The sequence below is a fragment of the Canis aureus genome, chromosome 15, assembly GCF_053574225.1.
Source record: "Canis aureus isolate CA01 chromosome 15, VMU_Caureus_v.1.0, whole genome shotgun sequence".
Classification (NCBI taxonomy): Eukaryota; Metazoa; Chordata; class Mammalia; order Carnivora; family Canidae; genus Canis; species Canis aureus.
The window spans coordinates 44,132,737-44,560,970 of NC_135625.1; the positions used below are offsets into that span (position 1 = coordinate 44,132,737).

The 428,234-nt window shown below is 41.9% G+C and overlaps 2 protein-coding genes, 1 long non-coding RNA gene and 1 pseudogene across 37 annotated transcripts; 2 read left to right on the forward strand and 2 right to left on the reverse strand.

Annotated features, from left to right (window-relative positions):
- Window positions 1-2,361: 2,361 nt before the first annotated feature.
- INTS10 (integrator complex subunit 10) lies at window positions 2,362-32,187 on the reverse strand. Of its 10 annotated transcripts, none has more exons than XM_077849399.1 (18): window positions 31,962-32,187; window positions 31,350-31,417; window positions 30,043-30,146; window positions 29,232-29,371; window positions 26,977-27,058; window positions 26,339-26,479; window positions 25,754-25,925; window positions 25,171-25,340; window positions 24,112-24,245; window positions 19,560-19,716; window positions 18,474-18,556; window positions 17,091-17,243; window positions 14,127-14,235; window positions 10,038-10,117; window positions 8,800-8,962; window positions 7,854-7,947; window positions 4,845-4,922; window positions 2,362-2,767 (listed from the first exon to the last, which is right to left on the reverse strand). In XM_077849399.1, the coding sequence occupies exons 1-18, from the start codon at window positions 32,088-32,090 to the stop codon at window positions 2,611-2,613; spliced, it is 2,214 nt and encodes a 737-aa protein (XP_077705525.1). In that variant the 5' UTR covers window positions 32,091-32,187; the 3' UTR covers window positions 2,362-2,610. The 10 variants fall into 10 exon arrangements, with proteins under 10 accessions (XP_077705525.1, XP_077705526.1, XP_077705523.1 ...); XM_077849400.1 differs by having other exon boundaries at window positions 19,560-19,713; window positions 31,962-32,185; XM_077849397.1 differs by lacking the exon at window positions 31,962-32,187 and adding an exon at window positions 31,585-31,648.
- Window positions 32,188-91,935: 59,748 nt separating this feature from the next.
- Window positions 91,936-419,478, forward strand: CSGALNACT1 (chondroitin sulfate N-acetylgalactosaminyltransferase 1). Of its 26 annotated transcripts, XM_077849414.1 has the most exons (14): window positions 97,164-98,082; window positions 98,679-98,821; window positions 112,530-112,639; window positions 136,631-136,690; window positions 203,539-203,634; window positions 245,246-245,339; window positions 329,271-329,404; window positions 331,263-332,188; window positions 374,888-375,104; window positions 391,419-391,520; window positions 405,714-405,892; window positions 406,694-406,788; window positions 415,672-415,753; window positions 417,559-419,478. In XM_077849414.1, exons 8-14 carry the CDS (start codon window positions 331,561-331,563, stop codon window positions 417,840-417,842), a joined length of 1,587 nt encoding a protein of 528 aa, XP_077705540.1. In that variant the 5' UTR covers window positions 97,164-98,082; window positions 98,679-98,821; window positions 112,530-112,639; window positions 136,631-136,690; window positions 203,539-203,634; window positions 245,246-245,339; window positions 329,271-329,404; window positions 331,263-331,560; the 3' UTR covers window positions 417,843-419,478. The 26 variants fall into 26 exon arrangements, with proteins under 26 accessions (XP_077705537.1, XP_077705541.1, XP_077705539.1 ...); XM_077849411.1 differs by lacking the exons at window positions 97,164-98,082; window positions 136,631-136,690 and adding an exon at window positions 91,936-92,007; XM_077849415.1 differs by lacking the exons at window positions 97,164-98,082; window positions 98,679-98,821 and adding an exon at window positions 92,417-92,519.
- Window positions 148,196-202,412, reverse strand: LOC144284162 (keratin, type I cytoskeletal 18 pseudogene; annotated as a pseudogene).
- Window positions 226,576-232,428, forward strand: LOC144284634 (uncharacterized). Its single transcript, XR_013353085.1, has 2 exons — window positions 226,576-230,106; window positions 232,058-232,428. It is a non-coding gene; the product is annotated as an uncharacterized LOC144284634 (long non-coding RNA).
- Window positions 419,479-428,234: the final 8,756 nt, after the last annotated feature.

A 428,234-nucleotide genomic window follows, 5' to 3' on the forward strand; every position in this document is an offset into this window, starting at 1 on the left:
GACCTGAGCCGAAGGCAGACACTTAACCGACTGAGCCACCCAGGTGCCCCAGCTGGAGACTTTATTTAAAGGCTGGGTGTGATGGGATTGGTCTGTGTGACAGGCCCTGGATTTGAGTTGGCGCTTCTCCTATCTTTATGTCGGGAGGTCGTGGGGCAGGTTGAAGCAACCTAAATTAGGCCCTTACCCTCCTGGATATTTACATTTCAGAGGCAGCTCTGGTTCTTAGGTTCTGGTGGTAGTGTTACATCTCAAAGGGCAGTGGGAGGACTTGTAATTGCCAGCTTTCTAAAAATAACTGCTCTAAGGGGGTTCAGTGACCTACCTACTCATGCCCATGTTCTTGTTGGATTGAATAAATTTGTGATCATGTAGCTTTCTCTGATGGGTATTTTAAAGGGGTCCAGGGTCATCCTGGGTACACGGCCTTAAGCTGCTGGAAGCGGTGCTGGAGTTTGGTCACATCGCTGCAAGAGGTGAGGAGGGGGCCCTCCTGTGCCAGTCTGCAGGCCCTGCCCTGCCTCACCCTGTCCATGGACTTGGTTTGATTTCCCACTTTATTCTATGGCCTTTCCCCTGCAATTCTGCACACACAAGTGACACCACTCAGCTACAAAAAAATTAAAAAGAGGGACACCTGGGTGGCTTAGCCGTTGGGCATCTGTCTTCAGCTCAGGGCGATTCTGGAGGGATCGAGTCCCGTGTCAGGCTCCCTGCATGGAGCCTGCTTCTCCCTCTGCCTGTGTCTCTGCCTCTGTCTCTCATGAGTAAATAAATAAATAACATCTTTAAGAAAAAAATTAAAACAATGATTGGTTCTTTTTCATCTGGTGCCTACACATTTGGGTATCCAAATGTCTTGTTTTGAGGTATGCTGCCCCCACACACTGATCTGAAGAAGGTATAAAACCAAAAGGTGTTTAATTTGAAAGCGGTAAGGGACTAGCATGCTCCTCAGTCAAAACAATAGGATGGTTTATTTGGAATCAACTCATACTAAACATAGAAAATTGATAAAACACTAAAATGAACTAAGGTGGAATATTTTCTGACATGTCTATTACTTAAAGCACTTTATTGATTTTAATACCCTTGAACACCCTTGAACAGATTTGAAAGGAACGGGTCCATTTATACAGATTTTTCACAGTATGGTACTATATATGCATTTTTCTTAAGATTTTAACATTTTCTTTTCTCTAGCTTACTTTATATAGGGGCACCTGGGTGACTCAGTGGTTGAGTGTCTGCCTTCAGCTCAGGTCGTGATCCTGGAGCCCTGGGATCGAGTTCCACATTGGGCTCCCTGCGTGGAGCTGCTTCTCCCTCTGCCTGTGTCTCTGCCTGTGTGTCTCTCATGGATAAACAAATCTTTAAAAAAAAAAAAATTGTATATAAATCCTATAATATACAAAATACATGTTAAGGCTTCCATTTAACAGTAGGCTGTATTAGGTAAGATTTTGGGGAATCAAGTTATGTGGATTTTCAACTGTGCATTTGGTAGACTGGTGGGGGGCATGCTGGTGCCCCCCCAGGAACCCCCACATTCAAGGGTTGACTAGATCTGAAACTTTTCATGCAAAATGACTAACTTCTTAGCCTCATTTAATTTTTTTTTTTTTAATTTGAGAGGGAGAAAATGAGAGAGAAAGAGCACAAGCCGGGGGAGGAGGAGGCAGAGGGAGAAGCAAGCCCTCCGATGAGCAAGGAGTCCATGGAGTTCAATCCCAGGACCCTTGGGTCAGGATCTGAGCTGAAGGCAGACGACTTCACCCACTGAGCCACCCAGGCGCCCCAGCCGTCTTATTCTTAAGTAGCCCCTAGAAACAAATATTTGATGTTTACCTGATGTATTTCGGGACAAGAAAAGAAGAAAATAAACCTGAGAAAACAAACCAGCTAACACTGACCCAGCTGGACCCGCGAGGCATTTTTCCACAGACCTCAGGTGAGGGAACACTTAAGTCTTCACAGCCTGCAAGGGGAGTGCTGACGTCTCTGTGTTTCAAGGCCAAACCTGAGGCACTGGGAGCTAACCTGTCCCAGTCCAAGGCACTGAGGGGCCAGGGAGGCTGCGGCTGGAGCCAGGCCACAGGGCTGGGCAGGAGGGAGCGGGTGCCGGCTTCCCGCCCCTTCTACAGCCTCCCACCCACAGCTCCTTCCCTGCAGGTTCACGTCAGTTCATTTGCGTAAAGGTCTGTGCTATTAAAATTTCCTGAATGAAAAGGTCTGTAAGTATGTTGATATGTGATACCTAGCAAAGCCTAAGTATGGAAAATAACACCTTGAAATCATGAATAAGACTCCTGTTAAGTGAAAGCACACTCTTGTTCAGAAACTCACAAGAACTGAAATACATTTTAAAAGACCCAAACTTAGGATGATTTTTATTTACAAAAGAGATTGTTTTGTTTTACAAAAATTACAAAAAACAACTCTTAAAAATAGAAATAGCTTCTCAGACTCTTGGGAACTACTCTGAAGCCACTAAGGAATTAGAACTCAGAGGTTTTCTTCTAAGCATCATAAGGGCATCTATGGATGCTGTATGTCTTCATAAAGAGGTGCCAGGGCCCTGGGCCTTTCCTCTGGTGGCAAGGGCTCCGGTCAGGCCAGCGTCTGCAGGAGCAGGATCTTCTCGTTGATGCAGAACCTGTGCAGGACCACCATCAAGTTCTCACCACAGCGGGACACCTGGCGCTCCATGGCCAGGCGGAAGTCCTCCTTCACACCTTTGGTGATGCCCCGAGTGACTGTGTGGTGCCTGAGGGCAGCGACAGGGAAAGAGACGCATACCACACTGAGTGCCAGCATCACCGTTCGGTGTTTCTGGGGCAGAAGTAGTAACATGTGTCTGAGCATTAAGCACAAGTAAAAAAATTCAAAAAGGAAGAAAAGCCCTAGCCAAACAATCCCCCTGCTCATTCCTTCTCAGAGAGACATAGAACTAGAGCGACATTTCCCCTACTCAATAAAAGGCCAAACATCTAAACATCCGGTAAATGCCAGCCGCTCTGCTTCTGAACTCCTGCAGCCCTGACACCAGGCAGCCCTGTGCTGACCTGTGCACAGCTCTGTTCACTGTGGGCCAGCGGGGTCCAGGCCACAGGGCCACACAGGTCATGTCCAGACAGGCCAGCCGAGTGCAGAGGTGGGAGCAGGGAGGGGAACCAGGAGCCACCACACTGAGCTGGGGCCTGGGGCCTATGTGCAGCCTCTGGGGTTGCAAGTGCATCTGTCTCCTGGCAATACCAAGAACAGGACAGCTCTGCCAAGTGCTGAGCCCATCCAGACTCACGTCTGTTGGGGAAGCAGCAGGAGGAGTTGGCCGTCCCAAGACAAGAGCCTGGCAGGGGTGGGGGGAGAGAAGCAGACTCGCTGAAAAGCAGCCAGTGCCCTGCAAGAGCCTGCTAGAGACCAGATCTGGTTCACGTGATCAGGAGACGTGCACGTCTGTGGGAGGGTCAATGGGAGCCCAAGAAGAGGCTCTAGCTACACCTGAAAGCTGTGAAGAGGAGACCACAAAAGAAATCCCAGAAAACCAAAGACATCAAAATGAAGAAAAGAAAAATATAGCGAAACTCAGTGGGTCGTTAAAAGGAAAGGAGCTCTAACTACCAGGTCAGTACTTTAGATCAGTAGTAGACACCTCCATTCCCCATTTTGATTGCCTAACTTCCCTCAGACGCGGTAACAGAGATTTAAAATTAGATATTTACATGTTAGCCAAAACAAAACTGTTGAAACCACTCTAAAACGTTCCTGGTGTTGTTGTTTTAAACTTGTGTATCATCATATAAAACAAATACAACAGAAGTAAAAAAGTTGCAATGCAACAGAAGGAAAAACAAAAGGCTGTGTGAGGGTAGTAGAGATTACGGGACAGCCTAATGATGCCAACGGGCATTTGAAAGAACTGCGCGACCAAACAGCAGCAGACCTGCGCAGAAACACAGTTCCTTGTCAACATTCCGGTGTCAGTGAGGCTGAGGCCATGACTGGCAATAGGCACAGACCTATTTAAGCTGTCCTGAGACTCTGTTCTTCTGGGTCCTGGACGGCAACCCCATGGGAGCCAACCCTCAAGCACCCGAAAGTTACTGCTATTTGCAGGCAGCGAGCTAACAGGCTTTGAAAAGTCAAAGCAAACTCTCCCCTTCGTGCTAGTAAACCTAGAATACAATGTCTGTCCTATTGATCATGGTTCAATGGTACTGCTTCTATACATTAAGGCAGTACAATTCCACTGTACTTGTCTCATTCCTATCCAGTCTCTATGCCTCTGGGGAGTCTGGATGAAGAAGACTATGAATTATTCTGTCGTTCACAGGCAGGAGACATTGGCTGGCACATGCAAGATACCAAATATTTTCAGTTTCAGAAAACTCAGTGTCAGTGGTAGGAAAATGCTGTGCTAAGGCCTGGTTAGACCACAACATCAACACTGGTCCCTAATTAAAAAATCCATGATGAAAATTTACTTCAGATGGGCTTCGGCATTCTTCAGTCTGTAAGACTGAATGCCTTGTGTTTTACCAAATAAATCGAAGTCTAGGGGCCTGACCCTAATGGGCACTTCACCTAGCACAGTTTTAGATCTTTGTTTTCCAGATCCATAATGATTTTTAAATCGAACACAAAAAACACTGGCAACTTATGGAAAAAAAATAAGAAATGTGACAATATTACAACCAGATGGTTTTGCCAAGGAATGCAGAACAAATTAAAGAAATAAAAAAAGCATGAAAAAGAGCGCTGAGGAACGAAGAGCTGAAGACCATGGGCGGCACAACATGTTGACAAAACGGCACACTATGAGCAGGTGTGTTTCCACTTGGTACCTGTCAGCAGTCTGTATGCTGGGCTGAAGCACAGGTAAGAATTCCTGCTGCAGTAACCCCATGGGAGGGCTAGAAGGCCTTTAAAAAACAGCAAACAGCAGCATTCAAACACCCACACCGACTCACCCTGCACTGCAAAAACAACACGCCAGAGAAAATGCACAAGACCAAACAGACTATACAGAGTCCCTCGAACCTCCACGCCCCCGCCCCCCTGCCTCCCAGGCTACGGCAGAGTCTTTGCGGGGGGGGGGGGGGGGGGTTGAGGGTGGGTGGCTGAGGGAGAAGCCAGCGGCCCTCTCCCTGCACCTGCCACTGGGGAACATCCAGAGCATCTTGATCCTGGGCCCTGAGCTCAGCCCACTTGAGATCTGGTGTGAAAACAATCAGCTGTGCCCCTGCCAGTCCCAGAGATAAACCTGGGGACTTCTGGCATCCATCTCTGCCATGATGGAAGCCCCAAATTGAAGAGGCCCTTCTGAGAGGACTCAGAGGGGCTTGGCAATATTTTTGATAAAGAATGGTTGAGTTGGAAGTTCAAAAAGTATTGAGAAAAGGAGCAGATGGGGAAAAAAAGAGTCTGGGGCCCACAGCTTTGCAGAATTTGTAACAAAGATTTAGTGCACAGGACACGGTTTTTCCATTTTCATCCAGCCTAATGCAACTCAGGTACCGCAAATACCAGCAGAGAAATAGTTCTCTATTTTAAAACGTATGAGAAAACATCTCTGTTTCAGGGTCAGTCGGCGGGTGCGCTAGTAGTTGGTACTGACCCGCCAGCATCCGAACAGACCAGGACGCACTCACAAGCTGACCCAAGAGGAGGGCTGTACACTGCTCACAACACCCTGGCCTCTCAGCTGGAGGCACCACCCACAAGGGCTTCGATGGCTTCAAAGAATTTGTTTCGAGCCCAAAGGGAAAAGGAATATAGTTTTACTCAAGATTTGGATCCTAGTCCCCTCAGGAAAAGCTCTGTGGCTTATGCAGCTTGCTTCTCCTGCTGGTTTAGGCCTAAGTAATTTGAAATGCAGGTGTCAAAGGAACTTTGAGACTCGCATAGGGAAGAATGGGCAAATGTCTACAAGGCTAGCTCACTCACTAACTATCCCTATTATTGCTTCCAAATGGATGGGTTAGCAGGTTTCCCAAGGTGCCTACTGGTCTTCTACAGGCAGTCAGAAGCAATTAAAGTTTATATTGCCCAGGGTGGGAGAGCATGGAATTCTCCTTCGAAGCCCAGAAATGCATGCTACACATCCTCACCTCGCCCTAAACAACCCTTCAGAGTGACACTATCTGCGTGTCCAGGACAGTGCCTGCTTTCATTCCTTATCCTTGGGGTTGTCTGCATGTAACCAGGTCGTTGTTCAGCCCAGTACAAACTGGCTACACCTCTAGAGGAAAGGTTCCATATGATGAAGCCTGAGATGCAACTGTTGATTTTCTAACAGTCCACTCACTCACATTTTCACAGTTAAGCACTATCTGAAGTGAAGTATCATCTATAAGTTTAAAATGTGGTTGATTTTAAGGCTGTTCCTATGTTATGATAATTTGTAAAGTGAGTGTTAATGTGAATTAACTGAAAAGCTATTAATATTAGGTGTGTTTTATATATCCAGCCTCAAAACCTAGAAATCTTATTTTTAAGCCCACAAAAGGGGATACCTAAGCTCCCATATCAACAAGTCATCATTGTTCTCGAACACTGTCAGGAATATTTTAACCATGCAATTCTTCTCCCCAGAGTTCACTTGCAGTCTTAGGGAAGGGAATGGAGATGGGAGGATGAGCATGGCCACCCCATCTTGCCTAAGCAGCCTAATGCATAAGTCTCTCATGTTTCCAAAAAAGAGCATTTGCTCTTTTATTTTAGATGTTTAGAATATTTATAATATTTACAAGATGAAGAACTAAAAGCCCACTTAATCTCCCCATTCCTTAGAATAGATTCCATAAGACCCTCTTCTCAATAGCAGTAATGTTCACTTTGCCCCAAATTACTATGATTATAAATATCGAGAACGCACATCTCATACTTCCTTCTCAACATTTCTAAGGCTCTACAAAGACAGAAAAAGATGTGGATTTTTGCTCTCCACAATTGAAAACTCGTTCATTTCACAATTGAGAGAAAAAGGACAAGGTTTTCAGCTTTCACAACACTCCCTTCTCACTTGGGGCTCAGTCTCTTGCAGTGACTAACACTGACTCATAGCCATGCTGAGTCTGCAGGACGCAAAGGAGAAAGTATGAAAATAAAGCTACACGTGGCATTTACAGCACAGAGGATCTATTGCCCAAACTACAATGAGTATTGAAGGATAGAAGCAAGATTTATGAGCTATTTAAAAATCATAAATGGTCACTAACTTTGTCTAGGGTGTGGGAGGGCCTGCCTGAGACCAGGCACCCCACCACTATTTCTTGGGGCAGGCGTGTTTTTCTCAAGAGGCACCAGACCCTGCCAGTTTCCCGGGCGCTATGCAAGCAGTGACGACTGCTTGGGAAGGCTTCATATAAATACTGAAATCCAAGTACAGTTTATAAATAAATAAAGTCTGCAGTTTTTCCTAATCTACTACAACTCTAAGCATGGCTCTTCTTAATTAAAAACATTCTGTCTAACCGGAAATGTATAGGATTAATTTTGTAAATTTTGTAATTAATTACAAAATTAATTTAATTTAATTTAATTTAATTTAATAAAATTTAATTACAAAATTAATTTTGTAAATTTTGGAAAGGAAAAGATACTCTGAATGAGACTTCTGTTTAGTGAAAGGGTTTTAAAAGTGACAGAAGTACCCCAATTTAAAAAATGTTTTATCAGAAATGTAGTTAAGGAACCATCAGGTTTCAGAAGGACCTAGACTCCAATCTACTCAAAAACAGAGACCAGGTTTGGATTCCTTTCTAGGAAACTTCTCAAAGCTACAAAACTTACAGATATTTCTGACAAGCACATGAAAGGTGAGCACTGGAAGAGCAAGACAACATGCTTACTTGATCAGCATTCCTTGATTGGGTAGCAATTCCAGATGAATTTTCCCACCTTCCTGAGTTCTTAAGTAGGCGAATTCCTCCAGCATATCGATATCTGCAGGTCAGATTCAGGTTAACCACGTGCAGAGACAAGGTGCCCCCTCTCTTGGAGGGCCAGGCTGGCAGTGACTGACTTGCCCATGGCCACCCCACCAACTGGGTCCGTACCAGAACCCAGGTCGGTCTAAGCCCCAAACTAAAGATTCTTATACCAACTATAACACCTCATAAAGAAAAATAGGTTTCCATACAGATTCTAAATAAACAGATTCTATATGGTCCTAACAGCAAAATCTTTTGATTTCTGAATGCAAAATGAAAAAGGAAGTGGGGGTGCTGTATCCCCAGAAACCGTTTAAGAACTACCGCCCTAAAGCACATGGAAAGGATAGCATGCTCCTCACTGTTCAAATGTGGTCTTTCCCTACAAGGGTATGAAACACAATGCTCCCAGTTGTCCAAAGCAATGGCTGGGCTGGGCAGCATGCGTGGTGGGTTCTCAGTGGCAGCTGTTAACAGCTGGACATGGTGCTCTACCAGCTGACCCCAGGGGACAGTCAGTTCCCCCCGGGGAGGCCACTCTGGGCCTCTTAGGAACCGGAAGCCTTTAATGTAGGCATCTCAGTATCTTCCTAGAAGTTGCTAGAGGTGGAAAGTGGAACTGAGTTACCGGCTTTTCTGATTGCTTTTGTCACCGCTATGAGGCCTTTTACAACTCTCATAGACCAACTGCCACAGGCCCATTTTTAATGGTCATTCTTTCTCTCTTCCCCCCAAATAGTGAAAACCATTATTTCTACCTGGAATGATTGTTTCACTTTTGTACCATGCATTTATTCTAAAAAAAGAAAAAGAAAAGAAAAGAAAAAAGTCAGGATTTCTTATGCTTAAACAGGAAAAAGGATACTTGTAACATAATTGAAAAAATTCTCATATTGAAAATTTCCTTGTTGGCAAATCTTATTGACGGCTTTCAAGAAAAGATTCTCTCCCCGCGGCCACTCTTGCTGAAGCAAGACAATCACATGCCCCAGGGCCATGTCGTCCCTGCTGTCTGTGAAAGCTCGGAGCTGCAAGATAAGGATTGGCACAGACAAGAAAAGGAAGAGGAAATACAGGTTGCTCTTAAACATACCAAATGTTATTTCCTAAAACAAATGCTGCTCTAAGAAACTGTGAGACACGGAACAAAGTAGAACATATACCTGCTAGGCAAATATCACACTGCCTTCTGAAGGGTGGGTCCTATCCAAAGAGGCTGGAGTTCCCTCTGTGCTACAGACACGGGCCCTGGCAGCGGGTTCAGTGAGTGCCCTGACGGGAGTGGGGCGTGCACCCTGTGCCTGAAGCTCTGCCTTTGGGGCAAGGGCGAGAGAAGCTGAGGGGCTCTTCATGCCAGAGAGAGGAAGTCGGGGATTTCTGTGAAGGGGGCAGTTGTGGGGAGAGGGTGGGCAAGAAGGCTGGGAAGGGAGAGAACATGGCCTGGGGAGAAGGCAGCAAGCCACAAGGAAGGAAGCAAGCGGCCCACGGAGTACAGAGGTGGCCCAAGTCCCTCAAGCTCTACATGAGCTGCTAGGTCTCAAACCACACTTTGAATTGTTTGTTGCCTCCAGGGATTCTGAGGATGCATAAAGGCTGGGAGTTCTGGCCCTAAAGCAGAAACCCAATACTGCTGTTCTCTGGCTCACAAACCCGGTGCTCAGGTCCGCTGGCAGCCAGGGGCCTGGTATTCTTCCAACAGCCTGGAAACCTTCCCAGCAATGCTGCGCCTTTGCTGGTGTTTGTCCAAAGGCCTGGAACCTTTCACCTAACCCCATCTTTATGATCATAAACTCATCATCCTTCTAGGAACCCAATAGCAGGTGTATTCTCTTCTCCTAGCTAATAGATCCCAACATACATTAATTCATAAAATATTTACTGACCATCACGATGGGCCAGGTCATTTGCATAACTGTCCCACAACTACCTGTAAACTGCTCGAGAATGGGGATCATTTCCTACTCATTTGTGCCCAGTGCCATCCACAGTTAGTATTTGTTCACTCCTAGCCCATGTGCTCTCCCCACAACACCAAGACACTCCAATTCGTCAGAAGAGGGTTTCAGATGGCATTTTGTGCATGTCAATCAACTTTCAGCTTACCTTAAAACAAGCCAGCATTAAGTGCAGGCAGTACGGCATGATAGCCTTGCTGGTACAAGGCAGCAGCTTCAGATCTGAACCTGGGGACAAAAGTCCACAATACATCTGTTATCAAAGAAAACAGCTTTGTGAAGCGTATGTTTAAGAGGCTTTCCAGAAAAAAAGGTAAGCGACAGTCACCTGATTGCAAATACAGTTAAACCACAGTTATATTTAGTGATGGCGAAACTGGTTTTTGAGTGATCTCTGGATTTCATTTATCAATCCTCTTTTCTAACCTTTCTTAAATACTTTTTATGAAAAGACATTTCAAATGTAGAGAAAATTATATAGAGTGTTAGAAACACCACTGTGCTCCACACTTAGTGGTCTAAAATGTTAATGTTTTGATTTCAAGATTTTAACCTAAGGTCTCACAAATTTAGTGGAAACCTCTTGAGCCCCTTTTCAGATCACAGAAGCTTCCCTTCTCCCTAGAGTACCTATTTTTCTGAATGCTTCATATTCCTTTGCAACACCACTGAGGGAAGTTTTGCACGTTTTCAGTCTACTACATACCTGGTGTCATATTGTACACATCCTCCTGCAAACTGTTTTCCATACTAATACCTATAGATACCTATTTGATTTAGTTCATTGGCTTTCAATGTTTATTCAGTATTCTGCTATTTACATGTGGTGCAATTCATTCAGTCATTCTTTTACGGTGGACAGTGGATTTTCCAACTTTTCACTATTACGTACAGTGCTGAAATAAACATTCTCACGTATATTTTCTTGTGCACTTACAGGGAAAAAAACTTTAGGCAATAGTTTTCAAACCAAAACCTTAATCCTTTCATTTATGGCATGTGCTCTTTATATCCTAAATCCTTTGCTACCCTGAGCACAAAAGTAGCAAGAAGTAATGGAGATCCTGTATATATATATTTACAAATGTTTATGTACCTAAAACAAAAGGTTCATGAAATACAATTTAAATTTGCCCTTTTTACAGGAGATCCATTTTGATCACAGTAACTTATGTTGGTATTTTAACTTTAATGTGACTTAAATTTATTCACCTTTTCCTTTCTGCTATGTGCTTTTTGTGGCCTAAATCCTTTTCTACCTAAAGGCACAAATAATTTTTTCTGTATTTTCCTCAGAAAGCTTGGAAGTTTTACTTTTCGTTTTTATTTAAGATTTTTATTTTATTTTATTTTATTAGAGACAGAGAGAGAGGCAGAAACACAGGCAGAGGGAGAAGCAGGCTCCATGCACGGAGCCTGACGCAGGACTCGATCCTGGGACTCCAGGATCATGGCACGGGCTGAAGGTGGCTCTAAACTGCTAAGCCACCGGGGCTGCCCTACTTTTCATTTTTAAATCTTGAAATTTAAATAATTTTTGTGTAGTGTGAAGGAGGGACCACATTTTTGTTGTTTTTACATTTGGATCAATTGTCCTAGCACCACTTATTGGATAAAATCATTCTTCACCCACTGAACTGAACTATCACCTGTTTCTTGGTTCTCTGTTGTCTCATCTGCCAGTCTCTATGCCAACACTATACTATCTTTATTACTATAGCTTTAAAATCAGCTTTGAAGTCAGCTAGGCCCAGTCTTAACCCAGCTGATCTGTTTCTGTTTCACAGAGACACATACTTTTTGAAGGGGTCAGGGCTATCCTTTTTTTTTTTTTTTTTAACCTTCCATATAACCTTAAAGAACGTCAATAGTGATCAAGACTCATGCTTTTGGGCACCTGAGTGGCTCAGCGGTTGAGCATCTGTCTTCGGCCCAGGGTGTGATCCTGGGGTCTTGGGATCGAGTCCCACATCAGGCTCCCCACAGGGAGCTTGCTTCTCCCTCTACCTTCGTCTCTGCTTCTATCTCTCTGTCTCTCATGAATAAATAAATAAATCTTAAAATAAAATAACAAAATCTTAAAAAAAAAGAAAAAAGACTGTCATGTTTTCATCTTCTAGGAAATTTTATGTCCTTATGAATCTACCTACTAGTCACAAGACCTTTTCTTCTAAAATATGTTATCACTTTAGCTTTTCCATTTAGTCTTGGCTCCATTTCAAATTAGTTTTTGTGAATAATATGACATGCAGCTTCTTTTTATTTCTACACCTTAGGCCCTTTGTTCCAGTACCACCTGGTCGAGGATGCCTTCCTTTTTCCAAAGAATTACTCTGGTGCCTTCCCTGAAAACATCTGACCTTATTTGCGTGGGTCCTGGATTTTCCACTCTTATGCCAATATTGTCTGGATAACCGTAGCTTTATATTTAAACTCTTGTCATTAAGTAAGGTAAGTTGCCCAGTTTTTGTTATCTTTTTCAAAACTGTTTCAGCTAGTCTGGATTGCACTTCCCTATAGATTTTAGAATCAAATCTGTCAATTTCTACCAAAGTCTGCTAGGATTTTCACTGGAGCTACAGATATATTTGGGGAGAGAAGTAGAACCCTAACAAACATGATCTATGAAAATGATTTTGCACTTTTCAATAAATTTATCCTGAAGTATTTTATGTTTATGTTATCCTATTTGGAGATTCCTAAGGCTTTTCTAATGTAGCCACACACGTAGCTGCAAACAAAGGCAGTCATATCTGTGAATGAAGACAACTGTTTTCAACCTTCATGCCTTCCTTTTTCTTGCCTATTGTGTTTGCTACAGTTTCCAGAATGCTAAATTGAAGTGGTAAGAACAGACACTCTTGTACTGTGGCTGATCTTGGGGAAAGCTTTTGCTATTTCATAGTTAAGGATGATGCTGAGGAACAACTATGTCTAGTTTGCTAAGTTTTTTTTTTTTTAAATCATGAATGATAAATGCAAACATAATGGAATCTTATCTGCATTAAAAGATTCATATGAATTTTCTCCTTTACTGTGTTAAAGTGGTGATATTACAGTGATTGATTTTCCTATGTTAAACCACCTTTGCATTCCCAGTATATTTGGTCATATGTGTTATCCTTATTCAGTTTGCTTTAAGATTTTTTGAGGATTTTGGAATCTATGTTTATGATGGATATTGGCCTTTTACCGTTCTTTTCTGGTAATGCTCTTATTTCATTTTGCTATTAGGGTGACGCGGGCCTTAAAAACTGAATTCGGAAGTGTTCCCTCTTTCTCTCTTTTCTCAAAGACCATGTGTAGGATTGGTGTTATTTCTTCCTAAGTGCTTGACAGAATTCACCAGTGAAGCCATTTAGATCTGGAGTTTTGTGGGAAAATTTTTAAAAACAAATTTAGTATCTTTGAGAGATCTGTATCTATATGAAACATTCATATTTTCTATTGCATTTTGTGTCAATTTGCACAAGTTGTGTTTCTCAAGGAATTTTTTCCATTTCATCTAAATTGTGAATTTACTGGCATAAAGTTATTAATAATTTATTCTCTTAATGGCCTTTTGGTTTCAGTAGGATCTGTTGTGACATTCACCCTTTCATTTCTGCTCTCAGTAACTCATGTTCACTTGCTTCCTGGGTAATCCTGTTAAGAGCTTATCAATTTATTTTTTCAAAAAAGCAACTTTTAGCTTTGTTAATTTCCTCTATTTCATTTTCTATTGCACAGATTTCTGCTCTTATTATTTCTTGTCTTCTACTTTTCTTGGGTTTCACTTGCTTATCTTTTTCTAACTTCTAATGTGGAAACTTAGAACTCTGATAGTGAATCTCTCTTCCTTTCTTATATAAGCATTACAACTTACTGTATATAGTTTATTAAGCAATGTGCTACTTGAGGTGAAGCTCAAAATAGTCTGAGAGAGAAATGTCAGGAGACACTTCTTAACTAACCGTCTGCAAGTCTTCCGAAAATTGGTAAAGATAGGATAAGTAATTCACGGATATTATTCAGAGATAACAAACTTGAGAAGTGAAGAGAATCTTGGAAGAAAGACAAATTTACAGCTGCTTATGAAATCAATGCCAAGGACAAGCTTGGCAGGGATTAACTTTTTATATAATTTGTCAAACCCTGCAGATCATATAGTATTATTTCATCAGGAATCATAAAAAATTTCCCAGTCTTGGGTCCTAAAGCCGTATTTACAAAGTAAGAATAAAACTTGTCATGGTACCTTTTCTAAATTTGGGCTTTATTTTTGAGGGTTCTTCTTGTGATTTGCTTCCATCTTGAATGGGGAGTACCATGTAGCACATCAAATCAAGGACTTTTTCACATGTCATCTAAAGAAGATCAGGTGAGAAGGTACCAATTTGAAATTTTCTGATTGAAAGCAAATCAACATAACACTAACATACATGTAGCATACAACTGGGCAACCTGTGCACATGGAGGTTCGTAGCACTGCCTCAAGACTCTTTGTAAGATCATTACTGTTTGCTCAACAGCAAACAGAAAAAGTAACTGAGATCGAATTTAGGCACTAGACCTTTGAGGTAATAACAACTCATTCTTTCCTGTTAAAACAAAAGAACAGAAATTAAAAATTAATGAAATATTAACTAAACTACCAACATGTTTAACAATAGAGTGGCATCCAAAGGAAGTATATCCATCTTAAAGACATTTACTAACTCTCTGAAAAGAAAAATCAACAAAATGGGACATAAAGTAGAACTAAATGGAATGATATAGAATGTAATTTAAAATGAAGGAGAAATATACGCAGGCTAAACTAGCTGGAAACAGTTCAGGTCGGAAGGTTACCCTTATCTAAGCCTTAAGGGAAAAGATTTGGAATGTAGAAAAGAGAAAAAAGGGTTTTCAGAAGAAAGGACGATGTGAAAAAGGGCTGGGTATTTGTTAGGTGATTACGTGAGGGGAAGGAATGCATGGTTTAGGAAATAAACAGATAAAGTGGTCCACAGCAGTGGTGGAGGCTGAGGAAGGCCTCAAGTGCCACACAACACAAAGGTTGCTTTCGATCCACAGAGTGGATCACCTACGAGTCCACCTGTTCATATTCTAGTGAGAGCTAGATTTCATTTGGGAAGCATGTTCTATGGGTCACACAACCTTCTTATTATCCTCATTTTACAGATAAGAAAGTGCAGTCTTAAACTCATGCTTCCCAGTCTTAGCACACCCAGAAAATGTTTGTAAGGCTGCTCAGAGCCAGTAGCACTGACCTGGGGGCTCCAGCTGCCCCAAGCCACAGCCAGCTGAGAGCATCGGTATCTTGGTACATCTAGAACCCAGCTAAGGCCACAGGGTGGTGAGGCTCTAGCTTTAAAAGCCTGAAGGTTTGGTAGTTCAGGACTTGAACACTGGAGTTTGACAGCTCGCTGTGATAACTTGCCCCAGGTCACAGAGCTAGGAAGTGGTAGGGACACAATGTGTCCCCCAGAGTCACACACCACCATCCTTCAATGTACACCTCCAGCCAATCCTTTCCTTAGATCCTTCCTTGACTACCCGGACTCTGGTGAAAATGCTCTTCCCTGAATGCCTACTATGCCTATATCACGGACATACTGCTTAAGTATGTCATTTTTAACGTTCTCCTATAAATACTTGTACTTTTCTCTGTAACTCACATTATATGTTCTGATGCAGGGATCCCACATGCCCCAAACCCTGCTTATACCTCCACCCCCAGCACACAGTTCAACTCTAGGCACCTAGGTAGTCAGTATTTCGATTAAGTGGAAATAATGATAGCAATCTCATAGAAAGCAATGACTGTAACTTAAGAGATGGAAAAAGATTATACACAGAGCAACTCCATTTAGAGCCAGGGATTAGGGTCCTGGCAGAGGAAATAAAAGGCACTACACCAAAGATACTAAGCTTCATGCTGGAAGACTCAAAAATATTAGCCAGAGTAAGAGTTAAGAGTCAACCCACGACTCTACAGTTTTACATCCAAGGGCCAGAGAATGAAGGAAATTCTCATCTGGACATGCTGGGTCGGAGCTGGAGACAGCTGCAGAAGCTGAGAGTCAGGAAGCAGGTTAAGGTAGACACTAAGGATGCAGGCCTAACACCGATCAGCTTTAACACTAAGGATGCAGGCCTAACACCGATCAGCTTTAACCCCAAAGAGAATAAGTTCATCCAGCTTATTTAAATCTATTTATTTTATATTCCCCAATATGATGCTGAACAGCAGTGCCTTGTGTAGTCTTTAATTCTACGTGATATATGGGTATCTGGGTAGGTAATTATGTGTTCTCCTTCAAGTTCTCAGGAGGAATTCACTGGAATGAAGATTTAGGTACCTGATAATTACATAAAGAATGGCAGAAAAGTATTTTCAATGCCATACTTTATATACTGTTTCCTCCTAAATATCATCATGGCAAATTATAAAACGTATTTCAAAATTTAAGTTTAAAAACTTAATTCAGGGTGACTAATCACAAAATAATCAACTTATCATATAGAAAGATGAAGAAATCAGAGTTTGAGTGTTAAGTTGTGGTCCTGAATTTATGCTGTATAAAGAATACAGAATGTGCTTTTTAATTAATTTAATGTACATTTTAATTGAATTCAAACCTTAATATTAAGTATCAAAGCTGTGCAAACTTTGTGGTTTGTGGTAGGTGCTAAGAGAGATTCAAAGGTAGAGACATGGTCCCCACCCTGTGGTAGGAGGGGCTCATGACTGCCGGAAATAGACTTGTTTACATGTCTGCTCTAGCAACACCCAGTAGCAGGTGTCCTCATCATGTAAAAAGAGAATCTGAGGCTCAGATAAACTAATGGAAATCCTCCATTCCCACCTAGTAAATGTCTTTTCTGTCCAAGTACAATAGGATTGATTTCTCTCTAAATGGTTCCAGATAAGAAAGTAAAGAAAAAAGAAACCCTCCTCCAACAAAATGGAATGAGGACAGAAAATCTGAAAAGTACTGAAGCCTAATTTCAGGGAAGACATAAGTAAAGAGAAAACAAAGTAAAACAAAATCATCAACATTTTTACCAACAGATTAAGTGATAAAATCCAGGCAGCAAAATCCTCTTTCAAATAAACATGCAGAATTAAAAAGGCCCTTCCAGGGTAAAGAGGAGGCCCCAAGGTAGCTGAGCACATCTGAGGGCCCTCCCCACTTGCAAGGCACACATTACTCACTCTGTACTCCCCTAGAGCAAAGTGGCAAGTTGCTAGCTGGATGAGTGCCCTCTGATGCTCCAGTGTTCCCTGTCCTGTGATCTGTGGCTGAGGAAGTGATCCCTGGAGAGCTGCTAAATGATGCAGGCTGGCTATTGCTTTTTTATATTGACCCTAAGAAAGACATACCAGCAAAGAGGTGAAAACCACCACCATCTAAAAAAATCTCCAGAGTTGGGGTCCCTGGGTGGCTCCGTAATAAGTTAAGTGTCTGACTCTTGGTTTCGACTCAGGTTGTGATCTCAGGGTTGTGAGATCAAGCCGAGTAGGGCTCTGCACTCAGCATAGAGTCTATTTAAGACTCTCTCTCTTTCCCTCTGCCTCCTCTCTGGGCTTATTCTCTCCCAAATATATTTTTAAAAATCTCCAGTTAATTATGCAACTAGCAAGCAACTACAAATAAGGTAGCTCTGTTTGATCATCTGAGGAGGAAAAAGGAGATTTAGCAATAATTAAACCAACTTACTTCAAGCTAGATGAAGGGTTCTCTATGGAGGTACTTGATATGGACAAAGATTTTTTTCTCTCTGGTCTTAATTTTTTTTTTAAGTTTGTTTGTTTACTTATTTATTTATTATTTATTTATTCATGAGAGACACACACAGAGAGAGGCAGAGACACAGCCAGAGAGAGAAGCAGGCTCCATGCTGGGAGCCTGACGTGGGACTCAATCCCGGGACTCCAGGATCACGCCCTAGGCCGAAGGCAGGCACTAAACCACTGAGCCACCCAGGGATCCCTATTTATTTATTTTTTAATAATCTCTATTTCCAACATGGGGCTTGAACTCACGACCCCAAGATGAAGAGTCACATGCTCTACCGACTGAGCCAGCCAGGCTCCCTTGGTCTTAATCCTTAAGACTAAATAAAAATCACACAAACTTTTAGGTAAAATATGTCTTGGATATGCCATTTCTTAGAAATATTTTACTACTAATGCCATTTCTCTTTATGTAGAATGAAGACAATTTCAACAACACAGGTTGGAAGCTCTGCATTTTCTTGGGGAATTATTAGCTCTCTCCATTCCAGGCATATGTAGCCCACAGGAGAGCAAGGCAGAAGGACTCCATCAGAGTAGAGAGGAGGAGGCGTGAGAAGTATTCATCTTTTATTGAAAAGTAAAAACCTTACTTTTACAGAGAGGTGTAGCTGGACATAGCAAAAATAACACAGAAGATATGGGCTTGTCATTTTGGAGTTATTTTGAGATGAAAGTGGACCATAATCGCTCAGAGCATGACTAGTCTACAGAAGGAACATTCGCACCTTACATGTTACAGTTGCGTCCCAATAATAATCATCCTGTACAGACACAGGAACTTAAAATACATGACTCTACCTGATAGATGATCATATCGGTGAGGAAGATTCTTAACCAAAGCCAAGTATCTGTCTTCCATGCCAAACAAATTCTTGTAAATTCTGAGAATTCAAAAGCAAATTTACCAAAAGCATGTTAACACAGAAGCCGAAAACAAAACAAATGCACCACAACCACAAAATTCCAAAACATGGATTGTAACTATCAACTCTGATTTCTAAAACAATGGTCTAGAATCTCAATTAGTAAAGTTAGAATGTAATACCTACCAGTAATGCGCAGGCACTATTGTTATCAGGCCTCAATATTTACTAAGCACACACCATGGTCCCAAGGGCTGTTCAAAATGTTTTTCACATATTACCTCATTTATCTTGTAAATTACTTTGTTTTCCTTAGAACAAAAGTATCATTTTCCTTTCACCCAGCTTAGATAATAAAGATATAACGCTAAGAGTTTTACTCATTTTTTAAAAAGTCAAGTTATAAGTAAAGGAAAAATCCCCCAAAGGTCACATACATGTTTGCAATTCTAGATGTGACTGGGAGAGATGGAGGGGTGCTGTATTTACCTAGAAAAAATGACACAACACATCTGACCAAGGGTTCTGTAGAGGTATGTGACAGCAGGCCAAGGGATGAAGGGCCACTGGCCAGAAGGAAAGGAAAAATACACTGCTGAATTCCAAAGTATGGCAAAAATCCACTACTTTCCTTAGTCAGTTGAAATAGTCAATAGTTATAAAACTCCCCATAGTTTTAAGTCTATTCTCAAAGGAAAGTGGGCTTTCTGTAGGGTGAGTTTTTCAGGCAGATTAAAACAGCATTACCTTTTGTATGCTTAGCTACATGTGACTAAGGAAGATACTAAGTCGAACAACTAAAAACACAGAATAAACCCAGCAAGAAAAAGAAGAGGCCAGCAATACAAATGTTAAAAGACCAAAATCTCTCCCTCAAACTCCACCCTAATCCTAATTATAATAAACGTTCAGAATAGAAGCTAAGATGTAAATGGTTATTTGAATATTAATAATTATATAATACACACTGGTAACACTGATAACAAATTAAACAGCACCAATATGACAGGCATGTTCTTACCCTTGTCAAGGAATTCCAGAGAGTAGAGCAACTCCCAGCTCTCCCTGGCTAGCTTAAAGCTATCCAGCACTTCGATGGAGTTAGCAAGCTCAGCTTTATTGACTATGATGTGACGATTCCTGCCTTTTGCCGAACAGTCTTCGTCGTCTGAACTCTGCTTAGAGAGGGTGAAAGAAGCGGAATTACAGTCATACATGGATGACCCTTCAACAACACAGGTTTGAACTACACAGATCTGTTTGCACATGGATTTTTTACAGTCCAGCACTGTAAATGTATTTTCTCTTCTTTATAATTTTCTTAATAACATTTTCTTTTTCCAGCTTTATTATAAGAATATAGTATATAATACATAGAACATACAAAATATATGATGATCAACTATTAATGTTATAGATAAGGCTTCTGGTCAGCTATAGGCTACTAGTAGTTAAGTTCTGGGGGAGTCAGAAGTTATACAGATACATGACTGTGCAGGGCAGGGGCCGGTTGGCACCCCTCACCCCCATGTTATTTAAGGGTCAACCATCCTCAGACACTGTTATGTTTATTACCTCCAATTCTGATTACTATATGGATTTTATATCAAAGGATACTATAATGAGTATCATTTTTTGAACTTAACAATTTGGCTTTAAAATTAATATAAATTTTTCATCTTTTCACTCTCACACATTTAATTTTTTACCTTAAAAACTAAGCTTATATTTTTCTGATAAATTCTAAGCTGATGTTGACTTCTAAGTAAACCTATGGGGTTAAAACTTGCAATAGTTTAAGAACATATCGATGTTATTAAAGCCCCAAATAAGAGTTTTACATTCAGAGATACAGGTAAAGTAGCATATGTTTTATAGTTTATTTTTCCATGTGTGAAATCATTTAATTTGCTTCGAAAGAAGTTTATCACGTAGAGGAATAAAATTAATGCCCAAATGCCCTAAGAATCAGAGAAATGACTTTTACTTGTCTTTTGTTCCCTATACATAGCTTCTCTCACGGCCAGTCCTCTCTAGCTCTGCTCTCCCAATGCAAAGTGTCGGCCGGGAAGTAGGTTTGCCAGTACTCATCTATTAATGCTTTCTGTATTTTACAATAAAGAGTCCTACTTTCCTTGCTCTTCATCTCAAGAAATATAAAATCAAAGAAAAGAGAGCTCTCAGAGAATTACACCTATTATAAGCACCAGTAAGCATGGTCAGACAGCTTGCCAAAAAATAGTAAAGGTAAAACAGCTCCACTTAATTTTATTTTGCTGAGAAATTCTTGACTCTTATTCCATCTAGATTATTTTACTAACTTAATGACCCAAATTAAATTCTCCATCATATTTTTACACCACTATGCTCATTTAAATCTATGTACAAACATTTCAGCTGAAAGCTCCATTCCTCAAGCTAATCTCAGAAAAAATAAGCACCTCCCTCCCACTACCCACCTTTCTCCCCCACTTTCAGAGCCTAGTATTATCCTGCTTATCCTTGATGCTTGGGGACCCTCCCTACCCACTCTATTTAGCTGCCATATTCTTATCCTCCCTCAGTAATGACACATACTCAAAACCTGTTAGGTATCCTGCTTCATCAGGGTCCAGTTCCTTGCCACATGTTGCCAAACTGAGAGAATATACTAATATGGATGTGCAATTCATTGTTCCAACATACAGAAAATATTCCTGCCTCAAAACAAGATTGGAAGTTTATGGAAGGGACCTCAGATATGGTGGGAATTGTTTCCAAACAGTTTCTGAAATGGATTCTAAAGTGCAAACATACACTCTGAAGTTTTGGCCAGATGCTGTAAGCAAGAACCCTGACTACAGGGAACATACATAAGTATGTATGGGTAGAGAACACACAGTCCACAGGAGAGGCCAGCGCCCCCACCCTCCCAGCCACCTGACATGTCACACAAGCCAGGGACTTAGGCTGGGCGGAGAGTGTACGCCTGTCTGAAGAGGGCAGCCTCCATCTGGCCCAGTGTATCAGACATTCCAATTACTAAGGAGAAGTCAGACGTCTCAACTATTGTGAGAAATCTCCCAATTTTTACATGCTACATAATGGAAAGAAACAAAACACTATGTGTAAGACAAGACAAGTCTATAGGCTGAGCTTTATGTCCTCTGCTGTGATGGCACACATAGACATGACTGGACTTGGGGCAGGTCAGGGGCAGACTGTAGGATAGAGTGAAAACCAGGAAAGATCAGTTAAAAGAGTAAAAACAAAAACAGATGGAAACCCAAGTTGGTTGGAGGAGTAGAGTATGAGAGCAGGGCCTCCTAGATGACCCAGGAGAGGTAAAAACAGAAGGAACCAGAGGGCCAGAGGGTTTAAACAGCTATTCCATGGCTGGACGCTGAGTCAGAGAAGAAAGACTGGGAATCTCTCATTCACTAGCTGCAGCTCAAGCACTATCCTGATGTCCAGAATAGAAGATGGACAACGTCCTTGGCCCCACAGAACTTGTACAGAGCTTATGAGGAGACACAGACAGTAAACCAGCAAATGACTAAACCAGAAAGTAGGCAGCAATAGGGGGTATGCAGAATTGAAATAAGAGTAATAGAGAAAACTGGTTGGGCATCTCTAGGCCTCAGAGGGAGAAATGCCTGGGCTGACAACTCAGTGACAAGGACACAGGCTGGTAGAGAGCACAGCTCGGAGGCAGACATCCAGGGGCAGGAAGGGGCTCAGAGCACTACAGCTGCTCAGAGAGGCCAGTGTGTCTGCAGCATGCAAAGGCCTGCTCAATAACTGCTCTGGAGCCAAAGTGGAGAGTTTGAGTTTATTCTGAGCATGATGGGAAGCCACTAGAGGTGGTAAAGCAGGGGAATGATGTCTGACTTGTCTTTAAAAAAACATCACTAGAGCTGTTGGGACAAGAAGAGACTGTAAGGAGCTAGAGTGCAAGCAGGGAGACAAGATGACAGCTCTTGTGACATATGGATGGCTTGGACAGGGAGCAAGAGGTGGTGATGGAGAGAACAAACTGATGGAGTTGTGTTACTTATACTGATTTGTATAGGGCATGTCATTGCTTTCAGACAAAACTAGTACTAGACAACCTATCATCCACATGGCAGGAAGGGTGTCTATGGTCTTAACATGAGGTGCCTGGACAGACTACACATTCACGGAAACCAGAGGGAGAGCTGACGGCATCTGGAAAAGCCTAGTTAAGCAGAGTTCTCAACCTGGGGCTCGTGGCTGGAATTCAAAGCATCTCTGAACTTCTGAAATTACTGGTGAAATTGTGCATGTGTGCATTTTCTGTGGGAGGAAACAAATGAGTTTATCAGGTTTAATAACCTCACAAGCCTTCAGAAAGGCTTCACCTTCTCTGCTCCATTCTGTACTACACAGCCAACTAGGACCTACAGGCCAGATGGTGTTTTTAGCAATAAAGTTTTCCTAGAACATAGCCACCTCATCTGTTTCCTATTGTCTATGGCTATTTTTCGTACTGTCACAGCAGAGCTGAGCAGCTGCAACAGAGACAGTGGGGCCTGTAAACCCTAAACTGTTTGTTACCTGGCCCTTCGCAGAAGTTGTCTGCGGACTCCTGACCTCCACTATCCTCTTACACACTGCACCTCCACTAAGCTTTCATTGAAAGCATCACTCTGCTGTAAAATAAGCTGAAAGATCACTGTTCTGCCCAGCCTGCTGCCTGGCCCCATGATAAGATCAATGGCTCCTCACATTCTCTGGCGTCCCACATGTCTGTGCAAACTGTCTTATCTTCACAAAACCCACCTCCCCAATTCCAAATGACAAAACCCTCTATATCCTTCAAGGCTGATTTCAAATGCTGACCTCCTTCATGAAACCTTTCCAACACATCTCCTTAGGTTGTAATGACTTTCTAGCCAGAACACCTCGGCCCTTTCCATTCTGAGACCAGGACTCAGCACAGCACCCTGTCTACGTGTTCAAAGCAGCTCATTTGGCTTTGCTTTTTTTTTTTTTTTTTTTTTTTTTTTAATTTTTATTTATTTATGATAGTCACACAGAGAGAGAGAGAGAGAGGCAGAGACACAGGCAGAGGGAGAAGCAGGCTCTATGCACCGAGAGCCCGACGTGGGATTCGATCCCGGGTCTCCAGGATCGCGCCCTGGGCCAAAGGCAGGCGCCAAACCGCTGCGCCACCCAGGGATCCCTGGCTTTGCTTTTTACCTTTAATTGATGCCATACAGTCATGACAGGTAGAACTAACTTATACCAGGGTTTCTTTACATCGGCCTTTTGGGCTGGACAAATTTTTGCTGTGGGGCTGTCCTGTGCACTGTGGCACAGTTAGCAGCAAGGGATGCCAGGGAGGCCTCTACAAAGTAGATACTAATAGCAATTCCGTCCCACCAAGCCATGGAAATCAAATGTCCTCAGATACTGCCAAATGTCTCACCTCCAGTTAAGAACCACTGATTTACATAGTAATTATAATTAAAAGACCCAAGCTTTATCAATTTAGCTCCAAAGCTGTATTTTACATTCATTTTCAACAAACCATAAACATATAATCTGTTAATCATATCTGAAAGGATTACCATGGTTTTCTCTCTTCCCTCAGCTAGTTTCCTCTTTTTATGTATATGTTTGTTACGATCAATTTCTACATCACCATACACATTTGACACATCCTCAAGAAGAACCAGTGGCACTTGGCTTGGGGCATTAGGACCTACGGATAGGGGGAAAACACCAATACTTAAAAATGCAGCGAAGAAAAGAAAACTTAGTATTAAGTGGAAGTTTACTCAGCAGTCATTTAAAATAAAGGTCATGAAAAAGTATGTTCAGTTTGATCTCAGGTAGACAAACATGAATACGAAAAAAGACTGTACAGATATACACCAAATTATTAATAAAGGTTCTCTCTCAATGACAGACTACAGGTCAAAGTTCCCTCTCTGTATTTGTTCTTATGTATATACAAATTTTTTAGAGTGATCACGAATCAGAAAATTAGTGAGACACTTAAGACTGTGAAGTTATATGTTAATACCTTATAGCTACAAACTCCAAACAAAACCTAAATATGTGAAAGACTAAGGTCATACACAAAAATGAGAGCTGTGTTATAGTGGATGGGTAGGTGATTTCACTCTTACCTTTCTATTTTCACATTTTTAAGAATTTATATGCAAAAATATTATTTAAAAAAATCTTCGTCTATTGCAAAATCTTTGTAAAATCTACTTCAGTACTCTGCTACATCTGTTGCTTTTTCAAAATAGAGGCACTAAATATCTGTATATTTATTCATAGTACCACTACATCCTCTGATATAGAAATTTTATTACTTAATTAGTTACTTAATCAAGTGGGCTCCATGCCTGGCATTGAGCATGTGAGGCTCGAACTCACAAACCATGAAATCAAGACCTGAGCCGAGATCAAGACTTAGACACTTAACCGAGTCACCCAAATACTCCAATACAGAAATTTTAAATGAAAATACATAGAAACTACCAACAACTTAAAAAAAGCACTAGTGTCGCCCCACAATTATTTGGATTCAAGAACAATGTTAAGGTAAACATTTTTATCTTCATCATTCCAGCTGAAGCCAGTATTTTGGGAGACTCTAAAGTTCTTCGACCAACCTTGGAATAGAGATGGTTGTATGCTGTTGACATACTGGAATGCATTCTTAAAGAAGACCAACATAGTGGAATAAACCACTTGGTTTTTATACTTTGCATGAGCTTCGTTATCAAAATTGTTCATGTATCTGCAGAGATCCTTCATTCTGTGTAAAATATCACCATAGCTTCTGAAAGATGAAGGATGAGAAAGATTATTTAATTACCCTGGGCTTTTTGGCAAAAGGTCTAGAGAAAAGCCCCAATAGAAGCATGACATTTAGCAAATGTAGCTGGAGGTATGTGTAATTCCCCTTCCAAATTAGAGCAGTGATCAGACCACGATAAAGTAGCTACTCTTTGCTCTGAATGCCAAGGAGTGCTTCCAGCTCTTGAGAGTTCATATTTCCGTTGGGAAATATTTTAATAAAGTGCACCCTCTTTGCATAAATACCAAGGTTACAGAAGTAACCTTGACAATAACCAAGAAAAGCGTATCTACTTATTATATGCTTTTTAAGAGAGCGTTTTTGCCTTTAAAGATCCTGGGACTACGATATCAGAAGGCTAGCTAAGCAATTCTGGAAATGAACAATTTTCTTACCGTCTTCCTTTGTCCATCTGCCATTCACATCGCATTCCAACAACATTTAAAATCTTAAACAACCTCTCCCAAGGGTCCACAATCTGGGACGATTTTTCAGTCAGCCCTTCTATTATATACTTCTGAGAGCTCCGTTTGCTAGGTGACATTAAATCAGATGCTTCCTGGGTACCTGGGAAATGAGAACAAAGTAGCCTACAATTATTCTTACCACTTACTATGTATGTGGTACTTGACAGAAAATGACAAAGTCTGAATCCCTATTCCAAAGGCAAGAGCACAGAATCACAACACATTATGTGTTTTAAAGACCCACAATTGGCCATGAGTATAGCAAGAAATGCATTTTGAGCTGTGGTATGTGGAGGAAGCTCAGTACACTAACATTATGGTTCAGCAAGTTGACTGTTCCAAAGGGTAAAACTGGCTCCAAAAGTCTCATTTCTTACTTGTAGTATTTTTTCTAGGAAATCACCTTTAGAACACTATCAAACTAGTATGAGAAAAACCAGAACGATGAGGGATTTCTGAGTTTGTAATTTACTAGAGTCTGTAAAAATAAAATCACAGGATATTCTCACTTACCTTGATGCTGACTCTCTATTTGAGTAGACCTAGTGACATAATTGATATAAAATTCAGCTGCTTTGTTTAAGTACTTATATAATAAATTGGCAGGCAATCGAACATCATGGTTGTTAATTATTAGAGGAAGGACATCACAAACTGTTGAAGAGGAAAGATAAGGAAAAAAAATTTAAGTTGTCTGTCTGCCCTACAATTCTGATAGAAACAAAATTTATTTTAGAGTTCATTTACTGTGGTATCTAAAATATATAGAAAAAAAAACCCTTTATGGCATATTTATTTAAAAACTGCAGTGCACAGGGATACCAGTGGATGGAGTTAGCATGGAAATCCATAGGCAGATTTTACATTATGGAAAAGGGCCTAGTTCTTACACTGGGCGACAATTCAGATGTTTATTATTATTTTTCATACTTACATCTATGACTATACATATTCTTTCGGATACCAAATATTACATAATAAAAATCCAGAAGTTGTTTAAATGTTTTTCGGACTAAAATAAACAAGGACTTAAATTTCCTAATATGAAAAGTTCCTTTCCTTTCCACAAATGACCTCATCCCTTAAATGATATTTATTCCAGCATATTCTACTCACCACAAGGAACTAAAACAAAATAAAAATTTTCTTACCAAATAATTTTCTAAAGCAGTTAACAGGAGATTCTTGTTCTTCAATAGTTTCAGCCTCTAATAATGCTTCCCCAAGGCCCACCTGTTTCAAAATATAATCACTTAAATGTGTTACAGTTTAAGATGTCGGAATTACATACAGAAATGGCTTTTTAAATTTACCAGTTTGTGTATGCCAACTTCCCCAAGAAACAAATACTCTCATTTTAAAGATTAGGAAACAAAGAAATACATCAGCCACAAGGCCCAGAAGGAAACCCCAAATTCATCTGACCACTGACTGCTTTGTCTTGCTTATTATCTTCTGAACTAGCAATATTAAAATGCTAACAAAATGTTTACAGAAACTAAGAGGAAGCACTAGAACTAGTTAGAATGATAAAAGAGATATAGAGATTTTCTACAGAATGTAGAAACTGTGCTCTCTAGATCAAGATGTATTATGTCAACAAACCTTATCACTTTCAAGAGTTGTCAGGAGTAGCCAGTCATTCAGCCTGGGTTAGGCTGGACATACTTTTTGACTTTTAAGGCCACCTTTCCATTACTTTCTGCTATGCATTCCCTAGCAGAGTAGATAGGCTTATCAAAATCCACCCAGACATCTGCACTATCTTCCTTGGGATCACTTGGCAATACACGGGTAGGGGTAAAACAATGGAAAAGATAATATAACACAAAAAGCTAAAGGTTGAGTAATGATCAAGGAACATATTGGGTTGAATAGCATCCTCTCAAAATTCACGTCCACTCAAAGTCTCAGAATGTAACCTTACATATATTTTATCTTATAAAAAAAGGAAGGTCTTTGTAGATGCAATTACTTAAGATGAGGGCATACTGGGTTGGGGCAGGCCCTAAATCCAATGATTACAATCCTTACAGTCATGTAAAGACACAGGAACACAGACTCACAGGGAAGAAAGCCATATGATAACAGAGGCAGAAATCAGAATGATATAGGTGCAAAACAAAAAATGATAAAGATTGCTGGTGACCACCAGAAGCTAGGGAGAGGCAGGAAGGATTTCTCCCTAGAGCCTTTAGAGGGAGCATGGCTCTGCCCACACCTTGCTTTTGGACTTTTAACTTCCAGAATGGAGGGAGAATAAATTTCAGTTGTTTTAAGCCACTCGTTTTTCTGGGACTTTGTTATAGCAGCCCTAGAAGCTAATATAGGGAGGTATAGAAAAGGTTAACTAGGGCCAGAAACTTGAAAGATAGTGTGGGAAAGAATAAACAATAGAGTATGAATTTATAGAGTTCATTACTTGAACCCTGAATCTTCCACCAACTAGCTATGGGAACTAACATATTTAAGATTTAGTTTCCTCATCAGTAAAGTGGGATACTGCCTACCTCAAGGGGTTCAGAGAGTATGGAAGGAGATACTGAACACCAATGCCTGCCACTAGCACTCAATTATTATTACTTATACAAGGAACAGAGGGAAAAGCACATGAAAAACATGCCTATGAAGACAACAGACTACGGCTCTCAGTTAAATTCAAACACACTGTTGACTACAATGGAAGAGGATTTTTTAAAAAATATTTTATTTATTTATTCATGAGAGACACAGAGAGAGAGGCAGACGGAGAAGCAGGCTCCATGTAGGGAACCCGATATGGGACTTGATCCTGGGACTCCAGGATCACACCCTGAGCTGAAGGCAGACGCTTAACCGCTGAGCCACCCAAGCACCGTGGAATAGGATTTTTTAAAAAAGACTTATTTTAGAGAGAGAGAACATGCAACAGCAAGTGTACACGGGGTGGGGGTGGGCAGAGGGAGGGAGAGAGACTCTTAAGCAGACTCCATGCTGAGCTGGAGCTGACTTAGGGCTCAACCTCACAACCCTAAGATCAGGACCTGAGCTGAAACCAAGAGCTGTATGCTCAACTGACTATGCCACCAGGCATCCCTGGAATAGGATTTTTAAAAAAACTTTACTACACAGATTGCAAATAAACAGCAGTGTCAAAGCTTGGTGACTTTTTCCTTACACTGATTGCAATAAGGCAAATCAATCAGTGTAAGTGTTCCTTACACTTCTACTGGAAATTTATAAAGTTTGAAAACAGTGAAATCCCTTTAGCTTTACTGACAGATTCCTTGATTTAAGTTCAATCTTGCTTAGTGCTCTTTAGAATCTCTGCTTTAGAAGAATATACACTATAGCTTTTGACCCAACTAATGAATGTATTGATCGATTTCATTTTCTCTTAAGAAAGAGGAAAGGATCAAAATCATACCCCATGCTGCACCACTGTTTCAGGGAAGCGTCTCAAAAGTAGAAGCAACATTTCTGATCGTTCCAATGTGTTGAAGCATTGTTCCGTAACCTTTAGTAACATTTCGCACTGTACTCGACCAGGGAGAGTTTCAAATAAACCTGTACATAACACATTTAACTTTAAAAAATTTCTTTAAGAAAGAAGATCCTGAAGCTAAAGAGGAAATAAGGTATTTTCATGTACAAAACAGTAAATACTACATTTAGGATCATTGTTTGGTTTTATCTACAACCTAGAAGGCTTTTGGGTCAGATGGTATTGGACACAGGTTTGCTGCAAGACCCTAAAACATCTGGAAGCCTTATTGGATCCAGAAGACAAGAATGGTGCTTGTGAAGGGTCACAACAGTGCTTGCTGTTGGCTGAGACAAAGAGGATGTGCTTTGATTCCTCAAAGAGGAAATCTTTGATTGGCTAAAGCAACCAACACAGAGTGAAGGTTAACAAGAAAGGTCATAAATCACTAAAAGTCTCCTCCTGTTTTGTGGACATCTGCCTCATCTACAGATGCTTTCTGATCATTGCAAAACCTGTTAAAAACATCTTTAATTCCCTGGGCTGATACAACCACACACTTTAAGGAAGGTTAGAGGTTTCGAAGCAAATGCTCAAGGGACTAAATGACACCATTTGTAGACCTGAGTTGTCAAGAACAAAACACACATTTGTGTACCAATACCACAGATGTGAGTTTTTTTGCAATTATGGTATATAACTTAGTATTCTAGAAACAGAAATTTTACATCATTAAGTGTCACTCTGCTCTTACTTCTTAAAAATTGGGTTTGTTTATCCTGTGAATCGTTCCTCAGTGCTGATGTAATAATGCTGATTTCTCTCCATACCACTGGCTGGTCAGGGAAATTCACAAACCTATTTTAAAATGAATGTGTTAAATTAAAACGTCAGAATCTACATAGTATTAGAAGAAGAAAAGAACATTGGCACTAGAAGAGATAAACATTTTTCTTTATTCCAAGTAAATATGTGGATATACCAAATCAAATCAAAAAGCATATAAAAATAGAAACTAATTAAGGAAAATGAAGTTAATCCAAAAGTCTTTGGAGGTTCTTAGAAGTGAAAAAAGACAAATGTCCATAATACATAAAGCACTTCTCAATATCAACAAGAGAAAAGAACCCAAAGAAAAAAAACCAAAAAGTGGGCAAAGACAAATCACAGAAAGAATACAGACAGCAAAGAGAGAACACTTGAGAAGATACTCAGTCTTATTAGTAATACAATGAGCAGAAATTTTTAAAAATAACAAGATATAAAAATAAATAAATAAATAAATAAATAAATAAATAAATAAATAAATAAAAAGATATCACTTTCTATCACATTGGCAAAAAATAAAATCTGATAAGACTGATAATATCCATGTTTGCAAATGTGTGGGAAAATGGGCACTCTTATACATTGTTAGTAGAAAGGTAAACTGGAATAGCGTTTTTTTGGAGAGTAATTCGATAGTGTGTCAACATATAAAACGTGTACATACTTGACTGTGAAAATCAATGTTTAAGAATGGACTCTATAGAAAAACACCAAAATATGCATACAAAATTGCTTATTGACATGCAAATATGAAAAAGATATAATCCATATATCAAATACAGTATGCATACTGAAAAATAAAGGCGTCCCTCCATTCCACTGGGTGAAGAGAGTACGCTGCAGCAGATGATGAGTAGTTTTGTTGTGACCCTTCCCCACAAAACCCCACCTGTCTGTATGGTCCTGTGTCTACACGTGTATACAGACACACAGAACTTTGGTTGAGTCAGAGGGACCTTCATGTGTCACTCTCTATCCTTCAGTAGTGTTTGAACTGCAAAGAGCTTGTATTATTTCCAAAATAAAACGGATTATTGGAAAGAAAAATTTTGACAAGAATAAAACAGAGGAAGACTTCTTGCAGAGTAGGAATGCCGGCAGTTAACTGAAGGCCTGGCCTCAAGACCAGGGTTCAGAGCAGGGAGGTGATCTTAAAAGATCTCCTCTCCCTCACACACACAGCCTCCTGAGAGGTTCAGGGCAGGGCCGGCTGAGGTCACCACATACACTCACATGTCGTAGAGCAATCTCCCGGCGGTGGCAGTCCTCTCGGCGTTCCGCTCGATGGTGTACATCTCGTACTGCAATAGACAGACATCAGACCCACGGGTCACAGAGAGAACGGCCGACACGGGGGGGGGAGGGGGGCGGGTCACGACTCCGCCCGGGGCTGGTCCTGGCTCCGCGGTCCCAACCTGCACCCAGCACCCCGCACCCCCAGCCCGGGGGCCTGACCCCTGAGCATCACCTGGTTACGCAGGGCCCCGGGGCCTAGCATGCGACCCTCGGGCTCCCTCTCCACCCTTGGGGAAATCGGTCCCCAAGGCCGGCGGGATGACGTGCCCAAAGCAGCAAGCGCTGCACAAATGGCCGCCGCGCTGACAAACGAGGAGCGAGCGCCGTTCCCGGGGCGCCGCGGTGCCATCCGGCCACCGAGCCGGCAGCAGGGCACCCCTGCCTGCAGTCCCCCGCCCGGCCGGCCTCCAGCGGGGTCACGGTGCGGGTCTCGCGGGGGGAGGGCGGGCGCGGGGGGTCGGGGAGCGGGCAGGGGTGAGAGGAGAGGGACCCGAGGCTGGGGGCCTGCGAAGCGCCCGCCCCTCCACCGCGCGGCCGCCCGGACCTCACCTGGATGTTGAAGTCGGCGGGGTAGAGGCTGCGGGCCGTGATGAGCCACGCTTTGGCTGCCCACAGGTCCTGCTGCACCAGCTCCCGGGCTCGCTGCACCAGGAACTCGCAGTCACCCTGGGCCGACATGACCCCGGAGGCGCCCGGCCGCCGGCAGCACAGGCCGTTTACCTTCCGGCTCTAGAGACGCCGCCGCCGCCGCCGCCGCGGCCGCCGCGGGGGTACCTTCTGCGCATGTCGGGCTGGCCGATCCGGAACAGCTCTCCGGGTTTTGCGAGGAACCGCCCAGCCCCCGCCGCCTCCGGGGACCAGGATTTCTGTGCGGTCTTTTCCCGGTCACCTCCAAAATGTGGAGAAGGGAATCGCACTCTCGCGGGCTCCAGCGTGACTGTTCCAGCCAGGGAGCCTGCGCGCGAGCCTGTAGTCGCCGAGCTCCCTCCGCAGGCTCTCGTAGCCTAGGGGCGGTCCCGGGGGTCCCCGAGGGTCCCGGGCGGCCTAGGGAGCGGCGGGGGCGGGGCGCGGAGCTCCCTCGGCCCGGGAGGAGTGGAGGAACCTAACCTGGCCCGGGTCCTTGCCCGGGATTAGGTTTACGAGCCAACAGTCTGGGGCCGGCTGAGGGTGCAAGGCACAGAGGGCAGGGTCGTTCTTAGCGCTTGTTCTGGCACATTTTGTCTTTCCTGAATGTGTCCACAATCTGTTCTCGCGTCTTTATTCGCTGACTTTTGCCACAGGCACTGAGCTGTTGCAGTACCGAGCACTTGGGAAGTGCTCTGCTGCATGCAGTGGGAGCTGCAAAGATGATTCCTGTCCCAGCAGAGGGTTGACGATGAGGTGGCCTAAGGAAAAACAGGCCATTTTAATGATCTCTTTCCCATCAGATCAGTGTCATTTTCACCCAAACGCCAGATTTGTTTTCCATCTCAGAGGAGGAAAACAAAATCGTCTCCCTGCTCTGGTGAAGGAGAGGCCGCATTTAAGAGCTAGAGAAGCAATACTTACCTGTCTACTAGGAAAAATGTACCAAGATGCGGATTCATTTGTTTTCAATCCAAGTTCTATATGCAAAAAGTTTTAGCAAGTTCTATTTACGACTGATATCTTTGATTTATTTGATTTAAAGCCAAGAGATTAAGGATTCAAAGCTGGTATGTTTTAAAGATAGAAATTACTGGGTATTTATATACATGACAAATTATATTTTAAATAAATTATGAATATATACATTACTATTCATGGGTATATATAAGGTCTAATACATTCTTATAAATTGTGATAATTTATAAATAAATGATCTTAGGGACGCCTGGGTGGCTCAGTGGTTGAGTGTCTGCCTTCTGCTCAGGTTGTGATCTGGAAAACTAGGGATGGAATCCTTCATCTGGCTCCTCTCAAGGACCCTGCTTCTCCCTCTGTCTGTGTCTCTGCCTCTCTCTCTCTCTCTCTCTCTCTCTCTCTCTCTCTCTCTCTCTCTCGTGTCTCTCATGAATAAGTAAATAAAATCTTAAAAATAAATAAATAAACAATCTTAAAGTGAGTGGTGAGTTAGTATGCTAATATTAGAGAGAAGTACCAGAAAGGGCAGGCACAAAGCAGCAGTATTAAAAAAAAAAAAGTGCTATCAAATTTATTAAAGTCACAGCTCTTTTATTTTGCTATTTTGCTTATGATACCATTGTAAAAACAGCACTTTTAAATATCTTCTCCTTTACTCAAAATGGTCAGGTGACAATCTTGCTTCCAATTCAGTGGAATCCTGAACACATTCCCTGGTGGTTACCCTCTTCTCTTCAGAATTAGGACTTCCAAATTTGCAGGGCACAAGATTTAATAGAGACAGAAAAAATTCCATTAGTGGGTTATTGGGCATATTTTGAGGAGCCACTGTCTCCTCCCACCCCTGCTTGGTTTAAAGCATATCCTGTGTCGGAGAGAACAGTTCCCCGACCTCATGGGATGTGATTTAGTTGACACCTTTATTAAGCTTCTAGTAGACCATACTCTACCATTTTATCAGGCCACCTGCTTCTGGGTGTTGAGAACAGAGTAAGACCAGTGAATGTGTTGTGCCTGTTCCCTCTGCCACATTTCTTTTGCCATAAAAATGAGTTCTTGGGCCTTGAAGTGATATTGTATGGGATACGATGGTGATGAATAAGGTGTCTGTAAGTGCATGAATGGTGGAACACGCAGAATGTTATGGGGGCAAATCTGAGTAGTATGAATTCCCGTAAAGACAAATCACTCCCTTCTCCCTGAAGAACAGGTCCAGTGTAAAGTAATCAGCTTTTCACTACCTAGCTGACTGCTCCCTACTGAGGAAATGGTGCCATTTTGGGGGTCTGGTTTTGGCTCCTGCCATTGGCCTTTTGGACACTCAGTGGTAGCTCCAGTCATACCATCCTTGGTGAGGGGAAGTTCATGTTGAGCTCACACATAGCATCCCTGCTGTACACATAGCATTTCTGCTGTCATGCCACTTTTTCCATGGATCCACTGAGCAAACACTGAATGGCTGAGGAAAGAGATAGACTGACATCCACGGGATGAGTCATCTTATTACCACCTGATTAGTGAGCATCTTCTTTGCTGTGGATGTCCTCTGGGAAGCAATTATGTAAAATACAACTGCCTTTTACATTTTGTACCCATTCTGAGAGTCCATATTAGTCCCAAGTCTCTTTTTCACCAATCTTCCAATTTTGCTCTAAGTCCTTGATCTGTCAGACAATCTGCCAGTGACTTCTCATGTCAGTAGAGATTAATACCTCAGACTGTCTTTCCAGAGTGGATCATTGGATGAGCTACCCAAAGTTCTACCTGCTGGAGATATTTCCTTTTTTAAAAAAAATTTTACTTATTCATGAGAGACACAGAGAGAGGCAGAGACATAGGCAGAGGGAGAAACAGGCTCCATGCAGGGAGCCCGACATGGGACTCGATCCCGGGTCTCCAGGATCATGCCCTGGGCTGAAGGTGCGCTAAACTGCTGAGCCACCTGGGTTGCCCGAGATATTTTCTTTTATTGTGTTTTTAGGGCTAACTCTGAGTGTGGCTGCCATTTGGTGGTCACCCACTTCCAGATGCAAGCACACTGTACACACCCTTGTGTATACCAGGTACTCTCATGAGGCCACAATGTGAGCTCATGGAGAGGTGGTAAAGCAATAGACGTATCTACATGGGACTCTGAGCCATGCTTATGAACATTTCTTGTGATTTTCAGACCTGCTCAGGCTCTCTCTTATTTACTGTATTTCCACTAAATAGTAGAATGATAGTATACACTCCCATCTTTATTATGGGACTATAAATAATATTTTAGATAATAGCAAGTTCATGATGGGCACCTCAGATCACAGGTCAGTTGATATCCCTTAGGTCAGGGGTCAATGTTGACCAGGATCCAGTAGCAATCTAGGAGCTGCTTTTCTTTTCTTTTCTTTTTTCTTTTCTTTTATTTTTTTAAGATTTTATTTATTTATTCATGAGAGAGAGACAGAGAGAGAGAGAGAGGCAGAGACATAGGCAGAGGGAGAAGCAGGCTCCATGCAGGGAGCCCAACGTGAGACTTGATCCCGGGTCTCCAGGATCACACCCTGGGCTGAAGGCAGCGCTAAACCACCCGGGCTGCCTAAGGAGCCGCTTCTCAAATGGGCTTCCTTTGGGCTTGCACTGTAGTTCTCCTTTTGGCCCCTGTCAGAAGCTCCACACAATATACCTATGTCACAGGCATAGGATTCTATGGACCCCATACAACTTATCATTTGCTTACCACATATCGGGAGTGTGCTAATTTGCTTTACTACAAAGTAAAGATATACATCTGGAACAGTACCTGCAGTTAACACGAATACCTCGTTAAGTTCATGATAACTCATAGTCATTCTCCAAGATCCATCTGCTTTTTCAAGGAAGAACCAGCAGTTGAATTAAGTGGGATGTAATGGGAATCACCTACCATGCATCTTTCAATAACAGAGACTTTTTTTTTAAAGACTTTATTTATTTATTTATTAATGAGAGACATACACAGAGAGAGAGATGCACAGACACAGGCAGAGGGAGAAGCAGGCCCCATGCAGGGAGCCCGATATGGGACTTGATCCCAGGTCTCCAGGATCATACCCCCAGCCAAAGGCGGCGCTAAACCTCTGAGCCACCCAGGCTGCCCAATAACAGAGACTTTCTTATTCTACCCTCCCTACACAATGGGTCTTACTTTGTTAGGAAAAGAATCAGAGGATTCTTTCTTTAGTTGCTAAGTATGTTTGTGGAGAAATAATTATAGGATCATTTTCTGTGAGATTTGTTGGACATACTGTGAGATAGCCATGGACCAAGACACCACTTATGACCTGACTGGTAGGCCAAGATAGTGCTGTGGGCCCTTGGCAGCCTCTGAATGATATTCAGACTTAATTAACTAACTCAGAATTAATTAATCCACATTAATTCATTATCTAATTACCTTGAGGAACCCAGGTTTTCTCTTCCTCAGTGCCTATCACCCCAATTAATGGTTGCACATCCTCTGTGGAAGGCTTTAAGGAAGATTCATGATATGAAATTCTGGCAAAGTTGCAAAGTCTTTTTCTTTCTCTTTGTTTTTAAAGATTTATTTATTTATTTGAGAGAGAGAGAGAGAGAGAGAGTGTGTGTGTATGCATTCGTGTGCATGCACATGTGGCAGGGGAGGAGCACAGGGAGAGTCCTAAGCAGATTCCATGCTGGGCGTGGAGCCTGACTCACGGTTAAATCCCATGACCCTGAGCCAAAATCCAAGAATTGGATGCTTAATTGACTGTACCATCCAGATGTCTTTTGCAAAGTGCTTGCCCTTCCTTCGTTCTTTCCTTCGTTCCTTCCTTTGTTCCTTCCTTCGTTCCTTCTTTTTTTTTTTTTTTAAGATTTTATTTATTTATTCATGAGAGACACACAGGGAGAGGCAGGGACACAGGAAGAGGGAGAGGCAGGCTCCCTGTGGGGAGCCTGGCGTGAGACTCAATCCCAGGACTCTGGGATCATGACCTGAGCCAAAAGCAGACGCTCAACCAACTGAGCCACTCAGGTGTCCACAAAGTGCTTTTTCAAAGGGATGTAGCCTCTACCTTGGGTACAGAACCCTGAATCTGAACTGACTTGAGTCTAGGAATTGGGTACTTTACATAAACAGTCACTAAAGTCAAATTGCTGCTCACTTGGTTTAGAGTTTCTCTGATTTTATGAATCAGTAGGCTGCCCATCTATCTTATTCTGAGGAACTTCATGATCAATTAACCACTGCCACACACCTCTGAGGGCCATAATGCTCTGATTGCCACTGTGTCCCTGAAGCTTATTATGGTCATTGTCTCCACTTTCTCTCTAATGGTCAAGTGTTGCCACCTGATCCCTACTACACAGGGATCCCATTATTCCTATTGGAATCAGGAAACCCAATTCTTGCATTATTTTTTTTCCCTGAGGTATAATTGACATATAACATTATGTTAGTTTTAGGTATACAACATAGTGTTTGAACATTTGTATGTATTGTGAAATGATCACCACAATAAGTCTAGTTAACATCCATCCATATAGTTACCATTCACTGTTAACAAAAAACATTTTTTCTTGTGGTAAAGCCTTTTAAAATTACTGTCTTGGCAACTTTCAGATATTCAAAACAGTATTATTAACTATGGTCAACACGCTGTATATTATATCCCCATGGTTTACTTATTCAGTAACTAAAATTTTGTACCTTTTGACCCTCTCCCCCATTTTGCATCCCCCTCACCATCCTCCCCTCTGGCAACCACCAGTCTGTTCTCTGTATCTACAAGCTTGACTTTTTTGGTTTTAGGTTTTTGTTTGTTTTGGTTTTTAGATTCCACATATAAGTAAGATCATATGGTATTTGTCTTTTTCTGACATATTTCACTTAGCATAATGCTCTCAAGGTCAATCCATGTTGTCACAAATGTCAAAATTCCATTCTTTTTTATGGCTGAGTAGTATTCCATTGTATATTCATACTACATCTTTTTTATCCATTCATCTATCAATGATTAGGTGGTTTCCACATCTTTGCTATTGTAAATAATGCCTCTGTGAATAATGTTCGCTGTGAACATGGGGGTGCATATATATTTTTAGAAATAGTGCTTTCATTTTCTTTAGATAAATACCTAGAAGTGAAATTGCTGGATCATATGGTAGTCCTACAAATGATTTTTTGAGGAATCTCCATACTGTTTCCTATAGTGGCTGCACCAATTTGCATTCCCACTGACAGTGCACAAGGGTCCCCTTTTTTCCACATATTCACCAACACATGTTATTTCTTACCTTTTTGGTGTTAACCATTTTAAACAGGGATAAGGTGGTATCTCATTGTGGTTTTGATTTGCATTTCTCTGATGATTAATGATGTTAAGTATCTTTTTATGTGCCTGTTGGTCATCTGTATGTTTTCTTTGGAAAAATTCTATTCAGATCATCTGCCCCTTTTTAAATAAAATTGTTTGTTTGCTAATAAGATATGTGTTCTTTGTATATTTTGGATATTAGCCCTTGTCAGATATATGATTGCAAATATTTTCTTCCATTCAGTAAGGTGCCCTTTCATTTTGTTGATAATTTCCTTTGCTGTGCAGGAAACACAATTCTATGACAACATCTCCCACCAGCATCTCTGGCCTACAGAGAACAGTTAACATAAAGATTTTTATGGCTGAGGGTACTCTCTTCATTAATGCATTTCTGGACCATCCTGGGTTGTATGGTAGGGGTTGGCTAAGCAGGCTGCACATTATGAATTAACTCTAATATTCCCATTTCATTAAATCATCAGACTCCTTTCTCTAAAGTATGCTAGGAAAATTGCAGCATCTCAATCTAGGCTGCCTCTGAACCAGACTGAACAAGCAAACTCTTAGAACCATTGGTACTCTCACAGCCACTTCAGGACCAAGGTGGAAGACAGATCTGAAACTACTGGAACAAATCCAATAGGATTAAAAATGTGATAGATAGCGATGCTGTATGGATCCTCTGGCAAGGCCCTATTGGGGCAAAAACATGCACATTTGAGTAGCAGCTCCTAGATTTTTGTTGCTGGTCATATGGAATCTAGAGTTCTTGGCGCGCACACGCATATGGATACATTTGGCCCTACCTAATTTTACAACTTGTCCTTTCTGGACAATGCCCTTATTACCCATTCCAAAGGTCTTACGAATGCACACTGGTTGAATCTAATGATTCCTTTGGGACATATTCCTTTATTTATTCCTGGAATAGGTTTTGTAATTCACTCTCTGGGTCAAACAGAAATATCTCTTCCTTTTTTCTTCTTTCTTTAAGATTTTATTTATTTATTTGAGAGAGTGAGCATGAGTGGGGGAGAGGCAGAGGAAGAGGGAGAAGCAGACTCCCTGAGCAGCAGGGAGCCTGACGTGGGGCTTGGTCCCAGGACTTCAACATCATCACTTGAGTTGAAAGCTGCTGCTTAACTGCCTGAGCCACTCAGGCACCCCAGGAATTTCTTTTTTTTTTTTTTTTTTTTTTTTAAAGATTTTATTTATTTATTCATGATAGTCACAGAGAGAGAGAGAGAGAGAGAGAGACACAGGTAGAGGGAGAAGCAGGCTCCATGCACCGGGAGCCCGATGTGGGATTCGATCCCGGGTCTCCAGGATCGCGCCCTGGGCCAAAGTCAGGCGCCAAACCGCTGCGCCACCCAGGGATCCCACCCCAGGAATTTCTTTTCCTTAAAAAAAAATTTTTTTTTTTACTTGGGAATAATTTCAAACCTACAGAAAAGTTACAAAATAAAAATACTATAAAAATTATTTGTATATCTGTAACAGGTTGAATTATGTCCCCCCAAAATGGATATGTGGAAGTCCAAGACCCTAGTACTGTAGAAGGTAATCTTACTTAGAAACAAGGTCTTGGGTCGCCCCAGTGGCTCAGCGGTTTAGCTCCGCCTTCAGCCCAGGGTGTGATCCTGGAGACCCGGAATCCAGTCCCGCGTCAGGCTCCTTGCATGGAGTCTGCTTCTCCCTTTGCCTGTGTCTCTGCCTCTCTCTCTCTGTGTCTCTCACGAATAAATGGATAAAATCTTTAAATAGAATGAGTAAAGCAGAGTTAAGAAAAGAAAAGAAACAAGGTTTTTACAGAAGTCATCGAGCTTTAAACTTGAGGTCATTGCATTGGTGTAGGCCCTAATCCAGTAAGACTGGTGTCCTTATACAAAAAGGGGAAATATAGACATAGAGACATATGTGCATACAGGGAGAATGCCACGTGAACATGAAGCCAGAGATCAAAGTGTTGTAAGTATAAGCCAGGGAATGCCAAAGATTGTGAGCAAACCTCCAGAAGTCAGGAGACAGGCCTGAAGCAATTTATCACTCTTAGCCCTTAGAAGGAACCAACACCAGCTGACACGTTGTTCTTGGACTGCTAGCCTCCAGAACTGTAAGACAATATATTCTGTCATTTAAGCCAATGGTAATACTACTAGTGTGTAGTGTTTTTTTTTTTTTTTTTTTTTTAAGATTTTATTTGTTTCTTTGAGAGAGAACACAAGCAGGAAGAGGGGCAAAGGGAGAAGCAGACCCCCTGCTTAGGAAACTCAACACGGGGCTCGATCCCAGGATCCTGAGATCATGACCTGTGCTGAAGGCAGACTCTTAACCAACTGAGCCACCCAGGCGCCCCTGTATGGCAGCTCTAGCAAACTAATATGTACCCTTCATCCAGTTTCACTTACTGTTCATATTTTACTTCATTTGCTGTGTCATATGCATGATATTCTCTTTCTTTGCTCACTCTCTGCATATATATGTATGTATACATAATATATATTTTTACCAAACAATTTGAAACTAGATTGCATTGTCATGGTCCTTTATTCCTAAATATTTCAGTATGTGTTTTCTAAGAATATGGATATTCTCTTACATTAGCCACAGTAAATTTGTTTTATCCAAACTACCATCTCTATGCCAATTTTCATAGCATTTCCCCCCTTGAGTGAAGAATCCAGTCATGGCTCAGATATCGCATTTACTTTTCACTTAGTGTTCTTCAGTCTAAAATATTTCCACAGTCTGTCTTTGTTTTTTATGGCTTTGATATTTTTGAAGAATATATCTCCCCTCTATTTTCTTTTAAATGGAAAGTTCCTCATTCTGTGCTCATCTGATCCTTCTTTAGATTCAGGTATGCATTCCCAGGTTAATGAATACTACATACGTGGTTTTTATCCTTCTCAAGGATCACATCTGGAAGCATACGATGCAGGTCTGCCCCTCACTGGTGATGACACATTCAAGGTGTTGTCTGATTTCTTCATTGTTATTGTTTTTCCCCCTGGCAGCAATGAGTAAACTATAGAGAGACACTTCAAGGCCATGCAAATACTCTGTCATTTTGAAATTTAACTCTTTCTGTCCCTGGAGACAATGAGAGATAATGGGGCGACTCTTGCAGAATAGGCACCCCATACCCAGTCATTGCAGCCCAGCAGGAAAGAGATAACAAACTCCTTGGAGGTCATTACAAGCCATCTCATTTCAACCCATGCCTTGAATTGAAAGTTCAAGATACCAAGCTTCCCTTTTTCAAAGCTGCCAACCTGCTTATCATCACCACAGCAATCCAGCGATGTTCCAAGTCTTTTCTCCTCCCTGCATGCCATCCCGTGCCCACAGCACCATAATTTAAGTGTAATGCCACAACGTGCCATTGTTTTTCCAGTATTCCATATCCCTGTGTGCACTTAATGAAGGAGTCATTTACGGCAGCGTGCATGGAGTTAAGAGAAACAACGGGGGATGTTGTGTGACCAGGAACTAGTGGTAACAAGATTGCAAACTTTCTATCTGAAGGATGAATGCTGAGGTCATGGAGGAGGGGCACCCTAGCAGAAGCTGCTATTATAGAGGGATATAGCCACTGCCAAACTCCTTGTGCTCATACAGGAAGAGAGAGTGGACAAGCAATACTCTACTTCTCTTTCTTTCTGCCCTCCAAGATCCCATGCTACTCTAGTGGATGAACCTAACAAGAAGATAGAGGGAACTCAGCTAACAGTTTCTAGGTTTCCGCCATTTGGAGACTAGAGGGCAGAAGAGAGTATAGAATAGGAAAAAAGCAGCCCTCAGCCCTTCACTATATGCTGTGCAGAACTGACAATCCTTTGTTTTGCTCCTGCTTCATGCAAATCCATTCTCATAATGCTTCTCTTGTCACTGCATTTTCTTCTTTGTTTTACCAGTTCTTGAAGAAGAACAAAACAGCAAGATCCATTTACCCCTCTCCTACCCTTTGTGCTGTTATTGTCACATATATTATACTTCTGTGCATATTATAAATGGTAAAATGTAAACAATTGTTAATTAATTGTAGACTATATGATACTCTCCCACAGGTCATTCTGTTTAAATGATTTTTCTATAACTGTTTGACCTTTAAAAAATTTAAGGAACTAAGAAACTGCTTTTGTCTTTACCAATATCTTTAATATTTCCAGTGCTCCTTTTTCCTTCATATAAATCGAATTTCTATCATATTCCTGCAGCCTAAAGAAGTTTCCTTCATATTTCTTGCAGTATAGATTTGTAGGCAACAAATTATTTAAATGTTCATTTACATGAATATGTCTCTATTTTGCATTTATTTTTGCAGGATATTTTCATTCAATGTAGAATTTTAGATTGACAGTGGACAGTTTTGATTCTGTTTGACACTTGAAGATGCTCTTTCTTTGTCTTCTGCCCTTTGCTTGTTCTAATGAGAAGTTAGCTTCATTTTTTAATCACTTTTCCTTTGTATTTAATATCACATTTTTGTTCTCTTTTCTGAATTTTTCAAAAAATTTTGCTGTAAAATATCCATAACATAGCATTTACCATTTTAACAACTTTTAAGTGGACAGTTCATTAGTGTTAAGTATATTCACATTGTGTATAAATAGACTCCAAAACTTTAATCTTGCAAAATTACGCCATTAAACAATTCCCCATCTCTCATCCCCCAGCCTTTGACAACCAGCATGCTACTTTTTGTTGTTATGAATTTGACTACTCTAGATAACTTTTATAAGTGGAATCATATAGTATTTATTTTTTCATGACTGGATTATTTCACTTAGTGTAATGTCCTCAAGGTTCATCCATGTTGTAGCATATGTCATAATGTTCTTCCTGAATAGTACATTCCATTGTGTAAATATACATATTTACAAATGATGGACACTTGTGTTGTTTCCACCTTTTGGTTATTATAAATAATGCTGCTATGAACATGGGTGTGCAAATACCTCCTCAAGATTCTGTATCTACTTGCTTTTAAGATTTTATCTTTATCTTTGGTTTCCAGCAATTTGACTATGATGGGCTTAGATGTAATTTTTCTTTCTAGGTGGATTTCTTTCTAGTGTAATTTCTTTTCTGGCTGGGGTTCAATGCTTTTTCCTGTCTGTGGGTTTCTTTTTTGATCAAATTTGGAATTTTGACAAAAATTCCTTTGAATATTATTCTTGCTTTATTTCTGTCTCATTTACACTTATGTTAGATCATACGATATTTTCCACAGGTTATTGAGGCTTCATTCTTTTTTCTGATCTAATATTGTACTCTTTGTGTTTCAGTTTAAATGATTTGAGCTATCTTCAAATTCACTAATCCTTTCTTTTCTGTGTCTAATTTTTAGTTAATCCCATCCAATGAATTTGATTCCAAATATTGTTTTTTCTTTTTCAGTTTTGGTGTTTCCATTTAGTTCTTTTTCCAGATATCCAGATTTTTTAGACTGATCCTAAAATTCCTTATCTCTTTACCCATTATATTTAACTTTGCCTCTGGATTCTTTTACATATTTTTATAGTTTTTTTTTTCAAAAGATTTATTTATTTATTTATTTATTTTGTAGAGAGGAAAGGGCAGACAGAGTGGGGAGAGAGAATCTCAAGCAAACTTCTTGCTGAATGTGGGGCCCAATGCGGGCTCAATCTCACAACCCCAAGATCGTGAACTGAGCTGAAATTGAGAGTTGGAGGCTTAAATGATTGAGCCACCCAGGCATCCCTATAGTTCTTTTGATGTCTTCATTCCTGCAATTTTCAACATCTGAGGTTATCTGTATGTCTATTTCTTTTTTCTTTTAAGATTTAATTTATTTATTCATGACAGACACAGGGAGAGAGAGGCAGAGACACAGGCAGAGAGAAGCAAGCTCCATGCAGGGAGTCTGACATGGGACTTGATCCCGGATCTCCAGGATCACACCCTAGGCTGAAGGCAGCACTAAACCGCTGGGCTACTGGGGCTGCCCTGTATGTCTATTTCTGTGACTGATTTTCCTTTTACTCTTGATCACACTTTCTTTCTTTGACTTTCTAGTAATTTCTGACTATACTAGACAGTTGATGACTTATTTTAGAGGCTCTGGACTATTTTGTTTTCTATAAAAGAGTGTTGAACTTTATTTTTATAGGTAGCTAACCTAATGTGGACCACCTTGATCTTATTAAGGCTTAGTTTTAGGCTTTTAAATGTTGGTTATTTGAATTTTGCCCTCAAGTCTAGGGCATGATCTTTTCTTCTAAGAAATGAGCATTCTGATGTCAAAACTGAATTGCAAAGATATTGACCAATGCATCTCCTTTCTTTCTGGGTCAGTGTCTCCCTGACACTGTGAAATTCCTGATATTTCTCTGCAGTTTTCAATCCCTTAACAGCTTTTCTCTGGTAGGCTTTTCAGAACCTCATCCTTCACATACATATCTTAGGATCTGTAAAAACAAAACAAAACAAAAACTTCCAGGGGAAATCCTAGGCAGATTTTGGAGATTCTTTCTCTGCAGCTCCTTCCTTTCTGATAACCTGGCCCTCAAATTTCACGTGCCTTAGCAACTCTGAATTCCAACTTCTGTTTCTTTGCTCAGTGATGGTTCTGTGCTTGGATTCCATTTTCCTATACTGTTTTTGGAAAATGCCTTCACTAAGTCCAGGTGGATTTGAAGCTCACCCACTGTGCCTCCTTTCTTGCAGGATTGTAGCCCTATGCTGAATATTGCCCCATGGTTGAACACAGTTGTTATACGTTTTCTAGTTTTTTTAGTTGTTTATAGAAGGAATATAAGTGCGCTTTAAACTAATCCTTCAAGGCCAGAACCAGAACTTACTCTAGAAAATTGCTATGACTCTTTTGTCATTATAACTTTTTTTTCGGTTAGAAATAAATCCCACCTCTTATATCAGGTTTTCTTCAGGGATAGTTTCTGTTTATTTTTATTATTTTTTAATGTGCCACACTTTCCTGTTTCTTTGTATTCCTTGTGATCTTTTTTTAAGATTTTTTATTTATTTATTCATGAGAGACACACAGAGAGAGGCAGAGATATAGGCAGAGGGAGACGTAGGCTCCCCTCAGGGAGCTTGATGTGCGACTGAATCCGTGAACCCCAGGATCACGCCCTGAGACAAAAGCAGAGCTTAACTGCTGAGCTACCCTGGCTGCCCTCCTTGTGATTTTTAATTGAAAATGGACATTTAAATCTTATCATATGGTACTTCTGGAAGTCAGATTTTCCTCTTTCCCCAGGGTTTGCTGTTTTGTTTTCTTTCTTTCTTTCTTTCTTTCTTTCTTTCTTTCTTTCTTTCTTTCTTTCTTTCTTTCTTTCTTCCTTCCTTCCTTCCTTCCTTCCTTCCTTCCTTCCTTCCTTCCTTCCTTCCTTTTTTTCTTTCTTTCTTTCTTTTTTTTTTGTGTGTGTGTGTGTGTGTGTCTATGTCAGGATCTGCCTGAGGTGTAACTTAAGGTCTTACCAGATCTCTTCTGAGCCTGCTTCTTGGTCTTTTATGGTGACTTTCTACCTTTTCCTGTGTATGTAACTAATCTTTAAATGTCTGGCTTCCAAAAGGGGCAAAAGAGAAAAAGGAAGAAAATAAGATAACCATTGTCCCTTTAAATTTCCTGGAAGCTGCTTCAGTTGGAGGAACATGAAATGATGGTGGGGGGAGTTGCCAACAGTGGCTGCATACCTCTGTGTCTATGTTTTCATGATCAGGTGCAGCAACTGCTGATCAGAACATAGATCTCTGTTTTTTTGGTGGACAATGTCTTTTTGCTCACTGTGGCTCCTGCAAGCTACTCCCGAATGGATGGAAGTGGGAGGATGTGCAGCTATTGCTGTATTGGGTGAAATTGATCAGAACTAACCACAATTTACCCTGCCTGTTGTCCCCTAGAAGCTGCAAGTCTTTAAATAGACTATAGAATTCTTTTTTTTTCAAGACTTTATTTATTTATTTATGAGAGAGAGAGAGAGAGAGAGGCAGAGACACAGGCAGAGAGAGACGGCAGGCTCCCCACAGGGAGCTGGATGTGGAATTCGATCCTGGCACTCCAGGATCACGTCCTGAGCCAAACCGCTGAGTCACTCAGGCATCCCATAGACTATAGAATTCTAAAATGATTACACAAGACAGATTTTGTCAAAACAATGTTGTCCAGCTCAAGAGACAAATTTCTGGAACTTCTTCCATTACCATCTTCCTTGCCAGCCCAGGCTTATTTAGTCTTACATTCTGGAACAGTTCATTTTAAATTCTCAGTGTCAAAATTCCACTTTAACAGTTATGAAAACTGAAAATTTCTGTGTGGAATTTAGAATTATTGAAAATAATAGCTGGAAATTAATTTTTAAAACAATTTTATTTCCTTTTAGAGAGAGAGTGAGCATGTGCAAGTGGGAGGGAAGAGGGAGAAGGAGAAGCAGACTCCCCTCTGAGCAAGGAGCCCGACATGGAGCTCAATCTCTGGAACCCGAGATCATAATCTGAGCCAAAGTTATATGCTAAACCAACTGAGCCACCCAGTGCCCCTGGAAACTAATTTTTAATAACATTTTAAGGATTGTATCAAATTATATTCCAGGTTATGCAAGGGCACACTTGATACCTTGGCTAAAAGAAAGCACATTTGCTTATATAAATAAGATGTAGACCATAACGAATCAACAGAGATAGGCTTGGGATCCTGGGGAGTTGTAGCTTAGAGACCATCATAAAACCATGGATTTGCCACAATAATAACAGTAAGAAGGTAGCATAAATTTAAATAAAAATTCTTATGTTGTTACGTGGTAGTATCTATTGTGAGACAAAGTGCTCAGATAGAGTCCTAATAATAAGGAAAGAATACTTACTCAAAGCTGATATTCTTCTTGTATTAGGCATTCTCTTAAGACTTTGTCCTACCTTTAAATCTGTTTTCCTTGACTCCCTATATCATTCATATATTATCATGCATTTTGTTACTTTCATAAGGGCTTGATTTATTTCTCCAATGAAATGGCAAGCTTTTTGAGGTTATGCATCATGTTTTAATTCTTTTTTTATATTTCACACTATTGGGAACAGTATTCTTTTAAAGATTTTATTTTTAAGTGCTCTCTATACCCAATGCGGGGCTTGAACTCACAACCCCGAGACTAAGAGTCTCCACCAAATTAGCGAGCCAGTTGCTCGGGAAATAGTTTTATTCAATCAATATTTGCTACTTAATTTTACAAAGTATGAGAAACCTAAAACCTTTTAATTTGTGATTTGTCAGGATGAAAATATTTTTATTTTATTTTATTTTTTAAATTTTATTATTTTTTATTTATTCATGATAGACATAGAGAGAGAGAGAGAGGCAGAGACACAGGCAGAAAGAGAAGCAGGCTCCATGCCGGGAGCCCGACGCAGGACTCGATCCAGGGACTCCAGGATCGCGCCCTGGGCCAAAGGCAGACTCCAAACCACTGAGCCACCCAGGGATCCCCGAAAATATTTTTATTTTAGAAGCTGCTGCATTAATAGAGTTTTGATGGGAGTGAAAGCAGAAATTCTTCTTGATATAGGAATATGATTGTCCTAACTATGGTTCATACTCCCATAATTTTTTGTCTCTGCTGAATCCTATTTGACATTTTAATAACTCACTGATGTATGTATAGTTTGGAAACTTAATGTATTAAATTTGGTTCTAAGGCATTAAACAACATAAAAGAAACCACTGAAAACTGGAAAAGGGCACTATTATTCAATTTTAGCTATAGAACATTTTGGAATCATTTGAAAATCACTACCATAAATCATCCAAATATCTCATAAATTTACCAGTTCAGCATTCAATCTTTATTCCCTAGATGGTAACTTTTGCAAAATCCCATTGTTTTTATTCATTAAAATGGTACAACACTTAATGTTCTGAAAATAATACATAATCAGTATAGGAAATTAGAAAAGTGCAGAAAAGCACAAGGAAGAAAATATAAATCACTCAAAATGCCATCACTCAGAAATAACTATTATTACCATGATTGAATACCTATGCAGTTGTTTTTTTAAAAAATATTTTACCCTCTTGTATTCTATACTTTTAAAGAAAAAGAGAAGCAATCCAACAGAAAAAAAGTAGGCAAGAGATTAGAATAGGCTTATGTCTAAATGACCAATAAAAGATTATGTCTAGGGATCCCTGGGTGGCGCAGCGGTTTGGCACCTGCCTTTGGCCCAGGGCGTGATCCTGGAGACCTGGGATCCAATCCCACATCGGGCTCCCGGTGCATGGAGCCTGCTTCTCCCTCTGCCTGTGTCTCTGCCTCTCTCTCTCTCTCTCTCTGTGACTATCATAAATAAATAAAAATTTTAAAAAAAGATTATGTCTAAATGACCAATAAATCCATCAGAAATAAGGAAGATACAAATTATAATTTTAAGATACTGCTACATAACCACATGACTATTAAAATTATGAAAGACTGACAATAACCAGCATTATGAAGGATGTGGGTACTCTGCTCATGAGAGTATCATTTGGTTATAGGCAATTTGGAAAACTGACATATCTACTAAAACTGAAGATCCATGTATCATTTTATCTAGCAATTCCACTCCTAAATATTTACTCAACACAATATGTTCTTCTATGCAATAAAGACATATAGAAGAATGTTCATAGTAGCATTATCCATAATAGCTCCAAGTGTCCTTCAAGAGCAGAATAAATAAATAAGTCACGGTATATACATGCAACCATTTAGAAAGGCTTTCCCCACTTTGATATTTAACAAGGAAGAATGACTGCTATGTGCAACAAGAAGGAGTGGAAGAGGCCAAGTATAACAAAACCAGACATATAGATCAAGGGAACAGAATAGAAAATCTGTAAATACACCCACAAGTATATGGGCAAAGTATCTTTGAAAAAGCAGGAAAGAATATCCAATGGAAAAAAGTCTCTTAAACAAATGGTGTTGGGAAAACTGGACAGTAGCATGCAGAAGAATGGAACTCCACCATTTTCTTATGCCATACATTTAAAAAAATTCAAAATGAATGAAAGACCTAAATGTGAGACAGGAATCCATCAAAATCCTAGAGAAGAACACAGATAGCAACCTCTGTAACCTTGGCACAGCAGCTTCTTGCTGGACACATCTCCAAAGGCAAGGGAAACAAAAGCAAATATGAACTATTGGGACTTTATCAGGATAAAAATCTTCTGCACAGCAGAGGAAACAGTCAACAAAATTAAAAGGTACCCTACAGAATGGGAGAAGATATTTGCCAATGTCTCATCAGGTAAAGGGCTAGTATCCAAAATCTATAAAGAACTCATCAAACTTCACACCTGTAAAACAAAACAAAACAAAAGTCAAGAAATGGGCAGATGTGAACAGACATTGCTCCAAAGAAGACCTACACATGGCCAACAGACACATGAAAAAATGCTCCACATCACTCAGCATCAGGGAAATACAAATCAAAACCACAATGAGGTATTACCTCACACCTGTCAGAATGGCTAAAATTAATGAGTCAGGAAACAATAGATGTTGGCAAAGATGTGGAGAAAGGGGAACCCTCTTATACTGTGGGTGGGAATGCAAAGTGGTGCAGCCACTCTGGAAAATAATATAGAGGTTCCTCAAAAAATGTAAAAATAGAGCTACCTTATGGCCCAGCAATTGCACTACTAGATATTTATCCAAAGGATACAAACACAGTGATTTGAAGGGACACCTGCACCCAATGTTTATAGCAGCAATGTCCACAATATTTCCAAACTATAGAAAGAGCCCAGATGTCTATCAATAGATGAATGGATAAAGAAGTGGTATATATATATATATATCACTCAGCCTTCAAAAAGAATGAAATCTTGCCATTTGCAATGACATGGATGGAACTAGTGGGTATTATGCTAAGTGAAATAAGTCAGAGAAAGACAAGTACCATAGGATTTCACTTATGTGGAATTTAAGAAACAAAACAGATGAACATAGAGGAAAGGAAGGAAACAGAAGATGAAAATAGGGAAGAAGGCAAACCACAAGAGACAGTGAACTCTAGAAAATGAACTGAAGGTTGCTGGAGGGGAGGTAAGTGGAGGGGGGTGGGGTAATTGGGTGATGGGCATTAATGAAGACACTTCATATAATGAGTACTGAGAGCTATGCTACTAAATTCTACCTCTGAAACTAATAAAAAAAGTGTACATATGCAGTTGACTCTTGAACAATATGGAAGTTAGGGTGCTAACATCCTTCACAGTTGAAAAGCCAACATAACTTTTGGCTCTCTCTGAACTTTACTACTAGCCTACTGTTGAATGGAAGCCTTACTAATAACATAAATAGTTGATTAACACCTATTTTGTATATATTATATACTGTGTTATCATAATAAAATAAGCTAAAAATATTAAGAAATCATAAGGAAGAGAAAATATATATACAGTACTGTACAGTATTTATCAAAAAAATTTGCATGTAAGCAGACCTTCACAGTTCAAACCTATGTTGTTCAAGGGTCAACTGTACATTGTAAAAGGAATCCTCATAACTAGTTAATACATCCATCACTCTTCTCTCATCTTAATTGGAATTCTCTGTGCTTCTTGGATCTGGGTGTCTGTTTTTCCTCTGAGGTCAGAGAAGTTTTAGCCATTATTTCTTTCAATGAATATTTCTTCCGCTGCCCTTCTCTTTCTCCTCTTTTTCTGGGGCCCCTATAGTACAAAGTTGGTCTACTTGATGGTGTCCTATGAGTCCCTTAAGCTATTTTTTTCATTCTTTTTTTAACTTTTTAAAAAATTGGGGTATAGTTGACACACATTACGCTAATTTCAGGTGAACATCCTAGTGATCCAACATCTCTATATGTTCTGCTATGCTTACTACAAATGTAGCTACCATTTGTCACCATACAATGCTATTATAATACCATTGATTATATTCCTTATGTTGTGCCTTTTATTCCCATTACTTATTCATTCCATTTTGTCAGCCTGTATCTCCCATTCCCCCTCATCTATTTTGCCCTGTCTTTTTCATTCTTCTTTTCTTTTTGTTCTTCTGATTGGATGAGTTCTCCTACTGTTTTCCAGGTTGCTGATCCTTTCTTTCACTTCATCTAATCTGCAGTTGAACCCCACTGTGGAATCTGTCAGTTCAGTTATGGTATTCTTCAGCCCAGTGACTTCTATTTGATACTTTCTTATATTTTCTCTTTGTTGAACTTCTTTTTGTTCATGCATTGTTCTCCTGACTTTGATGAGCATCTTTATGACCATTATTTTGAACTCTTCATTAGGTGAGTCACTTATTTCCATTTCATTAAGTTTTATTTCCCTGAGGTTTATCCTGTTCTTTCCTTTGGAACATATTCCTCTGTTTCTTCATTTTCCTTGATTCTGTGTATTGGTTTCTATGCATTAGATAGGCAGCCCCAACAGTCTTGAATGAGTTGTCTTGTGTAGGAGATGAACCTTATCATTCAGCTTGGCCCTACCTTTTGGTCATCTCTTAAACTTTTGTAATTGTCTAAACCACTTTCTTTGTTTTAGGGCTCCCAGTAGTTGAGGGTGAGCCTAGAACTGTCAGTGTCTCATGGGGAGGATCCTGGTCAATCCCTAAAAGCCGGCTAAATGGAAGCCCTCAGGTGGCAGCTCTTGAAGAATGCAAATAGATCTCTTTCAGGGAAAGATTGGGAGATGAACATTTCTCTCTGCTCCTTTTGCTCTAACTCTGCAGGCATAGCCAGTTAAGAACTGTTTCTTTGTTGGCTACAGCCCCATTGAGCCACTGGACACAAGTCCTCCTGGTCACCAAAGCCAGGTTATCAAGGCATGTGTCCTCTGGAGCCACAAAAACAGCCACAAAAGCTGGAGTATCAGATGTATGCCTAAGCTTCTTTCACAGAGACACTGGTGACTTGAAAGGGGCAGAGGAAGAATATGAATACTGCTCCTGCTGGCCTCCTTGGTCCATGGAGAGCAATAAAGTCATCCCCTAGATATGTATTAAATTAGAAGCCTGACTCCCAGGTTGCTGCTTTTAAGATGAGCAAGTAAACGTCTTTCAGGGAAAGACTGGGAGTTGGGTATTTTTGACTGCTGTCTTTGCACTCAGCCTTGGGGTGATAGCTGGTTAAGAATATTTTCTCTGTTACAGTCCTATGGGACCTAGGACCATAAGCCCTGCTGGCTATCAGGGCCAAGCTATCAAGATGTAGGTCCTCTGGGCAACAGCCACAAAGCCAGGTCACCAGATATGTGCACAAGCTCCTTTCAAGGAGGTACCTACAAAAAAAAAAAAAAAAAAAAAAAAAAAAAAAGGAGGTACCTACCTGTAACCTGGAGTAACAACCTACCTATGACAAAGATGGCATTCACCAGCCTCTGTGGTCTCTGGGGACAACTCCACTCAGTTGCTACTTTTGTGTTAAATTAGATGCCTGACTCTCAGGCTGCAAAGAGGCCTCTTTCAGGGAAAGGCTAGGTGTTTCAGCATGCTGACTCCGTTCTCAAGCCAGGGAGGATAACCACTGTGAATCCTCACAAGCCCTCTAAGAACTGTGTCTTTATTATAATCTTCTGCACCCCATTGGCTTTCAGAGCTAGATGTTTTGGGAGCCCATCTTCTAGCGGAAGTCTTAAAAGTAAGGGCATTAGGTGTTGGGTCCAAACCCTTCACTTTTCAGGGAGTAGCTGGGATTTGTGATTTTCCTCCTGACTTTATATCATTGTGCAGGGGATGGGGTTTATCATTTCCCAGTCAAGATCATTTTTCAGTCTCTCCTACCTGTTTTGATGTGGGTATTTTCTCATTCACCCAATAAGTAAGAGTCAGTTAGCTTCTGGTCAGAAGGGAATTCTTCCATATGTAGCCTAACTTAATGTGTCTGTGGGAAGACACAGTTGAGTTGTGTTTAGGAACTTGCTATGGTGCCATCTTGTGAGGCGGACGTGATAACCACTACACTATGGAAATGCTATGTTGTCATCTTGAACTAGTATCTCATGAAAAATATCTTGTGTTAACAGATTCCCTTTTACTTGGCGTGACAAGATATTCCAGGTTTATCTTCTACATCTTCTATTTAGACCTGTTATCAGTCATCACTTCAAGAACCCTTGTTTTTTATTAATTTGTTTTATTTTATTTCATGACTTAGTGAGAAATGGTATTTTAAGATCACTGTTTGGGTTTGTTGAATGCCCATTGATACTTGGATGGTTATTATTTATAAGCCTTCTCAGTGGACGTATCTAGTAATGACATCTATCTGTCTATTCGGCTATCTATCTACATTATATATTCCACTTGAAATTTAGTATTTACAAAATTAGAATTTTAAGTCTCTTCTATGTTACTGTATTTTTTTTCCTTCCACACTGACTATTCTGATTCTCAAGGACACAGAGAATGATAGAATTAGAATATCTGATATTGCACATTTGCTTTATACACAACTATCTGAGAATAACAATACTAATACTTTTATCACTAAAATGGCTACTGAAAATATATTTAAAATTTTTTGCTTGTGCTCTCCCCAGTCTTCCTCCCATTTTTTAATGGTTAATGTTAGTGTTATACAGTGTATATAGACATTAAACCCTGTAACCTTTGTCTTTATCCTCATTTAGATTTAGTTTTAAGTAACATATATTTAATGCTCATGACTAATATTTACATCAATGTCTTTCTAGTAATTTTGGTTGTCTGAAGCTTCTAGAAGATATTTTTGGGAGGGTTCATGGGGGAATTATTTCCTGAGTACTGTTTTGATAATACTACTCTTTTTAGCTCTTTGTACTTAAAAATTAGTTTTCTAGGTATAAAGTCTGACTAACATTTTCTTTCTTTCTGTATCCTAAATTTACTTCTAGTATATAGCATTGCTTTCAAAAAGCTTGATGATAATCTAACTTTCTTACTGTCATAAGTCAGATGCTCAATTGGCTATATTTCTAAAGAGTCTAAAAAAATTGGGGGTTATGAAATAATAAGTAAAAGTATGTTTTGTGGGCATATCTTTCTAGAGTGCTTTCATTGATCACAGGGATCTTTTTCTGCTCCTTATTTTCATTTGGGATTTTTCACGGGCTTTAACTCAGATCATTGTCAGCTGCTCATATTTGTATGAAATTAGTTTTCCTGGATTTTTTTGAAGGAAGAGTGGTTCAGTCATGCTTTTCTAACTTCACAGATCTTCCTCTTCTGTTATTTTTTGTGTAGGCTGAAAAATATGGCAGCATGTCTTCTGGAATGTCCTGGCTCTCAGTTCTCCCTCCCATTTTATGTTTTTTCCTTTGCCTCTATGGTCTCCATCCTGCTCAGTTCTGACTTCATTTTCAATAATTTCTCATTAGTGTAAAGTCTAGTCCTGGAAGGCAATGCTAGCTGGTCAGTTTTGAGAGGGTCTGGATGGTTCAATCCCTATCAGGTATAAGCATGGGTTCTTGCTCTCACTTGCTACAGGATTACAGTTTCAGTTTTTGCTCTCAACATGATCTACTGTGCTTAACAGGGAACATTTATTTGCTATTTCACGATGTTACTATTCTCAGGTCCGCTAAATGCCTTGTTCTTACTTCTTACTTCTTTCTGCTCCCTTCTGCAAAGATGTTAATACACTGTAGAAACCGTGGCTTGCCCCATCTGTTTATATTTGGGATTTTGGGATAGGATAGGATAGGATAGGATAGGATAGGATAGGATTTGTTATCCTCTCACTCTGATTTATTGTTGACATTGGCTATATCATCTAGTTTATTACTATATTATTAGTTTATTACTATATGGGGATTCAGGAAGTCCCCAAAAGTACTTCATCTCTCCCACTACAATCTTCCCACAACCTTTTCTAGAGTTTTTTGACTTGCAGAAGTTTTGAATTTTGGCATAGTCAAATTTGTCAATCTTTAATGTTATGGTTTTTGACTCTTCTTGTATGCTTAATGAGCTTTCTTCATTCTAAACTCAGATAAGTAACTTCTCATATATATTTTAATGTTTTATTATTCTTTTTTGGGTACATTAAAAAACATAAACAATCTATAATTTATTTTGGGGTTTGGTGACATTTAGAGACCTGCTTTTATTTCTTCGAATAGCCATCTTCAAAACCATCTAAGTCATTTATATCAGCGCTGATTTAAAAGGCCCCATTCATCACAGACTAAATACTCTTTGCATTTAGATCTGTTGCTAAGCACCCTAATAATTTCCACATGTTTGTCTATTTCCATGACCACCATCACATTATTTTAATGACTAAATTTTATAATTTTCCCTATCTGGTAAGTGTAAAACCTTTCTTTACTATCCATTTTTCTTCAACATTTTCTTAACTATTCCTTCCTCTTTATGCATTAAGAGAAATATTAGAACAGGTTCATCAATTTTATGAGTATTTTGATTGGAATGGCAAATTATTTGGAAGAAATGATATTTTCATAACATAAAAACTTTTCCATTTGGAAAAAAAGTATATTTCTTCATTTTTTCTAGTCTTCTTCCATGGTCCTCCACAAAGTTCTGTCAATTTCTTCCTGTAAGTCCTCTAAATATTTTCCTGATTAGAAAAATAGAATTCCTTATCTCCTTCTCCCAAGAGATAGAATTAGTTCTGGAGTATGAGCTGCTGACTCCCATCCCCAATTGGGGTTAAATGTTGTCCTTCTCCCAGCTGGAAACATCCAGGCACAGGATAAGAGAGGTGTGGTGGCTACTGGCATGTGCCTTGTCACCCTCTAGCTTTAGGGAACATAAATACACTAGGGCCAGAGCTGTGCTCTGACATCCATTGCTGCTCCAGGCCAATGACTCAGTGTGGCTGGGTGAAGTGTTTTGCACCTAATTCCAACATAGGTGTGGGGTGGGGTGGGATTCCTCACACCAACCAGCAAGTCTCCAACACCAGCTGGGTCTCCTATAATTAATCAATTCTGACACTATTTAGCCAGGATAACATCGTATTCTATAGGTTAAGCACCCAGTCCCACAAGACTACCTTTCACTTCAGATGCTGATTGCAAGCCCAGGTTGTTACTTGTGCTTCTGACTAACTGGCTATAAATCAGAGGTTTCTAGAACCCTCTAATTGGGCACAGTTAATTTTCTAGGGCAGCTGACAGAACTCAGGAAACTCATTTACTGACTAGATTACCAGTTTGTGACAAAGGGTATTAAAGGATGTGAATCAACAGTCAGATGAAGAGATACATAGGGTGAGGTCCTGAACAAAGAGCTGCTATCTTTCTGGACATTGGGTCCCAGTATGGTGGTGTGTGGAAGCCTTCTGGCTCACCAACCTGGAAGCTCTCCAAACCCTCTCCTTTTGGGTTTTTACGGAGTCTTCATTACAAAGGCATATTTGATTAAATCATTGGCTATTGGTGATTGACTCAACCTGCAGCCTGCAGCCTCTCTCCTCTCCCCAAAAATCAGAAGATGGGATGAAAAGTTCCAACCCCCTCTTTGTAGTTGGATCCCCTGGCAAACAGCCCCCAGCTTTTGGGGATGTCCAAAAGAAAGTCACTTCTTTAACATAAACATGGTAGTGTTGGAAAGGGCCTTGTTTTGAATAACAAGACACCCATCTTACTTTTATGATTCTGAAGCATTTTTCAGGAATTAAGGACAAGAGACCAAATACTATTACACAAAACGCTTCCATTGCTAGTATCATTCAGGAAAGATCCAAGGGTTTTGGGAGCTGTGAGCCAGCATCCATGGATGAAGACCAAATATACGTTTCCTAGAAATCACAATATTTCATTGGGACACTGAGATATCCTATTCTGAGGAAACAGTGGCGCCCCTGCCAACTGACTTTGGACTGGAGATCCCTCAAAGACCTTGCTGCACAGCCACCGACAATGCTCTAAGATATTTGCATACCACTCTCCTTCCTTTTTCCTTCTCTTGTGTTCTCCTCCTTGCATCCCAGTCTGATGGATCTTTCAGCCTTTCTGGCTCCCTCCCCATCTTCCCCACAGGTGCTTTCTTCACATATTAATATTTTGGTATTTACTTCTCAGAAGACCTGGACTAACACATAGGGCTTTGCAATCTCATATTTTAAAATTATTTTGATATTAGACTTTTTAAAAAAAGATTTTATTTATTTATTCATGAGAGACGCAGAGAGAGGCATAGGCAGAGGGAGAAGCAGGTGCCCTGCGGGGAGCCCGATGTGGGACTCCATCCCAGAACCCCAGGATCACACCCTGAACGGAAGGCAGCTGCTCAACCACTGAGACCCCAATCAGGTTTTTAAGATTATCCTAGTAATGGTCCTTTTCTGGCAAAAGGATCCAATTCAGAACAATGTGTTGCATGTAGTTGTCATGTCTTTTGAGCCTCCTTCAATAAAGAATAGTCCCTCAGGAAAAAAAAAAAAAAGTCCCTCAATCTTTCTTTGACCTCGTGACGCCTTTGCTGATGTTTTATAGAATCTTCCTTATTTGGGATTTGTTTGATTAAAGTAATATGTCTTTGTCACGAAGATCTCAGAAAGTGATGCTTCTCATTGTATTGTGTATCAAGTGGTATGACATACAGCTTCAATTTGCCTCATTACTGGGATGTTTCCTTATGGTAGAGTCTGGCAGCTTTCTTCACTGTAAGGCTTTTTTTTTTTTCACCTTGTAATTAGTAAATATTTTCTGGGAAGATACATTGACACTATGTAAATTTTCATTCTTTTTTTTAATAAATTTATTTTTTATTGGTGTTCAATTTGCCAACATACAGAATAACACCCAGTGCTCATCCCGTCAAGTGCCCCCCTCAGTGTCGGTCACCCATTCACCCCCACCTTTCGCCCTCCTCCCCTTCCACCACCCCTAGTTCGTTTCCCAGAGTTAGGAGTCTTTATGTTCTGTCTCCCTTTCTGATATTTCCCACACATTTCTTCTCCCTTCCCTTATATTCCCTTTCACTATTATTTATATTCCCCAAATGAATGAGAACATATAATGTTTGTCCTTCTCCGACTGACTTACTTCACTCAGCATAATACCCTCCAGTTCCATCCACGTTGAAGCAAATGGTGGGTATTTGTCATTTCTAATAGCTGAGGAATATTCCATTGTATACATAGACCACATCTTCTTTATCCATTCATCCTTTGATGGACACCGAGGCTCCTTCCACAGTTTGGCTATTGTGGACATTGCTGCTATAAACATCGGGGTGCAGGTGTCCCGGCGTTTCATTGCATCTGAATCTTTGGGGTAAATCCCCAACAGTGCAATTGCTGGGTCGTAGGGCAGGTCTATTTTTAACTCTTTGAGGAACCTCCACACAGTTTTCCAGAGTGGCTGCACCAGTTCACATTCCCACCAACAGTGCAAGAGGGTTCCCTTTTCTCCGCATCCTCTCCAACATTTGTGGTTTCCTGCCTTGTTAATGTTCCCCATTCTCACTGGTGTGAGGTGGTATCTCATTGTGGTTTTGATTTGTATTTCCCTGATGGCAAATGATGTACAGCATTTTCTCATGTGCATGTTGGCCATGTCTATGTCTTCCTCTGTGAGATTTCTGTTCATGTCTTTTGCCCATTTCATGATTGGATTGTTTGTTTCTTTGCTGTTGAGTTTAATAAGTTCTTTATAGATCTTGGATACTAGCCCTTTATCTGATACGTCATTTGCAAATATCTTCTCCCATTCTGTAGGTTGTCTTTTAGTTTTGTTGAATGTATCCTTAGCTGTGCAAAAGCTTCTTATCTTGATGAAGTCCCAATAGTCATTTTTGCTTTTCTTTTGCCTTTGTGGATGTATCTTGCAAGAAGTTACTGTGGCTGAGTTCAAAAAGGGTGTTGCCTGTGTTCTCCTCTAGGATTTTGATGGACTCTTGTCTCACATTTAGATCTTTCATCCATTTTGAGTTTATCTTTGTGTATGGTGAAAGAGAGTGGTCTAGTTTCATTCTTCTGCATGTGGATGTCCAATTTTCCCAGCACCATCTATTGAAGAGACTGTCTTTCTTCCAGTGGATAGTCTTTCCTCCTTTATCGAATATTAGTTGAACATAAAGTTCAGGGTCCACTTCTGGGTTCTCTATTCTGTTCCATTGATCTATGTGTCTGTTTTTGTGCCAGTACCACACTGTCTTGATGACCACAGCTTTGAAGTACAACCTGAAATCTGGCATTGTGATGCCCCCAGCTATGGTTTTCTTTTGTAAAATTCCCCTGGCTATTCGGGGTCTTTTCTGATTCCACAAAAATCTTAAAATAATTTGTTCTAACTCTCTGAAGAAAGTCCATGGTATTTTGATAGGGATTGCATTAAACGTGTAAATTGCCCTGGGTAACATTGACATATTCACAATATTAATTCTTTTTTTTTTTAATTTTTATTTATTTATGATAGTCACAGAGAGAGAAAGAGAGAGAGGCAGAGACATAGGCAGAGGGAGAAGCAGGCTCCATGCACCGGGAGCCTGATGTGGGATTCGATCCCGGGTCTCCAGGATCGCGCCCTGGGCCAAAGGCAGGCGCCAAACCGCTGCGCCACCCAGGGATCCCCACAATATTAATTCTGCCAATCCATGAGCATGGGATATTTTTCCATCTCTTTGTGTCTTCCTCAATTTCTTTCAGAAGTGTTCTATAGTTTTTAGGGTATAGATCCTTTACCTCTTTGGTTAGGTTTATTCCTAGGTATCTTATGCTTTTGGGTGCAATTGTAAATGGGATTGACTCCTTAATTTCTCTTTCTTCAGTCTCATTATTAGTGTATAGAAATGCCACTGATTTCTGGGCATTGACTTTGTATCATGCCACGCTACCAAATTGCTGTATGAGTTCTAGCAATCTTGGGGTGGAGGCTTTTGGGTTTTCTATGTAGAGTATCACGTCTACAGTATCCGCGAAGAGGGAGAGTTTGACTTCTTCTTTGCCAATTTGAATGCCTTTAATGTCTTTTTGTTGTCTGATTGCTGAGGCTAGGACTTCCAGTACTATGTTGAATAGCAGTGGTGAGAGTGGACATCCCTGTCTTGTTCCTGATCTTAGGGGAAAGGCTCCCAGTGTTTCCCCATTGAGAATGATATTTGCTGTGGGCTTTTCGTAGATGGCTTATAAGATGTCGAGGAATGTTCCCTCCATCCCTACACTCTGAAGAGTTTTGATGAGGAATGGATGCTGTATTTTGTCAAATGCTTTCTCTGCATCTAATGAGAGGATCATATGGTTCTTGGTTTTTCTCTTGCTGATATGATGAATCACATTGATTGTTTTATGAGTGTTGAACCAGCCTTGTGTCCCAGGGATAAATCCTACGTGGTCATGGTGAATAATTTTCTTAATGTATTGTTGGATCCTATTGGCTAGTATCTTGTTGGGAATTTTTGCATCCATGTTCATCAGGGAAATTGGTCTGTAATTCTCCTTTTTGGTGGGGTCTTTGTCTGGTTTTGGAATTAAGGTGATGCTGGCCTCATAGAACGAATTTGGAAGTACTCCATCTCTTTCTATCTTTCCAAACAGCTTTAGTAGAATAGGTATGGTTTCTTCTTTAAACGTTTGATAGAATTCCCCTGGGAAGCCATCTGGCCCTGGACTTTTGTGTCTTGGGAGGTTTTTGATGACTGCTTCAATTTCCTCCCTGGTTATTGGCCTGTTCAGGTTTTCTATTTCTTCCTGTTCCAGTTTTGGTAGTTTGTGGTTTTCCCAGTATGCGTCCATTTCTTCTAGATTGCCTAATCTATTGGCGTATAGCTGTTCATAATATATTTTTAAAATCGTTTGTATTTCCTGGGTGTTGGTAGTGATCTCTCCTTTCTCATTCATGATTTTATTAATTTGAGTCTTCTCTCTCTTCTTTTTAATAAGGCTGGCTAATGGTTTATCTATCTTCTTAATTCTTTCAAAGAACCAACTCCTGGTTTTGTTGATCTGTTCCACAGTTCTTCTGGTCTCGATTTCGTTGAGTTCTGCTCGAATCTTTATTAACTCTCTTCTTCTGCTGGGTGTAGGTTCTATTTGCTGTTTTTCCTCTAGCTCCTTTATGTGTAAGGTTAGCTTTTGTATTTGAGTTCTTTCCAGTTTTTGAATGGATGCTTGTATTGTGATGTATTTCCCCCTTAGGACTGTTTTTGCTGCATCCCAAAGATTTTGAACGGTTGTATCTTCATTCTCATTAGTTTCCGTGAATCTTTTTAATTCTTCCTTAATTTCCTGGTTGACCCTTTCATCTGTTAGCAGGATGGTCCTTAACCTCCACGTGTTTGAGGTCCCTCCAAACTTCTTGTTGTGATTTAGTTCTAATTTCAAGGCATTATGGTCTGAGAATATGCAGGGGACGATCCCAATCTTTTGGTATCGGTTCAGACCCGATTTGTGACCCAGTATGTGGTCTATTCTGGAGAAGGTTCCATGTGCATTTGAGAAGAATGTGTATTCAGTTGAGTTTGGATGTAAAGTTCTGTAGATATCTGTGAAATCCATCTGGCCCAGTGTATCATTTAAAGCTCTAGTTTCTTTGGAGATGTTGTGCTTAGAAGACCTATCTAGTATAGAAAGAGCTAGATTGAAGTCACCAAGTATAAGTGTATTATTATCTAAGTATTTCTTCACTTTGGTTATTAATTGATTTAAATATTTGGTAGTTCCCACATTCGGGGCATATATATTGAGGATTGTTAAGTCCTCTTGTTGGATAGATCCTTTAAGTATGAGATAGTGTCCCTCTTCATCTCTCACTACAGTCTTCGGGGTAAATTTTAGTTTATCTGGTATAAGGATGGCTACCTCTGCTTTCTTTTGAGGACCATTTGAATGGTAAATGGTTCTCCAACCTTTTATTTTCAGGCTGTAGGTGTCCTTCTGTCTAAAATGAGTCTCTTGTAGACAGCAAATAGATGGGTCCTGCTTTTTTATCCAGTCTGAAACCCTGCGCCTTTTGATGGGGTCATTAAGCCCATTCACGTTCAGAGTTACTATTGAAAGATATGAGTTTAGTGTCATCATGATATCTATTCAGTCCTTGTTTTTGTGGATTGTTCCACTGAACTTCTTCTTAAAGGGGAATTTTAAGAATCCCCCTTAAAATCTCTTGCAGAGCTGGTTTGGAGGTCACATATTCTTTCAGTTCCTGCCTGTCTTGGAAGCTCTTTATCTCTCCTTCCATTTTGAATGAGAGCCTTGCTGGATAAAGTATTCTTGGTTGCATGTTCTTCTCATTTGGGACCCTGAATATATCCTGCCAGCCCTTTCTGGCCTGCCAGGTCTCTGTGGAGAGGTCTGCTGTTACCCTAATACTCCTCCCCATAAAGGTCAGGGATTTCTTGTCTCTTGCTGCTTTAAGGATCTTCTCTTTATCTTTGGAATTTGCAAGCTTCACTATTAGATGTCGAGGTGTTGAACGTTTTTTATTGATTTTAGGGGGGGATCTCTCTATTTCCTGGATCTGAATGCCTGTTTCCCTTCCCAGATTAGGAAAGCTTTCAGCTATGATTTGTTCAAATACATATTCTGGCCCTCTGTCCCTTTCGGCGCCCTGGGGAACTCCAATTAAACGTAGGCTTTTCTTCCTCAGGCTGTCGTTTATTTCTCTTAATCTATCTTCATGGTCTTTTAACTGTTTGTCTCTTTTTTCCTCAGTTTCCCTCTTTGCTATCAACTTGTCTTCTGTGTCACTCACTCGTTCTTCCACCTTGTTAACCCTCATCGCTAGGACTTCTAGTTTGGATTGCATCTCATTCAATTGATTTTTAATTTCTGCCTCATTGGATCTAAATTCTGCAGTCATGAAGTCTCTCGAGTCCTTTATGCTTTTTTCTAGAGCCACCAGTAGCTGTATAATAGTGCTTCTGAATTGGCTTTCAGACATTGAATTGTAATCCAGATTTTGTAACTCTGTGGGAGAGAGGACTGTTTCTGATTCTTTCTTTTGAGGTGAGGTTTTCCTTCTAGTCATTTTGTTCAGTGCAGAGTGGACAAAAACAAGTTGTATTGGGAAAAGGAGAAAAAGAGAGGAGAGCAAGAAGGAAAGAAAAGAGAAAAAGAAAAAAGAAAAAAGGAAGAAAAAAAGAAAAAAGAGAAGAAAAAGAGAAAGAAAAAGAAAGAAAGGAAAAAAGGGTGGGGGAAGCAAACAGAAATCAAAAATCAAAAAACAAAACGAAACAAAACCAAACAAAAAAACAAAAACAAACAAAAAAAACCACGGGGATGTATCTTCTGATTCTGTGTACTTTAAGTCCCTTGACTTCCCATGGAACTTGTCCTTCTAGCTGGTCGTCTGGGGGAGGGGCCTGTTGTGCTGATTTTCAGGTGTTAGCACTTGGGGAGCTGCTCTGCCCCCTGCCTGGTGCAGGGCTCAGTGGGGGTTGTTTACCTCGTGAGGCCCCAGGAGGAACAACCGCAGTGGCGGGGCCAGCTCTGGAGCCCTGGATTCAGCCCCCGCAGGAACTACAGAGCTCTCTGTCTGCAGGGCCTGGAGGCTCCGGGGCGGGGCCGCTGATCTGCTCAGCTGGGGCAGGAGCGTCCTTGCTGTCCTGGGCCCTCCCGGCCTCTGCCTGTCCCCGGGGGAGGCCGGATCCTGAGCTGTGTCCCGGCGCCCTGTGCTCTGGGACCTGCGCTGTTGGATTCGCGCTCCCGCCCGGCAGCCCCCTCCGCGGAGCCGCCCCCGAGCCCCTCCGAGCTGCTCCGGGTCCCGCCGGGTCCCGCCGTGCACGCTGCAGCCCTTAGGGAGCTCGGCGCACTCTCCTGGGCGCGCAGGTGTCTGTTAGTGTCCCAGGGAGCCCGAGGGCATCCTCGCCCTCCTGGGGTCCTGCCCAAGCTCCCTGCGAGCGCCTTTCCGCCGGGAAGGTTGGTGCAGCTCCTGCTTCTCCGGGACGGGGCTCTCCTGTCGTGGGGACACCCGCCCCAGCCTTAGCCTGGCTCCTCATGGGCCTTTTGTTTCTTTATTTCTTTTTCCCCGTGTTCCTACCTTGATAGAAGCGTGAACTCTTCTCACTGTAGCAGTCCAGCTGTTCTCTCTTTAAATCTCAGGCCGAATTCGTAGATTTTCAGGATGATTTGAAGGTTATCTAGGTAATTTGGTGGAGACAGGTGACTCGGGGACCCTACTCTTCTGCCGTCTTGCCCCTCCCTCTCTCTAAATTTTCATTCTTCATCAAACTCTCCATTTGCTTATTTGTTTATTTGTTTATTTGTTTACATGGACACATTTTATTCTTTGGGTTTTAATTTGCCACTGTTATCATTTGTGTCCGGTTTAATCCAATTGGTAGTGAAATGAAATAGAGAGGCCAGACAAAAGTTGGTCGAGGCAAGCTTTTAATGGGACGGGTTCTCAAGTGAGAGGTTCCACGTCCTGCAGGGGAGGGAGAGAGCGGGAAGTCACAGACAGGGAAGTTGTGCCCAAAGGGAGTATATGTAAGCTTTCTAAGGGAGGAGGGGTAAGGGGTTGTGTCTGTGTGGGGTGATAACTGCTTATGCCCTTATATGGGGTTTGGGTAAGGTGCGGTTCAGGTTTCCTGCATGCTTCCTTTCTCCCCCTGGTGATGTGTCCTTGGGCAGTCTGCTAGTGATAGGAAAGGTCTCAGGCGAGTATAGCAAGATGGAGGGTCCATGGCCATTTTATTGGTGCCTCCTGATCCCCCTTGATCCCACTGGCCCAACAATTTTATGCTCAAATTGTTCTATATTTGGCCAGTAGGAACCCTTTCAAGATGTCTTCTATGTTCTTTTGACACGTCCCCATCATTTTTTGAGCTCTTCCTTACTTCTGGCCCAACAAAGTATTTTAGAATCATTGTGCCTAGAGCAAGTCGAGTGGTAACCCCCTGAAAAATATGCCTGTGTCCAAATCCCCAGAACTGGTGAATGTTAACTTATTTGGAAAAAGAGTCTTTGCGGATGAAATCAAGTTAAAGATCTTGAGATAAGGAGACTATCCTGGGCCCTCAATCTAATGACAGGTATCCTTGTATGAGACAGAAGGGGAGAAAACAGAGACACAGGAGGCTATGTGAAGACGGAGGCAGAGACTGGAGGGATGTGTCACAAGGAATACTGAAGTCACCAGAGTTGGAAGAGGCAAGGAAGGATTCTTTCCTTAAGCCTCTAGGGGGAGAACAGCCCTACCAACACTCTGATTTTGGGCTTCTGAACACCAGAACTATGAGAGGATAGATTTCTGCTTCAAACCACAAAGGGCATGGTCATATGTCACAGCGGTCTCAGACATGAACAGAGCACTTTTCCCTTGCTCTAGTCCCGGAATGAACCATTTCTCAAGGAGCCCTGGTTCTTTTAGCATATAGAATGGTTTTTGGAAATCAAGATCCAAGTGGTAGGAATGCTCATTATTTTTGGGAACCCCTGTTCCCAGAGCGAGGGAGTATACATGGATCAATTCACACACACACACACACACACACACACACACACACTCATAAAGAAGCATATATATTAAAAACCTTGAATTCACGCTGATATCTCCAATTTCAATTTACAACTGCAAGCTTCATCCTACTCTTCTTGCTGGCTGGATTAGTACCTGTCTTCTCTAACTGTGAGAAAACTGGTTTCCATCATCCTCAGTCTAATCCCCTGTATGTATGTGGGCAACCTCCCACCACTGCTTCACACAGTGGTCACAGACGCTGTCCTCACCGTGAGTCAGGCTGTCCCTCATGCCAATGTCCTGTTCACCTGCTTGGCTGCTGACACTTCCCACCGGACTGTAGTCACCTCCTATGTCCCTATGGTCTGGCTGCTCCCCCAGGATTCTCACATCCTGCCATCTGGGTGGTCCTCGCCTGCCACACCCCTCACATTCCACCACACCCATACCCATGCCTGTCGGCTGGGCCTCACATAATGATCTCATGACTCATGGACCAAACTGCTTGACAAGAGAATGAAGAGGAAAATACGATATTCATTTTTAAGTTAAAAAAAATCATAAAATAATATATTTGGGGGGGTGGACATTTGTATAGGCAAGGAAGAGGATCTGGAAATGCATATGTCAGGATGGTCCACAGTAGCTGTCTCTGGGAGACCAGCTTTCACTATGTTCATTTTCTTTTCTCCTTTTACTTATCCCTATTTTTTCCCCTCCTCCTCTTCCTCCAAGTCTTCCTCCTCCCTCTTTATGGGGGAAGACCAATGAGCATGATTTATTTTTGTAATAAGAAAAATAACGAGAAACGTTATTTTTAAATATTAAAAAAAGGTCTATAATTCAACTCATTCAAAGGTGTTTCTTCCCTGGTAAAGGGTAACTCAACATGTAGGGTTCTTGGGATGCCCCGATGTTTTTTTTTTTTTAACTTAAAAAATTATTTTGAAGCTAGCCTATCCAGATAATAATGCTGCTTATTTTATGTATCAATTGCTTGAATCTGAAGATATCTCTTTTTGAATTGCTAACCAATATCTTTGACATTTTTTCAGCTGCTTTATCCTTGCTAGGCAATGCACAGAGGGGAAAAAAAGAAGGTAGAAAACAAGATCCCTGATCTATCCTACTCTTTCAAAGCCTAGTAAAGTTAACATTTCCAATTGCATCAAGTTTGGCTGACTTGAAACTAACCAAGGAGCAATCTAAGAGCAATCTGTCTCTGTCTATGGTTCTCCCTCACAGACCCTGCTGCTTGACCTGCTGGAGAGAAATGTGTATGGAAATGCAGATGACACATCCTCACACTAACACAACCCTGTATGGCCGTTGCATACAACAGTTTGTTTTCTTGATGGAGTAACTTCTGGTAGAATTATTTTCTCCTTTTACACACAGCTGTTGAAAACAGGCTCCGTTTAGAAGGACTTATCCCATGAAGTCATACTTTTTCCTCTCTGGAGCTTTTCACCAGTGGGAGTTTTATTTCTTTGTATTACTGATTTTGGCCCCAGGAAGCTTTTTCCCACTCTGTTTTCTGGGTAAGCTTGCCTGGGCCTTCCTAGATTCCAGCCTTAGAGATTTGGGGGCTGTTGCAAAATCTTCCTTATTACTGTATAAAGGGAACCGAATGTGTAACACTCAATGGCTTCGGCCTTGTATTTTTCCAGTTCCTTAGTTTGGATTCATTTTCATACTATGTCCACTGACATTATTTTAATGGGCCATTTGCAGGGAGATTAATTATACCCTTGGCACATCTGCTTTCCCATTTGAAGATTTTCTTTCTGTGACAGAATTGGAAAATAATAGAAAACAGTTCATACAGCTGCCTCAGTTACCAAGACAACAAAATGAAGAAATAGCTGGCTACTTGGCTTTTTTCTTTTTCTGAGCTACCTTCCAAACACAGTAATCTCTATCCTAAAGCTATGTTATCTGTTTGAGACTACTAGTTTGAGTTGACTAGTTTAGTTACTGAATTACTTTTTTAGCAAGAATATTGTGTACCCCGATTATAGTCTGAGAAAAAAGCAGGTTTTTTTTTTCTTCAGGTTTTCTTTTAAATTATTTAAAAAATTACACAGGTAATATATTTACACACATTCCGTGTACAAATGTAAAACTTGACAGGGTGTGTAGGATAAAAAGTGTATGTCTTGATTTCCAGGACACTTACCTTGAGCAATATCAACCTACTGTAGTGAATATAGTTTAGTAAATTGGTTCAGGGTGATTTTAAGAACAGCAATGTTTTCAGATCAGTAAAAACCACATGTTAAATATATGTGTTAAAAATTTTAAAACTTTAAAATCCTTTAAAGCTTATAGGAGCAATACAAGTTTCTTGTATGAAATTCAGAAAAAACAGATAAGCAAAAAAGAAAAAAAAGTGTATGAATTACCCACAATTCTACTACCCAGAAGTCACCACCATTAATATTTAGTTGTGTTTCTTTAAAAATATTTTATTAACTTATCTGAGATAGAGAAAGAAAACGAGCATTGGGGAGGGACAGAGGGAGAGAGAAGCAGACTACCCACTGAGCAGGGAGCCCAAGTGGGGATCGATCCCAAGACCCTGAGATCATGATCTGAGCCAAAGGCAGATGCTTAACTGACTGAGCCACCCAGGTACCCCCCTCCCCAGTATCTAGTTTTTGATGCTTTTTGAAATGATTAGTTTTTATTTTAAAGTAATAAAAATAAAAACAAACAGTAGTCCCATCAACAATGATAATCAGAACAGTACTAATGGCTATTCTATTGAATACTGCCTACATGCTTGCCCTGTGGTTAAGAGCTTACTTACATGAAGACACAATCTTCTTTGGGTAACATTCATATTTATTTCTGTTCCTTTCCTTCTATGTATAAGTATTTAAATATATATAATTATATATATATATTTATTTATGTATTGTATATATTGTATTGAAGTTTGATTTGCCAATATATAACACCCAGTGCTCATCCCATCAAGTGTATGAAGCCCCCTTCATGCTCGTCACCCAACCACCCTATCCCCCTGCCCACCTCTCCTTCCACTACCCTTTGTTCACTTGCCAGAGTTAGGAGTCTCTCATTTTTGATTCCCTCTCTAATTTATCCCACTCATTTTCTCTCCTTTCCCCTATAATCCTTTTCACTATTTTTTATATTCCCCATATGAGTGAAACCATATAATGATTGTCCTTCTCCGATTGACTTACTTCACTCTCCATAATACCCTCCAGTTCCATCCACGTTGAAGCAAATGGTGGATATTCGGTGTTTTTGATGGCTGAGTAATATTCCATTGTATATATATACCACATCTTCTTTATCCATTCATCTGTCGAAGGACATCGAGGCTCCTTCCACAGTTTGGCTATTGTGGACATTACTACTCATAAACATTGGGGTGCAGGTGTCTCAGCTTTTCCTGCATCTCTATCTTTCGGGTAAATCCCCAGTAGTGCAATTGCTGGGTTGGAGGGTAACTATTTTTAACTCTTTGAGAAACCTCCACACAGTATTCCGGAGTTGCTGCACCAATTCACATTCCCACCAACAGTGCAAGAGTGTTCCCCCTTCTCCACATCCTCTCCAACATTTGTTGTTTCCTGTCTTGTTAATTTTCACCATTCTCACTGGTGTGAGGTGGTATGTCATTGGGGTTTTGATTTGTATTTCCCTGATGGCAAGTGATGAAGAGCATTTTCTCATGTGCTTGTTGGCCATGTGTAGGTCTTCTTTGGTGAAATGTCTGTTCATGTCTTTTGCCCATTTCATGATTGGGTTTTTTGTTTTTTGAGTGTTGAGTTTAATAAGTTCTTTATAGATCTTGGATACTAGCCCTTTATCTGATAGGTCATTTGTAAATATCTTCTCCCATTCTGTAGGTTGTCTTTTAGTTTGTTGACTGTTTCCTTTGCTGTGCAGAAGCTTTTTATCTTGCTTAAGTCCTAATAGTTCATTTTTGCTTTTGTTTCCTTTGCCTTCATAGATGTGTCTTGCAAGAAGTTGCTGTGGCCAAGTTCAAAAAGGGTGTTGCCTGTGTTCTTCTCTAGGATTTTGAAGGATTCTTGTTTCACATTTAGATCTTTCATCCATTTTGGATTTATCTTTATGTCTGGTGTAAGAGAATGGTCCAGTTTCATTCTGCACGTGGCTGTCCAATTTTCCCAGCACCATTTATTGAAGAGACTGTCCTTTTTCCAGTGGATAGTCATTCCTCCTTTGTCGAATATGAGTTGACCATAGAGTTGAGGGTCCATTTCTGGGTTCTCTATTCTCTTCCATTGATCTATGTGTCTGTTTTTGTGCCAATACCACACTATCTTGATCACAGCTTTGTAGTACAGCTTGAAATCGGCAGTAATTTTTAAAAGCATGTAACTATAATTATAGTGTATAAACAGTTTTGAATTCTGATTTTTCATAAAAAATTTTTCTGTGATGCTACATATTTTTGGGTGTATTTTTATAGTCCACTAGACATCTTTTTGAAGTCTTTGTCCTTTTACTGATTGTTTAATATTATACTGCATTCAATTTTACTGATTGTTTACTATTTCATTGCATGTATACAGAATCCATTTAATTATTTCCATATTGTTGGATATTTTTTATTTCTAGTTTTTAATATAAAGCTCTTAATATATTATTTCTTAGAGTGGATTTATTCTGAATGGATTATTTCTTAGACTAGATTTGTCAGAAAGGAAATTATTTGCTCAAGGTAATGAATAGTTTTAGAGCACTTGAATGTATTTTCAAATTGCCTTACCAAAGGGTTGTGGCAAATCATACTGCTGACATAGGTGCATGACAGCACTGGAAATTATGTTTCATACTCTTTCCTAATTTGTTTGTTTGTTTATTTATTTATTTATTTATTTATTTATTTATTTATTATTGGAGTTCAGTTTGCCAACATATAGCATAACACCCAGTGCTCATCCCATCAAGTGCTCCCCTCAGTGCCCAGTCACCCCCACCCCCCCGCCCATTTTCCCTAATTTGATAGAAGCAAAATCACTGTGTGTGTATTTCATTGGTTTCTTTTTGATTATGACTCAGTTTAATCATTTACCAATGTTTACTACTATTATTTCCTTTTATAATGAATTTTTTATCTGTTGTGATGTTGCATTTTTTCCTCAAAAATGTATGTCTTTTTAAATTACAAGAGGAATGCATACTTATCGTGAAATTACAACAATATAAAGCATCTCCTTAATCTCACTCCCCAGAGCTTGTTTGATATGTACATCTCCAGACTATTCTCTAAGATTTAGGAGTTAGGCTTTTTACATTTTTTTGTTTTTTATTTTTTTGGTGGTGGTAGTAGTGGTAGTGAGGGAGGAATGAGTTTGTTATTAGTCCTTTATGAAGAAAAGGTATTTACCTCTGTCTTTTATGCTTGCTAGAAATGTATATATATTTTTTTCTGCTTGTTGTAAGGCTTTAATTTTGCCTTTGTTGTGTTTGCAGTCAAATTTGCTGATATTTTCCTTTGTGATTTAAAAAAAAGTTCTTTTCAGTTTAAAAAGGCCTTTTCATTTAAAGGCAATAAATACTAAGTTCTTTATCTTGCTGGTTTTTACTATAGTTTTTATTCTGGCATATATTATAAGGTGATGATCTAAATGTAATTTAATTTTTCAAGAAATTAATTTTGGTTTGTATATTGTGAGATGATGATCTAAATGCAATTTTTTTCCCCACATGGTGAGCCCAGTGCCCCTCAAACCACAGGCTGCATCATCCCAGTCTTCCCCCAATGATTTACAGTGCCTCTGTTATCATGTCTTAAATCCTGAAGTATAAGAGGACCTCCTTTTGGTGTTCTTGGTTTATTGATTTATGTGTAATTTAATGCCATTTTAAAAGAGTGTTACATAAAAATAGGTTTTAAACTTTGGTAAGACTAGATTTCTCTTCATACAAAACACAAAAAGGTTTATGTGTGCATCCCTGTGAAAAGATTCCCCCCCGGAATTTGCTTAATGAAAACAAAAAAGTACTATATACCTTTTTGTTGTTTGTTTTTTAAACAGATTATTTATTTATTCATTTATTTATTTGAGAGGGAGAGAGAGAACGCGAGCAGGGGAAGGGGTAGAGGGAGAAAATCTCAAGCATTGACTCCCTGCTGAGCACAGAGCCCCAGTGGGACTCAATACCAAGACCCCCAAGACCATGACCTGAGTCAGAAGCCTAACCAAATGGGGCACTCAGGTGCCGTTGTTTGTTTTTTCTTTCTTTCTTTCTTTTTTTTTTTTTTTTTGAGTAGACTCCATGCCCAGCATGGAGCCCAATGGGAGACTTGAACTCATGACCCTGAGATCAATGCCTGAGGTGAAATCAAGAGTCTGATGTTTTGGTGCCTGGATGGCTCAGTTGGTTAAGAATCCAACTCTTGATCCCGGCTGAGGACATGATCTCAGGATTGTGGGATAGTGTGCTTGAGTCAGGTTCTGCTCTGAGTGCGGAACCTGCTTAAGATTCTCCCGCTACCCCTCCCCCCACTTGTGCACTTGCACTCTCACTCTTTCTCCCTTAGATAGGTAGATAAATAAATAAATAAATAAATAAATCTTTTTTTTTTTTTTTTTTTAAAGAAAGGGCCAGATGGTCCTGACTGAGACACCTGGGTGTCCTGAAAGTACTTTATATATTTTAAGATGTATTTTAAACATGAAGTAAAATAAAAAAAAATAAGATTACCCATTTTCTTGCATTCCATTTAGAGCCTAAATTTTGCTCAGATGTTTACCTTTCGGTGTTGGTTGAAGGGAAGAGCAGGGCAGATAAAGTGGTGCATAACAAGTAATGCTAACCCCATTTTATAGATGAACAAAGTAAGGACTTGCCTGCTGTTTCCTATACATGGCTGAATACTACTATGAAAAAAGTTGTATCTTGTTTTGTTTTTTTTTACCCGATTTTTGTAAATGCCTCTTTTTAAGTATCAGAATTAGGTCCTCTTATTTTCTAATTTAAGAACCACATTTTTTGTTTCAAAAATTGGTAAGTGCCTAAATTTTGCCACGTAAAGATATTAAAAGAATATAGGATGATGATGGGACACCTGGGTGGCTCAGTGGTTGGGCAGCTGCCTTCAGCAGATCCTGGGATCCAGGATTGAGTCCCACATCGGGCTCCTGTGAAGAGCCTGCTTCTCCCTCTGCCTGTGTCTCTGCCTCTCTCTCTCTGTGTCTCTCATGAGTAAATAAATAAATCTCAAAAAAAAAAAAAAAGAATGTAGCATGATGGAGTATCTAGCTAAAGCATGTATGACTAGGGTTTAACTATAGTCAACTGAACTATGGGTGAGTAGATTGTCAAATCATGGTTTATCAATTAAAAATTTGATTTCACCTTGATTCCAATTTTACCTACTTGTGCAATTGATATCTCAAAATATCTATTTTTGTGTATGTGTAAATATACATAAAATTTATAATTTTAACCATTTTAAGTGTGTAATTCAGTGGCATTAAGTACATTTACAATGCTGTACAACCATTGCTACAGCCAGTTCCAGAATATCATTCCAAACAGATGCTCTGGACCCATTAAACAGTAGCTCCTCTCCCCCTTAACCCTAGCCCCTATTACTTCTGTTCTACTCTATGTCTCTGTGAATCCCTCTATTCTACAAATTTCATATAAGTAGAATCATAATATTTGCTCTGTAGTGTCTGGCATAGCATTATTTTCAAGGTTCATCCATGTATTCACATGCATCACAATTTCATTATTTTTATAGCTGAATAATATACCATCGTATGTATAGAATACATTTCATTTACCTTTCAATTGACAGACAAAAGGTGTTTCTACCTTTTGGCTGTTGTGAGGAGTGCTGCAATGAGCATTGATGTACAGGTGTCTGTATCTGTTTGAATCTTTGGCTTCAATTCTTTGGGGTATATATCTGAGAGTGGGATTCCTAAATCATATGATTATTTTGTTTCAATTTTTGAGAAACTGCTAAAATGTTTTCCATAGCAACTGCACCATTTAAAATTCCCACCAGCAATGCACAAAGGTTCCAGTCTCTTCATATTCTGGCAGATATGTGTTCTTTTCTTTTCTTTTTTATAATAGCCACTGTAATGGGTATGAAGTGGTAATCTCATTGATTACAGATTTTGATCTGTGTTTCCCTAATGACTAATGATGTTGAGCATCCTTTCATGTGTTTATTGGCCATTGTATATCTTCCTTAGTGAAGTATCTATTCAAGTCATTGCCCATTTGTGAATCAAATTGTTTGTGTTTTTTGTTGTTGTTGAGTTGTAGGAGTTCTTTACATAATCTGGATATTAATATCAGATATATGATTTGCAAATATACTGTCTTTGTCTTTTTACCTTTCCAAGTGTCCTTTTATGGACAAAAGTTTTACATATTGATGATGTCTAATTTATTTTTTCTTTTGGTGCCTGTGCTTTTGGTGTCATATCCAAGAAATTATCCCTAGACCCAAAGTCATAAAGATTTATCTTCTATGTTTTCTTCTTTTTTTCCCCTATGTTTTCTTCTAACAGTTTTATAGTTTTTGCCTTTAAGTTTAGGTCTTTGATTAAATTTTTGTTAATTTTTGAGTTACTTTTTGTATATAGTATGAGGATATCCAGTTTTTCCAGCATGATTTGTTGAAGATTCCTCAACAAATTTGTTGAGTAGTCTTTGACCATCCTTGTCAAAAATCATTTGATCAGGGGTGTCTGGCTGGCTCAGTTGGTTAAGCAGTCAACTCTTGATTGGCTCAGGTCATGATCTCAGGGTTGTGAGATTGAGCTCTGTGTTGGGCTCCATGCTCAGCATGGAATCTGCTGGAGATTCTCTCTCTCTCTCCCTTCCCCCACACATGCATGCACAGCCTCCCTCTAAATTTTTTTTTTTTTAAAAATCAATTGACCATATATATGAAGATTTATTTTGGGGCTCTATGTCATATTCCACTGGTTTACGTCTGTCCTTATGTCAGAATCACATTGTTTTGATTGCTGAAGCTTTATAGTAAGTTTTGACATTAGGAAATGTCAGAACTTCCAACTTTGTTCTTATCTTACAGATTGTTTTGGCTATTTGAGGTCCCTTAAAATGTCATTTGAATTTTAAATTGGATTTTTCTATTTTTGCAAAAAAAAAAAATCATTGGGATTTTGATAGAGATTACACCGAATCTGTAGACCACTTTGGATGGTATTGCCATCTTATCAATATTAAATTTTCCATGCCATGACCACAGGATCTCTTTTGCCTCCTTAGTTAAATTTATTCATAAATGTTTATTCTTTGGGTGCTATTGTAAATGGAATTGTTTTCTTTTATTTTTTAAAGATTTTATTTATTTCAAAGAAGAGAGAGAGACAGAGACAGAGAGAGTACAAGCTTGAGCAGGAGGAGTGCCAGAGGGAGAAACAGACTCCCTACTGAGTAGGGAGACCAATGCAAGATTCAATCCCAGGACGCTGGGATCATGACCTGAGATGAAGGCAGATGCTTAACCAATTGAGCCACCCAGGTGCCTGTGGAATTGTTTTCTTAATTTTGTTTTTGGAATGTTCATTGTTTGTATACAGAAATTGAACTGACTTTTGTATATCTATTTTGTATCCTGTAACTTCATTGAATTCATTTATAAGTTCTTTTTTTTTAAGATTTTATGTATTTATTCATGAGAGATACAGAGAGAGAGAGAGGCAGAGACATAGGCAGAAGAAGAAGCAGCCTCCATGCAGGGAGCCTGATGTGGGACTGGATCCCAGGATCCTGGGATCATGCCCTGAGCCAAAGGCAGACAGATGCTCAACTACTGAGCCACCCAGGCATCCCTCATTTATTAGAACTAACAGGTTTTTTTTGTGTTGAAACTTTAGAGTTTTTTTAACATATAAAAACCATGTCATCTGAAAACAGATGATTTCTTCCTTTCCAATTTAGATGCCTTTATTTCTTTTTCTTGCCTAATTGCTTTGGTGAGAACTGCTAGTACTATGTGGAGTAGAAATGGCAAAAGTGGATATGTCTTGTTCCTGAATGGGAGAAGAGCTTTCACTATTGAGTGCAATGTTAGCCCTAGGTTGTTTGTTTTGTTTTGTTTTTGTATATTGCCTTTATCATGTTGAAGAAATTTCCTTTTAAAAATTGGATTTCTAGAATTGAGTTTTTAGAAACTGGAAAGCATTTCAAAGAACTGAGAAAGCCAGTATCTTCAAGGTGAGTAGAAAAAGTCTTATTGTTTTAGTTGTGTTCTCTAATAAGCAGTATTATTTCAAATCAGAGACGGTAGATGGTGCAACTCTTTGGTATAGCAGTTTGGCAACACACTTAAGAGCTCCAAAACTGTTCATAACTTTGAAGCAATAATTTTGTTTCTGATAAATTCACTCTATTAAATATTCTTAAATACATAAGGAGGCTTATATGAAAAAGTAGAAAGAAAAATTTCTGTCTGGTATTTTATAGTTCCATGACATAATTGGGAAAGTTTAAGTAAAAGCATGGATTTATTCACAGCTGTCAAAGATTGAAATTTAAGGTTTTTTGGCCAGGACAACACAGTTGTTCAGGTGCCTTCACTCTACATGCACTATTTTGTGAAATGAAATATTTTTTAAAAATCGCGTTATTTATCATTAGTGTTTTGATGTCACAATGTGGTCAACACTGTTTTGGTGGCTAAGATCTTACATTAAGAAACAAAATAGGGATTTACTTAGCAAGATAGGAAAGTAGAGTAAGATGGGGAAAAATGTAATTCCAGCATGTGGTATTCTAGTTTCATTTGTATCAGGAATGGTCTAGAACATTGGTTTTGAAACTGGTAATTTTATTCCAAGGGACATTTGGCAACTGCGGGACACATTTTTTGATTGTCATGACTGGGGGTTAGGGGCAGGGATGTGCTACTGACATCTAGTGGTAAAGGCCAGGGATGCTGCTGAACATTTACACCGGAGGATGATTTTCCACAATACAAAATTATTTAGTCCAAATTGTCAATAGTGCTGAGGTTGAAAAACAGCTCTAAAGAAAGTTGTCAGTATGATTATATTATTACAATAATTAATTTTCAAGGACAAGAGATGAAAAGAAATAGGTAGATTTTGACTGCGCTATTGCTGTGATTACCACTGTGCTGTATTTGAACCACAGAAGGGAAGAGAGTGTAATATATGGACAATCATGCTAGAGTCATGTTCTATTCTCTACAAAGACATTATAATTTTACACCCTCTGCTAAGTTATTCTAAGTATATAAGAAATTAAGGCAGGCATCCATTCCCAAATAGGTCTATGTGAAAATATGTTATCATAAGAGGAATTTTTAATATCTAACGTTATTGAGCAATAGTTGATGCATACAAAACAATGTGTATTAGTAACTATATACATGTATATATTTTATGCCTGTATACATGTATATAAAATGTATTAAATAAATATTCCTAAGCCTACCATTCAGCTTGTGAGTTAGAACATTATTAATACTGTGAGCTCCTCCAGAGTTCCATCCTCCTCCTTCTCCCCAAGACATTAACCCCTGTACTGGCTTTTATCTTTATCATTCCTTGGCTTTTTCAAATAGTGAATCATATATATAAATCCTTAAATTATACGCCTTTTAGTTTTGCTTTTCTTTTTTATACAAAAAGGTATCATAATGGAGGTAGTCTTTTGTGACTTTCTTCTCCATTCAACATTATCCATCTTCTCCCATACAATTGTTACTTGTTACGTTACTGTAGTATGATACTACTTTGAGTAATTATTATAGAATATATCTATCCTCCTGTTGATATACATTTTGGTATGTTATGGGTTGAACTGTGTTCTCCCAAACTCATATTTTGAAGCTCTAACCCCCAGTGCCTCAGAATGTGACTGTATTTGGAGATGGGATATTTGAAGAGATGATTAAGTTAAAATGAGACTGTAGGATGGGCTCTGGTCCAATCTGACTGGTGTCCTAATAAGAGGATTTCAGGAAGGTACACGTACAGAGGAAGGACCATTTGAGGACACAGCAAGAGGCAGCTATCTGCAAATCAAGAAGAGAGGCCTCAATAGAAACCTAACCCACTGACACCTTGATTTCTGATGTCTAGACTCTAAAACTGTGAAAAAATAAATTTCTGATGTTTAAGGTTTCCGTTAGTATTTTGTTATGACAGCCCTAGCCCTCTTTTCTAGTTTTTAATATTATAAATGTATCTCTAAAAATATTGTCATTTCTATACACATGTATGTGAGTTTTTCTACTGTACACATTGGAGTGGAACTGCTGGGTTGTGCCATACACATATCTCATGTGGGTTAAAATGATGTCAAATTATTAGACTTCTTAATTGTTGCTATTGTTTTTTTAATTGAATTTTTTCATTTTTTTCACTCCATGTTACCTCTTACACTAGTTTGGAAATTATATACTTTGTTTCTTTTATTTTAGTGGTAATCCTTAGAATTTTACCATACAAATTTATCTTTGTTGTTTGTTTGTTTTTTCATACAATTTATCTAAAGTCAATCAGCATCTTTCTCTCCTAGGGTCATATAAGAGCTTTAGGACAATTTGCTTGTGATGACTTTCCCAATTTAATTAATTTATTTTTCCTTTTTAAGATTTTATTTATTTACTCATGAGAGACACACAGGAGAGGCAGAGACATAGGCAGAGGGAGAAGCAGGCTTCATGCAGGGAGTCCGATGTGGGGCTTGATCCCAGGACTCCAGGATCACAACCTAAGCCGAAGGCAGACACTCAACCGCTGAGCCGCCCAGGGGTCCCTATTTTATTTTATTTAAAGATTTTATTTATTTACTTGAGAAAGAGTGAGAGTGAGAGAGGGAAAGGGAGAAGCAGACTCACTGCTGAGCAGGGAGCCCAATGCTGGGCTTCATCCCAGGGCCCTGAGATTGTGACCCGAGCTGCAGGTGGATCTTCACAGACTGAGTCACTCAGTCACCCCAGATTCTTTCCCAATTTGTGTGCTACTGCTGTCCAGCATTTCATTCTCTTTTTTTTTTAACCCATCAAATTAGACATTTTTATTTTATACGATAATACCTGCTTTAGGTACATACATACCTTCACACTTCATCATTTCTTTATTTCTTCCTGCATCTCATACTTTGCCTCCTGCAGTAGATTTTCATTTTTGTTTTTCTTTCCCCCCTAAAGTTCTTGTAGAAGTTCCTTCAGTGAAGACGAACTGGAAATAAACTTGCAATTTTTGTTTATCTAAAAAAGGTCTTTATTTCAGCTTTATTCCAGAAACCTAGTTGTTCTGAGTTCATATGTCGAGGTCCCGACTTTGTTCTCGGTAATTCTCAGACAGTGTTTGGCAGTCCTCTGGCTCTGTTGTGGAGGGTGAGCAGTGTGTGGTCTCATCACTGTGCTGCGGAGATGATCTTGTTTCACCAGCTGCTCTAACGTGGTGACCTTGCGTCCAGTTTGTCCAGTAAGGCCCTGCTTACGTCTGTTGTTTGAAGATAATGACGAAGAATGCCCTTTTCGACTCTAAATGTATGTCCCAGTTTAGACAATAACTAATAGGGTTATCATTTTCATTCATGCCACTTGGTACATGACACCTTCTTTACTTGCTTATCTCTTTCTGCCTTATCTCTTACCTCCTAATCTATCCTCAAATTCACTTCCACCTACTTCTAATCTGCCGTTTTATTCACCCACCAAGCCTTTAGCATCAACGATTACATTTAAAAAATCTATTTGGTTCTTTTAAAAAAAAATTCTTGGCTCCTTATTGGCTCTATGTTTTGTTGGTTTCTCCTTGCTCATTTTGGTCCCTCTTCTATTTTTATTTTTAAAAAGATTTTATTTATTTATTCATGAGAGATGCACAGGGAGAGGCAGACACACAGGCAGAGGGAGAAGCAGGTTCCCTGCGGGGAGCCTGTGTGGGACTCCATCCTAGGACCCCAGGATCATGTCCTAAGCAAAAGGCTCAACCTCTGAGCCACCCAGGCGTCCCCAGCAGGGTGTATTTTGAATACCAGATTGAAGCCTAACCTGGAAGGTCTGAGTCAGCTTACCCATCTCAGCCTCCTTCTCATCTCCATGTTCCCATTTGATGCTGTGGAGCCACAGCCACAAACCCTTAGGTGTTTGTTCTAACTGAATTAGGCACGTGAGCTTTGGAGCCCAGATGGCTGGAGTTAGAGTCCTGACTCAGCCATTGATCTGCTCTGAGACTCCTGACTAGATTCGAATTCCTAAGCATCAAATATGTAATAGATGCTAGTCTGTGACCCTTGTCATATTAAATAATTTAGAATACCTAGGATGATGTGAAACATTTTTAAAGACAAAAATGATCTTGGGAAGTTACTAGTGACTTTCCAAGAAATTTTTATTGCGGAAAATTTCAAACAGATTCAAAAGCAGAACTGTATAATAAATCCTCATGTTCTCTCCACCCAGTTTACCAGTCTTATTTTACCTACCTCCCAGCTCAACCTTTTTTCTTTGTTTCCAGAAGCATTTCAAAACAAATCATAGATATCAGATTATATAGCCCATAAATACTACAGTATGCAAGTAAACCTTTTTTTCTTAAAGACTTTATTTACTTGTCCATTTTGACACAGAGAGAGAGGGGCAGAGACACAGGCAGAGGGAGAAGCAGACTCCACGCAGGGAGCGGGAGGTGGGACTCGACCCCAGATCTCCAGGATCACACCCTGGGCTGCAGGCGGCGCCAAACCGCTGTGCCACCAGGGCTGCCCGCAAGTAAACCTTTTTAAAATTACATCTACCAATCCTTTTTTTTGTCCCACTCCCTCCTTATTAGATTAGGAAACTTTACAGGGTTAGTGATTTGCCCAAGGCCATATCATTGGTGATAGAACTAGAGCTAGAACTTCAGTTCTCCCAGTACTAAATCCTGTGTTCTTTCCCCATAACATATTGATTGCCTCTGAAAATTATCTACTTACTAGTTAAAAAGAAAAAAAAATGCAATTAGATTATCTATCCACCTCGTATCAGAATCACTTGGGACATATTAAAAATGCAAATTCCTGACCCCCCAGTCCCAGAAGATATAGTTCCTTAGGACTGAAATGCAGCTCAGTGGTTTGCTGGAGCCAATTTATACTGGATCTTTAGAACCAACTATTACATTTTAAGGGGTTTTATAAACCAGTTACTAAAGATCATTAAAAATTAAATTATATAAGCTTGCAATCAAGTGAATTATATTAAAAACACAGGTAATAAATACTCAAAACTCATTGTTTTCTATAGACTTTGCTACACGTTCCCATTATCTATGCTTTTGAGGTTATGTCCATTGTGTATCTGTCTGGTGCAAATACTGTGTAATGGTGTGCCACAGACATCTCTCCTCAACTGCACATTCAGCAGTAGCTTGAAATTAGCCATGTAGGACATTTCTACCAAGGAAATTGGCAAATTTCATTCAGCAACCAGAATGTCTTTTTATTTAGTGTTTTATTTAGTGTCTAGACTTTAGAAAGTACTGGAGTGGGGTCCCTGGGTGGCTCAGTGGTTGAGCATCTGCTTTTGGTTCAGGTCGTGATCCTGGGGTCTTGGGACTGAGTCTTGAGTCAGGCTCCTCGTAGGGAGCCTGCTTCTCCCTCTGCCTGTGTCTCCCTCTCTCTCTGTGTCTCTCATGAATAAATAAATAAAATCTTTAAAAAAAAAATAGAAAGTGCTGGAGAAAATGTTAATGCAGATTAAATTTAAGTGTGTCATGTCTATAGCCATTGATGGTACAAAATATGAGGAAATATTTAAAAACTGTTATAAAATTCAGCAAAGACATCTTTCACATTATTAATAAATGATATTTCACTTCTGTTTTATTCATTCACATAAATGGAAATATTAACATTCATGTCACTTGTTCATCAACTGCAATCATGGGCAGGCCATAGATAGAGTTTGGCAAAAATCAAAGCACTCTTGAAGAATGAATTAGATTATGAAATTAGCAAAAACAACATTTAAATACATTGAATGTATTATTATCTGTAAATTATGTACTACGCATCTACTTTATCGGCAAAATATATCATGATGTATGCATAAAATGACTACACTGTTTTGTTTTTTGGTGTTTTGGAGAGCTGGTTGTTAAACACGTTTAGCACACCTCTGAAACATAAGAATCTGCATTTAAAGGAATAGCTCATGTATTCTATGTCTACTAAACTTGGAGAACCAACATTTTAGCCATTGAACATAAAAGGTCAGGATCATTTAATTCATTTCCAAAAGTTCTTCCTGATTCTTAACTGAATGCAAGATACAAAATGTGTTCTTTCAAATACAAAGGCCTATTTAAACTTTTTAAAAATTAATTAAAAATCGTTTTATAGAAGTATAATTAACATCCAATGAACAACACATATGGAATGTGCAATTTGCTAAGTTTTGACATTACTAAGTTTTGACAAAACTATTACTATAATCAAAATTGTGAAAATATCACCCCCATTTTCTCATGTCCTTATAATTCTCCTCTCTATACCTTTCTGCCCTCCCCATACTCAAGCAACCACCAGTCTTCTTCCTGGCACTGCAGATTAGTTTGCATTTTCTAGAATTATAAATTAAATTGTACAATATGTACTTTTCTTTGTTCTGGCTTTTTTCACTTGGCATAACTGTTTTGAGATTTATCTGTGTTGTTGAGTGAATCGTTCATTCATCTTTATTCTGAGTAGTATTCTGTTGTATGGATATACCACATCTTTTTCTTTCTTTCCTTTTTTTTTAAGAAATAGGAATGAATTTTTTTTATAAACTGAGAGTAGGGAAAAATCATAATTTTTATTCATTCAACTCTTGGTAGACATTTGGGTCGTTTCTGGCTTTTGCCCATTACAAATAATGCTGCTATGAATATTTGTGTATTAATCTTTGTTTGGGCAGGCACTTCCTTTTCTTTTTTTTTCTTTTTCCTTTTCTAATACACAAGTGGATTTGACATTTTATTTATTTTTATTTTTTAAGAGAGGAAGAGAGCATGCACGAGTGGGGAGAGGGGTAGAAAAGCTCAAGCAGACTCTCCACTGACTGCAGAGCCAACTTTGGGGCTCAGTCTCACAACCCTGAGATCATGACCTGAGCTGAAATCAAAAGTCAGATGTTTAACTGACTGAGCCATCCAGGTGCCCCACACTTCCCTTTCTTCTGGGTAAGTACCTAAGAATGCAATGGTTGTATTGTGTGGGTATTACGTGTGTAACTTTTAAAGAAATTGCCTATTTTCTTTGTTTTCTGTTTTCTGAAGTGTCAGAGGCCATTTTTTTTTTCCTTGTTTGATGGTGAAAAAATATGAGTGGTTCTGACATTGGGTCAAGATTTTTATGTGAGCACTCCAAGTGAGCCAGTAATGCAACACAGCTCAGATTACATTCTTTAAATAATTACTTAGCCTTTAGTAAGTGGGAATGGGAAGAAACTAGCGTATAGTAATGAACTTTGTATTGTGTTAGAGTTATTTGATTTATGTCATTGGTTGTTGATAAATTTTTTTAAATTTATTTTCCATTTTTGTATAGTTCTTGTTTGCACTTCTGTTTCCTTTTGTGATTTTTCTGAGCCAGAGAATATCTTAGGAGGTGTATTAAAAGGTTTAACATTTTAGATAAAGAACTTATTCACTTCATTATACGTTATGCCATATATTATTTGATTTCAGGAAATCAGCTGAAGGCAAGTAGTTACTATTTAACATGTATACATTAATAAAATATTCAACAGAGATAAATGCATGTGTGTCTGTGTGTGCACAGGTGTGCATGGTGTTCATTTTCCCATTCCAGAATGTTGTCTATTTCAAAACTAGTGAGAACAATTACATTTTACTCAGGCTAACTAGGCTATGGTTCTGATTTATTCTGGTGATAAGTTTGTCTCCTCTTATGGATTGTTACTGCCTGGCTGGCTCCTTGATTTATCTGTCTCTGAGTGGTCCCTTTGGAGAAAGACAATCTAAAAACTAAGACTAGGTACGTTATTATTATACCAGTAGACTTTACAAACCCCCACATCTAAAATGGCAGGGTCATAGTTGACGTTCAGTGCAGCATAACTAGAAATTCAGAACTGCATCAGGCTTCTGCGAGGCAGTGACCACAGAGAGCCCTGACTAGGAAGCACTTGCCTGTGTAAGTGTGGCAGCTTCTTAATCACCTCAAAATGAGGTGTTATTTCCCATTTTTTCCCAGAGTGGGTTGGTTGGTGGTAGGCTTGGAAGAGGATGAGCCTTGCCTGTGATGATGCTAGCTCCAGCCGTAGAGAGACTCAGGAAATTGGCTCTAGCAGCCTCTTCCTTCCCCAGAGAAAGAGGAGACATGTACAAATCATCCAAGAGTTAATGGACAAATGTCCACTGCTCTTTTGATGAAATTCAACTCCAATGTGCTATTGTCAAATTACTTGTTTTCTTAATTTACCTGGGATCACTGTATGACTTAAAAAAAAAAAAAAAGAATAGAACTGCACATACAACAATAAGCAATATTCCCCCTCATTCCTGGGCATTGTTCTCCAGCACATAGCAGAATTTATATACAGTAAATGTCTTCAAAAAGCTCTTTATCAGCGAGGGAGTGGTTTATCTCTCTCTGCCCAATCAAGATAAAAGCTCTATCTGGAGGGAAGCACTGTTTATAAATCCTGGGACTGGTAGTCTTCTAAGATGCTAGTAAAAAAATTAGGAACAAGAAGTATCTGTTCTGTGACAAGGAGAAGGAACAAAAAGGCTCCTTATTTTGTTAGGTAAACATTTTCAGGCTGACTCCATTTGTTGGCTCAATGAGGTGTGAATACGTCAATGATGTTGATTATTACCTCCGAATACAAAACGTGGTATCATGTGACTAAAGAATAAAGCAAATGATTGAAGAAGCAGGTCCATGAGTTCAAATCTTGTTTAACTTTCCACTGCAGCACTTTCTCACACTTGCTGATAACTCTAATCAGTTATTATTTAGGACATTAGGAGAACACATGGAGCATAGCAGAGGAGCACTGGACTCAGAGTCAGGTGGGCTAGATCCCAATTCTGGACTTGCCATGTTCTCAGAGGGGAGTACTGAGGAGAGACGTGGTTCCCTACTTTTCCACCACATAGAATCTATTTTATTATTTTTGCCCTGTTTATGACATTTTGAGAGATTCTGTTAGTTTCCTAGACATGAGCCAGGGGTGTGTCATGGGGAAAAGAAGATGGTCTGGGTGTGAATCCTGGACCCTGGCTTAGGAGCGATATGACCTTGGGAAAACCATATAACCTTTGTAAGTTTCAGGTTCTTCATAGGGTGTGGCCAGCATATATTTATAGCTCAGAGCAGTGCCTGGAGATTGATAAAAAACAATATCTTAATAGTAGTAACGTTGTTGTTACTGTTGTCATTACTTGAACTAACCAGACAGAAGAGCTGGTCCTCCTGAATTGACTAACGATCCTGCATGCAGTATCCAAAGGCATCCAGCAGACGTTGGTCTGAGTGATGTTGCTGCACCTTCAAGAGGGTGTGAGAGTGGACAACAGAAATTTGGGCTCAGAGATGGTACAATTTTTCAGGGGTAGATATCTAAGCTAAATTTTGCTGGAATTGTTGTCAAGGTGGGAATAGGATTCAGTTAGGGAATGGTATTGCAAATGGAGTAAGTGAAACCGAGAAAAGAAACCCACATATAACCAAAGCAAGAAGAGATCAGCTTGGATAGACAGGCTTCAGAGCAGAGGTTGTTCACAGAAAAGGACTTCAGTCTCCAGAAAACCAAGACCAACCCTTAATACTGCCTGTAAGAGGGAAGTGCTAAGGGGACAGGGTGCAGCTGATGGTAGGCAGATGCCTGCAGCAGACACAGGCTGAGGGCAGCAAGACCAATGGTACCCCCTGCTGCACACTGGGACTGCGGACCCTAAATATGATGAGGCCGTGTTTACTGGGGACAGACTCGGTATTAAACAGGGCTGGCTCTGCGGACCAAAGGTTTTGAGATCCTATAACAAAAATGATTTTTCTATTTTAGTCACATCATTTTTTAAAATTTCATCTCTGATCCATCCCTGTTTGAACCAAACATTCACCATTATTGAACGAATATAATAAATTTGCCTTATTGCTTGAATTACTGATATGGTTGTAATGCTAAAACCAATCAGGACAAGTGAACATGTAGGCATTTATGCACTGCTCATAGTTTCTGGCTATTGTTTTCTAGGGCAAGATTGACAATATGCTGGATACTCTGTGCACAGTGACAGGGTCACCATTCACATCCCAGAAAGTTCTAGAAGGTCATCGACTGCAAAATGACTTGGGTCCATTGTAAAATGTTGGTGCAACTGCACAGAGTTTATATGATTCTAGCAGAAAACAGATTTAGTTAGTTGATGCCATCCCATTATGAGTAAATAGGTCTTTTCTGTTCGGTTTTTGAAATCATTACCATGGCTTATATACAGCTATAGTGACTTCTTAACAAACCTAGTAGTGCTATAGGACTTATGCTCGTGACCGTCAGCGGCCTCTTGAAGCTCTTTGGCTCCTAAGACACCTGCTGGTTCTCCTGTCCTTGTCACCCTTCCTTCCCAGTTTTCTTTATAGAACATCCTGTCTTGGCACATTAATTCTAATGTTTCCCTAAATTGTGCTCTGGACATCTTCCTTCATTTTATGTACTTTCACTAGTTGTTCTTTTCATTTTCATGTAGATGATTATATTTTGTGTGTGGAAGATTCCCTATTCTATTATCTCTGGTCTTAGCCTCTCCTGAATTCTAGATCGCTGTTACTGATTGATAGCCAGACCTCTCTTCTGGGATATCCCACAGATGCCATAAGCTTGGCCGTTTTTCACACTGATTTTCCCGTTGGCTTAAACCAACCATAATTCATCCTCACATCCCAGAGCAGCGGGTATATTGACCTCCCTTTAGGGCCTCACTCAGGACTTCTCAGACGTGGGCTTTGAATAATTAGAGTTCTTCCAGTAGGCAGGAGAGCCTGTTGATTAGGTAACTAACAGTATCTGCTCACATATACACATTCCCATCTCACTAAAATTTATATGATAAATGTCTTATCTGGCATTGAAAGTCCCCCATAATCTAGACTCAGGCCACTTTTAGACTTTTACGTTTCTCCCTAAATGTCCCTTATGCTCTGACCATTGTGGGCCACCAATTTCAGGACACGTGCAGTGCTTTCCCATCTCTGCTTCACTGGTCAGGCATTACTTCTTGGGTAGTCTCTTATTTTCTCTGCCCATCAAAATCCCACTTATCTTTAAAGATCTATTTGAAAAGCTACTTCTAACATAAAGCCATCTGTGGGTACCTCAGGGGTCTCTCTCGTTTTCCCTCCTTCAAATTCCTATAATATTGTGTTTGGTCTTTCCTACTAGATATTGGGTTCTTTGAGGTTAAGGACTATGCTTAATCACTTTTGTAGTTTCCATGGTTCCTGGCACACACTAACTGCCTAACTTACTGTTATTGGAGGAGTAATGACTTGATAAAACCATTTTCTGGCTGTGTTTACAATAAAGCCACACATGTCTCATATAGCAAGGGAAGTGACAGTGGTATCATCTGGTTTGAAGACAAAGTGTGCCCTTAGATGCACATGTATGTGGTCATAGAAAATGAGTCCCATGTGCCCAGGTTTTAGATACATATGAGAAAAAAAAGAAAAGGAAATACTCTTGTTTTTGAGGTTGGTACAGCTTGTCTTCCACATCATCATTGCCACTTTTCTATGTCTTTTTCACTTTTGATGGGTATTCTACTTGTTGATTCTCCTTTAGGCATTTCTTATGTCTGGACCTATTGATTTAACTCTACTTTGCCCTTCCTGTGGCCAGGCCATATTCCTGTTCAGAATTAATATTTCACACAGTAACTCTGCTGCGCTAATATCCTTGAGTACATCTTTATACACCCTATTTCTACTGTCTGCAATAGAGATTCTTACAACAGTGTGTATTGTTGAAACATGTGCTCTTATTAATGGGATGTATTGTCCCCATGTGTGTTTGAAGCAGTGAAAGGGCACATAGTGAGGCCTGGAAGTAGGACAGGACTGTGCAGATTCTGACTTAAATGATAAATGGTCTATTTTTAAAAAAGATTTTATTTTTTTTAAGTAATATGTACACCCAAGTGTGAGGCTCGAACTTACTACCCTGACCTGAGGTCAAGAGTTGCATATTCCACTGAATGAGCCAGCCGGGTGCCCCATAAATAATCTTTTTTTTTTTTTTAATTTAAAGGTGCTAATAATGCTTGGAAAGAAACACAATAATAATTGAAAGTAATCTATCCATCAGGGTTGAAAAAAGAAGCTGTAGTGAAAGCCACAGAAATCTGAGTCGTCCAAGGGACATGTTGGGGGTATTCCTGGTTTTCAAAAAGAAGGGCCTGCATGAGCTTGATCTGCACATGGGTGATAGTGCAACTACTGTAGGAATAAAGGACTTGGTTTTGAGCTGCTCCATATTTAGATATCTGGATTTTGTCAGGTGGATGTAGACCAGATATGGCTGACTTTCTGGTGCTTCCCTGTTTGTGTTTCTCTGCAGTTCCCCTTGTAACTCTTTGGTTTTCTTCTAGAGATAGGGGAGTGGCAATGCTGGGTGCACAGAAGGAGCATGGAAAAGCCAACCTGGGAAGCACCTGGTGCATTAGCCAGCTTTCCTGGGAGATCTGTTACACTGTGGACAGCATCACCCCGAGAACTGCCCTGCTTGTCTGCCATTTGGAGGAGGCAGCTTGGTAGGGGTGCCTTGAGGAGAGCTGGTCTTTTTCCAGCTCTGCTCCTGCATAGACCCTGAGGATAATGGAGCATGTGAGATTGAAAATATTATCAACCAACTCATTGATTTTGATGTGTATCTAAGATGTGAGTGTTAAACATGCAAAAGAAATGAAAATCATCTCTTATTCAGTCAACAGATTTTAATTGAACTCTACTGTTTGAGTAACTGGGTTTCTGGAATGAGGTCTTCAACACGTATGTTATGTTTGTTTTTCCTAGAAAAACCAAATTTGCCTTTTTGGGTCACACATTATTTATTTTACTCATTTTAAATGAAAATGTATTTGGAAATATATTGCATATTTTCAAGGTTTCTGAAGTAGACTCTAGAATATAATTAGATCCTGTCTCAATGACTCACCACTCACAGTAGTGCCATCTGGCCAGTCTTTAGGCTTTGAGTACAACACACCTTTCCCATCTAATGAGCTACCTCTGACTACAGCACATTTGCTGTGATCTAAGAAATCAGATAACCCTGACTATTAGAGCTATTTAAAATAAGAGTCAACATGGCTTCAGGGACGACCTGAGAGCTTCTCTTAGAAAGCAAAGTAGTTGAGTTTTATTTTTTTTTAATTTTTATTTATTTAAAATATTTTATTTATTTATTCATGAGAGACACAGGCAGAGGGAGAAGCAGGCTCCATGCAGGGAGCCCAGTGTGGGACTCGATCCCAGGTCTCCAGGATCAGGCCCTAGGCTGAAGGCAGCACTAAACTGCTGAGCCACCCACGCTGCCCCTAGTAGTTGAGTTTTAATGAATAAGCTTTACAACTGCTCTTTCAGCTGCTGGTTGGCTCTGGGTCAAGATTCTCAAGGATCCTGGTGAGGTTAAGTCTGACTTTGAACTGTGAAATATTTTTGTACTTAAAATTTAGTATTTATGCAGCATATATTTTAAACAGAGGACATATTATTATGTATATATTTTGCATTTTATAAATGTAAAAGTTTGACATCTTATATATTATTTTAGAATATATTTTTATATGGACTAGTTTTTCCCTCAAGGGGATAAATCAGCCTAGCATCACAATCTTACTTATTTACAGAACTTTCTACACATTTCTGTATTGCTACCACATTACTGGCATGATATGAAGGTGGAAGTGCCTTTGTATGCTTGGAAATTCCAATAATATATTCTGAGTCCTAAATCGTTATGCTATGAATATGTGTACATAAGAACACAGCAACTAAAAGTTAAAATCCATATAGAAAACTTTTTAAAAAAAGATTTTATTTATCGATTTTACAGAGAGAGAGAGCGAATGAGCGAGAGAAAGCACAAGCAGGGAGAGAGGCAGGCAGAAGGAGAGGGAGAGGCAGGTTCCCCACTGAGCAGGGAGCCTGATGCAGGGCTCAATCTCAGGACCCTGGGATCATGACCCGAACCAAAGACAGATGCTTAACTCACTGAGCCACCCAGGCATCCCTAGGAAACTTCTTTTAATTTAGTCTTAAAAATTGTTTTTTAATATCTAGGTTTGTCATCCAACCTATTTATTCTGGTCTTTCATTCTTTGAAGTCTACAAGAACCCATCTTTCTACTAGTAACACTGTAGGTTCTGCAAGGTGTCATTTCAGAACGGAAGCTGCGGAGGCAAGTTGGTAGGCCCAAAGTTCGGCCTTTCCCTCATTCATCACTGTTTCTGCTAATGATGAAGACTAAGGATGACTGACCCTGCTTCATAGCAGTGGTCTCCAAAAGGATAATACAAATCGTATCTACTACATAATAATTAAAATAATGCTTATTTTTCTAGTACCTCCAGAAAAAATGTATTCTTTTATTTTTTAAAGATTTATATATTTATTTGACAGAGAGAGAGCATGCAAGGGGGGAGGGGCAGATGGAGAAGGAGAATCCCAAGCAGACTCCCCTCTGAGTACAGACCCTGATTCAGGGCTCCACCCCATGATCCTGAGACCACCACCTTGTCCAAAGTCAAGAGCTGGACACCCAACTGACTGAGCCACCCAGGTGCCCCCAAAGAAATGTATCTTTCTCATATTTTATTGCTTTTTCAACTACTTTATTTTTTTATGTACTAATTATTGTCAAAATGTACCTATAAGCACCAAAACTTAGCTAGCCTTGGCTTTATGACTTTTGATATATAGACATATACTGATACATATTAATATGTACACTGTTGTGCTGATATATTTGGGAAACCTAAAGGAGATGTAATTAATCCTGAAGTGATTTCTTTTTTTCTAGATGACAAGAATAGAGATGGTTGCAGCCATGGGGTTGCCTCTTCCACCCTCCCCAAGCCAGTCCATGCGAACTTAGAATCTGAATCCATGAGCGTCCAGCATAGCAGCCCTTACTCAAGTCCTTGGTCCATTTTCCAAACCAGATTCCCCCCTTAAGCCCGATTACATAGAAATTCTGGGGACGTCACTGAGCAGAGATATGGAAGAAAAGGAGGAAAGAAAATCGATGCTTTAATAATCCACCTATCAATCCGTGAAGGTGTGGGAATGTTTTCATAACATCTGGAAAAGCTCTAAAGGGGTTACTTGATTACCTAGAGTGCTTGATTCAGCAGGGTCTGATCTTTACACAACTCACCACTAACTGAAACCTCCATGTGGCAACTCCATCTACACAATGGGGATTGGCTTATGATTTGCCTCACTCAGTCGCTGTGAGATAATGTATGGAGGAGGCTTGGTCAGTGACTTGTACCTATGTATAGATGCTAAGTTCACTATTTATTTATGAATTCCATAACCTTGCAGCATTTTGGGGGCAGTAACAGAACAGGCACTGTCTTTTTCACTTATTTGATAAACACCTGCTTCTTCCCTCTTTCTGAAATCCCAGTTGAATTACTGTGGGGGCCTTATGTCCTAAGGTGGATGAATTCAATCACAGGGATGGGGTGGGTACAGAGCCACCTGAGTCCCAGGGCAGCATGGGATGAAAGAAGGTTGAACCCAGTGTGTCAGGGAGTCCTGGTAGGAAGCAAGGCTTGCTTCACGGATGCTTCCTGCAGGTCAGTAAGTGCTCGCTGGTTGCATGAGGACCGCCTATTGCCTCCAGGACTACTACCCTGTGCCCACACAGAGTCTGGTGCCTGGAAACCTCCACATGGGGGCTGTGAGCATTCTGCTGGTCAGGTAGTAGTAGAAGGAGCACTGCACCAGGAATCCCGCCACTGGTTTCCGGCTCTGTTTCTTCTATGGCTCAGCCATGGGGACTCTGCACGGTGTACCCGTACCCGTAAGGGGAGAGACGACCTCTTCCAACTGATTCCTCCTGAGCCTCCTTCATCGTCCTGATAACTGGGGAAAGCAATGCCCCCCAACTCTCTCCCCTCAGAGCAGAGGGTGCGCCGTGCGTGAGGGGCTTTTATTACTCAACAGCCCGCCTGCCGACTTCCACCCTCGTCCCCCGCCCCCGCCCGCCCCCAGGCCACTCAGTGGCCACAGGGGGTCCCTACAGACGTCACTTCTCCACGCGGTGGGGTCGCAGAGCCACAGTTTCTGGCCTTCGCTGTGAGTAAAGGTTCTCCAGGGGAGACGTCATAACTGACCCGGGCCGCAGACACAGGCCAACTACAGGATTCCTTCCCCGAAGTCCCGTCTACAGAGTTTTGTGCCTCAGCTGGCCCGAGGCGGGGAGGGCCAGGCGGGGGGGGCGAGGGAATCCGAGGGGCCGTGTGGGGGTGCCGTCCGGGGAACGCGTCCGGAAGGAGGGAGCCCCCCCCGCGTGTCCAGGACGGCGGCCCGGCCCCTCCCCCGGCCTCTCGCGACCTCGGTGTCGGTCACCTGTCGGGGGACGCCTGGGCTCGGGACGGCCCCCCTGGGCGGGCCGGCGGGGCGGCGGGGCGGCGGGGCGGCGGCGGGGCGCGGGGGCCGGGCGGAGGCTCAGCCCGCCCCCCGGGTCCCTGGAGGCTCCGCGGCTGCCGAGCGGGAGGTGGAGCCGGGGCCGCGGCGGCCGCGCAGGAGGGAAAGTTCGGCGGCGGCGGCGGCGGCGGGCGCGGCGGGCGGCCCCTGGGCGCCTCGGGGTGAGTCGGGGCGCCGCGCGGAGGCGTCGGTGGGCTCCCGGGTGCGCGCAGCCCCGCGCCGCCGCCTGGCGCTGCCCCGGGGTGGCGGGTGCGGCGGGGAGACCGTGCGGCGCGGGCCTGCGGCCGAGCTGACGGCGGGGGCTGCTGGGGCGCCGCGGGGGGCGGCGGGGCCGGGCGAGGGGGCGGGAGGCGCCTTCGCGTGGACGTGCGGGGCGCGGGCGCGCGGGCGGGCGCGGGGGGGGTCACCGCGGCGGGGCCGGCGCCCCGGGGGCCTTCGGCTGTTGCCCCGCTCCCCGGCACCCGCTGAACAAGTGTCCTCCCACGTGCGCGCGCGACCGCTCTGCCGGCCCCGGGGCAGGATTTCCGCGGCCACGGAGAGAACCCGGAGGCCGGAGGGGGCGTGCCGGGGGCGGGGGCAGGTGCCCGCCGTGGAGCCCGGCCGCGGGCGTGAGTGCGAGGGTCACTGCGACCCGCACGGAGCCTCGAGCGTGTGCCCTGCGCGGTCCGCGGGGGGAAGCCTTCGGAGGGCAAGGTCTGGCGCCGAGGGTGTGAAGGGCGGCAGCAGGGGCACGGCGGTGCGAGCCAAGGCCAAGTGGTTTCCGGGGCACTTCCTGCACCTGCGCTGCCGTCAGGGATGCTGAAGTTACCTTCCTACCGATGTGCAGAGAGCGGAGGCAGAGGAAGAGACTCGCACAGCCTTGTGCCTGCTGCCACAGTGAGGCTGGGGGACACCCATGAAGACGAGAGAGCTTATTCGCAAACGCCCCTGTTAGTCTGATTTCCAAGCCTTGGAGTAGTTTTTACCCAGATGTCGTTAGAGAGATCCAGCTGCTAAAGACAGCTCTCTCACATCTTTTTTTTACTACAAATTTAAATTTAATTCTACTGGATTTCTTGGGGTTTGTTAACATTGTTTATACAGGAAAGTCATAACTATTGCAGTATCATTTAGCGCTATGAGCTTTAATAAGCCGTGTGCAATGCTGTCAAGTTGCTAATGGGAAGGAGAAAAGTCTTTCAAACTTGGAAATAGAAGCATAAAGGAAAGGAAAAAGCCTTAGTCATAAACAGTGACTCCGACACGTGCAGTTGTGCATAATGGGATATGGGATCCTGTGTAGCCTTCCCAGAGGATGTCAGTTCCTGCAAAGTAAGAGATGGGCCATAAATATTTGAAAATTCCTCTGCATTGAATGACCATACTAAACGTTCTGTAAATTATACAGCATTGAAATGCTTTAACTTTGTTCATCTTTGTGTTCCAAATCTCATATGTCTGTGAGCTGTATTAATGCAAAGGAAAATCTCAAACTTTGGGATTCACCAGTTTTCAATGAAGTGAACTTTTGCTTTGCCATCCCAGGGACCTGGGTTCCAAGCAGCCTTTCTTGTTCACTAAATGTATAACCTTGGGCAAGTCCCTTACCCTTTCCCAGCTACGGTTTCCTATTTCAATTTTCAATATCATTTCTTCAATGATATTCCTCACCTTATGGAAGTGTTAGGCAGAATGAACTTATACCAGTGCTTGGAGCACAGTAAGGACTTTGCAAACGTTGTCTCTTGTCTTTGTCTTCCTTTACTTTCAGTAATCCTCAACTCTGGTATATCTCAACATTTTTTTTTTCAATTTAAAATTCCTTCTGTGCCATTTTATTTTCCATTCATTCATTTATCCAAACTCATTTTTTTGAAGAACCTCAGATGCTGCCCTATATATACTGAAAGTGAGGAGCTGACACTTTGAGGGTAGGGGTGGGCAATACTTTAGATTTTCAGGTTTTTCCTGTTGGCAAGAACCCATCACAAGGTCATATGATGGTGAATTGTACTTCCCAGTCGTCATATCATTCTAGCTCTGTCCTTAACGTAACGTGATTACATTGGAAAGAAATAACAGGAAGCTCTGTGAGGGTGCTTATCTCCCCTGTTTTCCCTGTGTCCTTGGCCAGCTAGTGCCTAACAGGGTGTAAGGGCTTAATAGATATTTGTTGATTTAAATATAGAATGTAATGAAGTTATTCTTCAGGTCACATCCTTTATATATATTCCTGATGAAAGAACCTTGAGATTCTAAATGATGGCCCTACTACATATTAGGACTAATAGAGGTTATTAAAAAAGCAAAGCTCAGGTACACTTTATTACCTATTGATTTTGCCCTCATGATAAAGCAGTCTTAGAAAATGTATAAAGCCAAGTCCAAGCAGCAGCTTCACCACTAGGGGCCTCCTCTGCATAGTGTATCATTCTGGGCTGGCAGTTATTGCCATTATTCTATCCTTTAAGGTAGCAAAGGAATTAAACTTCTTCGGTTCTTGACATGGAATACTTTATTACAGGGCAACCCTGTGTGAAAGCATTACCAAAGGCCTAAAAATAAATGAAAGCCATCTTAAATGGTGGATTCGGTACCATTTTAGAATAGCTAAAGATTTAAAAGAGATTTAAGTATGTGCTTTTTACTCTGCATATCCTCATATTCAAATATATGATTTTTTGTGTGTGTTTTTTTTAGATTTTATTTATTTATTCATGAGACACACACACAGAGGCAGAGACGTAGGCAGAGGGAGAAGCAGGCTCCATGCAGGGAGCCCGATGTGGGACTTGATCCCCGGACCGCAGGATCACGCCCTGAGCTGAAGGCGGTACTAAACCGCTGAGCCACCTGGGCTGCCCTCAAATATATGATTTTTAAAAAACTTTCTCAATAAAGCAAATATATGACTTGGTTATAGTATTTTTAAGTTTTTTTTAGGTATGTCTTTTGTGAAACTTTTTATCTTTTAATGTGTTTAGAATTGCTTTATTTCCTAAATAGGTACTCGTAACACTAACTATAATACAAGTTGTTTCTCAAGGAATGTTATCATGTTAGTAGGAGCTTCTGGTGTCTATTTTTCTGTCTTTCTTTCAAAGAGGGCCACGTTAAATTCCAGCTTTAAGAAATATGTTTCATTACATTCCAAGATGCATCATTGAAAGGCATTTTTCTTCTGTGAGTTTTTGAAAGGGCCTCTTATTTCAGAATTCTAATTTGAATGAAGTTAGTCATTGAGACTATTGAACAACCCAAAGGTGTGTTGGTGTTTTTGTCAAATGTAATTTGCTATTTGGTAGGAAAAATACTGACAGTTCTGTAAGTACACATTATAATGAAAATATTGCCATATTGTTTGCAAATGAATAAGGGAATATTATATTCCAGGTTTTCTGTGGAATTTAATCATGGTGGCAAACTAAGTACCATCAGTCTTTAAAGTAAAATTAACAACAGTAAGAGAAGAGTTCAAAGCATTGCATTGTAGGTCCGAACTCTTATCAAGGGGTGTCTTCTCTCAGCAGAACACTTCTGAGTTCAAAAAATGATCAGACATCCAATTCTGATTTTCACATAGTCAGATTTTAAAACAAGGCAATTTAGTTTTCACTGTTTTTCTTCTAAGGTCTAGATTTGGACTCTTTAGGGAACCATGTGAGAGGAATAAGTTTTGTGTAAAGGTCATAGATAATTTTTATTATCATTTTTCTTTGATTACGTGAAAGATGTTTAGAGTATTCTTAGGATTCTGAGCATATCAAAAAGTTACACAGATCTGTCTACATAAATTGATGCTTCTCAGAACTGGAAGAGTATTGTTTTCATCCTCACACATCTACCCTGTGAAGGTGTGGCATCCCCCTGTCTGTCCTTCCCAGGCAGATGCTGAGTCTAAGCCACAATGATAGGTATAGAGCTATATCCAGGACGAGGGGTTTTAGTTTGGGCAAGACTTCTGAATTGACCAAAATTATAGATGCTTGAGGAGGCAGGAAATGAATGTCTTTATACCTGGGAGTTATTTTTAGGAGCCTACACTGGGGTGGTGCCTCCTGGAGAGACAGAAATGATAATTGTGTTCTAGAGTGCGCAGTGGAGTGTTTGGAACCTATCACTTAGTGGAATATTACCTTGCCACGCGGATAATTTTTGTTGTTGTTTTTAGACAATGCAAAACATAGCATTTGGTTTTCTGGTGGTCGAATATGATACTTTGTTTCATTATCACACTCAGGGACATCTGAGTTGATGGAAGAAGAAGGAAGCAAGAAGCAGGGAGGGGGTAGATGGGAACTGTCTAGTTATACCCAACAGGAGGGCTTGCCTTATTTTCATGTTCCCACGAGGTACTCGGCTGTGCAGCTTAATAGTAAGTGTTGTTCACTGGTGACTTTGGGGTTTACTTATCTACTCTGTTGATGCAATTATTGAAATGATGGTCTTTGACTTACGTTCTGGGTACCCTCCAAACTGACTTTCTACTTCTGTCTCCCATTTGTGAGAGACTTGTTAAAGTTAATGCATCAGTTAATAGATGTAAACAGAGCTGCTGCCGGCCCACAAGGTGCCCCTTTGTGGTGGACCATCCCTGCCAGGGCACATGCCCTGGTAAACAGAGAGGATTGGACTTCTGCCCCACTCACCTCCTGCTGGGCACTCTTGTGTGGCACAATCTATGCAACTGTGTGTGATGCTCTTTTCTGGAGAAGTGGTTAGAACAGTCCCTGGCACATGGTAAATATCACTGTTGGGGGTTATTGTTATTATTTTGGTATGATTGATGGTATTGCTTTCAGGGCAGATCATTTTAGTACCACAATAATCTGGAAATGATGATCCAGTGAATTTAGTGCTTGTAGTAACATTTGCAAAGGTAAGTGATTCATTTCAGGTTTCTTGTCGCACTTCCATTGTAGTTCTCAGGTGATAAAAATGGCCAACACTTAGGGGCACTTACCCACATAGCAGCTGCTCTGCTAAGTGTGGGCCATGAGTCATTCATTTAATCAGCGCAACCTAGGAAGGTTGGAAGGAAGCACACACTATTAGTATCTGCAGTTTACAGAAGAGAAAACTCAGGTTTAGAAGGGTGTTATTTGCCCCAGGTCGGTTTGTAAGTTCTGTGCCTCGGCCTTGAGTTCACATTGGCCATGTCTGGCTCTAGGACTTCAGCTCTTAACCTCTGTGCCATCTTCAAGGATGCGGAGAAAGGGGAGCCCTCTTGCACTATTGGTGGGAATGCGAACTGGTGCAGCCACTCTGGAAAACAGTGTAGAAGTTTCTCAAACAGTTAAAAATAGAGCTACCCTTTGACCCGGCAATCATGCTATAGGTATTTATCCAAAGGTTACAAAAATACAAATTCAAAGGGATACAGGCAACCCAATGTTTATAGCAGCATTATTCACAACAGCCAAATTATGGAAACAGCCCAAGTGTCCCATTGATTGATGAACGGATAAAGAAGATTGTGTGTGTGTGTGTGTGTGTGTGTATATAAAAATGGAATATCACTCAACCAAAAAAAGAATGAAATCTTACCATTTGCATTTGCTACGACATGGAATGGATGGATCTAAAGGGTATTATGCTAAGTGAAATAAGTCAGAGAGACAAATGTTATATGATTTCACTCATGTGGAATTTAAGAAACAAAAGAAATGAGCAAAGGAAACAAAAGAGGCAAACCAAGAACTGGACTCTGAACTCTAGAGAACACACTGATGGTCACCAGAGGAGGTGAGTGGAGGGATGGGGAAAATAGGTGATGGGGATTAAGGAGGGCACTTGTTATGATGAGCACTGAGTGTTGTATCAAAGTGTTGAGTCACTATGTTGTACACCTGAAAGTAATATTATTCTGTATGTTATCTGGAATTTAAAGAAAAACTAAAAAAAAAAAAAAAAAAACAAACCCTCTGTGCTGTCTTTTCTGGCATGAGTACTCACTGCCTTGGCAGTCTGGAAAAATCTTAAGTGTTCCAAGGGTTAACAAAATATGAAAACTTTGATTTTCCTTAGATTGTTGTATTTATATCCATTTCTGGACACGATGGAGCAAGATGACAAATGAATTTTTATCAGGAAGTCTGCTTCAGCATTTTTTATTTATAGATTTTTATGTGTAGCTTTTTCTAGTAGCTCAAAATACAATACAGCATAGTACAACTTATTTCTGTACAACATTTGACTTCTTATCAAGGCACTTTGCAGGCATGTTATAAGCAGAATATATGAATAAAATCAAGTGTTTGGGTTGCAGAATACTTAGGTGTGAAGGCTGAAATCAACCATTCATGCATTCATTCAACACATATTTATTATTCACCCCTTAGATAAAGGCACTCTGCTGGACACTACAAGAATGGCAAGTTGTGGAAGACAACTTCAAAGTGGAGAGGAAAGCATTGGAGCTGGGCAGTCCTGGGGCTTGAATCCCAGCTCCACCACTGGCTCCTGGTCCCATCATTGAACATCTGTAAGGGCTTAGTTTCTTTGTGTGCATAGTGGGGGTAGTAATACCTTATAGACCGTAGCAAGAATTAAAGGAGCCGTAAAGGGAAAGAACCAAGCTACCAGAGGTAGTAGGTGCTATGGATAGCGGTGCTTTTCTCCTTTTTCCTTCTTTAAAGATTATTTATTTGAAGGGGGTCGGGGGAGAGAGAGAAAAAGAGAGAGAGAGAGGAAGGATAACTCTGAGTCCATGAGCAGGAGGACAGGCAGAGAGAGAGGAAGAGATTCTTCAAGCCTACTCCCCCGCTGAGTGTGGAGCCCGATGTAGAGCTCATCTCATAACCCTGAGATCATGACCTGAAATCAAGAGTCAGACACTTAACTGACTGAGCCACCCAGGCACCCCATTCTCCTCTTTCCTTCTTATCTGTGTCTTCTCATTCTTTTCCTTTCCTCTCCTCTTGTCCATCCCACCCCCACCCTTAGAGGGGGCCATGGTAGACATAAAAATATCTAAAAAGAAAAAAATATCTAAATTTAAGGCAGACTGTGCTGAACTCATTTAAAATGTTACTTTCTGGTTTTCCCTCTTGGGGCCTGGAACAGACCTGGGGTTGGGTGATATGTGAGCTGGTGCCAGTGTAGGGTTCCTATCACATTGGGTTGCTACCCGGGCTGGCCAGAAGAGAATGGATTCCAGGAGACAAAGGTGGCTTGGTGCCCAGGATTGGTGCCTGTACTGTAGAGGTCCAAGGGATGAGCGTGAGGCTCTGTTGGGGAGTAGCTGAGAACTCAGGTCTCCCGAAAATTGGAACAAGCCAGAAATGAAATTGGAGGTGGGCTGAGTAGAAAGGGTTTGGGATCTAGATTGAGAGCAAGGCAAGAACGTGAACAACTTGTTCCTGAGGGGCACAAGTTTGAGTCACGTGGCCCAGGTGTGCTGCTCTAGGCTGGGGTGGTGGGTGGGCTCTGCTGAAGAGCTAGGAGGAGGTCTACAGCCCTGCTGCATCCCCAGGTCGGCACATTCCCTGTTATGTGCTTGTAGTATTTTGGTCTCCTACTGCAGGGTTTTTCCAAAAGCAGTGTATCGTCCTTTAGCAAGGAGCTAAGTCAAAATTAGTAGTTGTTGCCAGTTCCCTGTAGGTCTTCAAAAGGTAGCTGGAATCACAGGATAATAAACCCCCCCCCCCTTTTTTTTTTTTTGGTTTCAGTTGGAGGTATGGTTCTACACACCCAGATCTGTTTTCCAGGGAGGCGGGGAGCCAGGTCGTCAGGGCCCAGTATGAAGTCCTGCTGGCATTTTTGTCAGGGGGCTGTGTTGTCAGATCAAGGAATGGTTTTGGAGAGCGTTCCTAGTTTTTATGATAATGAGCCACCTTGTTTGGTGTCCAGGGTAGGTGCTGTGTGCGGTAGGGAGGGAATGCGGATTTTACAAAATCATTACAGTTTGGGATGGTCTACTTCAGCCAGGGAGCAGGAGGCCTGGACTCATTATTTATTATGCATTGGCACACAGGCATAAGCCAGCCCTTCTGTGAATAAGCAAACAGAACCTGACCAGGTGCAAGAGAAGCTTGATTCAGGGTTTTTAAAAAATGCAAAGCATTTAAAAACAGTATCGAATTGGGGAACAGTTTGCTCAAAGCAAGTTACTGCAATTTTCAAAAGCCCATTTTATAGAATTAGCAGAGTGTATTGAAACGAACAAGCCGACTAGAAAAACAAGAGCTTAGTGGGAAGAAGAGGAGTCCTTGAAATGAAGTCCAAGTTAGTTCAAATGGTTCTTGGGAAGATTAGGGGAATGAAGGTGTGCACTGAGCACTGTAAATGAGAAAGTACAGGGAACAGTGAACTGAATGAAGAAGCAGCACCTGGGTGAATGGGGTTGGCAGTTGGAGTCCTTTACCCAGATTCACAGCCCCACTCTTTCTTCACTGCGTGATCTTGGGCAAGTTCCTTAATTCCTTAGATGCCTATCTTCTCATTTATAAAATGAGGGTAATAGTTCTTGTAGTATCGGACATCTGGTGATTGATTCAGATAACCTATGTACACTGCTTAGTGCATGGTAAATAATGTGTATCAGCTGTTATTACTACAAAGGCACACAGGAAGGAAGCATGGAAGAGAAAACAAGGACCAATGGGCATTTGAAAGACTAGGAGGAGCATTCAGTATTCACCCTGGACCTTGAATTTTCTAATTCTATTCTTGGATAGTTTTAATGTCTTAAGTTCTAGATGATTATAACCATATAGGTCTTGAATACCCACTGTGTATATGTCACTATGATACGAATCTTGGGTATGGACACTAATCCCAGAAAACCTCCTTTGGTATGCTCATGTAACTCACAGTTGTTTTTTTTTTTTTTTTAAGATTCTATTTATTTATTCATAAGAGACACACAGAGAGAGGCAGAGACACAGGCAGAGAGAGGAGCAGGTTCCCTGCGGGGAGTCTGATGTGGGACTCGATCCCAGGACCCTGGGATCATGCCCTGAGCTGAAGGCAGAGGCTCAACCACTGAGCCCCCAGGTGTCCCATAACTAAAAGTTTTAGACCAACAGGAGCAAGGTGGTGATTGAGACTTTCTATTAAATAATGAATTCCTACTATCCCTTGGCTACTTTGATTAGCTGTCCAAAGGAGAGTAGCTATCCTTTTCTTATTTTCCATCTATTCTATATACACATGGATAGGAAATGAGTACTACTTCTTGAGCCACCAAAGATGAAAGTAACACAAAATACCCAGGGTATTGTGGATATCTTATTTGCATAGAAGTAAGACTTATTTAAATACACTTGTGGCTACATAATAAAGAACCTAGGGAGGAGACTTGTGGTTTTTTTTTTTTTTGGGTGGGGGAAATTTCTTTTTTTTGGGGGGGGGCGATTTCTTTGGATATACCTATGACCTGCAAGCTGTGGCTTCCATATAAAGCATGTTCTTTGGTGGGGGTTCCTTTGTTTTTTCACTAAACTCATGGCATAGATTACTGGGCCTGAATAACAGGAGTGAGGTCAGTTTGAAGAGTGTGTGTGCATGTTTATGTATCTGTCCTCCAAATGGAGGTGTTGACAAGTTGCTACAGAAGGAGACTAGATTGGTGGAGAAAGGATTCCAGAGCTGACTCGTCTTGGCTATGAACACATCTTAATCCTTAAAGTAAGAATTTAATCATTGAATCTCAGGGGCCATTTGAATGCAAGGCAATGAAATTTATGGACTGTAAATGGATTCATCAATCCAAATGGTGGTCGAAGTGAGAATCTGAGCATAAAACCAGTAACTCTGTTGGATCAAGTAAGCTGATTCAATATCTTGGGTCTTGAGTTGTCTCAAAAGTGGTTTTTCTTTGTAGAGTATATTGTTCACTTAAGTAATTAAAAATCTTGAGGACGTTTTCCGTGAGTATCCTTGGGAATACAGGAAAATTTATTCAGCTTCACTGGAATTATCTTTTTGTCTTCCTCTGAGAATGAGTCTGGGCTAATACCTGAGTCATTATTAGTGTGGATAACAGGCCCTGAGAATACTTCTTTTGACCCTTTATGCAAGGCAGGTGTCTTCAGGTTCATGTTCTGGGGGAAATAAAGTAGGAGTAGTTGTAGGAACTATAACCTTTTTGGATTCTCTCCCATTCAAGACAGTGGCCTCAGGGACTGACTGTAGAAATGATTTGCTCACTGACTACCTGGACTGTGCTTTCTTTTCCATTCTTTCAAGATGGTGAATTTTATTGATGGCCAAAAGGTGACCAGTGAGTACTTCTACTTTTCACTGGGATGAGGCAGGTGGAAAGTGGTTGTTGCTCCTTTATGGAACTTTCTGTTTTCTGGAAAACATGAGGAGATGTTTTTTGGCTTGTGAAGATGATTTGGCTTAGGGTGAAGATGCATGGGAGGCACTTTGCTTCTCTAGATTCCTTTTCCTGGTCTTCATAAGTGACTGTTTGATTTTTCTTGGGGCAAAAGTCATGCCAGTGGGAAATGGACAGTATTCCTGCTGCTCCTAATCAGTTAGGAATGAGGCTCAGAGAATGAATGGAGAAGCTTTGAATAAAGCTGGCCATGTTCATTTAATTTATCCAGGTGAACTAGAAATATTTCAAATGGCAATACGGCATACCTGAAAGGGACATGTGCACCCTGGAGGATTTGTAGATTTCATTTAATAGTCTTGTTCATGACTTGCTGGAGTTAGAAGTCATTGGTTGACAAAAATACATCAACAGAAACAATGCCATCTCTGAGATCATTTGGTCTAACATCAGTATTTTGTAGAAATAATAGCATGTTGGAGATCATTTAGACTACAGGGACCAGGCATTACATAGTGGTGAGCATGGTAGTTGCTTCTGTGCCCTCCTTGGATGAGTCTGTAGACTCCTGCAACATAGGGATAGTAGTTTACAGTTTTTCAATATATTCCAAGGAGTATGTAGCTTAGTGTGTAGGCACAGTAGGTTCTCTGTGACTATACATGAAATGAACAGATGCAGCAATTTAGAAGTTAACAGAGTTCGTAAGTAATGGTTTCACAAATGGGCAAGTTGCCTTCTAGGATCTCTATATTTGCATGCAAAGCTGACCTTGGAGAAACCAATAGATAACCCACCCTTGGAAATCTCTTACTGTAATTTGCAGTTTGAGGCACCTGGGTGGCTCGGTGGTTGAGCGTCTACCTTTGGCTTAGGTTGTGATCCTGGGGTCCTGGGATCAAGAGCTGCATTAGGCATCCTGCAGGGAGCCTGCTTCTCTCTCTGCCTATGTCTCTGCCCCTCTCTCTGTGACTCTCATGAATAAATAAATAAAATTAAAAAAATAAATATAATCTGCAGTTCATAAGTATGCCTGTTTTTTTTTTTTTTTTAGTATGCCTGTTTTTAACTGTATTCCTGCATACTGTTTGCTTACTGTTTTCTTAAAAACCACCTACTAACAAATTATGTATTCATAATCTTGCAGCAGGCTGGGAGGATTTAATAGTCAGGAAAGCTTCCAACACATTAAGTGTTCTTGAATGTAATAAAAAGGAGGACTAATTATCTAACTGAAAAGATTATAACAGAGATGTTGGACATCTTGACTCAGTGGGATTTTTGATGGCAGCAGGAGTGGTTAGGAAAAGACAGCTTTGAGAAACAGCAAAGATATGAGTTTTTTGAACCGAGTTATTTTATTAAATTTATGGTGTGGGTGTACCTATGAGCAAGAGGACAGGACTAAATAATGCATAGAGTGTCAGGGGTTAGAGTGGTAATTTGAAAGTACGTGGCTGGTGTTCACAGTTGGAGCCTGTGAGATTTTACATTTAATGATTATACCTTTCCTGGAGCCATCTGTCTCTCTTTAATAAGCAATATTCCTTATCAGACCTGATTTGTGTACATTGATTACACCATTATACTTGTTAAATATTAAAGCATTTTCCCCCTTGTGTGAAGTCTAATTAGGCAAAATGTTCAGTGCAAGCCTGGCATTATCATTCAGAATCACAGCCTGGTCATTACCTATAACATATCTCAGATTCCTGATCATTTGTCTTTTCCCCCCCGTTCTATCAGAGTCCAGTGTACCAAATATAGTGCCTAAAAGTTTGATGAGGGCTTCAGCACTGTTGGGGTCTTAAGAAGAGTCATGCAACAAAGATTATGAAACCATTTAAAAATGAGTGGAAAAATTTATTATCTGTAGTTTGCATTTTGCATGAATCAGGCTTCTGAACACATATATCTGATAAAATTAATTTTACTAGATTAAAGAATCTTAAAATAGCTCTAAAGAATAAAAATGCAAGTTACAACAATGTTTGGAAGAAGGGAAAGCCAGTTAGTAAGTAGTTGCATTTTATACACACTACTGATAAAAAGAATTTTAGATATCAAGCCACTATCACCTGAAGGTCCATGTTGTGATCCATTTATCATCTTTTTCAACTTGTTTCTTCTGTACAGCCTATTTCAAAAATTTATTTGCATCATTCATTTAATAGCAAGCATTTAATTAGTTTGGGTCCCAAAATAAGATTATTAATCACTCTGATATCTTTAATAAGGTATCTCATATCATTTTGTAGGCAACAACTGTAATGGATGCTATCTTTTTTTTCCCCAAGGTATTCATAGTACTTTCTCATTTATTTAAATTTCTAAAAAAATCTGCAGTCTACTATGAGTATGCACAAAAACACAGGAACACACTTATTCACAGGTGTGATCTGGGGCTGATGGGCATCCCAGTTAGGATGGATCCACCAGTTTATTGCTTGTTTTTCTTAGGGAAAAAAACCTTTCAAACCATAAGTTTAATGTGATGTATGTTATCAGGCTAATAGGTTTTTCCCTTTCAGTAGTCCCAGAAGCTCATGTTGGGGATTTTGAAAGTACCTTTATCCCTTTACAATCATAAATAGCAGGGGCATTGCTTTCTATTGATGCATTGTGGAAAGCAGTCTGAATACCTCAATTCATTTTGAGTGGTTTTTGAATATAGTCAAATCAAAATGACATTTGGCTCTGGATTAGAATATGGATATAAAGATCAAAGGATGGAAAGAACTTAGAGATTTTCTGGTCTAATTTCTCTACTCCCTGATTGGGGAAGCTGGAGCTTCAAGAGGCCAAGTGGCTCAGCCAAGTTCACACGGGTGTTAGCAGCAAGACCTGGAGCTCTGGTGTTCCACTAGGCTTTCTCTTTGGGAGGGTTGGAGACCCTTGGCAGATGATGGCCCGTGGACCATTTCCTATTTGCCAGGCCCTTTGCAGGTGTAGGTTCCCTTGCCTGGATAGGTTAGAGAAGGTCTGAAGGAGAGATTGCTGCTTTACAACCAGCTGAAGACAGGGAGACTGTAATCTGAATCTCTCTGGGGTACAGAAGAACTTACATTGTACATTTGCTAATTGGCATATTGCTAGAAACTGAGAACTCAGGGCCAATGCGTGCCTTTGAGAATTCCCAGCCTCAGCAGGGAATCAGGCAGGATGGCAGACAGCTGTCACAGCTGTCCCGGGATAGCCAGGGGAAGGTTGGCTGCCACTGGGCAGACTGGGGCTCAGCCGGAGAGTCACATCCTCTGCTTCCAACGCCCAGAGCCTGCATTGGCCACTGTCAGGCCCTGAGTAGGTCATCTAACCACTGTGCCCCAAAGTAGAGGTGGACCCAGCAGGCACACACAGAGGTTAATTTACCTTGACAAATAATTATGGTGATGGTTTTTTTTTAAATTTTTATTTATTTATGATAGTCACACACAGAGAGAGAGAGAGAGAGAGAGAGGCAGAGACATAGGCAGAGGGAGAAGTAGGCTCCATGCACCGGGAGCCCAACGTGGGATTCGATCTGGGGTCTCCAGGATCGCGCCCTGGGCCAAAGGCAGGTGCTAAACCACTGCGCCACCCAGGGATCCCTATGGTGATGGTTAATGACAAGCATGGAGGTTAAGCCTATGCATGTTTGGGTTAGACTAGCTGCCACACACTAGTGGTGATTAAGAAAGTTACTTTACCACACTGCCTCACTTGTTTTGTCTGTAACAGAGGAGTGATAGCGAACATTTGTATTGTACTCACTATGTGACAGCTGCTGTCTCAGGGCTTTGGGAATATTAACTCCTGTAATCCTCAGAACAATGCCACAAGGTGGGAACTACCCTTACTCCCACTTTACAGATGAGGAGACTGAGGCCTAAAGAAGTTCAGTGTACTGCTCAACGTTACACAGCTCTTAAGGGTTAGAGCTGGGGTTTGAATCCTGGTGTCTGTTGCTTTTTATCACTTTCTTATGCTGCCCCTCTGGGGTGAAGGTTATTGTGAGGATCAAGTAGAGTAAGCATACAAGAAATATTGTTAGTTATAATAAAGCTAATGTTGTCTTAATAACAACAACAATAAAATCTGCATGATCAGCACCTTCTTTTCCCATAGACCAGCTCCAGAGAAGCCAGGTCATAATCAGGAAAGTTGCTTCGGCTATTATGAAGGTGATGTGGATGGAGAATCCAGAAGACTTTATAAAATGTCACTGCTCAATGTCAGTGTAGCCGAGGTGGAGTCTGCCAGTGGGGTTAACTTGCTTGAATTTCTGGCCAGTACTCTGTCTCAGCTTCGAGGGCTTGCAGACTTCTGCCACATATAGCTCTGAGGTGCCGGTGAGCAACTCTGTAATATTGCTCCCTTCCTGTCATCGAGACAATGAAGTAGATTAGATACCCTAAGGGCCTTGTCTATGCTGCAGAACTGACCACCCTCCTAGAAGTCACTAAGAACAGCACCCTGATCCTCGGAGGAAATCCTTCACCCACTTGTAGAAGTCATTTTTTGACCAGCTTCCTCTCTTTTGTGTTGAGATTACAGCCTGCCTCTCAGAGTGTAGTCTTACTTCCAAATTACTTTGCTATGGATTTTAGATATTATTTTGTTTATGTTCTTTTGTTTACTTTTTTACATTCACTAGTTATAAATAAATATATGTATATGTGATGTGTGTGTACATTTTAACTTACAATAGTAAAGTGAATAACTACCTGGATAAGCATCTAGAACATTTCCTTTGAAGCCCCTGACATGTGCTTGCTGGTCATATTTCCTTCCTTCATCCTGCTCCCACACCCACTCCATGGGTAACTGCTCTTCCAAATGTTGTATTGTTTCCTTGCTTTTCTTTAGTTTTACCACAAATGTGCATCCCCATGTAATGTATCAGTTTTGTCATAGGCAGTTGAGTTGGAAAGTTTGACTAAGGCCTCAAGGTATACTAGATAGAAGTTACTAAAATAAGTTGTGAGAAAGAGCAAAATAGGCATTTTCAAAGGAAATATCTGAACACCAGGTTCACAGCTCTTGAAAATCTTCTTCACTCCGAGGGTATAAAAAGCATCGATAAAGGATTCGTAAGGGGATTTATTTGGAGAAGCTGCTGCTGTGAGTTTGCCTCATTCCTTTTCCTGGAAGAAGTATGAGGTGGGGGTGCTGCCTGGAGAGAGGTCACCTGGGGCTCCAGGAGCACAGTGGACTGGCTCCGACTCTGGTGAGATGTTTTCCTGTTGTGACTGAGTGGGGAGCAGCTGCGACAGGGCTGCTCCCACTGCCAAGTTTGTTGGAGCAATTGTGCATGGCTTCCCATGGACCAGATGTGGCCCCTGCAGGGATGGAGAGCCAGCCTGGAACAGTCCCACCTCTGCCCAAGTGGCACAGTCAGCAGAAAGATTATAAAGTGAATTTCAGTGGCTGTGTGGAGGTGGCAAACGGACTTGAATGCACCACTCACACGGATTTTGAGGGGAGCCCCTGGAGAACTCACAAAATACCCACAAGGGACAGGGAGTTGGGTTTAAGTACCTACTGGTTCAGAGAACGTGAAGCCCTCTGTCCTGGTGAGGAGTACCTTTGCCTGCACATAAGTGAAAGAACAATGTTAACACAAAATAGAAGTTTATTTCTCTCTTACATAGAATAAGTCAGGAAATAGGCATTTCACGGATGGGATGGTGGCTCCACACAGTTATCAGGAACAAGCTGCCTATGGCCCTGAATGTGGTCCTCATGCTCACAGTCAGGGAGAGCTGCTCAAGCTCCAGGCATCATGTCATGTTCCAGGCAGGTGGAGGAAAGGAAGGACAGAGGAAAGGTCTGCCTCATCTCTTTTAAGGATTCTTTCAAGAGTACACCACCACCATTTTTGCTTGTCTCATTAGCCTGAATTCTGAGTGAAGCCAGGGAATCCACGTTTGTTGTGGGGCAGCGGTGGGGCAGCTTGAGGCTGGGATTCTTGTTGTAAAGAGGAAGGGGCTACTGGATGCTGGGAGGCAGCCTCTTTTACTCCATTTCATCCAGTCAAGTGATCTTCCTCCTCATATTCCAGGCCTGGAGGGGAGAGTTACAGCAGCTAGCAAGTGGGGCAGCAAGTGGGTAGAAAAGATAGAGGCTGGCAGCTGCCGATAGATTCTGAGTGTATGGGGTGGAGCAAGAAGTCTTTTTTTTTTTTTTTTTTTAGGACTTTGTTACCTGTAAGTGGCAGAGGATTATGGGGACTTCTAGAATTTTCCTTGAGTAGCAAAGGGAAAATATACCTTCAAATACTATGTATTTCAACTTGGTGAAGTCTTCATTTTTTAAAGAGGTTTTATTTATTTATTTATTTTTAAATATTTTATTTATTCATGAGAGACACAGAGACATAGGCAGAAGGAGAAGCAGGCTCTGTGCAGGGAGCCCGATATGGGACTCGATCCCAGAACCTTGGGATCACGCCCTGAGCCGAAGGCAGACACTCAACCGCTGAACCACCCAGGTGTCCCAGGTGATGTCTTTATTGTACATAACCACTATGCCATTTCCTAAAAAGTTAAGAATCAGCCTTTAAAAATCACTTAATAGGGGATCCCTGGGTGGCGCAGCGGTTTAGCGCCTGCCTTTGGCCCAGGGCGCGATCCTGGAGACCGGGGATCGAATCCCACGTTGGGCTCCCAGCATGGAGCCTGCTTGTGTCTCTGCCTCTCTCTCTCTCTCTCTCTCTGTGTGACTATCATAAATAAATAAAAAAAAATCACTTAATACCCAGACCATGTTTAAATTTTTCTTATTTTGTAACTGTGTGTGGTGATAGATGTTAACCGGGCTTTTGTGGTGATCATTTTGCGATATATACAAATATAGAATTAATTACATTATACAACTGAAACTAATATAATGTTATATGTCAATTATACCTTAAAATGTGTACTCTAACCTAGTAAGTCTTTTTGTGAGGATTTATTCTAAGGAAAGCATCAGACTAGTATCTAAAGATATAGGTGAAGGAGGGGAGGTGATGGGGATTAAGGAGGGCACTTGTGATGAGCACGAGGTGTGGTATAGAAGTGTTGAATCACAATATTGTCCACCTGAAGCTAATATTACACTGCATGGTCACTAACTGGAATTTAAATAAGTCAAAAAATATATATGTAGGCAAATCATGTTCATTGAAACTGTATCCATAGGAAAAAATTCTAAATATCATAGTACCATGATATGGTACCATGGTTAAAACATGGACCTCCAGGGGATCTCTGGGTGGCTAGGCGGTTTAGCGCCTGCCTTTGGCCCAGGGCGCAATCCTGGAGTCCCGGGATCGAGTCCTACGTCGGGCTCCCGGCATGAAGCCTGCTTCTCCCTCCTTCTGTGTCTCTGCCTCTCTCTCTATTTCTCTCTCTGTGTATCATAAATAAATAAATCTTTAAAAAAAAAAACATGGACCTCCAGATAAAGGAATTATTATAAGCCTTTAAAAATGATGATTTAGATGGTTAGTGATGTGAAAACATGATTAAAGTATATTGATGACTGAAAAAAATGAATTTTCCTTATCTCAAAAAATATCTTTTTGTTTGTTTGAATCTCAGTTGCAAAAGCTGAGCATGTGTGTAGGTGTATTTCAGGTGTGTGGGAAAGCACACACAGATTGGTGTGAGGTGTCCATCTGTCAGCAGAAGGACCTAAACCTCTCAGCACACACAGTTGTTTGGGCATTGTTTCTTTTACCGTTAGATGAAAATTATTTTTTAGGAATTGTGGAGAAAGGAGGCTAGTGATAATCCATATTGATATAAAACTTCATGTGTCACCCAGCTGCTGAGTCCTAAATCAGAAAGCTTGAGACAGTAGAGTTTGACTTGGTCGTTATCCCAGGCAGGGAACTGATTTGTTCTTAATAATGAAAAGTACAGGTCTTTGAAGTGAGAAATAATAGAATCTATTTTATGCTTAAATAGAATTTCACATTGATCATTTGTGGGCTTCGGATGTGATCTTATAATGGTAATGTACCATAAGGAGTGTGTTCCAAGTTGATGAGTGCTTTATAAAATTGTGTATTTAGAATACATGGATGGGATTTGTTTTAATTTAAGTCAAATTTACTGGACACTTTCCACATAAAGCACTGCCCCATAAAACAAAAGAAATAGAAAACGATGGGTTTGATAGGATCGTACTGCCTGTTCTTCCCAATTCTGTCCAGATGTTCTACTTTTTGTTGAATTCTGTGGTTGATCCTCAGAATCTCTTTCACTGCTATCCCATTTCCCAATATGTCAAAGGTGGTTAAGAAGTATAATCGTTTTAAAATACAGGTACTTCACTTTTTAGTTATTTATATTTTATCCTGTTAATACTTCCAAAATGAATTTGAGATGTTTACATGTTCTACTTTTGGAAAGAGCATGTTAACAACAACAAATCCAGTATCATCAAAGTTACGTCACGAAACTTTTCTTCGTAGGATGCAGTAATGCAGGGGTTGTGTAGTAGCATTCCATACAGCCAGGTAGTGTATTTGGAAGTGACATAATTTATAAAGAGCCACATATGTAACTTTTATGCCACTTGACCTATTGCCAAAAGTAAAGTGTCTGTGAATACTTGTTATTTGGTATCTATTGTAAGCTCTTGAACCTTGACATTATTTGTGTTGTTTATTCTTTTAACACATGCTCATTGGGCCTTTGCTTTGTGCCCTGCATGGTACTAACCCCGGGGGAAAGCCACAGGAAGACACAGCTGCTTTTTATTATAATTTCAGGGTTGGGGAAATTTAATATCTAAATGAAAGGTCAATTACTAGCAAGTCAGAATTTGTATTCATGCTCTGGTTTTCAAGAGATGGTACTTGAACACAGCAACTAATTCTGGTAGGTGTTTTATGGCAGCTGATAAATAGAGTTAACTATAATAGACAATTATTGATATTAAACTGGTGTATCCTGTAAAAACTCTTAAAAACTTTCTACATTTTATTTCAGGAAATTAAAAATAGTGTTTTTAAGTGCAGATTTTTCTTGTTAGCTCATATCCCTCAGAGACAGCAGGAGGAATACAATTAGCCATTGTATTAGTTTATTTGAAAACATGCCATTTTTAGCACATTTTTGGAAAAAAGGGAGATCTCATTAAAGCTAGATTGGTCCAGATTGCAATGTTAGCTTACATTACCTGATTCTCTTAACTTGGAAGATTTAGAATTGATTGTAAGAAAGAGTTGGCAAATGACACTTTTTAGAAGAAACCACCTTGTTTTCTGCGTTCAATCAATGCCTTATGGAGATCAAAACTCTAATGCCATACAGAACTGAAATGCCAAAGGTAGAGCTGCAGCATGTCTTGACAACTTGGTTATTATTTGATTCAACCTTTTAATTTATTTTCTAAACTATTCACCATGGCAGCAATTTAAAAGAGATTCTTTTTTTTTTTTTTTTAAAGATTTTATTTATTTATTCATGAGAGAAACAGAGAGAGAGAGGCAGAGACACAGGCAGAGGGAGAAGCAGGCTCCATGCAGGGAGCCCAACGTGGGACTCCATCCTGGGACTCCAGGATCATGCCCTGGGTGGAAGACGGTGCTAAACCGCTGTGCCACCCGGGGCTGCCCAAAAAAGAGATTCTTTTTTTTTTTTTTTTCCAAAAAGAGATTATTAATATGAAATTGCAGAGGATGCTGACAAGTAAATATCTGTTGTGTGTTGATCAAGAATTAAAGCCTAAGCAGGAGCTTTTTTTTTTTTAAACTGGTAAAATATACATAAAAATTTACCATCATAACCATTAAGCTTATTTTCATTACAGGTTATTTTGAGGCCCTGTGTTCTAGCTAGCCTGATGGAATTTCTTTTCTTTTTTTTTTTAAGATAGATTGATTATTTATTTATTTATTTATTTATTTATTTATTTATTTATTTATTTATGATAGACATAGAGGGAGAGGCAGAGACACACAGGAGGAGGGAGAAGCAGGCTCCATGCCGAGAGCCCAACGCGGGACTCGATCCCAGGACTCCAGGATTGCGCCCTGGGCCAAAGGTAGGCGCTAAACCGCTCAGCCACCCAGGGATCTCCCGCCTGATGGAATTTCTGACAGAAAGGTGGCATCACAGATTCCCTGGCCTTACATTGTAAAATGGTGTGTCACAAACCGTCATCTTTAGAGAGCTGACAGTTCCCTTTCTTTAAGGGAGGTCTTCTCTTTCCCCACACACCAGTCCCAGAGTGAACCTGTGGCAAGGCTAGTTCCCTGATGTTTCCGCGTGCTCTCTGCTCCTCCTCCCAGGGGTATCTGTTCAAATTTCCCCCAAGCTCCAGAGCATGCCTGGTGTCATGAATATGCAGGAGGTCAGGCTCTGGTCTGCGTGTGATGCATGAGGGCTGCTTTCATCTGGCTTGAGGACTGAGGTTCCTGGTTAGCAAGGAAATTCTGGCAAGTGGCAGTTGGGTCTGATTTGCAGGTTGATTACAGAATGATGGAACATAAGAATTTCCGCTTATAAATACATACCAGCAATTCAAAGGACACACTGCTGTAGGAATACAGTCAGAGGGATGATCAGAGACTGAGTGCTCTGCAACCATGTGAACAGTCACCCTTCCTCAGGAGTCACTGGATGGGTCAGGGAGGGACAGCTGCCAGGTGGACGCATGTCCAGGGCTCTGCACACAAGGACAGACAGGCAGTCGGCTTAGAGCACTGACCTAGTTATTCCCTCCTGTGGGTCCTTGTGCATTTTACTTTTTGCTCATCCCCATCCCCCTCATTTTTTATTGGGTAACGTCCATTCAGAATAGCAACCCACTTCAACATTGTGATTCTAGTCTCAGCGTGGATATAATATGAGGTTAACAATGCAGGATGTTTCCAGTCATCTGGTATAAGCAGTTTCTCTATTAGCGATTTGATTGAAGTCCTCTGCTTTGCAAATTCTCCTTGTGCCCGTGTTTTCAGACCACTGTGCAGCCTGGCGGGGCTGTGCTGGGGGCCACATGGACTGGTAGCTCTGTCCGGGCTTCCTCATAATCCTTTGCTTGGTTTGGAGCATTCAGCTCTGGGAATGGTGACAGTGTAGGTCTAAAGAGGGGAGTGTGGTGAGCTTCAGTGTGATCTTGACTTTGCATTCCTCAAGGAAGGGGCTTTCTGCTCTTCTGTGGCTGATGCACATGAGAGGCATGATTACAGGCCGGGGGTGGGGGGGAGGTCTCTGCATATTCGTGGTCTCCCTCAGGAGGGTTTGGAAGGGTGCACCTAGATGGTGTCCAGGCTGGTAGGCTTCACTGGCACCCCCACACAAGGATCCCTCCTCTACACACAGGGGATGGCAGTGACGTCAGCACCCCACTCTGCTCGTGTCATCTGAGCTCCCCCCAGGGAGCTGAAGGGTGTCAGGGGGGTGGAAATGACACCTCCTCCCAGAATGGGGGTGCTTTTCTGGTACAGAACATTGGGGACTTTTTTGTGGGACGTGGGCAGCTCTTTCTCTTCACTGCTATGGTGTGCCTCTCAGAAGGCGGCCCAGGAGACCCTCCAGGCCCTGGGCACTGTGGGATCACCTTTCTCTTTGTGGTCAAGGCATGAGGCAAGGAAGGGGGAAGGTGTTCCTGTCACATTCTTGGGTGTGTGTCCTGGCCTCCTGCAGCAGGCTGTTCCGGGCTAGGTGGCTGTGAAGAAACAGTGCTAGCTTGAAGAGAAAGGAAACGAGAACCCATCAGTTTGGCTTGGTAAGGCCCTATGCTCTCCAAGGTGAAAGGAACCTGTATCTCGTGCAGCTAGCTGGCCCTGTGGGACCACCACCCTCAGCCACCCTGGGTTGTCTGGTCTGTTTGAATACTTCTGGGAACAGCAAGCCCCTGCTCTGCAGGGCAGTCCATTCTGAATGTGGGTGGCACAACTAGAAAGTTTTCCATGTGTTTTCTACAGTTTCTACCCTATGGTCCTAAATTCTGCCCCTTAGAGGCATGAAGAACAATGGATAGGAATGGGTGCCAGTTTGCACATAAGCATGGTCTGGAAATATGCACCCAATGACAAGTGACAAGCCAGCAAGCTGTTGACACACATGAATCAATGAGCAGAGACTCCTGTTCACCTCCATGTGTTATTTTGTGTTGTTATGGGTTTAACATGCCCAAAGGCTTCTGGGTGTGTGCATTCATTTTCAAAAGATATAACTTTTCTTCATTGTGCCAGTGGTACATTTCAGCTCACACTTAGTTGAGTCCCATAGGTCAAATTTAACTGGCTTGTACGGTGATGGAAACAGACATTGGGATATTTTGTGAAAAGGAATAGAGGAAACTTGTGTTAATTGCCTTGGGGAAATATACTCCATTTAAAAAAGCAAAGGAGCAGTTAAAAATGTTTCCTTGGTAAACTCATGTAGTAACACGACATTTGTAACCCATCAGTCCTTCGAAGACTGGCAACTTGTTTAAAGGACAATTTTATGTTAATCTTTTATTTCACCTTCTTGAAAGGCCCAGGCTACAGGTCAGTCATGTCTCCTGGGATCAAGGAGAGGGTTAATTTTTTCCACAGTGCCGTAATACACACCTAAAAACATTCCAGGATTTTTGGTAGAAATTGTAAGAAAGTATTAAAACTTGAGAAATGAATTAACAAGCCAGCTTTTTATGCAGCGGCAGTGTGGCCCTTCGTTGCATGAATAGCACTTTATTCTATGACTGCATAATCGTGGGCTGAAATGTGGAGCAAGCATGTGGCCTCGAAATCAATGAGGGTGTGTGCGTGTGTGTGCTCAGATCAGAGCGAGCCTGTGCAAATAAGATGACAAATTCGACCTAAACTCCCAGAACCCCGAAGCAGCAGAATTTCGAATAAGTCTCTATCTTCAGCCCACACCGATGTGTTCAGGCCTTTCTTTGAGTTAAAGAGATCATTCTCACTATAGCACTGATGATTCTTGCTATACAGAGAAAGAACGCTTGGTATTTTATAAGCCTTTGTCCTTGTTCACTTTTTATTTTTGGAGCCGACTTGTAGATAGGTTCATTTTTTTCTAAGTCAAATACCTGCGGTACACCTGCAAAAAATGAAACTACTTTTTTTTGGGGGGGGGGAGGGGAGATGATGTTGAAATTGTTCATAGTCCTAGTCATTCCTTTGTGCCAGTCACTGTCATGTTTTACACAGACCAGTCCCAGAATGGTCATGCCATCCTCTGAGGTCAGCACCATGTTCGCTCCGTTTTATGGAGGAGGATGTGGAGGCACCGAATGGCTGAATAATTTGCCCCAGCAGTGTCTCTAGTTCATAGTGGGGCCCAGGTTTGAGCTCTGGCAGCCTGTCCTGAGCATAGACTTCTTCTTCTTTTTAAAAATATTTTATTTATTTATTCATGAGAGACAGAGAGAGAGGCAGAGACACAGGCAGAGTGAGAAGCAGGCTCCATGCAGGGAACTTGATGCAGGACTCGCTCCCAGGACTTGGGATCATGCCCTGAGCCGAAGGCAGACGCTCAACTGCTGAGCTCCCCAGGTGCCCTCTGAGTGTAGACTTTAATCACTATTGCTGCAGCCTCTCAGAGCATAGCTGGTGGAATTGCTGTCACCCTTGTAGTGACATCTTGCTTCCACTGTATTAGTTAGGAGGAGGCCAGGAGGTTACAACAAAGAGACTCAACAATAATTTTGGTGGCTTAAGGGAATATAGGTCTTTATTTCCCTCTCAATATGGTCTGAGGGGAGCATTCCAGGTAGGCAGGGCAGTTTTGCTGCATGGAGTCTTTCAACAACCAAGATTTTTCTTCATCATTGCTCCATCATCTGAGGGACCTGGTCATGTGTAGGATGGGAACTGGGTGGTGGCCATGCCCAGATTCTACCCACTGGGAAGAGGAGGAAAGTGTGGAGGTGGCTGGCATGCCTTCTGCCCTAAGGGCCCCCTAAGTCCAAGTGTGACAGGCAGTACTTCCTCTCAAAGAGAACTTAGTCACACCTACCTTGGTCATGAGGTCACACCCCCCTTCAGGGAAATATGGGAAATACAATCTAGCCACGGTTTTAGGAAAAAAGGGAGAGCAGAGTTTGATGGGCATCCAGCAGTCTCCACCATGTGTGTAAAAAAAAGAACATAATTATGTTCTTTATGGATGTTTGGTCTTTCAATTGTCTCATATTTTACATATTGTTTATATGATTTTATACCCATTATAAAATAAGTACTTTTTCCATTTAACAAAAGAAGCTGGATATTAGATTGCATGGATGTTCCATATTTATTAAGGCAGCTAACAGTTTTTTGAGTCTTTAAATACCTTTCTTTTTTATTGTGTATCATTTTATGACCATTAGAGGTATTTTCATTTATTAAATGTCCTGAATATTGTTGCATTGAAATTTTCATTTTACTTATCTGAAAATTTGTAACCATTTATAATACTTTTTAAAATCCAAATATGTTGAGTTCATATGCTTTTTGTTTTTGGGGGGTGGGAGTAGGGGAGGGAGGGAGAGAATCTTAAGCAGGCTCTATGCCCAGCATGAAGCCTGATGTGGGGCTTGATCTCACCACTTAGGATCATGTCTTGAGCTGAAATTGAGAGTTGGATGCTTAACTGACTGAGCCACTCAGGTGCCTCCATATGCTTTCTAACCTAAAGGCAATTCAGGCAGGATTGCCAATATTTTGTTAAGAAATTTGTGCCCCCATGTCTTTTCCCCATTGGCCACAGAGTCTTTGCAAATATTCAGGTTTATTGGTGGCTTGCCTTGGGCTCTACCTTATTTATTGACCTGCCATCTGGAGCCATGCTGGGGACTCTTGTAGCTGAAAGGCAATGATTCTGATGGCTGTGCTTTCAAGAACTCACCCAGCTCTCTAATTAGTATGGAGGGTGTGCTGCACTGGTGACATGCTTGCCCAAAGCATTAGTGCCTTGGAATTCTCCACCCTCTTGAAAATGGACAGTTACTCATATTGTGAAAACTCTGCTTGATCTGAATCTGATGTAGCTTATGGGGTAAAAATGAAATCAGTGTCAAATTAAACATGAATGGTGGTGAGTAGGTGGAGGGATAGGCAAAAGCAAGGTTGGAGTTTATATGTCAGAGGAGCAGGATAAAGTTGATCATCAGGGGCAGCTGGGACCAGAGAGGGGCTATGGGTAACGCTCCCTGCTTATATAGGGTGGGCCTGGAGATCTGAAAAAGGGAACATGGGGCACCTTCCACCCACTTGACCTCCCCCATGCCAGCCCTCTAACCCCCCTGAAAGGTCATGACACTTAGATACCACACACAGAGCATATAATGTGTCCACATGTCCAGCTCATGGTGGAACCTGTGACATCTAAGCAGAATAATTCATATTTGTGCCTTGTTTTGAACTCCCTGCACTTCATTGTGTGGTATCCGTTCTTGTTTATTAGTTGAGAGCGTTGTGGTGGGCAGAACAATGGCTTCCCAAATATGGCCACATTATGGGAACTGTGAGTATGTTACCTGCAAAAAGAGTTTTGCAGATGTGATTAGGATTAAGGACCTTGAGATGGCGACATTACTCTGTATTATCTGGGTGAGGCCAATGTAATCACTAGTCTTAAAAGAGTCAGAAAAGAAGATGTGAAGACAACAGAACTGGATTGGCACAATGTCAGAAAAACTCAGCCAGCTCTTGTTGACTTTGACGATGGCGGAGGGAACCACTAGCCAAAGAATGAAGGTGGCTTCTGGAAACGGAAAGAGAAAGCAGTGGATTGCCCCTAGAAGATTCTCCCCTGTGTTCCAGAAGGAATGCGGCTCTGCGGACACATTGATTTAGCCCAGTGAGACCTGTTTTAGACTTCTGACCCACAGAACTGTAGGAGAGTAAATTTGTGTTGTTTCAAGCCACCAAGCTGGTGGTGATTTGTCACAGCAGCCCCAGGAGATGAAAACAAGTATGCTGCTGGATCCATCTTGGTTCTTGGTTCCTTGAGTGAGCCTGGCTCAGGTTACTGGAAACTGGGAAGCCAACAGGGAGGTTTTATGCAGAAAGTCCACCTCCTGGGGGGAAATTAGGCACAAACACACTCACTCCAAAGCCAGAACCTCCTAGGGTTTTACAAATGGGAGATCTGAAGCCCTCTCCTCAAAAGAAATGTTAGTATATTACTACTTCTATCGATAGAAAAAAGCCTCTATTAAAGATAAGCTCTTTGGTTAAGAGTGGAATTATATAGGTCAGAGCTCTATTTTAAACCAACTGTCTTTATTATCATTAGAGTTTGAGAACTTTATTTTCATTTCATTTGAGGACTATTTACAGATCATAATATAGCCACTTGAATTTTCCAAAATATTAAACAATTTTTTTATGTTGAGTACCATTACATGGTCAAGGGCCATCATTAAGCTTAATTATAAGCTTCTCAAAAGAGGCACTTTTTCTAAAAAGAGAGTCACATACTGTGGGAGGAGCTAATCCTGACCTTTGTACCCTTGAAGCAGAAAATCACTGGGCTGACTTACTTCCTGTCCCTGTATTCACTTTCTCTTGTATCTCAGCAGCATCTATTTGTTAATGGGTAGTTTTTATAAATCCCGTTTCCTTCTTTTTCACTCTTGCTAACTTGAGAACCAACGAAGTCAGCTATCCTTGAGGTTTGAGGTAAACATTTATTTTTTAGAATTTTAGCTGGTATTTGGGTAGCATGAAAATACTGTGATGTTTTCACTGTTATAATCATACCATATTGCAAACACAGGGTGCTAACGGTCAGGGTTTTTTTTTTTTTGTTGTTGTTATTGGCAAATTTATCTCTTGGTAGCATGTTAAAAATACTAAACACATACACTTATGCTATTGTTTCCAATTTTATAGGCTTATGCCAAAGTCCTCCCAAATATAAGAACATGAAAATACGGGAAATAAGAATTGGTCTTAAATTTTGATATCAATTTGTTGGGCCTTCTGGATGGAGCCCAGAATGCTGTGTCTCTTTAAAGAGGTGAAGAGTCTTTGGCTAAAGTGTAGCCTAGGTGAATTAGCCCATGTGAATAGAAGAGGCTTGCTCTTAAGTGGAGAGCTTGAGAAGGGAGACTGTTGAGACAGACATTGGAATTGCCTCTCCATGGTCTGTCCCCAGAGCACGGGTTTGTGGCAGGTAATGATAGCCAATGAAATATATAGTCCAATTGCTCTGGAAAGACAGGTTAAGTGACTGTACTGCATCTTCTCCTGGTTTCCCCAGCAGCATTCTGAACATTACTTAGCTCCCCCTGTCACAGATCTTGCTGTTCAGGAAAATATGCCAGTCCCAGTGATGATGTTTCCCCTTGCAGAAGAATTGGTACTCTAGTCATGCCCAACACTGTGGGCTGGACGGTTCTGCCCTCGCTGGTTTCATCAGATTTCTGGGTGGGCAAAGTGGTGTCCCACCATGCCTCTGGACTGTGTTGAATCCCAGGAGCAGAGCAGCTTCCTGTGGGAAGGCTGGCCAGGTTGTACCTGGTGGCCACATGCTCAGATTGGCATACTTCCCCACTACCTGCCCCCGGGCACTAGGATAGGGAAGCAATGTACAGGTGGTGGTGAGTTTTTGTGGCCTGCATTTGGCTCTGTCACCTAACAGCTACTTGACCTTGAGCATATTACTCAAGCTAGCTGGGCCTCAATTTTTCTTTATGTGAATTAAGGAGACCACCTCCATTTTAGGGTATTTGGTGTAGAGTGTTTAAGGAATTTTAGCTCTTACTGTTATGTTAATTAGCTAAAGGCCTCCTGAAGTGCTCATCCCGTCAAGTGCCCCTCCCAGTGCCCATCACCCATTCACCCCACCCCCTGCCCTCCTCCCCTTCCACCACCCCTAGTTCTTTTCCCAGAGTTAGGAGTCTTTGTTCTGTCTCCCTTTCTGATATTTCCCACACATTTCTTCTCCCTTCCCTTTTATTCCCTTTCACTATTATTTATATTCCCCAGATGAATGAGAACATATACTGTTTGTCCTTCTCTGATTGACTTACTTCACTCAGCATAATACCCTCCAGTTCTATCCACATTGAAGCAAATGGTGGGTATTTGTCATTTCTAATGGCTGAGGAATATTCCATTGTATACATAAACCACATCTTCTTTATCCATTCATCTTTCGATGGACACCGAGGCTCCTTCCACAGTTTGGCTATTGTGGACATTGCTGCTAGAAACATTGGGGTGCAGGTGTCCCGGTGTTTCATTGCATCTGTATCTTTGGGGTAAATCCCCAACAGTGCAATTGCTGGGTCGTAGGGCAGGTCTATTTTTAACTGTTTGAGGAACCTCCACACAGTTTTCCAGAGTGGCTGCACCAGTTCACATTCCCACCAACAGTGTGAGAGGGTTCCCTTTTCTCCGCATCCTCTCCAACATTTGTGGTTTCCTGCCTTGTTAATGTTCCCCATTCTCACTGGTGTGAGGTGGTATCTCATTGTGGTTTTGATTTGTATTTCCCTGATGGCAAGTGATATAGAGCATTTTCTCATGTGCGTGTTGGCCATGTCTATGTCTTCCTCTGTGAGATTTCTGTTCATGTCTTTTGCCCATTTCATGATTGGATTGTTTCTTTGGTGTTGAGTTCAATAAGTTCTTTATAGATCTTGGAAACTAGCCCTTTATCTGATACGTCATTTGCAAATATCTTCTCCCATTCTGTAGGTTGTCTTTTAGTTTTGTTGACTGTATCCTTAGCTGTGCAAAAGCTTCTTATCTTGATGAAGTCCCAATAGTTCATTTTTGCTTTTGTTTCTTTTGCCTTCGTGGATGTATCTTGCAAGAAGTTACTGTGGCTGAGTTCAAAAAGGGTGTTGCCTGTGTTTTCCTCTAGGATTTTGATGGACTCTTGTCTCATATTTAGATCTTTCATCCATTTTGAGTTTATCTTTGTGTATGGTGAAAGAGAGTGGTCTAGTTTCATTCTTCTGCATGTGGATGTCCAATTTTCCCAGCACCATCTATTGAAGAGACTGTCTTTCTTCCAGTGCATAGTCTTTCCTCCTTTATCGAATATTAGTTGACCATAAAGTTCAGGGTCCACTTCTGGGTTCTCTGTTCTGTTTCATTGATCTATGTGTCTGTTTTTGTGCTAGTACCACACTGTCTTGATGACCACAGCTTTGTAGTACAACCTGAAATCTGGCACTGTGATGCCCCCAGCTATGGTTTTCTTTTTTAAAATTCCCCTGGCTATTCGGGGTCTTTTCTGATTCCACACAAATCTTAAAATAATTTTTTCTAACTCTCTGAAGAAAGTCCATGGTATTTAGATAGGGATTGCATAAAATGTGTAAATCGCCCTGGGTAACATGGACATTTTCACAATATTACTTCTGCCAATCCATGAGCATGGGATATTTTTCCATCTCTTTGTGTCTTCCTCAATTTCTTTCAGAAGTGTTCTATAGTTTTTAGGGTATAGATCCTTTACCTCTTTGGTTAGGTTTATTCCTAGGTATCTTATGCTTTTGGGTGCAATTGTAAATGGCATTGACTCCTTAATTTCTCTTTCTTCAGTCTCATTGTTAGTGTATAGAAATGCCACTGATTTCTGGGCATTGATTTTGTATCCTGCCACGCTGCCAAATTGCTATATGAGTTCTAGCAATCTTGGGGTGGAGGCTTTTGGGTTTTCTGTGTAGAGTATCATGTCATCGGCGAAGAGGGAGAGTTTGACTTCTTTGCCAATTTGAATGCCTTTAATGTCTTTTTGTTGTCTGATTGCTGAGGCTAGAACTTCCAGTACTATGTTGAATAGCAGTGGTGAGAGTGGACATCCCTATCTTGTTCCTGATCTTAGGGGAAAGGCTCCCAGTGTTTCCCCATTGAGAATGATATTTGCTGTGGGCTTTTCGTAGATGGCTTTTAAGATGTCGAGGAATGTTCCCTCCATCCCTACACTCTGAAGAGTTTTGATCAGGAATGGATGCTGTATTTTGTCAAATGCTTTCTCTGCATCTAATGAGAGGATCATATCGTTCTTGGTTTTTCTCTTGCTGATATGATGAATCACATTGATTGTTTTATGAGTGTTGAACCAGCCTTGTGTCCTCCCGGGGATAAATCCTACTTGGTCATGGTGAATAATTTTCTTAATGTATTGTTGGATCCTATTGGCTAGTATCTTGTTGGGAATTTTCGCATCCATGTTCATCAGGGAAATTGGTCTGTAATTCTCCTTTTTGGTGGGGTCTTTGTCTGGTTTTGGAATTAAGGTGATGCTGGCCTCATAGAACGAATTTGGAAGTACTCCATCTCTTTCTATCTTTCCAAACAGCTTTAGGAAAATAGGTATGGTTTCTTCTTTAAACATTTGATAGAATTCCCCTGGGAAGCCATCTGGCCCTGGACTCTTGTGTCTTGGGAGGTTTTTGATGACTGCTTCAATCTCCTCTCTGGTTATTGGCCTGTTCAGGTTTTCTATTTCTTCCTGTTCCAGTTTTGGTAGTTGTGGCTTTCCAGGAATGCATCCATTTCTTCTAGATTGCCTAATTTATTGGCGTGTAGCTGTTCATAATATGTTTTTAAAATCGTTTGTATTTTCTTGGTGTTGGTAGTGATCTCTCCTTTCTCATTCATGATTTTATTAATTTGAGTCTCCTCTCTCTTCTTTTTACTAAGGCTGGCTAATGGTTTATCTATCTTATTAATTCTTTCAAAGAACCAACTCCTGGTTCTGTTGATCTGTTCCACAGTTCTGGTCTCGATTTCGTTGAGTTCTGCTCAAATCTTAATTAACTCTCTTCTTCTGCTGGGTGTAGGATCTATCTGCTGTTTTTTCTCTAGCTCCTTTATGTGTAAGGTTAGCTTTTGTATTTGAGTTCTTTCCAGTTTTTGAATGGATGCTTGTATTGCGATGTATTTCCCCTTTAGGACTGCTTTTGCTGCATCCCAAAGATTTTGAACAGTTGTATCTTCATTCTCATTAGTTTCCATGAATCTTTTTAATTCTTCCTTAATTTCCTGGTTGACCCTTTCATCTTTTAGCAGGATGGTCCTTAACCTCCACGTGTTTGAGGTCCTTCCAAACTTCTTGTTGTGATTTAGTTCTAATTTCAAGGCATTATGGTCTGAGAATATGCAGGGGATGATCCCAATCTTTTGGTATCGGTTCGGACCCGATTTGTGACCCAGTATGTGGTCTATTCTGGAGAAAGTTCCATGTGCACTTGAGAAGAATGTGTATTCAGTTGAGTTTGGATGTAAAGTCTGTAGATACCTGTGAAATATATCTGGTACAGTGTATCACTTAAAGCTCTCGTTTCTTTGGATATGTTGTGCTTAGAAGACCTATCTAGTATAGAAAGAGCTAGATTGAAGTCACCAAGTATAAGTGTATTATTATCTAAGTATTTCTTCACTTTGGTTATTAATTGGTTTAAATATTTGGCAGCTCCCACATTCGGGGCATATATATTAAGGTTTGTTAAGTCCTCTTGTTGGATAGATCCTTTAAGTATGATATAGTGTCCCTCTTCATCTCTCACTACAGTCTTCGGGGTAAATTTTAGTTTATCTGATATAAGGGTGGCTACCCCTGCTTTCTTTTGAGGACCATTTGAATGGTAAATGGTTCTCCAACCTTTTATTTTCAGGTTGTAGGTGTCTTCTGTCTAAAATGAGTCTCTTGTAGACAGCAAATAGATGGGTCCTGCTTTTTTTATCCAATCTGAAACCCTGCGCCTTTTGATGGTCACCCAGCTTTAAATCATACCCAGAGAAAAATATGATACAAACTATCTTTTCTTGGAGACTTACTATGTGTTGGGAGCCAACATGTAGAGACATTATTATAGCTAACATTTTTAGTTTTAAATCTTTATATTGGTCGTGCCAGGGAATTTTTTTTTAGCTATTAATTTTTCTTTTGAAATTGATATACTAAGGGATACATTTAATGATCCATAAAAATATTGACTTTATTTAAAAGAAGCAGCTAAAGCCAATTAGCATATCTTAATTTGCATATGTAGTCCAGCTCATTAGATATAAATGTGTTTTCAATGTAGTGCATGATGTTTTTTGACTATGTGATACAGTAAGAAGACATTGCTCTTTTCAAATTTAACCTTTTGAGTGATAAACAGAGTTCTGTTGACTTGTTAACAGTCTATGTGTTTAAGGTAAGATATTTTTGTAGTTACTGATTTCATAGTGAAAACAGTGCTTTTCATAGTTTTCGGATTAGAATCCTTTTATGTGTGTGGGTGGAGTAGGCAGGAGCAGAGGGCTTGGGAAACTCACCCTTGTTCAGAGCATCTGGAGGACCAGTTTTGTGGTCTCCAGGGTGTTGTTTATAAGGAAGACCAAAGGGCCTCCCGAGAAAGGGTACAGACCAAGGAAGATGGTCCCGAGAGTCAGCAACTGTCCCCAGCTTTGAGGGGGAGGTGGGATTTATGCCTAGCATATTGACCTCTGTTAGGCCTGACCTGGTGAACTTGTGGCCCGGTCCCAGAGGGCAGTAATGCTTTTTATATTTTATTTTGTTTTGTTTTGTTTTATTTTATTTTATTTTATTATTTTATTATCTATCATCTATCTATCTTTTAAGATTTTATTTATTTATTCATGAGAGAGGCAGAGAGAGAGGCAGGCTCCCTGTGGGAAGCCCGATACGGGCTTCATCTAGGACCCCGGGATCATGACCTGAGCTGAAGGCAGATGCTTAACCACTGAACCACCCAGGCGTCCCCCAGTGATGCTTTTTCAAATAGTGTGTGAACACTAAATGGTATATAGGGTGTGGGGTGGGGGTGGTATGTAGAAAGTAGAGAGCAGCCCTGCTTATGGCCTGCATGGAGCACAGTGTGGGAAGGAAAGGTGGCTCCCTCATTTGGAATTATGAAAAAGAGACTTGAGGTGGAAGAAAGAGAGAGAGAGAGAGAGAGAGAGAGACAGACAGACCAGCATGCTCTGGTGGGGGGTGCAGGTGTGGAGTGACAGTCCTCGGCAGTGACAGAGGACTCATTGGTGATCCTGCAAAGGAGACATGGCAGGTATCTCTCTTGTGGTTCATGGCCACCAGCCTTATCTAGAACCCAGTGGGGAGCATGTCAGTGTGGCCGAGTTCCAGCAGGGAAAGAGAGGGCCAGCTGCAGATTTTGGTTACTATTTCTCCCGATCCCTAATTTTACTGCCCAGGTCATACGGTATCTGAAAAACAGTGCTGCAGACCCCTTGGCATGTTTTTGTGGATGTCCTGGCTGTCTAGCTCCTACAGGAGATGAGCTCAGATAGCCTCAGGCCTCTGCACAGTACAGGCATTAGGCTCAGATTGCTCATCAAGACTTTTGTTGTAATGGTTTAAAACATGCAATCCAAATCCTTCCCTAAGGAGCTGCTCTGCTAGGGCATTCTTGGGCACGAGCCAGCAGCACCAGAGTCAGACAGAGAGGGATGGAGGAAAGTTTTTCCCCTTTAGGCTCTGAAAACACATCTTTAGGACTCAGAAAAAGTGGGTGGATGGACGGGAGAAGGGGAGGGAGTGGAGAGAGGATCAGAGTGACACATTCCCATGCTGTCCTCAACCCTGCCTGTGGAAAGGGAGTCACCACTTGAAAATACTCCTAAGAAGCTCAGATACATACAGTTCCATCAGTAGAGATTTATTCTCTTGGACTGAACAATATCTCTGCAGATGAGATAAATGAGATATTTTAGTGTGGAGTGGCCCAATTTCAGTGCTTTTAGCTGGAAGCCATTTCTCTCCACTCTGAACTCTCATTAGCACCCAGTGATGGCTCATGTGCTTGTCACAGTATGTCTGGTATTAGGATGATCCCTCTTGTTTCTTATCCCTCCTTGATAGATTATAACCATCTGAGGGCTGGGATCCGGTCTTATTTATCTCTCTATTATCAAGCATACCACTTCCCTGCATCACTTAGGGATTGAGATTGGCTCTGTGTAACAGACGACCTAAAACGCTGGCTTGAAATGTGGGGGTTCATTTCCCTCATGCAGCAACAAGTGCAGAGGCAGGGGCATTAGGTGGCTCAGTGGTTGAGCATCTCCCTTTTGGCTCAGGTCGTGATCCTGGGGTCCTGGGATTGAGTCCCACATTGGGCTCCCTGAAGGGAGCCTGCTTCTCCCTCTGCCTGTGTCTCTGCCTCTCTCTCTGTGTCTCTTGTGAATAAATAAATAACAATATTAAAAAAAAAAAAAAAGAATTGCAGAGGCAGTGGTCCATGACTGGTGTAGCTCCTCAAAGTCCCAGGATCCTTGAGCTTTCTGCTCTCTTAGTCCATCATTTGCAGGTTTACAAAATAGCTCTGGTCCTTCTGCCATTATATCTGCATCCCCACAGGGTAGTAGGAACGGGAATGAGCTCCAAAGGTATAAGCCGGCTGAGTGTGTTCCTCTTAGTACTAGGAAAGGGGCAGCTTTTCTGGAAGGCCTCAACCAGTACACTTCTATGCACATCTCACTGGCAGAACTAGGCCATCTTTAGCTGCAGGAGTGAGTGTGAAATGAAGTTGTTTGTTTAGAAGGATCCATTGCTGCCTGGAGCTGAGTTGGGGTTCTGTTGTTCAGGAGGAGAATGTAGGCAGCTAGCTTTGCCAGGCATACTCCCAGAGAGAAATGACTCAAACATGTGTGGAATGAGCAGCTTTGACTGTAGACCAGAAGCTACGAAGCCAGAGGGAGGATCAAGGTTGAGACCTGGTAACAACATGGGGATTTCTGCTGAAGCCTGCCCCTACCAGTATCAGTGGGGATTTTGAGCATTTAACTTTGACATTCATTGTCCTATAGTTTTTCTCTTTTTGACCTCACCTTTACTGAGGTATAGTTGATATGTGAAATTGTAATACATTTGAAGTGTATAGCGTGATAATTTGATATCTCTATACATTATGAAAGGATTACTACAGTCAGATGAATTCACACCTATCACCTCACATGATTACCTTTCTGTATGTGTGAGAATACCTAAGATCTATTCCTCTGGCAGGTTTCAGGTATATGCTACAGTATTATTAACTGTAGTCATCATGCTGTAGCCTCAGAACTTACTCCTTTGGTAACTGGAAGTTTGTTCTGTTTGGCCAACCCTTCCCCGTTTCTACCCCTCCCAGCTCCCAGAAATCACTATTCTACTCTGTTTCTGTGATTGAAGGTTCCAATGATTTTTTGTTTTATTTTGTTTTATTTATTGATTTTTTAATGGTTTTGCATGTAAGTGGTACCAGATAGTATTTGTCTTTCTCTGTTTGGCTTATTTCACTTAGTATGATGGCCTCCAGTTTCATCCATGTTGCTGAAATGGTAGGATTTCTTCTTTATGGCTGAATAATATTCCTTTCTTTGTGTATTTCACATATTTACATATGTTCTTATATATATAAATATATTTTTAGATATAAAATTGTGTATATATGTAAATATATAAAATACACACCACATTTTATTTGTCTATTCATCCATCAGTGGACATTAGATCATTCCCACAACTTGACTATTGTGAATAAAACTGCAATGCAGATATCTTTTTGAGATAGTGATCTCATTTTCTCTGGTTATATACCAACATGTGGAATTGCTGAATCACATGGCTTTTTAACTTTTTGAGAAACCTCCATTGTGTTTTTCATAGAGTTCTCTTTTCTGTAACATCCTCGCCAAAATTTGTTATCTCTTGTTTTTTTTTTTTTTTTTTCATAATGGACATCTTAACAGATGAAACAGATATCTTGTTGGTTTCTATTTACATCTCTCTGATGATGAGTGATACTGAGCATCTTTTCATATACCTGTTGGCCATTTGTATGTTCTTTGGAAAAATGTTTATTCTGAGTCAACCTGAATAAGCCTCATTTTTAAATCAGGTTACTTATATTTTTGCTATTGTGTTTTAAGAGTTCCTTATATATTTTGAATACTAACTCTTTATCAGATACATAGTCTGCGAATATTTTCTCCCATTCTGCACATTCCCTTTTCATTTTGTTGATTGTTTTCTTTGCTGTACAGAAACTTTTTAGTTTGATATAATTCCACTTGTTCATTTTTGCTTTTGTTGCCTTTTCTTTTTGTGCCTTTGGGAATTGCTGCCAAGACCAATGTCAAGAAGCTTTTTCTTCTGGGTTTTCTTCTAGGAGTTTTATGGTTTCAGGTCTTAGACTTAAGTCTTTAATCCATTTCAAGTTGGTTTTTGTAAATGGTGTAAGATAGGGATACAATCTAATTCCTGTGGCTATCCAGTTTTCCTAGTACCATTTATCAGAGAGACTACCCTTTCTCCGTGAATATTTATCTCTCATTTGATAATTAATTGAGTGTATATATGTGGCTTTATTTCTAGGCTCTCTATACTGTTCCATTGGTCCATTTTATGTCAGTATTGCACTGTTTTGATCACAGTAACTTCATGATATAGTTTGAAATCAGAAAGTGTCATGCCTTTGTTTTTCTTGCTCAAGATTTCTTTAGCTATTTGGAGTTTTTCAGGTTCTGCATGAATTTTAGAATTATTTTTTCTGCTTAAGTGAAAAATGACATTAGAGTTTTAATAGGGGTTGCCTTGAATCTGTAGATAGCTTTGGCAAGTGTGGATATTTATTTTATGTTATTTAAAATTTTTAATTTAAATTCAATTTAGTTAGCATATATTGTATTATTAGTTTCAGGGATAGAATTTGGTGATTCCGTTGCATATAACACTTGGTGCTCATTCCATCCCGTGCCCTCCTGAATGTCTATCACCCAGTTACCCCCCAGCCACCTTGCCTCCAGCAACCCTCAGTTTGTTTCCTAGAGTTAAGGTGTCTTATGGTTTGTCTCCCTCTCTAATTTCATCTTATTTTTCCTTCCCTTCCTCTATGTTCATCTGTTTTGTTTCTTAAATTCCACATATAAATCATATGGCATTTGTCTTTCTCAGACTTATTTCACTTAGCATGATACCCTTTAGTTCCAACCATGTGGTTGCAAATGGCAAGATTTCATTCTTTTTGAAGGCTGAGTTTCATACATTATATATATGTATGTATATTATTTTTAATATATATTCCATATATATTACCCATATATATATATATGACACATCTTCTTTTTCTACTCATCTGTCACTGGACATTGCTGCTATAAACATTGTGCAGATGCCTCTTTTTTTTTAAGATTTTATTTATTTATTTATGAGAGACATACAGAGAGAAAGAGGCAGAGACACAGGCGGAGGGAAAAGCAGGCTTCATGCAGGGAACCCAACGTGGGACTTGATCTGGGGACTCCAGGATCACACCCTGGGCTAAAGGCAGTGCTAAACTGCTGAGTCACTTGGGCTGCCCCTTGCAGGTGCCTCTTTGAATAACTATTTTTGTATCCTTTGGGGTAAATACCCTGTAATGTAATTGCTGGGTCATGGGCTAGTTCTGTTTTTAGCAAGTATGGATATTCTTGCAGTTTTTCTGAAAATACTGTAAGGGAATGGGAAATTTCTTTTTTTTTTTTTTTTTTTCCAGAATCCCATAAAGCAGGATAGTTCAAGTTCACTATTGAGAGCACACAAGCCTTCCTTCCGTGGAAAACTCAGTGATGGTAAAAATGCCTCCCACAGCGCACCGCACTGCAACAGACATCGGCATAAATTAATAATTTACAAGTACCTGAGCAAGTATACAGAGCACCATAGCACAGCACAGCACTGACGGCAGTAGCTCAAAATTCTTAAAATAATGGTGTTTTAAACATTAAAAAAAAATTCTAAAAGTTGGTACAAAAAACTAACTCCGACTGGAGTTGAAAGATAGTGCAAACTTCTGTCTTCACTGTTGAAAAAAGGTGTCAACTTGCTTCTCACTTAGTACAGGTGGTGTGGGGGGGCCTGGGCCCTTGAGGCGGGTGTCTCGGAACAGGTCTGAGGGGCACCAGGCGGAGCCCGGACTCCTGCTGTCCCGGGGCCCTGGCTGAGGCGCGGTGAGCCGGGTTGTCTTGCTCAAAGGATCTGCAGGCAGAGGCTTCTGAGGAGGGTTTGGCTTACGAGTTCCCTGGATCTGGCCAGATTAGGGCTTTGGTGTTGTTCTAATGCAACAGGGTTAAGTACTTTATGAATCCTGGTCAGTCATAACAGCAGCAGCCAGAAGAAGTTGTGCTCACTTCCAGATGTACCTTCATATACTGATAAATATCAGCATAACTGCCTCTTGCCAACTTTGTGTCATGGGGATTGCAGGATGTCTGTCCCAGGCATGGTCAGGAATGAATTTCACTTTGTCTCACACATTCTCATCCTTCCTCCAAAAACATACATGCACATAGCAAGGGAAAATAAATACAAGTCAGACAAATGAGTCAAAGAAAAAAAAAATAAGGGTAAGGACCTATGGTGTGAACCAGGGCGGAAGTTTAAGTTACTCTGCAAAATATACACCATAATGTCCTGTGTATTGTGCTAGAAGTAGGAGACACACTTAGCTCTTGCCTTTTTAGCAGTCAGCAGGTAAGACGACAAGAATTCCTTACCTCCCTCACAGTGTCCCTAAGGCAAGGACTCAGGAGAAGCACAGCTCTTTCTGATCCTGGGAGATCTTGTGGGACAGAGAGACCTGTCAACAGTCATAGCAGCTCAAGGTGGCTGAGGCTGATGAAGAGTTTGGGTTCTAGAAATCCCAATGAGGGAGGAAGTGTGTTCCTATTCTTGGCCTGAGAGGGTTTTGGGGGTGGTGACCCTTGCAAAAGGGGCAAGGGGAGTTTGGAAAAAGTAAGTCCTATTTAATCAGAGTGGAGCTTTGTGTGGAGGCATCTGAGGGGCAATGTGGGCAAATTTAGGGATGGCTAAATGGTTTGGACTTTACCAGGTAAACAGTGGCAAACTGTTAAGTGTTTGGGGGCAGGGAAGTGACATGATCAAAGTAGTATTTTTGAAAATTTCTAAGTGCTCATGATGGGAAAACATTGCATATACTAATTATCAGTTAATATAAAATAAAAACAATACACTGATGGCAAGAAAAAAGAAAACGTATTCAATTAGATCGTTTTAAAAACACAGATGCATTTCCAGTGATCATGCATTTCTGAAGGATAGGAATTATGCACAGAGCATAGGAATTGTGCAAATTTGTTGTAGCTTCAGTCTTTGGTTTCCACTGTGTAAACAGGAAAATGGATAAGAAATGAAAGCCTTTTATGTTTTGAACCTTTCAGGCATCCAAAGAGGGGATTGTCGGCACGGAGTTCTAGATTTCTGGGGAGAGAGTTTGCTGAGGCCCCTGCCCCATCATGCTCCAGTCTGTGACTGGCTAGACAGGCGGGGCCTGTGGAGAGCTTCCTGGCCATAGGGATATTTGGTGCCTGCCATGGAGCAGTGCCCAAGGCTAGATTAGGCAACACTTTGGGGGCAAAGGATGAGAAACTAGAAATGGTCTTTTGTCTTAAAGAAAATAGCCTTCAGGAACGTGGTATGGGTTTGTGCTTCCTGGATGACCAAGCTGGGGTGTTGCTAACTGTTCCCCAGGAACTCAGGGAATTGGGTCCTGGGAACCAGGGCACACTAGCTGGTGTGGTCCTTGGTGTTACCCTAATTCCCAAATGACACAAAGAGGAGGCACGAGAGGCTTTTTGGAGTAGTGGAACTGTTTTTTACTGTGATGATTATACAATTTATTACATTTGTCAGAATCCATGTACTGTATACAGAGTCTGGGGACTTGGCAGTGAACTCAGAGCCTCGAGGCTTGAAAGGTCACTGTGCTGCCACATTGTCCACAACCTCCTCTTATATTGTTTGATGTCTCTGTGACCCCCTAGGAGAGGTATTCTGTCATAAGAAGAAAAGTAACAATCCATTTTACATAGGCCATGGCAGCAGGGACATAGTAAACTTGGCCCTTGCTTCTGTCACATGAGGTAACTTGCCCTTGAACCTGTATTGAATGAGATACAATGGTAGTGGCTTCCTCCAAGGAAATCGGAATTGCTCATTAGCTACAGGCAATATGAGGAGAGGTAAGGGGCAGCTCGATGCCACACAGACTCCTCTGTGGTTGTGTTCGGGGCCAGGGGCAGGCATCCTCTCTCTGCCTACTGCCCGCAGGGGCTTGGCAGCCACGATGCATCCCAGGGGATGGGACTGCATGTTGTATTTCTGTAGTGGCCTTTCCTAAAGGAGTCTGGGACTTCCAGCAGGCAGCTCCCAACCCCACCCAGGGCCTAGGAGACTCTGTCATTATGGTCACGGAAGTTAGTGTCAAGTGGCCAGTGCCATGTGGTTCTGTGAGGCTTCATGTTGGCTGTGAAGGGATCTGCCCTGTAGCCACTGCAGGAGCTGCCAGGCCCCGTAGAGCTGCAGGGCCAGTGCTGGGTGATGGGAACAGCTTTGGAGGCTGGACTTGCATCGTGACTTTGCTGCTCAGCAGGTATGTGACCTTCAGCAGGTTAGGAACTGAGAGACTCAGTTACCCCACATCACAAACTCAGTTCCCAGCATATATACATTGTAAGTTATGAGGTTTAAATGAGGAAATACAAAGGCACTGAGCCCTGCGTTTGGGACTCAGTAAAAGCTCCTTCTGTTCCTCTTCTTTGTCAAAAGCATTTATTTCTTAAGAGGTTAATTATACAAAAATCCCAACATCTGCATAGTGCAGATACACATATCGGTGAGTAGGAAGGTCATTCTTGGGGAGAAATAGGTTGAAAATGCAAACAGGGATTTTGTTTTCCAATTGAAGATGAAGAAGAATGGAAAGATCTGGAAAGCACTTTGTTCTCAACTTTACAGTGAAAAAAAGCTGGACAAAGAGCAAGTTAACAACTGTTCTTGAACCAAAGAGAGGGTCAAAGGTGTAAGATCCAGAACATAGTGAGAAGCAGGCCTCTGCAGGGAGAGATGAGACACTAGCACTAAGTACTGTGTGAGCAGCTGCCGGATACTGGTAAGAAGAGGCTCCTCAAGAAGTTGAAAATAGAGCTACCCTGCAACCCAGCAATTGCACTGCTGGGGATTTACCCCAACCATACAGATGTATTGAAACACCAGGACGCGGGCACCCCAATGTTCACAGCAGCAATGTCCACAATAGCCAAACTGCAGAAGGAGCCTCAGTGTCCATCAACAGATGAATGGATAAAGCAGATGTGATCTATATATACAATGGAATATTACTCAGCCATCAGAAAGGACGAATACCCACCGTTTGCTTCGATGTGGATAGAACTGGAGGGTATTACGCTGAGTGGAGTAAGTCAATTGGAGAAGGAAAATCATCATATGGTTTCACTCATATGAGGAATATAAGAAATAGTGAAGGAGACTATTGGGGAAAGGAAAGAAAATGAGTGGGAAGAATTAGAGAGGGAGACAAAAATGAGAGACTCCTAACTCTGGAAAACAAACAAGGGGTAGTGGAAGGGAGGTGGGCGGGGGCAGGGGGTGAATGGGTGACGGGCACTGAGGGGGGCACTTGACAGGATGAGCACTGGGTGTTATACTATACGTTGGCAAATTGAGTTTAAATAAAAAATAAAATAAAATAAAATGAAAGAAAAAAAATTCTGTCAGAGCACCTGGAGAATGATGAAGGCTGGCTGCGTGTGCCCTGGTGAAAGTGAGTGAAGCCCTTGGGGTTGCAAATATGAGGTGGTGTCTGTACCTGCTTGGAAGTTTTTTCACCATGAGCTGAGCTATCTTGGTCACTCACAGGAAAGATTGGCAAAGTGTTCTCTGTGGGGTAGAACCAGGGAGGAAATAGCAGCTGCTCTGGGAAGGGCAAGAAACTGCCGGAATTTCTTTTGTATCTCCCCTACAGAACAGAAGCTTTGCTTTGGAAGAGAGGCAAAAAACACCATCATCTTTTGAGCACTACTGAAATCTTTCTGTAGCTGAGGAAGAAAACAGGAAAAAAAACCCTCAACCCTGGGTTGAGGTGGGGGTAAAATTACAAGCTGGGTTCAGGACAATGAATTTGGGAGAGGGCAGGATTACTGAAGGCTGGGCAGGATCACCAGGTAGACCATCCTCCCCAAGATCCAGGAATATAGTACCTGCCTAACACTGAGAGTTAATCAGAACAACACAGGAGGCCCTCTATACCCACTCCACCACGAGACTAATTTGTAAGAGACTATCTGGGGCAAGATGAAAACCAAAGACTGAAGGCCGAGTGTACAGGAATCATAGGAAAACAAATAGACTCTGGCATTCACCCTCACCCTGAACATAGATCGTCACTAGTCTGTGGGTCATTGAGGATTACCATAGCAACAACAAACTTCAAAGCTAGCCCAGCTCCTGATTAGATGAGTTCAAACCCTTACACTAAAGGCTTGGCAGAAGGAAAGGCGTATCCATTTCCAGGCATTAAAAAATATTTACCTAAGTCTCTACTCTCTTATCTAAGATGTCCAACTCTCAAAAAAAAAAAAAAAAAAAAAAAAAGACCAGGCATATGAAAAAAAGGCAAGAAAACTTCCCCCAAAGAAACAAAAACTAGGAGACAAAGCAATCATTAGAATTAGATTGAAATTGAATAATGTTCTAGGTGTTGGAACTGACAGGGAGTTTTTATTTTATTTTTTATCTAAAGATTTATTTATTTGAGAGAGAGATAGAGAGTGCATGCATGTGTGAGTGTGGGGAGGTTCAGAAGAATCTTCAAAGAGACTTGCCTGTCCCCCCACTCTCCCCACCCCAAACCTGATGCGGGGCTCGATCTCATGACCGATTAGATCATGACTGGAGCTAAAACCAAGAGTTGGACACTCAAGCCGCTGAGCCACCCAGGCACCCCTGGGAGGGAGTTTAAAGTAACTATGATTAAGAAGAAATGCTCTAACAAAAGAGGTGAAAAATGGGCAGTATCAGATGGGGCAATAAAAATTAACCAAACTGAAACACAAAGAAAAAAAAAGTAAAACCAACAACAGAAGAAAACTAAGAATGAACCATCTGAGGGCTGTGGGATGGTGTCAGACAGTCTAACAAATACTTTATTGGGATGCCAGGAGATGTGAAAGCAAGAATGGGAAAGGCAAAAAATGTTTGAAAAAATAATGGCTGAGAAGTTTGCAAAGTCAGTGACACGAAATCATAGACCCAAGAAGCTCAGATTATACCAGGCAGGATAAATACACCAAAACAAAACACACTGAGGCAAATAATATTTGTCAAGTTATAAACAACAACAACAACAACAACAACAACAACAACAACAAGATCTTAAAGACAGCCAGGGAAAAAAAAGGACACATGACAGAGGAACAAAAATAAGAATTATAGCAGGCCCCTGTTCAGAAACTATGCAAGTTAGAATATAATGAAGTGACGTTTTTAAAGTGCTAAAAGCAAAGAGCTGTCAACCAGAATTCTATGCCTAATGAAAATTTATTTCAAAAATGAAAGAATGAAAAATTTCCTCAAACAAAAACTGGAAATTCATTGCCAGCATACTAACTCTATAAGAAATATTAAGTAAAGGTCTTTAAGCTATAGGTTTATGATACCAGACAGAATTTGGGATCTATACAGAGAAATGAAGAACACTGTATATGAAATAAATTAAGGTAAAATAAAATTCAATTTTTCTTATTTCTAACTCCAAAGGAACATTGTCCAAAGCAAAATAGTTGCACTGTGTTGTATATTTCTAAAATACTTAAAATTTTTAGATCTATTTATTTATTTGAGAAAGAAAGAGAGAGAGAGAGAGAGAGTGTGTGTGTGTGTGTGTGCGCAAATGCATGGGGAGAGGAAGGGGCAGAGGGAGAGGGAAATAGAGAATATCAAGCTGACTCCCTGCTGAGTGCAGAGCCCAGCATGGGACTCCATTCCACAGCCCTGAGATCATGACCTGAGCTGAAATCAAGGGTCGGATTCTTAACCAACTGAGCTGCCCTAGTGCCCATAACCTATTTTTTAATGTGTATAATGATAATAGCACAAGTTATGGGAGTGAGGAATTAGGAATATACCATGGTAAGGCCCCTACCCTGCATGTGGAACAGAGTAATGGTATTTAAATGTAAGCTCTGATTCACTGAAGGTAACCCAAGGGCAAATACTAAGAATTGCTATAACAGATCAGTCAAACGCACAATGGTACTTTCCTATGTAGGAAAGGAGCACCAAGAGGATGTTGACCAAGGAAGAAAATAGAAGAGGAGTGGTCGGGGAGGTGAGTGGAGAACTAGGGGGGTGAGTTCTTCCAGGAGCCAGAAGAAAAGAGCATTTCATGCAAGGAGAAGTTGGGCGCTTGTGTGAAGCAATACAAAGAATTTGTGGAGCATGAAAATGATAGTGTCTGTAAGCGTCAGTGATCAGGCAGGCTAATTACCATGCTTCCATAATAGTTTCCATAGGCAGGTCCGGAGAGGTCATCATAGAGTTGAGTTGTGAATGGGTGATGAGGAAGTAGAGAAATCTATCCTAGGCTTCTTTTATTTATTTATTTTTTTAAGATTTATTTATTTATTTGAGAGAGAGAGCGTGAGTGCATGCATGCTCAAGTAGGGGGAGTGGCAGAGGGATAGGGAGAGAGAAGAAGATTCCTTACTGAGCATAAAGCCCAAGGCAGAGCTTGATCTTGGGACCCTAAGATCCTGACCTGAGCTGAAATCAAGAGTCAGACAGATGCCCAATTGACCAAGCCACCCAGGTGCCCCCTACAGATGGGAGGTCAGCAGGTGGGGAGCAGAAGGGGGGAAGTGGAATTGCAGGAAGTATTTGTGGTTTACCCAGTAGATGATAGAAGTGTGAAATAATTGGAGTAAGATATAGAAATGATGAAGGAGAAGTCCTTGGATTAAAGTAATTAAAACAGGTGGCAGATCCAGTCTTTGAATGGAGAAACAGCTCCTTTATTTAAAGACAAGCTAAAAATAAGGGAGGTGAAGGCAGAGAGCCCTTTGGATGCAGAGGGGAGGATGTTAAGGTAGACTCATTCTAAGCAAAGTAAAGTAGGGCATAGGTCTTCTACAAGTTTAAATGACTCTCTACAGAGAGTCATTTTTAAAAATATCTTCTGTGGTCTTTTACTACATCTTCTGTGGTCTTTTACTACATCATCTTGTTTTTTTCTCTTGCTTCCAGTCGCCTACTGTATTAGTTTCTTAGGGCTGCCATAACTGAGTACCACACACTGGGTGACTTAAAAAGCAGAAATGTATTGTCCCTGTTCTGAAGGCTGAAAGTCAAAATCAAGGTGTGGGCAGGGCCACATTCCTCCGAAACCTATAGGGGAGAACCCTTCCTTGCCTCTTCCCAGGGGCTGACATTTCACCAGCACTCCTTGGTGTTCTTGGTTTGCAGCTTTGGCTCTCCAATGCCTGACTGTTGTCCTAGGCTTTCTCCCATGTGTTCTTGCCTTCACGTGGTAGTCTGAAGGGCACCAGTTACATTGAAGTAAGGGCCAACCTGTGTATGATCTCATCTTATCTAATTATTATCTGCAACGACCCTGTTTCCCAATAAGGTCACATCGTGAGATAGAGAATATCAGGCAGACTTCCGGCTGAGTGTAGAGCCCAACGTGGGACTGCATCCCATAGCCCTGAGATCATGACCTGAGCTGAAATCAAGGGGATTAGGGCTTCAACATATCTTTTTTGGGGTCCACAGTTCAATTCATGTATCTACTAAATCTTCATCCCTCTTTACAAAATTTTCTTTGAGGGAAGTCCAACTCAGTATCTAAAGCCCACCAAAATGTTACTACCTCCTGCCCACGGCCTTTCATGAACTTCCCTCCCTGCCACTCTCTTTTCTGTGCTCCCCAAATCTCTTATGGGCTCATGATGTGGCTCATCATCCCTCTCTATTCACCCCAGCTTGCCTTCCTGAGAGTGGAAATCATCCAGTGGCTCTGTGTACCCTTGACAGAGTCCAGAAGCACTTCCTTGTGAAATGGCTTGGGATCTCACAAACCAGCACACACTGGGAATTCGGTGATGAAGGGAGAATCTGGGCATTCAGGATCAGGGAGCTAGCTATTAGAGTAGATGGGGATGGATCAGGTGAGCTTTACTGGAAGTGATGGTGTAGCTCGTTGGGAGATGGGAAGAACATTCTAGGCTGTTTCTCAAATGTATTTTTTGTTGTGAGGGAAGATCATGATGGTGCTTCCTTATGATGACATGTTTGAATATTCTGCACAGGGTCCACCTAGTGGCTCATATGGCAGTCAGGTATGGTTACCAGGTTCATTGTTCACAGCCGCAGCTGGGATGCTCCCTGTCAAACTCTGCCCTCTGCACAGTACTGAATATCCTACCTGTGCTGCTATCTGTGTATTTAGGGAGCTCAGTGAGATGGTCACCCATCTTTAGTAAGGTAACAGAGATTGTGCATCCATGCAATTTTTTTTCTTTCTTGGTACTATTTTGGCCAGGGAGGCAATTTAAAAAAATGCAGTGGTTGGCACTTCTGTTTTTTGATGGTGGTAGTTGGAGTGCAGAGACTTGGTGGAGCTAAGGAAGAGCTCTGTGGGCACATCTTTAGGATGTGCTCAGTTTGGTAGTTTGGTAGAAGCACTCCAAGGCCATTTGGGCCCTTAGAGAACAGATGAATGAATTTTCAGGAACAGAGTGTTCAGTGATAGAGGGAGGCAAAGTGAACTGACAAAGTGCCATTACAAGCTTTCCATGGTCCCCTAGTACAGGCAGCTAAAGTCTTCCTCAGCACATCCATCTTACAGTTCCCATGAAGTTGGCTGGTGTATAAAGGAAGGAGTTTGAGTCTTGAAGTTGAATAGCTCTGAATTCTAACCTGGCTTTACCACTTTATTACTTCTGTGATCTGGGGCACGTGGCTTCCTTGGTGATAAAATGGAGATGATATCAATATTTGGGGTTCTTGGGAAGAGTCAATGAGTTAAGAATTGAAAGTGGCTGGCCCACTGGTGCCAGGCACATCAAAGGTGCCACATGCTGTCAGTTTATCCTTTCATAGTTTTAAAAAATATTCATTCATTCATTCATTCATTCATGAGAGATGCAGAAAGAGAGATAGGCAGAGACACAGGCAGAGGATCCCAGGACTTTAGAATCACGCCCTGGGCCAAAGACAGGTGCCAAACCGCTGAGCCACCCAAGGATCCCTATCCTTTCATAGTTTTGAAGAGTGTGGGACATTACAGCAGAGAGGCGGGAAGTGGCTGCCTGTGAAACAAGGCACTTGTCAGCTGGAAAGAAGTAGATTAGGGGATGCTCAGTGTTCTTTTTTAAATTGCCTGAGATACATTGGGCTGTATGTACTCAAGCTTCTGTAAAATACTAATTTTTAAGTGTAGTAATGTTGATTTAGGAGTTTGTGCTATAAAAGTTTCCATGTAAGTTTTATTTGTGCGGTCCCTTTAAAGACATACAAGGTTGGAACACGTTACTTCCTGCCATTCAGCACACAAGATGAGATCCATTATATTTTATCACCAAAGTCCTCTTAGTATTTATTGTTGGACTTGTTAGAATCTCTTCCTTTGTGTCTTTTTCTGCTTCCTGCCCACCGTCCCGCAGGAGGGAGATGTTTTCTGCTGCCATAAAATTGATTGATAAACATTTCAGGATGAAAATAGCAGTTTTAAAACTTTCAGCTTTTGTCTTTTCTCCCCTCAGCCTGCTCAACTATCACTTTTAATGATTACTTACTTTTTATTGGGCCTGTCTTGGCACAAGGACTATGAATTATCCTTTAAAGACACGTAAGAACCTAAAGTTAAATTGCCCCCCCCAAAATATATTTATATTGGAAGTATAAATTAAGAAAGAAAAAAAAGGATGTATAAAGATTGACCAAAACCCTCTAAGGTGGCAGCAGGGTTCTGGTGAAGTGATGGACCAGAGTCAGTCCTCCTTGGAGAATACAGGGGCTATCTAATTAATCCTTTCTGCGGTTCTTTTGGATAAATGTCAGAGAGGAGCTTAAGGGGTGATTCAGTTGAATAAAAGCAGAGAATGTGAAGTAGACAATCTATGAAGTATTTCACGGCTCTCAAGTGTTAAGAGGAGCACAAATGCTGGTGATGAATTCAGGAGCATTGTCTCTGAAACTGGCAAACAGTAAGTAAGACATAATTACAGGGCTTCAGCCCAATTTAACACATTATACAAGAAGTGTTACATGAAGAACTTTTACTGTTTAAACATGCTCTCTTTTATTTTTCACACAGAAAAGTATGGACAGCAATACCACAAGCACTCATGGACCACTCCCTAGAATTAATGAATATTTATAACATTGAGCTATGTTTGCCTCAGATCTTTTGAAATGAAAGAAATAAAACACTTCTCCTCCTTCGCTCCATGGAGGAAACCACTATGGTGACTCTGGTGTGCTTCCTGTCACCAAGAATCCAATCATTACAATGATGTCTTTTACAGGAACCATCCTTTAGTAGATGATTTTACTGCCTTATGATACGTGCCATAAAATCAGGCAGATGACAGCAGCAGCCTTGCCCAGCTGACCCTTGGCTGGTCATTGTTTCTCCACATATGGGCTACAGACCCTGTTCTCTCCTCTTACATAGTCACGCCATGGTAATTTTTAATTACTTATTTTATGGGATGGCAGAGATAATTTATGCCTTTGTTTTTGGTATTTTTTAACACTTTACTTCAGAAATCGCATACATTTGCAAGGATGTGGATTAAGCTGATTCAGTTGCAAATGTTTTCCTAGAAGTATTCTTTCAGGAGGAAAAGTCAGGCCTCCAGGGAATAATAGTGCCTCCTTCCATGCTGTGAAGGGAAAATAAAAAGTAATGAGTCGTTTGCACCCAGTGTGGACATACCCTCCAACCTGGCCTGAATCCATATTTGGTGTTGGTTGTTGGTGTCTAATGGGGACGAAGGTTCTGAGGGGGCCTTTAGAGGAGGAAGGCTGCAATCACCAGGTGCCCCAGGACTCTGTCTTAGACCTATCTGTAGTCTTACCTGCTGTGGGTCTCTCAGGCTGGGCTGTGGTCAGAAACATCTGGGGAGCCTGGCAAGCTCCACGTGCCCGGGCTGTGCTGCGACAGTCACATGTGAACCTGGGAGCGGACTTGAGCCTCAGTGCCTCCTCAGGCTCTGCCAGGGATCCCACTGCTTGCCAAGTTGAGAAGCATTGAGTTAGAGCATTCAGCCATCCTGGCCTTCTCCTAGACTCTTGAACTTACCCAGGGCTTCCTAGCCTCAGGAGCACTCACTATTACCTCTACTGGAACCACTTTATTCTTAGTTTAGATTGTACCTCTTAGGTAGGCTTTCTTTGGCCAGCCTGTCTGGAATTGTTCCCCCTGCCCATCACCAGTTAGATGGAAGCATTGTACCCTATTTATTTCCTTTTTAGTATTACAGTCATCAGAAGTGTCTGTTGATTTGTTTGCTTGCTTATTGTCTCCCCTCCCCCAGCTAGAGTATGAACCCCTTATGGGCAGGACCTTGCTTTCTTGTTTATCACTGTATTCCTGGTGTGTAGTATGGTGCTTGGTGTAATACATACCTATACAATGTTTGTTAAATGAGAATGAATTCTAATATCAAGAGGTATCAACAGATCACTGAATAACTTTGAGGTTCTCTAAGATCTCAAGAAGGGTTAATCTCTTTCCTGAAAAGATGTACCTGTCTCATTGTAAACATTTAATCAGAATGTAGGGCGACATACCCTTTAATCTAGCCCTGGCCTTGTTTTCTGGTCTTGCCCTCAATATCTCCTAATGAATAATAATAATGATAATACTAATAATACAACCAACAATACATGAACGTGTATACAGTAATAATCAGCTTAAAGGAGGCTTCACATACTTTATCTGATGTGATCCTTTTCTGTGGGATGGGTGTGATTATGCACAGATGATGAAACAGGCATAGAGTAGTAAAATGCCATGTCCAAGTCCACATATGTCTAAGAAACAGAACTGGGATGTTTATTGGGTGTCCTATGAAAGGGATGTGTGGGTATGAGACTTCTCCAGGATTAGCAGGCATTTGCCAACCCTCCATGCGATACTGAGGGCCATGCCCTTTCCCTCTGAAAATCTGGGCTTTCTTGTTTTAAGAATTCATAGGGAGTGAACAGTGGATAGAATTAGAGAAAAAATGGAGAGGTGAGGAAGAGGAAGTCTTTCTCATCTTTTGCCTTTCATATGGCTCCCTGTCTTTGGGTGCAGTGCCAAGTCTTGGGCTCCAATGTAGCGGAGTACCTTTAATATAGTGGTTTGTGCACATCTTGTAGAGGTGAACTTCCTAACTCATTGTTAATATTGCGTAGCATGGTTAGGTGAGGACTTGGAGGGGCTCAACTGTATTTGACTCAGTTGGCTTGTAAAGGAAACCTGTCTTCCTCAGTGTATTCCTGGGAATGCCTTAAGCATGGTAGACCAAGAGTTTTAGGAAAAGATCCTAAAATCTGGAGTAGTCATCCATCTGTGGATCAGATTCAAAGAGCCTGCCTAATAGAATTTAAACAGGACTCCCTTGTGATAGCTGTACCCTGCACCCTGTGATGATGGGTGCTGAATTACCGGTATGCTCTATAATTTAGATGCATGTGCTATACATGTTGCTTTGCATGTAGGAAACATTGCATTGTTCTGCCATTAAAACATAAGAAATAAAACATGGCAATGGGATCAGATACTTGACCTCAGAGCCAAACTAAACCACTTTGCTTGGTGTCACCTCACTTTAATGACTCTAAATAAAAATCGTCTCCATCTCTGATACCGTGTTACTTATTTGCCATGCTGGGGGAGGTAGTATTCTTCCTGCTGCTGACCTAGCCCACGTGAAGGTCCTTATCTTAAATCCTGCAGCCGTAAAGGAAATAATTGGTAAACAGGCTAGTGACGGAGGTATGATTGAGTCCCTTAATTCACAGAGCGATTAATGGGGATTTAAATGTTTTAATTGGTTATGCTTCATTGTAAGTGCTTTTGGACACAGAACTGCTTGATTTGTCAACCAACCAAGTGTTTCCTGGCATTTCCATCCATACTGCTGGGGTTCCCAAATCCTGTTTAACTTTGTGCTACTTTTTTCTTGAGCTACCTTCTGGCTCTCTCTGACCTGTGTGAATCTGGTCAGTGGATCAGAAGGGCAGGCCTCCTGCTGACTGGACGGCTGGGCAGCGGGTGGAGCTTCCCCAGAGCCCCCTCCTGTCCCTTTCTACACATCCTTAGGGCTGGTTCCCCCTTTGTGAAATATTTTTAGCTTGAGGGCTGTCTGTTATGTTGATTTTGCTCTGATAAGGGAAGTGAAGGCCGGCTGCACAGGGTCTGTGCTTGGAGTCACGTCCTGGGGGAGCCTGACCTCTAGAGTCACCTGGGATAGGCCACCACAGACATTTATTACTGGGATTTATACTTTCCCCATTAAAATGATTCCTCTTCTTTCCTTGTGGTCACAGACAGAAAAGAGATTCTTCTAGATGCTTTGTGGACTTCAGGCTGGGGACAGGTACTCCTTTAAACCTGATTCACTGTCTTCCAGTGTCTCATTTTACAGCTAGCATGTTTCACATTCTTGATTGCCCACATGACAGTGCCCTGCTGCTCCCGGAGGTGACCATCAGTCTCTGCTGCAGTTTTCCTTTGAGGAAGTAATGCTTCCTTTGAGGATGTTGAGGAAGCTGTGTTGCCCACAACATAGATAGGGATTGAACTGGACTTCAGTGTACACACCATACAGACAATGACTCTGCCCTTTTATGAAATCCTTTTAAAGCTGTAAATGGAATTTTCCCTAATTTCAATGAATTAAATGTTAAATTGGGGAGGAGTTGGTGGGTTCACTGACAGACAAAGAAGAGGATATAAACAACTCTCTTCGATGCTGTGGCTTCCTTTGTAAGGGCCATGTGTGATGTGGGGAGAGATTAGAAATCTATTTTTAAATTAAAAAGAGAGTATTAGTGGTGCTTTGGAAAAATTCATCTAACCCCCCAGTGTAATGGGAGTCCAGAAGGGTGTGTGACTCAAACGCCCCATTCCTTTTCTTGTCTCCTCTTTGGCAACACATTCATATACTGCCCTGTTTTTCCAGGGCTGAGGGAGGCAGGGGCAGAGGAGTGGAGGGGCACGAGAGTGTGAGAGGGCCCAAATGATTTGCCTGATTAACCACTAAATGTGGCTGATTTGGGGAATTCTTAGTCTTTCGTTCCTCCAAAGCTTAAAGAAAAATCTCCCACGTGCGGTGTGGTGGAGCCACAGTGAAGCCTCCACTGTTCTGGAGGCTGGAAAAACAAGTCTGACATTGGGGGTGCTCGTGGGAGTGGATGAGTGTTGGGGGAGATGGAACAGTCTGACTGCCACCACACACTGCCCCCCCTGTTCGCCCCCGCCCCCCGCCCCATGGGTCCACATGCTGTGCGTGAGGTGAGGGAAGAAAAGCCAGAATCATCCTGGGAAGGAGCAGTCGCCTAGAGAACATTGCCATGTGTAGCTTCCTTTGAGGAGAACTGAAATTAGCCCTACTGAGTAGCTTTAGGTTTGGGTATTGTGCATGACTTGGTTTAGAATATGTTTTTGAATAAATGAATCTGGTGACTTTGTATCAACTGGTGAGCCTTGCAAGCGGTAAGAGGATTCCTTGTATTTGGTTAAACTTTGGTTTCCTATGCAAGATGCTAGGCAGACAAGAGTAATCAATCCTCCAGTTACCTGAGGGTCTTAGGAGAAGTAAGCCCTTTCTTATGATGTAGCAACCTTGAGCAAGCTTCTTCTGGGTGTCCCTGCCTTGGATGATTTTGGTCAGTAGATCAGAAGGGCAGTGGCATCATGTTGGCTGGACCCCTTGGCACTGGTCAGAGCTCTTCCATGGTTTCCTCCTGCCCCTTTCTACATATCCTTAGGGTTATAACCTAAGCTTATAAGCTTCCCTTTGGGAATGATTTTTAGCTTGAAGATTGTTCATGGTGTTGATTGATCAGAGAAAATATGGAAGGAAGTGAGAACAAACTAGGAAGGGGGCTGAGGAGGATGAGCGTTGCAGGAGACGGATGCCATCCCTTGGCTCTAGTCTCAGTGGGGACTGTTGCAGGACTGGGCTTCATTTACTGTCTTTACAGGAGACCCTGAAACCCAGTGCTTTTCCTCCTAGGCTAGATTTGTGACAGATCAATCCTTGTCCAGAAGGAGCCATTAATGTGGCACACAAGGCTTTGACTTGGGTCTTGAGGATCCAATCTGGTGGGGACACATGGGGTTGGGGGAGGGATGAGATGGATGTGCATCCAAGTGGCCTGAGTAGTATATGCCAAGGTGTAAGATGGGAAATCCCAGGTTAATTCAGGGCACAACCAAGGGCTAGTTCGGCTGGACGGTTTGGAGTGTGAAGGAGAGAGGTGGGAAGGTGGGAAAGGAGCCGGAAACAGATCCGGGCTAAAGAGTTTGGACTTTATTTGGGTAACATACATCCACTGAAGACTTTGGCGAAGGGTTTGATGTGATCAAAGCTCTACTTTTGAGAGATTAATCTTGTAGTAGTGGATGGTGGTGAGGAGGAATTTCTGTCAGGACACCATGGTGATGGCCTAAGCAGTGTTTATGGTGACACGTAAAGCAGCTATGAAACCAGTCAGATGTTTGACCAGAGTTACAAGAATCTCAGTTCCTACAAGAAATAATTTCTCAAATAGAGGAGCAATTTAAGGGATGACATACAATAAGAATTTTCATTAATGAATTGACAAGGCTTCTTTAAGATTAGTGTGTTTGGGGGGATCCCTGGGTGGCTCAGTGGTTTAGTGCCTGCCTTTGGCCCAGGGCGCAATCCTGGGGTCCTGGGATCCAGTCCCGCGTTGGGCTCCTGGCATGGAGCCTGCTTCTCCCTCCTCCTGTGTCTCTGCCTCTCTCTCTCTCTCTCTCTCTCTATCATGAATAAATAAATAAATAAATAAATAAATAAATCTTAAAAAGAAAAAAGATTAGAAAAAAAAAGATTGTTTGTGGAGATTGGTTTGTGCCGTGTCTATTAGTTTGCTGTGTTTGATAGTGTAGTTAGACGCATGTTCTCTGGGGCCAGACCACCTGGATTTAAAGCCCAATCTCACTGTTTGTTAGCCGTGAGACCTTGGGTAAATTACCAACCTCTCTGCCTCTGTGCTGGCCACCTATGATGTGCTTCATAAGGGTTAATGCCATTGTCATCATTGTCATTAGCATCATTTATTTTTAACAAATTGTTTTACTTCACAGAGATAGAAGATCTTTTCAGTATCCTAAGTATACCTCCTTAGGAGTTGCATTTGGGTGAAAGCACAGACCCCTCCGGCACCAGTGCATGATTTTAGACTCTGAAGGGCTTCTTTTATTACCAAGAAGACTGAAAGAGTTGCTGGCATTGCCTTGGTGTCTTAAGGAGGTTGAATAATTGGGATTCTCTTGGTCTCCTTCCTTCATGGGTTCAAGAGGGCTGCTGCAGCTCCAGCCATCCTGTCTGTCAGGCTGAAGGAAAAAGAATAAAGGTTAGAAGGTCAAAAGAGTACCTGCCCGTTGAATAAGCTATCTTTTAAGTTCCTTCCTAGAAACCCAGCCTAAGGACTTCTGTTAATATCTTATTGGCCATTTCTATCTTCCAGGGATGTGGAAAAAGTAATTTTCTCCATGTATTTTGCGTCTCTCAAAAATACAGATGTTCTGTTACAAAGAAAAGAAGAGAAGGATGGATATTGTGTGAGTGGCTAGCAGTCTCAGCCACAGGGGGAGCTCACTGCAGGAAAGCTACCTCAAGGGTTTCAAAGAATTTTGTCTGTTTCTAAGTTAGCAATTGGTCTGCCTTCTCTCAGATTGACAGCTTCTGGTAGTCTGATCATTTAAGTTTTTAGCATGTGTTCAGTTTTTGCCATTAGCAAGTTTGTTCAAGAAAGAAAATATGATTACAGGAAGATAGGGGAACATACCATGTTTTAGCTCAATTATTAGTATAGGTGTAGGAGGGAAGTCTTAAATTATATCTAAAGATACGTCCTGTGGGTCACAGGATTCTCCCGGAGGTATGGTGGTGAGGAAGGCTTTGTCATACATCCACATCCAGCGTATGGTTGTCTGTAGACAGGCTGATGGTAGTATACAAACACCGTAGACAGCAATCATCCAGAGATGCAGAGAAGGAAGGCAATTAGTCTGATTCTATAGGAAAAAAAAGAGTCAGGTAAGGTATAAACATAAGGAAGGACCAGGGCACCATGTGGTAATGATTTGCTTAACCTCAGGTCAGAGTCAAAGTTGAAGGCAAACCCATGAGCACTATCTAATAAGATCTCACAAGTAAGAGGTTTAGGATCTAGGTCCAGATTTGTAGGAAATAATTCATATTACTAAAAAATATGACCTAACCTTTCTGTGCCTTATTTCTTATTTTAAAATCAGAAGTAATACCTACCTAAGTTTTTGTTTTAATTGTGGTAAAATACACACAACATAAAATTTGCCATCTTGACCAGTTTTAAGTATATAGCTCAAAGGCAATAAAAGTACATTCACATTGTGAGACCATCACAATTTCCAGAATCCTTCACCTTGCAAAATTGAAACTCTGACCTATTAAACAATAGCCTCTCATTCCCCCTTCTCTGGCAATACCCAGCAACCATCATTCTACTTTATTTCTTTGAATTTGACTAGTTTAGGTACTTTATATAAATAGAATCATGCAGTATTTGTTCATTTGCAACTGGCTGACTTTAGTTAGCAATGTCTTCAGGGTTCATCCATACTGTAGCATGCTAACTCTTTTTAAGGATTAAAGGAGTTTCCTTTAAAGGCTGAGTAATACTCCATTCTAATGTCTGTACCACATTTTGTTTATCTACTCACTGTTGATGGATAGTTGGGGTGCTTCCACCTTTCAGCTATTACAAATAATGCTACTGTGAATATGAGTATACACATATTTCTTTGAGTCTTTGCTTTCAATTTTTTTGGGTATATGTCCAAAAGTGGAATTGCTGGAGCATATGGTAATTAAAAAAATGTTTTTTGAGGAACAGCCACACTTTTCCAGAGCAGCTGCATCATCTTACATTCCCACCAGCAATGCTTGATGGTTCCAGTTTCTCCATATCCTCCCCAATACATGCTGTTTCTTGGGGTTTTGTCTTGTTTTGTTTTTTATTTCTTTACTGTTTTGTTTTTTTGTATAGTAGTCATCCTGATAGGTATGAGGTACCTAAGTTTTTTTTTTTTTTTTTTTTTTGACCTCTGAACTTTTTATTGGCCTCCTGCTCCTCCCTGTTTCTGCTGCCTCTACGCCTCAGAATTTTGGTCTCGTTGGTCTCAGACACCACCTTGCTGTCCACCATCTTGTAGGTGGTGGTCTTCTGGATTGTCTGCAAGAAGTTACTGTTGTCCAGGGCATCAGTAAGACTGAAGTCCTCCCTGTCTTCCAACAGGCGACAGTAGGTGGCATCTCAGCCTCCAGCTTGACCTTGACATTCAGCAGGGCCTCATACTCCTGGGCCTGGTGCTGCCCCTCTGCCCAGGTCTGGTACAGCTCTGACTCCAGGTGTAGCAGGACCCCGTTGAGCTGCTCCATATATGACCTCCCTCAGGCTGTTCTCCAAGCTGGCCTTCAGGTTTCTCCTTGAGTCCAGGTTGATCTCCAAGGACTTGGCGGTACGTCTTAGCTCCGTGAGGGTCATCTCAGCTTCTCCTATCTCAGCAGTCTGTGTGGTGACCACTGTGGTCGATCTTCTGGGACCAATACTTGTCCTTCCGGTTCTTCTGAGCCAGTTTGTCATACTGGGCCCGGATATCTGCCATGATCTTGCCAAGGTCCTGAGATTTGGGGGCATCAAACACCACCATCAACCCAGAGTTGGAGATTTGGTTTTGTAGACCCTTTACTTCCTCCTCATGGTTCTTCTTCATGAAGAGCAGCTCCTCCTTGAGAGCCTCGATCTCTGTCTTTAGCTGCAGGCAAGTGACATTGGTGGTATCAGTGACCTTGTGGAACCCATGGATGTCACTCTCCACAGACTGGCCCATGGCCAGCTCTGTCTCATATTTGATTCAGAAGTTGTCAGCCGCAAGACGGGCATTGTCACTCTGTAGAACGATGCGGGCATCGTCCACAGCACTTGCAAAGATCTGAGCCCTCAGGTCCTCCATGGTCTTGAATTAATATCCTCAGTCTCTGACTTGGGGTCCCTTCTTCTCTAGGTGTTCCCGGATTTTCATCTCCTGATCGAATCAGGATAATCAGATAATCTCTCTGATTATCAGCCTCCAGGCTCCTCACTCTCTCTAAGTAGGAGGCCAGGCAGTCATTCAGGTCTCTCATGGTCTCCTCACCCTGGATGCCCTCTATGCCCGCCAGACCCCTGGCCACCCCCGCAGCCGGGCCCCTGGACCACCAGCCACCCCAGAAGCTGGTGGAGCAGGATACAGAGATCCAGGAGCCTGAGCCCCTGTGCCTACATAGACACTGGCCATGTTGCTGCTGATCAGCCAGACACAGTGGCTGGGCGACTGCACAGAGCCCAGGGACCAGTAGTTGGAAGAGAAGGTGGAGCGGGTGGTGAAACTCGTGCTGTTTGGAGAGTAAGAGGGTGACACAGGAGGCCAGGGCTCAGGCTCGAGCCAGGCCTACCTAAGTTTTGTTTTTTTATTTTTTATTTTTTAATAATAAATTTATTTTTTATTGGTGTTCAATTTACCATAAAGAATAACACCCAGTGTTCATCCCGTCAAGTGCCCCCCTCAGTGCCCGTCACCCATTCACCCCCACCCCCCGCCCTCCTCCCCTTCCACCACCCTTAGTTCGTTTCCCAGAGTTAGGAGTCTTTATGTTCTGTCTCCCTTTCTGTTATTTCCCACACATTTCTTCTCCCTTCCCTTCTATTCCATTTCACTATTATTTATATTCCCCAAAGAATGAGAACATACAACGTTTGTCCTTCTACGATTGACTTACTTCACTCAGTATAATATCCTCCAGTTCCATCCACATTGAAGCAAATGGTGGGTATTTGTCGATTCTAATGGATGAGTAACATTCCATTGTATACATAAACCACATCTTCTTTCTCCATTCATCTTTCCATGGACACCGAGGCTCCTTCCATGGTTTGGCTATTGTGGACATTGCTGCTAGAAACATTGGGGTAGAGGTGTCCCGGCGTTTCATTGCATCTGTATCTTTGGGGTAAATCCCCGACAGTGCAATTGCTGGGTCGTAGGGCAGGCCTATTTTTAATTCTTTGAGGAACCTCCACACAGTTTTCCAGAGTGGCTGCACCAGTTCACATTCCCACCAACAGTGTGAGAGGGTTCCCTTTTCTCCGCATCCTCTCCAACATTTGTGGTTTCCTGCCTTGTTAACGTTCCCCATTCTCACTGGTGTGAGGTGGTATCTCATTGTGGTTTTGATTTGTATTTCCCTGATGGCAAGTGATGCAGAGCATTTTCTCATGTGCATGTTGGCCGTGTCTATGTCTTCCTCTGTGAGATTTCTGTTCATATCTTTTGCCCATTTCATGATTGGATTGTTTGTTTCTTTGGTGTTGAGTTCAATAAGTTCTTTATAGATCTTGGAAACTAGCCCTTTATCTGATAGGTCATTTGCAAGTATCTTCTCCCATTCTCTAGGTTGTCTTTTAGTTTTGTTGACTGTATCCTTTGCTGTGCAAAACTTCTTATCTTGATGAAGTCCCAATAGTTCATTTTTGCTTCTGTTTCTCTTGCCTTCGTGGATGTATCTTGCAAGAAGTTACTGTGGCCGAGTTCAAAAAGGGTGTTGCCTGTGTTCTCCTCTAGGATTTTGATGGAATCTTGTCTCACATTTAGATCTTTCATCCATTTTGAGTTTATCTTTGTGTATGGTGAAAGAGAGTGGTCTAGTTTCATTCTTCTGCTTGGATGCCCAAATTTCCCAGCACCATCTATTGAAGAGACGGTCTTTCTTCCAGTGGATAGTCTTTCCTCCTTTATCGAATATTAGTTGACCATAAAGTTCAGGGTCCACTTCTGGGTTCTCTATTCTGTTCCATTGATCTATGTGTCTGTTTTTGTGCCAGTACCACACTGTCTTGATGACCACAGCTTTGTAGTACAACCTGAAATCTGGCATTGTGATGCCCCCAGCTATGGTTTTCTTTTGTAAAATTCCCCTGGCTATTCGGGGTCTTTTCTGATTCCACACAAATCTTAAGATGATTTGTTCCAACTCTCTAAAGAAAGTCCATGGTATTTAGATAGGGATTGCATAAAATGTGTAAATCGCCCTGGGTAACATGGACATTTTCACAATATTACTTCTGCCAATCCATGAGCATGGGATGTTTTTCCATCTCTTTGTGTCTTCCTCAATTTCTTTCAGAAGTGTTCTATAGTTTTTAGGGTATAGATCCTTTACCTCTTTGGTTAGGTTTATTCCTAGGTATCTTATGCTTTTGGGTGCAATTGTAAATGGGATTGACTCCTTAATTTCTCTTTCTTCAGTCTCTTTGTTAGTGTATAGAAATGCCACTGATTTCTGGGCATTGATTTTGTATCCTGCCACGCTGCCAAATTGCTGTATGAGTTCTAGCAATCTTGGGGTGGAAGCTTTTGGGTTTTCTATGTACAGTATCACGTCATCAGCGAAGAGGGAGAGTTTGACTTCTTCTTTGCCAATTTGAATGCCTTTAATGTCTTTTTGTTGTCTGATTGCTGAGGCTAGAACTTCCAGTACTATGTTGAATAGCAGTGGTGAGAGTGGACATCCCTGTCTTGTTCCTGATCTTAGGGGAAAGGCTCCCAGTGTTTCCCCATTGAGAATGATATTTGCTCTGGGCTTTTCGTAGATGGCTTTTAAGATGTCGAGGAATGTTCCCTCCATCCCTATACTCTGAAGAGTTTTGATCAGGAATGGATGCTGTATTTTGTCAAATGCTTTCTCTGCATCTAATGAGAGGATCATATGGTTCTTGGTTTTTCTCTTGGTGATATGATGAATCACAGTGATTGTTTTACGAGTGTTGAACCAGCCTTGTGTCCCGGGGATAAATCCTACTTGGTCGTGGTGAATAATTTTCTTAATGTACTGTTGGATCCTATTGGCTAGTATCTTTTTTTTTTTTTATGATAGTCACAGAGAGAGAGAGAGAGGCAGAGACACAGGCAGAGGGAGAAGCAGGCTCCATGCACCGGGAGCCTGATGTGGGATTCGATCCCGGGTCTCCAGGATCATGTCCTGGGCCAAAGGCAGGCGCCAAGCCGCTGCGCCACCCAGGGATTCCTATTGGCTAGTATCTTGTTGAGAATTTTTGCATCCGTGTTCATCAGGGATATTGGTCTGTAATTCTCCTTTTTGGTGGGGTCTTTGTCTGGTTTTGGAATTAAGGTGATGCTGGCCTCATAGAATGAATTTGGAAGTACTCCATCTCTTTCTATCTTTCCAAACAGCTTTAGTAGAATAGGTATGGTTTCTTCTTTAAACGTTTGATAGAATTCCCCTGGGAAGCCATCTGGCCCTGGACTCTTGTGTCTTGGGAGGTTTTTGATGACTGCTTCAATTTCCTCCCTGGTTATTGGCCTGTTCAGGTTTTCTATTTCTTCCTGTTCCAGTTTTGGTAGTTTGTGGCTTTCCAGGAATGCATCCATTTCTTCTAGATTGCCTAATTTATTGGCGTGTAGCTGTTCATAATATGTTTTTAAAATCGTTTGTATTTTCTTGGTGTTGGTAGTGATCTCTCCCTTCTCATTCATGATTTTATTAATTTGAGTCTTCTCTCTCTTCTTTTTACCAAGGCTGGCGAATGGTTTATCTATCTTATTAATTCTTTCAAAGAACCAACTCCTGGTTTTGTTGATCTGTTCCAGAGTTCTTCTGGTCTCGATTTCGTTGAGTTCTGCTCGAATCTTAATTAACTCTCTTCTTCTGCTGGGTGTAGGATCTATCTGCTGTTTTTTCTCTAGCTCCTTTATGTGTAAGGTTAGCTTTTGTATTTGAGTTCTTTCCAGTTTTTGAATGGATGCTTGTATTGCGATGTATTTCCCCCTTAGGACTGCTTTTGCTGCATCCCAAAGATTTTGAACAGTTGTATCTTCATGCTCATTAGTTTCCATGAATCTTTTTAATTCTTCCTTAATTTCCTGGTTGACCCTTTCATCTTTTAGCAGGATGGTCCTTAACCTCCACGTGTTTGAGGTCCTTCCCAACTTCTTGTTGTGATTTAGTTCTAATTTCAAGGCATTATGTTCTGAGAATATGCAGGGGACGATCCCAATCTTTTGGTATCGGTTCGGACCCGATTTGTGACCCAGTATGTGGTCTATTCTGGAGAAAGTTCCATGTGCACTTGAGAAGAATGTGTATTCAGTTGAGTTTGGATGTAAAGTTCTGTAGATATCTGTGAAATCCATCTGGTCCAGTGTATCATTTAAAGCTCTCGTTTCTTTGGAGATGTTGTGCTTAGAAGACCTATCTAGTATAGAAAGAGCTAGATTGAAGTCACCAAGTATAAGTGTATTATTATCTAAGTACTTCTTCACTTTGGTTATTAATTGATTTAAATATTTGGCAGCTCCCACATTCGGGGCATATATATTGAGGATTGTTAAGTCCTCTTGTTGGATAGATCCTTTAAGTATGATATAGTGTCCCTTTTCATCTCTCACTACAGTCTTCGGGGTAAATTTTAGTTTATCTGATATAAGGATGGCTACCCCTGCTTTCTTTTGAGGACCATTTGAATGGTAAATGGTTCTCCAACCTTTTATTTTCAGGCTGTAGGTGTCCTTCTGTCTAAAATGAGTCTCTTGTAGACAGCAAATAGATGGGTCCTGCTTTTTTATCCAGTCTGAAACCCTGCGCCTTTTGATGGGGTCATTAAGCCCGTTCACGTTCAGAGTTACTATTGAGAGATATGAGTTTAGTGTCATCATGATATCTATTCAGTCCTTGTTTTTGTGGATTGTTCCACTGAACTTCTTCTTAAAGGGGAATTTTAAGAGTCCCCCTTAAAATTTCTTGCAGATATGGTTTGGAGGTCACATATTCTTTCAGTTCCTCCCTGTCTTGGAAGCTCTTTATCTCTCCTTCCATTCTGAATGAGAACCTTGCTGGATAAAGTATTCTTGGTTGCATGTTCTTCTCATTTAGGACCCCGAATATATCCTGCCAGCCCTTTCTGGCCTGCCAGGTCTCTGTGGAGAGGTCTGCTGTTACCCTAATACTCCTCCCCATAAAAGTCAGGGATTTCTTGTCTCTTGCTGCTTTAAGGATCTTCTCTTTATCTTGGAATTTGCAAGCTTCACTATTAGATGTTGAGGTGTTGAACGGTTTTTATTGATTTTAGGGGGGGATCTCTCTATTTCTTGGATCTGAATGCCTGTTTCCCTTCCCAGATTAGGAAAGCTTTCAGCTATGATTTGTTCAAATACATATTCTGGCCCTCTGTCCCTTTCGGCGCCCTGGGGAACCCCAATTAAACATAGGTTTTTCTTCCTCAGGCTGTCGTTTATTTCCCGTAATCTATCTTCATGGTCTTTTAATTGTTTGTCTCTCTTTTCCTCAGTTTCCCTCTTTGCCATCAACTTGTCTTCTATGTCACTCACCCATTCTTCCACCTGGTTAACCCTCGTCATTAGGACTTCTAGTTTGGATTGCATCTCATTCAATTGATTTTTAATTTCTGCCTGATTAGATCTAAATTCTGCAGTCATGAAGTCCCTTGAATCCTTTATGCTTTTTTCTAGAGCCACCAGTAGCTGTATAATAGTGCTTCTGAATTGGCTTTCTGACATTGAATTGTAATCCAGATTTTGTAACTCTGTGGGAGAGAGGACTGTTTCTGATTCTTTCTTTTGAGGTGAGGTTTTCCTTCTAGTCATGTTGCTCAGTGCTGAGTGGTCAAAAACAAGTTGTATTGGGAAAAGGAGAAAAAGAGAGGAGAGAAAGAAGGAAAGAAAAGAGAAAAAAAAGAAAAAAGCAAGAAAGAGAAGAAAAGAGAAAGAAAAAGAAAGAATGGAAAAAAAGGTTGGGGGAAGCAAACAGAAATCCAAAGCAAAAAAAAAAAAAACAAAAAAAAAGAACACGGGGGAGTATCTTCTGATTCTGTATACTTTAAGTCCCTTTACTTCCCCTGGAACTTGTCCGTCTAGCTGGTCTTCTGGGGGAGGGGCCTGTTTTGCTGATTTTCAGGTGTTAGCACTTGGGGGAGCTGCTCTGCCCCTGCCTGGTGCAGGGCTCAGTGGGGGTTGTTTACCCCGTGAGGCACCAGGAGGAACAGCCCCAGTGGCGGGGCTAGGTATGGAAACCTGGATTCAGCTCCCGCAGTAACTCCGGAGCTCTCCGTCTGCAGGGCCTGGAGGCTCCGGGGCGGGGGCGCTGATCTGCTCAGCTCGGGGCAGGAGCGTCCTTGCTGTCCTGGGCCCTCCCGGCCTCTGCCTGTCCCGGGGGAGGCCGGATCCTGGGCTGTGTTCCGGCGCCCTGTGCTGGGGCCTGCGCTGTTGGATTCGTGCTCCCGCCCCATAGCCCCCTCCGCGGAGCCGCCGCCCGAGCCCCTCCGAGCTGCTCCGGGTCCCGCCGTGCGCGCTGCAGCCCTTAGGGAGCTCGGCGCACTGTCCTGGGGCGCAGGTGTCTGTTAGTGTCCCAGGGAGCCCGAGGGCATCCCCGCCCTCCTGGGGTCCTGCTCTAACTCCCTTCGAGGCCTTTCCGCCCGGGAAGGTTGGTGCAGCTCCTGCTCCTCCGGGACGGGGCTCTCCTGTCCTGGGGACACTGCCCCAGCCTTAGCCCGGCTCCTCGCGGGGCCCCTCCCCCTTGGATACCTTTTGTTTATTTCTTTTTCCCCGTCTTCCTACCTTGATAGAAGCGTGAACTCTTCTCACTGTAGCATTCCAGCTGTTCTCTCTTTAAATCTCAGGCCGAATTCGTAGATTTTCAGGATGATTTGAAGGTTATCTAGGTAATTTGGTGGGCACAGGTGATTTGGGGACCCTACTCTTCCGCCGTCTTGCCCCTCCTGGGTACCTAAGTTTTAAAGGAGTATGAACAATGTGTCCTGATTAACTCCTTCTGGAATCACTGCTCCTTTGCTCAATCAATTCGTGTTTCTCCTTGGGCAAGCAAGTTCCATAGCCTGTGTGCCTCAATTTCATTTTCTTCTCAGTGTAAATGTCTGTGTGGAAGGGTGGTATGGATGTTGTTGAGATTATATCCCATCCTCTGTGCCCATTCCAGCATTTTAATTGCCCTGGAAAAGCTAAAAGCAGAGTATGTTACTGTTTATATTCCCATTATTCCTAGCTGTTGGTTTTCTCTTGCATCCTAATCAAAAACATGATGTTTCCAAAATATTATGGGAGAGAGAGCCCTGGTCTTAGAACCAGAAGGCATGGAACTGAATTCCCATTTTCCCACTTTTTAGTTGAAGGAAGTTGGTTTTATCTGGAAAAAAAAAATGGCATGACAGTGGGCACCTCGTGATCCTGCTCTTTCAAATCTACCTCTTCCTGTCCCCATCCAACAACTTAGAAGCTCCCCCCACCCCGCCGCTTTATTGAGATTTTACTGACATCTAATGCATGTTATTTTAAGGTGTACAGTGTGCAAGATGATTACCACAATAAGGTCAGTGAACACTACCATCCCCTCAGATAATTACCTTTTTTTATGTGTATGGTAATATTTAAGGTCTAATTTGGTAGCAGCCTCCAAGCATATGATACAGTATTGTTAATTATACTCACCATGTTGCACATTGGAACCCCAGAATTTATTCATTGTGTAGCTGGGAGTTTGTACCATTTGAGCAGTGTCTCCCCATTTCACACCACCTCTAGCCCCAGCAACCACCATTTCTGGAAGTTCAGCTCTTTTAGATTCCACATATGTGTGGGAACATATGGTATCTCTCTTTCTCTGTCTGGCTTATCTCACTTGGCACAGTGACTTCATGGTTCAACCAAGTTGAACCTCAGAGGGCAAGATTTCCTTCTTTTTTTTAATGGCTGAGTGGTATTCCATTGTAATTATACACCAGGTTTTCTTTACTCATTCATCTGTTGATGGTCACTTGGGTCATTTCTGTGTCTTGGCTATGGTGAGGAATGCTGCGATGAACATGAGAGTGCACATGTCTTTGAGACGATGTCCTCTTTTCCTTTGGGATTCTGATAGCCTTTGTGTTGCTGCCACTTACAACTTCCCAGTCATCATTCACCCACTGAAGCTCAAGCTTTCCTGAGAGCTGCTCTAATCCTCTCAGCATGGGTTACTAACTGCAAAGTCTGGAGATGTGCTGGGCCACCAGCTTCCTTGACTCTTCTGCTGTGTTTGACGATCTGTGCTAGACCACTTCGTTCTTGACCTTCCTCTTTGGTTCCTGGGACACCACTTCCCTTTGATTTTCCTTTCCCTTTAGATAGTTCTCTCTCAGTATCCTCCTTCTGATTCTCTTGACTCTCTCTGGGGTGGGGCATCACCCTCCACATATTTACTGACGACCCTTGAATCTGTATTGCCAGACCTTCTTTCCTGAATTCCAGACTCCTAGAAACATCCCCCTCTTGAGCTCCTTACCTCCCACTCTACTCAGCCCTAGCATACTCCTCAAAGTGGCTGGGCCCACAGTGTGGTGCTTCTTGGTACCCTGTCCAGGACTGCTGGTGGCCCTCACTCTCTGATCCGCAGCCCCCCCACCCTGCTGCACTTGGCTTAGTCTCCAGATTGTCCTATCACTCTTGCTCTTCCTTCTGTCTCGCTTCTGTCTTGCCCCAGTACTCCATGCTTGGTTGTCTTGCAAGGATATGGCCAGATGCCCCCCCACCCCCACTCCCACCTGAGGATCTGTTTCATGTTCTGTCTGGACCTCCCCGCCCCCACCCCCACCCAGCCGCTGCCATTACTATTCCTCCAACTGAATTCTGCACTGGTGATCAGTCCCACCTTGTACCAAGGCCAGAGATCTAGGTGTCATTCTGCACTGCTCCTCATTCCTTTCCTGTGGGACCCCCAGCTAAGGGCTGCTAAGACTGAAATTACTTCTGCATGGCTCCCAAGTCCTCCCCTCCTCCATGCCTTCACTGTCAGTTTTCTTGTTCAGCTGTGGTCATCTCTCTTGGCTGCTATTGCCTTCACCTCATATATAGTTGCTTTCTCTCCATCCTTGCCTCCTCCTGGCCACCCTTCACTCTGCTGCTAGTTCCTGCAATGCTGATTCTCTGAGCTGCTTAAAACTTGCACATCCCCCTGCTGGGGAATCAAGGACCAGTTCCCATGAATCATGCACATAAGCACATCTCCTGCCTCTTGACCCCCTTCACTTTTGAGCTACACCAAACCACGTGGGGTTGCTTTTCATGTTTGTATTCATTTGCGTACTCTGTCTTGGCCTCTCTCTCTACTTGGTCTTCCTAGGAAAGTCCCACTCATCATTTGAGACTCAGCCCCATCATAGCCCTCTCTGTCATGATGAGAGCAGCTGACATGTGCATGTGCTTGCTGTGTGCCAGTCACTGCTCTAAATGGTCTACATGAATTTATGGAGTGCTCACAACAACCCTCTTGTGGCATTTGCAGAGTGGGTACCATTATGATCATCCTCCTTTCATAGTTGGGAAATGGAGGCACAGAGAGATTAGATGTCTCATGCAGAGTGACTCAACCAGCATCTGAAGCTGGATCTGAAAGCAGGCAGTCTCATTCTGGACTTAGGGCCCTTAGCCCCTGGAGCAGCCCTGGCTATGTGAGGCAGAGGTGGCCATCTCCTCCTTCTGGCCTGCCCTCACCTGACTCAAATGCATCTCTAGCATGGCATTTAGTATACTGTCTTTCAAGTACACATTGGGCCTCTGGGGCTGGGGGGCAGACCTGCCTTTGAGTCATGCTCAGATTCCTTGTGTGGGGACCCCAATTCACCCCTTTATGTACCCCCATCACCCGGTGGTACATACTCATCAAAATTCTTTTGAAGAGTAACTGAAGGAGTATAACGAACATTAGTCGAATGCATGATTAGTGAGAGCTTTTTGTAAGGTGTTAAACGGGTTGGGCAACTATGGGCAAACCTGGCCTGCTTCCTGTTTTTGCACTGCCCACAAGCTAAGAATGGTTTTTTACAGATGCATATTTGCAATCAATCTGATGATGGGGAGCACTAATTCTAAACCTCAGTTAAGGGGTAACATCCCTCCCCAAAGAATTCTGTTCTTCCTCATTGGATCTATGTTGTAGTCCACTGTTGTTACTGTCTTTTGAATTTTGTCAATGAATATGAGGAAATATGTGTGTTCTCTTATTTTGTAAGTACTTACAGAACATCTCAGTTGTGCCCCTTGGTTCACAAACCCTAAAATATTTACTCGCTTACTAAGAAAATGTGCCCCCTGCTCAAAGGGCTACTTATATAACAGTGTTACTGTTGTACTGTGACGAGGGGGATTAAAAAATGTAAAATCTGGGCAAACATGTCTGATTAGATGGGTTAAAGCTTGTGAACCCTTGGGCAGTAAGGGCTGAACAAATGTTCTCTTTCTCTTTTCTATTCCTGACCTAATCTGAGGGAACACATGGTTGGTTGGTTTGAGGGTAGATGACTTAAAAAACATGACACAAAAAAATATCTTGCTTTGCTGGGTAATCCTGGGGGGTTTGAGGGTAGGTGACTTTAAAAAACAATTCTTGGTTGGTTGGAGGGTAGGTGACTTAAAAAACATAACACAAAAAAATATCTTGCTTTGCTGGGTAATCCTGGGGGTTAGTCAGTGGTGTGCAGGGCAGACTGTATAACATTTAAGTTGGAGACAGAGTCTTTCTTACATTTTAGGGCCCCACATTCCTGATGACAGTTACCTGGACTGCAGGACATCTATTTATGAGGCCTTGGAGAAAGGTAAAACTCAGCAGGAGCCATAAGCAATCTTTTCCACACTTTTTTTTAAAAAAGACTATTTATAGGCTTATGTCTACATATATTTTTGCTACTGGTCTTAAATCTTTAAAGTCTTTAAAAATTTATATTCAAAGTGTTTTTCTGTTCATTTTTCATTTTATTAAGAAGAAACTATAAATAAAACTTAACAATGCCATCATTTTTCATTAGCTCTAATGGCTTTGTGACAAGATGAAAGCTCACATAGTGTAATGTTTGATTTTTTTCTTCCTCAAATGCTGTCAGGCTAGATCATTTAGAAATATTACAAAATCTTCTGTACTGAAGGAGAAAGCTTTTGACACCAAATTAAAAAGAACAACAACAAAACAAGGCATGTGCATTACATCATTTGAAACCTTTGTAGCTTTTGGAAGCTCTTCTAAATCACACATATTCCTTTGTCTTCCCATTGTTGTTTCTCTTATATTCACAGTCTCTGCCTCAAGCTGCATTGTAGCCTTCAAAATAATTTTAGAAATCTAAGACCCAGTGTTCTTGTTTCATCACGCTTCAAATTTACCTTGAATTAAAATCTTCATTTCTTAGGTTATTATTCTGGAGCCAGTTGTACGGTTATTTAATAGGAACATTTTGGGCCTTTGTGGGTCCAACCACATTGTTCACAAGGAAGAAAGTGAGGCCAGGAGAGAGATTAACAAATACACTCATGGTCACACGACTAGGTAGTGGCAGAGCAAAGACAAGAGCCTGGACAAGCCCCACTTGCTAAAATTTCCTACCTGAATTTTTCCCTTTTGTAAGTTTTCAGGGATGAAATCTGCCAGCAACTTGAGTGGGGAGAAATAACAAAAGTTCCAAGTTCTTTTTTCTTTTTTTTAATATATTTATTTTTTATTGGTGTTCAATTTACCAACATACAGAATAACACCCAGTGCTCATCCCGTCAAGTGCCCCCCTCAGTGCCCATCACCCATTCACCCCCACCCCCCACCCTCCTCCCCTTCCACCACCCCTAGTTTGTTTCCCAGAGTTAGGAGTCTTTATGTTCTGTCTCCCTTTCTGATATTTCCCACACATTTCTTCTCCCTTCCCTTATATTCCCTTTCACTATTATTTATATTCCCCAAATGAATGAGAACATACACTGTTTGTTCTTCTCTGATTGACTTATTTCACTCAGCATAATACCCTCCAGTTCCATCCACATTGAAGCAAATGGTGGGTATTTGTCGTTTCTAATGGCTGAGTAACAATCCATTGTATACATAAACCACATCTTCTTTCTCCATTCATCTTTCCATGGACACCGAGGCTCCTTCCACAGTTTGGCTATTGTGGCCATTGCTGCTATAAACATCGGGGTGCAGGTGTCCCGGCGTTTCATTGCATCTGTATCTTTGGGGTAAATCCCCGACAGTGCAATTCCTGGGTCGTAGGGGAGGTCTATTTTTAACTCTTTGAGGAACCTCCACACAGTTTTCCAGAGTGGCTGCACCAGTTCACATTCCCACCAACAGTGTAAGAGGGTTCCCTTTTCTCCACATGCTCTCCAACATTTGTGGTTTTCTGCCTTGTTAACGTTCCCCATTCTCACTGGTGTGAGGTGGTATCTCATTGTGGTTTTGATTTGTATTTCCCTGATGGCAAGTGATGCAGAGCATTTTCTCATGTGCATGTTGGCCGTGTCTATGTCTTCCTCTGTGAGATTTCTGTTCATATCTTTTGCCCATTTCATGATTGGATTGTTTGTTTCTTTGGTGTTGAGTTCAATAAGTTCTTTATAGATCTTGGAAACTAGCCCTTTATCTGATAGGTCATTTGCAAGTATCTTCTCCCATTCTCTAGGTTGTCTTTTAGTTTTGTTGACTGTATCCTTTGCTGTGCAAAACTTCTTATCTTGATGAAGTCCCAATAGTTCATTTTTGCTTCTGTTTCTCTTGCCTTCGTGGATGTATCTTGCAAGAAGTTACTGTGGCCGAGTTCAAAAAGGGTGTTGCCTGTGTTCTCCTCTAGGATTTTGATGGAATCTTGTCTCACATTTAGATCTTTCATCCATTTTGAGTTTATCTTTGTGTATGGTGAAAGAGAGTGGTCTAGTTTCATTCTTCTGCTTGGATGCCCAAATTTCCCAGCACCATCTATTGAAGAGACGGTCTTTCTTCCAGTGGATAGTCTTTCCTCCTTTATCGAATATTAGTTGACCATAAAGTTCAGGGTCCACTTCTGGGTTCTCTGTTCTGTTCCATTGATCTATGTGTCTGTTTTTGTGCTAGTACCACACTGTCTTGATGACCACAGCTTTGAAGTACAACCTGAAATCTGGCATTGTGATGCCCCCAGCTATGGTTTTCTTTTGTAAAATTCCCCTGGCTATTCGGGGTCTTTTCTGATTCCACACAAATCTTAAGATGATTTGTTCCAACTCTCTGAAGAAAGTCCATGGTATTTAGATAGGGATTGCATAAAATGTGTAAATCGCCCTGGGTAACATGGACATATTCACAATATTAATTCTTCCAATCCATGAACATGGAATATTTTTCCATCTCTTTGTGTCTTCCTCAATGTCTTTCAGAAGTGTTCTGTAGTTTTTAGCGTATAGATCCTTTACCTCTTTGGTTAGGTTTATTCCTAGGTATCTTATGCTTTTGGGTGCAATTGTAAATGGGATTGACTCCTTAATTTCTCTTTCTTCAGTCTCTTTGTTAGTGTATAGAAATGCCACTGATTTCTGGGCATTGATTTTGTATCCTGCCATACTGCCGAATTGCTGTATGAGTTCTAGCAATCTTAGGATGGAGTCTTTTGGGTTTTCTAGGTACAGTATCATGTCATCTGCGAAGAGGGAGAGTTTGGCTTCTTCTTTGCCAATTTGAATGCCTTTTATTTCTTTTTGTTGCCTGATTGCTGAGGCTGGGACTTCTAATACTATGTTGAATAGCAGTGGTGAGAGTGGACATCCCTATCTTGTTCCTGATCTTAGGGGGAAGGCTCCCAGTGTTTCTCCATTAAGAATGATATTTGCTGTAAAAGTTCCAAGTTCTTATTTTTTTTAAAGATTTATTTATTTATGACAGACATAGAAAGAGAGACAGAGAGAGGCAGAGACACAGGAGGAGGGAGAAGCAGGCTCCATGCCGGGAGACCGATGTGGGACTCGATCCCGGGACTCCAGGATTGCGCCCTGGACCAAAGGCAGGCGCCAAACCGCTGAGCCACCCAGGGATCCCCCAAGTTCTTATTTTTTAAATTAAGCTATTATGAGTTAAATTATTTCCAATTCTGTAGACACTTAAAAATTGAGTCACTGGTTTCAGGAAAATAATAACAAGGTACTTTGCAAATGTACTGAATTTCACATCAATGTGACTAAAGACAGATTTTCTTGGGATTTGACATCACTGTTTGCAGTGGTAGGTGATGTTGAAGGACTAGACCCTTGGCATCTAAATTCTGAGTGCGATTGGGAATCTGAGTATGCCAGCGCTCCTCCGCCTTGGCCTCCCAGTCGTCAGATGGGAGGGCCCGTGGCTATTTGGCAGATGCCTCTGTGTGTCAGCTTGGCTGCACAAATTCTCAGGGACTTTTTGCATTTGTGCAGTGGATTATTTTAGAAACTAACCTGTAATTCTGTGCCTGTGTCTTCTGTTTTATTAATGGGTTTTTTCTTAAGACAGCTGCCTGCATTTGCCTAAGGGCAAAGTAGAAAGGAGTTGAGTGACTGCAGAACTCAGAATATACATGAGGGCTGTCATCACTTCCAGCCGGTTACTTAACATTTAAGGAAAGCCCTACCTTTTCTCTTTCTAGAAGATGTCAAGGACACTAACTGATTATTCCCAAAAGCCCTGGTGTAGTATGCCATACGTATGAATCCAGTGCCTGTCCCTCCAGGAAAGCCATCATGTTTGCCAGTTCGGGCTGTAATCCCGGGTCCACCACCATGATCTTCGTTATATATGGTTATATAGGTTATCTCTGTTTTTTTTTTTTAACTTTTTAATTTTCTGAAAAATTAATTATGAGAGTTGTGCTTTCTAAGATTTGCTATTATTAAGGATGATTCAGTTGATTTCATTTGGAATGTAAGACCTGAAATGGGGGCAGATCTCTCTACAAAACAAGAACTTATTGAGCGAGTATAGGCATTAATACTGTACTTACTCCACATATGTGGGTAGTTGCCAAAAGCATAATCATTTTCTGGAACACTGTGTTCTGACTCTAGTTTGTACATCTGTTGTATCTTTCTAGCCAAAAGGAAGTAGAGAGTTGTGAAAATATCAGAGGAGTTTGGGGCCAGTTAGATAGTTATTTCAAGTCACAAGTTTGCTTTCACCTGATTAACCTACTCCCTTAATGGTATATGGTTGCTCCTGGAAAAAAAATTAAAATATAAATATTTATTGAGAACCTCAATGTGTGTGTTAACTTTGTTACTGAGTACAAGGAGGGACAGGTGGTAAATGCCAGTAGAGACTGCCTGGCCCCTATGAGACCTGGGGTCAGATGAAGGTGAAGTCTGGGTGATCAGGGCTGGGGCTGGCATCTGGGGAGTTGCATGGGCTGGTGTCAACACTGGTTATTTATTTATTTTTTTAACACAGGTTAATTACACATAGGTAAGAACTAAAGACCTAGACGTAAGTGAACAGGGATTCCCATGGGTAAAGGTAGTCCCAAAGAAATTCTCAGGAAGGGACCTGAGTCATTTGGGCAGACATCAGGTAAGGCATAATCCAGGCTGAAACTGTGAGAGCAGGCTGCATTCGTCACAGCCCACTCAGTCAAACAGAAGCCCTTTAATGCCAGGACTTACTTACAAAAGTCTTTGGAAGACCTGAAAGCCAAGTAGGGAATGATGGGGTTACCCAGAGATTAGCAATAGGAGGAAACCACTGTCATCCCTGAGGCTGGTGGTTGTTATCAGAGGCCAAGAGCTGGATCTACATGGAGGCTCCCAGAAGCAGCAGGGACTGTGGAGGAAGGGCCTATCTGGTGGGAGCTGGAGTGTGGAGAAGATGAAGCCACTGCCAGAGATGCCATCCAAAGCAGAGAGAGGAAAGGGAAGAAACACTCTGGCTTCTTCCTCTCTCCCATCCTCCAATCTGCTATTTAAACCTTGCTGGAGCCAGCTGGCAAGTGAGTGTGGAAAAGATAGTTTGCAGAGGAAGGGCAGGGAATGGATCAAATTACAAACAGGCACGTGAGCAGCCTGGGTCAGAGTTGGAGGGAGACTCACTGCTGGCAAGTTTTGAGCTGACAAGAGACCGTAGCCTGATAGATGCTGTTGGAGCAGCAGATCAAGTCTTCCACGAAGGCTCAGAGGGTCCAGTGTCAGGCTTGTCTGATTTTTCCAGGTTTGAGCCTGTGAGTGCTTCTTGCATGAGGTGACTGTGCTCCCTCTCTGGCCCATGGCAAGCTCGACCAGATGTGGGGCAGGTGGCCACTTTTCAGGATGCAGGCTTTCTTTGCTGGATTCTGGTGGCCATGTGCTCAGTGGCTGGCCTTTGGCCAGGGATCCCCAAACCTCTCTTTAAGTGGCTGAAGCTCTCTGGATGAGCGGTGAGGAATCATGACAGTGAGTACTAAAAGAACAAACAGTTCTGTATGAAGAGGTCCGTTCAGGTCTCTGTCCCAGATGGCCTCAGAGGCACCACTTTTCTGAGGTAGTCATATAAATCCTCAGCCATGACTTTAGGCATCTTCTGGTCTCTGTCCCCCTTCCATTCAATCATTCTTATCATCATTGTCACCATCTCCAGTGTTTTCATCACAGACTTCGAATTCCCATTGTGCTGTCCACACTGTAGTGAAGCGGTGAGTTCGTCTATTTGTAACCAGGGTTAATTATCACTTAGTGAACTATGGACGTACACCAGGCACCATGCAAAGTGCAGCAAGAACAGTTGCGTGGTGGTGCTCAAACTTCAGTGTGACTCAGAATCACCAATAGGGCTTGTTAAAATAAAATAGTTCGCCCTCCTTATGGCTTCCCATCTGTTCCTGGTATAGTGGGCCTCATGGGGTCCTGAGGATTTGCATGTCCCACTGGTTTCCAGATGCTGCCGATGCTGCTCATCCAGGAACGCACTTTGAGAATCACTGCGTCAAGGCCTTGGCTCTTCACAGAGTTATGGGCAGTCCTTGTATTCTCCATCCCACAGCCGAGGAAACGCTCATGAGGTCACATCATTAGCTGGGGCCCATGTGGCTGGGTCAGCTCTTGGTGTTCCCACTAGGCCCGATGATGCAGGCCTGGCCCATCATTAGGGCTTTCCCTGAGGCTGGTGGAACAGGGTGGGTGAGGGGGGCAGGGGGGTGGTTCCAGTAGGGGTTTGGAGCAGCAAGCCCAGATGGCTGCCACCCTCAGTGGACCAGGCCATTGACAACCTGTGAAATTTGTAATTTGGTAAGAAAGAAAGCCCTAGTGGATTTCTTTCTTAAATTTTATTCCATGCTGAAAGTGGGTTACACCTTTTTTAAAAAAAAATGGGCCCAGTTTGGGTTGGTTGGTGGACTTTTACCTTTTGGTACAAAATGCCCCTCCTCACTGAGACTGGCAGGGTTGTCTGAGGCCGTGAGACCTGGAAGCCCCAGGCGGTGGCATTCAGGGAGGAATCCCCCTGCAGGACCAGCTGCCCTCTCTACCAGAGTGTCCAGCCACCAGTGGGACACCTGGACTCACCACCTGCAGTAGGGGGCATTTGCTACCATGCTCAGACCTCTTACCCTTATCTCAGAGTACGGCCCATTGCCTGGCACTTTGTTTCACAGTTAAACCAAGCATCTTTTTAATAAACTCAGTCTTCCGTGTTGATGAGTACTGTGGTTGTCCCCAGTGACTTTCACAGAGTGGTTAGCTCAGATACTTCACTAGCAAACTCTGCCTAACTTCTTGAGTCGCCATTGAACAAAGTAGGCCACAGGAAAGCCTGAGGTTTGAAGGATAAAAAGGGTGAGATGGTGAGCATAACACACCACCTCCTTTCCTACTGGATTTGAATAACATATTAATTATTAATTCAGAGTATCTTTATTGTTCCATCTGCAAACTGCAAATGTGAATTCCAGCCATGTATTTTTAAACAGCTCTATTATGATCAAACAAATTAGAATATCTCAGGCACTTTATTACAAGTGGGCTTTGTTTATAAGGAAGAAGCTGTTTTATATATGGTTTCTATTTCTTCATTTCGGTAAACTGTAGCCAAAGTCTGAGTTAGGAGAAATGTGAGCTGTTTACTATTTAAGAGTTCTATATATCATACTTGCAGTAGCTTCCATCATGTTTCCTTTGTAGAAATAGTGAATTAAGACCCACAGTAGAGAAATCTATGCCCTGGGACCTGGACTAAAATAGAGGAATTGATGAATTTATAACAATATAGATAACTAATCTGGATAAAAAAGATTCAAAAACAGCTTCAGTTAGCTATATATGCAGTTAATGTTGCCTTCTGGAAAGAAAGGATGTACAAGGATATTTTCAGTTACTTTAGAAATAGATTCTGAAAGTATTCATGTATTAATTGCCTATGAATATTGAGCCATCTATTAGACAATGACTGCTTGTGACCTTTTTTTTTGAAACATGGTTTTATTCAGAATTCTGAATTCACAAATTCAGATTTAAATTTGTACCTGCAGATCTCTGGTTGTCTCTAAAGTATAATATTGTGTTTTTTATAGTGGGTTTAATACATAGAAAATTCTTAACATCTTTCTTGTAGAATTTTTAAGTAGAAGCCAGAGTCTTCTGTATCCTGTATCATCCATTATTTATTGCTGCATAGCAAACCTTCCCCCAAACATGGTGGCTCAACACAACAACAATCATTTATTGAGTCCACAAATAGGCACTTTGGGCAGAGCTTGGCATGGAAAACTTTCACAGCTGGGGCAGTTCAAGGGCAGGGGGCAGTTGGGATATGTGGGGTGGAGTGGGGAGGGGTCACAAATCCTCTTCCAAGATGGCCACTCACCTGGCTGGTGAGTTGGTGCTGGCTGTAGCCTAGGAGCTGAGCTGGGGCTGAGGGCCTGGGACCTTGGTTCCTCTTCATGGAATCACAGTGGAACCATAGTAGCTAGGTTCTAAACACGATCATCCCAAGAGAACCAGGTAGGAAGCTATGATGTCATATTTTTGGCAGCCTTGGAAGGCTCATGGCATTACTTCTGCTATGCACTACTAAGTTATCCCAAGTTGAAGGGCAGGGGACTCCTGGCTCTGCCTGTTGGAGGGTAGAATGCCAGAGGTTTGACTATGTGTCAAAACTGTCAGACTCTGTTAGGAAACTCTGATAGACATTTAACTGTGACTTGTCAATGGAAGATCTTGATCACTTGTTGATAGGGCGAGGATGCACTGCTACCCATAATTACATGACCTTACATGTCTGGGTCTGTTAGGTACGTGCCAAACAGTGCTCTCAGGTTTGCACGGAGGTTTTGTTGGTGGCAGACCCAGGTTTGGTTGGAGTAGTAGGGATGGAAGTCAGAGTGCAGCACCCCTGGAACAATTGGGGGAGATGACAGAGTGGACACAGGGGTGTGTATGGTGATTTCAAAGATGCTTAGCCGAGACAAAAAGAAGAGAAGGGGCCCAATAATATGAAGGTGATAGAGGTCTGAGAGAGCTTTTCTTTTCTCTTTTTCTTTTTTCAAGGTTGGAAGAATTTGTAGGGTGAAGGGAAGGAACCAATATAAAATATAAGGTGGTATTGTCTCCATTCACCAACGTGACTTAATTTGTCTTCCAGTTTTTCTTAAATGCAGGGATCCTGGTCTATGGCCGTATACAACAGACACTTGGTAAACATTTGCCATCGAAAAAAGGAATTTCAGTTGTAGAGAAACATTGTTTATGGAGTGGCTCAGCCCCTGCAGTGACCTCTTTCCTTCCCTTTCAAGATGTGGCCCTTTGCCTGTCATTTTGTTTCACAACAGACCATGGAGATTTGAAATAGAAGTCAGTTCCCCACCTTGCTGGGTGTTGTGGCCATCCCAGGGGCCTCCAAGAGAATTCATAACTATGTCTTCTCCTCACTCCTGCCTAAAAGACCTCACTAACAAACTTTGCCTATTTTCTGGAATCACCCATTGAAGCAGAAGAGCCTATAGGAAGACCTAGGCTTCAGGAAGGCCACACTGATGACCCTAGGGGCTCAGTACAGACCTAGTCACAGTCACAGACTCATTTTCTGTCGGAGCATCCTCTGGTCCCCTGTGTTACAGGGTATGAACACCTACTTCAGAGGGATGTTGGAGTAATATCTCAAGATTGATCACGTTTGTAGAAGTGCTTCCTAAACTGTAAAAATTAACTGCAGAGCACTATATAAATGTAAGAAACTGATTATTTGTAGTCCTGTAGGCCAGTATGGGTGTTTATATTTTATTAGAAACCTGACTTTTTTTCTATAAGGGTTGTATAGTATCTGCTTCAGCCACTTCTCCATTTTTTTTTTTTTTTGACTTAGGTAAGAAATTGGTCTGGAAGTGTCACCAATTGAAGAATTGCAATGATTTTTTGCTCACAATCTACAATTGCAATAGACGCAGTAATAAGAGTACTCTCTGTAGTTTTTTTTTCTGCCTTTCTAAGGAGTACAAACCACTGACTACTGTAAATAATGGGAAAGTGGCATTTTGCCTCTGGCCCTGCGTGTCTTTAGAGGCTGCATTTTCTCTGACACATGAGAAATAGTTGAAGACACTTCAAGAATTAGTCATATTAGTGTGCTAATGATCCAAGACATACAACATGGAGAGAATAGTATAATTCAATTTATAATTCATGCTAATTAACAGCTATTATGAAAAGAACTTCAGCTTTAACTTCATTTTTTAATAATTGGCACATCTGTGTAGCACCATACATTTGATAATTGTTGTGACATGCACATATGTAACATTTCTTTAGGACAGCATCTCTTTCAGAATCACTGCACTCTTTTTTAAACTAAAATTTCTAATGAGGACAGGGAATGGGACATGAGTGTTTGTTTCCCAAGGTTTTCTAAGTAGGAGAAGCGAGTGGGTTTTAGTGGATGCTTGAATGTTTTGCTGAGGAATTTGTTGTTGGGGATGCCAACTGGACAAAAACTCACTGGTGGTTTTTTGAAGCTTCATTCTGGTAGAGCAAAAGTCACAAATATTGTCACACTGTGCACATTGTGTAGTTCTTAATGAAAGCAGAGGCCCTGAGACCATGAATATATGCCAACTGCAATAATAAACATTTAAATAATCAAGATGACTTTTGAAAGACCTATCTTTGGTGTTTGCATTTTTTTAGGGCACATGCTTCTGTGTTCTGTTTCATGTTGTCCCTGACAGAAATTTCCGTGGGAAATTTCATGTGTGAGAGATAGACATATGGGACCAAGTTGGACATGGAGTCAGATCAGGGGACAGGTCACTGGCCCTGTCTCCAGTCCCGCAACCATGGTGACTCCAGTCCCTGTTATTTCCCCAGGGTGTTTCCGGGGTTGCTACCTTCCTCAGTGCTCCTGCCCTGGCCCGCTGTCTTCTTTTGTCGTCACTGGGGGTGCGGGGAGGAGCCTGAGTTTCATGTGGCCCATATTTGCACATTTAGGAAATTCCAGAGAGCACATTTGTTTGGGTTTTTGCCATCACTTCCACTTTGGGGACTTCCCTTCTGTGTGTAGCCAGTGTCGGCGCTGGCTGGGCACAGGCGCACCTCCTCGAACAGCCTGGATGCTCCTCCCTGGAGCTTTGCATCCCGAGTGAGGCGTGGGAGGAGGAGAGATGGTTGGATCTGTGTGTGGCAGAGGCACAGCACTCCTGTGGGCCACCTCCGCCCTCCTGAGCATGCCTCCTGTGGGAAAAGTGAGACTAAGCTTTCTTGAGTTTTCTGATTCCATCCTAACCTGCAGGGTGTTGGTTTCATCCCTGTTTGCAAGAGGCTCGGCTGACAAGGAGAGCCCGGGGCAGCCCCTGGGTGGCCGTTTGTTTCCCACTTACCCTGGGGCCCTGTGGTCCTGGCCTCCCTGCAGCTGGGCGGGGTGTGACGCACAGCACCCATGTGTCCCTTCCCCCAGTAGCGAGGTTGGCCTTCTGGAGGAAGGGAGCTCATCTGCTTGCCGTCGCAGTGTGTGGTGAACTAGCGTCCCTGTGCCTTCTCCCTCTGTGGGACACGTCCTGCTTTAGTGAAGTGTCTATGCACTTGATTACTGTGATGTGCATGTGTAGGTACCTCCTGCTACCAAGTACTACAGGGGATCAGAGGGCCTCAGTGAGGTTAAGTGATCTGCCCAAGGCAGGTTGTCTGGCCGGTAACTAACAGAAACCGAACTCTCGCCTGGGGCCTCCTGAACCCTGAGCCTCCTATTTCTGACCATTCAGATACTTCGGGTCAGCCTGGCCATCAGACGTCCTCCAAGGACCAGCTGTGCATCCCAGATTCAGGAGAGCACAGCAGCTGATAATCACAGAGGAGCATTTGAGCAAGAGCGGTGCCCAGCCGGCATGGGGTGCACAGGCAGTCCTGTTTGCAGTTCCCCTGGACCTGTGGCCCACGCTCTGTCTCCTACCTGGGAGGGTCCAGGGCTGGAGGCTGAGCAGCCACCCAGTCACTTCTCTGTGTGCGACAGCAGCAAGCCCTGCAGTGGGGATATCCAAGGAGCAGGATCCCCGTGAGGGTCCTCCCTGCTTTGAACTCGGCAGTGGCTCGCTCATGTGACAGCATGACAGGCCAGCTCCCAGGACTGTGTGGGTTATTTTGGAACCGCTCCTTTTACAGGGCCACATCACACAGATTTAAGAACTAGTTAATACTCATTAATTAGGACCATTTCTGGATAGTTTTGCTTTTTCCCTTTGTTTTTTTCTCAAGTTGTATGTGCTTATTGCTGACAGTTTAGAAATCACAAAATAAAAAGAAGTAAAAAAATTGGAAATAAAACAAAAAAGACATAAAAAACTCTCATGTTCTTGCCCCCCAGAAATAACCATCTTAACATACATTCTTCCAGACCTTCTTTCTGTTAAATTTTTATCACCATGTATTAGGTACTCTGTTCTTAGCATTTTTATAAACCTGATCTCTATAGGTTTCCTGACATGTGAGGCCTTATAACCCCCATTTTAGAGAAAAGGGAACTGTAGCCTCTAAGGGGCCTCAGCAGGACCCATAAACGCACATATGCATGCGTACTTAGTGAATACATGTGGAGCGTCTCCTCCAAAGCGGTCTGCGCTGCAGCGCAGTGGGCCAGCTGGAAAGTGTCAGCGCTAGTGCCGCAGCACAAGGTGCGGACGCACGCGGAGTCAGGTTTTGGGGGGCCCCACAGTTAGGCCGTTTGGGTTTGTCTTTAAGAAGAAGAATATAAGCGGCACTTGGGTGGCTCTGTGGGTTAAGCATCTGCCTTGGGTTCAGGTCATGATCCCAGGGTGCTGGGATCCAGCCCAGAGTCAGCATCCAGCTCCCTGCTTAGTGGGGAACCTGCTTCTCCCTCACCCTCTGCCATCCCTGCTTGTGCGCGTGCTCTCTCTCTCTTTCTGTGTCAAATAAATAAAAATCTTTTATTTTTTATTATTTTTTAAGATTTTATTTATTTATTCATGAGAGACACACACAGAGAGAGGCAGAGACACAGGCAGAGGGAGAAGGAGGCTCCATGTAGGAGCCCAACGTGGGACTCGATCCCTGATCTCCAGGATCACACCTGGGCCGATGAGGGCACTAAACCGCTGAGCCACCTAGGCTGCCCCAATAAAAATATTTTAAAAAGAAAGAGTCTAAAATTTTGAATACAGTACTAGATATTTACTTAGAATGAGAAGAGGAATAGCAACAAATCACTGAAGCTTTAGAAAGTCAGCTCCTCTGTGTGACTATCATTTAAAAAAAAAAAAAAAAAAAAGAAAGTCAGCTCCTTTCGTCCTCCTGAGCTCTTTTGAGGCGTGGTTCAGAAAAGCGTACATGAAAGGCTTCCTCATCGGAGCCTGGTGTTTCCTGCCGCCCTGCACACTCCACCCTGTGGGGCCCTGCTGCTTCAGCTTCCGCTGCCTGGGCTTCCCCTGGTGGAACACAGACCATGTGCAAGGGAAGACCCTGGATCGAAGGGCGAGGGGAGGGGAGCTGAATGCCAGGGTGGGCTGGAGTCATCCCAGCGAGTATGAGGCAGGACTCCTGTCCCACTCTAGGAGAATATAAATATTTGCTGGCATTCTCATAATTTTTTATGGTGTCATGATTTGTCGTTTTTAGATCTACAGTTTCATTTGGTGAATATTATGGAGTAGGAGTCTAATAATTTTTTCCTCAGATTTTAACCAGTGGCTTCAATAGCACTTGTTAACTAATTCACCTAACAGCCTTGATTTGAAATGCCACCTTTATGATATATTAAGTTATTGTTTATACTTGGATCTGTGTCTGGATTTTCTATTGTGTTGCAATGATAGGCTTGTTTTTTAATTATTTTAATTTTTTGATAGGCTTGTTTATTGCTGGGCTATTAATCAATCACTGAACTTTAGAATATGTTTTTGTATTTGAGAGAGTGGGGTCTTGCCCTATCCCCTTGATAGCTTTTCCTTTAAAATTTTTTTCTTGTATCTTCTTATCTAGTTGTTACTCTAGGTGATATAGTTAGAACCATTTTGCCATGCTCCAGAAAATAAATTTGTTGGGATTTGATTGGGTTAGTATTAATTTTGATTAATTTCTAAAGATTTGAAATCTACATACCATTAAATTATGTTTTCCAGAATGTGGTATATCTATTTATTCTGTTTTCCCTTTATGTCATTAGTGCCCCTTTTTTTGTCTTTTCGGCAAGTTTTTAATGTTCAGGTCTACGTAGTTAATTTTTGTTATGAAAGGGATATTATATCCATCTCCCATAACTTTTCTAACTGGCCATTTTTGGTATATAGAAAGACTTTTCAGAAAGAAACGTGGCCCTTACCAAACTTAGTAATTTTAATAATTTTTGCATTGTCAGGTCTTTTGATCTTGTTTCCACTTTTTGAAAACCATATTTGGAGTGGTGTCTGATGCATCAAATGCTGTCATGACTGGCCCTTCAGCTGTGGAAGGGATTCAGGGCATGGTGACCTGATAAGGCAGGATTACTATGATAATAATTGCGATTGAGCAAATTAGGGAAAAGGTTAGGACACACAGAACTTGTAGAATTTATTATAAATCGTTGAAAGTCTGACAATGTGCAAGTCACATAGCACAGATTCAGCTACAGCACACATCAAATCACATATCCTGATCAGACATTTAACTCGACGGTGGCCCTGTGAGAGTACACACCCTGTCTGTGCTATCTGATAATGGCAAATCAGTTTCCCCAGGATTGTTCAAAGGGATCTGTGTTCAGGGTAACTTGTTTTACCTGCTCCTCAATGTATAAAGGACACCAAACTGAATACCCATAGATAAACACAGCTAATAGGAATTTCCTAAAGTTTGGGCATTTGCTGATGGTGATGTGCTGTTGGATTTGTGGGGGGCCCTGGCTGCAGCACCCTGCTTCTCAAGGCAGAATGGGACTATATTATTCCTCATCTGTGCTTACTGGAGAGACTGCTTAGAACCAGACCTCAAACGTGGGCAGACAGGCTCATTCCAGGCTGTGCCATGGCGTGGCTTGGGAGGTGAGTAACCGGAGACTTGTATCGATGACTTACCTGTGGTTTAGACCGATTTTACTTGAACCTTGTTTCACATTGAAGCAACATAATTTGTGGGCTTCTACCCTAGGGTGTGTCAATGACTGTTCTACTTTGAGAGAACCAGAAGGGGAAAGACCACAAGTCCCAGGGGTGGTGATGACACGGGTCATCTTTGTGATCTCGTGTGTGTGGGTGTGTGGCAGAGGGAAGTACACCCATGGGAGTGAAATTTAGGGAACCTGTTTGGAGAATGCTGGGAACCATTTTACTTCTAATTCAGAAGAGCCCCTAGGAAGGGAAATAATTTAGTTTGCCATATCATTAGCAGACATTCTGATTAGACCTTCATGGCACATTGCCTGGTGGCTGGAAGCAGGGGCAGGAGGGACAGCCCCACCCCTAACACTTGTCAGGCCTAGGGCAGGAGTGTCCCTGGAGGCTCATGTACCATGTGTCCAAATAAATATTTCAAAGTTACATGTCTATCTATAAATCAGGTTCTGTCTTCCTCTCTTGATAAATATACCTTCACAAGAACCTGGACAGCCAGAGTCATTGGTTGCTCATTGGTGTTGTGGTTTCTGTTCTTCTTGTCATCTTTGTCACTGTCACCAGGGATTTCCTGTCACTGCTGGGAGGTGTTTCCTATCTATTCCTTAATGGTGCTTTCTGGCACCTCCTCCTTAGTTTGAAGATATTGCCTATTCAGCAAGAGGTATTTCATATTCTGAAGAGTCCTCCTTCATGAGTAAGAGGTACAGAATTTCTTTCTTTTTATGTGTTTAAGACTTTGGATTTGTTCCATTCCGGGAACTCCTTTCGATTCCTTTCTGCTGTCTCTAAGTTCTTTCAGTTATGGCTTTTCTCTTGACTTCTGTGCACTCTTTGTCCGGATTTTCTTTTCTCTTCTCTTCTTTTCTTTTTTTTTTTTTTAAGATTTTATTTTTTTATTCATGAGAGACACAAAGAGAGAGGCAGAGACAGGCAGAGGGAGAAGCAGGCTCCATGCGGGGAGCCCAATGTGGGACTCCATCCCAGGTCTCCAGGATCAGGCCCTGGGCTGAAGGTGGCGCTAAACTGCTGAGCCATCAGGGCTACCCTGGACTTTCTTTTCTTAATAAGCTAGTAGGGATATTCCTTAAGCCTATTTACCTTTTCACTTGGGTGCCTGATTTGTGTTTATGTCAAACACCATCAGTAACTGCTCAGCTATGAGGACAAAAATGAGACGAAACTTTCTAAAGTGGAGCGATCTTTCTTTGTGGCTTCTCCCAATAATTCTTATGTTCTGCCACTTATTATTTGATGGGTGTGGAGCTTCCCTCCCCCTCTCCTGACTTTTGTCTGCTTGCTAGATTTCAGTCTTCTACACTAATTCCCACCATCTGATCTGATGTGGTATATTTGTCACAAAGCAAACATCCAGAGACCTCTTTCCACTTCCTATCCAGCCCTTTGCCCCCAGTGCTGGGGGCTCAGGCTTAATTAACGTCTAACATTTGGATTAGTTCCTGAGGGAATGGATTGGTTACAATGTGGCTGACTAGCATTTAGTAGGATATAATGTTTTTTGGACAATTTGAAAATTCCAGTTGTTGTGACCTTTAACCTTGTCTACAAAGGAATCCTATAGCCTTGCTGAATGTGCACTTCTCCCCTGTCTAGATACTCACTTTTCAAAATGACTTTTCCACACCCTTTCTTTTCTCCTTAAACCTCCTGCATCTCCTTACCCTTCCTTAATATTGGCTGGTGACCTTGCTTCTTATTTGACTGATAAAGTAAAAACACTTTGAAGACAGTATCACCTTTTGGTGCTGAAACTACACGCCCACCACATCAGTGCTTACATACTCTTAATTTCCCTCCTGTTTACATCTCCATACTGTTGTCTGTACCTACCCAAGACCTGCCTGCCTCGTGGACTGCATTATGTCCCTTTCCACTTACTCAAGGACTCTGAAGTTAATCTATGCTCCCTGCATCCTTAATTTTCCCTCTCTCCTTGATTAGCCCTATCAGCCTACAGAGATCTCTTTCATCTTAAAAAATGCACTGTGGAACCCACTCCTGGTTTTCAATTCTATCCCATTTGGTTCCTTTTTTTATAGTTTCTGTCTCTCTGCTGGGAACACCCAGCTCTCCACTGATTTGAAGATAGTTTTCCTCATGGAATAGCACTATATCAGCTACTGTAAAGTCTTTACTTGATATTTCTAACATCTGGGTCATGTGGGGGTCAGCATCTATTGATTGTTTATTCCCTTGAGCATTGGTCACATTTCCCTGGCTCTTTGTGCATTGAGTCACTTTGCATTGTCCTGAACACTGTGAATGTTATGTTGTATAAACCCTGGGTCCTTTTGTAATCTTGGAGGAGTTTATCTATATATTTTTTTAAGCAGGCAGTCACGATGATTAGGTTCAGGCCACTAGTCCTACGTCACCCTCTTTGAGTACTAGTTCCCATGTGGTTCAGTTTTCCAAAGCTTCTGTGCTCTGTTTTGGGTCTTCCCTGCACCCCTATGCAACTCAGGGGTGACTCTGAGACTGGAGTGGGCTCACGCAGAACTGGGGGATCCCCTTCTTTAGTTGTCTCCTCTCTGTAGTTCCACTCACACTTCTTGGCACATAGGAGCCAGACAGATGGGGTTTCTGTTTGAGATTTGTATGATTGTGGACCTCTATGACTGGAGCCCATCCTCTGAGCAAGGCCTCAAGAGAAAAGAAGAGAGACCGAGAAAGAGGGTTGGGGGAGAAGGTGAGGGGAAAGGTGAGGTTGGGGATTGTAATTCTTTTGTGTATATACTGAGAAGCCGAATTGCTGGGTCAGATGGTAATTCTATTTTTAATTTTTTGAGGAGGTGACATACTGTTTTCCATAGCTGAAAACATTTTACATTCCTGTCAACAGTGTACCAGGGCTCCAATTTCTCCGCATCCTCACCAACACTTTCCATTTTTTGTTTTATTTTTGTTTTTTGATAGTGGCCATCCTAATGGGTGTGACATGGTACCTCGTTGTAGTTTTGGTTTGCATTTCCCTAATGATCATTGACTTTGATACAGTCAAGACACAGCCCAAAATAGTTCATGGTGCCCTCATGGAGGGACACTCCATTCCCGTCCTTCTTCCTCTTCCATTGGTGACTACTAATCTGCTCTCCATTTTTGTAATTTTATCATTTTAAGAATGTGATAGAAATGAGATGAAACTGTATGCAACCTATTGGGGTTGGTGTTTTTTACTTGGCATCATTCCTCGGAGGTTCACTCACATGGATAGCTTGCTCAGCACCTCCTCATAGTACCATAGTGGTGTTGAGCATCTTTTCAATTCCATTTTCCATTTGTACATCTTTGGAGAAATATCTATTCAGATCCTTTGCCCATTTTTGAATTGGTTTGGCTTTTTTGTTGTTGAGTTTTAGATGTTTTCTGGATACATTCTGGATATTCTTTATCAGATATATAATTTGAAAATCTTTTCTCCAATTTTGTGGTTTGCCTTTTAACTCTATATTATCTTTTGATGCACAAAATTTTAAAATTTTCATGAAGTCCAGTTTGACATTTTTTCTTTTTTTTGCTTGTGCCTTTGGTGTCATATTCATGAAATCGTTGCCAAATCCAATGTTATAAAGCATTTGCTTTATGTTTTCTTCTAAGGGTTTTATAGTTTTAGGTATTGGATCCATTTTTGTACTAATTTTTGTATAGGGTGAAAGGTAAGGGTCCCCCTTTATTCTTTTGCATGTGGCTATCCAGTTTTCCCTACATAATTTGTTGAAAAGACTATCATTTCCCCCATTGAATTAGTGTTGGCACTCTTGTCGAAATTCATTCTATTCCTTTGTTCTGTATGTCTGTCTTTATGCTAGTATGTTTCCATTAATAAAGCCACAGTCTGCCTGCTTTTTTTCCTTTTCATAGTTCTGGGTACCTGCTTTTTGTATTTTGTCCAGAGTTTCTGGTTGTGATCAGAGGAAGGGTGACTATTGTGGGCATTCACCCCTATGACAGTGCCATGATTTTAAATGCTGTATTTGCAACATCAAGGTAAACCTCGTGCCTGAAAGTCTTGCCTGAACTGTACTTCTTCTGGATATCAAACAGGCATCTCAACCTCATGAGTCTAAGGCTGAATTCTCCATCTTCCCACCTACCTCTCTTCCCACAGCCTTCCCCACTCCAACAATGACTACAGCCTTCAGTTGCTCAGGCCAGATACCTGGAGATGTCCATGGCCCCTCTCCATTGCTCGTACCGCACATCCAAGTCTTTGCTAATCTTGACAGCATTGTTCAAAGTATAGCTAAAATCAGACAGCTTCTTACCATTTCCATGTTGTCATCATTGCTCACCTATAGAACTGTAGGAATCTCATAACTGCTCTCTTTGCTTCCATACTTTAGCCCCAGGCTGTTCTTCACCCTAGTGAGTCAGAGGGTATGTTAAGCTTTTGCTCAGCCCCCTCACCCCTATAGATGACTATCTCACTGTGCATAAAAGCTCAAGTCCTTCCAGTGACTTAAGGTACTAGGTAACCTCTAACCATCCTTCATTCCTGCTTTTTCCCATTGCTCTCCTTACTCATCTGGCTTCAGTTACACAGCTTATAGCTGTTCTTCAACCCTTTTACTATACTCCCACATCAGGGCCTTTGTACTTGCTATTCCTCACCTGGAATGCTTCTCTCTCCCAATATCTGCAGGGCTCTCTGGTTCACTCACCTTTTAATCTCTGTTCAGCTATCACTTCCTCAGAGAGCCTTGCCCCCATGACTCTCTGTCCCCTCTTAGCCTGCATTAGCCATAGCACTCATCAAACCTGACATGTTAGCATAAGCTCTTTGATGACAAGTCCTTTGTATTTATTTTTCCAGTATTGTATCTGAGATGCCTAGGACAGTGCCTAGCACACAATAAGCACTCAATAAATATTTATTGAATGAACAAATTAAAAGGTAAACGATATAATTAAAGTATTTCTTCACAAAAAGGAATTCAGTACAGTTGTCCTCCAATATTTTTTCAAATGTTCTGCATTAAAAGAAGGATGAAGAATTGTTATGATATGTTTGAAGATATTGGCATCCACAAGCCCACATTTGGAGTACAGAATATTAGTGCCTTGGTAGAAACAGCTGAATTAATTTCTAACTCTTACCTACTTGGATTCAGTTCTTGGTCCTCACTGGGCTATTTTATTCTAAGGATAGCTATTGTAATCAAAGATGGAAATATATGGGGCAGCCTGGGTGGCTCAGTGGTTTAGCGCCGCCTTCAGCCTGGGGCGTGATCATGGAGACCCGGAATCGAGTCCCACATCAGGCTTCCTGCATAGAACCTGCTTTTCCCTCTGCCTGTGTCTCTACCTCTCTGTCTCTGTCTCTGTCTCTCTCTGTGTGTGGGTCTCTCATGAATAAATAAATAAAATCTTAAAAAAAAGATGGAAATATTGAGCTTTCATTCTAGTATCACATAGTGCATCTTAAAGACCAACAAGGTGGAACACAACAGTGTGGAAACCAGCACGGCCAACATTGTATGTAGCCACTTTGGCTGCATTATCTCTGCAATCTTGTTCTGCTGTGAACAGGTCCATGATCATGAATGACAGAGTGAAGAGTTATTATGCAGATGTTTAGCCCTGGATGTGAGCAAACTTTAAAGTCATCTTCTGTGGCTAGAATCCTTATCTCCTCTACTTTCAGCACCTCCGAGGCACAGGCAGGTTGGTTGTGAAGATGCAGTAGTTATGTAGCTCAGATATTGAACCTAGAAAGCCAGTGAACACTCAAAAATTCGTATCATTTTTGTTCTTTGCATCAGAGTCCATTTTTTAGTGCAGTGGCCTTGTGGGTTCAAAGAGAGGACAGTTGTCACCCTAAGGTGTGTTCTCACTGCTGGTGAGTATGAGGACATCTGCCTCTTGTTTTTTCTAAGGCTACATTATAAATTAGGACGTGTTTTGAGATGGCTTTCTGGATTTACTTCTGACTTCTGAAAGTGGGTGTTAGGAAGGAGGATTTTGAGGATGTAATTCTAACAGTCATGTAGTGCTTACAACTCAGAGTTTTCCATTGCCTTAACAATGGAGCTATTATTGCTCAGTAGATGGTCCCATAATGAACCAGCTTGGGTGGTAAATAACTGATGTGTCCTGTTCTGTTTTTGCTTTTTCAAGTGCAGTATTTTCTTGTTTGTCAAATTTTATGTACATTGTTTTAAGGCTTTTTTCCTCCTTCTGTATGTGATAGTATAAGTGCTTTGTTTTGATGGGAGTTGCTGCTTTAATGCTATGGTTGGAATTTAGGGTGAATACTGGCTTATGATCTATTAAAAGATATACTTCTCACTTCTGTTTCAAGGGTAAGCTGTTACATAATTGTCATCTTTAACTAGAAGGAGGGAAAATAATGGAAATGTGTTCTGCAGTCTCTGTATGCTATTTAGCATTTAATTTGGGTATTTAATCATATTCTCTAGTTGTCCAGGGCATATGGCAGTTTCCAGCATCTTAAAGGCATGAAGGGAAATACTTTGCAGCCCTGTTAGGAGGTTGCTGAATATGTCTGAGAAATGACTCATTCCTTTTGGTGAAGAGAGCTTTAGTGGGAGGAAGAATTTCTAGCATCTTTTTGGCTGTATGAAAGCCTGAGTGTTTTTACAGTACTCATTCATTTTTTTGTTCATTTATTAATCCAGTGGATATTTATTGCATGTTCTGCTCTATACCAGTCACTGTGCTAGGTAGGTGTCTAGGGAAGAGTCCCTCTCTGATGAACAGAATAGCTGATAGTGGAGGGATGGGGAAGCTAGAGCACTTCTGTGAATCTGATGAAAAGATTGTCAGGTGTGGGTGGCAGGAACCTTGCCAGAAACGGAGGGAGGAGTCTGAGCACATGGCTTCCAAGATATTTCTGCTCTGTGCAATTAAAGTATACCACGAGCCTTAACACTGTTTGTGCTCTATTCTATGTAATTCCATTTCTTTACATTTCTCTTGACGAAATAGAAGTGTTATTTATAATTTAAAAAAAAAAGAGGAAGAAAATCTAATTGCCCCATAGTGCAGACTGATGAAATTAATTATGGTGCATTCATGAGATGGAGTTTTCTGCAGTCATTAAAACTCATATTGCAAAAGAATGTTTAATGGCATGGGGAAATACCATTTAATAAGTGGAGAGAAAAGCCTGTAAACAGTACAATCTCAATTTGGTACTGCTGTGCCCTCAATCTGGCCCACCTGGGTTGCGATGTTGAAATTGCGGCCACCCTGCCCCCACGGGCACTCACCTTGCCCTTGCCCTGCTATTCCCCTTTCCTTACACTTGCTAACATACTCTATAGTTTACTTGTGCCTCTTATTGCTGTTGTTTTACTGTCCTGCTAGAATATAAGTTGTAGGGCTGCAGGAATTCTTTTTTCTATTTTGTTCACTGATGTGTCCAAATAAGCCTAGCCCAGTGTCTGGCATGTGATAGACCCTAAAAAACAAACAAACAAACAAACAAACAAACAAACAAAAAAACTATTGAATAAATGTTGAAGGAAATGTGGAAGAGTTATGATGGCTATTCCTTTTTTTCTTTTCTTTTCTCAATTTTTCCTATTTTAATAGGAATTAATTCCTATTAATCCTAATAAACATGGATTCCCTCTATAGTAGGAGGGGGGGAAAGTTTAAAAAAAACAGACAGAGTGGAGTCTGAATTCCTCATGCAGACCTTGCTCGTTGACCTAGGGCAGAGGGCTGAACGGCTGATGGAACAGGGCAGAATCAGGCCTCTGGTTGTATGTAGAGAACACAATCCATATGAAACGTTAAAGTGCTTGTGGGCTCCGGGGTGGTTTTGTGCTGGATTTGGAACCTTCCCCAGTCTCCGCCTACGCCCTTAGCGGCCTCCTTCATGCCTTGCTCCTTTCTCCTTCCTGGTCTGTATCTTCCCCGGGTCACGGTTTTCTTCAGATGCCTGCTGTCTTTTTATGGCCTTCTGTGACGACTCTGGCCTTAGTCCGCTGCATCCCCATGGCGCTGACAGAGTGTGCCAAGCCTGGTGCTCAGGGAGGCCAGCCTGACAGGCCTCGCCCGCTTTCTTTCGCAGCTCCGGCCTGTGGAGGAGCCATGTTCACCATGGACGGTCACCAGCCAGGCCAGAGCCGCCGCTGCTGGGAGCCAGGTGGAATCTATTTTAAGACAAGAACCATAGAAATACTTTAAACACACATATGCTCCCCTCGTCTCATGTGCTATCTTTTTTCTGCAAGTAAATGACAAGCTTCTTGAGAAAAAGGCTTCTATTTTCTACTTCTCTTCCCTAGCGTATAAACAGTTCTGGTCTCCAACCTGACGTCACAGACTTCCAAGCTGGCTGGTCCTGGGTGTCCCATATATAAAATAAATGTTTGTGACCCTTCGGAGATGGCACGAGAGTGATATAGGGGCAGTGATTCGAGCACTGTCGAGGGCATAACATATGTGTGCACATATATATTTAATGAGATTTTGTTATTAATAATTGAAAAGCTAGGGATGCTTGGGTGGCTCAGCGGTTGAACAACTGCCTTCGGCTCAGGTCATGATCCCGGGATCCCAGGATCGAGTCCCACATCAGGCTCCCCGCGTGGAGCCTGCTTCTCCCTCTCCCTCCGCCTGCCGCTTCTCCTGCTTGTGCTCTCTCTCTGTTTCTGTCAAATAAATAAATAAAATCTTTAAAAAATATTAAAAAATATTGAGGGGGAAGAATCCAAACCACAACCACTGGAAACCCATAAATTATTTTTCATACTATTTCAAAAGTTTAGCAAAGGACATATTCCTAACTCTGTGTGATTTATAGCATTTTCTTACTTGATAAACAGTTTAGAAATATACAGCTAGGAATCTGTGGGTTTGAGTTATTCACAAAGTATTTGATTAATTACTTAAGAATTCTTTTTTTTAACTGAGGGTTGCTAGAGAGGTGGTGTGGGGGGATGGGGTAACCGGGTGATGGGCATGAAGGAAGGCACCGGATGTGATGAGCACTGGGTGTTACATGCAACTGATGAATCACTAAATTCTACCTCTGAAACTAATAAAAAAAAAAAGAATTCTTTTTTTCCTATTTCTTAAAAAAGATTCAACTTGTTACTTTTTTAGTTTTTAAATTTTAAAATATATTCAGAGAGGAAGCAAGTTGACTCAAATGTAGAATGTTTGTCAATTTTTGTAAAAGTTGTATATGGGGGGGATCCCTGGGTGGCTTAGCGGTTTATCGCCTGTCTTCGGCCCAGGGCATGATCCTGGAGTCCTGGGATCAAGTCCCACAACCGGGCTCCCTGCATGGAGCCTGCTTCTCTCTCTGCCTGTGTCTCTGCCTCTCTCTCTCTCGGTGTCTCTCATGCATAAATAAATAAAATCTTTAAAAAGAAGTGTGTGTGTGTGTGTGTGTGTGTGTGTGTGTGTGTGTGTGTGTATCTGAGCTGAGGCTCTGTGCATGGGGAAACAGGCATTGGTCCTCAAACTGTATCATTGAGGTGGCTTGATGTAGGGGGGAGAGATGGAATGAATGGAAGAAGAAATGAAGTCTTTTCTCACTTGACATACCTTTAAAACAAATGGTGACATTACTTATGATTTTTGCCTTTCCTTGTTTTGCTTTTTTGAATAAAAAACAAAAAAATTGTCAATACTCTCTCATTGTGTAGATTACTATGCCATACCTTTCAGAGCTAGATTTTCCCCTCCCATTGGACATTAAAGGATGCTCAGGTTTTTACTTTCTTAATGCATTTCTAGGTTCTTCTAATATTTGAATTTTTTCAGTTCCTTCCTTTCAACTTTAATATCTTCATTTTCATAGAAGCTATCATCTGTACTCTAATTATATTGCCTTCTAAAATATTTAGTTGAAGGAAATTCCATGATCATTTATGGAGTTTAATGCTTTTTTCATTTGTTTTATCAAATTTTTGAATTCTTACCAATATTTAATACTCTTACAAAGCAAATATGTGTATAGTATAGTTTCACATTCCATTCTCTGTTGCGTAACTTCATGGCCTATGATTTTCACATTCTCCCTCACAGAGTGGTGAAGGGTCTTCTCAGCTTTTTGAAGTGTGCCTCATTCGAGGGAGAGGTGCTATGTTTTCAGTCACAGATACCTTTTCCTTAATGTCGTCATGTGGTCATGTTGGATTTAGGTTCTTGACCTATCTTTATTCCAGTCCTGCTTTGTTCCAAGGGAGTGTGACAGTACAACTGTTTTTCTGACCATTATGTGAAGTAGCACTCAAATAATTTCACATTTAGATAACAGGGTAGAATACAAATCATGTCTTTTGGGGAGAAAATGCTGAAATACGTAACTTGGGTGAAATAGCTAACAAGAATAGAAGGAAAAGTGATGGGTTCTCTTCACAGGGCCTGCGTTTGTCTGGGTCTCCATTCCCTAGTTGTAAAGTGAGGGCCACAGATTGGAATGCTTTCATTCCTCGGCTACATTCATGCTCTGACTGCAAAGGGCCAGTAACTTGGGCTGTGGAGCTGTGGGAAGAACACTGATGGAATATCCTCTTCCTCCTTTTCCAGCATGTTGACCTGGGTTCCGTTAGCTTTAGGAGAGCATAGAACACCCTCCTCCTCCTTAACGTTTCACACAAATCAAGGGAAGTATCAGGAAGGTGGCCCAGAGTCAAGCTGCTAGACAAACAATTGAAAGTGACTCCAGTAGTTAAAATAACCCACATCTGGACTGCTGTGTGAAAGCTGTCATGAATAGAGTTTGAGAAGAGAAGGAAACTGACTAGAAAAAGTGGAAGCTGCAGATAAAAAGTCTGGAAAAAGCATCCAGAATGTGGGTAGGTGAACACTAGCCCTCGACCTCATCCTGGGAGGTGCAACCAGGAGGTTACCTCTTGGAAGTTGAAATGTCAAGTTTAAAAGAATAGAGTGCATGCTCTCTTGCCTTGGAGATAATACATTTCTAGGTATCCATTATCCCAAATATACCCCACACCCTTATGTAATGTGTTAAGTACAGGGGACATGCATGGTCTTTGTCCTTTTACAGGGGAGAGCATCATGCCTAATTAGGCTGCAAGTCTACTTTGGTTCTGACGACAGGACCAAATTCTGTGTTAGGTGGACTGTGGTTCTGACCTGGGGTTGCATGTCGACCAAGACGGTGGTGAGGGCCATGGGATCTCAGGCTGGATGTTTGAAAGAGGCGTGGTGAGTTATCACTGTGCAGGGAGATTTCAACACAGGCTGTGAATAAGAGCTTTTATGTTCCATTAAAAGTCCACTCATAGCCCGAGTACCTTTGAGATACTTGCCTTTTCTTGATTTTTCCTTCTGAGTTCTGGCTCCTACCTATTATCTTAGGAGGCTAGCTGGAAGTAAATAGACATTTTGTGGCTATTTAAAACACTATGTTAAATGCCTAAAGGAGCCACAGGTTATTTAACACAATTCAGTAGTGAGCACTTCTACAAACAAATTTGTCTTTTATTTTGAAGAGGAGTAAAAATGCAATTCTTTATTCAGCAACCCTGTAAAACCAGTAATGGCTTCATTTCACTCCTAGGTTTACAGCTTTGAAAAATGTTTTCAGCATAAAATGTGAATCTGAGGACATTTGGGGAAAGGATATCCATCCCAAGAGGTAATGGGAACAAGCTGCTCTATTTCTCAGGGCCTGGCTGGAGCCATGGCATGGGTCCCTCTAAGGACATAGAAGAGTGTCTCAGCCATCGCTGTGTCCTCTCCAGCTGGGAGTCCCTCTGCTGGATATCAGAAAAGTCTTTGCTGTGAGAAGAGTGCTATTCTTAATCTTGTATAGTAAGTGACATTTATCTATTGTTTTAAAAATGCCAGTGTCTGCCCAAAGCCAGATCTGAAGGCAATTTGGGGGTCGTGTCAAACTAAGAGGACAGAATTGTAGTTGTGGGGAGGAGGAGGGCTGGGTCATATCCTTGGCTCTTTTCTGTTCTCATACTTAAGATTCCATCTTGATGAATTGAAATTTTTACGCAATAGAAATGTAGTATCACGTTTTGTTGAAGTTGTTTCGGGTCATATATCTGTGTCTTTCAGTATCACATATGCACTTTCTCCTAGTGCCCCTCCCCTCTCCGATTGGTAATCATTCTTCATAACGTCGTCCAAGGTTTGAGCTGTTGAAGCTTACAGGGAGGTTGCCATCCCTGACCACACATGCCTGGCATGTCAATAAGGCTGTCCTTGTAGCCTCAGGATTGTCTGTTTCCAGCTCCCGAGTGCATGAATGCCGTGCAGTTTGGAAGGGAGCCCGTTGTCAGAACCCACCATCCTAGGGGGAAAGGCACATTCCGTGTGAGGTCACTGGTTGTTTTAAACTGTGGATTTTCCCTGGAAATATTTCATTCCAGTAAGTGATTCCCACTATGTTTTGCATTTAGATGTTCTGGGGCTGGGGGAGAGGTTTAAAAGAAAAATAGGGCAACCCTGTGAGGACCCCTCTCACTTCTGAGAGCTTTCTCTGTATCTTGGTTTAATAAACTTCTATTGCTTTGCTCACAAAAAATAAAAAGAAAGAAAAGAAAAGAAAAGAAAAAAAGAAAGAAAGAAAAAAGAAAAATAATGATCCGAAGAAAACATAGGGTTTTCGTAGTATTTAGCTGTAAACGATGGTAGGAGATTAAAAAAAAAAACAACAAATAGAAGTGCAGGCCTGACCCTAAACCATGGAAGATGGACAAATCCATCTTCAGGACTGTGGTTGTCTTTCAATATGTTGATGTCGTTCCAGGGAAATGTTTTCCCAGCTGTTTGGGAGATTGGTGGCATTGCCAAGGCAGAGTGACCACAATGGATGAGATACATAATAGATACACAGAGAGAGCGCATCCTACACTGTGTCCTATTCCAGGCATGTGTTGCACTAAGTCACCCTCCCCTTTTGTCCTTACAGATGCGTTTGACTCTTGAGGCAGCCTGGGCCTGGGTTTCTGCCTTCAGGGGCGTCTGTGGGTGGAGAGCTGGAGGCAGAGTGGCTGAAGGCTCCGGGAGGCTGGGTGTGGGAGAGGGTGGCTGCTCTGTTAATGCCACCTCAGATGGTCCTGCCTTCTCCCCATGACTCACGGTGGCTGGCAGTGACAGAGCCAAATGAGAGTATTAACCAGTGTTGGCCACTGTGACCAAAGGAGTGAAAAAGAACAAATATCATCTCCTTCTGATGTTTACTGCAGATGCCTCAGCATCCAGCTAGCAGAGTATTTTCTGTGTGTAGGCCCGCTGCTATGTTTCTCCTCAGGACTTAAAGATTTCCTATCAGGAAAGAGGAAATGATAGAATAATAGAGGCTTTCCCATGAAGAGGAAATGCTGTTTACAAGTAATGCACAGTTGTTAACTGTTCCGATTGCATACAATTATTGGATGATGCAAACCTTGTTAACTAAAACATCATCTTACTATTTAACTTTGATTTTTTTAAATTAATGACAGTGTTGGGCAGCCCAGGTGGCTCAGCGGGTTAGTGCCGCCTTCCGCCCAGGGTGTGATCCTGGAGACCTGGGATCAAGGGCCACATCGGGCTCCCTGCATGGAGCCTGCTTCTCCCTCTGCCTGTGTCTCTGCCTCTTTCTCTGTGTCTCTCATGAATAAATAAATAAAATCGTTAAAAAAATTAATGACAGTGTTGGGAACATAAGTTTATGTTGCAGTTGTTTTACTTACTGAATTTCAATAAAGAGCAGGAGTGGGGCACCTGGGTGGCTCAGTGGTTGAGTGTCTGCCTTTGGTTCAGGATATGATCCTGGAGTCCTAGGATCGAGTACCGTGTTGGGCTACCTGCGAGGAGTCTGCTTCTCTCTCTACCTATGTCTCTGCCTTTCTCTTTCTCTCTGTGCGTGTGTCTCTCATGAATAAATAAATAAAATATTTTTTAAAAAAGAAAAGCAGGAGCTGGTGGAAATTCAGAGAGAGACAACTTTAAATGATAGTAGAAGAGGAGTTGCTGGGGCACCTGGGTGGCCCAGATGGTTTAGTGTCTGCCTTCTGCTCAAGTCATGATCCCAGGGTCCTGGAATTGAGCCCCACATTGGGCTCCCTGCTCAGTGGGGAGTCTGCTTCTCCCTCTCCCCCTGCCACTCCCCCCATGCTCATGTTCTCTCTCTCAGTATCTGTCTCCAATGAATAAATAAAAGATTTTTAAAAAATTAAAAAAACAAAAACAAAAACAAAGGAGTTGCTATTGGAAGGGAGATGCTAAAAATATCTAACCTCTTAATCCTGAAATAGTGAAGACTGGGAATGGTTGATAAGGAATATGGGCTTATTCACCAAATCTTGAAATTTTAGGGTGAAAGGACACTCTTTAGTCAAAGTAAGTTTAAGTTTCATTAGAAGAGACACTATTCACACATGAAATTTCATACTGAGGAGGTGGAAAGGCAGGACATATCCATGACTCCATAGGACTCCTATTAGAAGTTGAAATACACATGACCTGTAGGGTTCGTGAAAAAAGAGGAAGGATTATTATCCTTCCGTAATAATAATATTCTTGCTATCTGTTCAATTATTTTTATAGAAGCATAATGCAGATGATCATGGAATAGATCAGGGATGAAGATCCTCTGTCTCTTCTAATCCAGGCTACATGTTTCCTGTGTTACCTAAAAAAAAAAAAAAATCTATATAGTAATAATAGTACTGTATTCCAGGGCATTTGAAAAGTCTCAGCAGAAAGTGTGAGCCATGTTACCAGAACCCCCACACAGACACTGCTGGTTTGGTGCATTCTTTAGATTCTAGACGGTCTTTCATTTTTATTTTTTACCTTCATTTTATAATCTGCTTTGCTTGGTGCTGTGTACAGTGAGTATGCAAGACTTTGCAGCATTCCACCAAGGAACTGTGCTGGGTGATGATAGCATGAGCCACTTCCCAGTCGGTGACTCATCTTCACATGCTCTGAGCAGAGCCTGTGCCCGGTTTCCAGGCCCCTTGCAGGGCTGATGGAATGAAGCTCTGAGCACTGCAGCTCCTGGGTGGAAGGAGCAAAAAGGTCCTAAGCCAATAGAATGAATTCACTCTTGAGATTTTGTGGATGCTCACCCTATTTAAGAATCTTATTTTGTGTGGAGAAAGGAGTGGGTGTTCTGGTCAGGAGACTCTGGTGCTTTCAGATGCTGGTGATGCTTACCTTTGATAGAGGGGGTTACCTATAGGTAGACTCTGAGTACCCGCCTTGAGCTAAATGGAGCCATTTGTGAGGAAGAGGATGGCTTTTCTTTGCTATCTGGTGTGTCTTGTGTGATGGCACACTGATTGACTAGGAACCCCAGACTTTTTAGATGTAATGTCACTAGGAGATTTTAGGTAGAGGCTCAGTTGCCTCCAAACCAGCTGGCAGCATGGAAGCACTGGTAAACCCCACAATTTCAAAAGATTATAATCCTCGGGAGGATGTGGCACCATAGTGTTATGAAAAGATTATGGGGTTGATTCTTACTTCTGCCACTCATTAGCAGTGATAGAACGTATAATTATCCCCAATTTACAGATAAGGAAATTGAGGCTTAGAGAGATTAAGTAATTTGCCTGAGGTTATGTAGCTAAAGGAGTCTGGCTCCAAGACTGCATGTTTGAACCTATTGCATGCTCTCATGTCTCCCCCTCTGTCTCTCCCCGCTTCCTTCTCTTTTTGAGAAGACATTTTTATTTCCTCTGATCCCTTGATAGAATGTATGGATAGTATGGTATGCCCTTTATAGGTGTGTATGTGAAATCATGGCTAAGAGTGTAAACTCCAGAGCCCAACAGATTGACCAAGTTTAAATCAAGACCTGGCCACATCTCAGCTTGAAACTGAGAAAATCAGTTAATTTCTCTGCACCCCAGCTTCTCCATCTGTAAGCCAGAGACAATAATAGCACCTGCCTTATAGTTGTGAGGGTATGACATGAAGCACCTGGGAAGCACCTAGAGCAGAGTACAACATATGATAAGCACTCAATACATGTGAGCCATTATTGTTTCTGCCATTATTTACTGCTGTCTCTTCAGGCCACTTGGTGGTTGGTGGTAAGTATGGCTTTGTCCTCTATGCTGGGGCCTTGCTGGAGGGTCTGGGTAGATAATGGTCTAGGCAACATGCTAAGCAAGGTTCGGTGATCAGCCAGTCTTGAGCCAACAATCTAGGCAGAGATTAACAGGGTATGCATTCTGTACTCTTATGTAAAAAAGAAAATGAGAATTTAACCTGGTATCTGATTTTGATGAAAAACTTTCATGATAATTTATAAGGTCTGAGAAAATTCAACTAAAATATTTTTAGAGCCAGTACACTAGTACAAGTTCTGGGGGATTCACATGCCTAATTGTCAACTCCCAAGGAACATTCAGTTTTGTTAGAAACAGACAATTACTTGCAAAAGGTTCTGTGGACGTTTTGAATTGGCGATTAGAATTAATGCTGTGAGTTGATGCAAAGAAGTTGTGAAAAACATCTAGGATGGGGGCAGAGCCCTAGTAAAGGATTGTGATATAGTTGAGATAAAGAAGGAGTTGCTTAGGGTTGAGAGTTACAGATGGAAAACAATGGGAGATAGGGGCAAAGTGGGACTGCGTTATAGAGTTCTGTATGAATTTAAGACAATGGGCAAAGAAATACACTCTTCTTCTGGGAGATACTTTGTTAAATTTGCCCAGAATACATACATTTCCCCAAAAGTACACTGGACATTAAAATGCAAAAAGCCATCCTGCAGGACATGTACATGACAAAGACATGTAGGTTCATTTTTAAAAATACCTTTGCTTTTTCAGTGAGACTTGAGTGAGTGATTTCACTACTTAGGTTAATAGAAAAACCATTTATGAAGCTAGGTATTCACAACTTCAACAAATGTAACTGGCCATCAAGCAACTGGCTTTTGAATATCGTACTCCAAGGACCTATTCAACACAAAGTTTTCAGATTAGAAAGTAAATACTAGGTATTACTTTTCATCCTTCAAATTCCCTTAAAGGAGTTAAAACTTACTAAATGCCACCACTGATGAAAATCCAGGGGAGCATGGATCCTGCCTGGGTTTTGGAATTCCTTCCTTGACTTTTTTTTTTGTTAGTTATGGTTCTAAAACCTATATTGATAAAGAATGGATTGGTTGAATAATAATTAACCATAATTCTTCTGTCATTATTCTGCCTGGATAAGATTTCAAAATTGAAAGGAGTCTTAAAGATCAGCTAATTAGATCATAAAACTGATTCCTGGCTCTTCTGTGTGTCTGGACATCTCACCAGTATCTGGATGCTCAGCAATGTTGGGCTCAGCCAGTGTGGCTTATTGGATCCACCACTGGAAAATTTCCAGTGGAGAGATTCAAGTCATTAAAGTTACCTTTAAAGGTGCATACAGTCTGCCCCAGGGCACCCTTCTGTCCTCACCTCCTGGCACTCTTCATTTACTCTTTCCTTGTCACAAACATTGCTAGCATGTGCCCATCTCCAGACCTTTGTACCTCATACTTGCTGTTTCCTAGAATGTTCTTCCACAATGTATTTATTTCATCCTCATTCTTAAAATGTTTCTTTGGCCTATACTGGTGCTAGATTGACATTTATTTTCTCTTATCACACTGAAAGTATCATTCCCCTGATTTTTGGCTTGCATTGTAGCTCTTGAGAAATTGGTTGCTTATTGTTCCTTTGAAGATAATCTGCCTCTTCATTCTGGCTGCTTTTATGATCTCCTTGTCTTTGGTGTTCTGTAGCATCTCTAGGATGTATTAAGTGTGGAGGTCTTTTAATGAATCTGCTCTGGATTTGTTGGATCTTCTGTGTTTTTGGATTGGTGTCTTTCATCAATTCTAGAAAATTCCCAGACATTATCTCTTTATATGCTGTCTGTGATCCATTCTCTTTCTTTTCTGATGGAAATGCAACTGGATCTGTTAAACATATTTAACAGCCTCATGTCTTTTTAACCTCTTATTAAATATTCCATGTCTGTCTTTCTATTCTTTATTTCAATAATTTCTTCAGCTTTATCTTCAAGTTCACAAATGTTCATCAGTTTCTAGCTGGCTAACAAATATATCCTTTGTGTTTTAAATATCATGTATCTTATACACATTTATTTATAAGTTATGCTTAATCAATTAAAAATGCACTTATTCAAAAAAATATTTTATTTATTTAATCATGAGAGACACAGAGAAAGAGGCAGAAACAAAGGCAGAGGGAGAAGCAGGCTCCATGCAGGGAGCCCGATGTGGGACTTGATCCCAGGACCCTGGATCATGCCCTGAGCCAAAGACAGATGCTCAACCACTGAGCCACCCAGGTGCCCCAGAAATCTGCTCATTGTAATCATTTCTTGTTTCATATGAATTTTTTCAATTGCTATTTTTATTTCTTTAAATGTGATTGTTTAATATTTTGTGTTTGACAATTAAATACCTGAAATCTTGGCTGATTCAGCTTTTTGTGGTTTCTGCTAGTTCTTGCTCCTGCATATTTGTGACTTTAAAGTGTTAATTCAGTTTTTGAATATTTAACCATGGGGCTTTTTGGAGGCCTAGGTGGAAGGTGATTTCCTCTAGAAATTTATGTTTGGTGCTGCCAGATTTCTTGGTGATACTACCAACCACCTTAAAACATATTTTTGGCTTGAGGTTTTCCAGGCCACCCAAGCACTGTGAGTTTGGACTGGACATCTTGTGTGAAGGCTAGATTTTGATGGCAGAATTTTAGGGGAGATTTTCCCCCTCCTTTCCACATCCATAAGGGACATGTTATTTGAGACAGTCATCTTTTCTTGAAGTCCCTGGGAGTTATCTGTGGAAATTAGGAAAAAAAAAAAAAGCATTCTTTTCTCAAGACACTTTATTGCTGTCAGTCAGAACATTTTCATAATAACTTTAAAATAAAACATAACTGTGAAGTGAGTGGTATCCCAGGGATTATGTGAAACACAAGTTGCTCTCACTTCATGAAATGTACCCTGTCCCATTCTGACCAATCAAATCCTGCCCAAGCCTCAGTGCCTCACTCAAATAACCCCTTCTCTGAGAACACATCCCTAATTTCCACATTCTAATGCAAAATGGCAGCCCCTCTTCTGAATTACCATAGTAGTGGTGGTGCATTTATCACAAATTTACTACTTTTTGTTATTTTTCTTAAATCTTATCTCCATCACAAGAATGAGAGTTGCATGTTTTATTCAAATTTCTGTCTTCTGTAGCACTCAGTAGAAGGTCTAGAGCAGGTAGGTGGAATATTTTTGTTAAATAATTAATTAAAGGAAAGAATTTAATTGAATAACAGGATGTGAACCTACTAAAGAATTACAAAAGGTTAGCAAGTTGGATGGTTCATAAAGATTTGCTAAATCCCAAGTGTATAGTTCAGAAGGGCTGTCAAAGTGGGTAAAAGTCTTCTCTGGGTGATGGTGAACTATGTTATAAAGAGCTTAGAGTTTTTTTGCATTGCTTCAGTGTCTAAGTTTAGAGTGGTTTGGCAAAACTTGTGTCTGCTCATAATAGAGTCAGAGATGTCTGTTAAGTAAGAAAGTCTTTGTATCATTCCAAGAAAATGATTTCTACCAATCTTTGTTTTTTTCAAAAGGAGATTAGGCTATATTGTTCTACGGAAATTGTTGCTCTAATGTTTATTTGGCTATTACTCAATATATTTTACTCATTTTGTTAAGTAAGTGAGTGCATGTTACAGATTTTCTTCCTTCCCAATTCTTTTCCATTATCAGGTGATTTTAGGAGCTTTTAAAAATTATTTTTTAGTAGAACGGGAAAAAATGCTTTCTTTAAAAATCTCAAGTTTTCTTTATCTGATACTTCTGAAAAATTTAATTTGTACTTGGGACTTTTTATAAATGATCTGATCTAAATCTTTAAGATCTCACAAGATTGGAGGAACTGGGACAAAATAGCTTGTCCTGGTCACTCAACCATTGAGGGGTGAGACTGCTGTGATTTGGATATGGGTTCACCTTTCTTTCCAGTGTATCAAATATTCACAGATTTAGCTTCATAGTATGATTTGGTCAGATTTTAAATGTTAAGCACTAAGCATGTGTAAACTCTTTTCCCTCCCCTTTAAAATTTAAAGCTCATTATGATATTAACAGGATATGACCTTATAGGAAAATGATTGAGCCTTCTAATTCCTGTTGTTTATTTGGTATTTGGAGAAACATCTGGAAAATATTATGTTCCGTGACTATTATTGACTTAATGACTAATGTTTATGCCCTAGCGTGGAGGTCCTAAAGCACTCTAAAGTAGTCAGTAGATGTTTTTGCAGTGATTATTCAACAAGGCACTTCCCTTGCACTGGCACTCTGGGAGAGGTGCAGGGCTCTGATCAGCTGGGCTTGAGGCCCCTGACTATGGTAGGATATGGAGGTTTCAGCCACCTGGCATGGCTTCTTCACAAGAAAGAGGAGTGCCATTACAGGGGAAGGGGGTGTGGAGGCATGCCAAGTAGTCAAAAGCTATAGCCACTATTGTGTACTTCCTGATAACCAAATAGAGTTGTGAATGGGTAGTTGGATAGAAGGTTCTGATGCTCCAGACAAATGTAGGGCTCAAGATTCTAATATGGTCCTGAAGGCATATAGATAGGTGAGATTTAAAGTCATGGGGTTGGACCAGAAGCAAGGGCAAGTCCGTGAGGCACATAATAAGTCATAAAAAGGAGTTTCCAGGGAGTGGGAGCAGGTGCTCAAAGAGGCAGGAGTGGGACCTCTAAGATCAGAGAAGACAGAGTTGCTATCTGAGGGTATAGTCAACAGTGTCAGCACTGCTGAGAGTGCAGGCCATAGTAACACCGAGAAGTATTCATTGACTCATTAGGCAAGATGTGAGAACTCTGAGAAAATTGGAACTGACAGGAGATGACTATCAACTGGAGATGTGTGTTGAAGGTGAAAAGAAGTAGAGAACAGAAGTATCTGGTTTGGGTCATGAAGTGGATGCTCGATCCACTGAGAGGGACAGTAAGTCTGGGAAGGTAGGGTAGGTCTGAAGAGAAGGGAATGGGTTCCATTTTCATCACTTCGTGATGTACTTCCATGGCTTTAATTAAAATCAGAAGTTTTTGGCTTTTGATATTTCGTAAATTATTTCATATACAAAGAGGAGGTTCAAATCAGAAACTCAATGAATGAAAACATTTGAGAGAAGAAGAGTAGCCTGTGAAGAAGTCTGGAAGGCAGAGAGGTTGCAGGCAATTGAAGCTGGTGTCATCTGGTAGGCCAAGTGGGTAGAGAGTTTGAAGGCAGGGATGACTGTCAGCAGTTTCCATTACTAAAGAGGGGTCGAGTAAGTTAACAAGAAGTGCCGATTGGTTTTGACAAAGACTATTATAGAAGAGTAGTGGGGTCAAAATCCAGTTGGCAGAGGGATTTTAAGTGGAAGAGATGAGAAGTGGGGAAAGCTGGAACAGATCGCTGTTTCCTGAAGTTGACTTTGAATAGAGGGGTAAAAACACAAGGATCTGTCAAGGAGGTGGTGGTTATTATTTTTTTGGGGGGGAGGCAGGATAGATTTGTGCTGTTTGTATGCTAATGGAGCAAAGCAATGGGGAGAGGGAGGTTGAAGAAACTAGAGAGGAGGATAATTAAGGAGTGAGGTCCCAGAGCAGATGGATGGGAGGAGATATATCAACTGGTGAATCAGGAGGGATGGTGGTATGAGTGGGATGCAGATGTTTCTAGATGCCCATATAGTCAATGAATATAATCAACGAACAATGAATATGCAGTGCCACACCTAAGTTATATCAATGCCCCCTTCTTCATCTTGATCCAAAAATATTTAACATTAGGAAAATTATCACCACTCCCGTTTTACAATCTGGGGACATTGACAGACCAGCCTGCCTGCCGCCTGTTCTGTAAAACAAAGTTTTATTGAAACATGGCCATGCTCCAGTTCATTCATTTGCATATTGCCTATACTTTTCCACAATAACAGCCAACCCTAAAATGTCATTGGCCCTTTTCAGACAGTTTGCTGACCTCTATACACTGATAAAACTGAGGCCTAGAGAGAATATTGACTTTAGAGGATCCCTCTCTCCCCCATCCATGTCTGAGGCCACTTTTTCTTTGTGTTACTTGACATTCTCCTGATGCTCACTGCACACTCTTAGAATTATCTGGTAACTTCTCTTTCTCAGGAACTTTCAACAATTATGATTGTAAATTAGATCAAATTTAGACCTATCCTGGCTCCACCCTAGAGATTCAACTGTGTCTCAGTGCTTCCTAAGGAGGTAGGTGCTAGAGACAGCCCTGATCTTTCCCTGACCTTGGAAGTGTTGGTTTATTCTGCATTACTTGGATTGCTTTTCTTCACCTTTTCTGAGAGGCCAAGATCATCATCTTCTCTGACATCATTCCCCAAACCCCATGTATTCCTTATCCCTGTGGTTTTGCTTCATTATTTCCCTCCTGTGCTCACCCATCTTTGAGTATAGTCTGTGTCCTGTCAGAGGGGATGCCCCTACTCGTACATGCCAGGGGTTCAAGTAGTGTCTCTGCCTCTAACCTCCCGGAGGACAGGGTCTGTATTGACCATGTTATCAGCACCCTGAGTTCTACAGTTGCTGAGAGTTCTATTGGTGCTTATCAGATGAATTCTGATTAGGTTGAAAAAAATTTAGGTGCTTCAAAATTGCTCACTTATACATAAAATGGTGTGCTAATTACTAGCCTTTCTCAACTCTCTTGAAACCAAATCCCTTCCTGAATCTTTTGAAATCCACTTTGAATTATTGACCAAATTTGAAAGCAGTGCATTTATAGTTACGTTTTCCCCTTTTTGTCATACTCTTCAATTTTCAAGAGAATATACAAAATCCACTCAAATTAATTTCTTGCTGAATTTTCAAATGTTTCTGTAGGGGCTAGGATTTTAATAGTTGCAATTTACTTTTACAATGTATCAGATTATAGTTGTATTTACTTACACATACTGTTTAGCACTTTGCTACTTAAAATGTGGTCTGCCCACCAGCTGCTTAGGCATCACTTGGGAGCTCCTTAGAAATGCATAGTCTTGGGTCCCACTCAGACTTCCTAAATCAGAATCTGCATTTTAATAAGATTGCTGAGATGCACTTACACTTTAAAATTTGAGAAGCACTGCTTTGGACTGTTGAACTGGTAAACACATGAAACACAGGGCCCTATCTCACAGACCTTTTATAACTTTTTTTTTTTTTAAGGATTTTATTTATTTATTCATGAGAGACACAGAGAAAGAGGCAGAGACACAGGCAGAGGGAGAAGCAGGCTTCATGCAGGGAGCCCGATGTGGGACTCAATCCTGGGTCTCCAGGATCACACCCTGGGCTAAAGGCAGGCGCTGAACCGCTGAGCCACCCAGGGATCCCTTTTTATAACTTTCATATGTTATGATGGTGTGTTTTATATTTTATGATGGAAGTTTTCCCTATCAGAAAAATTTTGCTGTTTTTCTCTGTTATTGTTGGAGAAGATCATGATTAAGAGACAGATAAGGTATGCTTTTGTTCTTTCTGCTACCTGGCATGTACTTATTTTCTCTGTTTTTTTTTAGAAATAACAAAATCTAAAACTTCTCTATTCTTGACAGGAGTCTTCTGGGCTACTCTGTAGTAGGTGAACAACTTACCTCTCCCTCACCTGTAGCATTGGGCTTAATGCTATTCTTTCTGATACGTATATTTTATCATCCCCCTTTGGTTACCTTGGAAATTGCTTGTACACAATTTGAATTCTGTACTGGATGAAGTTGTAGTTCCCATATTTTTAAGTCCTTGAGAAAAGTAAGGGACTAACTAAATATAGGAACAAGTAAATAATAAAACCACATTTCTTGGGGATCCCTGGATGGCTCAGCGGTTTGGTGCCTGCCTTCGGCCCAGGGCATGGTCCTGGAGTCCCAGGATTGAGTCTCACATCGGGCTCCCTGCATGGAGCCTGCTTCTCCCTCTGCCTGTGTCTCTGCTTCTCTCTCTCTGTGTCTCTCATGAATTAAGAAAAAAAAATCTTAAAGAAAAAACACCCACATTTCTTTAAAAATACATAATTCATTCAAAACACTAATTCATATCGTCCTTTGTGCCAATTAATCCAAGCAGGCAGAGTAAAAAATAATACAATCATTTTTTTTTTTGGACAGGTCATACACATGTATAGAATTTAAAAGATTCAGTAAAAAGTGAATCTCCTTTCCATCCTCACTGCCCTAGCCAGGCGATTCTCTCTGTGGAAGCAGCTCTTCATCCCAGGTCCTTATGAAAACTTCCACAGTATATGGACTGGGAAGTTCAATGTAGTTGTGGCCAAGAGGGTGAACAATGAGGCCAGAGTTTGAACCTTGGCTACTAGCTTTGTCATCTTGGACAAGTTTCTTAATCTTGCTGTGCCTCAGTTTTCTTATCTGTGAAAGGGTATAATAATTACCTTTTAGAATTACTGAAAAGAACTAAAGAGATAATTCATGTAAATGGAGTGCAGAATACATTCAACAAATATTAACTATCAATATATGTGAGCATTTCATTGTGGTTTTATCATTTCTACACACAGTAGTTACATACCCTAAATATTTCCACACCTTGCTATTTCTTTTGTCTGTGTGCGACTATTTTCTTTTTCTTCTACAACCCTGAGATCAAGGCTTAAGCTGAGATCAAGAGTTAGACACTTAACCAGCTGAGTCACCCAAGCACCCTGTGCTTTTTCTTTTTTTTAACCTAACAATGTAGGATTTTCATTTAACTGTGTGGAGATTGGTTCATTTTATTATGTATAGAACTGTCTCATTCTTTTTAGTATTATTATTTTTTTTAGAAAGAGAGAGAGAGTGTGTGTACATGTGTGGGTGTGAGGGGAATAGAGAGGTAGAGAGAGAATCTTAAGTAGACTTCATGCCCAGCACAGAGCCCCACATGGGGTCGATTCCACAACCCTGAGATCATGACCTGAGCTGAAATCAAGAATTGGAAGTTTAACCAACTGCACCACCCAGGTGCCCCTAAATTGTTTCCATTCTTATGATGTTATGAAAAGCATTGGCAAAATGGCATGTGTACGTGTTATAGTGTGTCTGTAGGGTAAATTTTAGAAATGGAATCTAGAAATGGTCAAATTATAGGCTTTAGTCTTGTTAGATGTTGACTTATTGCCCTCCATAGAATGATATACATGTGCCAACAAAGGCACTCTCAAACTTATTATAACAGATTTTAACTGTGATTTTTAAAAATACAATTTTTCTCATGAATACCTAATAAAAATTTCCATACATATTTGGAAATTTGATTAAGATTGCTGGATTCTTTGGAATAGTTTGGTGGGTAGGAATAGGAAGATAAAGCTTTGCATTTAAGGGTTTTAGGGAGCAAAAAATTGGATAGTGAGCTATTTCTAAAGAGGAACTGTATGATATGCCACAAACTGTCATTATATCTAACTTCTAAAGTATTCTTGAGATACTGAAACAAAGAGTTCGGAAAACTCCCCTGAGCAGCAGGACCTGGCCTCTAGATGCTCCTTCAAGGATCTTAGTTCACTGCATTGTCCTGAGAGCGGCACAATGTAGAGCACTTCTTTCTTCTACTCACGCATATCATCATACAAATTCTTGCTGCCAACCTATCTAAACCTACAGCTTTTCCTTAGAATGTAGGCGAAACAGTTTCTTTTAAGTATGTAAAAAAATTAATGTAATCTCTGAAGTAAATAAGACCAGAATATAGTATCTTGGAACGTGTGACCTTAGCTTAATTTTTGAGTGACCCAAGGTATTTGTGGACCCCTTCTTATTTATTTTACATTTTGTAAATGATTCAGCCATTGAGTTTTATGGAATTTATAATACACTGCTCCTCTGAAACACAACTCTAGTCTATGGTGAGAATTAAGATTAGCACCGAAATATACATTTTTAATACATTTAGCAGATGATCGCTTGGCTCATTTTGAATATTCAGATGAGCTGAGGAACTGAAAGGGATATCAAGATAACTTTACATTCCAAGAGGCATGTAAATACATGGCTGTTTTTAGCCATGGGCATCAATCAGGAAATACTTGTTGGATGTCAGGGGTGTTGAATATGGCACCAGGTCACAGTGACAAACAGCAGGCTCTCAGCTGACCTTTTCCAAACTGGAAGGAACACTCTCGCAGCTGACAGACCCTAGGAGATGCTTCTCAGGGCTGCCTGTGATGCCTGAGTTTGGCTGGTGGTTTGTGAGGTGCCCTTGGGGGGCAGCATGGGGACCACAGGAGACTTGCTCTTTTTTCAGGGACCAGTAGACAGGCGGGGCTCACAGATGCTCAGAGGTAAACTGAATCACTTAGACACTTAACCTAGTTGCTAGGATGAAGGCAATGGGCCTATATTCTCTGAGCAATTTATCAACATGGCTGTCATCCTTTGTTAGCCACTTGACAGGATCTTGACACCAAGGAATCATAACCACCACCACCACCACCCCTCTTTAAAACCCAGCTCAGGGATCCCTGGGTGGCGCAGCGGTTTGGCGCCTGCCTTTGGCCCAGGGCGCGATCCTGGAGACCCAGGATCGAATCCCACATCAGGCTCCCGGTGCATGGAGCCTGCTTCTCCCTCTGCCTGTGTCTCTGCCTCTCTCTCTCTCTCTCTGTGACTATCATAAATAAATAAAAATTAAAAAAAAAAAAAACCCAGCTCAACACAATGGATACCGTTAAGCTTCAAAATAGGTACCAGTTATGTGGCTATTACTTCATGTTGGGTCTTTTTGTTAGTTAATTGTTAATTGTCCCAAACATCAATGAGGGAGATGAAAATGAAGGCTTAGAGGGATTAACTAGCACGTGCCAACTGCTAAGGGAACAGCCCTGAGAGTGACACCCAGGTCGTTCTCACACTGAAGATGGGGCTTTCCCGCCCGGTCAGCAATGCTGTCCTGCCAGCTAAAAATACAAGTGCCTTTTCAACACTGCAAGGAGCCATCACATTTGTCTGGACACAGTTGTTTTTTTCTAAATAAGGTCTCATTATTACTCCTCATTCAACTACCTGTAATGTAATTATGATCCATTTTGATGTTGCTAATGATTTTGAATTATTTCCTCAAATTACCTTTATTACTTCCCTGAAAACTAAGGGCTTAATATACTGACAGGTTGTCAGACTTGCCCCTTAGTCATTCAGCGATCAGCAGTAGTGCCCAGGATCCTTCCTCGGCCTCTGGTGAAGACGGGAGCTTTGTGGGCACATTCTCTATCTCACTTTCTCTCAATCAGCAAGGTCATTGTCTTAATTTTCTTAGGATCCTGAGGCACATCAGGCAGTGTTCTTCTTTTACACATACTTACCTTGTATTTCTAGTATTTTTCTCGTCTTTCTTCTGAGTAATACTGATTTTTGTCTTAATTCTTCCTATCATTGCCAGTTTTCTTCCCTTTTCCTGTTTGATGTCTCTTTTAAAGTGCTACTCAATAAGCTTATTCTAGATTTGTTGATATTTTGCTCTTATTTTTATTTCTTGTTATTTTCCTTTTAGTTATAAGGCTTACTGTATTTTCTATAACATGCATTTTGTCCCGTTCTGTGGTTATTTTGTTTCCTCTCAGGGGCTTATTTTGTTGCTGTATTTCCACCCCTTTGCCCCAGTTCTGTTCCAGGTTCTTGGGAATCTGGGTTGGGGTTTAGTGGGGCAGAGCCCAGGGCTAGGACTGCCCGGGAGAACTTTCAGGGGCTGTCAGGGTCTGGGCTCCTACAATTACTGGGAACTACTGTCAGTCATTCCTTTCCTCCCTGTCTCTGGCCCCCTGCCAGCATCGAGCAGGCTTCCCCCACTGCCTTCAAGTTGTCCACAGCATCGGGGCCATGTGACTGGCCCCTGAGCCCCTGGTCCTTCGCCGGGAGAATAGTGGGTTCCATTCATTGTTCAGCAGCCTGGGCTTTGAATCAGGTGTCTCGAACCTTACACCACCCTGCAAGATTAATAACTATCTGTGTCTGACAGATAAGGAAGCTGGTGCTTTGAGAGGTTGAGACTCTTGGGGGAGAGCGCAGTCTGTAAAAGGATGCACCTAGGATCCTGGCCTGTCTGTGGGACTCCACAGTCCACCTTGTCTCCACCACAGCATCTCATTCTCTGCCAGAACAAACTTGTTACCTGAGTACTTTCTACACCTTTTGTTACCTGCACTGGGATGAGATCCTTCTTATCCGCATTAGAGGGTGTTTCGGGGATTCCCTACTGTTGTATCTTAATACTGTTGCATCATGCTCCTGAGAGTTCTTCATTTCTCCCTGTTTAATTCATGAATACTCCCAGTACATTGTTTCCTTTGTTCATTGTATTAGAATCCAGTAGCTGGTGAATCCTGTTTTCCTGCTTCCTGCTGCTGTGAGAGCAGGCCTACATTAATTATAATGTGTTGCTCTGACAATCTAATAATGTAAAAATCAAGGTTATTGATCATTTTTAATTTAGTGAATTAAACTTTGCTGCTTACAGGGATTTTCCCCTTAACTTTTATTGATGATGGTTCTTTTACTGTTAGACCTGTGTCTTGCCGGAACAGAGCGCCCTGCTGGTTTTCATAAAGAAGCATGATTGACATTGGCCTGACTGCACTTGGGAATAAGACTTGATACAGGTAGGACATGTCTCAGTTTCGTGAAGTACTTTTAATGATTATTAATCTGCAATACCAACTCTTAGATTAGATGCATGGGGTCATGATCAATCCTGTAATTCTGGTTTAAAGTAGGTTTTGGCTTGATGAGCATCAACATTTCCTTTCTTATTGTCTCTCTTTTTTTTGGTTTCTTTTTTGAGGTCAAGGTCAATCTTTAAAGTGTGTTTTTTTCTGATTAGGAAATAATATATATTAATTGTGGAAAATCCCACTATAATCCTACTTTCTAATGATAACCACTATTGAACATTTGAGCATATTTCTTTTTTAATCTGTGCATGCATGTGCATGTATGTGCATTTTATCACAGCTGAGCTCCTAATACATACATACACAATTTTGCATTCTTTCCCAATTAATGCAGATAATAAATTCCCCATCATTAAAAACTCTCCATGAGCATAATTTTAATGGCTATATAATATTTCATAGTATGCATATGCTATAAGTTACTAACCATTCCCTAGTGTTAGGCATTTAAATCCTTTCCTGTTTTATGAATAATGTTCCTTGCTATGCTTTAGTGCATCTGTATTTGTCCAGATTTATGATCATTTCATTTAGATTGATTCCTTGAAGTGAAATTAATAGGTCAAAAAATATGACCACTTTAAAGTTGCTTGATAAATAACACTTGCCAAGTTATTTACCAGAGTGCATTTCCACTCGCGCCAACAGTGGGTGGGAGCCTAGGGACTCATTGCCCCCAGGAGGCACTGAGTGCTGGCACAGCTAATTTCATAAGCAAAAGCTAAAGATGCTGTTTCATTGTACATTTCTTTGATTATCAGTAAAGTTAAACATTTTTTTTAATCTACATATTAACTTCTTTATTCCTTTAAAAAAAAACTCTCTACCCTTTTCCTATTGAAGTCTGGTATATTCTTTACAACTTAAAAGAGATCTTTATATACTAAGGATACTGACCCTTTTTCCATTTTATTTGTTGAAAACAGTTTCTTAATTAGTTGTTGGTGCTTATATCTTTATAATTTTTTTGATGTTTACATGTGTTGAATTCACTAATCTTTATTTAGCATTTTAATTTACTATGTAATTTACAATACATCATTTATGATATAAAGCTATACTAATTTACTATTTTTGATTTTTTAATTGTCAGTTATATCTGTGTGTGAATGTGATTTCTGCCACCATTTTAAAAAGTCTTTTCCCCTTCGATTAAAAAAGAAGGTCTTCTCTCACACAGAAGGAAGTTAAATATATTTAACTGTATGTTTTTTTCTAGTTCTTCTAATGGAATTTTACAACTTCAACTCTGTAATTTATTTGGCATTTAGCTTGGATAATATTTTGAGATAGAAAAACTAACTTGATTTCCCCCCAGTAGATAATCAGTTGACCCAGCAGTATTTTTGTTAAATAAGCCATTATATCACTGCAGAGTTTTGTCATTAACTTCATCATGTGCTTATGTTTTATATAACCTGAGGGTCTGTTTCTATACTTTTGTTTTATTAATCTGTTTTTTATTTACCTTAGAATTATACTCTTAATTACCGTAGCTTTGTAATAGGCTTTATTATTTGAAAAGTTGTGATTCTCCTTCTTATAATTATATAGAATTTATTTTAACCTTTTTATTTTTTTATATAAATTGTAGCATCATCTTGCCAAATTCTTTATTTGACCTCTATTCCCCTTAACCTCTCCCTTCCAACCCTAAAGCAAAAACGAATAAAATAATAACTAAAAGGAAATATAAATAGCTCTGGGGTTTTTGTTGGAATTGTGTAAAACTAACAAAATGATTTAGGCAGAACTGAACTCTTAGTGCCTATCTAGAAAGGTACTTCCCTTTTAAACAAAAGATTCTTAGTTTTTGTTGGATTAGAGTTGGTCATGAGGTGTCCCTGTTTGAGCCCCCAAAATGTTCCAAGGCAGAACCGTGTGACCTATAGCCTGCAAATGGCTAAATGTGGCAAAAGGCTGCCAGCGAATGCCCTCAAGCTAGAATGGTTTTTTACACTTTGAAAGGCTTGTAAAATGAACCAAAGAAGAATATGAGACAGAAAGCTGAAAATATTTACTGTCTGGCTCTTTATAGATAAGGTTGGCTGGGGGCATCACACAGCAAAACACTGGCAAGCAAGCTGAAGGCATTTGGAGTTCACATGTTAATTATGAGAGTCATGGCTTCCCTTTACTTGCTCCTTCTTCAGCACACTGTTGGAAGGGTTTATGTTTGTTTAATGTATTTAAGGTAATCTGATGTGCAGATGTCAGTGAATGTCGACAGGTTCTGTTTCTTCCAACATTTCAAAATGTTTTTTAAAAAGTACCTTGAGTGTGTTGTGAAACTTAAAAAAATATATATATTTCTTTTTGAAGGATCATGTAATCATGAGACAACATCTTGTTTTAATGACCTGTCCCCACAGTAGGGATGGCAAGGTCAGCAGCTGCCCATGCACAAACAGGAGGGTGTCCAGCAGTGTCCCTGGATCTGCCCCAGGCTCTAACCCCACCAGTGGTGCTGTTTCATAGACATCTTATCCAGAGAAAGGCCTCTTGTTAATTTGATGTGAACTACTTTATAATCCCATTAACTCCCATCTGTTATGACTGGAAAGAGCTGGCTCCTCCAGGACTGGACACAGAGTGTGGGTCTGGCAGGCTCAGGTGAGCTCAGGTGAGCTCAGGTGAGGAGGGAACCCAGCAGAGGCTTGGATATCCTAAGATCTAGGGAGGAGACATGGGGAAGAGAGATGATTGGAAGAGACAGACAGGGTCTACAGTTTACTGTTACTGGTAAGAAGGGTAGGTTTTATATCCTGGGAGACCTGAAAACGCCGAGGACCAAGGGACTTAGGAGAGATGAGCCAGAAAAATGAATCTGCCTCTGTGCCAGATGCTTTTGTTGTTGCTGTAAGAAGGGCAGGGAGAACCAAGGGAGGCCTTGTTTCAAGTTCAAACAGCCTGAGTCTCACCCATGGATCCAAACTCTAATAATGTTTCAGTAGAGCTTCTCTCCTGTGTCTTGGAAAATATGATTGTTCAGAGTTTGAATTTAGCCTTTTGGCTATTCTGAAAGGAAAACAACCAAAGTTTAAGTCTTCTGCTCCTACGTTTACCTTCTGAAATATAGAAGGTGTTTGCTGGCGGTTTCATAATCTCTTTTTGTTTTTTTTTCCAAGTGTAAGGCCCTGCAGAGTTTGGTTAATAGAATTTACAGCAGGCAAGTCAGGCAAAGACCAGATTTCATGGAAAAGCTTCTAAAGCGAAGTTGTTGGAAATTTAAATTAGATTTGAGTGTGACAGATCGACTACTGAGAAATGGTATAGTGCCTCACTGTTAAATTCTACAGGAATCTGCCTTGAATTAATAGTGTTGTTTTTCTGATGGAGCGGGTACTGATTTTGAGTTTTGAATCCAAGTTTATACATTTTCCAGATGTAATCATTTTACCCAAGTAAATGGAAATATGACTGTATCAGGGACTCAAAACCATTACATTGAGAATGTCTTTAGCAGCAGTTTAGTGACCAGTCAAGAATATTCTAAATTGAACTCTGAGGAGTCTTGGGAAAATTTCCTGCTCATGAAAAGTATGATTTAAAGGAGAAAACAATAAAATTGAAAACATTAGATCGATATCACTCACTCACTCACTCACTCACTCACTCACATATTTCATGAAGTGAGCTGGATACCTGACAATTGCTGTAGGGTGCAATGTGAGATTTTAATGCTAATAAGCAATTTGTTCATTAGAATATCCTTGATGGACATCAGAGATCTTTCATGTGTGTGTCTCTGTCCTTTCCAGCAGGTGACTTGAACACTTGGACTTCTTATGAACAGGCAGGATGGTTCAGTGAGTCCTGTGTGTGGGCTGAGTTGGGGTCTTGGGAGTCTCCTAGCTGTGTGCTATAATAGTTTGGATCCTTCCCAGGGCAGGACTTCATTCCTTTCCAAGTCACTAGAATATATCCATACATATTCCTGAAGAATTGTATCTAAACTCCCTCAGAAAGGAGTTTCTAGGAGATATGTAAAGGTGTATTTATTTCTTGGGGCTGTAGAGCCTAGTGTCTATCCCGTTCATCACTTTAAATTCAGCTCCCAGCATGGGCCTTGCACATTGTAGATACTCAGTAAATATTTGTTGAGGGAATAAATTGACTATAAATTAAATGTTTTGAGATTGCAATCCTAGTTCTCATGTTTAACCACTCTACAGTGATAGTAATGGGAGCTGACTTTTATTGATTGGTGATTGTACAAGACGTTGTATTGAGAGCTTCCTCTATTATTTTATGTGGTCATCACAGCAAGAAGCACAAAGAGTGTGTTAGTCAGGGTATACCAGATTATGCTTTGGTCACAACCCCGCAGTTTCAGTCCTTTCACTCAGTGGAGCCAGGTCCACTGTAGTGGTTATCCAGGCTGCTTCCATATCAGCATGACTCTGTTATCTTAAGCCAAGGCTGGATAAGAGTAGGGCTGCATTATCATGCATGGGCTTTTCATTGTCCAGATCTGGAAGCCCTATGCCATACATTTGTTCACATTTCACTGGTCAGAACTGGTCACATGACACCATCCAACTGTGCAGGGGTACTGAGAAGTACCATCTTCTGCATGCAGGGGAGGAGAGGAAAACCAGAAGTTGATATACAGTGATAATAGCTATCATCAGTCTATTATACAAATATCCCCATTTTACAGATGATAACACTGAGGCCCAGAGAAGATAGGTTACTTGTTTAAAGTTACACAGCTGGAATATGGCAGAGCAAGGTATTTAGGTGTATTTGTTTTCAAAGCCCATATCCCTTTTTTAAATTAAGTTTTAAATTTTAATTTCAGTATAGTTTACAGTGTTATATTAGTTTCAGGTATATGATATATTGATTCAGCAATTATACACATTACTCATTGCTCATCATGGTAGATGTATTCTTTAATCCCATCATCTCTTTCCCCCATCCCCCAATCCACCTCCCCCCTGGTAACTATCAGTGTGTTCTCTAGAGTTCAGAGTCTATTTCTTGGTTTGTCTCTCTCTCTTTCTTTTCCTTTACTCATTTGTTTTGTTTCTTTTTTTTTTTAATTTTTATTTATTTATGATAGTCACACACAGAGAGAGAGAGAGAGGCAGAGACACAGGCAGAGGGAGAAGCAGGCTCCATGCACCGGGAGCCGGATGCGGGACTCGATCCCGGGTCTCCAGGATCGCGCCCTGGGCCAAAGGCAGGCGCTAAACCGCTGTGCCACCCAGGGATCCCTGTTTTGTTTCTTAAATTCCACATATGAGTGAAATCATATGATGTCATATGGTATTATCTTTCTCTGACTTATTTTGCTTAGCATTATATCCTGTAGATCCATCTATGTTGTTGTAAATGGGAAGATTTCATCCTTTTTGATAGCTCAATAATAGTCCATTATGTGTGTGTGTGTGTGTATCCCACATCTTCATTATCCACTCATCTATTGATGGATACTTCGATTGCTTCCATAATTTCGCTATTGTATATAATGCTGCAATAAATGTAGGGGTGCATGTATCCTTTTGAATTAGTGTCTTTGTATTTTGGGGGTAAATACCCAGTAGTGCAATTACTGGATTGTAGGGTAGTTCTGGTTTTATCTTTTTGAGGAACCTCCATGCTGTTTTCCACAGTGGCTGCAGCAGTTTGCATTCCCACCAACAGTGCACAAGAGTTCCTTTTTCTCTACATTCTTGACAACATCATTGTTTCTTGTATTTTTGATTTTAGCCATTCTGACAGGTGTGAAGTGATAGCTCATTATAGTTTTGATTTGCATTTCCCTGAGAGTGGTGTTGAGCATCTTTCAAAGCCATACCCTTAACCACCATGCAATACTACCTTTCTTTTCTTTTTTTTTTTTTTTTAATACTACCTTTCTTAAAGAAATTTTCTTCTAAAGGAAACTTGACCTTAGTGAGGAGCATAATAAAAGTATTGGATTTGGGGTTTGGGTACCTGGTTTATAGGACTGAGTCCATCACTGACTTTCTTTTATGTGTAGCTAAGCCACTTCTCTGGGTTGATTTCCTCACGTGGGAATAATAATTATTAGGCTGGTGTTATAAAGTAATGTATATAATAGCACCTGCAGAGACATAAGGTACTGTGTAAAGACATGATGATATTACTACTGACACCCACTTTATGCATTGGTCTTAGCAGGTTTTTCACATGTAAGGAGCCTCGAGATTCTTATAAGAAAACCAGTAAACCCCTTAAATAATCTTGGTACATTTAGGTGAATATACTGTATCTACAATATAAAATTAAACTTCATTGGGATAATCTTTTCAGACATTTCATTACACTGAAATGATGCTAAGTTTCAACTAAACTTATTAGCTCTCACCTTCTAACCACCCTTCCCTCATCTTTTTATTATATAAGTTTTCAAAAACTGTTCTTTTAAAAGTGAGTATCCCAAAGAGCATCTGTAGATGGGTATGTCACTGTAAATTCAGGAAACTCTTCTGTGTTTTGCCATCCATTTATGGTGAACATGGGGTGGCTCAAGTCAGAACAGGTGCATGCTGTTTGTGGCCCGAGTAAGAAAAGTAACCCTCTTCCTTTGTAGCTGTGAGAGAAGTGGGAATCTTTTTTGTCAAATGTGTTAAATCATTGGCACCAGCTCCCTGTCCCCAAAAACTTGGTGTGATGATGTTTTTCTCAATATTCATCTTCTATTTTGAGTATCTCCCAAACTTGATGTTCTATAAAGCCTGTCTCCTCCCCAGCTGCTCCTGGCAGATCTCTGGAATGTGTGGCCCCATTGGGGGTGCTTGGAACCTTGCATTGCTTTAGATATGATATAATAGACTTTTACAATCCTTTGACTTCTTGGCAGTGGTTTATAGTGCAATGAGTAGTCAGACTAGAAAATAAAAAGTTTTCTGTGGAAATTTGGGAGCCCAATTTCCATTAATTAAAAAAAATACCCAGCATATTTTTCTCAGACCCCATCTCATAGACATGTTTATCCCTCATTGTTTAAAGATAACCCTCCTTAACCAAGGGCAAGCATGGTATGCCTTTCCCCTCCTTTCCCATTTAGACATAAAGCCTGTTATTGTTGATTGTCTTGTAGTTGGTTCTCTTGAAAACGAAATTTTCTTTAAGTAGAACATTTTCATTATAGGATAACAGGCCTCTTTAATTTTGTACTTTTAGAATTGCTAGGAAAACATTTACACTTACTCCCAATTTTCTCTTTTCAGAGTCCTGGACAGACAGGGAGGATTCATTAAGACTAGGGATCCCTGGGTGGCGCAGCGGTTTGGCGCCTGCCTTTGGCCCAGGGCGCGATCCTGGAGACCCGGGATCGAATCCCACATCGGGCTCCCGGTGCATGGAGCCTGCTTCTCTCTCTGCCTCTCTCTCTCGCTCTCTCTCTGTGACTATCATAAATTAATAAAAAATTAAAAAAAAAAAAAAAGACTATATCATGATGACACATCCCTTTATTGGTGAGCCATAAAAGTTCAGAGAAAGAACACAGAAAGTAGGTACTTATAGTATTAAAAGCCTTCAGCAAATTATGTATGTGGTGGTTTTAACTGACCTTGGAAGTTACATAAGTCTTTGTATAAGCTTTTGTATCAGAATACAGTCTATAAAAACAATGGTAATCTATTGAATTTACAAAATAGCTTCCCAGACTCCTGGTTCAGCTCTTTCATAGTGGTGAGCAGTGAATTGACACTGTGTCTCATTTTGAGGAAGGAACCATTTGGTGGTACCTCCTTTCTATTCCTGCTCTTTTCAGTTCACTTACATAAATGCTTCTTGCAGAGATCTCCTAAAACTGTTTAAATCCCCAGGTGGGTCAGTCTTCTGTGTATTTATTAAAAAGATTTTATTTATTTATTCATGAGAGAGAGAGAGAGGCAGAGACACAGGCAGACAGAGAAGCAGGCTGCATGCAAGGAGCCTGATGTGGGACTTGAACCTGGGAATCCAGGATCATACATTGAGCCAAAGGCAGGCACTCAACCGCTGAGCCACCCAGGCGTCCCTCTTCTGTGCATTTAGATTCCATTCAATTGTAATGCATTTCAAGTGCCCGGTCTCTCCTTTATTCTTTTTTTTTTTTTTTTTTTATTGTTCCCTTTTCAATTCTTCCAGTTTCTTTAACCTTACTTTGGAATACGTTTTTAAGGCTTCTGAGAGCCATAATTAATTAGAACAATGAGCCAAGTGAGATTAAAGATTTTATAGGGCAGAAAGAAAAAGGATGAGTCCAGGATTAGGTTGAGCTCAGAGCTGAGTAGGCATTGCTGGCTGTGACTGCCACTCCTGGCAGCCTCATGACCATATCTTCCCTTCAGGTTTTCCTTGTCTCTCATTCTGGGCTCTGCCTTCTGTAGTAGGGGACACAGGTGGGATAGAAGCTGGTCAGAGTAGGCCTATCAGGAGCTGATGTCTGAGTTGAGACCTGGAGGATGAGGAATGACAGGAAGGACTTTCAGGTAGTGAGGTTGTTTGGCACATGCTAGGAGCTGGGAAGCTATAAATCCCAGTTAGTGCCTGATAGTTGAGGCTGGTTGTACCACTCACCACTAAGCTCCATCCACTGCCTCTTTTGGCCTCCCTGAAGCTGACACTTCCCTTTGTCCTTTGGCTTTAGCAAAGCCACTATCTCTTTCAACCTGAGATTTGGCTCAGATAACCTTGAAGGAAGCTGTTTGACTGGTTCCTCCAGCCAACATCAATTTAATGCCTGCAAGAGGCACAAGTTCTGGTATAGAAGTTAAAAAATAACAGAAAACTGGTCAGGTTAATTTAGAGTAGACTCTTAAATAGTGATGGGTAGCAGAATATGCCATGCCAGAGTGTGCCTTTTTGGAATTTTTATTATGTTTAATTAAAGTGACTTGAGAAACAGCCATTGTAGGAAGGACACCCTAACCCTTCTTTGTACCTCTGCAGACAGAAAATAAATCTCTCACGTGAAAGGTACCCTCCCTGTACCAGGAGAGCATCCTCATCACCAGAGACAGGGAATTTCAGGCTGGGAAGGTTGTATTAAGAGAACTTGTTACTTCTTCACTAACTTACCACCCCAGGCTCAAGCCCCTTTGTCTGGTCAGATTTATTGCTTCCTTGTCAAAAAGGTATGAAAACTGCCTGGTTTGGTCACTTCTTTGAGCATTATATCTTTGGGGTTCTTATACGTACAAAATTAAATTTGGTTTTCTCCTGTTAATCTGTTTTATATCAATGGAATTATTCAAGCAGCCAAAGAACCTAGAAGGGAAGAAGAGAAAAGATTCCCCCCTTCTTCAGTGGGTATAACTCTTAAGCTGCAATTTTCTGCCTCAGATGTAAATGATACTCAGAAATCTTGCAACAGCAGTGACAAACTGATTCCTAGTCATTTGCCCTCCCTCCTTATTACCTTTTAAAAACTTTAGGTTCAGTTTTACAATTGGATTGGCCCTGAAAGGAAGCTGCTTACTACATATGCTACATTAGACTTAATTTGCAGAGAATAATATTAACAGTACCTGTAGGCTTAGTTTCCCATGTATGCATGTGACCGCATAACCATTGTGCTAACATTAAGTTTTAAATGCTTTCATTTTAAATATCAGCCTTTGGGGGGAATAATCAAGACCTAACAGAAGGGAAAATTAGGCTTATGACATTATCATACAAAAAAAGAGAACATTATCATAAAGTGGAAAGAAAACAGTAAAATAAAAATCTTACCAACTGCAGAGGATGAATAAAAAAGAATGATGGCAGTTATTACTAAATACTAAAATCAACAACTCTAACTTGAGAAAATTAAGGTTTTTCATGGAAAAGAAAGGAGGGGGATTGGTTGCATATCAACTAGAAAAGAGCCTTTAAGGCAGAACAATTTCCTTAAGACATTGTAATGAGAATAGATGACACAAGTAAGTCTTTGCTTTATGTAATGATACATCTGAAACCATTGTCTCAAGGGTTCTGATTAGCCTAGGAGAGCATCCATATGCAAATGGTAGGAAATGATGCATTACATAATCAAGGTAAAAAACGTCATAAAATTTCTGAGATGCCTCTCGCGCTATTCATGTTGAGTAGACACTTCTAGAAGGGTGTTATAAAGCTCTCTCCAAGGTTGGAGAAGGCACTATTGTTTATGCGTATGTGGCACCAGTGAACCTCCACTACTGTGAAGGCTAATTTTGGCCGGATGGTGGTGTTTAGATGCAAAAAATATAATAAACCAATTGTGGGACCTGTCAATACTTTTCAGAGACGAAGACGCGTAGAAAAAAAAAAAGATAAGCCCTTCTTTTAAAGTGAACTCAGCTATGCCAGAGTGGTGCTGATTCAGGAGTATTATTTTCTCTGGCGTTCTGGCATCTCTTATATTATCATTTCTGGGAATTCTAAGGAGACTTTAGAAATTGTGTGAGAAGCCTTCTAAAAAGCTAGAGAGGAACAGTATTCTAAAAAGATGAAAAGAAAGGCGGCCTCACAGCTGTTCCCCGCGGCCTGTCCCTTCATGAAGGGACCGCCGTGGCCGTGGAGGCAATGCTGTCCCAGGTGGTGGGTGCCACTGCAGACAAGGAACGTGCACCAGGGAACCCCCAGGCCCGGGTCTCGAACGTGCCGTGGCCTCCACACATGTCGCTCCAACGAATCTCCGCGTCCCCCACCTCAGCTCCTGATAACCACCACTCTACTCTGTTTTCTTTGAGTTCAGTGAGTGTGTCCTTGGAGAAGACAGGACAGCTGTTTCCTCCCTCCCTGTCCTGTTCCTCCTGTCCTGCCCTGCCGGCCACCTCCAGGCACAGGCTGTGTGGGGAACCAGGAAACAAACATGTACTATATATTATCAAAAGCAAAGGAGCACAGCAACTTAATTTAAACACAATTATTTAGATATTTTTGGTACTTAAAACACCTAAAACTTCCAGGGAGGGAGTTCTGACCCCATCGATACCTGATGACCACTACCGAGTGTGAGGCATTCTCATTTATATATGATGCCTGTCTTAGTCAACTCTGGCTACCATAGCAAAATATCACAGACTGGGAGGCTTATTCAACAATTTATTTCTCACAGTTCTGGAGGCTGGAAATCCAAGTGCCAGCGTGATGGGTTTCTGGTGAGGGCTTTCTTCCTGTTATGTCCACTGCCACCTTCTTGCTCTGTCCTCACGTGGTGGAGAGAAAGAGAGTGGGGCATGAGTGCTCTGGAGTCTCTTCACATAAGTGCACTAATTTCATCATGAGGGCCCCACCTTCGTGACCTCATCTAATCCTAATTACCTTCCAAAGCCCCTGTCTCCAAATACATTACTTCAGGAGTTAGAGCTTCAAGATAGGAATTTTGAGTGAATGCGATTCAATCCATACCAATAGCTTTTCAACCAAAGCTATTTTATATGTATAAAAATAACAAAATATATTTTTAGGATTAATAAATATGATATATCCCTGGTACATTTTAATTTTAAGGGGAAATTATTAATTTCCCAGCTTATTTTGTGTTTATTAAGTATCAAACACACAAAAACCAAACTCACAAGTCCTTGGAGGTCCTCCCTTGACTCTGCCCATAGACCACTAGGCAGTATCTCTGGAGCCCATGCCCCTGCTAAAGGGATTGTGGGGACATGTAGCAGAGCACCAACTCTGGGTCTGGACAGGATTCTGGCTCCTGGGGAGGGGGTAGTGCATCAAAGCTGGGCCCCAGTCCTAGAGAAGCTCTGAATGCCGTGACACTTTGTCCAGATCACAGGGTTGGAACTCCTATCTAGCTCCAGAACCCATTTTTCAAACAGTGTATGTGTTAGTTTTCTTTTTCCCATAGTTAATTTTACTCTTCTTTCCCCCCAGCTTTATTGAGATCTAATTGAAATATAACATTGTGTACGTTTAAGGTAAACAACATGTTGATTTGGTACATCTTCTGTATTTTAAAACCATTTCAGCCATAGCATTAGCAACTACTTCCTTCTCATCACATAATTATCATTCCTTTTTGGTGTTGAGGATATTTTAATGTTCTCTTTTAAATCCAGTCTTAATGAGAAATAATTGACATATATTATTGTGTAAGTTTAAGGTGTACCGCATGGTGGCTTTACCTAACGTATTGTGAAATAATTACCACACTAGGTTCAGCTAATGTCTATCGTCGCATGTAGACACAATAAAAAGCAAAGAGAAAAGAAAAAAAAAACCTTCTTCTTGTGATGAGAACTCTTGGGATGTACAATCTTAACAACTTTCCTGTATGTCATACAGTGGTGCTAATGGCTGGACCTCCAGTCCTCCTCCCCAACCCTCTGCCTCTGGCGACGGTGTATCTCATCTCTTTCTGCAAGCTTGGTTTTTGTTAGTTATTTTAGATTCCACATGTAGATGAGATCATAGAGGGTTTGTCTTTTTCTATCTGACTTTCATCACTTAACATAGTGCCTTCAAGATCCATTCACATTGTCACAAATGGTAGGATTTCCTTATTTTTTTATGGCTGAATAATAGTGTATGTGTGTATACATATATATGAGGTTATCTAAGACCTACTTTTCAGCACCTGGGTGGCTCAGTGGTTGAGCATCTGCATTCAGCTCAGGTCATGATCCTGGGGTCCTGGGATCGAGTCCCACATCAGGCTCCCCTTGGGAAGCCTGCTTCTCCCTCTGCCTGTGTCTCTGCCTCTCTCTGTGTCTCTCATGAATAAATAAATTAAATCTTAAAAAAAAATCTCTTTGCAACATTCAAGTATATGGTACAGTGTTAATAGCTATAATCACTATGCTGTGCATTCGATCCCTAGAACTTGTTAATCTTTTATAACTAGAAGTTTGTACCCTTTGACTAATGATTCTCCACTTCCCCCACCTCAACTCCTGGTAACCACCACTCTACTCTTTGTTTTCTTTGAGTACAGATTTTTTAGGTGATATCGTTCAGTATTTGTCTTTCTCTGTCTGACTTATGTCACTGAGCACAATGTCCTCAAGGTCTAGCCAAGGTGTTGCAAATGGCAGGATTTCTCTCTTTCTCATGGCTGAGTAATATTCCACTATGTATGTACACCATGTCTTTTTTTTCTTCCAAGATTTTATTTAAAATCAAGTTACCTAACATATAGTGTAGTATTGGTTTTGGAGTAGAATTTAGTGACTCATTACTTTTATATAACACCCAGTGCTCATCATATCATTTGCCCTCCTTAATGCCCATCACCCATCTAGCCCATCCTCCCACCTATCTCCCTCCATCAACCCTCAGTTCTCTAGAGTTAAAAGTTTCTCATCGTTTGCCTCCCTCTCTGTTTTTATCTTATTTTTTCTTTCCCTTCCTCTATGTTCCTCTGTTTTGTTTCTTAAATTCCACATTGAGAGTATACCAAATCTTCTTTATCCATTCATCTGTTGACTGACACTTAGGTTGTTTCCTCTTGGCTATTGAGAGTAAGGCTGCAGTGAAAATGTGAGTGCAGATATCTCTACAAGATCCTGATTTCAATTCCTTTGGATATATGCCCAGAAGTGGAATTGCTGGATCATATATGGTAGTTCTATTTTTATTTTTTTTGAGAAACTTCTATACTGTTTTTGTATGGTGGCTATACCTCTTGCATTTTAACTTGCACTAGGGTACCTTTTTGTCCACAAGCCCACCAACTCTTGTTATTTCTTGTCTTTTTGATGATAGTCATGTAAACAAGTGTGAGGTGATATCTCATTATAGTTTGATGTGCATTTCCCTGATGATTATCCATGTTGAGCACATTTTCATATACCTGTTGGTCATCTTTTCCAACTTTTAAAATTTTATTTTTTAACTGAAGTATAATTAAAATACAGTGTTATATTAGTTTCAGGTGTACAATATATTGATTCAACAATTCTATACATTACTGAGTGCTCACCATGAAAAGTGTAGTCACCATATAATGTTATTATAATATTATTGACCATATTCCCTATGCTGTACTTTTTGTCTCCATGATTTGTTTATTTTATAACTGGAAGTTTGTACATATTAATTCCCTTTATCTATTTCACTCATCTGGCAATCATCAGTTAGTTCTCTTTATTTAAGAGTCTGTATATAATACTCCCACATTTTCTGTTGGCCAATTGGATGTCTTTGGAAAACTGTCTGTTGAGCTCCTCTGCCCACTTAAAAAAATGGATTGTTTTTTTGTTAATTGAGTTGTATAAGTTCTGTATATTAAGTCCTTATCAGGTGTATGATTTGTGAATATATTCTCCCATGTGGTAGGTTGCCTTTTCATTTTGTTGATGATTCCTGTGATACGCAGAAGCTTTTTAGTTTGATGTAATCCCACTTATTTATTTTTGCTTTTGTCACTGGTGCTTTTGGTGTCATATCCAGGAAATTGCTGCCATGACAAATATCAAGGAGCTTTTTCTTCTCTGTTTTCATTTAAGAGTTTTATGGTTTGGGTCTTAAATTTAAGTCTTTAGTCTATTTTAGATTCTTTTTATGAATAGTGTAAGAGAGGGATCTAATTTCATTCTTCTGCATGTGATTATTCAGTTTTCCCAGTACCATCTATGAAGAGACTATCCTTTCTTCCAATGAGTATTTATGTTTCCCTTGGTAAATATTGATTGTTTATGTGTCTATTTATTTCTGAGCTCTCTGTTCTGTTGGTCTATTTTTATGTCAGTACCATACTGTTTGATGACTATAGCCATAAAAATATAATTTGAAATCAAGAAGTGTGATGGTTCCAGCTTAGTTCTTTCTCAGGATTTCTTTGATTATTTGGAGTTTTTTGCTACATACAAATTTTAGGCTATTTTTTCGATTTCTTTGAAAAATGCCTTTGGACTTCTGATAAGGATTGCATTGAACCTTTAGATGGCTTTGGTAATAGGGGACATATTAACAGTACTAATTCTTTCTATCCATGAACATGGGATATCTTTCAATTTGTGCGTTCTTCATTTGCTTTCAGCAAAGTCTTATAGTTCTGTGTTACAGATCATTCACTTCCTTGGTTAAATTTATTCCTAAGTATTTTATTGTTTTTGATACTATTGTCAATGGGATTGTTTTTCTTTCTTTCTTTTTCAGATATTTTGTGGTTAGTATATAAAAATGCAACTATTTTCTATATGTTGATTTTGTATCCTTCACTTTACTGAATTCACTTGGTAGTTTTAGCAATATTTTGATGGAGTCTTTAGGATTTTCTATAAGATCATGTCATCTGTAAACAAAGACAGTTTTACTTCTTCATTTCCTATTTGGGTGACTTTTATTTCTTTTCCTTGCCTGAATGCTCTGGCTATGACTTCCAGGACTGTGTTAAATAGGGGTACCGAGAGTGGGCACCTTTTTCTTATTCCTGATCTCAGAGGAAAAGCTTTCAGCCTTTTACCATTGAGTATGGTGCTGACTATGGGCTTGTTATATATGGCCTTTTATTGTATTAATGTGTGTTCTTTCTATACCCAATTTTTCAAGGTGTTTTTTTTTATCATAAAAGGGTGTTGTATTCTGTCAAATGCTTTTTCTGCATCTATTGAGATGATCATATGGTTTTTATCTTTTGTTCTATTTCTGTCATGTATCACATTGATTTGTATGTGTTGAACCACCCTGGCATCCCAGAGATATGATCATGGTGTATATTAGTTTTCTAAGGCTACCACAACAAATTACCACAGACTGAGTGGCTTAAAACAGCAGAAATATATTGTCTCACAAATCTGCAGATTAGAAGTTTGAAAGGTATTAACACTACCATACTTCCTCCACAACCTGTAAATGAATGATATTCTTTCCCACTACCCAGCTTCTAGTGGTAGCTGTTGATTTTGTAGCTTCATCTCTGTAATCTCTTTTTCTGTCATCACATTTTTTCCACTGTGTGTTCACATCATCTTCTTATAAGGACTCCAGCTGTATTGGATTAGGGACCTACCCTACTCCAATATGACCTTACTGAATCTGCAAAGACCCTATTTCTAAATAAGGTCACATTCTGAGGCTTTCAGCTTAGGATTTCAACATATTTTTTGGGGGGAACACAATTCAACCCATAACAGAGTGCTAGAAAATTTTCCAGTTTTGATGTGGATGAGAGTAGTACGTTTATCAAGTTGTAGGGTGAAAAAGGAAAGGAATGGATTACAAAAAAAATCGTCTAGTTACTTGTATATTTAAACATCTGCAATTTGCTTGTCCAGGAGACTCCACAACACGATTAGTAAGGGTATTTGGCTCAGCTGGAGAAGACACCTTCACTATAGTAATGATAATCAAGTATATCATCTGAGCCAGATGTCCCTCCTGGAAAATTTTAAGAAGTTATGCTATATTTCACTTTTACTAGCTCCCCAAGTCCCCTTTAAAGATTTCAGTAGAATGCATAGTTACTTTGCTTATTAGGTTGATAGCAAAACAACGGGGAGAATTTTCTTAGTAGTTCTGGGGTGTGCGTGTTTCAGCTTTTGCTTGAATTTACACTAGAGGATGTTTCCATATAAAATATGAGGATACCCAGTGTGAATTCTGGTACATAGCCAGTTGTAAGTAACAGAAGTATTTGATTGTATACTCCAAAATGCAGGAATAAAAACACAAAAAAGGTAGTCTAAATGTTATGCTTATTCCTGACAGATGCTTTTTTGATACTTTTCTTAAATGCTTTGCCATTCGGTTTGGAAAAATTTTCAGACATCCTTGCCAGCTAATTATGGACTATTTCCAAGGCTTTGAGGAGCTGCTATAAACAACAGGTCCAGGATTGAGGAGAAAGCACTTGTTTAATGTGGTTATATCTTGTTTGTTAAGAATGGGAACATAAAACGGGCCATTTAAAATTTTTAGATACTTGCTAATATTTTTCAAGGTAGTTGTGTTATGTGACTTTTGATTATGTTATGTTTCCTCAACAGAAGTGCATAAGTAAAATTCACATGTTTGCAAAAATTATGAAACTGACTTATTTTTCTTCAAGAATTTTGTTTTGCACTTTATTGCCTGAATCTTTATAAAGTTAATGAACACCATTATATAAACATGCAGGTGTGAAATGCTGCTTTGAAATAAATATAGTAAGAAAGTATCACTTTTTGGAAGTTCAAGCCATAGCAGGTGTAATAGTAGACAGTAGAGACTTTCTGCTCATAATTCTGTTGCTCCAGTTTCCATAAAAGTGTTGGAACATCTGGATAAGCTATAGAAGAAGAAGAAACCCAGACCTCCTTCCCTCCCCTATCCATGACTTTTAGTGGCTTAGAAATGGAACAAAACAATTTAAGAGTGTATAATGTTTATTTAAATATGAGAAGAACTTTGTGAAACAAAGCCAAATTCAGCTATGTCAAAACAAATGCTTTTATGTGGTTAGTCATCAATTAAAGACAATTATTTTCCCTATGTTTCCCTCTTGCCTTTGAAGGGACAAATTTTGCTTTGGCTTTTTCAAGCTCAAGTACCAAGTAATATGAACCCTGCCTTTAGCAATAGGGATTAATTGTTTTAAATAATTTTTTTTTCTCCTAACAGATACTTCTTGTTTGATTGGAATTTCTGAGAATGACAGTTGTGGGCTGAATAATGGCTGATTATTATGTATTTTATTAGGACTTGCTTTTTACTTTAGAGAGCTGATCAGTATGCTTTAAAAAATATACATGTTGGGTTATAACAATGGTGAGACATCACTGCATACATATTAAAATGGGTGAAATCTAAAACTGTGACAATACCAAATGCTGGTGAGGACATGAGCAATAAGAACTGCCATTCATTACTGCTGGAAATGCAAAATGGTGCAGCCACTTCAGAAGGCAATTTGCAGTGTCTTGCAAAGCTAAACATTGAATTCTCACCATATGATCCAGCAATCATGTTCCTAAATGAGTTGAAAACTATGTCCACACGAAAACCTGCACATAAATATTTGTGGCACTTTTATTCATAATTGCCAAAATTGGAAGGAACCAAAATGTCTTTCAGTAGTGAAAGGATAAGTAATCTGATTGGAAAGCCAGTGACCACCATCAGGCCGCTACTGGCTGGATGGGAAGAGCCCTCCAGGGGCGTTGCTCTGTGTGGCTTGCATTGGGCTGTTCCGGTTCCTTTTTGAAATCTCCAGGAGGTTGCACTTATCAGCTCCCCAAGCCTCTTTCCATGCCTGACGTCTTGGGCAGCTCAACTTCTCATCTATAAAATGGGAGTCATCACACACTCTTTCTTTAGTTTCTTCTAATTCAATGTACCATACCCCACAGGGATGTTGTAAGTAGAATGATGGTGGGAAATATAGCTTAACTTCCTAGAGAAAACTGAGTTACTTTTTTAAAAAAGATTTTATTTATTTATTCATGAGAGACACACTCACATAGAGGCAGAGACAGAGGCAGAGGGAGAAGCAGGCTCCCTGCGTGGAGCCCAACGTGGGACTTGATCCCAGGACCCTAGGATCACTACCTGAGCTAAAGGCAGATGCTCAACCACTGAGCCACCAAGGCATCCCAGGAAACTGAGTTCCTTAAAAGAAGATAATAATAGAGATGAGTGGGGATGGAGCTGATGTAGAATCAAGTTAGTAGCATTTTGAGGGATAGATACTTTTATAGCTGGAAGGTGCTATACTCAATACTTGATCCAGTTTTAGGGCAGTAGTCAGGGAATTCTCAAAGCTTGATTAGCATTGTGTGTAATATAGTGGAAAGATCTGGCTGGCGAAGCTGGAGACACCCAGGTTTGTCCCTCTCTGGGCAGCTGATGAGTCTTCTGTGGGACTCAGCCTCTCTGACCCTCAGTTTGTGCTTCTATGAAATGGGAATGACCACACCTGCTTTAATAATTAGTTCATTTAATAAATGAAAACAGCTAAAATGTGCAAAGTGCCCTTCATGGGGCCTGGCACTGGGTAGGCTGCTCTGTCTGCCAGGTTTAATATTTAGTGGAATGAACTGCCAGTTTCATCCTATCCTTCTTGAAGGTCTCAGAAGAAACAGTCAGCTGCCCTCTAATCTGTCCTACTTTTATCCCTCTTCAAATGGTCAGGAAAACATTTTTTAATATCAAATTAAATCTTCTTGTTTTTCAGTTTAAGTCTCCTTTCCTTTGTCTTATATCCTCCGGACATTCTCTCCCAAGCCTTTATAAAGCTGATGATTAAACTACCTTCCTGACTTCCTCTAGATTAAGTAACTTCAATTACTCTGACCTATTCTAACAGGAGCTGTTTACTATTTCTTTGAAAATGTTTCTTCCCTTGCTCCAGGTTCTCCTCAGTCTTTTAGAAATACACTATCAGGGGGCACCTGGGTGACTCAGTGGTTGAGTGTCTTGCCTTTGGCTCAGGGCATGATCCTGGGATCTGGGATAGAGTCCTGCATCGTGCACCCTACAGAAAGCCTGCTTCGCCCTCTGCCTGTGTCTCTGCTTCTCTCTCTGTGTCTCTCATGAATAAATAAATGTAGTCTTGAAAAAAAAATACACTATCAAAACAGCTGTGTTTTCCTAGGGGACTGACATCCAGGGAGGTGCCAGGAATACCCCTTCTCTGAAGCCTTGGATGTCTTGTTCATTTCATTTTGTCTTTTGGCATTCTTTTTCTTTTCCTCTATATCATTGCTTCCCATTTTGACTTTTTCTTTGTCCTGCTTTCCTTTTTCTTAAAAAGCATTGCCTATTGGCTAACATTGATATCACTGAAAGTGGAATTCCTGAGTTTGAGTCCCACCTCTGTTACTCACCCACTGTGTCCTTGCCCAGATTACTTCACTTTTCTGAAACTCAGTTTTCTCCTCTGTAAAATGGGATGAATGAAGTATCCACTGCAAAGATTTAAGTATAAAATATTCATATAAATATATAAAGTTCTCAGGACAGTATGGCTACCCAGAGTACTCAGTGAATATCAACTATTTTTAAACCTAGTTTGAAAGCAGTTAGGCTTACAAGATGTTGAAAAACTGGTACAGAGAGTTTCCATGTACCCTTCCCCCAGATTCATACAATGATATCTACCATAATTAAGATACTTTATCACAAGTGGAAAATTGCCATTGATGTAACACTATAAACTGAATGATAGACCTTATTCAGATTCACCAGTTTTGTTTTGCTTTTTAAAAATATGTTCATGTGTACTGTGTATCATTCTATGAAACTTTATTGCATGTCTATATTCATGGAACCTCTACGTCAGGATACAGCATTGGTCCATTTCCACAAAGGCTATCTCTTTAGAGTCATACCTCTAGTCTTGGCAACCACTGATTTGTTCTCCATCACCTTTTTGAAAATGTCATACAAGTGGAATCATACCTTTTGAGACTGGTCTTTTTCACTCAATATAATGAATGACCTTGAGATCCATCCAAGATGTTCCTGCATCGGCTGTTGTTCCTTTTTATCACCAATTAGTATTCCATTGCTTGGGGGTACCACAGTTTGTTTTCCTGTTTACTCCTTAAAGGACATTTGGGGTGTTGTCAAACTTTTGGCTATTACAAATAAAGCTGCTATAAAAAATCATGCATTTTTGGGTGGGCATATTTTCATTTCTCAAAGGATAAATACCTGAAAGTGTGATTGCTGAGTCATTATTAAGTATATGTTTAACTTTTATAAAACTGTCAAACTGTTTTACATTCCTACTGGCAATGTGTAAGAGGTTTAGTTTCTTCAGCATCCTTGCCAGAAGTTGCAATTATCACTTTTTTTTTTATGTTTGCCATTCTAAAGATGTGAAATGGTTTCTCACTGGGGCTTTAATTTGATTTTCTCTAATGGTAATGATATTGAACATCTCATGAACTCAACTGCCTTCCATATATTCTATTTTGAAGGTCTGTTCAAGTCTCTGCCCATTTTTAAAATTCTTTTTTTTTACTATTGAGTTTAAAGTCTTTCATCCATATTATATTTAGAATATAAGTCATTTGTCAGATATGCAATTTGTAGATATTTTCTTCCTTTTTGTAGTCTGTCTTTCCATCTTCATAGGATCCTTTACAGAGGAAAGTGTTTTAATTTATTGATTTTTTTTCTTTTATTTTTCATGCTTTTGGTGTTATGTCTAAGATTTCTTTGCCTAACTCTAAATCATGAAGATTTTCCTCTGTGGTTTTTCCTAAAAGTTTACTATATTTTTACATTTAGACCTGGGATCCATTTTTATTTGACTTTTGTTTAAGGTGTTCAACTTAGATTGCAATTCTTCCTCATTTTTTTTTTTTGGGCATATGAACAGCCAATTGTCCCAATACCATTGTTGAAAACACTCTCCTTTCTCCATTCAGTTGCTCCATTATGTTGGCCATACTTATGTAGAGCTCTTTCTGACTACTTAAATCTGTTCTGTTGATCTATGTGTCTGTTTCTCTGCCAATATCACACTGTCTTGATTATTGTGGTTATCTAGTAAGTCTTACAACTGGGTATTGTAATTATTCTAACTTTATTCATCTCTTTCAAAATTGTTTTGTTTTGTTTTCAGCTATTTTAGTTTTGTTGTCTTTGCATGTAAATTTTAGAGGAAGTGTATCTGTATCTACAAAAGCCTTGCTGGAATTAGATATTATTTTAAATTACTTATTATTACTTTCTTATTCTGCATTTGTTTTATTGTCTCACTTTCAGTTTTCATGTTATTGTAGAGCCAAAGGGGTCTTTAAGAGATTATTTAGCCTGATTCCAACATTTTTCAGTGGAGAAAATGTAATCTTTGGAACAGATTCAGTGAGGTAAGTGACTTCCTAAGTCACTCAGGAGGTTAATTGGTCTAGGACTAGTGTTCATGCCTCTGACTCCTGGGTCTGTAGGATTTTCAACTTGCCACAGGGCTCCTCTCTTCTACCTACTGAATCTTATCTCTTTTCCATACATTTTCTACTTTCTTGAAAGGATTATTTTAGAATGTCACTTTGTATTTCAGATATAAAAAGATCAATAGTATAAAATCCCTTTGGAAACTTTAAAAAAATGCAGGTTCCTCTATGCTGGAGATTCTTATTAGTGAGTGTGGTGGAGGCTCTGAAAAGGCATCTCTAGTAACTGTGATGCAAGTGGGCTGTGGCCCACAGTAAGAGCAACTAGAGCCCATTGGGAAGCATGGGCCATGGAGTCATTGATCAGGGTTTTTAACTCCTCACTAAATATTTAAATGTATGCTTCAGTTTCTTTAGTTATGAAGTGGAGATAATGATGTCTGGCTCCCAGTGATTTTGTTTAAGCACATTACGTGCAAAGTTCTTAAGCACTAAACTTGGCACCCAAATCAGTGGATGCTACTTCCTTTATTTCTTTCCTCTTTAATAGGTTGTGAGGCTTGTTATATATTTGAGGCAGAGACTGTGTTATGTGTTCAACAAACCATCTCACTTTCCTCCTGATTGCTCAGAGGACCATCCTTGTCAGTGAGGTAGAGTCATGTGACTAGTTCTGGCCAATGGAAATTTCACACACAACTTGTGTGTCACTTGCAGGCTGTGATGGTAAGGGTTTGACTTGACCTCCCTATGTGCTCTGCTTCTGCTGGCTGCAAGATACTTGAATGACACTGAGGCAGAAAAATGGTAGCAGCCTGATTCCCTGAGTTACTGTTTGGGAGAATGTACTTTCATTAACTACAGTAGATGATGACTCAAAAGAGACCTCAACCTTTGTGTGATTAATATACTGTTGGGTTTTTAAAAACTTAAAATTATCTTTTGAATATTATGTTTGTTACAATATTCTAAATACTTTATGATTTATGTAAGCTATAGGAAATATATTGTAAAACATGCAAGCAATTTAGTAGGAGGCTCTGGCATAAGGAAATCTTCATTTGTGGTGAATAAAAAACTTTTTTCAAACCAGAATATTTTTGTAGGTTTTTTGTATTTGTGGTATTATGTAAGTTTTATGTATAGATGTAATTCTCAAGCATCAGAATGCAAGTCCTTATCCAGGTGAAAGTTGAGATAATAGTCCTTTTGCTATAAGGGCCATCAGGAGCCAGAGCAGCAGAAGTTATAGAATGTCAGTGTGTGTACACCACTGAGGAGGTGGTCCAAGTAGTCTAGGTGAGGGGTGGGCATTTTACCACTGGGAGACTAATGCTGGGCACTGACTGGAAGGAAAGACAAAGGGTCTTTAGCACATAATTGACCCCACACCATCTCTCACTGTAAAATAGAAGATTCTTGTGTTCTGTGGGATGGCTGCCCAAGGCCCAGATCTGAAGTATTTAACCATTTGCCTCCAAGGACCTCCTAGACCTAGGATCAGGTTTTAGGCACAGGCTCAATATATGGTTTCTAACAAAAATGACATCACTGAGGGAAACAGATACTTTACCACTTTCAGGGAATGGATCAAAAGACCCTTCTTGACTTAGAGGTTTTCTCTCTAGAAGGATCTATATTTTTATTATATTTCAGTTCTAAGGAGTTTTCCTTCATGAATTATTTAAAAGTTTATTGGTTAGTATCCAAATACCTGGGGAGTTTTCAGTTCTTTTTGTTATTGATTTCTGGTTCAATTTTATTATAATCAGTGAACCCACCCTTTGCCATTTCAGTCTTTAGAGCCATTTGTTGAGACATGCTTTCTCTCCCAGCATGTAGTCAATTGTAAACATTCTGTTTACTCCTGGAAATGATGTATATTCTGCAGATGTTAAGTGTAGTGTTCAAGAGTGTTAATAGTATGGTTTTTTTTAAAAATTTTATTTATTTATTTATTTATGATAGTCACACAGAGAGAGAGAGAGAGGCAGAGACATAGGCAGAGGGAGAAGCAGGCTCCATGCACCGGGAGCCCGACGTGGGACTCGATCCCGGGTCTCCAGGATCGCGCCCTGGGCCAAAGGCAGGCGCCAAACCGCTGCGCCACCCAGGGATCCCAATAGTATGGTTTAATTTAAAAAATGTGTCAGACCAACTTTGTGCTGCATATAATAGACACGTCTTAAATTAAGGATATGAAAAAGTTGATTGAAAAATTTTCTAAAAAAAAAGAAAGAAAAAATTTCTCCTCTCTACTGTATTAGCTCTTGAGAGAGATGTGTTAAAATGTCTCACTCTGATTATGGAATACTGTTTATGATTATTTCTCCCTTCAGTTCCTTCACTTTGTGCTTTCTGGTTTTGAGGCCATATTATCACATGCATACAAACTACAGAATTGTTATTAGTCTGATGACAATGGTTGGTCCCTTAAAGTCTACTTTGATTAATATAGCTCTTCCAGCTTTTTTTGAGTTAGTGTTTGCATGCTGACTTTTTAATCCTATAACTGTCAAATACTCTTTATGTTTAAAATATGTCTCTTAAAAGCAGCATAGTTAAATTTCATTGTGTATCTGGTTTGTTAATCCTTGTATTTTAATTTGAGGATTTAGTCTGTTTACCTTTAACGAACTCTACTCAGGTTTCAATTCTACCATCTTACTATTTGGTTTCTGTTTTCCCCACATATTCATTTTTCACTCCTTTCTTGCCTCGAGTTTTAATGAAATATTTTTTATTTTTCCATTGTCCCCATCTTTTCTATTGGCTTGTTAATTATCCTTTTATGTTCTTTTGGAGAAGGTACAGCATTCATATTTGACTCATTTAGGCTAATACAAATTAATACTTTTACCACTTCTTGGACAATACAAGGACCTTAGAATGCCTTAATTCTATTTATATTCCTCCTAGATTTATGTGCTATTCTTTTCATGTAATTTGAATAACTCCAAGAGCGTAAGATAGTAGTAAAATATAATAAAATTAATGGGAAGTGATGAATCTTGAATATTTAATATCTTTTAAAAATTTTAAATATAATCTATGTAATTATAAGTTCATGTAATTTATTTTTATTAATGATTGTTTAACAACGAGCTTGTAAAATACTTGAAATGTAGTAATTATCTCTTGTGAGCCAATATGAGCTGGCTCAATTACACCATTGACTGAGGTCATTTCTTAGAATGGGAGCCAAGTTTTATAAGGATTATCTTTGGAATTAAAAGCATCTTAGTATCCAAACATTGGTATTTATGATCCCTACACAATAAAACTACAATTATGTTTTGTCAAGTTCAACAAATAGGGGCACATTTTGCTGATGACCTGGATGAAGGAAATGAAAAAGAGTTTCTAAATGTGCAACAATGAAGTACCTGTGTCATGGAAATGCAATATAATAGTGCACTACTGGGCATTTCTTCCAAATTTGGTATTCAGTAGTGGTCATGTGATAGCTTGAAATTGGCCACATTGGACTATTTACTTCACAGGATTATTGACATATACCTTAGGGTGTGATTTATTGTTTTGTGTTCTAGACTTAAGAAAATTGCAGTTTCAACTGATATGGTCTCCTGTCTGTAGCATTACAGCATGAACAGCACAAAAAAATTGTGGAAATATTCTTCAAATATTAAAAAAACATATCTGACTTAGCAAAGAAAAACACTTTTACTATTGCTAAACAAATGATATCTTACACTTAATATAAAATAAAAAAAACAACAAGCATTCACATTGGAACTGTACTTGTTTGTCCATTGTAACCATAGGTGTTTCTACAGACACAAGAATTTGGCAAAAGTTAATGAATGAATTGGGTATATGGAATTTATGATAAAGAACATTGGATGCTTTATTATTATTTGTAAATTGTGTACGAATACTCTATATCAGTAAAATTTATAACTAATTTATGTTAGGTATAGATCTACATGCAATTTTTTCCCTGGAGTTCTGGTTCTAAAACATTTGCCAGCACATCACACTGACCTCACTCCTCCAAAACTGCACTTAAAAGCATGTTATTGAATCTACTGACCTTCTGAAGACTCCTAAGGTGAAAAGTCAACAGTCATTACTGACTTAAATGCAGCAGTTGCTTCTTTCTACATTTCTTCTCTCCTGGAGTTTTCCTAGAACTTGAACTAGTTGTCTTCTTATCACCTCTGTGAAAACTCCCAAGGTCTCAAGGTCTTCACAATATTTTTACAGTTTTTTTTTTAAGCTTTGAGTTTCTCTGCTCTGTATTTAGAATACAAAGTGGATAATTCCTCCCATTTTACCTAAAATATTTTTCTGCTACTATGTCATCACCTCTTAAGCTTTTACTTCCCAGAGTTTGTCTGACAGATTTTGCAACTCACAAGCTCCACGTGAACACCTTTGCTCTTTCTGATGGCCCTGCTTGCAACTGAGAAAGAGCATCTGACCAAAGCTTCCAGTCAGGTGCTACCAACGGGGTGTTGATGCCCCTTTTCTTGCCCAGTACCCAGAATTCAGATATCTTAACAATAAAAGATAATATTTTGAATAAAAAATTTTTATTTTCCAGTTCTGGGAAACCATCTATACTATATAATTATAGTGATCATTTAAGATTGCTCACTGTGGATGAGTTACTGCATTTTGTACTTTTTCCTTATATCACCTTCCTGATAAACCTCCTCAGGTAAGTTTCATCATTATCCTCACTTTATAAATATGAAAACTGAGATTTAAAAAGGACAACTTGTCCAACATTTCAAGTGGCCAGACCAGGACTTGAACCCAGTTCTTCTGGTGCTATAATCACTATATTATTCTGTGACTTGTCAACAATGTCTGTCCTCTTTCTCCTTTGTCTCTCATAAGTAATATCACTGGCCTTTGTTTCCCATTTTCTTTTCAGAATTCATGACTATTTCTTGAAATTTATTTTATTTATTATTTTTAAAAAAGATTTTATTTATTCATGAGAGACACATCATACTTATATCTGAGTCATGAAAGGCAGGTGGGAGTGCAGATTATGAAAGAAATGGGAGACAGGAAAATGGTCCTCCCCGTCTAGGCAGGGGGACCCAAAGAAAAACCAGACGTGGAAAAGTATGCCAGAGTTTGGAACCTGCAAGAAGTTGAACGTGGCTGAAATTTCAGATATTCATGGGAAAGTGGAAGCAGGTGAGGTGATAGAGAAGGCTGGAAACCTCCACTAAGTGAAGGAATCATGTCTTATTTATTTTTTTAAGATTGATTGATTGATTGATTGATGATAGACCTAGAGAAAGAGAGAGAGAGAGAGAGGCAGAGACACAGGAGGAGGGAGAAGCAGGCTCCATGCCGGAGCCCGATGTGAAACTCCATCCTGGGACTTCAGGATCGCGCCCTGGGCCAAAGGCAGGTGCTAAACTGCTGAGCCACCCAGGGATCCCCTAGGAATCATGTCTTAAAGGCAGTGGAGTCACTAAAGGAATTTAAGCAAGAAATTGAAATAGTCATACTTGTGTTTTAAAATACTCTTTGTAGGGCCATGAGGAGGCTGGGCTGGAGAGGTTAGGACCCAAGGTGTGGAAACCAATTAGAGGCTCCAGCAGTTACTCAACTGGGAAGGACTGGGGGCCCACATTGAGGAGGGCTGGTGCCCAACAAAGGACAGGTTTAAAAGACATGCTGTTGGGATGTGGTGATCATTTTCTGTGGAGTGATGGAAAAGGGGGAGACTATTCAAAATTTTAATTCTTTCCTTTCAAAAAACATTTTTGAATAGCTTATGTTTTCATGTCTCAATAACAGAATGTTCTGTCCTCAGATTTAAATTTCAAGGAATGGGGCACCTGGATGGCTCAGGGGTTGAGCATCTGCCTTTAGCTCAGGCAGTGATTCTGGGGTCCTGGGATCAAGTCCCTCATCAGGCTCCTAGTGAAGAGCCTGCTTCTCTCCCTGCCTGTGTCTCTGCCTCTCTGTGTGTCTCTCATGAATAAATAAATAAATAAAATCTTAAAAAAAAGAAGAAGAGATTACAGATGCTGCTGTTCTAAGAAAAAGTGCTAGCTCAGAACTTGAGGGAGTCATTTTACCTCTCTGGACTGTGATTTCTAGGGGAATGGAGGTTGGATGCCATGATTCCTAAGGTTTTAGGTTCATGAATACCAATTTCCACAGTTACACTTGACAGCCATTTGCATTATAATTTTTTTGGTATTTAGAATTTCCCAAAAGGTCTGGAATCTGATTATTTCTTAATCATAATAATGAGTAATAATCTCATTGTAAGCATATAGGAATATAATGACTTTTATTGAATTCCTATTTTAAATGCTTACCTGTTCTTCCTTCAAGTTGTTAAATAAATGACATGTTAACATAAATCAGTACAATTTTATTTTAAGATATCCTAACATGTCAAAATATATATGTCAAAATGAATGCAAAGTAATTCAATGAAGATACTTTGAGAAGCTATTCACATAAGACTGTGTTTGCTTAAAATATTTTTGGAACTTCTTGTTCAGAATTATCTTTGAGCACTTGCACAATCTTTTTTCTAGTTGGCAAATCTGTCTTTGTAGGACAGATTTGTGAACAAGTAAGTGATTGAACTGTATTATTGTTTTGTTTATTACTTTACTTGCTCTACTTAGGAAAGTAATATATGCTTGTTTGGAGAGCACAGAATAAGAAGAAAAATTAACTGAGTCTATATTCCACTTAAACATTAATCAGCCCTTGGAAGAAAACACCAGAAATTATGGGGTTTAGAGCCTGAAGGTGATTGAGGTTCAGAATTCTCATCCAACACAACAAATTTTTTCTGTCTGCCTTGTCAGAGCCCTAGGGTGGAATTTGTCTGCTTCTGAAATTTTGGATGCTTGATTCATTAAAGGAAGCAAAATCCCCCCATGCTATCTTTTCATTTATCTTGGACTTCAGATCCTCTTTTTTTTTCCCATAGGGAAAAAAAGCAAAAAAAAAAAAAAAAAAAAAAAAAAAAAAAATCTAAAAAAATCCAAAATGTAACTATAGATCTCCCTTAATTTAACCAGAGTATTATTTTGGTAAATTTTTTCTAATTTTGACAATATGTCATGTATGTTTTATTTAAGACCAACTGAGATCCTGCTGTTTATGTCTTGTATCTTGCCTCTTCTACTTAATATTATATGATTGTCATTCATTAAAATTTTAAAAACATTTTTAGTGGGTGTATTTTATTCTATCATATATATTCATATTGTACTCTCCATTACATGTCTTCATAATAGTAGTATATGGATGTCTATTTGTACCCACAATGATTAAAAATATTATAAATTAAAATATATTTGTCAGTTTGATGAATTAAACTGTTTCTGAAAAGTGGAATTTTTATTAATGTGGTCGAAATATGTCACATATTCTCTGTCTTGTTGAATGTTCTTTTCTCTTAAATTCTGCTCTGATATAAATATTGCCATCCAAACTTTCAATTGTGTTTTCTAGCTACACTTAGCTCTTCCTTTTATTTTATATTTCTGAGTCATTTGGTTTTAGACTTGTCTTATAAACAGCATATAATTGGATGTTGAGCATCTTTGTTTTTGTTGGGGATGTTTAACCCATTTACATTTATTGTCATATTTGATAAGTTTGATTTTTTTTCAGTTAAAGATTTCTTTTTTTTAAGATTTTATTTATTTGAGAGAGAGAGAGAGAGAGAGAGAGAGAGAGAATGTGCACATGAGCAGGGGGAGCCAGAGAGGGAGAAGCAGGCTCTGCAGGGAGCCCAATGCAGGACTTGATCCCAGGAGTCCTGGGATAATGACCTGAGCCGAAGGCAGATACTTAATTGACTGAGCCACTCAGGCACTCCTAAAAAACCATTTCTACTTTACATGCTTCTTGTTATTCTAGAGAGAATATGTTATATGGATTCTATTTTTGTTTTCTTTCTGGTGACTTAAAAGGCACACATCTAGTTTTTATTCCCTTGCTGCTAATTTTGTAGTTTTAAACATAAAATTTATTTATTTATTTGACTCAAATTAGTTCTGAAATCTCATCTAAAAAAGGTTTTCAAAAGAAATCATGAGCAAGAGAGCATTATTGGAATCAATGTTTATCCTTTCAAGTAGACTGTTCTGAGGGACAAATTATTTGATTTAAAGTGTTGATACTTTCATGTAAAAAAAATCGTGTTTAAAAAAAAATCATGAGGGCAGCCCCGGTGACGCAGTGGTTTAGCGCCGCCTGCAGCCCAGGGCGTGATCCTGGAGACCCTGGATCGAGTCCCACGTCAGGCTCTCTGCATGGAGCCTGCTTCTGCCTCTGCCTGTGTCTCTGCCTCTCTCTCTCTCTCTCTGTGTCTCTATGAATAAATAAATAAAATCTTAAAAAAAATCATGAACATTTCTCCACCAATTTGACCCTTTGGTTGCTTCAGGATTAATTTAAAATAAAGATAAACAAGAAAAAAACTTTACTCTTTCCATGTTATATACCCTGTCCGTCTTCTTTGTTACCCCTCAGTATGTCTTTAATGTAAGGAGTGGGGAGCAATCAGTCAGTGGCAGGTGAGGGAAGCATGTGTGGCAGGAATAGCTCTGAATTGTTAGATCTTGGGTAAGTTATTTTCCTTCTGGGCTTCAGTTTCCATATCTGGAAGTTTCAGAGGTTGGAGTACCTAATCTCTGAGGTTACTTGTACCTTCATTCTTAAATAATTAAACAAAGTTTATTAAGTACCTATTTGCATAGCTTCAGTACCAGGCCCTATATAGAATGGCAAACTCAAAAACAATCTATATTTAAGAAGAAAAAGAAAAGTTCCTAAGCTGATGAGATTCTGTATGTTGGTCTGTATGCTGGTTATGTTGTGTGTAGCATGTAAAAAATTCACTGGGCTATATACCTTTAGGATGAGAGCACTTTAATCACTTTACTTATGTATTTTATACCTCAATAAATAGGAAAATAAACCAAAAAAAAAAAAAAAAGAAAAAAAGAAAGGATGGAAGAGAAAAGAAAAACTGGCTAGATGTTTAAAGGTTGTAATTATGAGGCAGGATGGCATAATAGAGAATTCACAGAAAATAGTGAGTTTAAATCCTGATACCTTCAAATATTAGTCTTGGAATCTTGTACACATTATTGAACCGTTCGAGACTCAGTTTTCTTAGTATTGAATGAGTTAAAAGGCACATAAAGCACCCGGCATGTAGCAGGTGATTAATACATATATATTTTTTAAGATTTTATTTATTTATTCAGAGAGACAGAGAGAGAGGCAGAGACACAGGCAGAGGGAGAAGCAGGCATCATACAGAGAGCCTGACGTGGGACTCGATCCAGGGTCTCCAGGACCACGCCCTGGGCTGCAGGCGGCGCTAAATCGCTGCGCCACTGGGGCTGCGCGATTAATACCGATTTTTAAAAAGAGGCAGTAAGAGTATTAAACAAATGAATATGACCGGTTCAAAGAACTAAAAGATTTTACATCATTCTTTTGAAATCACCCTAAAATTAATAAATCCCAGGAAGCCCAGTGTTAGAGAGACTATGAAGAAAAAGCTAGGCTCATATTTTTCTAGCGACGTGCAAACTTGAAAATACCTCTTTTGGAGAGCCACTTGGCAATTTATAATAAAACTCACCCAGTTTATAATGATCTTTAAATTGTTAATCCCACTTTTCAGATTATAGCCTGAGCAAATAACTCCTGAAGGAAAACAAAATTTATTTATTTTAAAGTGCTTGACTAGGTTATAATAATGTGTGGAAACAACTAGCTTAAAGATGGCTAATTAAACCATTTTAGCAATGCAGTGGAATACTGTCCCATTTAAAATGGCAGATACATGGACTAAATAGATATACGAAGATTTCAAGCAAAAAATTAGAAAATAGTGTGCATTCAGTGAATACAAACACATAAAACCTATGTCTGTGCAACGATAAAGGTTAGAAGTGAATTTTATAAATTTCTGGTTCTATGTGGAAAAAGGGAGATCTATATTTTAATTTTTGGTTTATTACAATGATTGCTTAGTAAGTCAGTAAAAATAAAGTAAAAACATATGTCCTGAAATAGAACAAGGTCTCTGAAAATAGTGCGTAAAATACAGAGTAAAAATGTACAGCCGGTATATAGGTAGAGTTATAGAAAAAAATAGAAGTTGTATTCCTCATAATATTGAAGAGGTTGCCTTGCCAATGCATTGTGAAAGGAGTTATTAGTCTCAAGAAATGCTTTTCCTAGAAATAATTTCCAAGTCAGCTAAAATGCCAAAATATGGAGATGAAAATTCATGAGATAAGTTGTTCTTAAAGATATCAAGTTCCCTATCAGCTGCATTTTTTTTACAGCCTTTTCTTCTTTTTTCTTTGGTGATAAAGGAGAAGGTTTTATAGATGCTGAAATGGTTTACAATTGCCTTATTTAGTTGCTCTTATTTTTTTTATGTCTCCCCAAAGGGTCACAGAATCCATCATTTAAAAAGAGAAAATGATGTGTTTTTAGTGCAAAGAGAGAATAGCTTTAGAGAACCAATAGGAATGGGAATACATGGAGTCGGGCATGTATATCTGTAACAAACTAAGTACTTTGGATCATATCAGATGTCAGAAGCTTCACAAGGAAAATAGAATGAGGTGCTGGGTGGTGGGGTACTACCTTTTCATACTGGAAGGCCTAAATCAACATGTTAGTGGTTTTGAAGTGAGAAGCTGTTGGAGTGCACAGGAGAACATGGCTGGCCCTGGTTGACAGACTCTCCTCTTTTCCCTGGGAAAAGAATATCTTTGGGAAATAATGAAGGAATTTTTCTAGGTGTGTGAGGGGTCTGGATATTTTAGGGGATGGAGGAAAGTTTGTATCTGAAATGTGTTTGGTGGCATGGAAAATTTTTGACCCAAGTTACATAATGCAAGGAATATTCCCCAAAAGAGAACTGTCAAGAATTACAGAGCTGGAAGGAGTCTTAGAAATTGATTACTCCAAACTCTTAATTTTGCCAGAGAGAAAACAGACCCAAAGGGGAGAAATGGCTTGCCCAAGGTTATAGTCACTAGTGAGGACATGGTCAAAACCAAGTCTGTTGGTTTCTGGCCATTATTTTTCCTGCTCTACCTTGCTGAAATTGCCCTTACCTTCCACCATCACTTCATTACTGACGTTTTCTGCATCTATCATGCAAAAGATTAGCCTCCAGACTTAGAAATGTAGCCCTTTAATTCACAAAGATTTCCTTTAAACCATCAGAGGTGTGAGTCAGCAAATCATGATCTGTAGCATTTGTTCCAGGATCCTGTTTGTCTAGCAGGGAGAGAAGTTTAATTACAAGAGCTTGATTCTGGAATCAGAGTTCATATCCCAGCTCCACCACTGGGATGGTGACTGCCATGAAGCAAAGTATTTAACCTCTCTGAATTTCAGTATCATTTGTAAAATGGAAGATCATAATAGTACCAATCTTTTAGGTCCCTTAGGTGAAGATTAAATGGCATACCCATTGGATGGGGGCCTGCTTTATAGTAAGTGCTCAATAAATGCTAGCTATTATTGTTGTTCTGGGGGTAGTTAGAACTATTTCTGTCAGAAGTCTTAAGGAAATAAGAACTTTTTTATTTTTTGAGGGAGCAATGAGTATTATCTAGGCATGGTCCCTAGGTGTTCAGAAAGACTTTTCTGGGATTGTAAAGCTTCTGAACTTTCAACAATCTGAAATCTTTCTCTGGTAATCTTTCATGAATCTAGTGTAGCTTATGTTTGTGTAGCTTTTCATCCAACAGCTATCTTGATTACTTCAGATTTAACTACTCCTTATCTTAAATTTTTTTCTTGGTAATTTTTATAGCTTTATTGAGGTATAATTGATATGCAGTAAACCCACATATTTAAAGTACACAATTTTATTAGTTTGATATGCACATCACCAAAATCAAGACAATGAACATATTTATCACCAGCAGAATTTCTGTGTGCTCCTCAGTACACAGCTCCCACCATCCTGGTCCTTCCTGGTCTCTGCCAACCCCCCACCCACCTCCTCAGCCAAACACTGATCTGCTAGAATTTTATGTACATGGAATCATATGGTATGTTTTTTATTTGTCTGGCGTCTTTTAGCATAATTGTCATCCATGTTGATACATATATCAGTTGCTCCTTTGTTTTTATTGGTGAGTCCTCAATTTTTAATTTGTTCACTCTTTACCCCTATCTTGCTTAACTGGCCATGATATGGGATGAAAACAGATTTTGATGATTTAAAAATATTTATTATCTATGTTTCCTTTTCTTATTTTCTATTTCATTGCTGCCCAGTATACACAGTAAATAGTATACAGCAATTTAGGTTCCCTGAGAGTAACACTCAATTGCATTCTGTATGCATATTTTAAAAAACAGTATCCATAAACAATATTATTATTTATTTATTTGAAGGTTGAGATTAAAATTTTCCCCTGTCTCTTTGGCTCTCAATATTAAAAAAAAGCATACTTTCATTGGCCTAACCCAATAAATTGATTTAATAAATTAAATTATATAAATACACAGTTTTTGTTTTTTACAGTGAAATATGTATTCTGTTACTGTTACAGCCTTTTTTTTTTTTTTTAAATGTGGACACTATGTATGTTCTCAATTCCCTTGCAGCTGGAGCATAACATGAAATAAGCTAAAAAATTGATACATTGATATAGCAGAAGTAATACATTTGCAAAATAATGACATCATTTAGGAAGCAAGTCCATTTTTTTTTTTTAGCAAGTCCATTTTTATAATGACTTTTTACTAACACCATAGTATCTCTCAACTATTAATAGAACTTGCATCTAGGAAGGAAGAATATAAAAATTACCATTCAAAATGCCCATTCAAATTTGGTGAAAGATTTAATTTCTTCATCTATCACAGTGTCATGAGTCCTGTGAATACTATAGATCAAGCCTCAGTGCCAGAAGTTTGGAGACTTGACAGTGTGGAGGGTAGAAGTTAGCCAGAGGGAATCATAATGCCAAAGAAAACAAACTTCACCCATCCTGCATCTTAGACATATGTTCTAGGCAGGTGTCCTGAGTGCTCTCTTGGCCTGAGAAGCCTGGGAATGCAGTAATTTAAAAACCAAGCCTGTAGTGGAGATGTATATACTGACCTTCAAGATGCTGTAGGCATTGTAGTGGCAGATAGAGGTTTATATGGAACAATGAAAAGAAGGTGTGGTTTCCATACTCGAAGGTAACTTGATTATCTGGTCCTAACTTTCATTTTGCTGGTGACCAGCCCAAGGTCATAATAACTTAATAGCAGGACTGGGACCAGACCTGTGATTTCTGAACCACAAACTTTGTGTTGCTGTTGTATTGGGACTGGTATGGGGGCATGTAAGGTGTTAGACTGTATGATTTGTATCCCTCTGAGCTGCTTGACATAGGGGTCTATTGTCCGGGACATGGCATCCTTGATGAGCTATACTTCTTGAGCACTGTATCATCTTCATCATTTGCCCAGCTTGTTGCCATCTGTAACATATCTTCTTACACACAGGGATTCTTCGTGTGGGTGGGAGGCAACAGATAAAGGTCATCCTCCTTCAATGAGAATCCCTGACACAGGCCCAACCCATTATTTTATAGACCTGGAAACACAGGCGAAGAAGTTATGGGCTTATCACAGTCTCACAGTAATGTGTTTAAGATGATGTCTTGGTCCACTTGGGCCTCTATAACAAAATACGGTAAACTAGGCCTCTTTCTCACAGCATTTCTTTCTCACAGCTCTGGAAGCTGGAAGTCCCAGATCACGGCATCAGCCTGGGTGCGTTCTGGTCAGTAATCTCTGGGTTGCAGACAGCTGACTTCTCGCTGTGTCCTCACAGGGCGAGAGAAGAGCTAGCTGGTGGGCTGGCCTCTTCTTTTCAGGATGCTACTCCCACTCGTGATGGCTGGCTGTACCCTCATGACCTCCCAAAGGCCCTGCCTCCAGATACCATCACACTGGGATTAAAATTTCAACATGAGAATTTTGGGAGGGATACAACCAGTTAGTGCCTAACTGGTGAAAATCCAAATCTGTTGTTCTGCATGGAGCACACCAGATCTCCCTGAGACCCTGTTCATGCCTCATCAGCCTCTGTGATCGCATTTAGCACACGCTGAGCAGCTGCAGGACCTAACGGGGTGGAGCTGGCCCGGAAGAATGTATTAGGAGAAGGTGTCGAATAAAGTGAATAGTTGCACGTGAGTGTGACTCCTGCACTACAGACCGTGTGCTGGAAAGTAGCTCTCTTTTGTGGACATACATCAACTGTCTGTATCTTCACTGAGTTAGGGCAAAGATGATGTTATTGGTCTCACAACTAATGGCAAATGTAGTTTCTTTCCAAGAGACTTAATATAACTCTGTCCTTTCCAGTTCAGATTAGTCTGTCCTCTTTTCTGCTCTAACACTACATTATTTGGATTTCTGTGTAGCATGAGAGTCATTTCATTCTTGACCTTGTTAGGGTCAAGTGTTGATAATATGAGGATGGCTCAAATGGAGAACCCCACAGGGACCCTGCTGCCTAGCTTGGGAGGCACTTGGTAAATCTTTATAAAGAAAATATTATTTTATACCCTTTAAGATGTTAAGAGACCTATACATTTTATTTTGTTTATTTTTTAAATTTAAATTCAATTAGCCAACATAGAGTATATCATTAGTTTCAGAGGTAGAGTCAGTAATTCATCAGTTGCATATAATGCCAAGTGCTCATTATATCATGTGCCCTCCTGAATGCCCATCACCCAGCGACCCCATCCCCTCATCCACCACCCCTCCAACGACCCTCAGTTTGTTTCCTAGAGTTAGAGTCTTTTGGTTTGTCTCCCTCTCTGATTTCTTCCCATTCCCTTTTCCTTCCCTTCTATGATCCTCTACACTGTTTCTTATATTCCATATATGAGTGAAATAATATAATTGTTTTTCCCTGACTGATTTATTTTGCTCAGTATGATACTCTCCAGTTCCATCCATGTTGATCTAAATGGTAAGATTTCATCCTTTCTGATGGCTAATATTCCATTGTATATATAGAACACATCTTCTTTATCCATTCATCTGTCAAAGGACATCAAGGCTCCTTCCACAGTTTGGCTATTGTGGACATTGCTGCTATGAACATTGGGGTGCAGGTTCCCCTTCAGTTCACACATCTGTATCTTTGGGGTAAATACCAAGTAGGGCAATTGCCATTGAAACCATGCATTTTAAAAGAGACTTCAAATAATTTAGCAATATAATTTTGTTCATAGTCTTGATAGTTCTGCTAATTGTATCTAAGATTATCCCCACTTATCAGAATGAAAAATTGGAGAAAATAAGAGTGACTTACTTCACTGGAAGGATTAAGAATAAGAAAGAGATCAAGAGATACCTTCTCATTTAGTCTGCTTTTGTACAAGCTAGACCAGGACATAGTGATCCTGTTTTTCATTTCACAGGATAACAGAAGAGAAACATTTTTGGGGAAACTCGTGACTTTTAAAGTCAGTTGTGCTCTAAAACATACTATTTTCAGCAGAATTATTTAATTCGGAAGGAATGCGGTCAAGAATATAGTTACATGTGATTTATAATTTAGCATCCAAGGGCACTTTCTTTTCTGAAATATATTCTTTTTTTTTTAAAGAAGATTTTGTTTACTTTAGAGAGAAAGAGAGGACATGTGAGGAGGGATGGAGAGGGGAGAAATAAAGGGTGAGGGAGAGGGATAAGCAGACTCTATGCTCAACCCAAGATGGGACTCGATCCACAACCCTGAGATCATGACTTGAGCTGAAACCAAGAGCTGGAAGCTCAACTGACTGAGCCACCCAGATGCCCCTCTGAAACATATTTTTGAGAAAAATAATTTTAGAAGTTGTCTGCACTCTATTCCTGCTCTGTGTTCTAGTACCATAACAGAGGACTCCACTGATTTATACAAATAAAATACATTACCATCCAGATTTTAAAATGTATATATTGTCATCCACATATACAGAAAGAAAAACCTCACAGGTAGCTTGAGTTGGCAGACGCATATCTAGTCTCTGCCTGTCTTAGTGCTTTTCTTTTGTGGTTTTAGGCACATTGATGATGAAAGGCTTTGTTAGCCTTCCTTTCTTATTTCTCACATTTCCAGGATCAATGTGTCTGATACATATGTGTCTTAGATGGACTAAAGATTTAAAGATTGACATTTGTGAAGGTGAGCTTAAGGCACACGCCTTAAGTGTGTGGGTATTATTGCACCACTGGGTGGGTATTATTGCACCATTAATCAATTGTGCTTTTGAAGCTCTTTAGAAATTAAAATGCTGGGAACTTTCACTTAGGAATTGTACATTGAATAGAATGGATTGCTAGATTGTTAAAATATTATTGATCTCAGTGTACTCGTTTTCAATATTTTTGATTGCTGTTTTCAATATTTGATTTTTGGTAGTCTTCTCTGAATATGATTAAAAGCTGACTTATTTACAAAGTGCCATTAATTAGTGTATGTCAAACTCTGACTGTGGGGGTGGCATGGGGCAGACTTCCTAACCTTTAGAATCCTGCTGGGCAACTTCCAAATCCAAGCATGTGATTTTTCCGTGGACATTCTGCCAGCCACTCTCTGCACATTTGCCTTCTCTTGCCTACTTTTCACCATAACTAAAATTTGCGAAGTCACATATGTGTCTCCACAGTCCTCACTCTTTATGCCAAACTATTGAGAACACACTTGGCATCAGGTGACAGGAGAGGGGACCTCAGATCTGGATACAAATCTTTAGACCGAGGGATGTTGTTGAGAACTATTTTGTGAACTGAATACAGCACTGCACTATATCTATATACTTGTAGTCGCTTTCCTGGATTTAGCATTTATTTTGAGCACATTCTTATTGTTTGCTTCTTTGATGGGAAGGCTTGTCAAAGAGTGTGCTTTTGCCTTTGTGATTGCTTTTAAAGGATGAGGGATTCAAGAGAGCAGGAGGGGCTGTGTTCTCGAGGCATCTATGGCAATCTTTGGCATACCTGTTGGCCACCAGTTTAATGCAGTATAAGCCCCTGTAAGTCCCATCCTCTCTTAGGGCTAGTACTTGCAGGTAAGGCAGTGTTGCCTAATAGAAAAAGTAAAGACTTGCTTTCCTTTTTCTCTCTAGAGCCTTGGTTTTAAAGTCAGAAAAATCCTGGCTTTAGCATGTACTAGTAGGTTTTTTAACACTTGTGAGCCTCATTGTCCCCAGATGTAAAATGGGAATGTCAACACACACACATCCATAGCATTGCTGTGGGGATTGCATGTGGCCAGCAGAGCATATGGCACATTCTAGTTGATGTGTCTTGCCTCTAGTTGATGTTGTCCAGGTGAACACATTCACTTCTCCCTAGGTAACTTTAGTTTACCTTCAGTCATTTTCCATGATGCTAATTCTCCTTCCACCCGGATCACAAAGGGAGACTTGACAGTGGTTCTGCCTTCCTGTCTCTCCTTTTTCCAGCACTAGCTTGAGACGACTGCTTTCTGGGGGAACATGATGTTTGGTACTACTAAGGAGACAGCATACTTCCCAGAGCCAAGGATCAGAGTTTTAATGAGTTCTTTCACTAGGAAAAGAGGGAGGCGCCGGGCCATCCTGTGGCTCTTACCCTGCAGTTTGGCATCGCTGGGGTAGGCACTTAGAAGCTGGATGAATGTGGACTACTGTGTGTGGATGAAAAAAAACTGTGAATGTTTCTCTTCAAGTTGCTGGAGAGAGAAGTACAAATTAGATTATTAATGATCATATGGAGGTATGAGCTGACAGTCTATTTAGTTGCATTATTAAAACAAGTATGGTTTTGGACGATGTGGATTTCCCCCCCTTTTTATTTAAATGACAAAGAATATTCATGAAGGGTATCAATAAAGACCATGTCAGTGATTCAGCTTGCAAAGCTGCCCCTGCATGCTAAAAGACAGAAGAGAAAATTTAAGTGGTTTAGAATGAGAATATGAGATTGGAAGCCAAATTATAAACTCATTTCAACTCTTGGCCTGCAGGCTCCGGAATAACATTATTTGTTGTCAAAGATGGAAAACAAGTCGGATTCAGGTCCGAATGATATTCCACTTTGGCACTGCTGCCTTTCTGCCGGCAGCGATTCCATTCGGACACGGATTAATGAGGCGGGCAGGGGCCGAAGTGTTGGTCTTGAGAGCGGAGCCAGAGGGGCAGAGCTGCAGCCCCGGGTGTCCGGGTGTCCGGGTGTCCGGGCGTCCTCGGGGGGCCGCGCCCCCGCCCCAGGGATCCGCCCCGGCTCGCCCGCCGCGCGACCCCCACACGCCGGAAGCTGGAGGGGGTGCGGCCCCGTGCGCGGAGCTGGGGGCCCGCGGGCCCTGGGGCCGAGTTACTGGCAGGGCCTCGGAGGAGACCTTGGAACTTCGGTGAGGGAAGCGGCAGGACTGTGACCGGTCCCGAGGGCGCGGGCAGGTCCCGGGGGCTTCTCAGCTCGTTCTTGGCCGGGAGCACCATTCTGGGCCTTTTCATCCCTGCGTGTGAAACGGGGAACAGTGGTGTGTTCCCCTTCTTGCTGTGGCTTCGATGATAGGGACACCTGGGATGGGATCAGGAAAGTCCTGGGAAAGCCGGCTGTTCCCGAGCTGGAGATGGAGCACTAGGACACTTGCCTCACGGGCGGGCGTGGGCCCTTTCCAGAGTCTTTGGCCTCCTTTGCTCCCAGCCTCTGTGCCTGTACCTCTTTGGTACCAGCTTTCATGCCCGTTGACCCATCGGTGGCCTCCAGTGGACCCCCTTACAGGCAGGGGTGACGTGGGGCGGGCTCTGCGCCCAGGCTCCCGCAGCGCCGCGCTGGGACCGCGGTGAGCGCGGGGGCGGAGGGGGGGCCGGGACCCGCGGGGCTGACGCGCGCCCCCCCTCGCCCCTCCCGTCCCCTCCTTCCCCTCCCCGCCCCCCGTCTAGCCGAGCGCGCCCCCTTCCGCCTGCTCCCTCCTCCTCCTCCCCTCCCTGCTGTGCACCCCCTCCCCTCCACCTTCCTTCCCCTTCCCTCTCTCCTCCCCTCCCCGCCGTGCCCCCCCCCCCCCCCCAGCGATAGCCGAGCGCGCGGGCCCCCGAGGGGCCGGGCCGGGGACGCGCGCCCGGGGAGCAGGGCTTTCCCGGCAGCCCGGGACCCCTCTGTCTCTCGGGCAAAACTTCCAGGAGGATTTGCTCTTTTCCAACATTTCGGTACACAGAAACAGTACAAAAAAAAAAAAAAAAAAAAAAAGAGAGAGAGAGAGAGAGAGAGAGAGAGAGAGAGAAAGTGCTGGCGCAGCACGCGGTCCCTGCGAGGGGAGGGCGGCCGTCGCCCCGTGCCCCTGCGAGCCCGAGCGCCCTCGGTGGTGCGGGAGCGCGCGGGGCCGCAGGTCGGAGCCGGGGGCGCGCAGTGTGGGTCCCGCGAGGTTGGCTCCGCGAGCGGCGCGGTCCGGGGACCCTTCCGAGGCGGTGCGCTCGCGCTCACGCTCACGCGCGTCTGCGGCGCCCACCCGGGATCCCGAGCCCTGCGTGCATGTGCGCCTGGGAACACGTTTGGTCTTTTACGCGTTAACACGGGGAGCGGGGATGGCAGCCAGCATCGTGGGGATGAGTTGCACCTTATATCTTAAAGATCTAAGTGTCTACCATTTTGTAATATCACCTAGAGATGAGACGTGGAAATTCACAGGGCCTACCACATTTTACTTTATTTTGTTTTATTTATTTTATTTTATTTTATTTATTACTTTTTATTTTATTGTATTGTATTGTATTGTATTTATTTATTTATTTATTTATTTATTTTTTTTTTTTACGTTTTAGGTTCATTTCCCTTTCAAGGAAAGAAGCCAAGCTGTTTTTACCCAGAGGAGGAATGATGTAGTTACATCCTAACCTTCTTTTCTTGTACTTACAGGTAAGTGAGTCTGTTCCTCATAAATTCCTTAGGAAATGAACTTTGCTATGGTCTGACCCGTATTCAGTTTAGTGGCTATGTTTGAGATGTGTTATATTTCATTTTACTTTCAGTCGTTTGAGTAATAGCAAGTTGTTATTACTTTCTCAAAGTAATTTAATGATTTGGCTGCCTCAAGTCTCTTATTCACTTTGGAAAGCCTGTGATCTACTTTTAATGTTACCAACTTCTTTAGATTTTATCTCTTCTCACAGTTAGAACTGCATAATTCTTCTTAAAAAAATATTCACTGGAATAGGAACATTTGTTATTCTTTTGGAAGTTGTGACAGAATAGTAAGCTTTCTCAGATATTTCGCTCATCATCAAATGGCCACCATAATTTTGACCATGCTACAAAGTATTTAAGTAAAACGGTTTAGGAAATGGAAGAATGATCCTCCTTTCCCACTTGTAACACCTTAGGAGTATACTTTCTAGAATCTTGAAGAATAATAGTACCCCAGTGGATTATATGGTTGGTCTTAGTCTGGTGACAGATATAGAGCTCTGGAACATTGTTTCAGTTCTGCTCTGATAACCAGTAATTTTGAGTTTCTCTGTAATAAGATATTTTATTACACTTGGGAAGACTAAACTTTTAAAAAAGCAAGAACCTTAGGGACATCATTAATGTTGAAATGTAACAGTATGAAATCTGAAGTTGTGTAAGTGGTTTCTGTCTTCAGCAGAGCAGACCTTTTTAAAAAGTTTTCCTTAGAAATGGCTCAATAGACATGAAAGTATAAATAGGTAATCTGTGCCCAGCATATGTGTATCTTCAAGAAGCGCCTCTCACCTTTTCTCTTCATTTAACAAATTTCTGTGGAGGTTTTGTTTAGGATTTGTTTTGTTTTAACTCTTGTCACACTGATTAAAATGAAAGAATGGAAGTCAAAGCATCTGATTTGATATTACTGAACTGCTTTGCACTAAAACAATAGAGCATATGGAGTATACAGGGGATTGTTGCTGAGTTACTCTAAATAGAAAACTGAAAATAACGTTGGCTCAAAGTTAATAATACAAAAATAAATAAAAGAATAATTCTTTACAAATTCTTTTCTGAGTAGAAAGTCAAGTGGCTACAAGACCTCAGTGATTCAGGGCCAACTTGAGGGATATATGAAATTATTCTGATCTTTGGTCTTGTGATGTTTCATGTTTTTGAGGGTGACTTGGATGATGTAGAAGAGAACAGCGTCAGTAGAGTGCCATGTAGACCCCAAGGATGAAAACCTGGAGAAAATGGTAGAAAAGAGCCGAAGTATACTTTACAAAATAGAGAAACAGTGGAAAGCTGATTCAGGTCTTGGGCAAATGCAAAGTTATAGGACATTTGTGCTCTAGTCTCAGTAGCAAGACAGGGAATACTTGGGTGACCAAAAGGGCAGAGAGGTAGCCTGAGCTGGGTTGTAGTGGTGGCCGCAGTGCCCTGGCTCCCTGGGCAGAGATGTGGGCAGTTGCTGGGGAGCTGCACCTGGGCAGTCCTAGCTTGGGAAAGCCAGCCTTCCAGAAACTTCCCTCTGTAGGCTCAGGAACTTGAACATCCTTCAGCAGTAGACCTTCCTCAGACTTGCAAGAAACAAACATATGTTTTGGGAAAAGAGTGACTGGGCTGTGCTCTCCCTCTGGTGGGCAGACATACCACACCGATACCGGGTGACTATGGAGTCCAAGCAGCTCACTGTTTGATTCAAATATTTCATAGCATCAGGCCATAAAAGGTTTGCACTTGGATGTCCTATGTCACAGACACACGCTTCACAGAGCCTGTTGCACCTCCGTTCCCTCTCAGGCTTTTGCTGCTGGAAGCCGTTCTGGTCTATACACTCTTCTATCCACTTGCCATGCTTTCTTCCTTACACTCTCCCAGAGGACTTTTCTTACCCTCCAGCAGCAGTTCCTAGGATAAATATCCCCATACAGTCATTGCCAGCGCTCAGAAACAGCCCCGTGAGGCTCTGAAGACAGGAGTGGGAGAGCCAGTCAGTACATGGAAAAGTGAAGAAAGGGTGTCCCTGACCTGAACATGCATCCTCTTACTCCCCAGCCCCTGCCCCAGCACATGTCACTGTACTGTCACTGCTCTCTCTAACAGGGTCCCTTGGACTCTTCTCTGAGCAGGGCACAGGCTTTTCTGTCCTCATTTTGTCTGTCCAGGTAGTTCCTTGGGGGAGTGCCTGGGGAATAGAAACTCTCCTTGAAGACGTATAATCTTGTTGGCCTTTCGCAGTCCTGGGAGCTCTTGAAATGTGACTCTCAGGTAACATAAAATGGTAGCTGATTCCATCGTTTTAGGACTGAAGTGGGCATTATAGGTAAATACGAATAGAAAGCTATGATATGGTAGTTGGCACATTGTTCATATTTGAAAAAACCAGAGAAGTAGAGCAGCTTGTAGTTTATGAATTTTGGGGTATATCTTCAACTTTTAAAATATTTCTGTTTAATGGAATGAAGTATGACACAAAGTCAGTAAGCTTTTAATGAGTGTCAGCTTTTGCTGCTGCAATTTTAATTTATACTCCTGAGCTGCAATTCATTTTCAGCAGATGAAGAGACTCCAGGCAGGCGAGGGCCAGGAGATTCACGCTGGCACCAGGACGTAGCCAGCGATGCATGCCTTCTAGTGGATTTTCATTTCTTTTTGGTGATTGACATTTAATTAGCTTTGTGTTTTGTCTTTTCTGTTCTCTTTTGGGGCTCTGCTTATTGACATTCCCCTCTCATTGAGTTGGTTTCTCTCTCCCCAGCTTGCATGTGAGCGACTCACATCCACATCGGGGTCTGTGGTGCCCTCTCTGCAGTGCCCTCCTGGGCAGTGCTCTCCCCGCCCCCTCCCTTCTTCAGACTGGGCCCTGGAAAGCCTCTCCTGAGCCCCAGGGAGGGAGAGACTGGCCCTTGGGCGTCTCTACCACCTCATTCCCCACTGCTGGCAGCTGGGTGTCAGTGAGATGGTGTCCCATAGCCAGCACTGGCCTCACGGGAGGTGCTGTCTCTGCATTTGGAGCATCTAGCATATATTTGTCCTTATTTGGAGTCACAAACCAATGTTTGGATGAATTTCCGGGATCCACAACCTCCATCAGTATTTTAATTTGCTGAGCGCTTCTTGGTCTACCGGTCTCTCCTTTATCTCCTTCCGTTTCAATGTTTGTATTTTCGGGGCTGCCGTGGAGGTTGGAAGGGAGGGATTTGAACTCTGGTGTTCTGACTGCAGTACCAGTACCCACTTGGTTTCACTTGTTTAGAAAGCCAGTTAGAGAAGGGTGTCTGCAACCCCTGCGTCCGTGCACAGGTAAGTGGATAAACAAAACGTGGAGTATACGGACAGTGGAACAGCCTTAAAAGGAACTTGGTTCTGACATCTGTGATGACATGGGTGACCCTTGAGGACAGGATGTGAAGTGAAATGAGTCAGCTCCGAAATAAGACAAAATGTTGTATAACTCAACTCACACGAGGTTACCTGGAGTCTTCACGTTGTTAAGATGGCAAGTGGCATGGTTCTTGCCAGGGGCGGGGAGGGGAGAATGCAGTGTTATCTAATCAGCAGACTTTCTGTTTTGGAAGATGGAAGCTTCTGGGGATTGTTGAACAGCACCATGAGTGTATTGAACACTACTGAACTGTATACTTAAAAATCACTGAGATGGCAGAGGCACCTGGGTGGCTCAGGTGGTAAAGTGTCAGACTCCTCATTTCAGCTCAGGTCCTGATCTCAGGGTCCTGGGATCAGGCCCTATGGTAGGATCTGTGCTCTGTGCAGAACCTGCTTCTTCTCCCTCTGCAACTCCCTGTGCTCGTTCTGTCTCTTAAATAGGTAACTTTAAAAAATCTTTTAAAAAATCAAGATGGTGTATTTTATATGTATTTTACCAAAATTAAAAATAACTTAAAAATAACAAAAAGTAAGTCAAAGATCTTGCTTTTAAAAAAGATAATTAATCCTTTAAAAGTTAAAAAAAAGTGAATTTCTTTGATTTGGGGACTTTTCCTAACTTCAGCTTTATTCTTCATTTGTTCAGATCTTTAAATCACTTTTTATTTAAAAATGTATTATGTAATAAAAAGCAACTGGATTTACATTCATAAGATCTTTGGGATTTACTTTCAGACCATATTACTCCTTTTCTTATTTTTGCCTACATTTGCAGTTAAAATATGATTCAAAACAACCCACTTTCTCACCTGTTTTTCTTCAATAAAGGTCATTAGGATCTTATTGCTCATCCAGAAATATTTGTATTACACTTAAAAAATTACTTGTATAATTAAGGGCAGAAATGTTTATTCTTTTTTTTTTTTAAAGATTTTATTTATTCATGACACAGAGAGAGAGAGAGAGAGAGAGAGAGAGAGAGAGAGGCAGAGACACAGGCAGAGGGAGAAGCAGGCTCCATGCAGGGAGCCCGATGTGGGACTTGATCCCTGCTCTCCAGGATCACACCCCAGGCTGAGGGCAGCGCCAAACCAATGGGCCACCGAGGCTGCCCAGAAATGTTTGTTCTGTCATGAGCAAAGGGCATGACAGATTCCAGGCTTTGACTGGATTGCTTGTAAGGAGCCAGCTACTTCAGGCTACCCCCTACCCCATCACACTAATGGACCTTTTATGTGGAAAATCATGACTCTAAAAGTGTAAATAACATTCTGGTGCTTGAAAGAGTACAATTTCAAATGTTCAGCTGACACCTAGGAAGCAGCTCCCTTTTTACTCAAAGGTTCTGATCCAGTATGTAATATCTTTCCTGAAGAATCTCAAATGAGACTCGAATACTATCAGCCTCGACATGTTTGTGGAGCAGGGAAGGCAGGGGTCTGATGGAGCGATGTGCAAAGGTTTGAGGGAAAATGAGGTGTGAAAATTAGAGGTGGAAGTGGGCACAGGAAAGAATTATAACCTGGAAACTTCTAGCTCAATTGTTACTTATATTTTTCTTTCTTTCTTTTTTTGTTTTTTTGAGAGACCCCACAGGAGCAGGAGTTTGGGGAGGTAGGGGGAAGGGGAGGGGAGGGTCAGAGGGAGAGAGAGAAGAATCTCCAGCAGGCTCCGTGCCCAGCACAGAGCCCGACTAGGGGCTTGATCTCATGACCCTGGGATCATGACCTGAGCTGAGACCAAGAGTCAGACACTTAACTAGCTGAGCCACCCAGTCTCCCATTATTTAGGTTTTTCATATGACAGACATGATTCTATGGTCAGGGCCACCAGAAAACACTAAATTCATCTCTACTATTAGGAAACCATTTAATCCAGGTTAGTACTTTAAATTTTTTTCTAAAGCTCTTTAAAAATATATGGTAATTAGAAATATTAATATTTATACTTAAATCTTTTAATAAAGAGTTGCATATTTTCAACACAACAAAAACATGAGACTTACTACAATTTAGACTTTAAATACACTTTGTGGTTATGAAGTGTCAATTCTTGGATTGGAATCCAGTCTGGTGAAGGTGTCTGTCATCTGCAGAAAAATGAGAACAGTAAGGTGATGTTTTCAAAGACCTAATACTCTGAAGGAATAATCTTTACTCTGAGGCTCTGGTCTTTTTTCTTATGTATTAATATTTAAAATATCTATTCTTTTAGAATATAATGATAATTAATATTTAAAATTCTATTTCTTGATGAATTAAAATGTTGGGTATTATTTAGGATTCTTGGTTGCAAGAAATAGGAAAGTCATATATTGGAAGAATGTTTCAGAATTGATAGAAGAACCAAGATCTCATATATAATAAAAACTTGGAGCCAGGGCTAACTATATCAGTAAATGTGTTTTTCCAAGTTTATAAAACATGTGAATAACCAACTTAGTCCCGAGCATGTGGGATACCTGCCAAGGAATAGAGGTCTTGATAGAGGGGGAGAAAAGGATTAAATTAATGACATTTGACTTTTATGATAATTTTTTGCAGCCAAGTGAAATAAAGCACTAATCTGTCATCTCGGACAGTTGTTCTAATTGGAACCCTGCCCTAAAGTTGGAAGGAGGGCAGTCCCTGGGTGTGGATTAGCTGACTGCATGAGGGTCAGTTGTGTTATCCTCTTGTTATGTAATCACCTAACTTTTCTTCCCCTGAAGTCATTGTTAAGGGTTTTGTTCATCTTACTGCAGTTTGATACATGGCATCTTCATTATTATTTTTAGTACTTGGAAAGCCAGATTATGGATATCACTGTGACCTGACTTCTCTCCATCATTTGATGCTTTGACCACTGTCCTTTAAATTCTCATTTCCCTTGGCTTATATAACCTGACAGTGAACTCTTGTAGCTTTCCCCCTGCTTCTCTGGCTGCTCTTGCATAGTCCCTTTCCCATCATGTATATACTGATGTGCCCTAGCATTCTGTACTCTGTCTTCTCAGTCTATACCTCTTTGTGGTTTCTTTTGATCTAAAAGGCAAACTTTCATCTGTTTACTGCTTCTTTCTTTTTTTTTTTTTTTAATTTTTATTTATTTATGATAGGCACACAGTGAGAGAGAGAGAGGCAGAGACACAGGCAGAGGGAGAAGCAGGCTCCATGCACCGGGAGCCTGACGTGGGATTTGATCCTGGGTCTCCAGGATCGCGCCCTGGGCCAAAGGCAGGCGCTAAACCGCTGCGCCACCCAGGGATCCCTACTGCTTATTTCTAACTTTGCTCCCCCAGCTCACACCACTAATCTGTGCCACCGACTCCTGGCCATGTCTACAGCATCCCCTACCAGTGCCCTCTGCTCATTGTCCCAGCTGAGCTGTAGGTTAGAACCAGGTGATGAGGATCCTGTTTCCTGCTTCTCCCCAGCTAGCATGCTATTCCAAACACCTCAACACTTTTCTGTCCTGGACCCAGAATAAACAAGCATAAGTAATAAGTGACTACCACATTGTGGATGAAAATGAGTGCACATGTCATTGAATTTCTTAGAATAAAGTTGCCAGGTGGATTCATGTTCTCAGCAATGGTGCACACTGTCATGTACCTCCTTCCAAAAAGATGGCACTGTAGAAGCCCTGTATGCTGTTGTCCTAGGCGCCAGTGGCAAGGGCATTAATATTCCTGCATTGCAGGAGAGATCCTCCTAAGGGAGGTACTGTCCAGCCTTGGGTCAGATCATACCACAGTTATCCAGGGGCATGGCTTTCTTCTCTGTGTCTCCCCTCTTGGGAGTCAAAATTTCAAACTCTCACCACAAGCAGTAGACTTCCAGCTATGATTTGTTTCATACTTGTACTTCCTATGGGACTAGCATAGTACAAATAGGCAACAACAGCTAAAAGCCATAGGCTGTATAATTCCATTGGTGGTAAGAAAGATATTAATATCATAATACCACCCTCAATATATCCTGGCCAGTAAGAACTTACCACAAACATTACTATTATTTCTATAGATAATCATTTGATTTTGAGTAACATGAAATAAACATCATCTAAGCAAAAAAAAAAAAAAAAAAATTCCAGTAACTCTTCTTTCCAGGATGTTGACTACCTAAGTATAAATTCTACCCACAAACATTTCCATTTACTGAAATGCACTTGGCCAACAAATTTGTTGAGTTTTTCCTATGCACTAGGCAGTATTCTAGAGTTGGAAATACAGAAATGAACAAGAGATGAATATCCCTGCCCTGATGAAGCTTTTATTTTGGATCTAGGAGTCTAAATATGTAGCAAGATAACTAGATTTTTGACATTTCCATTTTTTCCCCAAGTTTATTCACTATTAAAAATCCTATCTCCTTTTGATCACAAAAATCTTCAGTTGGTAGAGCTGAAAGACATGGCTTCAACCACTCTGTGCGTGGTGTGAATTCTGGGCAGGTGGCCAGGGGACCTGGGTCCTAGCTGCATTTGACCTGATGACCTGCGATGGTCCCTTCACATTCCTGAGCCTTTGTTTTCTCACCTGTTTCATTAGGACTGGATTCAAATCTGATCCAAGCATGGTAGTGGAAGGGTGTTTGGAAATGTTTGAGTGGACATTTTAGTTGACACAATGACTGCATGGGCGAAGGAATGCTGAGTAACTTCAGTGTCATGGGACAAGCCTAGCTCAGGCTGCAGAGCTTATGAGAACTGAGCTAGGAACAGGAACAGAGATCTGCTATATTCAATTTGGGGCCTTTTGGGGACCCTATGCCATTCCTTTCTTTTCAGGATTGCGTAGGGTGACATGCTCTCTGATTTTGTTCATAGGCTGAGTAAGGCAGTGGGTAAGTGCATTTGATGGGAAAGCTGTCCATCAAGATCCTCTACTCTGAAATCCCCAGAGTGGCGGGGTGGAGCAGGGAGCTTCTAGTTATTCTAAAGCTACCTTTATTTTCAAAATATCCCTTGATTTTTATTGGGAAAGTCTTCATAACTGAAGCTCAAATACATAAAATTATTATGTCAACTAGATCTGATTTCTAGTAGGATACAGTTAATTTGCATAGCTATTGTATCTTATTGTTCAAAGATAGAAATCTTATAACAACAGTGGTTTTGAGGAGATTTATAGCATCCAAAGCCCAAAGTGAATAATGCCAAAATATTTTACTAGCAAATCGTTAATCTATAGAAAATAAGCAGCTTATGGGGAAAATAATATGTGAACCAAACCAAAAAGATTACATAAGGAAATTTTATCAAATAAATGGTATATTAAATAGTTCTTCATTTATTCATTGGTAAGCAGGGTATAATGCAATACTGTCCAAGAGGTAAAAATCAGACCTCTCTACATGAGAGGCATCATAAATGAAAGAAGCAATATTCATCTTTTGCCAATTAGGTTGAAATGTCATCTCTGCCTCCTGTCTGTGTATGGTGAAATTATAATCTTTCTCCTTATGGTTATTTAACCCTTAACCTGCCCCTATAGCACATATTTGGGTGACTGGAAAGCTAGAGAAGGAATCCAGAACATTCCAGAAGGAGTCTTTTACCTAAATCAATGGTATCCAAACTGTACTAAGGTAATCCAGGACACCAAAGGGAATATACAGTTGTGGTTTGGACTATTTAAAAATTTCAAGTAGACTGTGCTAGATATCTGTTGGCCATCATGCAAACTGCTGACTCAAGGTAGCTCATACTTTCAACATTAGATTGATATCACATCTTTGGGAAACCACATTTTGAGCAGTTACTGTGATAAAAAGCAACTGCTACACAAAATGAGTTGTTGGTGGTGTCTAATCTGATTCCAAGATTTGAGCAGCTCTGCAGTGCCCAAGAAATGAACACATCCCATTATTAAGTAATTGTGGTTAAGAATGAGATAAAGCTATTATGTTTCTTTTAGTTTATTATATTCTTTTCTCAAACAGCTACTAAGTCGTTAGAACATAAATACTCATAAGCTAGCAAACCTAACTGATTAATGAAAAAAACCATTAGCCATTTCTTTTAGTCAAGGAGTGTTAGAAAAATTAATGAGGGGATCCCTGGGTGGCGCAGCGGTTTAGCGCCTGCCTTTGGCCCAGGGCGCGATCCTGGAGACCTGGGATCGAATCCCACGTCGGGCTCCCGGTGCATGGAGCCTGCTTCTCCTTCTGCCTATGTCTCTGCCTCTCTCTCTCTCTCTGTGACTATCATAAATAAAAATTTTTAAAAAAGAAAAAAATATTTTTAAAAAAGAAAAATTAATGAGACACAAATGGTGGCACCCTGAATGAGAAAGTGAAATCTTGGGCCTAAAACATCTTAGTCTGTCTCCAAATTGGGCAGAGAAGAGGAAAGTTTCGTTTTCAAAGAGCAGGTATTTAGAAAAAGAGGTCAGCTCCTGGGCTGTCTCCTCAAGCACTCACAGGGGCAGTGATTGCTGCAGTGGCAGGCAGCTGGAGGATGGTCAGGACTAGCAGATGGTTTATACCCCACCTGGGTGTGGCCACTGCCACCTTTGTCTCTGGAGGGTTCAGATACACAGGGAAGAATGGCTGGATATGTATTGTGAACATGGCCTAGAGCTAAAGATATATTTTCATATTGTGTGCATTTTTAAAAAAGATTTATTTATTTATTTATGATAGACATAGAGAGAGAGAGAGGCAGAGACAAAGGAGGAGGGAGAAGCAGGCTCCATGCCGGGAGCCTGACGTGGGACTTGATCCCGGGACTCCAGGATCGCACCCTGGGCCAAAGGCAGGCGCCAAACCGCTGAGCCACCCAGGGATCCCCCTTGTCTGCATTTTTTATGAGGAACTTAGGAGTGTGAGCTCTTTGGAATAATTCACCATGCTACAGAATAGAAGCATTCTCTAAAAAATCTGTCACAGTTACTACAGTTCCTTTCAGGCCTTAAATCTGCCAATCTTCATCCAACTGAGGCTCGTCATAAAATAAGGATCAGATGGGAGCCTCAGCATGAGCCAAACATCTTGATAATTAAAAAAAATCTAGGAATGTTACTTTTATTATTGGGATAATAATTGACTGATAGGTGTCAAAACTCAAGGGATCAAAGTTAGGACTAAGTGTTGAGTTGTTTAGAGTAGCATCCTAGGTGGGGAGAAGCAGGAAATAGGACCTTTATTACCTGGTTCTGAAGTCATCTCCAGGTGGAGTCACTTTTCAGGGGTTGCTCCTCTTCATGCTCCAGCCCTGAGGCAGGAGGGTAGCAACACAAACAACTTCTGAAATGAATATTTTTGTCAGACCGTCCTTTTAGAGGAGCTCTAGAAATAGTTAATGGAGGACAGTTCCATTAGGCCGGCAGTTCCCAAAGTGTTTTCCAGATTTACTAGTGCTACAGGATGCTTTTCAAATGGAGATTTTTAAATTTTACTTTTTTTGTAATCAGACAAGTTTGGAAAATGTTCTCCTTTCTTGTAGGGAACAATGTGCTTTGGCCTATTCAAGGTTCTAGGAGTTCCTGAGTTCCTGACAAATGTTTAATTTAACTTCCTGGTTCCCAGCTTTCTTCTCCACAGAACCCTTTTCCAGCCTTTTCCCTTTCCAGAACCTTCCACTCTAACCTTTTTAAGAATACTGTCTCACCAGCCAGCCTTTGAGAGGTGCTGCCTGTAATGGAAATCTGATTCCAAATTGGATTTGCATCTCATTAGTTGTCATAAACTAAGTCAGCATTTCTCAACATTTGACTTGCAGTTAAAAAAAAAATACAGATGCCCCAGCCCATCCCCAGAACTTCTGATTCCGTGCTGTAGGGGTGGTGCCAGTTGCCCACATGGTTGAGAAGCTCTGCAGGTGGCCTTAGATGTTCTAGAGGTTGAGAGTCACTTTACTTGGAAGAGCTTTCAAAGTTCTGTTTCTTTTCTCTAAGGCTGCAGTAGGTGTCTCCATGAGGCTCTCTGATTGGGCATGTTTCCTGAAGGGAATTGATTTCTTGTGGAAAAAAAACTGTGATTCTGTGGCATGGAATTTCTGGGCCTGTGGACACCTCCCTGCTGCTGCAGGGACTGCTCTAGTGCAGGTGTGCTCCTGGAGGGCAGTGGGTGGAGTTGGAGGAAGTGATCAAGAGGATCAGCACTTCAAGGGTCCTGCTCCTGAGCTCCAGGAACTCCTGAGGAGGGTGTCACTCAGACATGCAACTCTGCTTTGTCAATAAGCCGATCAATGGGTCATGGGGAGATTGACCTCATATTCTCTTGGAGAAACATTCTCTGTGTTATGGATCTTCTCATATCTCAAGGCCTAACGTTCTCTAGAATCTCTGTTCTTCCCCATGGTACCATGAGAAGCAAGGCAGGAAAGAGCTCAGTGAGATTAGTGGGGTTTTGTGGCAACCAGTCAGGGAATTAATACAGGGATGGTCAAGTGGTATGGTGCAGCCACAGGTGTCTCTAGTGGATTTTCCCACTAAAGACGAAGAAAGGGCCCAGGTGAGAACATAGGACACTGAAACCAAGTCAGAGTCTACGGGATCTACTTACACTGCATAGGTGGTGTGGGGAAAGCCCCATAAGTGAATGTTTAATAAGCATCAGAATCAATCTCTTCACGTGGTGGATGAGGTGCATTGATGAGGTCCATTTGTGTTTTACCTGCTTCAGCCATGTGTAGTGTAACCTCACATGGAAAGCAGCCCCCTTCCTGTTAATTTATGGTTGGGGAGAGAGCTCTTAACAGTCTGTGTTCTCTCTATGATGATCTGAATAACTTGCCTGAGGATAGACCAGGAGAAAAGGGAACCAGTTTCTGCATAGTGTTATAGGCACGACACAGTTTTACATGTATAATTCCCTCAGTTAATCCCCACACCAGCCCTTGGAAGTACTTCTAGTTCTTTAAATAGAGATGAGATGCAGAGGCTCTGAGAGATTAAATGAGTTCCCAGGGTTCACGGCTAGGGAATGAGGAGGCTAGACATCAGATCTATTGGATTCTAAAGTCCACCTTGATGCCCACCCCAACCTCTGCTGCTGTCTGCTGCCGGTACTCGTGGCAGGGGGCCATCACACTTGCTCTAGGATATCTTCTTTGCAATGAGCTCGATGACAAGCTCTTGAAAAAGAAGATGAAGAGATGCCTTCTAACACTTCATTGCTTGTTCTATATTAATACAGCTATGGAACCGAGCATGCTCCCTGTCAGCAGTCATTCTGGGATAAGAAAAGATGACAGGAAAGAATGTGGTGGCAGAGATTGATTCATTTTTTGAGTATATTGAGATTATACTTCTTTTGATTTTATAAATAGTTGGTTTTCAACTAAGCAGTTAATAGTGTTCACTAACAGTGTGTTTTATGTCTAAAAAGTAGTGGCATTTGCTAGAATTTTATAATGGCATAAAAATTTCCTGAAGGAAATAGAATATCACCATGGGATATATAGCTAATGTTAGTAAAATAAATATTAATCCAAGGTTAACTGTTAGGATAAACTTTTTCTTAATTCAAAATCCAAGCTAAGCCTTACTTTGTAAAAAAAATACTTTATTTCAGCTTGGTTTGAAATTCTAATGTGAAAATCACCATAGACTTGCAAAATCACAGCATGAATAATATTAACTGTCTCCATAACTTAATAACAGAATACCAGATACCATTGCTGAGGGGCACATGACCATAAGCTTCCAGGTTTAGATATCACACATTTCTCAAATGTTGGTTCTGGATGGTGATCATTTAATGTGACTCTTCCATTCTACTGATGAAAAAAATATAGAGCTGAGTGATCTTTTAAAAAATCATAAAACTGGTGGGTGGCAGACAGGGCTTCTTGTTTTGTTACCATAGATAGTGTTGCCTTTAACTGGAATATTTTTAAGAAACACTTTAGCCAGGCCTGTTAATGTAGCAGACTATTAGACTTGGCCCAGTTGGTACTTCTCATGCGTCATTTAATCATAACTAAGCAACATGAACATACCCCAGAAGCTGTGGGCTGAGTAGAGTGACAGTTGTCAGTGTTCGGCCTCATTGGTCTGAGCTTCCTCAAATCCAGAGTCAGAGCAGGTAGCCAACAGAATTTGGAAGCCTTTGAAATTTTATTCCAGTTGCTCAGTTACCGCAGAGCAATCATTGGTTCTTTGTTGGCAGTTTCAAACCAAATGTTGAGGCTGTTGTGGCTCGTTGAGTCCAAGGTAGCAGGAAGGTGACTAGAGAGTTTAAATAAACTGAAACTAAACACCTGCAAGTGAGCCTAATCCCAAGCAAGGCCTTTAATCAAAGTAACTGGAATTGGTAGTGATTGATAACATTAGTGAAAGTTGAGTGTCATTATCTGCTGTTACATTGTACTGGATTATACTTGCTTATTATTGAGCAGAAAGGACTGAGACATTTCGTAGCCACGATTAGTTTTGGGAAAAGGTCACTTAGAATGGAACAAAATCATCTTACTTTTATGTTAATGTCAGAGGCAACTCTGATAATATATATACTCCATGGTGTTGCACTGGGTTCAGTGAAGCTCAGAATTTTTTCTCTGGAGTATATGCATTTTTGTTAGCGCCCCGTGGTCTAAGCTGGCTGTTGAACCACCTTGGTCACTAGGACTTCCAGCTGAGAAATCTTTTGAGGCATCTCCATCTCACAACCGTGGCTGTTTGAATGGCTGCCTTTCTCCAGAGTGAATTTTTTGGTTTAGACTCTTCCTACCACAAAAGATAGAATACTGAGCTCATATTGGCTCAAGCAAAAAAGGGTACAGGGACAGCAGGCTTCTGGGATTCTTTGATTCAGCAACTTAGATCTTTTGGCTCTGTTCTTTGTGTTGGCTTTATATTTTTAGGTAGGGAAGAAAGGCTACAGCATCTCTAGATTTAAGTCTAGCTGAAGAATAAGTGTGCTTCTCAATTTTTTTTCTTTCTCGTTGTAACTCATGTTTTGTTGTATATATATCTCATTATAATAATAAAATGACAGCTAATTTTTAATTGAAATACAGTTGACGTAAGTTGCAAGGGTACAACGCAGTGATTTAACAATTATATACATAATAAAATGCTCACCATGATAAGTGTAGTTACCCTCTGTCACCATACAGTATTACAATCTTATGGACTGTATTTCCCATGCTGTACTTGCATCCCTGTGACTTACTTATTTTGTAACTGGAAGTTTGGGCCTCTTAATCCCCTTCACTGATTTCACCTGTCCCTTCACTGCCCTTTGTAAATCACCAATTTGTTCTCTGTATTTATGAGTCTTTTTCTATTTTGTTGGGTTTTTTTGTTCATTTGTTTTTTTAGATTCTACATATAACTGAAATCATATGGTATATGTCTTTCTCTGAGTTAATTCACTTGGCATTATACCCCCTAGGTGCATCAGTGTTGTAAATGGTGAGGTCTCATTCTTTTTTATGGCTGAGTAATATTCCGTGTGTGTGTGTGTGTGTGTGTGTGTGTGTGTGAGACATCCTCTTTATGCATTCATCTGTTGCTGGACAGCTTGCTTCTGTTTTCTTGGCTATTGTAAATAATGCTGCAATAAAGATAGGATTATATATCTTTTTGAATTAGTGTTTTTATTTTCTTTGGGTAAATAGCCAGAAGTGGAATTACTGGGTTCTATGGTATTTCTATTTTTAATTTATTGAGGAACCTCCATCCTATTTTCCAGAGTGCTGTACCAGTTTGTAATCCCATCAGCAGTACAGAGGGCTCCTTTTCCTTCTCTCTCAATCTTTCCAGCATATCCCAAGACTTTCATTAGCTTTGATTGGGTCACATGTTTATCTCTGAATCAGTCACTGTAGCCAGGGTATTGATTTACTCAGCTGGCCAGTTCTTGGTCATGGGTATCACTCTCGAGGACAGATGGTTTCTTTGATACATGAACTAGAGAAGATGTTGCTTTTAGCAGACACTCTCAGGCTTTTTAAATGAAAATGTCAGGACTTTGAGGGGAAATGAGCAATGGGGGCTCTTTTCCTCAGCTTGCACACTATAGTGTTGCTGCTGTGCATTACAGGTTTTGAAAGGTCTAAGAGTTAGTCTTTCACTAGAAGTATTGATTTTTTTCCCCCAACATTTCTTCTTTTGGTTTCTCTAAACCATCTGTGAAAATTTTAATTATTTTCTTCTGTTATGCTATCATTCACCAGGACAATATCTAAAACCCCAATAAATGGGGATGGATAGTGAGCTGTGATTCCTGGTCACAGCCATGGCCTTCTTGGGGAAGGGCTAGGTGACAGGACACTTTTGTGTTTGAGTCTGTTTTTCTGTCCCATCATTTTCAGGACTCATTTGGGTAAGATAGCTCACACAGAGCCTAGGGTCGTAGATTATTACTATAACATTATTTTTAAGCTTTGGCATTTGATTTCTTTTCCTGTTAGTAACTAAGACAAATAATTTTCTTAGATGGTGAAAAAATCTGACTGAATTTCTGAATCCTTTGAAATGATGATGAACTCACCATCCTTAAGTATGTACCATAACAGCATTCTGTCTATTAAGAAGTCAGTCTCGTCATGCCATGACAATAACTCATTTTTATTCTCTACTTTACCTTGGGTTCCTGGAAAGTGAAATTACGAGTATATATATTACCATACTGTTGATACTCAGTAGCTGGTGTATTTTCTTTCTTTATCAGTTAGAAAAGCATCAGATTTCAATAAAAAGCTTTTCTCTTTATATACTGACAGTTTTTTAAAACTGAAAACAAAAAACGTTATAAAAGAATTTGTATGCCACAATCGATACCTTGCAGAATTCTACCCCAAATTAATAAAAACGAATTTAACTTTGGGACTTAAGCAAGGCATTATCTGAACATTTGTCTTTAGTTTCACCTGATAGCAAAGTGGGTGAGAGTAGCAGTCACACTTCCATATGGTAATAGGAGCTCTGAGTCAGGCCTACCTGTACCCTAGCCTCACCCCCGCTGCACCCCAAACCTGGATACTTCTAAGACTTTCTCTTTATATTTGCTTCTTAGCAGGTTTACGGTGATGGGCTTTAGCATGTTTGCTTGCTGTGTCCCCTCATTGTGGTTCATGCAGCTTCTTGGATCTGTAGCTCTATATCTTGAATTTGTTTTGGCCTCCTAGTGACTGTCTTCATGGCTGCTACTTCTCTCTTTCCTTTTCTCCTCTTGGGATTCTAGTCACACATATGTGAATGTTTCATCTGTGTTTCATGTGCCATGTAAGCTTTTTCCCATGTTTTCAGCTATTTGTTCCTCCTCTCTGCTACTCTTTGGATATATTCTACTGACCTCTCTTTCACTTTAGAAAACCCCTCTTTGTGCTGTATCTAACCTGCTGCTAAACCCATGTATTGAATTATTAATTTCAATTATTATTATATAGATTATACCTAGATTCTAGGTATCTGATAAAATTCTTTATCTTCAGTCTATTTCTTAAACATAGTATGTTTTTAATTAATTTAATTCTATTAAAATTCCTCTTTAATAATTGTATTATTTAGATCATCTGTGGATCCATATATTATCCAGTTTTCTCTTAGTTTTTGGTCATTTGTTCTTATTTCTTGTCATGCTTTGTAATTGTTTATTAAGTAGCTGGCTTATGTGAGAAACTGTGGTCTTTCTGGATGCTGTTATCTTCCTCCAGAGAAAATTTAATTTTTTTCTGGTAGACAGTAGAATACAGTTATTCATCTAGATATAGTCAATGGTGATGATGAAGTGGAGTTTCAGGCTGTTCTGTTCCTGTGTAGATACTCCTGTGTAGACTCTTACAGTATAGCCCATCAGGGGTCTTACCTGAAAGCCAGGGCTCCTTGTTCATATCAGACCCTAAACTTCAAGTCTCAAGCAGGGTGGGATTGACAAAAACTTCTTAGCTTTTTGCCCTCTTGGCAGCTTGTTTCTGCTTGTTCCTATTACAACTCATGTATTTGGATTCAGCAAGTGTCTCAAGTGCAAAGTCTGAGCAGCATATTTGGTTCATGTTCCTGAGGTTCCCTTTTCTCTGGGACTTTGGTTGCTCACATCCTGGCTGCAGCAATGCTCTGAAGTCCATGTAGTGTCTCTTCAACCCAGGGAGACTGCACCAAGCTCTGGGTTTCAGCTGTCTGCTTGCCTCTTCTTCTCCTCCCCCCTCCCCCGTCCTTTTCCTCTCCTCCTCTTCTTCCTTTTTCTCCTCCTTCTTCTCCTCTCCCTCCCCTACTTCATTTTTAGTCCAGCTTTTGTAGTTGTTCTCAGTGGGAGACTTAGTGTGATATTGCCCTCACATTTTGAAGTTATTTTACAATCCCAGTGATCTCATGAATGCAATATATATGAAAGCATTATTTATTCAGAACAAAGTTTTACTTCAAGAAAAGAGAGTTTGCAAATATTATAACTGTTTTGAGGTAGAAAAATTCTGGTGGTTGCCAGAAGTGGGGACTAGGGGGAAAATGAAATGGGTGAAGGGAGTCATTTTCAGTTATAAAATAAGTCATGGGGATATTATCTACAGAATGGTAACTATGAATAATAATGCCATATTAAATATTTGAAAGCCACTAGGAGAATAGACATTAAAAGTTCTCATCACAAGGAAAAATTTGTAGCTATGTATGGTGACAGATGTTAACTAGACTTACTGTGGTTATCATTTCATAATATATATAAATATTGAATCATTTTATTGCACACCTGAAACTAATATAGTATTATATCAGTTATATTTCAATAAAAATGTGGGAAGGAAAATAGCTTTAGGATTTAAAAAAAAAGAGGAAAATAAATATAACATGTTGGTGAATACCTTTAAAAATGTGTTCTCAGAGTTCAGAGACCAAATTTCTTACTATATTTTTCTTTTAAGAAGCATTCAAAAAGTTATCTACTGAAGAACATATTATTTATTGAATCAAAGTCATTGAGATCAGATTGCTAGTAAAATAGGTACAATTGACCCTTGAGCAACATGGGTTTGAACTGTGAAGGTCCATTTATTGTGGATTTTTGTCAATAAATGCATTGGAATTTTTTTTGTAGATTGGTAATAATTTGAAAAAACTTGCAGACAAGCTATGGAGTCTGGAATTACCAAAAAAATTAAGAAAAAGTTAGGTATTATTGAAAAAATATAGTATATAATACCCATAAATACAAAATGTGTATTAAGTGACTGTATTATTGGTAAAGTTTCTGGTCACCTTTAGGGTATTGGTAATTATGTTCTGCAGGCAGAGTCAAAAGTTATAGGCAGATTTTTAATTGTATGTATTAGGGGAAGGGTTGGCATCCCTAACCTCCCCCACATTGTTCATGTCAACTGTAGATACAAAGTGGAAGAAATCACTTATGAAGATAGATACAAAAATCCTAGACAAAATAGTAGCAAAATGAATCCTTTAAAGGTTTAAAAAAAATCACAATTTAGCTGGAATTTCTTATTCCAGGAATTTAAGGATGGTTTAGGATAAGAAAATCTTTTTTGTAATTTACTTATATTCACAATTTAAATCTGAGAACCACATAAAGGACAAATACAGGAACAAACACAGAAAAGTATGTGATAAAATTCAGGAGTTCAGCTTTCATTCATGAAAAGCTTCTTAATAATAATGGAGCATTTCTAATCTGATAAGGTGTAGCTAACAAAAATTTTCAGTAAATATCATATTATCTTTGAAACTTAGGCTAAATTTTCATTAAATTCGAAACAATTAATTACCTAAAAATAAGAAATAAAACAATCCCATTTATAATAGTATCAAAACAATAAAATACTTAGGAATAAATTTAACCAAGGAGGTAAAAGATCTATACACCAAAAACTATAAGACTTTGATGAGAAGAATTAAAGAATACACAAATAAATGGAAAGATATTTCATGCTCATTGATGAAAGAATTAATATTGTTAAAAAGTGAGTATTATCCAAAACTATATATAGATTCAGTGTAATCCCTGTTAAGATTCCGATCGCATTTTTTACAGAAATAAAAATTTTAATGGAACCACAAAAGATCCCAAATAGACAAAGCAATCTTGAGAAAGAAAAACAAAGCTGGAGGCATCCTACTGCCTGAAATCAAACTATATAACAAAGTTAGAGTAAAAAAAACACTATCACATTGGTGTAAAACACATAAACGAATGGAACAGAACTGAGAACCCAAAAATAAACCCTCACATATACAGGCAACTAATATTTGTCAAGGGAGTCGAGAACATTCAGTGGAGAAAAGATAGTCTCTTCAATAAATTGTGCTAGGAAAGTTGGATATTAACATGCAAAATAATAAAACTAGAGTCCTATATTACACCGCTCACAAAAATTAACTCAAAATGGATTAAAGACTTAAATGTAAGATCTGAAACCTTAAAGCTCCTAGAAGAAAATATAGGGAAAAATCTCCTTGATATTAGTCTTGGAAGTGATTTTTCAGATGTGACACCTAAAGAATAATAAAAGCAAAAATAAACAAGTAGGATTATATCAACCTAAAAAACTTTTGCACAGCAAAATAAATGATCAACAAAATGAAAACCTATGGAATGGGAGGAAATGTTGCAAACTAAATATCTGATAAGATGTTAATATCCAAAATATATAAGGAACTTCTATAACTCCACAGCAAAAAACCTAAATAATCCAATTTAAAAATAGGCAAAGAACTTGGATATTTTTCTGAAGAAGATATTCAAATGGCCAACAGGTATTTAAAAAGATGCTCAACATCACTAATCATCAGGGAAATGCAAACTCAAAACAGAAATAAATATCACCTCACACTCATTAGAATGACTGTTATCGAAAGGACAAGAGGTGCTGGCGAGCATGTGGAGAAAAGGAAGCCTACTAGTAGACCACTGGTGGGAATGTAAATCAGTACGGCCATTATGGAAAATAGTATAGAGCTTTCTTGAAAACTTAAAAATAAAACTACCATATCCAGTAATTCCACTTCTGGATATATATTCAAAGGAAATTAAATCACTATCTTGAAGTGATATTTGCACGCCTTCATATTTATTGCAGTATTATTTATAATGGCCAAGACATAGAAACAACCTAAGTGTGCATCCATGAATGAGTGGCTAAAGAAATGTGTGTATGTGTGTGTGTGTGTTGGAATATCATTCAACCATAAACAAGAAGGAAATGTTGCCATTTGTGACAACTTCGGTAATCTGGAGGGCATTATGTTAAATGAAATAAGTCACACAGGGAAAGACAAACACTGTATGGTCTCACATACATGTCGAATATAAAAAAACTCACAGAAACAGAGATCAGACTGGTGGTTGCCAGAGGTGGGGGCTGGGTGAAATGGGTGAATGTGGTCAAAAGGTGACTTCCCATTACCAGATGAATGAGTTCTGGGGATAGAATGTACAGCATGGTGACAGTGCTATATTAGGTATGTGGAAGCTACTGAGAAAGTAGATATAAAAATTCTCATCACACACAAAAACTGTAGCTGTGTAGGTGATGAGTATGTTAACTAAACCTAATATGTTAATCATTTTACAATATATACATTTATCAGACCATTATGTTGTACACCTTAAACTTATATGTTATAACCAATTATATCTCAATAAAGCTGGAAAAATATAATTATTTTTAGGTTAAAGTCATGATATACACACCATTTGTGCTCACTCATTTGCTTTTTCTTTATTCGCTATTGAATATGCTAGAAACTGAATATATTGTATGAACTAAGCGAGCAATGATTCCTGCTCTTGGGGATGTTATAGTCTAGTGGCAGAAATGGGTATTTATGTCTCTTTACCTCTATCTGCAGCTATATATATAATTATAAATTGTAAGTCTTACAGAGGAAAAGGACACATAATTATTAAAAAGAATTAAAGAGTAACTTAATTTAGACTAGGGGAAAGGTTTTAGAGAAAGTTACCCTTTGGAAGTGTCGACAGGGTCCTGCATATGGGAATCTGCCTACTGAAAAGGAATTAACCAAAGAGAGGAGGAAAGGCTTTCTAGAGGAAATATCGTGAGAACCAAGAATATGGTTCATTGGAAAACCCAAGGAATCGCTGAACTGGAGAACCGAGAAAGCGTGGCTTTCCAGAGTGTAGAGGGTGTTTGAGGAGTGGGGGCCAAGGACAGTGACAGGAGGTGAATTTGGAAGTGAGTCTTTTAGACCATGCTAAGGAAATTGGAATTTTTCCTGAATGCAGTTGGAAGCCATGCCAGGGTTTTGAGGAGGTGGGGTTTCATTGTTTAAAATGATAGCGCTGGCTGCTGTGTGGATAGTGGATTAGGAGCAGCAAGGGTGAAGGCAGGGGACCAGTCAGGAAGCTGTTGCAGTGGTCCAGGAAAGGGCCCTATTGGGTTGGGCGATGATGAGGACAGAGGTGGAGCAAGTGGACAGACTTCAGTCATATTTTGGGATTAGAATGAACAGAAGGGAGGCATCTGGGTGGCTCAGTTAAGTGTCTGACTCTTGATTTCCACTCCGATCGTGATCCTCAGGGTGGTGAGATGGAACCCTGGGTTGGGCGCTGCCCGGGGTGTGGAGCCTGCTTCATGTTCTCTCTCTCCTTCTGCCCATGTGCACGTGCGCACACTCTCAAAAAAAGAATGAACAGAAGGGAGTGAGCAAGAATTGGCTTTAAAGATAATACCCCGTTTTCTGACATGAACTTGTGAATAGCCATTGGCACCATTTACTGATATGGAGGGCATAGCAGGAAGAGGGATTCGGCAGGGGCATTTGGTTGTGTTAAACCAATGACACATCCATCTCAGTGCAGAGGTTAAGTAGGAAGTCGGATAAATGTGCCTGAAACCAAGAGAGTTAGGTGGAAGATATGAAAAGCCCTGAGGGGAGATAGGCTTGCCTAGGATCAGAAAAACAAAAGAGGAGTCAGTCTTAAGGAAATTCCTCATGGAACCGTAAGGTTCCAGGGGAAGTATTGTGTAAGGAAGGAGGGAGTGATTGGCAGAGTAGACACTGTAACGAGTCAAGTAAGATGAACACTCAAAACTCTCCTTGGGATTTGGCAATCAGGGCTTTGGAAAGGAAATCAGAGGTAACCTCAGGAAGAAGAATTTATTGTATTTTATTGAGGTGTAATTGACATACTACACTATTAGTTTCAAGTGTACAAAATAATGATTCGGAATTTTATGTATTGTGAACTCATCACCACAGTGAGTCTAGTGAACACCCATCAGCACACATATTTACAAAGTTTTTTTCTTGTGATGAGAACTTTTAAGATTTACTCTCAACAACTTTAGAAAAAAATAGTTTATTGTTTATTTGACTGACAGAGAAAGAGAGAGCAAGCACAAGCATGGGGAGAAGGAGTGGGAGGGGGAGAAGCAGGCTCCCTGCTCGGATGTGGGGCTCAATCCCAGGGCCCCAGAATCATGATCTGAGCTAAAGGCAGATGCTTTACTGACTGAGCCACCCAGGGGCCCTGACTCTCAGCAACTTTGAAATATACAGTACAGATTTATCAACTGTACTCACCATACTGTACATTCCATTCTCATGACTTATTTTTTATAACTGGAAGTTTGTACCTTCTGACCCCTTCACTTGTTTTCACTGATGGATGGATAGATAAAATATGAAACATGCTACCATTCTCTCTCTCAGTGGAATATCATTCAGCCATAGAAAAGAATGAGATCTTGCCATGTGCGAAATAGATAGCCCTTGAGGGTATTAGGCTAAGTGGAATAGGTTATACAGAAAGACAAATACTGCGTGGTATCTCTTATTTGTGAAATCTAAGAAAACCCTCAACAAAGGGAAAATTGAGTTCATAGATAGAGAACACACATATGAATTGGGAGTTGTCAGAGGTGGAGGTGGATGAGAGTCAGATGGAGGGTTCCAGAGCTGAGAAAGTGGACCCAGTCAGGGCTGAGGCTGTTGGGAAGCCTGGCTGGCAGGGCTAGAGGTAGATGTCTGACAGTTCTGAGTTAGTACCTCACAGACACACACCCAGAGACAAATGTGACTCCATAGGTAACATAGAGACATTAGGGTCTGCATCCTATACTCTTCATTTCGCTTGTGTATTAGAGTACAGGCAATGCTACCCCCAAATATAGTGACTTAAAGTAAATTTTTTTCACTTAAAATGCAGATGTTGATCGTTTACCTTAAATTCAAAAGAGGCAAGGCAAATAAATATCTTCTGAGTTTGGGCAGCAGGATCAGAGGTGGTGGATTCCTAAGCATGGGGAGGGTGTACTCAAGTTCCCAAAGCATGACAGATGTTCACTGCAGTGGGTTATCCTAAAGTCCTCTCAGCTGGAAACATGCTGGCCTGGCTCACAAAATAGGACTGGGCTTTTGAGAGAGTTAGTGTTAGAAATTATGGTGTATCACTATTCTGAATGCCAGGGGCAAGGTGGCTAGCTAGGGTACTAGAATCTTACGGCGGCATCTGCAGCCTGCATGCTGCCTCCTGCCTCAGGGATGGCCTGGGCACAACACCCACCTGACCAGGAAGGACTGTGGCTGCTCTGGAACCTGCTCCAGCCGGATGGCTGAGTGAAAGCAGAAGAGGGCTGTGGCATAATTTTTTCCACAGCTCCGTTTGGCACAGCTGCACCTGCAGGATCTGTGCATGCTAGCTAGCTCTTTATTTTACTTTTGAGTTAACTGGAAGAGGGCTGGAATCCTATGATGCCAGTAGTTTTGTTCAGTTATAGGCTGAGAATGCCTCAGGAGTTGGGCATCACCTGAGCCACCTCTCTCATTTTCTAGCTATAGACTCAGAGTATTCACATCAGCATCAGCTTCGGTTTCTTACTCAGATCACACAGCTGGGAGGTGGCACAGCCTGTACCCAGAGTCATTCCTTGTGATTCCCAAGCCAGTGCAAGTATGTCTCACTTGCCCTGTATTTTCATTGCCTGGCGTGGTGACCTGATACCTAGCAGATGCATCAGAGTGGTGGAAGGTGCCCATTGAGACCTTCTCCTCTGCCCTCACAGTAGAGCTAGTATCCTATCGAGAACAAAAATTTAAGGGCACCTGGGTGGCTCAGTGGTTGAGCGTCTGCCTTTGGCCCAGGTTGTGATCCCGGGGTCCTGGGATCGAGTCCCACATTGGACTCCTTGCAGGTGAGCCTGCTTCTCCTTCTGCCTGTGTTTTTGCCTCTCTCTCTGTCTCTCAGGAATAAATAAATAAAATCTTTAAAAAAAAGTCTAAATTCTCCAGTACATACAATCTCTATTCTATTTCCTGGTGTGAGAAGGGGCCCTAGTTTGGCCAACTTTCACCAGTGGCCCACTAAGAGGAAACCCGGGATTGAGAAGGAGGTGGGCTTCTGCATACAGTCTTTGTGAATAAAAGATGTTCCTTCTCTCTCTTTCCCAAAGGAGGTCCAAGAGGCTAGGGGGGGTTTGAAGGTTACCATGCTTCTGAGCTGAGGGGAAAGAGGGGGACAGGAGGATTGCTCATATAACCCTTGAGGTCATGAGAAGCAAGGACTATGTGTGTGTTCCCTTATTGTATGCCTGCTGAGTTGTAGGACGTGCTGACCTCCCCGGTGCTAATGGAACACAGAGAAGAACCTTGGCAAGAGCAGGTATGGTGGTATAGCTAGTAGTCGCAGAGGAAACAAGACAGTTTCCTCAAATTCATGGTTTCTGAGAAAATACGCAAACAGGACCTCATTTGTGAGCAGGCCAAGTGTTGGCCCTGGCTCATACAGGGAAGACTAGCTTGGGTCACCAGATGGGGTAAAAAGGCTCTCATAGCAATGCAAGGTGGCTTGATGCTGCCAGCTGGGGGTCAGCTGGAAGATACAATGAGATCTAACAGCAGGCCTGAACCCCTGGTTTCCTGCTGCGGATGGAGACCCCTGCTGGCAAGGCTTGGTTGGGTCTCCACCTGCCCATCAGTATCAGTGCAAAAGCGGTCAGTTATTACAAGAGTAGGCTACCAGCAGCAAAGAAAACAACAGTGACGGCAGAGCTTTTCTGCCCTTATCTGCTCTGTCCTCAGAGGAGTGAGGGCATGCAAGAGGGAGGGGAAATGAGGACCAGACAGCACTCCTTTCACCTCTTTCCTTCGGAGCAATGGGAGCCAGCAGCTTGGCCTGCTCTGCGGGGAGGAAGGGGCCCCAGAGTGGACGGGACTGAAATGTTGCACGGACTTAAACCTTTTTACTTTGAAAATACTCAAATATACAAAAAGTAGAATGTAATAAACTCCCACAAATTCACCAAACCTCAAGTACGAACATTTTGCCAGTCTTGTTTCACCCATCCTTCCCTGACTTTTATTAAACACATTTTTTTCATTAGACAGTTTTAAAGCAAATGCTAGCCATTATATCATTTGACAATACTTTTGTGTGTATTTTTGACAGATAAAGACTTTTTTCCTCCTGCAAAACCATTATGCCAGTATTGGTTTCTAACAAAATTAATATTAATTCCTTACTATCATGCTGCATCCGATCCACATTCAACTTTCCCCAGTTGTTTCAAAGGTATCTTAGGTGTCTTTTCACAGTAGTTTTTCAAGTTTGTATATAATCAAGGCCTGCATTTTGCATTTGGGCGTTTGGTGCTTTGTGAGTGAATCTCTTTTATTATGTGCCCCCTATTTCACTCATTTTTTTTACCCCCTCATGACATTGATTTGATGGAGAAACAGGTTCATTTGTCCTGTAGGAAGTTTCACCCTCTTGACTGGTGACAAGTAACTCCTTCTCTATCCCTAGTATTATCTATAAGCCAGTAGGTAGATTTAGAAATTTGATTAGATTCAGATTAATTATTTTTAGACAGGAGTACTTCCTAGGTGGTGCTATATATGCTGTACGACTTTAATAACCCAGAGTGATAAAGTGCTTTGGGATGGACTGGGAATAAAAGTCACTCACTTCCCAGGGGGGAATGGGGTACACAGTGCGCAGCTGGTGGTAGAAGTTATTGGAAAAAATAAAACCACTGTGTTTATTACTTGGTCAGCTGAGCATCGTTGGCCACTCTGATTGTGATGGAAGTTTAAAATTGCCTTTTCCACTAGGGCTCCAACTTCAGCAGACATAGGAGTTGGCAGACAAGGCAGTATTGAGAATGGGCCCCACAACTCCAAACTGATCAAACGAAGGAGAGGGGAGGGGATTTCGGACCCAGCCGGCTCTCTTACCCAGCACTGGGATGGGGCCAGGCTTCCAGGGGCAATGATTCTGTGGCTGGGCAGCTGGAGGGCAGGTGGTGGGGCCATTGAAGCTCATGTGGCCTGAGAAGGGCTGGCTGGTGGCTTTGGGCTTTGGCTGTGCACTCTGCCTTCATTTGTTGAGCCAAGAGAGGTGGAATGCTTATTATTTGTGCACCAGAGGTAAGCCACACACGAGAGAACAGCATGTCTTCTTGGATTCTCTCTGATAACTTGGGCCATGTAGAGGGCCCCTAGGAGCAAGAGGTTGGAAACAGGCGCACGATTCTAAGGGGTTTCAGAGGCTCATGGCACTGACACAAGTGCGGCCAGGTCAAGGGATAGAGGTTTCCAGCAATGAGACTCTCCCAAGAACCCACTAAAGCAGCTCACACAGGAAAAACGAGCTTTAGACATCTGCCAGGCTCTGGAACGGAGGCCAACTCCTGATGGAACCAGTTTAGTAAGAACTTCCTTGTTCCTTTTTCTTCTTCCTTCCAGCATCTGAGGGGATCAGCAGCTGTAAAGAGGAAAGCCTGATCCATGCCCGCTCCCCAAGACTACAGGTCTGAAACCAACCTAACCCTGGAAATGGGGATCGAATCTAAATAAGATTTGGAGTATTGGTGGTTAAAAGGGATCAGGAAACAGGCACGTGGGGGCCTCAGTTGAGTGTCTGACTCTTGATTTCAGCTCGGGTCACAATCTCAGGGTCCTGAGAATGAGCCCCATTTACACCCAGCACAGAGCCTGATGGAGATTCTCTCTCTCCCTGTGCCCCTACCCGGTTTGTTTGTTTGTTTATTTATTTTAAGGAGGAATTGGGAAGTCTAATCTCTGAGTTAAGATTGTTTTATGCCTTGAAGCAACTCTCAGTGACCTAAGAGTGAACAGAGAGGATCTGGTGCTTGCCCACGTTTTCATCTGGAGCAAGGGAAAGACACCTGCCACTGACAGATTTTTAAAAGGACAGAGGGAGTGTGTTTTGATCCCATTCTGTAGTTGTGGTTGTTCAATGTACAGGTGGCTCAGGGAGTCAGCGTTTGAATGAAGGAGTGGGTAAAAGCTAATTTGCTGAGGCCCACTCGGTGAGCAGAGAATGGAGCTAGCTGACCTCATCTTTTTCATGTCTTAAAATCAAAGTGAAGCCTCGGAACCCTGCCCCCCATAGGAGTGTAGCCTGATAAATGGTCTGCTGGTGGGAGGTGCAAGGTGAAAACCTGCTTTTTGTTCATTTCATCCTCTGCCCTCATTTAGTATCGTTTCCACAGGCAGTAACACGTACAGTTTTGACTTTAAATCCCTTGAATTGTCTTCTGACTTTCTAAATATGATTTTTAGGAATGTGGCAGTTTTCTAAAGAAAGTACTCAACTGTATCCCATTTCAAGTTGCTTAGCTTAACCTGGACAGAATGAAAAATAATGTCATTTATGGATGTCCATGAAAAACTCTAGTGTGGAATTATCATAAGTGACCTCAAGTAATAAAACATTAAGTTGTGTAAACATTTAAGAGTCCTTATGAAATGCCATTTTTAGTATTTGCTAAATACTAGTTTTCTAGTATTTCCTTCCTTTGCTTAAGAAGTGTGCCTTTCAACTTTTGCAACTTGAGATTATTCATCCAAAGGGTAAAATTATTTATTTGTAGCTGGATAAATGCAATTAATATCACCTCTTGAAATAATTTGCTGTATTTGCTGAGTTAAAACTTGTTCTTTGTAATATGTACACATAAAGTGATTCTTGGGGCAGCCCAAGTGGCTCAGCGGTTTAGTGCCGCCTTCAGGCCAGGGCCTGATCCTGGAGACCCGGGATCAAATCCCGCATTGGGCTCTGGGCATGGAGCCTGCTTCTCCCTCTGCCTCTGCCTGTGTCTCTGCTTCTCTTCTCTCTCTCTCTCTCTCTCTGTGTGTCTTTCATGAATAAATAAATAAAATCTTAAAAAAAAATAAAGTGATTCTTTTGGTGGCCAAAGAAGCCCTTGTCCATTTGATGTTTGAGCCTTAATTATCAGTAAAGCCATTTGCCAGAGGGGACTCTTGAACCTTTTTGCTTTTTTTTTTCTTTCTTGACTTCCTGTGTTAACCTGTTCTGAAGATTACTGTGATTTTTCTTTTAGAATTAGTGGTAAATCTAAAATGCTACTCTTCTTTCACTGCATCATATCTATGAAGAATAACAAGAAAGGAGAAAATTAGTGGCATGAATTTTAAAGTTTTTATCTCTTTCATCAGGAAAGATGAAATTTTATATATGGATAAACATTTAGGTCTTCTAGGAAGCGGCTCTACAATTCAATGAGGTTGGGCGATGGAATCCTAAAATTAAAAAAAAATGTGAAAATATGATTATTATTTTAAGGGGAAGCGTTTATATTTTTGTTGCTGCTGTTTTCCAGTTGACAGGAAGATTTTACTATTTCAATATGAAGAAAACACTTGATGGTGGATGATTTTATCTGCCATTTAAAATACAAATTACAATGTGACATAACTGTGTTCCTATTCATGTGGGAAGTTGACTAAAAGGAAAAAAAATAATGTAATGGCTTGTTTGTTGGTGGAAATGAGGCATGCAGTTTTAATCTAAATATTTTGAAATGAATCCAACGTATCCAGGTCCCACAGAAAACTTAGAATATTTTCATTCAAGATATTCAGATATATCATAAATTAGCTTTTCAGGCAGCCGTTATCTGGTAGCAAAAAGAGCAAAGATTTTTATTCCTGTTTTGCTGATGGACTGTAGGTTTGCTTTAAAGCACTCTATAAAAAGTCAGTGGCTGAAATAGCTGAAGCCATTTTCCATGGACTTTGGCTGTGAAAGCTGAAGGTAATGCCTTTCTCTGTGGCTTTTCAGTAGAATTTTTTCAAATAGTGGTCATTTTCATCTGGAGTTACTTAAAAAAACCTTCCTGTTTTAATCATTAACTTAAAAGATGTTTATTATATTTTTGCATATATATTGAATTATACTTCCAGGGCCAGTATTAAAATTTACTGGAACATTGGAAATATTTTATATCTGGGAAAGAGAAGGGTTAAACAACAGTTGGAAATACAGTTTGGTAAGAAGCCCAACTACTTCTACAAAATGAGAACATTCCTAGTGTTCAGTCCTCATAGTAGTGCCACATTAGCCATATGAGTCAGTGAAGAAAGATGGCAGCTGACAGTGACTTCCCCTGGTTGTGATTTCTGACTGCTCTCAGTAGCCTTTTGTATTTCCCCTGTGTACACAGACACCTGACTTATGTCACTAATAATTCTCAAGTGCTTCTCACTCTAGACTTCTGTGACTCCCTGAATAACTGACTTTTAGTTAGGGACTGGCTTATATAAGATGGAGGGTGTCTTACGCGCATCAATGCAGGGCTTCAAGAATCAGAGACATCTCTGTACATGTCTTATTAAATCATTGGAGCCCTCAGGGGTAGTGTGGGTTACTGCCTTAAACCCTGTGGAGGTCCTTCAGTCATGAAGTTGGAAGTACTACTCATTTCTGTGCCTGTCCTCATTACCTCTTGCTCTCTGTTTATGTCTAGATTTTGATTAGGGCTCCCTTTCGATGTTAATGAGGATCAAACTGTTGAGACAGAACAGCTCATATATCTGTATAGAGGAGAGAGTACTGTTCCTTATATGATTGGCCAGTGTTTTTTCAAGTATTCAGACATTCAAATTATAGCCAACAGCAATAATATGTTTAAAGAAAATTGGCTTCCCTTAATTAAAATGATTAAAACAAATATTAAGCATTGGAAAAAAGCCAACATTTTCTTTCTTGTTTACCTTTTAAATAAGGTATAATTTATATAAACACATTATATAAAGTATACAGGTCTTAAGTGTACAGCTCAGTGAAGTTTTACATGTGAATATATCCATGTAATCACTACCCAGATCAAGATTTAGAACACATCTGGCCCCCCAGAAGGCTCCCTGTCTACCCTGTCTTTCACAGTTAATACCTCTTCCCCCCCAAATAACCAGTATTCTGACATCTAGTCTACTTCAACCTCTTGGATTAGTTTTGCCTATTTTTGAACTCAAGTGTACAGCTCAGTGAAGTTTTACATGTGAATATATCCATGTAATCACTACCCAGATCAAGATTTAGAACACATCTGGCCCCCCAGAAGGCTCCCTGTCTACCCTGTCTTTCGCAGTTAATACAATACCTCTTCCCCCCCAAATAACCAGTATTCTGACATCTAGTCTACTCCAACCTCTTGGATTAGTTTTGCCTATTTTTGAACTTCACATAAATGGCATTATAAGATGTGTCTGTGAGGTCAATTATATGTTGCTGCATGTAGCAGTGATTGGTTCTTTTTTTGTTATTGTATAGTATTCTATTGTATGACTGTACTACAGTTTATTTATCAGTTTTACTGTGTTTTCCAATTTGGGGCTATCATGCATAAAGTTTCTCTATGAATAATAGAGAGTAAATATTGTAAATATTGTATATGTTATGTAGTGGATATCTGTTTTTGGATTACTGGGTCATAGAGTAGACCTGTATTTGTCTTTAGAATACACTAATCAACAGTTTTCCAAATGGGCTGTGTCAATTTAGACTCCCACCAGCAGTGTATACAAGTTACCCAGTTGCTTCACATCTTTGCCAATGCTTGGCATTGTCAGCAACCAACTTAACATAAAAAAAATGCTAGCTCTAATTTAAAAATATAATTTTTATATCCTCCAGAACTCAGTTACTTGTTTTTCAATTAATTTTTAATTCGATATTACTGAGTGCCCACTGGGTTCAAAGTGCCAATTTATTGTGCTATGGGGTCTGTAACAGAATTAAATACAACCTCTGCTTTTCTGGGTTTACTATATACCACTATACTATAGAGAACAGGTCATCAGCAGTGCAAGTCAGACTGTGATAAAGTGCCATAATCAATAGTCTCTTCAAAACGTCTTGATAGCAGAACAGTGTCCTCAGCCAGATTTTCAGATGCATTTGCTTTTTCTAGTGTCTTTTCACTTTTCCTGTAGCACTGCAGTGTCATTAGCTTTGTATTTTCCCGGATACCTCCCTGTGCCAACCCAGCTGGCTAATGGTAGTGCTATGTCCTCTGAATCTGTCTCTCTAAAAGCACTGCCTTTCTCCTCTATATTGTCAGAATTGATTCACCAAAATCTTGCTTATGAGTCAGGTAAATTAAGTTTGGTGTTAAGATTGGATCGTGGTTCATTTCTGTTACCTCCTCTAAGAAGTGTTTTCCTTTTGAAAATGGATTCCAGGTGACATAGTGTCTTAGCTCAAAGGAGCTAACCATTGATGCTTGGACTTTTGATGTTTTGAGGCTAATGGAAAATTTTGAGAAGTATACTTTATAAATTTCACATTAAGGGAAGCTGTCCATTCCATCTACATTTAAAGGTAGCTCGAACAGGGGAATGACTGAAAAATAAGGCAAAAATTCTAAATAATTCCCATGCAAGGATGAATTGACCCCAGTTTATATCCATTGGTTTTGACCACTTATTCTAAATGGTTGGGCAAGTAAAATCTCAGATGTGTTGAAGTTTTATAAATATCCATAAAATGCCACTTTAGATCTTATATTCTAACAACTTTTCTTTATATTCATTATAACATTATAGGACTTAATGTCTTTTTGTTTTTTCACAGTTACTATAATACTTAGTGTGGGAACTCAAATGTTTCTTCAATGTTTGGTTAAGACATGGGATAATGACAGGAATCTAGTCTATCACCAGAACCTACATTGTACCTCCCTGATCAGAATTCTTATATGACATATCAAAATAGCTCTAGGTTTCAAAAAGTATTGTTTGGGGGTTTCTGGGGGGCTTAGTTAGTTAAGCATCCCACTCTTGATTTCAGCTCAGTTTGTGATCTCATGTTTGTGAGATTAAGCCCCGCAGAGCTTGCATAAGATTCTCTGTCTCCCACTGTCCTCCTCACCCCACCCTTTGCTCATGTGCATGCTCTCCCTCTCTCTCAAAAAACCAAAAACCAAACCCCCCCAAACCCAAAAAGCATTGTTTGGACAAGAAAATATAGTGATAAATGTATTCAGTTTTTCTTTCATTTGTTGAGACTATCCTTATACCTAAGTAATTTTTAGAAAACTCAGTCATGTTGTATAATTTTCTAGTTACTGGTTTTGGTCTTTTGTTAAATCCATTTTGAGATACTTTTGTATTTTAGATGATATTGTCAATGGCATTTTTTTAATATTTAATTTTCTAACTCTTTGTGCTGGTATATTGAAATACAATTGATTTTTCCATATTGAATTTTGTATCTAGTAACCTTGTTAAACTCTGTTTATTGTAATATTTTATCTGTGTTTTCTTCTGGCCTTTTTACAGATATAATCACACATCAGTAAATGATGACAATTTTATTTCTTCTTTGCTATTCCTTATATTTTCCTTTTTTTTTTTTTTTTTTGGTCCTGCTGTAAAGCTTGGATCTTTAGTACAGTGTTGAAGGGAATGGTTGTGGGCATCCTTTTCTTATTCCTGATCCCAAAAGGAACCCTTTTAACATTTCACAGGGAAATATGATGCCTGTGGTAGGAATTTGATAAATACCGGTTTAAGGAAGTTAGTTCCCTTCTATTCCGATGGTTAAAAGCTTGTATCTGGTTGATGATGAATTTTATCACACCCTTTCTCTTCGTCACACTGTCTCTTTAATGGGAAGATGGCAGTACTGACCCATGGTCATTAAGGCATGATCTTTTAGATTGTTTGATATTACCTGGAATGGGTTCCAGGCAGATCCTTTTACTCTGTGTCTTGGTGGAAGTCTGGTTCTGAGGAAGGGAGTACTGGCTCCTTATCATCACATTTTGGGTTTTTGTTTGTGATTTTCTGCCTGTATCAAGCCTCGGCTTGAGTCTTTCCAGTTGAAACAATCTGTAGTCCAACCTCATATTTCACAATAGCCGTAAAGGTGACCGAATGTTTGCATGTCATTAGAGAAAACTCACCCCTGTACCAAGAAGAACAGAGTATGGGTGAATTGAAAATATCATTCTCATCCTTTTGTGGGCAGCATTGCTGTGCAAAAGGCTTTGAGCTGGAATGGACCTGAAGTCTGACTGGTTCTCATGCCAAGGGCCTTACCCTTGCAAGCCTTTGTGTTCCCTTTCTTAGAAGGAAGGTTGGCAGTAACTATTCTCCAAAGGGCTATTTTTGCTCTATAGATCTTTGAGTGGTAGTCTTTTATCATCCTTTTCCACATTATTCCTACAAGAATCCTTGTAAGAATTTTCGTCTTGCATTTTCAGATGGGAAACTACCTTACAGAAATCTCAAGTTGAATAGCTTTAAATCCTAAGGAGAATAGAACACTGTGATGTAGATATGTCTTACAAAATGGAAATTGAGTATATTTTAATTATATTTGTTTAAAATGTAAATGTTAAAGAAATGTATTTCCTTGAAACAAAAACTTGTTTTCCATAGAGGTCAAATGTCTCATGCCATGCTCTCTCATAATGTCTAGCACATATTAATGATCAGTTAAGTGTATATTAGGTTCCTGTGGCTTTGTAACAAATGACCACAGACTAGGAGACTTCAAACTGTAGAAAAGTATTCTCTCACAGTTCTGGAGGCCAGAAGTTGAAAATCAAGGTGTCAGCAGGGCTGTGCTCTCTCTGAAGGAGAATCCTAGAGAAAGCTCCAAGCAGAATCCATTTCTTGCCTCCTGTAGCAACTGGAAGTTCCAGGCATTGGTTGGCTTTTGCCCATATCACTCTAGTTAGTCTCTGCCTCCTCCTCTTCTGATCACATTGTCTTCTTCTCTTCTGTGTCAGCATCTGCTCTGCCTCTCTCTTCATGGGATGGCATTTAGATAATCCACGATAAGCTCTTCCTCTGGAGATGGTTAACTTCACCACATCTTTTGCCACAGAAGGTAATACTCACTCTTTGGGCATGTGAAATAATGTTCACAGGTCCTGGGGATCAGGATGTAGATGCATCTTTTTGGAGATCATCAGTCAGTTCATTAAAAAGTGGAAGTTCTTTTTTCATGATGATTTTCTCCCATAACTAGAAATGGGCACTTAAAGACTAGACCAGCCTGTGTTTCTCTAATGTGTGAATACAAGTGCCTCTACCTTTAGGATCCAAAAAGCGCAGCTAGAGAAAATAATATTTGCATATCTCTCATTTATCCTTTGGCCTTCCTGTTTATTTTCACTGAAACTGATTATTAGGGAACCTTTAGTTTAAAAGATATATCTCTGACAGCCTGATCATATGAATTTTCACTGAAACTGATTATTAGGGAACCTTTAGTTTAAAATATATATCTCTGACAGCCTGATCATAAATATAGGTTAAAAGATTGAATTTGAAAATTTTACATAATGTCGAAGAATGTCGTAGTCATACTCTGGCAAGTAAGCAGTCATGCTCCATTACCTAGAGGAGTGACAGTTTATGTCAGAGGAGATTGAAGGGATGCTTTATTTAAAATTTAGTCATTCTGAGAGTCAGATAGACTGGTAATCTTGTTGTATGTATGATGTTTATCAGTTTAAAACTTCTGAAAGTTGGGTTTTAGTCTTTAGAGCGACTTTAGGTTTATTCTCTATGTATAGGATAGGGAAAGGATATTTTTCAGTAAGGATGACCATAACCTTACACGTTTAGCCAAATTTGTGATATAATGATTGTTTTCAGTTTCTGAAATGGGATGGACTCACTGAGGTCCTTCTGCATGCAAAGCGCCACTCAGCATGATAGATGGAGGTGACCTGGATATGTTCCCTTGCTTATCACTCATTTATTCCAAAAATATTTACTGGATGACTGTTGTGTGCCAGGCACTGCTCTAGGAGCTTGGGAATGTGGGATGAACAACACAGATAAGGATTTTACTTTCATGGAGTTTATGTTCCAGGGAGGAGAGTAGACAATAAACAAGAGAGATGTAGGAGAATGTGAGTGCCAAGCAGAGAATTAAAGTGAGATATGCTACATAAAGACTTCTTATGATTGGGTTATCCAAGGAAGCTTCTTTAAGAAATTGATATTTAAGATGAATTCGGATAGGTGATGAAGGAGTGAGCATTATGAGGTGGGCTAGATAGAGTGCAGAAATACAAAGGGGTAGTAGAAAATTTTTTTGCAAAGGCCTCCAGGAAAGAAGAGAGAGAGAGAGAGAGAGAGAGAGAGAGAGAGAGAGAGAAAAGGAAAAGGAAAGAAAAGAAAAAGAAAAAGAAAAAGAGTCTGAAATCTTTGAGAAACAAAAAAAGCAAAGCACAGTAGGGAAGGGGTGGAAGGGAAAAGAGATCGGGAGGAGTTAGGGACAGTCCCTGGTTCTGTGGTTCTTAGCTCCAGGCTTCATGTTAGCAGTGTCTGCAGGAACTTAAAAATTTACCTGGATCTCACCCAAGACAAATTAAATTGGAGTCTCTTTTGTTGCTGCTATTTTGTTTTATTTTGTTCCCAAGGGAATTCTAATCTGCTCTGCAGCCAGCATGGTAATTCAGGCTTTTGAAAAGGTAAGAAATTTTATCTTCAGATCAATGGAATATCAAGGGAGTCCTCTAACAAAGGGAATAATATGATTGGCTTTGTTTTGAAAAGGTCTTGCTGCTTCCTTTGTGGAAAAGAGATTAGAAGAGAAGGGCACCAAGGAAGGGGGTTCTCAGGAGATGGTAGCCTGACCCCAAAGTGGGGCTGGGGAGAAGCCTCGAGTGAGGCCGCATTCTGCAAATGGTGCTAATGGGGCTCTGGAGGGCTTCCTAAGTCCAGGAGAGGAGGCAAGCATCACACAGGACTCCTAGCATTTGGGTCTGAGCAACCAGGTGGGTGGTAGGCAGCTCCATATTCTGAAATGGGGAGGTCCAGGCTTGGGGAGGAAAATTTAGAGCTTGGCAGAAGTGCTAAGTGAAATAAATGCTTCAAGTGAAGTTCAAGTGTAGCCTTGTGGGTGCACAGAGCACAGAAGGGTCACAGCAGGACAGGAAGTTCTCAACAGATGCAGTATTATTGGAAGGAGCAGGTATTTGGTAAGCAGAGCTGTGGAGACACACCTTCCAGACTTTAGAAGTGGCCATGGTGTGCAGCTGGGCCGGAGAGTATGGAGGATCGTGGGGTAGGAGTCCTGGGTGTGGGGAGCAGTGTGGCCAGGGAAGAGGCGGAGAAGGCAGACTGGAGACCTTAGAGTGTTGGGCAGGATGGCTTAGGTCCCTGTGAGCCACTAGGAGTCAGCGAATATGTGTGAGGTGTGGAGGGGTCTGAGCAGTGTTGGGAGACTTGGTCTAGAGACCCTGAAGCATGGATTAAGGGGAGCAGTGGGGGGTGGAAAGAGCACTTAGGAGGCTGCCGTCCCTGCTGGGTCACGGAAGAGCCCACGAATGAGGACCTGCAGTCGGGCAGTGTCTATAGGAGCAGCAGAAAGCAGATAGATTTAAGGGAGAGGCTGGTGATGACTGGCCTGGGCACTCCAGGTGCTGCCATGTGGAGGCTGGGCTCTCACAGAGCTGGGGCACAGGGGACTCTAGGTTGTCTGTGATGTGCTGGTCGTCTGCATGCTGCCAGTGATTGTGTTTCTTGTGCTTCTAAGTCATTACTATTCTATAGAAAAGGGAAATTCAAAATATTTGTGTGTGTGTGTGTGTGTGTGTGAGCTTAAATAATTTGTATGAAATGAGCAAGGCAACCTAATTAGAAAACACTTCAGATGACCGCAAGTGACCTTTTCAGAGTTGCAGATGGAGTGAGCCCTGTTAGAGGCCAGGCTTCTGGGGGCCCTGGCTGGGCTGAGGGAGGAGCAGTGTTCAGGGGAGGCCACAGCCTTGCTCCTCCTAGCGCTCAGGATGGCCTGCTGCAGCGGGAGGGACTGGGGGGCAGAGGCCTTGGGTGGAGGGTGGAGGGAGGGTAAAGATGCTGTCGAGGTCGGAGTGACCCCCAGGCTCGGCCCTCCTTCCCTTCCGTGCCCCCGCGGCCCCTGCTGGTTTCTGTCTCCCTGAGGCCCTGTCGGCTTGCGGCGCCTTTCTCCACCATGGGCTCCCTGAAAGCAGAAGGAGCTTCACGCTGTGTTCTTTTTGCTCACGACCTTGTGATGGTTTCTGCTAACGAGGCGGTTGGGGTCTAGGCCTGTTCCGTGCTCCCGAGCATGCCCACTGCCCTGTTGCCGCTGTGGGGGGAGCGCAGGCTTGCCGGCGGGCCGGGGCGAGTGCGGGGGCAGCAGCAGCCCCCGCGGGTTCTGTGCGGCCTGGAGGAGGGCCCGTGGCAGGTAGCTCCGCTCTCGCTCTCGCTCTGGCTCTGGCTCGCAGTCTGATTCTCACCGTTCTCCAGTCTTACTGTGCTTGCTTACGAGAACACAGCGCTTGCCCCGTGTCCCCAAAGCAGGCTCTACAATTTACATATTTATTTTGCCATTTTTATCATAAAATACAACAGGTGTGCAAAAAAAAAAAAAAAGGTTCGTAGACCACAAATGCATAGGTTAATGAAGAATTCAAAAAGAGACACCTGTGGAACCGGGCGCCTCGCCAGCCCACCTGAAGCCTCCCGGTCGCTTGTCGCTTGGGGATTGCGACTCTTCCTCCTCCCACAGGTAACCCGGTAACTGCTCTTCGTTTTTTATGATAATTTTCTTGCCTTAAAAAGGAATCTGAGCACTCCCTGAATATTATCCTTTGGTTCTGCTTGGTTTAGAATCCTGGGTAAATGGAGTCAGACTGCACATCTTCCTTTGTGCGTCGCCTCTTCTGCCCCACATTAGGGTGTGGTGCGTGGCGTCTTCCATCAAAGGGCGCTGGGACCCGTGCTGATCGGTGTCGGGCCGGGAGCAGTTTGGGAAACTGGGGCCCCGCCGGCCGTCCTCACGGCCGCCTCCCAGTGCTGCTGGCATGACTTGCTCTGTCAGCCTAAGAGGGGCACCGTGGGCTCATGGGATACGCTTCTCTTTACCTCTCCTGTGTTCCAGAATTTTTCCATGTCCTTGTCAGCACTTAGTATTGTCATACTTTTTTCCCCCTAAACAAGGGTGTGTATTCTTATTTCTTTGTGGTTTTACTTTGCTTTGGTCACTTTTTCGTATATTCATGGCCATACGGATTTCCTCTTTTGTGAAGCGGACCGTGTTTGTTTAGTGTTGTCTACCTCCTTTGAACTGTTTGCTGAGATCCTTGTACATTCTGGATCCTTGGCTTCTGGTGTTGCACATGTGGCTAACTTCTCTCACTGTGTGGCTCGTCTAACTCTCCTATGGTATTTCCTCATAAACAGAAGTTTTAAATGTTGATATGGTCAAATTTTTAAATCCTTTCCTTTATGGCTTGTGCTTTTTGTACCTCATGTAAGGTATCCTTCGCTATTCCAAGGTCATGAAGATATTTTCTTTCTTTTTCCTTTTTGCCTTTTGATCCCTTTAATCCACTACTCTCAGCCTCCCCCACCCCCACCTCTGACAGCCACCATTCTGTTCTCTGTCACTGTAAGCTTGGTTTTTTTTTTTATGTTTCTATATCACAGTTTCTTCATCCATTCATCTATTTATGAATACTTAGGTTGTTTCCATATCTTGGTTATTATAAACATTGCTGTCATGAACATGAGGATCCATATATCTTTTAGAGTTAGTGTTTTTGTTTTTTTTTTTTTCCAGATAAATACCCACAAATAAAATTGCTGAATCATGTGGTAGTTCTATTTTTAATATTTTGAGGAACCTCAGTACTGTTTTCCATAATGACTGCACCAATTTACATTACCACCAACAGTGTACAAGAGTTCTCTTTTCTCCACATGCTCACTAACACTTGTTCGTTCTTTCTTTCTTTCTTTCTTTCTTTCTTTCTTTCTTTCCTTTCTTTCTTTCTCTTTCTTTCTTTCTTTCTTTCTTTCTTTCCTTATTTCTTTTTTCTTTTTTTTTTTTAATAAATTTTAGCCATTCTGACAGGTGTGAGGTGATATCTTATTGTGGTTTTGATTTGCACTTCCCTGATATTTAACGATCCTGAGCTTTTTCACGTGCTGTTAACTATCTTTGTCTTCTTTTTGGGAAATGTCTATTCAGGTCTTTTGACCTTTGTAGAATTGGATTGTTTGGGGGTTTTGTTTTTGTTTTTTGCTACTGAGTTGTAAGAGTCGTGTATATAATTTGAATATTAGCCCCATATCAGACATATGATTTGCAGGGATTTTCTGCCATTCAGTAGGTTGCCTTTTCATTTCATCTGTGGTTTTCTTTGCTATGCAGAAGCTTTTTAGTATGATATAGTTTCAATTTATTTTTGCTTTTACTGCTTTTAGTGTTCAATTTAAAAAATCATTGCCAAGAACTATGTCAGGGAGCTTACCACCTGTGTTCTCTTCTAGGAGTTTTATGGCTTTAGGTCTTACATTCAAGTTTTTAATCCATTTTGAGTTAATGTTTGTGTGTGGTGTAAGGCAGTGGTCCAATTTCATTCTTTCACATGTGGCTGTCCATTTCCCCAGCACTGTTTGCTGTATAGACTGCCTTTTCCCCATTGTGTGTTCTTGGCTTCTTTGTCATAAATTAATTGACCGTATGTGTGTGGGTTTATTTCTGAGCTCTCTATTCTGTAACATTGATCTTTGTGTCTGTTTTTTTATGCCAATACCATACTGTTTTGACTGCACTTTGTAATGTAGTTTGAAATCAAAGGATAAGGATATTCTTTATATTAAAGTCTATATTTAATGTATTTTCTATGTTAAATTTAATAAATCAATTTAACATATTTTCTGTATGAAATAATTTTCTGCCTTAAACCTAGTGTCTCATGTTTAGGTCTGAAATACATCTGAAATTAACTTATGTGTGTGGTAGTAGGTAAAGATCAAAACTAATTTCTTCTGTATGGATATACAATCATCCCAGCTTTATTTATTGAAAAGACTATTGTTTCTGCCTCTGTGAGGCATCACACATCTTTCTGAGTGTGAGTCTGTTTCTGAGCGTTCTAACTATTCTGTTGATCTATTCTATGCCTATACCACACTGGTTTAATTTTTTTTTTTAAGTTCTGATATCTGACAGGGCATTCTTGTTCTTTGAGAGTATTAACTTGTCTGAGCCCCTTATGTTTCCATGTAAAGTTTTAGAATCAAGTTAGTCAGGTTTCATAACCCAAATAAAGTTTTGGGATTTTATTTGGGATTGCATGGAGTCTATGAATTAAAGTGGAAACAACAGATACCTTTACAATACTGAGTCTTTCTCTGAGTCTTTTTAAATGTTTTAATAAAGTCTTATAATTTTTTCCTCAGATCCTCTGAAGTCTTATATATCTTTTGTTAGATTTATTGCTAGGCACTTCATTTTTTTATACTATTGCAAATATTACCTTTTTAGCTGTTATATAGAAATGCAGTTGGTTTTTCTACATAGCTAATTGATTTTCTGTGTCAGAGAACTATTCTAACAGCTTGTCTGTGAATACCTTTGGATAGTTTACAAACATAATCACATCATTTGTGAATAATGATAGCTTTGTTTCTTCCTTTCCAATCCTTATACCATTTACTTATTTGTGCCTATCATGCTGGCTAGGTCTCCAGTTTCCTGTTGAATAGACATGCTGAAGATGAGCACCTTTGTCTTCTAATTTCAAAGGGAAATTCTCTGCATTTACTCTGATGTTTCCCATAGAATGGGGGGGGGAGGGCAGTAGATAATCTAATAAAGGGAAAGAAGTCACCTTCTATTCCTGGTTTTTCCTCAGGGTTTGAAATCATGAAGATTGAATATTATTAAACATATTTTCTATAATATTTATTGAGATGATTATATGATTTTTCTGTTTAGACTGTTAATATGAGAAATTAAGTTCCTAACTTCAGCATGTTAAACCAACTTTGTCCCTATTAAATCAACTTGATGTTTTATGTATTACTGGATTCAGTTTGCTGAAGTTTTGAGTGGGAGTTTTTATACCTGTGCTTATGAAAAAGGTTAGTTTGTGATTTTCCTTTTTCATACTATCTTTATTGTTAAAATATGGCGTTGAAATATTTAATTTCATTCTGAAGCTCCTTGAGGAATAAAAATTAAGTTTTTTTTTGATGTGAAAGGCACAGTTGCATCGAAACAGAGCTCTTTACCTGTGCATATAGTTCAAGGATTGTCAAATCTTTGGAAATTGATTTCCTCTGGAAAATTTCAAATCATGTTCAGAATGTTCCAGTTTGGTGAATAATGAGAAAATTCCTTTATGTAAATTGTCTCATGGAAAAAAGAGTTGTTTTCAAAATATCTTGACAAGAATGTTGGTGACATGTATGCAATGTCCTCATCCTTGATAAAACAATTTTTAGATAATTAGATTTAAAATTTGTTCATTATTCCATTTCAGTCTCTAAATGGAATGTCAGTGTGGAAAGAATTTTTCTTGTCTTGGATAAGTATGACACTAATAATTTGAGAATTGAATCAATAATTGAGTAGTGAATTTGCTAAAAATAGTTTTTATTTTTGGAAGCTAAAGACAAGAGTTGCAAGTTAAAAAAATAAAATCTATATAAAAGTCACATGATATAAAAGATATAATTTTGATTGACAGTAATAACTTTCTAAATCATATGTATTCCTTTTTCTGCATTAATATTTCTTTTTCTCAAGAGTGTTCAGAAACCACCTGGAAGTCCTGATGATATAACTTGCTTAGCTATAGGGACCTTTGGATCCCTAATTATAAAAAAACAAACAAACAAATTTCTGGGGCACCTTGGTGGCTCAGTCAGTTAGGTGTCTGCCTTCAGCTCAGATTATGATACCAGGATCTTGGGATTGAGTCCCATGTTGGACTCACTGCTGGGTGGGGAGTCTGCTTCTCCCTCTGCCAGTGTCCCTCCCCCTACTCATGCTTGCACATGCATGTGTGTGCTCTCTCTCTCAAATAAACAAAATCTTATTCAAAACAAAACAAGGGACGCCTGAGTGGCTTAGCAGTTTAGCACCTGCCTTCAGCCCAGGGCATGATCCTGGGGTCCCAGGATCGAGTCCCACATTGGGCCCCCTGCATGGAGCCTGCTTCTCCCTCGGCCTGTGTCTCTGCGTCTCTCTCTCTCTCTGTGTCTCTCATGAATAAATAAATAAAATCTTTAAAAAAAAAACAAAACAAACCCCAATTTCTGAGAGAGTGGTGAGAAGGGAAAAAGAGCCAAGTAGTCAGCCTAAGAACAGGGTCCCTACCTCACAGGAGTGCTCTGTATAGTTAAGCATTATATGTATGTATGTTTTAATAGTTATATACCTCAGCTATTAATATCACTTATAGCAAACATGATATGTGCTAATCAAATAGTAGCTTTTCATCTGGTGGTGGTGATAAGCTAAGAGTTTTAGAATATGAGGAGAGACATTAGCAACTATGGAATATAATTTTCTTGTCCCGGAGATGAGACCACTGATTTGCCAAAGATCAGAAAGGCATTTATTATTAGAATTGGGACTGTATTTTTTTCTTTATTCGTTCCTTTTTTTTTTTTTAAAGGAAGTTAGAAATGTCTCTTTTAAGTTTTTAAATTAAAATTTCACCCTGGTGAGATGATTGATTTGGGAACTCAATCCAAAGGCAAGCTGTCCAGTTTTCATCCACTCGTGTGGGCCACACAGAGGGAGAGGCAGGGTGTCTGGAGAATCAGAGCCTCAGCCTCTGCCTCAAGCTGGCTGCTCAGTTCTGCACCAGCCCCGCACATCCAGCTGGCAGTGGGTATGCCAGGAAGACAGGCAGCAGCAGGGCCACATCCACGGAACCTGGGTGGGGAGAGCTTATCATGGCAGAGGGCCTTCACACCTTCAGCCACCGGCGCTTCTGGGAGCCCCTGCCATGGAGCTCCTTGGAGTGGATTCCAGGTGGTCCTCCTGATTCCAGGAGGCATGACCTCTGAGAGGCTACGAGCAGATACCTCAGGACTACAGGATCACCCCACCTGGCTTTCAAGCACCTGTCCTGGGAGGAATGGTGGAGGAAGGGGTGCTGGCCCAAGGCGATGCTCTGGCCCTTCCTGAAAGGTGATGAAGCACGATATAAAATTCTAACTATATTTCTTAAATTACTTAGAGGAAATAAAAACTGACCCAACTATGACAGCTAAGGGAGGAGAACTGGGAGTGGTCGGTGGCATGCAAGCTGAAGAGGCAGAGCCTGAAGACCAAGGGACAAACCATCAGATCCAAGAGAGGTCCACCTACAAGAGCCTTGCTCCCAGACTTGTGTGGATCTTTGTTATCCATTCCCCTACTGAAGGACATCTTGGTTGCTTCCTGGTTTTGGCAGTTATGAATATAACATTTGTATCTATCCATGTGTAGGCTTTTATGGGGACATAAGTTTTCAACTCTTTTTGTTAATACCAAGGCGCACAGTTACTATGGAAAGAGTATGTTTAGTTTTGTAAGAAACCTTGTCAAACTGCCTTCCAAAGTGGCTGTATCCTTTTGCCTTCTCTGCAGCATTCAATGGGAGTTCTTGTTCCTCACCAGCATTTGGTGTTGTCAGTCTTTGGGATTATGGCCATTCTTCCACATGTGTAGTAGTATCTTGTTTTAATTTGCATTTCTCTGATGACATATGTAGAAAATCTTTTCATATGCTTATTTGCCATCTGTGTATCTTTTATGGCAACGCGTCTGTTAAGGTCTTTGGCCCATTTTTTAATCAGGTTTTTTCTTTTCTTGTTGAGTTTTAAAAGTTCTTTGCATTTGGACACAGTCGTTTTTCAGATGTGTCTTTTGCAAATATGTTTTCCCCAGTTGATGGCTTCTCTTCTCAGTTTCTTGACATTGTCTTTAGCAGAGCAGAAGTTTAAGGAAGTCCAGCTCATCAATTATTTCTTTTATGGACTGTGCCCTTGGTGTTATCTATAAAAACTCATAGCCAACCCCAAGGCCATCAAGTTTTTTTCCGATGTTATCTTTTAAGAATTTTATAGTTTTATGTTTTACATCTAGGTTTGTGATCCATTTTGAGTTAATTTTTGTGAAGGGTGTGTCTAGGTTCATCTTATGCATGTGAATAACCAGTCGTTCTGGCACCATATGTTGAAAAGACTCTACTTCATTGTGTTGCCTCTGCTCCTTTGCTAAAGATCAATTCACTATATTTATGTGAGCCTGTTCCTGGGCTTTCCATTCTGTTTCATTGATCTAGTTGTTTATTCTTTCACCAATACCACACTGTCTTAATTCCTTGAGCTTTATACTAAGTCTTGAATTTTGTTTTCTTCCTTCAACGTCATTATGGCTATTTTGAGTCTTTTGCTTCTCTCTCTAAACTTTAGAATCAGTTTGTCAATATCCACAAAATAATTTGCTAGGGATTTTATTGGAATTGCAGTAAGTCTAGAGGTTAACTTGGGAAGAATTGATGTCTTGACAATATTGAGTCTTCCTATCCATGAACGTGACGTGTCTCCATTTATTTAATTCTCTGATTCATTCATCAGAGTTTTGTAGGTTTCCTCACACAGATCTTTTACATAGTTTGTTAGATTTATACCTAAGTATTTCATGTGTTGGAATGCTAATGCAAGTGGTATTCTGTTTTTAATATCAAATTCCACTTGTTTGTTGCTTGTATACAGGAAAGTGATTGACTTTTGTATATTAATCATGTATCCTGTGACCTTGCTATAATTGCTTATGAGTTCAAGGAGTGTTGCTGAAATTTGGATTCACTCAGGTGAGAAGGAGATGCATTGACATCTCACTGTAACACTTCTGCAGTGGATTTGGTATTGCATTATTCCATTTTGGATTCCTTCTCAGTAGCTATTTTTTTTGTAATTTTTTAAAGTTATTAAGAAAAGCATGCAGGCACATCTGGAAGGATACACACCAAATTGTTTAACATTATTTACTTCATCTGTGTGGGATAAGAAGCCAGAGTATCTGCTTTATGTATTCTGTTTTCCTAAACTATTAAATTTTTGAAATAAAACCTAGTAAAAAGAAGTACATAACAATGTAAATGTACAGATGAAAGAATTATTTAAAGCAAATGTCTATTGTAACCACTGTCCAAATCAAGAAACAGGATACTGCCAGTCCTGCGGAAGCTCTGCTTCATCCCTTCCTGATCCCAGTGCCCCCACTCACCCCAGAGTGACCACTGTCCTGCATGTAAGGTTATTACTTACTTGGATCTATTTATAGTTTCATCTCCTAAGTGTGGGTTCCTAGTGACTTTTTAAAACTTAATGTAAGTGGAATCATAATACAGAATCACATTTAAATAGAATTATTCCTTTGTGGCTGGCTTCTATTGTTTAACTTCATTTTTGTGAGACTACATGTCTCATCATTTGTGAGACTACATGTCTCATGATGTCTCATACATCATTTTCATTGCTGCAACGTATTCCATTATATGAATATATGATAACTTATTTGGCCAGTCTACTATTCATAGACATTTGAGTTGTTTCCAGTTTTACAGTATTATAAAGAATGCTACTAGAAACATTCTTATACAGGTATCCTGATAAATATGTACTTATATTTCTACTTAGTATATATCGAGGACTGGAATTGATGGTCATAGAGACATATATCTTCCAACTTTATTAGATACTGTCAAACAATTTTCTAAAGGAGTTACACCAATTTATGTAACATGTTGTCAGATTAAAAAATCATTATTTTGGTGAGTATAGAATGGCATCTTATTAAAGTTTTTATTTATATTTTGCTAATGACTAAGAATGTCAGATTCATTTTTACATGTCAATTGGCCCTTGGGATTTCTTTGCTGTTGGGGTTTTTTTTTTTTTTTTTTTTTAATTTGTACCAGTTTTTTAAAAGTGTTTTTTGGATTCATGGTACATGCGTAGCTCTGTTGGTTGAGCGGCCAACACTTGATTTCAGCTCAGGTCATGATCTCAGGGTGCTGGGAATTGAGCCCCACATCAGGCTCCCTGCTTGTGGGGAGTCTGCTTTGGGATTTTCTCTTTCCCTCTGCCTCTCCCCACCTTCTCTCTCTCTCTCTCAAATAAATAAAATCTTTTTTCTTTAAAGTGTGCTTTAGATTCAAATTATCTGTCATTTATATGTATTACAAACATCTACTACTCTGTGACTTGCCTTTTTACTTCTTTTAGGGTATCTTTTAATACAGGGTTTTAAAAAAATTTATTGTAGTTCAATTGATCAGTATTTGTGGTTGGTGATTTTTCTGTTTTACTTAAGAAATCTTTTCCTAATCAGTGGTCAAAAGGTATTACCTTGCTCTTTTTTCCTAAATGGTTTGTTTTGCCTCACATATTTAGATCTTCCGCCTACCTGGAATTAATTCTTGTATATGGTGTGAGGTCAGGCTCATATTTCTGTCCTAAAAACAAATAGACACCAACCTATGTTTCTTTAACAACAACAACAACAGCAACATAATGAAGCACACAGTGGAGGCAGGGCCTCATATGGTTGAGCCTCCACTGTGTTCTCATGATATGTCTTTCAGCCATCCTAAGTACATCCTCTTCTGCTCTGTTCCTCCTAGTGATCCCTTCCTAGCCACCATCCTGTGTTTGGTCAGTGCATTCTCAAAGGTGAATAGGGAGGGAAGAGGACTTTGCCTTCTGATTTTAGAAGCATTCTGTCTAGCTATAGTTTGACTTTATTTTCATAAGTCTTGTTATAAAATGAAACTATTGGTTTTTATTTATTTATTTATTTATTTATTTATTTTTTTTTTTAATTTTTATTTATTTATGATAGTCACACACACAGAGAGAGAGAGAGGCAGAGACACAGGCAGAGGGAGAAGCAGGCTCCATGCACCGGGAGCCTGATGTGGGATTCGATCCCGGGTCTCCAGGATTGCGCCCTGGGCCAAAGACAGGCGCCAAACCGCTGCGCCACCCAGGGATCCCGAAACTATTGGTTTTTAAATGTGCAGCTTACTGCAAAACAAAATCTAAAACTTCAGTAATACTAAATGTTTGTCTCAATATTGAAGTGCTACACACATTTTGAATGTAGTCATACTTTTAATGTATAGAAAGTCAATTTTAGTTTCACTAAAATCTGTTGGAGCTTGCTTGAAGTTGGACTGAACTTGCTTTAGAAATAATCACTCTCAGTCTCAGAAGAATGTTTCTATTGGAGGGGGGAGAAAGAAGCTTGGCATAGGAGTGATTATTTTCTACATACAGGTCTATTGGAAGGAAAAGAAGCATACAGCTGGAAGGAATTTTACATCTAAAAAGTGGACTGTTCTCACTTTTAATATAATTCCAGAAAAGAAAATTCCACACCCTCTCCTGGTAATATTTAATATACCTTACTGTCAGTGAGTTTTCCTTATGTTATGTCTTAAGTCCATTTTCTTACTCTGTTTCAAATGGGAAGAGAGAAATTGGGCCAACAATCTTGTGTCTATAATGATCCTTAATCTACTTGATATTCAAATATGTTTGTTTAGCTCTTTCTTTTAAGTCAGTTTCCAAGTCCTCTCATTACTACTTTTTATCCCATCTGAATTTTCTCTATGTCATCTATAAGTTATGATTTATAGACTCAAAAATTGAACCTAATACTTTTGCCAAGATATGACCAAAGAAATGCTGGTCTCTTAAACAAGACTTCTAACCTGAATTTTTGTGTGTGGGTTTTTATCTATACATGGCAGTTTGAACATAGTTGTTTATCTCTGTTTCCTAAGACTACCCAAAATGGTAACAGTAACAAATGAAACAGGTATAAATCCTTATGGACAAAGAAAATGGGAGGTGAGGCATGGTGGATGAAGGATATCAATGCATTTTTGGAAGATGAAAATGGATAAGTGGGAATGGAATTAACAGAGGAGAGAAAACTGAAAGCCAAGTGCCCACAGAGCTGGAAGCCAGCCTAAAGAGGTTGATTTGTGGTCAGGACCAGAAACTTGGAGCCATACTTGGAATCACAAACTATACCAGAAGACAGGTATGAAGGGTGAGGCCAAAAACTGGTGTTGGGTGGAAAGCCCAAATAAGGAGTAGTTAGACCCCTTTTATCCCAGCCACCTGGGAAATTACCCCAGTGGATATATTTTCTAGGGAACTTAACCAGAGAAGCATTGAACTTGGAAATAGTAGCTGTAGATGAGAATATGAATAAGACTTCTTAGAGAACACAGGATATAATATAAACTTCTACATATAGAATTATCTCCTTTCTGGGTACCCATAACAGACAACCAGGCTCATAGTTCTCCATTCCTGGATTAGAGGATTAGAGGATTCTTTGCTGGAAACCTGACTAACTGAAGAGAAAAGACTTTTGGAGGCCTCCCATAAGATGACTCAGTCCCACTTTAATCATGTCACATAAGTTTCGCTTTTGTGGTCTCATAGTGGACATTCAAGGATTGCCACATATTTGAGGACCATCTGTAACATGGACAAATGGAACCAAAACAAATAAACAATCAGAAAGAGAGGCTCAGAGGGAACAGAAAGAAAATCAGAGAGGGAGAAAGAACCCTCAAATAATTAAAATTGATATTCTCAGAGAAACTAGAGAAGATTCATGAAAGAGAGCTTGGAAATTAAAATATGATAGTAGAACTTAAAATTCAGTGAAAAGTTAGAATGTTGATCACACTGACCAGAAAACAGAATGAAAAGACTGAGATGGAAAGCATGAGAGAAAAGAGGAGGAAAAAGAGGTTTCTTTTAGGAAATCCAAAATCTGACTAATAAGAATTTTAGAAAAAAAAATAGAGAAAATGCAAGGAAAAATTTATAGAAGAATTTTATGGAATACTTTACCAAATCTAAGGACATAAATAGCCATATGGAAAGGATACATGAAGCCCAGCACAATGAGCAAAAAAAAAGACCAATTCCAAGACACATCTGATAAAGTCTGTGAATTAAAAAAAAATTTTTTTTTCTAACAGTTTTCACAGAGAAAAAAAAGTAGGTCACATACAGAGGCTCAGGAAGCAGGCTAGTATTTAACTTCTCCGCTGCAATAGTGGAACCTAGAATAAATAGAGCTGTACTTTCCAAATCTGAAGGAAAATAATCTCCAATCTGGAATCTTGTACCTGGCCAAATTGTCAACCAAATGCAAGGGTAGAATAAGATGGTTTTCAGACAGATATGCAAAGTCTCAAAAATTAGTTTCTCATGTATGTTTTCATGGATGGTTCTTAGGGGCAGTGCTCTACTGAGATGAGAGAAGATGCCAAAAATTATGCAGGAAGTAGGGGAAAGTGAAGGAAGTTCCCTGATGGGAGGTAAAGAGAAATTCAAGAGCGACACCTGGATATCACTAGTTAGACCTGGAGGATAACCTTTCTAGATTGGACAGGAAGATGGGGTCGGGAGAGATGGGAACAAACAAGTAGGAAAGACCACCTAATATGTTTATCTATGATGAGATGAGTTTTCTAGTTTTATCCTAGAGTTAGGTAAAATTTTTTTTTTAAAAAAACAAGCAGTTGAAAAATTGAGGTAATTATTAACACCAGGAAAAACAAAAGGTTGTAAAAGAAATGAAATATAATGTAGTATACTATTGGGCTCAGTTATGAACAATATTTAAACAGCTCTACTAATGTAGTGCAAATACTGAGTATTTTTTGTTACCAAAAATTGTGATATAGTTAAATGGAGAGGATTTTGAGGGGACAGAGAAAGTTATGTGTAGGTGAGAGCTAAATCTTCAGCAGGAGCCAGCAGACACCAGCAGGAAACCAGTAGACATTAAAAATGCGTAAGACAATAGCAGCTGAAGAATATTAGTTAAAATATGAAGGTAAATACAGAAAAAATGGCCAGAAGAGTTGAAAATGATTGCCTTTGATCACTGGGACTCAAACGTGGAAGGATGGTGAGAGCAAAGTACTGCTATTTTTATTTTAATTTTTAAAAATATTTTATTTATTTATTTATTCATGAGAGACACACAGAGAGAGGCAAAGACATAGGCAGAGGGAGAAACAGGCTCCATGCAGGGAGCCCAATGTGGGACTCGATCCCAGGATGCTGGGATCACGCCCTGAGCCAAAGGCAGATGCTCAACCACTGAGCCACTCAGATGCACCAAATTACTGCTATTTTTAAGTGCCAGCATTGTAGTACCATTTGATTTTTAAATTGTGTGCATGTATTATTTTGATCTAAGTAAAATAAATGAATGTTCATAAAATTATGTGCACATGTATGAATTTTTAATGTATCTCACAAAATATTATTAAAAATTAATATTTAAGAAAAAGTATAACAAGTTTTTGGAATATATTGAAAAGGTAACATATATTTTAGTTTGTCATGAATCACAAGTTCAAAATCATGATAGATTTGATATTCAACATTGGAATTTGTGAAAACATAGATTTATTACCCATGTAATGTCTAATTTATTCTTTAATATTTATTAAGCATTAGAAAAAAAGTGCCAGAATCATTGGAATTTGGATTTGCCTTCCTAGAGGAAAAAGTCCAGTCATAATGAAATGGGCAGGTTGGCTCTTCTAATTTTAAATGATTAGTTGTTGACTGTGGTTTGATTGAAATATACTCCAGATGATTATTTACTTGAAACATTTAATACTCAGTCCCCATGAGGATCTACTTCCAGCTGTGGACACTTCCAAACTCTGAGCCTCAGAGTTAGTGTGAGGGATGTGTTATATCATACATACGAATTTCTTTAACATAGTGCTTGGAATGTGGTGCCTGGTCTCCCTCCTTACCCCTCCATCCCATGCCACCCTGGGAATGCATTCCAGTCCCTTGGGGTCAGGCAGCTGCTATCTTATCCTGCTTCCTCTTTATGTAAGTCTTGCTCTTTTCTTCATTTCTCAGTATTACTTACTGGTTAAGTATATCAGAGATCTATCTGTCTTCCTCAGGAGTTTTAAAATTCTTTTTCTTTTTCTTTTTTTTCAGAATTATTATTCTTGATATAAGTGAAAGTCCCTCAAGTATGTTGTACTGTATTCTACTAAATACCTAGCTGCAATTCTGATTCCAAATGACTAGGCTTAGGCAATAAATAGGAGTAAGACATCTTACTTCTGCCCCTCATTTGGGTACAAGTTATGTTAAACCTCAAAAACCTCAGCAAGTGATGAGCAGACTTTCAGCAAAATGGTGCTTTTTATTTTTATGATTTATCCTTTGGCATCATAGAACCTTCACCTCTTTGGCTAACATAATTTTTTTTAGCCAGCCAGACTCAGGATATTTTATTGTATCTGTTATATTCTTGGGTGTAAAAATACTGGGAGAGTCTACTTTCTGAGACTCACTAGTGCATCTTCAGAAGATGTTTTTAGAAAATCACTGTCAGGTATTTCTAGGGAAGAGGCCTCTGATGATTCAGCTCCTGTCTGCTCTGTCAGGGAAGAGCATCTTGCCAGTTCATTGGCTTGATGGCACCACAAGAGCACCCTGCCCATTGGACCTTAGCGTGACACTGATCCAAGGGTCTCAGGTACGGTGGCAAGAACTCAGCTTGGTTGTATCCGAGTTCTTTGTGAGGAAGAGTTAAAGGTTTGATCTTAGTTTTCTTCTGAATTTGGATAGAGATCAAGACAACTTAGAAGATAATATTTCATTAGCAGTTTAATAGGACTATATAAATAATTGTGTGGTAAACAAGGAAGGAGGTGGCTGATCAAGCAGAGAGAAACGTGGAAGCTTTTTGGCCAGTCCCTCTCTGTAGCCTGTGTCTGGCCATGTGTAATTATCTGCATCAGCCACTTGGGATCAATTTATTAAGTATGACCTTGTCTCTGGGGGGCCCTAGTCACTGTAGATTGAATGAAATTGGGAATTTGTCATATTGGAAGGGCTATTTCCCCCCCTTTTTTAAAAAACCAGCTTTCTCAAGATACAAGTTAACATACCATATGAAGCAACTGTCTAAAGTATACAGTTGAATAGTTTTGGTATATTACGGTATTAATTTTTTTTTAAGATTTTATTTGAGAGAGAGAGAGTGAGAGAGAGCAAGTGAGCACGCATGAGCCGTGGGAGGGACATAGTGAGAGGAAGAAGCAAATTCCCGGCTGAGCAGGAGCTCGATGTGGGCTCCATCCCAGGAACCTAGGATCATGACCTGAGCCAAAGGCAGATGCTTAACTGACTAAACCACTCAGGCGCTTCAACAGTATTAATTTTTTTTTTAATTGTGGTAAAATATATATAACAAACTAAAATATAATCACCAAACTATCATTGAAACTTTTTGAAAAATTTTTAATTAAAAATTTTTAATTGAAAGTTAAAAAATCAGTATATATAACGTAAAATTTATCATCTTAACCATTTTAAAGTATACAGTTGTTCGCTTAAGTTCAGTGTAATTGAGTGCCTTCACATTGTTGTGGAATCACTACAACATCTGCAGAACTCTCTTTATCTTGCAAAACCCCAAACCCGTAAAACAGCAATCCACCTTCTTACCTCCTTCCAGCCCCTGGCAACCCCATATTGCTTTCAGTTTCTGTGGATTTGATTCTAGGTGGCTTAGATGAGTGGAAGCATAGAGTCTATTTGTCTTTTTGGCTTATTTCATTTGGTATGTCTTCAGAGGTCACCTGTGCTAAAGCATATGTCCGAATTTCCTGACTTGTTAAGACTGAATAATAGTCCATTCTATATATGTACCATGGTTTGTTTATCCACTTAACTGTCGATAGGCATTTGGGTTGTTTCTCTCTTCTGGCTCTTGGGAATGATGCTGCTGTTAGTATTGGTGTGTAACTATCTGTTAATGTCCTGAAAGGCCAATTTCTGACACATTCTTTAAGGCCACTATATTATATAAACTAAAAAATTTTTTCGCTTATATTCTGGAATAATTTATGTTGCTGTACCTTGTCAGACCGTTCAGGAACGTAAATGGTGCATAAGGACTCCGTGGTGAGAGATGCTTAGAGAATATACTGAGAAGAGAGAACATGGAGAGGAAATAACTGTCCTGAAAGGAAAAAGTGATTTCATGCAGGAGGAAGAAGTGACAGGCAGAGAAAAGGGAGTATCACGTAGAGAAATGGACCTACCACATATTTTTCTCTTGTGCTAAAAGGATAAAGTGTGGGCAGGAAACCAGGCTTAGACAAATGTCACCCTGACCCATAGTTTCAGGATGGCTCACAGTTGATGCCCATAACCACACCCCATGAACATCACACAAACATATTTAGGGACCAGTTAAAGACTCACTGCTTGCAGTTTTGGAAGTGTAGAGGACTAGGGGTTTCCTATAGGCTAGTTTTTATTTATTACATTCCTTTCCAGTAACTCCATAACAAGAATACTTATTCTTTGTTCCAGATGTTCTGATGAGTGATTGGGTAGGGTGAAAGAACAATGTTTGTAAAAGTACTGATCTAGGAGAATTTATGTTGCTGTGCACCACTAGAGGATATTCCCAGTATTTATTTCTAGGTGATTTGGTGGCACGTTTGGTTAAAAAAATTCTCGTTGGCTTTATGACTAACTCCTAATTCTTTTTTTTTTTTAAGATTTTATTTATTTATTCATGAGAGACACAGAAAGAGAGGCAGAGACAGAGGCAGAGGGAGAAGCAGGCTCCTCACAGGGAACCTGATGCGGGACTTGATCCCAGGACCCCAGAATCATGCCCTGAGCTAAAGGCAGACGCTCAACCACTGAGCCACCCAGGCATCCCCCTAACTCCTAATTCTTAACGATACTCTCCTATACATCTCCTGATGTGGTATTGTGGTTATAACAGTTCTGTTGAGGTTCATGTTCACAAATTTCTAACATTCCACAGAGGTCAGGGCAGAGCTATTGTTAGACGTGATAACATATCATAATTTGTGTGTAGTCAACAAAAATTGATTGTTGTAGCAGGAGTAAGATGGACATGTGAGCATTTTGCTTCCACTTTGGGGAAGGGAGAAAAGAAAACCCTAATACTGAAACATAACCCACAGGCATATGTTAAGGCTAGGTTTAACTCATTTATCAAAATATACTTAAATATTTTTAATATATTTAAAAATATATATTTAATATTTTGTTATCAGTGAATAGAGAAATTGGGTAAAATACTAAAAAGTAAGTACTATACTCTGCTGAATTTATCCACATACACATATTTGTGTGGTTGAGTTGAATTTTTAAAACCTATTGAGCCTTTGTTTCCTTGTAAATTTTTGAGTGTGTGTGTGTGTGTGTGTGTTAAATGAAGAGAAAAGTACTCTAGTGATTTGATCCAATACTATGGCAATGATATAGCCTGAATTTTTCTGGGATACTCAAATTTCAAACTATCACCTCCATAACTATACTTTCAGTTTGTATACTATATGTCTTGCTTATTTGCTTTTTTGTGTTTTGTTATGTTATTATAGAAAAATGGAGTTGCTATATCTATTCATCACTAGCTCATCTCGGAATCTTCCATTCTTGGCTGCCTGGAGACATTGGGGAGGAAAAGTGTAGTATTGTAGTTTAGTCTGATAATTTGACTTATTCACTTCTTCAAAATATTTTATCTATTGTTTTACTACCTTACCTATTTAATAGACTCATTTTGTCCATCTGGAAACATTTATTGAACCTCTGTTTTGTTGGAAGCCCTGTACTGGGCATTGGCGAGGAAAAACAAGCAGAATCTTTGCTATCAGCACACTTGCCACCCACCATCAATGGTGCCATTTTGTACTTTCTCAGCACGCATTGTTATCAAAGAAAAAAGTCGGAGGCAGAGCACTGCTTTTCCAGGTTAAGTGTGTGACACAGTTCTCACAATCTCATTTCTTTCTTTCTTTCTTTTTTTTTTTTTTTTTAACGATTTTATTTATTTATTCATGAGAGACACAGAGAGGGAGAGGCAGAAGCAGACTCTCTGTAGGGAGCCTGATGTGGGACTCGATCAGGGGACCCCGAGATCACGACCTGAACCAAAGGCAGATGCTCAACCACTGAGCCACCCAGGTGCCCCACTATTTCATTTTCTATGAAACTCTCATCTATGAATTTAAATCTTCAGTTAAATGTTAATTGTTCTATAGAAAAAAAAATTTTTTTTTGAGATTTTGTTTCATCTCTGCTAAAGTAGAAGATATAGCAAATAGGTGGCCATTTAATGACTGAACGGGGAGACTTGGCCTTTGGTCAGTCAAGTCCAGAAATATGACCTTAACTGTTTCATTAGAAAGAAATGTATTTTTAGCTTCAGGGCTGATATGGGAGGGGCCTTGCTGTGCTTCATTCCTACCCCCAGGGAATGCCAACACAGGTGTGGCTCTATTCTCATCCCAGGAACTGAGTTATTGAAAATAGCAAGCATCTGGAAGAATGAGCTGGTTTCTCCCATGGTTCCCCCTGCTTGTCTTTGAAAGCTTCTTTTTGAAAGAGACCTGAAGTCCGTTCTACAAATCACAATCTATTTCTTTGCTGTCTTTTGAGTGGGCTTTTCTTATTTCTTAGATATACAGCCTCCATTCGGGTGATAAGGTCGTGTGTCAGTAATGTTCCAGCAGGATAGATCAGACCCACCATATATTCAGTCAAAATTCTGTGCCAGAAGTGTTTGAACTTTTAGTTGCTTTTAACTTTGGTCAGTCTACCCCTGGTATTCTCCTAGTGTAGCTCTGGGGCCATATTGCATATTTCTCTAGAAATGTGTTGAAATATTTGGATAAGCCAGTTTCATCTAGAAGCTGTAACATCAGAGTGGTTAGAAAAAGAAACTCATTGAAGCAGGTGCATGTTTGCTTGGGGTCAACTTTGGTGTAGTTTTACGTATTTCAAAAAAATAGGAAAGAAACAGTTTTCTTCTCTCAGAGTTGTCAGGAGGTTTTATAGGTTTTTTTTTTTTCCTTCACTATTGGAGAAAATTTGAAATTTTGTATTCTTATTTTTTGAAACATCTGAGTTCTTGTGTTTATCATGTTCAGTATTTCAGTAATAAAAATTACTTGGTGATAATTTGTTCCCAATATCTTCTAAACTATTTTTTTTAAGTAGTGGAGATGAATCCTATTAAATTATGCTTTTCATAAGATTGAACTAGAGAAGTGAAATCTTAGTCTCCCTAGTGGTAACACACACATATCTAATCTGTGTGCTTTATTTTGTTGCCTCTGGCAAGGAGCAGATTTATTATTCAGGCTCTGTCTAAATCTATAGTTTGACAGCCATGTCCTTGTGGTCACCAAAATATCCTTTTTATAAACTAAATAATCACAAACAACCTGTAAAAAGATACAGACATATTTCCATAATAGAAAATCCATTACATTGGAAACGTCAGGTTATAATGTAGTCTGCATTTAATGATGGAAATCTACCTTCTCCATTAAAAGAATTAACAAACACAAAATATTTACCCAGTAAAAACTAATATTTTGTTTTAAACCTTGTTCCCAAGACCATCCACAGATGTGGAGATTCACTAGAAGGACTCACAGGATCAGTGTAGAGCCCCACTATGGCTAAGATGGATCCCCGCAACACAGCCAAGTGTAAAAGGGTGGAGTCTGGAGGAATCCATGTGCAGTCTTTGTGTGTTCTCTCTCTGAAGGGTCACATGGAGTGCACCTTTCCTAATATTGCAAAATGCAGATTACCTGCTTCTGCCCAAAGATGCCCATTTGAGTCTCAGAGTTTAGGGTTTTTATTGGGGTGATGGTCATGTTGGCATTCTCTGCCTCGAAACACCTACTAAAACTCCAGACTCTCAAGAAGAAATCAGACTTCCACCATAAATCACATGCTGCATACAAACAGCCTAGGCCCAGCAGAACGACCTTATCAGTTAGGAAACTCTGCATGTCAGTATCAGGAGCTTTGTGTGAGCCAAATTCCCAGACACCAGCCACGGGGTCAGCCTTGCAAATTAGGTAGCTTTTCAAAAAACTGGAGCCTTGGGCCTGCTGTATTAATGTTTTCCCACCCAGACCTGCATTTCAGTTTGTAAACAGTTTGCAGAAATAACCCAAATTTTAAATTTGGAGGGAAGGCGGTGCAGATTGTTTCTCTGAACTGTCATCAGGATCAGACTTTGCATTTAATAAAAGTATCTGAGCCACAGATGAGGAAATGATGATTCTCTATGTGATATACTTCTAGTTTTAGAAACCCCTGAGAGCCTAGTATTTTTGAAATTACAATTCAGTCATAATCTGGGTTACATTTTGCATACTCCAGTGACTGTTTCCGAATTTCTTGGATTTGGGTGTCATGCAGTTGAAATTGCTTTTCCTGCCAGTAGCTAAGCCTGGACCATGATGTCAGCTTATTGCTGAAGTGTCCCACCTTAGAGTAGCTCTCACCTGTCTGGTATTTCACTGTTGAAGTATGAAAATGAAATTGGATTTATCAGAAAACAGAATTGGAATCTAGGGAAGGGGCTTCATAAAGTCCTTACAGTTGTTACTTTTATAAAATTAACCCAAATGTTTGGAGCCATTTAGGCAACTAGAACAATTTAGAAATGAGGTTCTCTTGTTTTGTTTTATTGAATAACAACTATTCTTAAAAATCAAATGAATTCAGAGGTTTTAGGTGAATAAATAAAAATCACAGAATGGTGGAGAAGCAGCTAGCACAAGTGGCTGCCGATTTGCATCCATACTAAGAGACATGAGTGCATTTGTCTCCTCCGCAGATTCTTAAAACTCCCCCATAGAGATTACTCATCATCCCTTGTCTCTGTAACTCCATCAGGATTTCACAAGGCCAGGAAGGTTGAAAAGAGGGAGAGCAGCAAGTTTGTGAAGGAAGGGAGACAACAGGCTGGGAGACCTGGGGCCAGGAAGACTGTCATAGGGCCATGCCGTTCAGCCTGCTGTTGGAAATATTCAGTGATCCCTTTGCCACGAATACAATTTTAATCTTCTGTGAAATGAACATTCTTCTCTTCTTGGTTTGGCTTAAGTGACACAGCACTCTTTTTGATGGTATTTTCTTTATAGGGAATTTAAATGATTTTCCTTTGAGCTTACTAATAGGCTTCAGTTAATGCTAACACTGTGCATGCATGTGTGCGTGTGTGTGCACGTTCACACGGACCGTGTATGTATCCTTGTGTTCTCTTTCTTCTTTCTTGGGTACTTGGAATAAAATTCTTGTCAAAACCAAGTGGCTCACAGAAGAGAACATTGAGAAAACACTTCCTTGTCATGTAAATACTGCTTTTCCTCCTATCAAAAGCTAGACAATCTCTTTGGATAGGAAATATTTTCCATAATAAAAATCTGCCTGTGCCAGTTTCCTCTTCTTTTGTATAAGCACATCTTGTGTCTCTTCCAGTATTTGCTGATAATCAAAGACCTTTTCTGTCAAATGCTATGAGATTCAAGTGAGAACTGCCAAAAGCATTATTTGACAGGAGCCTATAGGGACTTCATTTAAAAGTGGCCCTCCACTCTTTCATCCGGGAATAGGAATACAAAACCATTCAAGAATTATATTAATTTTCTATTACAAAATACATTTTTATTAAAATAAATATTGAAACTCTAGATGAGCCAAAATAACAACAGCAAAAATTCTTTATTATTCTACAACTCAGAGAAAATCCGTGTAGCATGGCTGATGTACATGGCTTACGGTGGGGGCAACAATGAATGAGACCTAATTATTTCTTTAGTGACTTACAGTCTGGTCCCCAAAGGGGAGGTGGGGGGTTCAGTGAGCAGGTTCCTGCAGCACAGTGTGGGGGGGGGGGGGTTGTACAATTGCTTCCTGGAATGTGGCATCAAAGCCAATGAAGAATGCAGAGGGGTTATTCTGGCAGAGGGGGTGGGAGGTGAGGAAAGACTTCCCAGGCAAAGGGAACAGGACAAACAAAGCTGTACAGGAGAGGGGAAAGTGTGACACGATGAGAAACCTACGACATCAATCAGTATGGCCGAGGCACGGAATCCAAGAAGTAAGGGCTGAGGGTGGAGGCAGGACAGGTTAGTGGAGGGAGATGAGATCACAGAACCCGGGCCCACTGTGATAAAAAGTTTGGACATGTTCATTTTGGTGTTTTTTTCCCTTTTGGTCTCTTATATGTAGTGGTCTCTCCTTAGTTGTAATCACCATGCAAAATATTTATTCACTAATGGGTTTATGGATTTGTAAGGATTTACTACAGGCCAGAAGCTTTGAACTCAAGTTTCATTATTTTTGTATCTGCATAGTGGGCCAGTGTGGGGGAACCTGGGGAGCAAGGGGCGGGGGTAGAAGATTACCTTATCATCCCCACCCAGGTGACATAATATCCTTCTTACCACCCAGTCCTTCCAACAACCATTTTAAGCATCTATACAGTAATCCAACAGGTGGAAGAACCATAATTAACTGGATAGAACACTTTTTTGTTGCATATTTAAGTTGATAGACTATTTGGTAGCAAGTAACAAACCCCCAAATATCATGTGAGGCTGGGACTTGAACTCATGACCTTGAGATCAAGAGTTCAACACTTAACTGACTGAATGCTCCCCCATGCCCCCAGGCTGGGATAGTTTAAAGAAACACACGAGGGAAGCACAAATCTCATGGGAGCCAGAAATGTCCATTTCTCAGGATCTACGACGATTGTCTAGCATCAGGAATTTGTGATCTGTAATCTAGTGTTTTGTAGCTCTGCTACTCCTTCTGTATCTCTTGATGTCTGTGTCAATTCCAGACTATTGACTAATTCACTATTTCTTCATTCAGGAGAGAGGAGGCTGATGTGCCCAGCTACTCACCACCACTCTTGACACACTTTCTTTCTAGGCTATGTCATAAGTGTCTCTTCTCCTGCCCTCCAAGGCCATCACTGGCCATCGTGTTCAACAGCCCAAGACCATGCCCTCAGTGGGGATGTGGGAGGGACATCACATCATAGAATGGGGCAGGGGGAATCACTAGCATTTCCAGTATTAGTTGTTTCTGTTTTTTTCTTAAGGAAAAATACTGCTGTGTTACACATCACTATGCATGTTTTGGGCATGGCTTGTGCAGTATGTAGGAGGACTACCACCTCCTTTAATCTGGAAAGCATATAGTTCTCAGGACAGTCTTGGTTCTGTTACACCCCTTGACATTTGTAAGTGGACGTTTTTCTAGTTGATAGCCCTCCTGATTTTCATGATTTATAGAAGCCTTGATTTAAATTTTCTCTCTCCCTTCCAGTCAAAAAGTACTTACTCAGGGATGCCTGCGTGGCTCAGTGGTTGAGCGTCTGCCTTCAGCTCAGGTCATGATCCCGAGGTCCCAGGATCGAGTCCCACATCGGGCTCCCTGCATGGAGCCTGCTTCTCCCTCTGCCTGTGTCTCTGCCTCTCTCTCTCTCTCTCTCTGTCTCTCATAATAAATAAATAAAATATTTTTTAAAAAAGTACTTATTCAGTGCCTTCTAAATGCTAGACCCTGTTTTAAGCACTAAGATTACCACAGAGAATAAGATATTGAATATCCCTATTCTAATGGACCTAACTTTCTTGCAGGAGAAGGCAGAGAGTATAGAAAAAAATTAACAATGAGATAATTTCAGATGTTTCTTCTAGGAAGAAAATGAAGCAAGTGTTTGAGAGACTGCCTGGGAGTCAAATACTGCTTTCTGATGTATATCCAGCACAAGGTCTTTACAGAGAAAATGTCTCCACTGAGACCTGACAAGTGCAAAGGAGCCAGGAGGTCTCAGGAAGAGCATTCCAGGCAGAGAAGATAGATGTGTATAAGCCTGGGGGCAAGAATGAACTTGGTGGGTCCATAGAAGAGATCTCAAGTCAGTGTGGGTGCATCATGGGAGCCAAGGGACAGGTAGAGACCTACTTTATAACCCCTGCCCCAGGGTCTGCAGAGAGTATTAGATAGACCCTGCCATTTCCACTGATCTTCTCACAGTTACCTCCAACTTGCCTGCCCAAAGCATAACTTGTTGGTTTTCCTCTTAGCCTATACTTCTTCCAAGTCTCCTTTAGCTCAGGAAATTAAACCACCAATGTTTCATGTTACCCTAACACCTTCTCACTTTCCCATCTAAATTGCCTCATCTTGCAATCCTACATGCAACAGAAGCTCAAGTTCGTTCACTTCTGCTCATGTCCATTACCCTCATCCTCATTAAATTACCATGATCTTTTGCCTAGATCAATGCCTTGGCTTCCTGGCTGATTCTCCACCATGGTACAACATTTGTCCCATTTTCTAATTAGATTGTGTTTTTTACTGTTGAGTTTTTAGAGTTCTTTATACATTCTAAATACTAGTTCTTTGTTGGAAATGTAGATTGTAAATATTTCCCCCAGTCTGTAGCATATCTTTCTGTTCTCTTAACAATGTCTTTTGCAGAGTAAAATGTTTTAATTTTGATGGAAGTCCAATTTGTCAATTTTTCCTTTTATGCTTTTGGTGTCATGTCAGAGAACTCTACCTAGTTTTAGATCCCAAAGATTTTCTTCTATATTTTTTTCCTGAAAGCTTTCTAGTTTAACATCTTACATTTAAGTCTGTGATCCATTTTGAGTAAATTTTTTTGTATAAAGTGTCAGACTTAGGTTGAGATTCTTTTTGGGAGGGGAAGGGGCTACTGATGTTCAATTGCTGCAGCAGAATTTGTTGAAAAAGCTACTTATTCTTCATTGAATTATTTTTGTACTTTCATGAAAAGCCATTTGGGAATATCAGTTGGGTCTATTTGAGGTTCACTATTCTGTGTATCTGTGCCTCTGCTAGTAACACACAGTCTTGATTACTCTAGTTGTATAATAATTCTTGAAATAGGTAAACTGATCCCCCCATTTTATTCTTTTTCAAATTGTTTTAGCTATTCTAGTTCCTTTACCTCCTCATATAAATCTTAGAATAGTCTATATGTATAAAACAATTTTATTGACATTTTTGTAGGCATTGCATTAAATCTGTATATCAGTTGGAGGAGAATTTGTGTGTTGAGTCTTCCAATCCATGTATTTGTTTTCCAGTGTATGAATACATTTACAGTTGATCCTTGCACACTGCAGGAGTCAGGGGGCACCGATCCCCTGCACAGTCAAAAATTTGAGTATAACTTTTGGCTCCCCTCAAAACTTTACTAATAGCCTACTGTTGACTGGAAGTCTTAATAATGTAAATAGTTCACACAGATTTTGTATATTATATGTATATATTCTGTGTTCTTACAATAAAGGAAGCTAGAGAAAAGAAAAGGTCATTAAGAAAAATCATAAGAGAAAATACATTTACAATACTGTACTGTAATTATTGGAAAAAATCTGTTTGTAAGTTGACCTGTGCACAGCTCAAACCTGTGTTGTTCAAAGATCAACTGTATTTAGATCTTTGAATTCTTTTACCAGCATTTTGTAGTTTTCAGCATGCAGGTCATGTTTTGTTAGATTTATGCCCAAGTGTTTTTTGAGTGATTGTAAATGTTGTGTTTTTAATTTCAGTGTCCACATGTTCATTGGTAGTATGGCTTTTTGTATGATAGTACAATTAGGTTTTGTATTTTCTACATAGATAATCTTGGCATCTGAAAATATGGGCAGTTTTATTTCTTCATTTCCAATCTATATGCCTTTTGTTTCATTTCTTGACTATTAAACTAGCTAGAACTTTCATTACTAGATCTAATAAAAGTTGTGAAAATGGATATTCTTGCTTTATTGCCAGTTCAGTGTTTTATCATTCAGTATAATTTTAGCTGTAGGTTTTTTGTAGATGCTCTTTATCAAGTCAAGGAAGTTCACTGTATTCTTTTTACTTTTTAAGATTTTATTTATTTATTTGAGAGAAAGAGCAAGCGAGAGTGCAAGAGCAGGGGGAGGGAGAAGCAGACTCCTTGCTGAGTGGGGAGCCAGACTTGATCCTAGGATACCAGGATCATGACTAGAGACCAGAGGAGAAGGTGGCTGCTTAACCGCTTAACCGACTGAGCCACTCAGGTGCCCCAAAGTTCCCTGTGTTCTTAGTTTCCTGAAAGGTTTTTTTGAGTTTATTTCCTGAGAGTTGTTTGTTCTTTTTTTTTTTTTTTAATCATGAATGGGTATTGAATTTTGTCAAGTGTTTTTTCGAATCAGTTGATAAGATCTTGTGATTTTCCTTCTATAGCCTGTTAATATGGTATATTACATTAGATTAAATACATGAGTTCAACTTGCCATCCTACGATTGGAATCCTGTTTTTAATTTTCAGAAATTGAATTGGAACATTACGTTTACCTCAGTCATAAGATACAAAATCTTAATTTTTAGCTGTTAATGTCAGCTTCTTATTTAAATGACTACAAATGTTTAAAATGCTATTGTTGTTATTAATGGACATTTAATTGAACTAGTGATTTTGAGAATGAGTATATATCCTTTCTAAACCTTCTAATCAGGAGATTCAGTTGATAAATTATCCATTAAAAGGAGGTCTGCTTTAAAGAGTAATCAACCTTTATCCCATTTTTGCTTTCATTGGAAGTTGTAAATTACTGAGTTATCTAAGACCATCGGTTCTGGAGATAGGAGCAGCTTGGGTGAAGCAGCCTTTGAGCTGCTAGAATAACCTCAAATTTTTTTTTTTTTTTTGTGGGCTTTTAGAGAACTGGAAAGCTTCACTTAAGTATTTCATAAAATTAAACATGGGAAGGACTATTTCCTTTATTTTTTAAAAATATTTTATTTATTTATTCATGAAAGACACACAGAGAGAAAGGCAGAGTTGTAGGCAGAGGGAGAAGCAGGCTCCAGGCAGGGAGCCTGATGTAGGACTCGATCCTGAGACCACGGATCACGCCCTGAGCCAGGGGCAGGTGCTCAACTGCTGAGCCACCCAGGCATCCTGGACTATTTCCTTTATTATTGATTGTATGATGGAATCTACTTGTAGGTAATAGGTACGGGGATGATGACTTGGAAATAGTTTTTAAAATGTTAAATATATTAGAAACCAGTCTCTACATATTCCTCTCCTTACCATAGACGGCTTGATACATCTGCTATTCTTCTTTCTCAACACTCCTCACTGAAGAACTCTGTCCCTCACTTACTTAAACCTGGCAACATCTGTTAGCCATGTCAGCCACCACATGTATTTTGGCAGCTTTCTGGGACTTAAAGTTTCTTTTCTGGGAAAATATTGTGAAGTGCAGTGGACATACAAAATCTATTGTTATCATCATCACAGCTATTTGGATTACAAACTCTCTACTTGAAGAGGAAAAAGTATTCCACAGTCAAGATGAGTTCTAATAAACTGCCTATTATTATTATTCGATTTCTTCCAGGCATTTTTTATACCTCTATAAACTGTCATTTTCTGTGCCTTTTAGACCTGTGCGAGTGAGTTTAGGTCAATTGAGGCTTTTCCATTTGTGATTCAATTTTCTATTCCTCTGCCTTTAGTTCTGCCAAGAAATAGTTCTTGGTGGATTTCATTTACTCTTTGGCCCTGGCTTAATGGCTTCTGCAGGGTCTCAATTGGTGTGTTTTCCATTTACACACCACCATCTACAGCAGCGTGAGGGATCAGCATTTGATTCCTCTGGAATTTGCTTCTTTATTATATAACTACTCTCATGCAGCTGAATATTATATACAACCATGAACTCACTAATATCCAGTGTGACTCCCCCCCCCCAAATTTTTTCTGTTTTTCACACATCACCAAAAAGGATACATTTTCATTATTATACTTATTCCAAGTTTAGGACTTTGAAAGGAAAGAAGACCAACCAAATACTGGATCTGAGCAGCTCAGAACCATTAGTTTGATCTAGGGGGAGGGTGAGGGTGAGAGGAGACTTGCCTCAAAATTTTGAAGGCTGTATTTTGGTTAATACTGAAGATTCTCTCTCTCTCCTCCCCCTTATGGTTTTGAATATCTTTGTTCTTTTTAAGAAGTTCCATTTAAGCTTTGTTTTTCATATATCTAATTTTTTCCTCCCCAATTAGATTGCATATTCCTTGAAGAAAAGATCTTTAAAAATTTATTCTGTATTCTCACAGCAAGGAGCATTATGCATATATTGTAGTTGCTCAACAAATGGGAACTAAATGTTTTCCTGTAGCCTCTAGGCTCCTGACGTACAAAATAGGCAGGATCCAGTCCTTGCTCTCAAAGGGCTTACTGTCTGTTAGGAAGATGTGAAGTACATAAAAATATATGACCTGAGACATGATAGCAACCAGGAGAAAGATGAGATCAAAGTGCTCGAAGACTAAGCAGGATAGAATATATAGCAGTAAAGAAGAGCTTCATGAAGAATCTGGTGCTTGAGGTAGGTTTCAAAGAAGGAGTAGGATTTGGAAAGGGGTTTATTATAAGTAAGGAATGAAAAAGAAAAGACTGCCATTTTAGGTAAATTCCTGCATGAGCAAAGGTGTGGCGCTGGGGAGTCCAGTTGACAAACAGCTTGTTTCCTACTTCCATGGCAGTAGAGAGAAGGCAGGGGATGTGTGCACACTCCCCCAGGTGAGGTGTGAGCTGATCCCCAACCCTCTATGACACCTCTGTTGGGTGGTTAACCAGCTGAACATGTGCATCTGTGGAGGTGGAAGGCTCACCACCTGTTGAGATCCCACCTGTCATCTGAGCATTCCTACCATTGGGGCCTGGTAGGAAGACTGGCAGGTGGAAAGGGGTCTGAATGAGAGGGACTTAGGAGGTCCAGATGAAGAGTGTCCAGGTATTTACTTTTTAAAATCGTGATTGAAGTTGTGAGTTTAGTAAAGCTGTAATGGCAGCTGTGCAGGGTGGTGGGAGTGGGAAGCTCTTTCATAGTGATAAAAACCTAAAGTAGAGGGATGTTTAAAGGAATAGAACAGAGAGGACACACACAAAAGGCTTTTATAGCATGGACAATGTTTTTGAAAATACTAAACTAACCTGTTCTTGTTCCCAGAAACCCCTAATTGTTCCTCATTGCCCTGCAGCTTTCTGTCCATTGTGACTGAGATCTTTATTATTTCTGGAGAGGGGTGGAGACTGCCTGGATGAAGCAGGCATGGCTGGGTTTCCGGGATCAAAACGAGAATTTAAGATGATGTGGTTTATGTATATAATGGAATATTACTCAGCCATTAGAAACGACAAATACCCACCATTTGCTTCGACGTGGATGGAACTGGAGGGTATTATGCTGAGTGAAATAAGTCAATTGGAGGATAAACATTATATGGTCTCATTCATTTGGGGAATATAAAGAATAGTGAAAGGGAATAAAGGGGAAAGGAGAAAAAATGAGTGGGAAATACCAGAAAGGGAGACAGAACATGAGAGACTCCTAACTCTGAGAAACGAACTAGGGGTGGTGGAAGGGGAGGTGGGCGGGGGGTGGGGGTGACTGGGTGACGGGCACTGAGGGGGGCACTTGACAGGATGAGCACTGGGTGTTATTCTATATGTTGGCAAATTGGACACCAATAAAAAATAAATTTATATAAAAAAAAGATCCATAGGAGACCATCTGAAAGCAAGTGTTTTACATTTCCAAAAGCAGAGCTTTGTTGACAGAAGGAAGGAAGGAAACAACACAGTAACAAGAAAGGGTCTGTGCTCTCCTACAAGCCAAAGCTGACAGTCAAAGAATTCACAGTCAACCATAGCGTTGATGCAGGATGTGGCATCAGGACTGTTTTCCTGAGAATGGAGAAGAAAAACTCAGGCAGTAGGCAGGAAGTAGAGGAATTCTAGGAGGTTAGGCCCTTTCTCTCCTGTCCAGGAGCATGTGTATCCGGGGGGAAGGGGAGGCACAGGCGAGAGAGACATTGGGGCACTACCTTCTGGGAGGGTCAGACAGTGCCTGGCGCACAAACACTTGAATCTGACTGAAAAGAATCGCTGGGTTGCAGTGAGCACACCAGGACAGGAGAGGACAGGTGGCCTGCTCCAGCAGACTTGGGGCACAAAAGCAAAGTTAAATTCAGTTGTCAAAAATAAAGTTCTTTTCTTCCAAAGAAGTCATAGTCGACACAAATTTTTACCTTGGCAACACTTGGAAGAGGTGAGGTGTTCAGACCAACTGCCAAGGGGTGGATGAGGCTTTACCACCACTTCACACTTCAGAAATTGAGAGAATGGTCACTGACTTGCCAGGGTTGTTTAGTTGGTGCACGGTGGAAGGATGGGAGCATGGAGGTGCCGCAGAATCCTAACTTCTGATTGAGAACCGGGGGACATCAGAAATCATCTAGGCCCCCCTAGAATTTTCCCAGAGGAGAGGTCTTAAACAGAGGGTGATCCACTCACAGCTGCATACTGGGGAGGGCTGAGACATGCTTTCTGGAGTTTATTCCTAGCCCCATCTATGCCTAATCAGCCTGGAAAAATTAATACCCATTCCATTTGACATCCATTCCCTTTATTAATTGTGTGTGGACCTGAGTGAACTTTCTGGCAGGCTGATTAAGTAATTATCTTACATTCGTGTAGAAAGCTTGTGCTTTGGGGATGGAAGTTTTTTCATCTTTAAAATAGGGACGATAGATCTCTGATCCCTTAGTCGCATGTCATGAGGATTTAGAAAAATACCCTTGTTTGTCATATGTTTCCAGCTTCATGGAATTAGCCTAAGGGTTTTCATCTCATTTAGGAGCTGTGGCAGCTCTACCGAGTAACCACTGGTTTGGGTTCTTTGAACCCAGAGCACAGCTAAAGTTCTAGGCTGGAGCTTAAGCCCCGCTGGCCTCGGTGCTTGAAGTGCGTGGCTGTGAAGGGTGATGGGGATCAGGGCTGAGGCCTCCCAGGGCCAGACTGGACATGGCAGCTTCATGGAGGAGGCCGCACTGCGGGGTGGTGTTTGTGTTGAACAAAACTGCTCCTCACCCTCATTTTGTATGGCTCTTACTTTCCCTGATCCCTTTCTCAAAATATCTTTGAGGTGACATGTAAAGTCTTGGAAGCTTTGTGGACAGTTGCATTTTCCTGTGTCATTCTTGGTTCCACAATTTTCTGGAAGGAATTTAGCATCTGAATTATAGTAAATTTTATATATTTCCATTATAAGTGTAGAGACTGAACAAATAAATGCAAAGTCTAGGGTGCCTGGGTAGCTCAGTTGGTGAAACATCTGCCTTTGGCTCAGGTCATGATCCCGGGTCCTGGGATAGAGTCCCGTGTTGGGCTCCCTCCTCAGTGAAGAGCTTCTTTCTCTCTGCTCCTCCTCCGGCTTGTGTTCTCTCTCTTTCTCTCAAATAAATAAATAAAATCTTTTTTAAAATGCAAAGTCTATGTTAATGAAAGAGCTGCAGATGTCATGAAATGATACATATATATTTGGGGGTTCAGTGAATAAGGCACCACTTTCCCTTACCACCTTTTATTCACTCCTATTCTTGATACTTAGTCTATAATGGGGAAGGGGGTTTGTGGTGTTGGTCACTTTTCATCAGAGCCCAAATCCTAAAGTCAAATAAAGCAGAGGGAAACAAGGTCCCCTTTTGAGATTCAGCTCCCACCCACTTCCTGCCTGTCTTGAGCTGAGACTCAGTCTCCTCACTCGCGAAGATGGCGTGGGCTCTCCCCTGTCCCACACCTTTCCAGCTATCTCTTGCCTTCTCACTCTTCTCCCCTGCGACTACTGAGCAGGGGAGAAAAAGTTCTCTGTATTCAGAATCTCAATTTCCTTCCTCCTCCTCTGTCACTGGTACCCTCGTCCTTTGTCATTTGTACCCATGAGTCCACTGAATAGGTTCTCTGCAGGGTTACCAGTGGACTCCGCGTGATTCAGCATTTTTTTTAGTACTCAGTTTACCTGATTTCTCAACATCTGACATTGTTGATTTTGCAACATCTGACATTGTTGATTTTGTGTCTTTCTTCTTGAAAGTATGTCATTAAAATTTTGACAGACACATTTTGTTAAGAGTAGGGCCAACCCATCACCCCCCACCAAGTTTAAGAAAGGAAATCTAAGCAATGTTAACACTTATTTTGAGCTTCTGAAAGTTCTGTACCCCTCTTCAGTCACATTCGGCTTCTCTGCTCCTACAAGGTAACTATTCTTCTGACTCTGGTGTTTGTAGGGTCTTAGGGTCTCAATATATATATCTTCCTCATCTGAGTTCTGTCAGTATCATCCAGCCAATGACCATCAGAAATGCAGTGTTTGGCTGTGCTGGGTCTATTACTTGTTGCAGCAAGTGGGAACACACACTGTGGAGAATTGTTGGTGTGGGGAGTGGTTCTCAGTAAAAGAGTGGTAGAGAGAACCTGTTCTATGAATTTGGGTTTTAGTTGAATGATTTGCAAGAGAGTCTGAGGAAGTAGAGATTTTCTCTAAATAGATGCTGTCAAAGAGCAGAGGTTATTCTCTGATTAGGTATCTCAATAAATCTTCTCTATGGAGACACTAAAGATAACGTGACTGGCAAAGAAGTAGCTTGGCCAAGAAAGGGATGTTAGATATTCTGTGGGTGACACAGTGACTTTGTTTTTTGTCTGCAATTGGACTAAATGATGAAGTGGACTTATTTCGTTTCTTTTATCATGGTCTCACAGTAACCTTGTCTGAGTCTGCTGTTCCTTGAGATGGTTTATGTTTAGTAGGAGAATCCATGGCCTTGCCAGGAGTGTTGGGGCAGCTTCTGAACATCAGAGGATTGCCATCCTTTTTTTTCTTTCTCATTTCTGAACAAGTTGAGAAACTGTAATCAGGCAGATGGAAACCAAAGTATCAGCTTGGTGATAAGGTTAGTTTAGAGAACATGTGGTGAAAATGGCTTTCCTGATGTTGGACCAAGGATAGCGGACTCCCCCACTCAGTCACGAGTAGCACTGGCGATGCTCAGGCCTACCGCCCTGGGCCGTTGTCTCAAGGTCATGACGGTATAGAGTTGGAGGCCGTTGGAGGTTCTGCAGACTCAGCACCAGATGTGCCTCTTGCTCTGTACTTTCCCTAAGTTGTCTCATTCACTCTTAGGGTTCAGTGATCATATTTTGTTGATGACACCAGTCTAGTATCTCCAGGCTAGACTTCCTCTCTAATAGGCTTATACCCCATCTCTAGGTGGATGTTTTAGAGCACTGCAATTTAACATGACCCAAATTCATAATCTCTTCCCTAGATTCTATGTCCTGATCCCCACAGCCTGATCCTACAGCTTCACCCCACACTCCAGCCACCCTGATCTGCCTGCATGGTCTGTATCCACCATATTGCCTTACGCCTCTGAGCTCTGCCATTTGGCTATTTCTGCCAGAAATGCTCTTTCATTCTTTGTCTGCCTTGCTACCCTCTTCCTTCAAGGCTACCTCGGGTGTCATCACCTACAGAAGGCCTTTTTGGAACCCTAGGTTGGGTTGAGTGCCCTGCTCTATGTCCATCTCTTCTTACATTTAGCTCCTCTATTATAGCAATTAGCTTATTGACTTATCTGTTCATGTGTCTGTCTCCTTCACTATACCTTAAACTCCTTGAGGCCAGGAGCTCTACCGTGTTCATCTTTATATCTTGAGATACATCTATATTTGTGTATTTGTGCTTTGATCTTATGTCTATGCATCTATAGATGAGTGAGTAAGATAGCTATCTATCTGTATTGATAGAGCTAGATGTCTAATACCTTGAACTAGACTTAGCACTTAATGAGTGTTCGGTAAATGTTTGTTAGGCTACTTGTGCCATCTAAGGACTTTGTTAACATTTTATCTAGTCCTAGAATGACCAGAGCTTTGGTAATTGTAGTATTAAAAATAGTAAGCCAAGTATTTTTTAATCTGGTTATATTTTACTTTACTCGGGATATATTTCAGAAAAGTAGTATTTAAATTGAAGTTTGTAAAAAAAAATAAATTGAAGTTTGTAAAGTACACATTTTCCTATAAATTACATGATATTTTCAGCAGTGGTTTACTTTAATTTCCGATTGGCTGTCATAGGTTAGAACTCCTAATAGGTAATGATGTTAAGTAACATCATTATCAGTCAAGAAAGCATTTTTCATTTTATTTATAATTTTTATCTGTAAATCATAAATTTATCTATAATTTTGAAGTTAAAGGCCTTTGCAAAATGGCTCTCCTGCCCTCCTATGAAGGGAATGCAGGTGTCTGGCATGGAAACCAGGGCCCCTGCCCCGCAATCCCGTGTCCTTTCCCTAGGGCCCCGCATGCTGAGTGGCCTCTGCTGGCTGCCCCTCCTCTCTCTGGGGGAATGGGAGGCTGAATGTGGTCACAGGCAGAGCTCTGCAGGGGAGGCCCTGGAACACACCTGGTGCCGGGGAGAGATGGGCACTGTGTGGAGGGGGCAGTGCTGAGGGGGCAGATGGGGCTGCAAGGGAGAGACAGGTGCCAGTGACCTGAGAACAGACTTGATTGAATTCCAATTCCTATGTAAGCCAGGATCTGGTTTTCCGATTATCACCTCCTAATTTGGTTTTCTCAAGCAGTCTTCCTTTGAAACATCTGCAAGTTCTTCGCACCAGTCAAAATGAAGATGAAAGCAGTCAGGATACCACCCACTGTGAGGATTTTCCTTTGTGTTCCGCAAAGCAGTTTCACATCTGTTTAACGAAAATTGACATTACTTTTCATCACCTTTGCAATGAGGAGGATCGTGCGCCCTGGAGGAAGAGTTTGGCCTTCCCAAATACATTGGGCAAAGAACACAAAGTTTCCATACTGAGGGGCATGCTTGCTTTTCGGCTTTGGGTGTGACACTGAAGGCAGTGTGTGTTCTGCACTCTGTCAGTTTCCTTGGTCACTTCTCAGAGCCGGCGTGGCCTGGGCAGGTGTCCCCCGTGGAGACCGTCTCCTTGTTTTCTCTTCAGCTTCTTTGGTCCTATTCTTAGACTGAGGCTGTAGAATGTGTAACAGAGGTGGCCTTCATTTTGTTGTGTTTGTGCTTATGCCGGTTGTATGACTAGGCCTGCAAGTGGGAAACCAGCCTCAGCCAGGCACTGGCCCGCAGCAGGGTTCGCCCACAGTAGCTGCAGAAAGTCCTTAAGATCTTGTCTCATTATAGGCTTTTAATGGCAAGAAAGCAAGGTTCATTAAAAGCTGAACCCTTCTTTAGACTGTCTACTCCACAGAATAATTGCATTTATATCAATCTTGAGACCCATTAGCTTTGTGCCAGGAAAAAACTCCAACTCTTCTTTCTAGATAGAAGAATCTATAAAAAAAAAATAAATTAATAAACAATGCCAGTGACAGAGCCCATTGCATTTCTTTTCACCTTGCCCTTGGGCATATGAAAAAGGTTTGAACACTAAGGAACACAATCAGACCAAAATAATTTTAGCAAAGTATTAGACAATAAAATGGTGAATATTTTGAGTTCTCAATTTTTCCTTTTTTAAAAAATTTTTTCCTTTTTAAAATTAAGACAGTATGCATCCTTAGTAGTGGACTTGGAGTGGGAGTGGAAAAACCGCAATCAGAGGCAGTAGGTGGCTCAGTTGGTCAAGCATCTGTCTCATGAGTTCAAGCCCCATATTAGGCTCCGTGCCCAGCCTATTTAAAAAGAAAAGAACAACCTTAATTAGATCTTTCTATTTTATATCCACAATCATTTAGGGATTCTCTCCAGTGTCCCCATTTCTACACAATAAATATACCTTGAAAAGTTCATCTGAGAGTTCTCTGGTCCTTCAACTGGAGCAGTCTTTCCCTGCTCTGAACTACGGCAGCATTTTGTTTCTATTATTAATGATTGATCACAGTCCCCCATATCTCAGTTATTTTTTTATACCTGTCCCTCCCAGAGGACCTTTACCCTTGTGAGGACAGTTGACCATGCTCTTTATCCCCTACTATAGTCGACACGGTCTCTTTCACACAGTAAATATTCTGCACATACTTGATGAGTGGGTGGATAAAATTCATGTTAACTGGAACATCACTGCAGAATTTCAGAAAAAATATTTTCTGTGTTCATGTCATTATGGAGTGTAAGCTTCTTACAATGAGCCCGGGCTCATCTTGTGCAGTTGCCCACTGCATTGCAGGTGGCTGTAGCCGGGAGTGAAACTCTGTGTGTGTTTTGTTCCTTTGACATTATGTGGTGCCATTGTAGAAATTGTAGCAATTGGTGCAGATTCACATAAGTAATCAAAAGGATAATATTCCAATTTATCTTTCAGGAAGAGGCATTTTCTGCCTGTCTTGGGCAGCTTTGAACTGAGAGCTGTTATGTATCAGAATAATGATGTATAGTCAAAAGAAGGAATCTGGGAACTCTTCTCACAGGAGAGACTTGAAGCCCTATTTTGAGAAGCAGCTTTTTTTGTTGTTTGAAGTTTTCCTTTGAACCCAAGGAATATCTCTAGTACCAGCAAGTGAAATCAGAACACTAGTATAATGACTCATACCATTTGGAGCACCTGGAAAATTGCATTTTGGAAGTATCCTAGGAATTTTTGAGATTTCTCCAAAGCAGTACCTGCCATCCTTTTAATAGTGACTTGGCAGGTGTGACAGCTAGGTTGTGCCCAGGGTCCATATGATCAGGCTTTTGGTCAGAAAAGTTTGCTTATGGTTTGTGGTCTCATGTGCACAGCCCTGAAATATTGTCCTAAAGCTCAAACATTGTTGAAGAAGCTCAAGAAAACCAGCCATGTTCCCATCCACTGTGCCGGGAATTGAGCTAAGCCTTTCACTACGAGTGCCGTTTGGAACTCCTCCAGCAACTTGATGAGAACTGTACCGCTTGGTGTAAATGGCAGTTTGGGGAGAACTCTTCAGATTCATCACAAATTTCTTTTTCTTTTTTCTTTTTTTTTAAACTGGGCTTTTGGAGGATGATAGGAATGTGAGAGAGTTACTTTGAATTTTTGGGAGTGTCGTTCCGAGACAAGAGACATGGAGTCTGGAGGTCCTAGTTCTAACTGCTTTCCACCAATGCTGTAACTTTGCATGAACATCAGCTACTTCTCCTGGTTCATTTTTGTGGTCAGGGAGACCATGTCAGTGTCAGGCTTGTATCTAGGGGGGTTTGGCCTTATTTTGGCTCACACTGCTTGCATGTGAACTTTGTGCCAGGCACGATGCTGAACACTAGATGTGCATGATCTCGTTTGCTCTCGGAAGGACCCGAGGCCCTCTTTGTGCTCCTGTATTTGGGAAACAAAGGCTGAGAGAAGCCAAAGAACTGCAAGATTCAGATAGTCCTCACCCTAGAACCTGTCCTTTCAACCACTGAGCTGTACTGATAGGATGGAAGGGGCTAGGAGATAGTGCTTCGGAGAGTCAAAACAAATATAAATGTAAAGTCTTATCAAGGCACAGTACTGGGGAGAGCAGGTGCTTGTCTGTGCAGACAGTTCGGAGAAGGCCTCCCCTCTCCCTGTCATTGCGCAGGCTGAGCCATATCCACACATCCAAAACTGAACTTGTCTTTCTGCTCATCTTCTGTTATATGTGTTGGTTTTTTCAATGGTGGCCACAGCCTATGAGTCGCACCAGCTAAACCCTAGGCCTCATTCTTGATGGAACTTTCTTTCTCCCCCTCATCTGATTGGTGTCCAAGTCCTGGAGGTGGTACCCAAGAAAAGCTTCTTGAATCCACCCTCCCCCTTGTATTTAGTGGTGCTGCTTCCACGTCCCTTGGTTGGAACACCCTGGTGATGGGGCGGCTTCTTGCCTGGCCCCTCCAGTGCTGCTCTTTGTCTCTCCAGCCCGTCTCAGCACTGCCCATTTGCTAGAATTCAGTTCTGATCATGTGACTCTTATATCTAAAAACTTAAATGGCTGGCTAACTATCACCTATAGAATGAAGTTTAAATTCCCATCATGATGTGAGTGCTGGTTGTCATTTGTGCAGGCTGTGATTATGAAATACTGTAGGCTGGTGGATTAACTAACAAATGTTGATTCACACCATTCTGAAAGCCAGAAGTGCGAGATCAGGGTGTTAGCATGGTCAGGTTCTAAGGGGGCTCTCTTCCACACAGGGATCTTTGCTGCTATAAAACCTGTGCCTGCTCCTCTCTTGCCTCCTTACAGCCCAGCCCTGTGCATCATGCATTCCTCAGCCTTTCTGCTCTTCCCTGTTACCATGAACACTTGTCTGTGTGGTGAGCTATAGAGAAACCCTATAGCAGAGTGATGAATAGCACAGACAACAGAGGCATACCACCGGGAGCCCAGTTCTGCTCTTTCCTTGCTAGATGACTTGGGCAGGTGACTAATCTCTGCCTCAACATCTTTATCTGCAAAATGGGTATGATATTAATAGAACCTGCAGCATAGGAGATATCAGAGAAGTTGGGGGAAGATGTAGATAGAATGGAGTTGTAGATAGAAAGGCCAAAGTTTATGGAAAGAGCATGGAATATTTTAGAGTGATACAGAAAACATGTTAGTGGAATGTTACATAGTATTAGCCAATAAGAAGCACTAGGATGAAGTACTCTGTGCCGTCTATCTTATGTATAAACAGGACATGTCTGTTGTGGCTAAATTTCGTAATAGGAGCAATGTCCTGAAATATTTTTAGGTAATACCTAAATAATCAGTTAATCTCCCGGCACAGACAGTTTGACAACAAGATAGGCTTGGCACCAGGTATGGGGAGTAGGTGCTGAAGAAGGCATAGAGAATGGCTAGAACAGGTGCTCATAGGCGCCATGGGGAGGAGCAGTCTTAAGAAACTACCTGCAATCAGCACAAGGTTTTATTTTCCTGAAAAATAATAATGTATCTTGCATTTATGTAATATCGGACATCCTCCTGTTACTGTTTTCTATATTATTGGTTCTACTTCCAGATGGAGATAGATGGCACAAAGAGAGAAGGCTTTGCTGATCCAGCCTTGTGAAGTTTCTAAAATAATTCTGCACAATCCGTGCTTTCTCCAGTCCCATTACATAATAACCACTTTCTAAAAGAAAGCCCCTCATTTGTGTGCCACTGTCTTCCTTGTAGGTGGGGAAGTAAGAGAACTGAAGGCTGGTAGGCCATTTATTTCACCTGCAGTTGTCTTCTTACCCCAGATTGCCAGTGGAGCATGAGATAACAGCTGAGAGTGGCCATGGGCACCCTTTCAGTGCAGGGGAGTCCAGCGGTTGCTTCTCCCTGCGTGTGATGGGCCGGAGCCTGGTGGCACCTGTGCCCTCCTCCCAGTAGGCAGGTAGCAGACCAGACTCCTGCATCGTGTGGTGCCGCCTGGGGCCCAGGGTCGGGGAGCAGGAGACTGGCTGACACCCGGGGGCAGGCAGCACACACGGTCAAGAGAAGACTGCAGATGGCAGACAGGGCAGGCTTTGGCCAGTGCCTGGGTCAGCGCCCCGTACACCCGAGCGGGGAGCCTTACCAAGGCAGAGCCCAAGATGCAGAGGGGAGACGATGCTATGTGTGTGCCCCCAGCTCTTCCCTTCAGGACCCAGGGCCATTTTGCATTTTGAGACACAGGTAGGTACCTACGGACTGCTTCTCTTCAGAGGCCCATTCCATCCCGGTTCTGGGGCTTTCTGTGCTGTGTGTGTTCTCAGCTTCCCACTCATTCTCCGTGGCCCTGCTGGTGGGCATTGCCTCCTCTCACTGCTTCTGTCTCATTCTGCACGTCTCATAGCTTGTCTGTGCCTGATGGAAGAAGGTGCCTATGGTGGTGTTCGGGGGGGTGGAGGCATGCTCACTGCATGGGAGAGTCACTAGCCTCCCCGAATCCCAGGTTCCTTGTCTCAGAGGAGGGATTGATGACTTGCCTGGGCTTTAGGTGAGACAGCAGATGATGCATGAAGCCTAGGGAGTCTCAAGGGGTGCTCAGTGGCACCCCTGCCATCCTAGGCTGTCTGAGCAGACATCAGCTCTCTGCCAGCACTTTTATCTTGCTCTGAGAGCTCTGTGCCTAGAAATGCTTTAAAGCCATTGGGTGATACATGGTAGAGGCATTTGGTAAACATTTTTTAAATATTTTATTTATGTACTTATTTATTTGAGAGAGAAAGCAAGTGAGCGAGGGGAGGAGCAGAAGAGGGAGGGAAGGAGTCTTAAGTAGGCTCCACCCTCAGTGTGGAGCTTCACACAGGGCTCGATACCGTGACCCGTGACCTGAGCCCAGTCCAAGGCTTGGGCATTTAACTGACTACACCACCCAGGTGCCCCAGTAAGCCTTATTTCTTGTCCTCCTCTTCCTCCTGTCTGTGTATACGGTGTGTGCATCATGTCATCAGGAAGGAAAGAACCAATTTCCCTCTCTGTGCTGCCCTCACTATAACTAAACGGGGATCCATCTCACCCCAGAACCAAGTGAGCCTTCATGGCAGAATGTGATGCGAGTCATGCTGCTGACCTCACCTTGGAGCTGGTGGGGACTTCTCAGCAGCCCTGCCTGGCACCTGTGCAGGGCCCTGTGCTTATCATTTAGGTGGAAGGTGCTTGGCTGTGAGCATTGCTCACTTTTAATCTGTGCCCTCCTTGTTAATTTCTCTGGAAGCTGTGCTGGGTGGCCTTGGGAATGTGGTTCCCCCAAGGGGTGCCCTTCTCTGAGTCTCTGCCAGTGCCAGAGCTGACTTTGGCCTCCACATGACACATGGTACGTGGCCACGGCATGGGCATCTCCTTTCACCATGCTTTGGAGGAAAAAAGTGAGAAATCAGTGTTTGGCAGGAAAGAATCCCATAGTGATGCCAGCCAGCATCTTAACCATCTGAGAGATGTTCTCTTTTTCTCCTTTCAAGGAAGAACATCTCTCAGTTGATTAAAAATTCTACTTGCTAGAGTGCTTTTTAGTTGAGCTGTCTTCAACCTGATATGTGGCTCTAAGTTCCTGGCATCTGCTTAGAAGCACTGGAGTGTTGCAGACATATTCTTTTCCAGCCCCAGCTGTGGGGCCAGGGCAAGGCCCACACTGGGCATAGCCAAACCGGCATTATTTCTAGGGATAGTATGAGTTTATGTAGCTGGTGAGGGATATGGAAATGCAAACCACAGCTAAATGGGGAGACAAAAATTTATATAGAGAGAAACGGTGCTTCATGCCACATCTGAGGGGCTGGACAAGCTCATAAATAGGAAGGTTCATTAAGAGTTCAGAAGCAAGAAAAATTGGACATGATGGGTGCAAAATGAGGAACAGGTCTCAGCAAGCAGTCCAGGATTATTAAGGGTGATGAGCAGGATAGCCCAGTGGGTAAGAGCAGAGTTTTAGCATCAAACCAAGCTGGATTTGAAAGTGGGTTTGGCCACTTGCCAGCTCTGCACCTTGGGCAAATTACTTCATTGCTATAAGCCTCAGTTTCCTTATCTTTCATGGGGGATCATTAAAGTTAGCTCATAAGATTGTTAGAAGGATTAAATGAGATAATGTTTATAAAGTGCTTGGTGTGATGTCTGGCCCAAAGTAAATGCTCAGTAAGTGGTTGTAATTACGAGCAATGAGGGGTGTTGGAAGCCTGGTTTCACAGGGTTCTCATCTTTGGGTGCAAGGCGGCTCCGGCAGCCACAGAGAGCCCTGTGGGAGTGAGCGGGAGACAGAGGCAAGGCAGGTCTGTCTGCAGGGTTTTGGCAGCTGACTCAGCCCTGCATCTATGCTGGAGACACCTTCCTGTTGGGGAAAGCTTCTTTCTTGGGCTTATTCTGAATCCCTTGAGTAATGCCTTCTTGTGCCAGGGCCCTTCTCTCCTCTCACCCTGTGGCTCCACAGCTGCCACCTGTGCCAGCAGACCCCTAGGACCCTTGAAAAACGGCTGGAGGTGGCAAGGTGGGGTGAGGATGGGGGCAGAAGAGTAAATCTGTGCATATTCAGGGAGCCTGTCTCTATCAACGCTTCTCTTTGAAGTTCTGCCAGCAAATTAAAAGCAAAATCAAAACGAGAGAATAGCAAAAAGAGTTCAGACCTGTTTGCTGACATTTTGGCATGTGCAGGCGTTCCTTCATTTTCTGACTAGCAGACCCCAATTGCTTTTACCACATTTCTTTTTTCCCGTGTCAAAGTAGGGAAAAAGGAATCAGAATGATTCTTTCAGGAGACCAGTGTGGAGTTGAGGAGATGGCAGGGTATTCTCAATGAAGACATTCTCCACTGATGGGTAATCAGCCCCACTCCTTTGGGACACTCTCTGCTGACCCCTGGGAAACATGCTGTCAGAGCCCGGCTCTAGGGAGGACCTCACAGAACAGACCCTCAAGGACCATTGTCAAGGCCGAGTCGAAGTCCTTTAGGAAGGGAGGGGCTGTGCTCCTGGCAGTGGCCTGGGCATGTGGCCTGGGCATGTGGCCTGGCAGCAGGTGTCAGTGGGGTCCAGACACAGGAAAGTCACTCTGAGGAGGGCCCAGCGAGGCAGGCACCATGGGCTATGAAATTCAATGTTGACTGGGGGTCATGAAAACAAGTGCAGTCAGGAGGTTAGTAACCCCCCGAAGCAAAGTCTCTAGGGGTGTCAGGAAGGTTCAGCAGGGTGAGAAAACAAAAATATGTTATATTTCATTATTCTAAGAGTACCTTTTTGTGAACACATAACAATACTGCCAAACTCATATGTGACTTACAAACAAGTAAATCGACATATTTCTATGTTGTCTTATATGTCAAAAGTTGCTTATCACCTGGAATGTGCTGTCATGTCTGATGGGTTTGGAGATGGCTGATCATGAGTGCCAAAGTCAGAGGAAGTAAGCAGCAAGACTGCTGGCATGATGGAAGTCGCAGCCTGCGTGGACCCCTCTCTGCGGGGACAGAGCCTCAGGCCCAGTCCAGGAGTCTGGTATCAGGGCTGGGCAAGGTCAGGGAGGGATGCCTCAGACTCATCATGGCCAGCTCGGCTGGCACTCTGGGTGTCTGGTTGTTGACTTCCCTTGGAAGCCCCATCCCCATCTGAGAATCTCAGATTTGGCTGTAGCGCCTCTTCATTCATTGTCAGGCAGCAATACTGATCTGCTTCCCCCCTGGCTTCCACTATTCATTTGCTCTCAAGAACATACCTGGGGATAAAGCATTTGGCACTAGAATAGATAGATGCTGACTAAATACTCGCAGGAAAAAGAAACCTGCGTTCCAGAAAGCTGTGTGACACCTGGGAAGCCCAGCTCTAATGCTTCCAAGTGGATGTGGTTTAGGGAGATTATGCGCTCTTAGGCTAATTTTCAGGCCATTTTAACTTCTTTGCAAGTACCTCAGCCCTAAACTAGTTGTGCATAACAGGCAGATGATTGGACTCAACAAAGCAGTTGTAGGACTTGGTTGTGTATACTCATTTCCTTTAAGAGAAGGCAGATGGAAAAAACTTAGGAAAGTCTGTAAATAGCATGTACTGGGAGCAGGCAGTGCGAGCTCTACGGTTTTTCAGCTCTTATAATGGCTTTTATCTATTCTCTGTTGAATTTTACAGAATGGTGCTCCACTTCTGCTGTATGTTATTGGTCATTCATATCAAATTCCCAGTACAAAATGGGAGGCAAGCACACAGCAGAATAAATCCAGAGGCAGGGGCAGCCGGGTGGCTTAGTCCCTTAAGTGTCTGCCTTCAGCTCAGGTCATGATCCCAGGGTCCCGGGATTGAGCCCCACATAGTGCTTCCTGCTTGATGGGCAGTTTACTTCTCCTTCTCCACTGCTAATGTCTCTCTCTCTCATGCTCTCTCTCTCTCTCTCTCAAATAAATGAATAAAATCTTAAAAAAACCCAACAACAACCCAGAGGGAGACCACGTTATGTGTCACATTGGAAGCTGGTTACCATACCCCGCATAGATGAGTTTGTCCAAGATTGAAAGAATTATAAATGAAGCCAGCCATGTGTTTGAGTAAAGTTTATGGTGTTACATACATTTATATTACATATACATTCTCGAGAGCATTTGGAAGCTCCTTGAACAAGAGTCCTTGCATGATGCCTTTTCCACACATGTCCAATGATGATATATTTATTCAAGAGATATAACCTCAGTTTATGTTCTATTAGTACAGCTAATCCTTTGACTGAGGTTAACTTGTGCTATTGCCATCAAAGAGCTGATTGTATGAGCCAGAGTGGAATAGACTCGTACAGCAGCCTTGGGGCTTTGGTCTACCACTTCCTGGCCCAGTAGACACTGCTTGTTTCTTTCCCCCATCAACCCTCTTGGCTGTCCCTGCACACAGGGTGGAGGTGTCTTATAAAATTTATTGCCACTCTTTGAATGGTTTCCTTTATCACTCACAATGCCTGTCATTGTAGCGTGCAGTACTGCCTGACCTGGTCTCCCCGTGAAGCCACTGTCCTTTCTGCTTGCTACTGACCCTGATGAAATGCCATCAGTGGGGCTTGTCCGGGAATCCTTGGTGATTTGAGCATCTTGTGGCCATTAATAGACACATCTTGGCAGGCTCTCTGTCATAGTAAACAGCTCCCATGACCAAAATGTTCAACAGGATCTGTTGAGTAAAGTGCATACACCCATCCTTCTACTTCTTAGAATAGGTACTTTGGTCCTAGTCCTAGAATTTCTGACTTCCACTGTCCCCATTTGGGGTGAACTTTGGACTCTGAACCAAACTTAGGCTCATCTGGGTTTTACCCTCTAAGATCTTCCACTCTAAGATGAAATAATGGGAGTCTGAGAAACCCATCCATCGCTGGACCCTTTGGCATAGGCCCACTGTGTGCTCAGCCTCTCTGCCTTAAATGTTCAGAAAGTGCTGTAGATTCCTTAAACAACCCCCTATCTAGATACCCCAGAGAAAAAGTTCTCAGGGTTATCCTGGCCCATGGATGATGGAGCACCAATCTGCACTGAGAATGCTTTTCCATTCTGAGGGTTTGGAGAATAAGCTTGCTTTTGGTGGGCTCAGACCTGCGTGGATACCAGAAAGCATTGTTCTTCAACATTATTTTGCCTTTAAAGTAGACTCTGAAGAAGTCTTTACTGTGTGGTTTGTTGCCCAGAAATTGCAAGAATGGCAGCAGAACCGTTGCACTTGGATATTCCCTTCATTCTAATCAATAAATCCAGTGTTTTAGACACGATGTGTCACAGAACCATCCTTGGGGGAATTGGCCAGGGACGGAAAGTATTGAGGAGAACAATTAGTAAGGATGGACATTTAAAACTTTCTGTTGCAAGAGGGGCCCCTGGCTGGTTCAGTTTGTAGAGCACATGATTCTTGATGCTAGGGATATGATTTCAAGCACCATGTTGGGTGTAGAGATTACTTACAAAAATAAGATCTTGAAAAAAGAGGAAATAAAAATTAAGTGGCAAGAAATCTGATGAGCACAAGGATTTTCTATAATTAAAAAATAGGAATATGCATCTCTCTTCTCCCAAAGGTTCTAAAATTGGTTATTGACAGGGCTCCAGCTTGTTCTCCACTCCTTCCCTGTTCCCAGCCACCCCCAAAGACTGAACTAGTCTAAAAACTGGGTGCCTTTTCTGAGTTCTTAAAATGCTAGCACTATGCGGCTGTGATCCCATAAAGCTGTATTTTCACTGTCACCTCTAACTTGTAGTAGTCCTTGGTAATTACATGATGCTTTCTGTCTGTACGCCTGTAAACACATGATAAAGGTTAACTCTTTATTCTCACCACACTGCTGTAGATATAGGAAGAGATTGCCCTGGGTTAAGTCTGGTTTACCTACAGGATTAACTCCACATGTGGTCTGGTTGCATCTCATTGAGGGGTTCTGTCCTGTATGTGGCAGAGCTGGTCAAGTAATGTGTCTTCTTAAGGACATCCTGTGCTGCCACGTGGAAACCCTAAAGTCTCCATAGAAGCAAGAAGCCGAAGGACCAGCCACCTGACTTTAGGAAGAGGATACCCCCAGCCTCTACAGTTCTGCCAGCTGTTCCTCTTTTGGTTGCAGATTAGATTGCTAGACTACTTAGAAAACATTTTGTCAGTTAAAGAATGTAAAACTTTGTTTCCAATGCATTATTATCTGTTCCTGACATTTAAAAGGGGAAATCTATCACTGCTTCTTTGGCAGTGATTTTTATGGCTTTTTGTTATTTCTTGTAGAGTCATTTCTTCCTAAGATCTGTTTTTTTCTCCTTTTACATCCTGAAGAATGGAACACCAAATAACTTTTAAATTTATACTAGTGAATTGAAAAGCTGGACTAGTGTGCTCACTTCGGCAGCACATATACTGAAAAGCTGGACTAGACTTTAAAGAGACTTACCCACAGAACAAAGTAATTACTGTACAGTTTTAAATTTCTTTAGCTATCCGTAGCTTTAACATATTGCTTCGTTAAGCAACATGATTTCAATTTATTATGCAAATGTAATAATTATTCCATTAAAAAATCTGTTAGAAAGATCGTATGCTTTGTTTCTGTGGCACAATAAGTAATGCTGAATGTTCCATTTTTGTTTTTTGATTTGCTTATTTTGTCTTTAATGACAACCCATTTAAAGTAAAAGTCTTTAAAATGCTAGAATAATGTGATAACACGTTTTCACTGGTAATTTAATACTTGGATATAATGAGTTCATCTGAGAGATTTCATTAAAAACAGCAAGGTGCCTGAATACCAAAGCTGAGATGTTTTTAATCACAGAATTATAGTAATTATACAAATCCCAAGATTTTCATCAGACAGAACAGGCTTCCAGGGCTAAACATGAAGTTTAAACTTAGCACTAATAACTGTATATTGTTCTAAATTATAGCAGAGAGACTCCTTGGGCCAAGGGGAATATTGGAATTGGATTTTTAAGGAAAATTGAGAAATAAACTATTTGGTAAGAGGCCCATCACCAGGGTAATGGAAGAGGAGCCCTCTCTGGTGCATAAGACATAGCAGGTGCGTATCAGATAAAGTCAGTGAGTCCCTTATTGTTTACTCTATTTTCAGCATTAGAGAGAATGCTAGAATGAACACCTCTCTCTTCTCCCAGAGTCCTGAAGTTGCCAATCGCCAAGAGTCTTTCTTCCAGTCAGTAAACAGGACAGACTTTCTGTAAATGACATGATTATTGATCCCAAATCTGGGGTTTTCTGGTTTGGATGGAGACTCTGTATAGAATTATTTGGTTATTGTGGGAATTACTTAAAATGTCAAATTTCTATTAAGTGGCCAGGATATAATACCCTCAAGGAGCTTGCTTTTAAGAGAAGTTATATAAAAAGATGCACCTAGGAAGATTTTATTTAAAAAATCTCCCTAAGAAAGACGTTTTATTTGATCTGTTTTCCAGCTCAGAAGGATCAGGGGAGACAAGGACAGGGAATCATGGAAGAAGAGAGAACATTGAAGAAGCATGGTCTGAGGTGTCCCTCAGGGGCAGAGGAGGGATGCAGGGTTCCTGGGGCGACAGCAGAGGGCAAGTGAGGTTGGCTTCTCACTTGTTACCAGGGGAGTTGGAGTTCAGGTGCAGAGCATGTATTTGAAAGGCTCTGGGGGATCCCTGGGTGGCGCAGCGGTTTAGCGCCTGCCTTTGGCCCAGGGCGCCATCTTGGAGATCCGGGATCGAATCCCACGTCGGGGTCCCGGTGCATGGAGCCTGCTTCTCCCTCTGCCTATGTCTCTGCCTCTCTCTCTCTCTCTGTGTGTGACTATCATAAATAAAAAAATAAAATAAAATCAAATAAATAAAATAAAATAAAATAAAATAAAATAAAATAAAATAATAAAATGAATGAAAGGCTCTGTGATCTGCCTGGGGATTCCTGATTATCAGTCAGGACACAGAATTCCTTCTGAAGGCTGGAGCAGAGACATGCCTGGGATTTGAGTCCTGACAAGTATTTCTGGTCTCTGTTCTCCCAACCCCATCCCTTTCTATGGTAAACTTATTATCATCCCCAGTATGCAAGCAGAATTAGAGAGTGAGCTGGAACAACCGTCCCTGGACTTAATATGTGATCTTAATCTTAATTAAGATTAAGATTAAGATCTTAATCTTAATATGTGATCATCCACATTTATTTGCATATTTGAAGCATCAGGTACTTCCCTATGTCTTCATCAGAAAGCTCAAAGACCATATTGAGTCTGCTTTCAGTCCTGGCCTGAGTGAGTGCACACAGGTAGCACGTGTAGGTCTCACCTTCTCCGTCCATCAGTGCTGGGCAGGCCTGGGCTGGAGAAATCCCTGCTTATGATTTCACTTCATTGAAGTTTTGCTTTTTCCCTCTTAACCATCAAAATAACATGTGCCATTGTGGAAAATGTATAAAATAGAGAAAAATGTAGAGAAGTAGGAGAATCACTGTTAACATGTCCACCCAGAGGGAATTCACATTTTGCTATATTTCCTTCTAATCTTTTTTTAAAGATTTTATTTATTCATGAGAGAGAGAGAGAGAGAGAGGCAGAGACACAGGCAGAGGGAGAAGGAGGCTCCATACAGGGAGCTCGATGCGGGACTCCATCCGGGACTCCAGGATCACGCCCTGGGTCGAAGGCAGATGCTCAACCACTGTACTACCTAGGTGTTCCACCTTATAATTTTTTAACTGCAACCTCTGTTTTTTATGTGCACTGCTCTGCACATGCATATTTGTGTTCTGATTTAGAAACATTTAACAGTAGTCAATCCCCTGTCTAATCATTTTCTGTAAACCTCATGGGACAGCTATTGAATATTGATCACCACGGTGAACATACAGACGCTGTTACTCTCTTGATTAAGTGTTCCTGCCATTTGGTCTCCCCCCAGGTCCCTTGTTGTGGTCAGCTGCGCATCTGGAAGGCGATGATGGGAATGAATGGGAAAGCTTGGAGTTTTCACTGCACTTGCTGCTGCCTGGAAGATCATCCTTTAGAAGTAGGCAAACTGCTCCACGTGGTGGTAGACTTCCAGGGACCAGACACACTGTAGAAAGAAATGAATGAAAGCAGCGTTGGGGGCCCTGAACACATGCTGCCTGTGGTCTAGTCCAGGGAAGCCCTCCCGAGGGGCCCTGGCATTCTGGAATGTCACCGGGTCTGGACGCATGGCCGATTCCTGAGTGACGATGGTTCGCCGGGGGCTGCTTGCGTGGATCTCACGGGTGGCGGTTTTGCTCGTGCTGCTCTGCTGTGCTGTGTCTGTCCTCTACATGTTGGCCTGCACCCCGCGAGGGGACGAGGAGCAGTGGGGGCTGCCCAGGGCCAATGGTCCCACGGGGAAGGAGGGCTATCAGGCCGCACTGCAGGAGTGGGAGGAGCAGCACCGCGACTACATCAGCAGCCTCAAGCGGCAGATCGCACAGCTCAAGGAGGAGCTGCAGGAGCGCAGCGAGCGGCTCCGGAGCGCCCAGCATCGCCCCAGCGACGCTGCCGGCCTGGGCTCCGAACCAGGGCCCCCAGAGAAGCCCCCGGCAGACCTGCTGGCCTTCCTGCGCTCCCAGGTGGACAAGGCCGAGGTGCACACGGGCGTCAAGCTGGCCACGGAGTATGCCGCAGTGCCCTTTGACAGTTTCACGCTGCAGAAGGTGTACCAGCTGGAGACGGGCCTGACACGCCACCCCGAGGAGAAACCTGTGAGGAAGGACAAGCGGGATGAGTTGGTGGAAGCCGTCGAGTCCGCCTTGGAGGCTCTGAACAGCCCCGTGGAGGGCAGCCCCAATCAGCGCCCTTTCTCGGCCACAGATTTCATAGAAGGTTGGCAAGTTCGTGAGTTGGGTGGAAGGTGGAAGAAAAGGCGGCTGGGGCCGGGTCCCCAGGCAGGTCGCAGCTGTGACAGGCTGGCAGCTGGCTGTGGGAGTGGCGGGTGGGAAGTGTTAGGTGAGTGACAGCGAAGGTACATCGCCTGGGTTTTTATTTCTTGGACATATCTGATCGACTTCCTTTCTCATGAAAAGCACATGGAGTGAGTGGACAGGCTCGTTGTTCCCTCGTAGAAGAAGGGAGACGTTTCTGCTTTCATTAAAAAAATAAAATAAAATAAAGCAAGATATAAACAAAACACATTGAAACTCAAATAGAGGATGAGGGGCACTTTTAATTTCTCTCTTCCCTGGACCGGCCTTGTTACCAGCCCATAAGCAGGACAGTAACTGCAAACACGTAGTCTGTAGCGCTTGACGTTTGCCAGATGCTGTTTTATACAAACTAATTCCCTTTTTCTGCTTAATGACCCTATTAGGAGGATGAGGAAATTGAGGTTCAGATTAATTGAATAAATTACCTAAGATTGCTCAGTTACCAAGTGATAGATCCAGGGTTTGAACCTGGGCAATCTGGTTCCCATAACCTCTAGGTTATATTGTACAAGACTCTCACAGCACTTGAAAACTAATGAGATGATGGGCACAGAAGAACAGGCTACTGTTAGTTTTTGTTTGTGTCTAATTTTGGAAGAAAGCAGCCTAAGTTTAGTTTCTTGGAAAATTCATTAGTGACTTCTTATTGGTGTTTCCCTTGTTATGGGGACAAAATCTACTAATAATTTGGGAGAAGAAATAACTTTAGAGGGCATCCAGCTCTTCCCCTTGTTTCTGGAGAGAATCAACTTTAAGTTCCCAGATGTGTAGCTGTGTCCATGTCACCCCACTCCCAACTTTGGTTATATCGCCACCCTCTTGTCAGGCAAGACTCCCTTTAGTTCATATCAGTCATATCACTGCTATTTACGCCTGTTCTCTTTGGACACGTCACCGTCTTATGATTTTTTTCACTTTTTATATGAACCGTAAATCCATGCAATTTTGATATAGAATTTTTTTACTATATGTAGAGCCAGGTAAAGAAAGCTTTTACAAGATCAAGCTACTGGTTGTTGGGATTTTTGTTCCTGTTGTTCATCATTTATATGAGGTATTAAAAATGCCTAGCACATTTGGCAGCTAGCAAGTATAAGCACATGGTTAGTACTGGGTCAGAGTTCAAAATATCATGATGTTGCGGCATCACATTTTATAGTGCCCTGGAGTTTATGAAACATTTCCACACACAGTATCTTACTAGCTGACACCCAGGGAGAGCCATTTAAAAAAAAAAAAAAACAATTGTTATTAGTTAAAAAACAATCCTGGTTGCCACTTGCCCAGGAACTGCCCACTCACGAAGCAGTTTCAAAAGAACTTGATTACAAATCAATGTCTGTAATTTGGGATGTTTGCCCTTGTGATTTTTCATCTGCATTCATATTTGAAACCTCTGTCTGCTTTTTGTGTGCAATATCTTCATACGCAAGGCCCATTGTTCTTAGCAGTGATGCAGGCCTCTCGTCCCAGAATTTCTTTGCTCAGAGATACAACTGCTTTCTGTCAGAGACGCTGTGATCCTAGATACTGAGTGTTGCTTTCATGTGTGGCACACAGTCTCTGTTTTAAGGCAGATCAACCCACACGTATCTTCCAGATTTGGTGAAAGTCTGGTCAGCTGCTTTCCTAGGATGACAACTGATGTGCTGAAGCTGGAACAAGTATGGGAATTCTTGGTGTTTAAAGGAACGATTATAAAAGCACATGGAATGCTTCAGGGTGATAATGGTTTTGCAAAGCTTCAAGCTGACTATGAGGCAGGTGGCATGGTGACACGAGCATGGGGAGCTGTGTGGCTTTGACCAAGACCCTTAAGCCCCATTGACACTTGGTTTCCTCCTCTTTCCTTAGAGACTGGACTTAACATCCTCCAAGGCACTACCCACCCCAGCCTTCTGCAAAATGCAGAGCACTGCTTCAACGTTTTTTCTTAACTTTGCCAGGCAACCATCCCTGAAGGGTCCTCTGCCACCCACTGTGCTGGGTGACCAGGACATGCCACCAACCCTTTGGGATTCTCCTCTACAAAAGGATTATCAGGCAGATTATCAGGTGTGGACTGATCGTGGCCACTTCCTAGGTGCCATGGAGCTTGCAGAGGGAGAGCACCAACCACATTGATGACTATCTGTTATTTGTATTAATGTAATTATTTTCTAGCTCTGAAACAGAGGGAACAGCATGTGCCTCCCTCTTCCCTTCCCTAGATGTGATGTTGGCATTGACTTTTGTGTTGGTTTCTTACATAAGAACATGACATTTTTTTTTTTTACAAGTATCTGGGAAAAGAAATTAAAGTAGAAAAGTGTGATCCAATTCTGTGCCTTAGGATGCCTACATATTTATCTCCTCAAGTGAACAGAAAATCTTTATGTTTGTGGTTCAGCTGCTCCTTCAGTCTGGGATGTACAGACTCCTTTCTAAATCTGAGCGGCATAACTTCTGGCTTTGACTTCATACTTTCAGTCGAACTCTTGGACAAAAATCTGACGTGGTTCTGTAAAACAGTTCAGCCTTCCAAGTTATTCTTTTACAATCCAAGTGGCTGAGAACATGAGTCTGTATGAGGCGTTTGTTTTGTCTGTCCCTGTGGGATTGCGCTCTGTTACCCCCACCAGCTTTTGTGGATTAGTGGTGACTCAAGTGGCTGAGACACTGACAGAGTTTGGGGGTGAGGTGGAGCCAAGCCAGTGATCCACAAGATAATGAAGGTTTTGAGAGCAGCATGGATTTAAAGCGAGGGGCACAGAAATCACTATAAAACCTTAGTAGCTCTTGTACAGTAAATCCCGACCTCCCGTGCTCCACAACCTGCAACTCGTGCTTCCTGGGAAAGAAAGCTAAGGCAAGGAGTGAAGCTAGAGTGTTTGACTTCCGTTGTTTGTGTCTCACTGTAACCTCTAAGGGATACCCTGTGACCACTTGGGTGAGTCAAGTCCATTTCCAGGTCCTGGGCACTTAGAGAGCAGGTACTCAGTGAGGAGAGGAAGTGGGCTCTTTCCTCCGTGTGCATTTCAGCCGTAGGCCTCTCTGTCAGCGACTTTGGGACTTGGGGTAGGAGAGGGAAGGCAGGCATGCAGATGCATTTCTGGCCATCTTGGGAGAGCACCTGAGGATCTTGGTGCAGAAATAGGGGAGAACTGGGGGGGGATGGGCGGGAGAGTCTGCACAGTGGGACGGGTCTGACCTGTTTGGGATGCGGGGAGATGTGCTGGCAAGAGGGATGGCAGAAAGACTTCAGGTCCTGGGGTGGGCCTCAGTTCTCAGCCAGCATCTCCAGCATATCCAGGGAGTGAGGCCGTTAGAAGTCAGGCCAGCCCTTCTGACTGGCTCTCACCTCACCACGCCCCACCTGGGGCTCACTTCTGAGTTCTGAGTAGGCCTGGTGGGAGAGGAAGTGGCCCATCCTTGGGTTCTGCTGGAAACAGGAGTCCAGCCCCTGTCAGGGCAGGTGCCAGAGCCCCAAGCTACAGTAAATGCTCTGCTGTTGTAGAATAGTTGGAAATTCTTAATAATTTCAACACAGGGGGCCTTTGGTTCTCATTTTGTCAGAGCCCTGCACACTGGGTAGCAAGTCCCACCTCCAAGGCTGAGAAGACAGGAGGGAGGCGTAAAGGGGAGACAGAATTAGGGGCAAGCTGTGCAGCTGGCCTTTGCTAGAGGTCAGCTCCATGGACCCTCACTGTGCAGAGACACATGGAACCGTGTTTTCTGTCACAGAACTGCAGGAACTGCGAAGTATGACTCTGTGCGGTCTTGTCATTGTGCTCATGCCAGGCAGCTTTGTTCCCAGGGGAGTTTTTCAGAAGTTGGGGTTGTCACTGCTCTCCTGCCTTGTGTTTCCTGTTAAGAGGCAACGAGAGCACTTGTGAAAATGGGGAGATGTCCAGGATGGGCAAATGTGGCTTTAGGGGGACCAGGGAACAAAGGCTTAGCAGAGAGAGGGCCTGAGCTGGGGCCTCATGTGAAGGAAGGATGTGAGCCTAGGCGGGGAGTGGGGGGCGTTGAGGGGAACACAGCCCAGGAGCACCTTCCTGGGACATGTGGCCAGGGCTGCTGCTCACACTTCACCCGCTCAGCCCCTTTAGGAAGGAGGCGGGGTCTGCAGAAAGGATTGTAGCTTTTTAGCCAGACCCCTGGTTTATCCCATGGGGGCATGGTGGGGCCTCACAGCAGGGGAACCTACATTCATGCATAGGATGCCTGCTGTTGGGGCGGAATGTCCTCAGCGTTTGGGGTCCGGAGAAGGAGAGTAACGGTGGGTCTCAGGCTTGAGGGACCTGGTTATGTACATGGGGAGGCCCAGCACTGAGGGGTCGAGGGGTCAGTAGGGGGTACTCTTCGGGATTGGTGCTGAGCGCAGGCTAGACGTTCAGGGGAGATGCCAGCGGAGGCTGGATGGGAGCCCATCCCTAAAGCCGACAAGGGATTCCCTGAAAGGGAAGAGGAGACCAGGGGAGGAGTACCAGAAAGCAAGCAGGCTCCAGAATAGGATTGGTGTCTAGGGTTAGTATGGAGACCAGCGTGGTCAGCATGCAGGACCCGAGGGTCACCAGGGGCGGGGTTCATGAGAGCCCTGAGCTGTGAGCATAGGGGTTTAGCACAACTGGGATCATCTGGATCTGGAGTTGGGAGGTCTGACCTTCCCAGGAGGCAGTGAGGCCAGCTCTTGGGCCCCAAGTATCCCTCCTTGTCCTGCTTGCAGTGGTCCTCAAGTGCTTAGGCAGTTCAGCATCTTGGAGGTCCCTGTGGTCAGGGGTGGGGTCTATCCCACTGCTCTTATGTCTGTGCACTGGGTACTACTTCCAACGGTTCCCACACATCAGTTTACTTAATCCCCTCTTCCACCAGACAGGTAGACCTGCTCACGATCTCTGTCCCACATCAAGGTCCCTCCTCTGGTGGGTGTTGGGGCCAAGAATCCAGACGTCTCGACCTTGGTACCTCAGCACACCGTGTCTCCCCTCTGGTGGCCTCTGACCCAATGCACATGCTCCTCTGGCCCTGGGATGAGATGGGGAATCTTTTATTTATTTATTTTTTTAAAGATTTTATTTATTTATTCATGATAGTCACAGAGAGAGAGAGAGAGAGGCAGCGACACAGGCAGAGGGAGAAGCAGGCTCCATGCACCGGGAGCCCGATGTGGGATTCGATCCCGGGTCTCCAGGATCGCGCCCTGGGCCAAAGGCAGGTGCCAAACCGCTGCACCACCCAGGGATCCCGAGATGGGGAATCTTTTAAAGACACATCCAAGGTGGTCAGACAACCTTGGGGGCCCTCCACCTAGTGAGTAGTACAAGACTGGGGAGAAGTTCTAATAGGAAGAGAAGGGGAAACATGAGTTCCTGGGGCGACCAACAGACACAGGACCAAGCGTGCACCCAGCTGAGGGCAGACTGACAGCGTCTAGGAGCCATTAGCACAAACAGAGGTATTTAAACTGCCCAGATGTGCGAGTCTTCTCAGAACCACTACAGCTTTGTGGGAGGGGGTTGAAAAGAGGAGTGAATACTGACTTCAGAACAGCTCCTTGAAAACTGCTGAGGAGCCATTTGGCGCGTGTATCTGTTGTGTGAAAGAGAGGGATTACTTTTCGTTTGAAAATGTATTTATTTGAGAGAGAGAGTGCATGGAGGGTGAGAGAACCCCAGCAGGCTCCCAGGCCCCCAACATCCTGACCTGGGCTGACGTCAGAGTCGGACACCTCACTGACCCAGGCACCCAGGCGCCAATTACTTTTTGATCCTAGTCTCCCAGACACACTACCTTCCTTGGGTGCTCCTGACAGATGCCACGGCCATCCCCCCTGCTGTTCTCCACTGCCCTTCCTGCCACTCCCTCCAGCCCCATCCCCATTCCTCAGGCCTGCTCTGCCTGCCCTGCCCGTCCCACCCCATCCCTGTCCTTGGGCCTGGCCTGCCCATCCTGATACCCTGTCCTCGGGCCTGCCCTGCCCGTCCCACCTTGTCCCTATCCTGGGGCCTGCCCTACCCCAATACTCCCTCCCCAAGAGCCCTCCTTAACCAGGGAAACCTGGGCTCCCAGCCTCTCTACCCCGTGTCCTCCGATCTGTAAGATGTTCTCTGAAATCTGTTCTCACTCTTTCCAAAGTGGTGGACTGTGTGGTGCTTTCTCCACCTGGTTTTAGAGCTCTCCCCTAGACTTGGCCCAACTTTAGGGACGACTTCTAGTGACAGTTGCAGCCTGCACAGCAGTCTTTACTATTAGGGAGCCAGTGGCAGGAGCCTAAACGTCCCACTGCACCAGGGTCCACCTGCCTGCGGGATGGGGAGCCAGGTCCCTGACCCTTCCCACCCCTGGGGTGCAGTGTACTCCTGGACGACCCAAGTCACACCCTGCTCAGCTCGCAGCTCCAGTCTGGTTGTGGACAAGGCACAATTAGTATGTAGCAAAGAAATTGCTCTACACCTTTGGGAATAAAAGCATGTTTATAATCCAAGGTCAGCATGATACTCACTTTACAAATCTGCCCTGCTCTTAAAGTTCCATTGTAAATTAGATGTTTGGATTAGAGGATATTTTCCATAGAAGTAATACTGTAAAATAGTACTTGGGTTCCTTGGATAGACCAGAAATCTGATTTAAACTCCAAATTCAAACAAACTGGTGCTGGCCAGAGAGGAGGCTGGAGGTGTGGCAAAAAAGGGGAAGGGGAATGGCAGGTGTACAGGCTTCAATTTGGAATGAATGGGTCACAAGGGTGGAAGGTGCAGTAGAGGGAATACAGTCAAGGGTATTTAGTAGCATTGTATGGTGACCAGTGGTGGCTACACTTGTGAGCATAGCATGATTGTGTGGACTTGTTGAATCTCTCTTGTATGCCTGGAACTAAAGTGACATTGTGTGTCTGTTATACTTCAATTAAGAAAGGGAAGTCATGTTCCCAGATTTTTTAAATAAATAAGTAAAAGCAGAATAAAAGCCAACTAAACTCCAAACTCAAGAACACAAATGCTAGAGATGAGAGTGAAGTGAGTGTGGAGAGTACTTGAGAAAGTTATTTTCATCTTCGGTTCTACACATTACCACCAGTACCTTCTAAATGTAGTTCCTAATAGTAAAGCCATTTCCAAGACCTTATTTTGAAATATTTTACAGTTAATAAAGAGTTGCAGGAATGGCACAGAGTTCCTGTATATCCTTTACCTTGGTTCCCTGATGTCAATGTTTTATGTGACCATGGTGCCATGATCAAAACGAGGATGATGACACTGGTACAGAGCTATCAGCTAAATTATTTCTAGGTTTTGTTTTGTTTTTAGTATTTCTCCTCTGCGGGGGGGTCTCTGAGCTTCTTCCATCTGTGGTTTGGTGTCTGTCATTCATTTTGGGGAATTCTGAGCTGCTGTTTCTTCAATTATTCCTTTGCTGCATTCCTGCTCTCTTCTTCTGGAATTTCAGTTATGTGTATGGCAGGCTGCTTGACATTGTCTCCTGGCTCCTGATGCTCTATTTCTTTGTTTGTTTGCACATTTTTACTCTTTGTATTTCAGTTGGGTAACTTTAGTGCCCCACCTCCAGTTAACTGATCTGTCCCTCAGCAGAAAGAGGGTTACTCCTGAGCCCATCCAGGGCATTCTTTATCTCTGTTACTATATTTTTTAATTTCTACATTTCCATTTGATTCTTCCATTTCCCTGCTGAAATTCCCTGATTGCACATGCTGTCCACTTTTCCCACTGGAGCCTTTGACATATTGATCAGAGCTATTTTAAATTCCTTGTCAGATGATTCCAGCATCTGTGTCATAGCTGATTCTGGTTCTGATGCTCATTTTGTGTCTTGGATTTTTTCCTGCCTCGTAATTTTTGTTGAAAGCCAGACATTTTATGTACCTAGTAGAGACTGATCAACGCTCCAGGGTGTTTGTCCCTGGAGATGGCACACTTCTCCTTCTCCTGGGCCTTTAGTGTGTGTGTGTGTATGTAGGGGGGACGGAGTCCATCTAGTCAGCAGTGGGGCTGGGTTTGAGATTTGTTGTTGCTGTGGTTACCCTCAGCACCATAGCCTTCAGATTCCTGTCATGATGCCTTGTGCTTGGGGCAGAGGTGGTTTTGCCTGAGCATCCTCTGCTCAGCCCTGCAATTTAGGTCTTCCCTTCGCATCTCAGAGAAGGTCTTCTGGTGCTTCTCCCCTGTCCCATCCCAGCAGTTCTGTTACTTGTTAATTCAGGCATGTTGACTTAGCCCTGTAGGACTGTGGGGCAGTCGCTGGTGTTCTGACTAAATCGAGATCCTACACAGGCACCATGTTGCTAGGTCTCGGGATGTTCTCCTGATCCACCTCCGGGAATAAGGCTTTTTTGACTTCTCCCTTCTGCTAGCTGCAGTGAGTTCCACAGCTCCCTGATGGCGAGAATGTTGATTGCCCTTTCACCACCAATAAACTTTTTGTTCCATGAAGAGGAGGCAGGAGAGAATGGGACAGGAGGAATTTCTTGTCTCTTCCCATATGGCTACTGCCCTCTCTCCTGGCCTGAACCACATATATGTTTTCTGTCTTTTGTTTTTCTTTTTTAAAATTGATGTATAACTGGCGTGCAATATCCTATTAGTTTCAGGTGCACATACATTACAAAATGATCCCCATCTGTCACCATACAAATTATCACAGTATTATTGACCAGTTTCCCTCTGCTGTGTTAACACATGGAAGTTAACACATCCCCATGATTTATTTTATAACAGGAAGTTTAGGGACACCTGGGTGGCTCAGCAGTTTAGCGCCTGCCTTCAGCCCAGGGCGTGATCCTGCATCCCAGAATCGAGTCCCGCATCGGGCTCCCTGCATGGAACCTGCTTCTCCCTCTGCCTGTGGTCTGCCTCTCTCTCTCTCTCTCTCTGTGTGTGTGTATGTGTGTCTTTCATGAATAAATAAATAAAATCTTAAAGGGAAGTTTATATCTCTTAATCCCCTTCATCTGTTTTACCCCTCTCTCCACTCTGGGAGCCAACAGTTGTTTCCTATGTCTATGAATATTTGTTTTGTTTTGTTTGTTTTATTTTTTAGATTCCACATATAAGTGAAATTACATGGTATTTATCTTTCTTTCTCTGTCTGACATTTCATTTAACATAATACCCTCTTGGTCCATCCATGTTGTCAAGAATAGTAAGATTTCTTTTTTCTTATGGATCTGTATATTTGTATGCCACAATTTCTTTATCCATTCATCTATTGATAGACACTTAGGTATTTTCCATATCTCGTAAATAATGCTGCTGACATTATTTACATGGGGGTGTAGACAGCTCTTTGGTGGTTTTATTTTCTTCTGAAGTAGAATTGCTAGATTGTATGGTAGTTCTGCTTTTAATTTTTTGAGGAGTCTCCATACTGTTTTCCATAGTGGCTGTACCCATTTATGTTCCTGCCAGCAGAGTACAAGGGTTCGCTTTTTTTCCTCATCCTTGCTAACACTTGTTATTTTTGTCTTTTTGGTAATCGCTAGTCTGACAGATGTGGGGCGATATCTCGTTGTTTTGATTTTCATTTCCCTGATGATGAGTGCTACTGAAAATCTTTTCATGTGCTTCTTGGCCACCTGTATGTCTCCTTTGGAAAAATATCCATCAGGTTCTCTGCCTATTGTTTAATCTTTTTTGTTTTTTGATATTAAGTTGTGTAAGTTCTTTATATATTTTGGATATTACTTCTTATTGGACATATGATTTGCAAATATCCTCTCCCATATAGTAGGTTGCCTTTTCATTTTGTTGATGTTTTTCTTCACTGTGAAAAACCTTTTTAGTTTGATATCTCATTTGTTTTTTATTTATTTTTTAAACTCAATTAGCCAACATATGGTACATCATCAGTTTCAGATGTAGTGTTCAGTAATTCATCAGTTGCATATAACACACGGCGCTCATTACATCATGTTTGTTTATTTTAGCTTTTGTTGTCCTTACCTGAGAATACTGGTATTGTTTAAGACTAATGTCAGAGGGTTTACTGCCTGTGTTTTCTTCTAGGAGTTTCATGGTTTCAGGTTTTACATTCAAGTCTTTAATCTGTTTTGAATTTATTTTTGTACAAGGTGTAAGATAATGGTCTAGTTTCATTCTTTTGCACATAGATGTTCAGTTTTCCCAACACCATTTATCTTTTACACATTGTATGTTCTTGCCTCCTTTATCATCGATTAATTAACCATATATGTGTGGGTTTATTTATTTATTTATTTATTTATTTATTTATTTATTTATGTGTGGGTTTATTACTGGGTTCTCTATTCTGTTCCATTGATCTATGTGTCTGTTTTTGTGCCAGTACCACACTGTTTTGATTACCATAGATTTGTATTATGGTTTATAAGCAGGAAGTGTGACACTTTCAGCTTTTGTTCTTCTTTCTCAAGATCGCTTTGGCTATTATTTGGGGTTTTTCATGATTCCATACAAATACTAGGATTATTTGTTCTGGTTCTGTGAAAAATGTCAGTGATTTATTGATGGAGATTGCATTGAATCTGTGGACTTCTATAGGTGGTATGGACATCTTAATATTAATTAATTCTTCCAATCTATGAACATGAACTATATTTCCATTTATTTGTGTCATCTTTAATATCTTTCATCAATATCTTATAGTTTTCAGAATACAAGTTTTTCACCTCCTTGGCTAAATTGGTTAAATATTTTATTCTTTTTGATGCCATTGTAAATGAGATTGTCTTCTGAATTTCTCTTTCTGATAACTCCTTATTAATGTATAGAAAGAAATGTAACTGGTTTATGTAAGTTTTGTAACCTGCAAATTTACTGAATTAATTTATTAGTTCTAATAGTTTTTTGGTGGAGTCCTTATGATTTTCTATATAAAGAGTCATGTCATCTGCAATAGTGACAATTTTATTTCTTCCTTTCCAGTTTGAATGCATTTTGTTTATTTTTATTTCTTTTTTCTTCCTTTCTGTTTTTTTTTCTTTTGCCTTTTATTTATTTTTCTTGCCTAACTGGTGTGGCTAGGACTACCAATATGATATTGAAAAGTGGCGAGAGTGGGTTTCCTTGTCTTATTCCTGGTCTTAGAGGAAAAGCTTTCCATGTTTTACCATTGAGTATGATGTTAGTTCTGGATTTGACATATATGGTCTTTATTATGTTGAGGTATGTTTCTTTTATACCCATTTTGTTGAGAGTTAGTTTTCATTAAGTGGCTGTTGAATTATGTTACATGCTTTTTCTGCATCTGTTGAGATGATCATATGACTTTTATTCTTCATTTTCTCAATGTAGTATATCATGTTGATTGATTTGCAGATATTGAATCTTCCATGAACTAAATCCCATTTGATCATGGTGTATGATCCTTTTCATGTATTATTGAATTTATTGAATTTACTCATTTTTTGTTGAAGATTTTTGCATTTATGTTCCTCAGGGATAATGGCTTTCTTTTCTTTTTCTTTTTTTATGATCTTGTCTGGTTTTAGAATCAGAGTATTGCTGGCTTCACAAAATGAGTTTGGAAGCATTCCTTCTTTATCAGTTTTTTGGAATTATTTGAGAAGGGGATAAGTACTAATTCTTTAAATGTTTGGTGGAATTCATTTGTGAAGCCACTGGTCCTGGATTCCATTTTTAAATTACTGATTCAGTTTTGTTACTTGTAATGTGTCTGTTCAGATTTTCTATTTCTTTGTGATTCAGTCTTGAAAGGTTATGTGCTTCTAGGAATTTGTCTGTTTTTTTCTAGGTTTTTCAATTTGTTGGCATATTTCAATTTGCTGGTAGTAGTCTCTCATGATCCTTTGTATTTCTGTGCTGTCAGTGGTGACCTCCTCTTTCATTTCTGGTTTTCCTTATTTGGGCCCTGTATGTTTTTGTCTTGATGAGTCTGGCTAGATGTTTATTAAATTTATCATTACTAATAATCAGCTTTTAGTTTATTGATCTTTTCTATTGCTTTTTGGCCTGTATATCACTTTTTTCCACTCTGATACTTATTATATTCTTACTTGTACTGACTTTGGACTTTGTTTATTCTTCATATGAACACTTTAAGGCTCTTTCTGATTTTTTTAAAATAATAAATTTATTTTTTATTGGTGTTCAATTTGCCAACATACAGAATAACACCCAGTGCTCATCCCGTCAAGTGCCCCCCCTCAGTGCCCGTCACCCATTCACCCCCACCCCCTGCTCTTCTCCCCTTCCACCACCCCTAGTTCGTTTCCCAGAGTTAGGAGTCTCTATGTTCTGTCTCCCTTTCTGATATTTCCTACCCATTTCTTCTCCCTTCCCTTCTATTCCCTTTCACTATTATTTATATTGCCCAAATGAATGAGAACATATAATGTTTGTCCTTCTCCAATTGACTCATTTCACTCAGCATAATACCCTCCAGTTCCATCCACATTGAAGCAAATGGTGGGTATTTGTCATTTCTAATGGCTGAGTAATATTCCATTGTATACATAAACCACATCTTCTTTATCCATTCATCTTTCGATGGACACCGAGGCTCCTTCCACAGTTTGGCTATTGTGGACATGACTGCTATAAACATCAGGGTGCAGGTGTCCCGGTGTTTCATTGCATCTGAATCTTTGGGGTAAATCCCCAACAGTGCAATTGCTGGGTCGTAGGGCAGGTCTATTTTTAACTCTTTGAGGAACCTCCACACAGTTTTCCAGAGTGGCTGCACCATTTCACATTCCCACCAACAGTGTAAGAGGGTTCCCTTTTCTCCGCATCCTCTCCAACATTTGTGGTTTCCTGTCTTGTTAATGTTCCCCATTCTCACTGGTGTGAGGTGGTATCTCATTGTGGTTTTAATTTGTATTTCCCTGATGGCAAGTGATTTTTCTTTAAGTATTCAATGAAGTTTCTAGAGAAAGAGCCTGCAAGAGAGTACAGAGTTCTCTACTTTTTTGAATCCCAGGGGGTTCCCTTTTTTGCCAGCTTCCTCTTAGTCTCCATCATTTTGTTAACTACTTCTTACCAGTGTGTCCAGCTGCATCTACGCCAATAAATGAGTGCTCAGGTCTCTTCCCTGTCTATGGGCTACTGTCCATCCTTAGATTTTAGGCTGCTGTTTGTTCTGTGAACTTTGCTCTCCACTAAGTCAAAACAGTGTTGCATTTGAAATCAGTCAGCCCCGTTTTCCCTGTAAGTGATGCTCCTTCAAGCTCATTATATTCTGAAATGGAAGCAGAAGTGTGAAGCCACGTCTTAAAATAATAATTTAAAACCTATGATTATTTTTTCTACTTCTGTTTCTCTACTAATCAATAATCTTTTCTCAAATCTAGTTTCAACCAACATACACAATCCAACAGTTTAAAAGAACTTAGTTATATTGATTTTACTGAGAGAGGATGTTGTCATGTTGAAAATCTGGAAGTCCATTATTAGAATATTTACTTTGAGTAAAAACCTCAAATTCCATGATCTCTTTTCTGTGACCAACAATCAAAGGAATGGCATTGTTAGTTAAAAACCGAGCTTGTACCATAACTCTATTCTTTATTTGAATCTTAATGTTTAAGGGTTGAACACTTGGATTTTTTCCTTAAATATTATATTATCATAAGTAAAATTATTCTTATTGTGATAATTTATAATTTACAAATACACTTTCCCAAACTGGTGGCATTGAGCCATCCCTGTCTTCCCCATTGCCAGAATTTGGGGTTATTATTTTCCGTCTATGTCTTCCTTTCCCTTCCTAGAATTTCTGTTATAGTCCTCTACCAACTGGATTGGGAGAATGAAAAGGGTGGCAAAGGGAAGGGAATAGGTAATATCTTATTCCCACCTCAAATATACACACCTTTTCCTGCTTTTCCCCTCCCCCTGCAGGCCTGGTGACACATTGGTGGCTCAGGTATTGACACCACCTGCCCCATCTCTTTATCACCATCCCACACAAACCCTTATTAGGAAATAAGCGAAGAGGTGCCTAGGTGGCTCAGTCAGTTGATCATCTGCCTTCTGCTGGGGTCATGGTCCCGGAGTCCTGAGATCCAGTGCCTCATCAGGCTCCCTGCTCAGTGGAGAGTCTGCTTCTCCCTCCCCTTTGTCCTTCCCCCACAGCTCATGCTTGCTGTCTCTCTCTCTCTCTCTCTCATGCTCTCGATCTCTCTCAAATAAATGAAATCTTTAAAAAATGATAAAAAAAAAGAAAGCCAAGACTTTAAGACCCCAGGAAACTATGCATTACCTCTGAATCCTGTCCTGATCCTTCTCTGGAGGCATAATCCCAGGCATTTACCTCTGCTTCCATCTTCCCTGCACCTGTCCTCCTTATCTGGAGCTTGTGCCCCGACCCACCATCACCAGTGACTTAGATTTCCCTCATCTCCAGTTCCCCACCTGTCCTATTCAAAATGTTGTTCCAACTTTGAGGTTATAAATGTGAATGGATTTCACAGTTGTGTGCTTGGGTTGATTTATATATAGCACGGTATATACTCTACCACAGGCACATAATGGGTTAAAGAGGTTTTTTGGGCTGGTGTGAGAACTTCACCACAGCAGATCATATTGTTTCTGTGCCTTGTGAGTGGATTATAAGTACACTTTTGAACATGACCTATTAATAAATAGAGGACTACTCCCATATTACCTTTGCACTGTGAGTGTTGCTGTCAGGACAGCCAGTGTTTTTCCTGCACTGCAAGTCAGACTCAATCTGATTCAGCCAGGAAAGGGAGCAGATGGATGGCAGTGAGGAGACTATTTTGACTGTAAGCAAGAGATGGGGTCTGTGAAGTGTCTTCTCCATCTGTTTCCATTGAGGTTGCTGATGAAAAGTCAGTATCTGCAGAGAGATACGGGCTTGTTCTTCTTTGGAGTGAAAGGTCTGATGAGCCTCCTGCCTAGATGACTTTCACTCTAGGACGTGCAGGAGCTGAGGTGGGAGAGGGAAAACCAAGCCAAATGGCTCTATCCTGGAAATACTCGCCCAAGTCCTACCTGGCCCTCTTTTTGCCCTCAGCCTCCTGTTTGTGCTGAAGACCCAGATCCAGGGAAGGAATAGACCTTTCCCACCTTGGAGGATTCCATTGGGGTTATCAGTTGGTATGGAAAATGTAGTTCTGAGAGATGACTTCATCTGAAGGTTTTTTTGTAGGGACGATTCTGACAGTAGAAAACAGAGCCAAGAGGAAATTAAGTTGCAAGAGGAGGCAATTAGGTTAAGCGCTACTTAAAACTTGATAGCTTGTTAAATGGGAACAGATGGGTAATGGGACACAGTGGATTTATGCTTGAAGGTTTTTAAAGACTTGGCTAATCAATGGTCTTTTCCTTCACTGGATATGCACTATGCACCAGACATAGCGCTGTGGATAGACACAGTGATACACATAGTCCGTGCCCCCTCCAAAGCCCCAGGGCCCGGTGTGAGGGACACCCATGTACACAGGTGATGACAGCAGAGTCACACTTTAAATAAGTGATACAGAGGAGAGGAATTAGCCATAGGTGGACATGGTCAGAAGGCATCAAGGGGAAGGCTACCCTTAAGCAGGGTTTTGAAAAATGAATAAGAATTGGTTCAGGCCAGGGTGTGTATGTGCTATAGGGAGGAAAGAATTTTAGGCAGCACAAGTGATGTGGGAAAAACTTGAAAGTAGTAAAGCTTGGTGGATTCAGGGAATGAGATAATGCTGGAGGGTTAAGTAGAAGCATGATGGGTCTGGGTGGTAAGAGAAGTCGTGGCAAGGAGACAACCCTGAAGAATTAGCCACAGTTATCAAGGCTTCTACACACTGAGGGTTTATAGTTTACCCTACAAGCCATATGGCATGTTGACTTTTAAATTGTGTGTACATTTGTTTTCTGGCTGGGATAGCAGGATGGAGCATGTATTTGAGTGGGTGAAGAATGGAGGCAGGTTTGAAAAATAGTTCGGTCGTTTGGTATGTTAAACATAGAGTTACTATGAACGCAGCAATTCTACTCCCAGTCACAGGCCCAAGAGAAATGAGAACTTACATTCATATAAAAGGTTGTACATGAATGTTTATAGTAGCCAAATGGTAGAAACAACCCAGATGTCCATCAGTGGATGGATTGATAAACAAAATGTGACAATCCATAACAACAGAAAATTATTCTCCGTAGAATGAAATGAAGTCCCAATACATGCTACAACAGCGATGTTCCTTGAAAACATGTTAAGTGAAATAATCCAGATGCAGAAGAATCCAGATGCAAAATTATATTGTATAATTCTATTTATGTGAAATGTCCAGAGCAGGTAAATCTGTAGAGACAGAAAGTAGATTATTGGTTGCCTAGGACTCTGAGTGGGTGGGGATGAGAAGTTGCTGCTAAGAGGTACAGGATTTCTTTTTTAGGGAGATGAAATGGTCTAAGATTAGATTGTGGTGGTGGTTGTACGACTCTGTGAATGGTGAATTGTTTGACCTGTGAACTATATTTCAGTAAAGCCACTTATAAGTAAATAAAAATAAATATAATACTTTCTGTGTGCTCAAAAAAAAAATGAAAGCTGGTTGACTAATGAGGAGGCTCTAAAATTAACTAAGGGGACAGGGTTCTTGGACTGAGGCTGCTGCAGAGTGATCAGAGGGTGTGAGCAGTGTTCAGTGTGTCCAGGAGAAGGCAGTTCTTTAGGCCTCATTGTACAATCCTAGGCTTTTCCACAGACATTTCTCAAGAATGTTTGATGAATAAGCCACTATGAACATATTTATACCATGGCTTTTTCAAAAAAAAGATTTAAGGCAACTGTAATATTTATTGATGTCACATCTCTTTCCTACTTAGGTAAATGCTAAATTACATTCTTCTTCTATAAGACACAAATATGGACAGACACTGGGCAGGAGAGGCGGGGCAGAGGCCAACAGAGGGAGGGCCCAAGTCTTATTTTTACTGTAATATTCATTCAGCAGACAGAAAAATTAAAAACGTTTGTCAATGGATTGCCTTAACAATGAACTTCCAATTTGTAAATAACCTTCCAAACATGTTATCATTAGTTTGGGGCCAAACATTCAAGCATACTAAAGGGAAAAGATGTATGCCACGTGGGGTGGGTGGCTGTCAGCACAGAGCCCAGGAGCCAAATTGGCAGGATGGAACAGCCTGGGCCTGGGCCTCCAGCTGGTGTGGAAGTGGAATATGCCATTATCGTGCAAGCCTCTAGGGCAAAACCAAGTCAGGTGGGGCATTGGGCCCGACACAGAGAAGGCTTGGCACTAGTTGGCAGGCCGGCCTAAGCAGGGTACATGGCACAGCATTCAGGAGGCTGGATGCAGATAGAAGTTTGGGGTCCAGCTATACCCTAGGAAACCGGCCGGAGATGCAGGCTGAAGCAGGAAATCAGGAGCAGTGTATTGGAACCTGAAGAGGCTAGTGCATTGACCACCCTGGGATGACTACTCAACAAACATTTATTGAACGTTTACTGCACGTCAGACATAGCCCAAGGGTGTGTTGGTTGATCTCAGGATGAAGGCTCTGTGCTTCTCTGAAAAGGAGCCTTCATAGTTCTCGTGTAGATAATATTTTGTTACTTAAATCCTACAAATTTCTAGACACCTTCTAAAGGGTTCTCACAATTTAACAATGTTCCTATAAGACTGTAGTTTAAACACATTATTCATTTTCAAGTTCATGGCTGAACCTCTTTGAATTATGAATATGTTTATGGTCAATAAGTAAATAGAATTTATTAATAGTACAGAGTGTTCTTTGGCCTTCTTTCCATGTTTAATGAAATCATTAATCTCTATAACCTCTACCCACAAATTAAATTGCACTGGAATTCATGAAAAACAGCACTATATGACCTCTTTAAAGTGTATGGATATAAGAGTATGTCTTAGTACCCTTCAGTGATGTGATACATTATGCAGAATCAGTTCTGCCCTTTGCAGATTATTGGGCAACAGAGAGGCACACATGAAATGCTTAAGAGTGAAGTCTAAAAAGACCTCACTTTATTTCATTAAAGATATACATGAGCATGACACAGGTTCTTGCTTAAACTTAAGTCCAGACAAACAGTATGAAAGAAAAATGGGCAAAAGATATGAACAGACCACAAAGGAAGGGTCCAATATACCCATGAAAAAGTGAGATATGAATAAAAATGAAAACAAAAGTAGCATATCAAATTACTGTAATTTAAGAAATGATTGTACACGGCAGTGGGGAGAGTTGGGTAAAATGAACATTACACTGAGTAATGAAAGTATAAATTGGTACAACCGTTCTGTAAGGTGATTTGTACCAGATCCTGTAAATGTTCATACCTTTCCCTAGTATTTGCATTTTAGAAATCAGTTCTAAAAACTGATTTTCAGAAATGCCCTTGGATATTTACATTAAGAATGTTTATCAAAAAGTGTTTATAACAGTTAAAAATATGCCAAACGTCTGACAACAGGGACTAGTAAAATCATGCAGTATCTATGTAGCAGAATGTCACACAGCAGCTAAAAACCGTTTATTCCATTAAATGGGGCAAAGCCTATGCCTTGAGAAAAAAGCTAGTTTTAATTGAGAAAATAATTACGAAGTTACATCTATATATCTATGTAAAGAAAAATGATTGAGAAGATAAAAATACTATATCAAAGCATTTATTGCACCTAAGTAGTACAATCATTAGTGATACTGTGTTTTCTACACATTCTCCTTGGAAAATCTGTTAGTCTTTTACTTTGCAAAAAGATAAAGCAATTATTGAATCATGTTGGCATTATTAAGAAAGAAAATGGTATGGCCTTCATCATGATCGACCTTAGATATCCATGCTGGAGAGAACAGCTCTGCCTAAAGTTCCCAGTGGGTGAGATCTGCGTCATCTCACCTCTGAAGGATGGTGGCCCTGGGTCCTAGTGGCCCCTGACAGGTTTGGCAGACCCTGCTTCCCACTGCCCATGGCCAGCTGCTCTGGTGCTGTCCCCCAGCCTCTTTCCATGTGGCATCTTACATTGCTCTCTAACTGCTTTTTTTTTTTTTTTTAATGTATAGTTTTTTATTTTTTTTATTTTTTTATTTTTATTTATTTATGATAGTCACAGAGAGAGAGAGAGAGAGAGAGAGAGAGAGAGAGGCAGAGACTTTAGGCAGAGGGAGAAGCAGGCTCCATGCACCGGGAGCCTGACGTGGGATTCGATCCTGGGTCTCCAGGATCCCGCCCTGGGCCAAAGGCAGGCGCCAAACCGCTGCGCCACCCAGGGATCCCTTTTTTTTTTTTTGGATTTTATTTTTTTATTCATGAGAGACACAGAGAGAGGCAGAGACACAAGCAGAGGGAGAAGCCGGCTCCCTGCAGGGAGCCCAATGTGGGACTGGATCCCGGGATCATGCCTTGAGCCGAAGGCAGAGGCTCAACCATTGAGCCACCGAGGCGTCCCTCTAACTTCTTTTCTTAAAACTCTCTTAGTGCTCCCCGTGAGAGGAAGGAGAGTTTTAAATGGCAAGAGGAAAGAGAACAAAATACCTCTTCTTGCTCCTGCTCCAAAAAGACCCTACTATCAATGGTGTCTTTTTTTTTTTTTTAAGCCTGTCTCTCCCTTTTCCCTTCTTTCCCAAAAATACGTTTCACAGTCAGTTTGTGAAAACCAGCGTGAGCTGCTACAGCCTCTCGTTCGCGGCCTTCCATCTGTGGCTCAGTCTGCACCACGGGCTGTATATTTAGAATGCCTAAATCAGTAGCGCTCCCTGTCCTATTTAAAGAAGAGCTGGAAAGTCAGATGGAAGAACAGGGCTATTGATCAGGCGTGGCTTCTGAGTAGGGTTGGCTCCTCTCCTCGACTCCCAGAAGTTAGAAATATTTTGGGGACATCGAGGGAACAGATGGTCTGTGAAGGCAGCTGGCTGTGTGCTGATTAGTCCGTGGAGGCAACTGGTCATTTTCTGAGCGTGGCACGGAATTTCACTGCTGTTTGTGCCATTCAGGTGGTGGACAAAGGCTTCGGTTAGAACTCAGAGGTGTATATAAATCAGTCCCCACAAGTGGATGGATAGCAGCTCAGCTTGGCCTCCCAAGTAGAAGGTTCCTCGCAAAAAGATGGAAGGAGTTTTTCTTTTGTTTTGCTTTTAACTTGAAGTTGGAGCTACTCAACTGTGTTTAATAGTGTTAGGGAAAGATGTTGTTGTCAAGGGAGCCGGTGAAAATACAAGATAGGACACTTGATGGCATAGACCTCCCACACTCTTTTTTCTTTTATTATTTTTATTTTTAAAAATATTTTATTTAAATTCAATTTGCCAACATATAACACCCAGTGCTCATCCCGTCAAGTGCCCTCCTCAGTGCCCATCACCCAGTTACCCCATCCCCCCGCCCACCTCTCCTTCCATTACCCTTTGTTCGTTTCCCAGAGTTAGGAGTCTCTCGTGTTTTGTCTCCCTCTCTAATTTTTCCCACTCAGTTCCCCTTCTTTCCCTCTAGTCCCTTTCACTATTTCTTGTATTCCCCGTATGAGTGAAACCATATATATGATGATTGTCCTTCTCCAATTGACTTACTTCACTCAGTTTAATACCCTCCAGTTCCATCCATGTCAAAGCAAACGGTGGGTATTCATCCTTTCTGATAGTTGAGTAATATTCCATTGTATATATAGACCACATCTTCTTTATCCATTCATCTGTCAAAGGACATCAAGGCTCTTTCCACAGTGTGGCTGTTGTGGATATTGCTGCTGTGAACATTGGGGTGCAGGTGTCCCGAAGACCAAGACTAATTAGTAAAACAAAAGATACTCCTAGTGTAGTTCTTACTTAGGGAATTATAAGGACTTTGGGAACTCTGTGCCAGGAACCGGGGACAGAGACCAATACATGTATTTTCTGCTAGCAGTGGGGAACATTTATCAGACAGTCCCATCCTTACACTGCCTTGTCTTGTAAGTTTGTCTTCGGAGACAGGCTGCCTGATTTAATTGTGGCATGTTGACACATCTGTAAATGGACATTATTAATACCTCCTGGGATTTTTGCACGGAATATTTGGATTAACATACATAGCATACTGCTTTGATAGCAGTGCCCAGCACAGTAAATGTTTACAATTGTGACTGCTGTTTTTGTTATTTCTTGGTAGGCCTGGGGAAACATTTTTATAGCCCCAGAAATTTTTTATTCTTTCCCTGGCTCCTCATACCCTTTTGAATTGTACTTGATTTTCTCTAGGACACCATTGAGACAGTTGTGGGTTCATTTCCCTTTCTTGACTCATCTCTGAAATATCATTTAATCTTTTTTTTTAAGATTTTATTTATTTATCCATGAGACACACACACATACAGAGGAAGAGACATAGGCAGAGGGAGAAGCAGGCTCCATGCAGGGAGCCTGATGTGGGATTCGATCCCAGGACTCCAGGATCCTGTCCTGAGCCAAAGGCAGGCACCCAGCTGCTGAGCCACCCAGGTTTCCCAGAAATATCATTTAATCTAAACAAAATCAAAAGTTTTTCAGTGAAGAACATTTTGAGAAGTTCTCCTCACAAAATTAGAATTCTGATCTAACCCAGTGTTACTGTTCTGGGTATCAGTGGTCATATTTGAGGATTCTGTAAAATGTTAATCATAGTTTTTGTGCATACAGAATCTGTTGAATTGAGAGAGTTCTCTTGGGAAGTATATGATATGGAGAATTTTGGATCTAGAATGAATATCAGTATTTGTTCACGTTTATTTCAGCATATCTTGAAATGTGAGTTTCCTTCTTTCTCATTTCTTTCTCTGAGCTGCTGTGTTCCAGTCTAAAACCCGAAGCCTGCTTTGGCTAGAAAGCTCCGTGATTTCATGGTCCCCCCGGCCCGCCCACATTTTCCTAATTAGAATCCTATTAGGAGATAGATGGCAGGGGAAGGGTATCACAATTGGTGTGGAAAGAGGCATTTCTGTGCTGAGAACTGTGATCGCAGGTGCGTACTAAGCCCCTTGAGCCGAAACTGCAGACATACGTGTTAGGATGGTGGCTTCCTGCCTGTTGGGGTTCATGAGCAGCTGAGTCTTTCAAAGCCTGACCATTTTTCTTGTCTGATTTTTACCCATTATTCTTATTGACTTTTAATTTATTGTGTTAATTGTCATTAGATTCCAGTTTCTCTGGCCCAGGATTCATTTGTTTTGCCCTTTGCACACAGTGCTGGGACTCCACTGCGATCTTGACACTTGATGGCTCCTTCCCTGACTGTGGGCTCTGCTTCTTGGATCTGGAACCAGCTTGACTAAGCAAAAGCAGTAGTAAAAGAAAGTCATCCTTCTATTTCCAGATACCATAGATTACTGTTGGGAGGTGAAATGGCGATCTCTTTTGGGTATTGGTTGGAGTGAAATCATTTGTCTTCTTAAAGCAATACTGTGCCTTAAGGATATAGTTCTTTCATAGTGCTTTTCAAATATTAATATGATAGATGAGTGCCTAGGGCAGAACATGAGTAAATGTTAAAACATAAGCTTTCAGGAATAAAATTTAAGCTCTTTAGAGTTGTCAACTTGAGAAAGAATTGGGGTAATTCTTCAGAAGAGAAGCATCTCATGAAAGTATGAGTTGATATCTGTATGAAGGTGAACTTTCTTCCCCAGATATAATAGTTAAAGATATACTCTTTGCTTTGGCTTCCTAAGATAACATATCTGGATCCTGATACCCACCCACACAGACATGAACCAGTAGCCTTTTTCATTCCTATTCATTCAACACCACCACGGAGCACCTACCATGTGTCAGGTATGCCCCAGGCACTGGAGATTTGGAAGTGAACACCCGGACAAAAAGCCAGGCTGCTGAAGTTTACTTTCCAGCCGGGAAAGAGACTAAACATAAATCTAAACAAATTATATAGTAAGAAAAAATAATTCCCTCTATATGGGAAAAATAAAGGAGGTTAAGGAGATCATGGGTCTGGGGAGAATACTACCATCTTAAATAAGATAGACTGACCTTGTTGAGATGGTGATACGGAAGGTGAGGCATCCAGTCATTCATGTATCTGGAGGAAGAGGATTCCAGAAAGAAGGAGAGCTGGTGGGATCCCTGGATGGCGCAGCGGTTTGGCGCCTGCCTTTGGCCCAGGGCGCGATCCTGGAGACCCGGGATCAAATCCCACGTCGGGCTCCCGGTGCATGGGGCCTGCTTCTCCCTCTGCCTGTGTCTCGGCCTCTCTCTCTCTCTGTGACTATCATAAATAAATACCTAAAAAAAAAAAAAAAAAAAAAAAAAAGAAGGAGAGCTGGTGCCCTGGCTCTGGGCAGCAGCCTGCTCATGTGCCAGAGGAACACATGAGAGGCACGGGTGCCGGGGCAGAGTGGAGAAGGGGTACAGGGGGCAGGTGCAGGCAGGGTCGAGGAAAGCACAGCCTGTGAGCCATTTACCCTCAGTGAAAGGAGAGGACCTTGGCTAGTTTTAATCACAAAGATAACATGATCTGACTTAAGTTTTAAAGTGGTTATTTTGGATGCTGTGTTGAGAGTAAGCTGTGGGGTGGCAGGGTGGAAGCAGGGGGCCCTTAGGTGGCAGTAACCAGGATGGTTGTGGCTTAGACCAGAAGTGGTTAGCAGTGGTCAGATTCTGGGCATATTTTGAAGGTAGAACCAGTTTTGTTTGCTGATGGGTGGATGTGAGAGAGAGAGAGAGAGGAGTCAGAGATGACTGGGAATTTAGCCTGAGCAACTAGAAGAGTGCATTGCTGCTAATGGAGATGGGAAGACTTTGGGTAGTGTGTACGTGTGTGTGTGTGTGTGTGTGTGTGTGTGTGTACTGAGGGAACACGGGTCTGTCTTGCAAGTTATACATGTCTTTCAGATGTCTAAACTGCATGAAACTTCCTTTTTTGAGAAAAATGTATAAAAAATGTACTTTGATAATATATTTCCTAAAAAATATGTACATGATACATTGAAATATGTATACATTCCCTTCATTCACTCAGTAATTGATAAGTACATATGAAGAGTTAGGCACTGAAACAAGAATAAAAGAGTCCCCTCCTCTAGGTAGGCACCAAGTTAGCAGATGTTTGGTGACAGTGATAAGGTGATATTTTGGATCACAGAGATTGTGCACATATGACATGGGAGGAAGCACATGGGAAGGAAAGACATCAAGCCCACTCTTGTAGATTGTGGGAGATTGGTTCCCAGGGGACAGTATTCTGTGCTGAAGTCCTTGAGGAAGAAAGGGAGCTGGAGGTAAGGGTTGGGGCCCATATTGGCAATGTACAAAGCCCTAGGATAGAGCAGAGCCTGGTGGATTGGGACTGGAACCCATTTTGAAAGAATGGACTGAGGCTTTGAGTTCAGGGTCAGAGTGTGTTTATATGAGGCTGGCGATGTCACTGAAAACCGGATGACAAACTGTGTTAGCTTTGCCTGCTCTGGATGGCACCAGGGAGCTACTGAAGGGGGCTGAACAGAAGGGTGATACTATCAGGATGTAGAAATACTGCTTTGGCTGCTCTGTGTGAAGGAATTGTAGGGCTTCCACCCCGGGGGACAGAGATCCATTGTAGTGATCTGGGGCTGAGAGGATGCTAGCCTGATTGGTAGTAGCAGAAGTAGGGTTAAGAGAACTTATGCAGAGAAGACTATTGGTTAGACAGTAATACTAGCTGTCATTTACATAAAGCTCAGTGTGTCCCAGGTGTGGCGTGGAGAAGGAGTGAAGGATGAATCTCATATTTGGTGGCTCATTTAATGCTGGTGCCATCACTGCTCCTGAGGAGGGAAAGAGCTGGAAAGATGGGGGTTTTGGTAGGTGATTGTGAGGTGAGTCTGGGACACAGAGAGGGAAAAGTTTGAGACAGTTGGAATATGACTTTGGAGTTCAAGACAGAAATCAAGTGTAGAATTGGAGCTGGGACTTGTTAGGGGGTCGATGCAAATTTAAACTGTAGAAATAGTTGAGATTCTCTGGTGCTGGGGTTTGAGAGCAGAGAGACCTGAAATCAGAACTCTGGGGGCCACCCACAAGTGTGTGGTGGTAGGCAGAGAAAGGACACCTGCAGGACTAAAGAGGAGGTAGGGAAGTAGGTAGGAAACCAGAAGAATATGGTACCTTGAATGCCAAGGAAAGAAAGCAGTTTTAGATGGAGAGAGTGAGCATTCACATCGAATGCCAGCCAGAGGTAGAGCAACATGAGGACTTATAGTCTCCGCTGGAATTACCCACAAGGAGTCAATGACTTTGGCTGGTGAGACCATTGTTATTGACTTGACAGAGCAGAAATCAGAGAGGAAAGGAAGTGGGTCGAGGAAAAGGAAAGAGAGGAAGTGGAGTCCTTGGACGTAGACGATGTGATCTGGAACTGCCCTGTGCATCAGGGTGGCCACTCACCATATTTGGCTATTTAAAATCAAAATGATATAAAAATTTAAATTCAGTTCCTCATTTTCACTAACCATATTTCAAATGCCCAGTAGCAATTGCACAGCACAGATTAAGAACATTTCTGTCATCACAGAAAATTCTGTTTGACAGCGCTAATCTAAACGCTGAGCCATGAAGGAGAGAAAGAAATAGAGCAGTAGCTATTCAGAGCATTGTATGTGTGTGCGGGTTAGGGTGTGTGTGTGTGTGTGTGTGAGCATGTGCGTGCATCTCTATTTAATGAGATAGATGTGAGATATTTAGAATTGGTGGAAAGAGCCCATGTAAATGCGTGTTTGCCTCTGTCCTATCAAGTAGCTGTAGTATATAGAAAAATGATCCCCTCTACACACACTAGCATTTTTTTACCCTTATAGAATTATTTTGAATAACTTTAGGTGTGTTAAAATTTTACTTAGGAAGAGAAAATATTGTGTTGTCCCTGTATCGCCATAATTTTTAGCTTTGCACATAAAATGGGGCTGTTTGTTGACAAATTGTTGACAAAATGTTTGTTGACAAATTCTGAGTTGCTGTTGGAGTACCAATGTTCTAGTGATGTCATGCATTCCATAATCACATAGCACATGTGAACTGAGTGCTTACTAAGCTGCACCTACTGTGCTGGGTATTGAGGATATAGAAATGAATTTTTTTTTAAGATTTTATTTATTTGTTTGTTTAACAGAGGGAGAGGGCACAAGCCAAGGGAGCAGCAGGCAGAGGGAGAGGGAGAAGCAGGCTTCCTGTAAAGCAGAGAGCCCGATGTGGGGCTATATCCCAGGACCTGAGCCGAAAGCAGACACTCCACTGATTGAGCCACCCAGGTGACCCTAGGTATCGCATTCTGTAGTTTATGTCACACCTGTTCTTTATGAGTTTTAAAATAAGATAAAATCCCTGTTGTGGGTGGGAAGATGAGGCGTCATAAACACAGGAAGCTAAAAACAGAACAGTGTGATTGGTAAGGTGGCGACTGGGAGTGTGGGGCAGATTGTGAGCACGACCATCCAGAGCATGGAGGGGCCCCGCGGCTGGAGCGGCAGTCTGCACGGCTGCATGCGAGTGAGAGGTGATTATGAGCGCCACTGGGAGTTTATCAGCCAACGTGAGAATCCATCCCATTGTAAGGCTCGTGTCTGATGAGTGACAGCCTTTAAGATTTGGAAACGGACGTTGACCTTGTTGTTCCCAGCAGTGGGAAACATTTTAGGGCCTTGTGCAGGGAAGTGACCAGACTCAGGTGGGACCTGCCAGGTGCACGGACCTGGCACGCCTCACCAGCCAGCGAGACCAAGGATGGGATGCGTGGCTCTTGCCTGGACTCAATGCTGCGTGAAAATTTTGGTGCAGCCATTTAGGAGGAATGAAGATTCCTCCTTCTCCTGCCAGCATGGTCAGGGTGCCTCTAATCAGCCAGCTGACCCAGTGCTGGGTACATGTGGTGGGGACATGAAACAAGAAGAGACGAGCCCTTGTTTCTACTCATTTTTCTCCTCGGTGCTGGATGCCAGATGTCTCACTGACTCAGAGCATCAAAGATGGTGCCTCGGCATCTGTGCTCTTTGCCATGTGTGTGTAAAATATACTACTTGTTTACTGATCGGAATTTAAGGAGGCAACTGAAATAGGCATCGCTGCAATTATTTATGATTCAAACTTAGGAAACTAAGCCTACTATATTGAAAATTATTCATTTAGGGCTCTGTCACAAAGAGGTATCGCATCCTGTTGTTTATGTCACACCTGTTCTTTATGAGTCCTGGTGCACAAGGAGGATCCTGACGATAGGCATTAGTGTGATTCACAATCGTTTTGGCCTCTCTTCAGGTTCTTGTTAAACTTCACAGTTTCTGAGGGTACATAATGAGGAAAAGTAACTATCCAGGTTTTTTTGTACCTGTATGTGCATGACTGTCCCTTAATTCTGGATATTTTCTTTGTTTTACCAGCAGTTCTTACACCTTTGAGCCGTATTTCTTTTGTGTGGCACCGGATTTCTTTATAAGCCTCACTTACTATAGTCAGGATTTTGTAAGCATATGAAGGAGACTAAGACAAAATTAATGAGAAAAACTAGAGGGAAGAAGTGCCCAGATTTTGCAACAGTAATAATAACGAAGAAGAAAGCCATGTATCACATTATTGACATGGACAAAACCACAGGCCAGTTTGCAGGGCCTCTGGACTACTGGCCCCGGGTGATGCTTCGAGAACCCTGGTTCTCACTATGGATTGGATTGTCCCTCACGGTCCGCTCATGGAGTAAATTCTCATACAAAGGAAGACAGTCTGCAGTCTTTCATAGCTGTGGCTCTGGAGGTACCTTATTCTGTGTTGGTGACAGCTGTGACAACTGCCATGTTTATTGGAATGGGTGAGGCCCTGGAAAACAATTTTTACACAAGTTTTACAGATGGGACCCTGTTCCTGAATTGTATCTTCACATATGTCTTCCCAGTTTTATCTCCACATTGTAACAACCCCCGTCTTACAAGAGCAGTTATTCCTGAGACCAGTTACCCTTTGGTCTCCACTTTGCATCCCGTTCCGTGACACTGTCATGTGAGCCGTTCTCCGGGAGGTCCTCATGCTAGCAGTATTTCCTCTCCACATTCTTCTCATAGAGAGGACCACCATCCTAACATGGACTTTACAGAACAGGGAAAACCAGGGCTTACCAGGATCCTTAGCAGTACTTGCATGGCACAGATGCACCCCGTACTTATAGGTCCTTTTAAGGGGAATGAAAAGATGCAGAGGGCGGGAAGCTCTCCCTCATGTGAGTGCTGTTTGCTCCCAGGTCATTTGACTATTAAGCCTTTGAGGGATAAACACCTCTGTCACATTCCACCTCTGCAACATTAAGACTCCTTTACTGACGCAGTTTGGAATAGAGCCGTTCAGTGGAGGAGGAAGGGGAAGCGTTATTGCTGTCGTTACTGAGGTCCTAGAGTCACTGTGAATGACTGCCTGTGAGTGACTTCACCTCCATCGGGGAATCACTAGATTATGGAAGATCTGAGTGATGGTCTCTGAAGCAGGCCTTGTTAACATTGGCCGCACATTACGATCTCTGGGGTGTGCAGGCTGTACTGCATACAAATTAAATCAGAGTCTCTTGAGGGGGGCTTGGGCATCAATATTTTGATGAGACTTGAGTGACTCCAGGGTGCCTCCATAGTTAGGAGCCATTGCTTTAAAGGAGCCTCCAGATGTAGAGCTGGACTGGTTCCTTGCTGACAAGAGGGTTGAAGTTCCCAACTGTAACTGTAGAACTATCAATTTCTCCCATCAGCTTTATCAGTTTTTCTTTTCTGTCTTTTCTGTCTTTTGAAGCTCCTTTGTTCAGGGCACACACATTAGGATCATGATGTCTTCTTGGTCTTAAATACGGTCTTTTTATCATTTTGTGATGTCCTTCTTTGTCCCTGGTAATTTTCTTTCTAAAGTCTACTTTACCTTATACAGCCACTCTTTTTTTTTTTTTTAAGATTTTTTATTTATTCATGAGAGACACAGAGAGAGAGAAAGAGAGGAGACACAGGCAGAGGGAGGAGCAGGCTCCATGCAGGGAGCCCGATATGGGACTCTATCCCAGCTCTCCAGGATCACACCCTGGACTGAAGGCAGCGCTAAACCGCTGAGCCACCCCGGGGCTGCCCCAGCCACTCCTTTTTTTAAATTAATGTTTGTATGATATATCTTTCTCCATCCCTCAAGTTAACAAAGTCATTGATTGAATTTGAAGTGAGTTTTTTTGTAAACAGCCTATAGTTGTGCTGTGTTCGTTTCTTAACCACTCTGCCAGTCTCTTCTTTTAACTAGTGTATTTAGATAACTTAATGGTTAGAGTTTATGTGTCTCAAGTTCACAGTTTACATAACCAGGTACATTTTTATTGTAAAGAATTCTGCAAAGAGATTAAATTCAAAATAGCTATCAGCAGGAACTTAACCAAGGGGGTCTTTGTTTATTCACGTGATTTTATAGCCAAAGTAAGAATTGACATCCACTTGAGAGGTTTTCTAGACTAGATTTATCATAGCTCAATTGTGTGAGGTCTCGGGGTCTCAGCTGCCCATTTGTTCATGTGTTTCACGGACCCAGAACTTTTTTCTGAGGAAAATTTTCAGCCTGTCTGGAGAAGTCCTTCTGCCCAGCTCCACACCGAGGTTGGGTGGCCTTTTGCCCTGGTACCTGGCTCGGGAGCCATAAGCAGATGTCACTGATACCAGGACCTCAGCAGCTGATAACGTTTGCACGTGCTCTTAATGAGCAGCGTAGCACATTGACAGATTTACACACCCTCACCAGTGGTACACCATCCAGTTATTGCTGCACACATGTTCCTGTATTTGTGTCTGTGTGAACGTCCTTTGATTCCGGATGTTTACATGGTAATAATAGCACTTTTTATACCTGTGAACCTGTCCTTTTCTGTGACACCAGGTTTCTTTGTAAGGCAGTCAAGATGTCATAAGCATGTGAAGAAGAGTAAGAGAATTAATGAGAAAAATGAGAAGAGGGGAGTCTCCAGATTTTATAATACAATAACAATGGAAGAAAAAGGAAGAAATCCAGCTGTATCAAATTATTGACATTGCTAAAACCGCAGGCACAGTCGCTGATAATGTTTGCACGAGCTCTTAATGAGCAGTGTAGCACATGGAGGGATTTCCACGCCCACGGAAATCAGTTACTCACCTTCCACTTACTATTGCTGCAGGATGTGTTGTCCCAGATTTAGTGGCTTAAGTTCATCATATTTATATGTTGACAGAGTCGGAGGTTCAGAAAGGACCTGGTGGGCTGGCTTGTGTCCCAGCACGACCGGGCCCCATCTGGGCAGGCTGGAAGGTGGGGCCGACAGCGAGCGGTTCACACCATCTGAACGCTCCTTCACTCCTGATCTGGCAGCGGGGCTATCGTCACACGGGGGCCAGGACGGCTCATAGGATGGCAAGGCCTGGCCCTGCTGCGTGGCTTCTTCACAGCAGGGCAGCCTCAGTGTAGTTTCACGTCTTACCCAGCAGTCGGGGCTCCCAGAGGAGGTGCTCCAGCAAGCAGAGTGCACACCTTCTCAGGCCCAGCGGTTGCAGACGCACTCAGGTCCAGGGCGACGAGGCAGGGGAGCAGAGACCAAATCATGTGGGCATCATGACTGACTTGAGAAAAAAAATTAGAGAGCACTACCTTACGGGTGATAGTTTAAGGAATTTTTTAAACTTGGAGAATCTATAAAAATAGATAATATTTAACTATCATCCAAAAACTGCATCTAATAGATCATATTGTTTCACTTTCCTATGGAATTGGTTTTTTTAGAGAGAGAGAGAGAGAGGGAGTGAGGGTGCACAGGAGCGTGGAGAAGGGGCAGAGGGAGAGGGAGAAGCAGACTCCCCACTGAGCAGGGAGCCTGACACAGGACCTGATCCCAGGACCCTGAGGTCCTGACCTGAGGCAAAGGCAGACACTTAACTGACTGAGCCACCCAGGTGCCTCCAAGATGGAATTGTACATTAATGTACATTCCATTGTACATTAGTCTTATGATGTTACTAAAGTTGCTCTAGGAATTTTGTAGAGGCAGTGACTTTCCTAATCCTAAAATTACATTTATGATTCTTCTAGTTTATTATTTCATGGGCACAGTGAATCGTGTATCATTTAGTGCCCGTGTTATAGCATTGGAGACACTGAAGCTTTGAGAATTGACCTTATCCAAAGTCATAGAGCAAGTTAATGGTTGAATGGAATTAAAATTCAAGTCTGTCTCTCTCCTGGGCCAGATTTTCTCTGTGAGAACTTTCCCTGGCTTTGTTATCAGGTGTCACTTTATGACTTGCTGCCTCCCAGGGATCTAGCGTGACCAAAATGTAGCTTGGCATTCTGAGCAGATTATTATATTAAAAAGGATGTTTCTTTTGGGTTGACATACCTCATAGCTCCCGATGGTCAATATTAAAGTTGTTTCTTAGTGTACTTTTCACCCCAAAGGGAAAACACCTTTCTTCTTTCATTGAGTGTTGTGTTTTCCCTTGGTGATCAAGTTGAGATGTGTGTCCATGTCTGAGTCTGTGTTTGTAAGGATGTGAACAAAAGTGTGGTATGGGATTCATTCTTCCAACCTCATACTGGTTAGAAAATACTTTTTTTTTAACTGTTTAAGATTCAAATTGTTATATTTTTGCTATAGTGGTTGTCCAGAAAATATAAGAAAATCCACAAACCCATATCCAAACAAAACCCAAAAATCTATATGGTGGCAAACAGGAAGCCCTTCTTAGCATGACTCATGAGGCCATGATGATTTGGAACCTGCTTCATGTCTTGCCCTGTTCTTCACCTGGCCGCTATCTCAGCCTTACAGAATGTATGTGCCTTTCTGAAAGCCCCACACTTTCACCCCATACTCTTGTACACTGTTGTATATACAGGTCAGGCTGCCTGGAGGGTCCTCACGCTCCCTGCACTAAGTCTGTTTGCTATACAGGCCGCCTCCTCAATGTCACTCAGATGCTTGCCTCTCTGGGCACCTGTCCCTGTGTCTCCCAAGCAGAAATTGAGGTCTCTCACTGGCACCCCTGACCCTAACCACAGTGTGTAGCTGCTCATTTCTGTGCTCTCCAGGGCAGATCCATGTTTTATTCATCTTTATGTCTGTCACCAATGACGAAAGGTGCTTTTTGAAGGATCATTGAGTGAATGAGTGACTGGATTAATCGGTTTACAGAAGCATATCCCATTATTCACTATCACCTTACCTTTACTTACTGTCCTTGTGGCCCTGGAATGTTTGCAGGAAATGATACATTATTCAGATTTCATTTAAAGTATTGACAAGGTATGGGCCATAGCTGCAAACTTTATGCTACAAAGTGGATGTTCAAAGTCCAAAAAGAAAAAAGGATTGGGGTTTTAAAGTGTGATTTTCATGCTGATTCACCAGGTAGTTGTGGGGATTGGCTCCTCTCCCCTTCTGTGACCCCCTAGAAGCAGCAGGGATGGTGGATCTAGCCTTGGTATGGTATATGTTCACTCAGCATCTGGTCGTAGTTCTTCTCCCATCAGAAACTCCATTGCCTAATTCTTCATTTTTACTCTCTACCTTTTGTACTGGTTTGGGGTTAAATCAGTATTCCTCAAAATTAGTCCTCTGACCCAATTTAGCAGATCTGGTATAGGCCTCAAGAATCTGCCTTTTATTTCTTTTTTTTTAATATATTTTATTTATTTATTCATGAGAGACACAGACTGAGAGAGAGAGAGAGGCAAAGACACAGGCAGGGGAGAAGCAGGCCCCACGCAGGGAGCCCGATGCGGGACTCAATCCCAGGACTCCAGGATCATGCCCCGAGCCGAAGGTAGGCGCCAAACCACCGAGCCACCCAGGGATCCCCAAATCTGCCTTTTCTGAAGCTTACCAGTTCCTACTAGCATAAATGAATACGTGTCCACTAATGTCTGTTATGATAGAAAATTGTGACCTCTATTCTAGGCCTTGGATTCTTTTCTTGTTCTTCAGCTTGGTGTGGCTTATATGTAATTCAGAAGTTCCACAGAAATACTCATATTTTCCCCCAGATGTCCAGTTATTTGCTCTGCTAGCCTATTTATAAAACTAAAATTAATTTTTTTATCACTAATTAGATAAGTTAGTCAAATAAAAGAAAGGCTTATATAAGGTGCAACTAATGATTTTCCTTGAAGCACAAAGTAGTTAATGTCGATGCTTTGAACGTACATTATGATTCAATTTTTTTAAAGATCCTATTTATTTTTTCATGAGAGACACAGAGACATAGGCAGAGAGAGAAGCAGGCTCCCTGTGGGGAGCCTAATGTAGGACTGGATCCCACCACCCCAGGATCACAATCTGAGGCAAAGGCAGCAGACACTCAACCACTGAGCCACCCAGGCGCTCCTGCTCTTCAACCTTTTAAACTCCTGCTCCTTGCTGCTGTCTGCATCTGTGGTTATCTGCTCCCCCAGAGCATCCCGGATATCCTATTCCTCCGTGTGTTGAGAGGAAGTCTTGCAGCCATTGGGAAACGTGCCCGACAGCGGCTGCTCTGACTTCCCTGCCCCGGATGCTTGTTCTGGAATCCTCACAGGACCCACTCTCTTGGTTCACCTGCTGCCGTGTCGAGCCCCTTACACTCCCTTTACTCCAGCTGGGCATCTAGACTGTGTTTTTTCATCATTGGTTTCTTAAAGTTAGGGAGGGAGATGGATCTGCAGTGTCTTTGTGAGAAGAAGCCCACAGTCCTTGTAGAGTGCCAGCTTGGGGAGAGACGGAGGCTGCGAGCTGAAGGTCTCAGCGGCCCTCCATGTGCTCTGGCCAACTCTAGGGCACAGAGGGATGGAGCATGCAGAGACCCATGTCCCAGGCAGCCATACCCAGGCCTTGTCAGCTCCTGCAGGAGCCCTGCTGTGTCATTAAACCTGGACTTCATCAAAGTGCATTTTCCCCAGAACTTCTGCTATTATTTCGGACTCCAATGTCTTGGCTGTTTATTTGCACTCTGACCCATACCGCAGGCCTTGACCTGCCTTTCCTTAGGCTTTACCCCTCCCTCTCCAGCCTGAACCCCAGCTCCTTGACCTCCCTGCCCTGCACACCTGTCCTGCAGAGTCCGGTCCCGGATCAGGCTTCCCCATCCTTGGGCAGTTCTTCGTGCTGCCATAGGAGAGCCACTGGAGGTTCGGACGCTGCTGTCAGTGTGGGTTTGTCACCTCTGGCCTGGCTGTGCCTTGTGCCAGCTCCCATTCCCTGGCCACCATCCCAGCCCTCCACCCCTCTCCCCCTCGAATCCCCTCAGCCTCTGCCTGACCTTCCTGCCACTTTACGGAGAAATGACCAACATTAGTTCTTGGGCCTTCCTTTGGCCTCTTGCCCCGAGCCTGCGGGACCTGCACCCATGCTTTCCTACTCCTGCCCTGTTGGGGAGAACAGATGATTCTGCTCTGTCTAAGACCGTGTCCTTTTTGGGTCGTGGCTCCCACCCACCTCTCAGGTTCTCATTCCATCTGTGGATCCTCATGCCTCGTACTGTTTGTTCCTTTCTCCCCAATGTATGCATGGTTGTTTCTTTTTCCTGTTTTTTAAAGACTTATTTATTTGAGAGAGAGCGTGCTCGTGAGCAGGAGGGAGAGAGAATCTCAAGTAGACTCCCTGCTGAGTGCTGAGCCTGACCCAGGCCCAATCCTGTGACCCTGAGATCATGACCTGAGCCAAAATCAAGAGTCAGACACTTAACTGACTGCACCACCCAGGTGTCCCTTTCCTTTTTTTTTTTTTAAGAAAATGCCATCAACTCTGAGTTCCTCTAGCTGCTGCTCTGTTGCATTAATTCCCTTCTAATCAAGCACCTTCCTTCCCACCCTCCTGCCCTTCCTCTGGGCATGGGGTGTCCATTAGGGCTGTGGGAACACTTCTGGTGTTCACGGAGCTCACCTTCTAGTGCGGGGGAACGGTAACAAGTAGGTGGGTAAGTAAACATGTTCACATAATGTGGGAGGCAGACAAACGGGTTAGCAGTGGACAGAGTGGTGGGGGCTCGTGAGGGTGAGACCAGAGAAGGCCTCTTTGAGGACGTGGCTTTGGGCTGAGACCTCACTGCATCCCAAGCAGAGGGGAGAGAAAAGGCAAAGGTCCTGAGGCAGCAGCAGTAACTCCCCAACTGCAAGGAAATGAAAGGAAAACACAACTCCCTCCACTCACTGTGGCCACTTCAGCTGCCATCCCTCTTCACACCTGGCTTGCAGCCCTGTCACTCCTCTGAAGCCTTGGTGATAAGGTCACCAGTGACCGTCCAGGAGCCGGGTTGGTCCCTGCTATACTGGAGCTTGCTGGAACGTGGGTGTGGTACAGTCCCTGGCTCCCTCTCCTGCTGCTCCTGCCTCGGCCTCCCTGCTGACACACACAGTCTTTGGGGTGGAGGTGCCCCAGCCTTGGCCCTCCTGCGGCTCCTCGAGGTGGGGGCACCCCGGCTTCGGCCTCCCTGTGGCTCCTCGGGGTGGGGGCACACCAGCCTCGACCCTCCTGCTTCCTTTTTAAGGCTGCTTCTTGCAGCTCCTTGGGATGGTGGCGCCCCAGCCTCAGCCCCCCTGCGGTTCCTCAGGATGGGAACCCCCAGCCGCACCACTCACACTCATAGCTGCCTCCATGCAGGGAGGCCCGTCCACTGAGCTCCTGCCCTCACACAGCTCTGCAAATCCGCACCCCAAATCCTATCTCCCCTGTAACTGGAATCACACTACGCCTCTCCTCCCCTCTCCTCCCCTCTCCTCCCCTCCCCTCCCCTCCCTGCTGTCCCATTTCTTAACTACGTTGTCTCGAGTTCTTTTTGGCTTCTCATCCTCTCTGCTGGCATTGCCATAGCTCAGGCCTTTGTTCATTGTCGCTGAACTGTTGTGGTTCTCCCCTGTTGCCATATGACCTCACTCCTTGGCCTCACGCTCCACTGCCGCGGGCTGACGGTCCCCACGTGGTGCCCCGGCTCCTCTGGTGGCAGCCACTAGGCTGGGCTCCAGGCTGGCCTGTGCTGCGGTGAGAGGGAGCTGGTGGGCCAGCCTGGTGCGCCCTGCATGACCGCCCACCTACCCCTCCTGCCTGGTCCAGGCCTCGCTCTGCACCTCAGCTTTGCTGAATTGCCAAACTCAACATGATGGCTTTTAGTGTGTTCAGTGTCGTAGCTTAGGTTGCTATGTTTGCATAGAATGCCCTCTCCGATTTTGCCATCTTGGCAAACACCCCATTGGTCTTCGGTTCTGGTGAAATGCCTTCTATCAAACTGTTCCTCCCCTCAGTAGGCAGAGTTTCCCCTCCTTTTTGTCCCCTCCCACTTGAGGCAGATTCACTCAGGTGCTTGTCCTGTCTTCATGCCTGTGTTACTTCCATATCTTTCTCTTTGAGAGCACAGTGATTTTATTATGTTTATTTTATATTTCTAGTATAAAACACAGTCCACAGGAAATAACACACATAAGAAAGATTAGTGGCAATGAAAATCACCATGCCATGTGAATGTGAAGGTGTCAGTCTGGGGGTCCCTGGGGAGGACTCCAGCCCACTGCTACCCTGGAACCACAGCATGCCTTGGCTCCCTGCTTACTGTCAAATACCTGAGAGCCTTCATGATAGGTAGGTTGTAGTTTTGTGGGGGGAGAAAATGCCTCTGAAAAGAAAGAAAGCTGTTAGTAGTAGTGATGAACTAAGGATGAGCTCTGAATAAAGTGAGATTCTTAGAAATTTCTGGTAGATTAAGGTGATGGGGTTGTCCGCATTGGTCTGTAACACGAACAATTACACACCCAGTGCAGTATATAGAACTAAGAAAAGGCAATTCATGAATTGTTGCAGCAAGGACACCAGTCAGTACAACCATTTCTCATCAAATAAATGTTGCATGAGGGTTGAAAACAATAATAAACTTGCGTCAGGCCATGCCCAGAAGCTGCTATGGACTGACACACCATGATGAGCAGAGAGTAGAGTGTGTACAGACATTTCCCAACGCTGGCAGCTGAGGAAAAGCCTGAAGTGGTTACTTTTTATTGTTTTTTATGGGGAAAATTACTTACATGTGGTACCTCAGCATTTGAAGATTATGGCAGCCTCAGGAGCACCTCTCTCACAAATGGCAAATGTCTACTATTTTTCCTTGGAAAACAGAGCTGATAACAGATGGCACTGTAATAATGTCTCATTTATCTCGCATGGTCTGGGAATGAGAAATTCCTTCTGAGCAGGATTCTCTTATTTTTTTTTCTTTTTCTTTCTTTCTTTTTTTTTTTTTTTTTTGAGCAGGATTTTCTAACTGAAAATCATTGATGCACCAAAATAGTTAAAAATTACTATTAGTTCTGTATGTTAGTAAATTGAACACCAATAAAAAAATAAATTAAAAAAAATTACTATTAGGAGCGAAGTCTTTCTCAGGTGTTTCTCTATTTCTCCTTGTACAGAGTAAGGAGGATACACTCTTAAAGTGAAGTGACGTTTTCGAAGGCAATTTACATGGGTAGAGTGTTTTTGTATTGGGTGTCTCAGAGATTTAAATTCAAAACAAATAATGTTGGGCCTCTCCCTCTCCCTCCCTGTCAGGACGCCACTGTGCACTACTGTCAGCATTTCCGCCTGTTCTAGATTTTCTTTCCTCATATACTCTTTTTTTGTTGTTCAAAATATTTTTTATGAAGATTCCCTCTTAAGATTTACTACTTTGAATGTCTTGTAGACTATGAATTTAGATGATTAAAATTGTTGAGTGAGCGTAAAAGAAAAGTCCCAAGGGTGGATGTGAAAATTATCTGTGTGGCCAAATGGTGGTTTTTACAATGAACTTTATATTGTTAATTCTGACTTCTGTTTTTCATGCTTCTGCATCTTTGCCCTGCTTTGAGCTGCTAATGTTGCATATGAAAAGTGACTTCTAGGGAGTAACCTCTCAGAGTGGGGTATGTTCCAGGCAGTCACTGAAAAGTCTGGTGGGCACAGGCAGATAGATCACAACTGCCCTGAGACTCTGTTTGTTCACTTGTCAAATAACAGGGCTGGACTAGATGATCTCCAGAGTCCTGAGAAACTGAAAAAAATAGGTCAGCAAAGAAAAGTTTAAAATCTCTGAAGACCAGGGCACCTGGGTGGCTCAGTGGTTGAGCATTTGCCTTTGGCTCAGGTCATGATCCTGAGGTCCTGGGATTGAGTCCCTTCAGAGAGCCTGCTTCTCCCTCTGCCTGTGTCTTTGCCTCTCTCTCTGTGTCCATCATGAATAAATAAATAAATCTTAAATAAAAGCCTCTGAAGACCAGGGTGTCTGGAGGATTTAATGGCCACTTTGGGTCCCAGAGGAGGAGTTCAGCTTAAGAGACAAAAGGTAGACTGGTGGGGAAGTGTGTCTTAAGAAAATTCAAGGCCTCTTCAGGGGAGACCCACTATTATTGTAAAGTATACATAATGTAAAATTTGCCATTTTAACTATTTTTAAGTGTACAGTTCAATGGCGTTAAGCATATTTACCATTACAGCCCACATTTCTAGAACTTTTTCATCATGTCAGACTGAAACTTGGGGCCCATTAAGTACTAACTCCCCATCCCCTTCCCCCCCAACCCCAGGTAACCACTTCTGGGATCACCAGTCTACTTGCTGTCTCTAGGAGTTTGACAGTATAGACACCTCATATAAATGCAACCATAGAGTATTTGTCCTTTTGTGTCTGGCTTATTTCACATAGCACAAGTCTTTGAGATTCATTCATGTTGTAGCGTGTGTCAGAATCTGCTTCCTTTTTAAGGCTGAGTAATAGTCCATTGTGTGTATCTACCATGTTTTATCTAGTCATCGGTTGATGGAGGTTTGGGTTGTTGTCATCTTTTGATATTGTAAACAATGGGGGTATGAACGTGTGTACAAGGATCTGTTCGAGTCTCTGTTTTTATTTCTTTTGGGTACATATCCAGAAATGGCATTGCTAGATCATGTGATTAACTCCATGTTTAACTTTTTGAAGAACTGCTAAGCTCTTTTCCATAGTGGCTGTACCATTTTACTTTCCCACCAGCATTGCAGGAGGGTTCCACTTTCTCAAAGGAGGAAGAGCAGTTGTATATGCACGACTAGAGCCCATCTTTCTCATGAGGCCTCTGGCAAGACCTATAATTAGGACAGTAGATTGAGGCCATAGTATGGAGGGTCTTAAAGGCCTGGCCATGGTCTTGATACTTTATTCTCTAGGCTATAAGAAGCCAGTGAGGGAAAAGCAGGGTTAGAACAGTACTGTAGGAAAGCTGAGGTCCATATGTGCAGGATGGATTGGGCCCTGGGAGTGGGACATGGGTTGGCAGAGGATTGTAGTTATCCTGCTGAGAGACCTGACCTAGGCTCCATGTGAGAAGGTGGGAAAGGCAGGGATGACAGTGGAGACCCTTCTGTGATCAGCAGGCAGCATTGGCCACACTTGTGTACACTCACTGAGTGAGGGTAAGTAAGAGTGTGAGGGTAAGGAGTGGTACCCCCTTAACCTCCAGCTTCTTGATTTCTGAGATCCTATGTTGATGATAAGATGCCGAGAAGGGCCTATGTCTGCTTAGCTCCTCACCTGCTGAAGGAGCAGACATCAGCAGCAGACCGTGGAGCTATGTCTTGGATGCCTGGAGGGGTCACCCCCTAGTGGGTCATCCTACGAACAGCCTGGTCCCCTAGAATAACAGAAGATGAGCACTAGGATGCTTGCTCAGGAAGTGGAAACACCAAACTCAAAGTAAACATAGTGTCTATGGGGAGAAAGAGAGGAAAAGAGGGTGCCAATTAGGGTATCTAGCCCCAAATCTCAACTAGCTCCAAAGTTTTTATTTTGATCTTTAATTTGCATAATGCATAAAATGATGTTATCCTATGCAAAACCAGTTTGCTTTGCATTTGACATGCTGGTGCATGCCAGCTCATTGGCTAGCTGATAGGCCATTTTTGCCTCAGAATGCTTCTGCCCTTCTCAACCTCCTAGTGTTTCCACCTCTGAAGATCTCCAGGAGGCACAGTGATCCATTGAGGTGTTGTCCTTTGTGTTACAAGCAGACTGAGAGTGTGCAGGTGTGGGAGGGTGTGCCTGGGGGTGTGGTGGGTGGAGGCTGGGTGTGGGCTTTAGTGGACACAGGCTGCAAGAGATTTTTCTATATGACTTATTTAAAATGGAATTAAGAGATCTAAATGAGATTTATAAGGCATAATTAATTTAATTAGGTAGAGTATGGGGAAATATGTTAAAAAGTTGATGTAATAACTTTTTCCAAGCATGGGACTTGGAAGACAGTGAGAAAGCAGCTGAACTGGTGGCGTGTGGGCTTAGCCCAGGTACCCTGGCCTTCCCAGTTTGCAGGGCTGTGCCTGAGGCCACCGATCCTGCTGCTGCCTGGCACACTGGGCTGAGGACACGGGCGCCGCCACTGCGGTTCTTCTGACGTGCTCATGAGAAGCCCTGTAATAAGAATTAGTATATTCTCTGGGTCTTTATAAGTAGATGCCAATCTCTTCAGATGGGTTCATGTATCTCTACCTGCACTTTCAAATCTGTGGATTCTGATTTTTAAAAGTTAGTGATTCTTATCCTGATGCCGAAAAAGAAAATGACTTAGTTAAAAAACCCTCTTCAGCCCACGTACATTTTTATCTGCACATTAAACTGTCAGCAGCCTTGCCCACATTTATAGAGAAGGTACACCGGCTGACACGGGAACAGGAGCTTGAGGCCCTGCTGCCACCCCTGGTAGGCCCGTGTGAGCTGTGTGGACACTGTTCCCAAGAGCAGCTCCTTCCTCCCTCCCTGCCTCCTTTTACCCCTGGAAGCTGGTGGTTTCCCCAGCTGCTGCAGACAGCGTTGGAGGTGGGGAAGAGCCTGTTTCCTCAGTGAGTACTAATTGCCTGAGAGAATGAACAGACTTTGAAGGGAACCACTTCACATTTTCAAAGAAGTCCTTTGAGCTTCCTGAGAAACGAACCCCCTCCTTTCTGCCATGAATGGCCCTGCAGGGACTCTGAATTCTGTTCCAGCATGAGCCCTGCAAAACCTCTCTCACCTTCCCTGCCTCTGAGGGCCTGTGAGCAGTATGCCCTGTTACCCAAGGAGTTGAAGGGGGGTCTTCAGACAAGAGCTCCCACTGGTGACTGCGCTTGGGCCCTCGGGTCACTGTGCAGGCTGCCAGCGGATTGCGCATTTTGAATCCTGAGGCAGGCCCTCCAGATGGTGGTGAGAGATGAGGCTACCTTGAAACCCCGCAGTACCAGACTCTTCTCTGTGGCACCTGAAGGAGATCCAGACTTTGAACAGGATCAGAGAGGCCTAAGGATGAAAAGCTCTGACACAGCAGTGAGTGGAGCAGAGAACCTGGCAGCGTTTGTGAGGAAGACCTATAGTGCCCAGAAACGTAGAGGGAGTGAGGAAAAATGGAGGGGTGGCTTGCCAGAGGCCTGGAGAACTGTCACTACCCTTGTGCAGCCAGTTATTGCCCTGGTGATGCACTTTTGCAGCTCCTCCAAGACCAAGGAGGGGCGTTCCAGCTAAAGCTGGGAGTTAGGCGAAGAGGAGGGAAGAGACCTGCAATAGGAAACATGGGGAGTCAGAGGTCAAAGGTGAAGGAGCCTAGCTGGTGATTGGTTGGATTTGTATGGGAGTCTTTTCTGACTGTTGGGGAAAAAAACACCCACAATACCAGCGATGTCAGGAAGGCAGTGGAATCTAGGTGGTGGGGAATTGTTTGCCTCTTTGGAAAAAGTCTGTCACATCAGGCCCTTGGGAGGCTCATCCTGAGAGCTGACGGGTCACAACTTCAACTTGACAAATGAAACTGTGGCATTTCAGTACTAGTAACGTGGCATAGAACACAGTTTGGGGGGCCTTAAATAGGTATTCCAAGTAGTCTGGCTCTGGAGCACTGGCTGTGCTGCTTCTCAGAGGTGGGAAGGGTAATATGGAATTAAATAAGATGTGCACCTGCCACTGTGCTGGGTATTTTATGTATCATGAGCTTTAGTGCTTCCAGAAGCTTCCAAAGGGCCACTCCGAAGTGCTCTAAATAGATTGCTTTGGTCAGTTTATCTGAAATGGCTATAATTCCTAACAGATAACTTTAACATTCTTTTACAATTAAATAAAGATAATAATTACAGTATTTTTTTTTAATTTTTTAAAAATTTATTTATGATAGTCACACAGAGAGAGAGAGAGGCAGAGACACAGGCAGAGGGAGAAGCAGGCTCCATGCACTGGGAGCCCGACGTGGGATTCGATCCCGGGTCTCCAGGATCGCACCCTGGGCCAAAGGCAGGCGCCAAACTGCTGCACCACCCAGGGATCCCTAATTACAGTATTTAATTATATTGCAGGAAGTGTGGATAATAGCAGAAAAGAAAAAACTGTACAACCCAACTCCACATCACAGCCGATGTTACTTTCGCATGTTTCTCTACTGTCCATTTTCTGACTGCCTCTGTATGGTATAAATATAGTTTTGTATTCAACATCACAAACTTTAGTTTTTATCTGAAGTCTTCATAACTATGATTTTGAATTGATGGTATTTTGATTTCTTGGGGATTTTTAATGTGGGAGCATTTGGGGTTCTCAAATACTTATTACATGTAGAGATTTAATGTTTTAAAAGGCCTTTTGGGCTAGACCTCGGCTGTAAAAAAAAAAATACTCAGCAGCCAAGGTTAATTTTAAAAACTACCTTTGTGTTTCCGTCAACAGGGATCTACCGCACAGAGAAGGATAAAGGCACTCTGTATGAGCTTACGTTCAAAGGGGAGCAGAAGCATGAATTCAGGCGACTTGTCTTGTTTCGACCCTTTGGCCCTATCATGAAAGTAAAACAAGAAAAGCTCAACATGGGCAACACACTCATCAACGTTATCGTGCCACTGGCAAAGCGGGTAGACAAGTTCCGGCAGTTCATGCACAACTTCAGGTCGGTTGGTACATGTTTACCTTCCTCAGTGTGGCATGTGTTAAAATGCTGGTATCATTTCCTGTCATCGCACTCGTTTCCCCAGCCAAGCACAAAGGCCCCTTTCTCTTCTTGTTCAACTGTTTCCTTCATGTGAAATTATCCTTTGCCTTTCCCTAAAGCAACTAGAAAACTGCCAGACAAGCAGATTTACCTTCCGAAGCAAAAATTCTGAAGGGTGGCTTCTCACCAGGATCTGCAGAAATGGCCTGATGCCTACTGTGTCCAGGGCTAGCTTGGGTTTAGGGTCGGGTTTGAGATACGGCACAGGCCACGCTGCCTCACCAGTGGAGGGAGGCCTCTCCCTGACTCTGGAAGGCCAGCGCCCCCATCACCCGTGGACTTGGCTGGAGGGTGTGTGCCCTCAGCTGCCCAAGTCTGCATGGGCTGTCCTGCTCCTGCAGCTGCTAGGATTGATTGAATCAGCATCCATTTTTTATTCAAAACTACATCTCAGAGATTAAATTTTGAATTATTCCAAGAAGTTTCCAAGTACACGCTTTTATAGCTGCCCAAAAAGAGGGGTTTCTTTTTTTATGATTTTTTAATTTATTCATTTGAGAAAGAGAGAGCACGAGAGTGGGGAGAGGGAGAACCAGACCGTCTGCTGAGCCTGGGAGCCCAACACGGAGCTCCATCCCAGGGCCCTGGGATCATGACCTCAACTGAAGGCAGACGCTTAACTGACTGAGCCACCCAGGCACCCTGTGAGGGTTTGTTTTCAGATGCAGTAATGTAGTTTTTACGTATGTATCTTGAAGCCCTTTATGTGCGGTATCAGCTTTTATAAGCTATCATGGCTAACATTCATATCACCGGTCACCGGTGTAGCTAGGTAAGCTAACTTACCTAGCTAGCTTATTATAAAGATAAAAGTTATATATGTCTAATTATAAATCTTGAAAGATAACTTATTTTTATGTTTTTTTATGTTTTTTAAAGATTTTATTTATTTGAGTGAGTGCACATGAATGAGGGGAGAGATAGTGGGAGAGGGAGAAGCAGACTCCTCGCTGACCTGTAAATCATGGCCCTGAAATCCTGACCTGAGCTGAAATCAAAAGTTGGATACTTAATGGACTGAGGCACCCAGGCGCCGTTCACATTTACTTTTAATCTTTTATCATTAAATTCACATTGTAAAAAGCCAGTAATGCTGTGTAAGGGTGTGGGTTGATACTTCTCAAAATTTTAGGTGCAGTCTTTTTAAGATTTTTACATTTGAAGGGGAACTCTTATCTAAATAAATTTTAGGGTATCCCTGGGTGGCGCAGCGGTTTGGCGCCTGCCTTTGGCCCAGGGCGTGATCCTGGAGACCCGGGATCGAATCCCACATCAGGCTCCCGGTGCATGGAGCCTACTTCTCCCTCTGCCTGTGTCTCTGCCTCTCTCTCTCTGTGTGTGTGACTATCATAAATAAATAAAAATTAAAAAAATAAAAAATAAAATCTTTAAAAAAAAAAAAATAAATAAATTTTAGGGCCAGAATCCAATAGTCTCAGAAGAGACCTTTGGCAGTCACCTGGTCTGCTCCTCCCTTAGTTCAGGATCCCTCCAGAGCATCCTTGACGTTCAGTACTCTGTACAACACATGTGCGTGTGTGCCAGGTAACTGCCTCCTTCACTGGGCAGGCTGCTCTGTTGTTGAGCAACTCCAGATAGAAAACTTGCTATTCTTTGGATCTGTCGTCCACCTCCCTGTAATTCATACCCAGTGGGTCTAGTTCTAGCCTCTAAGGAAATGACTGAACAAATCCATTCCGTCTTGGACATCATAGCCTCTCAGACCTATAAAGACAGCCATCACAATGCCCATTGTCTTTCCTTCCCCAGGTTTAGGAGTTGGGCCTTATATTGTGACCTCATGCAGAGTAGGGCAGGCTGATCTTGTCATCTGTTCCCAGTTTGTAGATGCTCTGTTGGGCACCATCACTCCAGTGTCAACAGTGTTCTCTAGCTCCAGTAGTGAAGTGTGTCTGTGGAACTTTGGCTTCTTGCAGCCTTCCTTTGGTGTCTCTGTGTCCCCTGCCTTCTCTTTGGGATGGCAGGGTGCTGCTGGTTGATCAAGCATGATTTCCCAAGAAGGACTAAACCTGTGGTCGGCACTAGGCGTTAAGTCAAAGCATTGCTTCCAGCGGTGGGTAGGCCCATTTCTAGTTTGTAGTAAGTTTCTTTGGCTAGGAAGCTGCCTAGAGCTTGCCAGATTAAGGGCCAGGAGATTTGCATCAGCTGGTCATGAAGGCCAGTCACTGAGCCTGCTGAGCTTGGCAAGGTCGTGCTTACACTGAAGCAGTGTCTGCCTGGTCCTTTGTAGGGCTCTGTGGCCCCGGGGTAGCAGGATTCTCTAGGTTATATATGATTGGCTATTGCCTTAGTGTCATGAGGATTGCATGTATTTAACAATAGGACTAAAACTAGAGGGGAAATATTGTTGAGAAAGGTAAAATGGGGGTACCTGGGTGGCTCAGTGGTTGAGTGTCTGCCTTTGGCTCAGGTTGTGATCCTGGGGTCCTGGGATTGAGTCCTACATGGGGATCCCTGTGAGGAGCCTGTTCTCCCTCTGCCTATGTCTCTGATCTCTCTGTCTCATGAATAAATAAAATCTTAAAAAAAAAAAAAGAAAGAAAAGAAAAAGGTAAAATGACTAGCTTGCCAGTCTCCAAAATTCAGATGGTGAAATGAAATGTAATGTTAGTTAATGTTTTAAAAACCAGTAAAATGTCTACTGTGGCACAGAGGCAGGAGAAGGTGGGTGGGAAGGTTTACTACTTAGGTAGGATATTTGGAAGGCCTATGTGTGCTCGACACTCGACCAGGCAAGAAGATGAGTTCTAGAGGTGGTGTCTGTATTCGTGTGGCCTTAAAGCTCCTGGAACAGAGCTGGGAGCTGCAGCAGAAGTAAAAGTAAGGGGCAATGGGTCACAAAGAAAGCTACTCAGGACAGAGGACACTAGAGCAGAAGCTGGTGGGGAGTCTGTATGTTAGGGGTTTCTGAGTGTGTTGGGTCTCTGCAAAAATGGAATAAGAAAGGGTATGCAAACTTGAGAGGATTTAATTCTGTGGCATTTCACATCAGCCAGCAGAGAACGGACTGTTCAGTGTATGGCAACTCATCAAACAGCAGAAAATATTAAATTCTTACTGCATACCAAAACTCAGAGTAAACGCTGGTCCATTAAATAATTAAATAGAATTAATACAAACCTAAAAGTATTGGAAAAAAATACAAGGGTCTATTATTAAATATTTGACCTTGTCTTTATGAAATCCCTTCTTTTACAAGATTAGCAGATATTGACTCTGGCTGGGACCTCAAATGGCATGATGAATGACTTTTGTTTTCTTCTTTTGAATTCTGTTTTGTAAATTTTTATGTAGTTGCCATATGTTTTATGTTTTGTTTAAAAATTCAACAGAAGATATTTTTGGCCACTATAATTTAAATGTGGATTTTTAATTTGTGAAAGAGATGTATAGCTTTATACAATATTTAAATAATACAGAACACAAGGAATGAATTATTTAAAAATCCACTCCTTGCCCTGCCTCCCCAAATTAGCCATTTTTAACATTAATTGAACTGTATCATAGGTACTTTTCTTTGAATATATGCAGATAGAAGAATAACTTGCTAGCTAGAAATTCTTTAATACAACATGAGTTATACTAGATACTGTTTTTAATTGAAGAACTACATTTTTACCTGACTCAATTTATAGAAGTGAATCTGAAGTATAATCTGAAGAAATTGCTGATCTTTAAGAAAACATTTCTCTACTGTGAGAGAGTATAAGTTCTGAAGAGATCCCTCTAAGATTACCTTTTTTGCGAGAGAAAGCACGCACAAAGTGTATGGGGAGGAGATGCAGAGGGAGGGAGACTCCTAAGCAGCTCTGTGCCCAGTGTGGAGCCCAGTGCATGGGGCTCAGTCTTACAACCCTGAGATCATGACCTGAGCCTAAACCAAGAGTTGGATGCTTCCCCAGATGAGCCACCCAGGTGCCTCTGAGATCCCTCTAAAATTAAAAAAAAAAAAAAAAGATTTTGCATAACAGGAAATATTGGAATTATTGTGTATTTTTTGCTGCATATTCTCACTTTAGACTGGATTGAGAGAAAAGTCACCCCAAGAAGAGGAAGTCAGCATGGTCATTCTTTCTCCCTCTCCCGCCTACCATCCTCCAGGGTGTTGGCTGTCTACTACTTTTACCCTGTCAGGGTTGCAGCCTTTGTGTTCTGCTCTGTGGCTTCAGAGTCTGTATGTACATTGCATGGACCCATCAGCAGCCCTCTGACAACAGTGGCTGCAGCCCAGAGGTCTTGCATGGTTAGAGTCCATGGAGAGAATTTTTTTTTAATAATAAATTTATTTTTTATTGGTGTTCAATTTGCCAACATACAGAATAACACCCAGTGCTCATCCCGTCAAGTGCCCCCCTTAGTGCCCGCCAACCAGTCACTCCCACCCCCCCCTCCCCTTCCACCACCCCTAGTTCATTTCCCAGAGTTAGGAGTCTTCCATGTTCTGTCTCCCTTTCTGATATTTCCTACCCATTTCTTCTCCTTTCCCCTCTATTCCCTGTCACTATTATTTATATTCCCCAAATGAATGAGAAATTTTTTTCAAGAAGGGTTGTGAGTGCTTGAGAGTGGAGAGTCTACTCACAGTCATTTTGATTTAAGGATAACTTGGTGGGCTTACCATTCTTGGGCACACTTTCTTTCCTGGGAGTTTGGAGACATTCTTCTGGCATCTGATGATGCCATAGAGAAATGTGAGGACAAGTTTACTTGGTCTCTCTTAAGAATGACTGGCTTTTGCCTGAGTGCCTGAAGAATTCCTCCGAGTGTTGAATCATAGTAGCTTCATCAGGATATGTCTCATCACCGTGTCTGTTATTCTCGCTCATATTTTTCCTATGTTTAATTGAGTTTTCTATTTTGCTTTGTGGATTCTTTCATGTCAGGAAAATTTTTTGGTGTTTTAATTATGCATTAGCTTCTATTTCTTAATGCCTACTCTTTTAGCTGCTCTCACATAAGGCTTTCCTTGAGATGAGCAATTTGATTTTCAGATGCATCTATTCTGTCCCATGCTGTGTTTAGTTTAGTACTTCTGTGTGTTTGGGCTGCATCTTATTTTCTCAGCACAGAGTGTGCCTTTTAATTTTTTTTTGTCATTTCTTCTTGGATTATCTTTTTTATTGAATTCATATTTTTATTAAGGAATTGTGAAATGTATAAGATATTTTCTTCTGTTTGAATTGTATTTTCTTTCAGACTGGGTTTTTCATTTACTGTTGAATGCTATTGCTTTCTTACTTCTTTCTTCCTTTAGTTTTGATACTGTTCTTGAGACACGGTTGCTGTGAGGTAGCTCTTTATCTTCCTTCTGCCTGGCGCACAGAGGGCTACTCAGACTGTTCCCTCTGACCTTGTAGGGGATGGATTCTCCCTGGCTGCCTTCCTGTCTTGATGGAGAACTGTCTGTGTCCCACTCCTGGCTGTATTCTGAGGGCAGGGGATTTATTGTTCTATTCACTTTATTTATAGTCTCCAGGAACAGAGGGAGGAGAGCAGGAACTCAGTGGAGGCTTTGTGTGACCTTCATTGGAGGTTCCTAATTCCCGTGGCTTTTCTGCACCCTGGCATGGATATGCGCTGTGCTAGGCTCACTCTGTCTAGTGGTGGATGAGTCTTTGTCCTGAGGAGAGGATGATTTGGCTCTCACAACTGGCCCTCAGTGAAGGACTGAGGCCTGAAACATCAATCAGCCTCGTGAATTTACTTCTCTTACCTGTACCTGTTGTCTTCAGCAGCTCATTCCACCCCCACAAATCAAAAAGAGGAAAGAAGATAAGGTTTTGGCCTTCTGTTTAATGATTGGCTGTGTGTGTGTGTGTGTGTTGCAAAGGGTACATAGAAGATGCTTCAACTGAGTGTCAGCATCGCCCATCCCTTCTCCTCTTTCCACTCTTAAGAAGGATCTTGATAAAAAATAAAAATAAAAAAAGAAGGATCTTGATTATGATCATCTTTTTTCCTTTGCTTCTGCCCACCCCCTATTATTTGCAGGGGTTCGTTCATAAACTATAATGAGGATAGTCCTACTGTCCCTCTCTACTTCCCACATAAGGTGAAGAGACCACATACTCCACTGTGGTTCTTCCTTCACCAGGATCCTGAATTGGGATTTGGGCCCTGTCTCCCCCAGACCAGCCGTTCCCCTGGGCCACGTTCTCTCTGCCTGGGTGGCTTCTCCCAGTCTCCTGGAGGGAGTGACTGGAGGTGGGAGCCACATGAGGCAAAAATACAATCTTCTGTGTCTTCCACTGTCTTCTTGTCTTCCATGTGAAGATTATGTGCTGTTTGTTGGTCATTTATTAGTAGCAAGACTTGCCATTTGCCACTATTTTTGGTACAGGGTTTGCAATGATCAGTTTGAGATTAATGTATTTAAAACATTATCCTTCCAGTGCATGTCCTTTGAAATGTAGACACTCTTTGTCCTGATGGCATTTGAATGAGGGAGTTTTTACAAGTTGCTTTATATAGCTGGCTTTAGTATTTCCTGTAAATTCAAAGTACCTTCCAGATGGGTTCTCTTGCAGCTCTGACACTGGTTATTACAGATAGATTTAGGGTTTTGTTTTATTTTTCACTTCAGCATCAGTTTGCTAACTATTCACCTACAAAGGAGCCAAATGGCTAGGAATTATAACAAATATGCCTTCTTAGACAATAGAAATAGATGTAGAACCTGGAATTCCCCAGAGAGAATGGCCCCCTAGGGAAGACTAGGTCAGAGAAATCAGCTTACTAAGGTGATGGCCAGGCATGGGTACAATCTGCAGGGAACCAAAGACCAAGTTTTTATATTCCAGAACTCTGTCAGGGCCAGGCCCTGGGGACGGAATTGATTCCTGGGTACATGGAGTATATGAACTAAGATATTTATTCTCATTATTATTTGAGTCATCTTAACTAATCCTAAAAATTATTTGTGTCGGGACGCCTGGGTGGCTTAGCGGTTGAGCGTCTGCCTTTGGCTCAGGGCGTGATCCCAGGGTCCTGGGATCAAGTCCCACGTCGGGCTCCCTGCATGGAGCCTGCTTCTCCCTCTGCCTGTGTCTCTGCCTCTCTCTCTATCTCTCTGTCTCTCATGAATAAATAAATAAAAATTTTTTAAAAAATTATTTGTGTCTATAGAAAAATACCAATTTAACAAAACCATTTTTATAAAGGTCACTAACAAAGACACTTACCAACAATGCAGAATGGAGGACAGGTAAACCTGGAAGCCAGAACTAAGGGGTAACCATTGCAGATTGTCAAAAATGCCAGCTCTGAACTTCCTGGCAGACAAAGGGACAAGGGGAAGACTCGGGCTGGTTTATTTCAGCCTTCAGTAAGGAAAAGAAGGCGAAAAGCTTTCTCCCAGCACTAGACCTGAAAGACCTTTATTGGAGAGGTAGAGGGCATTAAATAAGAGGTAATCCTAAGATTTACAAGAAATAACAAAGCTAAAGCTATCGTATTGTCCTCTCCAGGAGCAGGAAGGCAGCTGGCAGGAGCAGCCTGGAGCTCTGGTCTGGCTACTGTGGGGGGTACTTTGTGGTGCCATCGTTGTTCATCGTTGTTCACAAGAGATGGCTTTTTAAAAACTCTGGCAGGCCGGATCTCTGTGCTGTGTGTGGTCCTGGCCCGTGGGGCACCCTCAGTCCCCAGGAGCTGTGTCATCTCCCGTGGGGCACCCTCAGTCCCCAGGAGCTGTGTCATCTCCCGTGAATGCCCCATGGACCTCTGGTGGGTCTGGAGGACCATCATTCAGATCCCTTTACCTGTAGCCAGAAATAGGAGTGCATCTGGGTGAGCTTGCTTAAAATCAAGCCTTGTTTTGATGCTCCCCCTTTGCCCAACAGCATATTAACTTAAATCTACCCCCTCCTCTCCTGCTCTACTTCTTTTTTTTTTTTTTTTTTAATCACCTAATTTGCCTTTGAAACTATTCTCACGTTTGCTTTTCTGGCGGTCTGGTTTCCCTTGGTTTCGGTGTTGTAGGTCTCAACTAGTCAGTTGTTTCCTGGTGTAGTTTGTGATAGCAGGAAGAAACCCATAATAACAAAGCTATAGATTGCCTCTGTGTCCTTATCTCTTAGCCTCTCCCAGAAAAAAAAATATATATATTTTTATGCAAATGATGTTTCTATGATTTCTAGAGTCTTTCCCAGTTCAAGTTTGCTTTTTATTTTGACTACTTCCAGCTGGTCTGTGAACCCTTTTTCATGTTGCTAGGATTCTCCTCAGACTTTGGTAGTTAATTTTGTTTTAATGTTCTTTCTTTCCTTCTTCTGACTTTTCTCTCATCCCTCCCAACGCATTTATGGTATTTTCAGACAGGATCAGGGACATCTTTTACTTAAATTTTCTTTAGTGATATTTTAATCCCTTTTCTGCCTAGAACTGTTGAGATGTTTCTGGAGATTTCTGAATTTTTTTAAAAACAATGACTATGGATTGCAGAAACTGAACTGAGCCCTGAGGATAGGGCTAAACTGGCATAACAGGAAGACCTTAGGTCATCATCACATAGAGCATTGTGGTTGAGATAGGGCCCTGGTTGTCTGTTTTTCAAAAGGAAAACTAATGTAGTTTCCACAGTATCTTTTTCCCTCCCACTCAGGCCCCTCTCCCTCTCCCGCGGGCCCTTTCTCTATACCCATGTGGCACCCAGGAAAGTTTTATGGTTCATATATCTAAGAAACACTAATTTCCATCATTCACCTTATTCAGAGAAAAGTTTCTATTTGGGGACCTTGTAGAAGGTGTTTCTTCTTTTGTTTGAGCCACAGATTATGTGAAAACATCTACCCAAGAGTAGGAAATGGTCAATTGGAAATGAATCCGTTTGCTCTTCTGAAACGGGCAACCAGGAAAGTGAGTCATGATTGCTTGGTTGAGAGTCAAAAATCAGTCTCATTGCTTAACACCGATTGGGCTAGTCAAGCAGTGGAATCCAGGAATTCTGCTCAGGGCTAGGGGAGGGGGAAAGGAACCACCAAACCAAAAAAAGAATATTATTTTTTAAAACCAAATGTCAGGAGGCCCCAGTCGCTCTCCCTTCCCTTTTCAGTTGGTACCTGTTCCTCCTGTCTAGTGTCTTTTGGCTATAAGCAGTTTCCTTCTGTTGTCATTGTAGACTGTAGGTAACATTTGGAAGCCAATGGGTCATTCCGTATATATTATCTCGTTTGCACAGGACATAATTAAAAGTAAATAATAGACTTCTCATCCCTGATATATTTGAGTAGAAAGTTGACTTGGGAAAGAATGGTGATATAATTTCCTGGCATCTGTGCTTCTTTAGCCAAGAAAACCCTTTCTCTGCTTCTCTCACCTGCGTGGAGCCTACTCACCTGTTAGGGCTCAGCTTGGATACTCCCTCTTCCTTGAGACCCCTCTCCCTCCTCTCAAATCTTCCCAGTCTCTGGGCTTGATACACCTCTGGATCTTTGCTGCAGATAATCTATCTGTCCTTACTTTCTTTAGCTGTCCATTCCTTCCAGTACACTGGTCCCTGAGGCAGGTAGGGTGACCAGTTGTACCAGTTTGCTTGGGACTGAAAAGTTTCCTGGGATACCAGTGCTAAAACTTGGAGAATCCCAGGCCGACCTAAGTGGTTGGTCCCCCTCACAGGCACCATAAATAATTATATTTTAAAGTCTTTTTTTTAAGATTTTATTTATTTATTCATGAAAGACACAGAGAGAGAGAGAGAGAGAGAGAGAGAGAGAGAGGCAGAGATACAGGCAGAGGGAGAAGTAGGCTCCATGCTGGGAGCCTGATGTGGGACTTGATCCTGGGTCTCCAGGATCACACCCTGGGCCAAAGGCAGACGCCAAACCGCTGAGCCACCGAGGGATCCTCAAAATCTTATTCCAATAAGAGTACTGCATTGTACCACAAAGTTGCTCAGTAAATATATTTGAATCTGTGTTTCCATAGGCCGCTTAGCCCGAGGTATAAAAACAGCTACTGCTAATTATATAAAAATACAATTTTCCAGGGCACCTGGGTGGCTCAGTGGTTGAGTGTCCGCCTTCCGTTCAGGTCATGGTCCCAGGGTTCTGGGATCAAGTCCTGCATCGGGCTCCCTGCACGGAGCCTGCTTCTCCCTCTGCCTATGTCTCTGCCTCTCTCTGTGTCTCTCATGAACAAATAAATAAAATCTTAAAACACAATTTTCTTTCTCTGTCTCTGTCACCTTCTGTGGCAAGATGTCCAGCCTTTTGTGCCCTCCTGGTCTTTCTAGGAATCCTCAGGAATGTTTCACATATGCTCAAATACAAGTTCAGCTTCCACTGACTAACCCAGGCATCAGCTGCCTGATGCCCACACACTGCTTCTGACAACAGCCAAAGTCATTGGCACTTGCTAATGCCACAGAGGCTGCCAGTGCCGCCTGCATGGTGCCAACACCACCACATTAACTCCCTAGAGGTCCTGGCTGGAGCTCCTAATACCCCCTCATAATCATGTTTTCTGTAAAGAGAGCCTTTCTGTGTTTTCTGCAGCCCCATTTCTCTCTAGAACTTCCCCGTGAGTCTATAGGAGCCAACTATAGAGCAGGACAAATCCTGGGGATGTGTGTTTTCAGAGTCTTGCACCCCTCTGACAACTCTGGTGTTTTACTGAACCTGATTCTTCCGTAAGATAGTAGTTCTGGCCAGGGTGGGTATTTTGTACCCTCTGCCCTGGCACATTTGGTAAGGTCTGAAGACCATTTTGCTTGTCACAACTGAGTGGGGCCTTGGGAGTGTTACTGACATCCAGCAGGTAGAGGCCAGAGATACTGCAAGACATCCTGCAATGCGCAGGACAGCTCCTCCCACAGTAGGGAATTCTCTGGTCCAAAATGTCAGTGGTATGAGGTTGAGAAACCCTACTTTAGGATGTGTTTTCTCCCTGGGAATCCAGCGCTTCCTCCAAATAGGCCTTGGGTTCCCCCAGCCCCAAGTCTACCAGATGGCTCAGTCCCATCTGACTGGTCCCATCAAGAATGCAAGTTAAACAGTCCTTCCTCATGGCCAGTTTACATTTGGAGTGTTGAGGCTTCTTCCATCCTCCTCCAGGTCACACAAACCCATCCAGCTCTAGAGTCCTAGACTGGCAAGACCCAATGCTGTGAGATTTCATAAGTACGTCCTTCACCCTGCCAAGGTAACCTGAGGTATACAAGTACTAGGCTGGTCCTTAGGAAGCCTGGATCACGTGCCTGGCTACCTCCACAGCTCGGGCAGATCATGGGAGCTTCTTTCCGTATCTCTGGACGGAGTGTGTAAACAATGGTCAAGTAGCTCTTTCCACAGTGCATTTGTCCGGCTTAGCAACAGAACTCAAAGACCATGATATGCTTTCTGTCTCTTGAGAAATAAAAATGCAACTGTAAAAGTGACTGCTATACATGTTTTCTGACTGGAAATATATCTTAATTAGTCCCTGTATTCTGTGGCACAGTATCCTCAGGGGGAAGGAACTGTTTGTTTTCCCAGAAAAAAAAAAAATATCTTAAAAAGACAAAGTCTTTGTGGGTTGCCATTTTGTTTTGTTGATGGTTCCTTTTGCTGTGCAAAAGCTTTTTATTTTGTTGAAGTCCCAATGGTTTAATTTTGCTTTTGTTTCTGTGGTCTCAGGAGACATATCTAGAAAAATGTTTCTACGGGCAGTACCAAAGAAATTGCCACCTGTGTTTTCTTCTAAGAATTTTATGGTTTCAGGTCTCACGTTTAGGTCTTTCATCCATTTTGAGTGTACTTTTGTGTGTGGTGTAAAAAAGTAGTCCAGTTTAATTCTTCTGCATGTGGCTGGTCCAGTTTTCTCAATACCATTTGTTGAAAAGACTGTCTTTTTTCCATTAGATATTCTTTCTTGCTTTGTCAAAGATGAATTGACCATATAATCATGGGTTTATTTCTGGCCTCTATTCTGTTTCATTGATCTATGGGTTTGCTTTTGTGCCAGGACCATACTGCTTTGATGATCACAGCTTTGTAGTACAGCTTGAAGTCTGGAATTGTACCTCCAGCTTTGTTGTTCTCTCTCAAGATTACTTTGGCTATTTGTGGTTCCACACATATCTTAATATTATTTGTTCTAGTTTTATGAAAAATGCTCTTGGTATTTTGATAGGGATTGCATTAAATATATAGATTGCTTTGGGTAGTATGGACATTTTAAGAATACTAGTTTTCTTCCTATCTGTGAGCATAGACTATCTTTCCATTTGTTTGTGTCATCTTTGATTTCTTTCTTTAATGTTTTATAGTTTTGGAAGTATAGTTCTTTCACCATCTTGGTTAAGTTTATTCCTAGATATATATTTTTGGCACAATTGTGAATGGGTTTGTTAATTTCTTTTTCTGCTACATTATAGTGTATAGAAACATGACAGATTGCTTTATATTAACTTTATATCCTGTGATTTTACTGAATTCATTTATTAGAAGATATTTGCCAAAGACATATTTTGTAAGGGGTTAATACCCAAAAGACATATGGAAATTATACAACTCAACTCCAGAAAAACAAATAATCTGACCCAAAAATGGGCAGAGGACCTGCATAGACATTTTTCTAAAGAAAACATACAGATGGCCAATTGACACATGAAAAGATGCTCAGCATCGCTAATCATCAAGGAAATGCAAATCAGCACAATGAGATATCACCTTACACCATTAGAATGGCTAAAATAAAATACGTAAGAAACAACAAGTATTGGTAAGGGTGTGGAGAAAAAGGAACCCTCGTGCACTGTTGGTGGGAATGCAAATTGGTGCAGCCACTTTGGAAAACAATATGGAGGTTCCTCCAAAACTTAAAAATAGAATTACCATATGGCCCAGTAATTCTACTTCTGGATATTTACCCAAAGAAAACAAAGATAGTAATTCAAAAAGATACATGCACCCCTATAGTTATTGCAGCATTATTTATGATAGCCAAATTATGGAAACGACCAAATGTCCATCCATAGATGAGTGTGGATAAAGATGTGATATATATATGTATATATGTGTGTGTGTGTGTATGTATATATATATATATATATATACACACACACACACACAATGGACTATCATTCAGCCATTAAAAAAGAATGAGATCTTGCCATTTGTAGCAACATGGATGGACCTAGAGAATGGTATGCTGAGTGAAATAAGTCAGAGAAAAATAAATACCACATGGCTTCACTCATATGTGGAAGTAACAAAACAAATGAAAATCGAGACAAGCAAAAAAGCCCAAGCAGACTCTTAAATATAGGAAACAAAATGGTGGTTGCCAGAGGGGAGGTCGAGGAAGAGGATGAAGTAGGTGAAGGAGATTAGGAAAACACTCATCATGATGAGTACTGAATAATGTACAGAATTGCTGGATCATTTGAAACTATGTAACTATGTTAATTATACTTCAATTGAAAAAGAAGAAGAAAAAAAAGAAGGTCTTTGTGAAGAAACAGAATTTTTAGGCTTCTAGATTGAGATGTTAGAATGACCACGAAGGATTGTGGAGCTAATACAAAGCATCCATGTGAAATGAAGAGCTTTCCTGAAGAGTTCTTAGGAAGTTGGGTTTCCCTGAGATTCACTCCATACTCTTTGTTACAGCCCTACCATGGTTGTTACAGAGACATGCTACCAAGGGCACCAACATTGGCTCGAAGGAACCAGGCACAAATAATCACACCAAAACACACACATCTTCATGTGCATAGTCACCCACATACACACTCTTTCCTCGCACACTTCATTCCAGGGAATGGAGTCTAGTAAAGCTTCTTTGAAAAATATAAATATGACAATATCATTCAGACAGGTTGGCGATGGTGTTTCCATAACACTTGTGCTTGTTCTCTTGTAGAGCATTTTTTTTTGTTGTATTATAGGTAGTTTTAACTGTGTATGGTGGATAGAGAACTTACCAAGGGCAGAAATGTCTTATCCATTGTTTAAGACCCCTGGTAGGGATCCCTGGGTGGCGCAGCGGTTTAGCGCCTGCCTTTGGCCCAGGGCGCGATCCTGGAGACCCGGGATTGAATCCCACGTCAGGCTCCCGGTGCATGGAGCCTGCTTCTTCCTCTGCTTCTTCCTCTGCCTGTGTCTCTGCCTGTCTCTCTCACTGTGTGCCTATCATAAATAAATTAATTAATTTAAAAAAAATTAAAAAAAAAAAGACCCCTGGTAGACCATCTGGCACACAGTGTGTTGCTTGCTTGGTTATTGTCCATTGAAGGAAGGAAGGAAGAAATGAGTACAAGAAATGGAACTGTGGAGGAGCACCCCAGAACCAAGTCTGCTTTGCCTTTCTGGGAAGCCTCAGCTGAAGGAAGAGTGAAAACAGAAACTGTTTCAAATGATTTTAAAATGCCAACAAAGATGTTACTAGAAAAACAAGAATGCCTTTTATTCAGGCTCAGCAGGTAACACTCTGCTGATTCTGGGATACATTTTTTTTTTCCAACTACACATGCCATTTTAAACACTGTTTTGGGGGTGCTTGGTGCTGTGTGTGTGCTTTCATTCTCCCCTGGCAAAAAATTAAGCATCATCTGGCAGGTTTGCAAAAGAGATCCTTTGTGGACAGAAGATTTTGTTGTCAGTAGGTGATGAATCGATCTGCAGGGACAGGGTCCGTGAGGGAGCTCTCAGTTTGAAGCACGTTGTCACACGCTGGGCCTCTGTTCCTGATCCCTTGTCTGTGTCTAAGAGCTTTGCCATCAGGTTTCAGAGGCAGCTGTTACCTTTCTTCCACGGGAAACAAATAGATTCTCAGAACCAAGCTTGTGACGAGGATGAGCCCTGCTAACTCCAGCCTTGGGTCAGTATCATCTTCCCTGAAAGCTCTTCCCTCTGGACTTCTCTTCTTCCTCTACCCTATCTATCCTTCAGGCCCTGGCCATTCCAGCTGATAGGATTTACCGTGCTTTCTGAGTTCTGTGTGTTTGTTAACTGTGCCACAAGGTGTCATTATTTTATTTGAGCTCATTTTATTTCCCAAGTTTTTGGAGCACAGGAACCATATCTCCTACATCTTTGGATTTTTCCCAGCAACCCAGGTAGGCAGTTACTCCTCTCTGATGCTGTTATAAAAAGCACTGAATAAATCGGTCTACAGTGAGAACTAAGGGACTTCTGGAAAGCTGTGATGTGGACTGTGGTTTGGGAGGTGAAGGAAAGTAGTGAATATATAGAGACAAAAGGAATGAAAAAGGAAAGATGTGTAAACTGTCAAAATATCACAAAATATTATTCCACCAGTAGACTCTCTCATTAACTTGCTTTCAGAAAACTCCTGTTTAAACTATGCACACACACATATGTGCACACACATGTTCACATAAACACATGTGTATATTCACATATACATTCATATAGGCATATCTATACATGATTTTTGCACATATTACATATGTCTATGTGGTAAACCCTCAGCAGAGTATTTTACCAGATTAGTGTATGTGTTAACTGTTCAGAGAACAGGACATGGATACATAAATCAGCTGTGGTGGAGAAAGCAGGGCTGGACCAGTCCAGAGCCAGAGGTCGGACCCCTGAAGGGCCTTCAGGGCCCCACAATATGAGTGCCAGGCACCTGGATACTGAGTCACAGAGGAGGAATGGGGGGCAGTGAAGGTGATTGTGTCTGCTTGGGAAGGGCGAGCTGCCCTAACCTGGCTCCTGCCTCACCATCCCCTCGGGTGTAAGGAAGGGCTCTTGGAGTCCTACGTGAAACAATGTCTTCTTACCTTTGTTCATTCAACTTTTAAGACAGTTTATGTTGGGCAGATACAAGAAAGGTCATAGATAGAGATGCTAGCCTCACCCTATCTGGACTTTAGCTTTCTTATCTGGAAAATGGAATTTATGTCCTAAATAGACTTCTGGCAAAGAAAGGTAAGGACCCAGTGCCCTTTCCATGACACTAGGTTGCCCCATGGGCTAAACCTGTGGCAGATTGGACCCATGTCCTCTTGCACCTGTGTTTTCATGTCCTAGGCTGGCACGTTTCCATTTCATTGTCTTCTTGGTAAGACCAATACAAATGCAGGCGGTTGTGATGACCAGCCAGAAGCATCTTGGTGTACATCTCTGCTTTTCTGGCAGTTCACTCGGTTTGCTTCAAGAACCTTCTGCACTTAACAAAATAGGTATTCTTAGACCTTTTATGTTGTTGTGAAAACAGGACCAGACACATGTGTGTTTTGTTTTCTAGGGAGATGTGCATCCAACAGGATGGGAGAATTCATCTCACCGTTGTTTACTTTGGGAAGGAAGAAATGAATGAGGTCAAAGGAATACTTGAAAACACTTCCAAGTAAGTACAATGTGGAGCTGTAATGAGGAGTCATAGTAACCAACCTCAGGAGTACATGTCCAAGGATGACACTTCTGCTTCTGTGGGTCAGATGGGCAGTCAGCTGATCACTTGCTGTGCTAGGAAGAATTGTGTGTCCCCCATTCCCTGGGGACCACCCACCTGACACTGTTCCTTGCCGTGTTGACTTTGACAGTTGAGATGAACTGCCCTGAGGTGCAAGGGTTGGGGCACAGGCTTCTTTGGGCTTCTCTGTGACTGGGTGTTGTCTCAGTGCTGCTGATCTAGAGGCTTTACGTCACAGAATGGGAATTAGGGACAGTGCATCCGTGCAATGAGCTCCGGCTGAGTGATATCCATGCTTGGGGTTCCTCCACTTAGCAAATAGTCTCACTCTTTTGACTTGCATTCATGATGCATTTTGAAAGATTAAGGGGAAGCCAGAAGTGATGGCTGGAATGGGATCCTTGATTAAACCTACTCAGTTGAATAGAAATTATTTAACCAAAAACATTAGACTCAGGGTTGTATATTTATATACCATTGATCAGTTGCATGGGGGAGTAAATGAAAGCAGCACAGATGGATTTTCTTCGCTACTCAAATAAATTTAAAAGTATTTATTTGATAAATATCTGTGGCATTTTCTGCTAGTGAGGAAGCCCAAATGGTACCACCACTCTGCAAGGGAGCTTTGCAGGGCTTCACTTGAGCAATTAGGTGGGTAGTTTCTCTGTAAGTGAAACCTGGAGGGGCGTCAGTAGTACTCAGTGGCAGAAAAAGCCTGAAGAGATCCATATGGCCTAAATATAAACAGGGCCCCCTATTCTGAGTTTCTGATAAATGGAAATAGGATGATAGTCAAAGATTAAGAATATAAGATTGAGTGCACTTTTGTATTTGTTTTCATACTTTGTTACTAATTTGCTATCTATGGGCACGAGATCAGAATGCTTATTAGAATTACCTAAATGTTCTAAAGCAGTCTTTTGGTCTTATTTCTCTAAAACAAAACAAAACCCAAAGTTTTTTTGGAGTGTAGGCATGCTCATTTGTTTATATATTATTTATGTCTGCTTTTGTGCTGCAACAGAATTGAGTAGTTGTGACAGAAACTATATGACTTGTAAAGCCTGAACTCTACTGTCCAGTCCTTTGGAAAAGGTTGACCTCTCTGTGCTAAAGCAATATGGAATTCAGAACTTAAAACTAGCAACAGCTTAAAATCTAGGCCCCTATCAAAGGGAGATCAAAGAGAATAGAATAATTGAAAATCCTAAATGTAAGTGAAATAGAGACTCTCAAATCCAACACATTGCAAATATCCTTTTCATCTCTGCTTAGGAACGAGGAATTATTAGAATTCATGTCCTCTGCCCAGTGGATAGGTTCCAGCATCTCTCAAAGTATCCATTCCTGGGCATGGATCTTTTTTTCATAAGTTTCCTAGATAATTCTAACATGCAACCAGTATTAAGAGTCATTGTCTGAGAAAGTAGTGGTCCACCCTGGGGGCTGCCCCATCCCAAGGCAGTTATCCAGGTGATTCTAAACTGCAATCAGAACTGAGAAATTCAGTCCTCCTGAGTCTGAGCACTTTAAAAGATATTTGCTGATATATATAACCAGCTTGACATGAGTCTGAAGGCCAAGGGGAAGGCCGGTTTAGTGTGGTTATGGAAAATATCCTTTTTAGTGACTGGAAGACTTAGGACTCATATTATTAAGGCATTCTTCTCTGTGTCAATTCTCGATCAGAAGGTTGCTTGCTGAGCAAAGAATGAAGAGAATCTGAACAAAAAAAGTAGAAATCATTTCAGTGGTAGGGATCGTTTACTTAGTTTTGGAAAATTTCCAGAGATTAATCTACCCATAACTGAGAACTTTGTGCTGCGGTGGGCCAGTCAGTGCTTTAACTCTGTCAAAACGAACTGGAACCCCATTCTTCTGTGTCCATGTTTGCTAACTGGGGATACGTGCAGGATATCTCTGATGCCTTGGGGGTGTCCTACCCCCTCCATGGTGTTGCTCTGACCAGAGCAGGGATGGCCCACCCTCTGCAGCCAGGCCTGACTTAACACTGCAGCCCTACCATTCCACCTTCCACATCAGTCTTCCTAATCACTTACTGCCCTCACCTCCTAGCAAGACTAGCTTTAACTTGTAACCTCATCTTGATGGCTTCCAGTTCACAGCCAAACTGGGCCGGGGGGTCGGAGTGTGTGGTATTTGCCCCTTCGTCCTCACTCCCATCATGGTCTTCCACTTAGTGTTCTCTCCATCCTCCTTTCTACATACTCAGACCGTCACCCTTCCGTGCCCACCCGAGTGCCCACTCTGGAGCTCTTCCTAACCTTCAGGCTTCTCTCTGGACTCAGACGGTACTTGCTGTCAGCATCTCTTCTGTTTGTCACTTGGCATATAATTTGTCTATTCCTAACTAGGTTATAAACTGCATAGTAAGTACTACCAAATTACGTGGCTCTTTGTAAATTTAGTTTAGTGCCTTACTCAGAAAACATCCAGTGTTTGTTCATCAAGAGAAGGATAGGGGCACCTGGGTGGCAGAGCCAGTTATGCATCTGACTCTTGGTTTCAGCTTAGGTCATGACCTCAGGGTCCCGAGATCAAGCTGCGAATTGGGCTTTGTGCTCAGCGTGGAATCTGCTTGAGATTCTCTTTCTCCCTCTGCCCCTCCTGCTCTTGCTGTCTCTCTTTCTCCCTAAAATAAATAAAATCTTTAAAAAAAAGAGAAAGATAATGCCACATACACAGTATATTTATACTCATAGTAATCTATATGAAAACTTATAAGCCCTATTTAAATGTCATTTTTATCATTCTTTTAGGGTAGCTAAACTTTTGTGGAAATGCATCTTATCTTTGAATAATAATAATAACCATTATTTACATGAATTATCTTGTTTAATACAGCAGCCTCATGAGATAGGTGTTGTTATTAATCCCATTTCATAGACAAAGAAACTGAGGCTGGAGAAGTGGTTACTCAGGCTGCCATCCCTACCACATCAGAGAGCCAGGATCTGAGCCTCAGCTGTTAACTGCCAATACTCCAGGTCTTAACATGACACCACATTTTCACTCCAGTGTAATCCCTCCTGAAACTCATAATTGTCAGTTGAAAGTCATAAGATTTAAAATCAGCCTCAATGATAATTTATTTCATCAGGATACCAGCATTGTGATTAAACTGTTCTAAGTCTAGGCAAATGTATATATGTTAAGAATATCTTTTAAAAATCTAATTATGTGCTATGTTTCATTCTGTCTCTAGATTTATGTTTACTCAGTTGAGCTTTACATTTCAGTTGATGGCTGTAGATTAGTGTTTTGGAAACTGCAATTTGTGATTCATTAGAGGGTTGTATAATAGCTTTAGTGGGTTATGTCCAGTGTTTTCAAAAGATTGAAATAAAATAGGATAGAAGATATCAGGGTGCATGCATCAGAAGTAGTAAGGATAAATATTGTTTGGTAAGACTTTAGAGAGAGAGAGAGAGAGAGTGTGTGTGTGTGTGTGTGTGTATCTACTGTGTCATGATGTATAATATATTCCTTTGTAAGGGTTGCAGTAAAAATATTTAAAAACCACTGCCATGGATAACAGTACAAATCAGTTCTCAGCATCTGATTCTTATTCCATAAAGTTTTCTGTATTAAGCTGCTGTTAATCTCAGATTAAAGCCTAGCTTAATGATTCTCAAATATAAATGTGCCTTGGAATAGCCAGGGTGCTTTTTAAAATGCAGATTCCTGGGATCCAGCTCCAGAAATTCTGAGTCAGTAGCCCTGAGATGGAGAAGCTTTGTATGAGTCGCCTGAGTGATGCTGTTGGGGATGGCCCATGGCCCACACAGAGAAACACTGGCCTAGGTAGGACATTTGCTTGGGGCTATGTATCAGGAAATTTTAAAAAATTATAACAGGTAGGCAGATCGGCATGAGTTAGCATTTACCACATTGCAACTTCATCTTTGCCCAATCATAAGGACACAAAGGCATTTTTCAGAGGTATTATCTCTGAGATCAAAGTTCTAGAGATGAGACACTGCTCTGTCTTTGCAAGTATGTGACATAAGAGGGCTTTTTTCTAGATGTATTGTTGGGAACCTGCTTTGCTCTGGTATATGTCATCATTTCATTGCCTCTTTGAAAGGATTTGTTTGACATGTACCCTCAGGAAGATTTTATCAGGACCTCCAGAAGAATATTTGGGGGAAAGGTTTTATTCTAGTTTGTTTTCCTTCAATTTGTTTCTTAAACTTGAGCAGTATTCTTGTTTTGTTTTAATTTTTTTCTTACGTAATTTTTAGATACTCCTTCATTCGCTAAAATAAAAAAAAAGCAGTACAGCAAATCCCTCCCAAGAAGATAAGGAATCTTGGACCCTGGGAGGCATCTTGTGGATTAAGGCAGCATCTCAGGCCTAAGGCCCTGCCACCTGGTATTTGCCAGAGGGGTCAAGTATGGTTCTGCTTGGTGGAGATTCTGCTCTTTGTGGAGATGTACCTGTATTAGGTATTCTAAATTGTGCCTTGGGCAATTTGAAGGTAGCATATATAGTATTATAATAATGTTAACTTTCTGGAGTGTGATTATTATATTATTTAATGTTATAAAGGAGAGTGCCCTGATTCTTGGGAGATACTTCTCTTCAAGGGTAGAGCTGTCGTGCTGTCTGCAACTAACTTTGAAATGGTTCCAGGCAGGCAGTCAGGCAGAATGTTGACACTTGGTAAATTTAGGTGAAAGATAATGTGGATATTTATAGTGTCTTACATTTCTGAAGGTTTGAAATGTTTCCAGATGAAAATATTGGGAAAATAGATTATGAGAAAAATTAACTGATATTGTTTATATATTGGACTATAATTCAACGGTTAAAGAAGGGTGATACCAGCAAAAATGGTAAAATAAAGACCTCTGCAAATACTCTATAATAAAACAATGAGAAAATTGCTAAACACGGTCCAAATCAACTGTTTAAGAACCCTGGAAATTAAACAAAGCTTGCAGTAATCTGGGAAGTATTTATCCAAGAAAAATGACTGAGTTTTTGTGCAGCTTTCACCTGCCTTATTCCCACCTTCTCCTTAGCTCTTCTTTCAGTAGCTTTGGAATCTCATAGTGCACAAGCACAGCAAGAGCCACGGCCTGGCAGCCACCAGGGGCCACCAAGATGCGGGAGCTCTTATAAAGTGTCATTCCCAGAAAAATGGCATGATTTGACCTGTGTGGGGTTTTCTGGAAGACTCCTCTCACAAGGTTGTCTTTATTTGACCTAACTCAGAGCTCTCTCAGTGGAAATAGCCTTTCCTCCAAAAAAACAATTATAGGAAGTTTGTCACTTTGTGGTTGCCTGAGATGATAGATAAGAGTTGGACCAAACAAAAGACTAACCAAAAAGCTTAAATTAAAGGGGGAGGCTGAGGAGCAAGAGCTCCTCTGGGCCTTTCAAAAGCTCGAATACATTCCTGGGGATCTAGAAGGCCATGTTCAGGGCTAGGGCTGTGCTCAAACTTGGGAGAGACACGAGCAGGCCTTAGCTTTTCACCTCTGGCTGACCTTGAGGCTTTATGCAAGAAGGAAGTAAAGGCCAAGGAAAGTGGTCAGCTGCCTGGTTGAGTGTTTATGGCAGGCCCTTGAGGGGCCTTGGGAAAGATACACAAAATCCCTTGGCAAAGATTTGGAGACTTACTTGTTCTAGACATTTCAAGAATGTCATTTTGTCACACACAACAGAGAATACAGACTTTACAGATTTAGTTCAAGAAAGACACTAAACAAAGAACAACAACAAAGAACAACAATAAACAATGAGTTGATTCTCATTTCCAGGATTGCCACATTACATTGCTGAAAAGGTTAAGTTTTAAACAAAAAGTTATGAGATATGCAAAGAAAAAGTATGGGTCATGCACAGGAAAGAAACAATCATTAGACATTGTCCCTAACGGGGCATCTGGGTGGCTCAGTCAGTTAAGTGTCTGCCTTTGGCTTGGGCCATGATCCTGGAGTCACTTGATTGAACACCACATCAAGCTCCCTGTTCTGAGGGGAGTCTGCTTCTCCCTCTCCCTCGGATCCTCCCCCTGCTCATGCTCTCTCTTTCTCTCTCTCTCTCAAATAAATAAAATCTTAAAAAAAAAAAAAGAAAAGAAAGTGTCCCTGAAAAAGCCCAGGTGTTGGACTTACTAGGCAAAAACTTTAAGTCAGCTATATTAAATATGTTTGAAGAATTAAAAGAAAACATATTAAAGAACTAATGAAAAGCATGAGACTCAAGTCTTGCCAAATACAACCTTGTCTTACCAAATAGAGACAGAAGTTATAAGAAAAGAACCAAATAGAAATTCTAGGGTTGAAAAGTACAGTAACTAAAGTTAAAAATTCACTAGGGGGGTGCTGAACATCTGGTTTGAACAGGCAGAGGAGGGAATCTGTGAACTTTAAGATAGGTCAATTGAAATGATGAGGTTTAAGAAACAAAAAAGAAGGGGATCCCTGGGTGGCTTAGTGGTTTAGCGCCTGCCTTTGGCCCAGGGCGTGATCCTGGAGTCCCGGGATCGAGTCCCAAGTCGGGCTCCTGGCATGGAGCCTGCTTCTCCCTCTGCCTGTGTCTCTGCCTCTCTCTCTCTCTCCATCTATGCCTATCATAAATAAATAAATAAATAAATAAATAAATAAATAAATAAATAAATCTTAAAAAAAAGAATGAAGAAGATGAACAAACCTCAGAGACATGTAGGATACTGTCAAACATGCCAGTATAGGCATAGTAGGAGTTCCAGAGGAGACGAGAGAGAGAAAGGGGCAGAAAAAAATATTTGAAGAAATAATGGCCCCAGATTCCCAAACTTAATGAAAAATCTGAATCTACACATCTAAAAAGCCCAACAAACTCCAAATAGAAAAATCCATAGAAATCCACAGTAAACATATCATAATCAAATAGTTAAAACACAAAGAGAGAAGACAAGAAAGAATCTTGTATGTGGTAAGAGCAAAGCACTCATTGGGACCAAGAATTTTTTTTTTTTTAAAGATTTTATTTATTTATTCATGGGAGACAGAGAGAGAGAGAGAGAGAGAGGCAGAGACACAGGCAGAGGGAGAAGCAGGCTCCATGCAGGGAGCCTGACGTGGGACTCGATCCTGGGTCTCCAGGATCACACCCTGGGCCGAAGGCGGTGCTAAACCACTGAGCCACCTGGGCTTCCCGGGACCAAGAATTTTTAATAAGATTGACAGCTGATTTCTCAACAGAAACAACAGAGGCCAGAAAGTGGGATGGTGTATTCAGAAGTGCTAGAGGAAAAACACTTAACCAAGAATTCTATATTCAGCAAAACCATCTATCAGAAATGAAGAGGAGGGATCCCTGGGTGGCGCAGCAGTTTAGCGCCTGCCTTTGGCCCAGGGCACGATCCTGGAGACCGGGATCGAATCCCACGTCAGGCTCCCGGTGCATGGAGCCTGCTTCTCCCTCTGCCTGTGTTTCTGCCTCTCTCTCTCTCTCTCTCTCTCTCTCTCTCTGTGTGACTATCAAAAATAAATAAAAATTAAAAAAAAAAAGAAATGAAGAGGAAATTAAGACATCCCCAGATAAAAAAGAAATGAGAGACTCCATCACTAGCAAACCTGCCCTATAAGAAATATGAAAAGGATCCTTGAAGACTGAAATGAAAGGACACTAGACAAATGCAAATCCTTGCAAAGCAATCAACAGTTGCAGTAAAAGTAAGCATTTCCCTATTTGTAGGGAAATCTAAAATACTATAAATGTGTTTTTTGTTTATAACTCTTTTTTTCTCTTATTTTAAAGATAACTGCATAAAACAAGGATCATAAATCGACACTGTATTGACAGACACAGTGCATAAGGATATCATTTTAATACGATAACAATACAAAGGAGAGGAGAGGGGAGGGAATGGAGGTGATCCTGTACATGTACAATTTTGTACATGGTAGAAATTAAGTATTTCTTCAAAAAGAAATAGAAACTCTCAGTAGACCTATAATAGGTAAATGGATTGAAATAGTAATAAGAAAACTTCCCCTAAAGAATAAGGCCAGGCACAAATGGCCTCACTGCTGATTTCTTCCAGTCATTAAAGGCGAATTAATACCAATGCTTCACAAACTTTCAAAATTTGGAAGAGGAAGGAACACTTCCCAATTCATTCTATGAGAGCATATTACCCTGATACTATAACCAGATAAATACCAAGAAAAGAAAACTACAGACCAGTGTCTCTTATAAATATAGATGCCAAAATACTCAAGAAAATCCTGGCAAACTGTATCCAGCAACATATAAAAAGGATTGTACATCATAATGAAGTGAAACTTAACCTAGGAATGAATGCAGGATTGACTCAACATACAAGACTCCTTCAGTATAATTCACAAAACTCTGTGACCATCTCTATCAACACATAAAAGCATTTGAAAAAACAGGGATTCACTTTATTTTAGATATTTCAGATAGATGGAATCATATCATACATGACCTCTTGTGTTTGGCTTCTTAACTTCCAGTGATGATTTCAAGATTTCGTTCACACTGTAGCATGTATCCATAATTCACTACTTTTTATTGTATAGTTCTTGATGTAAATGGGATTACTTTCTTAGGTTCTCTTTCATTGTGTATGGAAACAACTGATTTTATATGTAATTTTGTATTCTGAAATCTGAAACTAGAACTTTATCAGTTTTAACAGATTTTTGGTCTTTAGGGTTTAGAGATCATTTTGTTTCCTTCTTCTGATGTGGATGCCTTTAGTTTCTTTCTCTTGCCAAGTTGCACTGGCTCGCACTTCCAGTGCTGTGTTGAATAAGAGTGGTGAGAGTGGGGCTCTTTGTCTTGGTCCTTATCTTCGAGGAAAGGCTTTTGACTTTTCACTGTTGAGTACAGTGATAGCTGTGGGTTAATCATATATGGCCTTCATTAGGTTGAGGGACATTCCTTCTATACCTAATTTGTTCAGTCTTTATCATGAAAGGATGTTGAATTTTGTCAAAAGATTTTTCTGCATCTTTTGAAATATCAGATGATTTTTATTGAAAATAAAATATTGAAAAATTGTATGATTTTTATCCTTCATTCTGTGAATGTGGTGTATCATGTTTATTAATTTGCTGGTATTGAACCATCCTTGCATCCCAGGGATGAAACCCACTTGCTCATGGTGTCTGCTCCTATTGATTTGGTTTGCCAGTATTTTGTTGAGGGTTTTTGCATCTGTGTTCATCAGGGAGATTGGCCTATAATTTTCTTGTCATGTCCTTATCTGGCTTCAGTATCAGAGTAATGCTGGCCTTGTAAAATGAGTTTGGAACTGTTCCTTCCTCTTGAATGGTTTCGAGGAGTTTGAGAAGGATTGGCATTAATTCATCTTCAGGTGTTTGGTAGAATTTAGCCATGAAGCCATCTGGTCCTGGGGCTTTTATTTGTGGGAAATGTTTGATTATCAATTCAATCTCCTTGCTCCTTATTGGTCTATTCAGATTTTCTATTACTTTATGATCCAGTCTTCGTAAGTTGTATGTTTCTAGGCATTTATCCATTTCTTCTAAGTCACCTAGTTTGCTGGCATATAATTGTTAATAGTAGTTTGATGATATTTTGTACTTCTGTGGCATTAATTGTAATGTCTCCTCTTTTGTTTATAATTTTATTAATTTGAGTAATAGCCCTCAAATCTCTTTTAGATAGTCCAGTCAAAGGTTTATCCATTTTGTTTATCTTTTTGAAAGAAACTTGCTAAAATGGAGTTGTATAAGCTGGCTTGTATAAGGTCAGAATCTAGAAAGTTCTAAATTGTTTAAAGTGCCTACTAGGACAAGCTGCCTGAGAATCTGTTTATTTTTAAATTCTTGATAGTATTCAAGTGTTTTCAGTAAGAACTCAAGTGATTTCGATTTTTAAAGCTGTTAGATTTAAAATCTTAAATTATACATTGAATGTAATATAGGTTTTTATGTAAATTTTTAAAGTTTTTTTTTTTTTTTTTTTAAGTGAAGGGTTATTGTGGGAAGTGCCACATCCAGGGAATTTCCTTGTAATGGTGGGGAAGAAGTCTGTATGAGAATAGATCATATTAGACAACAAGATCTTTTATCATTTTCAATTCAGCAATTCTGGGAAATGCAAGTTAATTAGAGAAATTAAATCTCCAGGAGAAACATTGGCTTTCTGAGGTCATTATAACTGCTAGCAGCATGATTGTATATAACTTGGAGGAGTCCCTGTGTGCCAGACTTACTATAGAAAGGAGGGTAATTGAATGAGAAACTTGAGAGTGTCATCAGTCAATAATACAATTCAAGAAGAGAAGAAGAAGAATAGTGAGTAATCATGGGGGCCTTTTTGGAGCTATGTATTCTGAGTCAGTGGGAAATGACATAGTATAGGACGTGGTGTCCTCATTCTGTAATGAAAAAGGTCAGTTTCCCTCCCCAGGCTGTTACTTTAGGTGTGCCACCAAGTGTCCCATTTCTTTTTTTTTTTTTCCAAGTGTCCCATTTCTTTGTATGGATACATTAAGTGTCTCAAACCAAATTGTATCTCATTTTTCTCAGCTCTCTTTTTTTCTGTGATTTACATATTTGCCATCCTTCTAAAAGCATGGGTTTCTGTCTTTGCAATCTGTTGGCTAGAGACTTTTTGCTGATATATGGGGGCCTCCCCTGCTTGTACCTGAGGGAAGGAGGAGCCCTGAGCAGTGCCCCCCAATAACGAAGGTCTGAGATACACCCCAGCCTTCCCCAGGGATTTACCCCATGATTCATCTGAGGCTTATTGATCATCCATGGTGTCCCCATGTGGGCCAGTTACTGCAGAGTGCCAGAGAATCTCTGAAGATCCTGCCCACCAAAGGTTTATAGCCCGCTAGGTCACCAGGTACATGTCTGTAAGGCAAAGGCAAGGAAGGCATGGGCACAGGGGAGACGAGGGAGAATGAGGCACAGTGCCTAGGAGGGCAGACTGCCTTCAGTTTGCAGCATGGTGGGAGAGGTGGTGACACTTGACTTGGGTTGTCAAGACCAAGCTGGATTTTCACTGGAGTGGATTCAGAAAGTACATAGCAGGAAGGGACCCCGAGCAGAGGCAGGAGGCCCCAGCCATGGCACACCATCAGTGTTCATCTTCTGGCAAAGGACAGAACAGGGTCCTTGTCTGTGCACTTTGGTGGCCTGCGTCTGTGGGATGTACAGCCTCGTGGCCATGTTGGGCACATTCCCAGACCCACCACCAGACCCCATTGGGGCGAATCAGGGTTTTGTGTTGAAATGTCCTTGCTCTTACATCGGCCTCACAGCCTCTTCAGACACATTTCTGACGATGCTGTGGAGCAGGGGTGCTCTGGCCTAGAGAGCCAGTCCCCCTCCCCAGTGAGCCACCTTTCTGAATGGCTATGGGACGTGGTGAGGGAGGGGCCTGGCTCTCATGCAGAAGCCGCTTTCTCTTCATCTTGTTGGCCTCCTGTGCTCTGGAGCTGGTGCTGATGAGTTTGAGATGAGAGGGAGATATACAAGGCCAGGCCCAGATGTTCACCAGTGGATTAGTCTCTCTGTTCTGGAAAAGAGAGGAAGTAAAGTGGTTCCGATTCTTTTTCTGGTGTTTCCAGCTCTGCCCCCTTTCTTGCTAGAGAATGCTTGGTAACTATCAGAGGCCCTTCCTGACAGCAACGAGGAGAGCACGGGCCGCCTCCAGATGCTGCGCAGTTATAGGAAGTGCCTTGGGTGGGCTGCTCAGGGGAGGACAGTGCTGTGGTCCATCTACAGATCCTAGCTGAGCACAGCGACCTGGCTGCCACCCTGGGAACAACAGACAGATGACAGAGTCGGCCCTGGGCCCTCTCCAACACCTACGACTGGCGCATGGTGCCTCCCGGGCCAGTGGTGCCTCTGTCCCCACCCGGCCTCCGTGCACTCATGTCAGCGAGTCCTTCAGCGCAGAGGCGGCTGTGGGCACACTCTCTCTCCTGGCGGCCGCGAGCCCACCCTCTCCTGGAGGAAGGGGAGGCCTGCATAGCTGGTGGGGCAGGTTTTTTGTGGGGGGTGGGGGTTGTGTTGGCCCCAAGGGGCAGAGCCGGGTGCCATGCACCCACAGCGCCCAGTGCAGGCTGGGCCATACTGACAGTAGTGCAGTGGATGTGAGGTGACGTGGATGGCCTCATCCTTGTGGAGAGGCTGAATGAAGAGAAAGGAGGCCGGCTGCCTTTACGTTGGGGCCACACAGAGGGTCCCTTAGTGTCCCGAATTCTCTTTCTCTAGAAGTAACACATTGAAGCCTAGGAAATATCCTAGAGATGGTTATTAGAAGACTTTTCCAAAAAGTTCTTCCAGTTCTTCCATCTCAAGTCCTAGGCACGGTGTTCCCCCTGCCCTTCTTTCTGGTGGCCCTGAAGGGCAGACAGGCCCAGCCCCCATCCTCTCCCTCCCCGCCCTCCACCAGCACAGCAGCTTGAGCCAGGAATTGGGAATCTGGGGACGGAATCACCCAGATTAATTTGCACAACGGGTGAATGTATACATCAGATTACCACTCTGCCCTCTAAATTTGTAGTTCTCAGTGGGTCTACCCATCACTCAGTAGTCAGTCCCTGACAGCCTTGTCATATCTGTGACACCGTTACCTGAGTTTCTAGCTCTGCCTTATGTTCTTGGGATTCAACGTGACTGAACTTTGGTAAAAACTTGATATGTAGACACAAAGAACCATACACCGTTCAAGGGAGGAAACTGCGCAGTTCCTTTCACACAGCCTGTTAAGGGACTGCACTCCTCTTCCTTTGGTGAAACTTGCTTGCTGTTGTTCACGTGTAAAGCATTTGTATATCTGAACTCTCTGATGGTAGATCCTGGAAAGCATCTTGGAGGAGGCACCTGAATTAGGAGTCACAACCTGAGTGAGGAGGTCCTTGCTCATGGGCATGCCCGTCCTGTCCTCCTGCCAATTAGCTAACAGATATCCCTGCAGACTCGGGGGGCCCAGAGAGTATGAGCCTTGAGATACATCGAGAAGGGAACCTACTACTAGCCATTAGAAAAAGATGAGCAGGGGAGCCATTATGAAGAGAAGAATGGCATAAGTGGGATGTGAAGGGATTTGCCACAGGCCAGGCCCCCTGCTCATGAGCAGGGGTAGGAGCTGGATAGGACTCAAAGGAGTTCTCTGATTGTGTCTGGCCGAAGACAGTTCCTGTCCTTCTAGGTACTATGCGAATTCCTGGAATTTCTGCTCACCCATTTCAGAAGGTTCTGGTGTCTCAGGAAAAGAAGAGCCAAATGAAGAAATGTCTTGCTTGGCTTTACCACCAGAGGCCTGGGAATCTTCGCCTGTGCTGATGATAGCGAGAGCTGATGCTTACATGTGCTCTTGGCAGCGTTTATCCAACTAATAACTCTGTGAGGTAGTTAAGGAAGGTGTCATTATTCCCATTTTGCAGATGAGGCAACTGAGCTGCCAGGAGATTCATGGAATTCCATAGATAACAGAGTTGATCTATAGGAGAGCCAGGTCTGGGATGGCCCTATCAATCTACATCCAAGTCTGTCATTTTTCCTACCAAGCTCTCTCGCTCTATCTGAAGGTGGGGAAGGAGTCCAGGCTTGAATCTCTTTGGGGATAGACATTCATCAAGACTACCATGCCTGGTCTTGAGTTGCATACAGATGAGAAGATACTAGGAGGGGCTATGCCAGTGTGATTTTATGTCTTTGGCCCAGTGGTGTCATTCAGGTGGCTCAGGAGGCACGGAGGTTGTCCTAGGTCCTATTGACCTCGCCTCCACTGGTTCAAATTTCTCTATCACACAAAATATCCATTAGCTGTAATGATACAGTTTTCACTGTGGGGAAATTGCTAGAGAAAGAAGTTAGCTGGTGTTAAAGCTTCACTAAGTAATAAATAAATAAATAAATAAATAAATAAATAAATAAATAAATAAAGCAAGCTTCACTAAGTGTTCTTGGTACCTTTAATTTCAGTGAGTTTCCAGTGAGTCTGGCTCATTCTATATCTTCTCTGTTAGTCTCTGTACCCTCACAGTTACAAGAGATACCTGACAATGTGGATGGGCCCTGGCCGTGTGTTTTCTAAGGCATTCTGTCCGCCTGGGCGCGTGAGCACATGATGACTATATTCTTCCCTCATAGAGCTGCCAACTTCAGGAACTTCACATTCATCCAACTGAATGGAGAGTTTTCTCGGGGAAAGGGACTTGATGTCGGAGCCCGCTTCTGGAAAGGAAGCAACGTCCTTCTCTTTTTCTGTGATGTCGATATCTACTTCACCTCTGAATTCCTCAACACGTGCAGGCTGAACACGCAGCCAGGTATGGGTCTCTGGCCTCGACACTTCCCTTCCTCTCACTCCTTCATGGTTCTCTCTGACGTCCTGCTTCTGAACAGGCCTAATTTACCCCAAGAAAAGGAAAATCATCTGGTTTGATTTCTCCTTTGATGTCAGGGTGGGACTGTTGGCCCCCATAATCCTGAGATGCTTTGTCCTAAGTCTAGGACCCCTGTTCCGTGTTCAGCTGGGAGGTGGGCTCTAGTGAACATCCACAGGACAGGGCGTGGTGGGGATGATGGGGGCTGGAAAGCTGTCTGAGATTGAAGGGAAAGGAGTGGCCATGGGCAGACACTGAGGGAGGCAGGGATCTGAGCAGAAAGAATCCACGTGGAGAAAACCATTCTCCTGGAGTTTGACTTGTAAGCAGGCTAGTATTCAGCTGATAACAACTGTTAAATCATTGATGCTCTTGGGTGTAAACTGGTAAAGAGCAAATGCCCTGGGGTCCCTAAATCTACTGCTGCGTGAAGTCACCCTGGCCCTTCTGGCCACCCTTCAGAATCCCACAAGGCAGCAGTTAATGGGTTAATGTCTGGCAGGGCAGCTCAGTTGCTCCCCAGAGCCCCCATCTGTCAGGACTTTGCATGCCACTTCTGTGCTACAGATAGCCGAGAGTCTGCCCATGTGGTCGAGGTGTGTAGGACTGCTGAGATCTGTTTTATGGCTGAGTGAAAAGAAAAGAAAAAGTGGATACGAATATCTGGGATTATCAGAGAGCTGAATATGAGTGAACAAGCCTACTAGCTTTGCTTTAAGTGAATGTTTGTTTTCTGGTTTGCAGGGAAGAAGGTATTTTATCCGGTCCTTTTCAGTCAGTACAATCCTGGCATAATATATGGCCATCACGATGCAGTGCCTCCCCTGGAGCAGCAGCTGGTGAGTAATTACCCCGCAGGTGCCTTTGTGCAGCTCGCTTCCCTGTCTTTCATTACCAGGGGCACCTGACCATGAGTAAAGGTGAGTGGAAATCTGTGGATTGATTCCCACAGTAATTTTTAAATTTGGCAGACGTTCTGGCCTTTGGTCCCAGTGTCTTGTTGATTAAAAGTGCTTGTAATATTTAAAAGTGGAAAATAAGTAGGAACAGTACCTTACAGAAAGGTAATTTCACACCTTCATAGTTTTCTTCTATGGCTTTTAGAAACTAGTATTATTGCATTATGGATGCAGCACATTTTTTCTTCGTTATTACAGACCCTCCCAGGTAAGAAAGGTGACAGCTAGGAAGCAGAAGTCAGAAGGGGGTGGCTCACTGCAGGTCACCCAGTGAGCACATCAGTGGAGGAGTGAGGACCAGATCCAGGACCCTTCCCATAAGTGCCCTCATCCCCACACATGGCAGCCACTTTGGAGCACGGTCACCAGCAAGGTGGCTCCTAGAGGAACATTGGAGGGGCTTCTGTACTGAAATCTTGGTGGGTGCCTGCATGGCCCAGTGGTTGAGCATCTGCCTTCAGCTCAGATCATGATCCTGGGGTTCTGGGATCAAGTTCCGCATTGGGCTCCTGCAGGGAGCCTGCTTCTCCCTCTGCCTATGTCTCTGCCTCTCTCTCTGTCTGTAATAAATAAAATCTTAAAAACAAAAAAGATCTTGGCTGCACAGGTGGTGGATAGTGGGACCACACAGCCCCCCAGGATCTCTGTATGCCGAGTGGTCTTGGTGGTGGCGGTGGTGGTGGCCCTGAGTCCAGAGAAAGCAGTGTGGGCCACGGGAAGGTGTGGTAAAGCCAGAAGAGGGTCTCTGTAACACAGGTAGGCAATGCCCTTCTGAGACAAAATTCCCCATTATTGTTGTCATCCCCAACTTGAACTCTGACCTTTCCCGGCAGAGGTATCAACTAGGTTTGTCTAAAGCTGCGTTCCAGCTCAGGATGACTGTCAGGAGGCGTCTGACCTTGGGTTGTCTGCTCTTCATCACTTTGAGTGTCTGTGTCTCCTCTTGAGGCAAAGCCATGTTTCTTCCCACTGAGTACCTCTTCGGGTACAGAAGGGAAATCCGCTGTGCGAACGTGAAGCTGTGAGGGAACCCCGTCTCTCAGGCTTCTGTGCAACGGGAGAGTAAATTGACTTCATTGAAAACATGTGTTCTTTGAGATTCTTTTGGCAGACTGATTTGGTCCTTAAGGTTCCAGAAGTAGCAAAACCTGTTCTCTGTAGCCCCGTCTTCCAGTTAACCCTCTGGCTGATATAGGGATCTTTTCTAGAAGGTTTAGCTTGGGTTCCCTGAGGTTGAATGAGGTTGAATCCTCGCCCATCCCAGCGTGGTTTCCCTTTGGCCTATGCTGTCCAGTACCGTGATCAAAAACTCTCTCGTCCTGCAGTGAAACTCCACTACCACAGATAGACCGAGGATCTGTTCACGTAACCATATGTATATGTGTGCTGGATATCTCAGCACCGTCAGAGTTTTCCATTCCCCAAGAATCAGTTTTTGTCTACCTTAGGATGATATCACTTCTGTCAAGACACAGACCACCTTGTTTCCTTTCCATGAGTTGTAAGTTTCTATTAGGGCTGGAGGGGGAAAAAGAATATAGGATTTATTTTCTTTCAGCCAATCAGAATGTAAGTTCCTTTGGTTTTAAATAAAGTACTTCTTTACATTTGACATCAAATATGATTAATGTTTCAACTTCAAACTCATAAAGATCTTATTTGCTTGCAAGGAATTCTTTTCATTTCACACTTTAAAAGTTTTATCCTTTTATTACCATTCCTGCAGGGAAGCAGGTGCAAAGGGAAGCTAGACGTGTGATGTGGTTAAGCCAGTTTCTGAGATCCCCAGAATTACTAGTCAAGCAGAAACAACTGAGGAATGCCTGGATGTCTCAGCGATTGAGAGCATCTGCCTTTGGCTCAGGGAGTGATCCCAGGGTCCTAGGATCGAGTCCCACATCGGGGTCCTGCAGGGAGCCTGCTTCTCCCTCTGCCTGTGTCTCTGCCTCTCTCATGAATAAATAAGTTTTAAAAACAAAACAGAACTGAGGTCTCTATGTCCACAGCTAGAGCCTCTGAATTATCCTGCAGCTTTGACAGTTACTTCCAAATACACCTTAGAGCTTTCCTAGAGCACATAAATCTGATATGTTAGGGTTCAGTGTTCATGATGGCTTAGTCCAGAGAAACACAGTAGCTGTCTCTGAGACACAGGGGGTTCTCCATCTACAAGGAAAGTATTGATTATGTTCGTTATTGGATGAGCCATTTCTTGAGCACTTGCTCCCTACAGAGATCTAGATTGGAAGTTCTGGATTAATCAGAGGAACTGAAACAGTTTTGTATGAAGTGATTGGGGAGGTCACTTTACTGTCTTGTTTTTATGGACTCGCCCAAGATCATACAACCAGCTAGTAGCAGAACTCAGGTTGAAAGCAAGATTTCCTTACCCTACTGCAGTGGAAGCAGATTTGCTTAGGATCAAGATGAGGGCTGAAATATAAAGGAAATGATCTGACAAAAATTCCAAAGGAGAACATCAAGCTACAGAAATTAATTTAATGGAAACAATGTGTAGGTGCTAAGAAGGTATACATTGAAACAAGATGGTTAGACATGGTAAGTTAGTAAAGACTTCCTACCAAAGGTTCATTTTGACTCAGTCATGAAAGATCTGAGATCTGCAGATATTCTTTTTTTTTTTTAAGATTTTATTTTATCTGACAGAGAGCATAAGCAGGAGGAGCAGCAGGCAGAGGGAGAGGGAGAAGCAGGCCCTCCGTGGAGCAGGGAGCCTGAAGCAGGACTTGATCCCAGGACCTTGGGAACATGATCTGAGCCAAAGGCAGACACTCCAACAGAGCCACCCAGGCGCCCAGATCTATAGATATTCTTGAGAGCCACCCTGGAATATCAGTGTCGAGGTGGAGGGAGAACACAGATCCAGAATGGAGCCATAACGAAGAGTACTCACTGATGCAAACACGAGACAAGTGTGCGCAGCCCAGCGAGTGTGACCTCAGTAGTCCCTGTGCTGGTCACTGCCTGTCAGGGGCACTGCTGTGACACTTTGTCTTCAGACTAAAGCCAGAAGTCACATTCGGGGGCGGGGGGGGGGGGGGGAGGGCATTCAGACTAGTTGTTTCTTTACTTTTGAGTATAGACCATTAATAATAAGTATGTGACATCATGGGATTTTATGCTAACATTTAATTTTTTGAGTTGTAAACCTGAGATAAAACTTGCTGATATTTTTATGTAGAAAGACTCAGAGAGAAAGGACTGACTCTCTCTGACTTAAATGATTATTAACTTTAGACATTCCACTTTCCTGGTTCCAACCTGGTTCGTGCTGGTACCCACCCAGCTCTTCTGTCTGCAGAGCCTCTCCCTCCCCGGACACCCGGCCTTTCCTTCCCCCTCTGCCAGAGATATATTTCCAAAACATAGATTAATCCCATTTTAAATCATCTTGTCTGGCTTAAAGCCAGCTAGTAAATGTTTAACCACCCACCCTCTGGAAAGAGGAGAGGCAAAGCCCTGATACAAGGTGTTCGCCAGTTTCCATGCTGCCAGTGATTCCACCCCCCCACCACCCCGTGGCCTGGTGGAGGCCCAGAGCGATGTCCCTGCACACCGAGGTGGGGTGAGGTCTGGGAGCTGGTCCTGCCGGCCCCAGCATAGCACTGCCAGCCTTGATGGCTCCTTGGTATTAAGTGCCCCCCCACATAGACTTGGAAACCAGTGACAGAGCATGTGTCTGCAAACCCCAGCACCTGGCGCATGGCGCCAGCTCAGTAGACCCCTGGCCTCTCTGCCTGGTGTGTGCCCGGCCTGTGTCTGTGCCCTGGCCTTGCCCCGTGAGGCCCTGTCACCACCGCCCCCCCTCCAAGGCTTGGGGGGTGTGACCTCTCAGCCTGCTGTGCACCCCACTCAGCATTTCCGTGCAGCGACTTTTTGCCTGTCTGTCCAGGGTGCACATGGCACACTGAGTCCTGTCCTCACCCTCTTTGAGTCCAGGTACCCTCCCTGTCTGCCCCTTCCAGGAAGTATGTTACCACTAATCTGCATTTCGGTTTACATTTCTAAAACTTGCTGACTGAGCAGAGTCCATCCTTTGGTCTGCTCTTACACAGATAGCGCTGGGTACCACAAGTGGTCATGCGTGCCATCCACAGCCTGTGGGAAGCCAGCACTGCGCCCGCCTTATTGCATGGACCCACCAGTGAGGCGCAGGGGCACGACTGCTCGTTCCACAGACAAAACTTGCTGCACTGAGGCGTAGGTCACTTGCTGGGATTGCTGAGTGAGACACTGGGAAGCAAAGGTGGCCCTGTGTGATGAAGACGGGACCAAGGCCGATGCTGCGTGGCAGCCACGTGTTCTTAGGCCTTGGAGTGCTTCCAGGAGAGTGGAATCCAGCCATGGCTATAGAGTCCTACATGAGGAAGCCTGGACAGTTCTCCCCCAGCATGATACCCTCCAGAAGATACCTTATTCTTTTAAGCAGATACCATTAAAAGAGGCCTTGTGGGAAAATGTGGGTTAACAGGGATCTTGGAGGAGGTGGCATTCAAGTCCATTCTTAGACCAATTCTATGAAAGCTGTGCCTCCACGGTATTTTATTTCTCAAGACATAGAAACGGTTATAGCAATCCTGGTGTTGGTCCGGGCTCAGTCGTTCCACCTCTGCACCCCCATCCAGACTCCCCCAGTGCCCAGGTAAGGGAAGTATCATGCAGGGTCGGGGGCACCCACCCCAGCCACTGAAGGCCTGAAGCTCGGGGTGGCTGCTGCTTGCAGGCAGGACTGGCTGCATAATTCATGTGGCCCAGTACAGAGTGGAAGTGCAGGGCCCCAGTGCAGGAATTATTAAGCATTTCGAGAGCATTAAACCCAGGAGGAAAGCCTCTGAGCGCGGGGCCTGCCGACTGCAGGGCCACATACCACAGGTGTTTCTCGTGAGTGTGAGCCTGGGCAAACACAGCCTTGGCTCTTGGGAGGCTCTCTTTGATTTAGAGGTAATACTCTGCTCGAATATTTGTTATTTATTTTATTTCAGGGCCCAGATTGCACCATTAAACCATCGGCACCATTAAACCGACAGGCACTGACTGCCTTCCTGGGTCCCCCTGCAGCTGCAGGGTGGCCGTCTTCCCACATCTCTGGGGAGAGACTCTGGTCTGTGCTTTGTGTTTTGGTCCCAATAGAAAATAATCAGCCCCGTCACATGCATCACCCACAGAGGTGTGGGTCTGGAAACTTCCTGTGGGAGAGCAGGCTTGACAGCCGTCCTTCTGTGCTGTGCTATGCTCCTGCCCTGCAGTGCTCTGCTGAGATCTAAGGTGGAGAGGGAAGGGGGCTGCAGAGACTTGAGAGGAGGCTAGTCCTCAAAAGACCTTGTGTTGAGTCAGGATAGCACTTGAAAACAGATCGGCGAAATTCAGGAAAGAAGGAGATGTTTTTCTTTTGACTTATGATCTTTATCTGAGTTTCTTCCTCCTCTGTGGTAGTAAACATTGTTGGTGTATATTTATCTTTTCAAAGCTTGAATAGAGCAGTGGAGCTTCTTGTGCCTGGGGCGGAGGCTCTAAGCAGCAGAGCCCTCTGCTTAGAGCCCAGGAAGGCAAAAACATTTTTGTCCGTTTGTCCAAAGCCACATGATTCTGAATTTTCCCACCAAAATCCCTGGGCCCTCATGACTCACCCAAGAACTCCTTATGTGATCCATGTCTGTTTCCACTGGCATGAAGCCCTCTCTGCCCTAAGACTGCTCCTCATCCTCTCTTGGAGAAGCATTTATTGAGTACCTGATGTGTACTTGACAGTGATCTGGAGGCAATCAACCAGACCAAGGCCCTGGGCTTATGTTCACCAGTGGTGGTTGGTGAACACAGAAAAGAGAGGAAACAAATGCATCAACCAGATAATTTCAGAAAGCTGTGTTATGGAGAGAATAAAGCAGGTGACAGTATAGAGAGTGACATGGTGGTGACGGAGGTACAGGCTGCCGACCCTGGCTGACGAGGCCGGGATGACTGCTCTAAACAAGTGATGTTGGACCAGAGCCCACTGGTGAGCAAAGAAAAGGTGACCCAGGAAAGGGGTCTGCAAGTGTCTAGCCTCAGAGACCTGCCAGCCTGGTGTGTCCAAGGGGCAGGACAGAAGGAGACTGTGTGAGGGGATGTGAGCTGGACGAGGCAGGCGGGGCTTTGGTCACGTAGGACCTTCACAGGGCAGAGGTTTTCTCTGGGTTTATTCTAATTGTATTAGTGAGAATGCAATAAAAGCCCCTTCAGGGTTTTAAATTGGAACATGCTGTGATCTGATAAACATTTGAGAGCGCTCACTCCCAGCTCGGCTACTCGTTGAGGGCACGATGCCAGTGACGTGACACAGCTGTGGGGGGTAAAGCCTGTCAGGAGTGAACTCGGGCTTGCCCTGATGTTATATGCTGTGGGTGCCATCAGATTGGTTTCCACCAATGGCTAAATTTCAAGGAGCATTTCAGATAGTGGCTTTCTTAGGCTTGCCAACCAGTTAGGAAGTTTTTATATAGTGCATTCCCCAGCTGGTAAATCAGTTTGTGTCTGTCCCGCTGGTCCCAGGTGAGGGTCACTCTTGACCTTGTCCAGCCTTGCTGGGTGCTGCATCCACAGCCTGGGTGTGGGGCGACCACCTCTTGCCACCCCTCTTGTCTTTCTTCCCAAGCCCTGGCCTTCCTCTTTTAGATTCCATACAGACCTCAGCCAGATGCTTGAAGTTGGGATACTGGCACTTCTCTTAACTCCATGTTTATCCAGAAGCTTAGAGGACTGGTCTTCATCCTGACCAGCAGAAAGGATATTAAGCCATTAGCTGCAACAGAAACCGTGTGTACCTGCTATGAAACAGAAACTCTTTTTAAAAAATGACTCAATGGAGATTTTCCCAAGCTTTCCTTCCCTGCAAAATCTTTCCAGTTGATACTAATGAAATTACCTTGTCACTTGGGAGATATTGTATAACAGGCCTTTGTTCTGAGGAGGAATTGGAACACATCTGCTGGGACTCACTGACAAAATCTCTCTTGGTCCTCATTTTCCTTCCCCAAACCCTGACGCGTATGTATTCACTCGGTGCGAGTGGTCGTGAAGAGGAGATGGTTTCATGGATTACAAAGCAAAAGAATTTTTAATTTCACAGCTCTGCCACGAGCCATTTATGGAAGACAGTTGAGGCTGTGGTAGAGACAAGAAGCTTCGGGAAGGTGGAAGAGCAGTGAGGATAGATGTTTGGGAGCTGGGAGAGACCTTAGCGGAGGGTTAGTTCAACCTCCTGATTGATTGGTTGATTGACTGATTGCTTTTATTTGAGAGAGTGACAGAGAGCATGAGTGGGGGAAGGGCAGAGGGAGAGGGAGAAGCAGACTCCCTCCTGAGCAGGGAGCTGATTGCTTGTTGGGCTCCATCCCTGGCCCCTGGGATCATGACCTGAACTGAGGCAAATGCTTAACCAACTGGGCCATCAAGGCACCCCTTAATTTTTAATTTTTATTTGGGGGGAGGGGCAGGGGGAGAAGGAGAAGAATCTCAAGCAGGCTCTAGGCCCAGCACAGAGCCCCACGCAGGGGGCTCAATCCCACGACCCCAAGATCGTGACCTGAGCCGAAATCAGGAGTCAGATGCTTAACGGACTGAGGCACCCAGGCGCCCCTCAACCACCTCATTTAAAGGAAAGGAAGTAGAGGCTCAAAGAATTGAGGGATCTGACGGAAGCAGAAAAGTCAGTCCATGGGCAAGTTGGGAGGAGACGCTGGTGCTCCTCCCCTGCTACACAGTCTGTGATGAGCAGTGAGCAAAGGGAGCCAAACCTCACAGGCAGAAAATGGAAAAGTCCTGGTGGGTGGGGACCTGCTGTGGCCCCCTCCCACTTCCCCATCCCTCAGGAGGGGATTTTCTGCACTAAGCACCGATGTTAACCCCAAGAATGAATCGTGAAAAAGAACTATTACAGTCTCAGAATGAGTCCCAGAATTAGCTCCGCCAAAAAACTAAAGGAAAGTTTGGAAAGGTCTTGCTGCTTTAGCAAATGCATTGGAAATTTCTTTGCAGAGTAACAGGCTGTGCAGGCCCCGGCCTCGCTCTCTGAAGACCGTCCCTGCTTGGATGGCCTCCTGGCAGCCCTGCAGCTTGGCACCACCACAGATGCTCTTGGGAGCAGTTTGGTTTTAAAATAGTTTAGAGATGAATGGACAGAGCCTTTCTTCAGAACCTGGACTCCTGATGCCCTTTACCTCAGGGAGCAAGAGGTCGCAGAGCCCAAGTAACACACTGCCTTCTCAGGTTTTCTTTGCATTTCCCAAGGGAGTCCTATGTGTGCCCCTGTGCCAGGGCAGCTGACTCCCCGGCTGTTCTCTTTGCCTTTCCTCCCTCCCAAGCCCTGGCTGGCTCCCACCCGGCCTGTGTGAGGGGCCGAGGCCTCCTGTTCTCTCTGGTACTGCTGCTGAGCCAGACACGTAGGTGGCTTTTCCATGGTGCCGCTCAAAAGCTTGCTCTCCTGGTTTGTTTTTGAGTGTGAGTGTGAGCATGAGTGTGTGTGTTCATGCCGACACCCTAGGAACCTTCCAAGCAGAGGTGCCAAGGACCACAGGGCCCATCTCGGAGCTGCTGCATTCAGGGTGTTCCTGGCTGTCGAAAAGGCCTGGGGCCCAGCGTTTCCTGCGCAAGGCTGTCGCTGGGCTCCCCACTTCACACCAGTGGCACCGCTCTGTGACGTCTCTCCATCACGGTCCCCTCTGTCCACCCCTCCTGAATGACCGAATGACCATGTTTTCCCCGCAGGTCATAAAGAAGGAAACTGGATTTTGGCGAGACTTTGGCTTTGGGATGACCTGTCAGTACCGTTCGGACTTCATCAATATAGGTAAGACGGCGCCGAGCAGCACGTCTGCACCTCTGCTGCCACCTGGAGGCCGAGGCCTGAGGCCCAGAGCAGGCGGGAGGGCCCCGGGCGGGTTCCCAGGATGCTGGGTGTACCCACTTCCCAAGAGAGGGCTGTTGCTCTTGTCGTGGACTTGGGGGCTGGACCAGGAGGAGGCTGGGGCATGTGTGACCTTGAGCCCCTCTAATCTCCACTAGACCCTCCCAGTCACCCCAAATGTGGCACACAGACTGAGGGCAAGGCAGCTGCTACAGACAGATGACTTCAAACCGCTCCCCCGGCCGCCACCACCCCGCTCCCGAGCCTCCTTCTGACCTAGTTCTGGCTCTGGTCCCTCCCAGGCAGAACATTCTGGGCCTCCACAGTAGCAGGATCCACTGAGAAACATAAGGGCAACGTGGGAGATTTGGGAAAATCACATACCAGAAAAGATCCAAATTTCTCTCTGCTGAACCTTCGAAAATTCCAGATGCTACTTCAGGCTCCGGCTGAGCGTATAGTCACTGTCCATGCACACACGTTCCCAGAATGCCCAGAGGCCCTTAGGTCACAGTTGAGGCCAAAGGACACGGGGACAGCACGGCAGGTGGGGGCTGTGGGATGAGAGCACTTCCTGTCCCTCAGAGTGGCACCTGCTCATGTGCCTTGAGAGAGAGTGACATTGTGACTCTGCACACCAGAGGCTTTGGTCTTGGGCTCAGGCTCAGGGTGGCTGCTGGCATGGGGTCAAGAAACTCTGGCTCCCAGATGATGGACACTGCCACCACCCCGCCCCATCTTCCTTTTTAAAGCAGGTTTCCGTTTCGAGAAACCCTGTGTTCCCGTGCTCTGTGTGCACGGACAGATCCATTTTTGATGATGTATGTTTATCAGACTTGAATTTAGAATAAACTGGATTTTCCTAAGGATGGGGCATCATGGCAGCTGACACATGTGGGAATGGTGGGCTCCCTCCATGAGCCATTGCTGTCACCTCAGAGTCTCTGGGTCACGTCTGGACCCCAGTCATCCCTTAGCATCTTGTATTTATCTGTAAGCATCTAACTTTTGCACCGTCTCTTTAACAAGCTGTAATGATACCGATAAGAAACCCATTACAACGAAGCAAGCACTTCCCCTTCTGTGACTGCTCGCTCGGGCATGACATCTAGTTCGCACCAGGATAAGGAACCGTGGCTCAAGAGAGGTGACCTGGCCGAACTGAGACTCACGTTCCTGACCCCTGATTCTGTTGTCTGCCCGCCGGCCATCAGGGGCCACCAGCCACTTGCGTGCAGAGCCCAACCATGGGCAGGCTCAGGTGGCCTGTGCATGGGTCCCCCTCCCGGCCTGGTGGTGATGGGCGGCCTGGAGCAGAGGAGGGTGGCCTGGGGGCCATGTGGGACCAGTGATGACAGGCATTTGGGGGGACTTCACCACTTTTCGTCAAAGTTACATTTAAGTCTTGGAGGGTTCAAGCTGGCAAGGCGGCAGCAGGGCCCACTGTGGGGCTCAGGCCACTGCGTGGCAGTTCCAGCAGCCCTAGGAGGCAGGCGGTGCCAGGAGGCCTGTCTGTGACCTCGTGGCCTCCGGGAGTGGGTGCTGGCCGCCGCTGTGAAACCTTCCCTTTGGGGTGTCTGAATTCTCCCTTGCAGATGGACACCCGCAGATTTCAGAGGGGCAGTGACACATGCCCCCTAAAACACTGCCGCACCACGCAATGAGGGCCATGTCTGTGTGAGGCAAGAAGGGCACAGAGGTCGGAGGCGGCCGAGCAGCATGACTCAGCGGTGTCCTCTCTCCCACAGGTGGCTTTGACTTGGACATCAGAGGCTGGGGCGGGGAGGACGTGCACCTGTACCGCAAGTATCTCCACAGCAATCTGATTGTGGTGCGTACACCTGTGCGGGGGCTCTTCCACCTGTGGCACGAGAAGCACTGCGTGGACGAGCTGGCCCCCGAGCAGTACAAGATGTGCATGCAGTCCAAGGCCATGAACGAGGCGTCCCACGGGCAGCTGGGGATGCTGGTCTTCAGGCACGAGATAGAGGCCCATCTTCGCAAACAGAAGACGAGTAGCAAAAAAACCTGAACTCCCAGGGATAGATCCAGGGAGGTTTTGTACTTTTTTCCCTTTGTGATCACTGAACATGTGGCTGTGACAAAGAAAAGATTTCCCTCAAGGGAAAGAAAAAAAAAAGTTCAACTGATTAGTAAAAGAGATGGGAGAGAGCCTCTGATTTCTCTCTGCCTATTTGGCTCAACCCAACAGGAATTAAAATCTCCCACTTGGCCTGCAGGAGCAGCCCAAATGCATCCCGTGCAGAGTCTGACAAAGGCAGGATGATTGTGAGGTTACAAGCCTAACTGCGTGGAGGTTTTGTGTTTACAGCAGAGTGAGAGCTATTATCTTTTGTGCCCGTTGAAACATTCACAAATTATAAAAAGTTTTTTTTATAAGGAGTTCTTTCAAATGAAAGGCAAGCACATGTCTCCCCTATGAGTGATGACTGCGTGGGTAGGGCTGTCGTGCCTGGAAATGCTGACATATCAGGAGACCTTGTGAGCTTCGGAGATACACTCCTGGCGATCCTTGTGAGTATATTAAGCAAAACCAAATGGACTCAAAAAGAGAAAAAGAGAAACTATTGTGTCATTTCCATCCAAGATTAACCAAAAATAATCTGCTCATCTTTTTTTATTATAGTTTTAACCATCCTCGTTTCTTAATTTTATTTAAAAATGCCTTTTTTTTGCTTATGAGTTATATTCTGCTTATTTAATTACCAATTTGCAAGCCTTACTAAGATAGCACAAGTTAGCATACATTTTTATATACTTTAAGAAAATACTTGTATTGTGAGAAACTTTAGTTCAGATTGAGCCCCATATCCAAGGACATGCCAAATGCTGATCCCGTCAGACCCTGAATGTCAGGTGGAAGTCGTGGCATGGGGCTACTGATACATCGAGACTTAGAGATACTTTATCTGAAGAGTATTTCCCAAGAGAAGCAACTGATCATTGGAGGGAAAGAAAGATATACGTTTTCCCTTAACAGAAAGCCTCATTCAGACTGGTAATATCTTGATTTATTCAAAAGTCAGAAAACACATTTTCTCCTCAGGAGAACTGGGGACCACGTTCTTACCTGTTTAAATAAACCAAAGTATACTGTGTGAACCAAACTATCTTTTTTCAAAGCAGGGTGCTCTTCCTGGCTGCTGGCTTTTATGAAAAGAAATGCAGAAAAATGTATTTTGTGAAAGATCACTCCATCTGCCAGAGTCAAGTGGGATGGGAGATTTTGCTACATGTTCACCCACCCCAATCTACGGGAAAGTAAATATTTTTTAAATTAAACAGTTCTACTTAGCCGCCAAGATGCTTCTGAAAATGGCATTTTATTACAGTTTCCAACTATTTTTTAAAAATACAGTTAACATTGAGTGATTTCTACATTCATGTGAAAATTATTTATTTATTAGCCAGCACCAGATGCATGAGCTAATTATTTGTGATTCCTTGCCTTCTGTTTGCCCACAGTCAACTCATTGTTTAAAAGCTTCCAGAACATTCAAGCTGTTGGTGTGTAAAAAAAAAAAAAAAAAAAAAAAAAAAATGCATTGTATTGATTTGTACTGGTAGTTCGTAAAATTTAATTAAAACACAGGACATGAATGGAAGGTAACATTGGACAGCTAATAAAATATGATTTGTGGATATAATTTCTTCTTGGAATAAGAATGCCATTTCTTTAGTTTTGGGAAAACTTTTTTAATGTGGAGAGACCAGGATCTCTGAACCCTGGTGCAACAGACCCCATGGGCTAGATCCCTCATAGTTGCCAGGGCTGCCCTGTGTACTGTAGGGTATTTAGCAGCATCCCTGGCCTTCACCTGCTAGATCCAAGGAGCATCTCTCACCTACATTGACAATCAATATGTCTGCAGTCATTGCCACATGTCTTCTGGAGGGCACAAAAGCACCCCCCTACCTGCCCCTTTTGAGGACCACTGGTTTAGAAGGAGAGAACCACAAGGGAAAACCTGGCTGTTAATATTATTTCACTTGTCTTTTTTTAGAAGAAATTGAGAAATGATTTCTAAGGTCCTTTTCTGACTGGGTTTCATATTTTCACATACAGTTGGGATACTGGAGATTCAGGGCATCTCTGGCCTCTCTCCAGCAGTTCTGGGGGCTCCGCGGGACTGCCCTGCACAGTCCTGCCCATATTCTCCAGGTGTCAGGAGGATGCACTTCCAGCAGGCCGGCAGCAATGCTGCGAACCTTGTGATTAGGCAGGTCTGGGTGTCCTGCGGACGATGTAATCCCAGGCTGCACTCTGGGGGCCAACCAGCCATTTGTGCTGCTGTCGGTTGCATATCACTGATGCCTGAGGCAGTGATTAGGAATTGAGTTTCAACAGTTGGTTAAGAATTGCTGAGGTAGATGAAGAAAGGAAACAGCATAATATTGACCTATTTCTCTTTTTTTAGAACTTAGGTATAGCAGTTTTATTAACAAGTAGGAGTCCTCTTAAAGCACATGTAAGAGGGGGGTCTGTTTTAGTTTGGGCTGCTGTACAAACGTCCCTGGATGAGGTGGCCTAACCAGCAAGGGGATGATTAGGTCACAAATGCCGAGAATTCCGGGATTGAGGGGCGGGCAGATCCGTTGTCTGGTGAGGACCCATCTCACTGGATCCACGCAGGACAGAGACCCGGCAGAGGGCTAAGTACCTCCTAAGGGCCTCACTTCCAAATACCATCACAGTAGGGCTTCAACATCTGAATTTGGGGGCGGGGGGTTGCAAACATTCAGGCCTTAGCAGGACCTACCCTGTCCTGTATACAGAAGGGTTGGTGAAGGCCCTGCTGCGACATTACAGTTAGGGGACTAGGAATTTAACCCCAGACAGCAAAGGAAAGGAGTGAGGACCTCTGGCTTAGAGGACCCAGTCCCATGAGAACTTCTAGACGAAGGAAGTGCTGAGTCTTGGGCCTGTGTGATGCGCTGTCTGCATCTTCCCTCTGTTCTCATGGTATCTGGGTCACCCAAGAACTAGCCCAGCCATCTCCCTGGAGCGGGGACGTCCATGCAGACCTGGGTCCCCTCTGAGCAGTGGTGAGCTGACCCACCTCTTCCCCCATCTCACTCAGTAATGGCAGGTCAGTAGCTTGAAGTGGACCAAGGTGGGAGTATTTACACTGTGGAAACAGTTGGCGGAGGCTACCTAGCAGGACTCCCCTGCCCTCCTGCCCCACCACCCCCTCCCCATCGCAGCTGGTCATCACGACTGCAATGATGAGCCCCAGGCAGTTGAAGAGCATTAGAGGTTTTTGAGGTTGGTTGTAGAGCCAGGCACCTCCCGCACAGAAGACCACCTCCTCAAGCAGGCAGTACCATTTTCCAGGTGCGGGAACCGTGAGGAACCTGCTCGGGGTCACACCTTCACACCACATCCTGCCTCCAGCTGCAGAGGGCTACAAGGTCAGGGTGGGGGTAGGGGGAGGAGGGAGCTTCGGCCTCCAGCAAGTCCAGAGTCTGTTCTCTGCTGCCTCAGTTTCCCACCATGTTCTGCTCTTCAGCACACTCAGAATCCCCTGACAATGAGTGAGAACAACACAGAGGCCCAGGAACACACGGAATGCACAGAGCTTCCCCGTCTTGGCTGCAGGCCTTCTGTGAGGGTGGGGGCTCTGAAGCCTTGGAAGTAGCCCTCTGTATGACCCCATATGCCCCCCAGCATTGCCCCCCACATGCCCCTGTATGACCCTGTATGCCCCCCATATGCCTTCTGTATGCCTTCCATGTGCCCCTCATATGCCCTCCATTGTCCCCCGTATGCCCCCCGCATGCTCTCTGTATACCCCCGTATTCCCCCCATACCCGCCATATGCCCCCCATATGCCCTCTGTATGCCCTCCATATACCACCCTGCATGCCCCCACATGCCCTCTGCATGCCCTTTTTGCCCCCTGCATGCCCCCAACATGCACTCTGTGGATATAAAGGCTGCTGTGAATGGGAGGGGAGCACAGGTTAAATCCTCACCTTCTGAAAAAAGGCCTGACCTGGATCTGAGACTTGCTCATCAGGGGTCCTGTCCTCAGGGGGGTCCCTTCAAGGGTGGGTGTGTTTTACTCCCAACACCCATCAAATAACTGGCAGCTTTGTGTGATCCATATTCTGATTGGCTTTATATTTGAATTCAAAGCTGTTTCTCCTGGCATGACCCCACCAGGGCTTTGCTCTTGCTGCCAAAAGCTATGGGGAGCCTGCCAGCCCGGGGTGGGGACGCTGGGCGGTGGTTCCTTCTACACACAGAACATGTTCTCTCAGCAGAGGTGCCTTTCTCAATGTCTCTGTGACACTGATCCTTTGAGCTCGCCCTTTGGAGGGTCCTCCCCAGGGTCTCTTGGCCTTTTCGGCCTTGTCTGCTCTTCCAGGGGAGAGCACAGATCATGACCTGGGGAGAGAAGCAGGCACCGCCCCTGGGCGCTCTCTGCCTGTCACCCCATCACCCAGAGGCTCAGGCAGGGCCAGGCCCCTTCAGCAACCTCTGCCCAAGACTCCCCAAATGTCTGGTGGTCGACTGTACAGACGGCCTCCGGCTACAGGCTATACCCAGTGAACTGGATTTCCTCTTCATCAACCTGGGGGGCAGGACTTCAGCTCGCTGTTCCCTCCTGCTTGGCTGTTAACTCCCCATTTCTGACTCCCCTCCCCATTTCTGACTCCTCACCCCCGCCCAGTGTCTGAAGAACAACAATAATGATCACCCAGCCTGCTAGGATGTGAAACCCTTTTAAAACAGCTGAGTGAATCGGAGAAGGACAAACATTATATGGTCTCATTCATTTGGGGAATATAAAAAATAGTGAAAGGGAATAAAGGGGAAAGGAGAAAAAATAAGTGGGAAATATCAGAAAGGGAGAAAGAACATGAGAGACTCCTAACTCTGGGAAAGGAACAAGGGGTGGTAGAAAGGAAGGTGGGCGGGGGTGGGGGTGACTGGGTGGTGGGCACTGAGGGGGGCACTTGATGGGATGAGCACTGGGTGTTATGCTATATGTTGGCAAATTGAACACCAATAAAAAAATAAATAAATATTCCAAAAAAAAAAAAAAGAAACAGGAAAAATAAATACAAGGGGAGAACAAACAGCAAAACCCTCACATTACATTCAGAGAGGCTGAAGGAAAAAACGTATTAACTACTGGTTCTTTCTCTGGTCGTTAGCCTCAAACATCCCACCTGTAGGGTGTGGGGCTGTCAGGAGGGGCAGTGGGAGCTGTGTTTGGGAAGCACCTTCCGAGCTCCCCCACCGCCACCACCACTGAGAGCACGGCAGGGGGCTAGGGTCACTCGGAGCCATGTGGTCCGGCTGTAGAAGTGCACTGTGGTGGAGGGTCACCGGAGCTGGGCTCAGCTGGCAGGAAGACGTGAAGGAACATCCTTTTGGCTGAAGGAAAACAAAAGCTGACTAAGACTGATGACGGTGGTGGGGGCTTGCCCCCTTCCTGGCAGTCTGGGTTAGCACTGGCTCTGCCTGGCCTTTTCGGGCCACAAAACAAAGTTAATCCCAAAGGGATTTGGGGTTGCAAGTCTTTGGTCAAAAAGCCAGGCAAATACTTAGGGGATTTGTGATCAGGAATTCCTGAGCAACTCAATTTGTCAGTGACCAATTTGGGGTAAGGACTGGTCCCTGCAGACTTGGGGGTTGTCAAAATCCACCATTATGAGGATGCCACCCATAAACCTACCATTCGTCATTCAGACAAAGGTAGCCATCTCTCTGCATGCTACTTCAACTGGCTGATCCTTTGTGGGACTCCCCGTTATACCCCTTAATCTAAAAGCTGCCCTTTCTCCCTGACAACTCATCCCACAAACTCCAGCAGATGGGCCATTGGTATACACAGCCCATTGGTTATATAAACCGAGTTCATAACAGAAGAGCAGGGAGGGCATGAATCCTGCCTTAGTTGGACCTGTGATTCACAAAGAATAGCTACTATTTCGGGAGAACTTTATATATGCCAGACGCTTTGCACACTTCTTTTCTAAGCCTCAGAACCCAGTGGGTTTCTTAAGTAACTCCTGTTGGAAAGCTGAAGCTCAGATGGGCTTAGTATTTTTTTTTTTCTTTTAAGATTGCACACAGTGATAGGGCACCGTGGTGGCTCAATCAGTTAAGCATCTGTCTTTGGCTCAAGTCATGATCCAAGAGTCCGGGGATCAAGTCCTGCATCAGTAAGTAAGGGACAGGCAGGGCTAGGTAGGGAGAGATAGGGAGGGGAGCATGGAATCAGACTCACAGAAATCCCAAAAATGTGGAGGTGAAAGGACACCCTAGATAAGCAAACCAGACCATCCTGCCCAGGTGCCAGAGGTGGAGTCTTGTTATAACAGCTACTTGTGATCAACAAAGAGTTACCGGACCCTAAAGAGGAAGTGAGCCATTGAAGGTGTTCTCACTAGTCCGCACTCGTGGTGATGTCAGTGGAGATGTTAAAAGGATTTGGGTTCCCTGGTTGGCTTTCCATAAAAGGCCAGCCCTCCAGGCCCCCAGGGACAACCCCGTGGGGACCCCTCTCACTCCTGAGCTATCTCTGTATCCTTAATAAACCTCCGTGGCTTCATCCAGTCTCCTTTGTCTGAGACTCATTCTTGGGCTCCGTGAGGCAAGAACCCAGCAATCCTGCCTCCCCCTGCTCAGCGGGGCGTCTGCTTCTCCCCCTCCCTCGGGCCCTTCTCCCTGCTTGGGCTCGCTCGCTCGCCGCTCTCTGTGTGTGTGTCTCTCAAATGAACAAAAACTCTTTAAAAAAAAAAGAAAAGATTCCACGCAGCTGGCCAGTGAGCTGGCCTGGATCACACCGACAGCTGCCGGACTTTCTGCGAGAGGGAGCCAACTCAGGACCAGTGTGTCTTCACCACCCGAAAACGAAGCCCTTGCGTCAGGGAGGCCTCCTCGAGTCCTGGGCTCGGGCAGGAGGAAGGGCCGGCGCGGGGCGGGAGGGACCGGGGACGGCCTCCGGCGTCCAGGTGCGCGTGAGAACAGAAGGCGCGCACAGGCCGAGGGCGCCGGAGGGCGCTGTGAGGCGAGGCGAGGCGCGAGGCGAGGTGAGGTGAGGCGAGAGGCGAGAGGCGAGAGGCGAGGCGAGGCGAGGCGAGAGGCGAGAGGCGAGGCGAGAGGCGAGGCGAGAGGCGAGGTGAGGTGAGGCGAGAGGCGAGAGGCAAGGCGAGGTGAGAGGCGAGAGGCGAGGCGAGGCGAGGCGAGAGGCGAGAGGCGAGAGGCGAGAGGCGAGAGGCGAGGTGAGGTGAGGCGAGAGGCGAGGCGAGGTGAGGCGAGAGGCGAGGCGAGGTGAGGCGAGAGGCGAGGTGAGGTGAGGCGAGAGGCGAGGTGAGGTGAGGCGAGAGGCGAGGTGAGAGGCGAGAGGCGAGGCGAGGTGAGGCGAGAGGCGAGGTGAGGTGAGGCGAGAGGCGAGGTGAGGTGAGGCGAGAGGCGAGGTGAGAGGCGAGAGGCGAGGCGAGGCGAGGCGAGGCGAGAGGCGAGAGGCGAGGTGAGGTGAGGCGAGAGGCGAGAGGCGAGGCGCGGCTCGGACACACCTCAGACCCGGAGCGGGCGGGAGGCCGAGGGGGCGCAGGCGGGCGGGGCGGGGCGGCGCGGGGAGGGCGGGCGAGCTCTGCCGGCGGAACTGGAGCCCCGGCCCGGCCTCGGAAGGCACTGACCGCGTCCGCGTCCCCGCAGGCGGGAAAGCCAGGAGGCCCCGCAGCCCCTGTAGGTCGTCTTGTCTCCTTGCCCGTCACCGTCACGGGCGGGCGTCCCAAGGCGTCCCGCGTGAGGCCCACAGCGCTGCCTGCGGAAAGCTGCCTCCACAGGAAGCCGCCACTCTGAGACTTCCGGCCACGAATGATTTTAGATCTAAAAGCACATTTTTGCCACATTAGCACATGCCATTATTTTACACTTAAAAGGGAGGGTTAATTAAAAATGGCAACTTTTGATATAGATGCCCCTAAGATATTGTAAGTGACCTGTCCATGCCCATCGCCACTTGTTCTCCTTTTTCTTAACTCTGTGTTTCTCCTTCTTTGGCATAAGTTTGGGCCCACGGGCGTTTCTTGGCATTGCTCAGCTCTGCTGGTGACCCAGAGGCACAAAGTCACTTTCGTGCGCATCCTCCATAGCTGGGGAGGGAGGGAGACCAGGACCAGGGGCCCTACAGGTGACCCAGTGGGGGCTAATGATTGTGAGGGCCTGGAGGACGGGGTGGCAGCCAGAGAATCTGGGACGACTGTAAGAGGAGATTCTACAATCTCCCTGAAGTTGTTGAGAAAGAGGAGAGTCGATATGGGCAGTGAGAGGCATTTGCACCCAGTTCCAAAGAGTAGGCCGACTGGAGTGTTGGGAACTCGGACCTGGAGGGTAACAGCAGGGAAACACCCCAGACCAGAAACCTTAGGCCAGCCAAGGAGGGGAGCTTGCTGAGGCAGCAGAAGGGGGGGGGGGGGCGGGGTGCAGGACCAGGGCTCCGACATCCTTGCCTTAGGCCACAACGAGGGTCAGACACAGGGAGACTGTATCCAATAGTTGAGCTATGATGAGAATTCAGGCTTCCTCAACCCCATTCGGTTTTAACCACTTCCTGAATTCTGTACTGTTCTCACCCCCTAAGAATTTCAAGTATTACTGCTGGCCATCACACCATCAAGAAATGGACAGTTTATTCCTCTGAATGTTAATAACCAAAAGGATAAAATAGTACAGAACTCAGACCCACCCCCCCTTGTACTATTAGGTTAATTCAGTCAGGTCATTTCCTGTTTTCTAAGCCATCTGACAGTACTTAGTACATCCCACAGTTACTTAGTGTCATTATATCTGGTATGACTATACTTATTTCTTCCAGAATAATTTTAAGTGGAGGGTGATGCTGGAATCGTATGTCTTCATAATGATTAGTGACAACAGGGTACTTTTCTATTCATTTCAGAACCTTAAGATTTCAGAACTGAATGAATAAAAATCAGCTAGTAAAAACACTTTCTTTTAATTAAAACAGAACTACCATATGACCCAGGAATTCCACTTCTGGTATTTATCCAAAGAAAACAAAAATATCAATTCAAAAAGATACATGCACCCCCTATGTCCATTGCAGCATTCTTTGCAGTTGCCAAGATATGGAAGCAGCCCAGGTGTCCATCCATAGACAAATGGGTAAAAAGATATGGTGTATGTACACCATGGAATATTACTTGGCCATAAAAAAGGATGAGATCTTGCCATTTGTGACATGGACCTCAGTGGTATGATGGTGACTAAGATAAATAAGAGATAGACAAATACCCTATGGTTTCACTGATATGTGGAATCTAAACAACAAACAAAACCAAGCCAAACTCATAGGTACAGAAAACAGATTGGTGGTTGCAAGAAGGAAGGAGGGTTGGGAGGTGGGCAAAGTGGGTGAAGGGGGTCAAGAGGTACAGACTTCCAGTTACAAAATCAGTAAGCCATGGGGACGCACAGCATGGTGACAATCATTGATAATGCTACAGTGCAGACTTAAAAGTTGCTAAGAGAGGTTTTTTTTAAAGATTTTATTTATTTATTCATGAGAGACAGAGAGAGAGAGAGAGAGAGAGAGAGAGAATGAGAGAGAAGCAGGCTCCATGCAGGGAGCGCAACGTGGGACTCGATCCCAGGTCTCCAGGATCACGCCCTGGGCTGAAGGTGGCACTAAACTGCTGAGCCACTGGGCTGCCCTAAGGGAGTAGATCTTAAAAGTGATCACAAGAAAAACAACTTTGTAACTTTGTAAGGTGATGGATAACTAGACTTACAGTGGTGATTGTTTCAGTGGTCAAAGATTGTTTCAAAGGTCAAATCATTATGTTGTACAGCTGAAACTAATTTAATGTTAAATATCAGGTACACTGCAATTTTTAAAAAATACCTTTTTTAAAAAAAATAAAAGTGAAAACTGAAGTTCAGAGGGCTAATGGTGGGAAGATATGGGGACAGAATAGAAGTTTGTAACTTCCTGTCCCGTGCTGTCTTTGCAGTTCTATAAAGTCATGGCCATTTAATCACTGAAATGAAGGTTAAAGACAGGGTCTCTTGGATAGATGTCTAGTTGACAGTCATCTCTCAGACTATAGGTACACAGGGGACATTTCAAGTGACACTTTACAATGGTCTGTGTTTAAAAACCTTCTCATTAAAGCACGCACACACCCATACGGACACATATACACACATATCCTACTGTCTTCTCTGGCTATCTTTTATACTGGCAGTGAGTGTTTTACCCAACCAAGAACCTCATGAACCACCTCTGCTCCTTTGGAAAGAGTGCCGACACCAGGAGGAGGACTGGAGCGCAGGGGAATCTCCACCTTCCCAGAAGCATCATCTCTGGCTCAGGGCACCCCTGGTATAGTGACTCCAGCCCTTGCTGGGCTGGCCCAA

Excerpts from the sequence above, each read along its gene's own strand:
- CSGALNACT1 (XM_077849411.1), top strand. The coding sequence starts at position 331,561 with ATGGTTCGCCGGGGGCTGCTTGCGTGGATCTCACGGGTGGCGGTTTTG. Across the intron at positions 405,893-406,693 it reads CAGGCTGAACACGCAGCCAG|GGAAGAAGGTATTTTATCCG; the intron begins GTATGGGTCTCT and ends TCTGGTTTGCAG. Across the intron at positions 406,789-415,671 it reads CTCCCCTGGAGCAGCAGCTG|GTCATAAAGAAGGAAACTGG; the intron begins GTGAGTAATTAC and ends TTTTCCCCGCAG.
- INTS10 (XM_077849399.1), bottom strand. The coding sequence starts at position 32,090 with ATGTCGGCCCAGGGTGACTGCGAGTTCCTGGTGCAGCGAGCCCGGGAG. Across the intron at positions 26,480-26,976 it reads CTGCTTTAGAAAATTATTTG|TTTGTGATGTCCTTCCTCTA; the intron begins GTAAGAAAATTT and ends CCTCTTCAACAG. Across the intron at positions 25,926-26,338 it reads AATAGAGAGTCAGCATCAAG|GTACCCAGGAAGCATCTGAT; the intron begins GTAAGTGAGAAT and ends CTCATTTCCCAG.